This window comes from Nematostella vectensis, chromosome 2 (assembly GCF_932526225.1).
Source record: "Nematostella vectensis chromosome 2, jaNemVect1.1, whole genome shotgun sequence".
Taxonomy (NCBI): domain Eukaryota; kingdom Metazoa; phylum Cnidaria; class Anthozoa; order Actiniaria; family Edwardsiidae; genus Nematostella; species Nematostella vectensis.
Genome location: NC_064035.1, coordinates 18,747,204 through 19,290,029, shown reverse-complemented (window position 1 = coordinate 19,290,029; position 542,826 = coordinate 18,747,204). Strand labels below are relative to the sequence as shown.

Here is a 542,826-nt window from a genome sequence, read left to right as displayed (position 1 = left end):
TTTAACGCGAAAAATAATATCAGCCCTAAGGGAAAGCGACACGAGGGCGGGTACCAAGGGACGTCAGGGAGAGGACGGTTAGATGGGGGGGGGGGGGGGTAGGTAGGGTTGGGCCACAGAGTCGCCCTTGCTCGCACACACGAGCAAGTTGAAGCATTAAAAGTCCTTTTCCTCGAGAACCTGAAAATAAAACCGATCAACAAGGGCCGGGAGGAGGTAGAGAGGGGGGATATTCGAGATCGAGGATTAGACGGGTAAAGGAAAGATGGGCAGTTTGAGAGATGATTGGGTGAGGGAATGCAGAGAGGGATCTCATCACAGGACCCGATGATTTTAGGGCTGGTCTATTCTCTTCCTAAGGCATCACCTTTCTCTTTTTGGTGTCTGTTTGTCACTTAGCATTCACAAATATTATCTTTTCGTGTGTCATAACTATGCTCTTTAAACAAAAAAATCAGGCAAAACTGTATAATGAAGACCCTATCATCATAAGGTAACCTGCGTACAATTCATTCAACGCAAGAAGGCTCCCAAAAGAATCGATAGTCCCGAATACAACCAGTAAAAAGGGAGCAATGATTAAAATAGCCGTAAACATATATTAGATTCAAGGATACTTGGAATTACTAGTGATAAAATCGTAACTTGTACCTGAATGACACGCTCGTAAAAACATATCCTCCATCAAACCGCATAATTTCCGGCAACTTCTAATATACACACAACGATACCCAAAACAAAAGCAAAGATCCCCGGTCCCCCCTCCTCTACATCCTGTCCTTAGCTGACATGCTACTATCCAAAGAAAGAAACCCCGCGGTCACATATTGTGGTAGCGGCCAGGACCGAACACGCATGCGTGCAATTTCCACATTTTAAGCCTAAGGGCTTTCGGGAGCTCGCTCATTCACTTTGAAGTTTAAAACTAATCAAAAATTCTCGGCGCTTAACAAAGACAGCCATGCAGCAATCACTGCATGGAACGCACGTTCCTGCTCGCGTTTGCCATTTTGCCCATGTGCTACCCCACAAGGAAACGCATGACGGATGACGCACATGCCTGACCCGTGACGTCATCACAACAATATCAGAGAGGACTCATTTCTAATGATTTTCTTAATGGAGCGCTCTGATTTACAAAAATTGTATCTGTGTGGAGTGTGTAAATTTTGGACACTGAATGTCATTGTCAATGTAAGCGTTATATACACTAGTTTATAGCATCTTTTGTAAGGGCAAAAATACCTAGTTTCAAAAACGGGATACGATATCATAAAGCAAGACGTTTCTTCGAGAATATAAAAAAAATGACTCCTTCCCCCCTTGTTAGATCTTGTATGGTACTAGCCCCCCCTTCGCAAGCGTTTTTGGCGAGCGACGCCTGCCTAAAAATGCCTTCAAACATCGTATGGAGTCGCAGACCGCCGCGTAAGGATAACACCAATCAGGTATAGGACAAATGTGAGCTGAGCAAGTGTTAGTCTTGGCCAGCTGGCCAGGGGCTTGAGTATACGGGGCCGAGAAGGATGCAGCTAAGTAAAGTAGAGGGAGGTCTCTTGTTGATTTGGGGAGCGCTAGAGAAGGATGGGTAGCGGCAGCGGTTGGGAGGAGGGAGGTTATGGAGGAGGTGAACGAGACAAAGCAGCGGCGGAAGGAGGGGTATAGGACGATTTAAAAGGGAAGGAGAGCCGACAGAAGCAGGAGGTAGGGGGATGGGAGAAGAGAGACCTCGTTAGCCTTAATCTCAATTGGCGTATCTCGGTTTGTAAGGCTGATTGACGTTGTCAGAGATGCAACAGCGTCAAACAGATGATAAAAGACAAAATGTCGAGACAACGTGCCTAAAAGCTGAAAATACACATCCTTCAAAAACGTCACATCAGCAAAGCTGACATGACAGCTAAATTACTGAGAGGACTTGTGGCTTAACACACTAGTAGGTGATCTATAAGAAGATAGATAGTGTATAAGAAACGCATGGCTGAGTTTCATAAATTAAAATACGGGGGAGATAGAAGGGAGGAAAAGTCTCAGCTCCGGTGGTCAGCTTGTAGATCTCCCTCAGACAAGAAAACACACGGACAAGGAGTCCCCAAACATGACCACACAGGTCTACAATAATATCATAATATCACGCTCCCATGACAGCTGCTGTAGGTCTTGTCAAACCTGAAGCACCTTATTGCACTGTCCGTCACACAGTCGTACTGGATAAAAGCTCACCCTTCACGTGATTGACACTCGTGAGGAGACATGTCTAGCGGAGAGACACAAGCACAGCGCTCGCGACAGTAATCCGGATAATCGCTCTCGTATCGCTACGCCCCCCTTTTAGTGTCGATAGCCTGGAGGCCAAAGGTGCAACTGATCGAGATTGCTATCTCTCGCGCGAGAGTCTTTTTGTTTTAGTTGTAGCAGTGTTACTGCCGCAAAATCCTCCAGGGTTAAAAGGAATTCTTCTAGCCCTTATAGCTACTCAATATTGCCAAGTATGTCGACTTTAAACAGTGCTTTTTTCTGCCAAAAAATCATACTTATAACCTTTATAATTTTGGCTCCCATATTAGGGTAGCAATCACTTGTTTGCATGTTTATTTTGGTATATTAAAAAAAAAATAGCACAGGGCCTAAAAATAACTGAGGACATATAGTGCTTTCCATGGATTTTAACCTTTCTTGCGTGAAGTTGCAGGGCTGCGGCATCGACACTTTTATTTTTCAACATCAAGAGAGGATGCGATAGTGATGTTGCAATGCAGATACGAAATACAAATTACTCACGTTATCGGTGACCATCAGTAGGGACTGAAAGGTGTATCTCTCAAGATTTAATTCTTAAGATGTCTGATAAAAAAGCTATAACGCACCTTTTGGGTGTCAAATTTTGGTCACGTGCTCAGTCATGTCCTTGTCACGCCAAATTGTTATACGTCACGCACTTACTCCACGCTTTGCGTCAATGTCCTTACAAAAACACAACCTATTATATTCTCGAAATCAAAGTGTCGACAAAGTTTTGTTTAAGGTTATAAAAAACCCACGCAGTGCTCAGCCAATTCTTAAATTTCTCGAAACAAAAAATATCACTAGATACATTAGAATATGGCATTTAATTTTATTTATTTTTTTCGAAATACTGCCAGCCCCTTGAGCTAATTGTTTTCCAATTCTTTCAAGTGAGAAAACTACCTAGCGGAGATATCGCTGAAGTGTATATTGTCTCATATTGGTTCATGAGGTGATTTATATGATCAACTCGCGTGACCTCGCAACAAGACCCTCCCTTCCCCTCCAAAAAAAGCGGCGTTACGCAACCACGCTATACGCCCAAACACTGGCATCTCCCCTAGGTTGTATTGTCACCAAATAACTATAATAACCAATTTTATCTAGCCACACGTTTATGAGATAAGGTATTAATAAGTATGGGTCGTGATGTACTACTAATAATTTTAATATTGTCTCGGTTTTGGCTCCCACCCCCACCCCACCCCTCCACGTCTCATGGCCCTCGTCTTCATCCCTACTCGTCTATTCGTGGCCCGCGTGGGGGGATGCCACGAGCATAGCCTGCAGTGTTCATAATTAACGATCCGGTTTTGAAGATAATTCATATAAAAGAGGACTAATTAACGAGAGAATAAAATGCTGACAGTCAATGGCGCGACAGTGTCCGGTGAGCCTGACATGGTGGTGTTGTCACTGCTGATTCACACTGACCAGCCTTACTAAAGATCAACTTTTATCAATAATTAATAGTATAAAATTATGACATATAACATTATAATTCAAAGTCATATAGATCAGACCAAAAATAAATTCAAGCTTATGTCTGATCAGGTCTTTTTGCATCAACTTCGATTTCGTTATTGGGATGGTGAGACTGAGGCGACGACTACAAACAGGCAAATGTCGTTCTGCAGTTTCTTTCATATCACTCAATACCACCATTGAATGGTATCGTATTAAAAACGCTTAGAAGTCCACCATGTCAAAACCTAGGTGAAACCTTCACGGGTCTAGAAACTGCAAAAGCTAAGAGTGGTTCAGTTAGAAACATAAGATTTTTGAAAACTATGCAGCACTGCTAAGGTTTCCCGATTTCGCAATCGTTTCTAACAAGGGGGCGGATCCTGTAGTTTACCCAGCAAAAGGTTAACCACGTTTCCGGCTCACGGCGAAGCATGCCAAGTCTCGAGTTTCCACAGAAAGAGAGAAACGGAAGTCGTGCTACAAAGTAACTGAGGCGCTCCTGTGATACTCTACGTAGGATTATATCAGCGAGGCTAAAGCACTTGAAAGAGCTGGGGGCCACGGATTACATCTTCTCTCGCGTCTACGATTAGGTAAGTAGCGACGTCTTACTCCACAGACATCCCAGGTTCCCTAATCCGGCGCGCAATGCACTGAACGTAAACATTTGGGCGTAAAAGACTGCGCGAAGATTTGTTTAAGTGTCACAATGTTTTCCTAATACCCTAGTGTTATTGGATTTCTCTAATGAGCGAAGGATTAACCTTTTTAAGATGTTATCTGGCGGCTGTAAAATGTTTCTATGCGATGAGGTAGAAGGGAAGGCACAGAGGCCTCGTGGCCCGCTCTTCAACAAACCACGTTTCGGGCTAGTCAAAATATCAAAATGTCCGAACGAAGCTAGCATTTTACACTTTGTACTACAAGGTTTACCCTATATTAAGGCTGTGTTACCAAGGTCGGTTTGTAAAGTTTATCCGGTCTTTTTAAATAAACACGCCATTCCTCGGTTGTTTATTCTGGACGATCTGGACATCTAAAATGCTGTTTACTTATTTGGTATAAATTTAAACTTCATAAGTGCTCTAATTCGGGGCAAAAGACTTGACATTCAGTCCTGGTGGCTAATCTCTTTTCTAAGGACGTTTTAACGATTTCAATAAATAATGATCGCCATATTTGACAACAGAATCGATATTTAATTATCTAATAACATAATTTAGTAATTATTTCTGAAGGACCAAAGCAAACGTGTGTAATTTTCTTTAAAATTGAGTGCAATATTGTAGGATTTGTTGTTGTTTTTAAATAGTTTACAATTCTGCTGATGACATTTCATCATAGCTCCAGCATCAGAAGATCCGGTTGCCTATTTCGGTTTTTCTAAATCATCACCTAACGGTGTATGACTGCTTAAAAACATATCAAAACCTCTTCTAAAGTCAATCCCTTCCTCATCAACGAACCCCAAGCAGTGGCATTGTAAAAAGCAAACAAAGAAATACTGTTAAAGTGAATGTTTTGCTAGAAATATGGCATTCGTAAATTCGAACGTGAAACTGTTCCCGTGCACGTTTCAGCATCATCCGACACGGGACACACTTAGCCCGGGGCATATCGAGCAGGCAAGGTCTTTGTCTTGCTCTTGATACGAACACTTTCTTTTATTTTGGCAACTGAATTTAGTAACTAAAACGAAAAGACATTCTAGACATTCTCAAGACATTATAGACGTTACTTCTATAATCCTAAAATGTTTAGACATTTAGACGTTATTGTGTAAGTGAATCGTTCGAATTTTCAATGCCACCTTTGTAAGTTTTCATGTTTCTAAATACATTTTTTGAATTTGTTTAAAAGAACATGAGCGACTTTTCAGATAAAAAAAACCCGCGTTAGCGCAGTAATTGGACAAATCGAAGGAACAAGACACGTCTAAGAAATCAAGCAAACTCAAAATTCAGCAAATCTCATAGCTTGCTACCAAACTCATGGGGTCTTCTTGATGAATATAAATAGGGGACGGCACAGGAACACTTTCCCATCATGCACCGGGTTTGGAATGTCAACAACACTTAGCAATGCATCATGGAAGACATTAAAACTTTATTCAGGCGCTAAGTGCTGATTTCCAATTTTCCTCTCTCCATCCTTTCCCTTTTATGCGCTAGCTTCGCATCGCAAGTTCCAGCATCAATAGAGGTGACCTAGACTTGAGATAAAAAAAATTACCATTCACATGCCAAACTGATCTGCTCAAAGAAAAAATGCGCACACGAAAAGTATGCAGACCTCTCCAAGGATTATTCATAAGGGGGGGATCCAAAAAGTGGACCTTTTTGAATGTTAAAATCCTTGTTGTGCCAGGATAACTATACAGGCTACGAGCCTGTGTCGTGTGATTACCAAAAGGTTCATTTTAGGACCATCAAATGTGTGTAGAGAGTCAGTGTTAATGCAAAAAGAATGTTATAAATAGAATTTGTAACATTCAAATAGTCAAAATAGCCATCCGCGAATGTAGTCTGGATGCTTTATTAACGACATCAGATCAATGCTTCAACGATCGGATGCTTAAACTACCCCCAGATACAATTGTACTTTTCCATAAAACACTGCTATGCAACCAACGTTACCGACTCTCTGCGGGACAATACGATTGCTGAAAATGAAGAAAAAATTCATTTTCCCCACCCCCACAACACACACAGAAGACAAGATAAGTATTTTTCAATCGTTTTGAACCCGAAACGCAATTCAAACGTCTTAAGTCCTCGAAATCGCATTTCTCATCCGCCTTTTAAATTAGTCTTATTTTCCTTTCATTCAACAAGAAGCGTGTGTGTACGGTAGCGATCATAGTAGCCAAGCCGATCAGGGAGCTAATACAATTGGCGACTCTGCCTTCATCCTTGCTCCACCAATACGGTATTGATGAGTCTTGTTAGCCAGGAAATTACCCCTTTTTCAAGCGACCCAACTCGATCCATCCTAAAAGTTCCATTCAAGGAATCCAAACTATTTCATCTTTCAGTTGTTAGACGTTCTTCGGCTTTATTTCTCTGATATTTCCTTTGAGTTACCGGTACTTATAAAAATGGGGAGCAAAATAAAATACGTGGTTGCCCAAAAAAGGAATAAAAGTTTTAAAATGAGGCATACATAGTCGAATATATATATAAAAGGTTTAATACAAGTCTTTACCTTTGTTGATACATGTTCTTGCATGAAAATCATCTTAAATCAGATTTCTTCACTAGCCTAGCTGGCTTGCTAATGAAATTCCCGTGAGCTCATTATCACCTGTAATAATAGCGCAAAGGTTCTCTGAGGAGCCTATTCCATTATAGCGCAAATGTTCTCTAAGAAACCCAGTTGTAAGATTCCCTATAATAATATAGTTTATTAAATAGCCAACAGGTTCTCTAAGGGGTCTTGTTGTATAATAGCCAACAGGTTCTCTGAGCAATCAAATTGTATGATAGCGTAACGGTTCTCTGGTGAGCCCAGTTTTAAAATAGCGGAAAGGTCTTCAAGAGGGTAGTTAAGTTGGCCCAACGCCCGGGCGGGCCATATCGTGAGCGGAGAGTTTATTTAGAGGTGGCGATACCGACCAGAGTGTATACAGTCGCTCTATAAGTCTTGTTAATTACTATTAACGACCCCTTTCAAAGCCCGGGTCGGAAGCCTTTAAACTGCTTTCCCAGACCAACATAATTTGTTCATTTATAAAAAGCCTACAGGATTAGGCGAGAAAAATTCCCTTCTTACCTACAATGCTAAATTAGAAAAGTCCTACATTACATTTTAAATGGAATCCTTTTACGCTAAGAAATCCACAGATTCGACTACTTTTTTTAAACTTTCATAGGATGTAACCCTAAGAGGGACGTTTTTAGATGGTGTTTGAATAATTTTAAGTTGACAAGGGATGAGGACCATACTAAGATTGGCCATCTTTATTTAATGAACAAAACTGTCGAGGTATTGTTTCGAAGCGCTTAGTCTCAGAAGTTACAGAAATAATCGAGAGAAACTTGATTCATTTGCGATAATCTCAATAACAGCTACTTTGTGCATTTGCCGACCGAAAACTCTTTCGCCATCTGGACTAGCCCGCCCGTCTCTTGTTACAAACAAAACACTCGCTCGTTGCTTTTTCCAATTTAATATCTCCCCCGAGCATCTAATAAGTTGTTGAAGAAAAACAAGGAAACAGGACGAGTGCAGGTGTAGGTTAAGTTTTAGAAGATTGTCTGTAGTCAAATAGAAATAAAGTACAAGGCGAGGCCATGTGACCAGTAGCCAGGCCATCAGCAAGGCTTTAAGAGGACGTCGGGTCCGTGAAAACTGCTTAATGACCACTATTTCCTCTTTGACGCAGATTCCGTAGTAAAGAAACTTTGATAGCAGTACACATCCGCAAGTATTATCTTGATCTTCACAAGGTAAGATATCAACCATACTTTTAAAAAGTAAGGACAAAAGATCTAACCTCTAAACTAAAAGAATAGTTTTACAATAGTACAACAGTATGCGCACCGTAGGCCTGATCATGTGTAAGGTGCTAATGGCAGCCGTGTGATGTGTAGGGAAAGTTGGGCTATCGAGGTAACTGCTTGAAAGGGGAAAAGTAAGAGGCAAACAGGGCCCATTAGAGCAAGAGATTTACAGGTTCCCCTGCAGTAAGAAACTGTTGTCACAGTGAAAAAATGATTGCATTTTGACGGAAAACCAAGTATATTTATGTGCGAGACTAAAGTAAGAAATATGAAATACACAATAATCTATAAAGAAAAGATTACTTTTAAGGATGCAGTAATCAATAATGATTGTATTTCATCCGATAAAGAATCTACACATGCGAGACAACAAGAATTGCCGATTGTAGTGTCAGTATTTGAATCAATCCACAAAATAAAACTTGAGTGGTCTTAGGACTTAGCCCCCTTCCTCTGACAAGGTAACTATACTCCTAATTGTTGAGCCGGATATGCACGGCAAAGAAACCTCTGCGAGTCTAATGCACCCTCTTGTTTCCCGGCAAAGCTAACTACTCACAGTAAACGAGCCGAAACAGTTACGAGGTACAAACGCTATGAATCAGGCGCTATTGCGTAGCTCTGTATAGCTTTGATGTGTGCGCGAGGCAACGTTTTCTTCGAGACAGCAACGGTCTGGGGTAGAGAATAGACTCGGTGCGTGTGATTGATTGAAAGAAGAAAATCCCTTAGTGTGGTTTACGATTGAGTAATACATTGACAAAAATGCGAAAGTTAGGAAGGAACCTATTCAACGGATGATCTTTTAATTCTTCTACATACTCCAACTAGTCGTTCGCTATTCCGGGGTTTTTAGGCTTTTAACTTCTCGCGTATAAACTCGTCACTGTTAAGTGATGGTCTTCAAACGTCTGTTACAATAAAAAAGAACCCTGGTTACAAATACAAATGCAAGGTGGTGAAATATCACTTACATGAGACACCTTGAAACATTGTATCTTTTCCTTGCTAAATGCGCCATTATTATGCTAATACACACTCAATGCAAGACTTTAGATAACAAAAAGCTCCTTTTGTCCCATTAATGACAGCACTTGCCAATAAACTGTTCTTTATTTTGCAACGTTACAAAAAGTGTCGACATTTTATTTGCCCTTATAGGTGTTTTTGGTAGGTTTCGGTTCTAAAGTCAATGCTTTTTCCTTAATATTTTCCCTCTATTTTTTTGCCATAACTACCGCTATTACCTTCCGCAATACCCTTTAGAACAGTTATAGAAATCAAAAACCATTGAGGATGTACAGACTTTTCGAAACCTTATCATATTCTACACCTGTAGAAAATATCTTGTAAAGCATTATCACGCCATTGCTTCACATATAGCAAAAGGAAAAGCTTTTGTAAAAGAAAAGAAAAAGATATAGCAAAAAAGCAAAAGTCGAAAGAGTCTTTTGGAAAAGAAAAAAGGAAAATGATTGACATGACTAATCAAAGATATAGTAATTATCAAAATTTACTTTAGTACAAACGTGTGGCTAACACTTTGCTATTATGCTCTAAACCGAGGCAAGAACTAGGAGCTATAAGCAAAGTACACACACATTCCTTGTTGTATTTAGCCACCGTGTGGAAACCGTCAAAACACTTTAGTGAAGCGTTTTTGAGAAGTGTGCCTGCGCATTGTGTCCGACAAAATTAACTGTTTTTCATTTAAAGACACCAATGTGTTTCATCTAATGTAACTAAGCTACTTATCAATTCGCACCAGTGAAACAACGAAAGACTCTGGAATTAGCGGGAATTGTTGATTATTACGAATGAGCGAATTTGGCAATAACTAGAGGAATCTCACGAACACAGGTGTGCGAATACGTGCATCCTTTCATTTCACACTTAATCGCCAATACTAAACAAATAACACGGGCAAACAGCAATATTTAATTATTTACTCAAATTCTAAAAATTCTCATTCAAAATAGGGTCTTGAAGCGTGAAGATATCAGTAAATTTTGGCCCTTTTTTAAACGACTAGATAAGTAACTATCGTGGACGAGTTGAGGTCCTAACTGTTACCAGCTCCCCGTTAAATTCCGTAATTCCACAAAAAAATAATTTCATGTTATTCTCATCTCAATACTGATGCGTTTAAGAGAAAATACCATACTTATCCTTGATTTTTCACCGTTTTTTTATTATCCAAATGCACGAGTAACGCAGTTAATGTTTTGGTGTGCGATCGGATGTAACACTATTCGTGAAAAATAAGCGAAACTTCCAGGGTCTAACACTACCAGGATAAGAACAGCAGATATAACAAATGGCCGGATACACGAGCTAATGAAAAAACAAGAGTCATATTTCGGACCCCGTAGCCTGATATCTGGCGTAAAATAAAACATGTCGATCGCTTATTAGCTTATCTTGTCGTTAAAGTAAAGAAAAGAAAAAAATATTAAAATAAAAAGTTATTTTCAACTACAGTTAAATGCTAAAACTAAAAAAGACAAATTTATACGCTAAAATGTTTTCAGATCCCTTCTTTTTTAGCTCAAAACAGCATTTATAATATTTTCGGCTTTTTAGTTCTGTTCGTCAATGGAAAATTTAGTCGAAACTACTAGACAAAATTGCCCATCTTATAATCTAATCCATCCCCTGTGTTGGTCGGGAAGTGGTGCTTTGGAAGGTTAATTGAGCTTGCGGTGGTTTCACGTTAACGCACCCTAACAGACTTTATTTACTCGCGTGCACATAAACACACTAAGCCGGAAACCTCCCCCCGAGTAGTCTAGTTGGTCTACGTACCCGGGACGACATTCGTTCATTCACCTTTCGCAAGGATATCTGCAAACATAACATTCGACCAAAACATCATCGGGCAAATTCTTCCGAGAAAAAGGTATGCTAGTTGCTTTGTTTTTTTTGTTTTTTTTCAAATTCCGATAATCAAGTATGCAATTGGACCCGACTAATTAGAACAATCCTTTTTTTTATTTGCCATTTTGAAGAGTTTTGAATTTTCTTCTGCGATAGACGTAAATAACAAAACATGGTCAAGCAAAGACGTTTTTTAGTTGTTCCTTATAACTATAAGATAACATTTTTTTTTCTTCGCCCCTTAAAAAAGACGATAGCGAGCGATTTGCCATTTGTAAACAGAAAGACATCACACGCACATCAAGCCCGCACGGATATTCGTGAAAATATAACCAAATTATTCTTTATAGTTGTCAATACCTGCGATCATACCAGCGAGGTATTTAACTCTCCATACGAAGCTTCTTGCATAGCAAAAGACTTGAAAAGTCCATCTTTAGTTGCTTAGTCATGTATGTGTTCGCTCTGGAAATGTGAGCTTACAAAGTAGTGAAACTGTACTTCTATGTGTGCTTCTATAGGTGTTCAAAAGCTTTATTGCTAACTATGTTTGATATAGGTGATTGAATGCAGATAGGTTTGAAAAAGAAACAAGTTTTTTATATGAGCACCTTATCTTTTCAATATTATTAGTATTTTGAGGTCTTCAAAACTCCGCCTTATCTTCTAGTTTCGAATGTGGCAAAAATGCCCACTCTGCAACCAATGATTCTATATAGAAGAAAATAAAATACTTTTTGTAAAAGTATATCTTAAAAAACTACAAATAAATGCCAACGAAATTGAAGAAAAACGTTGTTCTTTTAAAACAAATGTTTTGAGTCAAGGTAAGTAATAATGAAAGAGTAAAAATGTCGGACAACCCCTCCAAATTTTCAATAACAAATACTCACCAAAAATTGTTTCAAACGTTTTTGTCTATACACAAATAGGCTTCTTAACTTAGCTAAAAAGATGAGCGATTTGTTGAGCTAGTTATGTATTCCACCTCATCGCTTGTAAAACTTAATTCTTAAACTGTAATTCCTAGCTTAAAACCATGTAAACCACCAGTTGTAGTAATCAACTAGTACACAGAAGTACACGAGAGATTTGCTCTATCTGATCAAAACCACAAGCTCAAGACCCCAATCCTATTCAATGAGCCTCTGATACTGCCCTCAGCGGAAAATCTCAACAATCTCATTATTTTATATAAGATTTTTTGACTTAACTAACCAAATCCGTGTTTCGTTGTGCTTGTTGGGTAAGTGTTCAGAATGGAATTATCTTCTGGTTTTATTCGTGGTCATTGGGGAGGCAAGAACTTGTTTTATTGAAGTCTTTTCACGCCCGAAACACGCGTTCTTAATTCGTAGTTTCCGCTTCATTCACAGCAACCGAAAAGACTGCCTTTAAAAAGAGATCGAGACATTACGTTCTTGATAGCCAAAAACATATAGTATTTCATTTTCCGGTATTTTTGCAATATTTTAGAAAAGATAACACAAGTTAGATTTCTTTTCTGTGTTGTATAATTACTCGTTTTCGGTTACCCGTGGATGAAAGTAGACTTGTCATGAATTCTCTCTACCGAGCCATTTTGGCTTCCCAATTATGGGGGATTTCGAATAATTATCTTAATAATGAAATCCTTCTCGGAGAAAAATGCCTGAAACCCAAACGAATCACCTGCTTCTTTGCTGGAACTTTCTTATTTCTCTTTATCTATACCTTAAATGTTGAGTCATAATTGCTTAAACAGCAACTGAACAAAACTCGTAAGTTTGGATCCTGTGTGAGTATATAGTGAAAATCTTGTTATACAAAGTCGTTCACACGATTCTCAACTTGTTCTTAAATGAATTTTCTTATTAGTAAAATTAGGTTATTTTGTATTTTAAACCATTCAGTGTTTTGAATATCTCTCATCTCAGCGAATACCAAAAATCAAAAGTGGTAATATCTATGTTTAGATAAAATGTCCATAAAAACTACTGAATTGAAAAGGGTCACGACAAACAATAACCTCCGTTAAAATACTGTCAATTCCAACTATTTAAATAACACTATATAGACCCAAGAAATCAATGCAATGTATTGTTTGCTCAGGCCTTCATTTGTTTGGTCCGATGGCTTTTTCCACCCTTTAGTTAATTACTTTTGTCGGCCAATTATCTCGCGAAAAAGCTCTTTTAATAGTTTTGAATCATCGGAAAGCTATCGTCATTTCTTAAGATACATACGAGTGAAAGGCGCCTGCAGTTAGCAAAAGAGCGCTCTAATCACAGACACAGTTCGACTTTATTGAAAGGCAGTGTTGACAATGTGTTGACTCTCTCTGTCCTTTCTGTTAACAGACTTGACAGCAGATCAAATAAAAGAAGTGCGACCTCACATCGTATATTTAGTTTGGATAATTTGAATGTTTAGTTAAGTGTTGGGATAATGAAGTGAAGACTTTTTTATTTTATTGTTTAAAACGTGAGTAGAGCGAAGTTAGGGCTAACTTAGGCTATCTCCGGGTCTGCTGTTGACGATTCTACATTCGTAATATAAATGCTTGGCCGCGTAAATCGACCGCCTCGGAGGTTGGTAGTTGAGCTGTATCACTCTTTGTTTTCCTCTAATTTCCTAATTATCACCTGCGAGAAATTGCATCGGAAGCAAAGTGAACCGTGGGGTATTTGAAGTTATTGTCCTTTCAAAGAGGAAAAAAAACGTAAAGCAACATTTCAAAATTACAAATAAATTTCTTTACAAATACGTGACAGTCGATGATTAAAAAGACATACTAAAGATTGTTTGCTTTATATAGCTTAAAAGTGGGAGGGCTATCTTTGTCCATTTTGACCGTGACTGTTTTTTTACCTAATCCGGAATAAGTTTCAAAAGAATCGCTGCGGCTTCCTTTCCTTTGACAATTGTGCTTCTCTGACCTCCCACATAGCTTTATTGCAATGGAGACTCATAATTCCTTGCTTTATGATACAAAAAAAATAAAGCAAATAAAAAGATAGAACAGACACCGGGCAAATCACGACTATTTTGAAAACATTATGGACTAAAGCTAACGGCATTGAGAACTTACAAGTAAATACAAGTAAACATATCGCTAAAACACAACAACACTAGGTCGGAGGTATATAATCTGACTACACCGTTACCTGCGCGTGCAAAAAGAGCTCTCTACACTGGAGCTTAGCCAGTGACTTTGACGGACGTGAAGTGCGACAAATCCCACTTGTTGCCTGACGTCGTTGTTTGACTAGCCCTCAGTGCAAGACAACTTATCAAAAGGATTTTTGCAAGATGCGGTCTCACTAATAAGGTATATTCATAAGCTATGGGGGGTCTGGGGGAACAGAGTGAGCGCACAATACACTGTGGGTTTAACTAACGCTACCCCTATCGTCTTGACGCAGGCTGTCAAGTAGGCAAGCAAGACAAAACATGGCAGGCTTTTTAAACAACTATCCTTCATACCCTATGGGAAGCCTCAATATGCCTCCGAGAAGCTCAGAGATGTTCGGTCCAATGGTAACCCCACCAGCGTTCGGTAGGTACAGTTTAGAGTACCGCCGTTTCACAATAACCCAAAGTCTTTTACGTGCGTTATCATTCCTTTTGCTTGTGGTAAAAGGAAAGGCTTTAGTCTAAGAAGGAAGACTTTTAGAGGGATAAAAAATAAGTCTACGCTCTCCCTGTCACTCACAGTACCACGAGAGTGTAATGTTGAGTTCTCAACTGAGGGGAAGGTGTCGTTCATCGCGCGAAGTCGGCCGTTCATCTTTCCTTGTGTTGTTGTATTCGACGGGACGTTAATCGCTCTTTTAGGTGGTGTAATGAGTTTTGAAAAAGCTTATGGAAACAACATGGGGAGCGTTGTCAAAGAGATATCAACTTTTCAATGAGATTTGCTTGACATGGGATGGAATGTCGTAAACATCATTTACTAATATCGCAAGCTTGTAAGCTTCAGATTTATAAATTCGTCGATATATCCTCTCTAAGCTTACCCACTTTGATTTGAACTGCTTAAAAAACAACAAAGCAAGAAACATGTTTTAAAAAGCCAAGTCATTGTCACTAGACAACCATTTGAACCATACATTATCTAACATTCCCATCTAACTACCTTTTAATAGACAAAGTAAACTATAAGTATTCAACGTTGTTTTCCCTAAAAGAACGGCAACACTATTTTCGATTTCCTGCCGGACAATTCCAAAGATGCCTGACCCAGCTAACACAGAGAGGGATCTGAGAGTATAAATAGTGGCAGTGATTTTTTTTAAAACAAAGAGAAAAATGCACTCGACTGAAACAAACGAAAAAGAAAGCTAGCTAATGACCCTGGAAAAGAGAAGTGATTGACCATAGTAAAACAAGAACTCTCCTCTTGTACCCAAACCACTATCGCCACAGACAGCAGCTTTTTTTAATTTTTATGCTTTTTTAATTGGCAACCAATTCTTACAACATCCTTAACGCATAGTCTATTAGTATCAAACTTGTTCGTTTTTTTGTTAAAAGTTTTCGTGATATTATTCTTAGCTTGAATGATGCTACCTGTGACTGGTCCCTTTGGTAACATCGGGGAGGCTACAAATTGTTACACCCGTAATCCCAAATTGGGCAAAATTGCAGGGAAGAGAACAGGGGCAATACCCCCCAAGGAACAATCGCAATTGAGACTAATATGAATTCTGGTTTGTTACTTTATCTACAAACAGTTTCAATTCGTTCATTTTTTCCTCAGTGTTCTGGTTAAATATTGAGTTAAGCACACTATTTCAATATTATATTTCTTTTTTAAGGCTATCCACGAAAGCAGCGAAGAGAACGAACGACTTTCACGAAAAATCAGCTCGAGATTCTAGAAGAGCTGTTCGCCAAGACTCGTTACCCCGACATCTTCATGAGAGAAGAAGTCGCCATTAAAATCAACCTTCCAGAGTCAAGGGTGCAGGTATGTGGATATGTGGAGCTTTTGTTTATTATTGCCACTTGGGCAAGATTTGAACAGTTAACTCAACTTTGGAGCATTTGATTATATGCCTGCATTGTAACACATACATCAACTACAATAATAAAAGAGAGAACTACAGCTGTCACGAAAACAAGTATTTATTGTGGAGTCATGCAGAGAAGGCGGGATTCGTGGGGAGCGTGTGGTAGCCACTTAATGTGCGAGATACTTTTTGCACCCAATTCAGGAGCACTGTTCTTGGACGGTCTAGATGGCTATCTTATTGCCCATTCCCAGCAAAGCGAAGAATAATATCTAAAAATCTTAAACAAAAAGTGAAGAATAAGATCTAAACGTCTCGAACAAAAAGTAAAAGACAAGATCTAAAAATCTCAAACATAAGTAAAAACGAACTCTCTTTCTCCTGCTGAGTTTCCAATTCAATCATTTATAAGCAAAACAAAAATTTATTGAAACAATTATCTTCTTTTAATCGAATTCTCTTGTTCTTATCTTTCCGATATTGCGAGCATAAGAAAAATAATATATAACGGGCTCCCAATAAGCTTCCGAACAAACATATACCGATTCTTTAAAATAACAAAGCACACGTGAATAAACGTATAGGGAGGCGGGTAGCAAGCAATTTGTACAATGGACTATGCAATCTCCTACTGGGACAAGACTAATTTCCAACCATTTGAGCAGGTGCTGAAGTTATTAGAAAAAATATGAACATAACAATAGCAATAAGGCAGCTAGAAGGTGTTCAAGTGGCTTGTTTGTGTGGATAAAAACTCCCTTTGGGAAGAGTCTTTTTAACTTTTCGAAGAGCTGACATATTATAGAAAAAATACTTTCACAAACAATAACAAACCATTCCAACTTAGTATTATAGGAAAGAGGTGGACATAGACCAAAAATAAAATATTAATCGGTGTAGCCCTCGAAGCTTAAAGAATTTCTGCAGGGGAGAAGGGTCAGTGCAGTCTTTTATCAAGTTCGAACAAGAATGAAAGTATGCGTGCGTATTAAACGCTGACTTTTTTGACAAAAGTATTTAAACTAGTGTTAACATAAGACATAAAGCTATACTTTTAAACAAGGGTTAACGATGGGACCTCAGTTAATGGAGCTCTTGCCAGACCAGAGAATATGTCCCTTAAATGGGTGATTTGTTTAGTAAAATTTCAAGAAAAAAGAATAGCAGAGTTTTCTGAGCCAAATTTGCACTTTCCTGAATAAAGTGTCTTTTGAATGGAGGTATATGACAAAGAAAGCATTTTGGGAATTTCTTATAAGCTTTGCCTTTATAGAGATTTGAGTGTAGGGGTGCTATAAGTAGGACGAGAAGGTATCGCCACTACTCTCTGGCGCACCTAAGAAGCACAAACTTTCTTGAGATGGCTCAGTGGACAGTACTTTGTATAAAAATCAAACCATACAATTCCAGGGATTTCAAACTCTGGCAGAAAGCTCGTGATCTACCCGATGCGATGGCATTCGTTTTTATCAGCTATTTTCCCAACCAAATCACCCCTTAGATCAAAATATATTAGCTCATTTTCTATATTCTTCTCGAAAAAACAACAAACTCTAAAACTGTGTCTTTTTGGAAATACAAAATTAGTTTTACCATTTTTTGGTCATCCGTCTAATGTCTCGGGACATTATTGTTCAAGCAAAAGTTTAAACAAGTATATATATATTTCTTTACAAAAAATGGTCACCTTCATAGGGTATTGCGTGTGTTTTATGTTGCTAGATTGTGTTGTAGGACAACAGTTATCTTTTTCCTGGCCCCTTCATCTAGACTAGACTAGATCATTTGAGTAGTATATTTATTGATTTGCCTTTGGATGTGATTATTAACTGCTGCAATACCGAGGAGTCTTGAACTTCCGTTAGGTTGACCCATTGGTTGAGAACCTTATAAATGCGATGAGCCATCTGTCAGGAGATACTTCCGGTCTATGATGCCTTCGTCTTTCTTTTACATCAGATCACTCCTTTAAATGTCGGTTAAATAGACAAAACAAGAGAAAAACAACCATAGTTTACACTCACAACCAACTCACTAGGGACCTTAGTGTGATAATTGCATATTGGCGTTTAATGATAATAGCTGTGCTGCTGCCTATGTATTGCGTGTCGCTACATATTTGAGATAGCAGCGATAAAAATGCCTGATTCCACACAACTTGATGAAAGTAGGCAGTCCTTCTCACTTCACAAAATCTCCTAATAATGACACGCTGAGAGATTGATTGACAGGTGTCAAGACCTTGAGTGATAAGCTGATCGAAATCCAACGAAGCCTTGCCAAACTAATCGAACTTAAAAGTTGCATATGGACGAATGGGACTATGTTCTTAAAACCAGTACTATAGTGATTTAAAAATAAACTTAGACAAGGAAAATAGTCGCCTTCATTACTTTTTTAAAAGAACCCTTTTATATAAATTTTTAGCCTTGATTTTCCTCAATATCCCATTACTTATTCCATTCTACTTACCAGTAGAATCTCCCAAAGAACATTATAAGCAGAAAAAGAATATAAAAAGGCTAAAACTATCCAGAATCAGAGGCAGAATTTATTGATTATCTTAGACGATTATTTGAATTTACAATCTTGGTAGACATGACTGACATGTGCCAATCATACTTATTCCTTGCATAGCTATGCGGCTATATTGGGTAGGCTCACGATAAAGATACATGACGTTGATATTTGATTGGTCACGTGATTTTCGTTACAGGTCTGGTTCAAAAACAGGCGCGCTAAAGCTAGACAACAAGCAAAGGGAGAAAGCAAACCCAAGTCGAAACCAAAGAGCCCCTCAACCTCAAAGGAGGGCTCATCACTGCCGCCCGTCCTCCCTCCCTCGCCCTGTCGGTACGCAAGCTGCAGCGGGAACATCTGGAGCCCTGCTCACGAGCCCGTCCGCCCCTCAACTTATTCACCACACTCCATGATGAGCACGTCCATGACGTCTTCAAATGCAGGAGCATTCATGCCCCCTCCCCAGCCCCCTCCATACTACTGCTCCAGCCCCAGCGGGCCGTATATGAGCATGGATCACGTGCATTCCATGGCGCCGAGATAGTAGGAGCGCAGGGTAGTCATTGGGCGCCATCTACCATAGGAACATTGTTTATACCGTGAATTTAAATGAAAAACAAATATTCTATCAGATTAATTAATAAGAGATCATTTTGAAGGTTTTAAATATATTATTATATCGAGATGCCAATCAATGGAATTATATCAGAATAGAACGCGATTAAAAAAATTATTATTAGCATTTTTAGAATAGCATACAACTTACAGAACGCTATGCTGTATATATCGCTTATGAAACTAGAAGTATATCTCTATGCGATGCAAGGTTCTGTACATAGCTAGTGCAAACGAATGCATGCTCTTCTTCTAGCGAGTTGTTATTAGATTATTAGATCACTTGAAACTTAAAGGTGCGTCTATGTAACTTTAACGATGATTTGTGGTAATCATATAGACATCATTTTGTTTGTGCTCCGAATAAATGGCTTATCTGACCGCTAAAGACTGATCTGGATTCTTGTACCTTGAACGTATACACTGGCTTGTTGAAAAAAAAAAATACTTTGTTTTATATCAGTTTGCGGTGAGCAAAGCAAACCAAGATTACAAAGCAATAGAGTTATTACCTCTTGTAAATGGAAAAATACTCTATGATTCGATCCGTATCACGTAAATTGTACCTAGCCCCCAAAATAATTTTATTAAATGAATAAAAACAGCGAAGAAGTTTTTTTGCACAAACAACTAGTCCAACACAGAAAGAGCCAGTATGACTTTGCCACGGTTTACTTGAAACACAAAAGGCAGAGTTGTAATATATTTTCATCAAACAAACTTGCGCGACTTTACCGCTCATCGCACGAGTGTCAAAGAATGAACCCTTTTCTCTTCACGACTGAATATACAGCAAGTATAGGCTGCAGAAACACACGCAAGTTGCTATGCGTATAGGTGTGGCAAAAGAAAAGAACGAGAGCGACACTGATTGAAATTTTATTCCACACATCTAAATATACATTAACAATACACATCTAAAAAGTACTTCAGCGCCGAAGCTCGAAACTAAATCACTCTAGCGATTGCGAGTGTGTTGATTTATTCCCCTTTCCAATCATAAGTCGCTAAGAAAAAAAACCTCTGACACGAGCCCCACGTCAAATGATGGTCAAGACTTGTAAAACTTAAACAGATTATATCCAAAGAGCAATCAATGGAGCCTAACACGCCCACAGTGCTTGATGCTAGAAGCAACACCCGATTATAAAAATCGCACAAAACAGCAATAACAACTTTTTTACTTTTGAAAATTAGTTTAATGGTGAGTTTAACAGGCGAGGTATCAGCACCCATCAATATAAACGCGATACACCTTAACCTCGTATCTCGCTATCACAGCCACCCTCGGGGTCCGGAGTAGTGAAAATGCTACTTTCAAATATTTCATTTTCGCCGGGAATTTAGTCGAGGTGCAAAGCTGATCTCTGGAAATTATGAAATCCAAGCAAAACAAATAAGAATGGAATATCATTTCGTGTGTAAGGCCTGAGCGTTTAAGGAAGTGATACATATAATGAGGAGCATGTCGCTTGTCAAGACGGGGTCCTCTTCCTTGTGGACAAGGTTTCAGCTTTTCGCTGGTGCCGTATCTACGTGTAACAAAATGACTGACTTTCTTGAATTACCGAAGAAAACGAGCATGACACACGAATGTAATAAATGCCAGCGAATATTATACGAATGTTCGATTTTCTAATTCAACGGGTAAAATATGCACACACAACTACGTACGTCTCGCGTCTAACGCAATATCAAAATCGCGCTTATTTAGCTACGGGTTTGTTCTAGAAGCCACTGTATGTATTAGATTAGCCCTCAAAGATAATACTCGTATCCAACATGTGGTATTTGAGATTAATAATCCTTAACGAGAATGGTGGTATCCAACCAACTGCCAGCTAGCTTGATTGACGTGTACTTGGGTTATCGCGTTGGGCCTCTTGCCCCAATAATCCACCAGTCAAACGGCACTCATCAGATTGTAAACAACGCATCAGTCGCTTTCTCGAAAGCTCTGCACGGTTTAGGGAACCTACTGTGAGAAATCACCATCCTGCGTGCTGCTGGGCCAGTCTAGTCTAGGGGGTTTCTGGTAGTTCTGATGGGACACGCGGCGCCAGCCTTCTACGCTCTTATCAGGAAAAAGGCCAGATTTAGTCCAAGTGGAGGGCGGGAAAATACAAGATTGTTATCCTACGGAAGCGATACAAAAATAGCCTGACAACCTAAGAATAAGCACCCTGAATGGAAACATAAAAGCAACAGACGGCAAGAAAAACACATTTCTTTCCGGCAATCTTATGGAAGCTTCGATAACATACGAATAAACCATAAAGAGTGGTATTTCATACTTATCAATGGTTCGCCCAAAACAGACAATTTGCGCATATACCCCCTGACAACTACCTTATATTTGCTATACATTTTGTCAAGAAACCCTTAGCTCTCAAGCCTGATAAACCACATATCATTGCCACAAGAGACATGCATATCCTGACGGGCTAGAAGCGAGATAATCCTGACAGCTAGATAGCCAACCTGACAGACAACCAGGTAATTGTTAACACCGGATGTACTAGGGCTGCTTTTGCTACGTGTGTCAATGTTGAACAGACCGCTCTCCCAGGGGCCCGGCCACCCGGTGGTGGTGGGCTTCCTTGCTACTAAGTGCAATTCCCGCTATAGAACAATTTAGCCTGGGCGGTGGGGCTGTTTGGGGAGCCTGACTTGTATCGTGCAAGAGACTTTAATCTGTGATGAGCGATTAGGTCGTCACCCTGTCGACGCGATGTCGTCAATGTCAGTCAAACGTCGCCCGTGCCACGATAAGCTGTAATCCCAAATCCAAACGGTGCTTTAATACAGGAAACACTTATCACTGCCATCGGTAATTAGACTGACTTGTCAGTTACAGCTCCAGTCGCTTTGACATAAAGGTAAAGTGAAAATGTTCGCAATTGAAGGAGGGCATTTCTGTGGATAGTCCAAAAAATAAATAAAAATAAACTCAAGCTATCGGATTTATATAAATTGCCGTTTTTATATTTATATATATCTTTTTCCTTTCTATGCAAACGCGCCCATGGGTGGTATCCTTAGCTCCATCGTTCTCCATCATTTGGGGGCCTGCTTTTGAGGCCAAAACCCGCGTTTAGGTTTAGGCCCAAGAAAGACCACAGCGGCATCTAAATAATCACACCACAAATGAAGTAGGACTTTATCTCGTTCTTCAAGCAAGTCAAAAAGTAATTTCAAGTTGAGTCGTACCAATGGGACATGTAAACTCTTAAAATCTTACAGAGTTAGCGTAACCTGGGGAAAGAATCTGTACTGAAATGTCTCAGAAGGTTGTCGTTCGATATGATTCACTTTTCTCGTTGATTTCACCTCTCAAAGAAAAGGAAACGGTATTATTTTTCACTCGAAACGATTTCAAGTATATCTAATTTCTTAATAGGAAAATTGTGAAGCTACGGAATTCTAAACTACCAGTAATTAAGAGATGTAAATTTTCAAGTATTCAGCATTACACGAAACCCGCTGTCGGGCTTTGACGGGGAGATCACTGAACAAATAGTGTCTGTTTCTTTTTTAAGAAACACGAATTCAAAGATGGGTAAGTAAAGCAAATGGCGAACGAAGTCGAGTTCTAAAAAAGTGAGTTTCCTAAAAGTCTCATTGGCTGAAATATGGCTTATGAGGCATTTCGTTTCAAATAGCAAGCTTCCATTCAAGGAAGAAACGTAGGTTAAAGCCAAGATGTTCTTATCATGTTCTTTTTTCTTTGGCAAAAAAAAATATATATTTGTACAAAGTCAAAGCGAAAAAAGAATACAAATATATATAGATATATATATATTCGAAAATTGTACATTTTGAAAGAAATCTGTTCTTTAATTGTAAAACAGAAGTGACAAGAAAACGTACGACAGAAGAAAAAAAAACATGAGAAATTAGCTTAAATACTCGAAGATAGCATGACTAAATTTATTAGCCACGATTCCACATGGCAAGAAATCACCGAATATTATGCTTTGCCGCTGTCTTTATTAAATTAGATGGAATTCGCTGTGGCCCCGGTTCATTCTTAGGTGATTACGAGAGAGGGCAGTCGGCAAGAGTTGTTTCATGTGCCCGACATACCGCATTTAATATGACCCAGTAACAAAAACGTTGTTTGCTTAAAATTGAATGAATAAAACTCCTTAAAACGAGCCGGGCTTGAGTTGATAAATTGTTTGCAAAGCATATTAAATTGCAACCACTGCAAATTCAAGGTTTCGGACTTTATTAAACTTTTCATTAACTTACAAAGTGAATTTTCGAATTGACTTTAACGAGATGAAGCATTTCCCACATAAAAACAAAAATCCAGACTTGCCGATGTTGGTTTAGCACTCCAAAATTCACTTTGTCATCGAACGTTGTTAAAATAGTTTCAAATATAGCGTTCCCTTAAAAGACAGTGGGAAAAATACAAGCAATGTAACACGCATTTGTCAGAAATCAAAACTCCAATTCCAAGTGAAAACGTTATGACAGGAAATAAGAAAGCATTCGCAATCTTTTCACTACCATTCATTCAACTTTTGTCCCTTTTCTGTAAAGCCGACAGCGAAACACGCCCTTTGGGCCATATAACATTGAGAAGGGCTACCGGAAATTAAGCCGCGGAACAGAGGGTTTTAAGTTAGTTTTTTTTAAAGAAATGCTAATATCCATGACTGGGAATAAAACATGCAGAAAGCTGCTACAACATAAAACAGAAATCACCCAAAGATACTCATGACCAAAATAAAATTGGCGGTTTTATATTTTAAATCAAAAGTGAGGGGCTATAATTAGTCTACAATTAATTGAAAAGAAAACCTCCTATTCTCCTCCCAATTGAGTGTGGATTCCAAGTTCTAATTCAGCCTCCCCGTGAAGCAATAAACACCGGGAAAATGCTACACAATAGGGGTCATGTGTGGCTATTGTTCAAAGCGATCACTCGAGGACGTCCATCGAGTGGCCAGAACACTTGAGCCAAACCAGCCCCCTACTTACCACAGAGCTCAAAACAGACCCCTGCCTTTTCCCCCAGAGCCGCTACCGACAGAAAAACTCCAAGGAAAACCGTCAGAGAAAAGCACCAGAGTGTCCTGACAGCAGAACGCGCGAAATCCAAGGTAAGGCTATCACTCCTCGATGTGTTTGTCCTCTGTTTTACTAGAAGGACACATGTCAATCAAACGTGCGTGTCGTCCTTAAAGTTACGATTTTTCCGGGCTTGTTCATATAATAGCTGACTAGCTGAGAGCAACGGTGACTTAACACGAGACTGTAATGGCTGGCCCAGTGGACAATTACTTCAGTTTTGCTTCAACGTCAACACAACCCCAGGTAAACCAAGCACACGCTAATGTTGTCCTACCACGGAAAAGGTGTCGAAAAAAAAATATATAAGAATGCATTAAATTCTCTTTTAGCAACGATCTTAGAGCGATTTGGTGTAACCGGATTAGTAAATCATCTGCATTCTGATCCCGGCTGGTTTTGGTCTTAGCTGTAAAGGCCATCACTGGGACAAACGCTCGCTGGAACCTAGGGCACGTTTACTATGTCAGCTTAGACGATCTGTATACGTTGGTTGCCTAACTGTTTTGACGAATTCAAGAGCAAACAACGACTGATGATCTCTGTAACGCACCAAACAATACCTCTTTCTCGAACACATTTTTGTCCACAGTGCTATATTTTTTAGTCTTTGAAACACAGCGTTTCAAGTTCAAAGAAGTCGAATTTTGGCCATTGGCGTTAAAGCCCAATATATCGTTGTATGCGTGGCTAATTCTGTAAATTCTAATAAGTGTGAACTATGGAGTGCTTCGCAAACGTTAGCTCTATCGGCCTGTTTACATTTCATTTCGACTTTGTGAATCCAGTGCAAAGATTCACACTTGTTTAAGCAATATTTATTCACAGACTCACATTCGGTAGAATGTTTCTGAACTATCGTTTGCTATATCTCGAACAGTCAAGAGAGCTTCAGGGCATTTTGCTGCTCATTCGCCTTGGCTCCTGTGAACACAACAACTCCACGCATTCCAAAAATCTTTTATGAAATCATCCGAAGCTTTTCCTCTCCAACAATTACATTTTCTAGAGTCTACGTTCAGTCGTAATATCAAACCAAAATTGCCCTAACAAATTACGGTTTTGGAAATTTCATTGTAAAAAGAACTTATAATGTAACACTTTCGAGTTTCTCAACTCGCAAAATTCCATTTACGTGCATCACACTTCCCTTCGATCCTTTTTTCAGGAGAAAATAGACAACAAAAATGTATTTAACGAACTGAAGTTTCTTCCGTAAGCAAACAGCATGAACCGACCCTTTTCTTTCGCAAAAACGGAGTTTTGCCTAAACGAATATCTTTAAAAAACAAATCACGGAGGACGCTTGAGCAAACTATTCAAGGTATTAGTCGGTTTGAAAAAATTACAAGATTTGTACGAACTAATGAGATCTTGGCTAATCCACAGTAAGTCAATAAAGTGTATTCGTATCCTTAAATCTGAGAAATTACAAGCTCAACTTTCTCTAAGTTTGGTTTAAAGATGCGGGTTTTTGATAAGCCGCTGTATGTGGTTGGGGATCTAGCTTAGAAGCTACCATCTCGGCACCAACAGCGCTTTACTTCTTTTTAACACTAGTATAACTGTACACATATAAAACACGTTGGAGGTGACCGACGAATGTCGATTCTACCAGGAGAAGTGAGGAATTGGAAAAGGAATTGCTGGTTAAGGCGCAGTCGTGAGCATTCTTGAGTAAGACTACAAGAACTTGGTTTGAAGCGCAAAATATCATTAGTTAGGATATAGACGTTCTGAATGCATCGATTCGCTTGGGAAACGCCTTCAGCTACAAACAGAGACTAGATATTGGACGGAAAGCAGGCCATGCATTTCAGCGAACGACGTTATGGAGAAGATATTTGATGGTAAAATTAAAAAAAATAGGAGGATATAAAATAAGGCTTTACCCAAACATTGTTTTTCTTCTTTCTTTGGTAGCGACATGGTTATGTGTTTTATTTATCACATGATACAATGCGCTGTGAAAGTCAACTTATAGTCTGAATCCTACACTCTTACTACATTAGGACATTCATTGCAACATAGAAAGACTGACAAATTAAATCCATTAGAGTTGAGTTGCCACACGCAAACAGAATCTCCTAAACATACTAGATCATTGAAAGTTTCCAAAGCAGCTGTCTGACATGGCCTGTGGATGCTAAAAACGCTAAAAGAAATGTCACCACCGTTTGCACTCAAAAGCCAACAGCTTCGACGAACAAAGAGGTTTCACTGCCTAACAAAGAGGAGCTATCGCGGAAAATGTCTAAAAAAATTGTTCGCTTACAAAGAGGCCGAAAGCAAGTATCTTGTCTGGGCCTTAACATATCTCGATCGTTTGATTTGCATCATTTGGCGCAATTTAGTATTAAATCAATGGAGTCGGGGCTCGTTGTTTTTTGCTACTAAGAAATTCAATGTGACGAAACTAGGACGACTGTAAAATGAATGTAAACCTGTTTTGAAACGTAGATGAAAAACAAAACAAAGTGAGAGCCATACAGATCGTGTGTATTAGGGAACTACAATTTATCGAGGGCAGTTTTTATTAGAGATACTGAGAAGGTTGAAACCCCACCGCTTTAGAAACAAGCATGCCTGCTAAGTCGATTGACAGTCCTGAGTTTCACCACAAGTATAAGCTGACAATGTAGGGTTTTCAGCTTGCGTTTTTATTTTGACACGAAAAAGTGGTGTATTTAGTAAAAACCCACAAAGACGATACCAGGCTCTTTACAGCTGCCCCTTGTCCCCGCCTATCCCCAGAGACGCGCAAGAGACAAAGATTGCAGTATAATTGACCACCAGCGTGATCAAGCGGGCGAAACACACGAAACAAAACAATATTAAAACGCCGAGAGATTTCAAACAAATTATTGAAATGGCTTCTTACCTATCCGTCATTTACGAAATATTCCAAGCAAACTAATCCAAAATAATCACATTATTTCAGTTTTATTTCCCATTGTAAAATCAATAATAGATATATGAGATAGATATCCTTGTTATAAAAACAATAATTCTTGTTTTTATTCCTGTCATAATACTCTATTTGCATGTAAGTGGGAGCGTTACCAAAGTCCATTATTGAGGCCTGATGCCTATAATCGTAAGACAAATAACCCTTTCAAACATTCTAACGTTTAATTGCTAGACCGGTTGCAAAATCACTCAAATATCTATATTTATATAGGACAATAAATAGACATTGCCAATTGTCAGATTTATTTTGCAAAGTGGATTAATAGTGCTTTTCTTTTCATATATTTCTGTGATTTACAATCAGAAACATTGGTTCGAGAAAAAGTTTCCAACATTCCTCTTAAAAACTTCTACAATGTATCTCTTGATAGCTAATTACGTACAGATTGCTTTTAGGCGAATTGATAACAAATAGTATTCCTAATTATAAAGTCAACAGATATGGAATGTTAACAGTTTGGGCGTTCCTAAGCTAGTCGTTAAAGTGTCCAATAATGTGCATGGGAATAACGTTTATTTTTGGGGAAATACGACAGCGAGGTACCAATATCACAGAACCGAGTAATCTGTGAACAAATGCTGTGCGAAGACTATCAACAATAGGTAAAGAGCCAACAACAGCTCTTCTCTTGTGTTAGTTTCTATAAAGCTTTGTCAGTGACAGATGATACGTGTAGTATAGTCTTTGGAAAACTCTTTGGATCATTTTAGTTACAAAATAGCATAGGGTCTTGTTCCCCCTTTCCTTGAAGTAACTGATAACAAAGGGGTGTTAGTATGATTAAGCTCGAGAATACAGCATTTTCCTTCTTGGGCCAAGGGATCCTTGCTGAACGGCAGCTCAGACCCCAAGGCTCTCCAAGCATGTACATGAGATGAAATAGAGTCCTAGACAGTTAACATCTCCAAATGACAAAACTCCTAGTGCTGTCCCGGGTATCTGCTTCTTCATAAGGTGATATTATACCGCTTGCCCCAGCTTGAGGTCTCTCAACTGCGACTTCTTCGCCTCGTGCGGTTGGCAATACTTCCTTCTTAGTTATGTTGAGTAATTCCTTTTCTGTCTCATACTCACATCTATCTTTGGCGAAAGCATGCGAGCCTTCGGTGTCTTTTCACACACTATTTGTTATTTTCGGATAAGTTTTGACAAAAGGAAAATACATCCGATTGAATAAGATACAGCGTAAGTTTAGAATCACAAAGAACGTCTAATGAGTTGCAGTGCCCAAAGCCGGATAGACCAATTGCGTCCATAGGAAGTTCTCCAGGCTTGTTATCGAATGACGAAGATGGGCAAGTGACTGACAGAGAGGCGGAGATAAAGTTGCTAATCTACTTGTGGGAGTTTGCTATTTATTGTCGTTCTTGGTACACAGTCTAGCGACCCCATCAATTAAAAGAATACTAAGCGCGAGAAAAACCGTTATGGATACCCTAATGTCTATTATACGCCAGAAGCCCAAAGTGAAGTGTCGAGTCTTTATTAATATAAAAGTGAACGGCTATGGGATCAGCGACTTCTTGTTTCAGTGAAGATCCATTCTAGCTTTGTATGTTGTCATAGACGTCTCTATAGGGAGAGTCAACCTACAGTAATATGCGCTTACTCTTAGTGGCAAGGGCGCACGCTCCTTGTGGCGCTGGCCAGACGAATAGATCTACTTTTGTATTTAGGGTCCGCTTGCTGCGCGGTACTCTTTGTTAAACGCTATTAACCTTCGACTATAATACTGTTTTTTTTTTTTGCACTTCCTTTAAAATTTGCCATGCTCAATTCGTAATTCAGAAGAAGCACCCCGAGCTTAAGGCTGGATAATGCAGGGCAAGTGGCGTGAGATACATAGCCACGCCTATTAAGGTACAGCTTCGTCAGGGAGGTGAAGAAAGAAGGGGCCATACAGGGGAGGGGGGCTTAGGGCATGTTTCGTGGTCCCGCCCCTCAATACACGCCCAGGGGGACTAACTGACTCCGCACGATCGTATGCAGTATGGCACGAGTCAGGGCTCATGAAGAGGGAGGAGCAAACTCTGCCAGTTGGCATGACACATATGTCAACCTTCTATAGAAAGAGCCGAGAGAATTCCGGCTAGTACTTTGTGTGTAATCCTGACAGGCAAGTCTAATATAAGCAAAGCTTTCCGGTCACGCTCAACGTGTGATTCATGACGGGTGAAACCTTCCGCTGACTCACACAAAGCAAACGCGGACAATAAAACACTGCGAAGCCGAGAGTTACCGTAAAAGGGCGTTGTCTTGTGGGCCTCTGACCAGAAATACAGCTGTGTATAGGCTGGGTGTTACGGTTTTGTTGACATCAACGCGTGTTTAGGCGGCAAGTCAGGGCCGGACTGATAACGGTCCCCTGCTAGTCGCGTGGCTAATGTTGGCGTATAGTCGTCTTTTGTATTACACTGTCAACATGATATCCTCTGGAAACAGCAGTGAGGTCAGGCGCCGTGAATCGCCAAGTGACGCCGGACGTGTGTTGGCTAAATACCTCGGTAATCCTGAATTATAGCGACCCAAGGCGCACAATATCAACTCTCCTATTTATACAGATGACAATAAAGGCTGAGACAAATATTTGGCCAATATAGTAAAAGAACCTGGATCTTTTCGAGTCTGATGGCGAAATGGGTTCTCATATTTTGGGGCACTTACTGACAAATTAGGCAAAGTAGGTTATTATAAGGTTTTCAATTTCTTTTTACAGGGACTAAATCACACAGGCCAACTTACATTGCAATACTTTTGTTTGTTTATTTATCGAAGAGCAAAATGCTTAGCATATGTATATGTTAAAGCCTCACGTTTTTGTTCCATTTTTTATAATTGGAGAGGGCTAAGTAGGTCCTTATTTTGAGGTACTAAAATCCAAAATAAACTAGGGGGTGGGTAAGTACTTAAGGCATTACTGAACAGCACATTTACTTTTAAAAAATAAATAAAATTCATCAAAATAAACTCCACCCAAAAGCAATAAATTAGCTAACCCTTTCTGTCATTAATCCGTTGTTGCTCTCTTCATCAAAAAGTATCTCCTTACTCCTCCCTCCTTACGGAGCTGCAATACATATTTCGGCCAGATTTGTATTCTACTACTTGGTCTATGCGTAGCTAGACCGTGATCTGCCAGATCTAGTAGCTAGTAAGAGCCGCATGGTCACTGCTAGAAATGTTTAGAAATCGAGGAGAAAAAATACATACTAGTGACAGGGAATTTATTTATTTTTACTAAGTTACTAATAAGCAATATAACATTAAAGAAAAACATTGCTACAAAAAGTACGTATTTTGGTCTCAAAGCCACCACCCGCCCCGCTTTATGAAGCCTCCTGTTCCGCAAGCTACAAGTCATGCATGTTTTCAGTGTTTTTATTGTCTAGATCGTGTGTATATCTGAGTTAATATGTAGTGTACAGACGTCGAGTTCCTAGACCAAATACGATAAGAGCTGTTTTGTTTCTGTAGGCGTATAGGATGTTCATTTTATGAGCACTCTAATTGCGCATCTGCTTGATAATATTCGCTTTGTCTTTGTTGTTATCTAAATATGATACAGTATTGGGCATACACATCCGAGACACTAATGTTTTTAAAAACATAACGACATCACACTCGGGTGGGGATAGATCTTCTATCGATGTCGGCACGCGAAATAGGGTCTCGCACACACAAAAAGCTATGCATGCGCGCGCAAAGCGATTACTGGATGGGGTGATTGCGTTGCAATAGACAACCCCGTAATCCGCTGTTAAAAGAATTCATATAAAGCAGTGAAGATAGCGTGATGAGGGCAATCAAGATTATCTAAGATCAGACAGTTTAAACGACAATACTGCTAATATTAGGTTTATACATTTGAAAAAATGACCGGCGTAACGTTTGACTAACGATTTTATTCGGTAGGGAATTTTACAACAAACTTGGAAATGCAAAGCAATCGACAATTTTAGTAACTATTATGGGAAGACAAAAATACATTTTGCACCAAATAGGATTGCCAAATGCAAATATCTTAGTACCAGGTCACGGATAGTGTACAAGGTCAATCTAAAGCTTTTAGCAAATGGAACACTGAGAAAAAGTATTGAAGAGAAAACAGATGCAAAATCTCTTTAGGTCTTCTAAAGGTCCCTCTGCTTGCAATTCATTTAAACACATTCAAAGATTATGTTTCCCTTTCTTTTTCTCAAATAACGAAACCTCGATTAAGGTGACAAAAGAGATCGTCGCACATAACCTAAACAGGCTTGTCAGATGGGCGTAAAATGTATCCGATAAAAATGATTGGAGTCAATTTAGATGTACTTAGGGTGGTTTAAATCCATTAAACTAGGCCATAATACAATTAACACAATCACTGCACAGACACCTGCACGCACACTGTAACAAAACACGAAACGTATAGACGTCTGCCGCGGCTGTCAGCTATAGAGAACTGGCTGGATATTATCATAGAATGGAGATTTCAAGAAGAGACTAAGAGACCGGGCTCGGCTCGATGCTAGGTCTAAGAAATCGCCGTAAGACTTTATTAGGATTAGGGTGAGCAAACTAGTCCCCAATAGATAACGTTGCTTCTGGATATTATCATAAGTAGAAAGATTATCTTGTAACACCAGAATAAGACTCTTTAAAACAGGCCATCAAATAGCATTAGCTGGAGTAATCTGTGTAGAATTAATCGAAGGAAGTTATTTTGTTAGCACTTCATTGACGCCCACAAGCGATGGTTCCACATCTGACATGTACGCTCGTGGCGCTGGACACAAGAAGGCAACAAATTCAGGATAATTCCTCACCCTTTACTAACACTGGCACACAAAAAATAGCTATTTAGCCTACCAAAATACGGCCAAAACCACACAGGTCACTAATTGGAGCTAGAAGTCGTAGCTAGGCCTGCCTCCCCAAGCACAGTGCATTATACGAATCCCATATTGGGGTGGCCGTGAAGTGTCAAAGTTTCTTTCTTGGCCCTTCAAGATAGCTAAGAAGGATTTCTTAAAGCCTACAGTAAGCTCTTGAAACTTCCGTCTTCAGTTGAAAATCCCCTAGGCTTCCAAGTACACTAAAAACTGCATATGTCAGGCAACAATGCAGAAATATTCGGATCGATTTCTGCCTAACACAAGTCAAGCCACTTTCTACCGAATCAGAGTATTCCAGTAATATCATGTGAGGCTACTGGCGTTTCTCTAACGGTATAATAATCAGAAAATGGCAAATATTTTGCCGATTCTCAATGACGTCATACATCCTCTTCAGATACTGTCTGTTGGAGCTTAGGCGAGTAAAACTAAATGCACAGTTCTATCCTAGACTATGATAGAAGTCTTGTGAAGCAATTCACTGCGAGCCAAAAGAGGCGGGGTACACACAAGCGTAAGAGAGAATAGAAAATTCTTGTTCCCCCAATGACTCCCTGATAAGAGAGCCGTAACGTGTTGGTACTGGATTGGCTGTGATATCGCAAGCGCGCAATATCGGACAACACTTCTTAACCGCATTTCACGATACGTAATGGTCGAACGACAATAGTTGCAATTGCTTGTGGCATTTTGTAGTGTGGGAACGGAATAGCTACTGGGTCATAAAGGCACTAAGAGAAACTGCTGGGATAGAGACAAGCAGATAGGGCCAACGAGTGTCATAGTTACGACGATTCCTGTGAAAAGAATATAACCTACGGTGTGTTTCGACAAGACTCGACAGGAAAAGTCACCATGCATCACCAGACGCCGTATTGGCAAGAGGTAAGAGTGTATGTTCGCGTTACTGTCAAGGCATCTGAAGAGTTCTACTGGGTTAGTTCTACCTTGAGCTTAGTGTTGTATCAAGCAGAAAACAAACTATTTCGAGAGCTGTTCCAAGCCTATGTTGGTTAGCTATTGATAGATGAATGGCGACCTCTCCCCATTCATTGTTTTAAGTCTGTTGGTTAGCTATTGTTAGATGTATCGACCTCTCCTCGATCGTTCTTAGGCTTTTTGTTCACATTTTATTTAAAAGGTGATACTTTTATATCTAACTATTTACTACACATCGTTGTTTAGGGAAGGCAATAGCATTATTTTGAATAAGGGTAAAAAACAAAACCTTCTCCCCGAAAAATAGCGGTAAACTGACCTCGCAAAGAATGCGAGTTTTCACAAAACTGTGTTCAAAATTAGGGGATTTTTTTTTTTAAAGAATCGACACTGCTGTCGTGTCTATTGTATACAATCATGTTTTCTCTTTAAAAAATACATCATTTTAAGCATGTAGAAAAAACGAACTAAAAAACGCCCACAAGCAATAAACTTATTGTTCAAATGAAATGGCAAATCATTTGATCATTTTTATCTACTTTTTTGTAACCATTCGAAATTTCCAGGTTTAAAATAAGTGATTAAATAATTAAAAGCACATAAATGTAGCTAAAAAGTATAAAGAAAGTATCACAAAAAAAATCACAAACATTCAAACTGGCTGTCACATATTGAGAAAGACTATGATTAATCTTCACTATTATTAGCTGGAACAAGTTCTAAGAAATTATTGAATGTTAAGGGCGTTATTTGTAAGGCGAATATATTCTCTGGGTGATAGATGGCTATAGTAATTATTGTATTATATAGCTTGTTTTGATTAAAATTGAATTGAAGATCCTCTTAATAACACTAGTTTTTGAATACCCTTCTAGTGAATGCTAGAGTTTTCAGCGCTAGGCCTTTGTATCTGAATCAGATATTCTAATATGTACCTGCCGAGGAGGATAAGGGGGGGGGGGGTACTGAGCTATGACAAAGATAGAAACTAACGACCGCTCCCTCCCCCAACTCTGGACTCCATATCCCCCCAAAATACAAGGCCCCCGGGACATAGCAGGGAATGTAACATTTGTGTGAAGAGAAATTGTGAGAAATTGTGCTGTTACAATCCCCACTCCTATTGCTCCGGCATATGGTACATTATTTCCTAGATGTACTACCGCAGCGACTTCTTCTAGTGCAACTCAAACCAAAATTGTTGAAACTATCCTCCAATGCTTCAAGATTCAATGATAAAGACATCCCACGACGTTTAAAACAAGAACGGCAAAATAATTGATACTGGGTCGGGGGACAGGGTTTTAATTGACTAGTGCATAACTTTATCCACAATTAGCTATCAGTTCCAATTATATGTGATGTAAGTATCTACAAGGGCGTGAGGATTTTGGCTTCCCTTTCTATAAAGGTATCACATTTCTTTGGAAACTACATCTAGTTCAAGCTATGTTTTTCATGATTCATGGGCTGCACAGATAGGGAAGGGGGTTGTGGGGAACTTAACTCCCCTATATGACAGACTTTTTTTTTTGTAATTTAACCCTTCTTCTTTGTAATAAAATTCACTTAGAGGTAACTAATGCAATTACATTCTGTTGATTGGAGGTAATGTCAAAAATGTTAAATTTTCAGCCAAACAATTTTCAAACAACTCTAACAACTTAAATTAAATTATAAGTAAACAAATAAGTAAATAGGGAGTGAAAATGTTATCAGAGACTGCAGAACTCAAGTGATCCTAGAAATTGAGTCTCTAAAGTTTCAGGCATTTAAGTGTTAAGATTTTTTACTGGAACTTGAAGGCTATAAAGAGAGCAATAAAAAATTAAACAGACGATCAATCGCATCGGAGTGGGTAAAAAATGGCGGCAATTTCAAATTTCTAAACATTTGAAAAACTTGTAAACACCTTGTGCTCTACTTCGGTTGCCACGATTCTTTATAATTGAAAAAACTATTACGAGCGAAAACCAATAATGAAAACAATAATTATACTGGTAATAAACAATGCACAGGCAGACGCTCTAAGTCATTGTTTCTAAAGAAAATTTAGCCAGATATAAAACAAGCAACTATATCAAACGACAAATGATCAATGCGAGCAAATCGAAGCCTTAGGGGAAGGCTTTCACAAAAATGAATCAATAATTACTTAACAAGCAAAATTCCATAGATCAATGAATGACTTGTTTGGTACCTCTGTTTGCGTCTTCTCGCGCTTTAGAACCGCCATCTTGAATTTAGACTAAATGGAGATGTCTGCTGAATATTATAGTACCGCAGGCTCATATTTATTCCCTTAGTTCGTTCTAGTGTTACGCCATGCGCCCACAGAAAAACCACGAGCCCTAAAATGGGATGCATAGAATAGCAGGTAAATCTTTCGTCGTCAAATTGAGGTGTTTTTGACAATATATAAGAAGGCAGGCTCCTAGAAAAAACATGTTAGGATTGTGCATGCGAATTTCCCCATTATTATTGTGACGCGACCTTTCACAAAACCCTCAAAATATCACAATGTTGTTTGATCTGGAAAAATTTGTAAAAGTGGATAAGAGAAGCGCTTGAAGTTGCCAAGACCACCCCAAAGTCGATCCTCATTGCCACAGGCCACAGGGAAACCGCACTTGAAATCCTGTCTTAATTCCGGTCAGTGCTGTGTAGGTCGATTGCGAAAACGGAAATCTCACTCTAAATTTGGAAACGTGTTGGTGAATACCGTGAAATTCCAATATTTTTGACGTACAGGAAAGGACTATCAAAACCGCTTGAAAATTTTCATCTCGTGTAGGCTGATAATGGTTTCTAAGATATGGTTTTGGACATATCAAAATGTGAAAGGATACACGAAACACAAAAGCCATGAAAAAAAGCTTGATTGAAAAGAATTATCCGGTCGTAAGTTAGAGAGAAATTACTTTTTCCTATTCATGTGACTGAACTTTCAGAAATACATGAAGATATTCAGAATTGAGTAACACTAATTTCCGTCATATCCTTTCTGCACATTAAAAATAGTGTGTTCCCAGGAAGTGGTTTCCACTGCCACGCTCAGCCTGCGAACCTACGTGACATAACTTAATATCAGTCGGAACTTAACCATCATGATTGGGGAAGAAGTATCATTAGATAAGGGCTGGCCTTGGGAGGCTTTAATGCCACAAAACTCAAGATCGGTACTGCCTTCTTTTGAATTTATCCATAAAGCTATTCTGACAATTACCATTATTATGCCTTTCTTTAGTTGCGTTGCGTTGTTAGGGAAAATACATATCACCATGTTTTAATTATCGGGGCTTTGATTTATTATTCATACCCGAATTTAAAGACCCCTCCCTAGCTATAAACAAAACCAATGCTTCCTTTCCAATGGGCATATGCGAGATGATACTTTTAAAACTAGGATTTCTAAACTGAGTGGTTTTGATCATTTTTTCGTCGAGTGCACATTCTTGTGTCATTGTGACAGGGTGCACTTAACAGACGAACTCTCGTATTGGCGCCAAAAGGCCTAAGCGACCAGAGCAATCGACTAGTGTGACGGTGTGACGCCATTTGTGAGTGACTCAATAGCCAGATTCTACCGATAGCCGCGATTGAGGTTTTTAGATTCTGAGCTAAATGGGTCTCCTAAGAAAAGAGGAGCTAATGGCAGCCCACTGCGACTTTTCTATGCTTCAGAGCAGTGATAACGAGAAAAATAACCAAATCAATTTAAAATCGGTAAGTAACTGAGCGATACGGAGTCAATCAATCAATTTCGTTTTCAAATGACTGATGTCGTTTTCAAGGTGTAAAAAGCGTTGAGGCTTGTGATATAGAGTCAACATTCCTAGACCTTTTTATATCGCTATGGTAAGACATCCACATGCATAGTGTAAGTTTTATTATATTTGTGGTGTGAATACAAACAAAAAGTTTCAACTAAAGATCTGTTCAAACATCCTCAAAACTGTTTTGTGAGCCAAAGAAACACACAACAACGCGCTCACAAAGTTTTAGATGTCACATATTTTTCTGATATTCTTCATCTTGTTTTTCAAGAAGGGGTTCTTCTATTTCATGTCGAATTCTAGTGAAAGTAATGCGGTCTCGTGCTCGACGTCTAGGCTAACATTGCATTACGAGCTGTCACTGTACACGGGTATCCATTGACGTCGTTTTTCATTTTGTCTGACAAGCACGATGAGTTCTCTAGCGCGCGTTTTAGTCTTGTAGGAGAAACGCGTTGACGTCTGCATCGGTCCTCCCCCACGCTTCGGAAATTCGTGGTGTATTGATGTCCTTTAGGAAGTAAGACTTGGGAAGAAAAAACACAACTTTCTCTCCTCTAAAGTTAAAGCGGCACGTTATCTTCGGGTATGTATGTGGTAGAAGCATCGGAAGGTTTATAAAAATATACACTTTTGGAAGGCAGTGTGTAAACAAAGCATCAGCTTTATTTGTTCCGAGGCGTGGCTGGCCATTGCCAATTCTAGCCGTTTCAATGAACTTTAAACTTTCGGGTTTTTTTTATGTGTGTGTTCTATTTCTCTCTAATTGGAAAGCCTAACTGGTTTCGATAAAAAAAACATGGGTCATAATACTGTGTGTAACATTATAAAGATAAATAATAGATTTAAGTCATATTATACTCCAATTTTGAATACCTAAACATGTTTTTAAGAAACATGACTAGGTGATCGAATGTTCGATATTTTGATAAGTAGCTGCCAGTCATTTTGGTTAGTGCCTGTATTGTGTCACAAGTAGAAATTCCGAGCGCACTGAAACATCCGGAAAATCAAACCGGAAACACTTAGACCAGTGTAGAGATCAGAACGCATATGATTAGGTTAGTAAGTCCCATACTTCAGGCCTATTTTATTGGTCAAGCGGGATTTATCTATCAAAAGCGCGCAAACATAACTGGATTTGACGTGACTTTTCGTCAATCTGCCCCGGCACAGTCTAACACTGCGACAAAACCGAGAGAAGAATAGCACGTGTTGCATTTAGCGAGTCTGTGAGATAAGATAAGCCTTAAAATGACCAAATAGAAGTATGATTGACACGTGTCACATTACTGTCACAAACCGTGGCAGGTTGAACACCTAAATGGGTTTTTATTGAGTGCGATGCTACAAGCCCCCACAATTAGGCTAAGTTGTTTGTTTAAAGTTTCATTTACTAGATGAGGTCTGTTTAGTATCAGTCTATCAGATCACAAACATGAGTAAACAGTAAAGAAACCACCTCCTCTTGTACATTTGTCTCGCTGTCTAAAAACTTGAGAGGTTTCCCCTCCCCTTCTCTTGACCTCCTATCGCTAGGGTTTCCCTAAATAACGTCTCTCGACCGCTTAATAGCCCTGAAAATCTTCAGCACAATAGCTGACCATTTTGGGGAGTGATTCTTACTGATCAAATCTGTCGCTGTCAGTAATTGAAAGCACTTTCTCTGTTATGAGCTGCCACGCATTTGGCGAGTAGCTGTCAAGGTCGACTTTGATTGTCAGTGTCAAGAAATTCGAAAGTAGCTGTTGGAACTTCTAGTCTGTGGTTGTGGCGTATTGGCATGTTAAACCATAGGTCATCGCTCTGTCAATCAACTCCGTCCTTTGTAGCTGTTTTGTTTGAAATAAGACATGCTGCTGTGATGGGAAGTTAGCCATTTCCTCTTACGTAGATACAGTTGGATATTAAACAGTGAAACTCTTGGCGAGGTGCTACCGCTGCTGCAGTGAGGAGTATATGAATCAAATTACCTACTGCACGCAATCTCTCGCTTTCTTCTTATCACACTGACGCTTATTCCTATTTTAAGAAGGTTTAGAGTCAGGTACGGGCATCGAGGTCTGCTTAAGCGCAAAACGAAGTACCGCTATGCACGGCCTTTGAAATGGCTGGCTATAGCTTAGATTAATGGCGTTATCTCGCACAATCACCAGGATGCCTCACTCAATTTATTATCAGAGCTTGGAATATGCCATACCACCAATGTGCTCCCTGTTGTTTTAATGCCTAATTATTATGTTGACAGCTTTTGCAAGGCAGTGACGAAGACAAACAAAATTCGGAAGCCCCTACTAGCGTGCACTAGTTCTACGCGTAGCGACATCCGTAATTCTAACAGTAACTTTTGTTCTCCAGTGTAGATTCGATACCGAGCAAGAACGAGCACTCCGGATGGCGGGAGTATTTGGCCGCCTGCCTCCGTACCCTATGAACGGACTCAACTACCCATCTCCGAACTTCGACTACTACAGCCCCGAAGCACATGGACAAATGTTTGGTAAGGATTACATCTTAATTTGTATGTTATTCAAGCCAGATCTCTTACTTTTTCTACCTGGGACGCTGAGGTTTGGGAAATTAATGAAAAATTAGCTCGCGGAATAACTAAATTTGGATGAGAACGAAGAACCGATGCGAGCATTTTGCCTCGCGTTTGGAGAGAGATCTCATAAGTTGTTTGACACAAATATCATCCTGGGCCGTATTGACGAAAATTTCTTAACCACATACAAAAGTTCAAGCTGCCTGACTTTGTGCTTAATGTCATAGTTTTATCAGTAAGCCATTATGAAGAAAATTTGTGCACTCAAATTGCAATTGAATTATGGAGTTTACAGCGCTACCAGTGAACCAGTCATCAACAAAGGCGCCGGGATATAACGAGCTGGAATCGCAACTTCTAAACACAGTTAGCACTAAACAGAACAAATTCACGAACAAATGGTCATTTTTTAGACTGTATAGAACATTCGGCAAGAGAACAAAGATTCAAAGCCAGAAACAACGAATAAGAGAAGATGGCTTGGAGATCAGGAAATCAAAGTTCTGTCCTGGATCGAAAAGCCTTCTGGTCGAGATAAGTCTCATCTTTGAGAACTGAAGTAAAAAAAAAATGAGGTTCTTCTTTAAGGTTTGACGCTAAGTCTCACAAATAAGAAAGCCTTGTCTTCTTGAGAAATCGTAAACGGTATATTTGCTTGTTTGGAACAACACCTAGTAATCATTAACAAGGCAACGTGAGCAAGGCTATTGCTACCACGCTATTTGGACGTCAAAGCAGTGGTCGCAAGACTTCTAAAAATACAGCTTTTTTTAACCTTTTACATTCTATACTTATTGTTTCCTTTCTGGTATTTGCCTAGGGGTTACACAAAGACTAAAGCTCTTTTATAAAATGAGTGATTGTCAAGGGCTATGTTTGTATTCCTTGGAGAGGCGCAAGAAGCGGTAAAAAGCGTTCTCCTTGTCGGCTTATAAACAGAACACGACCACTATCCATTCATTCACTATACTCACAAAGGATATGTTACACTTAAAGTTAACAGGATGGCGGAATACGTTACTTTTTATGCCCTATATATTGTCAAAAGGGGCTATATATTCGTCGAAAAGTTGAGCAAATCTTAAAATGTGCAAGGCACTGAATCAACATTCGTCGAATTTTTTCTCAAATTTCTCACTTCTTTTCAGTGATACAAATCTCTAAACAGTATCCAGTCTGGCATTTTATTTCTATTTGCTACAGTTAAGCTTGACAAACAAATCGAATAGTCATAGATGTCAGCTTTTAGCTAGGGGCTTTCCTCAAAATAGAAGAACAGTTTGAGAGATCACATAAGTACTGTTTAAGCGAACGGTTCTAGAATACGCATCTGCGATATTCAAACATTTTTCCAGATTTTTTACATGCCTTATTGGCAAATTCAGTTTGATGAAATTCAAACTATAATAGCAGTTTACTTTTACGCGATTACAATAATAAGGGCGGAGAAGACTAATCGCTTCTCCGCCTACCAATTCTTCATGCAAATTGAATAAGCAAATAAAGCTCGTAAAATGGCGATATATACATGTTTCTTAGGTGTAACGAATTACTCGTCGAAAGATATCTATTTTAGGCTTCTCTTCATATATATAATTTTTCTAATCCACAAAATCGCCCTTGGAGCTCCATCTTGTACTGAGCCTCTAGAATTTTTAAATCACAATAAGCACTGTTCCTCTATACAAAGTTATTTGAATGCTGCAATCTAAAGTCTAGAAAACACTACTTTAAGTAGCTAACAAAACCAAATTGAGCTAAACAAGGGCATTTATAATTTTTTTTGCGCCACAAAATATACAAATGTTTGGATATTACGTTGTATATCAAAGACAAGACTTCACTTTATGATACCCGAAAAGATTGTGCCTGAATTGTGTTAGTTCTCATAAAAAAAAATCCAGTTTAATCGGCAATACGAACGATGGCCCGAAGATGGCTTTCCCAGTATCCTTCCTAAAAAAGCTGTCCCTTTATTATTTTAATACGAAAAAAAGAGCTCAACACGAAACTTTGCTGGGGTCATTGTTCAAAATCTTCAAAATAAAAATCAAGATTTCTCCCAATTTATATAATTATATATGTCATCAAAATATAATGTTACTTCTCTTTCTAAGGTCCACCTCGAAAACAACGAAGAGAACGAACGACTTTCACAAAAAATCAGCTTGAGATTCTAGAAGAGCTGTTCGCCAAGACTCGTTACCCCGACATCTTCATGAGAGAAGAAGTCGCCATTAAAATCAACCTTCCCGAGTCAAGGGTGCAGGTAAGCTTTAAAAGCAAAGTGAGAGAAGGCGATTTCGTTTTAGAAAATTGTATAGCTTGATGTCCGTCTGATGGATTTTTAAAAAGGCTTAGGCAGGAACTGCAAATTGGAGCTGTTTTCCCAAATTATTTATTTCCGAAACATATTTTGAATCACGATTTCTATAGTATATGAGTATAGGGCAAGCAAACGAATTAACACACCCACTAAGAGAAGCAGGTATGAACCCTACAGGCACAATGGTTTTATTTGGGTTGACTAAACCAAAACTAATAAAGAGCAAGCAATTTTAGGATTCGATTGCAAGAACGTTTTGGTTATCGTCTATATTAGGGATTTAAACTAACGATGTACATAGAGGAACCTTGATATAACGATATGGCAAGAAGAGACTGCATTGTCATATCCAGAAATCGTTAATCCGAAAAGAATTCCCATATACGTAATAATACCCAAATGGTTGTATACATGAGAATATCCCTGTATTCGCCTGAGGGAGAGCCTTAGTCACAAAAACAGAATCAACCAAGCCAACTCATACCTTGCTTATTATAGATGACATGAACCAGCACGCAATGCATCATGGGTCATCAGGTTTGGCGCGCGCGCGCGCGTTTTGCCTTTCAATTTAGGGAATGTTAAATTGCTTTCACGGCTAGGAATTCAAAAAGCGGGGAAATGTGTTTATGATTAATGGAATGTTGAAATGCATAAAGATCGTGCTGCGTGATCATGGCCGAGAATGCAAGTTTTTTTTCGCATTTCTTATTTTGCTCTCGTCGCAGACATCTTTTTGCTGTTTTTACTTAGGTCTTAGCTTAAAAGAGTATTGATTATATGTTTGTACTTGGGTTGAAAAGTCTCTAGATGGTTTTAGTTACCTATACCAGAGCTAAGTTATTTGAATGCTGCAATCTAAAGTATAGAAAACACTACTTTAAGCAGCTAGCAAGACCAAATTGAGTTAAACAAAGGCATTTATAATTCTTTTTGCGCCACAAAATATTCAAATGTTTGGATATTACGTTGTATATAAAAAATGACAAGTCTTCTCTTTATGATAGCCAAAAAGTTTGTGCCTGAATTGCGTTAGTTCTCATATCGTTCGCACGTCTCACTTTCGTCTCACCGCAGACATCTTTTTGCTGTTTTAACTTAGGTCTTAGGTTAGAAGAGTGTTGATTATATGTTTGTACTTGGGTTGAAAAGTCTCTAGATAGTTTTAGTTACCTATCACCAGAGCTAAGGACGCCTTGGTCAGTGCATCACTACTCGGGACCCCACCCTGCGTTTTTCTCTAGACACGCCCCTGACACTTTGAAAGAATAATAATTGCTTGTCCTTAGGGTCAGACAGACAATTGATGGCTTGGGAGTCTTTTTAAATCATTTGAACTACCTTTGAAAAATGAAGGATTCACCATGACTTTTTATTGGAATTTACGGCGCAATTTTAACATTAACATCTTAATTGACTTTTCTTCATGCTTATTTGATTTTTCTTTATGCTAAATTGATTTTTCTTTTGCTTGTGCTAAAAGCAGGTGAAATCGTCAAAGACCATTACGCTATTGTTTAAGACCCTATTTCTGTTTCTGTAGGTATGGTTCAAGAACAGGAGGGCGAAACTGCGTCAGCTAAGCAAGGGACAATCCAAACAATCTCCAAAACCTGTCAAACGGAAATCACCTTCACCAGAGGCGGAACAGCACAAACCAGCAACACCGCCTCAATCGCACTACGTTAACAGTAACCCATGGCAACAGCCCCCAGTCGATATGCGAATGCCTATGGGGCGCTCGAACTATCAGCCGCCTAACATGATGAATAGTATGATGGGTAATATGATGAACGCGGGATGCGCGATAGGATCATCAGGTCCCAGGCTCCTTCCACCGCCACCACCGTCCGCGTACCACCACTCGTCCCAGGAATACCCATATATGGCGAATAACCCCGGGCAAGTGCCGGCTAGCACTATTGCGGGCAACCCGAATATACAGGGGAATTTTTATACTTCCTCTATGATGTAGATTTTAGATTATGACGACAATAACATGCAGAAATAATAATCAGCCAAGTCACTTCAAAACATGAACACTTAATTTAAAGATAAAAACTTACATAACAGACGAAGGTAAATGAGTAGTAACGTGAGTCGCACAGATAAAAGCTATTATTTTTTTAAGTTTAGGCATCGAGCACAAGTGAATCCAGAAGGGTGTTGTTCCACTAAGATGCCACCACTCCTAACTGAACTTCACATGGCATCACCACCTTCGCCATATTCATCTTGACGCCATGCATCTTGATTGACTGTGTACTTTATTTGATAATAAAATGCACATGCATGGGTCAAAACAGCATTACCACAGAAATTACCATTATTCCTATTTTTTTAAATAATTTTCGGTGATCTGCGACAGAAAAAGTTGTTCTGAGGCTCACGATATCTGAATATTTAAATTAATTTAATCCAGAAAGTACGACAGCAGTAGTTTATACCTATTTCCAAACCTAAACAGATAAATTAAAATCATCTATCAATTAACATGTATTTATAAGTTTTCTCAAGTCTAAATAACTATTGTCTTATGTTTTGAATGGAAAGGCATGTTCAGATAAAAACTATAGTTTCTTTTTTAGTTGTTTTATGATAAGAAATTCCAATGCTCGACAACCTCCGAAAGACATGGAGGCCAAATTTGTGATTCTCTGCGATGTAAAAAGAGTGTAAATACTACGAATCGGAATAAATATAGAATACAGCCATGAATATGACTATCTGTGTTTTCCTTCATCTAGAAAAAGCCTCATGGTTAAGGCCTCTCACTAGGCTCTTACGATTGGAATAACAATGGCGGCTCCCTTGGTAGCCATATTGAAACATAGTAAACGCCTTTCAGCGGCCACCATATCATGTCCCAAAATATTTGGTTCACAAAAATACTGTCCTTAGACCCCTACATTTAAGGCCCACTTAACCAGGTCCCAAAGACGGCCCTAACCCTTCTTTTAAAATGGAGGAGGCACAAATCTGGGAACGGTATTGTGGTAACTCGCAATACTAACAAGTGGAATCCTATTGATAAATAATAATAATAATAATAATAATAATAATAATAATAATAATAACAATAATAATAATAATAATAATACTAAGGGCAGGTGCAATGCTATGCCCTAACTAGTGAATTTTTTTATTTTTTATTTTGGGTGGGGGGGGGGGGGGGGGGGGTTTGGAGAGGGGAGATTTTTTAACGAAAAAAAAATGAAAAAATATTTTTAGAACACATGAGGATCTTTTTATGGTAGTAAGCTATAGTCCGAGGAAATACTGCTCATTTTTAAACTTTTCAAGCGTGATCGCCAGCGATAATCTCACAACTAACGAATCTAAGTTGGCATTTTTGTGTCAATGCTATGCAAATACTTCCGAACAGCGGCTACGCTAAACGATACTTCATGGTTTTTTAACATTAATAGAGGCTTTTTCGATTTTTTTTTTTTTGGGGGGGGGGGGATCAGCCACTCCCCCCGTCAACAAATGGATCTTAGACATTTTGTGAACTAATACCCACCCGTTATTTCGCGGCCTGCTATGGTGTTGAAGAAGGGCTCTCTCGGGTCACAAAAGCAAGGCTGTGGCCAGGGAGCGAGATTGCTCCTTATCCCCCTCCCCCCCAATACAAACACCTCCCCCCCCCAGGAAACAAAATAATAAAAACAAATAATAAATAATAAAAAGATACAACAACCAGACCCATGGGTAACAGGATTTATTTTTTTTATAGACAAAATTAGAGTCACATGGATGAGATCAAAAGGGAATAAAAGAGATTTATGTTTAACTGCACAGCAACCTGCTAGTGGCTCTACCAATCAATGTATTATGTTGGTCACGCATATGGCTCAGTCACGTAACCTAGTTCACGTCACGCATAGGCGCTCGGTCACGTGGTATAGCGCTGTACACGGGCTCTACGCGTATGAGTAACTTATCGCTCCGATCTAGCTTTTCTGGTCACGCACATGTCACGACGAGGGCATTTCGCTTTATTCGCGTTACACTGCACATGCAGTCGTCACGCAATACCCCATCTAGTCACGCAATACTCCATCTAGTCACGCAATACTCCATGTAGTCACGCACGTGCTCAGGTGTTCTCGGGTTTGTCCCGGTTCTTTCGCGCAAACGAGTCCATACGCTCTTCCTTCTCGCCTCGACACAGTGCGCAGCGGTACTTAGTCTTCTCTTTTGACAGCTCGGCGTATTTGGAGTCGTCGATACCTTCGCAATCTGAAAGAAAATGAGATGGAAATCTATCTATTGAGGGGTCGACCATTGACGGAGGAAAGCCAAATTTTTCTTGCTCGATTTTTTTGGAAAGTCAGCCACTCCCCCGTCAAATATAAAATATGGACCGTCCTTAATGGCAATAAAATTCAAGCAATTATTGTAATCAATCATTAACACTGAAGGTGGATTTCAAAAGAAACAGTATTTAGATTTGAGCGAATTTAGATTTTTGCGAAGTTCCAATGCATCATCTTATTATTTTTTTTGGAAAACCGTGGTTTTAGACAAATACAAGACAATTACAAAATATGTTAATATGTACGAAAGTTTACTGATCAAATTTAATGTCAACGAGTATTTGTTTGTAGGAATGACTTTAATTGACTTTGATTGATTTGACTTTTAATTAACAGATAAGATATTGTTAACCATCTGTCCACCCTCAACGAGCGGGGTGTAAGGGGGTGCGAAAACCGCAAAACTGCACAGGAAAACGCAGAAACCGCACAGAAAAACGCCAAAAACCGTCAAAATAAGTCAATAACCGTAAACCGCGCAGTCCAGAAACCGCAATACCGCGGAATAAAATTCGAAAAACCGAAAAACCACGCCAGTTTCAAGGCAAAACCGCATCACCGCAAACCCTTAACCCCCTACTCAACATCGACTGTTGGTTTGACTTTTTAGTAGCATTTCACACAAACTTGCGTGCAAACAGAAGCGGTAGGGATAACACCATACACACATGAAAGGCTGCGGGCGGGCCACAGGAATCCCCTCGAGATCACGGGAGCTTTATGACACAGTTTACCACATACATTTGGTCACGTGCTCTGCTCACGAATCAAGCTCAAGGCAAAAACGCTGTCTATGGACTGCTTACAAAAAGCCTATGTATGAAGTTTTTGCGAGAGAAAGAACCCTTAACTCCAGAAGAACTCATTTTCAAAAGAACTCGCTATGAACTTGTACTATAAAAGTGGTGTACAAATATCGTGTATTTCGTTTCTGCACGTTAACATTTCTTTGCGCATTTTCTAGCGGTAAAATAAACTTTTAATTTTGTTGATATGTCGTAAAACTCGTTAAACCTTTAGAGTAGAAAAAACTATCTAAGACAAAATCTATATTGTGATTATCTGTGCTTTCATGCTATTTGAAAATTTCCGTCATGTCCTTTCGAGCACAGGATATAACACTAGCTTTCGCAGGTGCGAGGGTTTCCGTGCTACAAATAGACCCTTTTTATGGTCTCATTACTGGATTGTTAGGATTCTTGCTTGATTATCGTGGATTTCCATGACTCTGTCAAACTCATCGAATATTGAATCTATACAAGTGCTTGGTGCTAAATAGGCGGATATACAGAAATAAGCAGACAGATGATTGTACCCTTGGCTTAAAATCAATGTGATTGTACCCTTGGCTTAAAATCAATGTAATTGTACCCTTGGCTTAAAATCAATGTGATTGTACCCTTGGCTTAAAATCAATGTGATTCTACCCTTGGCTTAAAATCAATGTGATTGTACCCTTGCCTTTTGTTCTTGTCAACCGGTTGCCTATCAGTCACGTGTTTTCTGGAGAAGGCTCTTTAAACCAAGGTATTTCACCACGTTCATTTAGTTAGCGAAGAGAAGAGGATTCTACGGGGAATGAACTCGTCGAACCCGCGAAATACATCCTTTAAGGGCGATAATCAGTGCCTGGCACCGTATATGGAGCTACTATGGAATAGCAGCGTTGTAAACTCGACGTTTGTGGCAATTGTCGCCACGTCTGGGCCAGCCGCTATTCTCACCGTTTCATTTAACGGAGCAATAATAGCGGCGGTTCTACGAACACCACAGCTTCGAGAGCTCAACCAAATGGCGGGGCTGGTTTCCTTGGCGGTTGCGGACTTAGCAGTGGGTGTTGTGGTACAGCCTCTGTTTATCGCCTTGAGAGTAAACAACCTTCGGGGTGTTCCGGCTTGTGGCATTCTAGATGCAGCGGATTTTACCAGTGTTGATTAAGGGGCTCCAACTGACATCTATCGTTGCCATAAACGTTGAGCGATTTCTTGCAATCCAGTGTCCGTACTGGTACAATCGTGTAATAAGCAATACAATCTTCCTTACTGTTTTGAGTATAGCAAGTATCGCCGTTTGCTTTTCGCTGTTACTTTTTAGGTTTCGGCTTGATCTAGCTAGTGGCATAACTACTTCGCTAGGTCTTACATTCGCGTTACGTGTTGCCACGTGGGGCTGTTCAATCGCAGTATATGCGATTGTCAGGAAGCAGAAGAAACGGCTCGCAATCGCTCCTGCTACAACAGACGACGCCGCTGTCAAGGAGTGCAAAGCCAAGTTACAAGATGCATTGGTGCTCTGCTCACTCACATTCATCAGTTTTGTTTCCGTTGTTTCCTTGTTTATTATACATAGCATAGGAACAGGCACGATCGACTCGCCAAGTGCGGAGTTTAGCGTTATTGCTTCGCCCCATGCTAGCACACTGGATAACATAATTTCCATGGTTAATCCAATTGTCTATGGTTGGAGCCTGAAGAAACTAAGGAACGCGACGAAGAGGCTAGTGACAAGCCCGCAAAACTGACGCGAATCCGAAAGCATTCAAAACCACAATCACCACAGTCTGGACTTGGTAAACCACCATCATCACAGTCTGGACTTAACCACCATCATCACAGTCTGGACTAACCACCATCATCACAGTCTGGACTTAACCACCATCATCATAGTCTGTACTTAACCACCATCATCACAGTCTGGACTTAACCACCATCATCACAGTCTGGACTAACCACCATCATCACAGTCTGTACTTAACCACCATCATCACAGTCTGGACTTAACCACCATCATCACAGTCTGGACTAACCACCATCACCACAGTCTGGACTTAACCACCATCATCATAGTCTGTACTTAACCACCATCATCATAGTCTGTACTTAACCACCATCATCACAGTCTGGACTTAACCACCATCATCACAGTCTGGACTAACCACCATCATCACAGTCTGTACTTAACCACCATCATCACAGTCTGGACTTAACCACCATCATCACAGTCTGGACTAACCACCATCACCACAGTCTGGACTTAACCACCATCATCATAGTCTGTACTTAACCACCATCATCACAGTCTGTACTTAACCACCATCATCACAGTCTGGACTTAACCACCATCATCACAGTCTGGACTTAACCACCATCACCACAGTCTGTACTTAACCACCATCATCACAGTCTGTACTTGACCACCATCATCACAGTCTGTACTTAACCACCATCATCACAGTCTGTACTTAACCACCATCATCACAGTCTGTACTTAACCACTATCACTGCAGTCTGGACTAAACCACCATCATCACAGTCTGTACTTAACCACCATCATCACAGTCTGTACTTAACCACCATCATCACAGTCTGTACTTAACCACCATCATCACAGTCTGTACTTGACCACCATCATCACAGTCTGTACTTAACCACCATCATCACAGTCTGTACTTAACCACCATCATCACAGTCTGTACTTAACCACTATCACTGCAGTCTGGACTAAACCACCATCATCACAGTCTGGACTTAACCACCATCATCACAGTCTGTACTTAACCACCATCATCACAGTCTGTACTTAACCACTATCACTGCAGTATGGACTTAACCACCATCATCACAGTCTGTACTTAACCACCATCATCACAGTCTGTACTTAACCACCATCATTACAGTCTGTACTTGACCACCATCATCACAGTCTGTACTTAACCACCATCATAACAGTCTGTACTTAACCACCATCATAACAGTCTGGACTGAACCACCATCATCACAGTCTGGCCTTAACCACCATCATCACAGTCTGTACTTGACCACCATCATCACAGTCTGTACTTAACCACTATCACTACAGTCTGGACTTAACCACCATCATCACAGTCTGGACTGAACCACCATCATCACAGTCTGTTCTTAACCACCATCATCACAGTCTGGCTTAACTACCATCATCACAGTCTGTACTTAACCACCATCATCACAGTCTGGAATTAACCACACTCATCACAGTCTGGACATAACCACCATCATCACAGTCTGGACATAACCACCATCATCACAGTCTGTACTTGACCACCATCATCACAGTCTGGAATTAACCACCATCATCACTGTCTGGAATTAACCACCATCATCACAGTCTGGAATTAACCACCATCATCACAGTCTGGAATTAACCACCATCATCATAGTCTGTACTTAACCACCATCATCACAGTCTGGACTTAACCACCATCATCACAGTCTGGACTAACCACCATCATCACAGTCTGTACTTAACCACCATCATCACAGTCTGGACTTAACCACCATCATCACAGTCTGGACTAACCACCATCACCACAGTCTGGACTTAACCACCATCATCATAGTCTGTACTTAACCACCATCATCATAGTCTGTACTTAACCACCATCATCACAGTCTGGACTTAACCACCATCATCACAGTCTGGACTAACCACCATCATCACAGTCTGTACTTAACCACCATCATCACAGTCTGGACTTAACCACCATCATCACAGTCTGGACTAACCACCATCACCACAGTCTGGACTTAACCACCATCATCATAGTCTGTACTTAACCACCATCATCACAGTCTGTACTTAACCACCATCATCACAGTCTGGACTAACCACCATCACCACAGTCTGGACTTAACCACCATCATCATAGTCTGTACTTAACCACCATCATCACAGTCTGGACTTAACCACCATCATCACAGTCTGGACTAACCACCATCATCACAGTCTGTACTTAACCACCATCATCACAGTCTGTACTTAACCACCATCATCACAGTCTGTACTTGACCACCATCATCACAGTCTGTACTTAACCACCATCATCACAGTCTGTACTTAACCACCATCATCACAGTCTGTACTTAACCACCATCATCACAGTCTGTACTTAACCACTATCACTGCAGTATGGACTTAACCACCATCATCACAGTCTGTACTTAACCACCATCATCACAGTCTGGACTTAACCACTATCACTGCAGTCTGTACTTAACCACCATCATCACAGTCTGTACTTAACCACCATCATCACAGTCTGGACTTAACCACTATCACTGCAGTCTGTACTTAACCACCATCATCACAGTCTGTACTTAACCACCATCATCACAGTCTGTACTTAACCACCATCATCACAGTCTGTACTTAACCACTATCACTGCAGTATGGACTTAACCACCATCATCACAGTCTGTACTTAACCACCATCATCACAGTCTGGACTTAACCACCATCATCACAGTCTGTACTTAACCACCATCATCACAGTCTGTACTTAACCACCATCATCACAGTCTGGACTTAACCACTATCACTGCAGTCTGTACTTAACCACCATCATCACAGTCTGTACTTAACCACCATCATCACAGTCTGTACTTAACCACTATCACTGCAGTATGGACTTAACCACCATCATCACAGTCTGTACTTAACCACCATCATCACAGTCTGTACTTAACCACCATCATTACAGTCTGTACTTGACCACCATCATCACAGTCTGTACTTAACCACCATCATAACAGTCTGGACTGAACCACCATCATCACAGTCTGGCCTTAACCACCATCATCACAGTCTGTACTTGACCACCATCATCACAGTCTGTACTTAACCACTATCACTACAGTCTGGACTTAACCACCATCATCACAGTCTGGACTGAACCACCATCATCACAGTCTGTTCCTAACCACCATCATCACAGTCTGGCTTAACTACCATCATCACAGTCTGTACTTAACCACCATCATCACAGTCTGGAATTAACCACACTCATCACAGTCTGGACATAACCACCATCATCACAGTCTGGACATAACCACCATCATCACAGTCTGTACTTGACCACCATCATCACAGTCTGGAATTAACCACCATCATCACTGTCTGGACATAACCACCATCATCACAGTCTGTACTTGACCACCATCATCACAGTCTGGAATTAACCACCATCATCACTGTCTGGAATTAACCACCATCATCACAGTCTGGAATTAACCACCATCATCACAGTCTGGAATTAACCACCATCATCACTGTCTGGAATTAACCACCATCATCACAGTCTGGAATTAACCACCATCATCACAGTCTGGAATTAACCACCATCATCACTGTCTGAACTTAACCACTATCACTGCAGTCTGGACTTAACCACCATCATCACAGTCTGTACTTAACCACCATCATCACAGTCTGGAATTAACCACCATCATCACAATCTAGACATAACCACCATCATCACAGTCTGTACTTAACCACCATTATCACAGTCTGGAATTAACCACCATCATCACAGTCTGGAATTAACCACCATCATCACAGTCTGGAATTAACCACCATCATCACAGTCTGGAATTAACATCCATCATCACAGTCTGGAATTAACCACCATCATCACAGTCTGGAATTAACCACCATCATCACAGTCTGGACATAACCACCATCATCACAGTCTGTACTTAACCACCATCATCACAGTCTGGAATTAACCACCATCATCACAGTCTGGACTTAACCACCATCATCACAGTCTGGACATAACCACCATCATCACAGTCTGTACTTAACCACCATCATCACAGTCTGGACTTAACCACCATCATCACAGTCTGGACTTAACCACTATCATCACAGTCTGGACTTAACCACTATCATCACAGTCTGGACTTAACCACCATCATCACAGTCTGGACATAACCACCATCATCACAGTCTGGACTTAACCACCATCATCACAGTCTGGACTTAACCACTATCACTGCTGTCTGGACTTAACCACCATCATCACAGTCTGGACATAACCACCATCATCACAGTCTGGACTTAACCACCATCATCACAGTCTGGACTTAACCACCATCATCACAGTCTGGACATAACCACCATCATCACAGTCTGGACATAACCACCATCATCACAGTCTGGACTTAACCACTATCACTGCAGTCTGGACTTAACCACCATCATCACAGTCTGTACTTAACCACCATCATCACAGTCTGGAATTAACCACAATCATCACAGTCTGGACATAACCACCATCATCACAGTCTGTACTTAACCACCATCATCACAGTCTGTACTTAACCACTATCACTACAGTCTGTACTTAACCACCATCATCACAGTCTGGGCTTAACCACTATCACTGCAGTCTGGACTTAAGCACTATCATCACAGTCTGGACATAACCACCATCATCACAGTCTAGACTTAACCACCATCATCACAGTCTAAACTTAACCACCATCACCACAGTCTGGACATAACCACCATCATCACAGTCTGTACTCAACCACCATCATCACAGTCTGGAATTAACCACACTCATCACAGTCTGGACATAACCACCATCATCACAGTCTGTACTTAACCACCATCATCACAGTCTGTACTTGACCACCATCATCACAGTCTGGAATTAACCACCATCATCACTGTCTGGAATTAACCACCATCATCACAGTCTGGAATTAACCACCATCATCACAGTCTGGAATTAACCACCATCATCACTGTCTGGAATTAACCACCATCATCACAGTCTGGAATTAACCACCATCATCACAGTCTGGAATTAACCACCATCATCACAGTCTGAACTTAACCACTATCACTGCAGTCTGGACTTAACCACCATCATCACAGTCTGTACTTAACCACCATCATCACAGTCTGGAATTAACCACCATCATCACAATCTAGACATAACCACCATCATCACAGTCTGTACTTAACCACCATCATCACAGTCTGGAATTAACCACCATCATCACAGTCTGGAATTAACCACCATCATCACAGTCTGGAATTAACCACCATCATCACAGTCTGGAATTAACATCCATCATCACAGTCTGGAATTAACCACCATCATCACAGTCTGGAATTAACCACCATCATCACAGTCTGGACATAACCACCATCATCACAGTCTGTACTTAACCACCATCATCACAGTCTGGAATTAACCACCATCATCACAGTCTGGACTTAACCACCATCATCACAGTCTGGACATAACCACCATCATCACAGTCTGGACTTAACCACTATCATCACAGTCTTGACTTAACCACCATCATCACAGTCTGGACATAACCACCATCATCACAGTCTGGACTTAACCACCATCATCACAGTCTGGACTTAACCACTATCACTGCAGTCTGGACTTAACCACCATCATCACAGTCTGGACATAACCACCATCATCACAGTCTGGACTTAACCACCATCATCACAGTCTGGACTTAACCACCATCATCACAGTCTGGACATAACCACCATCATCACAGTCTGGACATAACCACCATCATCACAGTCTGGACTTAACCACTATCACTGCAGTCTGGACTTAACCACCATCATCACAGTCTGTACTTAACCACCATCATCACAGTCTGGAATTAACCACAATCATCACAGTCTGGACATAACCACCATCATCACAGTCTGTACTTAACCACCATCATCACAGTCTGGACTTAACCACCATCATCACAGTCTGGACATAACCACCATCATCACAGTCTGTACTTAACCACCATCATCACAGTCTGGAATTAACCACCATCATCACAGTCTGGAATTAACCACCATCATCACAGTCTGGACTTAACCACCATCATCACAGTCTGGACTTAACCACCATCATCACAGTCTGGACATAACCACCATCATCACAGTCTGGACTTAACCACTATCACTGCAGTCTGGACTTAACCACCATCATCACAGTCTGGACATAACCACCATCATCACAGTCTGGACATAACCACCATCATCACAGTCTGGACTTAACCACTATCACTGCAGTCTGGACTTAACCACCATCATCACAGTCTGTACTTAACCACCATCATCACAGTCTGGAATTAACCACAATCATCACAGTCTGGACATAACCACCATCATCACAGTCTGTACTTAACCACCATCATCACAGTCTGGACTTAACCACCATCATCACAGTCTGGACATAACCACCATCATCACAGTCTGTACTTAACCACCATCATCACAGTCTGGAATTAACCACCATCATCACAGTCTGGAATTAACCACCATCATCACAGTCTGGATATAACCACCATCATCACAGTCTGGACTTAACCACCATCATCACAGTCTGGACTTAACCACCATCATCACAGTCTGGACTTAACCACCATCATCACAGTCTGGACTTAACCACCATCATCACAGTCTGGACATAACCACCATCATCACAGTCTGGACATAACCACCATCATCACAGTCTGGACTTAACCACTATCACTGCAGTCTGGACTTAACCACCATCATCACAGTCTGTACTTAACCACCATCATCACAGTCTGGAATTAACCACAATCATCACAGTCTGGACATAACCACCATCATCACAGTCTGTACTTAACCACCATCATCACAGTCTGGACTTAACCACCATCATCACAGTCTGGACATAACCACCATCATCACAGTCTGTACTTAACCACCATCATCACAGTCTGGAATTAACCACCATCATCACAGTCTGGAATTAACCACCATCATCACAGTCTGGACTTAACCACCATCATCACAGTCTGGACTTAACCACCATCATCACAGTCTGGACATAACCACCATCATCACAGTCTGGACTTAACCACTATCACTGCAGTCTGGACTTAACCACCATCATCACAGTCTGGACATAACCACCATCATCACAGTCTGGACATAACCACCATCATCACAGTCTGGACTTAACCACTATCACTGCAGTCTGGACTTAACCACCATCATCACAGTCTGTACTTAACCACCATCATCACAGTCTGGAATTAACCACAATCATCACAGTCTGGACATAACCACCATCATCACAGTCTGTACTTAACCACCATCATCACAGTCTGGACTTAACCACCATCATCACAGTCTGGACATAACCACCATCATCACAGTCTGTACTTAACCACCATCATCACAGTCTGGAATTAACCACCATCATCACAGTCTGGAATTAACCACCATCATCACAGTCTGGATATAACCACCATCATCACAGTCTGGACTTAACCACCATCATCACAGTCTGGACTTAACCACCATCATCACAGTCTGTACTTAACCACCATCATCACAGTCTGTACTTAACCACCATCATCACAGTCTGGACTTAACCACCATCATCACAGTCTGGACTCAACTACCATCATCACAGTCTGGACTTAACCACCATCATCACAGTCTGGACATAACCACCATCATCACAGTCTGTACTTAACCACCATCATCACAGTCTGGAATTAACCACCATCATCACAGTCTGGACTTAACCACCATCATCACAGTCTGGACATAACCACCATCATCACAGTCTGTACTTAACCACCATCATCACAGTCTGGAATTAACCACCATCATCACAGTCTGGAATTAACCACCATCATCACAGTCTGGACTTAACCACCATCATCACAGTCTGGACTTAACCACCATCATCACAGTCTGGACATAACCACCATCATCACAGTCTGGACTTAACCACTATCACTGCAGTCTGGACTTAACCACCATCATCACAGTCTGGACATAACCACCATCATCACAGTCTGGACATAACCACCATCATCACAGTCTGGACTTAACCACTATCACTGCAGTCTGGACTTAACCACCATCATCACAGTCTGTACTTAACCACCATCATCACAGTCTGGAATTAACCACAATCATCACAGTCTGGACATAACCACCATCATCACAGTCTGTACTTAACCACCATCATCACAGTCTGGACTTAACCACCATCATCACAGTCTGGACATAACCACCATCATCACAGTCTGTACTTAACCACCATCATCACAGTCTGGAATTAACCACCATCATCACAGTCTGGAATTAACCACCATCATCACAGTCTGGATATAACCACCATCATCACAGTCTGGACTTAACCACCATCATCACAGTCTGGACTTAACCACCATCATCACAGTCTGTACTTAACCACCATCATCACAGTCTGTACTTAACCACCATCATCACAGTCTGGACTTAACCACCATCATCACAGTCTGGACTCAACTACCATCATCACAGTCTGGACTTAACCACCATCATCACAGTCTGGACATAACCACCATCATCACAGTCTGTACTTAACCACCATCATCACAGTCTGGAATTAACCACCATCATCACAGTCTGGACTTAACCACCATCATCACAGTCTGGACATAACCACCATCATCACAGTCTGTACTTAACCACCATCATCACAGTCTGGAATTAACCACCATCATCACAGTCTGGACTTAACCACCATCATCACAGTCTGGACTTAACCACCATCATCACCGTCTGAACTTAACCACCATCATCACAGTCTGGAATTAACCACCATCATCACAGTCTGGACTTAACCACTATCATCACAGTCTGGACATAACCACCATCACCACAGTCTGGACTTAACCACCATCATCACAGTTTGTACTTAACCACCATCATCACAGTCTGGAATTAACCACCATCATCACAGTCTGGACTTAACCACCATCATCACAGTCTGTACTTAACCACCATCATCAAGGTCTGGACTTAACCACTATTATAACAGTCTGGACTTAAACACCATCATCACAGTTTGTACTTAACCACCATCATCACAGTCTGGACTTAACCACCATCACTGCAGTCTGGACTTAACCACCATCATCACAGTCTAGACTTAACCACCATCATCACAGTCTGGACTTAACCACCATCATCACAGTCTGTACTGTCCCTGTACTGTACAGGGAGAGAGCACAGTACAGGGATGGAGCACAGTACAGTACAGGGATGTAGCACAGTACAGTACAGGGATGTAGCACAGTACAGTACAGGGATGTAGCACAGTACAGTACAGGGAGAGAGCACAGTACAGGGAGAGAGCACAGTACAGGGATGGAGCACAGTACAGGGATGAAGCACAGTTCATCGCCCAATTTTTTTTCTCTGGATTCTTATATCCCATAGAGAAAGGACACGTTGTGGGAACACTAGATACGTTTATCAATCATTACTGTATCTTTAATTTTGGGTGAAAAGACTCGCTTAGTTTTATAGTTTTCATCACTCTAAAACACCATTAAGTTACATCGACTATATTCGTATATATGTTCAGCATTTGATCATATTTCGATATCGAAATAAATATAAATTGTAAGCACTATTTTTATTATAGTTGTTGTAGGTGTATACGTATGCCAATCCTATATTATTCAGTCGCAATTTGTGAATAATAAAAATAAACACTCCATTGACTGTTTTAGTTAATTATTTAACCTAAGACAGTGCCTTCCGCACGTTCCATGTCACCTGCACCTTTGAATTTGATAGATTATCAAATATTTTTGTTTTATTTTTAAAAAGTAACTCTCGCAATTAAAGCCGCATTGTCACCAGTTTACTTCCGGTCGATTACGTGACAATCTCCGATGATTTTTAACGAAAAACGCGAAAAATATTTCAAAATATTGAAAGCAGTGTGTCTGTTAGAAGTTTCTTCGAGGATGTGATTGATAATTTAGAGCGGATGGCCTGTTAAATATCTCGTATTCTAATAGATTCTTTTGTCTATTAACGGTTGAGGTTTCTGTCGGACCTCCGGAAGTAAACTGGTGACAATGCGGCTTTAATGATAGGCGATACGATAATTAAGGTAGGAATATTCCTAAGGAAGGAAAAATGCCCCGTCCCAGCCTTCGCTCTATCCACAGCCCACAGGATTACCAAAACAAAAACAAACTTGAGATACTGTATTAGCAAATATAGGATAAAGTGAACAAACCTGTATGAACCCAGCGGTCACATTCGTCACAGCACACCATCGGCATGTCCGACTCGTCGTTACGGTACACCTTGAGGCAGACTGGGCAGAAGTTACCGGACCGGAATAGTCTAGGGTAAGAGAGAGAAAGGATATGATGCTAACCAAATGAAAATATTCTACCTAGAAACCGCGGATTGGTGTTTTTAGGTTAATTAAAAGAGTGATTGAACGGTTGCAGCGCAAATAAAACACAACGCTCGAATAACAAGGGGCTATGGCAGAAATAGGAAAACTACTGAATTTTCTTGAAACGCAAATTGCTTTTGGGCAAAATTAGCGAATCTATTAAAAGAAAAAAGTGATATGCAAGCTTTAAGTATAAAACCAGTCAACAAATAAGACTCACTAACAGAAAGGTACATATCGAACATTACCATTTAGCATCAAGTTTGACGAGAAAATGATGCTTTACCCACAAGCGTTTTTTATTAATACCAAAAAAATGTGTTCTTATAAATGCGAAAGCAATGCAACCCCAATTGTCAATACTTTTTGAGGACTGTCTCACACAAACACGTACCAATATAAGAATCTAGTTCCTTAGTACCTTGAACATGGAGTGCATAGGGTCTGCAGAAACTGGGCCTCTTCTCCATGACGAGGTCGTGTGTACTGCAAAACATATCCTTCAATCAACATGCGACCTCTCACAACCTTACACAATGTGAGGGGCTGGCATTGAGCGACAGGTGAAATGGATTATGGGATCGTTTGAATGGATGGAAAGCCCCAATTATTGCTCTAGACAATCCCACAATCTCTTTCACAACGTACCCAAGCCCTGGGACTGCAGCACGGGCTTGGCAAACAAAACTTTTGGAATTAGTGTTATCAGTACAAAACATATGGAAAAGTAAGCTTTGGCTGATAAACCAACTTACAGTACCTCGCTTTTCCATCGGCAGTTGGGCTCTTCACCTGGCGTTCGTCTCAAACAGGATGCACAAACACCACAAAGTTCACATGTCCAGCGACCTGCAGATTACAGTGTTATGTCATCACAAGTACATACATGGGAGGGGTGTGTGGGGGGAGGGGAGGGGACTCGAACAGAACACACAAACACCATAAAGTTCACATGTCCAGCGACCTACAGATTGCAGTGTAAGGTCATCATGAGTACATGGGATGGGTGGGTGTGTGGAGGGAGGGGAGGGGACTCGAACAGAACACACAAACACCATAAAGTTCACATGTCCAGCAACCTAAAGATCACAGTAGTGTTACTATGTCATCACGAGTACATGGGAGGGGTGAGTGTGGGGAAGGGGGGGGGACTCGAACATGACGCACAAACACCACAAAGTTCACATGTCCAGCGACCTACAGATTCAATGTTACCTTAGGTCATTACAAGTACATTGGAGGGTTGGGGGGGGGGGATGACTTGGGAAGAAAATGATACCAAAAGAATAGAATAACTATTTGTCGTAGAAAACAAAATATAATCTTGAGTTTGCTCTCTTACCTACTGGTATCTGTTTGAGGCCTACACAGAAGCTATGGTAGCCCCTATCACACTCATCACAGAACAACATTTTGTCCTAAAAATTAGAAGTTAAATATTAGTTCAATGGCAGCACCATCTTTTATGATTATCCTACAATGTATCTGGTGGTTGCATCAGCACTAAAAATCATCAGCATCATCACTATCACCATCATCACCACCACTACCACCATCATCACCACCACTACCACCATCATCACCACCACTACCACCATCATCACCACCATTACCACCATAATCACCACCACTACCACCCTTATCAGCATCACTTCCACCATCATCACCACCACTACCACCATCATCACCACCACTACCACCATCATCACCACCACTACCACCATCATCACCACCACTACCTCCATCATCACCACCACTACCACCATCATCACCACCACTACCACCATCATCACCACCACTACCACCATCATCACCACCACTACCACCCTTATCAGCATCACTACCACCATCATCACCACCACTACCACCATCATCAACACCACTACCACCATCATCACCACCACTACCACCATCACCACCACTAGACCCATCATCACCACCACTACCACCATCATCACCACCACTACCACCATCACCACCACTAGACCCATCATCACCACCACTACCACCATCATCACCATCACTACCACCATCATCACCACCACTACCACCATCATCACCACCACTACCACCCTTATCAGCATCACTTCCACCATCATCACCACCACTACCACCATCATCACCACCACTACCACCATCATCACCACCACTACCACCATCATCACCACCACTACCACCATAATCACCACCACTACCACCCTTATCAGCATCACTTCCACCATCATCACCACCACTACCACCATCATCACCACCACTACCACCATCATCACCACCACTACCACAATCATCACCACCACTACCACCATAATCACCACCACTACCACAATCATCACCACCACTACCACAATCATCACCACCACTACCACCATCATCACCACCACTACCACCATCATCACCACCACTACCACCATCATCACCACCACTACCACCATCATCACCACCACTACCACCATCATCACCACCACTACCACCATCATCACCACCACTACCACCATCATCACCACCACTACCTCCATCATCACCACCACTACCACCATCATCACCACCACTACCACCATCATCACCACCACTACCGCCATCATCACCACCACTACCACCCTTATCAGCATCACTACCACCATCATCACCACCACTACCACCATCACCACCACTAGACCCATCATCACCACCACTAGACCCATCACCACCACTACCACCCTTGTCAGCATCACTTCCACCATTGTCATCACCACCACCACTATCATCACCACCACCAACACCACCACTACCACCATTACGATCATCACTACCACCATTATCATCACTACCACCATTATCACCACCAGTACCACCATTATCAGCATCAGCATCACCTCCACCTTTACCACCACCATTATCATCATCACCACCATCATCACCACCCCTACCACCAATATCACCACCACTACCACCATCATCACCACCCCTACCACCAATATCACCACCCCTACCACCACAATCATCACTATTACACACAGTCACTAATATGTTCTACTGCTGACTGCCTTGTCATTAAGAAGGAACTGAAAGCACTATCTTACAGTCACTAATATGTTCTACAGCTGACTGCCTTGTCATTATGAAGGAACTGAAAGCACTATCTTACAGTCACTAATGTGTTCTACTGCTGACTGCCTTGTCATTAGAAGGAACTGAAACACTATCTTACAGTCACTAATATGTTCTACAGCTGACTGCCTTGTCATTATGAAGGAACTGAAAGCACTATCTTACAGTCACTAATATGTTCTACAGCTGACTGCCTTGTCATTATGAAGGAACTGAAAGCACTATCTTACAGTCACTAATATGTTCTACAGCTGACTGCCTTGTCATTATGAAGGAACTGAAAGCACTATCTTAAAGTCACTAATATGTTCTACAGCTGACTGCCTTGTCATTATGAAGGAACTGAAAGCACTATCTTACAGTCACTAATATGTTCTACTGCTGACTGCCTTGTCATTATGAAGGAACTGAAAGCACTATCTTACAGTCACTAATATGTTCTACAGCTGACTGCCTTGTCATTAAGAAGGAACTGAAAGCACTATCGTTTTCAATCATACTGTAGCCATTCGAGCTAGTACAACAGGAGCTTACTCATCAGCACTTTCTCCATCGATAGCCCTACAAATGGCGCCCAAGCCATTCAGCAGTAACATGTCATTAGTAAGCCTCACCTCGTCAAATGGATCCCTGCACAAAGTGCATGTCTTGCACTCCATGCACTGCCACGGATAGGTCTCGATCACCTTGACCAAGTGTTGGTTCATGTCAAGACAGGAGGGGTGACCTTTAATGAGATAATTAAACAGTTAACAAGCAGGCAGTATGACAAGGAAGACAGGAAAGTGTGAGAGAATTAAACAGTTAACAAGCAGGCAGTATGACAAGGAAGACAGGAAAGTGTGAGAGAATTAAACAGTTAACAAGCAGGCAGTATGACAAGGAAGACAGGAAAGTGTGAGAGAATTAAACAGTTAACAAGCAGGCAGTATGACAAGGAAGACAGGAAAGGTGTGAGAGAATTAAACAGTTAACAAGCAGGCAGTATGACAAGGGAGACAGGAAAGGTGTAAGAGAATTAAACAGTTAACAAGCAGGCAGTATGACAAGGGAGACAGGAAAGGTGTAAGAGAATTAAACAGTTAACAAGCAGGCAGTATGACAAGGGAGACAGGAAAGGTGTGAGAGAATTAAACAGTTAACAAGCAGGCAGTATGACAAGGGAGACAGGAAAGGTCTGAGAGAATTAAACAGTTAACAAGCAGGCAGTATGACAAGGAAGACAGGAAAGGTGTGAGATAATTAAACAGTTAACAAGCAGGCAGTATGACAAGGAAGACAGGAAAGTGTGAGAGAATTAAACAGTTAACAAGCAGGCAGTATGACAAGAAAGACAGGAAAGTGTGAGAGAATTAAACAGTTAACAAGCAGGCAGTATGACAAGGAAGACAGGAAAGGTGTGAGATAATTAAACAGTTAACAAGCAGGCAGTATGACAAGGGAGACAGGAAAGGTGTGAGAGAATTAAACAGTTAACAAGCAGGCAGTATGACAAGGAAGACAGGAAAGTGTGAGAGAATTAAACAGTTAACAAGCAGGCAGTATGACAAGGGAGACAGGAAAGGTCTGAGAGAATTAAACAGTTAACAAGCAGGCAGTATGACAAGGAAGACAGGAAAGGTGTGAGAGAATTAAACAGTTAACAAGCAGGCAGTATGACAAGGAAGACAGGAAAGTGTGAGAGAATTAAACAGTTAACAAGCAGGCAATATGACAAGGGAGACAGGAAAGGTGTGAGAGAATTAAACAGTTAACAAGCAGGCAGTATGACAAGGAAGACAGGAAAGTGTGAGAGAATTAAACAGTTAACAAGCAGGCAGTATGACAAGGAAGACAGGAAAGTGTGAGAGAATTAAACAGTTAACAAGCAGGCAGTATGACAAGGGAGACACGAAAGGTGTGAGAGAATTAAACAGTTAACAAGCAGGCAGTATGACAAGGAAGAAAGGAAAGATGTGAGAGAATTAAACAGTTAACAAGCAGGCAGTATGACAAGGAAGACAGGACAGGTGTGAGAGAATTAAACAGTTAACAAGCAGGCAGTATGACAAGGAAGACAGGAAAGGTGTGAGAGAATTAAACAGTTAACAAGCAGGCAGTATGACAAGGAAGACAGGAAAGTGTGAGAGAATTAAACAGTTAACAAGCAGGCAGTATGACAAGGGAGACAGGAAAGTGTGAGAGAATTAAACAGTTAACAAGCAGGCAGTATGACAAGGGAGACAGGAAAGTGTGAGAGAATTAAACAGCTACAGAACAGGCTTGGATATCATTGAGTAAAATAAATATATTATTTTACTTTATATTATTGAGTAAAATAAATTATGACAAGGAAGGCAGTAAGGGCAAGAGAGAATTACATACAATATGGTTACCGAATAGGCTTGGGTTTTGAACTATATGTAAAATAAGTCATGATGAGAGAGGCAGGAAGGTTGAGAGAAAATTAAAAATTATTGCACAGGCTTGATTATTACTTAAATAGATAATGACAAGGAACATCCAAAGGTGACCTTTCAGTTTCTTATCAGGCTTGGGTAGTAAACTTTACATGAACAGATAATGGTGATTGTGTCGATAGTGATGGCAATAATAAGACTCTGGAACTGGCTTGGGTGACAAACTGCGACAAATACTTTGGTGGCCCAAAAAAGCAATGCAAATTTCAGTAGTGAATTTAATCACTATAGAATTTAATCTATCCTAAAAAAAAATGTTATTTCTAAATCATGAGATGGTAAAAAAAATGAATAATAATATTTTTCAAAATGAACAAAAACAACAATGCCACACATGTCAGCTCCAGAGTTTAAAAAGGGCTGGGTGAGATGACGTAATATGATGCTCATGGCATCAAAGGCAGTGGCGGTGTGGGTCAGTGAGATGGAGGTTTGTGGTAATGTTTATAATTGGGTCATCACACACAATTACTATCTGTTAAGGGCCTATGGTATAATCTCGTTGCTACAAAACACGGTTGCTACGAAAGGGAAAAGTGCTACATTTGATTAAATAGACTAAAATCGCCGTGTATCCTCCAACTTGATTCCATGACTCACTATGACCCACCCAAGCAAGCGCTCCAGGTTCAATCCCTGGTCGAGTCATTATTTTAATTTTATTTTCTTCAAAACTCCAACTCTAACTTATTATTTTTCTTTTTTTCCGAAGAGATTAATATAAACTTTCGACATTTTGTAGAAGAAAATGCAATTTTTATATGTTTTTAGAAAATAAAAATAGATGAAAAAATGTTAATTTTGAACATTTTACAAACAATTGTGAATTTTTTTTTACTCAAACCTCCTAACAACTTAGCGCATGAGATTTTTTATTTTTGAAGTAGTGAAAAAGTCATTACCAAACATGTTGTTTTCTCAGAACATAAAAATTTGCCATTTCTCGCAATATCAAAATTTTTGCAAAACGGATGCGTGAAGTTTTATAAAATAGTGATGTTAAAATATTTTTGCCAAAAATATGATGCTAGATTTGAACAGTAGCTTCTCCGACACGTTTTTCTGTTCTGGGTCACGTGACCATGGGAGGGGTCGGATGAAGTCATCATTTGTGTCATTCATGTCTAAAACATTTATGTTGAAAGTTCCAAGAGATTTGACAAAAAAACAGAAGCTTTTATAAAAACAAATTTCCCTAGCAATGGACTCAAAAGAAAGTACCATGGGCCCTTAGCATCAATTACAGGTGGAACAATTAAAAGCAAAGTGTGATATTGGTGGCAATGATGTTGAATTTAGTAATGAAGATTATTGGTGGTGTTGAACACAATCATGTCGACAATGATGCTGATAACAATAATGACAAAATTATGGTGATGACAACGTTAATGACAACAGTGATGATGATAATGCTGATTTTTTTTATGAAGATGATGCTGAAAATTATGAGATTGTTTGTTAATGGCTTAAAAGGACGACTCACCACTATTTTCACAGTGAGAGCAGTGAATCATCTCTTCCGGCAAGCCCTTCTTGTTTGATTCGCTTCCCATCAAACATATTCCACAGAGTGCATCAGGGCGAAATGGGGGCTGGAGTATAGATCCAAATGCACAAGGCAGTTGGGTTAGGTACATTTGTCAGGAAATAGAAGGGAATTCAAATTGCATACTTCTGCATGTGTCATACTGTACGTTACATGTTTTTATTTTCCATCAAAATGAGTAAAATGTTTTTTTTTTTCGGGAAACTAGGCCAGGCAGAACCAAGAACAAGCTTGCAGGCTTACAGTATTTCCTGGCCCACTTGGATGCTTTACCACATCCATAAAGACCTGATTACAATTGTATACCAAAGCAACAAATTTAAACTGCACCTTAAATGCTGGAGTCTTTTTCTTGGCTGGAGGCTCTAGGCGTCCATCTTGCTCCATATCACTACCAGATTTACTATCTTCACTGTCATCACTGTCATTACTATCATCGCTATCATCTCCAGATGAAGATGAAGAAGAGGAAGATGTGGACAGCTAAATAAAAATAAAAAGATGACTTTATATATGTGCACCATATCTGAGGCCTGATCCACATGTTATGCAGGGTTCAAAATAGCAGCTGGCTGCTGGCGATAGCCGGCTGTTTTTTTGGTCTTTGCTGACTCTTTTTTCCTGTATTCCTCTCTCATATTTTGAGTATGCAGGCTTTTTTCCCACCTTAAACTGCAAAGCCAGCAAAATCTAGCAGGTTTAAAAATATATATATTTTGAACCCTGGATATGTATGTTATACTGTACCTCAGATGAGTCTGTCTCGGCCCTTTGAGGGAAGTTCATGGTCATTCTCTCAAGAACTCTGTCCAGAGCTGTGCCAAGTGGAAGCTGTCGCAGTTCTGAAGGCAGGTATCTAGCATAAAGAAGAACACCACCACTCTGGATTTATATTCACAGTTCAATTACAGCGAGCATCAAGTTGAAATTTTGAAACAAACATTATGTATGGACTACATAGTTCTCTTAGCAACATTGTACTTTAGGTGCTGTATACTGTTCTTTTAATAAAAAACAATGACATTTTGTCATGTAGGCATGCAACCAATGCAATTAGGCCCCACCCGCTAATATACACACATTCTGTTATATCTTATTCTATATATATATATATATATATATATATATATATATATATATATATATATATATATATATATATATATATATATATATATGTATATATTATTCTATATATATATTCTATTATCAAATATACAGTAGTAAGCATAACATTTTAACCATTTAAAAAATATATTACAGTTAACCTGAGACCTTAAAGAGCCCCCATCCCCCTAGCAAATCCTGGCTATTTAACTATAGTCTTAAGTCTTATAGGCTTCTACAGGGCTCATATACATACTGTACTACTACCTGTACCTTTTATAATGCTCCTGATATTGCCCTGGCAGAAGGGAGACAGGGTACATACTGGGCTGGGTCAGGTGCTGTGGTAACTTGGCACTCCTATTACAAGGCACATGGATTATCTGTAAACAAGTAAAAACAGGGCAGTGAAAATGTGAATGATGAAAGCTCAAGAGCATGTGTCCAGAGGGGGAGTCTGAGGGGTCTGGACCTCTGCTCATGTGACATAGGACCCCTTTCTTAGTAGTTAACAAGACTGTTTATATGTGTGCATTTGTATAGAAAAGAGCAAAGAGTTTAAAATGCTGATTTGAACTTAATTGATCCGTGGTGAGTGAATCACTACTTTGGCCCCCAGCCTGCGTTAATTTCTAGATACGCCTCTGAAGTTGTGATGATGTTGATGGGAACACTGATTGGGGCAAGCGATGTACACCATATGTTATACAGTAATGGTGATGGTATTTCAGGGATGATTATAGTGCTGCAATTATGGCAATAAGAGTAGTGATGATGCTGCTGCTAGTGGTGTTTAGGGTGATGGTAATGGTGATGCTGGTGGTGATGATGATAATGATGATGTTTCCTGAATATACTGTATTGAAAATCAATTTATTGTCATTGGTTCAAAATTAAGAAAAACAGAAAATAAATGGATTGATTAACTCATCAACTAATTTTTAACATGTTGTACCTGTGTTTGCATGTCAAAATAAGACTGCCTCTCTTCTTTACGCTGAAGTGCCAGTTGTGAGTTGAAGTCTACAGCATTTTTCAGAGCTCTTCGCATTGAATTAGGTATCTTGCGACTCTCTTGAGCTTCCTAGAAGAGTGAAACACAGTATTGAACATAGTTGTTAAGAAGTCCACTTGTCAGCCCCATCTTTGTTATTGTTTTCATTTAATAATTGAAGGCACATAATTTGCTAAAATCTTGAAATAACCATCTAAAAACAAAGTTAAATACTTTATTTATCAAATTCAATAAAAAATATCACATTGGCTTCCCAAATCAGCTGATAAAAATGGATGCTTTTTAGCACTTTGTACTTTGCTAGGACGACAAAATGGTGGCTGACGGAGGCTGTTTAAGGGATAATATCCAGCAAAATTAATATAACAGTATGGATAGCAAACTGATTGTAGCCAAAAGGATATTTTACAGTACTTTTGCCCAAAGGTCATGTATATATTTTTTCAGGTTTTCCTGGCCCCCTGAAACTCCATACTCTTGAATTTTTCACCATTTAATAATGATTTTATAGCAAATCTAGAGTAATATTCCTATTTGAATGATGTTTTATGTCTAAATTATCACTAAAATTTAAATTATAAAGTTAGAATATGAATATATGAATGTAAGGAAGAAACACTCATATTAAAAAAAAGACTTACACAGTACATAAAGAGAACACATATTATGTAAAAGAAACTATGTAAATATTACTTGACAAAATATGTTATTATTAAATATTACTTGATAAAATATGTTATATTATGTATATTATGTAAAATATAACTTGACAGAAAAAGTTTTTTTGACATCCAATAAACAGTGTTGCATTATCCATGAGCCATAACCACAAAATTCTCTAAAGTATAATAAAAAGCATCAATTTTTTTTTAAATTCAAGGTCAGTGCAGAATTACAACGTCGTACCTTCTCTTCCTCTGACTTCTTAAGAAGCTTGTATTTCTCTCTCTTGTGAGAGATCTGGATAAAATCCTACATTGCAAAGACAAAGAAATATTATTGAATAAGGTCCAATTTCTTACAATTTACCAGTTGTGTTTCACAAGTAAAATTTTCATGTGTTAACAACAACTCTGGCAATTATCTTGACACTGAAAATACAGTACCTTGCAATTATCTGGACACTGAAAATACCTGGCAATTATCTGGACACTGAAAATTTCTGGCAATTATCTGGACAGTGAAATTTCTGGTAATTATCTTGACACTAAAAATACCTGGTATTTATCTGGATAGTGGTCTAGAACAAGTTGTGTAGCATCTTCTGAGCAAATGGACCAAATTTCTAAAAGATTAATCACAAATCATCAGATGGATGCTGCACCGCTGAACAGATGCTTTGACTGTGAGTCTTGATTTCATGCCAACTGCTGCATTTATGCCAGATTATGAAAGTTAAACATCCATACCAGGGTTAAATTATAAAATGTATTCCATCATAATATTGAGAACAGTCAAGCTAGAAATGGAGATGGCTCAAAACAGGGTGAACACTGAAAATTCACTAGACCTACCTTGATCTTTCTGTGCTGAGTCAAGAAACCCATTTTCAAGCAAAAATGATTTTTCATCTTCTTGAAGTACATGGAATTCAATTTCTGTCAAAGAAGATAAAATATATTACAGTATATAGTATGACACAAATAGGGACTGGAAACTGGAAGGAAATCTGAAATGAAAAAGAATCTCATCTCATATTACTTGGATGTTTCTCTTGAAGTGATTCTATCCCAAGAAAATGTGCTATTTGTGAAGTCAAGTAGTAGTACTGCCCATCACCATCTGCCGGCCATTTGTACTCATGCAGCTTATCAAGTATATTCCTCAGGCTCTTCAGGTAAGCAACGATAGGTTTTTCCTTGGGAACAGGCGGTGGAAGAGGGGGTATATCCTTGGGTGGCTCCACTTCCTCCAGAGAGGCCTGAGGGGTAGGAGCTTGGTCTTTTGCAGTTACCTCTTCTGGTTCTTTTTTCTCTGAAGAAGCTTTCTTTGGCTTCTTTTCTTGTTTCTCCTTTGGTTTCTCTTTTTTCTCCCTTGGTTTTCTTTCCTACAAACCAAAATAATAGTTTATCTAACAAGAGTTAAAAGTTTAAAGTTGGTTTGATAAACTTACATGAGGTTTAACTTGGGTTTAAGTTGCTCTGTCAATTGGCAGAGCCCGCAATATTCAGCGATATTCCGAATAAAACTGTGCCCAAGATTACCCTGGATTCAGAGTGGTTCGTGATGCCCTGTTTTATCGTAATCAAAGTTGAAAGGCAAATATTACAAATTGGAAAATCTAAAGTTACATGTCCTTTCCATCGCTATTAACTTGTAAAAAATACTAAACCAATGTTAACTTGGTATTAAATTTATAAGCAAACCAACCCAGGTTTTGAGCGAAACAACTTTACCCACAAGCGAACTAGCTTTAAAGCGAACTGGGTTTCTAGTGAAACATCTGGTAATCCTTTTGATGGGGGATTACCTGAGTCACAGACCAATTTTTTGGCATTTCATAGATCTTAAAAAAAAAAATGAAAAGATATCAATGAAAACTTATCAACTAACTGTTGTCTTATGAAGTTAAAATATCTATTTCAACCACATTTTAACATCAAACTAAAGGCGGCTCATACAAACTCTGCAAGACCTTCTACACTCACCGTAAGCGACCTATTACCTTTTTAGCGCTTTTCACAGGCTCTGGAAACACCTTTCCGAGGAACTGCGCCTGCCATTTCTTGCTTGGCCTTCCCCTGGGTCGTTTGATTGGCATAACGGGCTGTTCGGCCACTGGATCGTCTTTTGGTTCATTGTCTGAGGGTTTTGTTTTGCTATCTTTTGGTGGGCTTTCATTGTCAAGTTTGGCTACCTCGGATTTTGGCTTTGGTCCTGGTTTCTTCTGGAAATCAATGTTTTATGAAGACCTTACTCAGACAAAGTTGATTTTATTCTAATGTTGTATCGGCAAAACGTAGCGGAATAAGGCAAAAGATACTGAGGGTCACATTTTCGTCCCATTACAATTTTGTAAGAAACTACTAAGCAAATGCTAACAAAACTTGTAATAAGTAATTGTAATAAGTTTCACATTAACTATCGCATTATGGCTAGTGTCATACTTACTTTTCGAGGCATCTTTCGCTTTTTATGATTTGAAAATGACAATGAATAAAATCTTACACGGCCGCCATGTTGAATACATGGCCTGGTTACACAAATATTAGGGCCCAAGCCTCTCCGTTTTACCACAGAGAGCCCTTGAAATTATCACATTGAATCTCGTATAAAAATCATATCGTTAATTCTAAATGACATTTTAGAAAATGCACAATTTCCGAGCTCAGCGAGTCTATAAAAAAAATAGTTGTAATTTTTGGAACCAGAGATCTCTAAAATCGTTGACCACAATCCCATCATGCAACGCTTACCGCCATCTTACACGTGCGACCCACGAAGAAAAAACAGACGAAAGCCGCATTTATTATGGTGAGTATTCGAAAAAAGTTGAAAATATGAACATCCAAATTAATGGTTACTTAAGTGGGTCAGGGGCTATAATAAATGGACCGTGTTTTATTATTTATTTTTAAAGGTCACGCCCTTCTGAAAGCAGCTCTCCACACATTCTCACACCTTTTCAGTTTTATTTGTGAGCTGGGGAGTCTACAGCTTTGCAAATAATATCCGCTTGCATTTTTTCTGTTGCGTTTATTGAGTAATTTATGCTTTTTACTATGACTAAATTACGTCAAACTAGACAAGCCATCATAGCTGTCAACTCACCCGCATTAAGTATGTAGGTGGGTGACAAGATTTTGGACCTCATCACAAGCCTAATTTTTGTGAGACTGTTCATAAAAATTACCTGTATTCACCCGCATTGGCTCTTCCCAAGTTGGGTTGACAGCTATGAGCCATAGTTAATTAGTTAACCTATTAACTATGGACAAGCTAAGTGCTGACAGCATAGTTACTAGAGGGAGACTTCTCTACCAACTATGTTGACAGCGAAGTCTTTTTAAACATGAGCTTTGGCTAAAAGAAGGCTAGAAGCTGGCTAGAAGGGAATCCTCCTCCAATCACTGGGCTCAAATTTTTAATTACAACCACAGGCTTACCATCCTAACATTGTTACATTGTTATAATCAGAATTTTCATCAGAATGGATAAGATTTTGATTTTTTATGATTTATTGACATCAAAGAGACTTTATGAGATTTCATTTGACCTTTATTTTGTAATAGATCATTTACGGGAAATAATTTTGATGATAACAACAGTATGATGGTAAGGTTGTGACCAGAACACTTCCATGCTAGCAGTCCCAAATTATGTCTCCTGTAGAAATGTTATCTCTGAGCCACATTTGGTTGGAATAAAACGATTTTTACACAGGTAATAAGATGCTCTGTTAAGAGATTGATAAATTAGTGATTTGCTGTTCATTCACGCCTCATGCCATTCAAGCCTCAAATTATTGGGGGCGGGGGGCACAATACAGAAACATTAAGAAAACAATGGGGGGCACAGCCCTGAAACCTTCCTGGCTAAAAAAAAACAATGCTTTATTTTAGGTCCAAAGGTTATTAATCTAAATACATATTTTCATGAGAAACTGGATAATATTTTAGCCAAAAGGTGGAAAATTTTTAGAGAAAATGTACAAAATTGCTTGAAGCTCAACTAAATGGGCATATGTTCATTTTAGTCAAAACAGATCAAGGCAGAATCAAAAGGTCTTCTTATCAACTAAGCATGGTAAAGGATATACAAAAGCATGAATTATTGCATGATAAATATACTACATATCTTTCTCATGTTTTTAACTTTTTTTTGTTATAAAAATTAGTAACTATTAGATTTCAGCTCATCTCTTTTAAGTAGATAATTGTATGGCTGCACAAACACAATTGCCAAAGAAAAGATAAAGATTGTCCATATGGCTGGATTGTTTCTGAATCATTGCTTTGCAGGCTAGAAATAGGCATAGAAAAACAGCTAGAGATGACTGTCTTTCTAACATATATACAATTCTATAATACAAGCTTGGATTCACAACTGACTTCATTATAATCTAATGAAAGATCACTGTGATATCACAATTATAATTAAGAAGTTACCAATGTCTATTTTCAACCCAAAATTTAAATCATCTTAAAAAGTTTGTAATCAAGTTTATGAAACTTGTATATAATTAATAATGCGTATTTGTTCTCACATCCAATTGTGTATTTAGCTTCAATAGCATGTTTACTGACATTTGGCAAGCTCTCTGTGCTATAAAAAATGACAGCATCTGGTAAAATACTTAAAAGTGTATAACAGTCACTAGTGCAAACTAACAGAGCACTCAACATAAAAGCACATGCTAAGCCAGTACCAAACAATTTCAAAATACAGTATTTCAGAATTGTGCATCTTTTGATAGTCAAACCAGACAGACATATTTTCAAAACAGGATGTAGAATACATTTGTCTACACCCTAGTTTTGTAGATACAATAGTTCTCTCTAATAGGCCATGCATATCCAAGCAGCGATGTTTAGGTTATACATACGCCACCATCTACAGGTGATAGATGTGAGTCACATTCACATGATATGAAAGAGGGAAATTTGCTTTCTTGGATCTTAGAACAATACAATTAAAAAAAAAAAATCTCGATTAACTGAACCAATAGGCAGGGTAATATGTTTGTGTAATAAAAGCGTCTTGAATATAAAACATTAAATCTAGCAGACAAGCAAATACACTAGACAAATGCCATTAGTGGCTTAATACATAATGCTCTCTTAGATAACAAGATTCCATATTTAAGCTACACTATATTTCATTTGTATACTGATTTCATTTAACCATAAGATCCATGTAAAAATAACGTTGATTTACACCCACAAAGCAGTGCAGATTATCGAAGAAAATGCACAGTGCAAATTAAAACAAGGCATTCTTTGGAAATCTCCAATGTGACAAATTTGATTTCCATTGTGGTAATAGTATTGGGTGTTTCAAAGTTGAAGCCTCTCTCTTTTAAATCCTAAGACTCCAGTGCCATCATTCAAGGCGGAAGATCAGGAAATGTTACACCTTTGTAGTAAGGAGATGGCTAGAGGGCATGGCTTCCCATGGGCACACGACCACACAATAGACTAACGCATCAAGTAGGGAGAAACTTTTATCCGCATTGAGAAAACCCTTGCGGTTTAACAGATCCTTGTATCAATTGGTATTAGGAGGAATTAGGCGTCGCTGATGTCGAGCGAATGAAACTGAATAGCAATTTGGCGCGATCGTTCTTAACTACGAATGCAGATCCCTAAGGAGAATGAGAATAAAATACATATATCTATACTCGAAATACTTCGCTTTAGCAAAAATATAAACTGAAAGGAAATATATAATATATATACTTTGCTTAGCAGATTTTAAGTTATCTAGGTGTCACTTTATCAAATAAAATATCAGAACTGGGGTGAAAATTCAGTGATTGCATTGTCCTCGACACTGACGCATTGTTGGGGACCAACGCTCTGCGTGTGTCCCGCCCTAAAAGTCGAAATTTTGTCCATCCGACACGATTTGCTTACGTATAAACGTCCTCTCACTTTCTAGGAGTGTTTATTGACGTTTTAGCCTGCATGGATTTTCTCTAATGTGTGAAATTGCCCTCTGTACGTGTCCTTTTGTCATACGTGAACGGTCAATGGAAGATTTTAACACTTCGGTACAGTAGAGAATGATCAATGGTCTCTTTCTATAATCTTTCTCTCACGCGAACGGCAATCATACATCATACGCTGGTGTTCGGGCGGCCTTTCTCTCTTAGTATAAATCTCCGGTAGAATCTTCTCCAGGAGTTCAGGGTTTTGCTCGACCAAATCCAAAATCCAGAGGTTATTCCAACGATGAGGAACATAAGATATTTAACCATAAACACCATAAAATCTGGCTTCTGAAGCGGAACGGGGTAAGGAGGACATGATACCTCCCCTTTTAGTTTTGTCTCTACCTCTGTACACTTTTTCTGCCGCTTCCAGCCCTCTATCCAAGAGTTGTCCCAAAGTTCTCTATTGGACTGCTCGTAGTAGAGACACCCGATGACTACGAGTGCAGGCACTGTGTATAGGATCGAGAAAACACCGATGCGTATCATGAGCTTTTCGATCTTCTCGCGCTTCGAGTAATCATCTTTTAATACAGAGCGTACGCGGAACAACGAGATAAACCCAGCCAAGAGAAATGTCGCTCCAATGATAAAATACACGAAAAGCGGAGCGAGCACGTAGCCTCTAAGTGCACTAACATCTGACAGCCCGACATAGCAGACGCCGCTAAGTTCGTCTCCGTCAACTTTGGTCATCAAAAGAATCGCAATGGTCTTGACTGCGGGGATTGCCCACGCCGCTAGATGGAAGAACTGTGAGTTTGCTTCAATAGCTTCTTGTCCCCACTTCAGTCCTGCTGCTAAGAACCAAGTCACCGTCAAAATAACCCACCAGATGGAAGACGCCATGCTGAAGAAATACAGCATCATGAAAATAACCGTGCAGCCTTCGTGCTTGGTACCTTGCACGAGCGTCTTTGGAAAACCCTTCTTGATAGGCTCATTGCAAGCGATCTTGTCCCCTGCCACATAGCCAGTAATAAACGCGATAGAAACCATAAAATAGCACCCCGAAAGAAAGATTATAGGCCTTTCTGGGTAACGAAATCGGCGCATATCAATTAGGAAAGTCAAAATGGTGAACAATGTCGAGACGGCACATAATATTGCCCAAATGCCAGTCCACATACGTGCGATTTCGCGCTCTCGTTTTGTGAAGAAGACATTTCTGCATGTCGCTGCGCACCGTTTCTCGCCGTGAAAAGTATATTGATCGTTAGGGATCTTTTGACTTTCGGGACAGCGGTACCGCATTGTCGACATATCAACATCGGGATATGTGTTGTTGTTTATTCCCCCGTCCTGATCGCTTGTAGGGGTGGTAGTGTTTTCTCCGACACAGATCTCGTCGCCAAGTTTAGGGAATCGCTCGCAAGATAGAGAGTCTGGCCAGGTAAAGCCAAATCGTTTCATCAAACCCTCACAACCGGATCGCACGGTCAAGCACAGAGACCGGCAAGGCGGCAAGGGAGTCTCCAGTACTGTGCAGACGGGAGCGTACACGGAACACAAGAAGAACGCGAGATCCTTGGAGCAGTCTACTTTGACAAGGGGGAAGAATTGATGAACCTCGAGGGCGGCCTCTTCTTGCGTGCGATGTTTGAGTGTGTTCGGAAAGATCGTCATGTTGTACTGAAGGCCCGTGCACAAAGGAATGGTGACGGGTTCGCATCTCTTTAACGGCAAACACGGTCGTAAATATAGCAGAATCGTGGCAATTACAAACCACACATTAGATTTCACCTTGAAATGCATAATCCCGGCGATTAAACTACGAACGACGAAGCCACTTTACAATTGCAGTGAGAAATTTATCGACAATCAACTTACGCTGCCATGTTGAAGGGGACAACACTTCACTGAATCTTCTGCCAAACGTAATTAGCATGCTTGGAGGGGAGATAGCTGATTGGTGGATTGGCAAGCGTAATTGACATCGCGATGTGTGAGACATAATCTGATTGGTTAGAATACAATCAGTTATTCTAATGACGAATAAAACAACGTCTCCATGTGAAGAGTGACCGGAAATACAAACCTTTTGGTCCTACATACCACGGTGTGCGTTTTCTTAGGCTCAGAAATCTATAAACAACTTGCCTTATTGGCTTAAACTCACCCCTAACCGACAAGAGTTTATCTTGTTAGCCGAAAGTGTGTATACAGAGGTATTTGTAGGGCAAGCGAGTAGCATATTGTAAGATCGTTAGTGAAACGATAGCTGCGTTCTGTTGTGATTTATTGCCGCAAAACCTCGGTGTGAGACTAATTTGATGGAGATGATAATCAAACAGGACACAACACTGCCGCCTTTGCGCCTCCCTTTGTCACTGGATTGATTTAGAATACGCTGTTCCGGTTGAGAGGCGATAAGAATGCATGTTTCTTGGAGTATAAACAACTCGGTTAAAACCTTCTGCATTTTAGCACGATTAAGCTTGCACAACACTCTCTCGAACTCAAAAAGTTCCGAATCTTGTCGTAGACACGCTCCATGTATTGCTATCAATCATTTGTCAGAGAGTGCCGCTGCCTTAGCCATTATACCCGTAGTAAAATAATGAAGTAAGATGGCTCGCCTGCCCGCTGTGTATATTGTTATTTGGCGAGGGATTTCATTATTTGCACCGTAAACAAAGAACTGTGCTAGCTGGGGTCTTTATGAGATTTGTACAGACCAATAAAGCGCGCAAACTCTTTTACTGAATTAAAACAAAAACAGCACATGAAAGCGCCTATTTTAGCGTCTTTGTCGGAAACCAACATGGAATTTCGTGAGGAAGTGAAGCAGAAAAAAAATTCTAAAGTTCCTGAAAATGATATGTAGCGGTATTAAAGTTGACTAATTTAGGTTCGTGTTTCTTATTCTAGCAAGTAATCGCTAAAAGCATTATTAACAGCGGAAGCACCATTGGATTTTGCAAATGCTATTAACCTTCATGGTGATTTGGGTTGTTCTTATACGTTGCCGGCCTCTATTTCTCTCCAAAATGCGTCACCCATATCATGAATTGTATTCATTGACAAAAGACACTTCACGTTTGTTCATGAAATTTCAAATTCCATTTTTTTTTCTAGAAAAACCTCCCTTCATTCCGGCTTCATGTTTGATGCTGTTTGTTTCAGAACATTTTTTTATTAATTTATTTTTACCGAGAACTTTTAACATTCTCAAAACAGATTACTTTTGCTATAATTTTTGCTTTTGACTTATCCATCAAAAGAGTAAAAAAAAACCCAGAATATAAAAGAAAGGCAAGCTGGTCTAAGAAAGTGTGTTAGTGGGGGGGGGGGGGGGGGGGGGGGCTGGATCTTAGAATGTGCGTGTCAGGGGAGAGGGGGAGTTCATCTAAGAAAGTGTATGCACCTAAGTAAGGCACGTTATACAACTATTAATAAAGTTTGACGATAAGAGAATGGAAAATGTAACAAAGTCTGGCCAATAATAATGTTTTTCTCGTATTCATTCATTACAAGAGTCTCGCTTCAAACTAAATTTAGCCTCACTGTCATTAACAGATACAAGACTTGTTTTCCCTAATGTAGCCTCACTGAATGTCATTAACAGATACAAGACTTGTTTTCCCTAACCAGTGGTGTTTGGCATTCATCATTTTCCATTTTCTTATAGTCAACCTTAATTGAAATAGGTGTATAGCTGGTGTAGAGGAATGGTGCAAATTTGGGAAAAGTGGAACAAGCCATACATTTTCGCGCTTTTCTTGCTTTAAACACAATCACAAAGAAGATTGACTAGGCCAAAATATAACGCGTTATGTTAGAAGGAAAATTAATAGCCTGATAAAATTGGGAAGCCTTGAAAAGAAAATAACGCACAAAGTTTATGCTAAAGTATGTGTCATCAAATGGCAAAATCCAATTAATGAAACTGTTTGTGCTTGAGGATATCCACTAAAGATATTCATAGAAAAGAACAGGTATGAAGTGTTTGCATGCCGCTGTACCGCGTGCAAGCCTTCCCTTCACGCTGTTACACGAGAAATTCTAACTTGTCAAAATACTCAATTACAGCGGCAGGTCAAGGGAGGAGGGGGCTGGCACATCTGCTTTGGCTGGAATGTTTTTGAAAATGGGAGCTAAAGTACACAAACATACCTCCTGCCTAACATTTTCTATCTTCAGGGCTGTAGCAGAGGGTGGTGCACTGGGAGCACACACCCACCACATTTTTTAAACTTATAGGGAAATGACCAGTAGGGGCTTGTCGCTGCTCCCAATACTGCCTCATAGTTTTTGTATCGTGAACCCCCCACATATTTTAAAGCCTTTTACAGCTCTGATTTTGGAGCCTTTTTAAGGTGGTGCCCTTTCAAGAAAACCTACAAGATATTAAGAAAAACTACAAAGATACACCCCTTTACTATATTAAAATGTGTTGAAACCTTAGATACACCCAATGAACACAGAATTGCCATAGTTATCTACAGGGGTGAAGGAATTAAAGCTATCAGAAATTGATAATTCGTTTATTTTAAGTAATAGTAGTATTTAAGTAATACTAAAATATCTAAAACTCATGGTATTTATTTTTCAGGGTAAACTACAAGTAACTACACATTTTCCCACATTGGTCTACAAGAGAGACCTCCTAAGATGCTGCATTCAGAATAAAGACATCGTTCAGTAAATTATCACCCTTTAACTGCCCCAAAATGTTTTAGCTACTCTACCTTGAGTATCAGAGGGTATTCACTCCCAAGTATTCACTCCTAAATATTAAAAAATAAGTAAGCATGCCAATACACGCCCTCTCTATGTTATTTGTTCATCATGCTTTTAGGTTATTGATGGTGCAAGGTCCTCTGAAAACCAGGGTATGCTACTGTGCATGTATCAGAATCCGGGGGGGGGACTCTGATAAATACAGATGAAGGTGATCGCTGGCAAAATCAATTTTAACTCTAAGGGAGGGCACTTTGGGCGTGGTCAACAGAAATTCTAACCCATAAGAGATAGCAAATAAGGTGTTGTCGAATTTTTAACCCTAAAAGATGGCAGAATTGATATAAAAATGTTGCACATCCCCTTAGGAGTAGCAATTGGTTGAATTTTATACCGTAAGAGGTAACAGAATTGGAAAAAATCCACCCCCTTAGCTAGAGCAGTTTGTAGAATTTATACCCTAAAAGATAGCAAAATCTTTAAAATACTTCAACACCTCCTAAGGGATGGCAGTTGGTCGAAATTTTATACCCTATTAGATATGACAATCACCCTCATCTACCCCCCCCCCCCCCCCCCCCCTGGGCAGAAACCATGGATCCAGAACTATTGTATTGGTTTCATACCAATTACAGCATTATGGTGGCAAATGGCAAACTCAGTTTTACAACAGCACCGTCCAAGCTCTTAAACCATCCTAAGCCTCCAAAAATAAAGAAGAGTAAATGTAGGGAGACATCAAAATACATAATTATATAGCATTTCCACCTTCTTTCCTCCCCTCTACTTTGCCTCCCCCCCACCCACACACACACACACACACACACACAAATGAATGTCCCTTATATATAACTAATAGCAATAAATCATAAACAAATATATATTTTTCTATAAGCATTTAAAGGGGAGCAATTCTCAAAATCAATGTTCTTTCTGTTGCACTTGAAAGGGTGATCAACAGGGACAGATAGGGCTGTAGTTAACACATGGTAACAGCTATTTTCCACCCCATTCCCTACCTCTAACATAATTCAAAATTTATATTGGACCATGTACATTCACCAATTACCTCCCCTTCCCCCCATCCCTGGGGCAAGCCCCATCCTACCCCTGTGCTATGATTCCAGGGTAATGCTCATGAAAGGGGGTATTTAATGTTCTGGGCTCAGGCGTTCGAGGAGCTGGAGCACATCATCTATTGTAACTTCGTGTTTCCAACACTGGACCATCAGGTCCCAAGATGCATCCGACACACCTTGTGGTCGCTCCGGCCACCTTCCCTCAAGTGTTGCTTGCTCCATAGACTCAGAATCGTGGCAGAATTCGAAGGCTCTTGGTCTCTTGTTTCCAGTCCCTTCACAGATTACCCACCACAGTGATCCAAATGCGTAGATGTCAAAACTAGAGGAAGAAGAGCCTGGAGAAGGACGTTTGTACATTTCCGGGGAGATGTGAAATGGCAATCCAAGTTTGGTAATTTCGAAAGGCTTCTCTGGTTTGCACATATTGATCTTGGCACAACCATTGAAGGAAATCTGAAAAAAAGGTAAGTAGACTGAGCAATGGGGGTTATACTGAAATGGAAGTAGAAAGAATAAAAAAGAAAGGGGGAAAAGAATGGGAAATAAAAAATGAAAATTTTATTTAAGAAAGAAAGAAAAGAAGCAAGCAAGCAAGAAAGAAAAAAATGAATGATTAATTAATTAAAGGAAAAAGGGAAGAAAATTAATGGATGAAGTTAGGAAGGAAGGGAAGAATAATAGAAGTACACAAAAAAAAAAGAAACTAACCATTACATTCTGAGGTTTCAAATCCCGATAGACATATTCAGCTTTATGGATCTTTTGGAGACCCCTTGCAACATCCTTGGCAACTGTCAGTCGCTGTTCCCACGACAGGCCTTCTTGAAGGGCAGTGAGCAAGTCGCACCTCACTCGTTCCATGACTATATACATCTCTTCACAAGGAGGCAACAAACACCATCCGAAAAGCCGAAGATGATTTACTGGACATTTGCCCCCAAGTCTGCTCATTATGTCTCTAAATGGATATAGAAAAGGGGCTAAATGAAGTGTTTGGCAGGAAGAAACGCAATTGAAAGAACGACGTGGTGTAACTGTGTAAATAGCATAGTAAGGCAAGAATCTTACTGTAAAGGGTATTATTAGTAAAAGGTCTACCGGCGCAAGGTTCTGTAAAAGATCCGTCAGAGGGCCTAACCATCACAACTAAACAATAACCACGCCAAATCCCCATCAGGAGCAACTGCAGAATACCCGTCCACAAAGAGTTAACAATGAGTCTTCACACCTCGATTTCTATAGAACGAGGCAGTAAATACAAGGAAAATGCAAATAAGTGGACGGGTATTCTGCAGTTTAGCCCCCCATCATACTTACAAAGTATGGACACCATCTAGGATGTATTGCTTCCAGACTTTGTCATCAAGAGCATCTCTTTTTACGACCTTCACAACGCTCTTGTCTAAGCCACCCCAGGCTGGACTAGAACACTCGTACACAACGGAGTTCGCCGTTCGGGACAAGACTGCTCCCAGCTGTACAGGACCCTTGTTCATGATGTTCTGCAAGGAATATCCTCTAGCTACCAATTCCGCAACATGTGGGACGTGCACCAGGCGAAGGTTGTCAAAGTCATCTGGGATACTCGCCAAAGTATCGTTTAATCTCTTGATGGTTTCAATTCTACCTACGAACTTTTCTAGCATGTGATTCAAAATCTCCTCGCATGTCTTGATGGCAGAGTCAGAAATTTTCTTGCTGTCCAGCTTGGATAGAAGGGTCTGAGCGACCTTCCTTCTCCAGAAGTTATCACGTGGTCTAGGACGTCTACTAACCTCATTCAGTTGGAAGTCACAGAAAGGAAGAGCGATCTCTTCTCTCAGTGTTTTGCTAACCGCGATGTGGATCACCTCAAGAAGACCGTCTAAGACATGATGAATCCCCTCAAAACTATTTTCAACCGTCAATGCTTCAGTGTCTAACATATACGAACGAGCAAGGAGGCGAGCTATGAATGGATGTTGTATGTTTTGAGCCAGTGTGACAATGCTGCTAATTGCTTGTGACAGTCTATTTTGGATGGCGTAATCTAAGGACATTCTAATAGTACTGAATGTCTTCTCCAAGATTGTACTCTTCATGTTATGTATAAAATCCAAGTATAAAAGCTCCTCGGTACCACAGTGTTGTGTAAGCTCAGCAATTGGCCCGGTTATAGTTTGAAATTCGAGCCGGACAGTTTTGCCATCTGGTACCTGGTAGGTCTCAGCATCATCTAAAAGTTCAACGGTCATCTGCCGCATGCTCTTGCCTATATCATCCGAAATCGCATTGTGGTCCAGTGTTATATCAATCAGAACATACAACAATGATTTCCCTGCCTCGACAGCGTTCTCGAAGACTTTAGATACTACCGTTCTCGATAAAGCAATATCTTTATGTGCTTGTGTAGTAAGGGCAAGCACGATTTCCAGGGCTGATAATACTGAAGAAATGGCTTGCCGGCATTTGCTTTCTAGTGATTTCCGCAGTCTATCGTAAATGCAAAGCTTAAGATTTTCAAAGCTATTGGTTGCGTCATTTTCTTCACAGTTTTTCCGAGCTTTTTGCACTCGCGTTGAAGAAATGCCGTGAAAATCGGAACACGATGATATATCTGCATCTTGTTTCAATACCCCTAGCTTTTTAAGCTGTTTGAATACCTTTTCCATTTTCGACCTAGACACAGTCAGCGGATTTTCTTCCTCCGTATCACTATCATGATCATATTCCAGGGTTTCGTCATCAACGTCCACTTTGCTGCAGACAAATAAAAGTGAAGTTTCTGGCAATTTATCGTGTAGCTCGCGGATCGTCTCCTTGTCCTGCAAAAATAAAGACATTAAAAAGTATAAAACGAAATCACGCTATTAAAGGTGATCCTAGTGCCCGATAGCTTACTACACCCTACTCACGTTGATTCTTCTACTCATAAATTTAGTAAAACCCTACCCTTCACATGATTTTAGTATCCTGCATATCACTCATTACACCCTACACAAGGTGATAGGATCACCTTGGGTAGGGGGTAGTGAGATGATAGAATCACCTTAGGTAGGGTGAAGTGAGATGAGAGGCTTACCTTGTGTAGGGTGATCCTATCATCTTACTACACCCTACCCAAGGTGATCCTATCATCTTACTTCACCCTACCCAAGGTGATCCTATCATCTTACTTCACCCTACCCAAGGTGATCCTATCATCTTACTACACCCTACCAAAGGTGATCCTATAATCTTACTTCATCCTACCCAAGGTGATCCTATCATCTTACTACACCCTATCCATGGATCACCCATGGTGATCCTATCATCTCACTACACCCAACCTAAGGTGATCCTATCATCTTCTACACCCTACCCAAGGTGATCCTATCATCTTACTACACACTACCCATGGTGATCCTATCATCTTACTACACCCTACCCAAGGTGATCCATCATCTTACTACACCCTACCCAAGGTTATCCTATTATCTTACTACACCCTACCTAAGATGATCCTATCATCTTACTTCAAACTACCCATGGTGATCCTATCATCTTACTTCACCCTACCCAGGGTGATCCTATCATCTTACTACACACTACCCAGGGTGATCCTATCATCTTTTCTACACCCTACCCAAGGTGATCCTATCATCTTACTACACCCTACCCAAGGTGATCCTATCATCTTACTACACCCTACCCAAGGTGATCCTATCATCTTACTACACCCTACCCAAGGTGATCCTATCATCTTACTACACCCTACCTAAGGTGATCCTATCATCTTACTACACCCTACCCAAGGTTATCCTATTATCTTACTACACCCTACCCAAGGTGATCCTATCATCTTACTACACCCTACCCAAGGTGATCCTATTATCTTACACCCTACCCAAGGTGATCCTATTATCTTACTATACCCTACCCAAGGTGATCCTATCATCTCACTACACCCTACCCAAGGTGATCAATCATCTTACTACACCCTATCCATGGTGATCCTATTATCATACTACACCCTACCCAAGGTGATCCTATCATCTTACTACACCCTACCCAAGGTGATCCTATCATCTTACTACACACTACCCAGGGTGATCCTATCATCTTACTACTCCCTACCCAAGGTGATCCTATTATCTTACTACACCCTACCCAAGGTGATCCTATCATCTTACTACACCCTCCCCATGGTGATCCTATCATCTTACTACACCCTACCCAAGGTTAGCCTATTTGATAATTGTCCATAACAAGGTGTTTTAATTTAGCGGGTGTCCTTAAAGTTGTGTCTCCCTAAGTCCAGTAGCTGAACTTACCTACCCGGCTCGGGCAACCTGTCCAATTACTGGACTAGGTTTTATTAGGACGTATGCGAGGGGAAGCGAAGTGATCGGGAAAATGATCAATTTATGATGTTCAGAAAAAGTGTCTCAGAAAAAAACGAATATTATTTACCTAAGCAATCATAAGTTGGCTAAGAACAAGTTACCTTGCGATTAAGACCTTCATTTCCGTCCACAACATAGACGATCAGAGGGACGATGCCTTTCTCTAGAAATCCATCGACAAGTCGATCCAAGGCATCGCTTTCGCAACGACCAGGTGAATCAATCAGTTCTATGCCACTCTGAAGAAACTCATGCTCCACTCCAACCTCTACAATCGCGCTCAAGTTATCAGCACTTTCTTTTGCAGCATCCGAAAGCACAGCGTATTTTTTAGGGACTTTACGTTTGAATTTTTCCCTTTGAATGACGTTACCTGCTTCATCCACGAGCTGCACAAAGTTGGACTCGCTGTAGCTGATTCGTACGATTCTTGATGTACAGGGATTCTCGTGCACTGGTAGATACTTGCCCTTTAAAAGCACGTTTAGAAATGTGCTCTTTCCACAATTCTGGTTGCCAATAACTATAACACTCGGTATAAAGAGGCCATCCTTTGAAAGCGAGGGTATAGGAAACTCGGATTCCGCTGCAACTGAGAATCGTCTGAGTTCTCCCTGTATCTGTCGAAAGCACTCCTCGGTGTCTTTATACAGGCTTTCGATCTGCTCAATGCGGGTTCTGTACTCATGTAGGCCAGTCTCGAGAGATGCATTCGAGCTCGCCATCTTAGCACTTCCGCCCTGGATGAACTAACCATTCATGCGTCACGCCACAAACTATTCATTGCATTACTACAAACAAATGGTAGAATGCTGTGCTTCTTTGCTTATCACACAACAGCTTGATTAGAGAAAACCTAAATTATAATAAGCCGACTGATAAAAACGAAAGTTTGCAGGGACGTCACCGAGTTATCTAGTTAAATATTTCTTGGAATTAGTAGGTAAATACTGGACCTAGGAACAAGGACTAGACCGGAGCCGCTGACCTTCACACGCTGTCTTTTTTTTTCTTCAGAAAAAAAAAACAGCAGCAAAATTTTTAAACCCTGCCTTGGAGACCTGTAATAAATGCAAGATTTCTCGTGGAAGCACTTTATTTACAGAATACGAGATTGCGCTTTTAATCACTTATTCACAAAGTAGCTAAATAGAGAGCGAGAGCGGCGTTTAAATAACGTGATACCATAACAGGACGTCTTAAACCGGCATATGATGATGACACGGACAACAAATAGCCTAATAGTGCAATGTTTATTAGATATTTTTACACACTGTTATATTCAAAGAATAATTATATATTTACATATTTAATTATAATGAGCTATTCCCAAATCAGGATCGCCGGTAGGGAAACGCGCATATTATTACCATTTTCAGACTTTCCAATGTGGAAAAATGGCTTAAAGTTTATATTAACACTAGAGAAGCCTCTCCTAGACAAGGCGTGAAAAATATGCATTTCTTAGGCCAGTAGCATGGAGAAGACTTCCCAAATGTCTGTCTTCCCTAAGGCCACAAGGCATTTCTCTTCTGTTTTTACCTCCTCTCCCCCACCCCTGAAAAAACACCCACACATGCAAGTCGTTTTCAAACCACACACACAGAATATTGGGCTCTTTTCAACGCGAGCCGTGAATATTTCAACGAAGAGTTTTCGTGTCGTTTTCAATGTCTCATTTCTCTGAACCCGACTTTGTTGGTAAAGTCATTAGCGCAGTAGAAGCCCTGATGCGCAAACGAACACGAAGAGCCACGTAGGAGCTAAGTTAGAAGCAGCATCTCCTTGAAAAGAGAGCTTTGTATCTGTTTCCTCGTCACGACCGAAGGCAAAAGGGAATCCCTTATGGTGGTGTGACTGAGAGTTACATCCACTCCATTGACAGCAGGTGAAGCACTTTTTTTCGTTTACTAAAACAAGAAAACGGCATCTAAGCGATATTCTCACCAACTTTTAAGGTATGCTGAAATCTGTATGTGGCTGTGTGTAAATGTGGCCGCGCGATACGATGGCCATCAAGACAGAATTCTGAAAAAGTTGGCCAACTAGCCAATTAGACTCACTGTTTAGATCGGCACGCTTTTAGCTAGGAGGATCCAATCGTTTTTTGATGTGTGATGAATGAATTATTTTAAGTGTTAAAACACTCCTTCCAGCTGATTGAATACACTGTTTGCCACATGTTTCTTAAAAAGTAGGGGAAGGGCTTAGGATGTTAGATGTATAGTTCATGAGGTAGGTCTCGCCACCAAGTTAGTACTTACATTTGCAAGGAATGGCTCTCGCCACCAAGTTAGTACTTACATTTGCAAGGAATGGCTCTCGCCACTAAGTTAGTACTTACATTTGCAAGGAATGGCTCTCGCCACCAAGTCAGTACTTACATTTGCAAGGAATGGCTCTCGCTACCAAGTCAGTACTTACATTTGCAAGGAATGGCTCTCGCTACCAAGTTAGTACTTACATTTGCAAGGAATGGCTCTCGCTACCAAGTTAGTACTTACATTTGCAAGGAATGGCTCTCGCTACCAAGTTAGTACTTACATTTGCAAGGAATGGCTCTCGCTACCAAGTTAGTACTTACATTTGCAAGGAATGGCTCTCGCTACCAAGTTAGTACTTACAGTTGCAAGGAATGGCTCTCGCCACCAAGTTAGTACTTACATTTGCAAGGAATGGCTCTTGCCCTTTGACACATCTTGTGCGTGGCGCATCCCATCTCGTAGTGCACAATATTGTCTCTTTTGACGCTCTTTGTGTAGCAGATATTTGCAAGGTCGCTCTTACAAGTTTGTAGAGTCTTCTTTTGAATGCACTCGTGGTACGTCGAATTCAACTTGCACTGGTGACACGATGGAAACATTTCCGACTTGGGGTGTTTTACACTCCCTTGCTGGTAGTTGGCCGTGTCTGGAACGTCGTCATCAGAGGGGGGACGGTAGCTGAACGTGGCATTGGCTGTTAAATATATGTTAAGGGTAAGGTTTTTACTCAAACAAGACATTGGCCAGGGGCGGGTCAAATGGATGTTCGGATAAGCGTTGTAGTCAAACGTGGGATTGGCTGAAAAAAAAAGCCAGTGGATTGGTGTAACGAATGTTTGTCGTAGAAATGGATATTGGTCATAGTGATATAAGGGAACCTCAGCAACAACGAAATTTCAACTGTTGTGCTGTGCTTGCAGTGCCTGTAGAATGATGCTAGACATGGCTGTTCTTTGACTCCTAGAAGATCATTGTCATGGAGTAGACCAGGCAGATGACGCTGCCTCGTCAACCTCCCATTCCGTTTGCAGTAGGTGAATTTGTCTTAATAAGGTACCGCAATATTCCTAACTAGGCTATTTCCCTTTTAGATAAAGTAATCATCTTCAAAATAGATATATAGTCAGGAGATATAATTTGCTATAATAGTAATTTGAGAAAGGAACCAACCTTCAGCGGGTTCCGTTTTGTTGATACTTTCTTTAATGCCTACTGTAACATTGCTTTTCTTTTCTGTTTCGCCATTCCCAAAGAGCGCGCTGGTGGCTCCGTGAGGAAACAGAAAGAACGAGATGGTATAGGGGTGTGGTTCCTCTTGTTGTGTGCCGTCGCTTGTACTCTGTCGTGAATGTGGTCTAGATTGAGGTCGTTGCAGTCGTATGGAAGCGTTCGTTGCTTGGATGAGAAAAAATAGAATCGTCGTCAAGCAGATTGCGCTAAGCTGCGTCATTTGAGGAAAAGTGGACCTAAATTCAAATGTCATCAGTTCTCAACTACAAATTTATTTAAACACTCCTGTGTTTTGCCTTCCTTTACGGTGCGATAATTCTTAGCTGTCATTTCTCATCATTAAATGTGGTCATGTTCCTTGTATTGCGAATTTGTGTCTTCTGCGATCAGAAGAATTGTCTTGAGCGAGACTTGAAATGGATTTAAAAGAGGAAAAGAATACTGATTAAGGCTGGTAGGTCCTGGTAGGGGCTTTTTGTCATCTCAAACTGAGATGTTTAGTTCCAGAGAAGCCATGATCTCATACCATCTCGTTCCGTCTCTTTCCACACGAATAATCACCCAATTCAAGTGAAATGAAGCTAAAGTGAATTTTCGACGTAGAAACTCTGAATTACGGGCCTGATGAAGTGGTGATGATAACACATCTTATTATTTTGAACTAAAAGTACAGCTCCGCTCTGTCTAATTTACCGGGTTTGACTACCTGCTCAAAGTTTTAGGTGTAGCCGCCCTGATATTCAAGATCAGAAGGCCAATTCAATTTCGAGGGAATATTAACTAGCAGATATTAATGCTAAATTTATCCAAGCCAAAGACTCACCTGTCGCCAAGCCCAATAGTAAAATTGCCAAGGCGAATTTCCACATTTCACGGCTCCGACTATCAGAGTGTGCTCCTTAGTTGGAGAGCTGTGTTGTGACACTCGAAAAGTTACGCCACCTGTAGGCCGGTACTTGTAAACGGTGATGATTTGTTATTTATAGAAAACAAATAAACCGATCAGTGAAATAGCAGAAACAACATATTTTACTGTTTAAATCAAGTTCGTGCCGCTCTAATGAAACCCACTGGGTTCTGCTTCGAATTCCGCACTACAATTATTATGAGAAAATCGCTCTGTTTATGACGATGGCGACGTTTTTCGAAGCCATGTTTATAGTCGTAATCAAATTGATACGCTAGTGTGATTTCTCAAGCTAATTTTCAACAGCTAATTTGCTAAGTTGTGGCTGTTCTACCCTTCAAGATTCTGTTTATTTTCGCCGACTGAATGATGATATAGCATTGGAGTCTATCATGAAATGGGAGAATTGTTGTAATCACACATCTTTCTAAACTAAGACAGGTAAAGCGGGATGGACAGTAAAGAAGCCACGTTGGAACGAAACCGGCTTTTTAGAATGTTTCTTTTTGAAAAAAAATAATGGCTTGGTAGTAATGAGTTGATGATTTCTCTAGATTGCTTCTTTTCACTGCAACAAATCAGTGAACATCCAAAAATTCCTTAAGCCCCCCTGTAATTTGCTGGGTACAGAAAATAATATTTTTGTTTTTTATAGTAACGCCTTTGGTTATTGTACTGATGTTTTTTTTTCAAGCTCTAACGTTTTGCTTGGCAAGCATAAAATAAACTATTTAATCAAATTAACATACCTTTTCTGGTTTGAGTTCTGTTCTTGTTTTTGTAGTACTCGTGGGGATGTGTGGGACGGTGATCTAACAGCCTGTCTTGTACAGTCATAACATAAAATGAGAAAACCCCAGAGGCAAGCTTGTACCCTTTTAACGAAACATCAATAAATCTCCAAGATTCAACATTTCAATTTAAAATCGTCAAGATTCGCGATTTTAATTTTAAAAAAGCAAATAAATTGCGCCGTTTGAAATTGGGCATTAAGGCAAAAAGACAAATCCAGGACCAGCTAATGAGTTGCATGGCCAGAGAAGAATAACATCAAGACGGGGTAACCTTTGGGGAAAATTTAGTATTAGCTTAAATCGGCTATTGCTACTAACATCTGATCGAGAATTCTGCGAACTCCTATGCCACGGATTTACAATTACTAGACGCCTCTTCCGTTAATGAAATATAAAATTCTAAAAGTTTAATTAAATTGAAAACGGAATTAAAACCATCTAAGTCTTAGCCATGGCAAATTGATAGGGTTTTTTGTCAATTGGACTTGAGCTGGAAATCGTAGTAACTTTGTATCAAGGGATCATTTCTTTCAAAATGCGTAAAGTTTATTGTTGCCTTTATTTTACCCATTTTTTAGACGTAAGTCAGGTGAAAGGCCAATACAAGCTATGTTAAGCAAGTCTTTTAATAGCCTTTCCATCCCTATACAAACCCCTTTCCGGTGAATGGGTTTGTGCCGGATGTAGCATTACGATGGTCCATACCCTGGATGAGGGCTAAGCAGTGTTCAGTCGATAATCGACTTTCGTCAAATTTTGAACTAAATTCTCCAAGCCTGCCTTCACCTAGTCTCCAATGCAGTTATTCTCACCTCAGTTACGCTATATACGTAGGAGACAGCCTTCTACAAAGATAAATTATACTCCACCTATTCCCCCCAGCAGCACCAACTAGCTATTTGCCTTCTTGTGCTATCATGTCTGCATAACTTGATCTGTCACTTAACACGTGCCCTTGCTATCCAAGGCCCACAGCCAACAGTATTTCTCAGCGCTTATCTCTCTATCTATCTGGGTCTGTGTGTACGCGACAGAGTCTGATAGTTTCAGTGCTGCCACTTGCTAGGCGTTGTCGATCTTTTTTTCTTCCAGCGCACGACGAAAACTCGTGTCGGATATTCAGGACTCTGTGTATCATGGCTTTCCCGCTATGACCGATGCTTGAGTTGTTCCTGCATCAAGACTGCAATAGAAAATAAAGTGGTACCCAGTTAACTTAAGAGAAACGAGCTCGAGAGGGGAGTTAGAGGTATCCTAGCAGAAATGAATAAAGAGTTATTTTCTAGGGAACCTGAAGACAATTTTAAGTAAGAGGGAAGTTCGAGTTATCGGGGTTCCACTGTGCAGTGTAGACAGGTTTTCGCTTAGGCTTCATTGAGAGACTTGGACTGAAATATTTGAAAAAAGGACTTTCAAGTGTCCGTTAGTGAAGGTCGATACAAATCCATAGAACGAGGGGGAGTGGGGAGGGGGAGGCATTGGAGACTTTAAACGGAAATTCGAAATAAAAAATCTAGAAAGGGGGAACAGGTCTCACCTTTAACCCCCTCAGCCCCCCTCCCCTTCAAGGGGAAAGACGTCACTCAAGAAGTGGGACCGGTAAAAGCACAATGAAATTGGAAGTTATAAGACATTTTCTTACTTCTCCTGAAGTAGCTCTCCCTCTCCTTTTGATCAAAGTACCACAGAGTTATTGCAAACCTAAAACATTGAAAACGAAACGATAAAACTATATCTTGGATAATATGTAGGCCCTAATAGGGGGTGGGTCGAGATCATTAGCATCATCAGCGCATTGTCAAGAATAGAAAGGTGTTGCTTTAATGTTTGGTTGACTAACAATGGGTTGGCCGTGTTCGGTGTTCTGTGGTCGGATTAGAAAGGTTTTGATAACCTTGTTTTAAATGTCGGGTTGGCCGTGTTCGGTGTTCTGTGGTCGGATTAGAAAGGTGTTGCTAGCCTTGTTTTGAATGTCGGGTTGACCGTGTTTGGTGTTCTGTGGTCGGATTAGAAGGATGTTGCTAATCTTGTTTTAAATGTCGGGTTGACCGTGTCCAGTGTTCTGTGGTCGTATTAGAAAGGTGTTGCTAGCCTTGTTTTGAATGTCGGGTTGACCGTGTGGGTGTTCTGTGGTCGGATAAAAAAGGTGTTGCTTACCTTGTTTTAAATGTCGGTTGACCGTGTGGGTGTTCTGTGGTCGTATTAGAAAGGTGTTGCTAGCCTTGTTTTAAATGTCGGGTTGGCCGTGTTCGGTGTTCTGTGGTCGTATTAGAAAAGTGTTGCTAGCCTTGTTTTAAATGTCGGGTTGACGGTGTGGGTGTTCTGTGGTCGGATAAGAAAGGTGTTGCTAGCCTTGTTTTGAATGTGGGTTGACCGTGTTCGGTGTCTGTGGTCGGATAAGAAAGGTGTTGCTAGCCTTGTTTTGAATGTGGGTTGACCGTGTTCGGTGTCTGTGGTCGGATTAGAAAGGTGTTGCTAGCCTTGTTTTAAATGTCGGGTTGGCCGTTTGCGCTGTTCTGTGGTCGGATTAAAAAGGTGTTGCTAACCTTGTTTTAAATGTCGGGTTGACTGTGTTCGGTGTTCTGTGGTCGGATTAGAAAGGTGTTGCTAACCTTGTTTTGAATGTCGGGTTGACCGTGTGGGTGTTCTGTGGTCGTATTAGAAAGGTGTTGCTAGCCTTGTTTTAAATGTCGGGTTGACCGTTTCCGGTGTTCTGTGGTCGTATTAGAAAGGTGTTGCTTACCTTGTTTTAAATGTCGGGTTGACCGTGTCCGGTATTCTGTGGTCGTATTAGAAAGGTGTTGCTTACCTTGTTTTAAATGTCGGTTGACCGTGTGGGTGTTCTGTGGTCGTATTAGAAAGGTGTTGCTAGCCTTGTTTTAAATGTCGGGTTGACCGTGTCCGGTGTTCTGTGGTCGTATTAGAAAGGTGTTGCTAGCCTTGTTTTAAATGTCGGGTTGACCGTGTCCAGTGTTCTGTGGTCGTATTAGAAAGGTGTTGCTAGCCTTGTTTTAAATGTCGGGTTGACCGTGTCAAGTGTTCTGTGGTCGTATTAGAAAGGTGTTGCTTACCTTGTTTTGAATGTCGGGTTGACCGTGTGCGGTGTCCTATGGTCGGACCAGAATAGGAGCATTCTATCCATGACTGGCTCCACGTGCACGGCCGAGCGGCTGCGACTGTTTGGGAACAACGTGAGAATCCCGCCGTCTCTCTATAACATCGCGTAAACAGTACTTATGACGATCAAACTTGGTCTAGGATGTATGCAGGAAAAACGGAACACCTCGCTATACAAGCCCCCTTTGCGTCGCAAGGAATGAGGAACAGAGAATGTAAAGGGATGGTGGTGCTTATTTCTTACCCGCGCGTTCCACTCTGGGTTGACGTAATACAGTGTTGTGATGCAGCGCCCGTCTCTGATCGGATTATCCACGTGTGGCTTGTACCCAGTCCCCCCACCCGGGTAACACGCGACCATGGCCTTGATTAAAACAAAGCAAATGAACACTTGGTGGATGGTGAGCTATGTCTATGAACTGATGATGTAGGCGAAGTACATTGAGTGCCAAGTTTAGTGACTTAACGCTTCGTCTAAAGTGACTGATAGCCAAACCTATTGACGGGACGCTAAATCTAGTTACTAAAGGTGAAAGGTCTTATGACTGAACGCCAAGCCTAGCAACTGAAAGCTATAGGTCTAGTGACTGAACGCTATAGGTCTAGTGACTGAACGCTATAAGTCTAGTGACTGAACGCTATAGGTCTAGTGACTGAACGCTATAGGTCTAGTGACTGAACGCTTTAGGTCTAGTGACTGAACGCTATAAGTCTAGTGACTGAACGCTATAGGTCTAGTGACTGAACGCTATAGGTCTAGTGACTGAAAGCGCAAGGTCTTATGACTAAAAGCCAAGTCTATTGACGAAACGCTAAGTCTAGTTACTAAAGGTGAAAGGTCATATGAATGAACGCTAAGCCCAGTGACTGAACGCTATAGGTCTAGTGACTGAACGCGATAAGTCTAGTGACTGAACACTATAAGTCTAGTGATTGAGCGCTATAAGTCGAGTGAATAAACGCTATAAGTCGAGTGAATAAACCCTATAGGTATATTGGCTGATGAACGCCGAGTCGTATGACAGACCGTTAACCCTAGTGACTGTACGCTATAGCTCTAGTGACTTAACGCTATAGGCCTACTGACTGAACGCTATAAGCCTAGTGACCGAACGCTATAAGCCTAGTGACTGAACGCTATAAGCCTAGTGACTGAACGCTATAGGTCTAGTGACTGAACGCTATAAGCCTAGTGACTGAACGCTATAAGCCTAGTGACTGAACGCTATAAGCCTAGTGACTGAACGCTTTAGGTCTAGTGACTGAACGCTATAAGCCTAGTGACTGAACGCTATAAGCCTAGTGACTGAACGCTATAAGCCTAGTGACTGAACGCTTTAGGTCTAGTGACTGAACGCTATAAGCCTAGTGACTGAACGCTATAAGCCTAGTGACTGAACGCTATAAGCCTAGTGACTGAACGCTTTAGGTCTAGTGACTGAACGCTATAAGCCTAGTGACTGAACGCTATAAGCCTAGTGACTGAACGCTATAGGTCTAGTGACTGAACGCTATAAGCCTAGTGACTGAACGCTATAGGTCTAGTGACTGAACGCTATAGGTCTAGTGACTGAACGCTATAAGCCTAGTGACTGAACGCTATAGGTCTAGTGACTGAACGCTATAAGCCTAGTGACTGAACGCTATAGGTCTAGTGACTGAACGCTATAAGCCTAGTGACTGAACGCTATAGGTCTAGTGACTGAACGCTATAGGTCTAGTGACTGAACGCTATAAGCCTAGTGACCGAACGCTATAAGCCTAGTGACTGAACGCTATAAGCCTAGTGACTGAACGCTATAGGTCTAGTGACTGAACGCTTTAGGTCTAGTGACTGAACGCTATAAGCCTAGTGACTGAACGCTTTAGGTCTAGTGACTGAACGCTATAGGTCTAGTGACTGAACGCTATAAGTCTAGTGACTGAACGCTATAGGTCTAGTGAATAAACGCTATAGGTATATTGACTGATGAACGCCGAGTCGTATGACAGACCGTTAACCCTAGTTACTGAACGCTTTAGGTCTAGTGACTGAACGCTATAGCTCTAGTGACTGAACGCTATAAGCCTAGTGACTGAACACTATAAGTCTAGTGACTGAACGCTTTAGGTCTAGTGACTAGAAGCTTTAAGCCTAGTGACCGAACGCTATAAGCCTAGTGACTGAACGCTATAGCTCTAGTGACTGAACGCTATAGCTCTAGTGACTGAACGCTATAGGTCTAGTGACTGAACGCTATAAGCCTAGTGACTGAACGCTATAAGCCTAGTGACTGAACGCTATAGGTCTAGTGACTGAACGCTATAACTCTAGTGACTAGAAGCTTTAAGCCTAGTGACCGAACGCTATAAGCCTAGTGACTGAACGCTATAAGCCTAGTGACTGAACGCTATAGGTCTAGTGACTGAACGCTATAACTCTAGTGACTAGAAGCTTTAAGCCTAGTGACCGAACGCTATAAGCCTAGTGACTGAACGCTATAAGCCTAGTGACTGAACGCTATAGGTCTAGTGACTAGAAGCTTTAAGCCTAGTGACCGAACGCTATAAGCCTAGTGACTGAACGCTATAAGCCTAGTGACTGAACGCTATAAGCCTAGTGACTGAACGCTATAAGTCTAGTGACTGAACGCTTTAGGTCTAGTGACTGAACGCTATAGGTCTAGTGACTGAACGCTATAAGCCTAGTGACTGAACGCTATAGGTCTAGTGACTGAACGCTATAGGTCTAGTGACTGAACGCTATAAGCCTAGTGACTGAACGCTATAGGTCTAGTGACTGAACGCTATAGGTATATGAATGATGTTCTATTGATTGAACCGAATGTCGAAGAAATCATCCAAAAAATACGATTACACGCTAAAAAAGCGAAGAGAGTGCATGCTTACGTGCGTCCTGCTCTTGGATATCTCCAGTCCGTGAAAATACTTGTTACAATGGGACATGAACTTGTCCATGTGAAGCATGTGCCTTTGTACCGCCTTGGCCTCGACGCCTCTCAGCCATGCAACCTTATCTTCTCGCACTGCGCGGCCATTCGGCCCGACCTCTGTCACCTCACAAGTTGACAATTTTCCGTCAGAAAGTTCACCGCGAAAATACAACCCTTTCACTTCTTCATAGATACACTGCGCCAGAGTAGAGCCGTTGAAGTTGTCCAGGATGCAATAGTTATTCCGCTGGAGGCTATCCGCTGTGAATGCTGCTATTTCGTTTACGGTCAGCTTTGCATTGGCAAGGTTAAGGACGGCAGAGTTGTCGACTCCCTGTAAGCTACATGGGCTTGGCACCTCTGCCGGGGATAGAGGCGATGCGTCGTACATCGGTGTAACATGCATTTCTGTCTCTTCCTGTGCATTGCTCGAAGTACTACTTCGACTGCCCCTCTTTGAGTGTGTATCCGACGATACGGACTTCGTGGTTAAGTCGACAGGTTTGTCAAGACCGCCCTGTAAATCGGCCAGACACTCTATGTGAGGAATTGTGCTAAAATCTCCTTGGAAGATCGATCCAGGATGCGTGCCAAGCAAGCTTGCCATAGAGCTTTCAGGAGAATCAGTGTAGGGTACTTCTTGGGGTTGCTTATTGCATCTGTGCCGGTGATAGCGTTGATCGGCTCTCTTGTGTTCTTTGGAGCAGTATTGCGCATGACAGTGGCTACAGGTGTACTTTCTGCAGATGATCCAGGGGATGGGCGTGTTGCAGAAGGTGCAGCGAATAGAGGAATTCTCCTGCTCGAGCAGCCCAAGCCACATGCTGGAACGAGCAGGAAATGGCTTAATGTTTTTGATTTTCTGCATCAAGTGTTTTATTGTTTTTTAATATGATATCATCAAGGATTGATAATTTAAATGTTAAGAAGGTGCGAATACTATGTACGGAGCCTCATGTATCTGCACACTCAGAGGAAACCAATAAAACGGGAAGCGAATAAATATAGGATAGCAAGTAAATCTCTTTTTACATTTGTTTTTCTAACAAGGCCCGTAGTAGGGGGAGGGGGGCAATGCTCTATTTTCAAAAATGCCTGTTTAATGTGTTTCTTAGCTCTTTCAGAACCATTTTTGCTTCTGTTCACAAGCGTAGAAATATAGGTTGACGATGATAAGACCTTAAAAGTGGGCTAAAGCTATTTTTGTTCGCCCGAAGAAGGGAAAGTGACCCCGGTGTGACAAGGCTGTTTGTCGTCAGTTACCAACTTGACGGTGCACATTTGCACTAAAATATAGCAAAGAAGCGATATATAAGCATTTCTTTTTCTAAAGTATACATTATTTAAAAACGTCAATTTCCCGATTCCGTATACTATTGAAAAAAAAATGCGGAGAGAAAGCCCTTTCTTTTCTTTTTTTTTTTGTTTTAGAATCTTTGCATCTAGACTACCTTTGGTATCTAGACCGCCATTGATATCTATAACAGACTAGATATCTAAACCACCCTCGTTATCTAGACCACCCTTGATATCTACCACCCTCGATAACCTAACCACCCTCGGTATTTAGGCTCCCTTGATATCTACAGCACCCTCGGTATTAAGGCACCCTTGATATTTAGATCACCCTCGGCATCTAGACCACCACCCTATCCACTGTTACCAAACGGCGCCAAGTTTCTACACGTCAGTAGGCCAGTTAGTACATCGACAGGAAAACTGTAAAGCTGTATTGTATTGAAAATGATATTCTATTGTAAATGCACGACAAGCCGGTTGTCAGCGCAAAACTAAAAAAATTATACACTAACCGAAATAAATTAAACGTCACTTTTCCTTATTGCTGTATAGTTATAACAATTTAAATCACTTATATATGATTTTCGCACGAAGACCGCCGTTATAAAAAAAATATTAAATCGCAAGACAAAATTAACGCGGCCTTCGAATTACCAAGGAACCAGTTTAGAAAAGACAAAATATAAACTAAATCGACTTGCTTTTAATCTGAGCAAACAATTTATGCTTAACAACATAAATAATAGTATCGGCTCAACTTGGTACCTTAAATACGTGCAGTACCTTTAACAGATGAACCTTCCTGGATCAAGCTCAGAGGGAAATGTTGTTCGTTAGGATCAGTTAGCTCTCCTGTTAACCGCACTGTCGGCTAAATATTTGAGAAGTTGTTAAAAAGGAAAAATATCGTCTTCAGAAGGTCAAAGCAGCGCTTCGTGCTGACAGTCATGGTAAATGGGCGACAGACCGGAAGTGTCACGAAACCTCCTGTGCTGCTTGCCCTCATTTGGCCAGAATGATTGACTGATTTTATCGACTTAATTACACTTATGCGCGAGGGATTATATTTTCTAGCCAGCTACTTTTAATTAACGCATGCTATAGAAACAGCACCCGGACAGCAGAAAGTAAAAAGTAGAATTCGTTAAAGTTTAGCTCTGAGTGGAGTTTAGGCAATCTAGATTGGATTTTGATTAACAAGTAGAATTTGCGTATTTGGCAGGAAATACTAGTATCCGTTTTCGCCAAGGTGAATGTTAAGTTTTGTATTTTTTTTTTTGTTACTGCGATATCGCTAGAAAAATATGTAGTTGAATTCTAGAGATTTTGATTTCGTATCCGACCTATGTCCATACGACTAAAAGGTCCCAGTTATCATGTCATTATTTTTATTTCTTTCAGTTGCACGAGAAATACAGAACAAGAATAAATATAGCACTTAGGACATAACTCCTTCAACAGGAAAATGAAGTTTCTATTTCCATATCCGGTTTTATGAGGTTAATAAGAGATAAATACCGTGGCAGGGTGTAGCTATCAAGTGAAGGGGAGCAATCTGGTCTGGGAGGGGGGGGGGGATGGGGGGTGGTGAACAAGGACTAGGTGATCAAGTCTGGGGGGAGGGGGGGTGGTGAACAAGGACTATGTTACCAAAGTCAGGGAGGGGGGGGGGGAGAGGTGAACAAGGACTAAGTGATCAGGTCTAGGAAGGGGGTTGGGGTGGTGAACAAAGACTAGGTGATCAGGTCTGGGGGAGGGGGGTAGTGAACAAGGACTAGGTGATCAGGTCTGGGGGGAGCGGGGTGGTGAACAAGGACTAGGTGATCAGGTCTTGGAGGGGGGTGGGGGTGGTGAACAAAGACTAGGTGATCAGGTCTGGGGGGGGGGGGGGTGGTGAACAAGGACTAGGTGATCAGGTCTGGGGGGGGGGGGGGTGGTGAACAAGGACTAGGTGATCAGGTCTGGGGGAGGGGGGTGGTGAACAAGGACTAGGTGATCAGGTCTGGGAGGAGGGGGGTGGTGAACAAAGACTAGGTGATCAGGTCTGGGGGGGGAGGGGTCGTTAACAAGGACTAGGTGATCAGGTCTGGGGGAGGGGGGGTAGTGAACAAGGACTAGGTGATCAGGTCTGGGGGGGGGGTAGTTAACAAGGACTAGGTGATCAGGTCTGGGGGAGGGGGGTAGTGAACAAGGACTAGGTGATCAGGTCTGGGAGGGGGGGGGGGGGGTGGTGAACAAGGACTAGGTGATCAGTTCTGGGAGGAGGGGGGTGGTGAACAAGGACTAGGTGATCAGGTCTGGGGGGGGGGTGGTGAACAAGGACTAGGTGATCAGGTCTGGGAGGAGGGGGGTGGTGAACAAGGACTAGGTGATCAGGTCTGGGGGGAGGGGGGCTGGTGAACAAGGACTAGGTGATCAGGTCTGGGGGGAGGGGGGCAGTGAACAAGGACTAGGTGATCAGGTCTGGGAGGGGGGGTGGGGGTGGTGAACAAGGACTAGGTGATCAGGTCTGGGGGGAGGGGGGGCAGTGAACAAGGACTAAGTGATCAGGTCTGGGGGAGGGGGGTGGTGAACAAGGACTAGGTAATCAGGTCTGGGGGGAGGGGGGTAGTGAACAAGGACTAGGTGATCAGGTCTGGGAGGGTACGAAAGTGAGGACTGGAGCGATAATGTCTTCGAGGGAATTGGGTGACGAGGAGGTCATTGTGATCAGGTCTTGGATGATGGAAGACAAGGGGGTTAGGACTGGAAGGGGGAGTGAGGGGCACTGGGGGATCAGGTCTTTGGGGAGTGGGGCAAGTGGGGTAGGACTGAGGATCTGGGTAGAGAGAGAGATCGCGGCGGACTTAAAAGTAGCGCATCTGAAAATCTGTCTAAAGGAAAAGGGAAGTATTTTTTTCTTCTTGGTGGTGTTTTTATAAATAAGCATTTTTTTAAATTGTCTCTCTCAATCTCTCACAATATTATGCTTTTAAAAAATAATGAAAAGATAATGGCTTGTGCTCACGCGGAAATAATAAGAAAGACCCTACTGTTTTTCATATCCTGTTATTCAGGTTTAGCATAACAAAAAATGGTCTAATTGTCCCAGTTGCATTCAGTTTCTGTTAGCGCTTATAGCGGTAGAATCTTCATTAAAATAAGTCAAAACTAATTTTTAGATATGTAACCACTAAATTGCCATAAAAAATATGAGAAAGACAGTAATGTCTCGATCTTTATCGATCGATTATTTAGATTTTTGAGGTTTTCGCGTATAACACTGGCGACTAAACAAATACATAGCCAATTTACCGATACCATTTGAGTTTACTTAAGTAAAACATATATATACGCGATTTCGATAAACTATCATCCTAGTTTGCTCTCCGTCTTTTTTTTTGTCCCTGGAACAGGCCAAGCTTTCAGACAGGCGGCCTAAAATGATATCGCTGGATCATCAAGTTGTGGCCAAATAGCCCCTCGTATCAGCATTGCTAAGGACTTTTCATTTAAAAATCATATCTTTCCGAATATATGCCGCTAGTGAAGGTACATTGATAATGTCGTAGTTGATGTGTAGACGGTATCGCGGTTCAGGTTCAGGGTCCTTAGACAATTGCCACTTGACTTTCAATTTGCTGTCAACATACCAAATAATATAGAACCACATAACCGTTTTTGCCCACGACAGCTATGGACCTTGAGTCAGAATAAGTCCTACCTACAACTGGACGAGATCGCGTCCGCTAACAAGGCAGACTCCTCGCCAAGGACAGACCAGTCAATCGAGTTCATCTTGTGTTTGCTGCAAATCAAGTTTGTTATTGTGTGACGTCACTAAAGTGGTGTTAGGTAATGTGGGTGAGCTGTAGGTGTTATCCCAGTAGAGAGGGTCTGCTCTCAAAGCTATGTAGTGTGTATGAGCAGCATACAGACTATGCCTCGTATTCGAACATTGTTTTATCTGAGGATACGATCAATATAACTAAAAGCGATCACGTTTATGACCTCTATGTTACGCAAGACATTTTGATTATCCTTGCAGATGGCGTTGCTTGATCAGTTGATTTATTCAAAATTCTTCCAACACTGCCTCCAACACTGGGTTTATATAAAGCATCTCTGAGGCAAATTTCGCTTTTAACAAAGAAGTGTCAAAGTGAGAACATTTCCGACAGCATTGCCCTTATAACCTGTACTCCCAAGCTGCTCTGCTACTATACATCTTGTGATAATCAATAGAGTAAAAAGGCGCAGACTTAAAAGGTTGCTGCTCTCAGCCCAGTTGTCCTTAGTGAACAGCAGGAGACTAGAGTTTTAAAAGGAACCGAAAAAAGCAGCCCAAATGTAAACTTGGTGTTTTCACGTCATGGTTTGGTGGAAAACTGCTGCAATGTACCAGACAGAACACACTTCCACAGGGCCGTAGCAGGGGGTGGGGCCCTGGGGTCACGTGCTCCCCCAATATTTTCAAAAATTATAAAAAAAATGACCAGTATGGGCGTGGCCGTGCCCCCTAAATATTTTCTTAATGTTTTTGTATCGTGCCCTCCTCCCCTCCCAAATATTTTCAAAAAATATAAGAAAATGACCAGTAGGGGCGTGGCCGTGCCTCTAAATATTTTCTTAATGTTTTTGTATCGTGCCCTCCTTCCCCTCTCCAATATTTCGAGGCCACGGCACTGCAAACAGCGCCAAGGGTTGTTGCCTTGCAAACTATTCAGAATGCTACTTGCGATGCTGGGTGTTTTATCAGAAATAACATAAGTTCTATCTAATGTATGTTCTATCAAAGTCTTAGTGCCTCAGTGGTGTGGTTCTGTGTGTTCGCCATGTTGGAGATTTTACAAAGGATTCGCAGATGTTGCCCTTTGGTCAGCCTATACCTGAAACTCAAAACTAGAACAATAAAATCGTGTAAAGCATTTTTTATTAAAGCTTTACTTTTAACCTCTCGATACATTAAATAATATAATGCATTACTTTTGTTAGCCTTTGTCATCATGTGTACGAGTCACTAAATGAGATTGGTGTTATGCCAGTAGGACAAACCCCTTTGCCAGTAGGGCGTCGTCCACCGCCTGCTAGGGGTAGGTCGCAGTGCGTCTCTCATATCGCAGTCAGTCGACGTTCAGCCGACGCCAAAGTCTAAAGGGCTTCCCTTCATCCCCTTTGGGTCAGTTGTTTTTCTTTCCCTGGTCCTTCGTTAATTCCCGTCACGCCTGTTTTTTTCTATTCCTCCGTTCGCTACCCGCCATACCCCGTTTTACAGCCACCCTCCCTTTCTACTGTTCTATGCCCCTCGTCGAATTTATTCGCTCTTTTTTCTCCTCTTTCTCATTCCCTCATCTCCATCTTCATCAGAGCTCTCGTCAAAGGATTCATCAGAACTCTCGTCAAAGGTTGGTGAGCGACATCGTTTAACTGTAAGAAAAATACATTTCAGTTTTTAAAACTTTAATGTATCTCTTTATCTCTATATTACAACTTTTTCAATATATATAGAAGTGTCATAATAACAAAACCACACGATCTTGAGACGTGAAACATATTGAACACGAGTATTCGTCTTCCAGTGTTTTGTCTATATGTCGATAGATCAATTTATTATCCTATTTAAGACTAGTTAAATGGACCAGGGCTAAGGCTAAAGAGTAGTAGTGTTATTTCAGCAAATCTAAAAAACATGTGGAATAATCAAAATAACTATCCACGTTTATTAAATGACTTTTGATCTTTCAAAAATTATCACTTTCATGTTACGGTGCAGGCTGCATTATATCCATTGTAAAAATATCTTTTACGGAAAGTTTGTTCGTTTCTATTGACTACACTTGGGCGAAGTAATCAGGAAGATTTTACGTTGTATCGTTCCACACTTTTTATATTTGTTCAACTTTCTTATAACAAACGTACGAGTGTCACTTCGACTGATGAAATAAAAGCAATATCTTAACTATTATTATCTAGCATCCCGCATATAAGTGAAATCTATGATGAGAAACTCTTGTCTCTGTCAATCCTGAATATTTCACATATCTATAAAGCATCTTGATCGCTTATCATAAAAATGAATGATTCAATTACAGTTATAATTCCATTCCATTCTGTGCCTTAGCAAGGGGTGGGGCACTGGGGTCATTTGCCTCCCGTTTAACAAATGTGCCCATGGCCCCCCTCCTCACAAATTAAAACTAAATGACCAGTTGGGGCGTGGCGTGGCACACTATCATCTGTTAATGTTCCTGTATTGCGCCACCTCCCCCCTCCCGTTATTTCGAGGCCTGCTATAGCTCTCGCTCTTGAATTACATTTATTTTAGAATAGCTTACCTGCCCGTGTGATCGTGTCAGCGAGAAACTGATTGAATTCCATCAACACTAGGTCAATGTACTCGTCCTCCTCAGCATCAAACATATCAAGAGTTTCATTAAACTCCTCCTCATCAGCATCATTCAACAGGATGTCAAGACTGTCGGTCAATCTGTCATCGTCATCAACCTCATCGCTACTATCACTCATACAAAAGCTGACGAAGCTCCTTTCATCATCATCATCATCATCATCATGAGATTCTGCCTTCATCAAGATCACATCATCGTCATCATCACCATCGGCATATTCTGGCTTTATCAGGATCACGTGGTTGCAGTTGCCAGGGAAGACGTGCACTGGGTCCACGATAGGTATTACTCTTGGCTCGGGATCAGCGCAGTCGTCTACAGGAGGGATGATCAGCGGCTCCCCGACAGGCACCGGCCTGCACCTGATTGGTACGGGGGCAATGACGTCACCAGGAGTAAAATCAACAAATACCGGTAATGGAGCCTTTGACGAGAATGGAGATGGCGAGGAGTATGTTGGGCTGAGCTGATCAGAGGTGAAGGTCTCGGGGGAACTGTCCCAGGGAGACACGAACAAACGGTTAAAAGGAGTCGGATTTCTTCTTTGACACTGAAGAGAGCTGCTTAACGGGGAATCGCTGTTTGTTGAATCGGGTGAGTGGTTCCATGAGGGCTCATTCCTCCATGGGGACTGATCCCTCCATGGATAAGGGGAGGTGTTCCGTGGCGACATATGAGAACTGTTCCATGGGGACTCATCCCTCCATGGGTAAGGGGAGGTGTTCCGTGGTGACATAGGGGAACTGTTCCATGGGGACTCACTCCTCCATGGGTAAGGGGAGGTGTTCCGTGGCGACATAGGGGAACTGTTCCATGGGGACTCACTCCTCCATGGGTAAGGGGAGGTGTTCCGTGGTGACATATGAGAACTGTTCCATGGGGACTCATCCCTCCATGGGTAAGGGGAGGTGTTCCGTGGTGACATAGGGGAACTGTTCCATGGGGACTCACTCCTCCATGGGTAAGGGGAGGTGTTCCGTGGTGACATAGGGGAACGGTTCCACGGGGACTCACTCCTCCATGGGTAAGGGGAGGTGTTCCGTGGTGACATAGGGGAACGGTTCCGCGGGGACTCACTCCTCCATGGGTAAGGGGAGGTGTTCCGTGGTGACATATGAGAACTGTTCCATGGGGACTCATCCCTCCATGGGTAAGGGGAGGTGTTTCGTGGTGAGATAGGGAAACGGTTCCACGGGGACACACTCCTCCATAAGTAAGGGGAAGTCCCCTGTGTCGAATCAGGGGAGTTTCTTTCCCATGAGCTGGGAGTACCGTTCCATGGGAACCCGTGAGGGGATGTGTTCATTGTCGTCTGGGGAGACACACTAACACTTCTACTACTTTCTGGGGAGGTGAGGGCAGGGGATGGTGTTTGCTCTCGCAAAAGGGTCTGGTTGCTCTTTTCCTGAGAAGGAAAAATAAAGAAATCATCCTCTACAGCACAATCAATTTTGGATGGACAAAATATCTGACCCGAAACAGTTTATTTAAAACTTCCCTAGTAGCACTTGCCATCACACAAGAGCAACAATAAAGTAAGAATATTAAAGTTTCTGTTTATCTTTGTTTTCCTGTAATTAAGTACAACATCTACACCTTCTCTAGCGCTGTGCTTTTATGATCGGTAACCGATCATGATTGCGAAATCGCTAAATGACCGGCAAACTGATTTGGAATCGCCAAGGCTGCGCTTGTTAAGGATAAACCCTATTTTTAATTTACGAATTTTATCTAGCATGACTTTTCATAAAGCGACGCTCAACCGTGGTCAAAAGGCCAGTTAGCGTGCGAGAGTCACAGGTTCGGTTGGGTTGGCTGTGACATTTCGTGTATCCTCCTGTTAACCAGAGAGAGCGAATTCTAGCCGTACAATCTAAAAAAGGCGGGGTTCTTTCTGCTCAACCTCGTATAGCCACAGACTGTTAATTTGCGACTGTACTGATATAAAAATCAAGGGAACTATTTACAATGATCTTAACGCTCACTTCTCAGCTTTTTATATTTATGGAGGTCGGACAGTGTTTCTTAAAAAAACTTTTTGTATTTGTTTCTTCCTTCAGAAAAGTGTACAACAATATACACGCATAAATTGAAAGTTTTTTTCGAGAGGATTCCCTCGACTGTTTAGTTTAGTTCGGAAGATCATGAGAACTAATTATAATGAGATGAGGTAGTGAGTGACAGTTTGACTTTCCCGCTTTTCCGCTTTTCTCTCATGAATCTCGAAAGTACGCGACAAATCCTCACCCCAGACCCCCACAAAAACCCATATCTCACCTGTGACATGATTACAGCTTTGCTATTTGATTTATTTGGCTACTTTTGGTTGAATTTTTGGTTGAGTCTTTTGCTTTGCGTGTTCACACTTCGTGAAAATATGGCAAATGACGAGTGCTGTGTTTTGAGATTGTTGCTTTATTTCTATGGTTACCGGCTGTCGCGATATATAGCGCGCGCCCATGAATAGTTTCGCGCGCGCTCTAGTTCAGGCCCCTCGCAATCTCGACGATTTCGGACATTTTTAGAAAAAATATTTTGAATTTCCTTCGAGTTTCAAATTATCAGGCATCAATTGTCTAAAAATATTCAGTACGATATAGTATGGATTTAATCTACGTAACGTTGTTTGCCCCTAGTAAGGAGGGTATTTTTCTTCGCAGTGGCTATATGCCCGATAGTCGCGAAAGGTCCTCAATGGACAAAATGCCCGACAGTGTTCAATTTATTCAAATAACCCAATAATTTTTTTTCAATCGACCTTGAGCGCTTGTTCTCAGTAATGTTGTTCTATGTGTATACAATGTTGGATATTTTACTTATTCCTGACAACAAAAAATAAGACAAAAATACTCGTCTAAAGCATTTTTTATTAAAGCTTTAATTTTGCCTCTCGATACATTGCATAATATTTTGCATTAATTTGGCTAGCCTTTGTCATCATATGTACGAGTGACTTAAATGAGATTGGTGTTATGCCAGTAGGACAAACCCCTTTGCTAGTAGGGCGTCGTCCACCGCCAGTCACGGGTAGGTCGCAGTGCGTCTCTTGCAACCCCGGATGTCGTGCCAGTTGGTGAAAGCCTGCGGCTAAATGGGCTTGATCCATTGCTTTGATTTCTCACTTGCTCTATCATCTTACTAGCTCGTTGTGCGAACTCAGACAGGCCGTACTTGATCATGGCGTCTCTTATCTCTTCCATACAGATCAGTGTATGTTCTTTTATCTCCTGAATAAGAAAATTCGCCATTATACCCACTTGTTTATTGAACTTCTTTGATTTCTTAATCGTTTCCTGCTCTAAATGCTTCTTGAACTCTTCCGCTCCCCATTCGTAAACTTTCTTCTTGTCAATTCCTTTATCAATTTTCTCCTTCATAGCCTTTACAATCGGCTCGATCACATTCTCGGTGGTGGGTTCGGAAGTCATCGTGGTTTGCTCGGGCTGTGCCGTCGAAGCTGCGCCGGCGTTCACATCCTGCTCGAGATCCTTCAGTGCATGAACAAAATCGTCTGTGAAAGAAAAGATACATTTTGAAAGGGTGGTAAGATAATTGGTATACCCTACATTTGAATAAAAGTAAAGCAGCCCTCACATCGCAGGTATGTTTGCCGATCTAAAACGCATTTTCAAACTTACCGTCAGAGATGAATAGTTTGGCTGTACAGAGACACAGCGCAACAGCAAGAACCAGAAGAACTTTCGTCATCGCCATCTTTCAAGTCCGGAGTGGAACTCGTAGGCTTATGAAAGTGTCTGAGAGATGAACATATTTATAGAGCGTTAAGTGATGAGTACAGCGCCAAGGTTATGCAATGTTTGTACTCATGGTGCAACGGGAATTGAAAAGTTGGGGCTCATAGTGACAAAGAGGGAGGGGGTAATTTTTTTGTTACATATGGTTTTCTGGCAGGCCAAAGGGGGGTTTATACCCCCTAAACCCCATATCAAACATATTTCCCACGGATAGTGTCCTTCGTACGTATTGCCTTATATGGGCATAGATGCCCATATTTAGAAGAGCTGAAGTTTTCCCGCTCCCCGATCTCCAGAAAACATGTTGAAAAATATTGATTCCTGTCAATTTGAGACTCGCGGCAACAATTTTTAAGCAAAACTTGCTCGCTTGGTCAAATCATTTTCTTACTAATCCTATAAAGTCCTTAGACCCAGGCCTCCAAGAGATTGCCCGAGCGGGTTTTAAGGTCACCCGAATATTGACTCTCGCGAACAAATCCACTCACGAGGGTGTTAGATAAATTGCGCTATGCAAGGGAATTTTTTGTTTCAAATATTGAAAATAGGCAAAATGACGATCGAATCGCTAAAAAGCGGGAGATTTGGTGCTCAACGCGGGAGAGCGGGAGAAGGGGTCCAAAATCTCACGCCTATTGCGGGAGAGTTGACAGGTATGTGTCGTAAACGCAATCAATCCGGTTTTGAGCTTTGGTTTTTCTAGTTCGCTCGGTCAATTCTTTATTAGGACTTACATATCATATTTTTTAGTCCGACTTATTTAGGCCCTAGTCACAACAAGGAGGCGTGACCAAGCAATAGTTAAGCATGAATATTGTATAATAACTGTATTTCCACATAAACTGTAAGAATTCGTGTTTACTATTTTAAAACAGGCCGCCGTATATAAAATCAGACACAGTCCCTTAATTGTTGAACATCACTGTTTTCTCACCGTTCGCCCCAGGCTTTTTTAGGCCATCTAGAAAAACGACAGCAAAATTCAGCAAAATAGCCTGCGCAGCGGCTCAAGGGAAGAAAAAGCGAGCGCACGGCTGAACGGCCGAGAATTCTTCCTCTCTCCCAGTCCCCCTCCCCTTGAGCCGCTACGCAGGCTAACAGCAAAACCATCTTTCCCGCACTTGACTGTCAATAAACCAATATTAATCATTGCTCATCATTATTGGGTATTGTTTTCGCTCTTTATCTACCCCACACCCACTCGGCCCACGCCATTAAATTTTTTTTGTTCCCGAGTCGAAGGCTTGATGTTTGATCAGCGGCTTACATCCTCAATAGCCTCCATACATGAAGGACCTACCTTAATTTGCATATTGGCCCTGACTGTAAACCGCTGGCCATTCAATTAGAAGGTGCAATCGATAAAGGTTCACAGTGCTTGACACGTCTGTTATTGGGTCAGAAAGTCAGAAGCAAAGACGACCTCACGTGTGGATTTCCTCTTTAGCAAAATGGATATCCTATGGTCAGTTGCCGCGATAATCGTCGTGTTCCTTTTAGGGGAAATCGGACGGATGATTGTCAAAACAAACATGTTACCTCGGCACTATAAGTACGCCAGCGAATTAATCTCATCTTTCCAGTTCTCGGCGTGCATATTCGAACTCGTTGTTATTGGAAGGTTCTACAGCCCTTATGTTGGAATCGCATGCAGTTTTATTCTTTTATTTCTCAAGAATTCTGAGTATATCTTTGACGGCTCAGCGGCAAACCCTTGTGGATTACTCGAGGGAGTTGTATGCAAGCTAAAGAAACCGTGGTTCTTAAATTTCGTTCTAACCGTTCTTTTTCAATTTTCTGGCGCCCTTCTGTCCTTTCCTGTGATGCGATTCATGTGGCAAAAGACTAACAGCGAAATGCATTTCAAGCAGCTCAATAGCGAGCTAGGTACGACTCTTCAAGTCCCTATAATTATTGGTTTCGCAATCGAAGTGTTCACTACATTTGTTGTGACGATGGTGGATTTCGTAACTCGAGGAGAAATGCGCCGATTTAACCCGATATTACGATCTACAACTTGTATAGCTGTGTGTTATGCTCTGACAGGGACCACTGGGGTCTGGATGAATCCAGTTTTTGCTACAGTTCATACATTTTTGTTTACTACGGGTAAAGAACTATTGCTTGAGCATTTATTTGTTTTCTGGGTTGGCCCGATTCTTGGGACACTAGTTGCCATAGGTATTGACTTCAAAACCCACAAACACGAAGTCCAGAAGCCAAAACCAATCGCTCGAACAATCAAGAAACATCTCCAAAAAAATTCAACAAATGGACGATCATTGAAACAAAGGAATTCACGAAAGTTGAAACAAACCAGCACTGGTGTTCGCTAAACGCATGAGAGGTTTCAAGTAACAGGTGTATTAAAGGGTCATCCGCATAGACCTTTCCGTAATTTATTTCATGTGGCATTAGTTGTATTTAGTGTAAATATGACCGGCTTTCATCCAGTTTTGGAGTTTGCCGCTCAAATAATAGTGCATAGAACATATTTCATGATTTCTCCAGCACTAGACCTTTCTTGCCTCTGGCTAACTGTTTTAAATACACTACAAATCCAAGGGTTACAGCCAAATTCATTGTTGCACAACCTCGGCGAATCCAAAATCTTTGTCTCGTTTGAGAAAAGCGCGTAGTCAGACACAAGCTTTGATGGGGGGTTTGTCTGGTTTTGATTGATGGTTTAATTGAGTTTGCACTATTCCCAAATGAAGAAAGGAATTTTGGATTCTGGCAGGTCGCGCAACAGCGGATTTGGCTATAAGAAAAAGGGACCAAACTAGATTTGGGCATTGGCGGTTTTGGACTGTGCTTCCAGTCAGTTTTGCTGACAGTCCATACATAATTGTTTACTACGGGTAAAGAGCTATTGCTTGAGCATTTATTGGGTTGGCCCAATTCTTTGAACACTAGTTGCGATAGGTATTGACTTCAAAAACCAAAAACATGAAGTCCAGAAGCCAAAACCTTCTTCATATTTACATTGAATACAAAGAATGTTGGCCCTCGCTTTATGTTGTGTTACGTGATTTACGAAAAATCTATTGCAGTTTTAGTTTATAATTTTGAACAACTAGACACAATATAATCCACATAAAATCCACTTTCTATTATTTTTTAATGGGCTAATATATGTTGAATACTTTTATTTCTGAGCATAAATTTGATATTTAAAGATAAAAGGAGGGGTGGATCCAGGATTCCAAAATGAGGGGTGGATAATGGCCGGATAGACGACTTATAACTAAACCAGTGGGTTCTTGGTAGGTCACATAGATCTAAAAATACTTTACGCTGAATTGGGTTTGTCGTGTCAGCGAAGTCAAGCAGGTGAAGGCATTTATTTTCTTCAAACAAAGTGACTTTTAAATGAGTAATTTTTTACTCAAAAAAAGGGTTGGATATCCGCCCAATCCACCCCCCCTGTATCCACCCCTGAAAAGATAGCAACAATTTTTCATTCATTTGTTAAGAGGTGTTTCATTGATGAGTATTTCGGTTTGATTATTATAATATGTAATGTTCTGATTAGTACTGCTTCTAGTTTAACTATATGATCAATTTATTGAATGATGTATTCTTGATTTTGAAATATGCTTTTGCTAAGATCCAAACCATTTACTGACCAACTAATAATTTTGAAAAATTACCACAAAAATACCACTCTAGATTTACTGTAAGAATGATTTTAGAAGTGTATCTGTACTATGCTTGTTAGCCCAGGTTAGAGGCTGCAGCTAGAACTTAACTCCCACACTTCACCAGTCTTGACTATGAGATGTTCGCGACTTGTTGTTGCCACTTTGCGGCTCGTGTTGTAGGAGTGAAGTTCGAGCCTCTGGTACCCAGTGAATACGCTTGTAAAGGTACAGTAAAATGTAGGTCATAGGTTAGTGTATATAAAGTATAATTCAGGTGAATTTTAAGAAATCGATTTATATAACATTTATGCATCATTATGCCATTATTCAGATTATTGAAATTCTTTCGTTCTTGTACACAACTCTTATTGCATTTGCCATAATAAAGTGTAAGCAAATATTCGGTAGACATTTTTATCTTAAGTTTCTTTGTCTATATCTAGTGAACTGAGCATGCTCGATTAGTAGCCGTTGAACCTGCAGTACCTACTTCCGTAAGTGGGGCGGTTGCTTTGCCTATCTGTGTAAGCATCCTCATGTGGACTTCACCCTGAATCTCGTTAGCACCGCCTGCGATTTCTTCTGGCAGCATTTGAACCCCTTCTTACATTTGGTATTCTTTATTTCAATGTCGCCGTCCCCACACGGTGCTGTATCTGGCATGCATTGGGACTCTTTCCCATGGCACAACACGTGACAACAAACCAAACCCTTTGACCTGCAGACGCCCGAAGGGTTCTGGACTAGCTCATGGTTTTCAGCGCAGTGGTCTTTCTGACATGATGATAACGCACCCTTTAAGTCGCACTCGCATTTCACACAACCTGTTGGTGAACAAAAACGCACTTCCGTATTCGGAATTTTCATAACTATATGCAAAGTTGAATTACACTTTACACCTATTCAGCGCTAAGTAAACACAATCACGCGTGATACTTCATCGCTAGGCAATCAATACGGTTTTGGGGCGAGTTCAGTCGACTCTAGCTCAGATTTGGTTCAGTGGACAAATAGTGAAGATGGACAGAAAACAGACAGCGCACCCCCCTTGCTTCCTTTGGCGTGGGTCGCACCATGCACTGGCCCCTACGCCAAGCTACTCCAGCTTACTTAAGTTTGCTGAACAATCTTTTTACCATTCCCTAATTAAGACTGAGCATGATTATGGTGTTGTTCAATATAATTCTTATATAATTCGATTGAATTGTCTTACGATGTCTGAGAGATATCGCATGATCACAAGTAATCAATGTGTGGGGTGGTTTATCCCCAAATTTTAGTCATAATTTTAAACCTTCGTAACAATGTAACCAATAAAAAACAGTCCATAAATGCGTATTTTGATCAAGTAACATAAGACACCTATGTAGGGGTCCTCAAATCCGCGTAAATTTTCGATCTTTTATATTTTCGCGCGATCCTATGTACACCATGACGTATTGGTATAGATGGGTACAACACTTTCTTGTGACTTTGTTTTTTTTGGTTTCTGTTGATAAGTTGATTGCAATCTTTAACACGTGAATCCACGCGAGATTGAGAAGTGTTCACGAGACTTTTATTCAATATTTACAGGTTGTTTATCGCGTGCTGCTAACAAAGGAAAGTTGCAGTCCAACTTACCGTGTGAGTGATGCACGTGATGGAAAAATATCATTATACAAATGAAGGTGCTGGACCAGGCGGACGAGCGAGTCATGGCTATCGCAGACACCATAGTGGTTACGCCACTATCCGATTTGTGTTTACAGTGTATTATTTTGTCCCTATAATACCACAATAGTACCTGTTGATCAGTAGTTAATTTTGGCGACTCATTATTGAGACTGGTACCGGCTGTAGAAAGCCTTCACCCGTCATAAGTAAAATGACGCTGCATTTTTCACAGTATTCAAAGTCACACGTTGCAGTGTTCACCCTATTCGGTGTGAACCAGTAAAGTTACACAAAAACAAAAAAATGAGAGAAATATTTAACAAAATAGCCATTCAAGCTCCGGGTAAAAAAAAAAGTAAAAGACAAAGCAGCGGCGCCAACCCTAACTCAATTTCACTTCAAGTGCAAACGTATATGTCACTGATTTTATTTGAACGTATATTTTTTACATTTTACCTCTCTTGTTAATTCAGTCTTCGATGGTCAAAACAAATTCTTCTTACTCGTGAGGTTTTTCTAAAAAAACTTCTCCAGCGCTGTTGCTATTCGATGCTTTTTCCTTTTATTTATTCTTTTAAGAACGTTTTTGTTACATACAAAGAGCGCTGAATTGCTCTGCAATACTGGCTTGGCTGACCCCAAGACCAAGATGTTGACCTTCTCGATAACATCATCGATCACCAGGGGCGGTTCCACGGAGACAGTTTAACCCCCTCTCCACCACTCCTCTTCTTGGACGGAAATTTTAGAAGAAATGTATGCTATAAGCTAAAATTCACAAATTGACTTCCCGCTATATGTTTTATGTATTGGTGTCCCCAGTCCCCCCCCCCCCCCCCCATCCTTCCCTCTAGAAATTCTGTATCCGCCCCTCCATCATGGAGTGCAAACAGCGCCAGCACTCATTGCTGGGCAGCAGCAATACTTACTTTTTTTGGCGGCAATATGGCGTTGGCGCTGTTTGCATTGGGTTTTACCTAGGATGAATAAAGGGCATTGACGATGTGCACTGTGGTTAGGTAAAGTACGACAGCAAGCATGCCGATGTACCCTCGCGCTCTCCCCGCCGAAAAACAAGAGGGGAAGATAACGTGTTTGGGAGGAGCGAGATGCGAAAAGGATGAATGAAGAATCGAAGTTCGTTAAATGAAATCCCTAAACACGCCTCGGGATGTCACCTCGGTGAGCTTGTCAGAAAGGATGAGTTTGAATTAGATATAGACGCCTATTTATCACGTCGCCTGGTAGAAAATCTCACGAGCTTGTGGCATAAGGGATCCTCCAAAGCGCGGGATTTCACCTCGGCGACCCTCAAGACTTGTAGCCACTAGAAGAAGTAATAAAAGACTCTCATATTGTATCTAATAATAATTTTAATCAACATGGTTGAAGCAGGATGATACAACAGCCTGCCATACAAAACTCAAGAAAAGATTCAAGATCACCAAAGTACTAGGCGCGTACCTAGAGAGTGTACAGCGTGTGCCCCGCTATTGGGCGCCAAAAGAAGGGTCATTTCGTATCAAAGGATCGCCAAGTACTACCCTTTTTCCATATAATACAGGTCTCATAGGTCTGACTACAAATATCTGGCCATACGCCTGAGTATTGTAATGGTAACGACACATCTATACACACCCCTACACACCCCTAGACACACCCCTAGACACCCCTACACACCCCTAGACACACCCCTAACGATTGCGAGGAGCACTCTTTGGGTCAGAAACTTCAGTCATGCTCATGTCTCTACATCTATATCTCTACATATATATCTCATGTCTCTATATATCTTGTCTCTACATATTGTCTATAAAGTACATTGTATGAGGAAAGACGCTAATAAAGTCATCACTTGATCATTGTAAAAAAGCCCTTACCAGTAAACTTATACACCTCCATACTCCACGGCCCGCCTTTTCCGTCCCGTCTACACTCATGGGACGCCCCGTACTTGTGGTACTTCTGCATGATGTTCTTCCCACCCAAGCACTGCCCGCCATTCTCCACTGCAAACGCGGGAAAGCCTTGCACGCGCGCGACCTGGGCACACTTCCGGACGGAAAAGCGGCGATTCTTGTAGTCAGCTCCGTCCAGAATGGGAAATATTGATTCCATACTGGCGAGAGCACGATCGGGCTCGTCTCGCCAGCAACCGATACTGAAATATCCTGAACGTAGGACGAAGCGTAAAATAAGTAACCCATAATGCTATTCCACTGATATAACTATCAACTAACCGCGTGAGTGACGAGAAGTCTTTCTTGGATTTTTTTCTGTAAAAAGGAAACACGTATGAAGCATAAAAACGATGCAATAATTTCACGCCCAATCTATAGTTGATAACCGCGCCTCACGAATCTGAACAGAGCTGATGGTCTCTAGAGCGATAGAGCAGGTGCTTTTCATATGTCAGGGCTGGGCGGCACAATGACCAGGTGTGGCCGCGGGATACCTGTGTTCAGACCGTGTGGGCCCGGGTACGAAAGGTAGGCTTGGGGTGTGGTAAGAGATGCGCTATCTTGGAAACAATAAAGTGATGTTGGTAGATTCGTGTGTTTTAAGGTACTGGCCACGGACCTACCGGCCACAGTGTGTTCGACACGACTTTGATAAAAATTATATAGCTATAGGCCTTGTGAAGGCCACCTGATGGTTTTCCAGATTCCAAGAATAATTTCGCGGAAGACTATCCTATTTGCCCAAAAGATCTAAGAAATCACATAAAGGTGCTGTAACTACCAGAAGGCGTCAAGGTGTAGGCCAGCTTTTGCATAGGTTCTGCGAACACAAGAAACGAAAAAGGTTCAAACGCATTCGTATTCTAGGACCGAAGAATGTAAAATAAATTTCCTTACTTTTTAGGAGCTCGGACAGACCCCCCAGACCGTCGCTACTACTTCCATCGCTGAACATGGACTCCCCTACAACATACAAGTTCCTCACAATCACATCAAGTACAAATTCCTCATATCAACTACAAGTATCAATCTATCAAGTACCACGTTCCTCGTCATTACCATTTTATTATTTAATGAGGAACTTAGAGAAGTGTCTTATATGCTATTTATTGGTATCAAGACTCTGTGGTAATGTTGGTTCGTGATTTTTATTAACACAATACATTAGTCCTCCAGCCTGGTATTTAAGGTGCGTTTGGCCCGATTCGAGATTCGACTTTGGGACTGCGGAGAACGCTCCAGCGGTTACAGGGATGAGCCAAATGCCATTTTACTCAGGCCCGTACACAGGAGGGGGGGGGGGGGGGGGGTGCAGGGGGTGCGAACGCACCCCCAAACAACGGCCAAAGGTCCACTTTCGGTCCTGAATAGACGTGCTATTTGTAGACAAAACTATGAAGCATAAGCTAGATCACTCTGGTATGTAGCCAAATCCGACAAAATAAACGTCCGGGGGAGATCCTGTTAAGGCATAAATTACCCCTCCCCCCCGGAAAAATAAGGTCCACTTTTTCGGATTCCGCACCCCCCAAGAAAAATCCTGGGTACGGGCTTGTTACTTGTAGTCGTATATCACTTGATCCGCGGTTTTTTCTCTACAATCGCTTAGACGGAAAAACAGTCCTACGGCCTTAGGGTTAGGCTCATCATTTGGCTTCATGACGAATATATGCCCTGTCTAACATTCCTGTCGCTATCCATCCGAGGGGTACTTTGAGGCTATTGTTCAGGCTTTTTAGATGACCTAATATTGCCTGCTGTCATGTGTTAAGGGGTTAGTGGGGGGTTTCATTCGGCCGATAGGTCATGTCTCGTCGGAGCTCTTGCATGTGGGATTCCAAGGATGTCGTTGTGTTCACGTTGGTATGCTGCGGGGTCTGCACATGCGTACGAGAGGCAAAGATACTCGCCAAATCCTTGACTGAAAAAGTCATGTTAGGATTAAGGTTAAACATGCACCAAGCGTTATCAGCGAATTCTAATGCAAGGCTTGTAAGGTACAAGATATTCTTACCGCCTGAAGACTTTGAGCTTTTGTGCTTGAGGATTTTTGAGTGTGTCTGTCCATCTTCCATCATTGGCTCTGAGGTAACAACGTAAGCATTCTTATAGCAGCAAATAAGGAGATCTCAAATATGAATTATTATGAATCCCATTAGGGCTGGTTAACTATTAGTTCAAGCCATGACTTGGCGGGGCCAAGGTGCGGGGGGAGATTATCCTACGTATCAAACAACGAACATTCGCCATTATTCCTTCTGTGCATCTTTTACTATTAAACCAAACCCATAAATACACTAGAGGGTCTCTTACCAGGGACGTGTATATGCAAACCAGGGTTCAAAACGTTGGCTTGTTTGTGCTCTATGGATAAAAGCATACAGTGTAAGATTCTAGGGATAGAATTATGTTAAAATGTATAGAACAAACCAATGTACAGCATAGCACGAAGATAAGCCCAGCCGTACGACACATAATAAGACACCACAGAGCACAGTAGCGTAAATTATCCAATAAACGCCTCCTATCTTATGAACGCCCGCCCCCCTATTTCTTACAAGTTTGTATTGAGCGCCCCTCTCTAACAAACGCCCCCGTCTATTAAACGCCCCTTCCTTTTCCCCTCCCCCCAGCTTAAAAACAAACGACATAGGAATTTCCGGCCATTTTCATGAAATTCTATTGTCTTGCTGAATCAACACTGTTAAGCGAGCAGCGTCTTGTCAAGAAATGCTTGCTACTGACGAGAATTCTACTGCACTTGATTTTATTATATTGCTATAGTTTAAAATAAACGCCCCTCTCTTATAAACGCCTCTCATCTATTTAAGCCCCCCCTACTCGGACCATTGAAATTTAATAAACGCTTCCGGCGTTTATTTGATCTTTTACGGTATATAGAAAAGTGTACGACACAGAGCATTCGACACAAAACAAGGAATTACGCAGAACCTACGATGCAGAACAATGTACGACAAGGAACGACAATGTACAACAAGGAACGACATACAGAACACACTATATTGAACAAGGAACGATACACGAGCACGCTAAGAACAAGTTCGACATAGGACACGCGATACAGAACAAGAAAGAGGCATACAGAACACGTGACACAGAACAAGGGACGACACAGAGCACGTGACACAGAAAAAAGAACGACAAAGACAAGACATGGTACTGGGATATAGAGAAGCTACGAACAGAACACACGATTCCACAAGATACAGAAAAAGGTACGATATCAGAACATACGATACTAGCCAAGGTGCGACACAGAACAAAAGGCGGTACGACGTAAGGCCTGACAAGACACAGCACAATAGCTCAACAGCGTCTTAGACTTGGATGTATGACCATTTTTGCCATCTGGATATGTGCGTCAGAGAAAGCGTGTCTTTCAGCAATTATGTCTATCGAGGCAGCATACCTTTGAAACGTAATTCCCCTTGTTGGTGCCTCACGACTACATGCAGTGCCACAAAAGAGATCAGTTTAGTGCAACATTTACTTTATAATACCGCGGTTTAGTTTTTTTCTTGCTTTGCAATGCTTTTTAACAGTCTGCTTTTTTCATAAGCCTAGTACATGCTCTACAAAGTTTTCCAAGGATTCTCACATGTTGTATCCTGAACTAAAATACCTTTGTCGTTGGAACTAAGGTTTATTTTATTCACCTCCCCCCTCCATTCTAACAAGTGCCACACCTTTTGGATCTTTCCGCGTGAGGAAGTTGACCTCCTGCTCCGCTTGCTTTTCTAATTGCGTCAGTGACGAGGTGTCGTCTTTGTGTTTAACGCTGCTTTTACTTGAGCCAGTTTTCTCGTCAGATTCAATCAGCTCTAGAAGATCACTTCCCTGGTCTTCAAGACCGTTTTTTGCCTTCTTAGCAGCAACAGCTTTACCACTACCCTCGGAAGAGTCGGTGAATTTGTGAACGAAGATGAGCTTCCTGACACCTGAAAACGAGGATATCACAAATATTATTCTCGACTCCATTTGCACGTTCTGTCATGGGTCAGTTTAGAATTAACTCAATTGTTTTTTTTTCCGTGTCCCTTTACTCGTTGCCCTCGTGCTTGCGAAAGGTTTAATAGTCAAACACCACTAATGTGGTGCGGGCTTTGCAATATCCTAAGTTTGAAGCGAAGCTTGAAAAGAAGCACAAGAACCTTACTGTCGAATCCGTTGTATCGCGGTTTGTTTTGTCTTTTGGGATTTTCTGTTCCGCCAGTCAAATTGTTCTAAGCCAATCAGATTCTTGCCATCACTAGTGCAGTTGCCTGGCTTTCTGTCGCGACACTGTCTGGTTTTCGTCCAGAGAATAGGCAGGGAAGTGCACAAAGCGAGATTCTGATTGGCTCAGAATAGATTTACTGACGGTACAGAAAACCAAAACAAATCGGTGTTTTCAAAATGCGGGTCGCGATACAACGGATTCGATAGTAATTTGTCTCTGCCTCTCAGACGCACGGCTCGCAAAGTACGTGTGGAGGAAAGTACGGGATCAATGAAGCTACAAACCTTTGCGTTTAGAAGCAGCCTTGACAACCTCGTGTTGTAAGTCCCTGATAGCTTGCTCGGTGGCTACTTTCAGATCATTCAGAGTTTGCATCTCCGACTTTTCAGACAAATCAGATTGCTGATCTTCATAATCTACAACATACACGGGAAGATCATCTTGTAAAACAAACTCCAGAGCAAGTCTTGTCTTTTTTTCTTATCTTTAAGCGCAAAAACAAACTTATATTCCATATATAGAATTAGATTATAATAAAATAAAGCATCCCAGCCATATACACCTATTTCAAAATATGTTGTCAGTGCAAATGGCAAATGCCAATCGTTAAATGGCAGTTCTGCTATCAAAAAAGAACCATGGAACTCGTCAAATTTCTACTGAATGTAGAAAAAAAAGTGTGGATAATTTTTTCCGATAATATCATGTTTAATTTTTCAAATAATTATACACAGTAGCAGTGATTGTTCTTAGAACTTCCATTGACTAATTGCCATTCTCCATTTGCAACGACGTTTAATAAAATAGGTGTATCTTGTCGGGTCAAAGAGAGTTGTGATAATAGGGTTGGAGAGGGTGTCATGATGGTGTGGGGGTTGGAATGCTGGTGGGTACGAATGATGCTGGACCGTTTACCAACATTGTTGCGTCTGGAATTTTGGACGGTGTTGTACTCCCCTTGCACGAAAATCTTAATGGAGGAACATACCTTCAGAATCATAGTCGTCTTTCAACTTATGCAACTTTGCCCTTAATCTTCTAAGTTTTTCCTTCAACTGTTTAAGTTTCAGTTGGTGCTCTTCTTTTGCTTTGAGTTGAACTCTGAATGCTTTCTCCGAGGCCCTGAACTTCGAAGGCCTTACTTTAGATGGGCGCGGCTTGTCGCTGGCGTGGACGTGAATTGTATGACCAATACCACCACCGTCCAACATGGAGTTCAAAAATCCTGGCTGTTCCTCCTCGGGTGACTGCGCGTCCTCGAATCTCTGCTGCAAATCGGAACAAATTATGACTTTAAGATCGGATGGGCATTCATTGAATTGGCTGCTAACGACACTAAATCTGCTTAGCAGGTCCTAGGAGAAAATGGCAAACATACAAGGCCGTTTTATGGTAATGATACCTTTTTAGCTTAGCACAAGGTGCTTATGTTGGGAAGTATTAAAATAAATTTAAAACCCCAAAACATTTGTCAATGTTACTTTATAAAGAAAAGAAATAACAAACAGGCCTCGGTAACTCAATGGCAAGGACGTATGGTAAACGATCTATAGCTCACATCGTCAAACTCGCCACCACCACCGGCACCGCCACCACCACCCATTCCCCCTGCGCCTTCTTCCATTCCTCCTCCCATTTCGTGGGAGCCGCCACCTTGTCCGGCTAGCAGTTGCCCAATGAGTCTCTGTATGGAGCTGTCAGACAGTCCTGTGTTAGCAAGCTGCCCAAGCTCGTTGATTCCATTCTCACCATAATCTAGGGAGGGAGTAGAAATTGTTTATAAAGTGATTCGTGAGAAAGAAACGAAGCAACAGCATTATGCGCGAGATTGCGGGAAAAAAGAAGAATGGAAATGCAGCTCAGAGGATCGTACTTGCGTGGTCGTTTCCTTGTAGGTTTATCTTACTAGACGATAGATGCCCTAAAGCGCTGTTGAATGATTGTGTATCTCCAGCAAGTCCTATAAAGATAAGAATATAATCTCACGAAAAACACAGTGATTTATCAAGTCCTGATGATTATGGTATTAACAAACATCGCAATGGAAAAGCAGTACACCATCAGATCAAGATCAGTGTATAAGCTCACAAACTTCAAGTGATGTAATATAAGGGCGGGTTTTTTTTACTCGTGATTCCGGAATGAGAATGAATAGAATATCTGCTACATTCTGCTACATATCTGTAGCAGCATCTGTAGCGTCATTCTGCTACATATCTGTAGCAGAATGACGCGAATGCCATTCTGAACATTCTCTACCAACAATTCCCATTCCAGAATGATAGAAGAAAAACGCGCCCTAGGCCTTACTGGCCAGATGGAGCTACAAACGCCGTAACAATTTATTACAGGAAATGAGCGACAGAACGTGTCCCAGAAAGACCTACATAATATATAAAGCTGTGGCTCTGTAGATGCTAACTTACTCGAACTGTGCTGTAATTCCTCTAAGTTCAGCTTTCCTGATGTTAGCCGACTTAGCTGATTATTAAACGCCTGTGCTTCGGCTTCCAGAGCTGACTGCTGACCGTAAGACTGTGACCCGGTGGACTGGGACTGACTCTCCAGTGATTGGCTCCCAGTAGAAGGTGAGCCTTGGTTGCTAAGGTACTGCGCCAGAGAGGAAGGCGAGTTTACTTGCTGGCTCAAGGCATTTAGATCCTGGTTGCTTGAGAGAAGTTTCTGTAACTGGTTCTGTGAGTCTGAATCAAAAGCTGTGTTCTCACTGCTTAGGAAGTTGGCGACGTTTGAGATTCCATTCGGTGAGTCAAGCCCTGCGCTTAGTGCTGACGCAGATATTTTCCCTGGTCCCAGTCCCCCTCCATTCAGATCACTCCCCGTGCCTTGGCTGTAACCAGCTGCCAGAGAGCCTAGTCCGTTTGTGTCGCTACCGCCAGTATAGGAGCTTAGACCGTTGGACAGACTAGAACTTAATCCTTGTGATAAACTCGGGCTCATGCCATTTGATAAACTCGAGCTAAAACCGTTCGTCATACTCGAACTTAACCCGTTAGATAAACTCGAGCTCATGCCATTTGATAGGCTCGAGCCAAGACCGTTTGACAGACTGGATTGATACGAAGGGTCTGACGCATAGCTAGCGGTATTGGCGCCCGCTGAGTAACCTGGACTGTACCCCGCCAGGCCTCCTGCGCCCGCACTATAGCTGTTCAGCAGGCTCTGCCTTGATTGCGTAGCGCTTTCGACAGGCATCATAGCTGCCTGGTTGCTGTAGCCATAGTTCGGACTAGATACCAATCTCTGACTCGGTACCAGTCCTTGACCAAGTGCGTCACTCTGCGCATATCCGTAACTAGCTCCAGGCGTGGCCCCATAGGTGAGTCCGTTTCCCCCCATTCCTAGCGCACCCATGCCATAGCCGTATCCGCCAAGTCCCGGTATAATGTACTGTTTCTTTTTCCTGATATGCCGCTTGTGCGATTTGCTGTGGTAAAGATGGCTTTTCTTGTGGACATCGGGTCTAGCTTTTGGTGCATTTTCCAGTTGATGTTTCACAGAACGAGCTTGAAAGTAAAGCAGACAGAAATTAAACAGGCCGCAAAAGCAACTTCAACGACGACTTCTTTTAAATACCACCCCTAAACAACGCACTCATAAAGTTTAAGGTTGGTTCTCACTAGAACGCACGCGTAAGCGCAAACGGAAGCGGAACACAAGTGAGAATCGGTCAAACATAAGCTCAAGCGCAAGAAAATCAAGCAGTTGCGTTCTATTGCGCTCCCGCTTGCGCTTGCGTTCTAGTGAGAATCAGGAAATTACGTGTGTTGCCCTTGCGCTTACGTCCAAATGGAAACCGAGTGAATAAGGCCGCAGTATTCACAGCTTATACGATAACTCACCTCCTGAATGAGACACAAGCAGGGCAAGTACAGCCCCAGCCAGGATTATCACCGAGCAGCGCATCTAGACGTCCTCCCACTTGTAAACACTCGCTAGATCTAAAAGCGAACAGGTGACAGCAGTCAAGTCGAAATTTCCACAATCGTGACTTGGTATTTCCATAGACATATTTTCTGTTAATACTCTTTTTCTTCCGGTCTTTTGACGTGTGTGTATTGGTAAATACTCGTTAGCTGGTACCCGTTGTAAGCATCACCTGTGCGTGTCGACTGCACAAGGGCTGCAGGAACACCAAGAACGCGATGTGCGGCGTAACCAGGCGCCCGTTTCTCGAAACACCCGATCTCGGGTGTTTCCAGAAACGAGACCCAGTCCCGTAGCATATTTTAGGCCATGATTTAGTGGAATAACTACGTCCTTATGGCTTGTCAAGTCTATTCTGAAGTAATGATTGTTTTTACACATTTAAAAGATAACGTAACTACTCGAGCCGACACTATCAATTGATCACCCCACGTCTTAGTTGGCTATAACAAAAATCCTTTTCATCGAACAACACTGAGTCATCTTGCACTACGTATGCGTTGGTTGACGCTCTCAGACTAGACTTGCAACGATATAGTAGTAATGTAAAATTTAAAGAGGGCGAAGAGCCGCAGGGGCACCTTACAGGGACATTGAGAAAACTAGGGGACACATCTACGCCCCTACTGGTCATTTCCTTATAATCTTAGAAATACACACTTAAAGGTCCGGGCCCCTCTGGTTCCTTTTAGGCGTTACGGCACTGGGGCGGATAAAATTGTTAGTTTGACTCATCTAAACTAGAAGCAGGGGCGTAGCCAGGGGGATGGCCTAGGGGGCCCGGCCCCCCCTTTTAGCAGCCAAAAATAAAGTAAATGTATGAGACATTATCTAAAATACAGCGAAGAATGCGTTAAAAGTCCCTTTTAGGCCCCCTCTTGTTAAAATCCTGGCTACGCCGCTGAAAAAGGAGATTTACACGTTTAATAAGAATATAGAGGCAGGATGTAACACATCAGGACCAAGCCGACCTGACCCTATGCCTTCATCATGTGATCGTTATCACCATGGTAATTTCAAATCACTATAGGATGATTCCGTATAATCTGTAATGATGTCATCTTATAATGCTCTATCATATGTGTACAACATCCTGTCTTCTCCCACCTTTGAGGGTCGCTCTCGAGAAGTTGTGTTTCAAAAGGGGTTGGCTTGTTAAAGCTCTTTACAAAAAACGTGGAATTGTGTTTTTAATGTGTATTCGTATTTTTCTAAGCTGTCTATCACCAGAATAAGATTAACCTATTGACTTGTGTGTGAAAAAGTCTATTTATCATTTTTTTCTATAAATAAACACATCTACTCTTTGAAAGGGTGTTGCAAACGTCAATAAATTTAACCATTTCCCGAATTGCAGTTTTTCGCCAAAACACAAACTGGTGGCAACATCAAGGAATCATAATCACATAAAAACGCCAACGGAACTACAATAACAACAACAACGACGACAGCTACATCAACAAAACCTACTCACCATTTTAATCATTGGTAGAAGCACTAATCTAGGTTCGAGAGTTTCATATTTACTCCATTTTTTCCGTCATTCTTTGGCGAACCACCCCGGTTATGCATACGTAATGAATCAACTGGTCCCAGTGTTTTCCGTGTCACCTCTTTCCATATAAGGAGGGGCCAATTGACGATAAGAGGGCAAATAACCTGAACTCTTACGTCATTTACACCGTCTGAGGATGTAACGGACTGGTAGAAGAGCATGTCTACGCTTAGCTATATCTGAATCAGTGTGCTACTGATGACTAGAAGTTAACGTATCAAAACAAACCTACTTGTCACTTTTGTTTGCTTATATTGTTATTTGTTTTTGAATAATTGGGAGATTTTTTTTTGTAATCCACAATGTAAACTATAACAAAACAAAGGGACTAGTATCTAGCTAAACGTTGAAGCTAAAAGGCAGCAAGCTAATTAAGTGATGATAACGAGATTATGGTTTGTTTCTATCTAGTTCTATACTCGGCCAAGAATAATGCTTTTTTATGGTTTTCTTTTTTTTTTTCTTCTTCTACCTCTAAACCTCTAACACTTTTGTAGGTATAAGAGAGCTGTAGCTGTATTTGTCATCTATTTATAATTTCTGACAATATTGGGGTGGGAGGAGGGGGGGGGGGGGTGCTGCGTGCTGACCCAGTATAGTCGAAGCTTTCTTCATTTATCACCTCAGAAATTCGAAGATGTCCGAGATGTAATGTTACATTTTGTGGGACTCCTGTGTTGAAATATTGCGAAGTGTGGGACTCCTGTGTTTAAATATTGCAAAGTGTTGGGCTCCTGTGCAATGCTGATAACATGGCGGCTGTCGTCATAGCAAACGCAAAATAAGTTTCTCTCGTACTCAACCAATTATGGGTGCCGCTATCTCGGGGACTAGTTCAAATGTAGAAGAGCTTAGTGGGTGCTTGTTAACACTTCTTAACAAGAGACCGACCTGTGATGAAGTCCCGTCAAAGCTGGAAGATGTTCGACTCTTGTTACAACAAGGGGCCCCAGTGGACGCGAAGATTCATCCAAGACAACGACTTTATGAACCTGACTACGCAACCACAACTGCTCTGCAAGTGTGCTGCTCAGTTGGAGATGTCTCTGCGGCTAAGGAACTGCTTAGAATAGGTGCAGACATTCGGCTTTTGACCAAAGAAGGCACAGTTTTGCATTCTGCAGTCAAATCAAAGTGGCTGGGTAAAAGATTTACAGACATGTTGGAATTATTACTTGAGTACTGGCCTGAAATCATAAATATTAAAAATTTCCAAGCAGATACACCGCTTCATGTTGCTGTAATGGAGGGATACACTGAGTACATAGAAAGCTTGCTTTCTCATGGTGCTGATCTCACACTACTCTCAAGTTCAGTTAATGTCCCACCATGTCAACACTCGCCCTTATTTCCTATTGACAGAGCACTAGGGTATGCTATTCAAATCGGAAATCTTGCCACTATTTTGACCTTACTTCAGAATGGGGACAATTTCATGGGTCTTTGTTGTCAACAGCGCTTTGCTTTCATGAAACCTGACTTTGTCAAACTTATGGTTGAGGCCAATTGGGAAGAGAAAAAATACAGATGGATGTACGAAGAAGATAATTGGTCACCTGAGCTGATTGACTGGATAAGGAACCCCAGACCATTGTCTTTTCTCTGTAGACAGACAATAAGACGAGCTGTTGGTAGTAAAAATCTTAAAAATATTGCTTGTTTGCCACTACCTCAATCATGTAAGGATGTTCTTATGTACAGAATAGAAGGCTTTATTTCTGGTTGCCAGTCATCGAAAGAAAAAAAAAGATTCAATATATACAATAAGACAGTATGAAAAATAGATTCTCTATGCTTTATACTAGCCAAAGTCCCTGGAAATGTCCCAGGGAAGAATGTTTCAGATAAGCTCCTTGCACATCAAATATGGCAGAGAATTCTTGTAAATACCTATCAAGCAATAACAATCAAAATATCATATGTAACATTTCAAAATTTTGATGTCGCCCCAGCTTTTGTAAATAGTGCAAGGATGATCAGGGAAAAAGCCCAAATGTTGGAGCTAAACATCATGGTATTAGTGTTTTGATTAGGGAAAAATCAGTCCAGTTACTGATGGCCATTGTATGTAATCTCAGCTTCTCTAGTATCTCCTCCCAGGGTGCATGTGCAAGTTTTTTCTGTCATGTTGTCCCTGGAAGAAATCTTTTCAAGTAGCTGCTTCTTTTCAGGTGTATAAATTGTAGAATAAGAAGGTGTCAATATGATAAAGCCATATAACCTGATACCATGAAAAGCATACCAGGGAGAAGGTGGTTTCAATTGTAGACCTACTCAATATGAAATTTGATAAGATAAAAAGATAAAATACACCATGTCTTTTGCCAAAGTGGGAAAGGTTTTCAAAAGGTCACTAAGGGATTCACAGAAAGATGTTTTTAAGAAGGGGTGGGGGGGGGGGGGGGGGGTGGTGGGCAATATTGTTATACGCAATATCTACATCACCCATCCATAAATAATATGTAATGGTACCCCTCACACTATTGCATTCTGAGCAGCTTTTTTTTATCTTCTCAGCAGATTTGGCAACTATAGACTAAAAGATTCATTTGATGTGACTGACAGTATATGGTAAGAAAAAATGATTGTTTACTTTGTCTTAGTTCCTTTATAAGTTCCTATAATTAACTTGTTTAAATTTATTGTAGTTTCACACTAAGTAGGCATTCCAGAAAAGTGAAATCCTGTCTGTTTTATACTACCACGAATTATTTTTTTTTCTGGTTTCTTTCTGAGGTTGCATTTTTCATGTCCCATGTTTTTATATGAACGAATAGTGTTAATGAAGGGCTTGAAGGAAAATCTGCTCCGTCTGTCTGACCAGAAGTCTTGAATGTATTTTCCCTCCCTCATGGGCGTATCCAGGATTTCACGAAAATAGTTTTCACTGTGCTGTCCTCCTATTACTCTTAATGCTGACTATAAACTTAAACTTATCTCTCTTTGCTACTTCTTTGCTCTCTTTACACGCTGGCTAAAATTAGAGGGGCTCTAGAACCCTTCCTTCTTCCTGGAACACCCCTCTGGAATATATTCCCGGAACATCTCCTTGGAACGCCTCTATCACGAGGGAGTAAACAGGTAAAGGCTGGTTTCTATATAACCGCACTCGATCGCTTCTAGTTTGAACGTTCGATCGCAACCGATCACATAGTGGTTTCCATATGATCGCACCCAATCGCAATGTGGATTTCCATAATCGTAAAATCGCCTGCGATTAGTGCGATTATATGTCAAGTATGTGATAAAATAGACTACAGGCCATGAATTTACTACAGGTTAAAGTTTTGTTGTCATTATTTCCTCTCAGGATTCGGCGATGGAAACATTACCATGATGTCTCATCATTAAAAAGAACAGATTGAATGCAAAATAGTAGTTTTGGAACCGTTTTGATCTCCTAGTGCGATTCTTGTAAAACACCGACGGATAAATCCACACAAAGTATTTGCAGTGAAAAGAAATCTTTACTTTTTGTCGAAATAATTAGTAATAGCGAGGAAATATTTTCCGTTTTGCAACCGCGATACTGCCGTCAAGATAAAGACATCAAACTTACAATTTTGTAAACAATAAATTTTGTAGTCTTAGAAAATATTGACTCTCCCCAATAAGCGTAATGAGCGTATATATGTAACGCATTGTATATCCATTTATACCTACACACAAAGAACGTGAACCAAATCTCAAAATACAGATCTTTATGGCATATCTGGCGACCCGAGCCCCGTTAAGTTCGTGTAAGGATTTATTTCAATATTATAATCGTTTTGTATTATCATCCTGTGTGCACCTGCCTTTCGCATAGCTAATGAGCGTTCTCGAACGCTTATATTGCGCGGGAAGCGGCGTATTTTGGCGAGTGTTTGCGTAGGAGTGAGACACCTACCCAGGCTCTTAGCTCAAACCCACTAACCCAAGGCTTTTCGAGGATTGCCGGTTCCCTCTGACTACTGCCTTCATTTTCTGGGATTTTCCCCTGTCTCACTATCAAGTACCACCGATCTTTGCCCAACCAAACCAATATCGTACTCTTGTTATTGGTTATTCATGAGCCAAATCGGGAACCATAAATATTTTTGACGTCGGAGGATATAATAGTGTGTTCCCTTTGAGTTCGCCATTTTGGTTTCGAGAATGAACGGAAAGAAATTGTCAGCGCCACAATGGGTTTGAGCAATACGAGGAGACTTCATGCAAAAATGTGGTAAGATAAAAAACGTCCTTCTCAGTTTGTATTTGTCTCTTAACCGATAAAGCAGTTGCTTAAAAGGCATTTGAGAAACGATTGTCGCAAAGAAATATACAATTCAATCGTGAAATCGAGAGTTTTGAGTACACGTTCCTCCCCTTAGGTTGAGGAATTTAGTGTTTTGATTGTCAAACTAATAATTGAATGGAAAGCGTTGCTTGGAAATGCCTTCTCTCGCCTTATCAAATATTTGAGCCTAGTGTATTTTTCCGTTTTTTTTATCCCGGTATTCATTTTGTGTCAAAACTGTGTTTTTTACTTGGAGTTTTCACTTCGAAAGATCGCTTGGACTACGCTAAATTCTTATTTTGTTTTCTGTCTAAATTCGACAGAATAGCAGGTGCGTCGAGAAATGTTCATCGACAAACTTGATTTATGACCTCATCTTCATAATGCCTAAACAAGTTATTAAATTTGTCTTATTTATTTCTCTCTGGTTACACAAAATACGGGTATCATCTTTCAGAAAAAAATCAGACAAAGTATTTTATATATGTTAATTATATAGCCAAACATTTTAATAATGCATCTGCTCTCTTAAAAAAATGACTAGAAAAATAAACTAATATTCAATCGAAAATAAGGAAAAATGGGGTTAAAGTTATGCTTAAAAAGGTTAGAAACTAAATTTAAAGAATGCTCCAGAAATAAGAACGGAATTAGACATTCTTATAAAAAAAAATCATCGCCCATGAGATTGAATAGAGCATTAGCGATTTACTTGATCATAGGCTTGAGTATGCAGTTTGTCGAGTGACGAGGTACGGACACTCGTGGCAAGAGAATCCGACATGTTTATTTGGGGGGGAGTCTTCAGGGTAAAAGTGATAGGGACGCTCGACGCGACATTCGAAAAATGCCCCTAAAATGCCTGCACACCAACAATTGCCAACCTAAAAGTACCCCAGAAGCAACATTTCTCCCTAAAAAATACCAAAACGTATTCGATTGTATAGCCTCTAATATAAAATAAATGTCAAAGTGTTGTATTAAGATGTCGGAAGTACTTTAAATAATCAAGAAAACGTTTGCTCGAAGTGCCCATTTTTGCGAACCCCCTTTAAATGCCATTTCAAATATAAAAGCCTATTTTCTCTCAGATACCACCTAAAAATACCTGAGGCCCGATTTTGATCCCAAAAAATAGGACGAGCATTCCTGTCAGGACGACATGAGAAGAATCCCCCCGGGGCGGCATGTGACGCAGTATTTGGTAACGCTATACGAATGCATTCGAGCCAGTGATTTGATAATACTAGTGCGCACATGTACACAGGAATGACGGCACTTCGCGATCCAAGGATGCGCAAAATACTCACATTTAAACGAACTGGCCTAAGACAAAACACAACAATGATCCGTCGCAACTCTTTGGGAAATCTCCAATATTTGCCGCTGTTAGCTGTTGGAATTGCGAGGTCTAAAAACTGTACATAGACAGTACTTACAAATGAATCGAGAGGAAATAGCCGTAAGTAAACCCACTGATGAAAAGTTTACCGCAAGGACGAAGCCATTACGTTTGGGGGTAATGCGTAATGCTTATGTTTTATGAGGGATAGCGGGTGTCTCACATCAATCATGGTAAAATCTTTTTTCGCATAGAAAACCATCCCTTCCCCCAAAAATAAATGATATGAAGTAATAACAATAACAATAATAATCACAATAATTATAGTAATAATATATAAAAAACGAATTATTCATCTTTCCGCGACTCAAATTTATCACAGTAGTAATTATGTTTAAATCTTACTGATTTTGAAAACTCCACGAGAGCAAAACAAAAAAAATCGATATCTGATTAGAAATCATAAGCCTAGCACGATTCTGACGTGACACGCTTAGCACCTCTGCGTCCCAAAGCCCGGCCTGGATTAAGATGCTACCCGCGAATGTTTACTGCGAGGTATAATGTAACCGCGCATTGGGTAGGTTAGGCTCTCACGTAAGGTGCTTGGAAATGGAGATGATTTTGGTGAGTACTTCAATATAGTGTTCCTCTTAGTATCAGGGATTCTTAGCATGTTTTTCAAAGGCCTGGGAAAATATATATGTTCTATTCCAGAGCTTGTTATGATTAACACTACGTCTGAGCGCAATCAATCAATCAATCAATCACAATTGTTTATTCGGTACCTGGTACATAATTTACATTTAGGTGTAGTCCGAATTCATGTAAAGAGTAAAGTAGACCGCTTGCAGCTCCTCCTTTAGCGAAAGTCAGTAAAGTGCGCGTGCAACCTGTATTACTTTTATGCGAGACAAGTCGCAAGAGAAAAAACTACGTGTGACAGGGCCTTAAATATAAGAGAAAAATACGTTCGTGTGTTGCGCGCGTGACAAACGTAGATGGCCTGTAGCGACCAAGAAACGCGCACGCAACATGGACATATTGCTCTTTTATTTTTACTGACGTTCACGAAAGGAGAGGCTGCAAGCCCTTATGCAGTCAACATCATTATTATCCACACTAATATTTGAAACGGGCTGGGGGTGGGGCGGGGTTGCGAGCACCCTGCGCACCCCCCTAGTTACCCGCCTGTGTTTTGTATCTAAACAAATCGTTAACAATATATTAGTTATCATTTATCCACCTATTATTGCTTCTTAAGAGCGTATTTCTCCCTGATGTGATCTATTCTCTTTCAGGGCCACTTTGATTTCAATCTGTTGCTGCTGACCCTTACCAGTGGTTGTATTGTCGTCGTCATGGCAATGCTCTCCATGCTCTGCTGGCGGAAATTCCGCAATCTCTCTCTCCGAGAACAGTTCTTAGACTACAGGGAAGTGCCTACCTCTGGTGAAAAGGAAGATAGAATAGAAGGCGAGTCGGAACTCCCACAAAAAATCACTCCGGGTAGTGACATGGAAGATATACTTGAGAAACCTGTCCCCATACTCCGCCAGGTTCAGAGAGGCCCTATGAAGCACTATGCCAAGCATCCCCCGCCCCCATGGACACCGAAACCTGAGCTTAGCGTCGTTTCCGTACAGCCCTTGGAAAACGATAAGGAAAACGAAGACGAGGATCCAGTTTCAAGCTCATCTGATGAGGACGAAGGAGTAAGTGAAAAAAGCAAGAACAAGGTTCCGTTGTTAGGTCGTCCGCTAAGGATACTTTGTTGTTCTGATGGGTGTTTCGTTTTTCGTAGGCCACTTCCCCGGTAGAGTTAGCCGCCCCGTACGACATCCGGGAAATACCACCACCGGAGCAACACACCTCGCCCAAGGATGCTGAGTTCTTAGGACGGCTTTATTTCTCCCTGCGATATAATGGACAAAGGTAGGGGGGTAGGATAGCATAGGTAGGGGGTAGGGTAGCACGGGTAGGCGGTATGGTAGCACAGGGGGGGGGGGGGTAGGGTAGCACGGGTAGGGGGTAGGATAGCACAGGTAGAGGGTAGGATAGCACGGGTAGGGTGTAGGATAGCGCAGGTAGCGGGTAGGGTAGCACGTGTAGGGGGTAGGGTAGCTCAGGGTGGGGGTAGGGTAGCACGGGTAGGGGGTAGGATAGCACGGGTAGGGGGAAGGGTAGCACGGGTAGGGGGTAGGATAGCACGGGTAGGGTGTAGGATAGCACAGGTAGGGGGTAGGATAGACAGGTAGGGGGTAGGGTAGCACAGGTAGGATGCAGGATAGCACCGGTAGGGGGTAGGCTAGGACAGGCTTGGCGTAGGGTAGCACAGGTAGGGGGTAAGATAGCACAGGTAGGGGGTAGGGTAGCACAGTCTAGGGATAGGATAGACAGTTAGGGGGTAGGGATGCACAGGTAGGGGAGAAAGGTAGCACAAAGTGAGGGAGAGTAACACGTGTAGGGGCGGAAAGTATGGGTAGGGTAGTTTTTCCTATCTACCCTAATTCACATCCTTCTTCACGGACGATCCACGCCAACCTCTGGTAGCCATATATCACTCATGGGAACTACCTTCGATCTACCTTATCATTGTTAGAGTGTCCACATCCTATGATGATGACGGTTTGCTCTATCCTTCAGGTCACTTTTGGAGGTACGTGTTATCAAAGGTGAAGAGTTCCCTCCATATCTTGGCCAAGCTCCAGACGTGTTCATGGAAGTTCGACTCTCTCCAGCCATGAAGAACAGTCAGCTAAAGACAGAGATTCATGAACGAGCCTCACACCCAACCTTTAATGAGGTAAAATTCTCAATTTGCAGAATTTCCGACATGGGCGCACCCCTCCCCCCCCCCCCCCTTCACCAACTAACTTGAGTGGATGACGTTTTTTTGCATGTGTATTCCAGTATACGAAACTAAAGGGTGTAAGTAGATTCATTCTACAACCGACTGGGGGGTCTTGACCCCCCCCCCCATTCACTTCTTTGGAACGCCCCGCCGCCCCAAAGAATATGTCACTCTAAAAGACTTCCTCCAGACAAAATGTTGTCGCTATGGTCTATGTCATGGTGGTGATGATGATTATCGCTGATGATAATAATGATGTTGTTTTGTGCAGGTATTTGAGTTCGGCTTGCCCTACGACGAAATAAAAACTCAGACGCTTCACTTAAGCCTACAGTACATGGATAAATACTCTCATGCGTTCAGCGTAGGCGAAGTCGTTCACCCCCTAGATCACCTCGAGCACGAACAAGAAACTCTTCTCCGAGAAGAAATGATCGTCTGTCGGGAGATACTTAAGTTAACCCAGGTACGGAACGTGGGGACGGGATCCGTAGGCTTTTGAAGGGCCGTAGCAAGGGATGGGGCACTGGGGGCACGCCCCCCCCCAAATATTTTCCAAAATTATAAGAAAATGACCAGTAGGGGCGTGGCCGTGCCCCCAAATATTTTCTTAATGTTTCTGGGTTGTGTCCCCCCAATATTTCGAGGCCTGTCCATACGGTCCACCGCTGGTGCAGTAAGCTTCCATTTTTTGGGATGAAAATCGAAGCTAGGAGGATTGAGTAAGGCCACTGAATACGATTGTGAGCAAAAAAAAAGTAAATTCCTAGTCTTTGGAATACTTAGATTAGTAACAAACAAATGACACAATTTTTCGTTACCATGCAGCAAGATTCTGACAAGTCACGTGACCTGGGGTTTGGTCAGATTCTTTTCTCGCTGATGTACATGCCGCTGACCAGGCGGTTGACGATTGTGGTGTTCAAGGCACGTGACCTCAAGCCACTGACGGAGGGATATCCAGGTACAAGCAAAATTCGGGGGTGGAGGGTGGGAACAGAGTTTATCTTGCTTTATTTTTCCCGTTTTGTTTTACCAAACAAACGGAGCAGCTTTAGAAACATTCATGTCACAAAATAATTACCCCAATTTTTTTGTGTGTTTACTGGTGGTGGAAATTACAGTCTCATTAGCTCCCTTGCCGCCGAATTCGTCAATATTTCATCTCCTATGCTCGCACGTACGACCGACTTATTTTCGCTATTATCTATTGCTCCGCAGCGGTTTATGCCGAGGTCGTTTTAGTAAACAGCTCAAGACGAATACGGAAGCGAAAAGCAACAACAGTGAAAAACAGCACATTAAACCCCGTGTACAACGAGGCTATGGCGTTCGATGCTGCTAATATGAAGTTAGAGGACGTCAAACTCCAGATATTCGTCAAACAAAAGCTCGAGGGAGTTCCTGATAAAATAATGGGCCGTGTGGTACTGGGCACGAGTGCAGAAGATTTAGAAAGAGAACATTGGAACGAGGCTATGACTGCAAAGAAACCGATCGCGCGTTGGCATAGTTTGAGGGAGTTTCACAACTCGCTTTTACCGACGCGTCCAAACAGGACGTCAAAACCTATCGCCTCAAGTACAGACAAAAAGGCTGTGCCAAGATATTTTGCGACATCCTCTGAGAGCGAGGGCTAGAGAAATAAAGATATATGTATTTTTTTTTTTTTAAAGCGCAAGTTAAATTATGTCATATTATAACTCATTATTTCTACCCACTAAATAAATTAACGTTAACAATTTTTCAAATAAGCACAACAATATTTAAATGAAAGAGGGAGCTTAAGAAGCGTTTTTACTTCCAGGCTGTTATTTTGCATGCTTCTTTTCAATTTGATGACTGGGATAGGTTGAGTTGTTGTCCCCACATGAAAAATAGAATGGGAAATTATTACCTTTCCCGTTCACTATTAGCGCATTAGAAGCGCATTGTATTATATCTATCTCCTTTAAGCGCATTGACTCAAATAAAATACCTTTTAGGTCTCTCAGGTGTATGTTATCTCCGAACGTCTATATTTTTTTTCACAGGGGCGATTTATTAGTTTATAGTAGTTAGAAGATAAAATAATGGGCTTTCCTCATTGAAATCACAATTGAAATAAACACACATATTTATGCAGTGAAAGTGACTTTTAAACTGGTCAAAATGATAGATGGATTATGGGAAATTTTTGTGTCGCCTTGTTCTGTACTTTGCGATGTTGTGCTTTGTGTGCTGGAGATAAGCCTTACTGTATTTATAGCATACTCCAGGACCCTGCATTTGTGAGGTAGATTTTCGTGACCGATGGAGATTGTTGTCATAATCTAGACAATGGAAAAGATTAAAAGAGCGCTTACCGCTTGCAGAAAAATTGTAAAAAATTGTTGTGGCTGCTGCTAATATCGTGGTTGTCATGCGGCCGCCAAAAAGTGGGCCATTTCTTATTGAAGGGCCATAAAAATTATCCAGTTCTATCATGTAATGCATAACGAGCCCCAGCTCCTTGACAACGACTTTTATGTGCTCTGGATCCCGCAGAGATAGCGCGTATCACGCGTCAACATAAGCTTCATATATGACTTTGTAAAGCAAAACAAAGAAATCCGGGAGAAAGCGGAAATTTATCGTAAATTATTTTTGGCGCTGTGAATTGCAGAGAGTGGAACGCAAAATACATAGGGTACAATCCGGGTTTCTCTCCGTCAGTTATTAGAAAATATCATCGGATCTGTTTAAGAATCAGTTTTTTGGGGGCGCTTCAAGTGCAAATCGAAAAGAAAAATCCACTCACAATGCCACATATTCGCGCGGCTTGCTCTGATGTCTTCACCATGCTAGCGGAGCTTTCTCCCAGTTTGTCTTAAAAATTCTACTTTAATAATTAGTGTTTTTGTAATTCACTGACCGACACGAGGGAACGGTGCACATCTGTGTCTTAACCTATTTTATTACGATCCCTGTAGGTCTTTTTTTATGCATTATACATGCCGTTTCGCGATATAGCTTAGAAACGTCTGAAAATCTAAAAAAAAATAACTGCCTCTTCATCATCAGTGTCTAAAAGCAACCGATGAAGTAGCCTCGAAAAGTCTGTATTTTTACAACATTATTAGCGCTGTAAACAAACATTTTAACAAAATATAACAGAGAAAGTAAGCCATGTATCTGCCGTATACGAATCATTTATATGCGAGTTTAGAGTTGTACTTAACAAATTTCCCAAAAGTTTTCCGTGGTATTTACTCTTATACACCACGATATTCGTCACCTCAAAATGTTGTGGAGTCACGCGAACCGTTGTTTGCGGTGCTTCAAAACCCTGCAGACTTCGTTACTTTTAGTGTCAGAATGGAAAATGCATTTACTATTTAAAATTCGCGCTGTCCGGGTAAAACCGTTGCTTCAATAATAGTATTAAAAATTCCCAGGCATTTGGAAATTCCGCGGGCTGGTTGGATCTTTCAGTGAAAAAAAAGCCACTTTTTTTAAGTTGTTCTAATTCTAAATCCTAGTGAATGTATCTGTGTGTCTGGTGGATGTTTGGAAGAGGGGTGATCGTTTTTAGAATCACAAATCACACAATAAATTTGGCGGGGTTTCTTTTACTATCATGACCACAATATTGTTACAAATTTGATGAACTTATTATGGGAAGCGGCCGTCTAACCGGCCAGAAAAGATCTCTCTTTAAACTGGAATCCTACTTAAAGTCGCTTAGGTGGGCGTGTTTTAACTTACTATTTCACGCATGATAAATTCTGCAAAATATACAAAATCTGTTCAGCACGAAGGGTTCGGATTTCTCTAAAGTCCCACGAGAATCCTGTGCGCCCAGCGCATATATCTCTAACACAACAAACCACTGCAATACCACAACTTCCCGAACCTTCGCCATACTTGACTGTTCCCGAAGGGATATCAAAAACAGTCAAGCCCCAATGCACTCCTCCGATACACATGGGCAAGAACACCTTTCTGACTTCATGCATACAGGTGTTCGTGCATATATTGGAAATTATCTTGTTGAAGCCAGACCAGACGATGCACGGCAAGGCAAGTTCTTTCTGCGTTCTACATTCCGTTAACACATTGACCCCTCAACCGGCCTGTACCGGCTTTGGGAAGTACCCACAACCCAAAAAATTCATAAATGCAAGCTATGTATTTGTATCACAACAAAATGAAGATACTCAGGCATCAGTCTAAGGGATAAATGGTCTTGAAGATATGCATTCAACCAAGGTGTTGGCAACTACTCTTAAGCCAAATAATAGCACAGGTCTTTTGACAAATTTCAAATCGAACAAGGAAAGAAAAGCAGAATCACCCCTCTCAATAAAACGCTCAAAATACCTCACAAGGCAGAGAGATCAGCAAACACAGCTCAAGACACAAATAGATACCTTTATTCTGATCCTCCAGGTTCATTCCCATGGCCTCAAAACACAATATCCACTCCTTGAAGGCTTGTAAAACCACGAAGATGCCTTTACGGATTGCAAAGCATTCTTGGAGATCCAGGGAAAAATTCACAAGGGGAGGGCCAGTCAACACTCCTCTCCCCAAAGTCAGATGGTCTTTTCACCCCGAAGCCAAACAAATCAAATCCAGGTCATACAGACCCAGAATAGCAGTGTAAACAAGTTTGGAATCAATTTGGTTTCAGAAAAGACAGCATTTAGGAGAGCTGTGGTGATTCATTAGAAAATTATTTTCTCATCCAGGCAAAGCCAAACAAGAAAAAATCATCATGAATCCACCTTTGCTTGCAAATACCCATAAGCAAAGCACTCAATTATGCCCCAAAAGACTTCATGATGTCCTGAGACACTCTCCTAATATGCTCATAGCTGTATTTTTGATGAAAAATACAAGCAACCATCAACTTGTGCTGGCTTCAGCACAACGACGAGGGATTAAAAGTGAGGACCGCAAAGCACTGTTGGAAAGCTTGGATACCGCTGACTAGGTGCAGCTGTGTTTGACTTTGACGGGCTGTATAAAACTCAGAATAGGGGGGAGGTATCTGTTTTCAGTCTGTTTTTTGTGAATTCAGCTAAAAAATAGCTAGGAGTCAATGGGTTAAAACGAGTTTGGAAATGACTTCTGTACTTCTTTCCCTTATGGAAATCCCTTTTTATGCGAATGGAACTTTATGATAATTCGTTTCTTGGAATCACACAATGTATTTTGCGGAGTTTCTCTTACTATCCTGACCTTTACCTGTTTACAATCAAGTCTCTTTTGCTATCATGACAATATTATAACAAATTTGATCAACTTATTCAAATATGGGGGGCGGCCGACGAACCGGCCAGAAGACCTCCCAAAGGCATGTAGATGTCACAGACATTCCGATTTAAACTAAAATCCTAAGTGAGCGTGTTATCATTATCATTTCACGCACGATACATAAGTAAAAATATACAAAGGCTGTTCAGCGGAAAGGGTTCGGATGACCCACGAGAATCCTGTTCGCCCAGGGCACAGGATCAAATTTGCTTTTAAGTTTGAATTGCAAAAGAATATCATTTTTTTTCTGTACCCAAAGGCATTCAGTCATGTTACAATGACAGATCCTTTGCCCAGATAAACCGGCTAAGGTACAGAAAATAAAAACTAGATCGAATTTGCTTTTTTATGTTTAAATCGTAAAAGAATGCTATTTTCTTCTGTACCCCAAGGCGTTCAGTCATGTTACAATGACAGATCCTTTGCCCGGATAAACCGGCTAAGGTACAGAAATAAAAACTTAGATCAAATTTGCTTTTCAGTTTAAATTGCAAAAGAATATTATTTTCTTCTCTACCCTCGCTACCATGCGCAACACTTCACTACGGCGGGCGAAGGATGAGAATTCGCGCCATTGCTGATGCTTGTAAAATCCTCGCTTGTGCCGTCTGTGCTAGTTCCTGACTGCGGCTACTGGATTGATTGCGTTGGCTTGATCGATTCCGATTGATCTAACGTCGGCTATGTCAGAATTTTTTTTCTCCGGGCTTGGATTCGTCTTGTCGCCTTCGTATTGTCCAATATCATTGCAAGGCCGCTTAAATCAATCTTTTCTATATTGCTATTGAGCTATTGTTCTACATCAATAAAGCCGGAATAATGCCTAAGGCCGGGGCAATAACAACCGTCGGTATTGCCGGTCCTCTTCGGTGCTCTTCTCCGCGTTTTACGTCTATGGCATAGCCGTTGACAATTCTATATTCCGCCTGGAATTGCTTTTGAGTAAGCTTCCATTTAAATTCCTTCCCTGGAATGCCACATGTCTCTCGAGTTAGTAAGGTACCACTTATGATTTCGATCAACTCGTGATCAACTCGCTGTATTGTTATGTTCACATCCCTCTCCGCGAGTCAGCTTGTTATGTATGCGAGCACGGGATTTACTACGCGGCTCGTGATACGATTTTGGCGCCCTGTCGGTTTTTCCCTGAGCCCGGCCCCCCTAAATTAAACATTTCTAATAAATTAAGACTAAATAGTTCAGATTACACAGAAAGAGTATCCAGATGTACTGAGTGATTGTTGGCACCAGTACGAAGTGTAGGTGACATTTTTGTTATTGGATTTGACACTTCTACTATTGGATTATGACGTCGAGCATGGCAACCTCAGCGAACCAAAATTTGACTTCCGGAATTGCTGGGGCTCGTTATGTACCCACCTGTATGACTACCCCCTTCCCCCTAAGCAAGTCATAGGTACGCGCCTGTTCTTGTTGTTGTTATTGTTGCTGCTGTCATATTGTTGTTTGTTGTTGTTACTACTGTGTTTGTCTTTGTTTTGTTGCTGATGTTTTTGTTACTACTGTTGTTGTTTTTGTTTTCCTGGTGATATTGTTTCTGCTTGATATTGTTGCTTTCCTAATTACTACTTTTGTTGTTTTTGACGGCAGGTTGTACCACAGACTCATACGATCAGGTCGGTCGGTGGCCTCACAGAAACTGAAACGACTATCAAACTCTAAAATATAGCACATAATTATTCTCTTATCAAGTTTTTTTGATGAACCATTGCATGACACATGGATACCTGTGGTATAACCGGTGGTCTCACGTGGTTATGAATCTACTCTGTGATTGGCCAGTGCTTGCCGCATTAGATTATCTGTATCGGTGTCTTCTGTAATCGAAAACACGATGCACGGAGACGCGAAGAAATCTTGAGTTATTCAAATATTTCACAGCTTTGCAAGCTATTCGATGTCTTAAAACACCTAAAAGGGTAGAATGGCCGATTATTACGACATTCTAGAAGTCCCTCGCAGTGCTAGCGAGCAAGACATAAAGAAATCGTAAGTGTGCATACAAAGTGGAAAATTCTCTTGAACAAATCAAATTTTAAGATGTGAATGCTTTTCAACCAGCCCTGAAATTCTATCCTCCGGAATTAGCTACGACGTATATCGAAGCTAAAAGTTATTCGCAGTCTTACAGATTCTACACATTTGAAACGTTTATTTTGAAAAAAGTATATTTAAGCTTGTTATATAATGGCGCAGTAGGGGCTCACTAAATTGCTGGTCAAAGCTGCGTTTCACATAACAACAAAGTCATCTCGAATACGTCTGTAATTGTGCAGCGAAAGATTACCTAACCGGAATCGTTAGTCAATATGTAGTCTAAATGTTTAGCTTGCTGTTATGGAAAAATTCCATTTTTATATGGGAATACAATAGCAATAAAAATAAATCAGCAATATAGCAAGATAGTCGCGCTGAATTGCTTTTACATCTTCTATTACAAAAGATGAAAAATCAATATTGAATAAGATACCTGTTATGTTGAGTTAAGCTATGTATCCGTCGACAGCATTTTGCTGTTATATTGTTTATTTTTTTATAAGTGTTTTACTCGTATTTTTCAAGTGAATTTCATCATAATATTATGATATATCGTTTCTCCTCTTTTCCTATTCGAATTTCACAGTGGAAGTACTGTAGCAATATTTTATGTTTATTTAGCCAGGATAGTCAAAATATCTGCAATGCTTTTACGCATTACATGTAATACTTTCACGGTTTAACTAGACTGCTTTAGTTTGAGCTTATATATGAAATCCCTTTTATGAAAGGAATAATAGAATAAAAGGTATTTTTGCTAGAGGTTGGAATTAGTAGTCTTCAAAATCGCCCTCTCTATATATTTCAAATGAATTAAATACCTTTGCTTCACCCAAGTTGTGTTAATTATAATCAGTAATTGGGTAATGAATGTTTTTAATTAATTTCTGTTTTCAGTCTCTTTTAGAAGTCTTGTGTGCAAACTTTGTGGCATTAGTGTGGCTATATTATTTGCACATAGCATCAATTACAATGCTGAAAACAAACTGTGACCAATGATGACTTATATATTTGAAACTTGTTATTTTTTATTTTTAACTAATGTGCAGATGACATGATAGATTTTATCTCGGGCCGAGGTTTTTTGGGCTGAAAGTCCAGCTTTGGTACACCTACAAATGGTTGTAAAATTATGCTAGCAATGAAATGAGCAGTTGAAGTTTTCCAGCCAGTTCTGACTTACTATGGGATAGGATTTTCAGCTTTGTCAAGATAATGATAAAGAATTTATTCCATGAGGGTAAAACAAATAAAGTGAGTGACACTGATAAAAGTGGGTCAACCTGAGTCAAGCATTTTGAAATCACCATTGAATCACGTAAAATCTAAGAAAACATATAAACAGACAGAGGCAGATCCAGGATTTCAAAATAGGGGGTGGATAATGGTCGGATAGACGGCTTATACAGCAACTGATCCAGTGGTTCTTGGTAGGTCCAGAGATCTAACAATACTTCATTGTGAATTGTATTTGTCGCGTCGTCAAGCAGATGAAGACACATGGACAGTAACTCCTGTCCCTCAGACCTAACACAATAATGGGGGTGGGGCAGGGTTATGAAAAAGTATGGAAAAGTATGTCATGTTGGGTGGGGCAGGGACTTGAAGGCCCTTCCAGCCCCCCAGTTCATATGTATGCCCCATGTTTGTCTCTCTTTCTATAGATATCGAAAACTTGCACTTAAGTGGCATCCAGACAAGAACCCTCAAAACAAGGAAGAAGCTGAAAGAAAGTTCAAAGAAATCTCTGAAGCTTATGAGGTTTTGTCTGATTGTAAGTATATTCCAAAATTCGAGGCCAAGGGGGGCGCTTATTAGGGAGGGGGTACTTATTCAAAGGAGGGCACTTATTAGAAAAACTACAGGAAAATAGATAAATAAATAAATAAATAAATAAATAAATAAATAAATAAATAAAATTTTGCTTATGTGAGGCATAATGTTGTGGTAGGCATTTCTGTTAGCCAACTCTGTATAATTTTTTGTTTAAAGCTAAGAGACGAGATGTGTATGACAGATATGGCAAAGATGGACTAACAGGTACTTTTCAGATATTATAACAGTTTATCCTAGGTTTGTCAATATTCTCAATAACATCCTGGAAAATAAATAACAAGGCCCTGACAACAATCAAATGGTTGGAAAATTGTGTGTATTCTGTCCCATTATCCCATGTCGTGTGATGGTAACAGCCTACATGACAACCATTAGCATCTGAAAAATCCAAAGAGATGAGAAAACCAGACTGATATAACTTTGATGTATGGAATCTCTGTCCCCTTTTCTCCAGTAGCAACTGTGCCTTTGATAACAGGTAGTGCATGGTGAAAGGTGAATCTGTTTTGTTTACAGGCAATGGAGGACACACAGACTTTGGCTTCAACTTCCATTTCCGCACTCCAGATGAGATTTTTAGGTGACTATCAGATCTGTAATTATTCTAAAAATTAATAAGTTAGTAATAGACCTTTACACAGTTAAAAATGTAATACTTTGGGGGGCCTATGGCTTTACACCAAAGAAAGACTTAAACAGGTATATGCTTTGGCGTATCAATAGTATTTAAAGAAAATTCGCTGTCTTGTGTGTTCTGTTGTTGACTTGCTTTTGGCTGGATGCATATTTGAGCCTCTCTTTGGTGTTAAGTGACAGGCCTACCAAGTATTGTAGTATTTACAACAAAAATGTCTATTTATATAATTCTTTTGTATTGCACTTTGTGTTAATAAAGCATAAAATAGTATGGTTTTAAGCATCATATGATAGATCTGGCCTCTGTGTCACGTTTTTTTGTTTTGTTTTTTAGTTGATTATCTTTTAGTACCTGTCATTTGTATGGATTGTTTTGGTTTGTAAATTATGAGGTCTCATGATAACATTGAATCTATTTCAGGGACTTTTTTGGAACAAATGACCCATTTGCGGACTTTTTCTCTGGTAAGAACGTCTTTAATCTAACTATTATACTTTTGTTGGTAGAGTTTAATAAGCATGATTGTCTTTTCCAGACCCTTTTGGTGGCATGGCAGGTCTTGGCTCTCACAGAAATGGTTCGGACCATCCCATGAGGGGCTTTCACCATCCTATGAGAGGGATGCACCATCCATTTAGTTTTTCTGATGGGTTTGGATCAGATCCCTTTTCCGCTGGGAGGTAAGTTTTAAATGTACAGCTTGTACCCAAAGTTTGGATCCCTGCTACAGGGGTTTTATTAGGCCCTGGCGGCCGGCGGCTATTTCCCACAGTGCGGCGGCTACTTTTTTTTTAAATTCGAGTTGTTTTATTTGAACTAAAAAGATAAAATAACTTCCACCCCCTACTTATCAATCTCCACCGCCCACTCTGAAAGTTAATTAAAACCCTGTGCTACCTATAAAAAGTTATATTATTTTAGCAGGATTTTGCTCTATGGATAAATTGTCATTAGTGGTCTTCTTTGTGAAGTAGTTTAAAATATATGTTACTTCTATTTGCCTTAGAGGACTAGTTAGCTGTTTTTCAGGTTTATCAGATTTGTATATATATTTTGCTATAAAATTCTTCATTTGCAATTTTTGTGCCAACTATTTCAAATGTTCTCCTCAATTATAATAGTGTCTCGATATTAACATTAATGTGCCCCCCCCTGACATTTCTTAAGCGAGCCATTCATTGCTTGGCTGTGAAAGCAGAAATTTGAATAGTCTCTAAAGCAGCCACTCTGATCTCTGATAACCAGCTTTGTGCCACAAAGGTCAGAGCAACTGCATGGGGCTTCAAGGTTGTTACAGCTCGTGTAACAAATTGTGTATTTTTTGTTTATCAAGTTATCTGAAAGTGCCGGATAGTTGGTTGCTCATTACCCTTAACACTTCTTCCTGTTTTACAGCTTTTCTTCTTTCTCAAGTTTTGGTGGTGGTGGGCTAGGAGGTATGCCCTTCACTTGTTCATGATCACAGTATTTTGTTGTTAGCATTGGTAGATACATTCTGTATTATTTGCCGCTAATTGGGCGGTGCAGTCAGCGTAGTGTTGTTCTGTTCCTCTCCCCACTTGGTTCTTGGGTTTAACTGCTGGTTTTAGCAAGAGCTGCATTTAGTTGTTTTTCACTTGAGTTTTAGAGTTTTTCTCTGCGAGTGGTATGGCAGATGCCAGAGTCACCTATGTATGCATACCTGCCAACTTTCCTTCGAAGTCCTTCTGTATTAAGGGTATCCCTACCCCCAAAAATTCTCAAGCCTTGGGATTTTCTGGGATTAGTATATTGTGCAGTATTATATGCCTTCAACTCAACATACCTCACACACTTGACTCAGCATTTCATTGTGGGTGATCAACTCCCAAATCTAAAATTCTAGTCTACATAGTATTACTCCCAAATCTAAAATTCTAGTCTACATAGTAGTCTTATTGCTAATTCTTGAGTTAAGAATTTTGCTCTAAAAGTTCATATCACAGTCAAGTAATTTCTGATTACCTCTGCCTTCTCTTCCAGGAAATGTCAAGTCTGTATCTACATCCACAAAAATAATAAATGGTAGAAAGATCACCCAGAAAAAGTGAGTATGGCCATTCTTTTACTTGATTTATCTGGATCATGAAGTTTGCCTAGGTCCGAAACTTTACGGTGTCATTGGCTTATTCTCTCCCAAGCAAGTGAGTAAGCAATCCTACTTCTGGAAACAAAGAGACTTGTATCACCTTTCACTTATAGCAATATGGCAAAAACAAGCATAGATAAGCTTTTGAATTTGAATTTGGAAATTCAATTTGGTTTAAACAAGGACCCAAACTATAAAAGGGCCTGGACCAGGGCCACGATAGTCTCAGTTGTCAGTAAACTGCTATGTTGTGCGGAGCTCGAGTTCAGTGAAGCATGTCTTGTTTGCCCTCGATGAGCGAAAACCCAAACTCAACTTTTGGAGCGCTTCTCTTATTGTTTGCAGGAATGTTCAGTAAAAATTAGTTCAAATTACTGATAACAGAACTAAAAAGTCTCACTACTGACGCAATGTATCGGCGTGTTGTCATCTTGAAGTTTGAATTTTATTCAGCCGATAGGGGGCGGAGCTAAGCCCTTTTATATGTGGGAAATTTATTTTTCTACAGAGCTTTGAAAGTTGGTGCTCATCTTCTTGGCCGAGCAAAAGGAGAATGAATTGATGGTGATCGTTTTCTGGTTTGGCAGGAAAATGCCAAAAGAAATGCAATTTACTCAAACTTGTTAAAAGTCTGAGACAGCAATAACAATGAAGAGTTTTGTATTGAAATACTACCCACAATGAAACAAAAAAAAACATGTAAAGCAGAAATTGTATGCGAAAAATCAAAATATTGTCATAATATCATAATATATGGTTTTAAAAACAGCACACGCTCATAGGAATGTTGTCATTCTTGACTGTGCATGCAGTATTTTGATTGAAGTCTTATTTCACAAATTACACGACCTGTGCCTTTCACTTTAAATGGTCAACACAAACTTACTTCAAACCCTAAGGAGATTTCACTTGGGAAAATTCTTTACCTAAGGAATAGGACAAGCAGTTTAAAAACTTTTTTTGTTTTGCATTTTTTTTTTTTTGGGGGGGGGGGGTATCTCCCCATCTGTTCCTCTTGACGTGCCCAGAAAGCCTAATTGACTGCTTTTTTTTCCCTTAAGGATTATTGAGAATGGAAAAGAAACCGTGGAAGAGTATGAAAATGATGTACTAAAGCAGAGAATTGTGGATGGAACACCACAATTAACGAATGGTTGATGGGAAAAGAGGACAATAATCCCATATTAATAATAATGATAACGCCATCCATGAGCTGTAGAAATACTAATACACATAGCTACATTCTTATCAAAGTACACGTATCAATTACATACACAATATTTACGAGTTCCCTTGCATATAAGTATGTAGATTTTGATGTAGTCACATGCTTGTAGTTAGTTCAGACCTGAGCTTTCTTTGTGCACGGCATTAGTGAACCTTGAGGAGTCGTAATGGCAAAGGAACTAAAGACTGAACTAAAGCCTGAACTAAAGAATGAACTAAATATTGAACTAAAGATTAAACTAAAGACTGAACTAAAGACTGAACTAGACTGAACTAAAGACTGGACTGAAGACTCTTTTTCTTGCGACCCAGAATGGGAGGGCCCAGGTCTGACCAGCTGGTAATTTGAGTGAATTATTTATTTTTTCTGCAGTTTCTATATTCTGAGCAGTCTCATTGTGAAAACTAAACACATAATTCTGCTGGATTTGCTTTTATATGAAACATTATTTAGTTTATTGACTGTCAAATGGTGATCTTGGTCAAACCAGCCATCCAGTCTTGCGTTGAATTTAGTTTTCTTTGAAAATGGAAATGTTTATTATAGTTTTATTTTTGTAGATGCACGTTTTATAGCTCAATTATAGCTTAATTTTGTGCATGTGGGAAACCACAAAATTAATAACGATTAGAATAATACTAATCATCACTCATAATTTCTTTGTAATATCTTGTGTTTTCTACCAAAAAAATAAACATACTTTTTTAGACATTGTAACTCTTTGTATGAACTTTGGTAGTTTCTTGGTGTTACGGAGCACCAGCACCAAAAACACAATGGAACAAAAGCCAAAATAAAGATCTTAGAACGAGACAATGGAATAGAGTACAAACGCCTTGAGCACCAAAAACAAAGCTCTCCGTAACACCAAGGAATACCCTGAACTTTGGATTGGCGTACGGGGTGCTCCCTTGGATCTTAAGGGTCATTATTTAACGGGGGGGGGGGGGGGGGGGGGGCTTTGTTTGGGGGAAGGGTTGCGAGTTTTTTTTAGCGTCGATTTTGGGAGGGCCTCAAATTTTGATACAGATTAAAGTGAGGGCCTTATTTTATGGCGCAGTTATTCTGATCAATTTTCGAGCTTCTTAAAAGTGTGGAATTTAAAAGTTTCCCAGACCCCCTACAAAATGGATAACTTAACGTGATGCGCCTTCTGCTTGGACTTTCGTTTGGCTGGCGTTGAACATCATCATCCCCGTTACTGTGGCTTTTCCTTTTTATTATCTTTTGCGGTTTTGTTTTTATTCATTTCCATCACTGAATTAACGAATTTTAATTCATGTCAAAGTCCCCCCCCTCCACACACACACTAACTTTTCAGATTGGTGGTATGAAAAGATATGTAAATAAGATTTCAGTTGGAAAGAAGTTAATGATGCTGTTTTCTATTTAGATTTTAACAGTAACTAGCATTTCATATATATGAAAATGGAAAATTTTCATGCTATGCATTTACACCCCTGACAAATGGGCTCAAAATTAACACTCCTCCTGGCTTGGCGTGTTTAAGGCCATCTCCGCTGCCCCTTTATGGGCATTCCTAAGTCAGTGCATCCACCCCATCTCACATAATAATTTGGTGCGCGGGGGAGAGGGCGATGTCTGTGTCCCATTTGAATTCGAAACAGCAAAATTCAGACCATATTCCGTTTAACAAAATGTAAAGCATATTTTTTTTTGACAAAGTACCCCATCCCCTTTCTTTTTTATAATAATAATAATAATAATAATAATAATAATAATAATAATAATAATAATAATAATAATAATAATAATAATAATAATAATAATAATAATAATAATAATAAAGACTTTATTTAAAAATGAGGGTGACACATAATAGCATAGCTAATAAACTTGTGGCCCTCCCTTAAATATATAATATATACAAATCCGACTATGTTATAAAAATTCTAAAAATACTATATTAAAAATTAACAATAAATAAAAAAAATTATATGATAAAATGGTGCAAAAGACGCTGCTCCAAAAAACCCTATCTCTTAGAGATTTCTTGAAGGGCCCAAGTTGTTCGATTCTCCTTGTTGTAATAGGGAGACTGTTCCAAAGGCGGGTGGCAGAAACGGAAAAAGTGCGCCCGCCTTCTGTCTCCCTACTGTATTTCGGGCAGCGTATATTAAAATTTGCATAGCGGGTGGATCTACTATGTACAAAACTATTAAGATTCAGATGCTCGCTTAAAAATAAAGGTACGTTGCCGTGTATCCGTTTATGTACAAGAGCGCACTTACTAATTCTAAAATGTTCATATATAGGAATCCAGCCAAGTCTATTAAAAAGTTCCACAGAGGGTGCGCGCGGTTCCGCAAAAAGAATTACTCTAGCTGCGCGCTTTTGTAACTTAAAAATTCTATATAAAGATTCGTTGTTGCACACGCTCCATACTGCGCTGCCATAATTAAAAATTGGTTGTATTAACGCATCATAAAATTGCTTGCCTTGAGCTAACGGCAAAAAGGATCTTATTTTTCTTAAAATTGCGATACGAGAGGCCACTTTTTTACAAATCTTTTCAACATGTCCATCAAACGAAAGTTCGCTATCTAAATTGTGTCCAAGTAGCGTTGCACTCGGGACATTATCTAGTGTAATTGCGCCATTTCCCGCCTTGACAGACAGATTAACGCTTGTCTTTGAAGCCAGACGCTTTCCTGTGATCGTCAAGACCTTCGTCTTCTTCTCATTGAGCAGGAGCTTGTTGGCGTTCGCTCAAGACTCAATCTCCCCCAGTGACGTGTTGAGAGAGTCATTGAGAAGGTGTATATTGGTGACGTCAGCTGCAGCAGAGACTGTGGTGTCGTCGGCGTAAAGGTCTACTTCAGAAGAAACGTGCAAGGGCAAGTCGTTTATGAACAACAGGAAGAACAGCGGCCCTAACATAGATCCTTGAGGAACTCCATGATTGATCTGCATTTCCGACGAAACTTCACCGTCCACTTGAACGACCTGTCGCCTGTTCGACAAATACGAACGGCACCTTAATAGCTCTTTGTTAACAACCCCATACGCCTTTAGCTTTTGTAGTAGCAATTCATGATCCACCATGTCAAATGCCTTAGTGTAGTCCACGAGCACCATGCCCGACACCTTATCATTGTCGAGGTTGAAGAGTAGCTCATCCACTATCTTTATCAGAGCTATTTTAGTGTTGTGATGTTTCCGGAAACCAGACTGCCTCGAGTAGAGAAGGCTGTTGTCATTGAGATAGGTGTACAGAGAATCATGCACATGCCGCTCAATAACCTTGGACAAGACTAAAAGAATCGAGATGGGACGGTAGTTACTTGGATCAGTTCGATCGCCTTTCTTGAACAACTGGGGTAACTTTAGCCAACTTCCATACGAATCTGTTCGAATTTTGTTAGCGAGAGCCCATCAACATTCCATGAAACAAAGCGCAATCCCTTGTGTCCAAGTCCAAGGTCGAAATACCCATCATATAAATTATCATCGTTAGAGGAGTCAAGTTGATCCGAGGAGTCGTCAAAGTGATCCGGGAGGTAGTCAGTTGACGAAGAATCCGAGGACTCGTCTTCGCTAGGCCCACTATTGGTAACATCGTCGTAGGTACAGCATTGAGGTAGCGGTCCCGGGTTGACGGATATGTCACCAGATAGAAAGACGAGAAGTAATGCTGACACGCCATTTTCTGAAACGAAGATCCCAGCCTCGCTTTCAAATATGGCGGCAATCCAGAGTCACATTTCCCCCTTCGAAGGTCGTAATCACGGTCAGGAAACACTCTGCTATCCAAGTTTAGCGAGAAAAACAGACTTTCATCACTTAGTAGCCGATTTTGGTGTTTAGTTATAGGTTTTAAGCTGTAAGAAAGTAAAACCAGCAAGATAAAGCGGGAGCTCAGAAATTGCAACACGCCCGCCATAGCTATGGTCACACTGTACAGCACGGCACCATAAAGAGCGCTCGTTATTACAATTGCGGGTTTACTTAGTCTCCTCCGCAGGCATCTCCAAAGACCAGAAAAATAAAAAAAGGATTGGGTTTCCTGTGGCAAAAAAAAACGGAATTGACAAACCGGAAGCGCTACTTCTCTTTAGTCTCCCTCCTCCGTAATTTCGCCACAGGTAACCCATTCTTTCAGTCCTTTTCATTATGAGTTGCCTGCGAAGGAGGCTAGGGATTACTACATTTGCGGGTAACTTCTATTACAATTGTGGGTTAATTACATTTGTGGGCTCTACACTCATACGGTTATTGTATTTGTTGGTGCTCCTGTGCAATGCGAGTATAATTTCAATGAAGTATTTTTAAAGTTATTTTTGTTCTGGGGGTTTAAGGAAGGGTCACCATTTTTGTGCTTTAGATTGGGGGAGGATCGAAGTTTTTGAGAAAAAAAAAATCAACTTAGCAGCCCTCCCCCCACCCCGATCTCCCGATAAATATATGCGATAAAAAAATAGGGCCCTCCCCTTAGACACACGAAAAAAGGACCCTCCCCCAGCCAAAGGGTAAACAAATTGGGCCTCCCATACAAAAAAACTTAAATGTGCAATAAACGCTCGTGTGAACATGAAATTCATGGCAAAATACGTTTTGTTGTCAAATGAATATAGATATCTAGGGGTGATATGTTTACCGAAAACGAGTAATGTGTCAGAAGTGCTGGTGTTTGAGTGTGAATGGTAAGAATTTTGGTTTTTATGCAATTAAAAGTTGCGTCTTTGTTTTGGGCTAAAAATTAATTGCTAGGGGTAAGAATTTCTGTTGACCATACCCAAAGTGCCTTCCCTTAGGTTTGAAATCGATTTTTGCCGACGATTACACCAGTCTGTTTTTATCGGAGTACCCCCGCGATCGCTAGTTTTGTTGCTAAAAATAGAATGTAATACGGGCAGCAAAATCGGACAGCTTTTGTGGAGCGATGTTGCGCTCTATATAACCGCCGGACTAGCTTACAACAACTAAAAACGCGTCAAAACCAAAACATGTGCGTCTTTGTACACAGATGCTTATATCCAATATGTAAACCACCATCAGGAACTTCCCATTACCTTCAGCTGGGTCTCTACTAAATATCAAACAAGACAGAATGGGCTAAACCTTGAACTCCCCCGCGGGTTACCGCGGGTTAAAACTGAATTCATTAGGAAATTGCTATGGTTCACGGGACCAAAAGGTTTTAACTCGCTACCCGTAGAAGCGAAATTAGAAAAAATCATTACGGGTCTTTAGAGAAGAATCAAGGGAATTATGTAATTATTATCATTAGTGTGAATTTTGATGACGTTGTTTAACAGTCTATTGTTAATTTTCAATTGTAACTCTGCTTTCAATTTTTCAGTTCTAATTATAGCCTGAGGGGCTTATCCTGTTAAAACAATCTTATTGTCTAGTGCAATTGCTGCGCCGCGACACTACATACAAACCCTACTTTACTCTTGACCCTAGTTAGCATACGCCAGGTCGTCTACGTTCGTTTACGCTACAGTGACGAGGTCTATTCTCGGTTTATTCTGCTATTGTTCCAGCCAGCATGATGGAAACACTGTCTATTGCTACCTCGGCAACAGTACTACCCGCCCTACTAGCATGTGTCATTGCTTTTTACGTATTTTTCCATTGTTTAACTACGGAAAAGAAAGGCCAAAATTCTTCCAAAATCCCGATGCAAAGCGTTCGTGGAAAATTACAACGAAAGCTCGACAAAGTCGAAAAAGCAATGGTAGGAATGGGAAAGTTTGGGCCCGGTTCTGGGATAGATGTGAATGTGCTGCTTGTGGAGTCCAGTTGTTCATTGGAACAGGAGATGGTAGTGAAAGCACTCGGTTTATTGGCGCGAAAGTATCCCCTACTTCGCATGAGGTTGGTGGAAGGCGATGATGATTTATCTCACTTCATCGAGCTCGATGATTTTGTCACGCCTTCATTTCGTAGGGGGCAGTCCAGTTCAACTGATTGGGAACGATGTTTCGCTGAGGACAGTAAGATACCGTTTGATTACTCGAGAGGACCGCTCTGGAGGGTAACCCAGTTACAGGAAGTTCAAAGCGAGTCAGGCAATTTCAAGAATGCGCTTCTGTTTACCTTTCATCACTGTATTTGTGATGGTGGTTCTATTATGGCACTTTACTCACAGTTCTTGGATTACTTGAACCTCCTATATAAGCATGAAACTATTCAAGTCCAGAGCATGGAGCTAAGGCCGCCTATGACCTCGCTGTTACAACACAAGACCAAGACCTCCTCGTTTGAGAAAATATTCTTCTCTATTTTACCAATGATGATTAAGATAAAGTCCTTTGTGACAAAGCCAGCAAACAACAGCTTTCTCGAAGTCTTCCCACTTGCCAAACCTGAAGTATCTATCGCTGAGAAAAAGACTTGTGTCCTTCCTAAAGAAGTTAACATTGACGAAATGGCACGCATTGCCAAATTAGCTAAAGAATACAAAAGCACAGTCCATGGTGTCGTCACAGCAGCAACGCACATCGCTTTGGCCCAGATCCTAAACAGCGGAGCGAGAGAAAAATCAGCCAAGGTTAACATTAAAAGCTCCTTCAACGTCTCAATGAGAAAGGAATGTCTGCCCGAGGTAAAACCAGATGAATTTGGCTGCTTTATCTCTATCATACAACAGCAGACAAACGTCCAAACCAAACAAGAGTACACTAAAGAAGAGTTCTGGAAACGTGCAGCAGAATTCACGAGTAAAGTCCATGGCATGATGAAACAGCAAAAACACTTTGAGTTTGTGAAGTTTTTAAATAATGTTAATTTTAAATCATTTCAAAATTCTCTAGGGGAGGGAGGTAGGTTTGATAACATCTTTAATATCTCTAACAGAGGTCGATATGTATTTGGTACTGAGGACACAGGACCATTCAAGTTTAATGGTACATATTTTGCAATGGCAGAGCAACACTGTGGCCCAGTATTTACCAATAATCTTGTTTCTGTCAATGGTAAGTTGTTCTTGGGCCTAGTTTACTATCCCCACATTTTAACAGAGGAACATGCCTCTCAGTTTATTAATTTGACCCTCTGTATTTTGAGGAAAGCAATTGCTTAGATGATTGCAAGGCTAAGAACCAAACCAAAGAAGCGGAAAAATGTGTAGCTACAAGTAAATTTCTTTCACCTCTTTTACAGGAAAACAACAAGACAAATATGTTCGTCCAGTAGGGGTGAGAAAGAGCCCCTTTATTTATAATTACTAAAATTGAAGCAGTCTCAGAATAGGTTTTATACATATAGGTTTTGACCAAGAGTTTTTTTGGTATGTTAAAATCGGGGCCGTAGCCGAGGGTGGGGCACTGGGGGCATTCCCCCCCCCCCCCCCCCCCCCCAGTATTTTTAAAATTATAAGTAAATGACCATTGTTTTCTTAATGTTTTGTATCGTGCCCCCCCCCCCCCCCCCCCCCAATAATACGAGGCCTGCTACGGCTATGAATCAATTGATTAAAGAATAAACATTGAACACCTTTTACGTTTTATTGCCTTTGATGCTTTCGTTTTTAGCCGACACGCTTCTAAAGTATAAAATTTGTATACAATTTTTGTATTCAAAAAAGGAAAAAAAACTTCTATATCATAGAAGTTATGTCATCTACCATCATCTTTATTTATAGAACATTACGAAGGGGTTTATATTTTTTTTCTTCTTACAATTTTTAGGGACGTGTCATTATTTAGCGGGGGGGGGGGGGGGGGGGGGGGAGGGCTCCGATCGTTTAAAAAAAAAATACGGCCCTCTCATTAGACACACGAAAAAAACAACATGACCCTCCCTTAGCCTAGGGTAATAAAATGGAACCCCCCATACAAAAATGCGTCTGTAATAAACGCTCGTGTGAACATGAAATTCATGGAAAAATACGTTTTGTTGTCAAATATATTGAGAATATCTAAAGGGTGATATGTTTACCGAAAACGAGTGTCAGTGTGCTGTGTCAGAAGTGCTGGTGTTTTGATTGTGAATGGTAAGAATTTTGGCTGTTTTGAGCGAGGTTATGTTTTTATGCTGTATCCTTTAGCAATTAAAAATTGTTGTTTTTGGAACCTGTTAATTAGTTTAGTCGTACTAATTTATCACCGATTAGACGCTATGGCATTGAGTTATCGTATTGTTATTCGTAGCTTTTTAAGGGAAAGCTCATTAATTATCCCTAAGGGGGGATTTTGATAAAAGTAACGGCTAAAATTAATCCCCCCAATAAATCAGGTGGAACAAAAATTTTACAAGCACCCCCTTATGTTCCCCCATATTTTCGGTGCCTCCCTCCACCTCAAGAAAACCGAAGAAAGAAGGAGCAATGGAAGGCAACTACAACGTCAAAGGAACGCGGGCTAGAGATTAGCTGCAAGCTTCTCTTGAAGCAACTCCTTGGGGCCTATCTCGGGACTGCTCGGGATTGTTTCGTGTCCCGGGATCAGTTTTAGGTCTTCCTCGCTTTCCTTTTCCGTACAGTGCCCATGTCATGGCTACATTAAAAAGACATTCTTGATCTTTTCTTAGCGCATTCAGGGGCGTACACAGGATTTTAACAAGTTGCAGTCAAAGCATTCAATTGCTGAATGCAGAGGGCATGGACCCTCATCCTGCAACCCCGTGAAGATTTCATAGCTCCCGCTTTTGGGTTTGAAATTGGCGTCAATGCGTCAGACTTTTGAGAATATTACACGATCCTCTGTCATCCTCGATCTGAAGTAGGACTTCAGTCGTCGCGTGGCACTGAACGACATAACAATATGTTTGGAAATCATCTGTAGACTACCATGATTAAGAAAATTATAGTTTTTATCCCCATCATATTTATAAAACAACGTACATAAAAACATAAAAATGAATGAGTAAACATTTTATTTTTCCCCTCGTTATGCAAATAAGCTAGATCTCCAAATTGTTTTGCAGTCCAGTGCGTACGCCCCTGACATTTAGGACTCCTCATTCCTGATGTGATCTTTCCAGCAAATGTTGAGTATTTACGAATCGATTCCTTGGAAATATCGAAAAAAATCGATTGTCAATTTCTAATTTACTCTTCCATGTCCGCTTGTCATAAAGACATCAAGTTGGGCAATACTTCATATACGCAAAATGGAGTGGTGTGCAACTAGATTCCTTAGATTCTGTACCAAACCCCCAAAAACTGCGATTTCCTTTGCACGTGCGTCACGCCTCGCCAATTATTAATACCTAATTTTAATTCAGGATTTGGAAACTAAAAGCAATGGTGATTATGTTCGCGTTCGCAGGGGGTGCGTTCGCACCTCCCCCTTTAACGGCGGAAGGTCCACTACCGATTCTCAATAGACGTGCTATTTGTAGACAAAACTATAAGGCATAAGCGGATTAGATGAAAAAAGGCATTTTTAGATCACTCTGGTAAGTGATGAATCTATAAGTCAAACTTTTTTGTAGCCAAATCCGATAACAAACGTCCCGTGAAGATACTGCAATGGCAAAAAAAAAAAAACGTTCTCTTGGGTTGGTTAGATTTTTATCAGAAAACTCCCCCTTCCCCACCCCGCCCCCGGAAAAATTTGGACCATTTTTTCGGATTTCGCACCCCCCAAGAAAACTACTTGGTACGGGCCTCTTGTTTTCACACTTTTTCTTTCTTTTCTTGAACACATGCAAGCGCGTGCCCGGGGGGGGGGGGGGGGGGGGGGTGCGGTGCAGACATGGGTATATGGAAAAAGAAGATTTGAAGATTCCTTAATAAGGCCCCTTTTTTAGGCCGCAAAGAGAGGGGGGCTGCGCGCACCCCCCACCCCCCCCCTGTGTGCGCGCTTGTTATGGGCCTTTAGACGAAAAGTCACCTAACCCTCGGCCATTTAAGTGACTCATCAGGGCAAATTGGACCATATTGGAATAAATCCTACTCCATGCCCCTTCATATTTGACGATGAGTTTTAGATTATAATGCTGAATATTTATGCATGTTAATTGTACAAGACCTATCTACTTAAGGTGATCGTGGTGCAAACTATTTAAGAGCATTATTGAAAATAAAAATAAATAACATTCTTGACGACTTAAACCAAGGCAAGTGCAGTTTGGGAATATATCCCTCCGGGCTAATGGAAACGCGGTTTACAGAGTCAAATCATTTTTTTTTTACAATTTTCACCCTGGATACTTCTCGTTTATAAATTTCTGTGTGTTAACACGCCCCCTACCCAACAAAGGATAAGACAGAGTGTACAATTGACTCGGAATGAATAAATTTTTATCCATCACAGTAAAACAATGGCAAATCGTACACACAAGGGTAGCAAAGATAATTAGTTACAAAGTTATATCACTATAACAATGACTAAATTAAAATAGGCATAATATTTTTTAATGAGTGGCCATCCCTATTTCTTGTGAGTTAGCTCCCACTGACACTCGCAAACAAGAACATACTAACGGTGTACTGTATGGTCACAACTACAAATAGGGTAACAGTCCTTCAATCTTGGACAAAAGAGAAGACGCTGATCCCCCCCCCCCCCCCCCCCCCTGCTAGAAGAGGCCTCTTTTCTTTGTATTTCGTTGTAAGAGACCTCTGCTAGCAGGGAGGACGCATGGGCGTCTCCCCACTTAAAAACGCGATTGAGAATCTGCATCAGTGTTAAATAGTCTTAATAGAAGTTCTCTTTACAGCTTCTTAGATTCTAGTTCTTAATCGAAGGTTTCTAATGTATATTGTTATGGGTAAAATGTAAAATGATAAAAGCAATGATTAAATATAGAGCAGCAGAGGTGTTGATATCCGAGTATGGGATGAGTGCACAAACTTTCTAAAATCGGCAAAGTTTGTCCCGGTTTTAAAGCTTATTACAGTCTTTTGTACAAGGTTGTGACTAGGTTATACGTTAAATTCTATTTACTAAATTCAAGCTATTTACATTAAATATACGACATGTCCTTTTTAAAGCAAGTGCACTAAAAATCTACAGTTAATGCGACACTTCACACTCTAGATCAATACCATCCAAGTATTGCCGTCTATAATTGGTGGGAAGCTACCCTCTGACCAACAGCTAGGGAGGCCCTGCCTTGCCCTTTATGTACACATCGCAAGGCTGGTCATTCAACTATCGTCCTCCATCTGAACATCGGCGACCCTGGGAAGACACAAGAAAGAGATTGTTGATTAGGGAAACTCTGTGGAGGGATACAGGTCGTGGGTGGATTGCCTAGCACTGAGGACAACAACACTATGCAGGATGGACGAATTCAAAGAAGATCCTGAGACAATGAAAGAGAGATTGGAGAGACATAGCAATGCCACTGTTCTTCACAATTAAGGAAGGCCAATCATGCCGCCATTTTATGCTCCCGCTTAATGGCGAGTCAACACAAAGCATTCATTTCCATCGGCTAATTCGAGCAAGTGACCAATATATTTTCAATCAAATATCGTCAATAATATATCAGACTTCATACGTAGATTGTTATTTTGAAGTTTCCGTGCGAATAAACAGCTGTATTGTCGATGATAAACAATATTAAAAGAGTGGGTGATCGACATTCTATTAAAGCATGTGCATAGCGTAAGGTGGGGCGTAGTTGGGTGATGGTGGGTAGCCTTACTTGGAATCTTGGACCACACCCATGGATAGGGAGGCGAGTGCCGATACAGTCTCCGCTTCCTCTTTCTCTCTTTGCTGTGCCTCGACCACTGAGTGGCTGATATGATTTATTGACCGCTTCACGGAGCTCCAGTACCGACCTACGGATTCAGAGGCGAACAAGTTATGAGAAAGCGTGCGATATAAAAGAAATAATTTGTAACTTCACTCACTCTGTATCGCTATTGTCTTCTCCAGCACGGCTATAGCGTTCGGATTTGGGGCTCGTTTTAAACTTTCTTTTGGTATCTCTGGCAGCTGAGAAAAAAAAAAAAAGAAAAATTAGGGCGTAAGAAGTTAAAGAACGGCAACGAGGAAGACAATTGGAAACAAAATCATTTGAAAACAAATGTACTGCAAACCTTCATAACCCACGGTCGACATAAAATGGTTAAGACAGCTCAACTTACTGTGTCACTCAAAAGAGCCCGCAAGCAGGCTTCAGCGGCGTCGCATAGCGACGGTAGACTGTACCCTCCCTCCAGAGCCAGGACAACTCGACCGTCAGCGAGGTCCATCAGTTGATTTGTCAAGTGAGCGAAACCTGGTGGAACAAGAACACGGTCACGCGAGGAGTGATTCGCAAACCTTGTTAGGAATATCGCACTTGGTCCATGACAGATCACACCGTGACTCATCATTCACGCAAACCAAATAAAGAAACGCATTACGCATAAAGGAACGCATTTAGTAACGCACCACGCATTAACGAATCACACTAGAGATAAAGCATCACGCATTAAGTACTTAACGCATCACGAATTAAGTAATGCACCACGCATTAAGTAACGGATCACGAATAAAGTAACGCACCACGCATTAACGCATCACACTTGAGGTAACGCACCACGCATAAAGTAACGCATCGCACTATAGGTAACGCACCACGCATTAGTAACGCACCACGCATTAAGTAACGTACCACGCATTAAGTAACGCACCACGCATAAAGTAACGCATCATACATTAAGTAACGCACCACACAATAAGTTACGCATCGCACTTGAATTAACGCACCACGAATTAAGTAACGCATCGCACTTGAAGTAACGCACCACGAATTAAGTAACGCATCGCACTTAAAGTAACGCAATACACCCGAATAAACGCATTACGCAATAATAAACGCATCACGCATCGAAACACTTGCAGTAATGCATCAAGGACAACGTTAGGCATCACGATTTCAGTAAAGCATCACGCACAAGAAACGCATCGAAACACTTGTAGTGATGCATCACGAATGACGTAACGCATCACAACACTTGCAGTAACGTATCAGCCATTAAGTAACGCATGAAGTAACACGCACTTACACGGGGCGGAGACCTTGTAACCTCCAAGCTGTGGGGAATGTCCGGCAGCTGCATCAAAGCCACATGAGACCAGTATGATATCTGGCTGGAATTCCTTGGCAATTGGTATCACAACGGAGCGAAATGCAGCGAGGTACTCAGCATCACCATAAGGCGGATCTGATTAACAAATAATGCCCCCTCTATTAACATGTTCAGGGAAGTCTTCTAGTTATGCATGTTATAAAGCAACTTAGTTATTTGAAAAAAGAAAGAGAGTAACGTCTACGTACCGAGGCCACCAGACCAAGCGATGTTCACGTTGTACCCCACACCAATACCTGCTCCACACTGCAAAGGAATAAAGGAATGGGATATTTAACATAATGTGATTTGTTTTAGTTCTCTGCATATTCACACCACCATCCAACACTAGCTGTTAACGGGTAAAAATATGTGAAAGAGTCATCACCTCTTCCGCCTTGCCAGTACCAGGGAAGAATGTACCATCGTCATGGCGATGAAGAGAGATGTACAACACATGAGGATCGTCATAGAACATTTGCTGTGTACCGTTGCCATGGTGAATATCCTGATGGAAAAGACGTCAAACAGTCAGGTATCATTACTAAGAAACATTTTTTTTCAACGAAGGCAAACATGGGTGATTATTCAATGATGATAAGGCGATGATGGAATGATGATGATGGTGGTGATGATGGTTGTGATGATGATGGTTGTGATGATGATGGTGGTGATGATGATGGTGGTGATGATAATTGTGGGGGTGATAATGGTTATAATGGTGATGGTGTCAATGAAGATTGCTGGTGATAGAAATGAAGATGGGGATGGTGATGATGACAGGTGATGATGATAGAAATGATGATGACTGTTTGGGGCGATCACAGAGTAGTATTATGGTAGTAGAATGGAGTTGGTGGTGTCAATAATTTGGATGGTGATGATGATGATAATAATGATGATGACTGTTTGGGGCGATCACAGAGTAGTATTATGGTAGTAGAATGGAGTTGGTGGTGTCAATAATTTGGATGGTGATGATGATGATAATAATGATGATGATAATGATGACGACTCACCCAATCAATAATCAGGACTCTGTCGATGGACATCTTAAGTCTCAGTAATCTGGCTGCAATAGCGACGTTATTGAAATAGCAGAACCCCCTGAGATAGAAAAAGACATGACCTTCTAAACATTTTCATTCATTGCATTTGTTACAGTGCGACGCACGCTAGCGTGGCCACATTGAAAGTTTTGTGAAGTAAAACAATCTAAGCCACAGAGAAAGCGAGAAACTTGCTAATTGCATGCAGATTGACTGAACTTCACTAGTCAATCAGCAAGATAAGGCAAATGCCTGATTGCACAACAGGGCAGATGAATTTCGCATCACGTACAGTACCACAGACTAAAAGAAAAGACTCACATTGCTTGGTGGGCTTCGGCATGGTGGCCTGGTGGACGTACAATTGCCATACCATTCTATATAAAGAAATTCAATTCCATATTATATCCATGGAACAACCACTAATAAGCCAACAGCTCCAGAAACCCTACTGATGGCGTCCATTAGTGTAATCCCTAGCATGCGAAAATGCTCAACTAAATTGTTTGTAGGGGAATCAATAAAAGGCTGTCTTCAATAATAGGGGTATGCTTAAAAGATGTCTCGTAACAGAGATTTGACTGTTTGGCTAACACGATTTTGATGCAACAGGCAACCGTTTTTGGACAATATCATGTACCATTTAATTGTTCAATTGAGAATATACGATACCTTGATTTCCTGTGCAGCAACTTTTTGTGTAAGCTCCACAACACACCCAACAGCCTTCGGAAATAATGAACAGTTAGGAAAAAAAAATTTCTTGAAATACTTGAGCATAATTCATACCATCCTGGCCGCATTTGCACTGTGAACCTCATTCCAAATGGTGTCACCATCCACCTGTTTAAGACGTGATAATCACAGGTTAAACACAAAATGGAGGAAACAGAAGATCCATTTGAATATACTCACCCCCATTCCTCCACAGGGTAAAGAACTGAAGCACTTTAAGGTTGTTATTGTCCCTGAAAGAGAAAGAAACTGGTTACAACATGGTACAGTGCAAGAAACTGGTTACAACAAGTGCAATAAACTGGTTACAACATGGTACAGTGCAAGAAACTGGTTACAACATGGTACAGTGCAAGAAACTGGTTACAACATGGTACAGTGCAAGAAACTGGTTACAACATGGTACAGTGCAAGAAACTGGTTACAACATGGTACAGTGCAAGAAACTGGTTATAACAAGTGCAATAAACTGGTTACAACATGGTACAGTGCAAGAAATGGATTCCATATAAGTAAATTGTGTCATTCCGGCTTACCGTCCTCTGCTTTGGTTCTGCACTGTGTGCTTCCTCCAAATAGCATAGTGTGTTGCTCACTGTGGTACGAAAGGAGGGTCAGCTAAAGGCTGAATAAGCAAAACCACAAATTACTGCCTTACCTGTGCACGCTTAAGATCTCTGCTAACGTAGCCTTACGAGGTCGAACTCTCTGTCAAAACAAAACAAAAAAACATCAGTTTATTCAGAATATTCACTCTTTTATAGGATGTGCCCAGCACATTGGCATATTAGGCCACACGTTTCCATGCTTTAAAAACACATATATACTTTTAAGTGTAAATAAAGACATTTATGGTTATTGCAATGCCATGTTCTCCCTAACTGATAGCTGTCTCTCCTTTTCTCCTCTGACAAAATGTCCCAAAATTCGGCACTCACGCGACAATGGCATGAGTAACGAAGGCACAAGCGAGCACTGAATGTACGAGCTGAAGGCGCGAGAATTCGCCAAAGAACTGTACTTTCAGGGGTTTCTCTGGACTATCTCAGAGCGCTCACCTGATCTACAGGGAAACCTGACCCCACAAGCGTCTACTGCATATATTGTTATTTAAGACTACAAACACGAAAGGACAGACTGGCTCACAGACAATGTTCTCCCTTGCTAGTGGTCAATCATATCATATACAGTACAACACACATGTTAACCACGCCAGTTGTAGACGAGAAAATATACAAGTAAATATACGAGTATGCCAACAGCTGAATACACCTCCCACTTTCCCCTTAGTCTGAAAATAGTGTAACATACATCGCACATGTTGACCACGCCGGTCTCTTGTAGACGAGCCCATATACTCTGCAGTCTTCCTGGGTGTTCGGGATGAGAAGTGGCATCACCACACGAGCACTGGTGCTTTAACATCAAGTTGTCATACACCAGGCCTGTGCGACTTACACCAGGAGATGCTGGATCAGATGCTACAAAATAAAGGGATTCATTATTATACAGTCCACGTACGGCAAGTTTACGATGATCACTGCAGGGAAATAATTTCATCAATAAGCGTTAACGTTGGAGCCTTGCAGTTTTGATCCTAAGACCAGTATGCTGTCAAGGTGAAATTAGATATTATCAAAGATTGCTTGCTTAAATTTTCTTCAAGATTCTTATTCTTCAAAAGAAATGTCCCGCATCCTTTTTGTCCTGCATCTTGCAATCTAATGTATGCCCCATTCAGGCAATGGTTATATCAGTCACGAACGACAAAAAGGCTTTCCTCCAAACCTACCAACTGCTGGGAGTGACGAGGCTCTAGTTAGTGGACGATGGCCAATAGATGCTCCAGATGAGGTTGACCCAGCAGCTGATGCGCCATGAACATCAGCCTGCCTTAGCTGAAGGAGCTGCTGGTGCTGCAACAGCTGTTTCTGAGTAATGTTCCTTGGCTGCAAGTCTTGTTGTTTTAGTTGCTGGATGAGAAGCAGCTCCTGAAGCTGCTGTTCTTTCAAGAAGCGAGGAGATGGCAGATCTTCTGTTGTTCCGACCTGAACAAGCTGCTGTTCTGTCTGGAGCAGGTGATAACGTTCTTGTTCTTTTTGCTGTACTTGTTCCATGTGTTCCTTTAGAAGTAGTGCCGAGGTTTCCTTTTGTTGGAGGGCCTTCTGAAGACCTGCCTTACCACTCTGCTGCATGATCTGCTCGAGCTGTAACTGTTGTAAATACCTTGACTGTCGCTGTTGCTGTAGAAACTGTAAATGTTGCTGCTGGTGCAACAATTCCTGGTTTTGCTTCAAAACTTGCTGTTGTTGGATTTGTGGATTATCAGAAAGCGTATAGCCTGGGGCTGAAACTGTCTGTCTCAGGGGGCGATGGCCTCTAAGGTTGTTACCACCTTGCCCTGACTGTGTGCCGTTTGGTGACAAGGTCGATTTCTGGACTGGCAATGGTGCATTTTGAGGGGGAGATCCATTACTAGACAAAACAGGAAATGCAGATCTTCCAGCAAGTGAATTCGCTTTCAAGAGTTGACTTCCAGATGATCCAAGTAGCTGTGCTTGAGACTGGGCGAGAGTTATGTTTTTCAATTGAGCTTGTCTTAAAGCCACAGCACTCAGAGTTGCATCCTCCTCCTCTTCCATACCATCATACAGTGCGTCATTTATATACTGTGGATAAAAGTCTGTACGGCTAATATCTTTACTTAAGCCTCGATGTATATATACAGGATGGTGATTGTGGAGTTGGTTACTAAGCAATAGTTGATTGACATGGGTGCGGTCAATATTAGCAGCAAGCCGTGGAATCTGCTGTAGGTTCGGTAGGCTATGTCCCAGTAGTGACCCAGGAGCACCCAGTGGAGAAGAGCTCTGGAATAAAATAGAAGAATTAGAAAAGCAGCTATTGATTTATAGATATGATTCTACTTTATTTCATCAAATCAGCCACATGTAAATTTAATAATAAAGATTCCTTAGTTAAAACAAATCAAGTACATTAATATATTTTAGTAGAGACGCTACTAAGTCTGCGACAGGGGTCTACACCTCATAAGCATTGTGCTTTTAGTAGACTCCTCATCATCCCTATTTTTTGGCATTATTATCATTATACTATACTATTACTTGATGAAATAAACTTGATTGATTGATTGAAAGTGTTTACTCTATGCAACCTTGAGGCTTGAATAATCATGAAGCCTTTACTGGAATCTGAAAATACTATTATCGAACCAGTTCTATCTGCTCAATGTGAGAAATACAATTTATTGCAATATTGCATTCAACTAAAAGATCAAAGATCACTTGATCAACCTGGATATTTGTTTGGGTTAGTATTCCGCATGATTGACTGTTTTCAAGCCTTCACAGTTTTCTGAAATCTGAAATCAGTGTTCAGCCATCAGCCAGCATCATGTTACAGGTTACCTCTCTATGTGGTGAAGCAGAAATAGACTGGGTCGGTGAGTTTGGGCTAGAGCACTCAGCTGATTCATTTGTACAAGTTTCCACTGAAAGGCAAACAAAGAATAACTTACTCAATGAAACAGTGAATATATTATGCATTTTCTCATCGAAACATATTGCTTTGCTATGATTTTTAATATACAAGGGGTATCAATGGGTAAATCTGAGACTTGCCGAGGCGCCGAGCCCGCATTTTAGAATCCGAGCCCAAGACGTTTGTCAAATTTCAGAATCCGAGCCTGAGACGTTTGTCAAGATTTCAGAATCCGATAAATGCAAAGGCAAGACTAGATGATAAAATTGTTCATGTAGAGAATCGTTTTTCAGTTTATGGAAAGATATAAGGGGAGTCTGATTACCATACAATTATCCTACAATAGCTAAACTTTAAAGCTCAAGACTCAAACCCATAGCCAAAGTAACAATATAAAACATTTCGCCCATTTAACAAAAATTCTGGACCCTGAGATTGCATTTAAAATCCGAGACTCCTAGACAGTGGCAGAAAAGAAATGAGACTCCAAGACCCCTAAAATTTTGAAGAATAAAACAAGACTCAGAGACTTGTGTAAAAAATGGTGAGATTAAGAGATTTTCGATATTTCTTGGTACCCATCGCTACCCCTACATACTATAATATGCTCCAAATAATGTTATTTTTGAAATGCAATATTTAGTCTATTTTCTTTAAAAGTAATAGAAAATTTAAGGCATTGAAAGAGAATGACGAATAAAAAGTACCCTAAATTCCTAAAATACTAAAAACTAATTTACTGCTGTGATGTATGTTCGGGATTCTAGGCTTTATCTATTTCAAAAAGGTTCACTATGAGAATCTGTGTATTGTAACCTGCAGTGCTTCAATAAATATAAGTGTTAAGTGTCAAGTACACATCCATGTTTCAATATTGTAGAAATGTTGTTTATGTTCTTATGAACATTCACATGGCTTTCACATACAAGGATTCAGCCGTTTATATGCTACCCATGAACAGTTGCAGGTTACAACACATGGGTTCTCGAGTGCAACCTTATTTGAAATAGGTGTATACCAAGACTGAAATATTAAGTAAAATGGATGGATGCTTACATGTCATACTACGGTGTAATTTGTTGCCATTTCTTTCCCGTCTACGGTGAAGAAGAGGGCTACCGATGGTTCTGTGCTCAGCCACCTTGGCCTTTATTCGAGATTTGACTTTTAAGTTTGGCTCAGATGCTATAAACGGTAAAGTAAACAACCAACTTTCAATCATCCATACAAGGTTTATATGTGTAAAGTATGTAAACATGAATATAGCTTCAAGTACAGTGTACATAAAATGTATTCCACAGTCTTTCTTGCTAGTCGAGATCAGCCAAGGACGATTGTCTGCAAGCTTTACGACTGGAAACAGCGTGAGGCAGTTCTTAGAGGAGCAAGGAAAACCAAGCCAAAGGGTTTATACATAGCTGAAGATTTGGCCCTAGCGACACTGAAGAAGCGGGAGGGCCAAATCAACAAGATGAAAGAAGCTAGAAGTGCTGGTAAGCTGGCCTACTTCGTGCTAGATTGTTTAGTCATTAGAGATAAAAGGAAGCCTGATATGTAGATGAATAAAAACCTATGCAATTTATTTCTTTTTAGTCATCTTGACGATGACGACTTTCGGCTTGAGCTCTATGAGCTTCAACATGATCGCATAAGATTTGATCTAGATCATCTACAGAGTCTGAAATTCAATCCATTACTCACTGAAAATCAGAATCTAAGTCTGTGTGTTGATAATGATCCTGATTCTAATTTCTATAAATCCTATAAGTGTGAATATTATGTGGAAGATAATTTTAATGATTTGACTGCTCAAAAGTGTTACACAGAAAAGCACTTGTCTGTGCTACATGTAAACACTCGAAGTCTTTCCAAGAATTTCGATAAATTTTACTAATTTACTTTCAACTCTGGAGCTCAATTTTTCAATGATGGGAATTAGTGAAACTTGGTTGGAAGAGTCTGATCATGCTTGCAATATTGATGGTTATAATTACATTCATAACTTCCGTAAGGGAAAAACAGGAGGAGGCGTTGGTTTGTATTTGCGTCAAGACTTTGTTTACAAATGCCGACCTGACTTGTGTTTTTCCAACAAGAGCGCAGAATCTCTATTTGTGGAGATTATTCGTAATGGCCAAAAAAATATCCTAGTTGGTGTGATCTATAGACCACCTGAAAATAATGTTTGTGATTTTTGCAATGAATTAGATCAATTGCTTATGGAAATCTCTAAGAATAACAAATCCTGCGTACTTATGGCAGACTGGAATTTAGATTTAATAAAGCATCATTGTCATAGGCTAACTGCGGAATTTCTTGATATTATGTATTCAAAAATGTTTTTCCCATTGATAACGCGACTGACTAGAATAACATCGCATACCGCCACTTTGTTAGACAATATATTCATAGACAACTTGGACAGTTGTTGCGATAGTGGGTTGTTGTTCTCTGATATTTCAGATCATCTACCTGTTTTTTCCATTCTTTCAGAGGACCTTAATTGTGTTTCTAAAAAGATTTGGATTGCCTATCGTGAGAAAAATTCCTCTAATATGGAAAAATTTAGATTGGAACTTCAACAGTGTGATTGGAATCTTGTGTCAGAGAGTAACAATCCTTGCGTTGCTTATGAATTGTTTTTAAAACAATTTTCCTCTTTATACAATACGTGTTTCCCACTCAAAAGAAGAAAGGCGAAGAAAATGTGTTTTAGGAAACCTTGGTTGACAAAAGGCCTTTTAAAAACAATTGAGAAGAAAAGCAAGCTTTATAAACGATATCTTTCTTGTCCTAATCCAACCAGGGAGCGCTGTTATAAGATATTTAGGAATAAACTCAATCATTTGCTAAGGATTGCTAAGCGCAATTATTATGAGAGTAAACTTCTTCAATATAAGGATAATGTTAAGCGTACTTGACAAATATTAAATGAAGTGATTAACCGTAAAACCGCTGCATCTCGCCTACCTTCTAATTTCATGGTAAATAGTGAAGAAATTTGCGATCCTAAAAAAATGCTGATAATTTTTGCGATTATTTTACCAATATTGGTCCTTCCTTAGCTGCTAAGCTACCTCAGTCTTTATTGTCGCATACTAATTTCTTGAGAAATAGTCCTACCAACTCTGTATTTTTTGAAAACACTAATCACCAGGAGATTGCTGATATTTGCAATAGTTTACGCTCGGGCACTGCTGGGGGACATGATGGCGTTAATATGGATGTTGTAAAAAACACCTTTGACTTAATTTCGATGCCTCTGTCTCATGTTATTAATCTTTCTCTTGAACATGGCATGGTTCCCAATGATTTAAAAATAGCCCGTGTAGTTCCTCTTTTTAAATCTGGTGATCAGATGTTCTTCGTTAATTACAGACCTGTCTCTATTTTACCAGTTTTCTCAAAGTTTTTTGAAAAAGTAGTATACAAACGTTTGTACAATTTTTTGTTGAAAAACAATATTCTTTTTGATAATCAATATGGCTTCCGCAAACATCATTCAACTGCGCTGGCTCTTTTACAACTTTATGATAAATTGTCAGCTGCTATTGATAACAGGGAATATACCATAGGTGTATTTATTGATCTTTCTAAGGCTTTCAACACAGTTAATCATTATATTTTATTAGAAAAACTTCAGCATTACGGAATTCGTGGAATTCCTTTAAAGTGGTATGAAAGTTACCTCTCAGAGAGGCAACAGTTTGTTGATTATAGTGGCCATCTCTCATCCTGTAAGAACATCAATTGTGGTGTGCCACAAGGGTCCGTACTGGGCCCATTGCTTTTCCTTATTTATATTAATGATCTCTGTAACGTATCGAACGCCTTAGATTTGATTTTGTTTGCTGATGATACCAATTTATTTTTTTCTCATAAAGTCCTAAATACTCTGGTTGCTATTGTTAATGAAGAATTAGGAAAACTCACGGATTGGTTCCTAGCTAATAAGTTATCTATAAACATAAAAAAATCTTATTTCATGATATTTAGGCCAAAACAAAAAAAGGCAAAAATTGGCTGTCATGATATTTCACGCGTTAATGAAACTGTTTTCCTTGGTGTGGTCATTGACGAACACCTCACATGGATTCCACATATTTCAAATATGTGGAAAAGCCTCTAAAGCCATTGGCATCATATTCAAAGCAAGCTTCTGCCTTCCCAAACGTTCCCTTCTTAAGCTGTATTACTCGCTTGTCTATCCATATTTTGATTATTGTGTTAGTTCAACGTACCATACAAATCTCGATCGCATCCGTAAGATTAAGAAAAGAGTGGTGCGAGTTATTTCTGGAAAGTCATTTCTTGATCACACTGACCCTTTATTCAAAGATCTTAAAATTATTAAATTTGACTGTATTTATTCATTGCATATTGGTAAGTTAATGTTTCAATTCAAATTCGGTCTTTTGCCGATATCTTTTAACAGTATGTTTTATCTAAACAGTAAAATTCATAATTATAATACCAGAAGCGCATCACTCTTTCATATTCCTGAGTGTAGAACAAATGTTAAGAAAATTTGGCGTATGTTTTCAAGGACCTAAATTGTTCAACTCCCTGGACAAATCTATTTAAACTGCTTCCTTGTTTTCTTCTTTTGTTTCTCGGCTTAAATTGTTTTTAGTTGCTGCTTAATTATTATTTTTTTCTCGTTTTTGTTTCAACTCCCTTTTTTTTCTATTGTATTTGTGCCCCTAGCTGTGAGTGTGTATTTTTTTTATATATAATTACATATTTCAATATTGAGTAGATGCCATGAACTTTTAGAAATATTAAGCTATTAAGAGCAGACGGGGATGACCATCTCGTATAAGCCTCTGGCTTTTTATGGTCTTCCCCACCACCTAGTATTATTTTAGAAAATTATGTATAATGCAGCTTATTTGAACAATGTGGCGAAATAAATAAACTGAAACTAGTGAATAATACATAGACCATGAAATGCTGGTGAAGCAGCATGCTTATGGGGCTCATACACTAATGTTTACCTGTTTTTCTTAGAGGAAAGTGGCTGGTATCTAAATGAGAACTAAGGGGACCAAGATGATCAGATTCCCGGTCAGCATTCCTGTTAAGAACAAGTGAGAACACATTAGATAGGCTCATTGTATTGGGATCATAATCTTATTAGCTCGACTATACCAGTGCTTGTAGGCTTGATCCGTAATCGAGGCAACAGCCATCTCACGTTGCTGCTTGTTCAGTACAAAGGTCTGGAGCTTTTTCTTGACAGCACTGGATGTCACTGAAAACGCAAAAAGTCACAAACAGTTTGAGAATTTCACCATCTCCCAGCAACTCTGTCTTGACCAGCATCTATACCATATATTAAGGAACATCTATGCAAACTAAACCTACTACCACTCTTTTACTAGCATGAGATAAAGAACATTTTCTTTTATTACAATTTCCAATCCAAGTCAACTAGATTAACCCGCCACAGCTCTGCACTTTGGCCTCTCAGTCCCTAAATGTCACACAAAACGTTTTTCAATCAGAAGCTATTTTAATCGTATCCCTAAACTTTGGAATAATCTATCTATGTCTACTGGCTCTTTTTGTTTTTTAACCAGTTTACAGGATCTGTTATACATAATGTATGTAGCAGTTCTCTTACAATAAAAATAACTCACTCTCTTGATTGTTCAGCTTTGGAGGAGATGCTTGGGGAGGAGGAACTGTTTGCACAAGAGGTTTTGGTGGCTGTTCTTGCTTGACAGGTGGCTCTTTACTGCTCTCCCCATCTTGATCCATTAAATCTTCAGTATTATCTTTTGGTTCATCTTCTGGTTCAATCTATCGAAAGCAACAATCTTGAGTTTCTGTTAAAGGTCTAAAAATAACAATTACTTACAATGGCTTAAACGATATAAACCAGATGCTTCATTGCTACTGCTGTTATGTGGATTAAGAGATAGTAGCCCTGGACAGGCAACAGCACATTGCCGACAGTCAGTCATTTTTATAAAAGGGTGTATAACGGTGGTATAAAGGTTGTATATGATAACACAAACCTTTATTTTTGGCTTTGAGATGTGGACTGGGTGATCTTGCTCCATGGGAGCTTTGTCTCGTCCCTTCTGTTTATTGGCATATTGTCGAAGGTGAGGGTTGTAGTTGAGCTCCTGCTGTTGTTGCAAGTACTGTTGTTGCTGGTAATGCTGGTACAGCAAGTGCTGCTGAATACTCTGCTGATGTAGGATATGCTGTTGTTGCTGCTTCAACTGCAGAAGACTTGCGAGTTGTTGTTGCTGTGCTGGTGTAAGGATAAGTTGCGGCACATTGTTACCTTCTTGCGGAGGGGGGTAGTTCAAGTGGCCATCCATCCCTGAAGAAAGACAGACGCATGAGAGTTAAGAAAGGGACTTTACTAGGTAGGCTACAGTGTAACCTGGATTTTACCATACTGGATTTTATGATGGCATTCCTTTCTCCAAGCAGAAATATATTGAAATGTATAAGAAATTACCTTGATCTAACGATATTGGATACAATGATATTCTCAATTTTACAATACAAACATTTTCTCCCAAGTTTAATTTTGACCTCGATACGACGATATTACTGAATCTGTCTATCAACTAAGAGGGAAAAACTCAAGACAACACGCATGTACAATTCAGTTAATCGATTTTTTTTACATGACAGATCTTTAAATACAGATCACAGTCTTACAGAGAGTAACTGTACAGTCTTTCACAGAGTACAGTTGCAATATTAATAAACCCGACCTTGCTTCATGATATATTGTAGAAACAAGGACCTCTTTGCAACAATGCCTTGATTTTACAAGACGTTTTTTATCCAGGTTCCGCTGTATCGGACTCATCGATTAATGGTTTACAGAAAACTGGGTATTTTAAGGCTACCTAGCAAATTGATTCATAATTTTTTAACCTCCTTTTAATTTATGGTACATTTTCTCCTACATGTGTTAGCCATTGCATAAGGACATTGCAGGCCCTAGGGATTGCCTGGTGGTTAATTAGGTGCACCAATCTTTACCAAATTTTCCACACATACATTCTTTCATTATTTGGTTTTATTTTCTTGTATATAATTAAATGTCTGAAATATGTTCAACCATGAGATCTGTTACTACAACCATCAAACTAATTCTCAACCATGTTAAATTGGCTTCAAAAAAGTTGATTTTGTTTGATAAAAAAATCAATCATAATGATCGGAGAGAAGTGATCAGTAAATTTGGTTCAATAGCTCAAAGCTCAATTATGCATTTATCACCAAGCTTTTCTTTCCATTGGCTTAATCAAGCAGGTGGCTGGGACATTTTCAATCAAATATTGCCAATCAAGTATGGGACTTGGTTGGATGGTTATTTTAAAGTTTGTTTTTAAATAGAAAGTTGTATTTTCACATGTTATAAGTAACAAAGGAGTGGCCAATCAACATTCTTAAGTCTTGACAACAACTTTTGCTGATTTATTTTTGTTCTTAACGTGTCAGCTTATCAGAGAATAATAAAAAAAAGCATATCTAGCCCAGAATAGATAATAACTGAGTATCTTCAATTTGGATACAGTAAGACAAAAAGTACCAGAGGTATACAACTCACTGCAAAAATTATTATCCCCAAACAGAGGAAATGGACTTTGGCAGTTACTTAACTCTTTAAAAGCATGCAAGAGGTTGCAAAGGGGTGTGAGGTGTTGTAGTCCAGACCTGGGACTCTCTTTGCACTCGACATTCTGGCTAGGGTGAAAGAGGGTCCAGTATTTATTGCATGCGCGAAAATATGCCACATATATGTGGTGTGGCATGGTTGCTTAGTTCAAGATGGCTGAGAAAGGGATGAAATAATACACTAATTTTGGTTGTGGGCAAATACTTGATTGTCAATCTTTTCTAAGAACAGCACAGAGTCTGAAGAAGATATAAATAAATGAGCTTTTTAGTTTTCATAATTTTCACACATGCACTTAAGTACAATAGCCTCATTTCAAACAAGTGTGCGCTTGTTTTTGGAATCTGATTTTCAATCACATTTTTAAAGAAAACAAATCCCATGCAATTCACCAATATTTCTTCACATGTATAAAACATTCTTTTCAACTTAGGGACTATCGATTTTCGGAGATCTGCACTCAACAAGGTATACAGGAATTGACTCACTTTAGGCGCATCCGTGATTGCGGGCGCTCGTATTTCAATTTTTGCCGCAAAGATCACTGATTGGTGCATTTCGCGCATGCGCTTGCAATGAATACTGAACCCTCTTTCACGCGAGCCAAAATGTCTAGCGCAAAGAGAGTCCCAGGTCCGGACTATGGGTGATTAGTTGGAATTGTCTGGAAAAACAAAAGCATCAATTGAAAAAGGACCATACTTCTGAAAGAACCTATGTGCAAACCAAAAACCCAGTTGCTTAAACAAATATGTGACTGTTCTACACAGGCAATTATGCAAATTTCAACATAAACAAATTATTGAATATCAAAATAATATATTCTCCAGGTAACAGAATTTGCATAAGATTAGTGCAATTCTTAGGAGCATACAGACTCAGCCAAATGCAGTGTTCCAGTTATACCGAGATACTTAAAAAAAACGTTGCATTCGTGATCTCGGCCTTTCATCATAAATCAAAGTTAAAAACAGCCTTCTAGAATGATCGACGAATGGAATATTATAAAGTTACTCTATTTTTCTTTGACCATAACGTGAATTTTTTTCTGTATTTGAAAACTAACTGCATGATTTGACGTCAGACGTATAAACTTTTTGGTCATTGGACTCTAAAAGAAAATGATTTCTAGTGTTATAGTTGGCCGCCCACGAATATTATGCTGACGATAATCCTGAAAACATGCAAAATTTGCCTTCATGTTATTGGGTACATTTTATTAAAAGACAAAATATACATCGACTCGTTTGTCTTGTGAGGCAAGCTTTTAGTCGTATATGTTTACAAGCCCCAAAATGACAGAATTCAAGTAAAATGGCTTGAAATTTATAACAACAAACGACGCACAGGAACTCCAAGGGCAAACTGACCCCAATGTTATATTAATATTACCTAGGTGCACACACAAAATCGAATATAATTATTATATGATGGAAAAAAACTGCAGTAAAATAACTCAAAACTGCGAAAGCTCTGGATGAAACGGCGCTTGCAGAAAGAATTTATTATGTAAACTTGAGTTACTTTAGATTTTAACGACAGAGTGCGGTGAACTTTAAAAAAAAAAAAAGAAATCCAGGGGTTGCATACGTTAAGAACAACTGTGTTCTTTTACGGTGTCGAATAGGAAGAGTGATCGATCATTTTGATTGTAAGCACGATCAGCCGTTATTACAAGCAATAAAGTGCGTGTGTTCCATTGGACCTGCGAAGTATACACTACACAAGGTAACATGGTAGCTATCTTTGAACACACTGTTAACCAAACCAACACTGCCATCTTCACATGATTTCAGGATAAACGACACGAATTCAAATAAACCGGTTTTACGATAACGATTTGCTTTTCCGAATAAGTCAGGAGCTGCTCGCTTACACGAATCTAGTTGACAAGTCGAAGGAACTGCTCTAAAAATAGAAGTGTAAAAACCACTAGGTACGAGCAGTGGAGAGTACAGTCGCTCCTGACAACAGGTAAAGGCAGCTCACCATGCCGGTACTATCTCTGTTCTTTATGCTAGAGAGAGTACCTGGATCGTCAGAGTCCATTCTTTGGTTGTCTTTGCATCCCTTGTCCAGTTCACTGGAAATCCCTCGTTGGTTGTCGACTAGCTTCGAGTCTCAAAACTCGATGAATTGTCTTTCGCTTATTGCATCTCAAGCCACATCTTTCGCCCTACCATTAATAGAAACGTTCCTTAGATGAGTCTACCCGTATAAGAAATCGAGCAAAACAGCAAATAAGCGATCAGTTTTGAATGAACAGTAAAAAGGAGTTGGCAATTCACGGCCATTGCAGACTGACATCAGACTGAATTCGGGGGTATTGTTGACATGGAGAAAATGTCAATTAAACAGACCGAAATACTTAGGATAGCTTTAAATAATTACCAAAAAAACAAGAGATCAGAACAGCAATAGCATTCTTTACCTGATTTACACTCAAAGCACAGTAAAATAACTCCGCAACGAAGAGGTCTAATCAAATGAAAATGGCTCACAAACCAGCGTCTCTCCAATACAGAACAGATCGGAAGAGAAGGAGAGACCATGTGACCTCGGTCATCCAATCAAAACCAGCTGTTTGGCAAAGCCTACGCTTAGACTATGGAGTGAGAATCGCCAGCTAAATTTAGATTGCTTCTTTTGGAAAGGACCTTTTTGTGGTTTTCAAGAACAACATCGAGATTAAAATATTCCATATGCATTAGAAGCTCATCACTTATTCATACACGTCAAATACTGCTTTCAGCGAGCTAAAATATAGAAAAAGGCATAATAAGAGAGAAAGCGTGTTGTATATGTACAATACCATTTTAGGCAAGTGTTTTATTGCGTCATATTGACGTACATTCTATGATGACGTAAAATATTTGTTGGTTATATCCTGCTTAAACTAACTGAATCATAGAAATACAAAATAATATCAATGGAATAAGCTTGGGATTAATCTTAAGTTAACACCTTTCTACATTACACTATTTTACAACTTTATTTTTAGAGTCTGCGAGAGTCTGTTCATGCGTTCTATAATGAGTTCCTTTTGCTTTTTGAGGTAGTTTTCCAGGTGATAGGCTTGGTCAAGCAGTTCGTCTATTCGCGATGGGAAGAATGCTTCAAACGCTTCACTTTGGCTAGAGGAGAAAATATTACTCAGTTTTTAAGGTAGACCCGTATCAGACGTTACCTGGTTACGAGAAGGCCAATGATAGGGGTAGCGATGGGTAAATCAGATACTTGCCGAGACCGGCATGTTTCAGAATCCGAGCCCTTACCAACCGAGCCCAAGTTTTTTTTTTCGAGCTTGTTTTCGGATAACTTGATCGAGGTATGTCATAAACATTAGTTGAAAAAAGAATAAGTTACAATACATTTTTGCAACACTACGAAAAAGAAGGGGAAACCCATAGCATGGTAACAACATAAAACAGATCGCGTTGAACAAAAATCCGGGACACTGAGGTCGCGCTTAAAAATCTAAGACTCCCAGACCGTACTAAAAAAAAGAGAGGCTCCGAGACCCCTAAAAATTTTTGGGAAAAAACAAGACTTCGAGACTTGCGAAATTTTGTTGCGAGATTTTCGAAATACCCATCGCTACCACCCCTAATAGTAGTCCAGTCAATCTACGTCAAAAAAGGGGCCAACATCGAACTAATTGCAACACAAGGTTTTTAAACGGTTTCTTGCACAGAGAGTATCCCTCTATAACATACTAAAAGTCTAAAAAAATCGGAGCACGCAAACACCCCGAAAAACGGGAACGAATTTCCACGTACAAGGCTTGTATGAAAAACCACAGGGCTCCCAAACCATGAAAATAACGAAAAAATACATACTTAAAAAAAAGAAATTTATACCACTATAGATTACTAGGGATATATATTTCTACACAATTAGGATAAAAATTAACGTTTTTTTGAAGTAGTTCAGTTATTTTGGGTAAAATACACAGATTTTTTAGCTCTCCTAGTCACCATCACTAGACCTTCTGTTTTCATAACTATACGTGATGAAAACAGGTTCTCATATAAATAGTTGGCTCTCAATAATAATGTCATTGTTTCAGTTTATGTTTCAGTTCAGTTTATGGACACATTATACTTATAATATAATGATTCTCATGTTATCGTTTTTCTATGAAAATAGATTCTTTAATGTTGGAAGTTTTTATAATGTCTTTAAAATTGATACTCGATTAAGAGGAAATTATTACACGATGACCCTTTGTATTGGCCGTGGGGCGAACACGCAAGATTGTTCATGCGGCAGGAGCACTAAATAGGCTGTAGTCCAGAAGGTCTCTCAAGATCTGTTAAGGGGTCACCCTGTCTTTGACCAACATTTAGGTTCAGACTTCAGACCGCCTTTCTATTGCCTTTCTGACTTGATAGAATACTGAAACTTGGAACTGTGGATAATGGATGCTGCTGAAGTTGGGGATAGATTTTGTTGCTCTCTTAGCTCTGTACTGTTAACAGCTGCCGTGCGCGGATGTAAGGTGGGAGGTAGACACGCTTCTTGAACGATGCCCTCTTTCCTACCCGTATTCGTGGAAGAATACTCAACCAAGAAGCGCATGGATAAAAAGCAAAAAAAAAAAAAAAATGAAAATTTGAATAAATAGCATTAACTTTTCTCTAGCAGCTCATTTATGGCCGTCATTCCCCAACATCTTCGTATTTTGGATTTTGGCTTAGGAAGATGTCATGGGATTTCAAGCGAATTATCGTCACCAACAGGAAGCGGTTGTGCTATAATCGTGTGGACGATTTTACCGCAGCTTTCCACAAAAACAATCATATATCCGATTCGTCATCAGCTCCCGTGTCCATTGTGCCACAACCGCTTTCCCTCGGGTACTTGCTCAACATTTAAATAAAATTCTGCCACACTTATCATGGAGTCTAAAGATACTGGAGGAAAACTTCAGAGCTCAAAGAGCTCAAGGTCTTCTGGGGATGAGCTAGAATTGAGCGCTGGAACGACAGCAGTAACATGTACGACGTCATTGTCAATGTGCACTGCCGATTGCGAGGTTGTGCTATCTGCTTACAAGATCTCTTCTCCGGTCACTTTAGCTGTATCAGCATTAACTGCGCTGTCGGCTTAGACACCCATACAGGTGTTTTTCAGTGTATGGTCTTGAAAAAAAGGGCGATATTTTCGCAAGGACTTTCAGAACTGTCTGAAAGGGTTTGAATGTCTACAAGCATCGCGATGGTGACAAAATTTATATTCTTTTTTACCAATGTTATGACGGGATAAGCCCCTTCAGACTGTGTCTGATGATATCCAGGCCCGTAGCCAGGGGGGGAAGGGGTTCAGGTGGTGCGAACGCAACCCCCCCCCCCCACAACGGCCGAAAGTCAACTTTTTGTTCTGGTATCTGTTCTGGTATCACTCTGGTGTGTAGCCAAATCCGACAATAAACAAGGCATTAAAAAATCATTTTTTGTTCTTTCGGAGGTGGTTAGATTTTTATCAGAGAACTCCCCCCCCCCCCCCCCCCCCCCGTAAAAATTAGGTCCACATTTCCGGATTGCGCACCCCAAAAAAAATCCTGGGTATGGGCCTGATATCACTGGGGCCCTGCATTTAAAACCACACTTAATAATTATAACTAGAGATCAACGCCATTAAAATCAAACAAACTGAAATCAGTGATAATAATTACATGATGTGCTTGATTCTCCTTCTAAAGACCCTTAAAGATGGAAACCTGTGGGTGTTGCCCAAAATAGATGAGCTATATAAGATAACATTCTATTATAATTCATTAGTATTATCCATTATATATTTCTTATCATTTACAGTGGTATAAATTTGATTTTTTTAAAGTATGGGTATTTTTCGTGATTTTCAGGATTTGGGATTCCTGTGGTTTTTCATACAAGCCTTGTATGGGGAAATTCGATGCGGTTTTTCGGGGTGTTTGCGTGCTCCGATTTTTTTTAGACTTTTAGTGTATTATAAAGGGAGACTTTATTCATACCTTGTGTTGCAATTAGTCCGATCTTAAACCTATCGATTCATTTATATATACAGATAGAAAAAGCGGGTAAGAAAAAAAAGGTGAGGGAGTGGGTTCGTTACCGACCGGTCAGATATCAAATGGGTACTTCGGTCATTAAGGGCTGAGCATTGCTGCATTATGTATACCAATAGTCCTCTTTATTGATAAAAATATCATAGAAATCGCTGGCTTTTAGAGAGATAGGAAGGCGAAAAAAAAATCACTGTGTTTCTGTGCTATAAGTAATTTTTAACAATAGACACCAGACACAGAAAACTCACGAGAACGCCTCTGCCCAATCTTGGAAGATCTGATGAGTCCGTTGCGCTTCATCTGAAAGCCCAAGAATATAACCTTTTTATCAAATATCGAACAAAATGCAGGGACAGATAGTAGTAGGTAATGGGTTGATGCCTTGCCAGTTATAGTACCTAAAGGAAAATATGGAAGGGTGTGGTTTGGAGGGGGAGGGGTACCTTAGTTTGGAATACCGTTATAATGAATAAAAATAGTTTAGAAAATGTATAATATCGTGATAAATATTGATATGTAAATCGTACGTTCATGAAAAAAACACACGCACGCACGCACACACACACACAGACTCCGTCAGAAAAGTGCGAGGCAAGCTCCAACCATTACCCCCTTCCATGGTCTGATATCCATAAGCGTGTAGCCTTTGCACTCTAAACGCATATGGCGACTTGCTCTAGGAATGCACGTGATTAAAAAAAACTAAATCCTATAAACAGGTCGCTAAGGGGTCTAAGGATCGAACATTTTTTTCAGAAATCAAATTCTTGAAGGGCATTCTCAAAGACTTTGTTGAAATTCAAGGAAGGTATCATGGATCACTGATGAGCAACTGCTATTGAAAATGCCGGAGATTTAGTGATGAGGCGTAGTTGTGCTCTTTATCAGCTTTACTTGCCAGTTTATCTGCGTGGAACTAAGCAGCAATGTTACAAGAAAGACAGCTTCAGATTGTTCTCAAGTCTTCTCATTCTTTTGGCATTATTTTCAACAGTATTCTCCTTGGCTTTCTCTGGTCTTCATGATATTGGTTGTAAAGCCTTCTCACTTGACTTGCCGTATCTCACATTTTTTCTGTAATTTGCACAGCCATTTTTGTTGTGTTGTGAGTTCACAAAAAAATCGCCTCGTGTAACGAGGCCCGTGTCCAGAGGGGGGTCCTAGGGTCTGGACCCCACCCTGACCATGTGATGAGGTGCGCTCGACTCCGATGGACCCCTTTCGCTATATACAAACTGCGCTGGATCTGGCCATGGATTTTACACACATTTTCTTGTACATCCTTACAATTTTTCTTGGACTTATAATATTACTTTTCAACGCCAAAATGCCCTTGCTATGGATATTGCACGTCTTCATGCAAGTCTGCATTTTGTCCCAGTGTCCTTCTGTTTTCACCCAAGGGTGAAAGGGTGGGTAATTAGGGTTTAACCCTGAGCAAATGCAATAAAAGCCCCCACCCTCTCAGGATAAAAACTGTAGTCAAATTCCCCTACCCCTCTGGGTAATAACTGTGCATTTGAGATGACATGCCATCTGAAATGAGCCTTTTATATCTCTTAAATCGTTTTTGTATACTTTGAGCCATACAACTCAAGTATAAAATAAGTTAATGCCTTTCTTACAATTCATATAGTCTGTAAAACATATCTTCCCCTGATGGCTTCTGCATTTTCCAAGATGGTGGAAGTCTGTTTCCAATTTTTATTTGGGTGGGGTAGGGACAAGTCTAAGAATAAAAAACAGTTAACACCACCACCCCCTTGGGACAAATTCTGGTTTAAAAGTGCCCTAAACCTCATGCTACCCCAGACTTCCACCAGACACAAGGGGTGGGGGTTTCAAATGAATAGTGCATAAACTGTAGCAATCCAAGCATTACTTTTATCCATTTCATCTAATATTTTTCAAGGATCTTCAATGACTGTAGTCTGGTTAGCAGCCTCTCTATGAGAGTCATGAATGCCTTCCCCACAATCTTGTGACACTAAGACCAGCTGCTAAAGACTACAAGTACTGTTTTTAAGAATTCAAATACTTTCAAGGTTTTCAAGGGCTTGTATGAACACTAGGGTCACTGAACTGAATAAATAGTTCCCCTACCTTGTGAGATTAACGTGAGTGTACTTGTCCCTGGACCATCTATAAAAGAAAATGGAAAATACAAGCCACAAAAACAAGCATTTTAAATACTAAAAAAACACAGTAAGCTCAAAAGTGTACGGGGATTTTAAAAGACCTATATTGTTATCACTATTTTTTGCATTCCAAGGGAGAGGCGTATATGGGAGCTAAATACCACGGACTTACTTTTCAGCATATGTTTTATATTGATACTCCCCATTGTGTTAATAACCCCACCCCCCTCCAGAAATTCCCCCAACCTGTTTTATATGGGTGCCCCAACACCACCATTGATCCAGTTCCCCCCTCATTTGATGAATTCCTGCCATACATTATATAATGGTGCCCCCTACATCAAGTTGGTACCCGTCCCCTTCATGAAAACCTGGATTCCCCTTTCCTTTTACTAACATTATTGTCAAAGTGTATCACATTTTAAATGTTTAGTAGTAAGTAATTTATCCATCCTCTTTCACATACTTCAAAATAAATGAGTGATTGTAGGGATGTTGGGGGGGGGGGGGGGTGAGGCAGGTTTTAGTGAAGCAGTATTTCTCCTGAATGTACTTGTAGTTGGTTCATACTAGTATCCAGTTCCTTCTAGAAGGACATAATAAAAAAAAATAGGTGTGTGTGTGTGTGTGATATTTGGGGGATCATCCTAAACACTGTTTGCCCCTCTATCTGCTTAATACATCAAGGGAAAGTACCCTCAGGCCAAATAAGAATCATAAGTAAGTAATCAGAACTTATTGAAAATAAACTCAACTATATCAAGATACTCCTGCATTAGTCTAAGGGATAAGTATAAGGACTTGTAGACATGTGATAGTAACTACACTTCAGTGGTTTAAATTGTTATTTAAAATAGGGGGAGGTATCTGCTTTTGCTTAAGTCTTTTTTTTTTTTTGGAAATTCAGTTCAAAAGCAGTCAGGGATCAATGGGTTAAACACATTTAAAGTAAGTACTTAAAGTAACATATCTTTATGTTACAAAAAAATACCTTTAGAATGATCTGCATAAACAATGTCCAGTTCCTAAAAAAATAAAATGATTAAGTACTTAAGTAAATAAGTAAGTAGTTAGCAAAGATATTTAAAGTTAAAGTTTGTTTTCACACACAGAACAAAGTATCGTTTAAGTTATATCCTTGCCTGTTTGGATGGTGAAGGTTTTGCCTTTTTGTTATCATATTCATTTATATTCTGCTGTTCACTGCATCTCTTCCTCACTTGGGATTCATTTTGGCAAATTCGCTTAGCATCTGACAAGTTCTCCATAGTTTGTGTAGAAAATCGTAGAAAATAGGTTCCTTTTTTGGACGGTTGGACGATTATCAATGATTTTGACCCGCGCGTTGTGTGCAACTTTTCCCGCCGAAAACACAGGTAACCCATGTAAAGGAAGAACAGAAAACAGCATTATTTGCTCGGCCACGCGTTTTTTTTTCTTTTCGAATTATATTTGAATATTTTTAACCCTCAAACCGGGAAAGTTTTACCAAAATACCCGGAGTAAAAGAAGGGAAATTAGTCGTCTGTATGCTTTTTTGTTCGGGGAGGACCTTACCAGCGGACCAATTTTTCCTTCATTGTTGTTCATACTTTTGGGATGCTGGTGTTCCACTCTGAACGGCTGGGCTCCTCTTTTTTTTATTATTTTTTAAAACAATTTCCGGTCCAGACATTTTGACGCTCCCCAAGAGAACGTGGGGCCTTGTCCTACCCCAATCCAAACAAAGAAATCATCGACTCAATTTGTCAGACGACTCAAAAGGAAGTAAGTGGGGGACCTGGTACAACCTCGTTCCTGGTCCAACCCTCTCCATTTCCTGTTATTTGGGTCGGCGAAATATCAAGCGGGGATAGAAGTGTCACGCAGAAATAAGTCACACATATAGTGAAGACATATTTAGCATCTAGAAATTATATACTGATCGGCTGTCAGCATTTTGTTTAGCTAACCTATCGCGTTTGACAGGGAATATGAAACGCTCGCATGGAAATTGCTTAGCCAAGCAGTTCATATTTTTAGCAGATTGACCTTTTGCTCGGGAAACTTATAGGCGTACCGCGTCCCTTTTCAAGTGGTACTGGAGAACGAAGTTTTAAGCATTTGTTTTAGTCCTGTATCCATTAGCTACATAAGGAAAGTTAAGTCTGAGTTCACACAAGGTTTACCCTAAGTAAGCTTCAGACCTAGCCGTCGGTGAAATTTGGTTTTAGTACATTTTATGAGTTTGAGTGCAAAAATGATTAGAATGCTGTCAATCATAATAGTCACGTGTGTAGCTTTTCATGCGCACTAGCAGTGTAACAAGTGTGTGACATCCGTAGTCAGTAGCAACATTGTAAACATTACGTGAGTCACGGTAGCCCAAGGGTAACCGACTGGCACACCGACGCAGGAAGGTCGTCCCTCGTACACCCATTGGTTAAACCCTTATCCAAACAGTGCTTAAAGCCATTTGGGGTGTCTGTCAGTTATCCTAAAGGACATGCCGTCTTAGTAAAATATAAAAAGGGGTGCGTACCGAAGCCCCAACACGCCAGCACTCACTTAAGAACTTGAAGAGACACCTGCAAGACTCTCTCCCACTAACACTTTAGACACTAAGCAACTTGAAAAGAGTCACATGTGAAAATACTTGTAGACACCAGATCTTGTAAAGACTTTGTAACAGCGGAAAAGTAAAAACCGGTACCTCCCCCAGCCAAGCGGGTCATAGTCGTTCTGTTACATGTGGTTAGAGAACCCAAAAATGATAGCGGTTACAAGATGTAATAGACACCAAAAGTATAGCTGTTACAGAAGGAACAAAATAAAAAATCAGAATCAGATAAGATCCGTTTTCACGGATTTATTATTGATTGATTAATAGTATGATGTGATTGATGTATATATATATGATATGTATACATCTATTTCAATAAACGTTGTCAGTGCAAATGGCGAATGGCAATTGACAAATGGCAGTTCTAAGACCAATCACTGCTTATGGGTATAATTATTTGTAAGAATAAAGATGATAAGTCTATGCGCATGCGATGAAAATGGGGTGCGTCTCTGTACATAATGTGTACAAATACACCTATTTCAATAAACGTTGTCAGTGCAAACGGCAAATGGCCATTGTCAAATGGCAGTTCTTCTATCAAAAATACCATGAAACTTTTCAAATTTCTACTGACTGAAGAAACATGTGGATAATTTCTGCGATTATAATATAGTAGCCCAGCCCTTCCATACCTTCCATACCCTAGTACAGATACACGCATTAACCTAATCACAGTTTCTGTTTGGTTTTATTATAGAATTAAAAAAAAGAGATTTTGGGAAACAAATATCATTTATTATAAAGATTATTTTATTTGTGTTCTTGAATGTCAAATATGTGTCGCTAAATAATGACAGTGGATTGTTCAAGCAAGCATCACGGCATTTGCGACTCGCAAATGTAAGAATATGAACGCTAACTATTCCACTTTGTGTCTTAAACGAGCATATGACCATATTTAGATCGCGCACATTTCAGCATAGTTCAGTTTTACTTTCTTTGTTTTTGAGCACGAAAGCCTTATGCACTTGGCCGATTGAGCACGGAAAAGAAAAGGCTTAAAGCCGCATTGTCACCAGTTTTCTTCCGGAGGTCCGACGGAAAACCTCAACCGTTAAAAGACAATAGAATCTATTAGAATCCGAGATATTTAACAAGCCATCCGCTCTAAATTATCGATCACATCCTCAAACAAACTTCCAATAGACACACTGCTTTCAATATTTTGAAATATTTTTCGCGTTTTCCGTTAAAAATCATCGGATATTGTTAGGTAATCGACCGGAAGTAAACTGGTGACAATGCGGCTTTAAGGCGGCAATGTATTATACCTAGGTCACAGCGTGCTGTGCATGATGACGAAATTATCATACTACTAAAGAAGCAAGAGAGAGAAGCAAACGTGAAAAATACCCTGATATTTTTCAGTCTACATCTCAGCGAGCTGAACGTGGCGTAACCGACTAAGATAGGCCTGTGATCCTGGTTATTGCCTCCCCATTAATGCGCGGGTACCTCAGGTTCCTTTGTATTATACAGTTCTATAGATAGCGGTGCTGAGGCCAAAATTCTCAGCTTAGCCGTGAAAAGCTTTAGCTGCCATACGGCGTTTCAGCACATGCCTGGAAGTATGGTCTATTTTTTTTCGTCTCATCTGATCTGAGAAGGATCGATCCTCGGGCTCTACCTCGGGCTCTACCTTTTTATTCGTATTAGCAGCTGGTATTAGTTATCAGTACTTGTTATAGCGTTATCATTTTCTTCCTTTCATGTCTGTTCTCGGTTATATTCCAAGTGCCAGAGAAGATTTTACTGACGGGTCTGTGCAGGATTAGACATTCTTTAAACACGAGGTTCCGCTTTGAAAGGAAAAGCTCCTCCCACCCCCGAACAATTAGCCGTAAATAAGTGAACATGTCAGGACAATTCTAAACCAAAATAAATATCATTCCTAGAGTTGTCCATCTAAAAATGTGCCGATCTATCGTAAAAAAATTCCATACCATACTGTGTGCTCTTTATAATTTATAATTTATGCAGGTGCGCTAGATTATGGATAGCGCAAAATTTAAAATTTTGCCCCTAAAACGTGAGTGGAAAGCAAATAACTAATTTAACAATCTCTTAACACAACTGTCTTGTTACCTGTGCAAAAATAGTTTTATTTCAGCCGACTGAATCTCAGAGATAAGCAATTTTACAGGAGGCTTATAATTTGTGACTGCTAGCGTTGCAGTGTTCTGATTATTATTGCAAATTCGAGCCCGGGGTGGGAGGAGCTTTCCCTTCTATAGTGGAACCTCGTGTTTAACAAGAGAGGACAACTTTGACGGCCGAGTAAAGCCGGAGAAATGCGAGGCACAAAATCCCTCAACTTGTCGCGCATTATCGATGCGCTGCGCGTTGTGCATCGATGATGCTCGTTTTTCACCCCGCGCCACAACTTGTCACGCAACAAAAAAAGTTGTAGCAGGTTTTGAGATTCCTGCACGCTGATTGGTTAAGATTTCTCAAGATGGCGGCCGCTGTTGCGAAACAAATATACGCTGCCTCTGTTGTTTTGCTGGCTTTACTTCTAGACGAAAGCCCTGGAAAAAAAAACTGAGGAAGCAGGAATCTACAAGATTATGGATAGCTAGAAGGGAAGACGGAGGAGCATGCCACATGCTTCTCAAAGAAATCGAGGAAGGTCATGAAAGCAAAATTTGTATTTGTAACCCTGGAAATTCAACAATCCAGTTCATCCAAAATTTTATGTGCAATTCTCCGCCTCCTTTCTCGGTATTTAACCCTTACTTAATATCAGTTTTATACTATACATCAATTTCATTTCTCTATATCATTATTACAACTTAAAGCAGCTTTTCTAATGAAAATCTCAAGGCTAGAGATTTTTTTTGGGGGGTGGGGTATATTGATTTTGGAGAGGGGTGGGTTTAACCTTGTAGGTGCCGTATAGAAAGCTCTGGCGAACAAATCCACTTATAGATCTCACGAGGGTGCTAGATAAGTTGCGCTACACAAGGGAATTGTTGTTTCAAATATTTGAATAGAAAATAGGCAAAATGACGATTTTCTATGGAATAATTTTTCGGAAGCGATAACAATCGCTTAAAAGCGGGAGATTTGCTGCTCAACGCGGGAGAGCGGGAGAAGGGGTCCAAAATCTTGAGACTCCCGCCTAATGCGGGAGAGTTGACAGGTATGTGTTAGTGTTGAATAAAGCAGTCTTGTTTTCGCTCCTGCAGCGAGCTCTGTCCCTACGAGCTTGCGACTTCAAATGACGCGCTGTGTGTAACCGCCGCCACCTGGTAAATGAGTAACTGGAAGAGAAGAGAAAAAACGCGCCGCTGGGGGTCGAGGTGGTCGCTTTATTCTGATTGGCTGAATCTTTGTCCTGTAAAAAGCGTCTCCTATATGGGAGACATTCAGGACTGATAACGGCCGTTCCTTGTTAGAATCCATGGAATCCATGCCTCATTTCGCCGGGCTTATTTCACCAATGGAAATATAGGCTAGCCTAGACGCCATATTAAATTTCTCAGAATAACCTGGGAACGAGGTTGGTACTTATCTATTTAGACGGGGTCGTCTCTCGAGGCTTTCGTGATTACGATTTCAGTGATCAGAAGATCAACCTCGCCCCAGGGTCTTCTGGGTAATTGTTGCAGACGATGTTTAGCATTTACCAATTGCCCGGATGTAGATTGTTGAAAACAGCTTTTGCTTAGCGTTTTGTGTTGTTAGACGTCATTATGACGTCTTAAACAATATATTTATATAGAATGTCTTTTTTCCATCTTTTTATCCATTTTTATATTCTACTTTGATGTCTCCCTTGTGGTCTCCTTTAAAAAATGAATCAGGATGTGGAGGAGAATTGCTGAGCTTCTCTCTTATTCTGCTGGTTTATTTAAAACAAAGGCACTCTGCGTGGGAACCCCTGAATGAGAATGAAAAGAATCGACTTTGTTTTGCTTATTAAAAGTTTGTAGTTCCGCCGAGTTAACATAATTAATGTCTGAGGTAGTTAAAATAATTATCAAGCGTCTAAGATCGTATATTACAATTTCATTGAGTCTACAAAGAACAACCCGAAACAACCTTCTCTTTCTCTTGTCAACGTAACAAAATGTCAAACTGCTCAGACGAGGTACTGTCGGCGACCGCGACCTTCATAGTGGCAGCTTATAACACAGTTTTTTGCGTTTTTTCCGTTGGTGGAAATACTATAGTACTCTTGGCCATTTTCAAGTATTCGTCACTACGTACAACGTCTAACATGTTTATTGCTTCACTTGCTCTGGCTGACTGGATTGTCGGGGCGTTAGCTAACCCATTTTATGTATCTCTAAGTCTCATGAAATCAATCAGAGACATCAGGGAAATTAAAAATACAGAGACATTTGTGTGGCTGCTTACAGTGGCCGCGACTCAATACAACCTGTGTGCTGTGTCGATTGATAGGTGAGTGGAAATGCGACTAAATAAAGCAGTTACTTTTACGGAGACCCGATAATTTGTCCGTCGTTTGACCTAATGTATACTATACAGCAATGATCGCGCTAACGGCTGCCACTCCAACCCCCATTAGAAAAAGGTATAGATATGATAGTACAGATATTTAAATTTTCGTTTTAATTTGAGCTTGTCTTGTCTATGCTTATTGTAGAAGTCTTTAACCAAGAGGTTTTAATGCCGCTTAAATACTTATCGTCAGATATTCGGTTTTATCCGAAAATTGCTTTTATCCTAGCAAAAACAACAGCAAATAGTCAAATTTCCAAGTCATAAATCATTTTCTTATCTTCAATCAACCACTAGCATTCGATATATAAACAACGTAACACCTGTTGTAACACCTGAAAAACATAAACTCCTTTTTCTATGTACGAGTTATTTTGATTTCTAAGCATCCGTGTCTTCCGCTCAGAGGTTTAGTTTTTCTTTTAAAACGGAAATTTAACTTGGTGGCATTAACGCAAATCTGGGGGCGGATATTCGGTTCTAACGGCTCCACCCAAGTTTACATTAAGTGCGGTAACTCTTAAGGCGGTAGCTCTTTAGAATCCTTAATGAAAAAAGTAGTATGTATTTTTATACTAAGCAAAGATAAACAAGGACTGGGGCTATGTGATCATACCAGAGTGGCCGATAGCTTAAGAGAGATAAAGGCATTGGCTTTTTATATGGCAGCATACTGGAGTTTAAAAACCCTTTCGTCCTTCCCATGCATATGAAGAAAACGTTGTCGTTTTGAGGGACTGGTACCGAGAACTGCCTTTTCAGATACTTTCTCCATTGACTAAAGATGGTCACAGTCACTGTTTTTCTCTTCTGATTACAAGTCATAATGTTTACGAAGCACCTGCGGTACGATAACCTTAAAAAGAACAAAATTCATACAGTTTTTCCAAATAAGGAATATATTAGTTTCCCTATATGGAAGTGGACGCGTTTGGCAAAAACGACAATTTTTGGCTGAATTTTCTTGGAATTCCAAAATGTTTTTGCTTTTCATTAAATTACTGAGTAATTCAGTTTGGATATGGAGGGACTCCGGTTGGATCGATCATCAGTAAACTTTTTGTGGTCTTTCTGTGCTTTAGCAACACAGCAATCCTTAGATAATATATATACTTCCGGTGTTCAACTTCCGGTTAAAGCCTAGTACTATAATAGGGATTTGTTATCGACCTGTGTCCGCTACGGTCATTCTTTGGTATAAAGTACATATAAGCTAGTTTCTTCAGAAAAGTCTTCCATGTGGGTTGAGCGTGCACATGCGCCTTGTCACTGACGTCAATCGGTCTTCTACGGTTCAGTCCAATTCAATCTGTTAGTTTGGTTAGTTTGCAAACAAAACAAGTAAAATGGTAGCAAAGTTTTTTATTCTCTTTGTTTTAGTACTTGCCGATTCGCGTCTCTGGGTTTTCGCGTTGTTTGTTTGAGTTTGTGCTGATAGAGCGACTAGCCAAAACTGCGACTGTCCGAGAAACACACAGGGAAAAGCCTGTGTTAGCAGGGTCTCTGTTTGCAGGGTAAAAAAGCCTCTGTTAGAAAAAATAGAAGAGGATAGATTTCAACAGATTAATTTTTCACAATTCTTCCCAATCAGCTAAACTAAATTCCAAACAAAACTCGTACAAACATATGGCCTCGCTTATTCAGCGAATAAAGATTTTGCGCCTTTCTAGAATTTTAACATGCATGAAACCAAGAGAGCATAATATAAGAGAGGGACACTTTGATATTACACGCGCACCATGTCGATTCCGAATCTGGCTATTTTTAGTAACAACCACCCCACCACTGCGCGTGAGCATTTTTACTCACCCTACCCCCGCGTTTTGGCATTTACATCTTGTTGTTTGCCGGTGTTTTGTGACTTGAAACCGAAAAGAAAAACCATCCTATTTGCACAGGTACCATCAAAAATTTCATTCTAGCATCAAGGATACAGGCAGTTGCGGTATATTAAGGGGATGTAGTACTTCGAGGATTACAAGATTTCGAAAACGTTTAAAAAAAAAGACTTCAAAATCAAGAGTGGAAAACCTCGTGCAAACACCGCTTCCGCTCTGACTTGCTGCTTCTTCGTGGTTTTTGAACATTTATTATCTTCCAAACGAAATCTGTAAGTTAGACATTAGATATGACATTGAGTTGAATATTCCGGTGAATTGAGAAGAAATCCAAGAAAATACATTTCATAAAACTATCCTTGTAGCGACGGTATGCATTTTTGTGATGATCAAAGTGCTCGAGCTCATAGATTGGTTGGTCATTCAATTGCAAGGGTTAAAACAATATTCTTTTAGATTTGTGTGGGGCAGTTCGCACATTTTCCATAGGCCAGATTTATGCAAGAACCCATTTTCTTTGCAGCCACTGTCTTGGCTGATTACTAACCCTTTCATGGTTTCTCTGTTTGTTTAATAAGAGAGGTAGAACAAAAACAAATTGCTTGTAGTCTTATTTCATTAAACAAAAGAAATTATTTAATTGAAGGCATTGTATGTCTAGAAAAGGGAAGGTGAAGTCTGATAACCATAACAAACAATCTGATTAGCTGTGGAGGGGATGTGCAGTCATAAATATTATGGAGAGTAAGTATATTTTAAAAAGACTGCTTTTTGGTAGTTGAGTGGGAGGGACACAACCCGTGTGCCCACCCTGGGCTGCATGCCTGTACATAAATTTGGGTCTAAGTGGTGGCCATGATAATAGCTACTGAAAAGATTACTGCTCATGTATTCACTGGATTTCTCCTCCGTGGCTGTGTTTGCCTTGATTTGAAATAATGTAGCAATCCATTTTGTTTTATTTCTTGGGAAATGATTTGCAATCATAGTAGTTCTGGACTGGACATTGCTGTGGAAAAATAGACTCAAAATATAAAATACTGCAAACCCAGTATCGAATAAAAAAAAGCAATTTTATGTCTGATATTAGAAGGGCCGAGAAGCGGGGCCGAGAAAGCCTTACAGTACAAACGTCAGGCATGGGATTTTGGGCTGTTTGAATACCTTTCGCTTTGCCCTAGTTTGATTATCCGAGTTCTTTTATCATCAAATGACAAACTTCGAAAGCCATGATAAGAAAACCCCGTAAAACATCGGATCATAAGTCGTCATACTTACCAAATAATCCTTTGATATCGCCATCGTATTCGCGGTATAAATCGAAGAAGGAGCTTTTAATCGTAAACACAGGGCAAGTGCGAAATACATGCCCGCTTTGTATCGCGGACTGCCAAAGGTAGCCCAAATCTTGGTACAGACGCCGTCCAAATCGAAGCTGGAAAGGCAACGCATAGACTACTAATTGCGCATATTGGGAGGGGACGGGAGATTTCGTTCCCAAGATGGCGGCGGCTTGTTCCACAGGAAACCCAAATCGACACGATGACCGAAATTATACTATATAATTAATTATACTGTCATGACATCGACAAGAAAAAAAGGTAAAAGGACAATTTTATGTACTCTCAGCATCTTGGATGTGTTCATGCTTTGTTCAATATGAAATTCCTCCTGTATATCTTCTATGCACACGAGAAAATAACTAGAAAAATAAATTTGCATTCACGAGTTCGCTCACGGAGACTTCGATTATAATTATCGCCCGCAAGTTGTAATCGGGGCAACTTACATTATACATATTACAGCCAGAAATTGTTATTCTTGATAGTCGAAAACAGTTTTTTCGTACTTATGCACTGCTTTTACATCTAAGCCATTGAAGCAGCTTGCTTGTTGACGCTTGCTGACGTATAAAGTTAACTATCCCTCATAAAGATAACTATCCATTAGCATTTACTCGCGAATCGCCGCCGTATGAGCCTTATATGTTCATATGACATGTCTTAATTGCTAGGTTTATTGCTGTGTCAAAGCCAATGCACTATCGTCAAGTGGTTACGGTTCCCCGTTGCTTGGTGGTGATCGCCTTAACTTGGTTTTTCGCCGCCTTGCTGGGGTCTTCTGCATTCCTAGTACCATACGACCAAATCAGCGGCGTGTGGATCGCAGGTAGCGTGATTACAGGGTTTATACCCGCCGTGGTGATCTCATTCTGCTACAGTCAGATCGTCATAGCTGCCAAGACGCAAACAAACAAGATCAACGAGGCACAGCCGAGGAATTCACAGGTGAACTACTACTATGCTACTACTATGACGCCGTTTCGATAAAAACGAATAGCCACTACCAGTTGGGATTACCAAAGACTCAGTCATTAGATAAATAATTTCCACGGAAATTCATAAAAGGAATGGAGAATACAGCATTAGAACAATATCCTTCCTATTCCGCTTGTCTAAAGGGAATGAATTTTTACTCTCTTTTCTCGACAAGAACTGCTACGTAATAACATAAAAAGCACTATAAAGTTATTTACATATATTTATATTTTAATTTAATACACCAAAAACTGGAAATCGACTCTGCCAAATTTTCGTCTTTAATAAGACTTCTTCAGGGCAGACTGAAGAAGGTGAATCGTTACAAGCTTATTTTATATTATATAATTTTTTTTTAAATGATTATTATTTTCAAGCAGCAAACGATCGAGGAGACACGCAACCGCCTAAAGAACCGCAAAGCAGCGTGGACTTTTGGCATCGTGATCGTGCTGTTTGTAGTCCTCTACCTGCCGAGCCTCGTCACCAACTTCATAACCCTCGGAGCAAGCACACAGTGTGACTTCTTCGATATCAACCGCGTGTGGTTCTGGACATCCATGATTTGCTACTCAAGCTCGGCCATCAACCCTTGGGTATACGCCATACGCATGCGCGAGTTCAGGACCTCTGTCAAACGGTTGCTCACGTGTTGAACACGAGGTTTCGTATAGCCTCGTTCTCAGGTGCATCGGCCGGTTCTTGTAAGGCCGATTAACTTAACCCTCGATCAGCGCCTGATCCTGGGTTAAAATTCGCTAATCATAGGTTAGCTAACCTGCGGATAACTCACCGTAAGCCCCAAAACACCTCTACATCGCATGTAATTACCTCCATTTCATTGCCAAAAAAGTGTCATTTGTAGGATTCGAGTTGGTGCGCGACACTAGCGAGACAAATTCATTTCAAGTATACATTTCATGTAACTTTCTGGCTCCCCAGCACAATTTTCGAATCAGCATCGCAACGAAGGTCGCATAATAAAGCAAAATGTTAGGACATTTGATAAAGTAGTAGGACTTTATTTCTACTACAAAGTTTGGGAGGCCTGTGCTACGCCAACTAAACGGTAGGATAGCGAGTTAACCCACCACTGGAGCAGGGCTAGATTTTAAAAATACGACATTCATTTTTTCTGACATACGCGCGTTGTTTTTCTTTTTTCTTTTCATCGCGTAAGCAATAAATTTCCCCGCGACAAAAAAAGCGCTAGACTTAGGCTCCTGGCTTAGCTGGAGGATGCCCCAAAAAATCTTAAAAAGTTGACCAAAAAACCACAAGTTGCTCAAATTTGTAAAGTTGCTCCCAAATTTAAAAAAAGGTTGCTATCACAGTTAGCGCCATAATGAGTCAAAAAGTTAATCAATTTTAGCATTTTTATTGGTGTGTAAGTCAAAAGAAGTCCAAACAGTAGTTTCTTCTGACCTCATGTTCGAAGAAAACAATAGCAAATAAGTGTCTGACTGAGGAAGTTCATGATGTCCAAGCAGTAGCAAGGAAAATTTCCCTTTCACTTTGAAATAAAAAAAAACTAAAACAAATAAGAGGCTGACTGAGGCTGCAAGCAGTAGTATAAAGATCAGGCCCGTACCCAGGGGGGGGGGGGAGGGGGTACAGAGGGTCCACTTTTGGTTCACAATAGACGTGCTATTTGTAGACAAAACTATAAAGCATAAGCTACTCTGGTATGTCATTAATCCGTAAGTCAGACTTTATTTGTAGCCGAATCCGACAATAAACGTCCCGTGGAGATACTGCAAAGGCAAAAAAAATCCCTTTTTGTTCAGATTTTTAGCAGAAAACTCGCTCCCACCCACCTCCCCTAAAAAATTAGGTCCACTTTTTCGGATTTCGCAGCCCCCCCAAATCCTGGGTACGGGCCTGAAGATTGCCTTCCTCTGGTAATCGTTGTATCTGATCATATCAAAAGCTTCAATATAGTCTTCTAAGGTATTGTCCTGCTGTGATTGGAATATTTACACAGGGTATCCAATATATTGAAGGTATACCACAGGACACGCAACGAGACATCCCTATAAAGGGATAACGGATACACCACAGAACAGCAAAGTGGAAATCGTCCTTATAGTATAAATTTTCCTTCTGTGCTTGATTTGAATGGCAAAATATATCAAAAACTGTAATTTTGGTAGGTTATTCGGAAAATTACAAATGAGATGCTCATAATTGAAAAAGTTACCCAAAAAGTTGCCGCGCCTCTAGCGGCAATACACTAGTACCAGCTCCCCTCAATATAAACGTTGACGCGGTCGCTCAGTGTCTGTCAGCCTAAAAGCCGAGTCTACCACCGTGTTTATATTTACGGGCCATAAAAAGTGGTCGGGAGGTTTTAAGTTCTGTCTCTACACGAAAGCTGCAAGCCATCTGTCCGTCTAAGCATGACCATGAAACTTGTATTAACCTGCACAATAGCATTCTGAGTTAACCAGCAACCAGTTTCAGATAAACCTCTCCAGCTGTTAACACTACACACACATCAACACGCGAGCAGTATGGCGGAAGGCGGCTTGAACTACGAGGGGAATATTAGCGGCTCAGATTTTGAGAGCGACGAAGAGGACAACAGAGTACCTAGGCAAATAAGGGAACAGCTTCTTGCACTTGCCATAGATGGCAACCAGTGTGGAGAAATGAAAAACGAAGTTTCGCGAGAGCAACAAAATGAACAGGTCGGCACCCAAGAAATGGCTACAGACTCTAGGAACTTATCGAATAGGAGCTCCGATATCAGGCAATCAAGATCTCGAAGTTTCTCATTTGGACGCTTAGTTCGACGCATTAGTAGTAGGAGATCGGGAAATATTATGAATGAGGCGGCAGCTAGGACGCAATCGAGACGGAATATGCATACAAGTGACAACAATCGAGTGGATGGGAACGAAGAGCCGTACTATAGCACAGCTGACGAGGTACAGCGACCACGAAGTGTTATCCTTCGGTCACGTTCGCGAACTCATGGCGACCTAACTGAGCGCTCATCCAGACGTAGGTCTAGTAGCGTTTTGGATAGAGTTAGAAGGCTTTTTGACTCGGGAGATACAGAAAATGGCGAAAGCTCGACAGGAAGTAGCTTGCCTAACGAAGGTGAAATGTCTGAAGAGAGAAATATGGTGCTAAATCTTGACGCGCCTATGCGTATACCATTCCCTATCGGAGTAAACGAACTAGTCGCTATCAGACAAGAGAGAGCTAGATTACGAGCCGAACAGACAAGAATAGAGTATTACTTTATACGGGATCTTTTGGAAATCACAAATTGCCCATGGTATTGGGGGAAAATCAACCGTTTCGAAGCTGAAAGGGTAAGTGTGAAAGGTTATTATTTTGAAAATGAAAGGATAAAGAAACGGTTCGAGTTTCGTTTATTGGGCCCTAGTTATTTTCAGAAAAAGCCTTTTAGAAATTTTAGGTTTTTGGTTTCTTCCTGGCTGTGCTACATCAACCAATATAACAACAGAACAAAACAATACATATAGACTAAAAATAAATTATCTTCAATAGAAACTTGTGTACATTTTCTTATTGTCTTGATATTCTAGTCAAGTATGAATCCAATTTTCGATGTGCTCTACTTGAAACCCCTCAACTCACTGACCGTATAATTTCATGAAATTTATATGTTGTAAATAGATACAGGAACAATTTATTATTTCTCACGTCTGTTTTGGGTCCATTCGATTCGCTTGTAGATTTTATAAACATGGAAAAAAATATTTTTTCTCGTACACACAGTACAAGAAGAGGAGCGTCACTGAATTAAATCAAAGGAGTTTGATTGTCATCAAAAATCAGCCAGAGATGCCCTTAAAAATTAATAAGGCTTGGTTTTAAATCTTACATTCTGTGCCAATTAACAGAATATTGAACATCATTTGCCATTATCAAGCAACACTATTTTTAGATGTTTGTGCTTTTCGACAACATTCAAGTAATTAAATCTATTAACTATAATTTTAAGGTATTTTCAACCATTAAATATGTTGTGATTTCCATGTTTTAAGGATCTAAATCATTCTTTTTAAGGTCCTGGATGGTCTTCCAGATGGAACATTTCTTCTCAGAGACAGTGCTCAGTATCAGTACCTCTTCTCTGTGAGTTTCCGGAGGTATTTCCGCACATACCATGCCCGAATTGAACAGTGGAAGCACCGATACAGCTTCGATAAGCCCAGTGACTACTCATTTTGCTCAAAGACTCTTCATGAGTTGTTGCAACACTACTCACAAGCAGAGCAGTGCATGTACTATGAGCCTCTTCTCCTGAATGCACTGCCGCGTAAGAATACATTACCATTACAGCACTTGTGTCGTGCCACCATTTGCAAAAATGTATCTTTTCAAGATGTGGATGAATTGCCAATCCCTAAATCACTTCAAACATTTTTAAGAGAATACCACTACAAGGTCGCAGTTAAGATAATGGAGGACAAAGGCACTCAAACTTTAGCTCCTAAGAGAAAGTTTCTTCTTCGCAGCTAATATTGTCTTTCTTATAGAGTTCTTATGAATATTACAACAACAGAAACAAATATGCACCTCCATAAATGATGGCCAAGCATATGTTCCCCACAAATCACCAATGCTAAGTGATATTCAGTGCAAATTCAATATAGTAATACAATGAGGGACTGAAAAACTGTATCTTTATATTTAGGAAATCATTAAACAAAGATGATTTCCTATATATCTTATGGATGGTGGTGGTACAATGGAGTATCACTTTTTTAAGGTTCCACTGTATACATGCTGTATATGTGAGCACATATTCATGGATTATACCTATTGTACATGAAGCATAAAATTATGCACATCACTTTGTTATCAAAGTGTTATATAAACATATAGTTTATATGAACAATATGGCAATAAAAAGGTAAATGAGAAGTATTTTGTCAATAGAGTAGTTTTCAAAATCCCGTGTAACAAAATATAGTTGTTAAAATGTAAAAGTCAAGCCAGAACAAAGACATTACAATGTATTAGTACTAAATAAACTAAAATGTATTTCACGGGTTTTTGAAAACCACTCTAAAATACTGCTGTGTTTTTGTTGTATAATTCTTTATTTGAAAAAAAAATAACCAAGTCCTGTTGATCAGGGTTTGTGCTGAGACAGATTCAAGTAACTCATGTAGAAAAAATCATCATAAAAATGAAAAAGACACTAAAGTTAAAGTTATAAAGTTTCTTTTAGTGCTTTAGACAGTCTTTCACTACAACCACTGACACAGAATTAGGTCTGCAGATGATGCCAAGCCCTTGTCAAGCCAATTTATTCTTGAAATCATTATAGTCCAACTATTTACTTCCCTATTTACTGCTATCCACAATATACACATCTCGAGGCCTTTCTTGGTTAGGGCCCTGTACATAGCATAACTTGTATGGGTGTGTCCCTACACATAGTATATGAAGTGTATACACCTATTTCAAATAAGGTTGCACTCGAAGAATCCATGTATCGTAACCCATGTGCTTCATGGGTATCAAATAAATAAGCGCAAATAAATAGAAATACAGTCTTCAAATTCCCATGGCTTTCAATTACCAGGATTCAGCCATTTATGTAGCCATGGGTAGTGTACCCATGAAGCACTGCGAACTATGATACATCGTTTTCCGAGTGCAACACTATTTGAAACAGGTGTATATACCTTATGTACAAAGAAGATGTTCTATACACAACCCAGAGGGTCCTGTGTATGTTATATGCAGTATTTACACCATATATTCAAGTTTCAAGGCCTCTCTTGGCTAGGGCCTTGTACATATATTTACAGTATGTACCCCATACCTTAGTCTTAGGACCTTTCTTGGTCAGATCCTTTTACATGCTATATACTTGTAGTAGGCCTCGAAATATTGGGGGGATGGGAATACAGGAACATTAAGAAAATATTGGGGAGCACAGCCGAACCCCTTTTAATTTGTGAAAACATCTGGGGATATGTCCCCTCGGAGCTACGCCCCAGCCCTGAACCATACACTAGTCTCCAGACCTCTCTTGGTCAGGGCCTTGTACCTGCCAGCCCTGAACCATACACTAGTCTCCAGACCTCTCTTGGTCAGGGCCTTGTACCTGCCAGCCCTGAACCATACACTAGTCTCCAGACCTCTCTTGGTCAGGGCCTTTTACCTGCCAGACCTGAACCATACACTAGTCTCCAGACCTCTCTTGGTCAGGGCCTTGTACCTGCCAGCCCTGAACCATACACTAGTCTCCAGACCTCTCTTGGTCAGGGCCTTGTACCTGCCAGCCCTGAACCATACACTAGTCTCCAGACCTCTCTTGGTCAGGGCCTTGTACCTGCCAGCCCTGAACCATACACTAGTCTCCAGACCTCTCTTGGTCAGGGCCTTGTACCTGCCAGCCCTGAACCATACACTAGTCTCCAGACCTCTCTTGGTCAGGGCCTTGTACCTGCCAGCCCTGAACCATACACTAGTCTCCAGACATCTCTTGGTCAGGGCCTTGTACTTGCCAGCCCTGAACCATACACTAGTCTCCAGACCTCTCTTGGTCAGGGCCTTTTACCTGCCAGCCCTGAACCATACACTAGTCTCCAGACCTCTCTTGGTCAGGGCCTTGTACTTGCCAGCCCTGAACCATACACTAGTCTCCAGACCTCTCTTGGTCAGGGCCTTGTACTTGCCATTAGTTCACCATATACTAGTTGGGCGCAGCTTCTTGTACACAAAAGATACAAACAAATTAATGCTCCCCTTATCATTGTAAATAGGTCGCACACAGCCCAGAATTCGTGCAATCTAAAGGACGCGAAGTGAAAACATCCCAAAACATATCCACAGGGCCGTGGCAGGGGACTGGGCACTGGGAGCACCTCCCCCCCCCCTCCAATATTTTCAAAAATTATAAAGAAATGACCAGTAGGGGCGTGACTGTGCCCCCCATTGTTTTCTTACTGGTCTTTATTGTGCCCACCAATAATCCGAGGCCTGCTACGGCTGTGATCCATAACAGTCTACGGACTGAGTGTGAATTAATGAGTTCACACCCGGGTCATGCATTTAATGAGGTTTGGGCCACGAAGCGTAGCGAGCAACGGGTTTACACAAGATGAACCGGTAGAAAATTTCAATCTTGACTGCAGCGTTCCTCAAGGCAGCTGTCTTGGTCCAATTCTGTTTATTATATATGCAAGTGGAACAGCGGCGTAGCCAGGATTTTTAACAGGAGGGGGCCCAAAAGGCCCGGTGAAGGCATTTTCTCCTGTATTTCAAAAAATCGTCTCAAGATTAATGATGCAAAGTCAACATCAACTCCATTTTTGTGGGTGTCTCAGATATCAAGCCAATATCAAATGTAAGGAGCTTAGGCGCATACTTTGACAAGAACAAGTCTATGAGCGTGCATGTGAGCAAGGTTTGCAGCAAGGCATTCCGGGATCTGTACTCCATCCGGCATATTAGGAAATACCTCACTGAAGATGCTTGTAAAGTTCTGATACATGCTTTTGTGACGTCGCATTTGGATTGATGCAACTCGCTACTTTACCAGATTCCCACTTACCAAGTTAACCATCTGCAACGAATACTAAATGTTGCTGCACGCGTCTTGTGTTTAGTGCCCAAATTCTCGCACATAACTCCTGTCCTTGTTAACCTACATTGGCTCCCTGTTGTCTTCAGATACGTTAGAAAATCCTTCTTTTTGTTCATCGCCATATCTCCACGGTTATGCTCCGGCCTACCTAAATTCCTTTTTAAAGCCTGGCCGATCTGAGGCGTACAATCTAAGGTCAAACAAAGACCAGGTACTTGCAGTACCACGCACAAGATGCAAAACCTTTGGCGACAGGGCCTTTGCCCATGCTCGTCCTTCTGCGTGGAACTCGCTACCCGAGCTAATGACATAAAAGGCCGTGAGCCAGTTAAACAGGCACTAAAAACCCATCTTTTCAGATTGGCTTATTTTCACATAAAGGACTTGTTAATTTAGCTGACCGTGTTACAATTTGTTATGTTGATTTAGTTTAGATGTTTTTTTTGTAAGAATGTGTCTTCTGTTGAGCGCTTTAGAATATATTAACATAGTTTTAGCGCTTTATAAATAAATTATTACTATCATAGAAGTGTCACCAAACAAAGCACCTCACGGTGTTCCCGAGGCCAAGGCAGCACTACTCAGACAGTATGCTGAGTGCTTTGAAAGGAATTGGATGTTTCAGTGTTGAATTCCACATAACACTCGATGCAGGAGGGCCACCTGTTGTTCACCCACCACGACGCGTCCCCGAAGCACTGCCCTCAACACCTACACTCCTACTGGAACTATCGCGACGAGCTTACCGTAGCCGATGGTCTCATCATGAAAAGTACGCAAATAGATATACCTAAAACCTTGGAGTCAGATGTTTTACTGCAGCTCCCACTATGCACACCAGGGTACCGAGAAGTGCAAGCTTAGAGCCAAGGGATCGGTTTTCTGGTCCACCCTCAATGCTGACATTGAAAACATGGTAAAAGGATGTTCGCCCTGTCAACATAACCAATGAACACCAAAGAGCCACTGGTGCCTCATTATGCCACACCGAGGCCCTGTCACACTCTAGGATCAGACTTGTTCTTGAAATGGTTCACTATCTACTTCTTGCTGACTACTACAGCAAGTTCCCCATTGTTCGTAAGCTTACTAACATTCAATCATCAACTGTTATCGCACACCTCAAGGGCATCCCCTACTAAAAGGAAGCCAACGGTTTCATAGAGAGAAATGTACGAACGACCAAGAGTCTCCTTCAAAAGTGCAAAGAGTCAGGCGCAGACCCCAACCTGGCCATGCTATGCTTAAGAACAACACCCCTGGATCACAATCTCCCATCACCCTCTGAGTTGTTGAACTCCAGGGCATATCAGTCAAACCTCCCAGCAATATGTCCAAGCATAAAAGCCAGACAAGATCTACAAAAGTCTTACCACGACAGATCCTCTAAGGCTTTACCACCTGTCCATCCACATGATGCAGTGAGAGTTTTCAATCCTCTCAACTCAAAGTGGGAAGCAGGGATCATCCAACCCCGTTACAGACACCCCGTTCATACTTGGTGGACATGTGCAAGGGTGGAACGCTCACAAGAAACCGCCGGCATATTCGCCCTACCTGTGAAGAGGTAGGTCTTACTAATGATGGCCAGGTTCCAATGCCTCAGATACCGCAAGATGTCAATCCACCTGCAGCTGAGGACATCAAACCTGATGAGAAACAACAACAACCTCATACGCCTGTTGTCACCACCCAGCAAGAAGATCTGCCAGGATCGTGAGGCCACCTGTCAAGCCGAACTTGTAGTATTCTTGCTATACATGCATGGACAAGTTTGAACTGTAACTTAAGATGTTATAACCCCTCTTATAGTAAATAGTGAACACTTAGCGTTATTCATATTACACCTTTTCCTTTAAGAGAGGGGGATGTAATAGTTTACTTCGGGCCGCTCCACATCCGGTGGACAGCGGTCATTATTGTTACACATGCGACCCTCGCGCTGGTCGAGAGTTGCTCGTGCGTTGCCGCCATTAGCTTGTAGACTTGTATTTGCGACTCGTTATAGTTTATTAAAAGCCTTCAAACCCGAAGCCACTACAAGTTATATTCTGGTATAAGAATCATGTGAAAAAGCGGAGCTTTTCTCTAGAAATTCACGCGACTAGCTATCAGAACAGTTCATTCGAAAATGGCGCCTAAAACGGAACCATGGACACGTCAAGTGGCAGTGGCCAATGGGCTGCTCCTCTTAGTTATAGTCATTGATTTCTAGATATAAGGTTTATGTCATAAGTGTTATGCCTCAATGGTAAGTATATGCGATTGCTTCCACGGTTTGTAGATTGTGAGTTGTAAGGGCATTTTGTAGACAGAACCCGAATTTGGTGTAGAATTGTGTGTCGTAATTCTTGTTGACATGGCACAAAACCTTACCTTTTTGTTTCTACGAGATTACCTCGCCTAATCATCACCGTGGGTTACGACACATGGATTCTTCTGAAGTGCAACCTTATTTGAAATAGGTCTATATAGCTTCCCGCCTCGATAAGCTATGCTTTTTGCGTGACTGCTCGTATGTATATATGTAACTTTAAACAAATAAAATTAAATTAAAAAAATAAAAAGTTGTGTTGTTGTTGTACTTATCGCTCGCTTTTACATTTTCGTGTTTTAATCTAGGGATTTTAGAATGCTAAAGTCAAAGAAAGGCACGTCTATCGACTGATGTTTTAGTAGCTGCAACAACGAATTGCCGCAATTACATACGTCTTTGTTATGGGGACTAGTCATACCGGGGAGGTAACGCGGTCATGCGGGGGATTAGCACCTGTTTAACACCTGTAATCCACCGGGGGGCCGGGGATTTAACAGAAGCCCTTGACATGCCGGGAAAGGGGGCGGCGAATTAACGCTTTACCGTAAGTTGCGACTGATGGCTCTTCTTTTAAAATAAAATAAGGGGCTCTCCCGGCTTTTTCCCGGCTTGGCAAAATCAGCGGGGAAAGAAGACCCTGTTGAGCTTGACTCTAGTCTGACTCTGTGAAAAGACATGAGAGGTGTAGAATAAGTGGGAGTAGCAATACGTCGGTGAAATACCACTACTAATTAATTTACCACTACTAATAATTTAAGTAACCATAGTTATAATGCCTTTCCATCGATTCTAGCTGATTTTACTCGTTAAATAGGCATTTTTAAAATATTTTATTTTTTTATGAAGTACCCCCTGACCGTTTTTAGTATCTAATTAGTATCTGAGGGATTAGTATCTGAGGGATTAGTATCTGGGATCACCGCGGTTGCAAAGACCACTGTTCTTTGCGGACCCTGGTATTTGGCGAGAGTACGGTTCCCTGTTGCCTCTCACATGTGGCTGCGTTTGCCAGGACGGCGTTTTGTCTTTTTTTTTTCTTCTACCGTGTCATCATCGCGAAAAAACGGCTATCCTTTTCCTGAAGGAGCGAAAAAAAGTCTCACTAGGGCCGTAGCAGGGGGTGGGCACTGGGGGCACGTGCTCCCCCAATATTTTCAAAAATTATAAGGAAATGACCAGTAGGGGCGTGGCGGTGCCCCAAAATATTTTCTTAATGGTTCTGTATAGTGCCCCCTTCCCCCCCCCCCAAATATTTCGAGGTCTGCTACTGCACTATTCACTCAAAACCAGTTGCAATATATCAGCTTTGTTTGAAAAAATTTATGGGAATAAAATTTGCATACTAAAATATGAAAGGTTCTGATTACTTGACCAAAAAAAATACCTCCCGAGAACCGGTTTAGCAGTCCTATCGTAAGTGAAGTTTAAGTTTGTTCGCGATCTCATCTATTCACTAAAGGAGAGAAACGGAGAGAAGGTTTTTGGTGACTAAGCATGCATGGGATGTTACAAGCTGGTGGTTTTCCCTATTCAGCCGTTAATGGAGTGGCAACATAATTTGTTGCTTTTCAATATGTGCTGCCAAGCGTCTAGGTACTAAGGGACGAGGTCAAAACAATCGGCCAAGCTAGGGACCCGGTTTAGGGGGGTGGGGTATGGAGTGCTTCCTATTAAATATTAAATTAAATTAATTATATTAAATATTTCTGAAGAGTTGACTCAAATTTTCCGCCTTTGTTTTTAGGTGGAAGCAAAATTGCATTAAAAATGCATTGCGGGGATATCCACAGGAACCCTGAAGCGGAGACGGAAAAAAATAACGACTGGCAGATTACAGATCCAAGATGGCGGACGAAATCGGCGAGCAAATGTTACAAATTTTCACAGACGGAGAAAGACCTATCCATACTGCATTTCTTGCTTATAAAATTCCATGTGCACATGATAACTGTAGAAATAGCCCATATACTTTCCTGGAGTTTGGAATTCGGCGTACGATCATGTGCGCGAATAGTGACTTCCTCGCTCTAGAGCTTCTTCTAGGGAACATAAAGACAATTTGTGCTCGAATTGTATCTCTAAAAGTAGATATTTGTAATAAATACAATCCAGCCAAAGCAATATGACTTCAAATTAGTGCCAGAACATTCAGAACATGAAAATTCATTTCATGAAATGATGTATCGATCGAGCTTATCAGTGTCGTCCGCCGTCCTGGATTTTACGAAACTAAAATATCGTCTAATTGAACAGCGAACGACCGAGAAGAAAACTAAATGGTTTAAAATGAGTATGTGTAGGTAGGCCCTTTGAGTTGTGCACAAAAAACTGAAACAAAAATGAAATACTTCCCCATTGCAAGATATTTCCTGAGTTATGTCAAGACTGAGCCGACAGAGAGGTGCTAGAATTGCGAAACGTAGATGCACGCCTGCACTTATAGGAAACACGATGGGCCATGCTGGAATTCGCATATTATTACGGGAAACTCAATCGAGAACAGTATTTATACCATAGGCACGTGCGTTTTGAGTTCTATTGGACATGAATGTGATTTCTGTTCTATTTTAATAGAACAGAAATCACATTCATGTCATTAAAATGAACAATGAAAGCTATTGTTCTACCTTGACCCCGGGGTTAAGGGGGAGGGGTCCTTTGCACGATAGGGACTGCTCGTCGTATTTTTTAGGGGTCAAAATCAGGGCTCAAGTATTTGTTAGGGGTTTATGAGAGAAAATACGCTATTTTTCAAATTTCCCGAAGGGCATACCAGGCTATCACTTTTACCCTGAAGAAACCCCGTGACCTTGATTATATGTAAAGTCGCGTGAACTTACACTCCCCGTGCTTTCAACACAATTCTGACTAATGAGGCTTTTGCTCTCTACCCCTGGGACCATGTATAGTGTAACAACGAGAGTAGACTGTAGTTGCTGTTACAAACAGCTGTTGAGTTAAAGGAGACAAACTTGCGATTCTCTTTAACACAAAAGAGATGGGAATCTTCAAGAAATTGCATGATAAGCGAAAGAAACTCCCGCATTGGTCCACCCCAGTCGACAGCTCCTTCGCTTGTTCCAAAGTCATCAGTAAATTTGACTGATATTTTGTGTGTTGGGCTAAAGGTTTTGCGACTCAATGCCCGCTTGGCCCCCTCCCACAAAAATTTCCTTGCTATATTCAACTTTGTTAAATGGTTCAGGTCTATCGCTTTAGCCAACTCGTCCAGTATATCAGAAACATATTTGTCCATTCTCTGGGGAGAGATGTACGTCACTGGCGGAGGGGTGCCTGGGTCTTCTTCTTCATCCTCGTTATCGGGGCTACCTCCAATGCCACTTGGCCCAGGTGTGCATATTGATGCATAATAGTTGTCTAACTCTTGGGTTCCAGACCTGGGGATCAAGAAAAAAAAAGCTCTATAAAGCGAACCAAAGCTCTGGCGAAAGCCAATTAGCCCAATTATTGGTTTATTATCATAAGCCTGAATTGCTCACGGCGCTAGGAAGTTTATAGATATATAGATTTTATGTCTGGTGTTATTGTTCTTTGTTGCTTTAAATTAGCGGTTAGGATGCCTATCATTACCAGGATTTTTTAAAAACATTTAGGAACAGCAGAATGCTTACAGCTATTTCAGATAACACGCGACCTGTAAGTGAAAAGTCGATCAAAGTGCTCTAACACAATGAGACGCTTGCCTAGTGCAGTGAATTGGCTTTCTGTCGCAACATGTCTAGAAAGGTTAGCTTAACGAGTACACTAAGCAAGGATGCGCTTGCAATGATAAACAAGGCAAAAAAACCAACTATAAACTCCAAGAACTGACATCTAATACCACTGCAACGAGGCTGCAATTGGTGCGACGACCAAGAATCGTAGACTTGCCCCATGTCGAACTCTCATAGGATATTGGAGGGGGGGGGGGGAGGCAGAGAACTAAGAAGCTATTCAGATAAAGAAATTGTATTTGTATTGACCTAAGCACCTAAACAACCTTTTGAAAAATAAGTATAAAGGCAAGACAGTAGATATTGTTTCTATTCTTCCTTTGTAGAATTCTAATTGCAATTTTTAAACCTAGAGGAGAGGACCACAAGTGTATCATAGTCTTATAGTGTAGAGTACTGTAGAGAAAACATTAGGCCTTAACCCACTAACAGTCCCGCCCTGTGTCCTCTTTACATACCCCCTGCAGAATCTTAAAGATACCTTTTCAGTCATTACATGAGAGGTGAGATGCAATAATACTTACGCAATCATATGGACTTGTTTAAGCATTCGATCAGAGGCGTCGGTCAAAGTGTCATCGAATGCAGCCATTGAACTTCCATACCCCAAAAACGAGATTTCTGAGTCCGACTCTGACATAGCCATGTTATTCTCTGTTTCCCTCATGCTAAGGGTGGACTGGTTGATTATCTTATCATTGGGTGTCAGAATAGTTCCACAATGGTTGTACATTGTATGTGAACGTGTCATATTGTACGTCAAGAGAGCCTACCCAATCGTAAACAGCATTCATTTTTGCCTCCATTGGAAAACGTCGAGTGCAGAGCCCCTGAGAGAGGTGTCTCACTTTGATGGTGAAGAAATCTTCATCGGGCTCTGCAAGAAGTCTGGCCGATCGCGCACCATGCACTTTTTTTTTCATCCGAGCTTCACTTTTTCTTCCTCTTTTTTCTGTTCTTTAATGCGGTCTTCATTTAAGCTAGCATGGTATTGTTCCAGCTGCTCCATTCGTAACCTCTCTCTTTGTCCAGAAGTGCCGATCAATCCAGACACAAAACCATTATCTGCTTCTTCTTCCTTTCTATGTAGTGGCTCGCTTTTCACTGAAGATTCAACTGACAACGAACCACTATCTGCGCCCCCATCTCTCTTGAAGAATGGAGATGCAAATGGCACAACACCATTATCTGCATCAACCTCCATCGTCACTAAAGATTGATCTGTCTCTTCATTGCCTGGTTGCAATGAATATAGCATGCTTCGAAGAGAGCCTCCCGGACCTTCACTTTCGCTCTCTTCCTCACTACTTGTTTCATCAATTGTCTTTGTAAGTAAGTAGATCCGCACATCCTTTGTTTTATGGGCTTCTATGTAGTTAGACAAATTAAAGGGAACTTCTTTTCCGTTGACTATTAAAGTAACGTGAATGATCTCATTCTTGAAATTTCCAAGGCTCATACTCATACTTGATTCTTTTCCATAAAACGATTGTCCATCATCAAAAAACAAGGATTTGCAAAGTTTCATTATCTCAAACTTGTTGGCTGGAAGAGGTACATCCACCTTTCGACTCCCTCCTCCTTCCGAAAGGGGCACCAAGACATACGATTGAACATCACTGCTATAATGTTTCAAGCCAATCATAATCTTCTATGACTTCTTTATATTTGCTTGCTTTTGTGTAGTAACACTTGTTTTTTGTTTTCCAAACGTAAAAGCATGGAGGAGTCTCCTTTTCTTATCTTTGCTCCCTTCTTTTTCTGGTTTATTGGATGATTCGCAAAACGCTTTCAGATTTAAACGGTCGCCAGCCTTTACTAATCCCATAGAACGTAGCATCTCGTCATCTGCATTACAAACTGCAAGCACATCCATCTAAAAAAGTAAATGAAAACCAAATAAATCTTCTCATCAAGATGAAAATGGCCAATAGGTCTTTGCAGATGAACAGTCATTTAAATTGTTACAGGCCTGAATAGACCGAAGATTCCTATAGGTAAATACAGACTAGAGAGCAAGTCAAGACTTGTTTGCAAAAGATGGCATATTTAAAAGTGTGCTAGTGTGGCCAAATTTTCTCTCACCCTAAATTCCACCAAATTTGCAACACGGGTACTAGACATCATCATCTTCAGTACTACACTATGGAATGGCACAATATCAACTCCCTTGATTTGTCCTGTCCAATTATTGTTGCAAAGCCTACTTCTTTTTTGTATAAGTTATAATGCCCCCAGATCCTTAACAAATTTTTGGCCTACCTTTTCATTCTTGAACTTTTCCACAACATTACTAGCAACTCCCCTGTTCTTCAGAAACTCACAAACCTGACAATTATCCAAAAATACAAAATTAACAATGGATACCAAGAGATGGTAAACCAACTAGGCAATTTGGATGCACCCATGTAACTAGCAGGGTGTAATGCTTGGTTGATAAGAAAAAATAGGAACTATAAGCGATAAAAAATAGGAGCTTTTTACCTAAAAAATAGAATGAGAATATAGAGAAAAATTGGATTTTCCTTGTAAATTCTTGGAAGAAAATACAGCACATTATGGGTATTCAGGGATAGGTGCGGGAGCAGGGAAAGACCCCCTCCCTGGATTTGATTTAAAAGGCTCTATTTCATTTCTGATTCCCTTTTTTTTGTAAGGCTTTTTCTCCCTGGTCACAGTTGGCTAGAAAGTAGAAAAATATGTGGCTCCTCTAATCAGAACTTGTCACGTTTCCTGTTCAACTTTACGACTTGCAGCGATCGTTTTTATGGTCAACCTGAATCGTTCCCTGCTAGCAGAGGCCTCTTTTCTCTGTATTTCGCTGGGCTGGAGTTCGCGAGGAAAAGATACCTCTGCCATGGGTCGAAACTGTTTCTGTTGCGCATGCGTGAGCGTTAATAAGCGACCGACGTGCCAAAACCCGTGCTTTGCATGGGTTTAGTCGGAAATCATGAATCAAACTCCGGTTAGTTTTCCTCTTCGAAAAAAGAAAACAACTGTTCAATTTCAATCACCTAAAACGTCACTAAAAAGATTGAACAACAAACGCAGCAAAGACGAGTTTTGTCTTGTTTGTGGGATTCATATCAATATTTGGGTGACCTTAAAACTCGCTCGGACAATCTCTTGGAGGCATGGGTCTAAGGGCTTTTCAAGGCTTGTGTGATAAAGATTTGACCAAGCGATAAAGTTTTTTTTTTACACATTTTTGCCTCGAGTCTCAAATTGACAGGAATCAGCATTTTTCACCATGTTTTCTGGAGATCAGGGAGCGGGAAAACTTTAGCTCTTCTAAATATGGGCATCAATGCCCATATAAGGCAATGCATACGAAGGACACTATCCGTGGGGAATATGTTTGATATGATTTCAAGACATCTGTGCAGGCGAGTTTCTTCAATTAAATGTTAATATCGCACAGTTGGATTCGAAGAAAATGTTACAAAACTTTTTGGCAAAATTAGATCAGCTATTCCCAGAAGAATATGCAAAACCTGTAAACGGAAGATTGACTCGTTAGTCAAAAGAGAGAAAATTTTGAATGAAGATAAGGCATTGAATGGCTTTTTTTATAATTCGTCGCGTGATATTTCTACGGAGGACGCCGTTTCGAATGCGGGCTCATTATCTCGCAGCGGATATACGTTTCACGCATGCGCTAGTCATTGTGGGCTCAAATAGTGGCCAGTAATTAATGAACGGAGCATGCGCTCTGGATCTCGTCCACGATCGTGGACGGCGGTTTGATCAAACGAACTTGCGACTCCAGCCCAGCGAAATACAAAGAGGCCTCTGCTAGCAGGGAACCTGAATCGCTGTTACATTTGAATGCTTTGAGCCATATCTGGTAGCCAAGATGTTAATTGACAACAAGCACTATCTGTTAAATTGTGGTTTTGTAAGCAAGGTCAAATTCCTTCTACACGCGTACGTAGTCAAGTAAAGCGTGAATATTTCTCCTCTAAATATATTAATGCGTTTGGAAAGAAAGTCCAAGATACAAATACATTTATTAGATGAGAGGTAGATTTCCTCTCTTTTGCTAGATTCATTTGTGAAAGCGATTGCTCGCATTGCGTAATTTGACCTTTTGTAGCAGATAGAGTCTCATGTTCACAGCTTTGTTAGCAGCAAAGCACGTTAAAGCAACCAAAATTACCCGACGAAAATGCTGTTGGACTTGTTCTGAATAAACAGTTATGCCTAAATACTGTTTCAAATTGAATTAAAAGGTATCATGTAAGTACCCCCCGGATTTGAATAAGGAACTGAGCGAATAAGGAAACAGACGAATAAGGAACTGAGCGAATAAGGAACCAACTTCGCGCTGGTGCATTCGCGTCTGCATATTTCACTGTCTTTACGCAAAGCAAACAGAGAATGAATTACATCAACGTGTAAAAGAGAGACAAAGTGGCTTCTGCTAGAAGGGCGTTATTTCTTGGTTTTCCTCACCTTTTCCAAAGAATCCATGCTGCTATCGACAATTTTAACCCTCCTCTTCTCGCTCACTACGCGTACTCCTCTTCTCGCTCACAGGTCCTTCTCACGTGCAGCGGTAGAACCCAGGTAGGTACTTCATTTATTGTAAATTATTGTATCACTGGATGTACATTGGAAAGTAAGGCCATACTAAAAAAAGATAAAACTCACGAAAAAATAAAACTCACAAAAAAAATTAAAACTCACGAAAAAAAATAAACTCACGAAAAAAAATGAAACTCACGAAAAAAATAAAACGAAAAATAATTAAAACTCACGAAAAAAATAAAACTCACGAAAAATAATTAAAACTCACGAAAAAAAAATTACGAAAAAAAATAAAACTCACGAAAAAAATTAAAACTCACGAAAAAAAAAAAAGACACGCAAAATTGAAAACTAGTCCTCACGACGCGAAAAGTATACCGCACGAAATAAAATTGCAGTAGGTTTTTCAAATGTCCCTTCCCGGGCTCCGTAGATACAGGACTGAAACAAATGCTCAAAACTCTGTTCTCCAGTACCACTTGAAAAGGGACGCGGTACGCCTATAAGTTTCCCGAGCAAAAGGTCAATCTGCTAAAAATATGAACTGCTTGGCTAAGCAATTTCTATGCGAGCGTTTTAGATTTTCCTGTCAAACGCGATAGGTTAGCTAAACAAAATGCTTTTAGTTGTTCCGTGGACTTCAATAAGCTGACAGCCGATCAGTATATAATTTCTAGATGCTAAATATCACTTCACTACATGTGTGACTTATTCCTGCGTGACAATATCGTTGGATGTTGAACTGGTTTGACCGGTTTGGCAAAGGGTGAATGATTATATAAGGCGAAACACTTGGAGTTCAGCTTATCATAGTCTGATGAGGGTTATAGGACTAACATATCGGACGCTGATACAACTCTAGCAATCATGGCTAACAAGGTAGGGACTGTTACTCTCCTACGCATGCACTTTTTAGAGGGTATATTTTGGAGAATCTTCTTTCGTTAAGTAGAATTTCTTATTCGAGCTCGGATAAACCCTAACAATTCTAAGAGAACTTATACTGAGTTCCTTTTAAATTTGAATCTTTGCAAACTTAGATTTTCTCTCGAGTACTCAATACTGGTTTTAAGGCAAATTCGCCGCAACTCTCGACTATTTGTCCCTTCCCCTTATTAAACCTCCCATATTTTTAAAAAAGTCCATAACCTTTCAGGGTTGATAGACTTTGTCAATTCTTTATATTTTCATCTTCCAAATGGTATGTGGTTCGTATGGATCCTATAAAACACGCATTCGCGCGAATAACTCAAATCTGTAATATTGAGGTATTTCGGTTAACCTTTGGAAAAAAGGCCGTGAACTGAAAGGCCCGGGTCCAGTAATTTGTGACGTAGATCGAGATGTCAACCAAATTACATGAGAAAACATATGCGCGCGCTAAACCGGTTCCCGTCTTCATGTCTTCTTAGTTATTGCTGAAGAACGCTGTGTGGTTACAACTTTTACCGTCATCTCGATATCTTAACCTGGTAGTCAAACGATTATTTAACTTCAGGGAACAAATCTGCAAAAATTTTTCGCATACAATTCTAGACTATAAATTATTCTTTGCTTCATTGTGGGTAGCATTGCAATAGAAAACAATTCGCCAATATTTTGTGGTATTGCCGTCTCTGAATATTAACGGATTTAAGGAAAATACGTTGTTTCAGATTTTCCCGCCAAAACTTTGAATTATTCACTCGATTCAATCTCCTTTCGCGCGGCCAGGAAAATTTTCAAAGATCTGTTAAGCCAAGCAGTTCCTATTTCTAGAAGATTGACCTTATGCCCCCTTTTTCACCCTAGCGTGCCGTTAGTTCTCAAGTGGTACTTGAGAACAGAGTTGAGCTTTGTTTTGGTCTTGTACCGTTAACTACGCTAGGCACTGGCAGTGTAACAGGTTCGTTAAAGTGTGACATCGGTAGCTGTAGCAACATTGTAAACATCACGTAAGTCACGGTAGTTCATCGGTAGCCGTAGCAACATTGTAAACATCACGTAAGTCACGGTAGTTCATCGGTAGCCGTAGCAACATTGTTAGCATCACGTAAGTCACGGTAGATCATCGGTAGCTGTAGCAACATTGTAAACATCACGTAAGTCACGGTAGTTCATCGGTAGCTGTAGCAACATTGTAAACATCACGTAAGTCACGGTAGTTCATCGGTAGCCGTAGCAACATTGTAAACATCACGTAAGTCACGGTAGTTCATCGGTAGCCGTAGCAACATTGTAAACATCACGTAAGTCACGGTAGTTCATCGGTAGCCGTAGCAACATTGTTAGCATCACGTAAGTCACGGTAGATCATCGGTAGCTGTAGCAACATTGTAAACATCACGTAAGTCACGGTAGTTCATCGGTAGCTGTAGCAACATTGTAAACATCACGTAAGTCACGGTAGTTCATCGGTAGCCGTAGCAACATTGTAAACATCACGTAAGTCACGGTAGTTCATCGGTAGCCGTAGCAACATTGTAAACATCACGTAAGTCACGGTAGTTCATCGGTAGCTGTAGCAACATTGTAAACATCACGTAAGTCACGGTAGTTCATCGGTAGCCGTAGCAACATTGTTAACATCACGTAAGTCACGGTAGTTCATCGGTAGCTGTAGCAACATTGTAAACATCACGTAAGTCACGGTAGTTCATCGGTAGCCGTAGCAACATTGTAAACATCACGTAAGTCACGGTAGTTCATCGGTAGCTGTAGCAACATTGTAAACATCACGTAAGTCACGGTAGTTCATCGGTAGCCGTAGCAACATTGTGAACATTACGTAAGTCAGGTAGTTCCCGGACTCCCATTGGCTAAGCCCTTATCAAACCGTGCCTAAAAGCTTTCTTGGCTGTAAGTGTCGGATAACCTAAGTGATGCCGCCCTTAGGAGCATATAAAAACAGAGACACGGTTAGACAGAGACTCGTGTGAGCAGAGCTTAAAAACAACGCACATGCACACACACACTTGAGCAAAGAGGAACAATACACATAGAATGAAAAACAGACAAAGACACACATCTTATACGCATCTTGTAAATCCTTCAGATTTTAACAGGGAAGAAATAAAAACCAGTACCTACCCCAGCCAAGTGGTCAGAGTGGTCATAATTGGTCTAACCTGAAAAGATAGCTGTTACAGTATTCCACCTTTCTCCTTGTTACTAATCAACTGTTAAAATGTCGCAAATCCATCTTTATTATAGCAGATGGCTAAATGGAAGATGTTTTCCCCTAGGATGACGTTTCAATTGAGCACATCATAAAGAACTGCAAAGCCTTCAAGTCAGGAGGATGCCCTTACAACGACCCAAGGCTCAAAGCCCTCGCTGCCAAGTGTCCCGCATTCAAAGACTCCAAGGGTAACTTCTCCTGCCCCTTCGAGGCCCGAGCAGACAACACTTACGAGCTCCGGGTGCTTATGAGTGAGATGAAGGACAAGTGCACAGGAAAAGAGGAGTACACCGAGTTCTTTAAGGTACCATTTTAGCACGGTTAAAATGTCAATGAATTGATATGAAGAAAATAATGATTTCATACGTATTGCTGAGAAGTTATAAAATTGGAGTGCATTTAGGCGTGAGCACAGTCAAGTTCTGTGCGAATCAGACTGACTAAGGACGTGTGCATAATGATTTTGTGGCTCATTCACTCACAAGATTTGGTGTTTTGTCGGAAGGATACTGTTCAGTTATTAGTCGCTGCTACAACACGTTGAGAAATGCATTTTGGATTGAATAAAAATATGATACGGGGATTTGGGGAGGGGTTTGGTATGGAGAACTAGTTTTACGGTAATTTGCTGCCGGATGGTTTTCTTTTGAACTGGGGAAAGAGTGTTTTTAAATAAAAATACAATTCGTTCAGAATATGAACCTTTAATAATCCTAATTTATTTTTTGCCTCGCAGTTGCTGGATACCATCAACAAGGAAACAGCCGCGAAGCTTGGCCACTGCCCATACCATCAACATGGCTGCCGCGTCAACAACATTCCTATCTTTGATAACTCCATCACTCAATAAGTACAAGAAATTTAGAGGCGACACGCGACAAAAAAACCCTTGGATAAGATGTATAATTGAAAACTAATGAATAAAGAAGTCGCCCGTCTTTGTAGTCTCCTTACAGGAAAATCGAAACACTACAGGAACCTCAAAAGATGAGAGGGACTACAACTCGTGCCCAGCCTGGGGTCCAGAGACTGACTTTATTACCCACCCCCAGTTAGTAAAAAAAGTCAAAAGCTTCTGGTTTCTAGGGTATACATACCAAAACGAAGTGTGTTCTGTGCTGAGTCTCGTAGATCCTGTGCACAGAAATGTTTACCTTGTATACTGTATTCCATATAAACAGCACTCAAGGTATGGGGGCCGACGCGTACCAGTTTATTGGAGACCCTATACACACGCGTTTTGGGGAAAATAACATATATCTGAATGTACTTCATCTCATGGAACATGTTCTTGTATCAATATGCGCGCACCATCCTTTGGTAGCCAAAAATGTGGATGCTTTTTAATATGATACCTAATGACTGCGCCCCTCCCGATCCCCCTCCCCCCTCTGTTCAGGGCCATGCCATATACATGGTACAGGTACATGCCATTAACATCAGTATGTATCATTGCTATTTTGGGGTATTTTGGACTTGTTATAAAATTGAACTGCCATGGAATTGATCAAAACTGACTACAGATATAGAAAGAATGGTTACTAAAGATCAGTTTGGAAAAAGGTGGTTGATGAGATTGACAGCTAATTCCTCCCTTGGGCTTATTAATTTGTGAAATATCTGGTAACACGTGCCATAAACTGTATTTATGCGTACTATATACATGGTAAATGTACATGCCATATACACCAGCATGTATCAAAGCCTTAAGGCCTCCCTTGTGCTAATAATTTGTGAAATATCTGGGAACACGTGCCATAAACCTTATTTATTCGTACTTAGTACATCATATACAAGCCTCAAGGAGTCAAGGCCTCTTTTGTTCAGGGCAATGTACTACTTATCCAGATCTCAAGGCCTCTCCTTTTTCAGGGCCTTGTACTTGCCATATACTCTATGTACACGTATTAAACTACACTACATACAATTCTCAAGGCCTCTAAGTTTTAGTTCTAGTCATAACAGTGATTCATAATTTATCTTCGAGTTGAATAAAGACATGGCTAATGGCCCAAGCTGATGGTATGTCGAAATCGACCGACATATCGATATGCCACTCCCGGAAAAAGGTCTTTTGAACGCGTAAAAGTTTGCTTGAATTTTTGATTATGGATTGCTCGGAATTTTATATCAAAACTTTCCCGATTACGCACTAGTGTATTTTGCTGGTGCTTGCTAAACACCATTCGGTGTATGCCGGTATACTGTACCGAACAAAGCAAAGACTGTACTGATTGTAGGATCTATTTCCAACCGTTCCTAGGCCCCACTACCACGCAAGGGCTCAGAGAAGCGGGCTGGAAATCGAGCCTTCGCTGATTGTCAAATAATTCGATCTTCATACACCTATTGGGATACCTGTGGTACACATATTTCAATCAAATAAGTTTGTAACATGATAATCATCGTAAATGCCCGCAGTGGTTTCCAATGGCTCTATCCTCGGTTTTGGAAGTAATGTGAATGTTTTTGAGGCGACATAAACAAGAAAACTGCAGTTTTTTTTAACCTGGGTTTGTTTTGAATTACCTTTATTTGCCACAATTTGGAAACGGCGGCGCATGGATTACAATACTGCAATATTTTTTTTAATTAGGTGTACCAGGGTATATACAAGGGTTTATTCGTGCCATTTATCCACCGTGACGTTATGAGCGAGACACTGCTAGCCCAATTCCTCGAACTAGGATTACGGATAGAAACCTGATGTTTGTCTCTCAACTTCTCGGTGATCCCTACTTTGCAATGTTTTTTTAAACAGTTTTAAGTGTTGAAAAGATATTTAAGAATTGCTGACTGGCTGAATGCCCTCAAGACAATTTTCGAACATCATATGTCTTCTTAGATGTAAACACGATATGCCCGGGGGGGGGGGGGGGGGGGGAACTCTCCAGAAAAGTAGACAGGGGTACTCGATCTATTTTTAGGGTATAAAATTATTACCAACTGCTATCTCTTAGGGTGTGTTTTAGAATTTTTCCGATTCTGCTGTCTTTTAGGGGTTTTCACGCCCGGGGAGGAGGATTTTAGTCCGATTCTGCTGTCTTTTAGGGGTTTTCACGCCCGGGGAGGAGGGTTTTAGTCCGATTCTGCTGTCTTTTAGGGGTTTTCACGCCCGGGGAGGAGGATTTTTCCGATTCTGCTATCTTTTGGGTGTTTTACGCTAAGTGGTGGCCCATCCATATCATTCTATCCAATAACAATCGGGCTTGCAGATTTATTTTTAATATTTAATTTCAATAGAAAAAAGATGTGCTTGATGGCAGTATCTCAAGTATCGCAATAAAATTCAGGAAAACTAAAACTCTCGTTGTTTTTTTTTTAATCTCTTAGGGTTAAAAAAATCCTTCAAACACACCCAATTTTATCTCTTAGGGGTAAGAATTGTTGTTGACCACGCCCTTAGTGCAATCCCTTAGGGTTAAAATTGATTTTGCTGTCGAGCACACCCGTCTGTTTTTCTCGAAGTCCCCCCCCCCTGGGACGATATGTCTGCGTAGATATCGAACACGATATGTCTTCCTAGATATAAACGCGATATGTCTTCGTAGATATAAGTAGATATAAACACCATATGTCTTCTTAGATATAAACACATCATGTCTTCGTAGATATCAAACACAATCCCGAGTTTCTCAACCAATCAAATCGCTTGTTCTTGCGAGGTTCCCGAGTTTTATATACTAAGTCTTTTTAGATATCGATCACGATATTTCTTCTTAGATATGAGGGTCCCCAATTGGATTTAGGTTTTGTTCATGGAAATCAGTGTAAACGGAAGCCTCTCGTAGTAATGGACGTCATTCAAGGCGACAAAATCTCCAGTGTACTCCCCTCGGGTGGCATTGCTCAACTCACAGGTCCCCCCTGTGGGCTGATGATTGAAGGAGGCGCAAGTTGAGGTGCGCGCGCAGAGAACGATGCAGATGCGACGGTCGAATCCGGCGTGAGAAGACATCACGTGACCCGTGAGGTTGCCCTGGTGATACATGAACACCATGCTCTCATCCATTGGGGCTGATGGAAGAAATAAATATATTTTAATTTAAGGCTAAAATGTTCGAAGGAAAAACATTAGTAGTCTATTTGAAAGCAACCCGAGCCTCTCCTCTGGAATTCTCACTTGTTTTTACCCCATCCCCCGGAAATAGGTATTAACCACTCCTCAGCCCCACTCCTCCGTTTCTTTTCATTCAACAGACCTGGAGTAGCTCATTGACACAGCTCGTGTTTCCAATAACGGGGTTCACTTGGCTTTACTGCACTCACCTCTAAGATCATTAATATCTTCGTTGGTCTTCACCTCGTCAAACAAATATAGGTCCATAATGGAGCCAGTGAATTGTTGATTATAAAGAGGATCTTCAGTGTCCCCGATGACCGCCTCAGCTGCAGCCTCGTTGTACTCTTCGCTGCGGTCAAATGATCCCTCCGTATCCATCAGACCGTCGATGTACAGCTTGGCAAAGCCCATCTGCTGATCCCACGTGACCGCCACGTGGTGCCAGGAACCGATTATCAGGGACGTAGTTGTGGTAAAGAAAACATGATGACCAGATGTGATAGCTGCACGTTGAATTCTGAGCTTAGTTTCGTAAACATGAAAGCTGAACTGTTTTTTAGATCCCCAATCGGAAATAATAGATTTTCGTGTTACTGCATCTTTGCTTAGTTTGACCCAGGCGGCGATGGTGAAGCTCAGGCCTCGGAGGTCGATCTTGTGGGGAATCTGTGCGTAGCAGTCGGCGTCCTTGTCGAAGTGCGTCGCACGAGTGTCGGGAAAGACGCCTTGTATGAGAGTGGGACTGTTGACAAATCTGTACATTTAAACAACACGTGACCATCATACAATCATCTGCATAATAGAAATCATGCACAGAGCTCTCATGGAAGCAGATGTTACTCAAACAGTTCGTCAAACTCGCTTACGTCTTTTTGATGTTGACTTAGAGATGTTCCCCCCCCCCCCCCCCCCCTTGGAGCACAACTTCGAAAAAACCTTGGTTGTTATAAACTGCTACATTGTGTGATTTAAAAAAGATATACATAGCCCCTTCACTTAACGGAAGGAATTTCTGATAAAAAATTCGAGTTGATTGACTCCAAACCCCACCCAGCGGATCTCCAATCCCTCCATGTGTGTGGACATGTGGGGGTGGGGGTGGGGGGGGGGATGGTGGCGGGGGGGATATGGATCTTTTTTCTCGTCTGGATGGAAATACGCATTTCACATTCTAGTTCTAACCTCAGTCCCGCGTCAGAGCCATCCAGTCGCCAATGACCCATCTGAGCCGCTGAAATAAAGTTATGGGTAAGATTTAAGCTGGGCTTGATACCAAAGCCTGGTTTCCATAGGGTTGCGTCTGTCGCTTCGGTCGTATCTGTCGTGTGAAAAATTTCCATACGACAGATACGACCATATGGAAACTTCAGACGCAACAACCTGATACGACCTACGACAGACGCGACAGATACGACTTGACGCCTGAGATAGATTTTATTCTAACCCATACGACAGATACAGAAAACGGACGTGATGTAACCGCATTTTTTAGGAAGCATCAATTGTAAGAGACAAATACAACATAAACATGTCCCAGAATGCACTTTGTTTCCAACATGGCGGCGGAGGAGCAAAAACGTGCGTGCTATTTGTCGTTGTCGTCATGGAGGCACTTTAGCGAAATGAATGCCTTTACAACAGGTTTTCCAAAGATTACAGAAATTTTCTCTATCCTCGAATCTTAGCTCTAGCGCCAGTGTATTAAACAGCCCTCTCCTTCGGTATATTGCTTGAACCACAGGCAGCCCAAGGCTCGTCTGTGGTAATCAGTTTTGTATAATGTTAGTATGCCTATGCCTTCCTTGTAGCGCACACTTAGGGTCTAATATTGCCAGCTTCCTGTCAGGGCTGACCCCAGGGCAGTCACGATGGGACATTTCGAGTTTGCCATCTTATTAATTATATCTCTAATACTGGTGCACATAACGACATGATGCACGCGCACTCTTATGTTCGTATGTTAAGCCCGACATATCGACATAGACATAATGACATAAAAAAACCTTTTTTTTCTCTCATGTCGTTATGTCCATGTCGTAATATTAGGCTTATGTTTTTATGTTGAACCATTCACACTTGAAAATATGAACATAAGAGTGTGTGCGGCGCGCTTTGTCGTTCTGTCTCAAGTGTTCACCAGGAAAAGGCGACCGAGTGTCCTATTTCTTACTCTCTTCTGCTTCCTAGTTTTTACTCATCATTTTGCCTTCCTTAGTTTAATTCATTAGTTGGTCGGGACCGCTTCTATACCTGTCTCAATAGCTATAGTAGCTTTCCCTACTTTGTGGGATGGCTATTTATTTGGTGGCAGGAGAGAGGCCAGTCCTTTTGTCCATAACACCCCCTACCAATTACATGGTGAAACCTGACATGGTGGAGAGTTTAACCAAACCTGGTGGATTTTTTTCCTCCCTGCCTAGTTTCCAGACTCTCCCTGGCAGTGTTTTCCCGTCCCTTTAAAAATTTCGCTCTGACCTGGTGGGACATATACCCCCGAACGAAAATAGACATTTAAACAAATTCTATCTAGTCGGAAATTCCACTTGGTGAAAAAATTTTCTAACCTGGTGAGCTCTTTTACGGAAAGCCTGCCGGATAATGATTACTCGCCAGGTCTGTTACAGAGAGATGTTCCACTGCTAAAAGGCTTTATGTTTCTGAAGGTAGGTTTGCACGATGCATACCCAGAGGGGGTATAAAATAGTAGGTGTCAAATAAATAAAAGCTCTGGGGCAGATGATGCTGTTTTTCCATGCACTTTGAGCTGTTTAGTAATCAAAATTTTCGAATGAAGCAGACTCCCAAATATGGTATATTATGTACCAAATATGGTATATTATGTACCAAATATGGTATATTATGTACCAAATATGGTATATTATGTACCAAATATGGTATATTATGTCCTAAAGAGGAATTTACAAAAAATTACAAAACTTTGGAGTTAACAAAAACTACGATTATTCCCGGCTGTATCATGTATGAACTCGAGTTATATATATTTATATTTTTTGCAAATCATGTTAACCAGGATTCGCAAACACATAAAACTAGATAATTTGATTTGTTATTGTTGTGGTGCTGCAGACGAGATGTATTTCTTGTTATATTGCAATGGCGGTATGTCCTTTTGAATCATCATTCAAATATACATTGTAGTAAATAATAAACACAAATAAATAGTAACCTGCTGTTAGCTACTTTGTTGTGGTTCTTCACAAGATAAGCCAGTTTAATTTTGTTGAGGCCGAATGCCTCTGCTCAGCTGAGAAGCTGACACACAGGGTACCCGTACGTATTGGGCTCTTCGGCCTGCACTTCCCTATACGGGATTTAGAGAATTCTGAGAGATCGGTTCTCTCAGCATGATAACGAGGTATAGAATTAAGGCGCAGCCTAGTTACAGGTGTTCTTATCGGTTTTCCTGTGGATGGCAAGAGTTAGACTATCTCCCCGTTCGGGGGGAGGGGGGGGGGGGGTGTGCTCGTCCCAGCCCCCACGCTACCTCACGGTTTATCTCCGAGCATAGGAAGCCCGGCAAGAACGCCTGGGACTAGGCTGATCATGGCGTAGAAAGTGACTACTCACCTCGTGCAGTCGCCGCGCTTATCAGAAGAAACGCAATCTAAAATAAAAGTCAAACAAAAACCACCTCATTAGCAAGGCAAGCCAACAGTGGTGAGAATCGCAAGACTAGTTCTAGTACCGCGCGGTTAAACCAGCCTTGTTTTGAAATGGCGGCGTTTTACCGGCGAACTGTCACATTTTGACGAATGCTAAGAAAACTAGACCAAGATCAAGACTATAATTTTCTTTATGACTCCCTCATTATCAAACAAACCTGTCACCTTTTGTACAGTATGGTTTTAATGCTGTACAGTAAGTCAAAACAGCGACTGAGTGAAGTCAGCCTTTCGTACATTTACTCGAACGATTCAACTACGGTCTACGATTGTGTTTCAATCTCGTTCTCAGAGCCCACGTACCTTTGTGCCAGCGGCAAGGTCACCTTTTGTACAAGATACCTTGCCGCTGGCACAAGGGTACGTGGGCTCTGGGAACGAGATCATTGTTTTATTACAATTCGACTGACCGTCACTGGACGAGAGAAGTATGGTACCCAGGGTACGCAGGACGTAGCAGGCCTCGAATGTTTGTGGGAGGGAGGGGGTCACGATACAGACATTTTGAAATATTGTAAGGGGGGGTTACGGAACTGACTAGAACATTGTTTACGTGCAAGGCTCACACGCTTGGAACATGTTAGAAACTATACGTGCCTTTAGAACATGCTAGAATTGGTTGCTAGAATATTCTAGAGCAATGACTGAGCAGTTTACGATGAATGATGTAATGTTTCTATTATTACACTTATACTACGCGGAAAAAATTATAAAGTCAGCCTGCTAGTCCCAAGCGTCTTTACCGGGTTTCCTGTGCTCGGAGATGAACCGTGAGGTAGCCTGGGGGCCGGGAATAGGGAAGATGGTCTCCTGTGACGTCACAACTCTTACCATCCACACGAAACCCAACCACAGGAAACCCAATAAGAACACCTGGGACTAGGCTGAACACAGGAAATCCGGTAAGAACACCAGGGACTAGGCTGAACACAGGAAACCCGATAAGAACGCCTGGGAATAGGGTGAACACAGGAAACCCGATAAGAACGTTTGGGACTAGGCTGAACACAGAAAACCCGGTAAGAACACCTAGGACTAGGCTGAACACAGGTAACCCAATAAGAACACCTGGGACTAGGCTGAACACAGGAAACCCGGAAAAAACACCCGGGACTAGGCTGAACACAGGAAACCCGGTAAGAACGCCTGGGACTAGGCTGAACACAGGAAACCCGTTAAGAACACCTGGGACTAGGCTGTTATAAAGTCTGTTGTGTACTAGATTGCGTTGGTGTATAGTCAGTCAACGACAAAAAGAAACGATAGTATTTTAACAATACGTTAGCTTTGTGTATTTGCATTAGCTTTTAATTTCCCTTGTCCCTATTAAACATTAATCATACATGTTTTAAATAATGCCCACAGCATTTTCAAAAAGATCTGTTTAAATTGTTAACTATCATTAGCAGCTTTCATTAAATAACACTGTGAGGCTGATGATTTGAACATAACAACCTTAATTAGTTATTTTCTTCCTACCAAGATGACTTATGAGTAACTCTAGGTGAAATGTTGCACCTTGCCAGTGCCAAATATTTTCAAACAAAGTGCAAATAAACTGGTACTTTATATAGATCACTTCTGTCTTCTTATAGGCCACATGCTCGAGGATCCAGCGTATTTTGCGGGCGCTCCCAAAGGTCACTAGTACGCTGGATCCTCAAGCGGTACCAATCTATCTTTCGCACCACCGTCAAATTTTGGAATCATAATTACGACCGCGGCAGATTCAATGCGTTTAATTTTGTTTTAAAACAATATATGATATATGCATGCTGGAGGTTATATCAGGTTATATATAGGGATTAATATCGACAGTTGTAGTTATATATATCGGTTTTCGATTCCTGGTTTAAAAAAAACTTGCTCACAGATTTCCTCAGTTCTTTTTAGGATAACTCTTTTTAAAGAAATAATAATGCCCAGAAGACACCTGTACATGTGCATAATCAGGCGTATCAACACGAGAGGTTCATAAAGAAAAATGCAGCATTTATAAATGTGAACATATACATATTTAAAAAAATAATGAATTGGTGACACGCTTACCTAGCATCAGTTGTAGGGACGCGAACAATTGTTGATTTAGGGCGCGTTTATTTCCTATCGGAATGGGAATGGGTTGGTAGAGAATGTTCAATATGGCATTCGAGTCATTCTGCTACAGGTAGCAAAATTGGTGGAATGGCCTTCATTGCATTCCGGCATGGGAACGCGCGATAAACGAACGCGCGCTTTTTCTATTCTAATCATTCTTATTCCGGAATCACGAGTAAAAAACGCGCCCTAAGGGTGGGGTAAAATATGTCGACAATAGGATCTGCTTAAAGCCGTAGAAACGTATTGCTGATATGTTTTTTTTTTTCTAGGAGAGACATAAGCTATCTAGTGATATGCGGCTAGAACATTAACTAAGAGAGAGTGCAGTGACACAGCCTTTGTTACCGACCGAATCAATCACAAGTTTGAACATGGCGTTCTTTAAAAAAACGTTCTGTAACATAGTTTTATTCATTCAACATCTTTACTGCAGTTACGCGATAGAGAGAAATGAGCTACAAACTCTTACGATAGAACGAATAATAGGTGTTAACAAAACGCTGGTACAGCTTGCCATTTCGAACGTGATTTTTGTGCAAAAGTGTTTACTATAACCAGTATAACGGGTCAATATAATGTCAAAATTCTTGTCTTGTTAATTGCTCTCACATTTTACTCTTCCAGAAAAAAAAAATCGCTATCATCATATCATCATCATTTCATTCTAACAAACCTGATGAAGAGTTGTTCCCTGAAGAAGACTCATTTTTCTTGTCGTCGAATTTTAGACATCAGCTTTTACACCTGCTTTCGATAACTTCGAGGCTAATTACATATTATTGCCCATGCTGCACCGCGTGCTGTCAGTGCCTGAATCAAGCAGCTGTCAAGATGTCAACGAGCCTTCTAGCTATACTTGGCATCGCAGAGCCTTCTAGCTATACTTGGCATCGCAGAGCCTTCTAGCTACTTTGCATCGCTGTCTCAGAGGTCTTTGCGGCGCCTCCCTGAAGGCGGCTTTAGATGCGTAGGATACAAATCATATTAAAGCCGCATTGTCACCAGTTTACTTCCGGAGGTCCGACGGAAACCACAACCGTTTAAGAGACAAAAGAATCTATGAGAATCCGAGATATTTAACAGGCCATCCGCTTTAAATTATCAATCACATCCTCAAAGAAACTTCCAATAGACACACTGCTTTCAATATTTTGAAATGTTTTCGCGTTTTCCGGTATCTGCAAAAATGATTATTATCTAGTGTACTAAACACAAATAAAATTGTTATGATTGAAAATTGTTTGAAATTAGAGAGTTAATATTGGACCTCGTGACCTTTAGAGGCGAAAAGAGTAAGGAAATTTTGATAATGAAATCTCTGTGGGTGAAATCCGAACGCGCCACTGAATCTAAGCTTCCTATGTTACAATCGCTGCTCTTGGCTTCGGGATAACAAAGTCGTCTACGATTTGTTTTTTTGCGATATTCTCCTACCTTGTTTTGTTATTGTTGTTATTAGTCGTTTTTTTTTTTTTTTTCACCACAGGATGCCCAATTCTTGGTGTAAACGCAAAGAAGGCTGGGGCTAGCAAGGAACGCCTGGGAGTTTATCACCGAAAATCTCGAAGGGAATCGATTGTCGTGCAGTGTGGCATGTATGTCTGGATAAGTTAGACTTTCCACGCCAAAAACAAGAATGGTGATGTATTTATCTGGAATGCGTATGGTCGCGATTGGATGGTAAGCTTAGGGACTGTAGGTTTTTCTCCCCTTATTACGCTCTTATTATTGTGGTATTATATTTATTTCAGGGTCGTGCTAATGACAACAGCAATATCGTCCTTTGTGATGGCGAAAAAACGCATTGACAGGAAAAGGCTGGCGAGACTAAAAGCTAAAGCAAGAGAATCACAAGAACTCTCACAACAATAAATGCAGATAACGATATCCAGATGACAACACGACTTTGTTTGCTTGACTAGACATCGATGAAGCATCTAACGCTGCTCTCAGGCGTCTTCTGGTTTTGCTAGAAGTCTGGACCAAATATAGAGCATTCAATTTTGCCGAGCCATGATGACAAAGCATTTTTGAACCTCGTCTATTGAATTAGCCTGGTAATGTTATCTTTCTGGGCTGTGTAGATTATAAACCCTTGCCGTTGTATCTCCTGAACCAGTCACTAAAACATTGCCATCCCTAGGAACAAATGGAATAGGATTAATAACCCCTGTTAATTCAGTACTTATACTGTATACGCTGTATGCAGTAGCATCAGAGTAAAAAAAATATACAGAAGTTGCTTCATCGCGTTTAAATAAGTTAACCAACTAATCCAATTTGTAACATAGCAGAGGAGATGGATTAATTTAAACAAATGGAGTAAATGTTCTGTACTTTTATATTGAGAGTATTTTGTTGGTAAATAGCTCCCCAGGGAAACATATTCGGATTCATGGTTGAGAGACTGTGACTGCGTACCTGGTACGATCGGATAGTTGGCTCATGATTATATTTCATTTCGTAATAGCAATAGTTTGATTGACAAAGGTAAACAGAAATGTGTTTTTGTTTTGAAATGGCAAGCTCAGAATGCATTGCATCCTTTGATCTTTGGCCCGCAGAGGACAAACTTTTGACTACTGTCTAATCGTGTCTGCACTCCGCTGTACAAACACCTAAAAGTACTAGTGTGGATTGGCCCTTACCAACTTGAATCTCAAAAGGTTTACCTGCTCAAAGTAAAGTCCAGAATCTCTCCTTTGTGCCCACACCACTCTTTTTCGCATGTGCCTGACCTACTGTCCCACATGCGAACAACACCATCTAGACAGCAAGAGTAGAGCAGAGGGCCAGAAGGGTCCCACCTCACCTTCACTATTGAATTCTAAAGAACAGGAACAAATAATTAAACATGTCATCAACAGGAACCTTTTAACTGAAGGTTGCTTACTGGATGCTTGCACTGTTGTCTGAGTCTTTGCGTGCTGAGATCCCAAAGCCCTAGTACACCGCTTAGTGAAGCTGTGGCAAGTACAGGATTACTAAAGAGAATGTAAAAGAAAAAAATATAGATGACTTTCCACCTTGCAGCCAGCATATAATCAAAAATCAATGTATATATCCCTTCAAATAATCCACTTACACTTTTGAAAAACAGACAGATTCTATAGATGGTGGAGAGTCAGTATCATCCTTTGGATTGGGAAATCCAGCATTAAGAGATGTCAAAACCTAAAGAAAGTAGAAAAAGAAGAGGAGTAAAACATTTGATTTAAAGACAACTTTTAGTGTTTTGCCACCTTGTAAGCTCCAGATGCTACTATAGTAACTATAAAGTATGTTTCACTCCTCTCTATGCACACAATAGCCTACCTTTAGGCTGTGATAGTTTCTTCTGGCCTAAAAAACATGGAGTTCGCATATCACGGCTGCCATCTTGGATTATGCAATTATGTTTTTGGGCCTGAAAAAACTATCAAAGCCTACAGGTAGGCTATAATGACAATAAAATTTCATGTTTTCAAGTCCCACTATTCAAGTCACTAAGGATTTAATAGATGAAGAAAATGTTTTATTTTTTTAATGCTGGGTAAAATAAGACAAGCAAAAAAAAATGTTTTTGCCAAAATATACTGAAGAAGAAAATATGTTGGACCACCAGGCATTACCTTGCCAGTGTTGCTGTTGATAAGTTTGACGGTTGAGTCTTCAGAACCAGATGCAATAAGAACATCATCTTTGTTACAGTCAACACAAGTCAAAGGACCCTGGTGACTTGTACCATCTAAAGGGTTGGAGCAAAGGTCATTCATCACATACTCATAAATAACACGATTTTTACAACAAAAAGAAATCTGAAGAATTTAGTGAGTGGAGCAAAGTAAACATGGGCTTGACGGGAGGATGATTTTGCTTATTCACAAATATTTATTTTTGCCAAAGCCAGTCACACAAAAGGGTCCACCTCCATACATTGTGAAAAACATTGTGTTGATGGAGATCAAATTATGGGGAACTTTTTTCTCTTTTAGTTTTGATGGAAGGGTGTTTGTGCTACACCACATTGATGTTACCTACCTGACAGGTGAAATATATTACTTCCTTTTTTCAGATCCCAAACTTTTAATGTGCCATCTTCGTATCCAGCAATTGCTCTGGCTCCTATAAGATAGTCAAGGCTCAAAATAACTGTTTACAAAGTCTAAAGCCATGTAATTCTTTAGTGAAGAGTAACCTGTATCTATCATAATAACTATAGAATCAAAAAGCCCAAACTGTCGCGATAAATGCTGTGCAGCCACATGTAATGACTGTGTAGGGATTATAAGTTTTCATCTACTGTATGTGATTTTTCATTACCATAGCAATGCAAGAGTTGAGTACAGAGGAGCAATTTACTAAACATTGAAAGTTCTACAGCTGTTGGTCTTTAAAAACTTTATTCAATAAATCTATGTGTTCTTGTTGGCCACACAAAGCATGCTGCAACCCTAAATCTTCATTGTAAATATGATGCATCCTCAGCTATTTTTGTTGCAGCAATATCACAGGTTTCCACATGACAGATGCAACAAAAATTGCATTTAAAAATCGCAAAGTCTTTAGGCTTGACAGGTGCCCACATTGTACGAAAAAAAAGGACCATACCATCTTTCATAAACATTCCACAAGTGGAGCGACAGCCATGACTCTGAAATGTCTTGGTATCACCACTTGGAATCTTCCACATCCATGTGTCCCCATCAGCTGTGCCGGCTAGCAAGACATTAACGGCATGGTGCCAGTCTAGCCACTGGATAAAAATATAAGACAGTGTCATCAAAAGTTGCTGCTTATTTTTTGTACATATAGTTTTGTTTTCTATATGTACTTAAGAATAGAATAGTTTTGTTTTCTATATGTACTGAAGAATGGAATAGTTTTGTTTTCTGATGTACTGAAGAATAGAATAGAGAACAACCAGATAAGTCATGTTTGAAAACTAATCCAATTCTGTACACAGTTCTACTCACCTCAAGATCTGCACATTCAAAAGACCACACCTCCTGCCCTGTGCTAGCATTCCAAACTTTGATCATTCCACTCATATCTCCAGAAGCCACAAGCTTAGAGTCGTGACTAAATCCTGTATGTGTGACAGAATCCTTATGCCCTGCAGGACAATAAAGGTAATCAGGCACATGGTAGATCCAAACATTCAGGGCAGCAGCATATGGTTGCACACTTGACCCTTCCTCTCCCCAATTATTTGAAAAGCTAAATGATTTTAGTCTGGCAAGTAGTGCTTTTCAACTGGATGATGGGGTGCACTCATCTATTCATGTTTGTGCTACGGCATTGAAATTAAACGTCATTTCTTATTTTATGTTTTACCTGTACATTCAAACATCACTTCTCCATTAGCAAGTTTCCAGACAAAAGCCTTGTCATCTTCCCCACCAGATACAGCTAACAAGCTATTAACTGGATCAACACCAACTGAAAACACTGAGCCTAAAATGAAAACAAAATGTGTTCATAGGCATAGCCAAACAGGGGACATGCACACATGCATTATACATAAATAATCAGGGGAAAGGCAAAAAAGGAGGGGAGACATATAGCCCACAAGCGGCCCATTATTCTTATCACTGTGTGCAACATTTTTGTTAGATGCTGTTTTGAAACCAAATAATATTCTTTTAGTCACACTTAAAAGTCTTAGTAAAATGAAAACCATTTAGGTTCCAGTTCAGGAGGAGTCAGATCTCTCTCAACAATAGGCTTTTTTGGCAGTAGCCAAACCTGTATGTTTTTCAAATGTGACATTGGCATCATCTACAGTATCATCTTCATCAGCATCATCATCCTCGATGCCATCACCACCACCTGCAGCACCTTCGACAGACAAGTCTTCCATGACATCTGCTAAATCATCTGAAAGGCAAAGCCACAGCAAGCATTACTGATTAATACTAACAGAAGGTTAGAAAAGGGCTGGAGCAGCGGAAGAAGAAGCATACAGTAAAACCCTCCCCTTCACTTAATAATTTCCAAATCATACACTTCCAGCTCACCAAGCAGTGTTTTCAATCGGTTTGTTTGGGTCAAGACAATGGGATGCCCCATTATTATCAACAGTCCCACAGCACTAGAAATGGGCCACATAATACCTCAGCCTCAAATGCTGTCAAAAAGTTGTGTCATAACTTAAACTAACAGCTTTAAGAAGCTCTTTATCAATCTTTTCTATATGGCTTGGGCTCAGGTAATTAATAAAAGTGTAAAAAACTTGCCCTACTGTTTGACTATAAACTGTAGGAAGCAACCTGTATTAAAAAAATACATTTGATTCTATTTCTCTTCTCTTGGCTACCCCTCTCTCTTATTACTATGGCTGTTTTTGGTAGTTATCTGTAACACCATTGGTTCCGTCACACCAACTCTCTCTGCACCAGTCCCCCCTTTCTCCCTGACATCACCAAGAGCTGCAAATCTCATTAGCACATAATCAGTAGCAAAGTTTACATGGAGCAAAGCTCTAAATTTACTCTCTTGTGTATTCTTTTGATTGTTCATAAGTGCAATTGTACAAGGTACAATGAATTTGCATAGTAATGGAAATGACATCACAGACAAGCGAGTGTGACAAATGATCCAGCCGTCAGTGGGACTATAACACCTACAGTAGTAGTGACAGCTGGAAATAGAGCCTACTTGACATAGATGCAGTATCATCTTCAGTGACAATGATTATACATACTAATGCCCACTCGTGCAAACACATGGAGCAATCTACATATCTACAGACAGCCTGCTTATGAAGCGCATGTGAGTGTGCCCAAAATCAGGGGGTGCCGAGGTTGTGGACGCACCTTTGCAGCCGATAAGTGGGTGATTTCTTATCAAGGAATCTTCAAATACTATGCTTTTTCCATTAGATATTTATGACTGCGCACCCCCCCTCCTCAGCCAATCCTGGATTCGCCTGAAAATAATTGGGCCATAGAAATGCAACACGCAAATTTCTGCACTGAGTGTGAGATATGAGCCCGTTTATCACTTTGAATAGTTATGATTATGTATAAATATTCGGCTAAACTGCAGAATACCCGTCCATATTTGCATTTTCCTTGTATTTACTGCCTCGTTCTATAGAAATCGAGGTGTGAAGTCTCATTGTTAACTCTTTGTGGACGGGTATTCTGCAGTTGCTCCAAATATTCTCTATCTATTTGGACTGTTTTGGGGTTATCCATGTAAAAGCGCATGTGCATACAAGAAACAGTTCACATCAGCTTTTCAAGGAGGCAGTTTTTTTCCATCATTTTATATGGAAAATTATTCTACAAAATGATAGAGCACATAATTCACAGAGAAATTATGCTGTCCTAATTTAGATATCAAAACAACGAAGGGAGATTAGTACTGTAAGAAAACACGTGAATAGTAGTAAGTTTATTAAGACACACTGACAAACGCACCGTCGAGGACGAAATCGCCATCATCATCTTCAACAATATCCAGTAAATCATCGTCTCCGATTCCTTCATCGTCTGAAAGATCTCCTTGGTTTCCTTGTTGCTCCATGGCTAGTATTTTTTATAGTATTCGAGCAAAAGATATCTCATACAACATTCGATCGTCTTTGATGATTTTCTCTTGGAGTTTTTTTGATTGTATCTGCGAGCCCGCGGGCAATCGGCGGTAATTCTGTGTATCCCAAGTCTCCCTCTGAGAAATGTGAACAAAAAATATGGCGGAGAAAAAGTCCACTTCAAAACCTAACCTTTTTGACGATGGGAAACTCGAGAAAGCAGAGACGCCTTTGGATTTTTTATGTCGGTAGACTATTTTGTTTGCTTCTACACTTTGTATTTCTTACCTTTAATACTTGTTATCTGGCTTTCTGGCTCTAGCCCGGACCGGCGTAACAACCCAAATGAAAGAAGTCGTCAAACTCCTGATGGAAAACAGACCCGAGGATCCACTAATATTCCTGGCTGAGTAGTGAGTCTCAAGTTAAATAATATGTGTTTATTGAAGAGTAAATCATAGCGTTACTTCTTTCTGGGCTCAGCTAGTTTGTAAGTTCAACAACACAACAACCAACAACGAGAAACAACATCCAACTCTAACAGCAGGATGGTAAAGGGTTTTTTCGTGCAAACGAGATTTGGCCATTTTTTACTGTCGAGAAACGTGAAATCGTCCATCTTGACGTCTGTGAAACTTGGTTTAGAAGTTTCAAGTCTCCGTGAATCGAGATTTAGCTCAGGTTTTTGAGTGTGTTGAACGGAGAAACATGTGACCTTTCCAAAATAGATAAATATTACAAGTACTTTTTGGATTTTGGACACGGTGCTACTGTATTGGCGATTTTTGGACATGATATTACAGTATTTGCGAGTTTTGAATGTGATATTACAGTATTTGTGAGTTTAGGACACGATATTACGGTTTTTGAAAACGTGAAATGTGAAAAGGCCATTTTCAGGTCCGTAAAAGGTGAAAAAGCCATTTTTCTGTTTTGTGAAATGTGATCCATAGCACCCTGTAACAGCACTCCAACTAATGTGGAGCAAACCAAACATAGTAATGCTTAGCAATACGGTTCGTTTAATGTATCTGAATATTTGTTCATAAATACATGGGGTGTTTTTGGAGAAATTAAGGACTACATTTGAATGCATTCCTCATTTCCACTCCATCTCTTTAAAAAAATATCTCTATGTCTCGACTAATCAGAGTGAATCAATCATTGGGTGTGTTGGGAGTGGTTTGGAAGTCAGTCTCCTTCGAAGCTGCCCTGGACTCATCATGCTAGCTTGGATTATTGGGGTCTAGGTACTGCCTAGCGTGACAAGTCAAGAACAGCTACAAGCCAAGGGAAACTGGTAGTACATTAGGAAGTTGGCTGGCAACTAAGTTTCACTAGTAAAAGTCTTAGTGAAATGGTCATAGTTTATTTACTGAGAGTACCAAATCTTTTGTTTTGTACATCTAGTTTTGACAACTTGGCTGATACGGCAACTGCATTAATGCAAGCTCACCAGAAATTGCTTCTTGTCCATCATTCCCAACCTGCATTTTACAGTAATCTCATGGAAGCGTATGACACCCTCAGTCACCAAAAAGGTAAGGGTCCCTTTATACTACAGCACTGCATTTCCCGGCGTATAATGCACACCTTTTTACTCCCAAAATGACCTCGCAAAAAGGGATGCGCATTATATGCAGAACACATTGTTCTTAGCATGATAAAAAGCGGAAATCAATAAGAAAATGCTGTGATCCTATTGTAGGTGAGAAACAGTCACAAAATCGCTTAAAAAAACATAGTAAAAGGTAAAACATAGTAATCACATAGGGGTATATAACGCTCTCAGTCCCCAAAAAAGTGAGAGTCCCTTTCATACAGTAATATCATAGGGGAATGTATATGACACAGTCAGTTGCTAGTCCAGACCTGGGACTCTCTTTGCGCTCGACATTCTGGCTCGCGTGAAAGAGGGTCCAGTATTTATTGCATGCGCATACGCGAACATATACCAATCAGCGATCTTCACGGCAAAATTTGAAATACGAGCTCGCGCAATAACGGACATGCCTAAGGAGGGTCGATTCCCACTAGACCTTGTCGAGTGCAGAGCTCCGAAAATCAATCATCGCTAAGTTGAACAGAATGTTTTGTACATGTTTAGGAATATCAGCGAACTTCTTGGGACTTGTTTTCTATAAAAACGCGATAAAATGTAATTGCAAATCAAAAAGCCCGCGCTTTATTTGAAATGACGCTATTGCCTAAAGCGCGCGCGTGAAAATAAACAGAAAAGCTCTTTGATTGATATATTTTCCAGACTCTAATTATCATCTTACCTGTTCTCAGAAAAGATTGACAATCAAGTATTTACCCACTACCAAAATCAGCGTATTATTTCTGAAATAAACCCTCGCTCGTCTCTTTCGCAGCCATCTTCAACTAAGCAACCAGGCCACACCGCATATATGCGGTGTATTTTCGCGCATGCGCATGCAATAAATACTGGACCCTCTTTCACGCGAGCCGGAATGTCGAGCGCAAAGAGAGTCCCAGGTCTGGACTAAGTCAGTTGCCAAAAAGGCAAGGGACCTATTATCCTATATTAACCTATCTCTTATCAACACATACTGTATGACACTCCCAGTCAAGGGAAAAGTAGGTCCCCTTACCATATACGTAGGATTTATATGATATCGCCAGTAAATCATAGGGAAGAGTTTATTTAGTAATGTTAGGAAGGCTTGACAATTGCTTTATTGTTTGTTAACCTACTTTATAAATGATACCCTGGTTATGGAAATATTTCTCTTTGCATTCTGAACAGGGAGCAATGGTCTTAGAGGTCTCACTGGGAAAAGTTACAATGATCTACTTACTCTTCTTTGCAGGTACAGTTATGCATGCAAATATTCACACACACAAAAAGGATGTAAAAAATATAATTTTTAAATGGCCTATGTATCCACCTCCTCCGAAACACATTAACCCCACCCTGCACCCCAGCCCTTGAAGAAACTCAAAATAAAGATGGTCATGGCAAAATAATTTTAAATTATTGTCTAGCATTGAAGTATCCTCACCAGAGCCTCCAGACTTCTCTCGTCCAATGCTCGTTAGGACATTTTGGCTGAGCGTCATTGGGTGAGAGATGTTTGGAGTCTCTGGTATCCAGGGTAGCATTGAAGTCATTGAAAGAGTATTGAGGTAATTGTAAAGAGTGAAGAACATGCCAATGTTACACACACTAATTACAGATAGAAGAAAATTTGTTTGCATCTGGCTTTTATTGGAAAACACTGTAAAATTATACTCCCACACTTGCTAAATAGGGGTTGATCTTACTGTTGTACGTTAGGCATAGCACATCATATGTAAATTGTATATTTTTATTTCCCAGGGACCTGACTAATACAGAAGCAGAGCCTCTTCTCAAGCAAATAACCTGCTTTGATCATGAGGTCATTAGATTCCTTGTATTTAGATGTGGGGTTCTCTCTGTCCTAGTGTACCAAGGTTAGTCTCTTTGTTTAATCATTGTCAACAAATAACTGCTCATTGTGATATTACAGTTCTGCTTTTATATAAATTGCTAGTAAAATGTGAACTCGGGTTGGTTGAGAAAAGTCGGTGATTAGAGTGTACAGTACATGTATATTTGAAATCATTGTGTCTGGGCTCTGAACTAAATTCATGTTTTGTAGTTAAAAACAATTACTCTATTTTTTTTCTTGTACAGCTGTCATCTAATATTGAGATGTTTATTAATTATTCAACAGATTTCCTTAAGCAAGCTGATTCATTATATGATGAACTGGATTTATATGAAAGAGGTACAGACTTGTATGCTGTTTGTAGGCTATTTATTGAAAATAATATTATCCATATCACCTGTTATTTCAGGTAAAGCTGATAAACAGTTGTGTGAGGTGTGTTTGGATCAGTTGTCAAAGGCTGTGGCAACAACATCTCTTTCAGATCCAATAAGGTACCTTAGAGTACAGTCTTATCACTTTTGCATGCATTTATTTTGCTTTTTACTCAAATTTCATTAATGTAATCGAATTATTCTCTAATATTTCTAAGTGTCCTCCATGCTGGAACATACATCAGTGCAAAGTCTTTCCAAAAGTCAGCTCTTGGGGTGAGTTGCTTATTTGTTTGTTTGTTTGTTTGTTTCTTTGTGTTTCTCAATGAACCTCTCTGAACTTAAACTATAGTGTAGAACATCTACTATCTTAGTGTCATAGCAGGGATTGGGGCACTGGAAAAGAAATGACCAGTAGCGGCATGGCTCTGCCCCCCAATATTTCCTTTATGTTTCTGTATGTTGCCCTCCAATATTTCAAGCCTGATCATGGCAATGTATTTTTAGTATATTAATGCGATTCCATGCATTAAGTTGTTGTCTTGCCTAATGTATAGGTGCTATCAAAGGGAGGTCAAAACCGTAAAACAATAAGCAAAGAAGAATTTGTCGCTGCAGCTGCAAAAATGTTTTTATCACAGGTACAGTATGCTATCCATCTGAAAGATGTTTGAAATAATTAAAATTAATAATCAAAATTATGCATCACTGCTAATTTTAGAACATAGATGGCTGTTCCCCCCAAAAAAAAGCCTTCCTTAATTTGTTTTGTTCCTTCTGTCTCTGCATCACATACTAGGTAGGGTGGGAAGAGTCAGGTGCCACTGCTAATAAAGTATTTCCATTCCTCTAACTCTAATTTCTGGATGTTTTCCCCTTCATACAATTTTGATTGTACTGCAGTCTGTGTCCAGAGATCCAGGAAAAATTCTAGCATGTCTACGAAAAAAAGTGCTGGAAACTCTCCAGATCCATGTACTCTTATAGAGATCAAGAGAATAAGACAGATCCAGATCTATTTACTTCTTAAATAGATCTAGATCCGTGCCTGTGTGCAATGTCATTCCTGCAGTATAGTGAAAATGATGACATGCTTGCCCTATTTGGTGCTGGTTCCAATGATGGAAAGCTTTTCAATGTAGCCTTGTTATGCTATTAATAACCTTTTTTTTTTACTTTTAGGTCCCAGACTTCAGATAGCGCTCATGGTCCCAGCAAATGTTTCACAAGGAAGCCACCGCAAATGGCTCACAACAGCTGAAATGAAAATAGGGGATGTCTGGACAAATCTTGTGTGGTGCCATAAACCCAAATAGCATCTTGTCCATGAAAAAGCAGAGCAGATGGTAGAGGAGAATGCTGGACACCTTGGTGTCTTCAATGTCCAAATCTTTGTTTTTATTTAAAGCAGAATGTTCCTGTATTGTAACCCCCCCCCCCCCCCCCCCCATCTTACATGGCCTGCTATGGCTCTGTAAATACATTACACTTGTTTTCAGACACACATTCACCATGTTTTTTTTTGTTTCTGGGTCATGACTGGTTTTTGGTTATGGAAGCCATTTCACAGGTAACCATTGAGTGCCAAAAAAGCACCAGGTGTCACAAAGACATATGCACTAAATCTTCAACAACTCAACGCTAAGTAAAAAATTGAACTTAATTCAATTGCTGGCATTTGTTTATTGGCATTTTCTCAATGACAGTAGCTATTCACTTTGATGTTGTTTTGGTTGTGAACAATCTAAAGCTGTGACATGCAGAATTGTAAAAATCCAGAAGTCATGATCGATGTCCACCAAAACACAGTTGTGACTCGTAAACAAAAGGCAGAGGGTGCAGGTGTGACTGAAAATGAGTTTAAAATATATTTAGGGGTTAGAGGAAGGGTTGTGGGGGGTTCTTCCCCCCTCCCTTCCAAAACTTTGTGCTGTAACTGAAAATTCTGTATCCAATTATAATACAAAGAGTTGCCAAAAGCTTATTGCAGTCAGCTAATGTTCAGATAAGAGGAAAGCTCTCACGAACAAATCCACCTATAGATCTCACAAGGGTGTTAGATAAATTGCGCTACACAAGGGAATTCTTGTTTTAAATATTTTAATAGAAAAAAAGGCAAAATGACGATTTTCTATAGAATAATTTTTCCGAAGCTATAAAAATCACCAAAAAGTGGGAGATTTGGGTGCACAACGTGGGAGAGTGGGAGAAGGGGTCCAAAATCATAAGACTCCCGCCTAATGCGGGAGAGTTGACAGGTATGCATTGCAGGGATTTTTTAATTTCGATATAGAGGAATGGCCTATACAAAAAAGAGTTTTCTGAATGGTATATTATGTTTGAAAGTATTTATATTTATTTATACTCTATTATGTGACTTACTGTACATAATTTGTAATAAAAAGTCCAAGCTCAAATTAAACTTCTTATAACTACTCTGCATTTTGGTAAATAGAACAAATAGTTGTTTTCACTCTATGAAGTTTAGGGGGCTTCTACTGCAGACTTTTAGCGGCTTTAGTGGCAACATAACAGTAACAAAAAGCAACTTATTTAGCTCTTTAAAACTAAATCAAGAAGGGTTTTTTTTCAGAAGTTTTTAAATATTTTCCTTTGTTCTCTGGCGTGACAGGCCAGACCAAAAAGGTCATGTGATCTCTTAGCACCAGTCCCCTTATCAGCAAACAACAAACAATAATTCTCTACAAAACATGTTTGAAACATTATGAAATAGTGAGGCGATTATTTAAGGAAGGTGCTTAGGCCAACCATAGTTTATACGCCGTTCTTTCCATGTGCCGTTTCTATGTAAATGCATGCAGATAAAGATGAAACAATCGACCTCGTTCATTTGCATGTGTTTGCATTAGGAACAGTATATGAACTAGGCCTTATTCGAGCAATTGCCATGGGCCCTCATGGCTTATTGCTTGGTTTACCTGTGGATAAGATATTCTTAACTTGGTCTACCTGTGCGAATGTGAGTCCCAGGGTCTTTCGCCGAGCAAAGCCTGGCACATCCATCATATTCGCATCACGGAAACTCGCAAGATTTTCGCAAAACCGGGTACGTAATAACGTACTCAGTATGCTAATTCATTAACTACTTTGGTCTGCCAAACACTTGCCAGTAATTATATTATTTTCCTATTTGTTTTGCTATGGCATGCGTATGCTCATGTTAGCTCATGTTAGGTTTTAATATCATCACTAGCTGTCAGTATACTTTATTTACTTTGTATAGAAGAGACAGTACATTTAATAAACTAAATTCTCTTTTTCTAGAAGAGGAGTTAGGATTTATCGACTTGTAAGTTTAGTAGAGTGATTTTCAAAATCCAGTGCAACAAAACTAATTGTTAAAGTGTAATAGTCAAGCCAGAACAAAAGAGAACAAAGACATTACATACTACTTATTAAGCGAGAGTGAGGTCATGATAAGAGTGAGGTCATGATAAGAAGGTCTGGCGGGATGGCTGGTCCATTCGAAGCTCCGCTTGAAATTTTGTTTTTAGCCCTTCTTTTAAGTTCTAAATTGGACTTTGACAGTCCCGAAAACTTTTTAATACACCCAGGACTGATTTATCAACAATATGTAGGCCAAGAAGCATTTTTAACCTCGTTTTCTGGAAGAATAAGAGTAAATGGTCGGCCTGGTTCCGCCATCTTGGATTCTCCTCCAACACGTGCAAGACTACTATGTGGTCTCCTTCTCCTCTGTGGAGACATTAGCCTTAATCCAGGACCAGCTTGGAAATATCCATGTGGCCTATGCAAGAAGCCTGTGAAGTCAAACCAACGTGGTCTTCAATGTGACTCGTGTAACATTTGGAACCATGCGAAATGTATGGACATTAGCATACCATCGTACGAGTCCTTGGCAAATTCGTCCTGCCTATGGCTTTGCCCCAAGTGTGACGCTTCCAATTTCTCTGAGACTCTGTTAAGCGCTTCAACATTGGAGCTCTCAAACTCCTTCAATTTTCTTCCAAGTCAAACTTCGTCCCCAGTTGCTAAAACTACACCAAGAAATTCCTCTACGAGTTCTGTGTTGGAACATGCTCGCAAGAGCTCACGACCACGCCATAAACAAGGCCTGAAGGTATTTAACATCAACTTCCAGAGCCTAAAGAATAAGAACTGTGAATTTCAAGCTTTCCTAGCAACTGAGAGTCCAGATATAGTAATTGGAACTGAGACCTGGTTGAATCCCAGTGTTAAAACCTGTGAATTCTTCCCTTCTAATTACTCAGTATTTCGGAAGGATAGACCGGATGGATATGGGGGAGTTCTATTAGCAGTCAAGGATCTCAGCTGTCATGAGCTTTACGAACTTAACTCAGACTGCGAAACAGTTTGGATTAAAGTCTCTATTAACAGAAGGAAACATGTATATATTGGAGCTTTTTACAACCCTGACAGTTCTTGCGAGGCACTTGATGAGTTAGACCGCTCCCTTTCAAAGCTACAGAGGATGTCTGGAAATTCAGTTATATATCTCGGAGGTGATTTCAACCTTGGAGGAGACATATGCTGGGAAACAAACACCATTGCAAGAGGAAGCCGTCACGTCACAGCTTGCGAGAAGCTACTGGAGATGTGCAGCATTTATAGTTTGGAGCAAGTGGTAGATAAGCCTACCCGTGGTGATAAGATCCTTGACCTGCTCTTTACAACAAATAGCACCCTTGTTGACTCAGTACATGTCAAACCTGCAATGGGAGACCATGGATGTGTGGAGATACAAACCTTAGTTACACCAAAGCTGGCACGCCCGATCAGGAGGAAGATCTTTCTGTATTCAAAAGGGAACTTTGTTGACATGAAAAGGGACCTACTAGAGTTTAGCTCTGTTTATTTCACAAACTTCACTGTTCGATCATTGCAGGAAAACTGGGACATGTTAAAAGGAAAACTTTCTTCTCTTATGGAGGAATATATCCCTGCTAAAATGTCCTCAAGTAGGTACAATCTCCCTTGGTTTACTCACAATCTAAAAAAACTCAAAAGAAAAGTCCAAAGATTGTATAACACCCAGAAACGTACAGGTTTGGAAAGTGACAAAAGGAAATTTAGACAAACTCGGAAAGCCTATAGATATAAGCTAAATAAATCATATGGAGATTATATAAATAATTTGCTAGGGTCCTCTCAAAGAGAACAACCTAAGAAATTTTGGAGATTTGTGAAATCAAAAAGGCAAGATAACATGGGTATTAACCTACTTCATAACCAGCATAATATTGCTGTTTCAAATAGCCTAGACAAAGCAAATGTCCTCAATGGTTATTTTTTCTCTATTTTTACTAAAGAGGACTCTAGTACAGCACCAAGCTTAAATCCAAATTCATCAAGCCCAGAAATGGGTAAAATCATAGTCACCTCAAATGGTGTTCAGAAGCTTTTGAATTCAATTGATTCAAATAAGGCTGGGGGGCCTGATAAATTGCCAACTCGTATTTTAAAGGAATTATCCCAAGAGTTGGCACCCCTATATACACAACTTTTCCAACAGTCCTTAGATCAGGGAAAATTACCCATGGACTGGAAAATTGCCAATGTAGTACCAATTTTTAAAAAAGGCAAAAGATCATCACCAAATAACTATCGACCCGTTTCCCTTACATCTGTTACTTGCAAAATTTTGGAGCATGTAATATGCCACCATGTTTGGCAACATTTGGAGCAGCATGGCATACTTAGCGATTTTCAACATGGTTTCCGTAAAAGGAGGAACTGTGAAACACAATTAATTATAACATGCCATGACTTAGTAAGCGCCATAAATCAAGGGAAACGGGTTGATGCTTTTATCTTAGATTTTTCAAAGGCCTTTGACCGAGTGCCGCATAGACGACTTCTTTACAAATTAAGCTATTATGGCATCAGGGGTAGCTTGCTGACCTGGATGGAAGATTTCCTCACCCAGAGATCACAGTGTGTAACACTAGAGGGTGCAACATCCAGTCAATGCTCTGTTACCTCTGGTGTACCACAAGGAACAGTTTTAGGACCACTTTTGTTCCTGCTTTTTGTAAATGATCTCCCTCTAAATATCTCGTCAACTATTAGGCTTTTTGCAGATGACTGCCTTTTATATCGCACTATTGATGGCTCAAATGACAGCCTAGCTTTACAAAACGATCTTGATGCTCTAAATAGATGGGAGAGGGATTGGCAAATGGCCTTTAATGTGGAGAAATGCCACACTATGTGCTTCTCCACAAGCAGAGCGAAAATTCCAGACCATCCCTATATACTTAACAACAGGATTCTAGAGAGGGTTTACCATCACTCCTATCTAGGAGTACTACTCTCAGGGGATTTAAAATGGGATAAACACATCGCACAAATTACATCTAGTGCAAATCAGACCCTTGGGGTCATTAGAAGAAATTTTAGAACAGCCTCGGTAGACTGCAAGTCTAAACTCTATTGCAGTCTAGTTAGACCGAAGCTTGAATACGCAAACTCTGCCTGGTACCCGCATCTCCAAAAGGATAAACACTGCCTTGATATGGTGCAGAGGACTGCAGCCAGAGTTTGCTATAATAATTATTTGAGGGAGCCAGGGGTCGTAACAAACATGCTAAGAGAGCTGGAGTGGCCATCCCTTGAGGGCAGACGGACTCTCTCTCGAATGTCCATGTTCCATCAGGTTGTTTATGGAACTGTGGACATTGAGAGAGAGCCCTTCTTGGTTCCGATGGACCGGCCTTCAAGGAATGGCAACTCCAAGCGCTTCCATATAACACATTCCAAGTGCAACCAGCATGCAAATAGCTTTTTCCCGTGGTCTATAAAATTTTGGAACAATTTACCAGGTTCAATTACCGACATAAAAGAAAAGGGCAAATTCAAAGAGAAGCTTCAGCAGCATTTAATTGATAATGGCCAGTGGTTCTAGTATTCAAGTTATAAATTAATTAAGCTAAATTATTTAATTGAATTACTTTATTGAAAATTATTTTATAAATTTATTTTACAAATTATGAATATATTGTACTGTATAAGTTATGTAAATTATTCCAGATCTGTATATTTTTACCTTGTATTTATTTATACTGATGTGATACCGACATGGTTTTATCAGTTAATAAAGTAGATGTAGATGTAGACATTACCGGGAAATCTCAGACCAAGGTCTTGACGTAAGGACTAAGCGATAGCAAGGTCCATGCAAAAGACCCAGGTCCGAGATTTCCAGGTAATGACCGAACGGAAGAGGTTAATAAGTTATTTATTATATGACATTTACCTAAGACAAAAAGCGAATAAAAACTAAAAACGGAAATGGGAAAATCTTTCACTTGCACACAAACGCTTGCACATGCAACTTTTGATGAAAGTGATATGAGTGCTCATTCAAATGACAAATCCACACGACAAACACGAAACTGTTCTCAATATTTTTAAAATTTCTTTTAAGATTTGGCAATCTCAACTGTTTCGAAAAGACATCTTAAAAAGCAAAATATCAAGAACTTTTGCGAAGAGTTTCCTGGTGAGAAAGTGATTGTGTGGTGTTTTTGCACCGTGCGCATAAACACGTGTAAATACAGAACTTAACTTGTTTTTCAAAGTTGAACCTTTGGAACCTTTGAATGCTACACTGAGATCCGGTGAGTGTGCCATTCATCCCTGTTTAACTTCCTTACATCTTTAAAATAACTTAGTTTATGATTATGTGGTCAAGCTCTACTTCTGACATTTCTTTCAACTCTATGTTTTCAGTCTCACGGACTTGCAACATGAGTCGTGTTGTTGTTTTTCTCGTGTATTTTGTCTTCTTTGTCCTTTTCTGGGTAGTAAAACTTTCTTTGGTCATAGTAAAGCATATCAATATTTTGTATAATTTTTTGTCAGACTTTGATTTGAGAGTTTGAAAATTGCTAGAATAATTTTGATTTGGTCACCCGAGCACTCAGCGTCACTCTCAACTTACAAAAGAAAGATTGTTTTCATAATGCCTGGTCATTATTGTAGGATCTTGCCTGCACCCAGGGGGGTGCAGGTGATGCGAACGCACCCCCCACAACAGCCAAAGGTCCACTTTCGGTTCTCTATTTGTAGACAAAACTATAAAGCATCAGCTAGATCACTCTCGTGTGTAGCCAAATTCGACAATAAATGTCAGTAGAGATACTGCAAAGGCATAAAAATATCCCTTTTTGTTTTTTCTGGAGTGGTCAGATTTTTATCAGAGAACTTAACCCCTCAACCACTCAACCACTTTTTCCGATTTCGCACCCCCCAAGAAAAATCCTGGGTACGGGCCTGGATTGTTGCCATATAACAAAGTGTATTAGTACTAAAGAAACTAAATAGTATTTCAGGGGTTTTTGAAAATCATTCTATTACTTTACCCAAAGAAATATCAATAAGTTATATACTTACTTATTAGCGTGACATAACCCAGCTTGTAGCTTGTAACATGCTTGTAAGATTTGACCAAAGGAACACACTTGTCTAGTTTAAGAAATTAAATATTGTGTTTGTATGACACTCTCTATTTAAAAGAAATACACTAGTCATTTGAAACCTCAATGGTTCCGGGGAGGTGAAGGGTCAACATGGAGGTTGAGAGCAATTTTGAACAAGATTCTGTCCTGAGGGTGTGGGGGAATTTACAGTTTTGGACTGTAAGACTTTCCCCCACCCTGGGGGCTTGGGGATAAATGAATAACATCACAAATGCTCTTTGCAAAAGTCATGTCAGTTTCTGGTTTGGAGCTCTTTTTCTTCTGCAGCAAAAAACTACGTGTATCTGCGTGAGGCAGGCTGCATGGCGAAATTGCAAAAACAAATATAAATGATAACTAACCCCAGATGAAGATAATTTATTTTTCCATTTTTTTGGTTACTGTTATCCTCATAGTTATTAGTACAAACTGGCTGAAGTGTACTGGCTTCGAAAGATAAAGGCTATTTTCAGATGACTTGTTGTCGGGTAGTATATATATATATATATATATATATATATATGTATATACATTGTTTGCATCCCGAGGGAGGGGGTGGGGGCTTTTTTCTGTTTTGTACAGCGACAACGTCTAATCCCCCACCCTTCGCCGGGACCATGGGGGTTTGGGTGTCAATTGACTAATGCAAAAGTACAAATGGACATGCTCACAATAATTTTCCCAAAATACTTTGTATGTCAATGATGCACTAGGGATGTTTTCACAAACATGCTGGGCATATAATAACTAGGGAGTAAATCTCATGAACTTGCATTGTCAGTGTATTTTCTTTTTATACTTGTGTCCACCCTACAGGGTAAACTGGTATTCCTACTACTCATGTGTAAGCAAAAATAACAGTTTGCAAAAGACTGTATGTGTGCCATTTATCAGACTACATTCTTGTGAAATAAGAAACTGTATTGGTTTGTGTAATAAAACGACAATTTCTAATGATCTGATTATTTTTTTTCTGTATTATAGGACATTGAGGCTTGCCTTCCTTTATTTCAAGATGAGAACGTGGCTACGCAGGCTTTCAGTGCTCCAACTGTGTGTTCTAGTAGTTTTAGCCCTTGTTATTTTGCTCAAGGGAACACGATTGGTATGGTATGGATTTAATTATGCTCAGCTCATTCTCCGAGCTGTAAACTCTGATGAGAAAAGACGTGCAGATAATTTGGAGTTGCTTGCACAAATTCAATGGGACTACTCCACATTACAGACCAGATACATGAAACAGATTTGTGAAGATAAGGGTTCTGAACGGACGGACTTTACATGGCTGTCAGCATTGGTCAATGATGAGTATGTCATACCCGCTGTTGTACTTGGGCACAGTATAAAAACTCTCTCCTGTGTGAAAAAGATGCTGGTTTTAGTCTCTGATGAGGTTAGTAAGGCATCTATACATGCACTGGAGAGAACTGGATGGAGTGTAAAACTGGTAACAGCAATGGACTGCCGATGGCTTGAACGTAAGCAAGGCCATATGCCTGCTAGTAAAGGTATACTGGGGACTCACACAAGGTTCCATGCATGGAACTATACCCAATATAGCAAAATCATCTATGCAGACCCAGACTATATGCTATTGAGTAACATGGATGAACTGTTCCACCTCTCAGAAGACTTCGCAGCTGCAGAGTGTGCAAGGGCAGGCATGGTTGATCCTTGCTTTAATGCTGGATTGTTAGTGTTTAGACCAAGCTACAAGGATTATAAGGCTATCATGGAAAACTGGTGGACAATCTCATTGTCAGATACATGCCCTAATGACCAGGTACTGTTGTGGCACCTTTATGCTGATACTGGCCGATGGAAGCCACTCCCGTTTGCCTACAATGTCCGTAGGTTGATCCATCATCCTATGAAAGCTTTTCATTTCGCTTGCTGTCCTCCACCCAAACCTTGGAAAGAGCATTGTCGACCAAGCTCAAAGGAAGCTAAGAAATTCAACGGGCCTCTTCTCAGTGTGCATGATGCCACAATAATGTTTTGGAAAATGTTCTATGAAGCAGTTAGAAAGTACAACTTAGAAGAATGGTGGGAAAACACTTTATTTTTCAAGTCGGATAAAGAAGTGAATGTGAAATCATATGTAGAATGTGTCCAGGAATGGTCGCTCCGATAGAATTGATGAATTCTATATAAAAATGTTCATTTTGTGAGAGTTACCAATTACCAACTTTAATGTTGAGTGGTTTAGTAAACCATCTTTGCCATAGCACCTTGAAAGACCTCAAAACCCATCCTTTCACATAACCATGTTCCCAGAAATTCCATTCTTTAATCCCTTACTGGATTTCTACCCTTCTGGGTTTCTTCCAGCCCTATAGAACTCCCTCTTTTATTAGATTCTATATTATCAGCGCTTTTGTGCAGACTGATTGAGGTCCATCGTTTCCCTGATTCTCTGCCTAGCTAATTCCCTTCCGATGTACTATCTAGAAACTTCAGCTAAAAAAGGTTATGATGATAAAAATATTTCGTAGTTATGTCTACATGGTGACGTGATGCGAGAGCAAGGGAAATAGACTCAATCAAATACTTGCCGACGTTTTGTATCAAAGAGAGGGATATAAGTGTATTATATGTTACTGAACAGTGAATATAATAAATACATACCATTTTTCTATAATTTGATGGTAAAATAAGAGTAGACCCTGTTCTAATAAGAAAAGAAAATGTTATATTTCGGCTGAATGTGGTGTTCTGAACTGTGCACTTGTCAGGGTTTGTACAATGTGACGTAAATGATGACAATTGCGATTATGCTAACTGAACGATGCGAGATATTTTCCCTAATTCTCGGAGCAAGAACGAAATGTTCCTTTTTTTTATTGAATTCTCAACTTTATTCTTCACTAAAAAGGTATAAGCAAACTCTCATGGAGGGGGTTAGAAAAAGCAAAGAGGCAGCAGACAGTCGGGCTTTACACGAGATGGGAGTGCGACCAAAATCAGGCTCTTTGCCTACCATAGGGATTACCGCCTCGGCGAACATTTCGACAGCGGGACAGCCGCCGCTTCATTGAAAGCGAAAACAACTGAGGACGAAGGAAGCTTCAGTGTCCAAGAGCCAGTCGATGTCAGATGGTACCGGTTTGGGCCTTGACAAGATTAGTCTAGACTTCTACAACAAGTCAGGCAGACTACAAGGCGATGTTAACCGTGGCACGATAGACTTGTTGTTCTTTAGCTCTTTTAAGGGTAGGGAGTCGGTTCGACCTACAAATAACTCCAGTATCAACCTGCGCAGTACTAGTCATGAAAGGTCGCGCTCAGCCGAACCGCCCCGTGCCCCTCAAGACTGTACCCTAACCTGCCTGATGCTCGCTCGGCTCACTCTCACAGTGCGGACAACATTCATCAAGTGGTAGAAGACACAGAGAAAGCAAATCGGACGTACGGCGAACTAGATTATTTCCCCCGTATTATTTCCACTAGACATCAATCAGTTCAGCGGACACGTTCCAGCCCAACGTTTGCTTACTCCCCAAAGGTCAAATCACCGAAACTGCAGCAGAGCGCTCAACAACTTGTGAAAAACCAAACAAGCCATGCGTCCTTGCATAATCTCACGACAACCGCACGAGGCGACAAGCACAGAGCGGTGGCTCACCAGTCGTCCTGCCCCGTGGTGCTCGTCTCTGGTCCAGCCGAGCAGAACACATGCCACCCAGTCCATTAGAGACGGCCACCATCATCCAAGCCGATCCAAGAGCGCAACGCCGTATGCGGGTAGAGACCGTCAACTAGGGAACTACCGCGAGCATCATGCTCCTTATGACAGCTCTGCAAAAAAACCTCGTCGTCGTCAAAGCAAGAATATACAACGAAGGATCTCGAACACAAAGGCACCACCGGATTCATGTCCTTCTCTGGACTTTATCGGGCTCGTACCGACAATTGCCATACCAGGATTAAAGTCAGGGGAGTTGACTCTTTGCAGTCAGCCACCGGATGATTGCTGCCATGTGGAGTATAGGAAATGGGGCCCTAGCCCTGAGAGAACCCTGGGAAATAACAGAGATGATGATATCCCTGGGGCTTGGACTGACTGCAGCGGGGCGCAAATCATATTCCATTATGATGGCGACCCGCCCAAGTCAGCAAGCACCCAAGATGGCGAGTACCGCGATGGCCACCAGCCATGGAGGAGATTCTTTTGTGATTCTGCTTTTTCCCTGTCACCTAAAAACACGTCTGATGAAAGCATTGCCGTACAGCAAGATGAGAGATCGCCACAAAGGTTGTCTCTTTCGAAGTATCATCCGCCCGTGATGCGGGTCGCCTCGGACCCACTCCCTGCGATGCGGCGCTGGCCAGCCATCAGGGTGCATGTCACAGAGCACAAGGACAGGCCAAATGACGTCACGTTTGGATGCTTCCAGCACTTCAGCACCATTTCATTAATGCCGTCTCCTTTGCCCGACGTGATGCAAAACTACCAGCAACTCGGCGAGTCCGAGGGGTCTCTTACACCAGAGGACCTGATGTAAACTGCGCTCCTGTACCCTGGAGCCTGCTGTGTAAAAGCGGACGTATTATCGCCGACCTCAAAATTCCTTTGCTATGGAAATATGTTCAACATGTTCCTAGCATGTTCTTAGAATTTGGCGAATTCTCGGGTTGAACGGTCTTCTTAAAGAAAGGTTCTCCTAAAACAAAAAGTGTTGCGAACAGGCAAGGATGGCGTTAGGTTAGCCTGTTCACACACCCCCGAATATATTTTTTTCTGCTACTGGAGGCTTTAGTACAGTATGGTCTTTAGTCGGCCTGTAGACAAACCTCCAAATTAACAAGTGTTGAATTAGATGCTCACATGTATGTGATACTAACCGGGTTCTAGCTGAGTGGTAATAGCGTGGCGTGTGCGGTTTTCGATTGAAAATTCAATCTATGACCAGAAAATAAACGCTTTTCTCTTAGTTTACCAAAATAGTCTAGAGTTAATCCTAGGTGTGCCCTGTCTATCACATTTTCGGCAGATTTTTGAAGTAGACAACATGCACTATACATGTCAAGCATTCCTGTGGGGAGATGGTGGTGGTAAGGGGGGGGGGGGGGGGGGGAGGGTGATTGAATGGCTATCCACACTCTCGTTTTGAAGAGTTTCTGGTAAAATACTTGTAATATCTACCACTTTTTTTGCCGCCCCTCCCCCTTTTTAGAGTCTGGATCCACCTATGTACAGGTTTTTGTTTGTAGTTTTGAAGATGACACCTTGATCATCATCTTCCTGGGACGTACAATACGATTTCGGAATGTTACTTTTTTGCTGAAGTATTTGCTTGTACATATTCCGCGCTTGCCTTTTGAGATTCTATTAAGATTCATATATCTATTATATTTATGGTATAGTTTTATTCATGATAAGGGATTTGAGTATTTTGCGCAACTCGGGGATTTCACCGAGACTTGTTGACACTCGTGGCTTTCCTCTATGACGATTACCATAAATGGTCATAACGTGTGCAAACATTATATACTTAAAACAAAACCAGAATTAAACAAAATACTCAGAGCTCAGAGAAAGATATCTTCACCAGTGAAGATATCTTCTTATTCAAATGCAGTGTTATTCAGATGTCTATATCAAAATTTTCATTTTAAAAATACTTATTTAAACTAACTTGTTAGCTGGGTGCTTAAAATTTTGCGATTAAAGAGAAAATTCACATGCCCTTAGCAGAACACCCCCCTCCCCTCCCCGGTTTGCTTTACTTTAGCCTCGCATTATGCCAGGTTCTTTAATCACAACACCCCCCCCCCCCCCCCCCCCCCCCGCCCGCCCGCTCCCCAGGAGTCAATTCTATATCTCATCGTCTGGACTTTGACAAGCTGTCGAGCGCAGTAGTTTAAAGTAGGTGTGTTATTCGTAATCGTTATCTAAATTTTCTATTTGCATATTTCTGAAAAGCACTTCTCACGCTGTTCCTGTATGGGCTACAAAGTTACATTTCCCCAAGTCTCCGACACGTGGTACTCACGCCCACTTTCCACCCTTGCAAGCAATCCATTCCATTCCGCACCTATCTCGTCCGGACTTTGAAAAGCTGTAAAAACCTCGATCCCGTTCTCGCCTAAAACCACCCAGCTTTCACGGTCGTGCTTGCAGGAGAGGTACCTAAGTATTAGCACCGAAAAGCACAAAGCCACGGCTTGTGCTACCGCTGACACACTCCTAGAGACGATCACACGGCGACGCTCAAGATCCACCAGCACGCATGCGCCGGCTGCCAAATCAATCAAATATACCCAGTCTCTGTACTTGCGAACATAGCAATAACCTTTCCCCATTAAGAACAACTTCAGAGCTAAGATTTGCGCTTGGTTACCATGTAAGCAGACTTTGCGACCCATTAGTATGCCCCAGTCCTCTTCGCCGCGTATAAGCATCGCGTGGTCGCCCTCGCAAGGCTCTAAGAAGGCGCAGTCGGTTACCTTGGAGACATCTCCCTTCCTCGGTAGGACGCCATTGTTAAGGAGGCTACTGGTCGCACACACAGCACCGCTGGAATCTAGAATTTCGACTATTATTTGGTCTGTGTCGGGAACAGAGCGTATTATCCGACAGTTAAAAGCTAATTCTCCCCGCTGATCACAAACCGGGTACATTGTCACCTCTGCTGGATTAGTCAATATTGTGTTGGTATTTTCCGCGACACACGCCCGAGACAGCGCTTTAGATAAGCTGTAGAAAACTTTAAGGCCGAAATCTGGGCTTATTGTGAAAAACATATCTCCGAATTCCTTGGGGGAGACTTTACAAGATACATTTAGCGCTAGATCTTTATCTGGTAAGAAGGCGGAAAGAATTATGTTATCTTCATCTGTACTCTGTGTCATCGATTCACCATACCTTCCAAGATGTTTTAGAGTATCAAACTTGAACAATCCTACTAACGCCTTTCTGGTTGTAAATACAGAGTTCGCAGTTTCGTACAAAGATAAGCTGAAGGATGTCGTGTGGGATGTATCGATTTGGAAGGAAGTCAAGACGAAAGTACCGTCACCAATCGTTTGCTCATACGTTTCGTATTTCTCCTGCTCATTCACCAACCGTTGCTGGTACAAGGGATTAACAAAACCGAGTGATCCGTCATTGCGCATGCTCATCCCCTCAGACCGCAGGTCATGTAATGGCACGTATTCCAAACCACTCTTACGCCGTGCAGCCTTTGCGTCTCGAGGGAGTCTTCCAACGGCGAGGATTCTCTCCTCAAGCACGACCCTATTTTCCACTTCTAGGGTGACCATATACGTGATTTCTGGATTGAGGTGGGAAACTCGTATCTCGGTTATTTCTATGTGATGAACCACAGATGCAAAGGCCTGCGGGTGAATGACAGGGGATGGATGCGTCTTCAAAGGTTGCCTCTCGCGGCAAATGATGCCAGGGCGGGCGTACTCGATGCCTTCACATTCGAATGCCCTCCGAGAATCCTCGCACGCCTCGGACAAGGCCAAATCAATGTCCTGAACCGCCCCAAGTATAACCCCAGATTGTGAAGCATAGAATATCGGGTTCAGCTGGTGGGAATGCAAGATAAGTTTGATGTCTAGCGGTGGACGTAAGACAACATTCGGACGCTTCGACTGGAGGTCCAGATACCGGACATACCTTTGAGTTGCAACGTTCAAGAAATTGTCGTCGCAGAAATGAGGCAGCGAGACTTGGTAGCAAAATTCGCTGTACTTGATCGATGCTGAGTTGAAATCATACCTAATCCTAGTAATAAACGAATCTTTAGCTATGGGAACAGAAAGATTCACCTCAAACGGCTCTCTTGGGTACGCATCGACCCATAGCCGCCTGCTTAGTCGCAGCGCTTGCTCTAAATCTTCTCCTGATTTTGACCTATGGTTTGGCGGGTTTTTGATAAGTCTGCTGCACTCGCGTCGGTAGTTCGTTGGCGAAAGCATATGTAAAATCCACACCCATGCAACGTCTAGCGGAGCGGCCCACTCGTCACATGACATCGTGCCGTGCCTGCGACAAAGCGGCAGCCACAACTTCTCGTATCTGCGAACTGCGTTTTCTAAGTAACATCCATCGATAAGCAGGGGGTATCTCGTCGCCTTGGCGACAAATTTTAAGTGCGCCTTGGTTAGCGGAACATATGTTTTCCTGTCAACCTTTTCCCATCTCTCGAGACAACGAGCCGATTCCTTAGACATTTTATCGGCTTTAAGTCTTAATTTTCTTGAAGGCGGGACTATCTGCAAAGGAAGTTTAGTGAGGTGAGTTATTCGCCAGGTAGTATATTCAAAGTATAGGGAAAATCAAAACGAATCAATCTGCCCTGAAGAAGTCTTATTGAAGACGAGTCGACTACCAGTTTTGGTGAACCAAAGTTTAGGGAGAGTGTAGCAAGCTAAAAATTCCCAGTTGCCGTCTCGCTTATACCGACTTTTAATACGAGTAAAAGATCTCTGGTAAAGAAAAAATTAACCATGTGAGCGGCACTCACGTGCGGTAACAGAGAAAAACCAAAAATGCCGTCTCCAGTTTAAAAATCGAAAATACCCTAATGATTCGAATAGCACCCTCCTTCAAATAAGCGCCCCCCCCCTCCTTCGACCTCGAATTTAGCGCCCTCCTCTCATCCCTTCTAAAAAAAATCAACAAATGCATCACTTGAATGTTGTGAAATTTAGCTCGCATTGACATGATCACATTACAACACGGGCCTTTAAGCGCCTGGGGCGCTTATACGAATAATTACGGTAATGCGATTCAAAGCGGGTAGGGTGCATTATTACACTATTATTGCACTTTACCTATCCGTGGCTTACGCAAACCTAGAAACCTCCGGTCGGTCTTCGCGAACGCCAGTCCAGCGAAATACACTCTTTTTTTTATAAGAACGTTTAATTTTTAGTTGAGGCTGGGCCGTTCTTATTTTTGGGACATTTTAAGGCTGAATATGTTCTTAAAGATGTTCTTAAATTTTAGTGTACGTAGAAAATATAATACCTAATAAATTATTAGGAAGAGAATTACACTAATGATCAAAATAGCAATATTAAGGTTGTTATTATGAGCACAATTTGATTTTGCATTTTAAAACGCATCAGGACTAAAAAATACATTTTTTATGCTATCTGAGCCTCGGCATGTTCTTAGCATGTTCTTAAAATTTGGTGAAATCTCAGGCTAGACGTTTTTAAAAAAAAGTTCTTATAAAAAAAGAGTGTACAAGGAAAAGAAGCCTCTGCTAGCAGGGAATCATTAGTCTCACCCGAGTTGTCCGGGTTTTTAACCTCGAATCTTATCCGAAAAAGAGCATGCTGTATTTTGTAACGCATATTTCGTGTCTCGTGTCATACATATGACCTGTGACGCGTAAGCTGATTCCCGTCGGGAAAATCTTATGATAATACGTAAAATTACATACATTTCATACAAAATAAACTTATTTCGCGGTCCACAGAAATTCATGAATGTCTGAAAAGTATAATCCGGTTTAGCTATATTCGCTTATATATGATAAGCTAACCTGTATGTTTGCGCATTTATTTTAAAAGAAAAGGGGCAATCAGAAATGATTGTAGTCCCAGGCTTATATTACCATAAATAGCGGCTTGTATTACTAATGTCCCAGGCTTATATTACTATTGTAGTCCCTTACCGGCTTATAGTAATATAGTCTCTTTCCGGTTTCAAAACAATTATGAAGTCCCTGTTGTCCTCAAAACATCCCTCAAGTTAACGATTTTATTTATGTGACCGCGGTTTTGACACGTGAGGTGACTTAACATCCGTAATGTGACGTAACATCCGTCACGCAATTCTCCTGGCTCCTTATATGGAAGATCAGTGTGTAGGAAGCCAAAGATGAAGGGATTTTTTGTTCAAGGAAGCGGAAAGAGAGCTTAACACAACAGCCAAAATGTGATGATATATTGAGCATAACGCGCAATGTGGGAAAACTTAACATCAACCGCAACGTGAGGAAATATTGAACAACACGCAAAACGTGAGGGAATATTGAACAACACGCAAAACGTGAGGGAATATTGAACAACACGCAAAACGTGAGGGAATATTGAATACCACGCGCAACGCGAGTGAATATTGAACACCACGCAAAACGTGAGGGAATATTGAACAACACGCAAAACGTGAGGGAATATTGAACAACACGCAAAACGTGAGGGAATATTGAATACCACGCGCAACGCGAGTGAATATTGAACACCACGCGCAAATTGATGGGAATATTGAACACCACGCGCAACGTGAGCGAATATAACTGAACATCACGCACAACGTGAGGGCATATTGAGTACCATGCGCAACGTGAGGGAATACTGAACACCACGCACAACTTGAGGTATTAACCATCACCCGCAACGCGAGGGAACATTGGATACCACGCGCAACGTGAGAGGGAATATTCCACATCACGGGCAACGTGGAGAACTGGACGAAAAACTTGAATAACTCAAAACCGCCTCAAAACCGTTTTTTGTACCCTTTGTATTTTGAGTCATTTATAACTCACACTCCCCTCTAACTGTTATTGACTTTTTGTACCTTAGCTGGTATTTTAATTCATTTCTACTTGAGTAGCTTGTCACGCCTGTCAAAACAAGGGAGTTCATGCTAATCAGGCAAATCTCCATGGTGCCATTCGCCAGTTGGCCATTCATGGATCCATGTTGCACACATGGTGAAGAAGACTGATCCATTAGTTCTGTAATTTAAAAATATACTTGATACATGCTATAAACATCTGTTCAGCAATCGAACGCGTATGTGTTGCTGCTCCCATGTTTTTTTTCTTTTCATTGGATGCTCTGGCGAAAGCATTGGTCGACCGCCGAGTCTCCTGCGAGCACCCGGGCTCCTTGAAGCCATGATTTTTTACGGAAAACGCGCAAATAATTTCAAAATGGTAATAGCAATGTGTCAATTGGAAGTTTCTTAAATAGCGTCGATTCTAATAGATTCTTTCGTCTCCCCTTTACAATGGCGGCGTTTGAGGTTTCTGTCCCGGACCAGCAGATTGTTACGTAATCGACCGGAAGTAAACTGCTGACAATGCGGATTTAACTCAAGCTGTATTCCGTATGTATCAAGAGTTCGTGTCGAGACCGCCCTCGAATAAGCGCCTCCTTAGAATAATCATCACCCCCGAAAAAGTACCTCGCCTAGACGTGTTGCATAAAAGACTTCGATGATGACCTAACGATAACGGATTCTCTTTTGATATGCTCCAATCCTGAGTTTTACTGGGATAATTATGCATACTTCCTAACTTGGTCAGAGGTCACGGAAAGGAAGAACTATGGCGAAGGTCCGATACCACTAAGGGTGGGGATAAAGGACTCAAGGGCGGGTATAGCATTATCCCATAATGTTCTGCATATCTTCAGAGAATTACAATTACACTTCAAGATAAGTACCTCTCGTCTAATTTTTAAATTTTCACTCCTTTCACATTATTAAAAGCCAGTTATTTAACAAGAGATAAAGCGGACTTTGAAATATAATAAAGATGAAAAAGTAATATAGGGCCTTTAGCAATAACGGTTATAAGTAGGACTGTAAACTTATAAGTAGGACTGTAAACTGACCGTGCCCTCCCCAGTATTAGCGTAAGCTACTTTATACTATTGTATAGGGGAGTAATTTATTAAAGTTTATTAAAGTATTGATAAGCAAGAAATATTATGAGATCCATTGGTTTTATTTTGGTCGTAGTACAACCATTTGCCAATCTCTATTCGCCGTTTGCTGACAACATTTTTGAAATAGGTTGATGCATTTTCTTTTCTCTGTCAAGAACTGTCGCACAGAGCACGGGCTTGTGATATAAATGCTGTTTAGTGATTATAGGAAGAAGTACCCAACAATTCCACTACATTTACTAAAGTTAATCAATGCCAAATGCCTAAAAAACTCATCGCAAAATGTTATAACGATTATGGCAAAAGCTTATGAATAAAATTTTCTTCACCCCACCCCTAGTTGGGTAAGTAGTTCCGGATGTTCGCTCGCAAAGACTCACGGTAGTGACCTATAAAGCAGAAGACAGGTCCTGATACATCAATCGAGCGGGGTTTATCTTCTCTTTAAACCATGTTTTCCTCGCCTTAAAGCCCTCATTGCTGCAACTTCAAGTAGCCGACATGATGGCCTCTACTAGTAAAATGAAAAAGAAGAAGAAGTTTCGCGCCGTGAGCCAAAAAGTGAAAGTGTTTCGATCGAACGATCCGCTTTTGAGTGTGTTTATGTGGGGGGTTAGTCATACGGTATGTAAGGCACATCGCCTTTTTTTCTACAAGGTTTTAACTTTCTCATCTGATATTTGGCCGATTACTCTTTTTTATAGATAAACGAGCTAGCCCATGTGAATGTACCGGTAATGCTAATGCCAGATGACTTTAAGGCCTACTCGAAAGTGCGTGTGGACAACCATTTATTCAACAAGTAAGCAACCATGTCCATCTAATACCAGTACATAGAGAATACATCTGTGTTCGATGTTGTGATGTTGTTATTTAGCTCGTGTGGACTTAACTGGGCTGTTTGCAGAACTTTATTACCCTGCTTCTGTTTCTTTTAGTGCTTCCATTCATTACTTTATAGTTCTGCAAGCCGAATTTGAACCAAGGAATAAGCTTAAATGAGAAACTTCTACCTAGCTACCTCGGAAATAGGGTATACTTAATTACTTATTTGTTTCCTATCGCAAATTTTATTCCTTTATTGTTTCTTGAGAATCTCCTTCATAAGGATTTTATAGGTTGAAAAATATTTGGCTTTTATTTAAGACATTGCTTTTCTCTATTTAAGTGAGGACATCCAAACATTGTAGACTGTAAAATGACATTATGGATAATAATTGAGCGAGGATGAATAATATTTCTTGCTTGTAATTAGTGTTTATTACATGAACGCTATAAACAACTTACAATTTTCCCCATCTTGAGAGAAATTTGGAAGTATTTTTAGGCCCTGACAAACTAGCCTTGGTCTATTGAATTATTCAGAACAATTTCATTGCAAATTCAAGCCCACAAAATTACACCGCGGCTCACCGCCTTCAAATGAGTACATATTCTAATTTTGTATAGCTGAATGTTATACCAAGGTTTTGTAGGAAGAAATCAAATCTCTTTCAATCTTCTATTAATTTATCAAAAAGTGTCACCCACTAGAACAATCCTGAGTTTTACTGGATATCGATCAACTCAGGTCACTTGGTGACTGGAGCAGATGTTTCAACATTTTTCTGTTAGGAATACCTTTAAACCAAAGGAATAGTCACAATCTCCCCTCAAGACTTAAACCAAAAACTGTAACAACTGTAGCCAAGTAACGGTTCACTTGTTAAATTCTCTTGGGATATTTCTGTTATTGTTTTCATAGGGTTTTAGGTTTTTGGAGTTGATAAAACACCCTATCAATTACTTTTTACCCTATAGGCTAGTATTTATGGCAAGGCAGTTTAATGTAAACAATGTATGAATTCTTAATAAGACGTAGACAGACTGCTTCCAGCCATGTTTGTTGAAACATAATTGAAAAGAATTTAGTTTGGCTCTTGTTTTCCTTTAATTGAGACAATGTAACCCTTTTTTATCTGATTTTAACGAAAATGTGTTTGCACATTTGACAATTATTGCACATTACCTGACTGAATGTATGCCAAAAATTGAGCCCTCTGGCCATTGGTATGATACAACTTATTCAAAAAATATGTGAAAAGTGCCCAGTTCTGTCATTTTGCATATTGTTTTTATTCAGTATCACTCAAAACCTTTTGGTTTGACAAATGGTATGTCGTGCCTTTATGGAGCAAGCCAGGTCATTGTGGTTTGATTTCATTTTCTAAGCTGACATTCTATAGCTAGGTATAATTATTTTGGCATACAGCAACTAAAAATATTGTCAAAACACATTGTGATGTCATATAATATCCCTGAAGTATTTGTGTAATTGTAGTTGTACTTAAACATCCCTTTTTATGCTTGTTTTTAAATTTGATTTTAAATCCATTGCCAATATATATACTCAGCATCCAAGTAAACTTATGTTTTTTTATATGGTATAGAAATTCAGTTGTTTTATCCTTAACACTCTGTTATGCATGACAATACAGGAAGCGGATAAATCTAGAGCAGCTTTAGCAAATGGTATTTCACTTAGATAATATTGTCTAACTAATGTTATCATAATTACTATGTCATAAAAACCTGTAAATTATAATTTGGTATTGCTTGCATATACAGTATTTAGCAGCTGAATAACATCTAGGATATGAAATTTTGGTAACTGGAATGCTGAGTACTAAGGTGCAAATACAAAAAGGCTGATTTGAGAGCATAGAGGCACATATATCAGGCAGCCACTATACAACCCATGTCTGACCATATACTGTAACACATCTTAGGATCAAATTGGTGGTTTTGTGGAGGAGAGAAACTATCTGAACGGCTGGGAATTGAACATGGAACCCAGTGATGAGAGGCCAAACCTCCTCTACATGATTTTAAGTTTGATTAGAAAACCTTTTTTCATTTGTATGAATTAAAAAAAAACGTTTAGGACTTTGAGCATAAATTATTGGGAAAATACTCAGATATGAAGCAGATTGATCTCCTCCGGAAATGATAAATGAAAGTGAAAGAGGAATTGTAGGGATTAATAAACATTTCAGCAAATTTGGAAATCAAGCAGAGTTGTTTGTATTTCACTTATAGACAAGAAAAGGTTGTGTCTTTGAAAAAAAAAATCCTGGATCCTTGAATGTGTTTGAGTAGCATAATCTTTTAGCTCAAACTATTGTACAAGTCTAGGGGTAGTATTTTGGCATATGAATTCTTTAAATTATTTTGTACTTTTTTTCCAAACATTCAAAGGCAACAATTATGTTCCTTTATTCTTAAATTGAGTACTCTCAAAAGTCCCTTTTCATCCCTTTTTTTGATAAACTGTAATGCACATTAATTATACTTATCCATACCAGATAAATTACTTATTTGGTTCCACTTTTTAACATGTGGCATTATTATTTCCTTACTATTTTGTTTTTCTTTACTTGATTATTGTAACAATCTGTATAAACAGGGAAAATCTTCCAAGTCATTTCAAGTTCAAGGAATACTGTCCAATGGTCTTTAGAAACCTCAGGGAACGTTTTGGTATTGAGGACAAGGATCTAGCCGTAAGTTTGTATCCCCTTGGGATTTTGTACATGATGACTAAGCAATTTGACCTGTTTGAATTTTATTGATATTGATTGATAGGAAGCTTTTCAAGTTCCACCGATTTCTAGTGACTCCCCAGGGCGAAGTGGAGCCAAGTTCTTTCTCTCTCAAAACAAAAGGTTTTATGTCAAAGTAATTGAAAGTGAGGAGGTGGAGAGACTACACAATATCCTTCAGCCCTACCACCATGTAAGTAAATAATACTTTATTCTCCAAACCCCGTGTAATTTAGCGCGTAATGATTGATTTTCCGCGTAATTTAGCGCGTAATTTAGCAAAGATTCCCGCGTAATCTTGAGTTTTTTTCGCCAAATTCCAGAAGCCCTGAGTCTTAAATACAGTATATGGTCTGTATATAGTATATGGTTTCAAGCAATTTGGGACGGCATTTTGAGAGTTACTGTGCGTTGTTCTGTTTCTCCTGTACATAAGAGAGAGAAAGGTTGCACACTTTTGGCCCTCGTCCGCTGTAAAAACCAAAGTAATTTACTTCTAGCTGGCTGGGAATTCAATATTTTGGCAAAATTTCCTCGCAACATTTTAGTCTGATCTTCCGCTCCAATATCTTGCTCACTCAATACAGCTCACTCAATACGGCCTTTAACAGTCACAAAAAAACTACACCTCCTGTACCCTCCCTGCTGAGCACAAAGCCATTGTTCCCACTGACCAGTTTTTACTAGCGGGGAGGGTACAGTAGGAAGTTTGTCGCGACCGTTGAAGGCCATATCAAGTGGGCTGGTCGGACTCCACTGTCAGGCCAGAATATTATTGAGATTTTATTTCGTAGTAAAGTGAATGGCTTATTTCAATCCCATATGTTTACTGTAAACCATGAGACACACAACATACAGTAAAAATGTAAACCACTATAAGTAAATATTGGAAAATTCTTAATTTTAGCATATAGTTGAGCAACATGCCAATACACTACTACCACAGTACCTAGCCATGTACAGAGTAACAGTAGATGGTAAAGAGTCCTATATGCTGGTGATGACAAGTGTGTTCAGCACTCGACTAAAAATTCACAAGAAGTATGACCTTAAAGGCTCAACTGTGGACAGACAAGCAAGCCTAAAGGAGAAGGTTTGTACTTTGTACCAGCATAACATGTCTGAATGCTTAATGGTAATAATTTTATTTTACATTTTCCAAATATTTATACACAGTAACCAGCAATTTCTTTGATATTTTGATGCATTTTTTATAGATTCTTATTTTCTTTCCATTCTTTTCAGACTAGAGACAACCCAACATTTAAAGATAATGATTTTACTAAGGATAATGTTAAGCTAGTCATTGGTGATGAAGCCAAAGCAGTATTAGTGGAGAGGATAAAGGCTGACGTTGAGGTACATACATGCAGTACAAAGTCTCAAGAATTACGTTTTGTTACACTCTTTGTTCCTTTTAATATTCTCATATCCACAACAATTGGTAACAAGTTATCATTTATAATCATACATTTTTCACAGTTTCTCATCAGTCTGAATATAATGGACTACAGCCTTTTAGTAGGCATCCATGACTGTGACCTAGCGGACTCGGGTGATGATGAAGATGATGAGGGGGTGGGGGATGAAGAAGCCCGAACAGATAGCAATGAGGAGAGTGAGTCCGACTCCCCCCAGGAGCTGAATATGTCCACAACCCCTCCTGAAACACCCCCGACAACTCCTCCAGCCAATGACAGAGAGCATACCACCAGCTTTTGCAGTAATGAATTTGACGAGAGGAATGATGGTGAAGAGGTTGTTTTCTCCTTGGTCAGTGCTGAAGGTAATGGAAACTTCATATTGTTTACACAGTTCATTAGTTATGGTTTTTGATAATGGGCAGAACTCTCTAAAGGCTCTCAGAATCTTTAATTATTACAGCACACAATTGAATATACAGGTGGTACCTCTATTGAGTAGCAACCATGAGAACTGAGAAGTATCCACTTAAAGGATGTGCCACTGTTTTATCATAAGATATCTGTAAACAAATATATTATACTGAAATCACCTGTATCGGCAATGGTGAATGAAACTGGCATTGAGGGCCATGCAAGGTGAAAGCCAAGGTCAAATCAAAAACTATATGTACCACAGTATCCAGAGAAAAAAAAAATAGAAACAGAACAAAACAACTCTGCTCAAAGACAACACCAAGCTTGAATGGGGCCTGAAATTCAGGTTGCATTTTTGACTGCCCTTAGCCCTCACTACAACATCCTTGCCAGTGTAAATGATGAATTAAGCTAACCTTGATGAATAACCATGATGTAAATGATGACTTGACCTAATCCCTTTTTGTGAAAGGTGGCAAGAGAGAGATATACTTCATGGGGATCATAGATGTCTTGACTTACTACGGCGCAGGGAAGAAGGCAGCACATGCAGCAAAAACAGTCAAGCATGGGGTATGTATTGTGGGACTCCTGCAACTAGCTGCATTGTATCTGTAATCTGTGTTGTTGATATTGCCTTATCACCCAAGTGTTGCCATCTTTCTGACCTGCCACTAATAACTTCAATCCTAATTTTTGTTTCTATTCATTTTTTCCTTGTTTCTTAAATTGTTGCCAATGTACAAAACGAAATAAAAATAATCTACAGACCTTGGCTCTGTGTCACTACCAGGTAAAACATCCACTTGATAACTTTGTGAAGAGAATAGTTTTTGTTTGCCATATTCAGCCCTTTCCAAATAATTCTGATAACCATTAATAAGAGATTGTGTACACCCTGTGATATACTTGTACACAATCTAGATTTCAGGCTTACAGTGGAGAGTTGTCCCATGGAGAACAGTCATGCTATCACAAAACATTGATGAGGATATGCTCAACAACAACCATAGGGTAACCGTCTGCCCTCTGAAAATAAAACCTTGCATATGTCACCAAGTACATAAATAAAAACATCAAAAGTGTTTCTTTAAACTCATGAAATTCTAAAGAGGAACACATTAAACCTCTTATAACGTAATGGGATAATTAAAAAAAATTAAAGTAAAAACTCAAAACTTAATATGTTAAAATGTTGCTTATTTTTATTTTGTATCTTATGCTGGTCATAGAGCAGTCTTACTCAAAGAAGAAAGTTCAAGCTTTTGTATTCCTAGAAAAAGAAGAAAGATAATTTGTTAGCAGAACAGTTTTACACAAAAAAACTAAACAGTTTTCTAGGTATTTAAACCAGTTGAGAAAATTGATTTGCTTTATAACTCTATGCTAAATTTTGTAGCATAGCATTGTAAAGTTATGTCATTGATACCATTGAAGAAAATGATATGAATGTAACAAAAGTCAAGTCACTAAGGATACCCAGACAAGTGGATTGATTTCTTATACAGTGTTTAGACTGCACAGGATGGTTTAGTAGTTATTTGAATGCTTGCATTATTTCTTCTTTCTTTCAGACTACTCTCAGATAGGGTTATGTGTAAAATCTTAATTTTGTATAAAAAAGATAAATCAGACACTTCTTGGTGGCATATTCAAGACATTTCAGCCTATTTAAAGTGCATTTGGTATATTGACTCACCATCATCATGATTACTCTCCAGTCGTGGCATTCGTTCCTTCTCTACTCAATCTCCCATTTCAATTTAAACCTTTGCAGTTCACGTTGAAACCAATGTTATTAAAGATAAAAAGCCTTAAAAGCATGCTTTAAAATTAAAAACTGCTCCTTGGTAACTTTCGGTTACATTTCTAAGTAAACTTTTTGTGATTTTATTTTAAACCACTATGTGAAAAAGTTTTTCTAATATTCGCTTATTATACTATTACAAAGAACCCTGAAAAGTAATAGAATGATTGATCAACAGAGCTATAATGTTAAATGTGTTGGTGTATCCTCTAGTAACCTTGCTGATTTCATCACTGAGTATTGTAATATTTTTTTCTCAATAACTCCTTAAAGGGTCTCTGCAAGTCGCCATTTTGTTATCCTAGCACAAGTGCGAAAAAGCATCCATTTCCATCGGCTGATTTGGGGAAGCTTTTTAAATATTTTCGATTAAATTCGGTGAAATAAGTATAAAACTTTGGTTTACATTGGCAATTTTGAATTCTCATTGCATAGTTTGTCTTCAAATGTTGAATAAAAACAATAACAAAGGTGTGGCTGATTAGCACTGTTTAATTGCTTCTAATCACATCCACATCAATTGTACCCATTCGTCCTCATCTCATTGTTGCAATGCACCAGGGGTTTTTGTTCGATTTTAATTTTACCTTCCGCAAACCAGTCATTGGGTGCGGTGATATTACACGATCGAACACCATCAAAGTCTGGAACAATCAAAGGGCACAAGAAAAAAGGGCGAAGAAAATTTTAAGTCGCTTAGAGTTCTTAGAATACTCAAAAGTCGCTTAGAGTTCTTAGAATACTCAAAAGTCCTTAAGATTTTTTAGAACACTCAAAAGTCGCTAAGAGTTCTTAGAATATTCAAAAGTCGCTAAGAGTTCTTGGATATTCAAAAGTTGCTAAGAGTTCTTAGAATACTCAAAATTCGCTAAGAGTTCTAGGAATATTCAAAAGTCGCTCAGAGTTCTTTGAATATACAAAAGTCGCTTAGAGTTCTTAGAATACTAAAAAAACGCTTATAAGAGTTCTTTGAATATTCAAAAGTCGCTTAGAGTTCTTAGAATATTCAAAAAACGCTAATAAGACTTCTTAGAATACTCAAAATCCAAGTAAGAGTGATATGGTGCAAAACCTTATCATTTTGTTAAGCTATTCAACATTGTATGCGCTACAGTGTTGGTAAAATGATAAAGCAACATCCAACACAATGCAACAATGCTGTACAAACATAAGTTAGCGCTCTGCAACACTGTCTTGCTTTTTGAAATACTGGCGCTGTTTGCTTGTTGCCTAACATTTTCGGCAAGCACTGTTCTTTGTCAACGCCCGTAGAATGCCGTACAAATGTGCATATGTGTATCACAGTCATGTTTTCTGTTCTGTTTGTACAGGCTGGCGCAGAGATATCTACTGTTAAACCTGAGAATTATGGACGGAGATTTCTGGAGTTCATTGATAAGATTATAGAGTAAACAGTTTAACCTTCAAGTCTAAATTATTATACTATCCAAATGATTTTATCATTTATTTGTATTGTACAGATTTGATCAAGTGACAGTTCGCTTATTCAATTTACACCTTTGTTCAATATTAGGTTTCAATGCAGTTGATAGGCAGCAGAAAACAAGTTTAAACTTGTTATTGTTATGCACTTGTTATCGTTAACAATACTTGAGCCTGCGAACCGTATATCTGACCTTGTCCCAGGCGTTCCTACCCGACATTGTAATTGGGTTTCCTGTGGCTGTGAGAGCCGTGACGTCACAAGAAAGCCTTTCCCTGTTCTCTGGGCTTGCTCCCTCCAGACCTCCTCGTCTCACAACGAACCACAGGTATACCGAACAGAACGCCCGTACTTGGCTGTTAGGTATCGCGACTCATAGCGCGCAATTCTTTTTGTATATTGTATGTTGATACTGTAATCTTGCGCATCAAAAGAAGTAAAAAATATATTCGAAATAATTTGCGATAGCTAGATTTAGAGGAGTTTAGCCGATATGAGATTTTTCTTTGAAACATGATGAACTACATAACGATTATCCACCGGATAAATACTTATCCAGACTTTGCGCAACCTGTCGCGGGAGGTTACTAGGAAAATTCAAGTCAATATAGAAGACAAGAGTAACTGAATGACTCCCGAGGCGTAAGGCATGGCATATCGAACCTTCCTTGCTACATACAAATGTGTGGTAATACCCATGTTACTGAACCGTAGCAGCTCTTCGCAGGCCCGCAACACGATAAGTGTGCTCTACAATAATTTAGTTACAGTGCTCTAGTCTGAAAAATAGATGGGCTGAAACTTGTGTACATCTTTAAAGCAGCAATACCTTGTGGTTAATTGGTGAACAAGGGAATATTCAAGTATCCAAGAAGTACAAGTTAGGAGACTTTTTGTGGGAAATCCTTTCTCAAGGGCATGTCAAGTCACTTGACACGCAACCTTAGTTTTCCCAAGATGGTGTTTAGGGCTTGGAGCTTTTCGTTGGTTTTTAAAATGCCAAATGTTTCAACTCTTGAAACCTCATTTTTCGTCATGACACATGTTACGCAATAAATGTTTCTATTATTCATATTGAAGGTTACCGTGTCTAGAGTTTTGGAGAATCACTGACAGGTTGCAGTTATATAGATTTTGGTCTTTTATACTTAGCATCAAAAGAGATAGATAAAATTACTTATAACAACTGCGTGGACCATTTTGCAGCAAATAAATATAGAAAAAACACACCGCGAAAAGATAATGAAGCCTTTTATATTTATATTTTTTAATCCACAACAGCTTATATTTAAAACATCTCTAATTGTTTATGTCAATCGAAGTCTCATGATGCGCTTTCATCCTGTCCCGTACCCACGGGTTCAGAAGACCCACCCCACTGGACTGGAAAGTCCGTTCTATTGAAGAACAATTGAGTAGGGAGCTTGGGCGAGCTACCTAAATGGTCCGCTAGGGTAAACGGTTACCCCCCCCCCCCCTCCGTCGCTCAAAATCCCGGCTTCGAGCCTGTTTCATTTATTATATTATTGTCATTGGTTCAAAATCTTTGCAAATCAAAGTGTGATATTTAAAACAGCTATGCACAAAATACTGGCGAATGAATTGCGCGATTTGCGATTTTTCTAAAAAAAAAAATTACGCTCTATCCTCACACATGGCATTATTTTCTCAAGCGGCGCGTTAGGCCTCTGTTTGGGTCTCCTCATCGAAATCCTCGAAGTACAGAACTGGAGATTTCAGGGCCAGGCTTTTCACCTCTCCGCAGTTTTCCATCTGATCACCATCAAGCTTCATATGCGTTGGGCTGTCGTAAATATGATTTTCCTGTTTATGGTCGTAGACGGGGTTCTCCTGTTGGTTACCGTAAACCTGTTTATGAGGGTTGTTGCCCTGCTTAACAGGTTTCTCATAAAGAGGGTTGTCGGAAATGCAACTCGGCGGGACACCTAAATCCTCATTGCTGCAATGACCTGGCGTGATATCATCCGTCGTTATAGCGGGTAGTTTTCTGTCCACAGACTCGTACCCTGGATTCTCAAATGCAACTAGAGCATCTAATGGATCCATCTCGAGCTGGGAGGTAATCATGACGCGAGCGGCATCGGGGTAGTTGCTGCTTCGTCGTCGACAGAAGTACACCAGGCAGACGAGGACCACGACCAGTGCGATAAATCCACCCACTCCTGGAGCGATGTATTGGAACAGGATGTTCTTTCTTTCTGTCCTTGACGCTGCTTTGTTTGGAGACTCTGAAAGAGGACACGAGTTAGTTGTGGGGCTCTTCCTTCCCCTTCCCCTTCCCCTCAAATATAGCACTTCTTATTTATATGTAACATTGTTTGTTTCACTAGTGTGTCCATATTGGTACCATCAATTCAGGGGTGAATTAATCCAATCAAGTCTTGGGTGAAGACAAGTAAGAAGTCATAATTTATTTTAAGAATTCATAAAGCGTCGATTGGATAACGTTCAATTATGTTTACAAATATGAGATGGGCCATAATGCTCGGGAAATATAAACACAAACAAACAATGTTACAATGCTTATGAAGCAAAATACTTTATTAAAGATCTGACCTACCTGCCGTAGTAAACAACACAGCAGCACTTCTCGGGCCATGGCCAATGCGCGTGAAGGCAGCCACCCGGACTTTGTACTCGAAGCCGGGGGAAATGCCCCCAAGCACTACCCGCACGCTGTTAATACGAACTGATAACTCACGCGACCCATCGAATTGACCAGAATACGTCACGACGTATCCTTTCAAGACGCCGTTGAGGTGGTTTTTTGACACGGAAGTCCACTGAACAATCACAGCCGTTGAATTGACAGGCTCTATGCCAACAATAGTAGGGGCCGCACTTGGGACTAGGGGAAAAAGAGCGTGCCTCGAGTATACGACAAAGCCTTAGTTTAACTAGACCTATTCACAATCGATAAACGAACGATCAGGAAAGGTATCTCTAAACGTTGATTACAGGTGGACGTACGTACCATCTTCATCCGTCATGACGGAGATCACTCTACTCTTGGGCCCAAACCCTTTGGCGGTGAACGCGCACACTTGAATCTCGTACATTGAATACGCCTGTAAACCAGTCAGCAGTGCTTCAAGTTTGGCAGGCGCAGTTTTCACAGTCCGCATGGTCCCGTTTCCTCTCTTCGTAAAAGAGACAGAGTAACCCAACAGCGTGCCATGCACAAGGCTTGGCGGCACCTGGTCCCAGCTCACGCGGATGCTCGTGGAACTTCCGTTGACACCACGCACGTTTGGCGGGGGAGCACTGGGGACTGGAAAAACACGGAGCAGTTCACAAGTGCTACACAAATGATCTATTAAATGGAATACCGTATACGGGCTCTACAAAAGAGGACTACACTTATTACGTACCATCCTGTTCAGTATTGGCATAAAGCCGAATACTTCCTGGCCCTTCACCAACACTGGTAAATCCCGACACCGTAATCCAGTATGAAGAGTGCTTCATCAATCCAGCGAGGGTGAGATGTAGCGTGCTTGGTCCTGTTCTGGTCACGTTTATTTGAAGACTATGATTCACTAATCCATAAGACACTTTGTAGCCTAACAATACGCCATGTACACTCTTGATAGGAATCGCATCCCATCTGAGGTCAATACTCGATGAAGTCTTGTTCAAGATGCGCGCATTGAGCGGGGCAGTACTTGGAACTAGGGGTGAAACACAACACTTCATCAGATCGAAATCAAGGGTAAAGTTCACAAGCTAATATGGGTACATACCGTCTTCTGCTGTGTATCGAACCATGGGATGACTTTTTGGTCCGTCTCCGATTCTCGTGAATGCAGCTACCTGCACTTCATAAGGCGTGTACTTCAGAAGTCCCCGCAGCACGCATTGCAATGCGTCAGGCCGTACGGTCATGCTGGCTCCAGAGGAGTAGTTGGATGGTTTGTACCAGATATGAAAGCCACGAAGAACACCAGGCACTAGTGACGAAGGCAGCGCATGCCACGACACCAAGAGACTGCTGGAACTTTGATTCACAACCGTGACCGCGGGTGCGGCTAAGGGAACTAAAGCCAACAAAGGTTCTAAGTTCTACTCTCCCCAACTATTAAGTGTATTCAAGTAAAGCAAACGTATTGTCAAGATAAATAACAATGGATGAATAATTGAGAGCTACGTACCGTCTTCATCGGTTATGACCGAGATCACTCTACTCTTGGGACCACACCCTTTGGCGGTGAACGCGCACACTTGAATCTCGTACAGTGAATACGCCTGTAAACCGGTCAGCAGTGCTTCAAGTTTGGCAGGCGCAGTTTTTACAGTCCGCATGGTCCCGTTTCCTCTCTTCGTAAAAGAGACAGAGTAACCCAACAGCGTGCCATGCACAAGGCTTGGCGGCATTTGGCCCCAGCTCACACGGATGCTCGTGGAACTTCCGTTGACACCACGCACGTTTGGCGGGGGAGCACTGGGGACTGGAAAACAAACACGGAGCAGTTCACAAGTGCTACACAAATGATCTATTAAATGGAATACCGTATACGGGCTCTACAAAAGAGGACTACACTTATTACGTACCATCCTGTTCAGTATTGGCATAAAGCCGAATACTTCCTGGCCCTTCACCAACACTGGTAAATCCCGACACCGTAATCCAGTATGAAGAGTGCTTCATCAATCCAGCGAGGGTGACACGTTGTGTGCTTGGTCCTGTTCTGGTCACGTTTATTTGAAGACTATGATTCACTAATCCATAAGACACTTTGTAGCCTAACAATACGCCATGTACACTCTTGATAGGAATCGCATCCCATCTGAGGTCAATACTCGATGAAGTCTTGTTCAAGATGCGCACATTGGGCGGGGCAATAGTTGGAACTAGGGGTGAAACACAACACTTCATCAGATCGAAATCAAGGGGAAAGTTCACAAGCTAACATGGGTACATACCGTCTTCTGCTGTGTATCGAACAATGGGATGACTTTTTGGCCCATCCCCGATTCTCGTGAATGCAGCTACCTGCACTTCATAAGGCGTGTACTTCAGAAGTCCCCGCAGCACGCATTGCAATGCGTCAGGCCGTACGGTCATGCTGGCTCCAGAGGAGTAGTTGGATGGTTTGTACCAGATATGAAAGCCACGAAGAACACCAGGCACTAGTGACGAAGGCAGCGCATGCCACGACACCAAGAGAATGCTGGAACTTTGATTCACAACCGTGACCGCGGGTGCGGCTAAGGGAACTAAAGTCAACAAAGGTTCTAAGTTCTACTCTCCACAACTATTAAGTGTATTCAAGTAAAGCAAACGTATTGTCAAGATAAATAACAATGGATGAATAATTGAGAGCTACGTACCGTCTTCATCGGTTATGACCGAGATCACTCTACTCTTGGGACCACACCCTTTGGCGGTGAACGCGCACACTTGAATCTCGTACAGTGAATACGCCTGTAAACCGGTCAGCAGTGCTTCACGTTTGGCAGGCGTAGTTTGCACAGTTCGCAAGGTCCCGTTTCCTCTCTTCGCAAAAGAGACAGAGTAACCCAACAGCGTACCATGCACAAGGCCTGGCGGCATTTGGCCCCAGCTCACACGGATGCTCGTGGAACTTCCGTTGACACCACGCACGTTTGGCGGGGGAGCACTGGGGACTGGAAAACAAACACGGAGCAGTTCACAAGTGCTACACAAATGATCTATTAAATGGAATACCGTATACGGGCTCTACAAAAGAGGACTACACTTATTACGTACCATCCTGTTCAGTATTGGCATAAAGCCGAATACTTCCTGGCCCTTCACCAACACTGGTAAATCCCGACACCGTAATCCAGTATGAAGAGTGCTTCATCAATCCAGCGAGGGTGACACGTTGTGTGCTTGGTCCTGTTCTGGTCACGTTTATTTGAAGACTATGATTCACTAATCCATAAGACACTTTGTAGCCTAACAATACGCCATGTACACTCTTGATAGGAATCGCATCCCATCTGAGGTCAATACTCGATGAAGTCTTGTTCAAGATGCGCACATTGGGCGGGGCAGTAGTTGGAACTAGGGGTGAAACACAACACTTCATTAGACCGAAATCAAGGGGAAAGTTCACAGGCTTACATGGGTACATACCGTCTTCTGCTGTGTATCGAACCATGGGATGACTTTTTGGTCCATCTCCGATTCTCGTGAATGCAGCTACCTGCACTTCATAAGGCGTGTACTTTAGAAGTCCCCGCAGCACGCATTGCAATGCGTCAGGCCGTACGGTCATGCTGGCTCCAGAGGAGTAGTTGGATGGTTTGTACCAGATATGAAAGCCACGAAGAACACCAGGCACTAGTGACGAAGGCAGCGCATGCCACGACACCAAGAGACTGCTGGAACTTTGATTCACAACCGTGACCGCGGGTGCGGCTAAGGGAACTAAAGTCAACAAAGGTTCTAAGTTCTACACTCCCCTACTATTATGTGATTCAAGTAAAGCAAACGTATTGTCAAGATAAATAACAATGGATGAATAATTGAGAGCTACGTACCGTCTTCATCGGTTATGACGGAGATCACTCTACTCTTGGGCCCAAACCCTTTGGCGGTGAACGCGCACACTTGAATCTCGTACATTGAATACGCCTGTAAACCAGTCAGCAGTGCTTCAAGTTTGGCAGGCGCAGTTTGCACAGTTCGCAAGGTCCCGTTTCCTCTCTTCGCAAAAGAGACAGAGTAACCCAACAGCGTACCATGCACAAGGCTCGGCGGCACCTGGTCCCAGCTCACACGGATGCTCGTGGAACTTCCGTTGACACCACGCACGTTTGGCGGGGGAGCACTGGGGACTGGAAAACAAACACGGAGCAGTTCACAAGTGCTACACAAATGATCTATTAAATGGAATACCGTATACGGGCTCTACAAAAGAGGACTACACTTATTACGTACCATCCTGTTCAGTATTGGCATAAAGCCGAATACTTCCTGGACCTTCACCAACACTGGTAAATCCCGACACCGTAATCCAGTATGAAGAGTGTTTCAACAATCCAGCGAGGGTGAGACGTAGCGTTCTTGGTCCTGTTCTGGTCACGTTTATTTGAAGACTATGATTCACTAATCCATAAGACACTTTGTAGCCTAACAATACGCCATGTACACTCTTGATAGGAATCGCATCCCATCTGAGGTCAATACTCGATGAAGTCTTGTTCAAGATGCGCACATTGGGCGGGGCAGTAGTTGGAACTAGGGGTGAAACACAACACTTCATTAGACCGAAATCAAGGGGAAAGTTCACAAGCTAACATGGGTACATACCGTCTTCTGCTGTGTATCGAACCATGGGATGACTTTTTGGTCCATCTCCGATTCTCGTGAATGCAGCTACCTGCACTTCATAAGGCGTGTACTTCAGAAGTCCCCGCAGCACGCATTGCAATGCGTCAGGCCGTACGGTCATGCTGGCTCCAGAGGAGTAGTTGGATGGTTTGTACCAGATATGAAAGCCACGAAGAACACCAGGCACTAGTGACGAAGGCAGCGCATGCCACGACACCAAGAGACTGCTGGAACTTTGATTCACAACCGTGACCGCGGGTGCGGCTAAGGGAACTAAAGTCAACAAAGGTTCTTAGTTCTACACTCCCCTACTATTATGTGATTCAAGTAAAGCAAACGTATTGTCAAGATAAATAACAATGGATGAATAATTGAGAGCTACGTACCGTCTTCATCGGTTATGACCGAGATCACTCTACTCTTGGGACCACACCCTTTGGCGGTGAACGCGCACACTTGAATCTCGTACAGTGAATACGCCTGTAAACCGGTCAGCAGCGCTTCAAGTTTGGCAGGCGCAGTTTTTACACTCCGCATGGTCCCGTTTCCTCTCTTCGTAAAAGAGACAGAGTAACCCAACAGCGTGCCATGCACAAGGCCTGGCGGCACCTGGTCCCAGCTCACACGGATGCTCGTGGAACTTCCGTTGACACCACGCACGTTTGGCGGGGGAGCACTGGGGACTGGAAAACAAACACGGAGCAGTTCACAAGTGCTACACAAATGATCTATTAAATGGAATACCGTATACGGGCTCTACAAAAGAGGACTACACTTATTACGTACCATCCTGTTCAGTATTGGCATAAAGCCGAATACTTCCTGGCCCTTCACCAACACTGGTAAATCCCGACACCGTAATCCAGTATGAAGAGTGCTTCATCAATCCAGCGAGGGTGACACGTTGTGTGCTTGGTCCTGTTCTGGTCACGTTTATTTGAAGACTATGATTCACTAATCCATAAGACACGTTGTAGCCTAACAATACGCCATGTACACTCTTGATAGGAATCGCATCCCATCTGAGGTCAATACTCGATGAAGTCTTGTTCAAGACGCGCACATTGAGCGGGGCAGTACTTGGAACTAGGGGTGAAACACAACACTTCATCAGATCGAAATCAAGGGGAAAGTTCACAAGCTAACATGGTTACATACCGTCTTCTGCTGTGTATCGAACAATGGGATGACTTTTTGGTCCATCTCCGATTCTCGTGAATGCAGCTACCTGCACTTCATAAGGCGTGTACTTCAGAAGTCCCCGCAGCACGCATTGCAATGCGTCAGGCCGTACGGTCATGCTGGCTCCAGAGGAGTAGTTGGATGGTTTGTACCAGATATGAAAGCCACGAAGAACACCAGGCACTAGTGACGAAGGCAGCGCATGCCACGACACCAAGAGACTGCTGGAACTTTGATTCACAACCGTGACCGCGGGCGCGACCAAGGGAACTTTACGAAAATGTTATAAAGAATATCAAATGTCTACAATTTCTCCAACCATAATTCATAGATCCGACACGCGCACGCAATATCGAATCAGAAAGCAGCAAATAGAAGCCAGCGAACTGCAACCCAAATGTCCCACAAAAGTCCCAAAAAATTGTATAACATGTCGGATGAGGACAGTGAGTCCTGCTTGGATTTATCTAAAACATAGACATTTATAGGGGTTTAGCTGTGACTTTGGAAATAAAACACGGTCGCCTAACACGATGAAAACTTGTCTTGTTATCCAAGCTTGGTGAAAATCTTGTAGAAAAGCATAGAAATGGATATAACTATAATAAGATTGGTTGAATGGAAACGACACGACTCTAGCTCAAAATACGAAAACTTGGAAAAGATAAAGCGGCGCTCTTTTCGGTAGGTACTAGAGACCTTTAGATCCGACAACCAGGTTCACGACAAGGACGAGTTTTGACCGCGCGCGCACTGGCACTACAGACTAGTCTATGTGTTTATGTGTTTTCAAAACTATTTTTGTCAACTAGCAGTGATTTACGTGCGGGGAAAAGAAGAGAAAGTCGAATTCGCTGTTTACGCCAGTTTGATCGGCAAACGTCAAGATTTACAGCAAAATTACAAACGACATTCTCATTCTTATATGTAATTGAAGTATTCAAGTATAAATACCAAACACAAAGAAAACAGGGCTAGCACTTTGTACGCTGACCGGAAAATGCTTATTTGCATGTTCAGATTCGCAGAAAAATATCTCAAACCAATCTGTTTTGCCGTCGATTGCCGACTTTCTGTGGGACATTTGTGGGACCACATGACTGTTATTGCATCATCTCTTTCCTAATTGGCTATTCGTGCGCGCCTTATTGACATGTCAGATCTATGAATTATTAAAACTTTATAGCCGAGGCCATAAAGCTTATAAAAATCGAGCAAAGCTGAATTTACAAAAACGAAAACTTACTTCCTTCGTTTGTCCTCACAAAAAGTGGCTCACTCTTCGGGCCCTGGCCTGCTTGATTGACCCCCGCTACTTGGATTTCATATGCTGTGTTTCCGTCCAAACCGCTTAACATCATAAGGCGTGCGCCCGGGATGGTACCATTAGTGAGCGTGGATGAAGAGTTTACTTTGGAGTAAAATACTCGGTAGGTAAGAAGTTCTCCGCTAGAGCCAAGAGGTTCATCCCATATCACTGTAATGCTTGTCATGGTGACGTGAGAGACGCGCACGTTTTGTGGAGGTGATCTAGGAACTAACAAATATTACAATATCACGTATGAGAAACGTGGTATTACTCCAGGCTCTATACATCATAAGTTTATTACCCAAATATGAGCATATGACCCCCGCGTCTTCACTATGGCCGCAGTTGTGTTTCCCCCATCCTAGAAACCGACACGACGCTAAATCTTTTTCGGTGCCAGTGCAACGAACATCGTCCATCCATATTTGTCCAGACCCCTGACCAAACCGTGCTTGACCGACGGCAGACTTGACTCCGTACCCAAGCATTGTGCACACAACGCGAGCGTTATTGATGTCCCAATAGTCGTCACACACTGTGCCCCAGACGCCTTGGTGAAATATCTCAACTCGACCTTCTGTAGGCCTTGAACCGCCAACCAAACGTACTGAAAGACGGAGAACTGAGTTGATGATAATTGCCCTTAGTTTTTACAATCTATACTTGTAGACCAGGGTAAAAAGGGACGAACCTTTAGGGGAACACTGGACACCTGCGTCACTATTGTGGCTACAATTGGCAAATCCCCATCCACTCAGCCTGCACGCTGCTAGTGATGACTCAGTACCGTTGCACTTTACACTATCCATCCAGACTGTCCCATTGCCAGACCCGTAACTATCACAGCACTTGACAGCCGAAAGAGCACTTGGAAAACCCAGCTGTCGGCAAACTACTGTGGCCTCCGACAAGTCCCAGCCTCTGTCACATACAGTACCCCATGTGTTGGCGACTTGTACCTCCACCCGTCCTTCCGCTGGACTGCGACCGCCCACAATCCGAACTGAAAGTCGAGTTAAAATAGGTTATGCTTTTTGCCAAAGTAAATTCAGCACTTAAGCAAGATAATGACGAGACATATAAAGTCCTCCTACCTCGCGACGAAACAGGAATGCAAGACACACCAACGTCCGTCGCGTGATCGCAGGAGGGTGTGCCCCATCCGCTATGTGAGCATGACTGAAGAGAGGATTCTGCACCGGTACATGTGACATTTGATAGCCATATAGTGCCGTTTCCTGGGCCATAGCGGGCTCTGGATGAGGAGGCTACTGCGCCAGGGTATCCCAGAGATTTGCAAATAACATTGGCTTCGTTCATTCCCCACTGTTGTCCATCATCACATACTGTACCCCAGCCACGTCCCTTGAAGTTCAGCTCTACCCGGCCAGCAAATGGTACCGGGCCATCGACCAGACGGGCGAGAACTGAGACAAAATACAACAATGAAAGCTCAGTAAAATAAAGAGGCTTACACCCTGAAAACTATTCAATTCCAACTTAATGCCTGAGCCGTATCCATACTTGCTGTTTTAGTCTTCACAGCAACTGCAGCACTCTTCGGTCCCTGGCCTACTTGGTTGACCGCTGCGACTTGAACTGTGTAAGCTGTATTCGGCTCCAAATGGATCAGTCTAATTTGAAGCTCGTTTGGACCTGTTCTGTTACTTTGAATTACTGAGGAGTTTACTTTGGAGTAAAACACTTGGTAGCCAAGAAGATGCCCATTGGATCCTGGTGGTGGATCCCATTGAACCGTAAAGCTTATTGTGGTGATGTTGGACACGCGCACGTTTCGCGGAGGTGACCTAGGAACTAAACAATATTACAATGTCATGTAAGAGACTTCTGCACAAAAAACATATAGCAACAAAGCTTATTACCCAAATAAACACATATGACCCCCGCATCTTCGCTGTGGCCGCAGTTATGTTTCCCCCATCCTCGAAACCGACATGACGCTAAATCCTTTTCGGTGCCAGTGCAATGAACATCGTCCATCCATATTTGTCCAGACCCCTGGCCAAACCGTGCTTGACCGACGGCAGACACGACTCCGTACCCAAGCATTGTGCACACAACGCGAGCGTTATTGATGTCCCAATAGTCGTCACACACTGTGCCCCAGACGCCTTGGTGAAATATTTCAACTCGGCCTTCTGTAGGCCTTGAACCGCCAACCAAACGTACTGAAAGACGGAGAACTGAGTTCACTAATTGCCCTTAGTTTCTAAAATCTATAACTCTAAACCAGGGTAAAAAGGGACGAACCTTTTGGGGAACACTGGACACCTGCGTCACTATTATGGCTACAATTGGCAAATCCCCATCCACTCTGCCGGCACGCTGCTAGTGATGACTCAGTACCGTTGCACTTTACACTATCCATCCAGACTGTTCCATTGCCAGACCCGTAACTATCACAGCACTTGACAACCGAAAGAGCACTTGGAAAACCCAGCTGTCGGCAAACTACTGTGGCCTCCGACAAGTCCCACCCTCTGTCACATACAGCACCCCATGTGTTGGCGACTTGTACCTCCACCCGTCCTTCCGCTGGACTGCGACCGCCCACAATCCGAACTGAAAGTCGAGTTAAAATAGGTTATGCTTTTTGCCAAAGTAAATTCAGCACTTAAGCAAGATAATGACGAGACATATAAAGTCCTCCTACCTCGCGACGAAACAGGAATGCAAGACACACCAACGTCCGTCGCGTGATCGCAGGAGGGTGTGCCCCATCCGCTATGTGAGCATGACTGAAGAGAGGATTCTGCACCGGTACATGTGACATTTGATAGCCATATAGTGCCGTTTCCTGGGCCATAACGGGCTCTGGACGAGGAGGCTACTGCGCCGGGGTATCCCAGAGATTTGCAAATAACATTGGCTTCGTTCATTCCCCACTGTTGTCCATCATCACACACTGTACCCCAGCCACGTTCCTTGAAGTTCAGCTCTACCCGGCCAGCAAATGGTACCAGGCCATCGACCAGACGGGCGAGAACTGAGACAAAATACAATAATGAAAGCTCAGTAAAATAAAGAGGTTTACACCCTGAGAACTAAATTCAATTCCAACTTAATGCCTGAGCCGTATCCATACTTGCTGTTTTAGTCTTCACAGCAACTGCAGCACTCTTCGGTCCCTGGCCTACTTGGTTGACCGCTGCGACTTGAACTGTGTAAGCTGTATTCGGCTCCAAATGGATCAGTCTAATTTGAAGCTTGTTTGGACCTGTTCTGTTACTTTGAATTACTGAGGAGTTTACTTTGGAGTAAAACACTTGGTAGCCAAGAAGATGCCCATTGGATCCTGGTGGTGGATCCCATTGAACCGTAAAGCTTATTGTGGTGATGTTGGACACGCGCACGTTTCGCGGAGGTGACCTAGGAACTAAACAATATTACAATGTCATGTAAGACACTTCTGCACAAAAAACATATAGCAACAAAGCTCATTACCCAAATAAACACATATGACCCCCGCATCTTCGCTGTGGCCGCAGTTATGTTTTCCCCATCCTAGAAACCGACACGACGCTAAATCGTTTTCGGTGCCAGTGCAGCGAACATCGTCCATCCATATTTGTCCAGACCCCTGACCAAACCGTGCTTGACCGACGGCAGACATGACTCCGTACCCAAGCATTGTGCACACAACGCGAGCGTCATTGATGTCCCAATCGTCGTCACACACTGTGCCCCAGACGCCTTGGTGAAATATCTCAACTCGGCCTTCTGTAGGCCTTGAACCGCCAACCAAACGTACTGAAAGACGAAGAACTGAGTTAACCATAATTGCTCTTAGTTTTTGCAATCTATACTTACAGACCAGGGTAAAAATAGACAAACCTTTTGGGGAACACTGGACACCTGCATCACTATTGTGGCTACAATTGGCAAATCTCCATCCACTCTGCCGGCACGCTGCTAGTGATGACTCAGTACCGTTGCACTTTATACTATCCATCCAGACTGTTCCATTGCCAGACCCGTAACTACCACAGCACTTGACAACCGAAAGAGCACTTGGAAAACCCAGCTGTCGGCAAACTACTGTGGCCTCCGACAAGTCCCAGCCTCTGTCACATACAGTACCCCATGTGTTGGCAACTTGTACCTCCACCCGTCCTTCCGCTGGACTGCGACCGCCCACAAGCCGAACTGAAAGTCGAGTTAAAATAGGTTATGCTTTTTGCCAAAGTAAATTCAGCACTTAAGCAAGATAATGACGAGACATATAAAGTCCTCCTACCTCGCGACGAAACAGGAATGCAAGACACACCAACGTCCGTCGCGTGATCGCAGGAGGGTGTGCCCCATCCGCTATGTGAGCATGACTGAAGAGAGGATTCTGCACCGGTACATGTGACATTTGATAGCCATATAGTGCCGTTTCCTGGGCCATAGCGGGCTCTGGATGAGGAGGCTACTGCGCCAGGGTATCCCAGAGATTTGCAAATAACATTGGCTTCGTTCATTCCCCACTGTTGTCCATCATCACATACTGTACCCCAGCCACGTCCCTTGAAGTTCAGCTCTACCCGGCCAGCAAATGGTACCGGGCCATCGACCAGACGGGCGAGAACTGAGACAAAATACAACAATAAAAGCTCAGTAAAATAAAGAGGCTTACACCCTGAGAACTATTCAATTCCAACTTAATGCCTGAGCCGTATCCATACTTGCTGTTTTAGTCTTCACAGCAACTGCAGCACTCTTCGGTCCCTGGCCTACTTGGTTGACCGCTGCGACTTGAACTGTGTAAGCTGTATTCGGCTCCAAATGGATCAGTCTAATTTGAAGCTCGTTTGGACCTGTTCTGTTACTTTGAATTACTGAGGAGTTTACTTTGGAGTAAAACACTTGGTAGCCAAGAAGATGCCCATTGGATCCTGGTGGTGGATCCCATTGAACCGTAAAGCTTATTGTGGTGATGTTGGACACGCGCACGTTTCGCGGAGGTGACCTAGGAACTAAACAATATTACAATGTCATGTAAGAGACTTCTGCACAAAAAACATATAGCAACAAAGCTCATTACCCAAATAAACACATATGACCCCCGCATCTTCGCTGTGGCCGCAGTTATGTTTTCCCCATCCTAGAAACCGACACGACGCTAAATCGTTTTCGGTGCCAGTGCAGCGAACATCGTCCATCCATATTTGTCCAGACCCCTGACCAAACCGTGCTTGACCGACGGCAGACATGACTCCGTACCCAAGCATTGTGCACACAACGCGAGCGTCATTGATGTCCCAATCGTCGTCACACACTGTGCCCCAGACGCCTTGGTGAAATATCTCAACTCGGCCTTCTGTAGGCCTTGAACCGCCAACCAAACGTACTGAAAGACGAAGAACTGAGTTAACCATAATTGCTCTTAGTTTTTGCAATCTATACTTACAGACCAGGGTAAAAATAGACAAACCTTTTGGGGAACACTGGACACCTGCATCACTATTGTGGCTACAATTGGCAAATCCCCATCCACTCTGCCGGCACGCTGCTAGTGATGACTCAGTACCGTTGCACTTTATACTATCCATCCAGACTGTTCCATTGCCAGACCCGTAACTACCACAGCACTTGACAACCGAAAGAGCACTTGGAAAACCCAGCTGTCGGCAAACTACTGTGGCCTCCGACAAGTCCCAGCCTCTGTCACATACAGTACCCCATGTGTTGGCAACTTGTACCTCCACCCGTCCTTCCGCTGGACTGCGACCGCCCACAAGCCGAACTGAAAGTCGAGTTAAAATAGGTTATGCTTTTTGCCAAAGTAAATTCAGCACTTAAGCAAGATAATGACGAGACATATAAAGTCCTCCTACCTCGCGACGAAACAGGAATGCAAGACACACCAACGTCCGTCGCGTGATCGCAGGAGGGTGTGCCCCATCCGCTATGTGAGCATGACTGAAGAGAGGATTCTGCACCGGTACATGTGACATTTGATAGCCATATAGTGCCGTTTCCTGGGCCATAGCGGGCTCTGGATGAGGAGGCTACTGCGCCAGGGTATCCCAGAGATTTGCAAATAACATTGGCTTCGTTCATTCCCCACTGTTGTCCATCATCACATACTGTACCCCAGCCACGTCCCTTGAAGTTCAGCTCTACCCGGCCAGCAAATGGTACCGGGCCATCGACCAGACGGGCGAGAACTGAGACAAAATACAACAATAAAAGCTCAGTAAAATAAAGAGGCTTACACCCTGAGAACTATTCAATTCCAACTTAATGCCTGAGCCGTATCCATACTTGCTGTTTTAGTCTTCACAGCAACTGCAGCACTCTTCGGTCCCTGGCCTACTTGGTTGACCGCTGCGACTTGAACTGTGTAAGCTGTATTCGGCTCCAAATGGATCAGTCTAATTTGAAGCTCGTTTGGACCTGTTCTGTTACTTTGAATTACTGAGGAGTTTACTTTGGAGTAAAACACTTGGTAGCCAAGAAGATGTCCATTGGATCCTGGTGGTGGATCCCATTGAACCGTAAAGCTTATTGTGGTGATGTTGGACACGCGCACGTTTCGCGGAGGTGACCTAGGAACTAAACAATATTACAATGTCATGTAAGAGACTTCTGCACAAAAAAGACATAGCAACAAAGCGTTTTACCCATGTAAAAGAATTCTGCACAAAAAACATATAGCAACAAAGCTTATTACCCAAATAAACACATATGACCCCCGCATCTTCGCTGTGGCCGCAGTTATGTTTCCCCCATCCTCGAAACCGACATGACGCTAAATCCTTTTCGGTGCCAGTGCAACGAACATCGTCCATCCATATTTGTCCAGACCCCTGACCAAACCGTGCTTGACCGACGGCAGACTTGACTCCGTACCCAAGCATTGTGCACACAACGCGAGCGTCATTGATGTCCCAATCGTCGTCACACACTGTGCCCCAGACGCCTTGGTGAAATATCTCAACTCGGCCTTCTGTAGGCCTTGAACCGCCAACCAAACGTACTGAAAGACGGAGAACTGAGTTAACTAATTGCCCTTAGTTTCTAAAATCTATAACTCTAAACAAGGGTAAAAAGGGACGAACCTTTTGGGGAACACTGGACACCTGCGTCACTATTGTGGCTACAATTGGCAAATCCCCATCCACTCTGCCGGCACGCTGCTAGTGATGACTCAGTACCGTTGCACTTTACACTATCCATCCAGACTGTTCCATTGCCAGACCCGTAACTATCACAGCACTTGACAACCGAAAGAGCACTTGGAAAACCCAGCTGTCGGCAAACTACTGTGGCCTCCGACAAGTCCCAGCCTCTGTCACATACAGTACCCCATGTGTTGGCAACTTGTACCTCCACCCGTCCTTCCGCTGGACTGCGACCGCCCACAAGCCGAACTGAAAGTCGAGTTAAAATAGGTTTTGCTTTTTGCCAAAGTAAATTCAGCACTTAAGCAAGATAATGACGAGACATATAAAGTCCTCCTACCTCGCGACGAAACAGGAATGCAAGACACACCAACGTCCGTCGCGTGATCGCAGGAGGGTGTGCCCCATCCGCTATGTGAGCATGACTGAAGAGAGGATTCTGCACCGGTACATGTGACATTTGATAGCCATATAGTGTCGTTTCCTGGGCCATAGCGGGCTCTGGATGAGGAGGCTACTGCGCCAGGGTATCCCAGAGATTTGCAAATAACATTGGCTTCGTTCATTCCCCACTGTTGTCCATCATCACATACTGTACCCCAGCCACGTCCCTTGAAGTTCAGCTCTACCCGGCCAGCAAATGGTACCGGGCCATCGACCAGACGGGCGAGAACTGAGACAAAATACAACAATGAAAGCTCAGTAAAATAAAGAGGCTTACACCCTGAGAACTATTCAATTCCAACTTAATGCCTGAGCCGTATCCATACTTGCTGTTTTAGTCTTCACAGCAACTGCAGCACTCTTCGGTCCCTGGCCTACTTGGTTGACCGCTGCGACTTGAACTGTGTAAGCTGTATTCGGCTCCAAATGGATCAGTCTAATTTGAAGCTTGTTTGGACCTGTTCTGTTACTTTGAATTACTGAGGAGTTTACTTTGGAGTAAAACACTTGGTAGCCAAGAAGATGCCCATTGGATCCTGGTGGTGGATCCCATTGAACCGTAAAGCTTATTGTGGTGATGTTGGACACGCGCACGTTTCGCGGAGGTGACCTAGGAACTAAACAATATTACAATGTCATATAAGAGACTTGTACACAAAAAAGACATAGCAACAAAGCTTTTTACCCATGTAAAAGAATTCTGCACAAAAAACATATAGCAACAAAGCTTATTACCCAAATAAACACATATGACCCCCGCATCTTCGCTGTGGCCGCAGTTATGTTTCCCCCATCCTCGAAACCGACATGACGCTAAATCCTTTTCGGTGCCAGTGCAACGAACATCGTCCATCCATATTTGTCCAGACCCCTGGCCAAACCGTGCTTGACCGACGGCAGACACGACTCCGTACCCAAGCATTGTGCACACAACGCGAGCGTTATTGATGTCCCAATAGTCGTCACACACTGAGCCCCAGACGCCTTGGTGAAATATCTCAACTCGGCCTTCTGTAGGCCTTGAACCGCCAACCAAACGTACTGAAAGACGGAGAACTGAGTTCACTAATTGCCCTTAGTTTCTAAAATCTATAACTCTAAACCAGGGTAAAAAGGGACGAACCTTTTGGGGAACACTGGACACCTGCGTCACTATTGTGGCTACAATTGGCAAATCCCCATCCACTCTGCCTGCACGCTGCTAGTGATGGCTCAGTACCGTTGCACTTTACACTATCCATCCAGACTGTCCCATTGCCAGACCCGTAACTACCACAGCACTTGACAGCCGAAAGAGCACTTGGAAAACCCAGCTGTCGGCAAACTACTGTGGCCTCCGTCAAGTCCCAGCTACTGTCACATACAGTACCCCATGTGTTGGCGACTTGTACCTCCACCCGTCCTTCCGCTGGACTGCGACCGCCCACAAGCCGAACTGAAAGTCGAGTTAAAATAGGTTATGCTTTTTGCCAAAGTAAATTCAGCACTTAAGCAAGATAATGACGAGACATATAAAGTCCTCCTACCTCGCGACGAAACAGGAATGCAAGACACACCAACGTCCGTCGCGTGATCGCAGGAGGGTGTGCCCCATCCGCTATGTGAGCATGACTGAAGAGAGGATTCTGCACCGGTACATGTGACATTTGATAGCCATATAGTGCCGTTTCCTGGGCCATAGCGGGCTCTGGACGAGGAGGCTACTGCGCCGGGGTATCCCAGAGATTTGCAAATAACATTGGCTTCGTTCATTCCCCACTGTTGTCCATCATCACATACTGTACCCCAGCCACGTCCCTTGAAGTTCAGCTCTACCCGGCCAGCAAATGGTACCGGGCCATCGACCAGACGGGCGAGAACTGAGACAAAATACAACAATGAAAGCTCAGTAAAATAAAGAGGCTTACACCCTGAGAACTAAATTCAATTCCAACTTAATGCCTGAGCCGTATCCATACTTGCTGTTTTAGTCTTCACAGCAACTGCAGCACTCTTCGGTCCCTGGCCTACTTGGTTGACCGCTGCGACTTGAACTGTGTAAGCTGTATTCGGCTCCAAATGGATCAGTCTAATTTGAAGCTCGTTTGGACCTGTTCTGTTACTTTGAATTACTGAGGAGTTTACTTTGGAGTAAAACACTTGGTAGCCAAGAAGATGCCCATTGGATCCTGGTGGTGGATCCCATTGAACCGTAAAGCTTATTGTGGTGATGTTGGACACGCGCACGTTTCGCGGAGGTGACCTAGGAACTAAACAATATTACAATGTCATGTAAGAGACTTCTGCACAAAAAAGACATAGCAACAAAGCTTTTTACCGATGTAAAAGAATTCTGCACAAAAAAACATATAGCAAAAAAGTTTATTACCCAAATAAACACATATGACCCCCGCATCTTCGCTGTGGCCGCAGTTATGTTTCCCCCATCCTCGAAACCGACACGACGCTAAATCTTTTTCGGTGCCAGTGCAACGAACATCGTCCATCCATATTTGTCCAGACCCCTGACCAAACCGTGCTTGACCGACGGCAGACACGACTCCGTACCCAAGCATTGTGCACACAACGCGAGCGTTATTGATGTCCCAATAGTCGTCACACACTGTGCCCCAGACGCCTTGGTGAAATATCTCAACTCGACCTTCTGTAGGCCTTGAACCGCCAACCAAACGTACTGAAAGACGGAGAACTTAGTTGATGATAATTGCCCTTAGTTTTTACAATCTATACTTGTAGACCAGGGTAAAAAGGGACGAACCTTTTGGGGAACACTGGACACCTGCGTCACTATTGTGGCTACAATTGGCAAATCCCCATCCACTCTGCCTGCATGCTGCAAGTGATGACTCAGTACCATTGCACTTTACACTATCCATCCAGACTGTTCCATTGCCAGACCCGTAACTATCACAGCACTTGACAGCCGAAAGAGCACTTGGAAAACCCAGCTGTCGGCAAACTACTGTGGCCTCCGACAAGTCCCAGCCTCTGTCACATACAGTACCCCATGTGTTGGCGACTTGTACCTCCACCCGTCCCTCCGCTGGACTGCGACCGCCCACAATCCGAACTGAAAGTCGAGTTAAAATAGGTTATGCTTTTTGCCAAAGTAAATTCAGCACTTAAGCAAGATAATGACGAGACATATAAAGTCCTCCTACCTCGCGACGAAACAGGAATGCAAGACACACCAACGTCCGTCGCGTGATCGCAGGAGGGTGTGCCCCATCCGCTATGTGAGCATGACTGAAGAGAGGATTCTGCACCGGTACATGTGACATTTGATAGCCATATAGTGCCGTTTCCTGGGCCATAGCGGGCTCTGGACGAGGAGGCTACTGCGCCAGGGTATCCCAGAGATTTGCAAATAACATTGGCTTCGTTCATTCCCCACTGTTGTCCATCATCACATACTGTACCCCAGCCACGTCCCTTGAAGTTCAGCTCTACCCGGCCAGCAAATGGTACCGGGCCATCGACCATGCGGGCGAGAACTAAAACAAAAGCTCAGTAAAATAAAGAGGCTAACACCCTACTGGCGGGCTAACATCCTGTTCTGATACTTTGAATTACTGAAGAGTTTACTTAGGAGTAAAACACTTGGTACCCAAGAAGATGCCCATTAGAACCTGGCGGTGGATCCCATTGAGCCGTAAAGCTTATTGTGGTGGTGTTGGACACGCGCACGTTTCACGGAGGTGAGCTAGGAACTAACTATTTTTACAATGTCATGTAAGAGACTTCTGCACAAAAAAGACATAGCAACAAAGCTTATTACCCAAATTAACACATATGACCCCCGCATCTTCGCTGTGGCCGCAGTTATGTTTCCCCCATCCTAGAAACCGACACGACGCTAAATCTTTTTCGGTGCCAGTACAGCGAACATCGTCCATCCATATTTGTCCAGACCCCTGACCAAACCGCGCTTGACCGACCGCAGACTTGACTCCGTACCCAAGCATTGTGCAAACAACTCGGGCGTCATTGATGTCCCAATCATCGTCACACACTGTGCCCCAGACGCCTTGGTGAAGTACCTCAACTCTTCCTTCCCAGATGTTTGTGCCATTAACTAAACGAACTAAAAAATAGAAAGGTCACACCAAGACCGTAAAGTAGGCATCAAATACCCGAAATTATTATTGTCCTCAAATCCGATTTCATATGTTTGCGTTCGCCAATTGTACATAGAGGGAAAAGGCGTGTAAAGCAGTCGTATACGGTCAAGGCGTGGATAGCAGTCGCATACGGTCAAGGCGTGGATAGCAATCGGATACGGTCAAGGCGTGGATAGCAATCCACTACGGTAAAGGCGTGGATAGCAATCGGATACGGTCAAGGCGTGGATAGCAGTCGCATACGGTCAAGGCGTGGATAGCAGTCGCATACGGTCAAGGCGTGGATAGCAGTCGCATACGGTCAAGGCGTGGATAGCAATCGCATACGGTCAAGGTGTGAATAACAATCGCATACGGTCAAGGCGTGCAAAGCAGTCGCATACGGTCAAGGCGTGGATAGCAGTCGCATACGGTCAAGACGTGCAAAGCAGTCGCATACGGTCAAGGCGTGGATAGCAATCGCATACAGTCAAGGCGTGGATAGCAATCGCATACGGTCAAGGCGTGGATAGCAATCGCATACGGTCAAGGCGTGGATAGCAATCGCATACGGTCAAGGCGTGGATAGCAATCGCATACGGTCAAGGTGTGAATAGCAGTCGCATACGGTCAAGGCGTGGATAGCAGTCGCATACGGTCAAGACGTGCAAAGCAGTCGCATACGGTCAAGGCGTGGATAGCAGTCGTATACGGTCAAGGTGTGGATAGCAATCGCATACGGTCAAGGTGTGGATAGCAATCGCATACGGTCAAGGTGTGGATAGCAATCGGATACAGTCAAGGCGTGGATAGCAATCCACTACGGTAAAGGCGTGGATAGCAATCGCATACGGTCAAGGTGTGAATAACAATCGGATACAGTCAAGGCGCGTATAGCAATCGGATACGGTCAAGGCGTGGATAGCAATCGCATACGGTCAAGGCGTTTGTTTTCAAGGTTTTACAAGGTCTTTTTGCCTCCCTTAGACATTTTTACAGGTTATAGTTGTTAATACATATATCCATTCGTAGAATTTGATACCACACAACATACCCCAAAAAAACCGTCAACGAATACGGCAGTTTCACAACAAACAAGGCAAGGAATACAGCAGTTTCACAACAAACCCGGCAACGAATACAGCAGTTTCACAACAAACCCGGCAATACAGCAGTTTCACAACAAACCCATCAACGAATACAGCAGTTTCACAACAAACACGGCAAGGAATACAGCAGTTTCTCAACAAACACGGCAACGAATACGGCAGTTTCACAACAAACCCGGCAACGAATACGGCAGTTTCACAACAAACCCGGCAACGAATACGGCAGTTTCACAACAAACCCGGCAACGTACGGCAGTTTCACAACAAACCCGGCAACGAATACGGCAGTTTCACAACGAACCCGGCAACGAATACGGCAGTTTCACAACAAACCCGGCAACGAATACGGCAGTTTCACAACAAACACGGCAACGAATACAGCAGTTTTAGTTTACGAATTTACGGATAGTTTACAGATTCAAGGACTACAGTTAGTGAGCCCAAAATACGTATATCCTTTAATCGTTGAGGTAATCGGAAGTGTCAAAATAAAGTTCAGAGTTGTTGTTGTTATCGTTCGAGTGTGTAATCAAAGTTTGTGTCGTGATTATCTCTCCTTGTCCGCGAATCGCGGGTACAAATATAGTCTGTAAACTTTAATTCGTGTAATAGATAGCGTCACGGGTAGGATGCTCTGGCGGTTCACCACATCTAAATCAACGCTAAAGGTATTTTATTTGAATCTCAAAACCATTTGAAATGCTTGGTCATCGAAAGTGCTCACGAAGGGTTGAAAAGGAAACAATTCATCTCGGATAAAGCGGTATAGAAGTTTTACAAGAGGCTTGATTAGGGACCCGTGCCCGTGTGGAGTCTCTGAGGACGTGACCGGACAAGTCACTCTTCCGTTATCGAAACACTATTCCATAATCTATCCCCCTGAACACCTTATAGAGAAATTGTCTGCCGTCATTAGGACTAAGGAAAGAGGGAAAATGTTAGCTCCTAGATCGTAAGAGACGTTTGTTGCTAGCGGTTAGCATTGTTGGTCGATCAATGGGGTAATGAGTTGAACGCGCTCCGTGACATCGCCGCGAATTCCCCCCTTTAAAGTTTTTAAAACTTCCTATTTCATTTTTCAATAAAACTAAATGAAATCAAATAGAGAATATCAGCAACACGTATTTAGAAAAAGAAACGACCAAAAGAAAGAAAACGAAAAAACCATTGAGGAGACTCGTCATACCTTGAACGCGGGTCGCCCGCGAAGAGACCACATTATGGTTAAACAATATCCCTAAGAGCATGAGTAGATGTAACGGTTTACTGTGGATGGCAGCCTCCATAGCTTAATACCATTACTCAAAAAAGCAAACGTCTTTCTCAGGTAAACTGCGAATAAATGGCACTAAAAGTACCTGACGCGTTATGATATAAATGAGTCAAAGAGTAGGTCAGTAGTTGCACCAGGGCCTTGCGGGACACGCCGAGGCAGGTTCACATGTCAGACGCACTTGTTTTGATCGCATTTTATTTTTCTTTCGGCAGTCCAAAGAAATTTGATGACTCGTGCTCATATTATTTTGTTTGGCGGCTAAGCCTGCTTCTTGTGCTTCGGTAGGGTGGATCTAAGATAGTAACTAAGACATGCGTGTTTGTAGGGGGTGGGGGATATTTGGGCTGATATTATAAAGGTTTATGAAATATATAAGGACAATCATTACTGTTGTGTTTCTTTGATACCCTCAGTGAATTTTGGATTGTCATGCAAGGGTTCACTCACATTCAGCCACATTCAGCAATTTCACGATCATTGTTTAATCATGGAGAAAAAAGAGAAAACTTGGGTAATGTTGTCCTAACATTTAACGCTTAAACGGTGCCTGAAATCTGTCTTTCTGTTCATTTACAAAGTCACCCGAAGATTCGAATTTCTCTACTGCGCATGCTAGAAGATCTAACGTCGTACTTTGCGGTCACGTGGCGCACTCTAGCTCCACGCACGTCTACTCACTTGGGCGTGTGATCTAAACTTCTCTACTTCTGACACGTCTACTAACTTGCCCCCCCCCCCCCCCCCCCCCCCCCGCGCGCGACTACAGTGGCGATGTCCTTTACGGCCCTGAAAAGCTCTTGCTAATATTATTGTGACCATTCATTATTTTAAACACCATTTAAAGATCAGAACTTTGCATTGCAAGTAGAATATTATTTTTGGAAAATATTTGTATCTGGTGTAGCTAGGGAAAGCATGACGGCGAAAGATAAACGTGCACAGGAAGTTTATGATATTGACGCGCTAATAGCAAATCACCTTCACTCACGCTACAACGCTCACGACTTCCTTTTGTGTTTAATAGGGTCAACCATACTGTTATCGATATCCATTGAATAACATAACAAAAATATCAAGGAGATTCGCCAGGACATATACGTTTCTAAGCACGAAACCTTTGCTGTTGTAAAGAGTTCAAGTGCCAACTGAGTGGCTACTGCATCCAGTGTTGCTCTGTCGAATTTTGTTCACGTAAGATCTTTGCGATGAAAAAAAAAGAATACGCTTATCACTGCTAAAAAAACTTTTAAAACCGATGCTAGCATGTGAGATTCATATCCACTTTATTGCCATATGCGGCAGATTAGCTTCCCTGCTAGCAGAGGCCTCTTTTCTCTGTATTTCGCAGAAAAGAGGCCTCTGCTAGCAGGGAACAGATTAGCGGATTTGGAAAAAAGAAAATCAAGCGCTCGACATTGAGAAAGAAAAGTATTAAAGGGCTTCCCTTTGGTGGAGAAATAGTTTTCCGACGAGTCACAAAAAACATCTCTTGGCCAGGACATTCGCGCCCAGGCCTCTGACAATAGACCAGCATTTTTATACAAAAAAACGCTTCAAGTATTTCGTTTCTCTTGGTATTTTTTTATTTTCCTGCAAAAATAAACCTTTCAAACTTTCCTAACTATGGCTGTACTCGTATATGATGTCACAGTATATGATGTTGTATTTTTTTTATAAAAAAAAGAACACGTTTGAATTTAGGGGTATAAGTGTTAGACCTCGAGGCCGAATGGTCTAAAATGGTCTTCAAAATCGTAGTCCAAGATGTCTAATTGTTTAAGAATTCACCAACTAGGTGGTCAAACATATACCATGCGTACAGGGTTGACTGGGATACCTGAGATCTGCAATTTGTTTGGGCCCTGTGTTGTGACATGTATGACAAACATTCTACTGCCCACCACCTTAAGATATAATAACTAGAAGTTCTCATGGAGAAGTAAAGTGCTCGAGCTCATAGACTGGTTGGTCATTCAATTGCAATTGTTAAATCTATATTATTTTAGACTTGTGTGGGGCAGTTAGCACATTTTGTATTGCAAGACCCCCTTTTCTTTGCAGCCACTGTCTTGGCTGATCACTAACTCTTTGTTTCATGGTTTCTTTGTCTGTTTTATAAGAGAAAAGGAACAAATTTGCTTGTAGTCTAATTTTATTAGACAAAAGAAATTATTTAATTGAAGGCATTATTGTATGCCTAGAAAGGGAAGGGTGAAGTATGAGAACCATAACAGACAACCAGTTGTGGAGGGGATGTGCAATCTTAGATATTACTGAAAATAAGTATATTTAAAATAAGACTGATTTTTGTGGTTGAGTGGGAGGAACACAACCCGTGTGCCCACCCCGAGCTGCATGCCTGTACATACGCAGTAAGCTATTTGGGTCTAAGTGGTGGCCATGATAATAGCTACTGAAAGGATTACTGCTCATGTGATAACATATAGTGAACTATACAGAATTTATGATCTCCTGCTTCTCCCTAACAATAAGCTTCTGCATGTAAGTACACTGCTGTATTCACTGGAGCCCACTGATTTCTAAAGAATCTCTCTCTGTGGATGTGTTTGCCTTGGTTTAAAATAATGTAGCAATCAATTTTGTTTTATTTCTTGGGCAATGATTTGCAATCATTGTAGTTCTGGACTGGACATTGCTGTGGAAAAATAGACTCAAAATATAAAATACTACAAACCCAGTATCGAATAAAAAAAGTCTATTTTATAGATTTTATATCGGATATGAGAAGCGGCGCGATACCACTTTTTCTTAGGTATGGGACCTAAGAAAAAGTGGTATATAAAACAATAATTATATGGCTAAGAGAGTACGCGCGCTGTGATTGGCTAATTGGTAGTCGTGACTAGCTACTTACTTACCGAGAGTGAGGTCATGCCGGGAAATATCAAACTGAGGCTTTGGCGTATCGACCGAGGCTTTGGGAGCGCAAAGCTTCAATTTGATATTTCCCGGCATGACCTCACTCTCGGTTAGTAAGTAGTTTATGGTAACAAATACTGGTAACCCATCGACTCGAGTTTTCGTCCGTCCGTCCGTCCCTTAAAAGCATCGTATGACAACCAAACTTAGCAAGTTTCATGTATGTGTCAAGGGAAGTGCAAAACTATGGTCACGTGATTGGTGACGTCATCGATGCCTCACTAGTAGCAATAATATGCTAACGTCATCAAAATAAAAAAATATTTATATTTTTGAATTGTGGCAATTCAAATTTCTGCAATAAAACGTGTTTCCATGGCAACAACAATTTCAGCTATTGTAAGTTACCACGATCTACCACTTACCAAGCTTTATTGCCATACCATGTAGATGGTAGATATGCGAGTGCGAGATATTCAAGAAAATCATTTTGTTCCGCGTATAAGCCCATTGTCATGCCTTAAATAGCCTGGGCTTCTTTTTCCACTGCCGTTGCAATTCTCTCACGAATAGGAGAGGTGACGACCGTGTTTGCGGTCTCTTCGTGTTTTGCTGCCGTAGCAGCACCCTCCACGAATGGAAGGGGTGTCGATCTCCATCCAGCACAGAGATCTCCTCGTCTTCAATTTCAACACTCCGACGAGTAAAAAGTGAAACATCCTTAAGATTGACCTCCATTTTCTGTCGTGTTCTTGGTACTTTGCAAGACGAAAGAAAGAACGAAGCGAAATTCCTACGTCGCTACGAGCCCTCACGCTATCGGGAATCACCAATAAGCTATCAGATATATGACAGCGTCGATCATATTGACGGTGCACGTGGTCTCACGTGGTTGAGGTAACCAATGAATAAGAAGTATCGCCTATGGCGCAAGGGTTCTTGGGAATTGAATTGTGCAAAGCGCGAGACGACAGAAAAAAAAAAACAGTTGCATTTTATGACTGGGCTTCCACAGTTATCCCAGTAAAAAAAATGTTAACTTGAATATAAATATTTAAGCAGGCGAGATTCTACTTCATGTAGTTGTTGCTTACAGTCGACAACGTGCAGCCATTCAGTACCATCATTTGTCCAACCCAGCGCGTAGCAGGGATTTTTAACAGGAGGGGGCCAAAAAGGGACTTTCAAGGCATTTTCTCCTGTATTTTAGATAATGTCTCATACATTTACTGTATTTTTGGTTGATGAGAAGGGGAGGGGGGGCCTAGGCCACCCCCTGGCCACGCCCCTGGACCCGAAGCATAAAATACTTGTATACAACGATTTAGCCTTGCAGTCATTTCTTTCTTTTATTGGATAAGTAAACTCTGTTTGACTTTCATTCAGCAAAATGTAAACTTATTGTAAACAAACACGATAAAAATGTTACTTACATCTCTCACATCCCTCGGGGATTTCCCGCTGAAAGTTGAACAACTTAAAAATATTACATGAATTTATCGGCTATTTTGGTTGTTTTCTCACCCCATTCCAAATCTGGTTGCTTTTTTTTTTTTCTGGGATAGCACTATCTAAGTCCGTTAAAAAGTCGTCGCTAACTTCGGCAAATCGCGATGCAGCCGCTTTTTTCCCGAGCATTTCGCTACACACCGTCTATCACTAATAGCCCATTAGTAGCTCAGCCAATCGGAATGCAGGATTTGTGATAGACCTCTAGTTGGTGAACTCTAAAAGATAATAGAACGTTTTCACGATGTTGCGCGCGCATCCAAAATTCCAGACTGGCGGGCCACAGATGATCTAAAAATGGGTACGAAGTGGACTTTACAGATAAAGCTATAGAAAATGCTGTCAGAGTGCTTCTTTTGCGGAGTTATGGAATCGAATTCCTTTTCGTCCGCATTTTGGATCAGCTGTGGCCCGCCAATCTGTGGCATTTTGGATGCGCAGGCAACATCGTGAAAACAATCAAAGTCCTTGCCAATAGTTATAGAGTGGATTGTTAAGAAACAGTTAATTATTTTAAGGGGGAGACGGATGGATAAAAAGAAGGGGCTTAAAAAATAGTCAGGAGGGGTGGGGGGTGGGGGAGAGGCTTTAGTGTCCCAAACTTAAATAAAGAAAGAGCCTAGTCTATTAATATGGCTGAATGGGGCTCCAACCAGAAACTTTGATATTCCGTAGGGCAACATGAAAAAAAAAATAGTGTTTTGTCAGCACTTACTAAAAGCGTAGTTTGTAGTAAAATTTGTATCGGTGAATAGTAAAAAGCTTAAATTAGAGTCCAATACCGTGGCTACCAAGATGCTTTCCAATTTCCCAACAGGCTTGCATAAGATAAACATATATAAATAATCTTTAAATACCGTATTTGCGAAAAGAAAATGTCATTTGCTTTTGTACAGTCTATCTCTATAAAATTCTTTGTACAATAAAATTTGATTGCATGCTCAAGTTCCATTGGTTCGATGAGATTTAATTGATAAATCTTCAAGTGGACAAAAATTATAAGAAGAATAATTTGCAAGTTCCCCACTCCAGTATGCGCCACAATTTTAAAACTGTTCTTGCCTTCAAAACTCAGTAACACGCCACATGCGCCATCAGTGAGATCCGCCTTTGTTCATCAGACTTCAGTATTTGGGCAGGGCCGTACGACTCTGATAGATCGTTCAAGTGACCTTATTAGTTCACAAATACTTTCCACGTCTGAAGACAACTTGGACTCAAGCCTATCGAGTCGGGATGAGAGCTTTTGTACGGTTGAATCCAATATTGCCATTCCACGCATACAATCTCGACAAAATCCACAACTGGTATTTAATTCCGACAATTTCTCTCCACTTGCGTTGTGCGATTTACAAGTTTCACATGACGACTCATTGCCGACGTCTTCCGCATCTGATGCAGCATCGTCCGTATGGCGACAATCTACGCCCTTGGGAGTTCGCTGGACCACGGGCGTAGAAGACGCCGACTCCGTGTATTTCTGCAGTGTTTCCGAATTGCACGAAGAATTCAGCTCCTGGGTGAAACAGCAATAATTTGTAATAAAAGACTTGGTCTTGTAAAGTTTGGCTACATCTCTTCAAGTGGATATGTAAAAAACGCCCTAGACGTCCCCACAGGTAACCCACGACTATAAGTGGTATGGCGGGTACAGGATTTTCAAATAATTTGGAGGATTATGACGACACCAGATTCTTTTTAGTCTTTTTAGAGTAAATAAGTTAATGTTTGATATCTTAATTGCTTTCTCTACATTACTAAACAAGAAAAAAAATCATAAAAACGCAGTTCTGTGCCTAAAAGTATCGTTACAAAATAGGTTTGCTCCCGATTGGATCTTTAAATTTCGTCTTACCTTGGTACTGCCTGCTCCTTCGCGTTCCCTTAACAGATATGTAATCTCTAAATCTTGGTTGAACGTCTGCTGAAAATTCGGGTACATGCGCATGGTATTTACAAGGTCGTCACGCGATATAGCCCGAAGATCGCAGTACGTGAGGGCCCGGATGCTGACGTGTGAGTTCCCAGGAGGGCGGTTTGGCGAAAGGCCGAAGTTTTCGCCGAAGCTATCCCCCTTTCCTTGAAGGTAAATGGAAAACTGTAAACACTTTTTCCCCAAAACGTAGAAAACACAAGTGAGAATCAGTCAAACGCAAGCGCAACACAAGTGAAAATCGGTCAAACAAAAGCGCAACGCAAGTAAGAATATGTCAAACTCAAGCGCAACACAAGTGAGAATCGGTCAAACAAAAGCGCAACACAAGTGAGAATCGGTCAAACAAAAGCGCAACGCAAGTAAGAATATGTCAAACAAAAGGGCAACACAAGTGAGAATATGTCAAACACAAGCGCAACACAAGTGAGAATATGTCAAACACAAGCGCAACACAAGTGAGAATATGTCAAACACAAGCGCAACACAAGTGAGAATATGTCAAACAAAAGCGCAACACAAGTGAGAATCGGTCAAACACAAGCGCAACACAAGTGAGAATCGGTCAAACACAAGCGCAACACAAGTGAGAATCGGTCAAACACAAGCGCAACACAAGTGAGAATCGGTCAAACACAAGCGCAACACAAGTGAGAATCGGTCAAACACAAGCGCAACACAAGTGAGAATCGGTCAAACGCAAGCGCAACACAAGTGAGAATCGGTCAAACACAAGCGCAACACAAGTGAGAATCGGTCAAACACAAGCGCAACACAAGTGAGAATATGTCAAACAAAAGCGTAACACAAGTGAGAATCGGTCAAACAAAAGCGCAACACAAGTGAGAATCGGTCAAACACAAGCGCAACACAAGTGAGAATATGTCAAACACAAGCGCAACACAAGTGAGAATCGGTCAAACAAAAGCGCAACACAAGTGAGAATATGTCAAACACAAGCGCAACACAAGTGAGAATCGGTCAAACAAAAGTGCAAGATAATCAAACAGTTGCATTTGCGTCCAAGCGAGAACCAACATCATTATTTCGTCTTCCTGCTCACCTAGTATTGCCATGATGGTGTCATCTTTGAGCACCTCAACAGTCCCTCTCACGAGAAAGTAGAGGTGACTGATCTCGTCACCTTGGTAGATGATAAAGTCCCCAGGGGGGAGGTGTGTAGTTCGCAGTTTGAGCGCCAGGGAGCGGAGGCAGCCTTGACTCGCAGAGGTGAATGCTCGATATGTGGTCAGTACATTGGCATTCAAGTGCAGACAGATATCTGCTTGAAGACACTCCGGAAACCCCCCTAATACCTGACAACAACAACAAAAAGGTGAAACAAGCGAATTAGATTACATGTCAACCGATTGATATAAGACCATATATGGACAGTTCCACCACTAGTTACCAGTCCTACCTGGTCCATGTCGATGCCGTTGGTATAAGACCATATATGGACAGTTCCACCACTAGTTACCAGTCTTACCTGGTCCATGTCGATGCCGTTGGTATAAGACCATATATGGACAGTTCCACCACTAGTTACCAGTCCTACCTGGTCCATGTCGATGCCGTCGGTATAAGACCATATATGGACTGTTCCACCACTAGTTACCAGTCTTACCTGGTCCATGTCGATGCCGTTGGTATAAGACCATATATGGACAGTTTCACCACTAGTTACCAGTCCTACCTGGTCCATGTCGATGCCGTTGGTATAAGACCATATATGGACAGTTCCACCACTAGTTACCAGTCCTACCTGTGGTCCATGTCGATGCCGTTGGTATAAGACCATATATGGACAGTTTCACCACTAGTTACCAGTCCTACCTGGTCCATGTCGATGCCGTTGGTATAAGACCATATATGGACAGTTTCACCACTAGTTACCAGTCCTACCTGGTCCATGTCGATGCCGTTGGTATAAGACCATATATGGACAGTTTCACCACTAGTTACCAGTCCTACCTGGTCCTTGTCGATGCCGTTGGTATAAGACCATATATGGACAGTTTCACCACTAGTTACCAGTCCTACCTGGTCCATGTCGATGCCGTTGGTATAAGACAATATATGGACAGTTTCACCACTAGTTACCAGTCCTACCTGGTCCATGTCGATGCCGTTGGTATAAGACCATATATGGTGTGAGTAGTCTTCGATGCGCTGTCTCAGAGGGTTAGGGATCTGGTGGAAGCGGATAAATTCACGCACTCTCTGCATCTGCGCATGGTATCGAGCTGTGTTCGAGTAGAGTCGGGCGATGATAGCCGCAACGTTCCCGAAAATCGCGGCATAGAACAGAGCTGAAAGGTATAACCAAAAGATGATTATCTAGAAAAGCCCAAATAAGAAATATATTCAAGATGCCTACTTATAAATGCTTCGATAAATCGGTAAAAAATATCAAAAATAAAAATCAGTATCAAAACATATATAGCTATTGCTATAAAAGCAATGTAAGCAATATCTAAATAAATATTGCTTAAATTGCTTTTATCGCAAAAAAATATTAAAAATTCAATCAAAAATAACAATTCAACTTAAAATCGTTTTGAAAATGGCCGGTTTCAAAAATTTTCTTTTTTTCCTGGGAGGATATCAAAAATAGCCAAGAGAACGAATACAAAAAAAAAAAAATACAAAAAAAGACAAAAATAACGTGCTGCAAATAGTTTGGGTTTGAGAAGAGAGACAAAGATACCTCCATCAAATAATTTATCGTCGGCAAGGTACAAGAGCAATGCATTCTTCCATCAACAACACCGTCCTACCCCAAGCTCAAATGTGCATCCAATACATGCAAACTTACACTCTCCTATCAACAACACTGTCGTAACCCAAGCTCAAATGTGCATCCAATTCATGCATACTTACACTCTGACATCAACAACACAGTCCTACCCCAAGCTCAAATGTGCATCCAATACGTGCATACTTACACTCTCCCATCAACAACACCGTCCTACCCCAAGCTCAAATGTGCATCCAATTCATACATACTTAAACTCTGACATCAACAACACAGTCCTACCCCAAGCTCAAAGGTCCATCCGATTCATGCATACTTACACTCTCCCATCAACAACACAGTCCTACCCCAAGCTCAAATGTGCATCCTATCCGTACATACTTACACTCTCCCCTCAACAACACAGTCCTACCCCAAGCTCAAATGTGCATCCAATTCATGCATACTTACACTCTCCTATCAACAACACCGTCCGACCCCAAGCTCAAAGGTCCATCCAATCCATGCATACTTACTGTCCATCCAATCTATGCATACTTACTGTCCATCCAATCTATGCATACTTACTGTCCATCCAATCCATGCATACTTACTGTCCATCCAATCTATGCATACTTACTGTCCATCCAATCCATGCATACTTACTGTCCATCCAATCTATGCATACTTACTGTCCATCCAATCCATGCATACTTACTGTCCATCCAATCCATGCATACTTACTGTCCATCCAATCTATGCATACTTACTGTCCATCCAATCCATGCATACTTACTGTCCATCCAATCCATGCATACTTACTGTCCATCCAATCCATGCATACTTACTGTCCATCCAATCCATGCATACTTACTGTCCATCCAATCCATGCATACTTACTGTCCATCCAATCCATGCATACTTACTGTCCATCCAATCCATGCATACTTACTGTCCATCCAATCTATGCATACTTACTGTCCATCCAATCCATGCATACTTACTGTCCATCCAATCCATGCATACTTACTGTCCATCCAATCCATGCATACTTACACTCTCCTATCAACAACACAGTCCTACTCCAAGCTAAAAGGTCCATCCAATCCATGCATACTTACACTCTCCTATCAACAACACAGTCCTACCCCAAGCTCAAAGGTCCATCCAATCCATGCATACTTACTGTCCATCCAATCTATGCATACTTACTGTCCATCCAATCCATGCATACTTACTGTCCATCCAATCCATGCATACTTACTGTCCATCCAATCCATGCATTCTTACTGTCCATCCAATCCATGCATACTTACTGTCCATCCAATCCATGCATACTTACTGTCCATCCAATCCATGCATACTTACTGTCCATCCAATCCATGCATACTTACTGTCCATCCAATCTATGCATACTTACTGTCCATCCAATCCATGCATACTTACTGTCCATCCAATCCATGCATACTTACTGTCCATCCAATCCATGCATACTTACTGTCCATCCAATCCATGCATACTTACTGTCCATCCAATCCATGCATACTTACTGTCCATCCAATCCATGCATACTTACTGTCCATCCAATCCATGCATACTTACTGTCCATCCAATCCATGCATACTTACTGTCCATCCAATCCATGCATACTTACACCCGATAAGCATGACGCAAATGGAGAAGATCTTTTCTGCGTTGGTGTTGGGAGAGACGTTCCCAAAGCCTACGCTTGTCAGGCTGCTTAACGTGAAGTACAGTGCTGTGATGTACTTGGACTCTATATCGGGACCGCTATCAACCTCCTTCTCATCAAAGGGCCGGTGAATTTGCTCTGAAAAAGCAATGGCACGGTGTTCAGTAAAGGACAACTTTTGGACATAGCTAAGTTGTTTGAACTAAGTAACTAGTGCATCAAAGTGCATTAAAAGTGAAAAACTTCAGCTCCGTGCAGATTTCGCCGACACTCGCCAAACTGCGCCAGCATTGATGGGCCAGTGTATCGCCACCGTCTCGCCAGCAATATGAATTATTTCTACCATTTGTGCCGATCATCTATCCATCGCGTTGGTTTATGCTTCAAACATGCACGTTTTGGAGAGAATTTTTCCCTTCGCTCATTTTTCTCGTTCGCTGATTGGATGGACGCAAATTCTAGTATTTTGTGTGAACTAGGAGGACGAGTTACCTTTGTACGCGCAAGCCTATTTAATATTATTCAATATTACTTATTGACTTTGACAGCTAACATTTAAAAAATTAAATTTAAAATGGAGAAAAAAAGGTAGAACTGCAAGCTACCTGCTAAGACGTCTAGCCACCCATGGGTGCTATTGGTTCGCTGTCGCTCCAGATTGCCTATTGCGTACCAGATACAGGCTAACCAATGAGCCAAGAGCGCAAATGAACACATGAGGAGACAAAGCACTGCCATGCCATACTCCGAGTAATGATCTAGCTTACGCGCAACCCGCACAAGGCGAAGTAGGCGGGCTGTCTTCAGTAAACCAATCAGCGTCGTGGTCTGTGAATAAAGCATTCTTATTTACAGTATAGAAGTGCAGGCTCGTAGAAATACCATGAAATACCACGATTAAAGAGAAAACGATAACGGGTGGTTCGAGATATTCCCATTGTCTACCGTTTTTTTAGAACCCAAGCTGAATACAAATCAGAGCCGGAGAGTTATACAAGAAAATCAAGTAGTTGCGTTTTATTGCGTTTGCATTTCAAAGGACAATTAGGCTTTGTTTCTCACCTCATCAGTATTGCCAGCCATGATTAGAAGCTCAAATGGGATAGCGGCCATCAGGTCGATCACAAACCAAGTCTTAAAATAATGAACCGCGATCCTGCAAGGGTGCGACACCACCTCATCGTTACTGTCCACAAATGTGGTCCGGAAATTAATAAAGATGTCCACAATAAACATTACGTCCACAAGATAATCTAGAATAACTAGAGGATCACTATACACCTCGCGCGCTCCGCTACCATAATCCCGCCGAGTTTCGGGGTCTTTATTCAGTTCGTCCCGCATTTTGTCACGTGTGAGGATAAAGGACGCCATATAAGGAGTGACGATGGCCGTGTAAATGACGAGGAAGAGAATGAGCCAGTCCCAAAATGCTTTGAATACTGAGTAATGTAAAATAGTCCAGGGATGGATGTTAGGAGCTTGCAGCTTATATTCAGGTAGTACATCCGCTCCTAAAGACATAACCTAGAACGGAACAGTAAATAGAGTGAGCTCAGGATGCCATAGCTCGGGAAGTAGAAGTGTAAGTTTGTTTTCAGCGTACACGGTTAAAAAAGCGTTTGTTGACCGTTACACGTGTCGTTTTTTTAAAATCAGATTCTTCAGTTTTTATGCGCCGACTAGCGCCGACTTTTTCCTTTGTTCGTTTCGTCTGTTTCGTTTGGCCAGACCACGGTATTCGATTTTTCGTGCAACGAATGCTGAGTAAAAATTAATATTGCAAACAACGCGTGTTACACTACCTAAAGGAAAGGGTATATTCAGGGGCGGATCCAGGATTACAAAATGGGGGGTGGATAATGCAGCAGGCGAAGGAAAATGAACAGAACCTCCCGTCCCTCAGACATTTATTTTCTACAAAAAAAGTGACTTTTTAATTTTTTTTTACTCAAAAAGGGGGGTGGATATCCACCCAATCCACCCCACCTTTATCCGCCCCTGTATATTGTTAAGCGAAGTCGGAATGTTTACTAATGTAAGGATTTTAATTTTGGGGTAAATTTCGGAATAAACACTGCACACAAAAAAAAATCCGAGAAAAAACTGGATAGAAGTGCCCCTCCCTCTCCATTTTTTGATGACCATTCATATATAAACAGAACTCAACACTATATAATACATTTGCAGCTTTTATTCTTATATGGTGCCCCCCCCCCCCTTTTCCGGATTTTTCTCGGATTTTTAGATTTGTTTTCATCTTTACAAGATCCCACAACGAGATACATAATTATAAATCACCCCAAGAATTACCTGGGCAACTTTCTCTCTCTTTCCTTGTTGTATTACAGGCTGAAGGTTCGGTGAAAGCTTCATCATAGAGTTGTACATGTCCATGTTTTGGTCAGAGGAGTGCTGACTCCTTGTCTTCCAGAGTGTTGTATCAGAAGCGGCAGACGCAATTTTTGGTTTTATTGGCAGGAAAAGGTTGTCTGCATCAGGACGGAAGGCTGCGGCTAACGAATGTGGAGGCAGTCGGGTGGAGTCATTCATGAATAACTCTGCTCGCTGCATTCCAGGACTGTCGCAGTGGAGGTTGTTCAGTGAACTGGATACTCGCCGGTCTGGCAATAAGGACCGTGTGTCTGGTTCTTCTGAACACTCCGGCGGCGTAGGGGGGTGGATGCTCATCAAGGGGATGAACTCTGGGGATTGGACAGTACTGTTGGCGCTGGATGTTGGAAGAGAGTTGGGCCGCTCAACTTTCTTGTAGTGCCCTGACCCACTTTCCAGTGACTCTCGCTCATCTTTTTCAACATTTCGCCGTTTGAATGACACAACATGGCGAGATGGTTTGGTGAAATTGAAACACGTAGCTAAAAAAGAAAACAGATGTCATGGAGTCATAAATGTTCATTTCTATAAGGTGGATAAGCATTAAGATAACTAGACTTCTCCTTGGGCGATATTAATGATAACGCTAACTAATTATTCTTTATGTTCAGCTGCTCCAAGAGCAATCTATTGATCAAAACAAAAATAGAATATATTCTGGAAAGATAACAGCGCTACCAGTAAAACTATGAGCATAGAAAATATATATAGATGCCTTGTCCCGACCAATCACTCGCGAGATATTCAAACAGTCAACTAGAAACACGTCTTTATAAAGTCTTGGTGTCTGAATTCTCGCGTCTCACTCGTCAGAAGACAATAAACATTCCACACATTCTAAGTGTTTAAGGTTTTACTGGTTGCGCTGTAAGTTGGTTCTCTTTCCTGCCTATAAACTTTCATTCAACTTCAAAGACACCAACTATCAATAAATTTTGGAGCTCATCACCCTCATTAAATACAACAGGAGTGTGGGTACAACAAGCCTGTACCCCTGATTTTTCTTTGGGGGGGGGGGGAAGGGGGAGTGGGAAATCCGAAAAAGTGGACCTAATTTTTCCAAAAGAACAAAAGAAGATTTTTTTTATGCCTTTGCAGTATCTCCACAGGACGTTTATTGATGAATTTGGCTACATACCAGAGTGATCTAGCTTATGCATTATAGTTTTGTCTACAAATAGCATGTCTATTGAGAACTGAAAGTGGACTTTCAGTCGTTGTGGGGGGGGGGGGGTGCTTTTCCATCTCCTGCACCCCCCCTGGGTACTGGCCTGTACAGATACTATGTTAATGATGTTCTCACTTACTGTGGTTAATGACGTCGTCTCTGTTGGGTGACCATGTGACATCCTCATGATTGACAATGTACATGCTCACTCTGCCAGCCTCATCCTTCACCGGGGCCACAAGGACAGAGCACAAGAATGGGCTTCCTAAAAAGCAAAACCAAGTGATATAGGAGCTTTAAAAACCACCACGGAACACAAGAATTTGTTTCCAAAAATGTCAGTGATATGGGAGCTATAACAACACAAGAATGGAATGCCTAAAAAAGCAAAACCTCATTGATATGGGAGCTATAACACCAAGCACAGAACACAGAAATGGACTACCTAAAAACACAACGAAAGTGATATAAGAGTATCCTGTTCTTTAGTATCAACAAAAAAATTACCTAACAGGAAAGCAAAGAAATTGAAATACAAGGATGCAAAATGGTCCAAGATTGTTTAAAGCATTATCAATTTATTTATATTTCTCTGAAGAGCTTACTGTAATATGTCACATTTATGTATGTATTGATGTCATGCAAATTGACAACAGCACACTTGTCTCATTTTCTGTAATTATCTGGATTTCATTTTTTATTTCAATTTAAAACAGTTGAGAGGTAAGCATTCTATAATTTTACAAAAAATTGAAAGGCAAGCATTCTATTTCTGGTAGTAGTTAGAAATTAAAAAAATATATATTTAACACATCCATAACACAATATGACACAGCGCATCTTAAAAAAATGTTGGAGCTTTCCACAGCCAAACCAAAATACTGTACATCAACAATAAACAGGTACCAACTATAAGACAGCTTTCAAAGCTTGAGATTAGAAAAAGTTTCATTTTTTGCAACAATTTTTTGCATTTTTTGAAACGCAAACTCAAAATAATGTACTCTAAGAGCATTTCTTGCAAGCATTATCACAAATTTTTATTTATTGGATATGTTCTCTGTTTACTTTAATCTAGAAGAAATAAATAGATTTGGTACTTTTTATATAAAATATTCCTTATATGTTATTTTTTTTCTTCACTTCTTAATGAAGGCCATTTGCAATTTCCCACTTTTTAGTAAAATTCTTGGATCCAGCCTTCCAATTTGTCATGATATAAAGTACTCTCTAAACTAAAAAGGACAATGAAAAAAAGAAATATGTGACGTAAATAATTTACCTTATTAGACAAGATAAAAATATTTTTAATTGGGACGTGAGAAATATTGAAAATTTTAAAAGGACATTGTCTTTCTTCGCCAGAGAGAAAAACTGAGAAGCAACAATGGGAAAAGAATAGACTGTTTTTCTTTTATAACAATAGCACTCAGTGAGGTGTCAGAAGGGAAAACGAGAAAGGCATTAACACAACTAAGAACACATTATGCAAAGTAATTCATTAAAACAGAATACAGCCATAACAATCAATCAGAGTGTATATCTCTATTGAAACGCAAATTTATTTATTCAAATAGCTTAAACAACCTGATATATATCAAAAAGACCGCAAGCTGAGCTTGTCACATTACATTCATCAACCATTCCACATGAATAGAAAAATGGAGCAATACAATGATTTCATTATTTAGCTTTCTGTCAGAAACGAGGTAGTTCCGCGGAGCTTAAGAAATAATCCTGGTTGTTATTTATATTATTTATGCCTCTTGCTGATATATCGTTGTGCTAAGTGACATCAATCAGTTGTAGGCCCGCGCTCACTATGAACACAGACAGAAATCTGAACTTGTTTGCGCTCATTCTTAGCGGGGAATCCCTGCTAGAGGGAAAAATAATAAAAAACGCTTAATCTTAGAAGCATGTTTCTAACAAATAAAAGCGGAAATCAAAATTAAGATGCGATTCGCTAAAGGAGGGTAGGGGAACGTAGGCTATATTTCTGTTTTAATATCTCCAGATGAGTCCAGATACTTACGTGATACTGGAAAAAGAATTACTTTTTTTTAGAAAAAAATAAAATGACGGGCCATAAATTTCACACCCGAGTGCTTATAACTGAAGTAAACAAACAAAAAGATTTGCTCTTTAAGTATTTAGGTATATATAAAGATTATGTTTATACGGCCTTCGACGACTGTCATACAGTATTACGGCATGTAATCGTGGTATGGTGGAACACTAATTATACATCCTCCGTAGTTTCGTTTACATGAAATAAATCACGGGTACAATGAAAATGTGTGAATAAGGACAAAAGGCGCAAAAAAAAATCCTGCGGATATTACAATATATATAGTTCTGCTCGTCAAGTTCAGATTTCCATCAAATTGAGTGCGATCTAGTTATCGCTAGCTGGCCTTTGCCGCCAGGTGACCAAAACAGCGTTTCGCGATTACAAAATCGTGAGAAAATAAACTCCAATTATTAATTACAAACGCGGTTTTTCCATTGACAGTTTCTTTTACAAATGTATTAGCAATGTAGTTTAAAAGATGAATTATCCAATAAGAAACAATGAGGTACTCTGTAGAATGACTTTATACACATGTTGGAAGCTCTTCCTTTTACGATGAAAACCGCGCGCCTAATCAACGTTTACAAATTTGAATTATCACAGTTTTACAGGCAGTAAAATAATCATTAACCTCTTATGTTATATTTACAATAAATACCAGCAACTTACCGTCTTTCCTGTAGTAAAGGATCTCTATATGCCTTTCTACCGTGCCTTTGAGAGCATTCTTTACGTCTTGTTTGGCCACTTCGTTTGTTCCTTGACCACACAGAAAGTCACAACTACAATTCCTTTGTACTAACTCTGCTCTGCTATATCCGGTAAGCTCACAAAATCCTTCATTGCAGTAAATAATAGGCAATCCATCCGCTTGGGCATTACCCAACACAAAGTTTCGGTCAGCTAGAGCATAGGAATAACGAAGGACACAAATCAATTAGACACGAAGCCAAAGACAATACAATAAGGAATCGACGCTCTTTTACTTACGCGATCCATCGAACTTCTTGATAATAGTCTGAATGAAAGTGTTTTGAGGCGCTACAAGACCCCTTTTAACTGGCATGATGCTCAAATAGGCTTAGTCTATCACAGACAACGATGTTCGACGCATCTCAACAGAGTGCGAGCTCTTCGCACATGCAACTGTAGAACACAGCGCCGGTACATAGAAATGGCTGGGGAGGGGTAGGAGCCAACTGCTTGAACATAAACAACAGGAATCCATTTGTTCAGCAAGAAGTGAAGACAACACATCATCAAGTTCTATTATCAGATATTTGTCGAAGAAGATATTATTTGACAAATAGATCTTAAATAAGTCACGACGGTAACCCAAACTAAGGATTAGGAACATGACTTTGTATGCACAGATTATTTGCATGCTACACAAGATGAAATAGATATGAGATAGACAGAGGTTACCCATACGTCCACACAGCCTAAGAAACCTGAATTTTAACCTGTTGTAGCCTGCTGGCCATCAAAGAAAGACGATTGAAACTAGAAAAACTTGGCGGAAAATGCTACAACAATTATTATCAGAATAACTTATTTTGCACTATTTGAAAACAAGGACAGTCGAAGATAAAAGCTCGAGTGCCATAGATTAATCAGTAAAAAAATAAATAAAAAATGGAGACCCCATAAGTTCTCGTACACCTAAGCAAACGAGGATAATATATTTATTTTGATAAGTTCAAAAACAACGTTTGTTCATCACAAGTGTTGTGTCGAGCTTGACGTACGTACGAGATGTACGGCCACTAGAAATCAACCAATGAAAGCGCGCGAAGCATCGTACCCCAAATAGGACTTTGATTTCCTCTGTCATTGAATGTGCATTAGCTATTGATCATATGTGTATTTCTCTTTCTAATATTATATCTTTATATACTCTAAAAATTAAGAAAACCGTTAAGAACATTCAGCCTTAAAATGCTCCAAAAATAAGAACGGCCCAGCCCCAACTGAAAATTAAAAAAAGAGTTTAAAGCCTCTCTCGCCTTTGTCATTAATATGCAAATACCTGGGTACAACGAAGTTATTTGTTTTAAACATTAAAATAATTGATTCATTTGTCATGAAACCATTACAGCCCTATTCATTGATTTGATAATGACGTAATTTTCCTTTAAGAGGTGTTTGATTTTGTTATATTTTTGTAGGAATATACTGCTTCCGAGGACTTCCATGACAACCAAAGCTAACAACTTGTGACGTCACTACCAAACATGGCCGCCAAGCGGGTTCACCTGAGACATTTATTGTTCTGTCGAAAAGTGGTTCTTCTTCCCTCTGAAAGGAAACAAATGTCGACTGGACATTTGCGATGATTTTCTGGTTAGTAATCTCTTCGTCTTCACCCAGGGTTGTGAATTTATTAATCTGTGTAAAAGAGTTTTCGAATGCGATAGTGCGATGGAGAGCTTGAAATGTATCAAACCTCTCTCGAAATATCGTTTACACGCTAGCTAGATCAATACACTTACAAAAATATTACATGTATGGCGTTATATTCGAGTTTATGGGAGCTTTTACTTGACCTTTCTTCTAAACAGCTGTTATTTAGAATGTCTTCCCGTTATCGAATTACTCAAGTATTAGGCTCACTCGCCAAAATAATAGATGCCCTACTGTAAGGGGTACAATGTAGTGCCCCCCCCCCCCTGTAACAAACCAAGAACACATTATCTTTAAAACCTAGCCGGTACAACGCAACTTCGAACTCGTCATTCAAATTTAATTAATCCACTCAGATGATGTAAGCTTATATTAGGCTTGCCAAAATATACTGAATATCATCAGTCTCATATCTGAATCGCAAATGTCTAGACTGGTAGAGGTCAAATACCTTCTCGTATTGATTCTAGTACTCGTGTCTCTAGATGTGACCCCAATACACTCTGGGTGTACAAAGCCCTTTTAAAAACTCTTAAAAGAGCGTGTGTACACCCAGGCTCATTTTTCATTGGTAAAGAGGGCAAACATGCAGGTTGAAGATACTCTCCTTGGGGAATTTTGAAAGGCAAATTTATTCAAATTTACATCAAAATTTATAAAATTCCATGCATTGCCTGTTACCCAAGGCATGATTTTTTCCCCTCATGTTATTTTTTAGGGCCCCCTCCACCTTCTGCCATGGTCACTTCCTTTTTTGATAGTGATACTAGGATGAACTTTACCATGCCATTCTATGACTGTGAACAACACCTTCTCTCTTCATCCACACTGCCACTACTACCTCTTTGTGAGCCAATGTGCAGTACAAGCAGTGATACAAATATACAGTGAATGACCCATCACATGCCCCCAGCCCCGCTTTTCATGATCCTCACATTGATTTCAAGCTCTCATGTTAAAGGTTTAGCATGTTATGGTTAGAATTATATTATCTCTACTACCTGCATGTATTGTTGTTGTTGTTTTTTTTCTGGCAAAAAAACCCAGAATCAATGGAAAATACACTCTTGTCAACTATGGCTCGTTCTGTTCCTCCATGCCCAAAATGCTGACCAAGATTGCAAACTTCAGTTTTTTTTTTACAGAATAAGAAACCCCACTGCAAAGTAGGCTCCCACAGAAGAAGAACCCATCTTTATTCTGTTTCTTATTTTAACAGTTGCTAGTGCCTAGGAATGCTACGTCATAAAGTGAACAAAGTGCAGGCTACCAACAAAGCCATGTTGCATAATGACACTGCCTTAGGGTCTGCTAGAGTGGGAAGACGCAGAGGTTCGTTGGGGTCCTGGAAAGGATCTGTTGCTGACTTTGATGTTTTTGAGGTAAGTCTTAAACCCTTTCAAATTTTTAAACTCATTCAACAATTATTATATACACACCAACCCCTTTAATATCAGCGTAAAATATCACCTTAATCTGATATTTACAACATAGGATGCCATAAAGAAAAATAATAATTGTCAAAGTTTGCTGCACACACAGAAACCTGTGTTTTTTTAATTACACAAAATTAAATATATGATTCCACTTCGAGCTGCTTCACAGGGTTTAAGGTATTTTTTTTTAAATACACTTAATTTACGTAAAAACCAGTTCACTCTATTTTTAAGATCTTGAGATTTTGGTATAATAAAATCAAGCAACTATTGGAATTTAAATCTGCTTTCTTTATCAAAACTGTAACAAACTATAACAAAAACAGACAGAATTGTCCAACTCAACCTGTTACAGTACTTTATAAGATAGAGCACAGGCTTACCAACCTCTCAGTCAGTCTCCAGTCAATCCCAGTAACTAGCTCGAATATTTTCACTATTGATCACCTCCTGTAATTGTCCTATAATTGTCTTATATCCTGGAATAAAGGTCACAATAAACTCTTATTGCTTTGTGATGTGGATCACCGAACAGAGTGGGTTTTCCACGATGATAGCACCGAGTACCGCCTGCAAGCAGGCTATGCACACTGGAACTTTTATTTGTTTAGTTTTTGCTTGTCATAATTTACCGTTAATCCTGATTAAGGCAGCATTGCCAAAACGTCGGAAAAAAATAGGACCCAGTGATTCAAGAAGTTGTTGTATTAGAAGGGTGGCTTTGCGCCAAAAAATGGCTGTTTTGGGCACGTTTTAGTAGAAGCACCAAACTTGGCACATATGTCCCTTAAGTCAAGTAAATAACTTTCTCAGGGGGGTGCCAAAAATCTGAGACTCAGGGGGGAGGGAGGGGGAATTTTGTCATTTTCAAGAAAACAGTGATTTCTCTATAAGTAATGACATAAGCGAAACCCAGAGATAGCACAAATATCCGCGTGCTTTCTTGGTAAATGCCATTGTCGCTTAAAAATATCGTAAAAATGTCGCTTAAATATAAAACGCTGGATATGAATTGTATTTTTGCCAAAGTTCATTGATAGGTAATTCGATCTAAAACATTGACTTTTTATTTACTCGTCACCAACGTTTCCTAGTCATTTCCGAGTATAATGTTATTTTGATGCATTATCATACAGAAATCGAAAACCTCAGTCAACCCTCTTATCACTTTATCATATGATGGCTCATGTGATGGAACTTTTTATACGCGCACAGAGACCTTTAGAGACACTTTCTTGAATCACTCGATTCTATAAAGAAACTCACTCGGTCTATAAAGTAACGTGTCACGGTCGCAGTCTGAAACAAGTTCACGATCACATCATAGGTTTGTATTTTTGCACTTCGATTAATATTTCATCCACTTACACATCGTCTCACTTTGATCATTGAAGAAAGTGGTTCTTGATGGTTAAGTTGCCACGAAATTGGTGGTTAAATTGTCACAGACACTGTCTGTTACAAGTTCACGATCAAATCATAGCTTTACATTTTTCTTTTCTTTTCGGTTAATATTTCATCCAATGTTTTCTTTGAACGTGTTAAAAGTGTTTTCCTGATGGTTAAATTGCCATGGGATTAATGGTTATATTTTTTGTTTAATGGTCGCTGTCTAAAACAAATTTCAAATTTCTTTTGATATCGATTTAAATTCCTTTTGTTGAGTGCTGAAAACGCGTAGTGATGGTAAAATTCTCTGGCTGATGGAGCCGTATTTTGTTACAGGTGGCGCGCATACTCCTGCAAAGGTGCGCTTTGCATGACGGGCCATGTCTAGTTCCGAGGATGACAGAAAGCTTCTCAGGGCTCGCTCAGTACCAGTTACACAATCCGAAAAACCGCGTTTTAAGGTGGCGAGTTTTAAAAATACCTAGAACCCGCTATTTTTAGAGCTCTCACATGACCATCACAGGCCGGCTTCACCCAGTCCTGTACCTTTGTGTACGATCCGAACGATTACCATCTGTGCACAGTGAAACCGTACCTGATATACTCCAGCCAGTCACAAATTATAATCTCTACTGTTTCGTGTTTATCTCAACAAATATATATTTTTCTCATTCCTTTTCCTTATTTACCTCTTGATTTCACTGTTTTTTTTTTACTACAAGCAAGGATGATTATCTTGATAAACTCAAGATAATGTAGCATCTCCACACGCCACAAGATGACAGAGTCGTAAACAATGATATTTTTTGATTTCGTATTTTTATGTCCTGATGTCTTTTTTATTTTACACGTTGATGCGTGCGAGAGTTGGTGAAACCTTTCTGGCCACTCCCATTTTGATAAATGCATGAAAATGTTTAAATATATATTCGCATCATTCCCCTCTTTTCAAAGGATCCCTCGTATTAGCTACCCCCAGCTTAGATTATCGTGATACCGCATCTCTAAAAAGCGTAACCCTTTATTGTGTCTACATTCTTCTAGAAGTTTGTATTGAAAATTCCCATAGCGATGACTGTAGCATTCACTGAATTTAATGTATAATTCATTTACCCTTGTCATAAATGCTTTGTCGTGAGCTTCGCTTGGTAACAATTTAGGGAAATTAGATCCTCGATCATTTTTCCTCGTTTCTCTCTAAATCGCTAAATTCTTGGTGATGCAAATTTTTTAACGAGTCATGGTAGGGTGGTTAATTATTGCAGGAATCCGTGGATGCATAACTTAAATCCATAGCTCGTAGAATTTTAATGCTTGTAAAAGCATGCCGATAAGTCGGTAGCGCGGGCCAGGCTTTTAGATATGGGGAAAGATAGTTTTACCCCGCTGTATGATGGCGGGGATAGCAGCCATGTTCATTTGAACAAGTTCGGAAGCAACCAGCTATCGGTGAGTTGTATTTTAAAGGGATAATTCTATTTCTATGCTCGTTGTTAAATAAACAAACAAGCCCATACACATGATGTGCAAATAGAATATTTGAACAATCTTTTACTTATTTAATTCATCATAGAAATGTCCATGTACACTCTTTCACAAATTTTGCTTGAACAAAACAAATTCAAACAGATAAACAAACCATTGGTATTTTGTGTTCTTTTACAGCTCGCTCCTACATGACAATCTTCGTTCTGTAGTTCTATTATGTGGCATAATGTTTTTGTAGAAAAGAACTGAAAGATTTGTCACAAGTGTCATATTATCCTCTTTGGGTCACTATTTTAATGCACGTCAAAACACTTAATGTTATTAACTTTATGTTGGAAATTAATAATTAATAAAGACTTGGTTTGCGTGATTATTATCTTCTAAATAAGATTTCAAGCAAAAGATGAGTGATACACCCTCTCTTCGGGTCAGCCAGCGACGTCATCAGTCTATTAATGAATTTAATCATCCTTGACTGAAGGAGTTGTTATGTAGTGAAATATTTGATTCTTTGCTGAACATGTGTATCGTGAGCACGATGGCTGTCGTACAAGCTGCACACATAGAGAGGCTTGTAGACGGGTATTAGCAATAATCCTTTAAAATATTATCGTTCCACTGTGAACTTTCCTGGGCATTCCGTGACCTTAAATCGTAAACTCTCATTGGTTATTAGTATTGGTTAGAATAAATCAACCAATGAATGACCACAGTTATGGTCTCAACCTGGATAACAATAAGTAAGTATAGTGTTAAAACCTTTTTTTCACATTGCTTACAAACAAAAACATATGAACTGCGCATTCTCATGTTTGAATATATCTGGATGCGGTATAGACGTTTCAAATCATCAAGAGGGGGGGGGAATAAATTTGCCAACATGAGAAAAAGCTGGTACGTGAACAAGGCCTAATTATGATAATTAAAATAATAATTCAAATGTTTTTATTTACTCTACTGGACATCCCATGGAGATTTCTGTTGGCAATCAAGGCTCTGTTTTTGTTATTGTTGTTGTTTTTGTTGTTGTTGTGATTAAGGCGGTATTTTAAAGTTTTATTATGTGTTGTTTCAGCAAAGCAAGAAATCGTGGATCGCTCGCAATTTCTCCAGACGAGAATGCATTAGATTTGTCCCCAAGAGCCATGAGTAAGTTAACCATTCTATCTAATCTCAAGTAGACGGATGTGAATGCGTGACTCTCACTTCTCTGTGCTAGTGTGACTATGTAATGGCGTGACCTTGCTTCTCTGAACTAGTGTGACTCGATGTAAATGCGTGTATCTGTGCTAGTGTGACTCGATGTAAATGCGTGTATCCGTGCTAGGTTGACACAATGTGAATGCGTGACTCTTACTTTGTGCTAGCGTGGCTCTATGTAATTGCGTGACGTTGCTTTTCTGTGCTAGTGTGAGTCGATGTAAATGTGGAAGACCAAGAGAGAGGCATTCTCAGCAGGCCCTAGAGTCTGGGCAGGGATCAGAGGAGTGGAATGTGGCCAGTTGTACTACGAAACATCCGACCAATGCTTATGGCGAGATTGACTTTGAAGGATATGGAGGACAGAAACGTGCGCCGGTAGGTAAACAGTTTAGGGACAGGCTGACATTCTGAAAGACAATTCGACAGACAGGACATCGTCTATTTCGTTCTCCACGTAATAACAGCCTTTTATTTCCAGTACCTACGCATGTCTCATGACACAGATGCCAACCTGGTCATTACGCTGATGCTAAAAAGATGGAACCTGGAAATCCCCAACCTGGTGATCTCTGTCACTGGTGGCGCCAAGAGCTTTGTGTTGAAACCACGGCTGAGAGAGATGTTCAGGAGGGGTTTGATAAAGGCAGCCAAGACGACCGGGGCGTGGATCATCACTGGTATGTCAATACCCAGCAGGTTTTACTTCGAATAGCCTCCTCTGCAAAACATAAGTGTTATAGGGACGTGAACTAGCTCAAACTGCGTGCGGGAGGTCACAAGACGAACGGCAGGTTGCTGGTTAACAGTAGCGTTTATTGTAAGGACAAACTCTCCTTAGCGAGCAGGGAGGTACTATGGAAAGAATCCGTCAGTACTACAGGAAGAATCCGTCGATGTTAGAATAACAATCGATTGACTAGAAATAGTTATCATATAAAATACTACGGAATAATGGGGCCGAGGATTACGTATTACGTATTCAGAATGAAAGGTGATAAAAAGTCAATATTAAATTCCGATGAGCGAACTAGGATTTCTAGAACATTTATTTATGAGATGTTGTAGAGTGGAAGCACAACACAAGCTTTAGGTGGGTGTTTTTGTATATTGGGAATTTCGAGACATTCGTTTTCGCCTCCTTGATTACTTTTCACTGCTCTCCTCCTTGCTCAGGTGGTACTAACACGGGCGTGATGAAGCACGTGGGTGAAGCAGTCAAGGAGCAACAGCTGATGTTTGGTAGCGACACACAAGTTAACGTGATAGGCATCGCAACCTGGGGCATAGTGGACAAGCAGAGCGACCTCATCTCAGAAAAGGTAAAAGACAAGTTAGGACACATACCATTGCTATAGTAACAAGCCCATCATCTCAGAAAAGGTAAAAGACAAGTTAGGACACATACCATTTCTATAGTAACAAGCCCATCATCTCAGAAAAGGTAAAAGACAAGTTAGGACACATACGATTTCTATAGTAACAAATCCATCATCTCAGAAAAGGTAAAAGACAAGTTAGGACACATACCATTTCTATAGTAACAAATCCATCCTCTCAGAAAAGGTAAAAGACAAGTTAGGACACATACCATTTCTATAGTAACAAGCTCATCGTCTCAGAAAAGGTAAAACAAGGAAGGGGACTATACTATTTCTATAGTAAAAATCCCATCACCTCCGAAAGGGAAACACATAACAGTGGAATTAGACACCTGCTTGGTAAAGACGGCTTATGTTATTGAAGGCAGTTATCAAAGTCTCATACCTTCAGGTATCAAAAGATTCATTCAAAACCACAGGTACTCGCTTGAAAAAGGCTTAGGAAATGCTTTTACGTATTGTGCGAAGGCGTAAAATTGCGTTGGCATTGACACCATTTTGTGAAACAAGAGTTTTGTGTTTTTCATAGAATGGTAAATACCCCGCCTTGTACAGTATGGAGCCCACCCCCGGACACCAGGGCGCCATGCTGGACCCCAACCACTCGCACTTCTTCTTGGTGGATGACGGCACCGAGGGAAAGTATGGCGTCGAGATCGGCATGCGGTCGCGAATAGAGGAGGCTATCATGAAGGTCAAGACGGATTCCCGCTCCGAGGCTGGTAGGTGAAGCTAGCGTAGGACGGGTAGAAAGGGCGGTAGAAAGGAGTGAAGGGCAGTCAAGACAGGCTTTCGCTCCGAGGCTGGTAGGTGAAGCTAGCGTAGGAGGCAGAAAAGCAGAGAAAAAGGGTTACGGGCAAAACAGATGGAAGATCAGGAGGAGCAAGGAAATAGAAGAGAAAGACAAGAAGGGAAAAGTGGAAGAACGTGTCGGGGAATAGAAGAGCACTTTAAAAAGACCAAAGATATCATTAAAAGGGCTAAGAAAAACTATTGGTAATATACGAGGAAATGTATTTTAGGTCAAGTGAAGAGTAGATGTAGTAGGGAGACTTTTTGCTTCTTCTATCTGTTTCATGTGTCTAACTGCGATCGTGCATCTCGCAGGTTCCATCGGGGTTCCCGTGGTACTGCTAGTACTAGAAGGTGGTCCAAACACGGTGGCCACTATGTACGAGCTCATTAAGAAGAAGGTCCCAGCAGTGGTCATAGACGGCAGTGGGCGGGCGGCAAGTGTGGTGGGCTTCGCGTATAATCACACAATCAAGAGAAAGTAAGTAACGATACCTATTACTTCTTGTTCAATATTGTAGCTTTTGTTCAATACATTGCTCGTGATCGATTGTTCTATATCATTAGCACAGTTTGGATAATCAGAAGTGAACGTGATCGGTTATTCTATTCCTTTAGTGTAGACGGACAGACTGTAAACGTGATCGGTTATTCTATTGCTTTAGTGTGGACGGACAAACTATAAATGTGATCGATCCTCAATACGAGGATGAGGTGCGGGCCAAGGTGGTCGAGGTGTTTGGCGCCAAAGGTGCAGACAAAACGTACAGCATGATTAAGGATGTACTGGAGGACGAAAAAATGGTAAGTAACCTCCCTCACCCTGTAACCCATTTATACCCTTCCAACACTATGAAGCCAGCCTATCCAAACTGCTAGAATTGCCAGTTGGCTGATGGCGCCTTTGTGTGTGACAGATCTCCGTGTACAGCCTAGATGGTGAGATATCTCAAGACATCGACCTGGCTATTCTTAAAGCTCTTCTTAAAGGTTTGTCTCATAGATAACTAAGACACTACGAAACTAATTGAGCCACTCTACCGATACTTCTCTGGGGTTTTCTTTTTCGCGTCACTATAACTACTGTCGAGATTCTCGATCTTCTATATATTGCGAAAGCATGGTACAACAAATAAAAAAGTTTACAGTACAGTAATGGTGATGATCAGTAATGACCGAAAAAGATCATTAGAAGTCGGTACAAATGTAATGCGCATGCGTAAGCCCAACCCACATGGAAGACTTGATAAACCACATGGAAGACTTGACAACCCACATGAAAGATTTGACAGCCCACATGGAACACTTGACAACCCACATGGAAGACTTGACAAACCACATGGAACACTTGACAACCCACATGGAAGACTTGACAACCCAAAAGGAAGACTTGACAACCCAAATGGAAGACTTGAAAACCCACATGGAAGATTTGACAACCCACATGGAAGACTTGACAACCCACATGGAACACTTGACAACCCACATGGAAGACTTGAAAACCCACATGGAAGATTTGACAACCCACATGGAAGACTTGACAAACCACATGGAAGACTTGACAACCCACATGGAAGACTTGAAAACCCACATGGAAGATTTGACAACCCACATGGAAGACTTGACAACCCACATGGAACACTTGACAACCCACATGGGAGACTTGAAAACCCACATGGAAGATTTGACAACCCACATGGAAGATTTGACAACCCACATGGAAGACTTGACAAACCACATGGAAGACTTGACAAACCATATAGTAGACTTGACAACCCACATGGAAGATTTGACAACCCACATGAAAGACTTGATAACCCACATTGAGGACTTGACAACCCACATGTTGTATTTTTTAACCCCAGTAACTCCAAAAATGCTTTGTATGCATTCCCGAGTTAAAGACTGTCCTGTCTAAAACTAACGTTTCTAAAATATTCATGTATTGAAGGTCCGCCTTTAGGCAATTCCTAAATCTACATATTGATTTTATCTTAACATTGATCTTAGTCATCATCATCATTTTCATGAGCATCGTCATTGTTATGCATATATTTTCTTTATATTGATATTATTTCACCTCATTCGTTGTATTGCTTCTTAGCCAACCGCTCGAGTCCGGTGGCGCAGCTGAATCTGGCGTTAGCCTGGAACAGGATTGATCTGGCCAAGAGCGATATCTTTACTGAAGAGCAGCAGTGGACGGTAAGTCCCATAGAAGTGGAAACACTGTGTCCTCATTGTTCAGATGTAAGCGTAATTTGATGGCTTATCAATTTTGTTGTATTGTTGATGTTTTTTGTTGACAATATGCTCATCAATGCTTTTGTTGTCGCTTGTTTTTAGCTACTTACCTACTGTTGTTTATATTGTTTTTTTGCGTTTATTTCGTTTGATGTTACCGTTGTTGCTGCTATAATTACGTATTTTACACAGTTATTCCTATTTTGCACAGAGATTTTTCATAGTTTCCTGCCAGAGTCTCAAAGGTTCTACATATTGTTTTCTGCCTGTTTTTACAAGGATTTCAAATCCTTGAAAGTTTCATAGTTTCCTGCCTAGCTTTACAAAGATTTTACATAGTTTCCCGCTTGGTTTTACATAGATTTTACATAGTTTCCTTCCTGTATTGACAAAGACTTTTCAGATATATAATAGAGAGTAGCTGTAAATTGTATTCACAGTTTATTGCGACCACTGTAAATGGAATCAGCGTTACGTGAAGATGGCGGTTACGAAAAGCATTACCTTATTTGTCTCTATCATCTCCTGTGATTGGACATGCGAGTTCTCCATTCTCTCGTTGCGATGACGGACAATAGGGGACTAAGAGGACAATAGGGGCTAAGAGATCACGTGACCTTTCTTGGTGGCAAATCCAAGACAAAATGATCAAACAAAAAATCATAAATGAATGCGGCCGTCACACAAGAGAACGAAAAAAAAATCTTTAAATGAAGCTAAACCCTTTCTGACAGAAAAGAATTCTGACTTTTTTTCGTAAGCGCTGATTAAGTTGCATTTTGTTGCTGTTATTTTGCCGCTTAAAGCCTGAGCGCGCGTTAGTTTGCCACCCAAACAGTCACGTGATCTCTAAGCACAAGTCCCCTATTCGCTAGATCTTGTAGTTGTAGACGCCACTTTCTCTGTTTTTGTTCCCTTATTCACAAGATAACGGGTATTTATTCTTAACTCAGACCGAGACCCTCTCGGCTGCGATGCTGACGGCCCTTCTGGACGACAAAGCTGAGTTTGCGGAGCTCTTTCTCCAGAACGGACTGAGCATGCGCGAGTTTCTCTCGCTTGATATCTTGTGCAAGCTGTACGCTGAGGTAAGAACCGACCGCATCTCTAAGCATAGGATTACTCGCTTCGGCAGCACACATGCTGGAATTGGAACGATGCAGAGATTATCCCTATGGTGGGGCATAAAGTTGTTATTCCCTGGCGAAAAAGGGGGAAAAAGGGGGAAAGGGTGGGGAGAGAAGGGGATTCCTTGGGAGCACCAATATTTGAATTGAGGCTGCGTCTTATGGCAAAGCTTTTTTGTGTTTTTTTTTATCAATATATGTGGAGATAAAACAACCATTTTTAGTCGCCTGGTAGTCGAACCCAGCCCAAGGAATCCGGCCGCTGATTCTGTTATAGGCTTAAAGGACTAACGATTCCACCTGGATGCATAGCCTTCGGGCATTGGTCCTTGGCTGGTGTTGGTCAGGCGTATGCAGACAGCCTCCAATAACCTACATAGGGATGGGGAACGTGCGGAGGTGTCAGTAGCACTAAGAATCACACGTGCATTCGTGAAGCGTTACATTTTTTTAGGGTTTGGTTACCAAAAATCTCATAATGTAACACTCTTTATTACTGTATTGTTCTCTCTAAGATATTCTTATCATCGACCCTATATTTATTGCGGGGTCATTTCCCCTTATAACAACTGCTCATGCCGTAAATGTGGAGAGAGAGAGAGCTACCTCAGTCTTCTATTCTCCTGATTTTTCTTCTCCCAGGTTCCCGGTAACACCACCATCAAACCACTGCTACAGAAAGAAATGGTAAGCGATTGATTTCACTTGTTTTTACTTTCGACCAAACACACTAGGATGATATTTCGGGACGCACAACACACTCATTACAATAGAATGTGAATATTTTCTCTTGCTTGCCGCGTCCTGATATTTCTTACAGAATACAATTGATAACGTTATTGAAATTGATAAACTTGATGACGAACCCCCCAAATCCTTCACTTTTTCTTTCCTTTAGGGTAAGCGCCAAGTGAAGACGATCGACATGGACGTTGTTGGAGAGGTGATCGAGGAACTAATGGGAGACATGTTTGAAAGTTATTATCGTAAGGACGGGCACTACTTCGGAGAGTTGGCAAGTTATGCTGAAGGTCTTGTCCTCAAGAATCGCAAAAGCTCCAAGGATTTGTTAGGTATGGGCCACATTATCACTATAAGTGCTAAGACTTGTGCCATCCAAACAGTTGGATCTACATTTTTGAAGCTCCTACACTATTGTGTGCAAGTATTTTTTTATGTAGCTACTTGTTCAGTTGCGGATCTATTTTATACATAATTATCTTTTATACATCTTTCTTTTGTTTTAAACGAGTCACCGTCCATCGTCTTCCCTAATCACCCATCCCTATTTAAAGCTTTACCCTAGGAATTTCCACCCACTCTCGCTTGCCCTCCTTCATCCTGACACCCAGTCCCCATCTCTGCCCCCACCATGTAAATCTCTCTTCACTCTGCCCTTCTGATAAACCGGCTGTTTCCGTGGTAGCCAACATCAACCGCATTGACCCCCTTCCCAAGTCTCCATCTCTGCCCCCACCATGTAAATCTCTCTTCACTCTCCACCTCTGATAAACCGCCTTTTTCCGTGGTAGCCAACATCAACCGCATCGACCCCCTTCCCACGCCGTACCTGGACGTGTTCCTGTGGGCGGTACTGTGCAACAGAAGGGAGCTTGCTCGTGTGCTATGGGAAGCTGGGAGGGAGCCCATGGCCGCGGCGCTCATGGCCTCCAGACTACTGAAGAGAATGGCTAGCAGAGCACAGGAAGATAACACCATCACGGATATCAGCAGCGATCTTTATGATCACGCAAGGTGAGTAACGCTATCACGTCACGCACTGCCAACACGGTTATAAGCAGCGGTGATCCCGTCCACACTAACACGGATTCGTTTGGATCCGTATACTTTTTAAAAGTTTAGGCCTCTCGTCCAAACTAACACGGAGGTCAAATCCTGCAAATTCGGATACTTTTGAAACGCTGTTGAAAGTGAATCAAAACGAATCCGTATACTTTGTCACGTAGTGTGGACGGTCGAATCCGTATCAAAATGAAAACAATTGCGTCATATATCGCAGGAGCGTCTCCTGCTATGAGCCTGCCTTTCAGCGTTTTTGGACGTTTGAATCCGACTGTGAACGGCTAGATCCAGGCGAAAACGCTGCGAAAACGATAGTGTGGATGTGGGTAGGTGAGTGAGTGAGTGAGTGAGTGAGTGAGTGAGTGAGTGAGTGAGTGAGTGAGTGAGTGAGTGAGTGAGTGAGTGAGTGAGTGAGTGAGTGAGTGAGTGAGTGAGTGAGTGAGTGAGTGAGTGAGTGAGTGAGTGAACACACAAATAAATACATGAATAATAAAAGTTATGTAAAATTGACAGACATTTACAAATCATATACCTATCTACCATAATATTCTCGTATTCATGTATTTCTCGCTGATTTCCAGGCTATTTGAGGAGCGCGCTGTTGGCGTTCTGGACGAATGCTTTAATGAGAACGAGACGCTATCCCAAACCCTGCTAGTGCGCGAGCTAGACCACTACTCGAGGATGACGGCGCTTGAGCTGGCCGTCTCTGCCGAGAGCCAGGACTTCATCGCACACACGTCTTGCCAAGTCCTGCTCACCCGCCTTTGGATGGGAACCATGGCAATGAACACCAGGTGGTGGAAGGTACGTCCATCGATCGAGAATTCGGACATCCCCCCTCCTGAAACCCTTAGCAGAAATAGTGATTCTCCTTAGTGTACCCACATAGCATCGCCTTTGGATGGGAACCATGGCCATGAACACCAGGTGGTGGAGAGTACGTCCATCTATTGAGAATTCGGACATTCCCCCTCCTGAAATCTTTAGCAGAAATATTGTTTCTCCTTAGTGTACCCACATAGCATCGCCTTTGGATGGGAACCATTGCCATGAACACCAGGTAGTGGGAGGTTTTTTATCTATTCTTCTTAGTATATTTTGTAGTATTAATAGGAAGATCAAATTTGATCACATTTAAGGAAAAAGAGCTCGTAGGACTTGGCAAAAAGTGACCAGCAAATACGACTGATGGACCATACGTGTTAGATATTAGACGATTCATGGTTTGACCCGCGGTCATCTATGTTTATAGTCATTTTTTATGTTTCTAGAGGTTCGTAAACAAGAGTGGCGTATAGCGTTAATCGCGGGAAAGCACAGGCTATCTTATTACCTTCAGTTGATCTTTTAAAGTAAGCACTGGAAAAAAGAAAACTAAAAAAATATTTTGATTTTCAGGTGTTAGTGTGCTTGTACCTGCCCGTCCTCATTTTCCCCATCATCTACTTCGTACCCGACGAGCAGCACGAGCGTCAAGCCGCCGAGCGCGAGCACCAGAAGTCACTCAATCAGAAATCCTCCAAGGTAAAGTCACAAAAGGAGAAGAACGATGCTCCCGTTGTTCCGGTCTATAGGAGTAAAGAAGAGAAGGCAGTCTCTAACGACGAGGAGGCGCGAGTCGGCACAGAGAATGAAGAGGAAGACTTTCAACTCGAAGACTATATACCTGGTGCGTGTGCTTTGTTTAAGACTGTAGAATCCTCGTGCAAATAACGTCTAAATAACGCATTTTGAAGAAGAAATTCAAGCCTGTTTATTACACCATGCTGCGATAACGTTCGCCGCTAGCAATGCTAGGCGATTTACAATGCCTGGTGACACACTATGCTCGGGCTTATGTCTTTATGTCGAATCATTCACACTTGAAGATAAGGGTGCGCGCGCCTATGTCGTTATGTCACAAGTGTACACCAGGCATTATGAATAACGTAAACGTAAGGGACAAGCTCAGGGTGCACGTGTGACTGAAAACGGGTATAAACCGCCACTCGATTACCGTCCCCAGGTGTTACGCTACTATTTATACTTGTTATACTAGTGACCTTATTATGCGTTTCTTTCCGTTTTTTTTAACAGAAATTCGAGAGGATGACTCGATGGAGGTCATAATGCGCAACAAAAAATTGGGTTTTTGTGACCGCATAATGCACTTCTATTCCGCGCCATTTAGCAAGTTTGTCGGCAATGTGGTACGTAATCCATTTTCGAGCTGGTTCCCGCACTGCATTATCCTCCAACAGCTTATGCTCAATACTGTAAATATTAACAGTTTAATCAAACATAGCACCCTATACTTAATTTTAATTAAGTTCATTCCCTTTTATTGGCCCAATTCCTCAGTTTGAAGAGTATCAGTGCAGCATTTGTTAACGCTTTCATATAGCCTCTTTGTTACATATAGCCTTCCTTTCTTTGTTATCAAAAATAACTTTTCCTTGTATATTTAGTACCATTGTATTGCTTGCTCAAACTCCTTCTCACTAGTACCTCTCTTACTGTTAGTTCTACTTGTCTTTTACTCAGGTGGGATACTTGGCTTTTATTTTCCTCTACGCGTATGTCGTCCTGTTCAATTTTCCCCGCTTCGATCCAGCGAAAACCCTTGGTGGAATTCACCCTACGGAGATCGTACTGTACTTTTGGGTCTTCACCATCTTGATCGAAGAAATCAGACAGGTACGCAGAAAGAGGCTTTGCATACTCTCACTGTCCGGAACCGCCCTAAATCGCACCTCCGAACTTTCGTCAAACTGGCCTGCCTTTGAGCCTATATGGATAATTATGAGAAGTAAATGTTAAATGTTGTTGCACTTCGATTTCTGTCCTATTCGAAGTGAATGAATAAAGGGGTAATCAATTAGAGGTTGCACATTCTCTCAGCTCCTTCGACAAGGGCCCTTGTCCGCCACATCTTTGTTATTATTTTCATTTAATAATGGAAGGCGCATCATGTGCCAAAATATCGAAATAAACATCTAAAAACATAGCTGTATACATTATTTACCAAATTCAATCGAAAATATCGCATTGGCTTTTTCAAATCAGCCGATGGAAATGGATGCTTTTTCACACTTGGTATTTTGCTAGGACGACAACATGGCGGCTGGAAGAGGTTGTATAACTGCACAATAGATAAACTTGTTCCGCTCTCGATCTGTGCACGGGAATTAGGATACGTTGTCAGCGATTTCTTTATAAAATAAACAAAATATATCCCCAATTTGTGTTGAATATTTAACTAAGCAATAAAATATTTCTAATCTTAATCCGAAATGTCTCCTGCCTTCTGAGTTAGCGAAATCCTTTTTGGTTGCCTCTTGTTATATTTTTATTTCTCTTGTCTAAAAACCCTAGCGATCGTTGTTTTCAAGTCTTTGAACGGTACTGTGTACCGGTATAGCCTCTTTAGTGTTCGTGACAAGCCCGAGCCCTCTTCGAACGTAACTTCGTATTTAGGTTCTATATAAAATAAGAAGGGAGTGAAACAACGCTTGATTCCATTGTTCGAAAACCTGCCTAGTTACGGCCAATGTTGTGATGTTGGTATGAGACATGATTGATTGACAGCTCACTTTCTCTTTGAACTTATCTCGCCGCCAAAATCGCTGAAGAGGATCCTAATTCCCGTGATCTGTGCAGTTAATTATGGGAACTTAATATAACTACGGTAAAATGCTTTCTTGTTTACTCTTTCGGCAGCTGGCCGCTAAGCCGCCCAAGTACATCAAAGACAAAGTCAGCGTCTATTTCAGCGACACATGGAATTTCGTGGACATCTTCTCGCTTACCGTATTCATCATCGCCATTATCCTGCGATTCTTCACAAACTCGAGAATCTTCACAGCCTCACGGATAATCCTTTCTCTAGACATCATCTTCTTCATCGTCAGATCTCTGCAGATATTCTCGGTCAATCGCCTGCTCGGACCAAAGCTTGTAATGATCCAGAAAATGGTAGGAAAGTGATTGTTATAAACTCTCGCCTATTTCGTTTAGTATTCAGTGCATTTAAATCCGTTTTTAATTGTGCATTATTTCCTAGTGCCCCTTATTATCACCCTATTGCCTGTTATTGTGTAATGCCGTAGCTAGGCCATATTATTGCCCAGTTAACATGACGATTTGTTCTGTGATCTCATTTTATTGCCTAGATCAGCAAGTTCTAACCTCATCACTGTAGCCCCATCCTATCGCTCGTGGTGTGTGTTCTAACATTATCCTACTGCATGCCTGTGTTTAGATGCAGGATCTTGCCCAGTTCATCATCATCCTGGCGGTGTTCACGATCGCGTACGGCATCGCTCTGCACGCGGTCATGTTCCCGAGTCCTGGGATCTACGCCAGGAATAACACGTGGGTGACGATCACTAGCGTGGTGCAGTACCCTTACTGGCAAATGTACGGCGAGCTCTTCCTGGACGAGATCCAAGGTATGGACAGCCAATGAGGATCAATGAATACAATGTCATAAGTGAATCTTGTGCGCTGATTCGACCGGTATAAACAGTCAATAAGATACCATTATTACACAATTGCATCTCGCGCGCTGATTAGTCAAAGATGCATGGATAAGCAATGGGAAACCGTTATTATACACAAGTGAATCTTGCGCGCTGATTGGTCAAAGATACATGGATAACCAATGGGAAACCATTATTATACACAAGGGAATCTTGCTTTTGATTGGTCAAAGATACATGGATAACCAATGGGAAACCATTATTATACACAAGTGAATCTGGCGCGCGGATTGGTCAAAAGTACATTAATAGCCAATAGGAATCCATTATTACACAGTTTAATCTCTCACGCTGATTATTCAGTATTTTACTTTATACACGTGTATATAAGGTGTAATATGTAGTGCTCTTTACATTGCCCAAGTACAACATCTCTACCGAATTTTGGGAAAACTGGGTGTAATAAGAGTGTTTTTTCGGATTATTTCTGGCAACCTTATTCACTAAACTTGCTTGCTTGTGTGCGTGAGCCTTTTTTATGTTTTTTTTTTTTACTAACAAGGGGAGAAACCTAAAGAGTTTGGGGAAGTGGACCCCGACGGGAGATGGCTGTCCCCGCTACTTCTCGCTATCTACATGGTGTTCACTAACATTCTCCTGCTTAACCTACTGATTGCGATCTTCAAGTGAGTTATTTCAGTCTAATCATAATTTTTTTTTCATAGACAGGTCTGCAATGGAATAATTTATTTCTTCCCTTTGCATGTTCGAGAGCAATGTTTGAGTGTCTCTCCTACTCTAGCTATACGTTTCGTTTATGTTTTACTATAAGTTTGAACTGTGTTTCCCGTCCTTCTCTAGCCAGATGTTTCAGCTGTGTTTTCAGGGTCTGGATGGGTTTAACCGACTAGCGACAAACGGCTTAAAAAGTAACTGACTACCGACAAAACATAAAAAACAAGTGACTAGCGACAAAAAAATATTTCCCGACTACCGACATTTTATTATTTCCGTTATTTTTACTCTTTACTTCCAGCGTCAATCTACTTAAATTCGGCCATTTCAGAATCTGCACTATGTATTTCCTGTTGCATCAACTTTTCAGTCAATTATTAATCCATAATTTTAATTAAAAACTAAATTAAATTAAATTAAAATTGATTATCAATAAGTTGTTAATTACTAATCAATCCTTAATCATGTTTAAGCTTCTTTGCATAAAATCTAGTACAAAAGCGACGTATAAAAGCGAAGTACCAGGTTAGATTTACCGACTACCGACAAAGACCGATAATTCATACCGACTACCGACAAATTATGGAAATTTTAACTGACTACCGACATGCAGACTCCCCCATCCAGACCCTGTATTTTCCGTCCTTCTCCAGCCAAACGCTTGGACTGTGTTTTCCGTCCTTCTCCAGCCAAACGCTTGGACTGTGTTTTCCGTCCTTTTCTAGCCAAACGCTTGGACTGTGTTTTCCGTCCTTCTCCAGCCAAACGCTTGGACTGTGTTTTCCGTCCTTTTCTAGCCAAACGCTTGGACTGTGATTTCCGTCCTTCTCTAGCCAAACGCTTGGACTGTGTTTTCTTACTTCTCTAGCTCTATTTTCCGCCTTCTTTAGCCAAACGCTTGGACTGTGTTTTCCGTCCTTCTCCAGCCAAACGCTTGGACTGTGTTTTCCGTCCTTCTCCAGCCAAACGCTTGGACTGTGTTTTCCGTCCTTTTCTAGCCAAACGCTTGGACTGTGTTTTCCGTCCTTCTCCAGCCAAACGCTTGGACTGTGTTTTCCGTCCTTTTCTAGCCAAACGCTTGGACTGTGATTTCCGTCCTTCTCTAGCCAAACGCTTGGACTGTGTTTTCTTACTTCTCTAGCTCTATTTTCCGCCTTCTTTAGCCAAACGTTTGAACTATGTTTTCCGTCTTCTCTAGCTATACTCTTGAACTGTGTTTTCCCTCCTTCCATAGCTATACGTTTCAACTGTGTTTTCCCTCCTTCTCTAGCTATACATTTGAGAGGGTCCAGGAAGACTCGGATAAAGTGTGGAAATTCCAGCGTTATGACTTAGTGCAGGAGTACCACAGCCGCCCCGTGTTTGCCCCGCCCCTAGTCCTCCTCGGCCACATCCTCATCTTTATTCGCTGGGTCTGGAGGATGTGTCGGTGTGGACATCCGCCCCGCGGGAGCACTATGAGTAAGTTTTTACTAGTAGTGTAATTGTTATTACATATTATCTACTTAATTTCTGCTTTTAATTATCATCATCATCCCAATGGCTTTCAAAAGGATTTGGGATAAATGATTAAAAGGTACAGTAGAAACCGTGTTGGAGTTGGCCAGACTGTTAAATCTGGAGGCTAGTTTCTAGTATCAAAACAAGGACGCGAAACAAAATACATTTTCTAGAAAAAGAAATATCCACGACAGCAATGAAAATTGTGTTAGGGGATAAATTAGGCATACCAGGGTAAAGAAAGGGGGTGAGGGAGAGAATTACAAAGATGATAAAATACAAGTTCCTGCTGCGGATCTCCCTATATTTATCGAGTGTCCGTCTAAGAGAGCGATTCTTGTAAGCGGACCTTTATCCTATATTTATCGAGTGTCCGTCTAAGAGAGCGATTCGTGTAAACGGGCCTTTATCCTATATTTATCAAGTGTCCGTCTAAGAGATGGATTCTTGTAAACGGGCCTTTATCCTATATTTATCAAGTATCCGTCTAAGAGAGCGATTCGTGTAAACGGGCCTTTATCCTATATTTATCGAGTGTCCGTCTAAGAGAGCGATTCGTGTAAACGGGCCTTTATCCTATATTTATCAAGTGTCCGTCTAAGAGATGGATTCTTGTTTGCGGACAGCCCTTGTAACGGACACTTTTCCAAGTTAGTCGGCTCTAAACACTTAATATTTGTTTCACAGAGATCGGTTTGAGTCCCGCTGAGATGGAACAGATGGACAACTGGGAGTTCCAGGCGGCGGAGATGTACATTCACCAGCAACAGCAGAAGAACAGCGGAACTCTGGAGGAGAGAGTACGCGCATTGGGTGATAGGTGTGTGAGAACTAGTCTGACCTGATGTCACGCAACTAAACTTGTCACACAACTAAACATGTCACGGAGATTTAAAGCAATGCCACTGCGAGTTACATGGGCGTAATCACCATCGTCATCATCACCATCATCATCATCACTATTATTTTTGTTATTGTTGTTATGATTATAGGCTTGAAGGTTACGCAACCACTAAACATTATTTATCGCTTCTTTGCCACAAGACTTCATAGGACGATTTATTTCTATAAACGAACAATTTTTATTTGTTGATTTTTTTAACAGAGTCGACTGCATCAATAGTCAACTCAACCGTGTTCTGGATAGTATGTCTGGGACTCGTGCCCATGCCCTCACGGACGGGAACGGACTGGAGGGTGGGCACGACTCGGAGGGGAGACTGGCACGAATGGAAGTCGAGCTGAGTAGCAACAGTGAAAGCCTGCAGAAGATCCTGGCACTCTTACAGCAACAACCAGAGGTCAAGGGTAAGAAGGGGCTAAAGTCACGAGGCTTGACACAAGGTCATGGTCACGTGTTGCATTATGGACCAATAAGAACAGAACGTTTTATTCACGCCTTTTTTTAGCACAATGCCAATCATGTCATTTATAATCCATCACTGAAAAAGTATTGAGAAAACGTCAACAAAAATCTTGATAATAGACTCGTTTAGTTTTCCTTTTGTGGATAGCAGTGGTTATAGCAGAGCCGTAGCAGGGGTCCTTCCCCCCTACCCCCCGCAATATTTTAAAAAAAAGTGATAATGAAATGACCAATAAGGACTCCCCCAAGCGGCAGTCCCTACACAGCAAAGAGATAATAGCATATAATTAATGCGATACTATCGATGATTCCTTCTTTTGTTTTTCCCCCTAGGCCAAGCGGCAGTCCCCACACAGCTAACGCTGTTGCACTACAAAGCCCGGTCTTCGCCGTACCCTGGTTCCACTGCCAAGCGGTTCGCTGTGCAAGACAACATGGTTGACTGGCAAGTGCCATTTCCTGACTACAAACCTGTGAACTACACAGCCCCAGTGGTGCTTGCTAACCCGGTCTGGGCCGACAAGGACCTTATGGCTATGTAAGTCGAGACTCATTCTCTCGTATTTTTTTCGGGTAGCTTTGGTAGCGTGGCTTTGTGCAGCCCGAGCCTCTAACCATTGGGTTTTGGGTTGGATTTCCGCACGTCTTTCTCCGTTTTTTCCAGGTTATTTAATCCGGTTTTACTCCCTCCACATAAAGAAAATAATTTCGGACTATGTTCCCTGGTAGTCCGTGGTCGGGTATGAAATATGGCTGGTGGCGGCTACCTAAGGCGCTTTTTATGCCTTCGACGGGACCACGTTGTATTTGCATCTCCGTAACCCAGCATCCAAGCTGCAAAGAGGCTGATAACCTACATAAAGTTTATTCGCTTATTTTCATGGCCTTTTTTATACCCAGGTCCCCGCGGCCTGAGCTCCCTTACAACCAGATGGACCGCACGTGTAACGTGAATCGCGTCAGCTACAACGGCACCTACGTGGTCAAGGACGGGCTGCCTTTGTATGTACAGACTAGTCATTGTCATCATCATCTTTATCACCGTCGTCGTCATCAGCAGCAGCAAAGTCCAAATATTCTCTTGCCTACTTTTTCCCCCAAATATAACTCTGCTGTCGATGAGAGTGATTATAGTTGTGGTGGTTGTGATTTAATTTGTAGTGGGGTGTTGTTGTGATTGTGTTTATGTTTGCACTGATGTTGTTGCTTGTCCAAATGCCGATGACGACAGTGGTGTTGGTTACGATGATGCTAATGGAAGTGAAGATGACAATGTAAAAGTGTTGTATGGTCGTTGGTTTACAAATGACGATTATTGCAAATTTTGAATAATGAATATTTCAATGATGATACTAGTTTTGGCTTTCTCTACGCTCTTGTAGTGAAAAACCCGCTAGGATCCTTGTCGATGTAAATGTCGAGGAAAGCCATGATTTTTGTGTTGCTCTGAGGCAAATACGATGATGAATGAAGTGGCTTGATATTTGTGCTGATTGTAGTGTATAATATTAATATTAATTCCTGGGAAATATTAATATTTTCCAGGAACCCAATGGGTAGGACTGGTATGCAGGGGCGTGGCCTACTTGGCAGATTCGGTCCTAATCACGCCGCTGACCCTGTAGTAACGAGGTGAGACTATATCTAGTTCATGACCAAAAGGCCTGATAGCAGAGCTCTCGCGCAGCTCTGCGTGTGTAGAGCACCATGGAAATAAAAAAACTATGAGCGATCCATTTTTGGATCGTTCATAGTTATAGCAAACTTAGGCGTAATGATTAACCCAGTCCCAGGCATTCGGGCTCCCTGTGGTTGGTAAGAGTTGTGACGTCACAGGTGAGCTCGTCTCAGACTCCAATCTGTCTCAAGGTTCATCTCGTAAGGAAACCCGGTAAAAAGGCCTGGGACTAGGCTGCACACTGATAATTTTATCAACTCAGGTGGAAGCGTACGAGCGCTGGCGTTATGCTACAGGGCGGCAAGAAGGTCCTCGAGTTCGTCGCTATTCAGAGAAAGGACAACAATCAATGGGCTATCCCTGGGGTAAGTTTATAAACAATGGGCTATCCCTAGGGTAAGTTTATAAACAACAACCAATAGGCTATTCCTAGGGTAAGTTTATAAACAACAACCAATAGGCTATCCCTGGGGTAAGTTTATAAACAACAAACAATAGGCTATCCCTGGGGTAAATTTTACAACTAATGGGCTATCCCTGGGGTAAGTTATAATCTAGAAACAATGGGTTATCCCTGGGGTAAGTTTATAAACAACAACCAATAGGTTATCCCTGGGGTAAGTTTATAAACAACAAACAAGAGGCTATCCCTGGGGTAAGTTTTACAACTAATGGGCTATCCCTGGGGTAAGTTATAATCGAGAAACAATGGGCTATCGAGTTCCTAAACAACAACCAATGAGATGTCAGTGACTCGCATTGAGCCAACAAACGTCCACATACATGTCCCTTCTATGTGTCTATGTGTGTATCAGCAATGTAGTTACGTTCGCATTGCGTGCGGTCTTGTGTTGACTGCAACTTTGCAATGCATATGACCGTGATGTTGTATGTTTTTTTCCTTTTTCCTAGGGTATGGTTGAGCCCGGACAGCTTGTTACACAAGCTCTTAAGGCGGAGTTTGGCGAGGAAGCGATGGCAAAATTGAATGTCTCTCAAGAAGAGAAAGAGCGGATCGCCAAGCAGATAGAGCGCTTGTTCCAACAAGGGCAAGAGGTAGTCCACGCTACCTCTCCTATTCCTTCGACCCACGCCCCTTCCGACCTCAATCTCCCTCTTTTTCCATCCCTTTCCACTCCCACCCCTATCTCCAACTTCTCTCTTCATCCTACGCCACTTTTCAGATCCTCAGTGTCATTCGTCACCTCTTCCTCGCACCCCCACCTGTTTTCTTCCCTCCCTTATTACTCTTTACCCTCCCTTGTGTCTCCCGTCCCTCCCTTTGTGTTTTCCTCCCAAGCTCCTACCCCTCCTATTTTCCTTGATTCCTCAAAATCAAAGACGACCTATATACCTGCAGATCTACAAAGGCTACGTCGACGATCCTAGGAATACCGACAACGCATGGATGGAGACGGTAGCGGTCAACTTTCACGACGACAAGGGAGACCTGTTCGGTGACATTACTTTACAGGTAAAGCTAAACAACTATGGAATTCACACATGCTTATTCTTGCGCATTTTCTACTCCTGCGGAAGGGTGGGGTGGGGGGACTTGTACGGTGAAGTGTGATGCATTATTTCGGCAATATCTAAAAAACAATCATAATTATGAGAGATAACAACTATCCAGGTTTATTTAATGATCTTTGATCCTTCAGATAAATATAATTTTGTGGTTTGAACGCCTCACATCGAGCGGATGGGAATGGATTGAAAAAAGTACTTTTAGGTTTCGGAACAGGCTGTACCTTTACTCAAACCTTGGAATTGCACAAATAAACCTTCTAGATCCTTTGCATAAATTTTTTTTACGGAGAATTGGTTAATTTCTATTTATTACTCCTTGGCAAAGTAATCAGAAAGATTTTACGTTGTTTTGTTACACACTTTTTTATATTTTTACAAGTTCTTACAACAAGGGTGCGAGTTCCCCTTTGAACAAGATCCGAATATATTCCACGAGCCCGTATTCTGCGAATGCAGATGAAATAATCGACTTGGATTGAACTTAGCGTTAAGCAATATTTTGAGAATTCTTTTACTGATTTAGCCATCTTTTTCTAGGCCGGAGATGATGCTGCTGCAGTACGATGGCAGCGGGTCAGCGGTAACATCCCCCTTTACGCAAGTCACGTGTCCATATTAGAGAAAGTAGCCAAGATGAGGGACGCCGCATTTTAGAAGTAGATAGAATTATTATGAAAAAGTGGGACGCACTAGGCTCTTTTGTCAAAAGAGCTAGCCTATAAAATCTACGGCCCTCGTCATTCCTTTTATAAAGAATGAACGAAAACAAGCACGAAACAAGCACGAAATTTGTGTTCAAGTTTATAACAGATCACTTACGTTATTCCCAAAAAAAGAAATAATTATTTTGATATTTGTGTTGAGTCGAGCTCAAACGGCGCGGCCAAAGAACCTCAAATAATAAATCTAGAGCTTGAAAATAATAAAGTTCAAAATTCAAAATATGACAATCTTTAAAAGAATTAATAGTGTAACTTAAAATGTAACATTGTAATGTAAAATGGTAGAGTGGCATACTTTGTTGTGAAGGGAAGGCCGGACCTTGCCAAGTCAAACCGTCATGCATGTCGAGAAGATAACAAGATATGACACAAGCACTAAGCTCATCGAATGCAATGCAACCTCTCCGGTTGATGTATATTACTTGGGGAGGATCTTTGTAAAGAAAAATATATTTTGACAAATAAAAACACTCGTCCTATCATCAGGAAATACATAAAGAATCTCATGGACCATCTTGTAATGGCCAGGATGGTTACCCCTGTCGGAAAAAATCAATCTAATTTGTGATAAAATGATGGTGTAATGAAATAAGAGGAACTAAAGAATAGATAAGTGAAAAAAAAGTAGAAAAAGTTAAAAAAAAAACGGACTCTTGACCGAGCATCGAACTAGGACAACATGAAAGAAATATAGACCACACATCCAGACATTCGCTGAACGCACCGTATGGCAGCTAAAGCTTTACGGCTAGGCTGGAGATTTCGGCCCCAGCACCGCTATCTAGCGAACTGTGCAACACACAGGTACCGTGGCACCGGCGCATTAATAGGGGGTCAATAACCAGGTTTCTAGCCCTCTGTCTTTTACGGTTACGCCACACACAGCTCGCTGAGATATAAGTAAATCTATGATGCTAAACTAGTCGTGCATCACACCAAAATCTGCACACGGTATCTCTAGGTTAATATTAGTCGAGGGCTCCCAAATACCCGGATCGTATATATCGAAAATTATGAAGTAGCAGCGGTAGTCAAGGTTAAAACGGCATGCATGACAAAAACATGCTGTTCTCAGTGGGATATGGTCAGGCGCGTACCCAGGGGGGTGCGCAGGGTGTGCGCTCACCCCCCATTGTTGGCCATTGCTTTTTCCTATGATACCTATGACTGCGCAACCCTATTGCAGACAAGATGAAGTAAAACATTGTCTTAGTAAAAACCAATACCCACAAACAACATTTGCTTTCACACGGTGCTTTACCTTCGCTGCCAAAATTATATTTTAATTTTTATTTATTTAATTCCTGAAGATGTACTTTTTTTCGAGCTCGAGCTGGTGTTTTCGGTGGAACACTATTTTTTTCTCGCCTCTTCTATGACACTAGAAATACGTTGATAAAGCTTTAGCCATCATTGCTAAAACTTGGAAGACATCCTGCAAGAGGCAGTTTCCGCTATTATTCTATCCGCCTCCTGTAGGGACAAGCTGCCTGGTGCCTGGGGAGCAGGCTAAGTGAAGCAGAGAAAAGTGAAAACAACTCACCAGGCTAGCTATAAGGCAAACAAGGTGGTCATCTCAGAACCGAATTAAATTTAAAATTAAGCTTATTTTGGTCCTTTGTTATTGTTTTCATTCAATATATTAAAAGACACAGTTTTTAGTTTCCATTTGGTAAGATCTATAAAAATGTCACAACGTCCCCACCCAAAACAGCCGATGGAAATAGGTGCTTTTTAACTCTTTGTATTTTGCCAGGATTACAAAATGGCAGCAGAGACTTTTTAATAAAGAAGAGAACATAGGTATTAAATAAAATATGAATATCTTCTAAGGGATATTAAAAAGTTTAAAGTATCTGGAAAACACGGACAACAACAATCATGATCATCAATATTTCCGCGTACCAGAAATGGTTGCTGTAGTAATTATGAAGTGAAACTACCTTAAACATTACAGAGTTATGTGCCTCACAGCACAGGAGCAAAAAATTATGGGAAAATTAAAATTGTAAGGATGTGTTAGCTCACATTTTGTTTATAATTTGCCTAGAGGTTCCTCACTTAAAATAAAACAAAATTAGCTTTAGTGTGTTTTGGTAGATGATCCATTTTTTAGATATGATTGGGCAAAGTTTCATAGATCATGAAAAAAGTGCAATTTCGCCCAAATTGGGCAATTTCAGACAAATCAAGAGTCTCACAATTTGCAATAAATACTAAAGCTTATTTTGGTTTAAATTACACAACATCTATCAAAACATCTATGCAAAAAATCAAGCGAATATATAGAGAATACTACATGGAAAGTGCGCGCGTACAGTTTTTTTTTATTTAGGCGCTGTGCAGTATCAAAAAAACGAACCCTTAAGCGCAGCGAACGAGTGAGTTTTTATGATACAAAACAACGATATAAAAACCGTACAAAGCACTTTCCATGCTGTATTTTGTTTATTATATATACTGAGAAATTTATAATAAGCTTATTACATAACATTTTATTAGACTTGGCTGCTCCGAGGTTTGTGATGTTCGACGGTTCAGTTGAAGACAGACGGAAACTTACATTGAAATGAATCTGTCTCTCACGAGACTGTGATGCACTTCACGCACGAGACTGTGATGTTAGCGTTTTATCGAGTTTTAATAGCCTTACATCTCGCTCTGTTTTTCCCTTTGTATTCTTGTTTTCAAGACATTCTACATAATCCTTTACAGTGTCATTGAGAGTAGCAAAATCTATTGTCTTCCATTTTGAACGCTTTGTATTCAATTTTTACAGTAAAATTTCATTCTCTCGCTGAATGGAGCTGAATAACAAAAGTGACATGCAAAGCTACCCGTCTCCCCGCGTTAGGATTGAAGCCATTCAAGTACAGTGAAAAAATATCGTTTCTCCAATTAGAACCGCGAACGACTTATCTTCATGGTGAAAAAATCTTTCGCGCCTCTGATTTGCTGTGACCAGTGAACGAACGATTTACTGTATATGTTTTCAATGGGTATTTCTCAGTACGTATATAATAAAAGCTAGGACGACTTTACAATTTGAACTTTGCCAGTTTTTGCTCGTGTCGCTTCACAGCGATCAACCGATTCCCAACCGAGTTCCAATACCAAATTGACTACAGTACAGGATAAGTCCGCTTGAAAATAATAAATAAACGCAGTTGTAGTCACTTAAAGTAAGAAGACCAAACAGCGTGTGTAAAAAACTCTTGGCAGCGCATAAAAGGTACCGCTTGTTTTATCCGACCCAGGGGCACCAGTAACGCTGTTGTGAATAGCAGAAGTGACTCGTAACTTAAAATATAAAACGGGATTATGATCCCCTACTGCTTTAACTGCTGTTTATGTGAAAAGTAGAGGTATAAGCGGTACGCAACTTTAATAGGATCAATATGAACCTCTATTGCTTCAACCCCCGGTACAAGCTTTGCGCTTTTATTGGCTCAGTTCAGGACACGCAGCGTGGTGACTCACTAAGGATATTTACCCTGCTGTGTTCTTCTTCTGTTATACTTTGTAGTAAATAAAATGTGCATTAACCGAATATGACTTCGGTTAATTGATCTAATTGATCATTTAGAGGTATAAAACGATGCAGGGCTATACAGAAGGCACATTTGGCGTCGACTTGCAACAAATCTAAACAGCAGTTATGACAAAGAGATGGTGAGATGGCGAAAAGAAAAAAGTGTGTAAAATCATAAATTTTCCTAACCTGGAATTCTTTCTCCACTAGGCAATCACTAGGATCACTTTGATATCAAATGCGATCACCTTTTCCATACTGGCAAGTCATACAAGCTTCGGCACCGAGTCTCTCGCTCCTTCACCAACGCCCTCCAAGGAGCCGCTAGGTGGAACATGGGCCAATACAAGATCTTCCCTTACTACCACTCCGTCCTTCCCGACAACCAGCCTAATGCTCGCTACTGTTACCCCTGCTTCGCTGATCATCAGTCAAGCTAGCAAGAATGCTACTCCCTCACCTAAACCCAGTATCAAGGTGACTACTGCTACCGCTGTTCCAAGCATCAGCAGCCAGGCTAGCCCAGTTGACGTTTGCCCGTCTCAATGCGCATGTACACGATGTGAAGACGTCTTTGACTCGCAAGCGATAAGATGTCTTGGACAAAACCTGGAGGTGGTTGCCTTCTACCAAGTATCAAGGGCAGCTTGCTATATGTAAGTACTATGAGCAATCTCCCAGCTACCCCTTAAAGATATATCTCTTAAAGAGGTCTCAAGTAATCTTCTAAGTACTAAACCAGACTAGGGGGAGCTCTTAATGTGCTTCATCTGACAAAGTGGCTTTTACTTACTTAGTTAGGAGACTAGTATTTTGTCTTTCTTAAACCTACAATGATAATTGTAGTAATTTGATTGTCTCTTTTGCCCCTTGTTTCTGTTATACAATACAATCATCGTCCTCTATGAAAATTCTTCTCCTCCAGAAATGCATCGTTTGCTAACATCACCAGTCTGAACTCATCAACTCTGAGAACCTTCCAATGGTTACACCACTTGTAAGTACTTTTGATGATTACAAAATGTGAACATAACTCATCTCACTCTTCTTCTTTTTTCGTTCGAGACACGTCCCCTTTAACAACATCTCGCGCGTTGTCAATGGAACATTCCAAGGCATGCCAACATTGCGAACACTGTAAGTTCTGTGCTTTTAGTTCGTCCGCTTGTTTTAGATGCTTGACCAACAGTTCGTGTTTCCTAGCTACCTCGACCACAATAAAATCTCTACGATAGAAGTGGGGGCGTTCAATGGACTAAAGAATCTATTGATCCTGTAAGTACAAAAGACAGAAAGCATTTGTCGAAAAGCCACCAATAAAACAAAACATGCACCGCATGAAAATCCTAATTAAACAGGTTCAACAAAATGATTATCGCGCTTTCTTCCAGGAACCTCGACTACAATCAAATAGTGGACCTTCACCAAGGAAGCTTCAAAGGCCTTGATTCACTGCAACAGCTGTAAGGCAATAATGAAAGGAGCATTCGCAAACACCAATGAAATATTCACCGGGTCTATAGCTTATGGCGTACTTTCATGCATCCACGATTAAAATTAGCAATTGATTGACTTGTAGTCAATAGGCATGAGCAATACGATATACGTTATATACGATATTATGATCGCTTGTTACTATTAGATGTGGATTTTTGCGTGCCCGTGTGTTACTATTAGATGTGGATTGTTGCGTGACCGTGTGTTACTATTGGATGTGGATTGTTGCGTGACCGTGTGTTACTATTAGATGTGGATTGTTGCTTGACCGTGTGTTACTATTAGATGTGGATTGTTGCGTGACCGTGTGTTCTTATTAGATGTGAATTGTTGCGTGCCCGTGTGTTACTATTAGATGTGGATTGTTGCGTGACCGTGTGTCACTATTGGATGTGGATTGTTGCGTGACCGTGTGTCACTATTGGATGTGGATTGTTGCGTGACCGTGTGTTACTATTAGATGTGGATTGTTGCGTGACCGTGTGTTACTATTAGATGTGGATTGTTGCGTGACCGTGTGTCACTATTGGATGTGGATTGTTGCGTGACCGTGTGTTCTTATTAGATGTGAATTGTTGCGTGGCCGTGTGTTACTATTAGATGTTGATTGTTGCGTAACCATGAGTTACTATTAGATGTGGATTGATGCGTGACCGTACGTTACTATTAGATGTGAATTGTTGCGTGACCGTGTTTAACTATTAGATGTGAATTGTTGCGTGACCGTATGTTACTATAAGATGTGTATTGTTGCGTGACCGTATGTTACTATTAGATGTGAATTGTTGCGTGACCATGTGTTACTAAAAGAAATGGATTGTTACGTGACTGTGTTACTATTAAATGAAGTTTGTTGCGTGACCATGTGTTACATAGAAGTCAATGCTGTCGTTGATTGGGCACATGGCGTTTTGTGACGTCATGATAGGGGTGTATGGCGCTTTCGTGGCGAACGGCCATGGTATGGTACTGGTCACTTTGGATCGGCACCTGGCCATAGTATTTGTGATGAAGCTTTGGGTCCGATTAAAGGCGCGTTTAGCCTCTGGGTCTGTACTGTGGATTGTTGCGTGACCGTGTGTCACTATTAGATGTGGATTGTTGCGTGACCGTGTGTTACTATTGAATGTGAATTGTTGCGTGACCGTGTGTCACTATTAAATGTAGTTTGTTGTGTGACTGTGTGTTACTAATAGATGTGGATTGTTGCGTGACCGTGTGTCACTATTAGATGTGGATTGTTGCGTGACCGTGTGTCACTATTAAATGTAGTTTGTTGTATGACCTTGTGTTACTAATAGATGTGGATTGTTGCGTGACCGTGTGTTACTATAAGATGTGGCCTGCTACGTAACTGTGTTATTAAAAGAAATGGATTGTTGCGTGATTGTGTTACTTTTAAATGTAGTTTGTTGCGTGACCGTGTGTGACAATAAGATTTGGACTTTTGGACTGTTGCGTCACCATGTGTTAGTATTCTAATAGGAACAATACACATTTTGCTGTCATCATTTGAATTGGCTGTGTATAAATTGATGCGTTATTTGAATATGTGATTCGTCGTTCTCTTTTACCAGGGGTCTTCGTTATAACAGACTAAAAAAGTGGGACAGTTTTCTAGTGTACGACGCCCCAAAACTGATATACTTATTCATAATCGGCAACAGCGATTTCAAACTCAAGAAGGTTCTCCTTCGTAACACCACAATCCAGGAGATTGACCAGGCGTGGCTTGATGGAAAATGCAAACAATGCAACCTGATCCGCCAAAACGTGTCTATATCCTACTTGTATCCAAAAGAGGAATGCCAATACATTCCAGACGAGGTGATGCCAATAGTACGCGAGATCCATTCCCGACTAGTTGTATTTGAAGGACGATGCAAGGGCGGCGTGAAGTGCGAAATCGTCGCTACCTCTTTATCTAAGATCACCAGCGGAATCAAAGACTCATGTTGGGAGGTCCTCTACAATACGAGATACCTCGAATACGTCCTGGCAACCATCACCATAGTAGTCAATGCTCTCGTTGTCATAGCAACAATCAGTATACGGTTTCTGAGGAAGAAGGTGACGTTTGCGCTAATTGGGCACATGGCGTTTTGTGACGTCATGATAGGGGTGTATGGCGTTGTCGTGGCGTACGGCCATGGTATGGTACTGGATAAAAACAGCGTCTTCAGGGATTTTCGATTTCGTATTTGTCCTTTTATCAGAACTGTCTTCACACTTGGTCAGTTTATGGAGGTGGCTACATCATTACTGGTCACTTTGGATAGGTACCTGGCCATAGTATTTGTGATGAAGCTGGGGGTCCGATTGAAGCCGCGTTTAGCCGCTGGGTGTGTACTTCTCTTCTGGGTTGTGGCCGCTGCGATGTCCGCGCTTCAGCAAGTCTTTGATAAGTCTGTCATATCTGATAACCTGATGTGTGTGCTGGTTCGCGATTTTCAGCACTCTGTAACGTTCTTCTTCAGCCAGGGTATCATGATTATGCAGGTCTTTCTCTACGTCGTTGTCATCGCCATGTACGTCCACATCTACGTCTACGTGCGGCGCTCACAGAGGAACGCAGGCGTGCAACGAGAGAGCAAGCTTGCGCGACGCGTTGGGATCATTGTTTTGACAAATCTCTTGTTCTTTGTTATACCGAATGCCACAGTCTTCATCGTGACAACTGGGAATCTGTATTTCGAAACAAATGCTGTAGCCAACAGCATGATTCGACGGTGGCTTCCTCCGGTTTGCATCTTACTTAACGCGAGCCTAAATCCCTTCCTGTTCGCTTACCGCAACGATACATTCAAAGACGCAGTGAGGTCGCGCCTGGGGATGGTGGCCCCGCGGGCTGCACAAGCCAAGCCACCTGCGCCGGTACACAAAATCAAGGTAAACAACAAAGTTAACATGGCACTCGAGGATGATGGTGAAGTCAAAGCCCCAAAAGACAGTAAACCGTCCGCCGCAAACCAGAGTCTGCCAACCAGTGAAACCAAAACGACTTCTACACTAAACGCGACATCTGATAAAAGCAAAGTCGGAAAGGAAAGCGTTGAAATACTAGAAAAACTCAGCAATTCAATCGCTACCGATTCTCCTGGATTGACACAAGATATTTTGTCGTGTGCCAAAGCGTTTAATCGCTTGAACAACGAAGTGGACGAACGTCTTTAGAAAACTGGAAAATGTATACCGGATACAAGCAGTAGTCTGTAAACGATATGGTCATATCACTAGGGGTCATATCATCGTCATTTGTAGGGGTGATATCATGGCCATTTGTAGGGGTCATATCATGGCCATTTGTAGGGGTCATATCATGGCCATTTGTAGGGGTCATACCATGGCCATTTGTAGGGGTCATACCATGGCCATTTGTAGCGGTCATATCATAACCATTTGTAGGGGTCATATCATGGCAATTTGTAGGGGTCATATCATGGCCATTTGTAGGGGTCATATCATGACCATTTGTAGGGGTCATACCATGGCCATTTGTAGCGGTCATATCATAACCATTTGTAGGGGTCATATCATGGCAATTTGTAGGGGTCATATCATGGCCATTTGTAGGGGTCATATCATGACCATTTGTAGGGGTCATATCATGGCCATTTGTAGGGGTCATATCATGACCATTTGTAGGGTCATATCATGGCCATTTGTTGGGGTCATATCATGGCCATTTGTAGGGGTCATATCATGGCCATTTGTGATATCATGGCCATTTGTAGGGGTCATATCATGGCCATTTGTAGAGGTCATATCATAACCATTTGTAGGGGTGATATCATGACCATTTGTAGGGGTCATATCATGGCCATTTGTAGAGGTCATATCATGTCAATTTGTAGGGGTCATACCATGGCCATTTGTAGGGGTCATATCATAACCATTTGTAGGGTCATATCATGGCCATTTGTAGCGGTCATATCGTGGCCATTTGTAGGGGTCATATCGTGGCCATTTGTAGGGGTCATATCATGGCAATTTGTAGGGGTCATATCATGGTCATATGTAGGGGTCATATCGTGGCCATTTGTAGGGGTCATACCATGGCCATTTGTAGGAGTCATATCGTGGCCATTTGTAGGGGTCATATCGTGGCCATTTGTAGGGGTCATATCATTGTCATTTGTAGGGGTCATATCATGGCCATTTGTAGGATGATATCATGGCCATTTGTAGGGGTCATACCATAACCATTTGTAGGGGTCATATCATTGTCATTTGTAGGAATCATATCATGGCCATTTGTAGGGTGATATCATGGCCATTTGTAGGGGTCATATCATGGCCATTTGTAGGGGTCATATCATGGCCATTTGTAGGGGTCATATCATGGTCATATGTAGGGGTCATATCATGGCCATTTGTAGGGTGATATCATGGCCATTTGTAGGGGTCATACCATAACCATTTGTAGGGGTCATATCATTGTCATTTGTAGGAATCATATCATGGCCATTTGTAGGGGTCATATCATGGCCATTTGTAGGGGTCATATCATGGCCATTTGTAGGGGTCATATCATGGCCATTTGTAGGGGTCATATCATGACCATTTGTAGGGGTCATATCATGGCCATTTGTAGGGGTCATATCATGGCCATTTGTAGGGGTCATATCATGGCCATTTGTAGGGGTCATATCATTGTCATTTGTAGAGGTCATATCATGGTCATTTGTAGGGGTCATATCATGGCCATTTGTAGGGGTCATATCATGGTCATTTGTAGGGGTCATATCATGGCCATTTGAAGGGGTCATATCATGACCATTTGTAGGGGTCATATCATGGCCATTTGTAGGGGTCATATCATGGCCATTTGTAGGGGTCATATCGTGGCCATTTGTAGGGGTGATATCATGGCCATTTGTAGGGGTCATATCATGACCATTTGTAGGGGTCATATCATGGCCATTTGTAGGGTCATATCATGGCCATTTGTAGGGGTCATATCATGGCCATTTGTAGGGGTCATATCATGACCATTTGTAGGGGTCATATCATGGTCATTTGTAGGGGTCATATCATGACCATTTGTAGGGGTCATATCATGGCCATTTGTAGGGTCATATCATGGCCATTTGTAGGGGTCATATCATGACCATTTGTAGGGGTCATATCATGGCCATTTGTAGGGGTGATATCATGGCCATTTGTAGGGGTCATATCATGGCCATTTGTAGGGGTCATATCATGACCATTTGTAGGGGTCATATCATCGTCATTTGTAGGGGTCATATCATGACCATTTGTAGGGGTGATATCATGGCCATTTGTAGCGGTCATATCATGACCATTTGTAGGGGTCATATCATGGCCATTTGTAGGGGTCATATCATGGCAATTTGTAGGGGTCATATCATGGCCATTTGTAGGGGTGATATCATGGCCATTTGTAGGGGTCATATCATGACCATTTGTAGGGGTCATATCATGGCCATTTGTAGAGGTCATATCATAACCATTTGTAGGGGTGATATCATGGCCATTTGTAGGGGTCATATCATGTCAATTTGTAGGGTGATATCATGGCCATTTGTAGGAGTCATATCATTGCCATTTGTAGGGGTCATATCATGGCCATTTGTAGGGGTCATATCATAACCATTTGTAGAGGTCATATCATGTCAATTTGTAGGGGTCATATCGTGGCTATTTGTAGCGGTCATATCATAACCATTTGTAGGGGTCATATCATGACCATTTGTAGGGGTCATATCATTGCCATTTGTAGGGGTCATATCATTGCCATTTGTAGGGGTCATATCATGGCCATTTGTAGGGGTCATATCATGACCATTTGTAGGGTCATATCATGGCCATTTGTAGGGGTCATATCATGTCAATTTGTAGGGTGATATCATGGCCATTTGTAGGGGTCATATCATGACCATTTGTAGAGGTCATACCATGGCCATTTGTAGGGGTCATACCATGGCCATTTGTAGGGGTCATATCATGACCATTTGTAGGGGTCATACCATGGCCATTTGTAGGGGTCATATCATAACCATTTGTAGGGTCATATCATGGCCATTTGTAGGGTCATATCGTGGCCATTTGTAGGGGTCATATCATGGCCATTTGTAGGGGTCATATCATGGCCATTTGTAGAGGTCATATCATGGACATTTTTAGGGGTCATATCATGTCAATTTGTAGGGGTCATATCGTGGCCATTTGTAGCGGTCATATCATAACCATTTGTAGGGGTCAGATCATGACCATTTGTAGGGGTCATATCATAACCATTTGTAGGGGTCAGATCATGGCCATTTGTAGAGGTCATATCATGGACATTTTTAGGGGTCATATCATGTCAATTTGTAGGGGTCATATCATGGCCATTTGTAGGGGTCATATCGTGGCCATTTGTAGGGGTCATATCATGGCCATTTGTAGGGGTCAGATCATGGCCATTTGTAGAGGTCATATCATGGACATTTTTAGGGGTCATATCATGGCCATATGTAGGGTCATATCATGGCCATTTGTAGGGGTCATATCGTGGCCATTTGTAGAGGTCATATCATGGACATTTTTAGGGGTCATATCATGTCAATTTGTAGGGGTCATACCATGGCCATTTGTAGGGGTCATATCATAACCATTTGTAGGGGTCAGATCATGACCATTTGTAGAGGTCATATCATGGACATTTTTAGGGGTCATATCATGTGAATTTGTAGGGGTCATATCATGGCCATTTGTAGGGGTCATATCATGGCCATTTGTAGGGGTCATATCATGGCCATTTGTAGGGGTCATATCGTGGCCATTTGTAGGGGTGATATCATGACCATTTGTAGGGGTCAAATCATAGCCATTTGTAGGGGTCATATCATGGCCATTTGTAGAGGTCATATCATGGCCATTTGTAGAGGTCATATCATGGCCAATTGTAGGCATATCATAGCCATCAGATGGGGGTCATATTATGATCAAACCACCGTATATACTATATTTATTAGCTGTACAATAGGTCAATATTTAAAACAGACACACAATAGTCACTGAGCTCTTATTCTTTTAATTTTTTTTATTATTTTTTTTCCCATTTATTCCATGCTTTCCTTTTTTGTACCACCCGTTTTTAAAAGCTTGTCTTGTTTGTCGTTTTCTTTTTACCCGTGCATTTTTATACGATCGCTGAAGAGTGGCCTTCTCTCTTGCTAACAAGTACCTTATTATTTTTCTTTTCCTCTTTATTCCATGCTTTCCTTTTTGTACCGCCCGTTTTTAAATGCTTGTCTTGTTTTTCGCTTTCTTTTTACCCCTGTTTTTTATACGATCGCTGAAGAGTGGCTTTCTCCCTTGCTAACAAACACCTGACGGTAGACGACGGCAAGGAAGACTGCAAGTATGACAAGTGCTGAGGCTCTCACTATTCCGACTAGCATGTGGTCACCTGCATTTCAATAAATGTCCGCAAACGTTAGTACATAAACTTTAAAAAAAAAAACATACATTTACTTCCAGCCCCCCCCCCCCCCTCTCTCTTTCTCTCCTCAAGCGCTACTAAGTTTATCCCACGTTGCTGTCGCAGCGTTGGACGGCTTACTCTAACAAGTAATGCTTGTGAATCACCTCGAGTCATACAACATGGTGTACAAACAGCAAAATATTAATGGACATGTAATTTGGCTTTGTTTCACGGGGCTTTAGGTAGGATAGTCACGGGTTTAGTGGGGGTGAGATCTTTGCCTTTTTTGACCCTCATGGGCTATGACTATGTATGTTTTCTTTGGTATTTCGAGGTACACATTGAGAAAACAATGTAACTAGTATATGGTTCTACAGTTGTCCACGCCTACCTGAGAATGATTGACGTCCATGTGGATCATCCTGTGGAGGCACTTGAAAGCCCAGAATGCTCCAGTATGAAATCGGCTGGTATCCTCTATTCACTTGTTTCGCTTTCTCGATGTATAAAGGAATGTCAATGACCTTAACCTCGCGCAAAATAGATTTCACTTCCAGGCTAAAGCCTAAAACTGCATCCCAGTTCTCAACCTCAGAGGACTCACTTGCCATTTGAATCATGTCCAGGACTGTCATTTCTTTTAGCTGCGTAATGGACGTTTTCTTCTTCAAGTGATCTTTTAACTTGTAAAGACCTTTTTTCAATAAAGACACAGTACCATCAGTCGGTGAGATGTTCATCAGGACATAAACCTCATCTTGGGTTATGTTGTGTCTTGCAGCTTGTAACGCTACAGACGCGCTTATCAGGTGAGGAAGAATCTCTTGAATTTCGTATACATTCATCGTCAATAGCTCCTTCATAGATACGTTTAATTTACAATAGATGTCACTTAGAGTTATCTCAAAATAAGAAACAGTAGCATTTATAAATATCTCCACCAACCTGGCCGAACGTAATGTCATGGCATCAAGCCGTCCTCCATTTATGGTCAAGGCGTTCTCTAAGGATAAGTTGAAGAAGTTCTCCAAAAACAGCCTTGTTTTCAATGCATGATTGTTCTTTTCCATAACCAAATTACGGCTTTTGATTTGTGCTATGAGGTCACTTACAGACCCACTCAGCAGATTTGTCATATTAGCGATCTGAGAGAACTCGTCTACTGTGACACTGTCTAAAATATCCCAGTCAGCAAGTTCCAAACTCTCTGTCAAACGGGCCTGTCGCCATTTTTGTCCCGTGGCTGCAAGAAGAAGTAGCAGTGCCGTCTTCGCTCCAGGACTAGAAACGCCCAAAGCACTGATAGCGACACCTTTCTCTCGGACAAGAATTAAACACGGAGCAGGTACAACCGTGGACCCAAAGACACTACGAGATATGTCGGGAAGGGTCATGCTTATGAGCTGGGAGTTGGTGATCCCACAAGCCACCGAGATCTGCAGTAGAGTGGCTTTTTCCATGGTTTGGAACACTTCGGGTCTCATCGGACCGAAAAAGTTCTCAAATCGCGCTGCCAAAAGTCCAGATGTTTTTCGAGCGAGATCGGAGAGACTGATATTGTTAATGCCGTGGTTGAACTTCGCCAGAACTTCACCAGCTGTTATCTTGGAGACCACATTGTCGCCATTAGTAAAAGTGATATACTTAAAGCAGATAAATGGACACAGGACTACGAACCAGTTCATGACAGCGAGGGTTTTGATGCACCAAAAATTCTTTATGCGAGTTTCAAGAAACGTTAATATTTTAATACATGAGATGATATTTTTATGAATTGGAATTTTAGTAAAACAAAGACGTCATGCGGGCAGCTAAGCGTCACTCCTGTTTCAAAAAACAACTCTTTGGAAACTTTCCGTTACTAGACAGCTTAGAGTCAAAATCAGATAATTGTTTGATGAGAAGCTTTCTTGATTCCAATTGTGGTTCATAAATAGTTTAAAAAACTTCACCAAATCCGCTTTCATGATGCTCTAATAATTGTCAAATATTCCTGTTTTCTTATTAAAATAATGTCTAAAATGAAATTAAATCTAAAACTATATAATTTGGTTTTCTGTCATGATAAATTCGTTTCCCGCCCTTCATTCGAAACATTTGTCCAGAGTTAAAGCATGAAAAAGGTCTAAAGTTATTTTTATGTATAGACTGGCTGGCGAGTATTGTTTTTTATTCTGATGAAAAGAACTAAACAGACAGGCATAAAAGAAAGCATGATTCTCAAATGTGTAGTAACTGCTGTAACTGTAGCAACGACCAACGTGCGTTAAGGCAATCGCTCCAGTCTCCCAGGTTAAAGCTGAAAATAAGAGGCGAGGTAGTTTCATTCAACACAACAAATCAAATGACTTTAATTTTTTTTCTTTTTTTTTTATTAGTATATGAAAAAGAGATATTATTTTAACAATATTACAGTGATTTGATAATACTTTAAAAACTTGGGTAACTGTTACAACAAATCCCCGGGCGTTTAAGCTTAAGAATTTGAATTGCTTTGTTACGGATTTAGCGTCTCTCATCAAAACGCTAAACAATGTGTTGTTTGTAATTCGTGAAGTCCCTACCTCACCCGTAGTGACTTTGTGCGGATTTTTTGTGAAAGTTTCAACTACCTAACCCTTCAGTTCTGTTTGAAAACATTGGCTACAAATTGCTTTCTTTCACTTTATTGGTAGTTTCATATTTCTATGCTATAACTAGAAAGCTAGATCTTTTGCAAAAAAGGGCCCGGTCGCACTAGCAAGATGTTCAGGAGATGTCAGGGACATTTAGGTGGACAAGTTTGTCCCGTGACATCTATGCACTATCAGACATTCTTAAATTAAGGTCTCACTGGTTGCAACATCCGTGGATCACGAGCCCTAAAAATAAAATCGTATGTCATTCATCTGCGTTTTCTTCCCGCGCGGGAGATTCGAAGAGCAAATACTCACTGCATGCTGAACGTCTGCATATTAAGTCATAAGTTAAGCCGAGTATGTGTTACTGGTCTAATGGCTTATCTAGGCTAATTGTTGACAGACAAGCCTTAAAGAACTCTTGTCGGCCATCCCTTTGCTATTGTTTTTAACCAACATTTGAAAACAAATTGTGAAAAAAAATTCTCATGAAAATAATTAGAGTCTCTTTCTAAGTATAACGCCCGGGCGTAGGCGGGCGCACCAAAATATAATTTATGCCTTATCCCACAAGCGTCGATAATCTAAGAGTTGATGCACATTCTGAGCTCTGTTAACTGGGCAAGAACTACAGCGATAATTTGTTTGAATCTGGCTAGGAGTTTGACCTCCTAGCCGCTCTATTCAGTTTATAACTGATTATACAACTCAGATAATAAACTAGTGTTGTCTCTAATGACAAATAAATTCGCAAAAGCTAATAGAAATGGCCCAGTAAAGGTGAGGGCAACATAGACGCCATAACGCACGGCCTGGAGCAAGGGGAGGTGGCGGGATTTCTGGTGAACGTCCTCACTCGTTGAAAAATCAGAGTGAGTGAATCTACTCACGCGCCAGACATGTGTCGTTATGTAATAATTTACAGTCGCGAGTACAAGGCTCTTGTTACTTAAACATAAAACAATACGTTGTGAGTTTTCATGAATTTCTTTTTGCATGCAAAAATCCATTAGTTTAAGCGGTAATATGAACATCATTTGCCCACTTGCCGCCGGTGCCACGAGTGTGCCCACTAGAAGGCACGTGTTTGTTGTACGTCTCGTGTGCTTTTTCTCAAGTCCAGCACTCCAATCCATTCTGGACGCCAAACACTGTATAACCACGGCTCAACGTAAACATGTAACACTCGGACAAAGTGGTGGGATATGTTGGGTTTAGTTAGCTCCATTGCACAAGCGCTTGTGTCTTTGCAACACCCGAGGTGGGTGAAGGGCATTTCTAGAAAGATAATATAAGGACAAACTATAAGGCACTAATGAACAAGGTGATATTACTGCATAGGACGTGTCTATCCGCACCTGTTTCACACTCAGCGCCAGTGTATCCGCGAGTGAATACACATCTATAGCCTGGATTCTTCTTTTGCTTAATGCAGCTCATATTCGCTTGAAGGCAAGGATTCGGGAAGCAATTTTCCTGCTTTCTTTCTTTTTTTCAGTAAAAAATTCGCGAATGCATGAAATCGATAATAGATGCATGAAAAAGGGGATATTGCCTTGAGTACATATCAACAGACTGACCTCTGTGCCATGGGGTGTCATACTAGAGAGAAAATGCTTTTTTTTAAACCCATTTTCGAAAAATATATGACTGCACAGACAATTGCAGACCCCCATGTGCCTGTCTTGGAGAATTCTCGAGAAGGTGCAAAAATATTTGCTTTGATCTGCTCTTGAATTCTCCCAACCACAAGGTTAAAAACCTGAGAATGAGACTGAGTTTTATTTGGTAGGTAGCGCCCGCAGAACACGTGTTTGCTATCGCGTAATTTCAAGTTGACAAAAAATTAAAAATGGATAAAAGTGACAGCAAAGCGGTATTGAATTCCGGTTATCGCCAAGTGTTATCGAAATCAACTTTTCAGATAATCACAAAATCCAAGCAAAGTCCCAAGGCGTTCTTATCGGATTTCCTGTGTCTGGTTTCCTGTGGATAACAAGAATTGTGACGTCACACCCAGCCCTCACGCTTCCTCACGGTTCATCTTCGGGCACAGGAAACCCGGTAAGAAGGCCTGGTAATAGGCTGATAAAATCCAAACTTTCTTAATTTCGAAATTTTAATGGAAACATCACACATGATGATTGACATTTTTACGTTTTCAATTCACCAAAACTATTGCTACAGATTTTGAAATGTCCTTGAATTTTGACGCCCGGTGATATAAATTTCTCGATATTCTTTTCTAATTTATCTTAACTGCTTTAATTAATGGATTTTATAAATTGGGCAAAGGGGGAATGTGTGTATAGCTTTGTTCGCGTCATATGAGTGTGATGGGCTATTTCGGTTGCTGACAGTGAACAGGAACAAGAAGCCAAATCTTCACAACACAACTTCATACGACCTGACTATGACCTGACGACTTCATACGTCTCTGGAACTTTCTATCTTTTTTGCTTTAGAATAAAATAAAACATGCGTGCAGTACTAACACTTTTTACAGGCAAAGAGTTAAATGAAAATAAGGATATAAGAAATAGTGTCGACCTCCTTGGAAATTGTTTTTTATCTTTTGAGGGTCAACAAAGAAAAACACCGGGGGTTTTCAACTCATTGATCCCTATTCAATTGGCTGGCGTCGTGCTGAGGGCGGAATCTTTGCTAGATTGATTCTATTCAATTTATTTTGCAAGTACTCCTGCAACTTACTTAACAAAAGTTTTTATCGATATATTTTATGCGGGAAACCGATCTCAAAGAACTGCAGCTACAGCGGCGTTAGAACAGGTATGTATTGAGATCATTACATCACAGTTATACGAAAAAAAAAACCTTACCACTTATTTTAAGTCGATACTTGTCTATCAAGGAAATCTAAATGGAAAACAATTTCGCTTTCTTTGAGCTTTCACAGTGTTCTTCTAGAGATGATTTGATTTTTGTGACATAAAATTAAATCACGATTGTATCAGATCACAAGGGATCGATTTTTATAGTCATGGTATCGTATTAATTATATCAGATGGAATTTAAAACTACTATTTTCATTCCCTTGGTCGCCATAAACAACGACTAAAATAAACATAGAATAAGCAAGAAAGAAGTTCCTAAATTTATACGTGAAATACGGGATATTCATAAAAAACAGTAGTTTAGAGACAGATGATAAAAGTTTCTAAATATAACTAAGTTATGCAAGTGAATTTCTCGCCGCCGTCACGCCAGATAGGAACAAATAAGATAAGTCCTTTCTGACATATAAATTTTTGGCTGATTGGTAAGCGCTGAATAACTTGTTTTGTTGTTGTTGTTGTTTTTGTTTTTGTTTAACCGCGAGCTTGCCACCAAAAAGTCATGTGATTTCTTAATGTAAGTCTCCTTTTGGATAGTGCAAGTGCGCTCAAAGGATACATACACACGCGTCTATTTGGTCTTTTCAAAAAGGCTAAAGAAGAACATTTTCCTTCTAGTACGTGTCTAGTCAACTATGATTTCTTGACGAAAGGGTAAGTAGAAGTCAAGATAGAGGGATGGTAGTGGAGAAGTGATGACGATAGAATTTGATAAAGGAAAGGTATGTAAAGTTGTTTTTGCATTTCAGCCGTCAAATCGCAGGAGTAGCTGCCGCAAACAATCCACCATGTTAAAGGTTTTGTTGTGCTTACAACTTGTGGTCATTGGCTGGACAGAAGGGGTGAAACTTTCGATTCCAATCCTGCACATGAAGCTTGTTGACTTTCCAACAAACAACAACTGGGAAACAGCTAATCCACAATCCATTGATCTTGCCCAAAAGTTCTGTGCAATTCATCTTGTGCAGCTTGATTCAAACTGGAATGTTTCTCAAGTTTATGGAACTGCGGTTAATAGGATTAGTTCATTTGTGTACAACGACTACATCAATGTTCAGAGTCCGAGACCTGCCTCAAATTTATCCACAATTAACTTCCACTGGAGTTACAGCGTTCCCGAGGAAGACATTCAAGGCACAGAGCTCAACGACGGACCAAAGCTACAGTTCTATGAGTTTGGTAGGATACAAGAATTGATGCTAAGAAACATTAGTAAGCAGATGGAGATAGACCTGAATGCAGTAGCACGTCGCCTTGGCGTCACTGTAAGAGATCTTAGCTATTCCTACGATCCGGCACGCTGGGAGCAGGTGAACCATGTCATGGTGAGCGAGGGTATAAAGGTACACGCTGTGAAACTGGACTTGAGTGGTGTTGACCCTCTTGCACAGCTCGTGCGACTCACATCTTTACAGCTCCAAAATGCCACCTTATCCGTTTTTCTTGAACTCGTTCCCCCTTTGTTCCCCAAAAAATATATTCTGGACTCAAACACAACCACGGAAATGCTGAACAGTTTAAGAATCTCCTCTGATTCGAGCATTGTTACCATTGGACGTCTTGTAAATTATACCACAGGGCTCACAAGTAAAGACTTCGGCATAATTTACAACCTGACACAAAATCAGTACATTGCAATGGAAAAAGCCACTCTACTGCAGATATCGGAGGCTTGTGGGATGTCCAACACCCAGCTAATGAGTATGACCCTTCCCGACATATCTCGTAGTGTCTTTGGGTCCACGGTTGTACCTGCTCCGTGTTTAATTCTTGTCCGAGAGAAAGGTGTCGCTATCAGTGCTTTGGGCGTTTCTAGTCCTGGAGCGAAGACGGCACTGCAACTTCTTCTTGCAGCCACGGGACAAAAATGGCGACAGGCCCGTTTGACAGAGAGTTTGGAACTTGCTGACTGGGATATTTTAGACAGTGTCACAGTAGACGAGTTCTCTAAGATCGCTAATATGACAAATCTGCTGAGTGGGTCTGTAAGTGACCTCATAGCAAAAATGAAGACGAACGGACTAAGCACACAGATACCGGCACATAAAACCATCACAAAACAATTTTTAGAAAATGTGTTTAATATTTCCTCAGTTGAGGTGTCTTCGATAACAGGCGTTTCGTCTGCTGATCTCCAGTCAAGCGCTTCACCAAAGCTAGTAGAAACCTTTTTGAACGCAACAACTGCATTTTTTAACATCACAATCGATGATATCCGTAAATCACTAAACGTCACATTCGAGGAACTAATGCACACACCGACGGTAGAACTTCAAGATGTCACCCCGTATGTCATCACCCACGCGGTGCGAGAGCAAGCAACGTTGCTTAACGTGTCAGAGGTTGTTGCGAACAACCTAATGCATGTGTTCCCTGATAATGGTACCATCGCACAACTTAAGGCAGGGGTTGACATCGTAAAGAGCATCATAGCCATGAGAAGCGCATACGAACAGCGTTTTATACAAACATATCTTGATCAAAGCTCAGTGTCGGATTCTGGCTTTGATAACATGACAATTCTTGGAGCTGCTCTTAGTACAAGCGGTTTTCTTAAAGACCAAGTAAGATTTCTATACGGGCTCAACCCTGAGCAGATGTTCATTCTAGAAGCCCTGAAGATCAGAGACCTTCAGGTATATTGTGGCCTTGGTGACTCTCTACTAAAGTCCATGACTCCTTTTGATTTGACGGCAGCATTAGTAGGGCTTGCTGCCTACGCTCCATCTTGCAAGGCCACAGGGTTTTATATCGCAGCAAAGACACAGACATTAAGCAAGGCGCGGAGTGTATGTACATCTCTAAATAACATGGACATGTCCTTAATGCGACTCACAGAGAACTGCACAGGTCTTACTTGGCGCTACAGTGCAGATATAATGCGTCTTCGCTTGCAGGACTGGACAGCCACTGACAAAATGACCTTAACAACACTTCCTAGTCATACTGATCTGACACTCCTTTTGGTACCAGAGAAGACTTTCCAGTACTTGCTGGAGAAGGCCGTTTCTGCTCGTCCTGACTCTTCTGTGATGACCGCGTATCGGGAACCTGTTGTACAACAACTTTTAGATGTGTTTAGCACAAGTACTGCAGAAATGTCACAAGTTCTCGGGGTATCTGAAGAAAGCATAGGCTCACTGTCGCTGACTGGTGTTGTAGAACAAGTGATTAACCTTGTAAGGTCAAAGTACAAGGTCGACCTGATTCCTACAGCGCAGTCTTTGATCGTTTCTGTTGATAACCTGAAGTTTCTTGCTCCGACTGAATGGAGAGAGGTCATCCCAGGCTTGAAGCAAGAGATTCTGCTAAGTGGAAGCAATATGCTGAATGTCACAGAAAGTGATTTCGGTAACCTTTTGTTATTTGCAAACATCACAGAGTTGTCCCTGGAGCAGATAAAGACAAAGTGGGACACTGACTTTAAAAGAATCTTGAATGGGAAAAACCTTGCGGAAAATAAGACGATCTCTGAAATAGCAAGAGAAATGGGAATTTCTAATGAAACTCTGAACTCGAAAACTATCATTCAATTCTTTAACGAATATTTATCACTCACTAAAAAAGAAATGGCAACACTGTACAAAGCAAACATATTAGCAGTAGATTTGCTAGCCGTCTTCAAATTCCAGGAAATTCCAGTAATGTGTAGCTTATCGGAATCTGTTGTGAACAGCAAGCAGCCACTCACTCTTTTGTTATTTCTTACTGGAAATGGGGACATCACATCGTGCCGCAATCTCGCTCTAATATCGGCAATGAGAGACGGTCCAATCGACAGTATGATGTCGAAATTCAGCCTTACCTTGAATCAAACTGCCTCCTTATTGGATTTCCTGGAGAGGTCCACTCGGCTACCGTGGAGCAATATTTCCTTGGGACTAAACGTGTCTGTGACTGACTGGCCTCTCTTTGGTGCACTTTCAATTAAAACATTGTCAAACATAACGTCGATGTCTGTGTCGTCCATTACTTCATCATATTCCTTTATGGATCTAGGTGATATAGCCCGGCGGCAAATAACTTCACAGCAGAAGAGCTCATACCATGGAGATCTAGTTCGTCTTGCTTCGTCTTTATTCGCGTTGAATGCCACTGAAGTTTGCGGGGCGTGTGATATTCCAAGACTGCCTACATTATCGATCTTGAAGGCTTTTCTACAGAGACTTGGACAAGTTATTTTTTTCGATCCAAACACTCTTCCAAAAGATTTGGGATACGCCCTAGAGGACTTCTGGGAAACCGTTCCATCCGAGTGGCCTAAGACAATCCCTTATATCATTCCAAAATCGTTTGCAAATTCATCTAGCATGATTAATGTAACTGAGAATGATCTCGCCAAAATATTGGGCTTCCCAGACAAAAGTCACTTCCTGAACATGACTTTGAGGGATTATACGAACTTTATCACAACTCGCTTGGCGACTCTTGTGAAGTGTAGCGTCGATGCAAAATCCGTGCCCTTGTCAAGGGTTGCAGCCACGAATGGTATCCCTGACAACTCTCTTGCAGCAATGAATGTTATAGATCTTATCAATGCAACATGCTACGGTACGTCCGCTGCAAATGTTTCCTTCATTTTTCGCTGGTCGCCATCAGATGTTTTAGTGCTGAGTAACTACTCGCTGGGGAATGCTGCCCACTGCAAGGGGATCGCCGTGAGCCAGGTGGCTCAGTTGACTCTTATGGATCTAGCGGACGTAATGCTTAGGGAGGTCCATGGATGCCCTCCCCCCACTCCACCCCCCTGCCGGACGGGTACTGTCCGGCTCTCACCGTCAACAAATTGCACAGGTTCGTAGAAAGCTACCGTTTGTATTGAAAATATTATACTGTATTAGATCCTTTCCGCGCCCAGGTTTAGATAGCGCTCACACTAGAATAAGCATCCACTCTATGGACCATAAATTTCGTAGTTTCTACTTGCGTGAAAATGTTGTTTCGTTTTTTGTTTTGAATATTCAAATCTCCTAGCATTTGGGTCTACCAAGATGCACACGCACAGCACATGGTGGTAGCGCGCGTGTGCGCGGTCGTGGTTAGCGGTCGTGGTCCCTCAGCCGTCTTTTAAGTTTAAGGCGCGCGGACGGTTATCATTAGGACGGCTTTACGGCCTCTATTGTGCCAAACAGAACAAAATAACACTGAGGGGCTTAGGAATTTATAGACTTAGTATAACAGCAGCAGTTCGAGACTCCTAGTTGTATCCTTGCTTATAAAGGTGAATTTTGTGTTTTCTAATTCTTGTCTGCAGATGTCAATGAATGCTCCTCTCCAGATATTTGCCAGTCTGGACAGAAGTGCTTGAACTTCTTTGGCGGATATCAGTGCGTATGTGAATCCCCCGGCTTCACCGTCATCAATAAACTTTGTGAAAGTAAGAACTAGCTTCGATAGAGACTATATAGCACACACTTCAATAGAGACATTTTCCAGTACACACTTTTTCCTGTGTAGAATAAAACTTTACCCCTCCCCTTTGGAGTTAATCCGAGCAGATACTGATGCTTGCCCACCCCTTACACTAATCCTTATACATAACTCTCACGAGTTATGTATTTTTTATGTAGTTTTTAAAATAAGTTTCTCATAGTTTTGATAAAAGAGTTTTCATCCCAATTTTGTTTCCAGCGGTGCTTAAATACGTCATCACATTCACGATGCCTGCTGAGGTGTTTGTCTCTCAGTATATCGACACATCGACCCCTGAATACTACACGATGAAGGAGGCGATACAGAGAGAGGTAGGTATATCGACACATCGCCCCCCGAATGCTACATGATGAAGGAGGCAATAGAGACAGAGGTAGGTATATTGACACATCAACCCCCGAATACTACCTGATGGAGGCAACAGAGAGAGAGAGCTGGTATACCGACACATTGACGCCGAATACTACATGATGAAGGAGGCAATAGAGAGAGAGGTAGGTATAATGGCGCGTCGACCCCATAGTATCATAAGCCAAAGGAGGCGATAGAGAGATAGAGGTATACCCACGCGTCGAATATTATATGACGAAGAAGGAGAAAGAGAAAATGTTAGGTATACAGAGAGAATTGTATCGACACATCGACCCAATATTTATTTTTTCCAATTGTTCTTTCTCACATAATATGTACACACTAAAATACATTCTTCTTCAAAAGATTACAGAAATATTCGAGAAGGATGTGACCCTGAAGGCATATTTCCGAGGCTGTACATTGCTTACCTTGAGGTAAGAGAGACCGGGCAATAGCTTGTCGGCGCGACCGGGCAATAGCTTGTCGGCAAGACCGGGCAATAGCTTGTCGGCAAGACCGGGCAATAGCTTGTCGGCGCGTTCAAGAGGACGCAGCCCCGCGCACGTTTGATTGCGCACGCATTCTCTCCGGCGTCGCGTCGCGTTCACGACGGCATTTTATATGTTCTCCTCATGTCCTCTTGACGCGACGCCGACAAAAATTAGCGCGCGCTGACAAAAGCACACTTCGGCGTATTTTTTTTTATTTTGTTAGTATTTAGTCTAAAAAACTGTGCTCCTACAGCCCTGGTATTGTTTTATCAACAGGGCTGGCAGTGTGATGGCAGATGTTCAATTATGGATGAGTCCCCAGTTTACTGGAAGTCTTTCCGACATGACAAGAAGCTTCATAGATGGCCTCAATAGCACTAATGACGGCGGCACATATCTCGGGAGTTCACTAAGGGTAACAACCCCAACTGTCTCAGGTAGGTGCCCATACTAAAACTCTCTTTATTTTTATTAGCTGGAAGAACCTATACAATATGGGTTTGAGCTAGTGAGGAACAATAATAACTTTACCAAACAGCAAGCCGACCAACCTCTATGAAAAACGACATTATATAAAGCGGTCATAAGCCCTATTTAACGACAAGCTATCAAGCGGCCAACCGCTACTTGTCTCTATTTACCCGAAGTGGGCCGCGTAATGGAAAGGTACCACTATAAAATAATAATCGCTGGAAACAGAAAGCCATATGCTGCCTGAAATAGGGAAAGGTTTTTTTTTTTACTTTCCCAGGAACATGCGTGAGCAAGCATTTATTTGTGCGCCCGGGTTAAAACGGTGAGCCTGTGCTCCTTACTTCACTTTATTCCTTTAGAATTCCCAATTGCTCTCAGGAGTTTCTTTATCTTATTATCAATATTGATAGCGGGGAGCCAGGGTGATCCTAGGAAAATGGACATGATCGAAAAACAGAGAACAGGGGTGCATAAAGGGGAGTGAGGGTGAGTAAGGCATATGGACTTGACCGAAAAACTGAGAACGTTATGTAATAAAAACTTTGACAAACAAACTTTGTAATAAACTAGAATTTCCGTCTTATAAAAGAGTATGAAACGAATTACTTAGATTTTGCGTGTACTTTATTTATAGGGCACCATATTTCGTGATTCTGAGAGGAAATCAGAATAGAATTACAGATCTGGTAACGTGATCTTCGTTGTAAACAATTATAGCAACTAAGGGTGACGAAGTTGTCTGTAAAACTATTTATTGGCAATACAATGAAAATCCTTGGGTGCGTCAGATTTTATAATAATGTGCGCCGTTACAGCTTGTGAGTCTCTACTCTTCAAATCGCATGATTTATGAGTTTTGGAAATTATATTAAGGTTTGTTTCCCCTACACCCGATACATTTGACAAGAAAAATATGAATTCTAGAATCTGAAGTGGATCAAGAATATTAAAATGGGGGGTGGATAATGGCCCGATAGACGGCTTTTAACTGATCCAGTGATTCTTCACATGGTGGGTCACATGGATCTAACAATATTTCATGCTAAATTGGATATGTCAAGCAGGCGAAGGCACATAGACAGTGCCTGCCGTCCCTCAGACATTTTTTTCCTCAAACAAAGTGACTTTTCAATGTTTCTACTTAAAAAGAGGGATTTATATCCACCCAATTCCCCCCCCCTTTATCCGCTCCTGCTACGAAATACGAAGAGAGTAGCTTAAGAGAGGTTTTATCACAGTTTTCCTAAAACCCAAGAGCCCAAAACATCTTAGATTGCGTGCATTTCAATCAGTGTAGCTTGCCTTTGTTGTTCTGTTGTTCTGGGCACAAAAAATGTCATATGTACGTGCGTGACTGTACAATGAAGTACAAAGGCTAAAGGCAGCAATGTAGACCTAGGTCGTAGTGTGCTGCACATGATGACGACATCACTACTTTACCATAGCAACACACCTATTCTCAAGATAAGTGTGAAAAAAAAAAAATACCCCGATATTTTTCAGTGTACATCTTAGCGATCTGTGCGTGGCGTAACCGACTAAGACAGGGCTTGGATCCTGGTTATTGCCTCCACATTAATGCGCGGGTACCCCAAGTCTCTTTGTGTTGTACAGTTCGCTAAATAGCGGTGCTAGGGCCGAAATCTCCAGCTTAACAGTAAAGCTTTATGCTGTCATATGGTGTTTCAGCGCATATCTGGAAGTATGGTCTATTTTTCCCAGTTTACCTGATCTGGACGAGGTTCGATTCTCGGCCATGTCCTCGAATTGTTTTTGTTTTCAATGTTACCAATTGCAATTTCAAATTCCTTGCTCGCTCTTGCCCCCCTTTGCTCACCCCCGTTCTCAGTTTTTAGGACAATTCCATATTCCTTGCTAACCCTTGCACCCCTTTGCTCATCTTAATTCGGATATTTGTATTTGTATTTTTTCAATATAGATACAACGTTTACTGTGATATCCAAGATTGAATAGAGTGAAATACCCAGCACACAGGCTCACCGTTTTACCCGGGTGCACACAAAAAAAGACAAAAAAATGCTTGTCAACTTTGCTCCTGGGAGCAAAGTTAATAAAACGCAACCCCGTTCCTATTCTAGACAAAATAAAGCTAGCTCGTTTATACGGGTTAAGTTCCCAAATCATTTTTTGGTGACACAGTGAATACCGCGGAATCAATAGTGCCAGCTTGTTGATGTTGTACAGATTACAATGAATGCGAAAACAACGACCAGAATTGCCACAGAGATGCTGAATGTGTTAACGAATTGGGGAAGTTCTCTTGTAAATGCAACGATGGATTTGATGGTGACGGCGTTTCTTGCAAGCGTAAGTAATATAAAAGCTGTCCATTATGTTAACTGTGTACAGCGTCACTGATCTCGATACGTTGAGCATCACACGATGTATCCCCTTGACATCTAAATAATTTGGTGTTGATGATGTTGTAGCGGGATTTGTGAAGACGTTCTGGTGGGTGGTGATACTGCTCGGACTGGTTCTTCTTGTTGTCATCATCATCATAGCCATTCTCATCATCAGGAAGCCCAAATACGATGCCAGGTAAATCCATTAAGCAAAGCCATTCATGAGCCATTCATACATTTTAACTATACTAGAGACAAAAATCAATCAATACAAAACTTGAACAAGGGGGGATGGGGTGTTGACCTGAGTTTGACATAAAGTACCGCCAAACAGTAACAAAAAAAATAATAATCTTTTTTACGGAGGTTTTTTACAATCGGCTGCAAATTCATCGCTTGAAACCATTTTGTTTGAAAACACGTGCGTTCATGAAAAAAAAGGAAAAAAAGAAATAAAAGATAAATCCCTCTGAAAAGAAAGGGGGCGCTGCCCCCAAATTTAATTTCTGGTCATCATCCCATAAGCCCTGGTCATCATCCATTAAGCCCTGGTCATTATCCCATAAGCCCTGGTCATCATCCCATAAGCCCTGATCATCTTACCATAAGCCCTGGTCATTATCCCATAAGCCCTGGTCATCATCCCATAAGCCCTGGTCATCATCCCATAAGCCCTGGTCATCATCCCATAAGCCCTGGTCATCATCCCATAAGCCCTGGTCATTATCCCATAAGCCCTGGTCATCATCCCATAAGCCCTGGTCATCTCACTATAAGCCCTGGTCATTATCCCATAAGCCCTGGTCATCATCCCATAAGCCCTGGTCATCTTACCATAAGCCCTGGTCATCTTCCCATAAGCCCTGGTCATCATCCCATAAGCCCTGGTCATCTTCCCATAAGCCCTGGTCATCCTCCCATAAGCCCTGGTCATCTTCCCATAAGCCCTGGTCATTATCCCATAAGCCCTGGTCATCATCCCATAAGCCCTGGTCATCATCACATAAGCCCTGGTCATTATCCCATAAGCCCTGGTCATCATCCCATAAGCCCTGGTCATCATCCCATAAGCCCTGGTCATTATCCCATAAGCCCTGGTCATCATCCCATAAGCCCTGGTCATCATCCCATAAGCCCTGGTCATCATCCCATAAGCCCTGGTCATCATCCCATAAGCCCTGGTCATCATCCCATAAGCCCTGGTCATTATCCCATAAGCCCTGGTCATCATCCCATAAGTCCTGGTTAACCACATCTTTGTTATCATTTCCACTCAATATTCCAAGATAAATAAGGTGACAAAATCTTAAAATAACCATCTAAAAGGAAATGTTTACTAAATTTGAGCAAATTCAGCGATTGATATGATTTTCCTTAACCTTCAAAGGTACGGTCGTGATAGATATGATTTTCCTTAACCTTCAAAGGTACGGTCTGGAGGATGACGAGACAAAGCTATCTCGGCGTTCAAGTAACGCCACCAGTAACTTGTCTTACCGGGACGGTGACGTGTACTACCGAGACACTCGTAGCCAGGTGCGCTCCATGGTCATCAGCCCGAATGAGAGCTCCAAGGGCAACCTCGGCAGGAATAACCCGGTGTACGAGGGCGAGGAGAGTGGTGATACCATTGCCATGGGAAGCGTGAGCCCGGCGGATAATGGCAGCGCGAAGTACGGTGACACGATTGACGATAAAGATCAAATGTAAGATGTAAGAGATCAATGTAAGAGACATGTGTCCTAGTTTAGCCACCTAGAAACTCATGGAAAGCGCGCACCAAATCTTGGACAAAGTTGAGAACATTTTTTACAAAATTAGTCGCGCACTACATTATTTTGGTAGTGGCTAAAATGTTATTTCGCGCTCGACATAACTCCTAGTTTAGCAAGGCCATAAAACATTTCTCTGGATGTCAAAATTTCGTAATTTCTTTAATCTAGAATATTTGTAAGAAGCATAAAAAAAACTGTACAGATCATTCTGTATTAAGCAGCTTTGGGTTTACCCGTGCGGTGTCTCAAGTGAGGTGTAGGGTTGTTGTTATGAATTTAGTGAGCAAATTTTTGCAGTTTTGGGAAATGGGTCTGATACTCGAATAACATGCAGACGTTTTCTTTTACAGACTCTAAGAAAAACGTCTATTGCAGCCAATATTCTACATCGTGGGGAGGAGCTAAAACTAAAACTAGATATCACATGCACCTTAAAAGACTGGTCAATTGCAGCCATCTTAATACAACCCAGGGAAGCCTGGGAACTAGAGTCGCATGCTGTAGACTTTATATTATTGACTATCCACTAATCCTGACCGAAGAGAGCAGAGTACTCGAACATCCACAACAAACAGGAAATGCTTGCTCTTACACAGACGTCTGTAGTTAGAAAATCTAAGCTCTGCGCCAGGTATCATGGGAAGGGTAGATACGGAAAAGCATTTCGGGAAGGGTTCAATCCCATCATGCCTTGCTTACACGTTTGAGGTCCAAAGGCCAGGTGGCGTAGCTTATTTTGGTAAAGAGAGCTTAAAAAAAGTAAAGATGTATTGTCACGTTAGGCATTTCCGTATAAGTGGTTAGTTTTACAATATATGAGAACAAATTGGTGGTCGGGTTTTTTTAGTTTCATTATTTTGTGGTCGTCATGGAAATAATAAGTAGTTTCGTGATTAAGCGGTCATAAAAGGAAGCTGAGTAATCAATAGTAGAAAAGATGGGAAGCATTGACGTGATTTATTGTAGTTATCAAAAAGATAGGTTATCGTAAGTCTTCAGAAAAAAATTCATTGATAAATGATGTGGTACCGGGAAAATACCACCGTTTTGACATCTCAATTATTTCTTAATTCTCGTCCCTCGCCCCTGCTAGACCAAAAACACCTTCACGCGATAAGTCTTAGAAATAGCCGGACTTGGGCGTTCCAAGTAATATTTCGGATTGAAGAAAGCATTTTTAAAGAGATTCATTGCGTGTGAACTCCCGATGCAAAAAATAATCATTGGCCCTATAATCAAAAGGAAACTTGTCATATTTAACACGCCCATAAACTGACAAAGGTAACTAAAGTTTACAAAACTATAAAATTGCGGCGCGGACGTGGTTTGCCGTTATGGTCCGATCCAAACTATCATGTGCTTCTCTCACGCTGTGTTATCGTCTTGTTATCATCTCGACAACATCTCTCGACAACATCCTTGTCAAGAGGAATAAACCGGTACCTCCCACGAAGCGGTTGCTAGTCCTTCATCAACCCCCTCGACAGTATTACGATAAATTACATATGTCATTTAGGCACAAAAGTGGTACGACAGAGAAAACATTCTGGTGCCGGCTGGGTATGGAAGGGTATTGTTTTCCATGGCTCAAAATGCACGAAAATTGTAGAATTTTATTTGATAATCACAAATACTTTAATATAAGGCATGTAAATCAAACATATAAACATTATAAAATTAACGATAATAACAAATTTGTCTTTTATTAAATTCCCTTAATTTAATTATTTACATGACATTACATTCTCTCTACCATAAAAATATTTACCAACGTGGCTTTGTACCGACCACTGTCGCAGTGTACAAAACTACATCCTCGGAAACCCCGGAGTTTTCTGTCTTCCAAGAGTAAGACGACTATGCGTGAACGATTTCGAAGGTCTTTCGCAATGGCTAAGAAGGCAACAGTAGCGGATCTAGGGGAAGGGTTTAGGCGGTTTACCCCCCCCCCCCTTTGGGCTGCTAGAAAGCCCTATGAAACAAAATAATTCCCCCCTCCCCCCTTTGTTACTGAGCCAAACCCCCCTTTAGCGAAAAGCTGGACCCGCCCCTGGGCAAGACTTATTTTTTCAAATATTTAATTTACTGTCGATTTCAAATCAAAAGTAAATTTTTTTTAAAACATTCGCAGTTGAAAGGAAAGGTCATGAATAACTGTTGCCCTTTCCTACAGCAGTCTTCTAATATAATAGTATTTCGCTTATATTTTTTGCATTAACGAAGAACAGATGCATCAGATGCATTAATCTCTGCCATGGGACATAATGGCTGTGTTTCAAGAAAGCTAACTAAGGAATGAATGCCCTTTTTATCCAACCAAATGTCGAGATAGCCGTGTTTATCCCTGGATTAGCGCTAACCTGCTTTGCAGGAACCGTATGAATCAACACAAGGTTGAAAAGGTATGTTAAACGCCTCTGTGAAACATAGTGGTTGCGCTGACGTTTCGAGCGTTAGCCCTTCGTCGGAGCAAAAGAAGAATATTTAATTCACTGTCGATTTCAAATCAAAAGTAAAATTTTCAAAACATTCGCTGTTGAAAAGAAAGGTCATGATTAACAAAAACACGTTTCCTTAATTCTCAAGTTGCCCTTTCTTACAGCAGTCTTCTAATATAATAGTATTTCGCTTATATCAAATGTTCAAATGTTCTTTTGCTCCGACGAAGGGCTAACGCTCGAAACGTCAGCGCAACCACTTTGTTTCACATAGGCGTTTAACATACCTTTTCAACCTTGTGTTGATTCATACCTTGTCTACACCACGCCTACGCAAACATCTAGTTTTCCTACAGCTTGCCTGTAGTCTTTCTGGTTATACCATTTCTGGAACCGGTCCCAGGAAGATAGCCGTATTTCACACTGGGTTAGCGCTAACCTGCTTTCTAGGAACCGGGCCCTATATCAGCAATACGAGCTCAAGCCGTTTAAGTGTTTAAAGCCACATTGTCACCAGTTTACTTCCGGAGGTCCGACGGAAACCTCGACCGTTAAAAGACAAAAGAATCTATTAGAATCCGAGATATTTAACAGGCCATCCGCTCTAAATTATCAATTACATCCTCAAAGAAACTTCCAATAGACACACTGCTTTCAATATTTTGAAATATTTTTCGCGTTTTCCGTTAAAAATCATCGGATATTGTTAGGTAATCGACCCGAAGTAAACTGGTGACAATGCGGCTATACCGCCGTTTGCATCTGGCACCCAAGATAAAGCATCGACGCTCAAGCTGCGAATACTCTTCCGTCGAGTCAAATGTGTTGACACGCGACAGTGTAATTTTCAAACTCGGCAAACGGATATGGATCAGCCGGACGAAAGGATTGCTAACAAGAAGACCATACGCTATTTCCCTAATAACTAAGCTGTCTTGAGAATAACAAATTCTATTTTGAGTAAAAGAATGAAAAATGCTATAGTAAACAATCGCAAAGTTTTGGCGCATTTTTATCGCGCACGTTTGTATGGTGTCAATGTATGATTCACGGAATAGTGTTTGTAGTTTGAGACTTTCTGGAAAAGCCACGTATAGTAATGTACACAAACGGTGGTAAAAATGCGACGTAAACGCAACCGAACGGTAGAAGCAAACATCCTAGATGCCATGCGCTACTTCATATCATTCTTCCCGTGTGTTTGTGTTGTTATATATGCTTGGCAGTCCAGTGCTTCCTCTTTGGCCGCCAAAATCACACCTTTAAGAAGCTCCTGTAGGCCGGGATCTTTGGAGAGCGACGGTAACCCCTGGTCTAATGTCGCTTGCTATGTATTGCACCGATCTTTAAAAAAACGAACGCAGCGTTGGACTCGTTGCCTGGATATGGAGATGGACCTGTGTACACACGTGGTCACTTGACCTGGAAAAACAAGACAATGAGAGAGTTGATACTTTTCGAGGCGTTACAGACTGGTGCCTGGACACTCCTACGCCTAGCCTTTACCATGGAGCCATCTTACACATTAAGCTACTAGAATTTACAATACTAGCCATACATTACTTATGACGAATTCTTAAACAATATGGATATGATACTTAAACCGTTCAACCGAATATGAAAACCTTTGTTCGGTTTGAAAAATCAGCACAAGGTTGAAGTGGCATGTTCTCACTCCTGTGAAAACATAGTATTCTATTTTTCATAAGAAAGTCTAATTTTCTGTTGAGACTGAGCCGTACTTATTTTAAAGTAAAGTAGTATTTTAAAGCTAAAAACGTTCTTATCGATGTACTTACTATAAGTATCAAAAAGAGAATTACACAAATAACAAATAGTATGTGCTTAGTGACGTTCCGATCGTTTAACCCTTATTCGGAGCAAAAAAGAAACATACTGCTTAAATTTTTGTGTTGAATTATTTCCCTGATTCTACGACGCCACGCCGACCACCTAGATTTTCTGCAACTTTTCTGTGGTCTTTCCAGTCTTCTCACCTTGTCTAACGTAACCACCTGATTATTGTTATCGGTAGTATTAATTCGCTATCTAGTAAACGAAAAGTATAATTGCTGCATTTTAGTTTAGTTTTGTCATATCAAAATAGGAAAACATAGGGATCCAGGCTGCATCTTGAAAAGAGAAACTTTGTATGCACAGTCTATTTATCTTATACCTGCGTGCAAACAGGACCTTGAACTGGGCTATTTCTTATACGGCGAAAACACTCCCCCGACCTGTGACGAGTAAAAAAATGTCGATCACCCGACGAGCAAATATTTTTTACTTCGATAAAAAAAAAGATGAAGAAAGAAGAAGAAGAAGAAGAAGGTCTAAAGAATGATATCCAGCGCTGGCTGGAATAAAGAAACGTTCTAATTATGTTATTTAATGTTGGAAAAAAGGTCTTGCCTTTAGTTTCTATAGTTATTGCGGTATAGGATGAAACTCTATTACGGTTCATCACTGTTTACTGTTTACCTTGATTTATAAGACTATTGATGTTATTTTACCTTGATTTAAAAGACTATGACTGTTATTTTACCTTGATTTATGAGACTGATGTTATTTTACCTTGATTTAAAAGACTATGACTGTTATTTTACCTTGATTTATAAGGCTATGACTGTTTTTTTACCTTGATTTATAAGACTATGACTGTTATTTTACCTTGAATTATAAGACTATGACTGTTATTTTACCTTGATTTATAAGTCGATGTCTGTTATTTTACCTTGATTTATAAAACTATGACTGTTATTTTGTATGACTCTTTTAGACTTTAAAGCCTCGATCGAAAGGGATGAGTGGTGATGAGAGTTCTTCTCTACTGTAGAGTTGCGATCAAACAATTTTTTAGAGTTGATGAGGGGGTCACGTTTATATCCAAGAATCGGGGCAAATGATTTCTAATTAGGAATCTATACTACTAACTAACTGCTCACCTGCTCACCGAACTCTTATTTACTCATTCACACGGTCACACAGTGACACTCCATAAGTTTCATGTCGAATGTGAACATGTTCACAGTGATGGAGGATAGACGAGAGTCTTGAAAGTGCCCGGTCAAACGGTCCTGAGAGTTGGAACTCTCATCGACTCTCATCATCGTTTGATAAAAGATTTAAGGTACTTCTGTGATTTTAGACTATGACTGTTATTTTGGAGGACTCTTTCGATTGGAACTTCTTTATGCTATTGCTTTTAGTTATCAAAAAGGACGAGATAGCCTTTTCTATCATTAGTTGAAGCATTACCATTTGTGAACATAGATGTCAAATCGTTCGTTTAGGCAAGACAACTCTTGGTATTTTACCGGGAAAAAGAGATCAAGCAGCCCGCAGCAAGCCGCTGGTTTCGTTTACCAATACTAATGGCTTAACCTTTACTATAACTTTACTATTATATACACTTTAATTTGTTTTGTTTAATTTATCAAAGTTTTTTTTTTTTTTTTTAGGCGCGCATTACCTCGATTACCTTAATAAAACGTGCCCAACACAATTTTCACAACGTAAAATCAGCTCGGGATGGGCACCGCGTCGGCAAAAAGACGATGCAGTTCTTGTATCGAACTTTTATTAATCCTTGGCGATTCATTTTTTTTTCAATAAAGAGAACGTTTGAAAGCTGCAAATATCCAACCAAAGTTGTGAAGCTTAAACTACTCTAAACAGAGCAGATAAAAACATAAACTTTGTCAATTTTGTGCGACACGGTCCACATATACAGTACACATAATTTCAGAATCGGATCGCCTCATGACGGTCCAGTAGCATTACCGGTCCCGGAATCTAAGTTTCACTTTTTAATGGCTTCCGGATTCCAAATTGCCTGTCACGGGGCGAGTCAGAAACGTTATCAAGCATAGCTATCATCTATTGTGCTATGGTTTACCTGGCTTGCGGCATATTCGTCCTCCTTTTGCATGATCTGTTTTACTTGTTTTGGAGTAAACTTGACAACAGCGGACAATACTTTGGCTAGTTGCTAGACAAAGACAAATACGTTCAGGAAAAGCAATCAAGTCAGGCAAGAAGTTAGTAGGTCAGGCAAGAAGTTAGTAGGTTAAAAATACACCCTTTATTTTACTAGTAGCCCAACTATGTAGTTTTTGCTATTTGTATATAACTTTTCAACAGCTATGCTGGTGCGAAAGACACCACAGAGCTAGGTCCCAAATCAAGTGCCCCCATGTGTGTGATGTTAGTAAGCACTGTGAGTAAGGATGGTTACTGAGGGTGGTCACTGCCAGAGGGTTTATTGCCCCCTCGAATTAGGTAAGTCTAGTGCAGCTCAAAGAGACAATTAAGCGTCCTTATCCGAGAAAATTGGCAACACTCGGAAAAAAACTTCGACCCAATTCAGGCACAAAATCGAATCAAGGCATGAACTCGAAAAAATCCCCAGCCAGAGCCAGGATTCAAACATGAGCCACGGTCGACGAGGTCACCCGTGCTTCCACGGGTCTTGAAAATATATGAACGAATAGCTGTGATTGATTTTGTTTAGGGGGAGCTGACCCGTGTACGAGGAGTAGCGCGCCCCCGTTTAAATCTAATAAAAGCAGCTGTCACATTCAAGTAGAAGTACAGCAAGCTTGCCATCACATACCTTACGTTGCCGTCCCATCATGTACTCGAACAGTATATTCCTCAAGTACTGAAAAACACATTTAAACTCTAATTCACCTTTTTTTTCAAGAATAAAATAGTTCACTTGGGAGCACGATTGGATGTACGACAGGGGCGTGAACGTGCATGAGGGCAACAGGTTCCTAGAATAGCCATTCACAGAACTCCTCTTTCAATCCTTCCATAACTGAATATTAAAGAAAGCAAATAACGCTTTCTTTAATATGAATCTCTGATGGAGTGAAAACATTCCCAAACTTGATACCATCAATACAAAGCACGTTCTAATTTGGAAAAATTTAGTTAACTGTCCAGCTTTTTCTTAGTTACATGAGATCCTCTCTAGGACATGCATGTTTGAGAACACGTGAAAATCTTACCTCGAACTGCATAGGCTCCTCAACTGGGGACTTGGGAGGATCGTGGAATGGAGACAAAGGGTTGGTTTGCAAATTCAGCTGGGCTGGTCGATCGTGTATGCCTTTCACAGGAGAACCGCCAAGCTGCTCTATCTGAATTTAATAAATTGACACAAGTTCTCTTAACGTCGAGTCAAATGTCATTGCTGGTTTAACCTGTCACACGCCGGACAATTATCAAGCCGACAAAAAAAAAAATAAACAAATCGACCCACCTGTTTTTTGAGGGAAGATTCTCTTTCCTTTAACATGCTCACCTCAGCATGTAACCGCGTAATTTGATCCTACACAAGACAGCGTACATGTCAGAACTACTCACAAAGTCAACATACAAAGCATTGTATTTGATTCCGATACAAGAAAATGTTCATGCATATTTTGTTTGAATGACTTACCCTCCCCTCCCCTGAGGAATGACAAGACAATACTTTCACCTCCCCTAAGGAATGACCTAAGGTTTTCCCCTACCCTGAGGAATGACCTATTGCTTTCCCCTCCCCTAAGGAATGACTTACTCGTAGAACAGATTGTCCGGCATCGTTATCCGCTTCCTATTTGAAAAAGAGAAAAAGATCAAAACCGACGCAAATTAAACAAATGTAATTTCCATGACATGCTACATTTGACTCTACCTGTGACTGCCCTAACTACAGAGGGTTTCTGGGTAGTAATTTATGTCCGATACTATTTCTGGAATCGCAGCATGTCTTAAGGTTCAATTTAGTCTTTCGCGCTAATATTCTACTAAAGTGAACATAAATGATTCTATTCCACCTGTGTCCGCTGACACAACACACACAGTTCACTATCAAATCAATGTTCAAGTCCACCTTTCTGCTCAAATAAGAGCTAGCTGTAGTGCATGTTTCTTTTGGAAGGTAGGATTTATTGTCACAACGCACAGGCTTACAACTACGATTCTAGTCCACCTCATTGCTTTGGCAAGAGCTTGATGTTGCGCATGGTTTAAGTGTCACAAAGAGTCCGTTTCCGCAAAGACAACGCGCAGTGTTTCCTGTCAAACAGGGTGCTGTAGCGCGTTAGGGTTAGATGATAAGCGAGTTGTTGTGTTCAGTCGTGCTGCTTGCTTGCGCAGGAAAAGTGTTATTCTCACTGGAATTATTCGTCTCCTTTCAACGCGAGATCACTTCCCAACCAGGTAAATTCGTCCATGTTAGATCACATTAAACCCAGCATGGATCATTCCATATATAGTAGAATTAAAAATTAAATTACAGCGCTGTTAACAGACACATCGCCCAGCTTGACCAAAAGCAGAAAGAAAAAAAAAAAAGAAAGATTTAACGGCTTAACAGCAAAAACAAAACAGAAAATGCGCTCATTCTATGGCAAATAAGAGCACGAAGATTTGACAATAGATTTTCGTTACAGGGTTTACGTGTACCCTGCACCTGAAAGCCGCTCCTTCACCTATCTTCTTGGTTCATCGCACTTACATTAAGAGACGAAGAAGAGCTAGCACGGTTGAGCTGGCCTGGATCAGACTCTACCATAACAGCGCTCTGGGCCTGTAGAAGAGCCTCCTTGTGATTCAGAAGTTTCTTCATTTCGTTCTGATTTTTCTTCATCTGCGTCTTCAACTTTTTTTCGATTGCAGCGACCTCAGATTTCTGGTCGAGCCGATGGGCCTCCTGGAGCTCATCGAGTTTGAGTTTGTGCTCCTTGTTTAAATTCTCCATGTCCTCCTCGTTCTTTTTCAGCATCTCTTCCATCTTACTGTGGTAGTCGGCCTCGGCTGCGAGTAACGCGTCCTCGTGCTGTTTCTTGAGCTCCTCGACCATTTGCTCGCTCTCTTGCACCTTCTGGTCTGTAATCCTCTTGTAATCAAGCATCTCGTCTTCCCTCATCTTCAGCTCTTTCCGGTACTCGCGTATCTCCTCCTCGTATTTGTCCACAAGCTTGTTCTCTTCTCTCTGACTTGCCTCTATTGCGTTACTGACGGTATCCTGGAGCTCTCGTTCCTTTTCTCCGTACTTGATGTGGAATTCCTTCAAGAGCTGTTTCACTTGTGAGCTGTGATCGAAGTCCTTCTCGTCAAGCTTCGCCTTATATAATCGCTCTACGCTTTCTAACTTCGCTTCGTGTTCCTTGTTTAGCTTTTCTATCGCAGTATTATGTTCTTCTATTAACGTCGCTTTTTGATCGTGCAGAGCGTCCATCTTCACAATCACCAGCTGCTCAATTCTCTGCTCCAGAGTCTTCACTTGAGTGCTAAGTTCTTCAACCTGTTGTAGCAGCTCCTTTTCCCTCTCCCCTGCCCCTTTCTCGTGTGACTCTTTCTGATCTTTTAACTTTTCATTAAACTCTGCAGCAGCCCGTGCAAGCTCCTTTGAGTGTTCAGACTTGAGTTCTTCCATGTTCTTTTCTACCTCACCCAAGTTCGCCTTCAAACGAGTTATCTCATTTACTTTACTTTCTAGTTGAGTCGTTAGTTGATTCTTAACCGATGAAATTTTAGCCTCCGCCTTCTTTTTCATCTCCGCAACTCGAGACCTTGACTGCTTCTGCATATCCTCGGACATTTTCTCCAGCGCAGTCTCTTTTTCACTTTCCAACTCTTTAATTTTGTTATCGAGTTCCTGCTTCGCAGCGCTTAACTCATTTTCATAAGTTTGATTAGTTGTTTCGAATTGTGACTTTAATTCATGAATTTGTATCTTGAATGCTTCTTCTGCTTTGGCAGAAGTTTGTATAATTTCCTGCTTTTCTGCAGAAAGTTCAGCAATCTTTTTGTCGATAGCTTGATTATTACTTTCACCAGCTTCAAGTTTAAGTTTAAGTTCTTCTTCTCGTTTCTCAGAACCTCGCAAGTCTTCCCTTAATTTCTCGGAAGTTTCCATGAGTTCCTTTTCAAGAGACTGCACTTTCTCGCGTAATTCAGCAACATCTTTTTCTCGCTTTTCTTGATAGGCCTTATATTTCTTTGTTTGCTCTTCTTGACGTGCACTGCCTTGTTTAATTTTCTCTTTAGCTTTTCGAAGTTTTGTTTGCAAATCCGAGGTGGTTGCCTCTGCCTCATTAACGCGTGCGTTCACGGCTTCCTCGATGTCGGTTATCTTCTGCTGGTTGTGAGCCTTCAACTCCGCAAGTTCCGAGTGGTGATCGCTCTTTAACTGGGAAATCTCTCTCTGGTGCTGCTCTATAATATTCGATATCTGTGATGAGTACCTCTCCTCGATTTCTGAGTATTTTTCTTTCCAATTGTTTTCAAGTACTAGCATTTCCTGCTTATGTTTCTTTTCACGTTCATTTAATTGACTGATATTTGCTGTCATAGTTTCTGACGTTTGCTTCGCCTGCACTTCCCTTTTCTCAAGCTGGCGGTTTTGTGATTCCTTCTCCATATCTAGCAAACGTTGCTTCAATTGCTCTTCCAGTTTACTTTTCTCAGCAAGTTTCTCCTCGAACTCTTTCTTTATGCCTCTTACCTTTTCTTTCATCTGCGAAACTTTTTGGTCGAGCAAGGATTTATTTTCCCCTGCCCCTTTTGCAAATTTCTCGATTTCCTTGCTATGCTTATCTTTCAGATTCGCCAATTCCTGTTCAAGGCTATTAACTTGACTCGACAATGAATTTTTTTCTTCAGCAAACGTACGCATTTTCTCTTCTATTTCCAAAGCGTGCTTAGAGGTTAAATCTTTCATAGTCTGCTTAAGTGATGCTGCCTCCTTTTCTGCTTGGGTCTTTATTTCTTCGATAGTATCCCTGTGTGACTTTTCAAGTTCCTCTAGATGTGTTTTCAAATCCTCTTCCCGCTTTGTGAACTCATTCTGAAGGCTTATTCGCTGTTGTTCTAGTTCGTCGCTGTGCTTTTGCTGCGCTTCGTTCAGCTCCTTGAGGTGCTGTTTACGCTCATTCTCGGTGCTCCCCAGTGAACCTCTGAGGTCCTCCAGCTGTTTGTCGTGATCTCTCACCAGCGCATCCAGCTCAAGCTGATGGTGACTTCGCAACTTTTCGCTCTCTCTATTCTGCTTCTCATAAATATCCTTCATCTGGGCAAGTTCGCTGGCGTGGTTTTCTGCCATTTCTTGCATCTTATTCTCGTGGCTGTTGCGAATCTCTTCCATTTCACGTTGATGGGTCTCTAGAATCTCCTTGAAATTGTTCTCGGACTCAAGTCGTGCCTGCTGAATGCGACTGTCCACTCCCTCCATCTCGCTTTCGTGCTGTTGAATCAGCTCCTCAAGGCGCTTCTCGGCCTGAGTTCTTAAGTCGTCCAGCTCGTGTCTATGATTTTCTACCATTTCCATTATTCTACAGTCCAGCTCTTTCTTAACGCTCGTTAATTCCTTTTTTAGCTGATTATTTTCATTGAGAATGTCTCTTACCTTGAGTTCCAACGTCTGTCTCTCATCTGATAGATCCCGGAGGTTGTTATGTAGGTCCTCTTCTTTCTCTTTTGATTGCTTTTCTTTCTGTTTAATTTCGTTTCTCAAATTATCAAGGTCCTGAACCAAGGCTTCTTCTTTTTCCCTAGACTCAATGATTATTTTCTCCATCATTTCCTCACTTTCCTTTCGTATACTAGCGATTTTTTTCTCCCATTCAAGGTTTTGTTCGGCTATCTCAGCTCGATGTCGCTCCTCAAGGTTGGAAATTTGCTCTTGATGCATTCGCTCAAGATTCTCGGTAACATCTTGGACACCCAGTTCTTTTTGCTGCATAAGCTCGTCCATTTTGTCTTTCACGCTTTGATCTTTTTCAAGTAGCTTTAGTTGGAAAGTGCGTTCGGTCTCAGCCACCAGTTCTTTCCCTACCTTTTCCTTCTCCGCTATCTCCTCTTTAAGTGCCTTCTCTTTCTCTTTGAACTTCTCTAGTGTTTGTTTAAGTTGTTCCTTAATTTTAGTGATCTTTTCATCCCTTAGCGTAATACTATTACTTAACTCGTCGACGGTTTTCTTCAACTCGCCAGTAGCAGCAAGCTGACATTCAAGTTCTTTATTTTTCTCCTGGAATTCCTTTAGTGCGTTATCTTTTCTTTCAATCTCTTTCTCTTTTTCGTTAATATCACTTTCAAGATGTGCACGAAGTTTTTCAAGTTCAGATTTACTTCTCTCCTGAAGACGCAGCAGCTTTTCCTCGTGTACGTTAGCGGCATCGTCCAGTTGTTTCTTATAATAAGACTCATGCTGACTCATTCTGTCCTCAAGTAACAACTTTTCTTCTCTGGATGCCTTCCCCGTCTCCTCCAGAGCAGATTTCAACTGCTCGCTGACCTGATTTCGTTCTTTCTCTACTTTGGTGATTTCGCTCTGCAGTTGACTGATAGCTTCGTTCTTCTCTTTGATGTGTTCTTCCACTTTTTTCTCGTACTCCACCTTAATGCTCTGAGCTTCAGCTAAGTGTTTTTCCTCAGCCATTAGTTTCTCTTCCTTGTACTTTTGAACCTCAGAGGTGAGTTCTTCCTTCAAGGCAGTCACATCTTTGTCTTTATTTTGTTTCAATGCATCAATTTCTTTCTCCATAGCTTTATTCTTAGTTTCGGCTGCCTGAAGTGCTTCATTCAGCTCATTGTTCTTTTTCTTATATTCCTCACATTGTGCCATTGCAGCCTTTTCCCCTAGTTCCCGCTCTGATTGCATGACAAGAAGTTCCTCTGCCTTTTGAGAGCTGAGTTGTTCTTCGACAGATTGGACTTTAATTTCCGCTTCTTTTTTTGTTACCTCGAGCTTTTTATCTGTTTCTTCTCGTAGTTCAAGGAGTTTTTTCTCAAGTTCTTTAGCGTAATACTCTTTTTCAGTAAACTTCCCTTTAAAATCCACAACCTCTCGTTCCTTATCTTTGAGACGGTTATCGTAATCGCTACTAAGTGTTCTGATGTCGCTTTCCTTGCTTTCCTCAAGGGCTTTGAGCTGCTTGTCCTTTTGACTGACTTCTTGTGTCAGATCTTCAATTGTCTTATTTAATGTCGCCAGTTTTGATTCAAACAGCAACACAGCTTCAGATTTCTCAGTTATAGATCTATCTTCCAAAGCTTTGAGCTTTTGCTCAAGATCATTGGCCAGAGTCTCTTTTTCTGACAGCTTGGCCCGCAGCTCTTTAACAATCTTTTTCATTTCATTCGTTTTACTCTCCATGCGCTTAGAAACTCGTGCGAGCTCCGATTGTTTATCAGAAAGAAGATCTTTCTCTCTAGCTTCAAGTTCCATACTATGCTTCTCATTTTCGAGTTTCCGCTGTTTTTCTGACTCAACAGCCTTGTGCTCAGCTTTCTTGATAGCTTCCGTAAGTTCTGTGATTTTATTTTGGTGAGCTTTCTTCAATTTTGCTAAGTTCTTTTGATGGTCCTCTTGCTTCTCTTTTAGTCTGTTATTGTGCTGTTGGATAAGCTCCTTCATTTTTTCCTAGAAATATATTGAAATACAACTGTAATTCAAGCTTTGCTAAGGTTTACTTAATGTCTCAACAATGCAATCAGAATATACCCTTAATACGAGATATAAACATTGTAATGAGTGTTATCCTACCTGCTCCTGCTCATTTTTGTGTTGTAATTCAGTTAGGCGGCTCTCAGCATCTAGATTTACACAAAAAATCGCATTAAAACCGGTAAAAACGAAATAGTTTAACAAATAGTATTTCAGCATCTCATATGTATCAAAAGAAGTCAAAATCATATCCAAAAAGTTCAGTCTAAATTATCCCTAATTCAAAATGTAAATGCGATATGACCCTGCACCGTTCGCAATATTCGGCGAAAACTGAATAGTCCGTTTTATAACACAAAGTTCTGTCATTTCATTTAAGCACAATACCGAGTGTACTGAAGCTGCTGAAATATTTTGAATTCGGGTAAAAAAAGCAAACGATTTTAACTTCAGGTAATAACGTTCTTTCACATAATTTTAGTCTTAGGTTAGTATTTACCGTGTTTTTCTGCCATAATTCGCTGTAAGTCACCCTGCAACATGGATGCGAGGCCTTCCTTCTCCTCCTCTGTCTTGCACATCAAAGATTTCTGGTACTGCAGCTGCATGTTTAGTTCCTCCACTTGGTTCTTTAGCTGCTGAAGCTCTTTCTCTTTCTCCTTCAGGGCGGCTTCCTTTTGCAGCTCTTTCTCGTCGACTGCAATCTCGATCTCCTTTACCTGATACCACAAAGTCAATTATCAATGAGTATTAGTAATATCACAAGCCAATTCTATAAGTAATAATATCACAAGCCAATTCTATAAGTAATAATATCACAAGCCAATTCTATAAGTAATAATATCACAAGCCAATTCTATAAGTAATAATATCACAAGCCAATTCAAAGAGCTATGATATATATAAGCCGAGTCAATGAGTAATAATATCACAAGCCAATTCTATAAGAAATAATATCACAAGCCAATTCAAATATTCAAATTTCAGACTCAAATAAATTAGCAATAATTCTATGGATAATAATATTGAATTCTATGGATAACAAAATTGAATTCTAATTTTAAGTTAACCCAATGAGTAGAGGGGTACAGTACAAAAACAGTGTGCTTCTGTTTATAACAGAACATCTAAAAATGTCACTTCTTCGGCGTATTTTAATACTGATTACCACCACATACCTTTTCATCCAGTAAAGCCTTCATGTGCTCCTCTTTACTGGCCAACAAAGCCTCCATCTCCTTCTCCTTCTTAGCGAGTGCCTTCTCTAGTTCACTGTCCTTGGCTGCCGATATCTCTTTCTGCATAAGGGCCACAACCTCAGCTTTGTCTTTCCTCATCTCATCAACAAGCATCCGCCTGTCCTTCTCCTCAGCACTAGACGCTGCATCGAACTCTGCCTTCATTGCCTCTATTTCCCGCTCTTTTTTCAACTCAGCAATCTCCCTCTTCTTTTCAGACTCTTCAAGAGCTTTCTCCATGTTGTGGAAAAACTCATCTTTCTCTTTTTTCATCTCCTCTATAGTGACATCTCGGCTCTTGAGGGCTTGCTTCAACTTAGTGTTCTCTGCGACTGTATCGTCTTTCTCCTGGAGTGCCACTTGCATGTTGGACATCATGTCCTGAATAGCAGTTTGTTTCTCTTGTTCAAGCCGAAGAATAAGGTTCTTTGCATCTTTGAGTTGCTGTGCAGTTGATGAATCTAAAGCAGTAGAATGCTCCTGAAAAACCAAATGCTGCACTTATTTAGCCTGCCAATGCTTGGGTCTGAAAAGGATGACTTTTTTTTATATGACCATAGTCATATAAACTTTCTGGCTGATTTGTATATGCTGAATAAGTTGCTTTTTGCTGTTGTTATTTTGCCACCATATGCACGACATTGCCACCCCAAAAGTTATGTGATTTCTTAGAGCATGTTGCTCACTCTTAGGGGCCGATTACATGATGGGTTTCAGCCCGGGCAGCTGCTTACCGATTATATGCCTTAAATCTAGCCCGGGCTGAGATCTATTCAGCCCGGGCTGGACTCGAATTGTATTTTTTCCCAGCCTGGGCTGAGATATTTACGCGATTACATGGCGATTTTAACCCACTAGCCCGGGCTGAAAATCCTAGCCCGGTTTGCTAGCCCGGGCTGGAAATCTCCCCCCGGGCTAAAAACTGATTCATGTAATCGTAAGAGCAATTTTACAAGTATTTGTGGGGGATAGCGGGCTGGACTTTCAAGCCTCCCTGAACGGACTGGAAACTCAGCCCAGGCTGAAATTTTTCATGCAACTGGCCCCTTATTCTAATGTGCTAGATGGGGACAAGTATGGCAGATGCATGCAGAACATTATGTCCATTGATGACGAATGAAGAATATACAGTACCTTGGCACTATCAAGTTCTTTTTGTAGGCCATCAATCTAAAATAAAACAGCAAAGTTGACTTAGCAAAAAAAAAAAAAAGTTTGATACTCTGCATATAACTTCATATTTTTATTGAAAAATCCCTGCTTTATGCACACAATTCCTGACAAAATTTGATAAAAAAATCCTTAATCACATCCTCCTTTTTTTTAACTAGGATTTCATGATCCAATGTGTAAGTACACAATGATTGTTGTAAGCTATAGTTATGTGCTAGAAGTTAAAAGTTCATTGAGAAATAATTTAACATATTGTACAGTACCATATCAACCAGCCTTTGCCTCTCAATTTTTTCTTCATCACTTTGGGAACCTAAGAGATAACCATTTATATCATTTCAGGCATTTCAGAGCCTGTGGAATATAAACTACAGTAGTATATGGACCACATCATACAAAAAGGGCATTAATAAAGCTCCTTTCAAAACAATTGTAAACCATTTTTTCAGTGATTCAATAAGGCAATATTTGAACACTGCAAACATTCAAATACTGTAGGCAAGAATTTGGCTTTGGTTATTGATGTTGACTGGACTCTTTTTGATAAAAAGTTTTAAGTACCAACTAGTCCACTTCCTCAGTTGTGCTTTGAGTACTCAGGAGACTGAGACCTTCTTTCATCTTAATTTCTTGACTCAGGGCGCTTTTTTTTACTTGTGATTCCGGAATGAGAATGCTTAGGATAGAAAAAGCAAGAATTCGATTATGCCGCATTTCTATTACGGAATGAAATGAATGCCATTCCACCCATTCTGCTACCTGTAGCAGGTGGAATGGGTCGAATGCCATTCTGAACATTCTATACCAACCATTCCCATTACAGAATGATAGGGGAAAAAACATGTCCTTAGTCTTACATCCATTTGAATAGCAACAGGAGCATTCCAACAGTAATTTTCATTTTTCATGTATGGATAATCTCTTACCCAGTCCAGAGTCAGGGCTCAGGTGCTCACTGGATCCAGTAGATGGAAAACTCTGTTGCTTCAGTAAAGAGTTCTACAGGAAGGAAGTGTTAGTCAATGAATGAGAGTGAGAGAACCGACAAGCACAATACAACAAGAGATCTTAACCTGTGTCTGCAAAGCTTTGATGATATCTTCTTTCTCCTCTAGAGAAAGCCGAAGAGTTTCCTCCATATGCATTTTGGCTTGCTTTTCAAGCTCAATTGTCTGTCATAAGCAAAAAAATCATAGTTAGTCATAGATGATCGAGAAATGGACATGAACTAACCAATCATGTGAGCTTTTGTGTGATAAACATGCACAAGTAATGACAACACACTAGAAAAATACTATCTGATGATGAGAAAAATCAGCCATGTTATTTTGCCACCAAAATCTGTGAGCAAGCAAGAAAAGTTATCCATCCCTAAACCTGGTTATTACTTATTGAAGTTGACTATAGGATCTGAATTGTTTCTCATGTATACTGAATTTGCAGCAGTAGGAGCCATTCTTAAATGGTAATTTTATTAATCACAATATTACAATATAAAGAATATTGGCATACCTCTTTCATTTCTGATATTCTCCGCAAGGCTTTGTCTTGAGTTTGGGTGAGATTAGTCTGTAGTTTCTCATTTTCCTTCTGAAGATTTTTGTAAGCATCTACTACCTAATAAAAACACAAAAATAATAATACATGAATTATCATTTTCTGCCGCTAAGTTTTATTTTACAACATTTTGGCAATGCTGCCTTCATCATGAGTAACTTGTTGAATAACTCATGCTGTAAGCAGAACAACTCATCAGGAATAAATTACCTCTGAAAAACGTGTTTTGTACCGCATAAGTACCCGGTCCTGCTTTCTGTACATATTAATGAGATCTTCTTTTGTCGCCATTTCCAGGCGGGGCGTCCCTGGCATCCCATGGTCGCCCTCAGATTCAGCATCAGATCTATCCAAGTAACCAGGGCTTGAGGGTTGGGCGTGCTTGCTACCTGCCCCTCCTCTCGGCGTGTCAAACTCTGTAGACTCTTGCCTACTGGGTGTCCTAAACGGTGTGCTTGCATTCTGTGGAGGTGTTACATCTCCAGGCCTACCTTGTTCTCCGTTGTCTTGAGGTCTCCCAGTCTAGTACAAGACAGTTACTAAATTTGAAGGCTGATGAAATTGATGTTCACATTTAAAGATTCACAATGTTGATGTTTTAAAAATACAGTACTGTACACCTTACAAAATAACAGGCTAGGAAAACAAAAGCAACTTTATATTGAAGCCAAAGAACATATTTAATCACAGAGCAACAATACAAAAAATTCTCAAATTATTTAACATTAATTCTTATGAATAAAATTTCAATGATCCAAAATAGCCTGATTACTTAATATAAAAACAAGGATGTACATAACAAGTAATACGTGTCAGAGTCTGATTGCTAATACAATATATCCGACAAAATGCCAAACATATATTACCAACTTAATCTTCTATGAAATTAGAAGTAAAATAGAGTCAATCAAATTCTTCAATTTTAAACTACAATACCTCAATCCATTTCCCTAGTGGACTCGTTTCATTGTCAAGAACGTAGATTTGAGTTTTTGGCTTGGGCAGATAGTAATAATTCAGCATTTAATAACTAGAGTTGTTTTAAAAATGAAGTGTGGCCTTATCAGAAATAGAAATGACTATGAAAACTTCCCAAATAATGGGCCCGAGAAGGCAGAAACTCTAGTAAATGCTCCATTATAAACCAGACAAAAGCCATACACTCATCATTATTATGCAAAGAAGATGGTCTCTGAAAGAGGCAAAATTTGCATATGATTATACTTTGATTTGTTATGCATGAGTAAATAGCAATCAAAATACAGCAAAGACATGCTATTTAGCAAAAGTAAATGCAGGAAAGGAAATACAAAGTTTGAAGAAAGATTGATTTTTTATTCTATAAATAGATGTAGAGCAGGAAATGCCTTATGATTTTGATGGGGCATGAGATGAAAAAAATAACAGATAACACTATAAATATGAGCTAGTTTAGTGATCCACCATAGAAAATAAATGATGAAGTGATAGAATAAACACATGCTTATGTTCACATTATGTTTGAAGTTACAATTTATAATTATAAATATATATTAGAGATTAAAATAATACTATTACAATATAACATTTGCTAAGTTAAAAAGTTAAAAGTTTAACAGGGGTTTTGGGGGTTTAGAAAGTCCGATGCATTTGTATATTTACAGATTAATGTATTAGTGGGTGGAATCTTGTCAGAGCATTCTTTTAACACAACAACACTACCTCAGAAAAGTAAATGTGACAAGCACAAACTTCTGAGCTAAACTTAGCTGACCAGGAAGACTGAAATTACTGCAGCTCCCTCATATTTGCTAGCTCTTATTTCCAGATCCCTTTTTTTTTTCAATTAGATTCAAGTTGTAAATCAAATATGTTTAATATTTCTTTATTTATCTAGTAAGTAAGTAGCCTAATATGTAAGGTCATAAGCTTATAAGATTTTGACCATCAATCAAGACAAGATATTCCAGAGTTCTATATATATTCGATTACCATCAAGAACACAAAATGGTTCAATTTACCTCTAGCAATTGGGTGACTCTCGCCAGGACTTGCTGAGGAGTGGATTTGTTCGGTTTCGATGTCGAACCATTGGAATTCACGTTTCCTTGAGAAATGATTTCTGAAGACGATGATGGCGTGTGGCTTCCATCCGAAGACGCTCCTCGTTTAAGGGGAGTTCCATCCAAAGAGCGGGGATTTCTTTTCGCACCTGAAGTCGACTACAAAAATAATCTCGCATTAGACTCTTTGGTGTACTTGGTACACGAAATAACTGGTAGAACTCATCGCAATGCGTGATCATAAACAAAGATTTACGATCGTTGAAGGTAAACATTATCTTTAATCGTAGTCAAAAGGGATCTGTAACGCCGCAACTTTTCAACTGAGTACCCACAAGGCATAAAAGATTAGTTACAGTTATCACAGAAGAGGACACAACAAGAAACAATCTGTTTTCTCAAGCAACAAAATGTAAAAGAATGGATAGTACACCGGTTACTCAAGCGTACGAAGTGAACGCATACCTGCGATGATTCATTGAGGAGGTTCGGGGATGCTTCGGGGCTCTGCTCACCCTCTAATTCTTCGACAATTTTTTGCTTTAGCTTCTTGAACATTTTTCCGGCGAGAAACGCTTCCTACAACTGACCCTAAAATAAAACCCCCGCCATCTTGGATTTCCCTCTTGGTGTCTACTGCGCAGTCTCAGTGTGGGGGCAGGCTGCGCATGCGCAGTATGTTCTTGACACGTCAGCGCAGAAGAGGGATTTGTTTTTATCCAAGATAAACAGAAAAAAAGGTTTCTAAGGAATACAACAGTTACTCATCATAAGCGCAACAAAATATATTCTTTTCATACTAAGATAGATCCACCAAAAGAGTAATTCCCTTTTGAAGCAATTACCTCATCCTTGTAGCATAGTAATCTTGCTAGCAGTACGTAGGAGAACCGATGTCATATAAAGGGGATCCCCACATATAGCGGGAGGTAAATCTATTAATTTTAGCCTCATACTTTTTTTTCAACGGGGGGGGGGGGCTGGAAACCGCCCTTCTCCTCCCGCTGATCGCCACGGGCCAAGTGACCCTCCCACTGATCGCCACGGGCCAAGTGACCCTCCCACTGATCGCAACGGGCCAAGTGACCCTCCCACTGATCGCCACGGGCCAAGTGACCCTTCCGCTGATCGCCACGGGCTAAGTGACCCTCCCACTGATCGCCACGGGCCAAGTGACCCTTCCGCTGATTGCCACGGGCCAAGTGACCCTCCCACTGATCGCCACGGGCCAAGTGACCCTCCCACTGATCGCCACGGGCCAAGTGACCCTCCCACTGATCGCCACGGGCCAAGTGACCCTCCCGCTGATCGCCACGGGCCAAGTGACCCTCCCACTGATCGCCACGGGCCAAGTGACCCTCCCACTGATCTCCACGGGCCAAGTGACCCTCCCGCTGATCGCCACGGGCCAAGTGACCCTCCCGCTGATCGCCACGGGCCAAGTGACCCTCCCGCTGATCGCCACGGGCCAAGTGACCCTCCCGCTGATCGCCACGGGCCAAGTGAGACCGTCAGAGAGTAGCCTGCTGCGTATATAGCTACGCAGTAGCCAGGCCAAAGGGCTAGGTAATAAGAAGAGAGGCGCGACTATGCGCGCGATAGGGAGAGGGAAGGATGAGAGAGCTCTCTTTGCCTACATTCGCTCTACATTTTCGCTCCATCCTCTTCAGGCGTGCGGGCTCCATCCCTCATCTTTTTCAGCCCTTTGCGCTCGTGAAACGCAGGCTAGGCCGAGAGGAGAGTGAATGAATAACGTGACTATCTGGTCTTCCTGTGTTACTCGTTACCAGTCTCTTTCTCAAGCCTAGAGTACTCACGAGTACTCCACTACACTCGAGTACGAGTGATAGTATCATCTCTACTTATATAAATTCACCATTCGCATTCGATTAACAATTCTCCTATGCAAAAGGTAAATACAGTGCCATTGAAGTAGATACGTCGCTATGTATTTATCAATGGTAATCCATTTTTATTTAAGAGAATGACAAGTAGGTAAATTACGTAAGTAAGCCAACGAACCATACATGCTCTTCGTTAAACCTGATTAAGGCTCCTTAATTTAATTGAGTTAAGTAAAAATGAATTCTGATAAGCAATGCCATGACTTGGCATTCCATGACAAGATAAGGACAACTCACCACACAACACTAACTAAACTGGATACCAAGCCATTGTTTACCAGTTGCGTTATGTTTATTCCAAGACAAGCAGACTGGTTCACCATAAAACAGACATAACATTCTTCTTTGGCTTTATTTCAGCATCCAGATGAGTAATCTCGTAAAAATATTCGTATATGGCACATTGAAACAGGGGTTTCCCAATCATCACTTATTGAGCAACCCTCTTAGTGGAACAACAAAGCTTCTATGCAGCGCCAGAACTGAGAATTGCTATCCATTGGTCGTTGCCTCAGACGCGGCCATTCCATTCATGATGGATATACCAGGAAAGGGTCAGGTAAACACACATTTTTATTCTGTTCATCTCAGACACTTTTTTTTGTCTATGATGGGTGCATTCATTTCTATGTTTATTTTGGCTTGATACATTTGCCACTCTAAATTTCACAGGATTTCTTAGGGTATGTCGCCTATACGTTTTTTTAGGCCTTGGAACACCTCTTTTAATAAGCATTAAGGCTTATATTGTTTTCAATTTCAGCGTGTCAAAGGTGAAGTGTATGAGGTATGTCCACAAGCTCTTGTCCATTTGGACAAGTTGGAGGATCATCCTAGGTGGTACAGACGACAGCCCTGCCAGGTAGTCACAGAGGACTCAGAGCCTGAGCTGATGTCCTGTGAAGCATATTTCTTGATGAATCCTAAAGACAGTTTATTACAAAAGACCTTTCTAGAGGAGTATTCATTAGATTGTACTAAAGAATATGTCAGAGTGGAGGGCAGAACATACATAGATTTGAGATCACAGACTCAGTCTTTACAGATGTAAAGCAGGGAATGTTCCATAATATTAGAAATGATTAATAAAATCTTGAAGGAATGCTATTATTACCTTTTTTGTTAGCAAATGTACTATTACATTTGTGATTAATGCTGCATAATGAGGAAAATTATTCATGGTTTGCCACACAGAAAAGGAAAAAAGCAAAGAAAAAATATTCTAAAAAGTTACTTTCTTTTATTAAGCCTCAGTTCTCTAAATTTTGTAGGTAAAAATATAAAATATCAATGTGCATAAATTGATATTTGTCCATATAAATGCACACATTTGGCACCTGTTTAACTATATGTAATTAGTTTACCAAATAATAATGGCTTATGCCCATTGATTATATAGAAATGTACAATATAAGTGTTAACTTACTAATATCATAATAATACCACTCTTTGTACCTTGTAAAAATAGTCAATATAAAACAACACTCTGCAAGTCAAGTAAATTGTTTAGCCAAATAAGTTATTAAAAAGTGTTTGATTTACTGTACACTGGAAGTTATAAATAATAACATTACTTTAAAACCAACACTAGTATAATATTTTTAAAAACATTATCAAGACTAAAAATGCAAAACTAAGTTTTGTATGGAGAGTTTGGTCTAGAAGCTGTTTTAGTACTTGAAACATAACTATAAATAGCTTTCTCTAACATCTCAGCACGTTTAACTTCCTCTTCCTGATTACGCTTGATCTCTGATTCCCGTGTTCTTAGCTGTTCACTAACAAAAGATAGTTCACTTTCCTTTTGAGCCAGTATGTCCCTATGCCTCTTTGCTTCACTGTTTATTTGGTTCTCCAAACTCAAAATTCTGTCTCGAAGTTCACTCTGGGTTTTTCTTTCTGAGTCAAGCTCTAGACGAGACCGATTCACCTCATTTCTATACTCTGACTCTTTCTGGTCTAGCTGCTGTTTCATTGTCTCCAGCTGTCTTTTGTTGATTTCATTCTCTCTTGTTATAGCACTGAGTTGGGATTGCAGTTCTGAAATCTTCGATTGCTGTTTTGTACTCTGTAACTGAAGCTCTTCAAAAGAGGTTTGAAGGAGGTGGATCCGTTCGTCGTATTGGCGTGATCTTACTAATTCCTCCTGTTTGAGCTTAGTTTTAGCATTCATTAAATCTTCATCTGCTTTAAGTTTGGAAGACACTAGCTCTGATCTTAGTCTGCTAACCTCTACCTCTAAACTGTTTCTTTCCTCCTCCAGTTTTAAAATTCTATCCTGCATACTCTGACTATTTTCTGATGTCCTTTGATGGAAGCTTTGAAAGTCCTTCTGCAATCTATCTTTAGTGTTCTGAAGTTCTCTATGAAATTTTTCATCACTTTCTTTAGATTTGAGCTCATAATTTTGCTCCATTTTCTTAATCTCCTTCTCTAGATCATTCACAGATTTCTCCAAGGCCTTATTTTTTCTCTCCATTGCACTAACTGACGACTCAAGCTCCATGTTTCTTTCTAAAACCTTGTTCAGCTCTTTGTGATTCTTCAGTTCAGCATTTGTACGGTCTTCTCTTTCAGTGTGTAATTCTTTCTTCAGGGTTGACAACAAGTTCTCAAGGTCATGGCACTTCTGTTGTGACACAGAGAGTTCAGCTTCAGTTGCAGAAAGATTAGCTGAGAGTGAGTCAAAAGCATCTTTTCTTTCCTCTAAAGCACTTTTCAGGTGATCAATTTTATTTTGAGTGGCTTTATTGGTTTGTGCGTGTTGGAATCTCTCTCTATCAATTTCATCTCTTAATGTTAGGACCTGAAAGAAAATATTTGAAATCATTCAACAACATTATTTCTAATAAATCTGGTATGCAGGCAATCAAAAATATTTAATGATAACTTTCAAATTGTTGTTGAAAGTGAACTATTCTTTATGGGAACTACAGTAAACCTTTTTTTACATCAGCCCATCAACAACTCCCCATCCTGTCCCCTGAAGCTACCTCTTTTGTTTTGAGAGTCTCCAGTTTCTCAAGTTCCCGTGCCATCATCTCTGTTCTTGCTTGATGTTCTTCATTGACTGACTTTCTATCATTATTTTGCTTTGTTGCCAAAAAAATTGCCTTCAATATATCTTGTGGGATGTTATTTCCTGCAAATAACCAACACATAGGATAAAGTTTGGAGTTTTTTTCTCTAAAGATTAGGGAGTTAATTATCAACTATATGAAACAATTTACTACGGCAAAGTATATATTGATATTATACCTGTTAATTGTAGCGTGGTTATTGTCGTGTTGGCTTTGAATGCAGATAGAAGCTCCCTGCCTCCAAGTATCCCGATATTATTCCAGCGCAAGTCCAGTCCCCTAAGTGTACTATTTCTACGCAACGCCATTGCTAGATGACTAGCACTTTCATGACTAATCTGATTATTTCTCAAGTCCAAAACAATCAAGACTTGATTCATAGCAAGTCCCTCAGCTACAGCGGCTATTCCACTTTCCCACAGTCCAATAGAGTTCCATTCAAGTTGTAAACTTTGCACAGTTGTGTTGCGTTTCAAAAACTGACCCAAAACCTCGGCGCCACCACAACGGATATTATTACCCTTCAGATTCAAGCTCTTGATTGATCTGTTTTGCATTAGGCCAAGAAGAATGAGCTTACATGATTCCTCACTTAAGAGGCAGTCTGCAAAGCTCAGTTCTTCAAAGTAAAGATCGTCGGATAAAGTGGTAGCGAGCGCATGGCAGTCTTCAGGGGTGAGATTGTACGAAGATAGATCTAAACATCGACTTGTTTCAGGTATAGCTCGCGCGGAGTGGGAGATTACTGACTCTAGTGGAAGAATTATGTGTTCATTGCAGACCCTCAAGTACCTTTTCTTGAAAGTTTCCATAGTGTCGAGGTGCGAAAGGCAAACAAAAAGGTGACAACAACAAAAACAAAACGGAAAAGAGCAAGAGACGCCAAGTGGGAGAACACCGCTGGACAGTAAAATGTCCGCACGAGAATGGAAACCACAGAAAGTCCAACCTTCAGTTTCAAAGTCACAAAAACTGGTTGAGTCATCTCCATACTCTTGTTAACGAAAACGACTGTATGGGTATTTTGATTGATCTGCACACTATTTTGATAAAGCTGCATAATAATTTTCCTAAAATAATCTATAGTTTCCAAGAGAGCATAAGATAAGAGAGGGACACTTTGGTATCACCCGCGCGCCATGTCGATTCCGAATCTGGCTATTTTTAGTAACCACCATCCTATCCCCGCGCTTTGACATTTACATCTTTTTGTTTGCCGCCGTTTTGTGACTTGAAACCGAAAAAAAAACCTATGCCATCGAAAATTTCATTCTAGCATCAAGGATACAGGCAGTTGCGGTATGAGTTAAGGGGATGTAGTACTTCGAGGATAAAACTATCCTTGTAGCGAGGGATTGCATTTTTGTGATCATTAAAGCCAGCAAGCTGAAGTATATGAGCTTTTGTAAAAGTGAGAAAATAAAGAGGGAGATATTACTGTACTTCTCTGATGATGTTAGTAGACATTTCCATAACTTTTAAGTATATTATACAAGCTGGAGTCGGGATTTGAATCAAACGCGGTGTAACAGCCATTTTATCGCTCGTCGGTGTTTTCTTTCTTCTTGACTTGACTTCGCCGCTCAGACTAACAAAACAGTCAAACTATTCAGGGATTTAGCTTTCTGTCAGTATATTTGCCAATACGTGTCAATACTCTTCATGCCATTCTATTTCTATTAATATATTTTTTCTTATTCTTTCTATTCATATTTTAAATTAGTGTATTATTTTTTCGGGTTTGGTGTTTATTCATTTATCGTATTTTATTATTATTAATAATTCACTTGTAATTTAGATCAGTGGCAGATTTTAATAAATTAGTTGAACCCCAGCCGCGTTTACTCTTTTCACAGTATGTTAGGAATTTGTTAATTTTGACCTGTCAAAATGGGTAATTATTAACGTAGATCAATTAGTACACCAATCAGAATGGCATGTTGGTAATGCCAGGTTATACGATATTTAATCTCAAGCATGTGATGTGATTGCTCAGTTCACCATCCTATTCAACTGAGAGCACGCTTAGCTTTTTACCACACCCCCCCCCCCCCCCCCCCCAAGTTTAAGTTAGACTTGTTTTCTTCTTCCGAGTTATTTTACATGATCTCTTTTCATTCCTATCGAGTTGGCAAAACAACAACACGCAACCCGCGGGGCAGTAGGACAAAATAAAAGGAGCAAATCCTCACGCGCAGTGGTGGGGTGGTGGTCACTAAAAATAGCCAGATTCGGAATCGACATGGCGCGCGGGTAAAACAAAAGTGTCCCTCTCTTATCTTATGGTTTCTTGAAGTTTCTTACATCTTAGATCCAAACGATTGTAAACGAAGACAGGTAGTACCAGGCAGCAGTACAGTTAGGGGTTTCTCTTTCGGTGCGCGCGCAGGAACAGTCGGAGCTAAGTTTTGCTTTTACAGAAACAAGAAATCAATATCTTTCAGTTGTTTTGAAATCGACCCAGCATGCACCTGGAGCCTATAAATGAAAGGTTGTCAAAGAAGGGCCCTTAAGACGCCGCTTGGGGTGGGAAAATTCAAAACCGAAATGAGTTAATCAACTCATAGGTATGAAAAAGGTTCCCAAAACTTAAGTGGTTTGGAAGGGGCGGCGGGAGATGGCAGTTGCTGCCCTCGAGTTCATTGCAGGTGCTCGACAATCCTGACAATTCCCGGGAAATCACGTGAATTTACGAATCATCGACAATCTTAGTTTGTACATCCATTTTCAGACGGACCGAGAATCAACGGGAATTCACGAGATTCTGTAATCTCTACAATATCGTAAGTTTATCTCACCCGAGTAAATTACCAGGAATGCACAGGAATTTACGAGAATTTACGAAATTTTGGGTGGCCCATTTCGGAGGGGAGTACTGCCGAGCAAAGGGGTCTGACTGGCATTCGATCTGGTATCTCTACCATGAAAGCCAGCTGCAAGGAGAGACTTTGAGGGCCCAGAAGACAGATACCAGGTCAACTGAGCTGTGCAAGATGTTCAGAAGTGCGACAAAGAAAGACGCTGAACCCAATAACTTTTTAAACTTAAGTTTACATAGTAAATCTAGACATTTTGAAATGTAGCTTATTCAAAATCGACCTTGATGTGACGAGGATGTTTTTCACGGGACAATAACTATAATATTAACATTACTTCTATTAAAAAACAAAAACAAAACAAAAAAGAAAAAAAAGAAAACAAGACACAATAAGGAAATATGAAACGGGAACTACTTGCTTGGCAAATGACATGGGACTTCGAGAATGCTTTTACACGGGAAAATGTCATCAAATGGATTTCTTAAATAACAATATTAGTAATAATTCTAATAAAATTACTTCTATTTCTTCTATGAAAATACTCCTTTGCAACAGCTAATAATGCTATATCATCTAGGAACAGCGTAGTCTACATGTATAATAAATTTCTGTTCACACCCTGAAGCATGCTCGAGGATCCAGCGTTTTTTTACTTGGCCACGAAAATGTGACCTTTGGGAACGCTCGCATAGTACGCTGGATCTTCGAATGCAGTGAAACTGTAGTTGAGGTGTTTCACGTAGTTCGGTCGATCAACTTAGCGCAACAGACGAGATATATACGTAACCGTAACTGATATGTGATCGGATGACGCTGGACTATGAAGACTTTCAGTAACATTCTTATCTAAAGACTAGCATGTTCTTTTTCTACAGTTTCCGCATCTGTATCTATAGTTGCACCTATAATATACCCAGAAGAGTAGCGGAGCTTGCGTTTTCGCTCAGATATCGAGCCTCTGTCCATTTTACCAAAGCGTTCTTCTAGTCGCTGCTTTGAGCGATTCGTCCTTTTTCGGGATGGGTCAATCGGAAACCTCTCGTCTTCGTGGGGCCCTTGGCTAGAGCTATTGGTCCTTCTTCGGGACGGATCCAGCGGGGATCTCTCGTCTTCGTGGGGCTCTTGGCTCTGCGATTTTATAAAGCAAACTTGGTATTTTTTCGCAGCTGAATACAGCTCATTTTCAAATTACGCTGCACTGCTTAATACAAAAAAGGTTCAAATCATGGCCCTGTGCAGGGACTAAGGCTAGGAACTGGCATTGGCACAGGGACTCGATTTTCAGTCAGAAGAAAAAAAATGGACAATTATAATGGTGGTCAGCCATTAAAACATGAACCATGACAAAAATTCTTCAATCAGGGGATATTTCAAATAGGCAGGTCCTATTTATGGTCCCTCAGGCAGCCGCAATGACTACTTATGCATGACAACGAAACACACCATAGATCAAAATTGTTGTTCTTTTGTGAGGGAGGAAAACTGGAAAAATAGAAGCTTCGCAGTTAAGACGAGAAGCAGCAAAATCAACGTCGTAACTGGGAATCGAACGAGGACCCCAGTGTTAAAAGCCAAAGGCACTACATAGGCACGCTTTTCTAACTGAACCGTCCGGGTACCCAAGCAAAGTGCATTACCTCATCTTCCTTTGGCGACACAGGTTTGAATTCCCGTCGTTGCGGGCGTTCAGCGGTCATCTCATGGTGTTGGTGTAGTAGTGGTGCGCGTTCGGGAATCTGTTGCAACTTTGCATTTCCCGAGAACATATCGATACTACGAGGCATGCTGACCGAACGCGCACTGCTTGTGCTCCGATGATCCCCGTAGACTGATCGATCAGGCTCTTCGGCTCCGTCAGGTCTCCAATCGCGAGCCTCGGAGTTTGTCTTGCGTACCGGGAAGGTTTGCAGCTGGATTACCTCGCTGTTTGGGTAGCTTGGAGTGTACGGCAGGGGCTGATTTTCTATTTTTCTGCAATGATTTTTGGCCACCAATAGTCAATATCAACAGGGGTACAGGGAAACCTTGATGTTGACCGGGGTGTCCACCACAATAGATGGGGGAAGAGGGGGAGGAGATGACATACGTTACTCTGGGAAAATTATATACCTTTTAAGTAATATACCCATTTTGAACAGGGGCTCAACAAAATGTGTGAGGGATTTGGGTGGGCGAAAGACACTTGTTGCCCTGGTTACATTTTTACAGTGGTGACCGGAGTTTCCAGCACAAGTGATGAGGGTAGGGGAGGGTTGCCCTGGCTTCATTACCTACCTTCTGAGTGAGTTATCTATGGTGACCGGGGTGTCCATTACGGGGGAAGGGTAATCGTCAGGCTCATCCATGGCTTGTTGTGACGCTATGCGCGACAGCCTTTTCGAGGACCCCTTAAGGTCTGTGTTGGACTCTGACTTGGCTGATGGGCGTGTAACAGTGTAATTCTTGCCATCTGGAGCATTGGCACCACCGTAGTACTATTAGATAAGATAGATAATCGATAACATAAAAATAAATATTGGACAAAACATAAGGATATTGGAGAGAGAGCATCCAGATCCCAAATATCTAGATAAAAAAAAGAATTTCGTTTTAACCAGCTTATTTTTATGCATGGAAACCTAGAAACACAATTCAAACTGTGAAGTATACGCTTTGGTGAGAGAATTTCTAAAAGCATTCCTGCAATGCGATTTTAATCATTTTATGCTCTTGCGTTATTAGGTTTTCGCTTGTATGTGTTTTTAGCTTATTCTTGTTGGTTATGAGCCAACAGTTTAACCGTGCTAGATGGCTATTGTATCATGCCAAGTCGCACATATCTCCTTTTACGAAAAAAAAAACGATTACCAGTAAAATAGACGTTTTGTTTTTGGCGTTACTGTCGAATCCGTTCTATCGCGAGGCCGCATTTTCAAAACATCGATTTGTTTTTGTCTTTTGGGATTTTCTGTTCCGCCAGTCAAATTATTAAGCCAATCAGATTCTTGCCATTTCTCGCCTAGTGCAGTTGCCTGGCTTTCTCTCGCGGCACTGTCTGTTTTTCGTCCCGAGGACAGCCAGGGAAGTGCAAAAAAGCGTGACTCTGATTGGCTCAAAATGGTTTTACTGACGGAACAGAAAACAAAACCAAATCGTGTTTTGAAAACGCGGGTCGCAATACAACGGATTTGACAGTAAAACCAAGGAGAACAACTCTAGAGGCCGAAGGACAATTAATATCCACAGCTAAGCTAGCCCACGTACTTACTTAATTCTTAGGCCTCTTCATCCCTGATGTAAAGGCCAATTAGCCAACGCAGCTATAGCCAATGGACAGACAAGCGTTCCACAAGTAAAGTGGCAGGGAAAGCCACAATAAGTCTTTGCTATCCCTCCCATTTAACCGAGTCTCTTGGCCCTTTACATACCTGAACTGTGTCTGTGGTACTGTAATAATTCCTTTTCTGCTTGTGTTCTTTCTTTTGAATCTTTTTGATGGAATACAGATAAGAGAAGTTCTTGATCTGAAATTTAAAGAAAGCACATAGCTGGAGGATTATGAACTGATGTTATCGATTAACCCATTGACTCCTGGCTATTTTTGAGCTGAATTTACAAAAAACAGACTGAAAACAGATACCTCCCCCCCTATTCTGAGTTTTATACAGCCCGTCAAAGTCAAACACAGCTGCACCTAGTCAGCTGTATCCTAGCTTCCCAACAGTGCTTTGCGGTCCCCACTTTTAATCCTTCGTCGTTGTGCTGAAGCGAGCACAAGTTGATGGTTGCTTGTATTTTTCATCGAAAATACAGCGATGAGCATATTAGGAGAGTGTATCAGGACATCATGAAGTCTATTGGGGCATAATCGAGTGCTTTGCTTATGGATATTTGCAAGCAAAGGTGGATTCATGACGATTTTTTCTTGTTTGGCTTTGCCTGGATGAAAAATTAATTTCTAATGAATCACCACAGCTCTCCTAAATGCTGTCTTTTCTGAAACCAAATTGATTCCAAAATTGTTTACACTGCTATTCTGGGTCTGTATGACCTGGAATTGATTTGTTTGGCTTCGGGGTGAAAAGACTTCTAAAAAACCATCTGACTTTGGGGAGAGGAGTGTTGACTGGCCCTCCCCTCGTGAATTTTCCCCTGTATCTCCCAGAATGCTTTGCAATACGTAAAGACATCTTCGTGGACATTGTGTTTTGAGGCCATGGAAATGTACCTGGAGGATCAGAATAAAGGTATCTATTTGTGTCTTGAGCTGTGTTTGCTGATCTCTCTCCCTTGTGTGGTATTTTGAGCGTTTTATTGAGAGGGGTGATTCTGCTTTTCTCTCCTTGTTCGATTTGAGATTTGTCAAAGAACCTGTGCTATTATTTGGCTTAAGAGTAGATGCCAACACCTTGGTTGGATGCATATCTGCAAGACCATTTATCCCTTAGACTGATGCCTGAGTATCTTCATCTTGTTGTGTTTATTTTGCATTTATGAATTTTTTGGGTTGTGGGTACTTCCCAAAGCCGGTACAGGCCGGTTGAGGGGTCAATGTGTTAAAAAATTCTGGTAATTCATTCGTAATTGTTATTGAATTCATCTTTTGAAATTTCTTATATCTTCCTGTTTCAATCCCAGCAGTACTTAAAGTATTATATGCTTTGTAGAATTTCTTACCTCTCGATCAAGAAGACCAAACAAAAGAACAAGAATTCCCTAAGAAAGAAAAACAGTATCATTTATGTGATTAATCTGCATATAAGTTATTATTATCATTATATTTTTTATAGCTACCGTAAAAGCTTTATTAAGCCCAAAATGACGTTCATGTATTTCTTTCCAATAGGGGCGCCTTTTTTCCTATCATTCTGGAATGGGAGGAATGGTTGGTAGAGAATGTTCAGAATACATTCGAGCCATTCTGCTACAGGTAAAAGAATGGGTGGAATGGCCTTCATTCCATTCCGGAATGGGAACGCGGGAAAAACAAACGCGCGCTTTTTCTAGTCTAATCATTCTCATTCCGGATCTCATCCTCCTCCAATTCCTCTAGAGCCAATGTTTTCAATCACCCCCCCCCCCCCCCCCTCTCTCTTCAAATTTCGCATTTGTACCTAACATACTAGTGTGGTTTGATCCAGAATGTAATGTTTAAGTTTCATTAGCTCATATCACATACGGCGACTTTATCGTTAAGGTATATCATTAACAACATGACGCAATGAGCACAATGTTGAGGTTTCACTGACTCACAACATAGCACGTGACTTTAATTTTAAAATTTCATTCGCTGAAAATATGGCACGAGAATTTAACGTTTAGGGCTCATTATTTCGAGTTCATTGTCAGTCCCCTCACCTGTAGAGCACATGAGCCCGCAAACACGTATTCCCATATGACGTTGTCTTGGAAATGCTTGACGTAGATTGCCGCTGCTACCCATGTGCCCGGGATCATCACAATTAGTAGAACCATGAATACCAATAAGACACTGGGGACAACAATATATACGGTGAATATCAACAAAATACTACAGAGGAAAGTAAACACAAAGTAGGAACTGTGAAGGATGACATACCTGACTCTATTTTTGTCTGACGAGTCAACGATTCGTTCCTTGGCCACGGCAATCATAATAACTAACACGAGCAAGACCTGTACAGCAGGAAACGAAGCACGTCGTTAAACTATTGTTGGAGACGCCTAAATAATAGGGTGTAGGGCATACCATGTATACCACAAAAAGCTAAAACTCTAAAAGAAGAAGTGTAAAGGCTCTAGTAGACAGCGCGATTTGGTCGTATGCGACTCGCCGCAATACCTCTACAACTCGACTCGTAAATCGGCCTACGACTCGGCTACGAAATTCGTAGGATGTTATTCAGGGCTAAGACATGTGATAGGCAGGTCGCATACGACTAAATCGTGTTATCTAAATCAGCCTTCAGGATCGAAAAAGAAAAAAGGAAGCATGCTTGTGTGAAGGTTAGTGAAAACGGGTTTACTTACCAGAAGATTCGTGTTAGAAAGGGTTTACTTACCAGAAGATTCGTGTTAGAAAGGGTTTACTTACCAGAAGATTCGTGTTAGAAAGGGTTAACTTACCAGAAGATTCGTGTTAGAAAGGGTTTACTTACCAGAAGATTCGTGTTAGAAAGGGTTTACTTAACAGAAAATTCGTGTTAGAAAGGGTAAACTTACCAGAAGATTCGTGTTAGAAAGGGTTTACTTACCAGAAGATTCGTGTTAGAAAGGGTTAACTTACCAGAAGATTCGTGTTAGAAAGGGTTTACTTACCAGAAGATTCGTGTTAGAAAGGGTTTACTTAACAGAAAATTCGTGTTAGAAAGGGTAAACTTACCAGAAGATTCGTGTTAGAAAGGGTTTACTTACCAGAAGATTCGTGTTAGAAAGGGTTTACTTACCAAAAGATTCGTGTTAGAAAGGGTTTACTTACCAGAAGATTCGTGTTAGAAAGGGTTTACTTACCAGAAGATTCGTGTTAGAAAGGGTTCACTTACCAGAAGATTCGTGTTAGAAAGGGTTTACTTACCAGAAGATTCGTGTTAGAAAGGGTTTACTTACCAGAAGATTCGTGTTAGAAAGGGTTTACTTACCAGAAGATTCGTGTTAGAAAGGGTTTACTTACCAGAAGATTCGTGTTAGAAAGGGTTTACTTACCAGAAGATTCGTGTTAGAAAGGGTTTACTTACCAGAAGATTCGTGTTAGAAAGGGTTTACTTACCAGAAGATTCGTGTTAGAAAGGGTTTACTTACCAGAAGATTCGTGTTAGAAAGGGTTTACTTACCAGAAGATTCGTGTTAAAAAGGGTTTACTTACCAGAAGATTCGTGTTAGAAAGGGTTTACTTACCAGAAGATTCGTGTTAGAAAGGGTTTACTTAACAGAAGATTCGTGTTAGAAAGGGTTTACTTACCAGAAGATTCGTGTTAGAAAGGGTTTACTTACCAGAAGATTCGTGTTAAAAAGGGTTTACTTACCAGAAGATTCGTGTTAGAAAGGGTTTACTTACCAGAAGATTCGTGTTAGAAAGGGTTTACTTAACAGAAGATTCGTGTTAGAAAGGGTAAACTTACCAGAAGATTCGTGTTAGAAAGGGTTTACTTACCAGAAGATTTGTGTTAGAAAGGGTTTACTTACCAGAAGATTCGTGTTAAAAAGGGTTTACTTACCAGAAGATTCGTGTTAGAAAGGGTTTACTTACCAGAAGATTCGTGTTAGAAAGGGTTTACTTACCAGAAGATTCGTGTTAGAAAGGGTTTACTTACCAGAAGATTCGTGTTAGAAAGGGTTTACTTACCAAAAGATTTGTGTTAGAAAGGGTTTACTTACCAGAAGATTCGTGTTAGAAAGGGTTTACTTACCAGAAGATTCGTGTTAGAAAGGGTTCACTTACCAGAAGATTCGTGTTAGAAAGGGTTTACTTACCAGAAGATTCGTGTTAGAAAGGGTTTACTTACCAGAAGATTCGTGTTAGAAAGGGTTTACTTACCAGAAGATTCGTGTTAGAAAGGGTTTACTTACCAGAAGATTCGTGTTAGAAAGGGTTTACTTACCAGAAGATTCGTGTTAGAAAGGGTTTACTTACCAGAAGATTCGTGTTAGAAAGGGTTTACTTACCAGAAGATTCGTGTTAGAAAGGGTTTACTTACCAGAAGATTCGTGTTAAAAAGGGTTTACTTACCAGAAGATTCGTGTTAGAAAGGGTTTACTTACCAGAAGATTCGTGTTAGAAAGGGTTTACTTAACAGAAGATTCGTGTTAGAAAGGGTTTACTTACCAGAAGATTCGTGTTAGAAAGGGTTTACTTACCAGAAGATTCGTGTTAAAAAGGGTTTACTTACCAGAAGATTCGTGTTAGAAAGGGTTTACTTACCAGAAGATTCGTGTTAGAAAGGGTTTACTTAACAGAAGATTCGTGTTAGAAAGGGTAAACTTACCAGAAGATTCGTGTTAGAAAGGGTTTACTTACCAGAAGATTTGTGTTAGAAAGGGTTTACTTACCAGAAGATTCGTGTTAAAAAGGGTTTACTTACCAGAAGATTCGTGTTAGAAAGGGTTTACTTACCAGAAGATTCGTGTTAGAAAGGGTTTACTTACCAGAAGATTCGTGTTAGAAAGGGTTTACTTACCAGAAGATTCGTGTTAGAAAGGGTTTACTTACCAGAAGATTTGTGTTAGAAAGGGTTTACTTACCAGAAGATTCGTGTTAGAAAGGGTTTACTTACCAGAAGATTCGTGTTAGAAAGGGTTTACTTACCAGAAGATTTGTGTTAGAAAGGGTTTACTTACCAGAAGATTCGTGTTAGAAAGGGTTTACTTACCAGAAGATTCGTGTTAAAAAGGGTTTACTTACCAGAAGATTCGTGTTAGAAAGGGTTTACTTACCAGAAGATTCGTGTTAGAAAGGGTTAACTTACCAGAAGATTCGTGTTAAAAAGGGTTTACTTACCAGAAGATTCGTGTTAGAAAGGGTTTACTTACCAGAAGATTCGTGTTAAAAAGGGTTTACTTACCAGACAGAAAGCTGCTGCCGGTCCAGCATGCGCCCACATGAGCACGTCGGAGTAGTCCAACCAACACCTGTACAGAAATTACACCAAACAAAATAACTATAATTCTACTTTTTCGAGCACTAGCGTATGCAACTAAAACTTACCACTCGGCGTTACCGTATCCTTTTAACTGAAAGACTCCAAGAGAAATACCAACAACCAGAAACGGAACCCCTGTGGTAAAAGAACACTTATTCAGATACTGAGTATTGCAAATTGTTGCAAAACAAGGTCATAAAAGTGTATACAATATTTCACAAACTCCTGTGATCGCATTCAATGTGTCAAAAGCTCATAATTATTAGGAACCAAACACAAGACAATGGATTCTCGGTGTGTGGCCTTTAAATCCGGGGACGGGGGCTACTCTCAAGAAAAGTAGACATGGTGATTGTCCTATCTTTTAGGGTATAACATTTCGACCAACTGCTATCCCTTAGGGGATGTTCAAGGATTTTTCCGATTCTGCTATCTCTTAGGGTATAACATTCGACCAACTGCTATTCCTTAGGGCATGTTTAACGGTTTTTTTTTCCGATTCTGCTATCCCTTATGGGTTGAAAATTTCTTTGACCACACCCAAAGTGCTATCCTTTAGGGCTAAAATTGATTTTGCCGACGATCACCCCCGTCTGTCCCCCCCCAGGGGGCTCTATGTAAACCTTGCAGTGTATTCTATTCATTCGATGCTCTTACCCCATCCAATAAGGTAGAACCACTTGCGTCTAGCAGGGTTCCGATTCTTGCCGGACCCTAAAACCATGTACAACTGAAAGCCCTCGACGACCATCCAGCAAATAACGGCAATGAAGAAGTACTGCAACAGAGCCGCCACTACAGTACACGCGATCTACAACAACGAATTGCAATAAAGAATTATTATCACGAGTATTAGCATATCCCAGAGACATGCAGAAGGTAATATTTGATTATTATTACACAGTCTACATTACCTTAATTTTAGTGAGCTTAAGAGCACCGAGAAACAACGCTATTCCCGCTGCTATGGCGAAGGAGAGATTGATGTGAATAATAGAGCGTTCTGCCTTTCGTTTGCTGGAAAAGTGGGAAATAGGCGGCCATCAATCATTCAATAAGCAACCAATGAATTAATAAATCTCATAACCACCCATGGGTTTCACAGTGCTGGTTCCGAGAAACGATTTTGTACAGGGAAATGCATTGGCCGCGTAGTGTTTTAGGTAGAGGACGAAACAATGCATCACGATGAAAGGGGGCTGAACAACAAAGAATGTGTGGAAAAGTCTGCCATCTAGGGGAAGTTAAAGCCTACCAGCCAACCTCCCTTATATGCGCGGCTGCCTATGAAACGCCGATAAATTGACGGGTCGAGTAGCTTACCAGTGGATGTACAAATGGCGTAGTATCAGAATAAGAACCGCAAACAGAAGGATCCCACAGCCGATATAAACAACCAACGAGAACACGAACTCCTATAGAGGACAGTAATTAGACATTAGTCTTCGTGCTACAGATTGTATCAATGGTTTCTTGGGACAAAAGGTAATACTATTTTCTGCACATTTCCTGCAGTGGTTATACTTTTTTTTGCGCAGCTCCTTAGTGGTCTCTTGACAAAAAATACTACTTTGTTCTCTTCTTTTGCGTGATTACCTTATCGTAGACAGCAATAGCTGAGAAACTCGTCATGTGATCACATTCACACACGGTGGCGTTGGAGGAGCTGGACAAGAGGCGACATCCCTCTGACGACCAACTGCCGCCGAGAGACTTATCTCTGTAGACGTGTACAATCAGTGAAATGGCTAGGCTTGGATCTTAATAGACATCCACGACATGCCCATATAGGGGACATAGAAAAATGGAGATATAACTGCTTATTCAGAGAGGATAGGACGCAAGTGGAGAAGGAAGAAACCGTTCCGTCTCCTCCTTCCAGCCTTCTTCTCCGCTTGCGTCTCGATCACACGCGAAGTCGGCATCTAACGCCTACTCCGTTTTCGCTTACTTGCCTGGTGCAAATAGCCATAAGAAGTCTATATCAGCTTATTTTCTTAACTAAATCTGGCGAAAGAAAGAGGGCATGGACGAACGAGTACATGAACGAAGGAGTACATGAATGAACGAGTGTATGGACGAACGAGTTCATGGACGAACGATTACATGAATAAACGAATACATGGACGAACGATTAAATGAATAAACGAGTATATGGATGAACGAGTTCATGAACGAACGAATACATGAATGGACGAGTACATGAACGAAGAATGCTTGGACGAACGGGTAAAGGAACGGATATAACGTACTTAGTGAAATCCCAAAAGACGCATCGGACGGCGAACTTCTTTTCGGATCTCTGAAAACGAAGCCAAATCAGATACAAGCAGGGAGCGGCAAATCACAATTCATGTGTCAAAACCAGTACCTTTTGACCTACACTAAGCCTTATTCTGATAGGTGTAGCCAGTTTCCCTTGGTGGAGATTAGGCATGGGTCGAAGTGTGCTGGATACAACTTTGCCATCAACGTCAAACCTAAGAAACCAAACATAGACAGGGGCGTATAGTGAAGCATACGAACTTCCAATGCCGCTCACATAAGTCTAGAGAAAAAAGGATGTGAAGTATGGAATTAATTACCTTTTCGCCCTATCTGCTCTTTTAGGAAGAAATTCTCCCAAGTTTGAATAGATCACATTAATAAGGTGAACGGCTTGCATCCCTACAAAGAAAATGAATGGCTTTAATGATTACAAATGCACTGGTGATGTATTTTAAATACATGCTTTAAATTAATCTTTGTAATTAGTCAAGTCACCTGATTTATAATCTTGGAAGACTTCTCCCGGGATTTCGATCATTTCTGCTCCAATCTCTTCTCTCTGATGATCATTGGGAGGGAAAGTGTGGCCATCATACAGAGTCTTGGCTCGACGTGACTCAACCTTGACCACTACAAAACAAACAGTTGTAGCATAAGCTCAGGATCAGTCTTGGACAGCAAAAATTGTTCTCTTACCAATTTCATCAGTGACAATTTCCACGGTGTTGTTTTCCTCGCCAGCAGGAACATCAGTAGCGACTACACTCGCGTACCTATCAAGGAGTTGCATCACCTCTGTTACTCCAGAGCTTCTCTACAATAGATCATTTAAGATCATTAGCAACCAACATCACGACATATATCCTCCAAAACGGACGGGGGAGAACGCTTGAAAAGTAGTCCTCCTGGAGAATACTATAGTCGTTTTCTGTAGAGGTAGATAGTGCTTGAGAGTAGCTAGGCTCTTCGCAGCAGGAGGTCTTTCCATTGCTTACTTGCAACAAATAGAAGTCCTCTTGCAGCTTAAGGAAAAAATTGCCACAACATGAAAGTCTTTTTATAGCGAGTGAAACTGTCACCTAGTCGTCTAGCAAAATGTTGTTCTGCAGAATAAGGCTAATTCTCTATAGAAAGAAACTGTACTCTAGCAATATCATTAGAAAGCCACTTTACAAAGAAATGTATTCCTTCATAGAGATCTTTTCTTTTTTGATGACTGAAGCTCTCCCATTATAGACAGATGTTTTTGAAAGAATAAACTTGTTTCCTTACTAAAAGATGCACCACTTGGAACAGAACCTACCCTTTTCAATGCAGAAAGCTGTTCCGTTTTAGAGAGGCTATCTATTGACTCATAGAAAACTCGAACTCGTAGTCTATAGAGATAAAAAACGCTTCCTTCCTTGAAGTACTGTCCCCTAACATAGAGAGGGATTCTGGCGTCTGATTAAAACGTGTGATCTTACCTGCTGCACTTCTTCCCACTTGTCTTTGTTTTCTTTTTTCAGAAGATTACTGAAGACATCTACAGCGGTCTGGCACATTATTGGAAAATATTCGGTTATTAAAGGCGAGATGGACAGAAACACAGGGTCTTGGTCATTGTTTTTCAACCGCAAATCTTACCGGAAAGACTTTATTTCTTAGAACTTGTTTTTCAATGTAAATTGTCAAGAGCGACAGTGTCTTGTGTTTTATCGACGACCAAATGCGCATATGTTTGAATACAATGCCACACTGTACCTCAAATTCAGCTCTGATCTGCGCTCTAGGCTTTTCCTGCCCCTCCACGAGGGCTTTCAATGCGTAAATGGACAACACGAGGTCACCAGCAGTCATCTGCGAAGCCTCGGAGGAGGTTGTGTTGCGCATGCTCTCAAGAACGCCTATCGCTGTCTCATTTTTTGCTTCAAAACCTTTAACCTAATAACACAGTATTTCAATCAATATATGAGTTAATTGACCCACGGGCGCTAGGATGGTCCCACTATCTAAACTTTCTGTTTATGAAGATTTGAAATTTTGAATTTCAATCAGAATCGTTTTGTGTGCATCAAGTGAACTATTGAGCTAACTGAGCCAGTTTCTCCAAAGGTCGAAGGATAAATTAGGATCATTTTAAAGGTGAGAAAAGTGTAAATTGGCTCGGTTTTAGCGGATATCAATAGCTCGTTGTTTCTTTATTCCCAGAAAGTTTATAAAATGTACCTTTGTAAGTAGGCTGTCCATATTTGGCGAAAAGATCCACTCTTGTCCTTGTGAATCCTTGATCAATCTTTTTTTCTCAACTGAAATAAATCAGAAACGCACACTTCTTATTAAGGCATCTGCAATATTCAGCTCTCTGTAGCTTCTTTGATCCACAAACTTCGCAATCAGGGAAGACATAGCAAATTTCGGTATGCGGGATCCATGTGGTGATCACGTCAAGGGGGACTGGGTTGGAGGAGTACTACAAGCATATATATTCCGCCTAAATTTCTTCTTCATCCCAAATAACTCACAATCTTTGAATATTAATCTCTGAATAAAACATACCGCGACAATTGCTGTAACCATCTCCTTCATAACCTTCTTTGCAGCGACACGCGTATGAGCCCACGGTGTTTTGGCACGCAGCATCCTTGTGACATGCGCTCTCTTGCTTTCCTTCACGGAGAACCCCATCAGAACATTCGTCAACATCTGCGAACAAGAAATTCTAGGTATCAAAATGAGAATGTTTTACTTCTTTAAATTTTTATAGCATTGGTTGAACCAGCTAAAATATATCAAAACAGAATAAAAAGCTAATCTTCCTCTGATTTCTGTTAGCGTTGTTGCTGTTGATATACCAATTTAAAGGCACTAAAATCTAGCTTTAATGTTAGGGTTAATGGAGTTCGTGTTTAGATCCAGCCTCAGCCTTCTTACAAAAGGCAAGTCTCACCTTTGCATTGTGCCTCAGTTTTGCCCCAGGACAAACTCCCAGAGCACTTGATCGTGGGCGGTTCAGCGGCGAATCCCCTCTCACACTCTAAGCTAACTGATGAGCCCAAATTGTACTCGTCTTTTCTCGGAGACCAATTTTTACCATGGAAAGGAAGTTTAGGCTGTTTGCAAATAGCTAGCAAAAAATACAAACACATTATTACCAAAGCTAATATATAAGGGAATATTAGAACCATAGCTGATTAATACACCTAATTAAAAAAAAGTTGTCAGTGCAAATAGCAAATGGCAGTTCTACCACGGAGGATGTTTATGGGTACTAAATGTTTTTAAGAATAAGGAGTCATAAATAAGCTCCAGCGATGCCTAAGCCATGCATCAATGAACGTTAATGGAATGAGATTTTGACAATGTTTCGGACTTTATTGAGTCCTTCTTCAGGGCGGTTACATAAAATCAGTTACATCACGCTTGATTTTTGTCCTTCATTTTATTAATTGACATTTACTCCAGGGACTATTGCATCTACTACGGATACAGAAACGTCGCTGTTTAGTCTTCTTTTTATTTATAATCACATGAACGTTAATGGATTAGCGTACGATTTATGCATATTTTGTTTCTGCATTTTGACAAAATATATCGAGATCCATGGTTCTTTTCGGTCTTAGAAGTGTCATTCACCATTTTTCGTTCGCCATCTGTACTGACAACGTACTTATACTTTATTGAATAAGGTGTATACAAAAATGGACCGACAATGTAAGGCCTCCAGGTGCGTTTTGCTTCTTTTGAAAACGAAAAAAATATTAAACATTAAAGCAAAAAGTATCAGAAATAGACTGCGTGGATAGACAAGGAGTGGTGAGTCCTTAATTACTTATGTACAGTCGCAACGATAGGTCCCCGTAGTGAGGCGTGGCTGTCGCAGACATTTATTACTTACGTGAACAGCTCTTCCCGTCGCCACGGTAACCATCAGCACACTCGCACCGATAGGCCCCGGGAGTGTTGATACATAAGGCGTGTTTGTGGCAGTCGTGGTACGTTTTCACGTCGTGGTCGTTAACACTGGACGGCGACACGCGGCACTCGTCAAGATCTTTGCACTTCGGCATGGATTCATTGAACTCGCCATCGTCTCCGCAAGTCAGGTTAGTAGTAGGTCCCTCGCTTGTCGAATAGCCAGGGTAACATTGGACTTGAACGACGCTGCCAACTCGAAAAAACTGCAGTTTGGGTTCGTGGGAACCGAAAGGTATGTTGTCGATTCTGCAAGCGGCTGTTAAAGGAAAAGCTCCCGTTTGAAAGATTTTATCGTTTGATAGGTAAAAGACCGTAGAAAGGTTCTTACCACGAAGTACCTATTAGGGATAATAGGAGTTACTTACTGAAGACTTTAATGATGACCTGAGCTGTGGCAGTTCCAACAGAGTTGTCGGCCTGGCAGACATACGTTCCCTGGTCTTCTTTGGTGATCTCCCGAATGTAAAGACTCCCGCTTGGCCGGACCTTAAAATGCTTGGGGAAAGTCTTGCTGCCCTTTCTGTACCACGTGATCGTTGGTCTGGGATCCCCGACTCCCTTACATTGGAGTGTAGGCGAACCTCCTTGGGGAACCTCTAGGTCTTTAGGGAGTACGTCGAAACTCGGTGGTACTGGATAAAAAAAGCGGAGTTTAAACAAAATAAATGACAACTGCCAACAAGACTGTATGATGTTCATTTCCTTACCAAAGATCTTCAGGAATGCTTCGCTGCTCTTGGTACCCACGGGGTTGTTGGCGGTGCATACATAAGCCGCCTCGTCAGACTTCTTTAAATTCTTTATCATTAGGGTCATATTGGCGAGCACAAGAAAGCGCTTCGGATCCAAGGTATCCACAGGCGTCAACACGGAACTTCCCACAGGGCGCATGTGCCAAGTGATTACAGTGCGGAGATTGGCACTAGCGACTGCGCAGTGCAGTTGAGTTGTGCGGTTCAGGGTGGCATTGGAGTTTCGGGGTGTCATGGTGAATTGTGGCGGCGCTAAAAGAATAATTGGAAAACGATTGCTCATTATTTTATAGCTGGAGGTGAACAATTTTTTTAAATAGAGGATACCTATCATTAACAATAAAGGCGGTTTCCTCTGTAATTTAAATTCCAAGAATCAAATCCTAATAAGACGTGCACGAGCAGGGAAACAACGCTTACATACAGATAATCGATCTTATTATAAGGCTGACACTAATCAGAGAAATCATGATGGAATCTTCGCTGACGAAGTAGTTCTACTCAAAGTTTAGAGCAGGCGTTCCTAATCCCTGTTTCCAGTCGTCTGACGTATGGAGCAATGTAGGTTTCTAGAAAGCAGGTTTATAACGCTACCCAGGGATGGATACCCCCTTTCTTATCCAACCAAATGTCAAGATAGCCGTATTTACCCCTAAGCTTGCGCTAACCTGTTTTCTAGGAACCGGCCCTAAGACCTCTACTTACCTCCAACCTTAATTTCGAAGCTGCCGATATCGAAAGCAGCTGAGTTAGCCGCAGTACAGTAGTACTGCCCTGTGTACGACATCCGTGCTCGTCTAACGTACAGCGAACCGTTTGAGAATTCCAGGAACTCAAGCCGAGATAACTGTCCCTGCTCGTTCGGCCATGGCCGTGACTTCGTCCAGAAGACCTTGGCCCGAGGGTCCGCAATCACCTTGCAGTCGATCCAAGCTGGCTTGTCCACAGCGAGATAGTGGATCTTTTCGATGCTGATTGATGGACGAAGAGGGGACAAACCTGAAAGGGATGTTTGAGACATGATGGATGTCATTGTCGACGCTGAGTGCTTATAAAACAGTGGATGAAAACTTTAGAAGGAACGTCGCGAGCGCCTAGCAAATGCTAGTGAAGCAACACGCGAATCAATGTGCGCATTAGCAACATATCGCGGGGCCCAGCAATTCTACGTGTTATATCTGACTATACCGACGTCGTTAAAGGTTGGTTATTATCAACGCAAGCGTAAGAAAATCAAGCAGGTTTCATGCGCTGATCTTGGGCTCGCGTCCCAGTAAGAAAAGCCTGGCGCGTTAATTGAACGAGATTACCTTCTTGAGATAGCTCGAACAAGGTCTGGTCTTTGCAAGAGGCAAGAACCATTTTCTTATTTCCTATCTCATCCATCTTGACGCATAGTCCTGTCTTAACATGTCTAATAGCTATGGCTCCCGAAGCCTGTGGTAACTTGCTAAAACTGTGGCATGGTCCGTCTCGCAAGGCGAGAAAATTGCTGTCGTCCGCGTAGATGCAGGCTCCGCTGCACGTGTGGTGAATGGCGCCGTCGTCTGCGAAGGAGAACATGGCGCCTCCGCCTGTGCAGTGCGGAGAGAGCACGACGAGGGTGGCGTCCGCCAAGGAGCAAGGGTCAGACGAGGTCAGGGGGGTCCAGCACCGCTTATCCGCTTGATTTCGAACTGCCATCGAATAAATATCTGCACAAAATAACACAAGTTAACCACATCGGCAAGATTTCACTCGAGTGTCTGGGTTTCTTGTTTGTCTTGTTGATCACAGTCAATAATATTTTCGATTTATAATACCGTCTTATCGTCACGTGTTCGCCTTGTCTCGACTCTTGCACGCGTGACTTTAATGTTGACGTGTGTCCCTACTGTCTCGATTCTTTGAACTCGCGACTTTCATGTCGTGTTCGTATTATCTTGATATGGTACTTACCGTTTTCACACCCGTACACTTCCAGTCGCAAGCAGATCGCGTTGTTCCATTCAACGGGTTCGATCCGGATGTACCTCCCCCGAAAACGCTGACTCAGCCAGTTCGTAGCCACGTTGAAGTTATCTCGGTTTCCGGTAAACGTCTGCAAAAACAATGATAATGTATTTTGAACGCACTCGGTAAGAGATACATTAATTTCGAAAACAATATATTTGTAGTATGTCTATTACCTAGTTGCATTCCATATATCCTGTTCCTATCTTTATCAATCGAAATAACATTAGCTCAGCTACGTTTACATTGTACGCCGTATTTTTTATTTGAAGCAGGAAAGTGCACTTCAATGTTTGGAGCTAGGACTAGAACTATACCGTTCACGTGTTAGTTTTTGGCTAAAATTAAATAGACCCCTCAGCTATTTTTAAGTTTACCGTATTCCTCATGTTCCTTAAACACACGCACCTTCATAATACCAAATTCCTCATGTCCCTTGAAAACGCGGCCATCATCACTGTACTGTACCATGTACTTAGTTATCCAGCTTGGCTGATCCCCAGCTCCCTGAGTGGCTATCCCGGAAACGGTCATTTTGCGACCGAGGTCTACCTGGAGGTACTGGTACTCGTTAATGATGCCGGAACACCACGCTCCGCCCATGCCTGGAGCCTTGATGTTGTTTAGACGGCCGTAGTGCGCTAAGTACTCTGGGCGGTGCGATGACCCCCTTATGTCCGAGTCTGGGATTGTGCGGTCGTCCATTCCGAAGGGCCGAAAACACGCTAAGGTAAAAGATAGTAATGAAAACTGGGCAGATTCACCATGTTTTGCATTCAAGCGCATGCACTATACATTTAATTCCTTACGTTTAACTCCTTACACGCGCTTACGTTTAATTTCTTGCACGCGCTTACGTTTAATTCCTTACACGCGCTTACGTTTAACTCCTTACACACCCTTTCGTTTAACTCCTTACACACCCTCACGTTTAACTCCTTACACACCCTTACGTTTAACTCCTTACACGCGCTTACGTTTAACTCCTTACACACCCTTACGTTTAACTCCTTACACACCCTTACGTTTATCTCCTTACACACCCTTACGTTTAACTCTTTACACTTGCTTACGTTTAACTCCTTACACACCCTTACGTTTAACTCCTTACACACCCTTACGTTTAACTCCTTACACACCCTTATGTTTAACTCCTTACACACCCTTACGTTTAACTCCTTACACACCCTTACGTTTAACTCCTTACACACCCTTACGTTTAACTCCTTACACACCCTTACGTTTAACTCTTTACACTTGCTTACGTTTAACTCCTTACACACCCTTACGTTTAACTCCTTACACACCCTTGCGTTTAACTCCTTACACACCCTTACGTTTAACTCCTTACACACCCTTATGTTTAACTCCTTACACACCCTTACGTTTAACTCCTTACACACCCTTACGTTTAACTCCTTACACACCCTTACGTTTAACTCCTTACACACCCTTACGTTTAACTCCTTACACACCCTTACGTTTAACTCCTTACACACCCTTACGTTTAACTCCTTACACACCCTTACGTTTAACTCCTTACACACCCTTACGTTTAACTCTTTACACTTGCTTACGTTTAACTCCTTCCTTGGTACATGTATCCATTTCTAGGTCAATAGTTCCCTGGGGACGGCACTCCCCACAGTACCCCCCGCATTCGGCGTAGACACTTCGCCGCTCCGCATCGATATCGAGAGTGTTTTTGATTTCACTTGGACTTCCAATATGTTGCCAGTGGACGGTATCCTGCAATACACGGAACACGAACGATTAAAACCTACCAAGTGTGTCAATAAATCCGAAGCAAATATTTTCACTCTTTTTATTGCATTTATCGCTCAGCGGCTCGAAATGGTAATAGTAAAATAATAATATTGGGTCAGTAATCAAAGAATACCGACGTTGGGTCAGAAATAGTAGAATACCAACATTGGGTCATAAATAGAAGAATACCGACATTGGACCAGTAATGGTAGAAGACCAAGATTGGGCCAGAAATGGTAGAAGACCAGCATTGGTCCAGTAATGGTAGAATACCAACATTGGTCCAGTAATGGTAGAAGACCAACACTGGACAAGTAATGGTAAAAAAAACAACACTGGTTCAGTAATGGTAAAAGACCAACATTGGTCCAGTAATGGTAGAGGACCATTATGGGCCAGCAATGGAAAAACACACCCCAAAAAAACTTATTGCCATGACCTTGGTTCAATACTGGAGGGAAATATGGTGTAACGGCAGATATTGGACAATAAACATTGATGCCATCTGTAAGGTGCGCTTGTGAAAGCATCTAGCTCACACGATCGCTTACTATTAAATCATTATTGTTTATTATTTCATTTACCTTTATTCTAAATCCCGTGCCTGTGAGATCGATCTGGAAGCGTCCTTTCCGACAGTTCTCAGCGGTGGAAGAATAACAGTCCCCTGCTACACCGTAATTCACACTATTGCCTATCTTCGTGGCAAACTGGAAATCATCTGCTTTGATGGAGACCGCGTTGGCCCCAAGTATGACGCGAACTTTGGTAAAGTTTGTCAACCCTGATTGATTGTACAAGTTACCTCCTGTAACAAAAAGGCCGCAACATATTTGATATAAGAGGTAATCAGATTTATTAAAACAAATATGCATTTACGTTTAAAAACATATATAGCACGCTGATCAGGGGCGGATCCATAACTGATTCAGTTGTTAAAGGTAGGTCAAGTAGATCTAAAAATACTTCAAGCTGAATTGAATTTGTCGCGTCAGCTAAGTCAAGCAGGCGATGGCACATGGACAGTACCTTCTCCGTATAGTTTCTTCAAACAAAGTGACTTTTTATTTATTTTTGCTCAAAAAGGGGGTGGATATCCACCCAATCCACCCCCCCTCCCTGTATCCGCCCCTGCTGAGAAGCGTAGAAAAGAAGCACGGGAAAGAAAGCAATTCTTGTGGCTGCTTGTGGTGGATTTGAGTAGGACGTTGTACCATCGTATGCTCTCTCTTAGAGAGCCTAAGTAACTGCACCTTTCCACCATTAAGTAGCTTGATACCTTCTTACTTGATTATCATTGATTTGAAGCATTAGTAAGTCAGACAATTAAAACGTTGAACATTTGCTTCAGTGACCGAATCCAAACGCTTTTTCCTTCCCAAATATCGCGAGATAAATACAAAAAACAAGTGAAAAACTGTTAACAAGGACACCATTAGGTCTACAAAAGCGGCTACACATGGTATCCCACCGCCTATATGGGCGTGGCTGTGTCCCCCAGTTGTCTTAAGGTCTCCCCAGGTTCCCCCTGGTATTTCGAGCCTATTCAATACAATAGATATTTGAAGCTTTCTTTCATGTCCACATTATGTGGATGTCCTTATCAATAGGTTCACATTGTAGTATAAAAATTCAACCAAAAAAATCCAGCCGTACCAGGTATCAATGAACACTCGGTCTTGTTCCACTCGGGTTGCATGTAATCGTGAATGTACGCGTAGTTTCGCTGCGAACCACTAAGTAGTGATATGAACTCCTGTGGAGAGTCGGTGTTCATTCCGTGGCAGTAGATCCGCGTATACCCCTCACACTTTGCCTTTAGGTACACTCCGTATTCGCCATCTCGTGTGGTTTTGCCTGAGGCTTTCAGCCCACCACATCCCCCTAACACAAAGGGAGTAAACAACATTAAATGGCTCAAAATGGAAGATTTAAGAAATAAAAAGAATACCAATTTCGATTACCCGGGAATGATGTTATTACATTTTTAATAAAATTACCGTAAATGCTTGATTGAGCACATTTCCCCTATGATAAATGTGTGAATGACCAAATGCGGGGATTTGGGATGCCATGTTATTTTCTTGATTGATAATTGACAACCCTGTAAGTGTACTCCTTCCATATCAACATACGAAGAAAGACGTCTTCCTTTGAAGGCATGAAGGTTCAATTGGCATCACTAAGTCAAGGCGATAACACACGTTTTCCAGGTTATTGGAAAAGGAATCAACCGATTTAAAACCTTTGTTTATCAAAAAAAATGTTCCTACACATCCCTACCTCAATAGTTACGCCTCTTTACTTTGTATTTAGTAATAACAGTAAGGATATACTTTAGGAAATAAACATGGTAAAGAAATTACAGATGAAATAAGACAGCCCCAATGCATATGATTTCCAAATTTTGAAGTAACCACATAGAAGGCCTTTCTTGCATTTTTCCATGTAAAAATATTTCACACTTTTTTTCTTACCACAGAATTCATGAAGTTTAAGGGACTGTAGTTTCCTGTTTGACAGGGAAGGGGGACTAAAACATGTTCCACTGAAGACGTTGATATGCTGAGAAATGTTGTACACCCCGTAGAGTCGGCAGTCGCATATAAGAGGATTACTGCTAAGAATACTGCGGACACCAAAAAAAAAAAACAGTTAGGAGACAGATGTTTAGTTACCCTCCTTCAATAAACAATACTGCTGGCCTTTTGGTATCAGCAAAACAATATTTTTTTTACTACTTACACTTCCTGCAATTCTGAATTATAGTTAAAGACATCATTTTGCAAGGTTTCCAAATTGTTTTGACCTAGGTTTCTGAAAACAACAATCAAATATTGGTTATAATGAATATAGTTGCATTGGATGGCATGGTGCCATGGTAGCATACGGTGGCATAGGGTCATGGTAGCATAGGGTGGCATAGGGTCATGGTAGCATAGGGTGGCATATGGTCATGGTAGCATAGGGTGGCATATGGTCATGGTAGCATAGGATGGCATACGGTGGCATAGGGTCATGGTAGCATAGGGTGGCATATGGTCATGGTAGCATAGGATGGCATACGGTGGCATAGGGTCATGGTAGCATAGGGTGGCATATGGTCATGGTAGCATAGGATGGCATACGGTGGCATAGGGTCATGGTAGCATAGGGTGGCATATGGTCATGGTAGCATAGGATGGCATAGGGTGGCATAGGGTCATGGTAGCATACGGTGGCATAGGGTCATGGTAGCATAGGGTGGCATATGGTCATGGTAGCATAGGATGGCATACGGTGGCATAGGGTCATGGTAGCATAGGGTGGCATATGGTCATGGTAGCATAGGATGGCATACGGTGGCATAGGGTCATGGTAGCATAGGGTGGCATATGGTCATGGTAGCATAGGATGGCATAGGGTGGCATAGGGTCATGGTAGCATACGGTGGCATAGGGTCATGGTAGCATTGGATGGCATGGTGTCATGGTAGCATTGGATGGCATGGTGCCATGGTAGCATACGGTGGCATAGGGTCATGGTAGCATAGGGTGGCATAGGGTCATGGTAGCATAGGGTGGCATAGGGGCATGGTAGCATAGGGTCATGGTAGCATAGGGTGACATAGGGTCATGGTAGCATAGGGTGGCATAGGGTCATGGTAGCATAGGGTGGCATAGGGTCATGGTAGCTTAGGGTGGCATAGGGGCATGGTAGCATAGGGTCATGGTAGCATAGGGTGGCATAGGGGCATGGTAGCATAGGGTCATGGTAGCATAGGGTGGCATAGGGGCATGGTAGCATAGGGTGGCATAGGGGCATGGTAGCATAGGGTCATGGTAGCATAGGGTGACATAGGGTCATGGTAGCATAGGGTGGCATAGGGTCATGGTAGCATAGGATGGCATAGACGCATGGTAGCATAGGGTGACATAGGGGCATGGTAGCATAGGATGGCATAGGGTGGCATAGGGTCATGGTAGCATAGGATGGCATAGGGTCATGGTAGCATAGGGTGGCATAGGGTCATGATAGCATAGGGTGGCATAGGGTCATGGTAGCATAGGAAAGCATAGGGTCATGGTAGCATAGGGTGACATAGGGGCATGGTAGCATAGGGTGACATAGGGTCATGGTAGCATAGGGTGGCATAGGGTCATGGTAGCATAGGAAAGCATAGGGTCATGGTAGCATAGGGTGGCATAGGGGCATGGTAGCATAGGGTGACATAGGGTCATGGTAGCATAGGGTGGCATAGGGTCATGGTAGCATAGGAAAGCATAGGGTGACATAGGGGCATGGTAGTATAGGGTGGCATAGGGTCATGGTAGCATAGGGTGGCATAGGGTGGCATAGGGTGACATAGGGTCATGGTAGCATAGGGTGACATAGGGGCATGGTAGCATAGGGTGGCATAGGGTCATGGTAGCATAGGGTGACATAGGGCCATGGTAGCATAGGGTGGCATAGGGTCATGGTAGCATAGGGTGGCATAGGGTCATGGTAGCATAGGGTGGCATAGGGTCATGGTAGCATAGGGTGGCATAGGGTCATGGTAGCATAGGGTGGCATAGGGTCATGGTAGCATAGGGTGGCATAGGGTCATGGTAGCATAGGGTGGCATAGGGTCATGGTAGCATAGGGTGGCATAGGGTCATGGTAGCATAGGGTGGCATAGGGGCATGGTAGCATAGGGTGGCATAGGGGCATGGTAGCATAGGGTGGCATAGGGTCATGGTAAAGTAGCATAGGACGGCATAGGGTCATGGTAGCATAGAGTGGCATAGGGTCATAGTAGCATAGGATGTCATAGGGGCATGGTAGCATATAATAGCATAGGACCTGGTATGAAAAAAAGAGTGAAATTTCTCAAGTATATTAAGGTCTAGGTAGTTTGCTCTTAACATCGAATATACCTTTTTGCCTTAAACTTTGTTAACATCGCCTTAGATTCATTCTTGTTGGCAAGATGATTTAAGTTGACGCCTTAACATTTCCGTAATGTTTGCTTGCTGGTGATGACGTCACATCAGAGATCACCTGACAAAATAGTTTTTTTGCCTTTCGGCCAGTGGGGAAAACAGCTTGGACAAAGGTGTTTACTAAATAAGTGTTGACTTTATGTGTGTCATATGATAGCATTTTAGCATCCAGAATTTTCTCTGCCGTTAACAAAATATTAAATATTTTGTTAAGTCACGTGACCTGCTGTGAATTAAAATGTTGATTTGTGACCGAAGGGCTAAACTTTTCTTGCTGTTTATGACATCAGTGTGCAAACGTGTTTCAAAGGAACATAAAAACATGCAATGTTTTCTTTTTCATAGCGTATCCATCAGCGAATAATTTTTTGAAATCTTGATTTGCAAGTCACGTGATTGGCTGGATGACATCATCACTCAAAATAAAATATTACCAAACACCTAACATTGTCGAGTTTGATGTTTTGACCAAAAATGGTGCATTTAAGGCAATGTTAACTCACTTTAAGGCAACTTTCAAAATTTCAACTGTTATAGCTTATGTTCCAGCCTTAATACACTTGAGATCACAAGAAATTCACAGGCTGTTCCTCTTCAGTGGTGTATATGGTTGTGGTCACAAAGTCTAAGAGAATTTAAAAACATGAATTTTTAATTTCTCACATTTTCTTGAGCCTTGGCAATCTTCTTAGTATATTTGTATCCAGACTTGTTATCCTATTATTACTGAGATTTCTAAAACAAGAGACAAGTTTAATAGAATATTTTCAAAGCAGTCAATAGAATAGGACAGGAGCAGAAGTGTGGATGGGACTGCCTTGTCATCTTTTGTAATGAGTCAATGGCGCCCCCAGGTGAGTAGTCCAGGGAGCCGGCACCCCCCTTCTAGTTGCCAAAAATACAATAAATGTAAGAGACATTATCTAAAATACAGGAGTAAAAAAGCCTTGAAAGGGGCCCCCTCTTGTTAAAAATTCTAGCTATGCCGCTGGCCCCAACTCCTATCACCCTATTACTGATTGTAAAAACAGAAACTCTGAGAAAATTGGAAAACAGGACTCATTATTTTTAGGAGAGGTTTTTAGAGGAATATTTTTGTTCATATTTTAATATCAACATATTTGTAAATAGGATGATAAAAAAGTTGGGAGTGGAAACTGCTGTACTATTAAAGCTAAAATACATCCTTTTTTTTTAGGTTCCAACACTTTTCCTTGACTGATCATTTATTCATACAAACCTCAAGAGAAAAATATTTCTCTTTGTTCGATATGGACTGCTGTGGATAAACTATTAACCGAAATGCAGTTTCTTATGAATTTTTAATCGTTCTTGTTGTTTATTCGAAGCGATCACTTTTATCTTATCACTTGACCCTTATATATATTTCATTATATTCGAGCGAACTAGATTCCGATTAGTAATTAATAGAGGGATTGTACTCTAGGCATCACAAAGTTTATCAAGTCAGATCATCCACTCGAAAACCAGAAACGGAAACAAAACAACAATCTATCTAAATATTTATGAAAATAGACGTCCATTTTAAAATCCCTAAAACGTGCGGACGAAAACCGCTAGTAAACACAATGTATTTTTACAGTGCTTTTGTGCTTTCCATCCCACGGGATTGAAGAATAAACGTGCACCTCACAACATGTGATGTTCGATTAGAAAACGATGAATCCTTGTGGCTTTAGAGTGGTTGATCTTAAAATGCTTTATAAAGAAATCGGGCTTAGTAAAGAACTACAATCTTTTTTAGTGAGATATTGCATGAAATGAATTGCATGACAAAAATTTGGTCTAGACGCTTAGATTGATTCAAGAAAGGTCTCAGCGAATACGAGGTCTAGCAAGTGTACGGAGGTTACAATTTACAAAAACATTAGAAACGCGTCTCGTGTTTAATAAAAAAAAATAAAAAATAAGTGGAATATACACCAAGTTTATGAAAATTTATGCTGCACAACATCACCAATCTAAGTCCCCCGAGATATGCTTAAATCTTAAACTGGCACGCTATAGGGTGCGAAAACAAAATGTCAAACATTCGGCACAAACAGATAAATAACTGGTTATGTAAAGGCCGCGATGATTGTTTAGATAGCAAGAGTAACGAGAGGTTAGGTAAATTTTCAGAATACTCACAACTCGGTAGTATCACTTGGAAGTGTTGCAGGCAGAGAAGTTAAGGTGAGACTTGAGCAGTCTACTATTTTCTCGTAGTCGACAGCTCCTACTTGTCCTCGAGATATACACGAACAACTACCGGCGCAACTATTTGCCGAGAAACACGGCAACGCGCTCAATAGCACAAGCAATAAAACTTGTTCCGACGCCATGATGGAATACTTTTCTCATGCAAATATACACACACTTGCTTTATGCCGATCGCCTTGAGATTTGTATGCGTCACGCACGGCGCTAAGTAGGCCAGGTTATTTAATTCTATTGGAATTCGCCACTTTTCTGGCGGGACGCAAAAGCCAAAGGACAGACTGTTATTATTCGTCTGACGCGCGTCCTTATTCCTATTAACTGTCAGTCATCAGACCAACGAGTAATTCGTTCCGGACGGTTTTTAATAACTCGTGATTGACATAACTTAGCCCCCAGTGTCAAACAAAATCCTTCATCGCAAAATTATTCAAAAAATTTGTTTTTCGCTGTAGCGATTGCGTGCTATGTTGTTGACTAACCCGTGAATTTATGTTTACTGATAAATAGTAGCACAGAAAACGATTTCGTATACAGTCTCAAGATATTATCATTGGTGCGTGACACCATGGCGTGACCGCCTTTTTATGAGCGCCTCCTCGATCCTCGACAGCTCATCCTCGACTTTAGAAAGAGAGATAGACGATTACATAAAATAATGGCCGAACTATTTTACATTAAGATTACCTTTCGCACTTAAAATATGTGCGGCACTGTAAGAAAAATGAAACAGCAAAGAATTACGTAAATTGACTGTAAACATATCGTGGACTGCTATTGTAGGGTTTCTCCAAACTGGGTAGTGCTTAATACAGGCTGGGAAGGAATAGCTTTTACACTTGTAACATCAGTTTAACTTTTTCTAGATCAATTTTGTGATGGGTTTCCTGTGTACTATGCTGCCGGCTGTCGAGAATGGGTTCTAGTCCCCCCGTGTTTCTTGAAGACGGCCAACCATTCACGTTTTTAAAAGAGAATCATTTGGAAAATTCCCTACTCTTCAGATTGAATCCACCATCAAATAGTGTCAGTCTGGACAAAGAAACTCTTCATCGAACATGTCGAACTCGGAGCGGTTGTCGTTCGCTATAATCGAGCATCTTACACAACAACTTGACAGTGGGACCGTGAGCGGTGACTCGGCAGAGAGTTTAGAAGGTGAGTTTACCTCTAGGGTTCAGATCTTTCTAAAGAAATACATATGTTAAGATCCTTTGTATGTTACCACTACGAAGCCATTTGAAGCTGTAATGATGGAAAGAACATTACATTTTATCTCGTGGTGTCGAATCTTTCACGCAAATCCAAACCAATCGAAACTTTTCACGTCACTGTGGCCTTAAGGTAATTCCCTTGAAATAGTTCTACAACCCAGAATTTTTTAAAACTTGGCATAATCAATATTGAAGTTAAGGGCTCTCAAAAAATGTAATGAAAAAATGGGGGTACCGACCTCGTTTTCACAACAGAGAGTCGTAGATTTGACGCGTTTTTACTGATCGCGCAAGGAAAAATCCCAACTCTTAGTTTTTAAAAAGAGTGCCTATAGTCTTTAGAAAATTAAGTTCTGTTTGTCGAGCTGCCAAAATCCGATCTCCTAAAAAATAACCCGTAGTAGCTAATGTTCACATTTTGAGAGATCGCACTAAAAGACATTGTCTTCGCCACTATTCATACGGTAAAAAGCGCCATTTTGAAGTATTTTTACGGCCTTTAAGAGAAATAACAAAACTTCTACAACCCAACTTTTTTTCTTCTTTCAGTATATCATTTTTCCGTATATATTTAACTATTTGAGCAAATAAAAAATGGGGGTAACCGACATCTTTTATCTGTCAAAGCGATTTTAAGTAAAAAAACGCGCGCCTTTTGCTGTTTTCTTGTACAACTGGCGCACAATTCGAATACCGGACAATTCGAACAAACAGCGCGCGCCACTACGCGCAGAAGGGGTGAGCAGTGAAATTCAATGGAATTACCTATTATTATCTTGCTGTTTAGCTGTTAATCAAGGGATTGTGGGGGTGGGGGGGGGGTGAGGTTACGGGTATGGGGAGTATCTATCTTTATTATATAACAACAACCACTTCTGGTGGAATGGCGCACGCTGATTGGCTGTTGAGTGGTCCGGATCCTGCTGTAATATTTCTCTTGAATGAAGATACATTATGCAGGTAAACCCCTCGAGTGATTTGCCTTTATTCCCCTATAAAGAGACGATTTGCTACCGTTTTTATCGCAAATAAAATTTTAGCAGACTTGAAATTGTCGCACGGGTTGCAATCATTATGGGGGGGAAATTGTCATAACACAGGGAGTTTGAAGACGATTTTCCGTAAAGACAACTAATCGAAATGAAATAACAAAAAAGAAATGATGTTTTCACGTGAAGGTTGGTGAAATCATTTAGTCATTTTACAAATTGACTCGTTATTTCAAGCTTTAGAGTTGAGCACTTGTTGCTTGTAAATCCAGAACAGGTTCCTTCTTTCACTTAAGCAGCATAAGTTTTCCTTCTCATCAAAAAATTTAAAAAGAACCATATAATAAATAACTTATTACCTCGCTTGCTTGGTCCGTGCTGAGAAATCTCAGCCCTTTGTCTTTTTGAACAGACCTCGGCCTGCGGCATTGGTCTGTACAAAAGAGGTTCTCAGTACGGACCTTGCACTCGATTAATAAGTAGTATATAAACTCCTCCCATCTCCAGGCTCAAGAACAATCAGTTGTCATTTAGCCATCAATGAGTCAACATGTCAGGACAATTGCTCTGAGCGCTAAATTCAAATTTCATATTCAGAACCAAATTAAACATAATCCCTAGACTTGTACACCTAAAATGTTTCTATTTATAGTAAAATAATTTTTTTTTATTCCAAATGACTGAGGCTAAGGGATAAGCAATTTTTACAGGAGACTTGTAATTTGTGACTACTAGCGTGGTGGCATTCTGATTATAATTGAAAACTCGAGCCTGGGGGTGGGAGGAGCTTTCCTTTTTATAGTGGAACCTCATGTCTAACTGTGTCAGGCTCTGTTTTCATGGGGAATCCCCATGGACTGGGTCTTCTTTGACTTGGGGGCATTCAATCATTGGTCCATGTTTTTTTGCCAAATTGTATGTGCTTTGTTCTTTTTCAGTTGCTATCCAATGCTTAGAACAAGTGTTCAACATAAACAGAGGTGATGAAGCACAGTTGAAAAGACTAAAAACAGAAAGGTCTTTGCAAGAAATATTTGATACTGCTGAAAATTTACAGGTAGAGATAGTAAAGTTAATGACTTAAATGATTATATTCTCAGCCTGCATGATGTCTATATCTTCAACTAAACTAGTTCTGTGGACCTTAAAGTAAACAGGATTATCTTCTTACCCTTTTATCAGGCTTTTAGATAAATGATAATGTATAAATAGATACATGTATTGACTTTATTCCTTAACTATTTTCTGTGTTGTCATGCTTACTTTAACCATTCAACGACACAGCAATATAACATGCACAGTCTTACTGTGACAAAGTTACAAAAACAATCATTTGTGTTGGCTGTGGCCTATGTTCGCTGCCTCTGACTGTAGGATGGGTTAAGTAGATGGACCCTATTGTGAATAATGGGCTAGATAGGCTTGTCAAGCACACAAACCTCAAAGGGAAAGAGATTACCAGCGTTATCTAAAACAGTGGGGTATGACCTACAAGGCAAAATGATAGACATTGCCTTTTCCTTCACACTTTCACTGGCATCAGAGAAGCATTGTGGTAGGCCAGAATATACCGCTGCAGTGTATTAGATTATGGTTTAGTAAGGCTGTAGTAGACAGTAGCCATGTCAGATAGATATTCAGATATCACCAGCTTCCCCAATGTGAATAAAAACCTTGAATGTTCACTGAACTTTTCTGAAAGCTATTTGAAAGGTATTGTAATTTGGTTTGCAGACAAATGGTGGTGCAACATCCATGCACCCCACAGCTCAGGATCGACAGAAAGCAGAGGAGCTCAAAAATGAAGGTTTGTAAAGGGATTTAATTAACAGTTATTTGACACTCATGTTGAGCAGTCTCATTTTACAGATGTTATCAACATTATTACTTTTCATCAGGGAATCAGTTGATGAAAGAAGAGAAATTCCAGGAAGCAATAAATAGCTACAGCAGAGCCATTGAGTTAGATAACACAAATTCTGTCTACCCATGTAACAGGTAAGGCAACAGTACTCATTTTTACAATTCTATTTTACACCTTAGACCAGCGTTGACCCAACATTTGTTTAAGAATGACAGTTTGGGCGCATTTGAACTGTTAAGGGGGTATTCTTTCAATGTAATCACTATTTAGAAGTATATCTTAATTGTTTAAAATTGTTTTTCAGAGCTGCAGCTTACAGTAAATTAGGAGAACACCAAAAAGCAATTGAGGATTGCCAGAGAGCTATAAAACTTGACCCAAGATATGGAAAAGCTTTTGGCAGAATGGGGTAATGGATTCAGATTCACTATAAGCATTTTGTCAAGAAAAATAAGAAAAAGAAGACTCAAACACAAACAAGCCCTTTTTTTCATTCTTCACAATTTTTCATAAACATATATTATTTCGCCATTCCTTTAAAGTAAATAGCCTTGGGTTGCCTGTTGTGTAAGCCATTGTCATTAAAACCAGTGCAATTATGGTCGCAAACTGTTATCAAGAACCAACATGTTTTGCAACTGTTGGCCCATAAATGATTGGTGGACTGTATTCTCTGTTTACAATTTTCTTTTTTTTTTCAAGCTTTCACTTCCCATGTTTTATTTATTTTATTTATTTTTTTATTATTATTATTTTTTTTTTTTTGGGGGGGGGGGGCAGCCCAAAAAGTTGAATACTAAACCTGTTGGCTTTCTTATGAACTTCCCAGAAAAGAAATTACAACACCATGCAATATAATCAACACTGTTCATGCAACTGGTTGTTCCATTTTTGTTTTTGCCTACAGGTTATCTTATCAAAGCATAAACAATCTTGAAAAAGCTAAAGAAAGCTACATCAAGGTATTGCTTTTATTAAACACCTTCAAGCAGTTTCTCTTGCAAGAAGAAAATGGTTATATATTTGGGGAGAGGGATATTCTTACATTTGAACAGACCTTCCATTTGATAAGTTGGTTCTTCTGAACCCACCCTAGCTATAGGATCCAAAACTTTCCCATTTCTTATGAATTATTGTTGTTGCTCTATCAGATTATTGTTGTTTCTCAATGAGATTATTGTTGTTTCGATATGGAATTATTGTTGTTTCTCAATTAAAGGCGATAGAGATGGAGCCAGATAATGTATTTTATAAGAATAATCTTAGCCTGGTGGAGTCAAAGCTTCAGGAAGGCCAGGCGCAAAGGGGCTCAGCTGGTAGTAGGCCTCAAGCAGCCATGCCAAACCCTGCAGGTAATAGAAATATATACATGGGAATACTTATTGTTAAAAATCAAGAGATTAATTCAAGTTTTTTTTTTTTTCAGGAATGCCAAATCTTGGTGGGCTTGACTTTGCATCCTTGCTGTCAAATCCTGCTGTTATGAATATGGTATGTGATAGATTGTGTTACATAGCAAGACATTAAATATCAAAGACATCAATGTCTTGCATGTACCAAAGATTCCCACATTTTTTTTATGTTTATGTTTTTTAAAGCTCATGACTTTATGTTTATGTTTTTTAAAGCTCATGGCAAAAAGTGTTTTATTAAATCATTTATCGATTTTTTTTGGCTGCTCTCCCTGAACAAAACATTGCACTTTATTTATGAGAAGATTTCGTTAATGCTATTTTTTTTCTGTTCTCATTTTAGGCACAAACATTTATGCAAAATCCTCAAATTCAACAAATGTGAGTAAAACACAGAAGATAAATGATGGTGGTATAATTTATTTGTTTGTCATATGAAATAAACTCATTTGCGAGATCACCAAATTTTGGCTGTGACTGCTAGTTTGTACCATACAATACAAGGACATTTGGCTTTGGTACCAAGTTTGACCTACCCTCTAACTATGGTTTGATAGAACAGCAATAGTAGACAGCATTATATATTTGCAGTATTCTGCATTTGTTACTGTTGAATCTGTTGTATCAAGATGCAACATTTTCAAAACATTGATTTGTTTTTGTCTTTTGGGATTTTCAGTTTCGCCAGTCAAATTGTTCTAAGCCAATCAGATTCTTGCCATCTCTCACCTAGTGCAGTTACCTGGCTTTCTGTCGCGACACTGTCTGGTTTTCGTCCAGAGGATAGCCAGGGAAGTGCACAAAGCGAGACTCTGATTGGCTCAGAATGGTTTTACTGACGGAACAGAAAACCAGAACAAATCGGTGTTTTGAAAACGCGGGTCCCGATACAACGGATCCGACAGTAATACGCCCCCTATGTTTTACGTTCAGTTCCGTTCCCTTCTATGTTATAACTCTGTTTTTTTTTCCAGGGTTGGCAACATGATGGGCGGTGCCGGAGGGGGAGGCGGTGCCAGTGGTGGTGGCATGACAAATTTGTTTCAAGCGTAAGTAACATAAAACTACTTATATAATTTTCTTTATTGTGGAACCACAGGTCCCCCAAGCTAATATGTTGTATTTTACGTGTCTCATTCGCTGTAAATATATATTGTGTTACAATAAAAAAAAATTGGGACGAAAATTATAATAAAATACCTTCAAACTTTTCTAACCAGTTTGTGAAGTTGTTATTAATCCCTGTGAAGTTTCCATCGATTTGGGGCAATATTGAGTGATGGGGGAACTTAATCGCTCAATATTGCCCCAAATGGATTGAAACTTCACAGGGATGTAAATAACAACTCCACAAACATGTAAGAAAAGTTTGAAGGAATTTTATTATATTTTTCGTCCCAATTTATTTTTATCGTAATGCACCATGTATTTACAGTAACTATGACTGAAACAAGTAAAATACAACATTAGCTTGGGGAACCTGTGGTGGAACTTGTTTTTTTTTTTTTTTTTTTATTAAATCATGTTCCAGTCTTGCTTGTATGTGGGCCTGTATAGGGTTTCAGAATTTATCAATTGTTGTTTGTTGTTTATTAATCAGGGCTCAGTCCTTCGGAGACCAAATGCAACAGACTAACCCAGAACTGTTTGAGCAGCTGAGGACCCAAGCACAGGCATCCATGGGCACATCTACAAATACACCGGAACCCACTAATGAGGAGAAGGAAAGTGAAGAAAAGTGTAAGTGTGAGCTATTTGTCCTACTTGATATTGTTTAAACCTCTAACTCAATATTTTTTTTTATTCCAGGAGAGCTTTTATTATTGTACATGAAGGAAGACAACGGCGACATACCAATAGTTGACTTCCATTAAGAAGCTCTTGAGCCAAATAAAACAACAAGTCAACCAAGGTCGAAAAACCATGTGGAGTGAAAATATTGATGAAAATAAGAATAAATAGAACACTTGCATTATAGTCTTGGTTTTATTTAGTAGTATTCCATTGCTTCCATTCCAAAACTCTTATTCCGTACTCAGTCAAAATAAGAATAAGGGATGTGCGTGATGGGAGACTAGGATTTAGGGTGTTTGTTTTTATATTTTGTACTACAAAGGGGAGATAATTTCTTATTTATACGCGGTCTCATTCTCAGACACCAAACGGCCTTGCCGCTCTCTGGTCGCTCCCCAAAAGTCCCTCCTAAAAAAACGCGCGCTGAATAGCGTGGAGAGCTATCGGTAGGGTAGGTCCGTAGCTGGGGGTCTGTGCCTCCCCCCGATATTTTAAAAAATTATAAGGAAATGACCGGTAAGTGCGTGACGGGCCCCCCTATTTTCTTAATGTTTTTGTACGTGGCCTGCTACGGCTCGGTAAGGGTTTGAGGTGATGTTTGTTCAAATTTATTGTAAAACACCACAGAAATGCTTCTTGAGTGATTATTGACACAATTTACTGAATGTTCGCTATTACTTTCCCTTTTTCGAGGGTCTAAATCTTTTTTTTAGCTACATGGCATAGCTACGGGTAAACTGGAGAACAGATTTCAAAAGATGAACGCAGTTAGCCCCGAAAAAAATACATAGTTTAGTGAGCAAACTTGAGTTTGCCGTAAATTCAGTGACCTCAACTAGAAATTATGTTTTATGTTGAAGTACGAATATCTAGAATATGTATACATCGTTGGTACGGCGGACTCTATTGTACGTGCTTACGCCCCTATATCTCGGGCACCCTGTGGGTTACCTTTGCTGTTGTAAAATTGCATGTTATGTTTATTCATTTATTTGTATCAAGCAATAAAAAAATCATTTAAAAAAAATGGCTAGCAAAGTAAGATAGAAAAGAAAAAAAATTAGCGTTCCCATACCGGGAGTCGAACCCGGGCCGTCTGGGTGAAAACCAGAAATCCTAACCGCTAGACCATATGGGAGATCGCATGGAAGGTTAGTGGTAAATACTGTATATTAAGGTTGTATGTCTTTGTTATGCTTGACTGCATGACAAAGGTTGCCCACCGTAGGAGTCAGGCACTCTTTTAACAAAAACATTTTTTAAATTGACTTCTCTAACCTAGATGAGCAATCTTTAACAAAAAGTGAAAGCCAAAACCATTTATTCTCCTAAGTTCATTAAAAAATGGATTACTACCAACAACACTAAAAACAAACACAACACAACAATTTATTCGCGTAGAATAGACGCATTTTCTTCTAGTGTGGGACTGGATGATACAAGGATTTTTTGTATGGGGAGATATCAGTCGCGCTGTTGGGGGTGTAGGGCTCGGATAATGAAGTGGATTATGTTTGTTACCCTGCTAACAGAGCTTTTCCTGTTCGATTCTGTTAACTTATCCGTGTCGCGTCTCTGTTCTTTCGCGTTCGCGTTTGTTTGTGTCCGGATGAAGGATTTTTAACAAGAGGGGGCCCAAAAGGCACTTTTTTCTGTATTTTTTTTTCATACATTTACTGTATTTTAGGCGGTTGGGGGTGGGCGGCCCTGGCTATCCTTAAGGGTTAAAATTGATTTTGCCAGCAGCCCCTCCCCCACCCCTCCCCGTCTATTTTTATCGTCAAACTAGAAATATGTATATGAAGTTTGAAAATAAAAAAAAGCAGGTATTCACGTGAAAATACTGTATTTGCGAGTTAAAAAAAAGATTTATGCAATCCTAGGCAGTGCTTTAGCAGATAATGTATTTTTGAGGGTGGGAGCCCTGGAAAGTTGCACCTACTTCCAAATTAAGGTTCTGAGGGTTGTGCTTATTGGGGAAGCACTTTTTAAAGGAGGTCTATTTCAAATCATTATGGTATTTGTTATTTTCTCATCGGTTTTTCTGAAGAACTCTGGTAGATAGCAGGAGTAAACCTTCTTGATTAGGAGCATTATAGAGGGTCCAAGGGTTTAATCCCTGAAAACTGTAAGCTTAAAGGAGAAAAAGAGTAGCCAGTTTGCAGGTTACTAAGTGCTTTAAAAAAAGAAATTCTATATTGCCCACAGCTCCCAGGGAAAGGGAATCCCCGAGGCGGGGCACTGAGGGAACATGCCTTCCTCTGATTTTGCCATATTTCAAGGCCCGCTACAGCTCTGAATTGTCTATGGGTATTATATGGACTTCTTCACAGCCCCATCCCCTGTTGGCAGGGAGTATTGTGTGACTCCAACCCCTAGGGGCAGCGAAGTAGTCTAGGTCCTGTAGTAAATAAATCTATAGAGCCATGCTGCTGGATAGGGTAGGGTTTTTGACCTTCTATGAGTATATAGCTATTTTATCCTAAACAGGGTAAATGTTTCAAGTCACCTTTCCTTGAACAGGGTTCTGATTGTCATTTTTGCTTTTATATAAATTGTCAAGTATAATTTTGTCATTGCCTTCATATCACAAGAATTCCAATGCTTGGGGAATATTCTGGTTTTCCATAATTCATTTTTACCTTGTACTAAACAGGGTATAAAAAATAAAAGGTAGGTATTTTATTTAAAATATTTTTTTCCAAGACAGAGTCAGGGTTACAGACCCTTGCAAGCATCACTCCACCCAAACAGGGGCTGAGGAACCCCCCTCCCTACAGCCCACACCCAACACAAACGAAAAACACACACACAGGCAAATGCCTGCAAGCATGCTAAGAAAAGGGAGGTCCTGTCATCTTGACACTTTGTCCAATTAGTTATTAGTTATTTGATTTCTACAGTTTTATCATAGGAAGGCAGCATCATTTTCATTGCTTGCTTTTCTAACCATTGGATCCTGTACAACAGCAAGACATTGATCTGCAAATTCAGCAAACACAGGTTCTCTCATGGCATTTCCCAGGATAACTCCAGGATTTGGATGACAGTCAATTTCTGTGATCATTTTCCTGAGGTGAGGATTGCATAGTAAGTCTCTGATGGCTTTGGAATTGGCTATCAAAAAAAAGAGAAAAACGTTAAAGGGAAAATAGTATGGGGTAGGGGGCACCATATTTCAAAAATTGTCATAAATTCCAAGTGTTTACATTCCATTCCTCAAATTCAAGAGAATTATGGAATTGCATTTCAATTCACAAGGGTGGATGCAAGCCAAGATCCCTTGAAGGGAGGACTCTTTAAGAAGGCATAAATTTAAGAGAAACAATTACTACTGATATGCTACAGTCTGCTTTTGCTTTGTCTTTTCCATATGTTGTCTGTTTCCTTCTATGAGTTTCTTCACATTACATGCTTTTTTTACCTGTGCTATGTTTTCTTTATGGTCACAATTACAACTTGGAACTATGGTTAATGCAGGAATCGATCCAGTTACTGATTGGTCAAGAGAACAATAACCAACACTTACCTAGTTTGGCTAAGTCATGCTCATTAAGTCTATCTTCATCTTCTGTAACCTGGACATCATCGTAAACTTCTCCTTCTTCAAGATCTAAAAAAGTTGTTTTTAACATATTAGAGAAAAAAAAGCCTTTTGTGCAATCATTATTTGCTAGCATTTTTTCTGGGCTACTAAACTGGAAGTCTAAATGTGAAATTCACCTTGACAGAAATCCATTTGTTGTTTCATCATGTGAGTAATTATTGAGAAAAATAATCTCTCAGAATTTTTTTTTTTTTGCTAGAAATGCTGTTTTGGGTATGGCATGCCTTAGTTATATGCACCTATTTTAAATACCCTGCTAGCAGAGCTATTCTTTCTCTTTGTTTTTAGCACTTTTACTTGCTGATTCACGTTTCTAGATTTCCCATTGTAAGACAATGCGATTTACCAAAACCGCAAAAACAACTATAACTGAGAAACACTAGGATAAAGCCTCTGTTAGCAGGGGAATTTCAGACAACGTTGTCAAAAACAATATGCAGTTCTATTCTGCATATTGTATGTGTTGGAGGCAAAGGTATTTACCCTCTTCTTTAACTTGAGCCATCTTATTTCTTTCTTCTTCGCATTTCTTCAATCTACTTGATTCTGCCACACATATCTTTTCTATGGAAATGGAAATATGAAATGTAACGAGCGTTTTAAGGTAAATTAACTGTTTTACATGCCTTTAACCCATAAGCCTCCCTCGCAGCCGTTTTTAGGCAGGCGTCGCTCACTCCCCCTCCTTTTAGGGAGGCTTAACCCATTAACTCTCTACATTTTAGAAGATGTGACAAATAAAAAAGAAAACAATCCAAAAACTTGGTCAAGATTAAAAGTGGTGTATGTACGAACCTTTGTGTTTTTTGAAGCAAGATAGTGAACAACTGCAAAAAAAAAGGACACATTATTATAAACAACTAATTCTCTTGCAAATATCTCACAAAATGTCCTTTGAAACCTTGAAACTTCGTTGCCAAATAATATTAATATATTATCCAGCGTGAAAGAAGTGACAATTGTCGATTTGGCAAGGCTACCTTAACTAACTAATTTTCATCGAGTGCGGTGGTAGCATCTGTTACACGTGCTCATTTTGCACACGTTGGAACACTTGTTAAAACTTACTATCTGTAGTTGCATGAAGGGCATCTGTACTTGGAGACTGATTCTCTGCATACCATGCATTGTCGGTCGGTTGCTTTGTTACTCATCGCCCTATAGTATGATCATTTTTTTATATTCTTTAGATATCTATAGCTATTTATGAGTGCAGGATAAATTCCAAGGTTGGAAATTTCAACAACAATATCGCGGGCTCAGCTCTAAGTCGATACTCTCTCGGAACGTCACGTGACTATTTGACCAAAGGCGCCAGAAAAAATGTCTTGGTGATCCAAGATGTCGCTGTTCAAAGCCCGAGATTGGTGGGCTGCTTACTGCGGCAACGGCGAAGAATTCGATACAGGATGCCTATGTGTGGGGAATATTGATAATAGCTCAACTATCTCTGGTAAGATAATATTTTATTTAGGAATCGCTGCTAAACCGAACGAGAGACTTAGTAATTCCGGTGTTCGCGTTGTTTTCATCATCACAACCACATCTCTCTATCTCACTGTTTTCAGTTTGTTTTGGTTTACTGCTGCTACGGATTGACCCTAAGTTTGACGATTTAGATCGCTATGGCATGGTATACTTAAAACATGTTTAGCTGCCCTATAAATGATCGGACAAATTAGATACATGGCGAAAACGGCATTTGTTTGCTTCCCTCGGTTTGTCGTGTGTTGTTAAGGCCACTTATTGCAGTATCAGTACTGTAACTGCGCCCAACGCATGTGAACAACCGTTATAATTATCGCTAAAACAGCTGAAAAATGACGTATGAAAAATTAGGATAGTGTAAAAAAGATCCAATCTTACTCTGTATTTCTCTCCCATTTTTTTTTTACTTTATCTTTCTAAATTTCACCTGTTAAGCAAAGAAAATGAGTAAGTAGTTACTTATTGATTTTCCCAACTTTCATGCTTATATTTTTTCTATTATTTGTTTGCCGCGTTAATACCAAATGCTGTAATTAAAGCTGTTTTTATTAATAATAAATCATCAGGGATGGATCTAGACCTAAAGTTGACTGATTCCAAATAGTCAAGGACCAATCAAAGGCTGGGGGAGGGGGGGTGATAGCATACCCCACGGGAAATTTGTGAAATTACATTTTTGAAACATGCAATCTGCAGAATATTTGGGAATGTATTTAGCATTTTTGGGATGTATATAGTCAGATAATAAATCCAAGTTTAAGTTTCATCGGTGCTGTATTAAACTTATGGTCATTTAAAACTGAATGACTTCATTCATCCCATAGATAATAAATCCACTATTCTTACCTAAATTCAGCCAAATTTGTGTTCTTGAAAGTGTGGCGAGGCAAGTACCAGTTATTCTTTTCGAATTCCCCTTGTCAATATCCAAATGGTGTGCTAGCAATATAAAAAAAACAACCTCCCTCACATTGTAATGTAGCTCGTGCCGAAGACAGTAACTCGTATCAATAATTGACTCCATGACCTCTCGATTCTAAGCAGTTTTATGGTGCATTATCTCATCTAGTTGCTGATCTATTGGCATTGCTCCTCTTTGCATGTTTTTCCTAAATTCATCCATTAGAGGAACCTAAAATGCGTGTACTGGTCAATTTTGCTCGTGCGGTATCTTACGCTAATGTCGAAAGTACAAGAGGTGATTTAACTAGCCTATTTACCTTACTAAAATAACAGCCGAAAATCTTCCCAAATAAAACACAAGGCAAACAAAAATGCCATTAATATACTTAGAATACCTTGCCCAGGGGTGATGCTAAAAACTTTATGTATTTCACTTACTAAGGCGACCACTTTTCATTGTCATAGAGAATTAGAAAGAGCTATTGTCCAGTCGCCACACTTTCAACATTAATTCCAACTTCTTGGGATCTGAATTCAAACAAATTCTACACCATAACCAAAAGGAGAACAGTCCTTCTTTTGGCAGACAGGCTCTCCATGAGAAACGTCTGCATTTTGTGAAACCATTCTTCGATTTTCAAGATTTCGGTTCGAGAGATGTGTACAAGAGATCACACACCACAGCGAACAGAGGCCTTCTTTCTCACGTGTAGTATCGGGATTTTATTGTCAACTGATTTCAAAGTGATTCACACGTTATAGCAACCAATCAAAACAGAGCTTGAGTGATTTCGCGTGGACCGTAACCATTGGTGAAGAGCTTGAGTGGTTCCAGAACACGCGCGTAATTTTTGATGGATGTTTTTTTTATCGAACGTTCTAAAATTCAAATCTACATAAAAAAAATTTCTGGGATTTTGAGTGATTCACTGGAATCAGTTGAATCAGTCTGGATCCACCCCTGACCCTTTTCATTTTGTTTCAGACAAAGTTATTGTTGGAAGTTATCATGGTATCCTCAGAATATATTTGCCAAAGGCTACAAATTTTAAACCAGAAGACCTTATGTTAGAAATTCAACTCCAACAACCTATATTGCAAGTTGAAATTGGACATTTTGTTTCGTAAGTACATTATTTGTTTTTTCTAGTTTACCTTTTCTCGAAAGGCCAGTAAATAAAAGTCTTCTTTTTTATTCACAGGGGATCCGAAAGTCTTCATCTAGCTCTTTTGCATCCCAGGAAATTAGCCATCTACTCTGTACAAGGTAAATTTATATGTAGCTTTTCTTATTAAGGGAATTTTCTCACGTGTATTTTTTTATTATTTTAGCGGTGTCTGGTGCTGTAGATCATGGCAACCACTACACCCTTAACCTTGTGTACGAGCATCTGTTGGAAAGGAGTGCTTTTAACATGACAATTGGGCCATTTGGTGGTGTGAAAGGTATGAGAAAGGTGTTTGAAGGCCATATCCTTTCATTTGAATGCATACCATTCAACCTATTCAGAAAAAAAAAAATAAATGAGGTCTTCCTTACCAACAGGTAAAGACTTCATTTGTGTGCAGTCAATGGATGGAATGCTATCATTTTTTGAGCAAGAGAGTTTTGCATTTGGACGATTTCTGCCTGGTTTTCTACTGCCTGGTCCTGTGGGATATATTGGCAAGACAGACTCATTTCTTGTCTGTACTACAGCTAGACAAGTAGAATCATACAAGTGAGTGAATTTAGCAAGTCAAAAACTGAACAAGAGTCCTGCTTTCTGGCATTGCCCCTCCTGAAAGATATACAGTGGGAGCCACAATTTTTCGAAAATTAAGATATACCATTATACCTGTTAACCACAGGACTCTAAAAACCTGTAGATTTTGCTTCACTTTGGCTTTTCTTTTTCTGGCCAAAGTGGGTAGTTCTCAGGAGCAGATCTAGGTGTGGGCCAAGCGGGCCCCGGCCCCCTATTTTCAGATATTTGGCTTAGAAATGACAAATAATATAAGGAAATACACCCTTGCTTCAGCCACTTCATTTTGGAGCTCCTGGATCCGTCCCTGGTTCTAGCAACAAGAGATTTCTGATCTTGTTTTCCTGTTTGTTTGAAGGAAGGGGGGTGATAAGTTAGTTTTATTTTTTGTTATTTTTGTTTTATTTTTATTTTTTTTTATTTTTGTTTTACATTTTATATACCATTTTTATAGATATCAAACCCTTGCTGTAGCCACTGATGCAAATAATAAAGAAGATATTGGAAACAAGAAGATCTCTGGCAAGAAACTTACTGTGAGTACTCTATGATCCAACATGGCAACTGCTAATACTTGATGCTAAGCAATGGAAACATGGCTGGTGTCTAAGTTCATTCTATAAAGCTTCAAAAATATTTACCACATTTGTTGGTATCAAGGTTGACTGGACTACAAATATCGGAGAATGTGCATTGGATATAAAAGTCTTCTCGACTTCTAGTTCACCCACATCAATTCTTGTGTTAGGTGAGTAGCTAGATTTGGAGTCTTTTTATATTAAATTCAACCTTCTTTATGATTTGCCCCAATTTGTGGCCCCAATCCCTAGTGAAATCCAGGATTCACCCCTGTTTATCATTCTTACTTAGAAAGAAAGGAATGAAGCCCATCTTTATTAGGACTGTGTTATAGATGCAATGTGCTGTTATACATTTTACATGAATGAAGTATTAGTTTATGTAAATGCCCCATTGTCCGTGCAACCAAGTTCAGACACTGACCACCGAACTAACAATAGACCTGCAGAGGTTCTTAGTGTCAAACAATAACATCTTGGTTAGCTATAGGTTGCTAGATGGGTAATACCAATTGTATTTTACCATCAATCACATCAGTTCCTAAATAAACAGTTTGTCATCAGCAATGCCTTATTTTTTTCTTTTGCAGGAGAGAGAAGTCTGTTTTGCATGAAAGAAGATGGAACTATTAGATTTATGAAGAAATTTGAGTACAATCCCAGTGCTTTTATCCCGTATGACTCTGTTAAGGAGGGTGTCATCAACACACTGATAGCCACCCACACTAAAAGTTTATTGGTTTATCAGGATGTTACGCTTACTTGGGCAGCACAACTGCCTCATGTCCCTGTGGCAATAAAAGTAGCTACATTCCAGTAAGTAATGCCCTTTTATAAGGTGTAGCAATGGTAGCAGAGATTCTGAGACCTTTTTTAATTTTTTCAAGACTTTCTAAATTTAGAAATACCCATCACTACCCCTTTTATAGAACTCTAGATAAACATACATTTTATCTCGATTTCCAGCTAATTTCTGTGAGCCTGTAATCCAGTCTCCTGTAAAGAGCTGGATAACTGGTCTGTGTTATTATCCACCCTATTCTGTCAAAGTTTCGACCAATCAGGAAAGAGCCAGCTATGCCTTAAAGCAAAATTATAACAAGCAAGGCTCAAGAAAAGAGATTGAAGACAGAGTTTTGATTGGTTGCCAAAAAGAAAAGGAAAACAATTAATAACTAGCCCCAAGGGGTTAGTAAGAACCTTTACATTAGTTGTTATCACTTACCCTGCATATTTATCCTGATAGTTAGAAAGTGTATATTATTGGATACACTAGCCACTTAAGTTGGCACCACTTAAGTTGTGCATCGGATAACACATTGGTATCTTGTAGGGACCTCAAGGGGGTGATCGTGACACTAGACGAGACAGGCTATCTTCACTGTGCATACCTTGGCACAGATCCATCCATGATGGTCACACCGGCACCTGAGGCTAGAGATATCAATTATGAGGTACAAAAAAATACCTGTGTAGATATCTCTAGATACTGTAACTAGTACATCTGAATGCTTACACTAGGTTGGGTGCTCTGTCCAAAATTATGGGGTGGAGGAGAAATGCAGAAAAAGCCCCTTGACTACTGTTTTCCTGTATCAAACATAATGAGGATGCTTGCAAATTATGGGTTTTCTCCTTGAATGAAGCACTGCCCACTGCAAGGGAGCATTAATTTTCATAGAAGAATGGATCTTATATTTATATTATATCTTTATATTTTTAAATATTAAAATTAATAATTAAAATTGTTATTAAAAAATACTACTTCAAGAGTTTTGAGCTATATGGTATTTGTAATTTTCAGGAAGCTGATACTGAAATGAAAGAGCTCCAAAAAGTTATAAGGGAATCTTCTATAAGCTCAGGTATGATAGAACTTCCAAGTGCATTTCCTGAGCATTTGTTTTGGTGTACAGTACTGTGAAGTGGTTGGATATACTGTTGGTCTATAAAGTAATACTGTGGTTACTTGTTGGGTGTACTGTATGTTTAAGTTGTGGTTGGTTGGTTGTATTGTAAATTGGTTGTGTGTATTGTAAAGTAATTGGGTGTATTTTAAAGTAGTTAGGTGTATTGTAAAGTGGTCAGGGTGTATTACAAAGTTGTTGGGTGTATTGTGAAGTGGTTGGTTGTATTGTAAAGTGATTGGGTGTATTGTTAAGTGGTTAGGTGTATTGTGCTGTGGTTGGATGTATTGTGAAGTGGTCAGGGTGTATTGTAAAGTGGTTGGGTGTATTGTGAAGTGGTCAGGGTGATTGTAAAGTGGTCAGGGTGTATTGTGAGGTGGTCAGGTGTTTTGTGAAGTTGTTAGGTGTATTGTAAAGTGGTTGGGTGTATTGTAAAGTGGTTATGGGTGTAAAGTGGTCGGGTGTATTGTAGTAAAGTGACTGAGTGTATTGTAAAAAGTGATTGAGTGTATTGTAAAGTGGTTGGGTGTATTGTGAAGTATCTGACTCACTGCTTGTCAGTTCCATCTTTTTATTTAAGTCTGTTTTGTTGTTTGCAGAAATTCTTCCACGTACCCAACAGAAAGAGGACCTGATTATTAAAGTTTGTGTTCCTGACTCATTAGACAGAATATCTGTAAGTTTTATTGCACTGTACATGCAGGGTCATTAAAAGAGCTTCTTAGAAATAAAGGCCTTTAGTTTTCATACCCCTAAGCTGCTTACAGGTGACTCAAGACCCTATAAAAGGGGATAGACGAATACTAGAAAATAGAAAGAGCTTGATGATACAAAAAGAAGAAATTAGTCACAGTAAAAGTCAGTTAGCCACCCAATACACACAGCCCCCAGATCTTCTTGAGAGTGGGCTGATATGTATATTTTCACTCCCCTTTTGACCGAATGATATCCCATAGAAAAATAAATTCCTTTTTCTTTTTCACAATGCTGAGTGCAGAGGAATAGTATTTGTCTTTTATTACAATTAAAGGGGCAGTATTAGAACTTGACTGAAATTCATTGTGTCTGTCCGGAGGGCTGCAAAGCTCTTACCATGTCACTTCCCCTATAAAATCATCAACCTTTCTACACCAAAAGTGAGTTCTTTACTATAAGGCCATTCAATTCAGGGGATTATTAAATTGTCTTTATTGTTGTCATTATTGATGATTGTCAATTGGATGATAGTGATAGTAATTTGGTATTCCAGCATATGAACAACTCATTGACAAGATTTCCTTTTTTTATAAAAACCCATGTAGTAATAAGTCTTGTTTATCAACAGCAAAGCATGGTGGATGATGTCGACGAGGAGACTTTTCCATCCATAACAGTAACTGTATGTCAATGGTTTACAGGATTTTTGCCGTTAGCACCTTTCCCTTTACCCTGTTTCTCTATCAATGAACACAAATTTACAACAGCAGCTGTAGTATAACCACTTCATTTAAAGGCATGAGCTACAATGAACTGCTTCAGATCTGAATACTTTGTAATATTTTTTAAAAGAATGAAGATGGTTTTTTTTCTCTATAAAAGAAATACCTCCATTTAATACAGTGCTTGCAAATAAATGCATATAAGGAATCACACTTAAGAAAGCTGTCTGCATGAGTATGAACTTTATTAATACTTCTTGCCAATCTAGGTATCGCTGGTTTGCCAAGCCCCCCGTCCCCTGGAGAATGTGTTCCTCAGTGTGATTTGTAGCTCCCCCATCACCTGTAACAGATCCTCCATCGTCTTTCCAGTTGTTGGTGAGTCAGACCATCATCATCCTTTGGCCTAATATAGGATGGCCTGCAGAACCCGTCTCCACACCCTGCGGTCTGCCACTGCATTTTGTAGATCACTTCTTTCATAGTGTTACACACTAAATTAAGGGAGGGCCAGTTATACACACATACATGCCCTGAAGAAATCTTATTAAAGACAAAAATTTGGCAGAGTTTAGTTTTTGGCATCTATAAATACTTATATCTACATCAGAAAATAACTGAGCCTCTTAGTTGCGGCCATTGGCTTGTCACGCCTCATGATATACACTTGTGCGCTGTGGCGGCAGATTGGACCGGAAACCTGTGTCACTTACCCTTTGCACAACATTCTGGCAGGCTATGAGGTGGCGATCAGCCAAAGTTGGCAAACCTCAGCACTCAAGTGTGTACTCATAAGTACAGCCTGGGTAAATAATTCTTAATTCCAACTTCTGGGTGCTTTCCATGGGTCAGACAGGCAACTTGTGAAGGCTGCCCAATCAGGGAAGGTGAACACCACAACAGACCTTATTGGACCCAAACAAGGTCCGATTTTGATACGTCAGATTTCTTGAGTGTTTACAACGTTGCACAGAAGAAATGATACACGAGTTCTAGTTTCCTTTGCCTTAATCAGGATGTGGACTTAGGCAAGTTGTCATTTTAGTATCCGGGGAGGAAGGATGTTTTGATGAGTGGATATTTTGATAAGTTAAGTTAGCTGCACATCGTATTGACATGGTTTGTTGACAGGAGACCGAAGTGAGCCCGTGTCGGCAGAGGTGGCTTTCTACACACGAGGTGGCTCAATACCCACCACTCTCAATGCTCAACTGACAGCTACATATACGTCAACTGGAGGTGAATGCAGACCACTGTAAATTCTCAATTTAGGGCCTCCCAATAAGCATGCCGCTTCAAATTACAGTCCCCTTTTTACTAAAACGCTCCCAAGACACTAAAACAAGCATTTACGATTAACTTCAAGAGTCATTACAATATACGCGGGTACGTTTATCTCAATCAGGTTTTTCGTTTTTTATCATATTTTGCTGCCTTTATGATGACAGCACCTAAGTCCAAAGCCCCAAAAAAGTGCAGGTTGATGTACTCACACTACTGCTCAGTCAATCATAAACGTTTGCTATAGATAGTGGTGCAATTACAAGAATGTAGGACAAGCTCACGGACGCAACTCTTCTAGACTTGTCCTAACCCCTGATATGTATGCAATTTTATGTCCTCTAGATGCACCACGTGTTGCACAGTGTGAGGTGGACTTCCCCTTAGGACTGGTCTGCAAAGGAGCTCAGCCAATGAAAAACGCGCAGCATAAGGTACCTGACCAATGAAAAACGCTCTTTACAAGATATCAGTCAGCCAATGAAAAACGTGTAGCATTAGGTGCCTGGACCAATGAGAAATGCTCATTACAGGGTCAGACAGCCAATGGAAAATGCGCAGCATAAGGTACCTGACCAATGAATAACGCTCTTTACAAGGTATCAGTCAGCCAATGAAAAACGTGTAGCATTAGGTAACAGAGATAGCCAGTGAGCAGCTTGGTTAGGGTAAGAGGTATCGTAAGTTAACCCTTACTCTTTTAACTGTTTCCAGGTCACAGTCGACACCAACAAATCGCCAGCAAATCTTGCTGAAGTATTCCCAGGTCAGTCCAATATCTCGGTAATTCAATCCGGAGTGTATGTTTATGCAGATGTAATTATATGTATTTATATATTTATTTCAAATAAGATGCAGCTAGTATTGTTAAGCTTGCACGGGTTGTCATCTGTGTGTTTTACTCTGCCTTTGTTCACTAGAAATGGTAGATGATGCCGTCATACCATTAGCTGCCATTGGTATCCAGTACTATGGCGGTCCTACTGTTACCATCCTGGCGTCGAAAACATCGCGTAAGTGTCGTAAGAGCCCCACTCACTCATTGTTTTTCTCAATATTTGAAGACAAATTATGTGAAGAGATCTCGAGATAACAATCTAAATATAAGGTTTTATACTTTATTTGCAAAATTAATATTAAAATATAACAATGGCTTTTCCAAATCAGCCGAAACGAATCCATATCATAACTTGTTGGTCGTTCAAGGAAAAGCTGAAGTTTTGTACTGGGCTCTCATATTTTTTTTTTAGTCATTGACTTAGTTTCTAAGAGATCCATGGAATATAACTCATTCATTTGAACAAATTCGTTCCTGAATATGAGAAAGGCAGACTACTGTACGTTCTTGCGGATATCGCGAGTTCACTGTGGAAATACACGTAAAGAAAAACCAGTATACACCTATAAAAATAGGTGTATAAATTTGCATGAGAATCCATGTGCATGAGAATTCATGTCCGAATTGTTTTATGGGCAGTGTGTTAAGGTTGGTTCTCACTTGGACGTAAGCGCAAGCGCAACGCACGTAATTTTCCGATTCTCACTAGAACGCAATTGCCTGATTTTCTTGCGCTTGTGTTTGACCGATTCTCACTTGTGTTGCGTTTGCGCTTGCGCTTGCGTCCTAGTGAGAACCAGCCTTAAATGGCTGACCCCTGATTTTGGAAAGCCACGTGACCGTTTCCAGGCACATAAACAACACTGCAGTTTACGACTCATGCCTCCCCCGAGTCCAACCTTGTTTGGGAAAGGGGTACGTGTATATTCACTCAAAACAATTGTTGTTTGTTAATTGTTGTCATCTTGCGTGTTTGCAGAGAGATATCGAATCCAGTGTGACGTGTTTGAGGGAATGTGGCTGGTACTATATGAGCTGATAAGACGACTGGAGGCGCATTATAAAAAAGTCCGTGTGAGTTGCTACCCTTGGCATCACTTGCACAGCACTGCTGCATGCCTGAACTTCCGCATGCACTCCTAGTACATCAATGGTGTTAAGCCTTGTGCTGATAGCTCCAGTATTAATATGGAAGAGTTGGTTAAGTGCTGGGCCCAACAATAGTGGCGTGTTTGTAGAACATTAGGGACGCGAAAACATAGAACGCCGCGAACGTTGGATTTGCGCTCGCGCCTTCCAACTACGCTTTCAACTACGTGGCTAGCCCACTTTTCACGTTGTTTAGCACAGAAGTACTGCTTTCTATTCTAACAACACTGTACACAATTGTGTGTTATATTCATATAAACCACTGCAAACGTAGATCTTCACATTTTTAGCGTTTGTGTAAAATTCTCCGGTGGATCTCATTAGTTTACTTTATCACACATAACTGTATTGTTGAATTCTCATTGGTTAATTTCATGCACGTGACCGTAGTGCTAAGGTCTTATTGGTTCCCTGCATGTGACCTCGTGGTGTTGTTACTTAGGACAACGTGTCTTTCCGAGCATCGTTCATGGGCCCACTGCCTCTACAGGAGTACTATGAGCTGATCGACACACATTTCGAGGTAAGTCTCCTAGTGTCTCTCGGCTCTTAGTGCTGTGCGCTTTCATCACTTTCTCATCATTTTCAAGGTCTACGTATCATTCCACAACGTCAATCTTTTTCCATTCCTTTATTTGACACTGTCCTTCAACCTGTGATCTTCAGCAAAGTGAAATGACAATCGCAATACAGAAATGCTCTTTTAACCAATTGCCAACCGTGTCACCTTGTGACTCGATTCTATCTTCGTTTAGCGTTTTTGTTGTAATTATCTTGTGAATGTGCTGTGACACTTGTGACTCAATTCTTTCGTTGTTTGGTGTGTTTATAGCCATGTGCCTCTTGTCTATCGTTGTTTGTAGCCATGTGCCTCTTGTCTATCGTTGCTTGGTGTGTTTTATAACAATGTAGCAATAACTCGATTTTATCGTTATGTGCAATGTACCACTGTACAGACTCGATTCTATCTCGGTTAGGTGTGTTTGCAGCCAATGTACCACATGTGAGTCGATTCTATCGTTCGTTGCGTCTGTAGTAACGTGGCGCTTGTGACCAGATTCTATCGCTGTTTGTTACAATGTGTGTTTGTTACAATGTACCACCTGGACTCGATCCTATCGTTGTTTGGTGTGTTTGTAGCAACGCCAGAATCAAGCTAAGTACCGGGATTTGCTGGCGGAGAGGGCACAGCAGTTCCGCTCCATCCAGAGGCGCCTACTGACGAGATTCAAGGACAAGACGCCCGTGTCCTTACAAAACCTGGATACACTCCTGGACGGTACCTACAGGCAGGTACGGACGATGTAGTAAAAGGCGCACATCTGATAGACACACAAAGCCTGTCACTGTGAGGTTGGGGGGGGGGGGGTACACACCTAGTGTCACGGGATAATACACGCGCACAACTGATAGATACACAAAGCCTGTGACTGGGGGGGGGGGGTACACACCTAGTGTCACTGGATAATACACGCGCACATCTGATAGATACACAAAGCCTGTGACTGGGGGGGGGGGGTACACACCTAGTGTCACTGGATAATATACGCGCACATCTGATAGACACACAAAGCCTGTGACTGTGAGGTTGGGGGGGGGGGGGGTACACACCTAGTGTCACGGGATAATATACGCGCACATCTGATAGATACACAAAGCCTGTCACTGGGGGGTGGGGGTACACACCTAGTGTCACGGGATAATATACGCGCACATCTGATAGACACACAAAGCCTGTGACTGGGGGGGGGTACACACCTAGTGTCACTGGATAATATACGCGCACATCTGATAGACACACAAAGCCTGTGACTGGGGGGGGGTACACACCTAGTGTCACTGGATAATATACGCGCACATCTGATAGACACACAAAGCCTGTGACTGGGAGGGGGGGTGGTATTCACACACCTAGTGTCACGGGATAATATACGCGCACATCTGATAGACACACAAAGCCTGTGACTGGGGGGGGTACACACCTAGTGTCACGGGATAATATACGCGCACATCTGATAGACACACAAAGCCTGTGACTGGGGGGGGGGGGTACACACCTAGTGTCACGGGATAATACACGCACACATCTGATAGACACACAAAGCCTGTGACTGGGGGGGGGGGGGTACACACCTAGTGTCACTGGATAATATACGCGCACATCTGATAGATACACAAAGCCTGTGACTGGGAGGGGGGGTGGTATTCACACACCTAGTGTCACGGGATAATATACGCGCACAACTGATAGACACACAAAGCCTGTCACTGGGGGGGGGGTACACACCTAGTGTCACGGGATAATACACGCGCACAACTGATAGACACACAAAGCCTGTGACTGGGGGGGGGTACACACCTAGTGTCACTGGATAATATACACGCACATCTGATAGATACACAAAGCCTGTGACTGGGGGGGGGGTACACACCTAGTGTCACGGGATAATATACGCGCACATCTGATAGACACACAAAGCCTGTGACTGGGGGGGGGGGTACACACCTAGTGTCACTGGATAATATACGCACACATCTGATAGACACACAAAGCCTGTGACTGGGGGGGGGTACACACCTAGTGTCACGGGATAATATACGCGCACATCTGATAGACACACAAAGCCTGTGACTGGGGGGGGGTACACACCTAGTGTCACGGGATAATACACGCGCACATCTGATAGATACACAAAGCCTGTGACTGGGGGGGGGGGGTACACACCTAGTGTCACTGGATAATATACGCACACATCTGATAGACACACAAAGCCTGTGACTGGGGGGGGGGTACACACCTAGTGTCACGGGATAATACACGCGCACATCTGATAGACACACAAAGCCTGTGACTGGGGGGGGGGTACACACCTAGTGTCACGGGATAATACACGCGCACATCTGATAGATACACAAAGCCTGTCACTGGGGGGGGGGGGGTACACACCTAGTGTCACGGGATAATACACGCGCACAACTGATAGACACACAAAGCCTGTGACTGGGGGGGGGTACACACCTAGTGTCACGGGATAATACACGCGCACATCTGATAGACACACAAAGCCTGTGACTGGGGGGGGGGTACACACCTAGTGTCACGGGATAATACACGCGCACATCTGATAGATACACAAAGCCTGTCACTGGGGGGGGGGGGTACACACCTAGTGTCACGGGATAATACACGCGCACAACTGATAGACACACAAAGCCTGTGACTGGGGGGGGTACACACCTAGTGTCACGGGATAATATACGCGCACATCTGATAGACACACAAAGCCTGTGACTGGGGGGGGGGTACACACCTAGTGTCACTGGATAATATACGCACACATCTGATAGACACACAAAGCCTGTGACTGGGGGGGGGGGTACACACCTAGTGTCACTGGATAATATACGCGCACATCTGATAGACACACAAAGCCTGTGACTGGGGGGGGGGGTACACACCTAGTGTCACTGGATAATATACGCGCACATCTGATAGACACACAAAGCCTGTGACTGGGGGGGGGGTACACACCTAGTGTCACGGGATAATACACGCGCACATCTGATAGATACACAAAGCCTGTGACTGGGGGGGGGGGTACACACCTAGTGTCACTGGATAATATACGCACACATCTGATAGACACACAAAGCCTGTGACTGGGGGGGGGTACACACCTAGTGTCACGGGATAATACACGCGCACAACTGATAGACACACAAAGCCTGTGACTGGGGGGGGTACACACCTAGTGTCACGGGATAATATACGCGCACATCTGATAGACACACAAAGCCTGTGACTGGGGGGGGGGTACACACCTAGTGTCACTGGATAATATACGCACACATCTGATAGACACACAAAGCCTGTGACTGGGGGGGGGGTACACACCTAGTGTCACGGGATAATACACGCACACATCTGATAGACACACAAAGCCTGTGACTGGGGGGGGGGGGGTACACACCTAGTGTCACTGGATAATATACGCACACATCTGATAGACACACAAAGCCTGTGACTGGGGGGGGTACACACCTAGTGTCACGGGATAATATACGCGCACATCTGATAGACACACAAAGCCTGTGACTGGGGGGGGGGTACACACCTAGTGTCACTGGATAATATACGCACACATCTGATAGACACACAAAGCCTGTGACTGGGGGGGGGGGGGTACACACCTAGTGTCACGGGATAATATACGCGCACATCTGATAGACACACAAAGCCTGTGACTGGGGGGGGGGGGGTACACACCTAGTGTCACGGGATAATACACGCGCACATCTGATAGATACACAAAGCCTGTCACTGGGGGGGGGGGGGGTACACACCTAGTGTCACGGGATAATATACGCGCACATCTGATAGACACACAAAGCCTGTCACTGGGGGGGTGGGGGATACACCTAGTGTCACGGGATAATATACGCGCACATCTGATAGACACACAAAGCCTGTGACTGGGGGGGGTACACACCTAGTGTCACGGGATAATATACGCGCACATCTGATAGACACACAAAGCCTGTCACTGGGGGGGTGGGGGATACACACCTAGTGTCACGGGATAATATACGCGCACATCTGGCTAAAAAAGGCTGTTGCATGCTATTTTAAAATTATAACTGGCTTCAGCCTAGAGTGGTTCTAATGTGTAAAACTTTCAGCTTCTCGCTCTGAGTGAAGCCGAAGAGGAATGTGAGCGCGCGATAGAGGCATCGTCCAACGCACTGTCGTGTGCAACCCGTCTTATCAACTACCTCATAAAGTAGGTATCCCTATTCCTGTGTTTAATTAATTGCTGTGCCGTAGGGCTGCTTAGATGTCCTTATATGCTTGCAAGGAACGTTTTTTTCTAGGTTTTTCATAGTTTTCATAGGTTTTTATAGTTTTCATATGGCTGAATGTTTCTTGTTCAGTGGCTGACCGTGTGTTTTTCAGGCTGTGGACTAATATGTCAGACAAGGAGTTTGAAGCGCTGCAGATGGTTCTGTCTCCAAGGGTTTCACAGTCAGAGGACCAGGTCAGTTTTACCGAGTCTATCCCCATATTTGGCTCCTACGTGCTACGTGCCGTAATCGTGCCATGCTTGTGTTGTGGTCGTTTCTTGGTCGTGCCATGTTCGTGTTGTAGTCGTGCCACGTGCCACGATCATGCCATATTTGTGTGTTAGACATGCCGCGATCGTACCGTGATCGTGTTATGGTCGTCTCTTGGTCGTGTTGTGGTCGTGCCACGTGCCACGATCATGCCATATTTGTGTGTTAGACATGCCGCGATCGTACCGTGATCGTGTTATGGTCGTCTCTTGGTCGTGTTGTGGTCGTGCCACGTGCCACGATCATTTCATATTTGTGTCTTAGACATGCCGCGATCGTGCCGTGATCGTGAGATGATCGTGTGATCGGTGCGTAACCGTCGTGATTATGTCCGTAACTTGTTAGGCGCTGTGGAGACACACCCACCTTTATAACATTTACTTCAGTTTATGTGAACGTGGAAATTTCCACGTCACATTTTCGCGTTGAAGTTGTGTTGTACGAAAAGAGAAATATCGCGAATATTGAAAACAGTACTAAACCAAAAACTTCCCACGTTTTCTTAGCTTTATTCAACTCCCCTAATGATCCTTGACTTGTGGTGTCTTAGGGTTGGGAAGAGATGGCAGACGCTGCGATTACTCATCTCCTCAGGACTTGTTTATCAAAAAGCGCCAAGGATCAGGCAGGTACGTGTCCTAAGCTCTGGCTTTTTTATGTGAATTAATTTGATTTAACTGCTTGCGTCTGTATTTCTCGCAGTTGGGATTAGTTCGCTCACGATGCCTCCGGACACGAGTAAACTTAAGAAGCACATTGCACTCCTTTGCGATCGGCTAAACAAGGGCGGAAAACTGGACCTCGCCATGACAAGCGGTAGCTCGCAGGGCAATGAGATGCCTGTCGCGCAAGCGCCAAAATCAGTCAAAGCCCTTGAGCCACTCGATGAGACGTCAGAAGAGCACTACGAGGAAACAGGTACATGCACTTTGTCACCTTGCCTAGGCTGTGTCGTCCGTATAGAAATGAGAGCATTTGCAATAAAACTACTTTGCTGATAGAAGCCATGTAACGTATGCGCATTTTTCATCGCACCACACCTCTCTTCTACCTGAAACTCGCCATTGAACTTCGTGCTTTTTCTTGAGGGATGACCTTGAAGTGACCCTCCTAAGATCTTGAGTCATTTGATCGTTTAAGTAGTGAATTATTTCAAATGCTCTTCTTCTGATCTCTTGTAGACGGAGAACAAAATGGCTTATCAAGTTTACCGCCCTTGATGGAGCCGTCCGGTAGACTACCGCAGATCAATACAGGCAAGAATTCCACTCTCTCTGACCTCAATAGGCGCGTGCACGTCACTCAAGGCAGCGAAGAGGAGGCACTAGTAGAGAGAGGCATGGTGGCGGCGCGCATGTCCAATGGGTCAGACAGCGACGCTGACCGGTGATCTTCGTATAGTAGACGATGGTAGAAGAGGTATGGAGGAGGCGCGCATGTCCAATGGGTCAGACAGCGACGCTGACCGGTGATGTTCGTATAGTAGACGATGGTAGAAGAGGTATGGAGGAGGCGCGCATGTCCAATGGGTCAGACAGCGACGCTGACCGGTGATCTTCGTATAGTAGACGATGGTAGAAGAGGTATGGAGGAGGCGCGCATGTCCAATGGGTCAGACAGCGACGCTGACCGGTGATATTCGCATGGAAGGCCCGTAAAGAATATGGATACAACCCACATGCCAAATATACCAGTGACGCTGATCGGCGATCGTTACGGGAGCGATGCTAGTTGTAACACTACATGGCGAGACGGTTCTGCCAAGTGATTTCGTGATTAAATGTTACGGGACGGGTTAGTACGTCATGTTAGACCCCTTGGTTTGGCACTTAAACTAACCCTGACCTTAACCCTTAACCATCGTCTTACCTGACGAATAACCTGAACACATCGTGCTGCGATAGGAAGCCTAGACTCAGAAAGCCTTGACGCAGTAGTGCTATCTGGGGGAACGTTTACAATTGTCATATTCGTATACTGTATACATTTATACTTTACATTTATTTGCCGAAAGCGAAGTGAATAGCGTTGGATAGTCCCGACGCTTCGACGTCTCGTCTCTATTCTCTCAGCCTGAGGAGAATTATTGTTTTAGTATATACTTGGCGGGGACTGAGCAAGACACATTTTGCTGTAATTATTTTATCGAATTTCCAACGTCGCGCGAAACTAGGTATCGCTTCTGACAGTTGTTGATGTTCGTATCTTTTTGAAGATTTTGCTCTCTCTGAACATCAAGGGCTCGAAATCCATTCTGTTTTAACCCCCATACAATACAGAACCAATAAAGACAATATACGAATTTATTGTGTAGACTAGTTTAGTCCCGTTTGATACGTCGTTTTCACGAATTTGGTTGTAGAGATGATTTCTTTCACTATGAATCCTTCAAAGACAATAAAGCCCATTTACAATTTTTAGTTGACAATTTTTATTTGCTAGTGTCGATTGAGCAAAGTCGGCAATTTTAAAGTTAGCAGGTTTGCTTTTTCTCGGCAATTAAAAATTGTCACATGAAAAATTGCTAGTGTTGATGCCAACAAATATAGTTGTCAACTAAAAATTGTTAGTGTAGATTGGGATTAAGGTACATTCACTAAAATACTTCTCTTTGTTTGTGATACATTATGCAGGCCTTAACAGTGATTAACTTGTCGTTTTCCTACGTTTAAACTAACGATGTGCTGCTTTAGTTTATCGCAAAAGAAATTTTAGCAAACTTTGAATTTGTCGAGCACGTTGCAAAATCATTTCGGCGGGAAATTGTCAAAACACGGGGATTTGAAACCGAGTTTCCGCAAGGAAAATAAATCTAAATCAATTTTAGCAAAAATGCCGTTTTAATGTGAAGCTCGATAATTTCGGGTGCTAAAAGCAAGTTTTTATGGTAACTTCACAGATCGACTCATTCCGATTTTTTGCGGTGAATACTGTCCATTAATCCGAGATAGCGAACCAATCAGAGCGCGCGTTCTAATTAAGTTCCACCCAAGTATATACTAAATATTATTAGTCTACCAGAATTAACAAGACCCTGGTGATACATAACATTATCCTTCACCGTTCTTGGGTCTTGGGTAGCCAAGACCTCTTGAAAGCGTGAATGTTGAGGGGATTTTCAAACGGAGGTTTTGTTACCTTGACGGTGCTATGGGAAGCAGTAGCCTTTTTAGCCCAAAGGTACACGTTGCATGCTAACTTCAACAAACATAAGGCACAGTCCAGATTAAGTAATACTTTGTGTAAGAACTAGGCAAGTGCACGCTGACATGTCAAAAATGCCTTTGTTTATTCTAGAAATTTGATTGGCCAAGACAAAACATTCTAGCATAAGATACAAATAACACGATTCATAATATGATCCATAATATTTTTTTAAATATTTTGGTTATAGGGTTAATTACTATGTCTGATCCAGCTTTTCAGGTAAATTTTATGTGGGGAACCTTATAAGACAACAAACAGCAATTGTTCTGGCTTCTTTTGATTGGTTCACCACAGAAAATCACCTGTAAGGTATATAGCAAAGGACATATTTCACACAATTTCTTCAAAATCTTACTATCTTCTATATGTCCTGCATGCATGTTTGGTATAAAAAAGATCCTATGTGGGAAAGCTATAATGAAGCTGTTTGCCGCAGGACAATGGGACTTAACCTAGTTCTTGCACGGATGATTAAACGCTAAATAGTAGATGGTGCCGTACGTATGCCGCAACAAATGATGTAAATTTATCGATATTTATTTCACCGAATTTGATTATGTCCCCGGGCATGAATTACACATTTTATGGCGTGGGATTAATATTAATTACAAATATTAAGAACATTTGTGCATATTGCAATAAAGTACATTTATAAATAGGGATCCCTGGTGAAACTTTATGTTACAACAATGTGTGAAGGGCTACTTTGACGCACACGGAATGATCGAGGCGTATAAGAGTGACCGGATTTTCTTTTCTCACTCCCGCGCTTGAAGACGTCTTTGCAGGCTCGTTCGTGAACATCTAGTCTCGGCCCTGCACCGCAAGGCGCATGTTCACTAAACATTTCTTTGGTCGTGTTTACCACCATTTCCGTTCACATGGTTATTTATCATATGGTTAGATAGCGGGTTCTTAATGTGCTTGCTGTCTTGTTCTCAAGCGTCTTTCTTGCAGCTCGGTGATCTATTAGAGAAGAAATTATCCCATTACTTTTTCAGTGTTAAATTGAAACGGAGGTTTTACTGAGTTGCAAAGAAAAAAAAGCAACACCAAAAATTATGAATTGTAAAACTTCAGAATGTGAAAATTGTGAATCCCTCAACGACATATACTAGCAGCTCTCCCGTTCCAGGTTCCTCTCTAGAGAAAAGTGTGTGAAGAGTGGGATCCAGACGTGGTAATGCACTGACCACGGACCAATTCAAAGCGGCATCCTTAGCTCTGGTAATAGGTCACTAGATCCATCTAGAACCTTTTTCTATCGAAATGCACACATGAAATTGACCGTCTCGACCACCATCGAACGGGTCAACCGGAGGCGGACGCATCTCTTACCGGAGGCGAACGCATCTCTTACTGGAGACGAACTCATCTCTTACCGGAGACGAACTCATCTCTTACCGGAGACGAACTCATCTCTTACCGGAGACGAACTCATCTCTTACCGGAGACGAACTCATCTCTTACCGGAGACGAACTCATCTCTTACCGGAGACGAACTCATCTCTTACCGGAGACGAACTCATCTCTTACCGGAGACGAACTCATCTCTTACCGGAGACGAACTCATCTCTTACCGGAGACGAACTCATCTCTTACCGGAGACAAACTCATCTCTTACCGGAGACGAACTCATCTCTTACCGAAGACGAACTCATCTCTTACCGGAGGCGGACACATCCACGTCAAGATGCATCTGTTACTGTTCTCATCCCACACTTGACCGGCAGGGCACTGACATCCAGCCACACAGCGCTTGGTGGTACATTCTCTAAGAGGGGGGTCCCCTTTATTGGCGCAAGTACGTTTACACGCGGGTACGCAATCATCAAACATAGAGCCGCCTTTACACGTCACACCTAAAGGGAACACAAAAAATAGTAACATAGAGTCGCCCTTACACGTCACACCTAAAGGGAACACAAGAAATAGTAACATAGAGCCGCCCTTACACGTCACCCCTAAAGGGAACACAAGAAATAGTAACATAGAGCCGCCCTTACATGTCACCCCTAAAGGGAACACAAGAAATAGTAACATAGAGCCGCCCTTACATGTCACCCCTAAAGGAAACACAAGAAATGGTAACATAGAGCCGCCCTTACACGTCGACCCTTAAAAGAACACAATAAATATTATCACCCGTGGTTTGAGGTACCGAACCATAGCTGTCGCCTATGGTCGCAACAAGAATCTGCTAAAAAGTGTACACGTTATTTTTGAGTCATTTTAGGTTAAGAAGTATAATGGTAAGACTTAAAAGACTACACAGAAGCAGTAGAAAATATAATCGCTTTTGGTTTAGCCAAGGCAAGAACAGCGTACATACAGCAAAACATTGCCCACAATGCTGGCCCTGCTAGCGCTGTTTTTTTAAATCCATACGTACCGCATGCTTTCTTCCTGCCCCAGTTGACATTGACACCCATCCGTCTGCAGGCGCGCGCGTACGTCACCAAAGACTCGCACTCACATCGCTTGACCAGGCACTTGCACACCTCGGATATACACGCCTTGTAGTACTTATGGGGCTTTACCACAGGGTGACAGTTGGAAAACTGGCTCTTGATTGGCCAACACCGCTTGCGGGCCCGCCAATGGTGGAGAGCACTCCGTCGACACTTGCTGATAGGCTCGGCGATGGGCGGAGAAGGGGCCCTTTGCAAACATGGGCGCCGACGGTGTCCGCCTAGCGACCAACTCTTGCCAAACTCTCGGTCACTCCTCGCGTATCGCCCATTTTTCATCATAAAGTCGTCCGAGGGAACTCCATTAAAGTTGCCGCATAGCCCGCAAGTGTTGCCGCGATACCGATGAGACACGTGCACCTCGATGTAGCTCTCGCCATCCCAGATGATCTTGACACCGGTTTCGCTTAGAAGAGTGATCATGAAATTTTTTCTGTCGATTTGCAATGAAGGGAGCCGTTGATAGGGTAGCTGCACCTCTTTACGGTCTACCTTTACCACAAGGCCTCTCTGGAACAACCAAATAAAATGCGTTCCTCAATATACACTACACGAGCTGTACCAAGGGACCGCCTACACTAAGCCATGTACTAAAGGTTGATTTAAGGTTGGTTCTCGCTTGGACGTAAGTGCAAGCGAAACACACGTAGTTTTCCGATCCTCACTAGAACATAAGCGGAAGCGCAAGTGAACACAACTATGTGATTTTCTTGTGCTTGCGCTTGTTTGACCGATTCACACTTGTGTTGCGCTTCCGTTTGCGCCTACGATTGCGCTTGCGTCCTAGTGAGAACCAAGCTTTAGAGAGCACGATTTAGTCGTATTCGACCTGCCTACGTCTTAGCCATACTGAACCACACAAGCTGTACCTAAGCACAACCTGCACAGTGAGCCATGCACTAACACACTGCACCACACAAGCTGTACCAAGGGACCACCTGCACAGTTAGCCATGCACTAACACACCGCCACACAAGCTGTACCTAGGGACCGCCTGCAAAGTAAGCCATGCACTAACACACTACATCACACAAGCTGTACCTAGGGACCACCTGCACAGTTAGCCATGCACTAACACCCCGCCACACAAGCTGTATCAAGGGACCGCCTGCAAAGTAAGCCATGCACTAACACACTACATCACACAAGCTGTACCAAAGGACCGCCTGCAAAATGAGCCATGCACTAACACACTACATCACACAAGCTGTACCAAGGGACCACCTGCACAGTGAGCCATGCACTAACACACTGCACCACACAAGCTGTACCTAGGGACCACCTGCACAGTGAGCCATGCACTAACACACTGCACCACACAAGCTGTACCCAGGGACCACCTGCACAGTGAGCCATGCACTAACACACTGCTGCACCACACAAGCTGTACCTAGGGACCACCTTTACAGTGAGACATGTACTGACACACCGCCACACAAGCTGTACCAAGGGACCACCTGCACAGTGAGCAATGCACTAACACACTACATCACACAAGCTGTACCTAGGGACCACCTGCACAGTGAGCCATGCACTAACACATTACATCACACAAGCTGTATCAAGGGACCGCCTGCAAAGTAAGCCATGCACTAACACACTACATCACACAAGCTGTACCAAGGGACCACCTGCACAGTGAGCCATGTACTAACACACTGCACCACACAAGCTGTATCAAGGGACCACCTACACAGTGAGCCATGCACCGACACACTGCACCACACAAGCTGTACCTAGGGACCACCTGTAAAGTGAGCCATGCACTAACACACTACATCACACAAGCTGTACCTAGGGACCACCTGCACAGTGAGCCATATAATAACACACTACATCACACAAGCTGTACCTAGGGACCGCCTGCAAAGTGAGCCATGCACTAACACACTGCACACCACAAGCTGTACCTAGGGACCACCTGTAAAGTGAGCCATGCACTAACACACTACATCACACAAGCTGTACCTAGGGACCACCTGCACAGTGAGCCATATAATAACACACTACATCACACAAGCTGTACCTAGGGACCGCCTGCAAAGTGAGCCATGCACTAACACACTACATCACACAAGCTGTACCAAGGGACCACATGCACAGTGAGCCATGCACTAACACACTACATCACACAAGCTGTACCTAGGGACCACTTGCACAGTTAGCCATGCACTAACACACTGCACCACACAAGCTGTACCTAGGGACCACCTGCACAGTGAGCCATATAATAACACACTACATCACACAAGCTGTACCTAGGGACCACATGCACAGTGAGCCATGCACTAACACACTGCACCACACAAGCTGTACCTAGGGACCACCTGAACAGTGAGCCATGTACCAACACACTGCACCACACAAGCTGTACCTAGGGACCACCTGCACAGTGAGCCATGTACCAACACACTGCACCACACAAGCTGTACCTAGGGACCACCTGCACAGTGAGCCATGCACTAACACACTGCACCACACAAGCTGTACCAAGGGACCACCTGCACAGTTAGCCATGCACTAACACACCGCCACACAAGCTGTACCTAGGGACCGCCTGCAAAGTAAGCCATGCACTAACACACTACATCACACAAGCTGTACCTAGGGACCACCTGCACAGTTAGCCATGCACTAACACCCCGCCACACAAGCTGTACCTAGGGACCGCCTGAAAAGTGAGCCATGCACTAACACACTACATCACACAAGCTGTACCAAGGGACCACCTGCACAGTTAGCCATGCACTAACACACCGCCACACAAGCTGTACCTAGGGACCACCTGCAAAGTAAGCCATGCACTAACACACTACATCACACAAGCTGTACCTAGGGACCACCTGCACAGTTAGCCATGCACTAACACCCCGCCACACAAGCTGTACCTAGGGACCACCTGCACAGTGAGCCATGCACTAACACATTACATCACACAAGCTGTACCAAGGGACCACCTGCACAGTGAGCCATGCACTAACACACTGCACCACACAAGCTGTACCTAGGGACCACCTGCACAGTGAGCCATGCACTAACACACTACATCACACAAGCTGTATCAAGGGACCGCCTGCAAAGTAAGCCATGCACTAACACACTACATCACACAAGCTGTACCAAAGGACCGCCTGCAAAATGAGCCATGCACTAACACACTACATCACACAAGCTGTACCAAGGGACCACCTGCACAGTGAGCCATGCACTAACACACTGCACCACACAAGCTGTACCTAGGGACCACCTGCACAGTGAGCCATGCACTAACACATTACATCACACAAGCTGTACCTAGGGACCACCTGCACAGTGAGCCATACACCAACACACTGCGCCACACAAGCTGTACCAAGGGACCGCCTGCAAAGTGAGCCATGCACTAACACACTGCACCACACAAGCTGTACCCAGGGACCACCTGCACAGTGAGCCATGCACTAACACACTGCTGCACCACACAAGCTGTACCTAGGGACCACCTTTACAGTGAGACATGTACTGACACACCGCCACACAAGCTGTACCAAGGGACCACCTGCTTAGTGAGCAATGCACCAACACACTACATCACACAAGCTGTACCTAGGGACCACCTGCACAGTGAGCCATGCACTAACACATTACATCACACAAGCTGTATCAAGGGACCACCTGCACAGTGAGCCATGCACTAACACACTACATCACACAAGCTGTATCAAGGGACCACCTGCACAGTGAGCCATGTACTAACACACTGCACCACACAAGCTGTACCAAGGGACCACCTGCACAGTGAGCCATGCACTGACACACTACATCACACAAGCTGTATCAAGGGACCACCTGCACAGTGAGCCATGTACTAACACACTGCACCACACAAGCTGTACCTAGGGACCACCTGTAAAGTGAGCCATGCACTAACACACTACATCACACAAGCTGTACCTAGGGACCACCTGCACAGTGAGCCATATAATAACACACTACATCACACAAGCTGTACCAAAGGACCGCCTGCAAAGTGAGCCATGCACTAACACACTACATCACACAAGCTGTACCAAGGGACCACATGCACAGTGAGCCATGCACTAACACACTGCACCACACAAGCTGTACCTAGGGACCACCTGCACAGTGAGCCATATAATAACACACTACATCACACAAGCTGTACCTAGGGACCACATGCACAGTGAGCCATGCACTAACACACTGCACCACACAAGCTGTACCTAGGGACCACCTGAACAGTGAGCCATGTACCAACACACTGCACCACACAAGCTGTACCTAGGGACCACCTGCACAGTGAGCCATGTACCAACACACTGCACCACACAAGCTGTACCTAGGGACCACCTGCAAAGTGAGCCATGCACTAACACACTACATCACACAAGCTGTACCTAGGGACCACCTGCACAGTGAGCCATGCACTAACACACTACATCACACAAGCTGTACCTAGGGACCGCCTGTACAGGGATGCTGGTTATACATCACACCAACTCAAGAAATCCTGGCAAACCTGTAAGTGAATAACTGTAGAGCCTATGTGGACGACGAGGGACTTAGCTTCTCCGACAGCCTGATTGTGATGCCTTTCACTGCGAAGTCGCACACTGAAGTTGCCTTGACGACAATCCGCAACCAAGCGATAGCGACAGTTGCCATGGAAATTGAACATTCTTCCATCAAAGGTTTGATAATGGGGATCACCGTACGATGTACAGATGCCCATGTCTACAAAAAGTATGAATCAATGTCCCGGGTAGAAACTAACAGCCTGTTAGTTCAACCCCGGCCAACAGACCTCTCTTGCTTCCCCTTTCCATCACCTATCCCTCTCAACCTTTTCCCACCCTTTTCACACTAAGGAAGTTTGTGTATTTATTTCTCTCTCTCTCTCTCTCTCTCTCTCTCTCTCTCTCTCTCTCTCTCTCTCTCTCTCTCTCTCTCTCTCTCTCTCTCTCTCTCTCTCTCTCTCTCTCTCTCTCTCTCTCTCTCTCTCTCTCTCTCTCTCTCTCTCTCTCTCTCTCTCTCTCTCTCTCTCTCTCTCTCTCTCTCTCTCTCTCTGTCCATCAACCTCACCCTTTCCCTCCCCATCTCCCTCTCAACGATCCACCGCTCTCCCTATTCAACCCTCACCGTTTTCACACTAAGAAAGTTCCTTCCGCTCTTCTGCGTGTCACGTGAGCAGAATTTAAAAAAAAAAACGCTGCTTCACAAGATCACACGCGTCCCTTGTACAGTTCGCCTCACCTTCTACACACTCGATGCAACAACCCCCAGGGACAAAACCAGGCTTCTTTCCCTAAAAATGAAACAAATAAATGTAAAAGTTTGATGAAAATTTTGCATTAAGATAAAAGGAGTATCCCTAAAACTGAACACAGATTTGATTGAACAGAACAAATAAACCACACCTTTGGGCAATTTAAGTGACTGTTGCACTTCTGAAGCTGGCAACTCACAGAACCGTTCGCGCACCTGCAGGACTTGCAGCCAGGATCATACCATGACGCGCCATTCTATCGATATCATAAGCACATGTATGTCATTACAGGCCCGTACCCAGGATTTTTCTTGAGGGGGGGGGTGCGAAATCCGAAAAAGTGGACCTAATTTTTCCGTTGGGGAGGAGGGAGGGAGGGATATCTCTGATAAAAATCTAACCACCTCGGAAAGAACAAAAAGGGATTTTTTATGCCTTTGCAGTATCTCTACAGGACGTTTATTGTAGGATTTGGCTGCATACCAGAGTGATCTAGCTTATGATTTTGAGTTTTGTCTACAAATAGCACGTCTATTGAGAACCAAAAGTAGACTTTCGGCCGTTGTGTGTGGGGGGGGTGCGTTCGCACCCCATGCACCCCCCTGGGTACGGGCCTGCATTAGATGCCTCAAGCGCGTACACAGGGGGGTGCAGGGTGCGCGAGCAGCCCCCCCCCCCCTCTCCTCTGCCGACAAAATGAGGGTCATTTCTTATTGAAGGATCGTCACATACTATCCTTCTTCTTTATAATACCTATGACGCCTGCGGGTACGTGCATGTGTCTTAAAGATACAGTTCACGAGATACTCACACCTTCCAGGACAACACGGGTTGTGCAAGACTGTATATCCTAATAGAGTTCTAGAAGGAACTTAATCCTTGTAGTTACTGTGTCCTTATGTACCTTGGTATTTATAGCTGGCAACGTTCTTTGACGTCACTCTTTTGGGACTTATACCTGTAGCCAACCAACAGACACAAAAATGGAGGAAAGAAACATAATAGAGCGATATGCAGGTGGCTTACTCACCAAATATTTTTGGTCCTGGTGAATACAAACTGACTCTGAAAAGGAAAAGAGCGATTTAATTTAATCAAAGTGTGCTCACGTCTTGAGTTTATAGCTATAAGACAACCCTGCTTTTCCCGACCTTTTTTCTCGGTGATGGGCTTCTCTTTCTTCTTGGTCTCTAATGATTAAAAAAACAAACAATTCAATGCACAAAGAATCATCTCTTTGCTTCTTAAAAAAAGGTTATTTAACTAGAAAATTCGAAAGGTCTGGTCAAATTCACAAATGCTTAAAATATTAAAAATAATAATCATAGAAATTGATTTAATCTTGTAATTATTGGCTCTTGACTGTACGAAGGAAAAAGGAAATAAGGTACCACGGGATATACACTCCGCAGCACCGCGGGAAATATAGGAAGATAACATCGCATCCCTCCCCCCCCCCCCCCCCCCCCCAATTGTTAAAGGACGGCTGCGCGGTAGACTACGTAAATACTGAAAAAAAATTAATAATTCCCAGTCACTCTGATACGTACTGACACAAGAAGGGCAACATCGCCCACGCATGCGCACCAGACTTCCCGAACATTCAATCGTAGGGCAGTGAAGCCGAGTGCAGACCACTTGGTTATCCTAGGTACATACCGAAAATCTACCGTTAGCGTTACGAACATACCGGTATCACGAACACATCCCGAAAATCTACCGTTAGCGTTACGAACATACCGGTATCACGAACACATCCCGAAAATATACCGTTGGGGTAACGAGTATGTAGCGGACAACCACGAACACAACATGGTTAACACGAAAAGCACCACCCTAATATTTTTGCAAAACAGCTACTTAAAGGCCCCCTTTCCCAGATCATAAAATACTCACTCCACCAGTCATTATATAACCTCTATTAAGCGGGCACGGCCATCATTTTACAGTCAAGTATAACTTACAATGTGCTTTTTACCTGAGCTAAGTCAATGAATTGAATAGATGCAAAGAAAAGTCCATATTTAAAATGAGTTGTAAAACAGCATTCAAAGACAATGACGCAATTTAGGCATTTTATGGCGGATCTTGCTGTGAGACATCTAGTTGTTTCTGTTTCTTAACTTTTCCTGTTAACCTCAAATAAGCGGCCACTCCACCCTGTCCTACGCCTTGACCGCTCAATACAGGTACCTCTGTGGTGATGATCGCAATGTTTTCCAACATCATTTGAGTTTAATTCAAGCTTTTTCACCATATAAGTACCCCCCAGCCCCCATGTTTAACTGTCATCGTAATTCATACCATGTACATTCTACCTTTCAAAGCCCGTTTGATATAACCGACATGACACTCCGGAAATGGAATTCGTAAACGTTTGTCCAAGTTCAACCCAAAAAGAGCATCAAATTCACAGGGCATCACGTACAAGGAGATAAAAATAAATAGGATTATTTCAGTGTTTATTGTAACCCTCAAGAATCCCAAGTCTGAAAGTTGAAAAAGACATTGGAAAAGAATCGCAAAAAATGCGATCAGGAAATATGGTTGAAAAGACGTGACGAGATATGACGGATATGTCCGGACCTTAATGCCTAAGAAAAACATTTGAATTAAAACAGAACAAGAAAAGAAAGCCGTATTCTTTTTACAGAAGAGTATTATTCTGTTGCATTCCTCACTTTGATAATGATAATGATAACGAACAAAAGAAGTGCATTTAAAGAAAAGCCACTCGCCTTCACCTTGATTTGACATGGCAACTGATATGCGCAAGCCACTTAACGCTGTCAAATCACCCCCCTTGCACGGAGTCAAGGAGCTATCAGAAGTCTAAACAAAGTTGCTAACCGGATCTGTTTATAGAAGAACTACTAGCGTAAATGGTGCGCAATTGCCTGGCGGGTTAAAGCACGCTTTCTCTCGTACCTTACATCGGCAGACGATACACGGGTTACCGGACAAGATCGGTAACCTCACAATAGCATTCTCTGTAGAGCATCGCGCTAAACTCCCTAAGCAAATAAATCAACATCCATTAGTGGCATATGATTGTGGGTAAATCCATTAAGAGCATCAATTGGCATATTTGCTAAACGTACCGCGCAACGCCTCGCATTTCACCCTGGATACAAGGACGGCGATTACTCCTATAAAGATGTAGTAGCCAGGGCTTGGGGCAGTTCTAAAGGTTGGTAGAATACCGTGCATTCTAAGTAACGCTCTTGGTGGTATTCAGGAGGTATTGGCGGATTAGCAGTGTGTTTGTACTTGAGTCGAGCGTATCCAGACACTTGTAGCCGTGACAAGAGCGTGTTTTCGCGTCACACGATGGGTGGAGAAACTATACGCTGACTGGCGACACACGATTTGGTTCCGGAGACTCCGTGACATTTTGACGCTGCCTCATACGACCCTTTCCCAAATCAACTTCTGCGCCAACCGCTGCAGACTTGCGTTCAACTTGTTTCGATGCACACTCTCTTTTGATACTCCTAGTAAATACACTTAAACAAGAGACGATTTCCAAATTCGAGCTGCTAGCGCCAACTTCACAGGCTTTTATGCCCATTTATCATGACGTGCCATTGTTCTTGCATTGTGATATATACCACAATCACTTTAAAAAATCCTTTTTCGGCCAAGTTCAGGAAGCCATTTGCAAGCATATTTTTGCTCCAAGAGAACTGGCAAGAATTCACTTATATGTAAACAGTATACTAGAGAGCAAGATTTAAGCTCATAGAAATATTGCACGGATAATAATCTTTGCGTTATTCAAGCGAATTGATAAGACTTTTGAATAAAGAATATCTTGGGAGTAAGCCGTCTTTACGGCGCCTACATGACTAGCGAGAATAAAGAAAATTACGTTCGCTTTTTGAATTGAGCAAAAGTATGTAATCTTCTCTATTTAAATGAAGATTACGCACTGATTTCAATGAACATATCCTTGCCAGGTAGTAGATCAGCCAGACTTCGACAACCATAGACAAATGTGCGCCCGGAGCCAGTTGAACTACCAAGGAGTCTCTTTTAATCGTAAAAAGGCCATTTAGCACTGGCCGAATTTTAAGTGATATGCAAACGAGCGTCTTATCTTGTCCATTGATTCTTTTGCACTAAAGTTTGCCGGTTTCAATGGTCCTAGGACGCACAGTCGCCGGAATGTCTTAAGCGTTCTGTTTTTTTCTTTGATTTTATCGCGCGATCAATTCCAAATGAAGAGGCTGCTTTGTGCAGGGCGCTAATTGATACGAGTTGTCCACGATACTTTATCAGAAAGAGGAAATTGGAACACAATTCACCAGGGCCTCGAGAATAATCATTAATCTGCTTTTAATGAAAATCTGTAAATATGCCCCCTTTGAGTGTTTATTTGTTTCTTTTGTGGCCGACCCAGAAAGGTCTTTTGGCGCGTTGAGAGTTGTTTACAGTAATTGAACAAGGTGCCATAATAGTCAGCCCACTAATGAATAATGATTTAGTTTGCTTTTCAGCGTGAATAGAGGCATTATTCGACAATATTGACTTACAGGAGATTATCAAAAGGCACTTTCTTTTCAATTGCTTTCGATCATTATCCATACAACCTTAAAATTGGTTTAGGCTTAGACCATGGTTCAAAATATAAAATACTACGCCACCAATTAAAACGACTTTCAACCAAACGGTTAATGAAACACGGACAACGCGGTGTATTTTTCACGGTTTAGAGAAAATATTTACAAAGTTTATGTACAGTCCAACTACACGGATGTTTCTGTTGTTTTAAATTATTATCATACCAAGACCATGTGTTGATAAGACGTTCACGCCCGCGCTTTTACGGCTGTTTCTAAACCCCTCTCAACGTGTGCCATCGGTATTCTTTTTCCTTGTTTTAATTTCGTGCGTTTTTCGTGAGCCACGGTTTCTTAACAATCCGTCATTACAAAAGCTACCCTATGACGAATCCCAAACAAGTCTTTGTGGTTCGCCTGATATTTTATAAGAATCGTAGAGAGGGTGGCCCATGGGAAAATATGTAGATGGGATGCGCAGCTGATGAGTCTACCTCTTTAAGAAGTCGGGCGTGAGTGTTTATTCTCAAACTAATGACCTTTTAAGGTGTTAATTGTTAATTGCTCTCAATTGGAGGAACGTTTGTATAAACATCGCAACAGAGAGTGCTAGGAAACATGGCGGCTTGAATTGGCAGCACAGCTATGTACAAATAACAACTTCACGAATCATAACAAGTTAGTTTTCAGGAGCAAATCCGGGCTTAGATGACGCAGGTTTGTTACGTCTGGAATGCTGTACATGTTACACCACCAGAGAAAGACGACGACTCTGGAAGCAATGTGCAAGTACACAAAAACAACGACTTCTTTTGGTGCCCGCTATAGCATCGTCTCAGCTGGGAAAGTTGCACTGCGAATATGAACTTGCATGGGGATGATGACACTGTTGTTGTTTTTTTTCATCCAATGCAGTTCTTCCCCCACGCCCATTCCGGAGAGGATTGGGGTGGCGTGTGAAAGGCGTGGTCGAGTACCATCAGGCGCTTTGTGAGGGCGTGGCAAGGCGTGTCATGAATTGAATGGCCCTGCTGCCAGTAGGAGATTCCTGAAGGTGAAGTGCAAGCAGTGAATGGGCGTCTTCTTGGTGGAGTACGAGCCGAGCAAGCACGACGAAGACTTGTCCAACCTGGATGAACAAAACAATTTAACAAAGTACTTGCTAAGAACATAGCCAGCATGACTATACAGCTCAGATAGCTCGGGTGGATTAATTCTTTTCTTTTTTGTCTTGAAGAGAAGGGTTTAATAGAAGGCTTATTTCATTTCCCCGTTATTAAGTCCAGGTATTTGGGTCTCACATGCTATAATCTAGTATGCTTGACTCTAAGGATGAGACCAGAATCACTTGAACTCTTGGATATTCTAGGGAATTTTAGCCTTTAAGGAGAGACTTATATGAGAGGGCTTTAAAGAGATGGGGACTTAATTGAGCTTTCACAGTAAAACCGTGGCACAGACTACAACGTCTCCTGTACACCACCCATTCATGTAAGACTTCACACACCAGGGATGTCAGCGTGAATAATACTTAGTTGTAACAGCAGGGCTGAAGCTGGGGTTGGGCACTGGGGATGCTTTCTTAACACCACATATCCCCCCGATATGATAAAAAATATAAGAAAATGACCATTAGGGGCGTGGCTGTGTCACCCAATATTTTCTGAATGCTTTGTATCTTGCCCTCCACCCCCTACCCCCACCCCCCAACCACCACCACCACCAAATATTACGAAGCCTACTACAGCGCTGGCGCCCGTTTCTCGAAACTCCCGAGAATTCTCGGGCCCGAAAACTTTATTTTGCATTTCTGCTAAAAATTTCGCATGTTTTCCTTTTGCAGAACCGCTTTTATGTTTTAGAACCGTTTGAACTTGCTCTTGGTTCATATTCCAAATGATTACGCTCAATAGGGCTATTTTCGAAGTTTCGCTGAAGCCAAAAAGTTACCCGGAAAGTCTTGGGGGGCTGCGAGGTCCCGAGAACTTTCTTAATATTTAAGCCATGTGAATTTCGGGCCCGAGAAGTTCGAGAAAAGTCAAAATCTATAAATCTATAAAGAGAATCATCCTTCACATGAATCTTTGTGGTAAAATACGATGTTTGACGATATTTCAACACATTTCGATATCATAAATTTCATAAGATTAGCCAGCTTTTCAAATTTAAGAAATAAATCGTTTTCGGGCCCGAGAATTCTCGGGTGTTTCGAGAAACGAGCACCTGAACAGGGATAGAATCACTTATTCGAATGATGAGCAACCATACCCTGCATGTCGACCGTCATCATCATCCTCGTCTTGGTTACAGAAGACGCTAGTATTCCACAGCTTGATGCAGTTATCCAGACCCGCTGACGCAAGAATGGTACCGTCCCGCGAGAAACACAGCGAGTAAACAGTGTCTGTGTGTCCCTTTAGCTCTGCCACAAGCGTCCCCTCGGCCAGGTCCCATACGAGCAGGCGTGTATCCACGCCTGTAGTTAGAAAAAATGTCAGCACAGTATTAAAGCAATCCCACTAAGCAAGGTTCCATTTATTTAGAAGCGCTTATCCACGCTTGTAGTTAAACAAAATTATATATACGCACTGAACAGGAAGAGAATCACTACTTTAAATGATGGGCAACTTTACCCTATATAAATATAAATATATATTAATTATATAAACGTTACATAGTCAATACTAGCAATGAATAGAATTGAAATTCATGTATTTGTATAGCGCAAATTTTCATCGCGGTATATGATCAAATGTACTTAAACGTGACTGACTTTACATCAGACATTACCTGACGAAATGAGATGCCTTCCGTTACGAGAAAACGCAAGAGACTGAACAGCAGCCTGGAATATAGAACACAACAATTTGTTATGTTTAGTATAGGTGATGAGACAGCAGCCTGGAATATAACACAACATGACGATTGGCCAGTCTGGTAATGGATTAAAGAATACTGTAATAGGCTATCAGTTTATGGTTAGACCAATGTAGCAAACTTATGCCCCGCGCAAGTACCTTACGTCCGGGAGTGAGCATATGCAGCAAGCAAGTACGTACCTTATGACCAGACAACAAGCAAGTACGCACCTTATGACCAGGCAGCAAGCAAGTACGTACCTTATGACCAGGCAGCAAGCAAGTACGCACCTTATGACCAGACAACAAGCAAGTACGTACCTTATGACCAGACAACAAGCAAGTACGCACCTTATGACCAGACAACAAGCAAGTACGTACCTTATGACCAGACAACAAGCAAGTACGGACCTTATGACCAGACAACAAGCAAGTACGCACCTTATGTCCGGTAAAGAGACGCACAGAGCTCCCAGTCTGGATATCCCACAGGCGCACTGTGCGATCACTTGAACCCGTAGCGATGTAATTGCAGTTGGGATGAAACGCAACTTTCTACAACAGAAATCGATAGAAAAGACGGTTAACCAATGGCCTTGAGATACCACACCCTAACAGTTTATATTTGGTTCTAGAAATAACCACAGCGTTGTTTTGGGTTCTAGTAATAGCCCAGCGTTGTTTTGTCTCATCAGACTTGATCGCGACTGATGTGAAGTCTCAATCCTCACAGGTGTGACGAATAAATGACACAATCATAGAGGTGGCTAGATAACACCAAGAAAACATCTTCTCAACCAAGAAAACATGATAAACATCGATCACATTTACAGCACAACCAGTAAAACTGGGAACACCTAAGATACGTGTTCATTGTTTATTGTCTTCTGAAGAATCAGACGCGAGAACTCAGACACTGCGACTTGTTAAGACTGCGACGGTTTTACTGGTCGCACTGTAAAAGCAGACGTGCCCGGCAAATATCGGATATCAAGGGAATATCGGAAATCGGAAAAAGCAGACTTACTTTAACATCAGAGACATGTTCGGCAAATATCAGAAGATCAAGGAAGAGAAGACTTACTTGAACATCAGAGACATGCCCGCAAAATATAGAAAGATCGAGGGAAAGCATAGACTTACGTTAACATCAGAGACATGCCCGGCAAATATCGGAAGATCAAGAAAGAGAAGACTTACTTCAACATCAGAGATATGCCCGGCGAATATCGAAAGATCAAGGGAAAGAGGAAAAGCAGACTTACGTTAACATCAGAGACGTGCCTGGCAAATATCGGATATCAAGGAAGAGAAGATTTACTTAAACATCAGAGATATGCCCGGCGAATATCGAAAGATCAAGGGAAAGAGGAAAAGCAGACTTACGTTAACATCAGAGACGTGCCTGGCAAATATCGGATATCAAGGAAGAGAAGATTTACTTAAACATCAGAGATATGCCCGGCGAATATCGAAAGATCAAGGGAAAGAGGAAAAGCAGACTTACGTTAACATCAGAGACGTGCCTGGCAAATATCGGATATCAAGAAAGAGAAGATTTACTTAAACATCAGAGATATGCCCGGCGAATATCGAAAGATCAAGGGAAAGAGGAAAAGCAGACTTACGTTAACATCAGAGACGTGCCTGGCAAATATCGGATATCAAGGGAAAGTAGACTTACTTCAACATCAGAGACGTGTCCAGCAAATATCGGATATCAAGGGAAAGTAGACTTACATTAACATCAGAGACGTGCCTGGCAAATATCGGATATCAAGGGAAAGTAGACTTACATTAACATCAGAGACGTGCCTGGCAAATATCGGATATCAAGGGAAAGTAGACTTACATTAACATCAGAGACGTGCCTGGCAAATATCGGATATCAAGGGAAAGTAGACTTACATTAACATCAGAGACGTGCCTGGCAAATATCGGATATCAAGGGAAAGTAGACTTACATTAACATCAGAGACGTGTCCAGCAAATATCCGCAGGGGCTGCTGGTGGTCTGTGGACCAAAGTCGGGCTGTCCGGTCATGGGATGTGCTGGCAAAATAGTGTCCACGTGGGCTGTTTGGGCAGAAAAGACTGACATCAGAGGTTATGCACATATTCGGGGAGGGTGAGAGGGGGGGGGGGGGGGGCAACATATAAAACATGGTTATGGCTGCCATGCATTTCATAGGATGCAAAAAATTATGTTGCAGAAGGACATGTCAGGGACAGGGCCAAACTATCTGGACACACTAACCAGAACTGGACGTCCCACACAGGATAGTTGTGTCCTCTGTACGCCACCAGGGTGGTGAAGGTAAACAGACTCCACAGGCGAATGGTTTTGTCCTCAGAGCATGACAACAAGAACTTGTTATCGTGGTCAATACTAACAGCAAACACTGGGCCAGAGTGACCAACCAGCCGCCGTGACTCGCTAGCAGTCCTGTCAAAGCAAAACGCATCCCCCATAGTTAAGACTTTTAAGTGTTTAAAAACAATACACACAAATAACCATCCAAACCATTCACTCGTAACTATACCAGCAAACCATAGGGCAGGAAAGTTTTAAAAATGCACGGTCACTACAAACTGACAGGTGGACTCTTTCCAGTCCCGAGGAGGTAGACTTATGAACAACCTCTGAGAACCTTTCTAGTTTTTAACTGCTATATTTTTTAAGTAAATACATCATATCATTTATTTATTCAAAAGTAAATACATCACATCATTTGTTTATTCAAAGAAATGACTCCCCTCTTGGCTAGGCTAGGTAATACTGTACCAGAACAATACAGGAAAAAAAAAAACCTAAAATGCAGGGCAACAAACATTCCAGATACTTAAACTAAATGTTTGATTGAGTAGGATTTAGTTTATCCTGACCTGTCATCCATTATCCGCTCCATCACATCCTCTATGGACAGGAAATACTAGTTAGCTCCCTAAATCACCCCATGAACTGGGCTTGCGTGAAAACAACTCACACTGAATTTCTGTGTTATTGTGGTTGGTGATTGGTGTTGTCAGTATGTGTTTTTGGTAAATGCAGTTTGTACAACTAATTGGCAAAGAAATTGTAGTGTCGTTAATCCGAGCCATACCTGCTTCCTTGTCTATTTTGTTCAGCTCCGAGGGTGGCTTAAGCATGCGCAGTTTGCGTGGTGTAAGCGTCCAGATGCGGATTGTACTGTCTTCAAACCCTGCACTCAGAAGTGCTGCATCCTCAGATATAGTGGCACAATTTACTCTGGGATACAAAAACATTGTTCAAGTGTGATATTTGTGAGGAAATTTCTCACGTTATTTTTAAAAGACAAAAGATGAATCAAAAGTTACAAAAAAGCTTTAATGGCGAAATGTGCTTACAGTTGCATGTGTTTGAAGAAAGGTTTTATGTTGCATGCCATGATTTAACTCTTCATCAGACTTTTATAGAAAAAATAAAACATGACCTTTTTTCAGAGTAGATCATTAGATTTTAGGCTTTTTCAAGACTTGTTGTGAAAGCAGGAGTTCAGACAGAAATAAGAGGAGAGGGGATAACAGAGGGCAGACGGCAGAGGTCTGAACAAGCCCCCACAGAACTAGACACTGTCACAACTGTAGCAACTACAGCAGTGCCTGCCATTCAAGAATCGGATTACACAGCCACAGCAGGTGCGGCACCTTAACAACAAACTGTCTGGGTGCATACTCCATTTTCTTGCGAGACAGACAAAGCCATCATCAGCATGTCAGTTTTTACCCTTCGTTGGCATTGAGCAGGCTGTAGAAGCATATAGATGGTAGAACTTCTGCACTAAGTTTGAGCTTCTTTGCTGATTCTCTGAGAATTTGTGCCTTGTGAATTTTGTCACTGTCTTTCCTACAAGATATAAACCAAATCAAGGTATGATGAAGTGAAAGTTCACTGAATCGCCTAATTCTTTAACAAATAATGATGTAGTATCAGACAGGACAACACTACACATTACTGGAAGTGTCCTTTACCAAAAACACTTACATTTCTGGGAATGGGATTCTGTTGAGAGGAGGAGCATTGGGATTGAATTCAAACTTTTTCCTTCCTGAAAAAAAAACACACACACAAAAATAAAAACTCATCTGACCTCTGCTGTCCCCAACAGTGCTTGAATAAAATCTGCCATGTTCCTTAAACCACACAGCTTTCCCACATGCAAGGAAATCCTCTTTAGTATCCCCCCCTTGCTTTTGTTTTGAAAATTGAATTTTATTTGGTAATGCTAAGATAAAGAACAATTTTGAATAATTAGCTTACCAGGGCCATTTTCTTTCTTTGGCTTCTTTTTCTGCATCAACATCAGAAATATATATATTAACATACATAAATAGCTATAAAAATATATATAATAACATACATAAATAGCTATAAAAAAAACTACTCATGCCAAGCATGCAAACATGCTCCAAAAAATGCAATGAGCTTTTATCTTGATTGGTATTCCTTCCTGTGTGCTCATGAATTTAAATAGGATCCAAGATGGCTGACAAAGGTTATCTGCCAAAGAGATTATTGTTTTTTACCCTTAGGATTTTAGAAAGAAACCTTGCTATTATACCCATTTAAATATTTTGCATGTTTTGTACAGATTGAGTAGAATTACTATATTCCATCCAAGTTTGCCTCTTATCACAAACCTTTGGTTTATCCTTGTCGTCTTCCTCCTCATTGTCATCTTCAATGGTGATCCCCAGGTCTGGTTCGGGTTGTAAACCATACAATACCTTGGTCTTGTTAGCTGGTGCACAAAACATACTTACAACTTCAAACAGAATATTTAAGCAAAATGGTATAACTAGAAAGAGTCAAGCTCTAGAAAAAAATATAGATGGAATGCATAGGCCATATTGAGAACCATTAATAAAGCAGCACAAGGTGGGGTACACTGTCGCTTCAACAAAGGGCTAATTCTCAGAACATCGGCCAGACTACACGTAACTCGTCTAGTGGCCTATTTACCAGAGCTCAGGATCGACTTGGGAGAAAATGCATTGCCATTAAAAAAAAATTCTCAGTCAGTACAGCTAGACCCCTGGACTGCTGGAGTGGATTCCAGTGCATTAACAAACCTTCAAATGTGGCTTCCCCTGTGATCCCCCCTGAGGTTGCATCTACTGCTTGCTTGTTCCTGGGTCTTCCCTCAAATACTAATAAAATGCAATGGCAAACACCTTAGAAGTTTTTTTTGCCATTCCCATGATATCATGATTTTAAAATGACATAAACATTGGGTATCATGGGATGAAATCAGACTGGTAACAGCAATAGAATGACCACAACTCCTCTCCAACACTGGCACCAAGCCATTCTAAGTCATGGAGATCTGGCATGAGACAAAGCTGCCTGCTGTCTACCCCAGAAAATGGGACACCCATACCAGGTAGACAAATAAACAATGGATGTATAGTAGTAGTGTAGTGTTTTTTTTTTAAGTTGGTGATAATCATTACACACAGTAGGGGTAATATTTTACCCCATTTAGTGAGTAAAACTGTGAAATTAAAGTTGGTTGAAAAAATATCACTAATCTTTGTTTACTGAAAAATGCTTAAGGATGGAGGTTTTTCATGGCTTGACACGAGCTATCATAAGCACCATTACAGTACAAAGCTTAAAGAAAGTTAGAAAATAATCATGTAAGGAACACACAACTGATTGACACAACTGTTGTGAACATAACATACTCCATTGAAGCAAACATAGCAAGTGTCTCAAATCCTTACTACAGGTTTACTTAAAAAACTTTCAAGTTGGCCACAGCATGAGTTGCACCATGGTGGGTAGGACTGTACAAAGGAGAAAAATAAAATTACCGTCAAAATGCAGGTGTTGTTGAATTATTGAGAGTAGCGTCTCCATCTGCAGCTCCTATACAATAAGAGAATCATTAATATGTGATATGATTTTATAATATTATCTTTGCTCATGTATTAACAAATAGCCACAGCTTTTATTCTCCAAGGATATCCCCCATCAAAAAAAATTGTCAACTTAAACACTAAGTATAGAAAGGCTGGCAAACAAAACATTAAACCAATCAAAACAGGTGCTAATACTGGCTAGATATACTAGTCAGACTTTTTTGAATCTATATATACATGAGCCTTTACAGAACACAATGAACAAATGCAATTTCAATTGTTCCGTCAAGTGCCAGAATGACTAAGGGTTTTTCCAGTACAAATTACACAAAATACATCTCGGCTTAAAGAGAACAAATGATTTGAAGCTTAAGCCCAATGCTTAATTTACTTTTCAATAAACACTTATGTTCAGTATTTTCAAAGTGAGCTGAAGGGGAGTGATGGGATGTTCACCTTGTATTTCTTTGGGTGCAGCTGACCCCACCCCTCTAGCAATAACTAACAAAAAAGCAATTGAGTGCAGCATGTAAGAAATCACATACCATACCTGTAAATGTTTCTTTAAAATTTGGTAAGTGTCTCTTGACATTCTTATCACAAATTTGTTACTCCTGTTAAACATACAATTAACAAATTAGCAAAACAAGTCAGCTGTTCCCCATGGAAGGAGGTTCTCTACCAAAGTCTACCATTAAATTAAAGAGAAACAAAAACTTGATCTTTCAAGCCCCCTTATACCCAAGGCATAGGGATAATCCAAGGAGGTGGACCCTCCTTGGAAACATTATGTTCACCATATGGCACTTGCAGGAGGAAGACCCTTAATACAGAGAGTATTGATCCTGACCAAGATCACTGCTCACCACATGGCGCTCACACCGTCCCCAGACTTGCTCTAGCAAAGCTGGCTAACACCGTCCCATCTTTTTTTTTTGCATGTGAAGCAACCAAAAAAGTGCCAGCTTGTCCTACTTACCCACTTTTAGGGACATACCAGTAGCAGACATACAGGCATCTTGACAACATTCTCATAGCATTTCTTAAATGCAGCAAAGCCTTACGGAAGTGCCTTAGATGACTTAGTGCTATGATGCAAAAATGTTTGGTGTACTGTGATGTGAAGATGTTTGTTGAGGAAACATGCCTACTTTTTCATAATGGCAGGAAAATGGACAGGTACCTTAGGGTAGCAATAAAATCATTGTTTCCCATGTGCTCTCGTCTAGTCATGGCAGACAACTTCTTGATGTCCTCTTCATGATAATCCTCTTGACTTTGCCTGAACTTGTTAAAGAACGACTGAGCTGTAATTGAACAGTACACATGCCATAATTGCACTTGGTAAATTCTTGCTTTTGAAGATGCCATTGCTAATAACCCAAGGTCCCTTTCGAGGAAGGTAATTACCCAATTACCTGACATAACCTTAAATGATGTTAGGAAAGCAAGCAATTGCTAAAAAAAACACCCATACCTTACTTGGTTTTCAAAATGTTTCATAATATGTTATTTGTTTTTTAACTTGCAGTAAGTTCGTAAAAATCTCTAAACTAATTAAAAAAAGGATCCTAATCCGAATCCATCCCAGGCACATGCACCTCCCCCCCCCATCTCCTGACTTAAAAAATAGTTAAAATATGGGTATTACAAAAAATGTAAATTTTGCATTTTTAACAATTTAAAAATTCTTAAAAATTAGTACAATGCAAATAGAAATGAAAAACATAATTTGATGGAAGATGGTAATGTACCTTGGTTCTCATGGCCTTTATAAACCAATTCCAAGTACATATGAATGAAGAGGGGGTACAGTATCATTGCAAGCTCCGGCTGTTGATAGAAGATAATAGGATACAATAAGATACAATTAAACTAAAGAAAATGCAACTCAAGGCATTAACACAACAAACCTTGTATAAATCAAGAGACTTCTCAACAAATGCTTGTAGGCTGTATTAAAGCAAAAGCAAAAAGATGGCACTATGAGTAACTTTTTTTGCTTTTTTGCTACTTTGCTTCTATGTATCTTATATATTCCACTACAATTGCTCAATTGCAAGGGGTGGGGCACTGGGATCACTTCCCCCTCCCCCCTAGTATTTGCCTCTGCAGGTTTAGAGGTACTTATCATTGGATGCCTATTTTAGTATGCTTTTGAACTATATTTATGCAGTTTGGCATTTTGATTATATCATAATTGGAGTGGGACCTTGGTAAATTAGTCACAAATTCCTCAAATTGAATAAAATTACAATTATTGAAACCAAATTACTACAACATTCAGACCTTGTCCCAAGCTATGCCAACTCTCACTGTGTTCCATGTATATTAACTGATATGGGTAGCATAATGAATTTATTTTGGAAATTGAGGAAACGTGTAATAGCTACTTTGTTGGACCCACTTGACCCTAAGATGACTCACCATCAGTTTAGTGATCTTTTTATTCAAACACAATTGAAATTTGTTTTTTTAATTTGTGTTTATTACATTAGGCGTTAGTGTGTTATTACATTACGCATTAAGCCTGTTATTACAATAATACCTTTTTTTGCAGGCTATGTGCTCAATGTTGGTACCCAATTGTGTCACATGCACGCCGCCGGACCGTGCAATGGCTCGTATCAGTGTGTAATTTGCACGGTTCAGCAAGCCTAAGCCTAAGCCTATTACTTTACGTTGTGTCAACACACGCAGAGTCTTTTTTGGACAGGGTCAGAACTGTGTTTGCCATGCACGCTGGTAAGTAGATATGGCGAATTTGCAGAGCATGTCACTCGAGACGTCACTGCACGCACATTGTTTATTCAAGAACAACATGCTAATTTCTTGCCATAACACATTGCTATGGAGGAAGATAGTGCTAATCATTTCCCTATGTGCGTAGTGAATTGTTTTTTTAAACCAGAAACGAAACGGTGTATGATAAAAGAAAAAAAAATTAAGCAATTTGCTAATGTACACTTCTATTTTTTTAGATGGCTTTACAACATCTTTAGCAGACCTTTCGCCAAATCACAATGTTGATGTTTTTCCGCCCCATATAAAAAACGTCCTCTACGACTGCGTCGATCTTAATGAGAAGGAATGAGATCCGTATGTGCAATACCACTCAAATAAATGTAAAACCCAAGCGCATTCCTTAATCTCTCAAAGCTATTCGTGTTCGTGTTCTAGCTGTTTCGCGTCGTATGTTTGTGTGACCATTTCTTCAAAAACAAATTAACTAATGAGGATACGCAACAAGAACTCGAAGTACTAGAGATAGAAATCTCTAAGCTAGCAACGTATATCCATGTAGATGATCCTTTTTTACGAGCTTTACTCTGCCGCCATTTTAGTCGTCGATTTGTGACTTCGTCAGGAAGGTTAGCTTGTTTCTCCTCTCTCTTGAGCTTGGCCTTTCCCCGAATTGTTCTATTGATTTTCTCAAGATTCTTGCTGTAATAGTCCTTCTGATATTTGGCCCTTGTCTGACGAATTATTTACGCTCCGGTGACTGAACTATCCGTGTCCATAGCTAGAGCAATGCTGTGTTCTTGCGTGTGGGATCACATTAATAAACTTACCAAAACTCGGCGAGTACACACGCCATCTAGTGACACGCTAGCGTGCTAACGACTCGGCGTGTTATACATTCGATTTACAGGGTGCAATTTATTGAAACTGCAACTAATGTACACAACATCTATCACTATAAAATTACGATATTGTCTAACAAAGGCCGTCATAATGCATGTTTTCTCTTCGTCGACAATTCACATGATGTTTTTATGTGAAAAGTGGTTACTGCAAAATTATCCATTTGAAGCTATTTTGCAAGAAAAAAACTAAGCTGAGGGTAATCTCAAATGTAAGTACATTAAGAAAGTGCAATTTTTACATCAATAGCGTGTCTCTAAGCATTTTTACAACGATTTTTGTCTAGCCGATTAGACAAGATGTAACGCTAATTAACACTTTTAGCCTTGAATCCTCAACTTTTTCGATCGCTGTTTCCGTTTTTATTGCTAAAATATAAACTATAATTAAGGTTTAGGTTAATGTTCATATAAATAATTGAGTTTGAGTGGCTAATTTTGAATTGATGTCTAGCTTTTCTGAGATTTTAGTTGGCAATGCGCTGCGGCGCGTTTGAGTGTCAACATTGTACACACAGCCTGCATTAAGCATTGATTTGTTATTACAAATCAATGTTTTATAACATTTGTGATAGTTTTACATTAATCAGCAATTATGTATTAAATTAAGCAGTGATTCAATTCATCAAGTTTTAAACTTACATTATCATAAGGAATGGGCCAGTTGGGGAATTGCTGTGCTCCCATTTATTTCCTCAATGTTTCTGTTTCATGCCCCCAAATATTTTGAGGCCCCCTACAGCTGTGAATGTGAATAGCTTTTCAAATCGTAAATGAATGTTTAGTGTACCTTGTATAGTAGTCTTCATATCTCGTCGGATCTGCCTCACTATCAATAATAAAGAGCACCACTGATCATTATACTGTCATGGAATAAATTAATGCTTATAAGTTAAACTCAAAAAGACAACTCTTAGCATTATTTGAGTCATCTTTAGCTTTGTTACAAAAGACTTTCAAAACAAACCTGTTGTACGCTGAAAGTACGGACGACAGATCTGTGTCAATGTCCGGAGTAGTCTCGAAGTTTAGCTCAACATTTCCGAGGCAGTTGGCTTCTTGTCTGAAAATCTTCTCTGTTTCCTAAAAATAACCATTCCAATCCGCAAGTTTACACAATCTAGCATCTTTAAATTGTGCCATCTTTGATAAGCCAAAGCAATATTGATGACTTCAAAATCTAAAGAGTCTTACTTTTGTATATAAGTGTGTATGTTTGTAGTTTAGCTGGTGTGTTTTTCATTGTTTAAATCTCCGTCTGTCTCGCTTCGAAATACCTTACTTTACCAACTTCTATTACATCAAATGACCTGTATCGCACTTACTAATAGTTTTTTCTCTTTCAAAAATTGCAAAACAGCCAGCAATGTCTGTTTGTCTTTCTTGCCAGGGTCGGTTTGTTGTCCTGGCGCGCTGGAAGCGCTCGTGTTGGCGGCCATTTTGAATTTCAAGCCAACCGAGTAAGGCTGGTAACTAGCCCCAAGTTTTATCAGAAAAACAAAAACAAAAAAGAGATCAACGAATAAACAAAAGCGCAAAGAATGACAAACTAGGCGCTTTAATGCCTTTATAATTAGACTTTTCGAGAGGAAAAAAACATTAAAAATATTATAAAATTGTTAGGACTTCTGGGACCACAGTTTTGCTGATCAGCGGGTTCTAGAGAAACCTAATTAGCATTCCATGGGCTTCAAGGACAGGGGCGAGTAGTTGAGCGTCAAAAAGGGTCAAGAAATCTCATATATTATTTATCTCAATCATTTTATTACACTGAAAGCTAGTTTCTGTGTATTGTCTTGGTACCGGTGTATCTAAAGGCTTTGGAGTGAGTTTCTGTTTAGCGAGATAAGGATGAAAAATAGAGCTTGTGTGGGTTGACACTGTCCGTCGCTTGTGTTGTTGTGATCCTGTGGTCTTCGGTGGCTTAACATCTTACCACCCGTAAACTAAACGTCCTTTTACGATGTCATCGACGCCATATTCTCCCTTAATCGACAAAGACACAGATGAAGATGCAAACCAACGAGGTATTATGCTTTTTACGAAACTCGTATTTATTACATGTTGGCTGTTGTTGGTTTCCGTTCGAAAGTGTCGATCGATCTGACTTTTACTATTTGACACCTGCAGAAATATAATGCAGTTACCTTATTTCGTCCCTTTTATTTGTTATAAAAAGACTTTGTTTTTACCATTTATTCTTTAGCACCAAAATCTAGGATTTTCAAATACAGTTTATAGCTGATTTTGTATCTTTCACTGGTTCCCGTTCACCACTCCTTTGGCTTTGCATTCGTACAAATTCTAAGATTCCTTGTTCGATCTTTCTTTCTCTGTGGACTTGAATTTTGAAACAATTTCAATATTTTCCAACCGTATGATATTGATGCCATTTAATCTAGACAAAATATTCGAATTTAGTAAACAAGTTGATTTTATTTACTTAAACCAATAACATTCCATCAAGCTTTTGTATCAATTATTGCTTCTAGATATATCATTATTATTAGAGCAATCTTACTTCACCATCTATTTTCAACTATCAGGTGAAATATGTTTCGAGAATGCCTTACTTTGGATAAGAATCGCTTGCCAACTAAAGTAATGTGGGTTTGACCTAAACCACTTTGAGCGATATCCCTGTCTGAACCAACTCGTTCATCTTTGCATATATATCTATTTCCGATCTCCTCTCCTCTAAATGACACTGATAACAAAACCTCGAACAAATACTCTTATAGAAAGATGGTTAAAATAGAAATCTTACTTTTAAACATGAATATTTGACTATCACGAATATTTGAGGTAACGTTGTTAGGGTATTGCGTACGTGTTGAAACAGCTGAGCCGTATAGTACTGTTTGAAATTTGAAATGCTAATTTTTCAACCTCAAAGAGCATTCCTTGTTTATTGTATTTAAACTGTAAAACCTAAGGCAACCCATTATTATTGTTATCCTTTTTTTTCTTCTATTTGTATTTATTTTTTAATTTTACAGTTATTTTCCCAACAAAGAGGTGTTACATTTTACCATTTTAGTATACTTCACTTGAAATCAATTCTTTAGTGTCCTTTCATTTCACGTTCATCAAAAGCTCAATGTGCATGTGTTTATGAGGTTGTTGGTAAGTAAGTTATCAGCTTAATGTCATCAATTAATAAAGTAAATCAATCTTAAAATTACTTTAAATTTTCAACTTTCTTCCCTTTGATTCCCCAGTGTTTCCGCAAAAAGGAAAAGAGTGGGTAGCTGATTTCTATGCAAAACCTGATTACTTGGAATGATTTTAAGATTTTTTCTCTTCCAGTGTATCTCCTTGTTAGGGAAAGTTCATTTATTATCCCGAGGGGGAGGGGGGGAGGATTTTGATAAAAGTAAGGGATAAAATTAGCCCCCCCCCCCTCTCAAGAGGAACAAAATTTTCCATGCCCCCCTTATTCTTCCCCATATTTTTGGTGCCCCCCCTGCCCCTCGAGAAAACTGAAGAAAGAAGGAGCAACGAAATGAAGGAAAACAATAATGTCAAGACAGCAAAACAGACATTACCAAGGATATTGATGACAAAGAATGAGTGCTTATACCAACAGACCGTTTTGTTAATAATTTTAAATATTGAACATAAGCACTTTAAGGTTGCATTGCAGGTTTGCATTGCATAGATAAAATGTGGCTTAATACGAATCCTGAACTCCTGGATTGTGCATGCCAAATATCTGCCCCCAAACCAAAACTTGTTGAACAAAAAAGCCTGATTTGACACTTGTTCAAATCATATAGAAGAGACAACACCCAAAGAATTAGTGACCCCCTTTCTAAAATCCATAAAATTTTGATGCCCCCCCCCCCTTTAGACATTGGCAATTTATTGAGGCCCCCCACAGTATCATGCCCCCCCTCGGGATAATAAATGAACTTTCCTTTAACCATATGAAGGAGGGAGGTTTACAAGAGGGTGCTCAAAAGAAGATGGGGGTGGGAGAGGGAATGCTGACATTGAGATATAAGACTGCTGTATGTAAGGACAAACCCAATTCTTCTCCTTAGGAAACAAAATAAGAAAATGATAAAATAATTATTTAATGTATAGTAAGACATTGCCTGTTTAATTGCTTCTTAGACAACAGTGAAAGAAAGAAATCAACTCTTGAGGTAAGTTTATTATTCAGATGTAAGTTATAACCTCACATTTGTTTTTGTAATTTGTAATAATGATGTGAAATGCTTGTTTTTGGACAAAAAATGTCAGTCACTTCTGTATAAGGAAACTAATCACTTCCGTAGAAGGAAGCTAATATTCCTTATTTGTAATACCTGCAACTCCATTATTTGGGTTGTTGTATGGCGGGTGCTTCGTTAACTATGCCTTGTAATCGATAAAGACCATCCAAACTTCAGGGAATTCTGCTTTTTCCTGCTGTATTTTATCAAAATGACATTCACATCTTACAGAGTGTACTCTCCAAGACTGGCTACCCCATCAGTGTGTGGTATATCCTTGGAAATGAGTTCTGTGAGCGCTTCTCTTACTATGGGATGCATGGTAAGAATTTCTTAATTTCAATTATTATTTAATTTAAATGTGTATTGACTTGGTAGTCACATGTAGTATGCCCACACTCTACAGAATAAGATAAACATCTCTACATCTTAATCTGACATCTTCACTCATCCCCTACACTTCACCCTACTGACACCTTTACCCAACCCCTACACCTCACCCTACTGACACCTTTACCCAACCCCTACACCTCACCCTACTGACACCTTTACCCAACCCCTACACCTACACCCTACTGACACCTTTACCCAACCCCTACACCTCACCCTACTGACACCTTTACCCAACAGCTACACCTACACCCTACTGACACCTTTACCCAACCCCTACACCTCACCCTACTGACACCTTTACCCAACCCCTACACCTCACCCTACTGACACCTTTACCCAACCCCTACACCTCACCCTACTGACACCTTTACCCAACCCCTACACCTACACCCTACTGACACCTTTACCCAACCCCTACACCTCTACTCTACTGACACCTTTACCCAACCCCTACACCTACACCCTACTGACACCTTTACCCAACCCCTACACCTACACCCTACTGACACCTTTACCCAACCCCTACACCTACACCCTACTGACACCTTTACCCAACCCATACACCTCACCCTACTGACACCTTTACCCAACCCCTACACCTCACCCTACTAACACCTTTACCCAACCCATACACCTCACCCTACTGACACCTTTACCCAACCCCTACACCTCACCCTACTGACACCTTTACCCAACCCCTACACCTCACCCTACTGACACCTTTACCCAACCCCTACACCTCACCCTACTGACACCTTTACCCAAGCAGACAAGTACCATGTCAATGTCACACTTAGCCTAAACCTTCAATCAAGTATGACATAGCCTGCTGATCATTTTTTTTTTTGTATTTTTTTAAATACACAGCCATTCTGGTCATCTATCTCACACACATGCTTAAGATGGATGACGACTCTGCTACCGCTGTCTACCATGCATTCAACATGTTGTGTTACTTCAGTCCTTTATTAGGTGCTATATTAGCCGACAGCTGGCTAGGGAAATACAGGTATGGTAATGCACATTTATCATCACCCTTAAAATACTTTCGCCATCTAGTTATGATTATCTTCATTACTCTTGTGTCATATGCTCTTATCATCATCAATCATCATAAAGTAATCATAATCACTTTGTAATGTGTTCAAAATTTCTATCATTTCTCCCAAATGGTGGCAAAGAAGGGGGCCACAGTTCTTCTTTGACAAAACAGACAAGATTCACCATAATCTACCCTATAAATGCACTCATTTATTATGTCCACCAAAAAATATTTAGTTAATGTCTGTGTATGTCAATGGTCTTTGTTATTCATTTGAATGATAGCAGACCTTTTCCCACTCAGGACTATCCTGTATGTCTCCATGATCTACGCATTTGGTAACATTGTGGTGGCGATCACATCCATACCAGCTATTTTGGCTAAAGTCAAACTGTAAGTACAATGAAGAAATGTTTCAATGTCTCATGTTGACATAAATGTGTCTGATTACAGGGCAATCATTACGCTAGATTACATACCCAGATGATGTTTTGTTTTTTCATAGTACTGGTGTCATGATTGGTTTGTTACTGATTGCTATTGGCACTGGAGGCATCAAGCCATGTGTGTCAGCATTTGGTGGTGACCAGTTTTCTGCAGCACAGGTAAGTGTCATTATTTATGAAGATGTTTGGTTGATCCATGTGTGTGATATTATTGAGTTGCTTACAGTAAGAAGTTGTATCATTAGAGGAATACCACTAAAAAGGATAGATTTAAACAGATGTTTCAAGGCAGTTAGCCTTTTTAGTGCTATCAAATCTATTATCATACTACTTTGTCTATTAACAAGCACTACCAGCAACTTTCAACACCTCATTGCTAACAGTATGAGCCAATCATAATTTAATTGTATCCTATATGCTTTTTTGTCTTTGTAGGAAAATCTTCTTCAGAGCTTCTTCTCTATTTTCTACTTTGCAATCAACCTTGGTAGCCTTCTGTCAATGATTGTTACCCCTATCCTAAGAGGTACGCAAGGGCAGGGGTTACTTTGATACAGGGATCCAAGGGATTTCAGGGCTTTAAACTTTTGCATATGACTTTTTGGGGTTGGGGAGAAGGGGATCAACAAATTATCCAACAATAGGATGACAAATAGTGTAAAAGGGATAAATTATTTACAATGATGTTCAGCTGTATCATTATCAAAAATTGTTGGAAAAAGTACTCTAGAATAGAGGTTAGGGTAATTATGGTGTTGAGAATTTCTAGGGTTGCTAATATCCTGTAATGTTGATATTTTTACAGGAGATGTTAATTGTTTTGGCAACAATTGCTATCCCCTGGCTTTTGGTGTTCCTGCAATTTTGATGATAACATCAGTTGGTAAGTTACAAAATATGAAAACAACACTTTCAGAAGTGCTGAATAAGTTACCAAACTCATTTTACAAAACTCTACTCATAGCTTGTATTGCATTCATTCCTTTTCTCCCTTTTCTTCCCTTTCTCCCCTTTTCTCCCTTTCCCTTCTCATTCTTCTCATTTATTCCTTTGGCGTTAACATTTGAGACTATTTACTTGTGAAATACAACTAACGAAAAATTGCAAATTTGTTTCTTCTAGGATTATTCTGGTGTGGTCGCAAAAAGTACAAGAAAATTCCCCCAGAGGGAAATGTTGTACTCCAAGTGACTTGTGCCGTTGGGGTGTGTAGTGTGTATTAACAAAATGCAAAATAAATATTAGCTCAACACCAGGATATATCAGGCTTTTGTCTAAGAAGACGACCATAACAAAGAAAATATAAGGATATTGTATTTGCTATTGCATAATTGGGTTTTTCCTCTATTTATTTATACTATTTGAAGACTTCCTTTACGCAAGTATAATTACACAAGAAACTATTGAACAGACAAAAGAAGTGTCAAGAGTGGCAAGCAAGTAAGGCCAACCCTCTACAGTGACAGGATGACAACACTTTTTCAGATTAGCTACTAATTCCATAGAACATAATCATAGCCACCATAAAAAGTAAGTTAATTGTTGTTTTCTAGTGTGCCATAAAGAACCGTTTTCGAAACAAGGACCCAAGTGTAAAGAAAGACCACTGGATGGACTGGGCTGAGAATGACTACGGGGTAGGATGACGCACAGTAACATCCTCTAGACTGCAGTCGACAATGTGGTGTGGTTCTGTTGCAGATCACACCATTTCTTCGTTCCATCTTCATTCTTATTTCCTTGCCTAAAACCTTGCCATTTCAATTTTTCCAGGCCAAAATGATCAGTGACATTAAAGCGTTGTTCAAAGTGCTCTTCATGTTCTTACCAATGCCTGTGTTCTGGACACTTTTCGACCAACAGGTAGGGTATATGAGGGAGTGACAGAGGGATAGAGCAGAGCCCTTTTATTGGTGTCTAACACAGGATCTCCAAGGATCATTAGCAAACCACTGTTTTCCAAGAGGCGTACAACATTCTTCCTCAACCCAGTGTTGATTTATATCCCAGCCATTAACCTTGATTTTTTTCCCCAGAAAATAACAATAATTTTTATTTCTATGTGTGATTATAGGGATCTCGTTGGACCCTGCAAGCTGAGGAAATGGATGGCGACTTGGTAAGATTGTGCGGAAACTATAGCTTACAATCAGACATGATTAGCTTGTTCGAGATTCATGTGAAAATGAAATATTGGTTTTAATTTCAATCTTTTGTTTTAGGGAGCTTTTGGGACATTGAAGCCAGACCAAGTGCAGGTGCAACTTGTCTTGTTATCTAGTAAATTCACAGATTGCAAAATGGTTACAGCAGCTATCTTTTCATGTTTTGTATCACTTGGCATAACGTTTTACAGTAGATGTATTGGTCTCGCTATTATTAATTGGTTTTTGATGTCATATTTTTTAGGCCATGAATCCTGTTTTTATCCTGATCCTCATCCCTTTGTTTGAGTATGCCATTTATCCACTTCTGAGCAAGTGCAATCTTCTGGTCAAGTAAGTTCACAACTATCACAAGGTTGATCATGGATATCTTTATACTTAGTGAGTTTTAATTCACTTAAAATACCGCAGTGAATCTCAGAGGAAATGCTCATACCTCTACTGTGTGACTTTTGAAACCCATCCTTTTATAAAGAGTGTATACCCTCAATGTATGGCAAAGAGACTAATCCCTCAATGTATGACACAACATATAATCCCCTGCGAGTGAAACATGCATAGCCAATCAACTAGCAGAGCTGTAGCTGGCCTAAAGAAATTTTTTTTTGGGGGGGGGGGGTGGGGGGCACGTGCATCCAGGGCCCCACCCCCTGCTATTCCCCTGACTATGAGCTGACACCATGAGCTGATACATACGAAGTGTACGAATGTGCTGCAATGCTTAGTATATCCAAAGAATGATTTTAGTAGATCAAAAAGCTGTGGTGGCTATACTGATTTCGTTGTCTAATGACCGTTGCCTATTGCAGGCCACTTCAGAGGATGTGTGCAGGCATGCTTTTAGCTGCAATCTCCTTCGTGTTTGCCGCATTCTTGCACATCGCTATTCAGGTAGGGTCAACAGCTGTAGCATTATGGACATAAACTGAAAGGGGCTGGAGGTTTTTATCTATAACTCCCATATGCAAGGGAGAGAGGATTGCTAACACATTAAGGTGACTCCCTGCTAATCGAGATATATTTTGTTGAGCAGAAAAGTCGGCTGCATGTGGTGGAGCCACCGAATGGTTTTGCCAACCTACGAGTGATCAATGCCGCTCCCTGCCCACTTAAAGTCAGTGGTTTTGGGTTTGACACCTCGTTAGCCGTTGACAAGGTATGCCGGGGTATAATCCATTTGAATAGATAAATATGTTAACGGCTCATCACCAAACCAACTACACTCCTTTATGTTGAAGGCCTCCGTGTATGCACATGTGCCCATAACGCTAACAAACCTGAAGGTTGAAAGCCAGAACTGCTCCGTGGCTGTACCAGAGAAGAACTTCCTACTCAAAATCAGTGAACACGAGGTCAACACCTTCGTCATCGGAACAAAAAATAAGGAGCTAGTCGGGCTAAAGGTACGGCAGTAGAATACCAATAAATACGCATGCTCTGTGGTTTCTTGCAATCGTTATTTACTGGACACAGTAAAGACCAGGGTTAGGGCGTTGGCATGATGCAGTATTTTGCTATTCTCTTTTATTCGCTCTATGTTATACAGAAGCCGATTAAGATAGATAATAGTATTTAACATTTACACTTGTCTACACAGCTCAAAGATCTCAGTGCCCCCCTCAAAGCCGGTGTCATCAAAGCCAGGTAAACTTATGTATCTTATGTTTCTGAATATGTTTTCTTTGTTTTTTTTTATGTAGCTTTATTAATCTACATTTTGTAATTTTTACACATGTTGTATTCTCTTTTGTATCCCTCTCAAAGTGTAACACTCATCGTTGCTATACTTACGCGCTATTTGTGATTTAGATTTGTTTACCTTGGAGGCAACATCACTGATAAAGTAGATATTAAACTGAACAAGACATTGACTTTCTCTGGCGTGACTGACCTAATGTCAGACACCAACTACACTCGTATTCTCTCGGACCAGTAAGTTGAATTATTTGATTTTTTTTTCTTGTTCATATTTGCCTTATAATCTTTGTTGTTATTGTGCTCGTATACCCAGCGCACCATACACGCCATCTTTCAGCAATAACATGGCTCTAAATTGTTTTATTTTGTCAGCTACAACATCAGAGTAAAAAAGTTCAATACATCACAGGAACTATTTAAGGTAAACAAGGAAATAAATTGTGTTCAGTTTATTTTTTTTGAAATCATGAAGTCATCTGCTTGATAATACTATTGTGATGTAGCTCATGCTTTCTATATCTGTCATTTGTCTGACTTAGAAACAAGTCTACTTTGGAAATGGTGGAGTGTTTACGGTAGTGATACGTGAAGACCCTGACAAACCTGGCGAGGTAAACTGTGAAGGGGGTAGAAACCACTTCCTGTAACCACCACTGGTATAACCACTCCCTCAAAAGCAGAGGTCAAAGACCCCATAACCACTCCTTCAAAGTAAGGGTCAAGAGACCCCATAACTACTCCTTCAAAGTAAGGGTCAAAGACCCCATAACCACTCCTTCAAAGTAAGGGTCAAGAGACCCCATAACTACTCCTTCAAAGTAAGGGTCAAAGACCCCATAACCACTCCTTCAAAGTAAGGGTCAAGAGACCCCATAACCACCCCTTCAAAGTAAGGGTCAAGAGACCCCATAACCACTCCTTCAAAGTAAGGGTCAAGAGACCCCATAACCACTCCTTCAAAGTAAGGGTCAAGAGACCCCATAACTACTCCCTCAAACAGGGGCGGATTGGCTCAGTGACAACTGGGGGGAGGGAGTATTTTCTTTGGGGTTACATATGCCTTTCTGGCAGCCCCACAAAAGGGGGTTTAACCCCCTAAACGCTCCCCCTAGATCCGCTACTGTCAAAAGTAAGGGTCAAAGGCCCCCAGGCGCAAATGAGCCCAATGAAACACCCCTAACAGAAACCCCATAACCACATCCTCAGGAATAAATGGGTAGCACACCCTCAGATATAAAGGTGTAGAACCCACACCCACCCCACCCCCCATAGCCACACCCTCAGATGGCCCTATGTCAATAGCCCTTGTTAACACGGTCTAGGGTTGTAGCTGTCAAAGTGTGTAGAGTAGGGCCCCTTCAAGTTGTGTGTTCCTTTCAGCTTGAGATGATTCGCTACACAGACGTCCGGCCAATGTCCATCTCCATGTTATGGCAATTACCACAGTACATCGTGTTGACGAGTGGCGAAGTGCTGTTCTCTATTACCGGCTTGGAGTTTGCCTACTCCCAGGTAGAGTTTTACTACTTTTCCCCAAATTAATAATACATCGAAGATTTCATTTTGACCCGAAAACCCTCCCGTGTTTGAGCACTATGAGTAGTTTAAATTTTGTATATGAGAAGATTTGGATAAGATCGAAAGAACAATTTAATTAAGGCCGCTTCTGTACAATGACATATCATATCGAGGTTTAACGTTTTTACCTGAGCTAAACATGATCTCATTTTAAAGCGAGATCTAATGTCTTGTTGCCATCCCCAGTCCCCCGTCAGTATGAAGTCGTGCATCATGGCCGCCTGGCTGCTCACCGTATCTATTGGCAACGCCATCGTGGTAGTGTTTGCAGAGGCTCGTATCACAAACAATATGGTAAGTAGTCCCACGCCCTATCATCATCATCATCATCACCATCATCTCCATCATCATCATCATCATCACCATCATCATCACCATCATCATCATCCCTCGTCCTTGTCTATCATCATCATCATCATCATCATCATCATCATCATCATCATCATCATCATCATCATCTTAATCATCATCATCTCCATCATCATCGTTCCTCGTCCTTGTCTATTATCATCAGTTAGTAGAACGGTTTCAATATTTCCATTTGCAAAATTGGTGATACCCTTGTGTTTGTATATAATGATAATAATTCATTACAAAGTTGTGGAAGATTTAGTATGAGCGCTGTACATTTGATTGTTTTTAGGCGACAGAGTTCTTTTTCTTCGCGGGTCTACTGGCTGTGGTAATGCTGATATTTATGTTCATGTCGTACTATTACAAGTACGCCTCTTACTCCGCTAACGGCGACGTGAAAACTGAAGACCACATCCCTCTCCAAGACGCTGGCGATATGGGAGCCGAGTCAGACAAGTGATCGCCATTCACGCACCCACCAAATATATATTAAATAGAACTCACATAAACGGGACATGAGATCCGAGACAGTGCTCGCCATTCACGTACCCACCAAATATATATAAAATAGAACTCGCATAAACGGGACATGGGATTCGGAACAGACAAGTGATCGGCACACACACTTAGGAAAATATAAAGTACAACTCGTATAAACGGTTGATACCTGTATTACTACAGGTTATTGTCCGTTATACACGAACTCCCTTGCGTGCTAGGCTATTTTACATGAATTATAAGAAGAAGAAACTTCAGTCCCGTATGTACGAGTATCTATTAAATGCGAGTGTACCCTGTTTATCAAGTGCAAAGGGTAGAGTGACGGCTGAATAGGCAAAGACGTAAGCATGTTGAAAACAGACAAACACAAAGTTGGAGTATTTAGTTTTATGCACATGTGCGCTGACGTTTCGAGTACTAGCCCTTAGTCGGAGTAAAAGAACGAAGGGCTCCCAGCAAGGTCTGTTGCTCGAAATATTAACCATCCACAATCACAGATTTGGTATCATCAAATTATTATTTCTTTCAAATACATAATATTTCTTTATTTTTTTAACTTTTAGGATCTAGCTCACTTAAAATTGATAATCGATTCTGCCTGATATTTCAAATACCAGTTTTTGGTGAACCATATTTATTACTCTGGTAAACGAAGACGACCAGTTTTTTTTTTTTTTTGGTTTATTGCCTTTGAGGATCTCGATACAGTAGAACTCTGATGCCGTTTTCGTTGTTGTCTAACTTGAAAAGTCCAAATCCTGATATTGTCTAAATTCAATGGCAGGGAAATAAGAGCTAATAGTATAAGTGGATACACTGGCTAAAAAATGCCTGACTAATATGTAAATGTGGTTATTTTCGCGCTTCTGTTCGCGCTTATTTTGTCCAATGTTTAGAATATTTCGGTGGCGTATTGGTACAAAAGGTTAGACCCTGAGAGGTTGTTCGTCAGACCCTGAGAGGGTGGTCGTCATATTCTAAGAGGGTGGTCGTCAGACCCTGAGAGGGTGGCCGTCAGACCCTGAGAGGGTGGCCGTCAGACCCTGAGAGGGTGGCCGTCAGATCCTGAGAGGGTGGTTGTCAGACCCTGAGAGGGTGGTGGTCAGACCCTGAGAGGGTGGTCGTCAGACCCTGAGAGGGTGGTGGTCAGACCCTGAGAGGGTGGTGGTCAGACCCTGAGAGGGTGGTCGTCAGACCCTGAGGGGGTGGTCGTCAGACCCTGAGGGGGTGGTTGTCAGACCCTGAGGGGGTGTGTATTGTGCAACAACTTTTAGATGCGCGCGAAAATTTCCATGTTAACAACAGAATTATGTTCCTGTACACAAAGTTTACACATCAAATTATGTGGAAATATGATTAGCAATATAGTCTTCTTTGCTGGACTAAAAGTGTTGTATTTAAAAGTGAGCTGTGCTAATGGCGATATTTATTCTACGTTCTTGTTAAATAGACCACCTATTCCTTGCAAGCTCTAGGAATATAAACATTGTAGTATCTGTAGTATCTACGGGGAATGTAAAGTAAATTGTAAAATTCGAAAAACTATTAATGGGACGGGGGAAATGAATTAAACTCCTGAAATGTCTTACCGTATCCGTATTAGTCGGGTATGTTTGTCCGCCCTTCTCCTCCCCCCAAAGGAGTTACCACTAGGCAATTCGTGCGAGTCTGATGCTGTGATAATATGACCAGCCCCCCAAAGGGTACATTAACCAACAATGTAAATACTACGTCCCATAATCACTCTGAATAATACGCCAGGAGTGTGGCAAATATACCTTCTTTGACGTAAAATACGATTTTGCATGAGATTCCTGGCTTCTTTGGTAAACACCACCACTCCAGTTATACGTAGCCCTTTAAAACGTCTCATCTCATCATTATAAAACAACGATTTCCCTCCCGCAGCGTGCTCGATTGCTTTACTCGCAAAAATAAATCGAATTCAGGCTCGCCTAGAAGTCCTATGAGAAGTCTATTTAGAGCAAGTCTAAAGTGCGAATGACGTGTTAATGAGCTATGTGCCTCGTAACGGATAAGGTATTGCGAACGCTCTATAGATAACTAGCTAGTCATAAGTAATTGACCGATTACCCAGTAGTAATTGTCAAGTGGCTCACAATAACTGGTCTTTTTCTTTTCACGGTTTTGCCTTTCCCACCGGAAATCTAGGAATGTAACGGACCTACTATTGGCTTGTGTGATCAGGGCAAGTGGTTTTATGGCAGCACTATAAATAACATAACTAAGGACAATAATGGATTAGACATTAATCCCTGGTGGCAAATTGTGAAACTGAGCGTTTGGCTGCACACGGCAGCTCGGACGCACACACATAATAACAATACTCTCGACAAGTTCGTGATTTCAGGTGTTTCCACGAAGTTTTATCCTCTGTTAAAATAACAACTCTTTCAAATACAGTAAGGCCTGTTCCTGATAAAGATAAAGGATAAAGTTTTGATACACATAAAAGCGTTTAACGTGCGTTTTTATGACAATAAAGCTTTAACAAAGATTTTTGATTAAAAAGACTTGCTCCACGCCGCTTATTCAGTCTCTCAAAGTCTTGAATGGATGTTGTATCGCAACCCGCGTTTTCAAAACACGATTTGTTTTGGTTTTCTGTTCCGTCAGTAAAACCATTCTGAGCAAATCAGAGTCTCGCTTTTTGCACTTCCCTGGCTTTCCTCTCGACTAAAACCAGACAGTGTCGCGACAGAAAGCCAGGCAACTGCACTAGGCGAGAGATGGAAAGAATCTGATTGGCTTAGAATAATTTGACTGGCGAAACAGAAAATCTCAAAAGACAAAAACAAATCGATGTTTTGAAAATGCGGCGTCGCGATACAACTGATTCGACGGTAAACGTGCGCTCGTGCCTGCGAGCCTTGAGAAGTTTCAGCACCGCTGGGATTGTCAGGCCACTTGTCGACCTCTGGACCCTGCCTCTCCTTGCTGCACGAAAGAACCGCTTTTGATAATTTGAAACTCATCACTCACACACAGAGAAAACAGCACAAAAGTAGAGACACAATCTGTTTAGACAGAACTTCATAAACTACGGAAATAAGCACACTTAAATTCAGCTGCGCCAGCACACACTCGAGGCGGCTTTACGTGTAATAGATCGCTGTTCGGGTCGCGGGTCCTTGTATCAAGTAATGTAATATAGGGATCATAGTAGGTCAGACGAACTTGCTAAAAGGAATGCACTCATTATAGCTTTTTGTATGAGTGGCCCCCAAGTGCAGACGTGGACATCGCACGCGCTACTTTGCGCGGCGGATTCTTAGCAAAGGTGCTAGCAGAAAGAATCAGCAAGTCGGGGTTTCATTGGCACGAAGAACACTCGCCTGCAAGACAAGCGCCGGATATAATGCTTAATCAAGGGCGGCAAGCTTCCTTTTGCTCACAGTATCATGCGTCGCTGTAGTCGCTACTCGCTCAGGACAAGTGCAAGGAAGTGGACGATATCAATCGAGTTTGCTCTTGTTAGCGGCCGACAGACCGCGAGGCGTGCATTCTGTATGAGCGTCTTGGGGTTACTTTCGTACCATACTAAAAAAAAAATAAGAAAAAGGGTGACGGAAAAAGCGCGAAAAAAGGCAATTCACATACTAATATAATTAAGATCCTCCTTGTTCAATACATAAAAGCAGTACGCCTTGTTTGTTTTTAGCTTTTCTGTATATACTTACTTAAACACACTCGATTAATTAAGGTTATACGGAAATGAAGTGATCTGATCTATAAGCGCACCAAAGATCGGTATATCTGGACTGTATACTCGCACCAAATGATCGGTATAGCAGGCTTGTATGAGCGCACCAAATGATCAGTATATTTATATCAGGCTTGTATGAGCCCACCAAATGATCGATATATCAGGCTTGTATGAGCGCATCAAATGATCGATATATAGGGCTTGTATGAGCGCACCAAATGATCGGTTTATAACCGCACCAAATGACCGGTTTATAAAGGTTATAACCGCACCAAATGATCGGTTTATAAGGGTTATAACCGCACCAAATGATCGGTTTATAAGGGTTATAACCGCACCAAATGATCGGTTTATAAGGGTTATAACCGCACCAAATGATCGGTTTATAAGTGTTATAACCGCACCAAATGATCGGTTTATAAGGGTTATAACCGCACCAAATGATCGGTTTATAAGGGTTATAACCGCACCAAATGACCGGTTTATGAAGGTTATAACCGCACCAAATGACCGGTTTATAAGGGTTATAACCGCACCAAATAATTGGTTTATAAAGGTTATAACCGAACCAAATCACCGGTTTATAAAGGTTATAACCGCACCAAATAATCGGTTAACCAGAGTTAAAAGCGCGCCAAATGATCATTTTTTTGGGTTATAAGAGCACTAAGTGACCGGCTTATCGCGGTTAAAAGTTCACAACGTGATCGATATATTAGGGTTATGTGTACGGGCGAAGTGATCGACTTATTAGGGTTAAAAGTGTACGAAGTGATCGACTTATTAGGGTTATAAGTGTACAAAGTGACCGGTTTATCGGGGTTATTAGACTCCAAATGATCAATTTATTCTGGGTTTTAGGTTATGTGAGAAAGCCTGACAGTAGAGTAGGGTCAATCATAGTCGATCTAACGTGTGTCTCTAGAATCCAACAAATGCGCTGTCGACAACACTATCCAGACGATGGGTACTAAGTGCGCTCTGCTATCAGTTCGTTGAACAAATGTACAGTAAATAGGGCGATAACGGCTTAATCTGGACTCAGCATTATCCGAATATGCGCGTATCTCTGAGCCATTATATATTTAGTGCGGTTGCATTTCACACAGTGCTGATAAGGGGACGTGAGTTAACTCGCGCCCGTGCTTATCACGATGCGCTCAAAGGAAACACCCTGGTAAACCCGTATGCACTTAACCTTGAAGAAAGGACAAAGCTACATCCCGCGATGGTCCCTAACTTCCCACGGCTCGTGCGGGAATTTATGCGTTGCTTCAACCTGCAAAAAGCTAGACCTCACGCTAATGTCTAGTCCATTAGCTCGTGCGAGAAATTTGAGAAATTTAGTGTTGCTTAATTGTTGTTAACACCGATGACTGAACCTTATGAAATCAGGCCTAGTTACTACACTTATCATGTGTACGATGTAGAGGTGTATATGTTGGATATGAGGAGTTAAAGGTTCCTAAGGATATCATAGATGGTAGGAAACGTTGCTATGCTTCCAGAGGGAAAGGGTGAAGGATTGATAGCTTACAAGCTCTGGTCCCTTCGACTCATAGACTGCTCGTCGCGTAAATAAAGTGATGGTGCTGTCGGGTGTAGCAGGGTATAAGTCTCTCTTTTTCCTGTGACTACGCTGTGAGTTAGCCTACTCTTTGAGATCCCACGTTGCGCTGATGATTTCGCACAGCACGATTAGCGCACTAGCGCAAAAACGAAAAATCAGAACCAGAAACAAATAAATTAAGTCTTATATGTGGAGCGGACTCATTTGGGAACTTAAGTGGTGGCGTAAATGTGCGTTTAATAGCAAGCTGTTGTGATCATGATGGCCGGCGCGCTTTAATGGCGGGGTTCATATCGCTAGTAATGGCTCGTAATCACAATTTAATTACTGGCCCCCCCCTCCCGGGTGTGCAGCGCGTTTAGACTACTCCGGCCCTACTATGTACTAAGTCCCCGGCCCAGACTGTAGAGCCAGTGGTTTGAACTCAAGTAAAAGCGCCGTTTATGAACCGAGATCCACATATAGTCTGAATGCCCCCAGCGGGGATACCTTTCGCCTGAATACTTCGCGACAGGTGTAGCATTGCCCACATCAATCTGAACCATAACATTCTTATTAAAAACCACATTTAAGGTGGTCCCTGTGACTTCATTAGTCACTTCAAAATTGCCCTTCGCGTTCTTCCCTCAGTCCTTGCCGCCGTTATTGATTTAATTATGATTTGTTTATAGTTGTGAATTAAAGTCGAACACGCGCGTCATTAAAGGTTCGAGCAAGACAGCATGCGGTGTTTTATTATCGCCAATATACCTACTGGGAGGGGGCTTTCGGTGGTTTATGAGGAAGCAATTTTTGCCGCGTTGAATTAAGATTGATCAATGTGCACTTAGAATCCAACTAATCGATCGATCTTCATCCACCGTTGTGTTGTGTTTAGACCTATTGTCGCCCTTACAGAGTGCTAGTCCGGTTTCTGTGAATGAAATCTATAATCAAATACACAAAATTTCACTAAAAAATCTAAAAAAAATCGTTCCATGATAATTTGCGTGTACATTATTCAATCCATTATTAATTTTTTACACGACTCGATTGGCACAAATTAGAGCTTGGGGTTACTTTTTCCAGGCCAGGAGCCTTCGTCACCTGTGAAAGGTTATTCTTTCTGTATCTATCGAGACGCTAAAGCAGCCACCATCTTCCCAGGAGATCTAGCCAACCAGACCTTTTCCCCCAAAACAACTCATTACTTTTAATTGATTCTTGATTAAGATATTAAACACATTTAAATATTTGCTTTAAAAAGTGAATGCTCAGGGAAAAGTTTTTTTTATGCCCACAAACTAAAAAAAAAAATACTGATTCAGTAAATGAACACAACCGCAAAATTCAACTAAGTGATCAATTCTTACCAATTCTACTCCTCCTCACCCTCTCCCCGAATTTGAGCGGGCTACTATGCTTCCATTATATTTTATTTCTACCTATAAAAAATATGATTTACTGTAAATGGAGAAGTAAAAGGAAACTCGTATCTTAGAAGAACGTTGATGTTGGCCTATGAGTTGTTTATTTATCTGGTTAATGGTCCTATCTTCGTAGATAAGATAAAAAAGTACTCATTCTTCGTATAATGGTGATATTATGGTGCAATAATAGCCACAACATAACTATATTTTCTAAGCGATTGTTATATTTGGAACAAAGGACGTGAAGTATGGAATACAAGTATTGGAAAAACACTCTAAAGTTGTCAAATAATTTTAGGAAAAAGATCATTTGTAAAACATTTGCGATGATGTTGACATGAGAGGTTACGTATTGTCTAGTGCGAATATGCCCGACTAGTCTTACGGATAAACAGAGATAAAAAATAAATAAAAATCCTCAGTAAAGATTAAAACAAATAAAAGGTTTTAATTCATGAAAACTTTAAAAAGGAAAAGCTATTGAAATCAAGCAAAAATTTCTAGGTTTCCGTACCAAGGCTGTGAGGGGAATGCGTGCGATTCCTATCGCTTTGCTCCGGTATCTCGTTGAATGGCTCGAGTTGAGAGATGCTAACGAAGAATTTGGCAAGTTAATACCCTTTGACGGCAATGAGATAAAAGTAATAATAAAAGGCACTGAGAGCCGAGATCAGAGCGAAGTTTTTATCGCAGCTCAGCAGGAGAACTGGCTTTGACACCCGTAGATGTCAAAGATATCGCCTTCTTAACTTTTCTGTGTGTTGTTAGCAACCATTCTCGAATCGCTAGCCCACTTCAAAAATGTAGCAAAAATCCCGGGTTCTGTCAGCTGGGCTAAACTCCTGTCAAGCCTATTTACGACCGTGGAAGCGGTGTGTGGCAGACAGATCGTTATTGGTAATAATGGAATTATTCTCAGATCACTTGTACTTGACAAGGAGCGAGTGTCGAATTTGACATTTATGAGGTGGAAGTTTGCACATAGTGATCGTCTTTACTGATATACAACTCTTATGATTGGATAACATAAAAAAACGCTATTATAAACACAAATACTATAACTAACACCCTGGCATGTGGGGCATGCTGCCAAACCCACGTTTAACGGTACTTAAAGGACAAGATTCTTTATGGTTTAATTTGGGACATCATTTAACTTGTTGAAATGTCCGCTGATCTTGTAAGTTAGATGGATCGGTTTCCATGAGAAAGTGGAAACAAAATACCTTAAGGAGAAACAGTGTTTTTTTGTGTGTGCTATGTCATACACAAAAAAATAGTGATTAAAAAAAAGATAAATTAAACATTTGCGATTGAAGCGTTGTGCGGCGTGGCCTATTTCTAACGCACATGAAACAGCGTGTTGCGAAGCACTTTGAGATACCACGGCACTTAAAAGCTAAATATGACAACAATTATACCGTTTAACATTGTATCCAGGCCATCCTAAAACGCGCTTCTTCTGTTAATTTGGCTTGTGCACACAGACAAATGTCTCACTAGCAAACCTAGCAAAAGAAAATCCCCCAAAAAAACTTTAAAATCCCTTAAGGAGACAAAAATGTAAATAAAACATTAAAATTATGTTAAAATATCAATGTGTTTTTTTTTCAAAGGACAATTTTGTACATTGGACTAAGATTAGCAATGCTCGGCAAAATACAAAGGGGGAAAAGATCAAGAAGTCTTTAATTCAGAGTTTTTTTTTATATTATTATTACGTTTCAATTTAAGTACAATTTAAGGATATTCATGACGTCCATAAACAGAGCACTTATGATGTGTTTTAGCCTTCGTCCACAGATATTTAAGACAATAACGGATCGCAAGAGCTGTTTTATCGAAAGAGCTTTGAGGACTGAACACATTTAGGCGAACATTAGAGCGATGTTCCCAGAGTTCCGGATTACTATTGTGTCTTTTGTTTCAGTATCTCTCTGAAAACCACGGCGCCGTCTTTTTCCGATAGCAAAACTCGCTCAAGTCACTCGCTTTGTGGCCTTAACAACAAAAACGCGACAGTGCGATGTTTTGTGTTTATTCCTTGGTATTAACAGATGAAAAGATTTTAATCGTTTTGTCTGAAAACAGTATTTTAATATGCATGAAATTAAGGAAAATCACAATACACAAACACTAATAACTCGCAATTGGTCTTAAACGCCATTTTCATTATAATGATGGTTAAGACATTGACAATTAGTCTCATGTCGCTTTTTTTGTTATTCTTATAGGTATTTCAAAAAATTGAAATATAAATTACACCAAATGACATAACAAGCGAAAGATCGAGTACACCATCCTCGAGTTTTAGTTGCAGTCTTACGTAGATATTTCATGAGAAAAACAGGTTTTTTATCGATATAATGGTTTCAAAAACATATGCGTAACAAAGCTTTGAGTTGAATGGCAAGAATATCAAGCGTGGATCGTGACGACATTGTTATCTCAATGCTTTACAGAGAACGCAATAATTCGTATAATGAGTACGTCTTAGTCCATTTTGTATTAAAAGTCCCTCGGGGAAAATAAATCAGAGATTTATCACCATTATGCGCTGTTTTTGGTCCTTCTTAGGTTTCACCATTAGGCTGGGAGCCAGATTAATATACGCGAAAAACTTAGTGCTATTGTATAAAAGCTATCCGGTAAACTGTCATTGATCGTAATATTGATAATAAATTGGGCACCACTGGCTTTCTTGGCTTTACTGTACTAAAAGATTTCATCATTTCTTATTAGAATAGTCAAACTGCTTAATTAAAACCAATAGAAAAGTGCAACCAAGAGAGCAAGCAAAATGGCAAAAATGATTGATAATATCCTCAGAGTTCCATGTTGTTCTAAACGTTCTAATTACTAACCCTATCGACCGCAATTGGGTATAGACTCCCCCGAGGAAACGAGGGTAAAATTAGGTTAGCCCCATACACAGGGCAAGCGTAATCGATAAAAAGAAAAAAAAAGATACCCACACGATTTATCTGCCTGTCCAACTAGTTCATATTCTATTATTGAAAAAGTATACTTTTTTATCGAATAAACAAAAAGGATTGACTTGCAAATGCGAAAAGTTAGGCTTGTCTGAATAACTTCAAAGGGGTTAAAGTATGTAGGTAGAAATGAGGTCACTCGCATGGCCCGACAAAGGGGAAATGGCCCCAAAAACACTATCATGGAGCTACTGAAGCATTGATGCAAAGTAGGGAACATTTCTAGGGAATTCAAGCCAGGCTGTTCCCCGGGAGCGCAGTATTTGTTATCGTTTGCAGGAGTATACACGATAACACCTTGCCAAGGGTCCTAGCGAGACTTATCTGGCCCAAGATCGCCCTAAGTTACACCTTCGAGATTTTGGTTGCGGTTTATCAATAGATAAAGCGCGATAAATCTCTCTGTGCGTAGGACTGTATGAAATACATGCGCATGATCCCCAGTAAATAGGGCATCGATAAGGGTCTTGGGCATTGGTTCAGCCGTTATCAACACGCTTGCTTTGAGCCTCTCGCATTCTTTACACTAATTATAAGACTTTTAAGTCGAATGAACTGCTGACCTGAGATCCCTCTCGATGATAACCAAACATTTCTTAATCTTAAAAATAAACAGACCCCATTCTTTGCCGTTTACTCGGCGCTCTTTTTTCCCGGTAAACAAAATAATAGACTTGCTTGCAGTTTTGTGATAAGCGCAACGTATCGGTAAAAGAGTGCGTCTTGCTGTTCGACAGAGTTGAGGGCCACCCTCCGTGTGATCGCTTCTAGATGACGGCTTACTGCACTTCGCGGCCCAGACAGTAACAGAGCCTCTTGAAATCCTGGCACTATCATCCTGCTAACGACACAGGATAGCTCCAGCACTCAACTCTAGATATTTATGTATTTTGACATAAAACCTATTTACTTTATTGTTTTTATCCAAGGTGCTATGGTTTGTCCTTTCGCCACAAGAGTACTGGGGGTCGTTAATCTTTCGTCTTTTGTTAAAGCTGCTTTTAAATCCTACAATCCGAAAACAGAAAACCTCCAAAGAGGTGACTTAGAGAAATCCCGAGGTGCTAATATATAACACTACAAAACAGTACTCTTACGAGGCGCTAAGCACGAACAACAGCAGCTGTAGCCCGGCTTCACAATAGCTACAATAGAGCTGCACCGACGTATTCAAGACGAACAATAACACGCTAAAAAGCGCAAAAACGCCAGAAACCAATACTACATTTGATCGCGTGTAAATTATACTTTACCACCATAACTCAAAGCTCAGAGGTGTGCTGATTATTTTTCTTTTATTTGTTCTTTCTCTTAGCCCCCAAAAATGTACAACCGAAGAGCTTAAAACAGCCCAAAATACAAGCTACGTTTTATTAACAGGGAATTTTATCTTCCTGACTTAAAAGGCATTCTAACACCTAAGATCTTCTAACAATTTACAAGAATATGTTATTTTTTCTGTACAGCCGATAAAAGTGCGTGTCTAGCGCAATCTAATTCTACATATGTGTCCCCGTCTGTTCTCCCCCGATCCGTGGTCGCCACAGGTGACTTGATTTCCGAAGGCACTAAAAGCTACATATATTTCTTGATATTCTTCCTTTTTCGAAATCTTCTACTCATGTACACAACTTTTCCTCGTATTATTCTAATGGAGTTTTTATTTTATTTTATTTTAAGTCATTCTCCTTCTATCGCCCTGTTATCGTCTCTTAGTTCTAACAAGGCGGAGCAAGTCAGGGCCGCTGCTCGGAGAGTTTAGTGATGTTTGGTGATGACACCGGGGTATTTTTTAGCTCGCGGAGGTCGCTACATTCATCGTCCAATGAAAGTTCGTCAGGACTCAAAGGCGGTTTACAGTGACTCAAATCCGTCCCTTGTTGTTGACTCATTCTGTTAGACAACACAGAGATATATAGCATTAGTACAAGTCTAAAGCACAGATACCAAAAACATCAGCAATAAATATTTTGTTCACTTCCCTAGAGCGGTTACAATCCTTAAAAGTCAACAAAAATTAATATACAAATTCCTTAAATCAAGGTTTTCGGTAATAATTGCTCATCCAAACATGTTGAACAGCGACACAGTAGCGCAACGACCCCATTAGCAGTAAGGACTTTTTAGGAGCTCTCAATGTTCGCATAACACAGGAAATAGGACCAGAGTTTCCTGACTATAGTGTCACAGAATAAGTGGCACATTACTACAGTTAAGACACCTTAAGGCTACAAAACCCTAGAGTAATCCCTCGTCGCTAATCATTAGATTTGAGGCAAAAAGGCGCATTGCAGTGAGCAAGGTTTTGTCCATTATCAATCATAGATACGCTAGTCTTAAATCTGCACTTAAAAGGCTTGGGTTTAGAAAAGCGGGCGTGCGACGTGTAAGGGCTCGAGAATTCTCTAATGGCAGGAAGTGGCGACTCAATAGTGTGTGTTTTGATAACAGCGCTCGCGCGCCAAGTAGATCTTAGCCGGGTAAGGGTGTTTTAAGTTCCCGCATGGCGATTGCCATATCAGTACTGCAGAGTATCAATCACTGGTGCTACTAGTGTTGAGTATGGATAGGCAAATGCGAGTCTCCAACTGGATTAATACACCAAGTCTTAGATTAGGAAATCAAACCATTTAGCACTTCACTTATTTCAGCGCGTACGACACTGACGCATAAATAAACTCACAAGGCTCCTGTTTGGTGGTGACTATCTTACACTTAGTATAAGCAAAAGAAAGCCCGATGATTAGAGTTGTTCCAATACTAAGTCTAGTATGTTCTATTATTGTTCTTTTGTGTGGTTGTGAAGGGTATATACGTCCTATTTACGCCTCTAAGCCTTCCCTGTAATCCTAAAATGACTTTCACCATCAAATTAGACATTATCCCAGAAACCGCAATGTCTTCTTTAGACAAAAAGGAGAAAACAAACAAATTTAAAGAGCCTAACCGGAGCTTCTTTTGTTAAACGTATATGCGAAGAAATTTCCATTTGCGAGATTCTTAGCTTGTTTTCGTACCGCGAAAGCCAAGCTCTCAGCTTGTGAAGGCAATTACAGTATTGCTAATCGAGAGCTAGAGATCTCAAAACCAGGAAAAGAGGCTCAATATATGAGTGACCCACTAAAACATTTTGAGAGTGAGATGGGTTTTGAGTCTCAGGAACCATTAAGGTCTTTTTACACAAGGCTCTTGTACATACTACTATAAATATCAAAGTGCAATGCCAAAACAATCGGGTGGAATGCGTAAGTGCATCAACGTTGGTGTATTATTTACAAAATATGTACGATTCCGGGATTCTCAATCACCTATTTGTGTACGATTTCAAGGGAAGATCGCTTCCGCTAGAAAGCTAAACTATTTCTTGCTTTCTCATCGAACACAAATTAGACTTAATGGAATCTTGGCACGGATTTTCCCGATTCCTATGAATTTATGACCAGATAATTCGGGAAATAAAACCGTTTTTCCTTAAAAAAGGGCGGGCCACGAGAAGCATTGACGATCATTTGAGGCTCAAAACAGGCCATAATAAAAAATTAAAAATGTGTGAACAAGGTTTATGACCAAAAAATCATTGTCCAATTTCTTTTAATTACGATCACATATTTGTAGCGGGTTAAAGTTGCTTGGGAATGAATAGAGGTCTTTTTGATAGCTCGTTATGGCATAGCTCAAATCTGGCGATGTCTTCACCTAGTTATAACGGGTTGAATAGATAGTAATTAGTGTGTTTCTTACTTTTACACTTGCTAACGTGCACAGGAATGCGCAAATCTAAGCAGTCCCTAGTACAATGCTATTAGCAGGCTGCGACCGCATAAGCGCACAAAGAATAAGTCGCACAAAAGCGTTAATAGCAGTCGAGGTACATTTTAGTGCCTTTGATTTATTTTCACAGGCCAAGCCAACAAATTGCACTGATGAATATTTGAAAGATTCACACGTCGGTATTAATGATGCATCATTAAATAAGGGCTCGTTATCCGAAAGCGAGTTGAGTGGTCTCAGCTAGGTGTAGGGTCCGCCCTTTTGTCACCTCGACTCTTTGTTGGTGCCCTGGCGAGATTATAATTTCCTTGCGTTTCCCTCCCCTTCGCCAACCGCTCAATTGATCTTTACCTTGTTCAAGTAATGAACTCCATCGGGCTAGTCCTTAACATAGAATAAAAACCTCCGAGTAATTTTCTCCTTTAACTGCGAGTCAACCACTTCAAACTACAAAGTATTTGTCGACGCGTTTTACCCACAATCATTGGATTGCACCCAAATAAACAATACAACCACATAACTGCCCTAATCACCGTTAAGTATCTGACAAAATTGGCAATTTTATGCCAAACATCACAGCGTAAGAAAAAATAAGAGACTAAGAAATTGTCGTTGAATCGATGTGTGGTCAAATCTCGACATTAAATTTAAGTGTAGTTCTTTGTTGCTGCGAGGCAATACTGTTTATCAGCAGCTTCAACATTGTATTCATTAAGCCTTATGGCTCATAAAGTTATATTAGTTTTAGCTTTATTTACCGCAAATTGAGATTTCGATCATTATTTGCTTCCAGATGCAATTTTGTAGTTGAACATTTGGTGATATTTTGTTGGCGCACATGGCCTAAGAATATCAATCGTGGTGTAACTTTCACGATCAGACTGAACCCTTAGCGCATCTATACACCGTAAACCACCTAAACCAATTGAAAGGGAATGGAGAAGGCTATGCGATATGCGTGCCATTCCGCCACTCGCCCAATGCTAGGAAATAGCCCGTGGTTTTAGTGTCGTGCTGAGATTTAAGTGCAATTCTGCGTGACTTCGACGTCCGTACGATCGGCCTACGACCCCGCGCACTGCGCGCTGGCATACAAACAAACACCGTACACAAACACACGAAACTGGAAATACTGCGGATAATCTCACCTGTTTTTAGCAGCAGCGGCTCGATCTCTTTGCCGCCTATTCTTGAACCAGTTGCCGACCTGTGTTGGAGTCAGTCCTGTTGCTTGCGCTAGTTCGCGCTTCTTAGTCGGATTCGGATACGGGTCTTGTAGATACCATTCACGCAGTAAGCTCCGAGTCCTTTCCTTAAAGCAATGAGTCTTTTGCTCTCCGTCCCAGATTGTTCTGGGCAAAGGAAACTTTTTTCTAACACGATATTTGTCCACCGGACCTAACGGTCTACCTCTCAGACGTTCTGCCTCTTGATAGTGCGCTTCAAGCCACATCGCTTGCAGTTTAGCGTGCGACTCCCTCGTAAACCGATGCGTCTCTAGTATGTGATACAAGTCTCGAAAATTTCCCATGTGGAATGCGACTATAGCGCGAGCCCGGAGTACACTTTCGTGTTTCCCCAGAGCCTCCAATGTTCCCGGAGCCACAGGCAAGGACCAAAGAAATCTGGCCAAGCGTTCAACATCTCCGCTTTCCTCTAACGTCTCGCAGACCTGGGCGATTTGGTGTGCGCTAAAGCTGAGCGCTGGTAACGGTGCGAACATGGTCGCGGTCGCAGTACTGCCGCACTGCAAGACTTGTCAGATGTGATCGTCCGCCGGCTGATGCACTCTATTAAAGCTAAACATAGGGGTGTGGTAAGATCTCTGTGAAGTGTCAGTATTTATCAAGAGAGTTAGAAACATGGGGCATATTATCACTGCGATCGGTCATTACGTTTGTTAAGCTTATCTCATCTGATTGGCTCTTCCAGTACTAATTGCCTCGTTACCATGGCCACACGTCACATTGACAAGGGGCAAGTGTCATTCAGCTCACAATTGCTCCGGGCAGATGGATGTAAAAATCGGATCACATGACAAAACCCTAAACATTTTCCACAAAAGCGTGTGAAATGGGAAACACAAGTTGTATAGAAAAGTCAAGTTCTAGAAGGAGCCCTCTCGCTACGCTTTCAAGGGTGACAAAATCTCGATTATTATTATGGTTCTTCGCAGGGAATAGTCACCTTTGGACTAGCTCGATGACAGATGCTAAGAGGTGCAGCAAAGGGCGATCATCTCAATGTAAAAATCTATCTGCATTCTGTCCACAAATATAGATTAAATATCGATAAAACGTCTTGGCAAATCGCATGCTACTTCCATGGGTAACAGATTACAAGAAAACGTACGCAAACCTGTTGGCTCGACCAATTACCCAGTTTACTGTATAGATAGGTAACAAACACTGCCCTGTCTTTCAACTGGATATCATACTTTCATGAAACACATTTCTACTGCCATTAAAATATCACCGGTCTGCGCTGTGAGAGTCGACTGCATGGTATCCTGTCCGAAGCTGGTGCTATCACTCAACGTACACGCGGTTTACTCTATGAACGTGTTGACCTGTTTCTTGAAAGAAAACATTCTCAGTGCGCGTTTTTATCATCATGTTCCCACCATGAAATGCATATACCCCTTATCTAAAGTGGATATCAACACAGGATCTGAAAGGCGAGTTAAGATGTCAGGAGGCCTTTGATTCGAGTAACGATAATTGTAGCGCGCTCACCCGGTATTTACTGGCCGATACGAAAAAAAGCGTAAGCCTTCTTAATCCAAGTTTTTGCTATCGGTAAAAATCTAAGCCTTTTGAGGTTGGCTAGATCCTATGTGTGGGAAATGAGAAAGCTTCACGAATATTAATTTTAAAAAATACGTAAAATTACCTGCCAGAAATATATTCCTTTAAATGTTTTCTTTATTTTAAATCTGTCGAGAGGAGAGTTTGGTTTGGAGGGCGGTTTTGGCATGTAATCAAGTTTCGTTTAACTGCACTTTATGACGATTTTTGTGTAATTACTCGAGAGTTTCTGCGCAGATTTAACGTTGTGATAGAAGTCCGCGTCCACCGTGATACTAACAAAACAATTCATTAGGGAGAAATCCTTATGAGCTATGGCAAGAGATAGCATCTTTTCCTCTTGAATCCCGCATTTGAGTGAGACTCCATAACGACTCGCGTCGACTATGCTACCTATCCCGAGGGCGAGAGTGCTCACGTCCATTTTACCGGGCGTAATGCACTAATATATAAAGCATTGTCAGGCGATCTCTAATTCAACACACTGTATTGGCCCAAAGCGAAGGCTTTTAGCGACAAGCAGAGATTGCCACCACTCACAGCACTATAATGGTCGAAATGTCACCGAGTTTTATGATAAACAATCTTTTAGAAAAACAAAACAAGAAGTTCATCCGGACTTAAGTAAGTGCGGATCTTTCGGGTTCCTGGATGTAATTTCGTGGCTTTTGGCTTTTTAGTTCTTCATCAGCCATAGATATAGTCGAACAGAAGGGGTGTAGGTATCTCGAAAGAATAAACACAAATTAATTGCCGCTAATGATTTGACCGAATTGTCATCAGTTGGTGAACAGTAATTAATTGTGACAAGGGGCACCCCGGTGCGTGGTTTATTTGCATATGTGATACTTCAGAGAATCATTGTAAAGACTCCATACACTAAGGGATCATTATACATATACTGTTATCGACCCACTGCTTGTATTCATAGCCTTTTTAGTATCGCAATAAAACACGCATGGCGAAAACGAAGACATGTTCGTTTCTTTAACCTGCCAGACTTTCAATAACACAACTAATTGATAACCAGTAGGTTCTATGCTTTTCAATCACTTTTTAGTCGCATTCCGGTTGGGAGGAAATATTCTGTTATTGTATATTATTGACTGCAAGTCCTGGGGTTCTTTTTATCGTTTTCTTTGATTGACAGAGTTGGCATTTTTCTCGAGTGTTGTCTACTTGAAGATGACACCCTACGCTCACGATGGCACACACACATCGCCAGAACCTCGCTCAGAACAAAACATGGCATGGACAACCCTCTTATGCGAGTGACACCTTTAGGCTATAAATCACTCAAACAATGTTCTCCACTCCAATACACTCACTGTAGTCTACTTCCCGACACTATCATAAAACAAACTAGAAGAAGGTTGACATTGAGACCTCTAGTGAACCGCACAGAGGCAATAAAATACAGAACTAGAAATATCGGTGTGTGGACCAAATTAAAAATCAGCAGCAAAATGTAGAAAAGATTTACATTGAATTGGATAAGGCAAGTGTATAATACGAGGAAGTAATAAGATTGCTAGGCACGATTTAATAATAAAGCCAATACTGATAGAGTTCATATTGGTTTGGAGGAGTATAATAGTTCCTATCGTGTTTTGAAATTCTTTCGAAAAAAGTGTGAAGACCTTTTACCGGGCGAGAAAACATTTTTCTTGTGTATACATAGAGAATATAATAGTACAATTAAACATTAATAACTAAGGATTGCCTAACTGTGAATGGTTCTTATGAAAAGTCAAATTTCTTGAGTTCTATTTGACAAGGTTCGTTCCAGAACTCCTGCTTCACCAACCGAGTAAATTCCCTTTAACAGAGAAGCATAGCGGATGAGTAGAAGTTCTAACTTTTGCTTCCTAACAATCACTACTATCATGCCACAACAGAAAGCCTAGCTAGAGAAGAAGCGAAACTAAAAGGCAAAAAGTTGCGACTTTTGAAAAGGATACGCGAATTGCTATGGAAATAAAAAGGTTTCGCCGTGTCTTTCGCGTTGGTAGTCGATTGCAGTTTTCGTATAATTGGAATACCGTGCTTAAAGTAAACCAACAAGTGTTTGTTAAAAAATTATATTTCAGAACAGCAAGAGAAGAGCTTCAAGTAACAATCCAAGTAAGTATCTCATTGATAAGTATCGCATTGACGACATCGATCGTTCTGGCACAACAAAAACACGGCTCGATAGAGGGGCGGAGAAGCGAACCTTAATAAAAGGGAAAGACATGCGAGTGTGGTGCAGTACTAAAAACATAGTCACGGAAAGAGACGGTTACGAGCGAACGGAAGGCCATCACGGCTGGACGAGAAATCTAGACGGCCGCACTTTCATACTGCGTGACATGCTGCCGAAGCGGCGACTTTGTTTACATAAGTAAACACTCAATGTTTTCCTATGTACCGTTATGTTTGGTTTAGTTCTAACACACGAAGCTCGTTGTAAAATAATCGAGAAGAATCAAAGCGAACTCTGCTAGTAAAGATGTGGGATTTGGAAAAGTTTGTGGATCAAGTACACACTTTGAGAACGTTCAGTAGTTCACTTGGATGCTGCCAGGCTAACAGATCTCCCCGGGGTATACTGAGCTAAGTGCTACAAATCAAGACTAGTAAAGCGGACCTACCGGATGGTGTTTGATCTCGGGATAAGCTGCACGGGATTGCTCCAAACCTAAACAGTGTCACAGACGTGAGAACTGACTACATTAAGTAAAGGCTTTTAGTCTCCAACAATAGTAGCGAGTCGGGGCGTGCTCTACTCCCGAGAAATAAAAGATCTCAACTCGGGGGGCTTGCTTTCGAACAATAACTAAACAAACAGACTAAGGAATTAGACTAAATATAAAACACAATATCAAGTCAGCCTATTACGCTTAACTAGTACTTGTAATGCACTAATTGCATTGACTGTCATATGGTAATGACAGAGCACAAAGGAGACTCTACACTCGGGCGAAGAAGGCTTTGACGAACCAATTGGACCCACTGTATCATCAATTCTTTTTGTGGCCAACAATACGGAGGGGTGTAGGCGAACAATCAGAATCATAAAGGGTGAGTCACTTTTAGACAGAGCTAGTCCTACCATATATCCACACTCCCTGAGGGAATACGACTTTATCCCAATAACAACAATAATAGGCCAAGGGAGCAATGAAGTCTCAGAGCGGCAATTATATCACCCTCGTGCGAATTGGGTTAGTTGAATGGATTGGGTTAGCTGAATGAAAAGAAAGGAACGCCCCCCCGCATTATCAACGAGATATGCAGCTCTGTTCGCGCCGAGAGTAAATTAGCCTGCTGGAAGTTGCAGGGGCTTAGCGTGGAAGAGGCGGGTGCTGGTTCGCGAGCCGTAGCAGTCGGCTAGGAGTCGTAAACAGAATCCAGCCAAACTTCTTAATTGAAAGCTAGCATAAATAAGTGATGACAGTAAATGAATTGCGTTCTAGAAGGTTTCCGGTTTTCACGCCAGATTGGTCGTGGACAATGAGCGAGGTGCTCTATTCGACTCCTCCTCTTTGGCTTTGCTTGATATGGCTTTGCTCAGAATAAGCTCACATTATGTGCGCTCAACCATCTACACATTAAATACGCATCTCAAGAAGACAACAGCGTGGCAAGATAAATAGCATTATCGATTACTCTCGTGTTCACTGGTACATGAAGAGATAGAAGCCTAATAATTATGGTAACATAAACGGACACTCGCTAGACACGGGTTAAACCATCTATACACCCGATTTTATCGCTCCACTCGACACAAAATATTTAACAGTTTTAAGTCTTAAGTGTTGAGAGTAAAATCAAGAGGCTAGGAACTCTATTTTGCGGTCGCACGCACATCGTTAGAAATACCCAAGGTTTCGCAAAAGCATGCGCGATTCCTCCTTGCGAGTTCACAATCCGTTAGCGGAAACGTTACAAATTAAATCTGACAGCTTCTCGGTGACTTGCAGTGATATCCCAGGTGGCACCATTCCACCACAGCTAGCGTGTTCCTTGAAGACTCATTAACGTGATTAGCGTTGGAGCCCGCAACACAATTAGTGTATAACACGGAGTAGCGCAGCATTTGGCCATCCCTTCTCGTATCTAGACCGGGAGCCGATCGGAACAAGCTTGAGTTTTTATTCAAAATCTGCCTAAGGGCAGTGGATATTATCCAGCTCAATGTTTTTTGTAAATAACTCAGCGCGAGATGTATCGATGTATGCTAAGTAAACAGAATATTGGAAAACACTCAACCTTTACGGCCCCTCGCTGCGCGACAGGTACGCATGCTCCTTACATCTGCTAACCACAGCGCAGCTAAGATGGGTACTCACAAGATAGGCTTACAACGTCTAGTTCAGTATCTAGTGGCTGTCCTCGGCGAGCTCTGCTATACAATATAGTAATACTCTAGCAGGATAATTATATTAAGGTCAGGAGCTTGTCACAGTCGGGGTGGTATTGAAACCTCTTCATCGATCAAACAAGAAGAAAGGGCTTAATATAATCTATAGAGCAGCCCTTGGGCGATTTGGTGAGGTTTAAAAAGCGATAGAATAGCTATCATGTCGCCTTCACTGTTGTCTTGTCTTTTTTTCAAAGGTATTCAATTAACCTGCACTTTAGCTCCTTAATATAGCACGTGTGAAGCGATATCTACACATCACAAAAAAACGTTTGGGAGACACGGGTATTACAAGCGCTCCCGTAGAATCACCTTCTCACACAAAGAAAACTCACCCGAAAAAAAGTCATTCTTATGACTCCTACCTCGACCCAGGGCGCCAATCTAATGGAAAAATAGCATCAGAGTTCAATTAAAGTTAAAGGCAATTTAGTTTTGTAGCAGGTAAAGTAATGTTCGTGATAAGCCGCTGTTTTGTAACACCTGAATTTACTGCTAGACATTAGCTATTGATTATTTGAAGAGGTCCTTAAAGCCTGAGTCAATTAGAGCAGGATTCATCTGCGTTCCGTTACATCTTGATACGTTTACCCTTAACCTTTTCAACCGCTTCGTTACATTGGTCTTTAGGGTGGACAGCCGTCTTAGTACACGTGAAACGGGAGAAAGTCTGGATTCGCTGAAAGGGAAACTCTATCACACCTGCAACCTTCCTCCAGAAAGAGCCCCGTAGTGCGGCGTTCTTTGGGTAATCACAAAAATTAACCTCAAATTCTGTTAGCGAGCCACTCCTCGAACTCATCTTAAACATCTTTAATATTCTCTTAGGAACTCTAGTTTGTATCTTCAGTCAGTAATTAGTGAAGCGGTTATTATTTGGAGCTCAGGTTCGACGGGAATTGCAAAAGTTTAAGGGGGAACCGCAATTTCTCGTTTGATCTTGAAGCCGTATTGTTTAGATAATATATACAGCAAACATCTCCCAATTTTCATAGTTAATCCAATTATTTAGGGGTATTAAATATATGAATTTAAAGACTAGTCAAAATAACCATACATGCCAATTTCACTACGCAGCCCAGCAATTACTTAGTGCAAGACTTTGTCGGGTTTTTCTTTGACTCTATTTGGATAACTCGTGTGTATACACATGCAAAGAGGGTAGATATGTTTACTATTTTTATTTTAGTTTGTGCCAAAACCTGGGATATATTTATTATCAAATCAGCCGTTATATTTTCCATTTTTGTGTTTTGTTTTTCTTTGCTGATGACACAAAATATGGGTATCTTTTTCGGAACTTTTGAAAATGTTATCAAAATTGATCTGTACAGAAGATGAGCATACGATCACACCATCGTACCATCCTCGCAAATTACGCTAAACACTCGAGTTCAGCAAAGGTAGAAAGCACTTTAGTCCTGTCCATCAAAATCTCCGGCGACGCATGTGTATCATCGCAATTCTTAAGAAAGATGAATGTCTCAAAATGTGCGATAAAAATGATTCGAGAGTAGACCTAGTGACCAACATGTAACAGATCCAAGATAGGCAAAAAGGTGAACCGAGACCTGAATACACTGAATAATTCATAACTAGATAGAGCTTTTTCGGGAACCGAACCAACGGAATGGTAGATATTGAGGTTACAGAAAGCATTTAAAGTAGAATGACTGATCTGATTTGTTGATTGATAAGACATAGAAATACTTGCAGTACAATGCCAATCACGAAACTGTCTGCTTGAGTATAGTATTTCTTAAACTCGTGCCGTTCTATAGCTAATTGATAACGTTAAAATCACACAAAAGAACCCTGTCGGTACACGTGCGGGAACCGAAAGCCACGGGGAAATTAGAGAACATTACTTGGAAAGCCACCAAAAGGAATTTTAGTGGCAAAAATTATTTGACATTTTTTCTTAATTTTGTTTCGCATCATGGCAGAAAAAGCATGTTACTTTTACCGCATTTATAACGGGATTGAAAATTAGACACCCGATGACAATTCTCAATCAAAGAAGAAGACTTTAGCGTCATTGAAAATTGACACTAATTTCTAAGATTGTCATATTTCAAAACTTATAAAATGAGAAAAGAAAAAAAAAACGATTCACGAGGCCACACACAAAAAAACATGTATCAATATGCTATTATAGAACCCCAATATTACAAATCAAATAACTCGTGGGTTTAAGGCTTTCCCAGTGTTTGCCCGGTCGGGTATGATTTATGTGACACGCTATATCAGATATTTCTTGGTTTGTTCGGGAGTTGTGGTAACAAAAACGTAACGCTAACTTTGAGATAACAAGTAAATTTTCTACGTTAACTCGATTGGAATAGGTGATCATGTGCACGCTAGGTTGATTGTGAGGTTTTTGTTAGTCACCTTCTTACAATGCCAGGCTTGCCTAATCTAATTTGGGAGGCAAAACTCTTTTCTTTATCAATTCCATCCGTGTTATTACATTTGGACATTACACCTAGAAACTGATATCCGTAGTCAACTATCTGTATCTGACAGTTTAATCTTTTAGCCTGGTAACTGCAATTTGCCATCTGCGCCCTTTGAAATCTATCATTTTTTTTTAAAGGGAATGATTCAAAAGTTGAATAAAGGAGTAACAGATAGAGAAGAGACTAAACGTAAGAGAGCTAGGACAAAAAAAACAATCAATAATAGCTACAAAAGTCAATGGAAGTCTCTTATGTTACAGTTTGCCGTATAAAAGCGTGCTTGCGAAATAGTTAACAAGATGGCTACAACTAGCCCACAAAAATAAATTAGCCATGCTCAGAGATCCAGAGTACTTTGCGGTAAACCGTGGACTTTCGAGCCTGCTCAAACAGTTACATATCAATTCCAAAAGCGCACATTTCTCACATTGCGAGTTAGCTGGAGAGGAGAATGAGAGGGTTCATGACAGCGCTTTCGGGTAACTAACGCTAACGGGTTCACGGACTCATAGATTATCGATACTTACGTGTCGTTGGAGGAAGGTAGAATATCCGGCGTGCGCGTCAAATGGATTGCGTATAGGTTATAAATTTAAAAAAAACAAACATAGCGAATAAGCATAAGCTGAACGCCTCCCGCGAGGGTCTTGATACAAGGAGAGGTGGAGACCGCACTGAGAGACTCTAGTGTGTTATTGATTATTCTTCGACACTGAAGCCATGTGAACCGATCGAGACATGCCCTCAACGTGATTTATACCCATCCATCTCACTCAGTTTCGCCTCATTTGGTGCCGAGGATAATGGAGCTATCGTTAACAACTCCAGAGGGCTTTATATTGCCCACACAGAGAAGTTAGAATGGAAGTCAATGACATAGTTTTCTAGTATGCTAGACCAAGTGATAGCCAGCCATTTAGCTATAATAATAACGAACGTAAAATAGATAATTCATATATAAAAATAAAGAAATAAGACGTGGGAGTGCTTTGTTGATAAGCATACCGATATCTGTGAAAACATGGCGTAGAGAAATTTAACTGGTACGCTTCATATTTCAAATCACGGCTGGCTCCTGCAACGAGTATTTCACACAATACAAAAGAATAAACTTCAGTGAGCCATTAATAAAGTATGGCTTTCTTTAAGTGACACATACTTAAATAGTAGAGCGTAAAGGACATATCACTAGTTTCTAATCGGTGGCTTGTCATTAGCCCGAGATAATCACTGGGATATTCATTAATAATCTCTGATAGCAGCCTTGAGGGGGGCAATGGAGTGATAGCCATTTATTATGATCTGCGGGGGTATTTAGCTCAAGTGCCCATTATTTCACATCATAAAATATCACCTTTCAACTATGACAGAAGATGTTTTAGGGTACCGTTTAACACAAGCGACGAGACTCGCAGTTTTGTTTACCGAACGAAAATCAATTGCTGATACATAGCAGCCCCACAGGTATCCCAGTCAACCTTGTTATCAGGTTCTAGTTTTACTTCATTTTGGTGGTCCAGAGAAACTTAGAAAATTTTGCAATACCCAGAAGCCTCTGCGGCACCTTTGTTGCATATCAAGTCAATCTGTGGTGGTATGGTAAAGTTCAAACAAAGCCAAAAAGTTTTTTTTTACGAAAATGCGAGGCCTCTAAATGAGCCAATAATCATACCAAGTTTCACAAAAAGGTAAAAAAATTTCAATGGTCGGAACTAATCGAAAATTGGAATATCAAATTTCGAAACAAGCATATTAAGTAAACAATTTTCTTTTCTGCGAAGTTCTTTTGTTGTTACTGTTAGAACCGAACGCAATGGAACGTAAAAGGTGTATATTTTCTATTTTTTTTAGTCTCGGTTTGCTATTGGTTTATAATAGGTTAAATTTTATTTTTTAGAAAAGCAATAAAGAAATTCTATTTCAGGAAATCACTTGGTTTTAGCACATCAAAAAAACGTTATTTTCTTACGTTTAAGGGTGTGGTAAACAGCCAAGAAACCGACCATTTGGTATCTGACGGGGAGGGTGAGGGACCGACCATTTGATATCTGACAGGGAGGGTAAGGGACCGACCTTTGGATATCTGACGAGAAGGGTGAGGGACCGAACATTTGATATCTGACAGGGAGGGTAAGGGACCGACCATTTGATATCTGACGGGAAGGGTTAGGGACCGACCATTTGATATCTGACGGGGAGGGTAAGGGACCGACCATTTGATATCTGACGGGGAGGTTAAGGGACCGACCATTTGATATCTGACGGGGAGGGTAAGGGACCGACCATTTGATATCTGACGGGGAGGGTAAGGGGCGGACCATTTGATATCTGACGGGAAGGGTTAGGGACCGACCATTTGATATCTGACGGGGAGGGTAAGGGACCGACCATTTTATATCTGACGGGGAGGGTAAGGGACCGACCATTTGATATCTGACAAAGAGAGTAAGGGACCGACCATTTGATATCTGACGGGGAGGGTGAGGGACCGACCATTTGATATCTGACGGGGAGGGTAAGGGACCGACCATTTGATATCTGACGGGAAGGGTTAGGGACCGACCATTTGATATCTGACGGGGAGGGTAAGGGACCGACCATTTGATATCTGACGGGGAGGGTAAGGGGCGGACCATTTTATATCTGACAGGGAGGGTAAGGGACCAACCTATTTATATCTGAAGGGGAGGGTAAGGGGCCGACCATTTGGTATCTGACGGGGAGGGTAAGAGGCGGACCATTTGATATCTGACAGGGAGGGTAAGGGACCGAACATTTGGTATCTGACGGGAAGGGTAAGAGACCGAACATTTGGTATCTGACGGGGAGGGTATGGGGCCGAACATCTGACACCCTAACAGCCACAACGAAGCATCTCCGTTATTGCTCTGAATAAGCGCCTCCCTCAAATACTCCCCCCCCCCCCCCCCCCTCTCCCCGGATAAGCGCCACGCCTGAACGTGAACAATTAAATAAGCTCCGCGGCTGTTAATCGAGTTATTAGGGTAAGCTGATGTGCTGGTAGCAAACTGGTGGGTTATGGGATTCGCTTTCTCCTTTTCAACCGCCAGCTCGGGTCGAGACCCCTATTCCATTGCTGAACTTGGGAAAAAAGCCCGCTTGCTGTGGTATGTTAAGCCTTTGACACACTAGACGAATTCGGCGAATTTTTTGCATCTCTAGAAAACTTTTGGTTATGCGTTTCACTAGTGTGCACGTGCGCATGCATATTGGAAAAACATTGAAAAGTTGACCAGCTTAAAAACCCTAAATTTCGCGATTTTGGTAAGACATTTTTTAGTTATTTTGCTTCAAGAGAAGGCAAAAAGAAGCCAGCTGCCCCCAAACCAGCCGAGAAACAGAGCAAAGACGAGCACAAAGAGGAGGAGAAAGGCAAGAAAGGAGGTCGTGGTGGCGGCAAAAAAGCAGGATCTCGTCAAGGACGAATCCCGTGGTATGTATGTATTCTACCAAACAAACCAGAAAGCGAACAAATCAGAAAGCGAGAGGTTACGCACAAGTTCTGTACAAGAAATGACGTTTGTTTTTCCCGCTATAATAATTCGGCAGTAAGAAAGGTTTCTACAGCGCATGCGTAGTTTACACAGTCTTACGTTTATGACGTCATATGAACGTGGTTTGGCCTCATTCTCATGCTAAGTTCGCCATAATACGATGGAAGCATGGGGCGAGGTTTACCATCCGCTCGCGCGTCTAAGACGTCACAATCCACGCATCATGACGACGAAGCCAAGAGTTCGGCGCCACTGCATAAACCTCCACCATTCATGGCTACGATAAGTGGCACCCTCGCTTATCTTGCAATTACCGTGTTGTTTTTATCCCATAACTCTCTGGCCCAGGCCGGTTCTGAGTGCCATAAACAAGAAGAATGCGAAGGTTGCACTCAAAGTTACGGTTGTTACTGGTGTGTCACAAACAGCAAATGTATGCAGTGGCCAGGAGTAGGGAACCCGGATGTCGACTCGTGTGAAGAGTACCACAGGTCGGAAATTCATTGTGAAGACATAACCAAAAATGCAAAAAGTGGTCTGGTTATTGTTGGATTGGTGCTTTTACTACTTTGTGTCGTAGGTACGTGTGAAACCTGCATGTTGCACGCTTTTTCAACCATCACTATCGTGATATAAGTTCCGTGCAGCTTCAAACCCTGGATTTTCGATGTTTTTTTTTCTTCTTTTTTTTAGCTTAACACAATTATCTGATGTGTGATTCCTAAAAGCGTTCGTTTTCTTTTCATTCATGCTATAAGGCGGCTATGGATCTCTTGGAAATCGCACTTGTGCAGTTAACGAGATCTGCCAGTTATTGTATATGATTGACGAGATCGACATGACGGAAAAACATGACTTGACGTTTCCAATAAGCTCATTTCACATCAAATAAGGCGTAAAATTCCCCTAATTACTAAGTGAGTAATATCAAACAAAATATCAAATGCGGCTTTTTTTTAAATTGATGCGACTTTTTGTTTTGTGAAATTTGAGCTTTTGGTCCCTGAGCCAATACATAACGCAAAGATGATCAAGGAAAATTATCTTAAAAAGCCAAAATCTGGTTATGTGCATTTCTCCCTCATGTTATATATGTTTTGAAAAGTGAAACTCAGTCCGGAATACAAGGAAATTATGGCCATTGTAAGAAATTGTATCTTTTTTCTTCATCTCTTCGAAGTGCGCATATTCACTGTTTTTTCCGTCATGTCGACGAGATCTCAAATCTAAACACAACATGAAGTTGACCCAAATCTTAACACAACGACGGGAAGGGTGACTTGCGATAATAAGAGGGTGTGGGCTTAATGGGTATGGATGATGGATGCAAAGGCTATACGGCTATTGTATATCTTAGGCACTTCGGAGGACACTATCAAACTTTTGTCCCAAACTATTTGATCTGTTCTAGGTTTGACGACTACGGTCTGTGTTGCGAATGAGTGGCATTTCAAGATCTACAGTTGGCTACCGACTGAAGACAAACTCACTCCATCCGAGAAGCGAAGGGAACGGAAGAAAAAACATAAAGAGGAACAACGCGAAAAGATGGAAAAATTCAAAGAAAAATACGGTTTGAAGGGACCCACAAGTATTCCTTGATATCATCGATTTTCACGCCCGCAATCGAAGTCTTTAGACTCTTAATGTGTTATGTGTTGTTTGAGATGGTGACAAGGAGTCTCTGATATCAATACAAACTTCTTTTTACTAGTGTGCCTCGTCGCGTCATAATTAAAATACAATCCTCTCCCTTCTTTTAGGGTATTAGCTTCTCTTCCTGTAGTTTAAGTAATGGTTCGTGTAAGAACTACGGTACCCTGCGGCAACGCATGCGCAGAAGTAGCTATAAAACTTCAGTAAAATTCTGCCCTCTGATTGGCTAAAATACATCTTCGGGTGTTTTCCGTATCTTATCCATTGATTGACAAACATTTAAATTAAGAATAAAACAAAGGTTGCATTGTTACGACTTATCCCCGAGTTTTGTCCGAATCGTATGTTCGGAAGTTACATTTCCGACCTAGCGCTCACGTCGCCATTTTGAATTCTACATGCTTCCTCCTCGATATATTAAGACAAGTCTCTCGCTATTCATTATCTCTTCGAAAATAGTTTGAAAATCTATTGTATATACTTTAAAGAAACGCTTCTGAGTTCTGTTTGCTTGCAAACTTTGTCCGAGAAGTTAGAAAAGCTTGGTATGGTGTTCAAAAGGCAGGCATGTTGCTGCCCAAACCACGAGGCTTGGTGTGGCAGTAAGCCTTCAGATGTGGAACAGAGGTCCTTGAGGGCTGGTCTAGAAGCATTTGTACATACTGCCGACAGCGAGTCGATTTGGAGCTTGGAAACAAACGCATGAAAACTTCACACGAGGTGAGAAAAATGATCTTTCTCAAAGTCAATGTTCTGTCGCTTGCCGTATAGATTCTGCTGATTCTGTACTGTCTTGACCAGTCTTGATCCTCCTTTTCAATTTGTTATTTATTTCGAAAATCAAAATTGCAGAGCTGTAGAGATGAAACTGCCTCAAGTTCCAGCGTGTTTTTCCAACCGGAAACCTCTGAGACCAGCGCTGCTGCTGAAGCCGCGTTAGAACCATTCCAGGTAAAAAATTCATAGGTCAATAAGTACTTGAGAGACAAATAATTGGTTCAGAAGGGAACGAAATATTTTACTCGTTCTATTTTACTAAAGAGTTTTATTACGGGAAGTTGTCATTTGAGTTTACGATGTGAATATGTAAATATGAGTTATTTGAGCCTGATTTATAAGCTGGGTGAAATGTAAATACCAACAAGCCCGAATGTATTCCTTGAATGTAGCGAAACATCCTAGGGTTTGACACCCTGAAATTTAGGTACAGCAAACTCCCGTCTAAGTGAAAGAATTGTAAGCAACAATGTCTTTCTTCATTTTCATTAGCTGACAGCCCTTGTAACACTGTTTTTAGTTCCTGACGTGTCTGCTTCTGAGGGAGTTGACTGTAGTTGCCTTGTATTTTTTATAAGTTCTGATATTCAAGAAATGAAGTTGAGAAGGAATCTTAAGTTTGTGTGTACTTTTTTTACAGGACATTGAGGAAACCTCTGCACTAGGGCAAATTTTGCCGTCATCAGTTGATGCTGTACGACTCATGAAAGCACCAACTAAACAAAGGGACATAGAACTAAAGGACATAGAACGATGCATTGAAGTAGAAGATACATAGTAGGCCATGAGGACTCACTATGTATCGAAGACGGAGACCCCGATTATAAGCTGGACACTCTCGACTTCATCAATGAGCTTATGGAATAAACCTTGCTTGCGGCTTGTTTTAAGAAAATATTGTGTGTTCTGTCTGTGTCGATGAAATAATAATTAGAGGGCTGCTACTACTGTGAATTCCAGTAAACTTTATTGCTGTGGCTTGTATGCGATAATAGTTGTATTGAGGATCGAATAAAGCAAAATTGGTAACTTTATTTAAAGGCGTGAATCGTTTTAGTTGTCAATCTTAATATGAAAATCGTTGTCAAAAATCTTTGAAAGAAAAAGTGACTTTCTTTGGAAAGCTAAATTCTACCGCACTAACAGGCTTTTGGAAATGTGAGACCGTATTTTCACACGTTTAGCCAGCGGAATGTTTGCTTTGGCAAGAGACAAAGCGCAAAAGTGTAATAAGTGAAGTATAAAAAGTTATTAGCAGATATCCGAAAGGGATTTCTCCATGCTCCGAACATACGATTTTAACAAAAATGCAAAGGTTGAAAGCTTTCTTACTTCGAACCTAAGCCCCCTAATAAATATGAGTGCAAGAGCACTTATTTCAGAGAAATGTGACTCCAAAGTTCAAATTTGGCGGGCAGAGCGTCTTGAACCAATAAGCATAGCAATATTAATTAGATTAGTTAAAAAGATAACGAACCCCTATTGCCGCAGGACCTATCGATTCACCGTAGTTCTTACACGGAGCATTACTTAATCTGTAGTATATGTACAAAAGAGAAATCGAGATAATAGTCATCCCAGCAATCAATCTATTCGACCTTGAACTAAAGTTAGGAACCTTAACAAAAATGTCCTTCGTTGATACTCAAATCCGTGTCCATATGTACCGTTGTTGATACACGAATCCTAATATCCGCTTAGATCATGCTTAGACGGAGTAAGTTTCAAACCGCTCATATAACACACGTTCGCAACTTGGGCAATAAATCTGTGTTTTAGGTAACATGCCTATCCATCGTCGAACTAGATTTAAAACCAGTTTGAATACAGGTCGTACAGCGGTGTTGACTTGCCGTTTGTCAAGCTTCGTCAAACCGGATGTGAATCTGTTTGGATTGCTGACGTGTCTGCACTTCATCTGTTTTACGCGCGATCTGCAACCAAAAAAACAATGTTTAATCGCGTAGATTAGCAACTTCTATGTCAACTTGTGTACCGTTTAGAGGAAGACGACGCCAATCTTTCTAGCTAGAACCCCATGCAAACCGCTCCGGCATCGCTAGCAAAAACAGCATTGTACAACATGTGTTCAACGGAGCGAGTCGGTATCGACAATGCTGGTCGATGTTGGCGGTGATTGCACGAGGCCATATAATACGCAAAAAGCGCTAGCAAAGATGTGCGAGCAGCATTTCCTAGCACAGTACACCACCATGAGGCATCGTGTAAAATTGTGTACGAATAGATCTACAAGCGAGGAGGACTTGAAAATCAGAAAAAAGCGTAGCCTGAAAACGAGGTCTGTTTCAAGAAATCCCAACTAACTTAATTTTTTTTTTCTACAAATGAGGCATTTAGCCTCAGTGAAACATACATCACCTTCTCGGTTCCTCGCTTTTTTTCACGCTTTGCCTGAAATCGGGCCACACGGTCTGCGTTGATTTTCTTCCAGTACTGTTTCTCTTCCTCGCCTGAAAAAATCGTATTTTTTTTTTATTGCTTATGTGTTCTGTAGTCATAACACGGGTAACAGTCAGTCTGGAGTGAAAAAAAAAAAAGGAGACAGCCACGGAGTAACTTCACCTGTGAGTGAGGTCACTTTCACAGAGGGGGAAGCTTCGGACGAGAGTTGCTCCAAGATGCTGGTGCACTTTTCCGGAGTGTGAAAACGCACATAACCCTGAAAACAGTTATCAACAACAAAGAGACTATAAACAACAACCACAAACAAAAGGATGACAACAGCAACATTAACATCGTAACAACAACCATTACTTTATACAGAAGCATAAGTAACAGAAACAACAACAGCAACGACAACTATAAGAGAAACAACAACAGCAACGACAACTATAAGAGAAACAACAACAACAACGACAACTATAAGAGAAACAACAACAGCAACGAAAACAATAAGAAAAACAACAACAGCAACCATAACATAGCTACATAACTGACTACTACAAATAGCAACAACAGTAACAGAAAAGACAACTACAATACAGCGACAACAACAACCAGAAGAGAAACATCAACAATAACATCAACAAAAGCGACAACAACAACCTCAACGACAACAACAACAACAATAACATAGCTACATAACAACAACCCTTATCAACAACAACAACAACATATACAGCGTAAACATCAGTTACGGAAAGACAGCTACTATAACAACATCACAGCAGCAATAACAACAATAAGAGGAACAACAACAACAGCTATACAATAGCAACCACTACTATAGACAGCAACAAAAACAGCCATTAAAACAGAAAACAACACAACAAAAACAAGGATGACAAAGACAACAACAATAACGCAGCAACAACGGAAAATAACAATTGACAAATGCTTACCACTCCGGTAGCTTCATCCATCTCAACAAACGCCACTGGACCATATGAAGAAAACGTTTTCTGGGAAAATAGGAAGCGTCGTTTACAGCCACACGCACACAGAATTGTAAATATTTTACTATCATGCTTTTCACTCACCCTAACGTCTTTAGTTGAGAGTTCATTGTCAAGGCGGTTGAATCGGAGGACCACTCCTTGAATAAGTGGAAGGTCTGGTGGTATTTTGTTTGGAGCGGTTTGGGTCGGTGAAGGCACGCTAGGTTTGGCTGGTTTAGCTTTGGGCGCTGAGTTTGTTTCAGTTTGCTGTTGAGCTTCAGATGTCTGTTTTAGTTGTTTCTTCAGGTCCTGCATAGCTTGTCGCTGCAAAGACTTGTATTCCTCTTTCAGACGTTGCCATTCTAATCTACCGAGGAAAGAGCAACGAATACAGCGCAAAAAAAAAAAAAAAAACATGAATCATCAGAATTTCACATAGCCATGTCATTCAACCTACTTTGAGATGACTCGCAAGTGAGGCAAACGCGACGCAACTTTTTTCTCCTTGTTTTTCTTTTTCCGTTTCCTCGTCTTGTGTTTCTTCTGGCTTTCGCACGTATCTTCCTCCTTCTTGTCGTTTGTATCAGACTCGGAGCTTTTCTTCTTTTTTATTGAGCATTCACCCTCACTATCGCGTGTTTCGCTTTCCGCATTTAAGCCCGTTTCTTCTTCACTGCCCTCCCACCGCACGCTTTTCTTACGTTTCCTAGTTTTACTTCCTTCTGCAGTTTTCTCAGCCTCTGGAGTGCCTCCCACACTCTTGTCTGCGGTACCACTCTCATTACGTGCTGATCTCTTACATGGCGGAGGTTTAAACGGAGAGGCGTTCTCGTTGGAATCTACTGAAGTCTCGCTGGTGGTCCGCCGCCTCTTCCTCTCCGATTGACTCAAGCTCAGCTTGGATGACTCTAGGTCAGATTCACTGTGTGACCTCCTGCGTTTCTTAATCTTTGTTTTATCGTCAATAGAGGGTTCTCTTTTTTCTTCTTTTTTTGTCTTGGATTCTCTGTTAAACATCTAAAACAAAATATGAACGCAGCCTATATTTATTACTAACTTCTGAGTCCTAACTCAATTAGTTCTCATGGGCATGTAAATGCAGAGACAATGACACACTCTATATACAACTGAAAGCATAGTCTGGGCTAAGAGACAGCGCATCAATGTTCGTTTTTATCAAAATTTGTTGCGTTTTAAACAAAATTTTGGTTGTTTACCAACAGAAACTGTGTAGATTACAGTTCATGTCCAGTACGTACTTGCGATTTTTTCATGAAACATAGAACCCCCCTCCTTCTCCCTATAAAGCACCCCCTCCTTCTCCCTATAAAGCACCCCATCCTTCTCCCTATAAAGCACCCCATCCTTCTCCCTATAAAGCACCCCATCCTTCTCCCTATAAAGCACCCTATCCTTCTCCCTATAAAGCACCCCATCCTTCTCCCTATAAAGCACCCCATCCTCCCTATAAAGCACCCCCTCCTTCTCCCTATAAAGCACCCCATCCTTCTCCCTATAAAGCACCCCATCCTTCTCCCTATAAAGCACCCCCTCCTTCTCCCTATAAAGCACCCCATCCTTCTCCCTATAAAGCACCCCATCCTCCCTATAAAGCACCCCATCCTTCTCCCTATAAAGCACCCCCTCCTTCTCCCTATAAAGCACCCCATCCTTCTCCCTATAAAGCACCCCATCCTTCTCCCTATAAAGCACCCCCTCCTTCTCCCTATAAAGCACCCCATCCTTCTCCCTATAAAGCACCCCCTCCTTCTCCCTATAAAGCACCCCCTCCTTCTCCCTATAAAGCACCCCCTCCTTCTCCCTATAAAGCACCCCATCCTCCCTATAAAGCACCCCATCCTCCCTATAAAGCACCCCATCCTTCTCCCTATAAAGCACCCCATCCTTCTCCCTATAAAGCACCCCCTCCTTCTCTCTATAAAGCACCCCATCCTTCTCCCTATAAAGCACCCCATCCTTCTCCCTATAAAGCACCCCCTCCTTCTCTCTATAAAGCACCCCCTCCTTCTCCCTATAAAGCACCCCCTCCTTCTCCCTATAAAGCACCCCCTCCTTCTCCCTATAAAGCACCCCATCCTTCTCCATATAAAGCACCCCATCCTTCTCTCTATAAAGCACCCCCTCCTTCTCCCTATAAAGCACCCCATCCTTCTCCCTATAAAGCACCCCATCCTTCTCCCTATAAAGCACCCCCTCCTTCTCCCTATAAAGCACCCCCTCCTTCTCCCTATAAAGCACCCCATCCTTCTCCCTATAAAGCACCCCATCCTTCTCCCTATAAAGCACCCCATCCTTCTCCCTATAAAGCACCCCATCCTTCTCCCTATAAAGCACCCCCTCCTTCTCCCTATAAAGCACCCCATCCTTCTCCCTATAAAGCACCCCATCCTTCTCCCTATAAAGCACCCCATCCTTCTCCCTATAAAGCACCCCATCCTTCTCCCTATAAAGCACCCCATCCTTCTCCCTATAAAGCACCCCATCCTTCTCCCTATAAAGCACCCCATCCTTCTCCCTATAAAGCACCCCATCCTTCTCCCTATAAAGCACCCCATCCTTCTCCCTATAAAGCACCTCCTCCTTCTCTCTATAAAGCACCCCATCCTTCTCCCTATAAAGCACCCCCTCCTTCTCCCTATAAAGCACCCCCTCCTTCTCCCTATAAAGCACCCCATCCTTCTCCCTATAAAGCACCCCATCCTTCTCCCTATAAAGCACCCCATCCTTCTCCCTATAAAGCACCCCATCCTTCTCCCTATAAAGCACCCCATCCTTCTCCCTATAAAGCACCCCCTCCTTCTCTCTATAAAGCACCCCACCCTTCTCCCTATAAAGCACCCCATCCTTCTCCCTATAAAGCACCCCCTCCTTCTCTCTATAAAGCACCCCCTCCTTCTCCCTATAAAGCACCCCATCCTTCTCCCTATAAAGCACCCCCTCCTTCTCCCTATAAAGCACCCCCTCCTTCTCCCTATAAAGCACCCCCTCCTTCTCCCTATAAAGCACCCCATCCTTCTCCCTATAAAGCACCCCATCCTTCTCCCTATAAAGCACCCCATCCTTCTCCCTATAAAGCACCCCATCCTTCTCCCTATAAAGCACCCCCTCCTTCTCTCTATAAAGCACCCCATCCTTCTCCCTATAAAGCACCCCATCCTTCTCCCTATAAAGCACCCCATCCTTCTCCCTATGAAGCACCCCCTCCTTCTCTCTATAAAGCACCCCCTCCTTCTCCCTATAAAGCACCCCATCCTTCTCCCTATAAAGCACCCCCTCCTTCTCCCTATAAAGCACCCCCTCCTTCTCCCTATAAAGCACCCCATCCTTCTCCCTATAAAGCACCCCATCCTTCTCCCTATAAAGCACCCCCTCCTTCTCCCTATAAAGCACCCCCTCCTTCTCCCTATAAAGCACCCCATCCTTCTCCCTATAAAGCACCCCATCCTTCTCCCTATAAAGCACCCCATCCTTCTCCCTATAAAGCACCCCCTCCTTCTCCCTATAAAGCACCCCCTCCTTCTCTCTATAAAGCACCCCCTCCTTCTCCCTATAAAGCACCCCATCCTTCTCCCTATAAAGCACCCCCTCCTTCTCCCTATAAAGCACCCAATCCTTCTCCCTATAAAGCACCCCATCCTTCTCCCTATAAAGCACCCCATCCTCCCTATAAAGCACCCCCTCCTTCTCCCTATAAAGCACCCCCTCCTTCTCCCTATAAAGCACCCCATCCTTCTCCCTATAAAGCACCCCCTCCTTCTCCCTATAAAGCACCCCATCCTTCTCCCTATAAAGCACCCCATCCTTCTCCCTATAAAGCACCCCATCCTTCTCCCTATAAAGCACCCCATCCTTCTCCCTATAAAGCACCCCATCCTTCTCCCTATAAAGCACCCCATCCTCCCTATAAAACACCCCATCCTTCTCCCTATAAAGCACCCCCTCCTTCTCCCTATAAAGCACCCCCTCCTTCTCCCTATAAAGCACCCCCTCCTTCTCCCTATAAAGCACCCCCTCCTTCTCCCTATAAAGCACCCCATCCTCCCTATAAAGCACCCCATCCTCCCTATAAAGCACCCCCTCCTTCTCTCTATAAAGCACCCCATCCTTCTCCCTATAAAGCACCCCATCCTTCTCCCTATAAAGCACCCCATCCTTCTCCCTATAAAGCACCCCCTCCTTCTCCCTATAAAGCACCCCATCCTTCTCCCTATAAAGCACCCCATCCTTCTCCCTATAAAGCACCCCCTCCTTCTCCCTATAAAGCACCCCATCCTCCCTATAAAGCACCCCCTCCTTCTCCCTATAAAGCACCCCCTCCTTCTCCCTATAAAGCACCCCATCCTTCTCCCTATAAAGCACCCCATCCTTCTCCCTATAAAGCACCCCCTCCTTCTCCCTATAAAGCACCCCATCCTTCGCCATATACATATTAGTCAGCTTATATATAAAGCATCTGCTCCTTCACCCTTATAAACCACCCTCACCTATGCCATATTCATATTAGTCAGTTAGCTTATATAAAAAGAATTTGCGCCTTCACCCTTTAAAGCCCTATACAAGGACCCACTATTAAGCCCTATGTTGGATTATTTATAAAACAAGGAAAGAATTTTTTTTCCCCAAAATAATTGCTTGTCACACGCTGTTATTTGGGGGATAAACTGTTTAGCATGGCATAGCAAAAGATGCCAAGTCTAAGGGGAGCTGCAAATAATCTTAATGTTAAAAATGTATGTTGTATGCCTCTATGAAATGGGGTAGTTCTGCTGACGTTTCTAGCATTAACTCTTTTTCATGACAAAAAAGAAAGTCTAAGGGGATTTTGCGTATTCTATTGACAATGGTCTATAACAGACACACTTAGATAATAGTATAAATTTTATTCTAAAAACCTCACCTGTACGACATGTTCTGCTTGTTGCTTTGATTCAAATTCAATGAAAGCAAACCCTTTGATTTCTCCATTATGCTTGAAACGAGGCAAGCTGAGATGCAAAAATATAAGCTTATCAGCATCATAAGACCATCAGCTGGCTATCCTAGAGTATAGATTTCAAAATTGTTGGATATCCAGTACAAATTTGCTAGGTAAACATAGTTAACAAGGTACACCCCCTTGATTGCCAAAAATTAACCCTTTCTGTACCTACCTCACATAGAGGACTTTGCCGAACTCACTAAACACCTTTTTAAGCCAGTCATGATCTGCATGAAAAGGAAGTTTTTCCTAAACCAATCAAATGTGATTCATGTGAGATAAATTGAAAATAACTTACAATATTCACTTTGTGTGTCTTGGTTTTAGCATCTCTATATATAATCTTGCAGCATTCACTTAAACACTTCAGAACTACAGCACAGGGAATGATATTTCTTTCTTTAAATTTTAAGGAGGGCAACATGTGATTAAACAGCTTGATTATGTTGAACTTATACTTATACTGAAAGTGCTTTTTTGTTTGGTGCTAAGGCATCATGTTTGTGTCTATGCCATAGTTGAACCAGCCTTTGTAACAATGTTGCTCCAGGTGAGGCTATTTTTTAGTAAAAACAATGTATATCATGCAAAGACGCAAACTGTGAATTACACTTACAACATATACAGTCTCAGCATCAACATTTCTGGGTTGTGGCAGGGGGGCCATCCTTCTTACCATGGTACCATCTTCATTCAACTTTTGGTGAGAAAAGACAAACAAACATTGGCACTTGTAGTAACAAGGACCGATAGTCTCTGCATTGCTGTTTCCTCTCATAGCAATTGAACGGTCTTTAATGAAAGCGGTAAGTCTATATCACTCTCATTTTCACAAGCATGCGCTTCTAAAGTAAATAGAGTCTATAACAATCAATGTAATGAGAGCTGCTCATCAACTCTCATCTTCGTTGGTTGAGGATTAAAGTTTTTTTCTAGGCTGCCTGATATCTACAGAGAGTAGGAAAGCAAGGAGGTGAAAACGGTGTGAAAAAAGTCTAAAAGATTCAAGGACTATATCAACTCATTTGAAAAACTTATGAACACCTACCATATTCTTGTTTCGTTTTATAAAAAGGAGTTTTGATGAGAAAAGTGCAACAATGGAGAAAAAAGGCCAAAGAACTTTGTTGCTATTTATGGAAGATACAGTTAAGATAGATACTGAATAAACACATGCATGCATATGGAATGGGACATAAAAAGGACAGTGTTTATTCAAGCCCTTACTGTTTTAACATTAACATGATCTGAGATATACTGAACAAAGACTGACACTCAATAAGTTGGTTGAGATGTATAGGCTATATACCTCCAGTTGCTGTGATAACTTCATAGCTTTCTTGACAAGTTTTATATCATCTGTCATTTGTTTTATCTTATTGAAGCTGGCGATAGTGCTGATGGCAACATCTACAATCAACAAGACAAAGCTAAATTGGAAAGCTAAATTTTATGTATTAAAGCTAATTATCCCCAATATTTGTTATGCAGATTATGTTAAAAATAGAATGTTTTGCAACAGAATTTTGAGGCTTTTGTGGACAATTGTTTCACAGATTACAGAGCTGAAGAACCAATGACTTCTAGTGTTAAAAAAAATACTGTTTAGATACCTCTGGCATTAGTTTATATTAGATTAGAGTAAGTATGGAATTCAATTCTCACAATCTTCTGACTTGAAGGAAAATTGTTAAAACTTACATCCATCTGGGTGATTTTCTATTTGCTGCTTCAAAAACCTGTCTTTCAGCAATGCGGAATCACTAAAATAGAAGTCAATCTAAGACAGAAAACAAGCTTTTAAAATAAATAATTTGTAAAATATTGTTAAAAAAAACTCAAGGTCTTACTTGCTCCTTAAGCTGGTTAACCAACAGCTTGGTCCTTTTCTTGTGTTTTTGATGCCCTTTATCTGAGTGATCATCATTGTCTTTTTCATCCTTCATGCTACCTAAAATGAGTCGAGCATTAGAGATGGGTATGAAATGAAAATATGGAGGTAGAAAAAGGCTACCAGAAATCTACTCAAAAAGAAGACCCTGAAAGAATAAACTTTTTTTTTCTCAAACATCCCCTTATCACACTAACAAAATCAATATTCTGTTATTTTTCTTTTTTGCATAATTCATCCTTCTGATGCAAAGCACAATAAAATTAATTTTAATAAAATTATCCAATCTATCTAAACTGAACACTCCAATCGCAATCAAATAACAATCAAATAACCCAATGGACCCAGTAGCTCAGTCGCAAGCTAGATGGACAAGGTCAACAATTGGATAATATGTTTGGATAATAGCGCTCATTATTTGGGACTTCATTAAAAGGAGTTACCCACTCAATCAATATTAACCTTTATGGGGGCAATGTAAAAGGGAAAAACTTGGGATACCAAAACTCTTTTTAATGTTACTGCTGAGCTAACTTTCACATGTAGGGGTAGCGATTGGATACCTCCAAATTTAGAAATTTAGAAAGCAAAATTTTTTACAAAATCTTGAAATCTCAGCGTTTTTACGCAAGTCTCAATATCTTGCTATTTTTCAAATTTAGAGGTCTCTGAGCCTCGTTTTTTTACCACTGTCTTGGAGACTCAAATTTTGAAATGCTGTCTGTTTTATGTTGTCACCATGCTACAGGTTTTCCCGAGAATATATATGTATATACTGATGTTTATGACATACCTCAAGCAAGTTATTCGAAAACTAAAAAAGGATCTTGAGCTAGGATTCCGAAATTGCGCCTTGGCAAGTCCTGGATTTACCCATCGCCACCCATACATATCACATGTTATAAACACACTATGACCACTGGAGACATATTATCTGTTGTCTTGGTATCACTGCCTTCAGGAATCATGATGTCATCATCTGCAAACCATGATCTGGAGGTGAAGGCAGCAAAACCTCCAATAGTTTGCTGAAACATTCTCACTTTATTTTTACTAGACAAATGCTCAAATACAAATGCAATATTATGCAATACGGGTTCAGTTTACTTTTGGTTCACACACGATCATTCCGCGGTTCATAACACTATAAAAACACGGGTGCTAACCCCTATCTAGAAGTAGAAACATAGATCTGTGGAAATGGGAGGCACGGTAACTCTCCAAAAAGATTAGAACCTAAAAGAAATACCTTAATGATACACAGTTCTTCTTCGTGCAACGTTCGCGTTTATCTACCCGGTATTTTCGATTAATGTGAGTCCTTTTTAATCCAAGCGCGGTATGGCCGTAGCGCAAAGTCAACGTTCGGAAAAGTAACCACGCAAAAGTCCAGCGTCCAGGCCTCCAAACATCAACATCTCAGCTCCAACATCTAGGCAGAAGTAGAATATATAAATAAATAATGCAATACTTAGTGAGAAAAGGGAAACAAAACGGTTTGGTTCCTGCTACCTTTTAGAACATCACTAAAATATGGGGTGTGCAAAGATCCTATTTTTCACTGTTTTGAGAAACATGCATTCATAACTTCCGGATCCGACTGTACCTTTCCGTGATGATCGAATGACTGGTCACGTGATTTGCAGCATTTCTACAGAGAAAACAGAGAGGTCTCTAACGTTGCTCCACAGCGTCTCGATTTCTGCTCTATTTGCAGCAGAATTTGACTGCTTGCCGATGAGATGGCGTCAGGGAGATACGACCATTATGATTACTTGTATAAGATAGTCCTCATTGGTGATTCCGGAGTGGGTAAATCATCGCTTCTATCGCGCTTTACGCGAAATGAATTTGATATCGAATCGAAGTCCACTATAGGTGTGGAGTTCGCTACAAGAAGCATTCAAGTCGAGGGGAAAATCATCAAAGCTCAGGTAATGATGCAATGTTCCATTCGCAAATTTCAATAATTATAATGTTTCATCCTTAATGGGGACATTTGTATTCACCTTTATTGAGAGTAATCATGCTCATTTGGTACGAGATGCCATCTGTGTTGTTTAGAATTTGAGTGGCTTCCTACAACTCACCCGATTTTCTAGGCAAGGGATGCAAGATATTATGCTATTGTTGATTTGTGATCCAACAATGAGTTTGCCTCACTTTGCCTCACTTTGTATTGGTTAATATTTAATTTAAAGCTCTCCTCCTTCCTGAAATATAGCTATTCAGTTGTAATTGGTTTTAATTTTTTTTGCTAAGTGTTCTAATATTTTTCACTGCTATAATATTTAGGCTTTGATGTTTATTTATTAGCGGCCTTCAAATCCGATAACTAGTTCCAATTCTACCTCCAGTTTGCCATATGCACCCTTGGTGCACATCAGATTGCTCAACTGAGTTGACACACAAATACTCCTTAATAAGACTTCCTTGCAATACCTCATCCATCCTAGTGAATTGGTTAACATTATGAGTTAGGTAAGTTGTCGGTTTTGTGAGCCCAAGCTCACAGTTTTGAGTTTGTAGAAGATTAACAATTAAAATGCACCATCTCATTTACATGTCAAAGGTTTAATTTTAATTACTCTGGTGATGTTTTATCAACATTGTTGGCCCCATCCCGGTTCTATTTTATTGATGACTATGTAGAATAAGGAAAAGGTGACAAAACTTCACAGAATTAATTTAAGATTATCACCTTTAACATCTTGGTAAGCTTCTCTCATTTTTATTGTGAATTTCTTACAAATTTCTAAAACCCTGAATTTTGAGCTTGGGCTCCCTGTGGTTTTTCCATCAAGGCCCCATTTAGTGCGAGAGAAGCCGTCCACTTGATGCTTATTTATTACCTTTGGTAATCCATAGGTATGGGATACTGCAGGCCAAGAGAGATACAGAGCAATAACAAGTGCATACTACCGCGGTGCAGTGGGTGCTGTTTTGGTGTATGATCTGACAAAACAAAAAACCTTCCAGGATGTAGAAAGGTGGTTACTAGAAGTGCGCGAACATGCCGATCCCACTATTGTTGTTATGCTTGTGGGAAATAAATGTGATTTGAAACATTTGCGTGCTGTAGCCAGTGATGATGCCAAAAAGTATGGAGATGAGCATGGATTGGCTTTCATTGAGGCATCAGCCCTGGATGCTACAAATGTTGAGGAAGCTTTCCAACAGACTATTACAAAACTTCACCATGTCCAGTTAGCCAAGATGAAGAAAGAACTTGATGGGAAGGATACCAGAGAGGGTCAAACCGCAGCATCTAAACAGCAGAATTCCGTGGACTTAAATAAGCCTAGTCAAGGAAAGAATTGCTGTACAATTTTATAAAACCTTTTTATTTGCTTTTTTTTTTTTTGGAAAACAATGTGAAGTTGCAAGTAAAATATACATTCTTTTAATTTTTCATATGAATTTTATTGAGTTTCACTCATTAGTGTTGTAATGTCATAGAAATGTCCATATTTTTTTACAATGGCAGAGATCGTAGTAAATGGCATTCTAACAATTGGCTCTGAGGGTTATTTGCTCTTTATTTAGATAATTTATAATATAAGATAATTTGTATATTCAAACTGCATTCCACAATCATGTTTAGTATAGTCTGCAAATAAATTAGCATTTCTTTCATATTATAAAAGTTTATTATTATTATATAGTTTTATATTCATTTGAAAAAAAAGAGTGGCACCCAATATCCTTCATTAGAGTTGACCTTTCAATCGACTGGCATGGGTTTTTTATTACAGTAAATTTTATTTTATTACTGGCATTGGGTGGTTCTTCCGAACCCCCCTTGGCCACGGGCAGGGGCTCATAAGTAGGGGCAATCAACTTCCCTATTCCCTATGTTCTGGTACTATATAGGTGTCATGGCGTTTCCTAGGATCAGGCTATTTTTAGATGCGCAGATGAGCCAATCAGATTCAACCTTTGTGTTGACGTTTTGGCTGAGCTCAACTGCACGCGCAGTCTCAGACAAAAAGCTATGTTCTCTCTTGGTACTTTGTTGCTCTCTTCTTTAATATGAATCCAACCCTACCTTTGAATTCTAGCTTGCAATTCTCTTTGTAAACAAACAAAACCAACGGATAATAGATAAAAATATATTCTTTCTAACTGCAATTTGCGTGTGCAACGTCACTCGCGCGCGCGACCAACGTCAAAGTAGCTGATTGGCCCGTTCGTGCGCACACGTCTAAAAATAGCCTGATCCTAGGAAAGGCTGTGACATTTATATAATACAGATGATTGCCCCTACTTATGAGCCCCTGCCACGGGCCTTTATGTAGTAGCAAGTAGGCAAAAAGACCCACCTGTTTGCCCTCTGCACTCACTATGTTCTGCGCAAGGTTGGAGGTTTTAGTCCATACCTACCAACAGATTTGGTGGCTTTGTCACTAACACATTTGCGCCTGCCTTGAACTTATTATATTGTGTTATTTCAGCTAGGCATTATTGTATTGTAATTATTGTATTTAGTATTTTTTATGCATGTGCTGACCAAACATGAGTTCAGTTTTACTGGTATAGGTCTAAATAAACCAACTATTATATATTATATTATTATTATCATTGGTTCTAAATATTATCTCATCATTCGCCATGATGCTTCAGTATTTCTATGTGGGGTTCCTGTGTTCTTCTCATCTGATGCAAATCCAGATTGTTGATTGGTTTACGCTTTCGCTGTGACGTAATTTTCGATCACCTGACCAAGAAGGCTTGCAGTGCTGGGTAATGGCGACGTGAAACCAGCTTGGCGATATGATTAAGACTTTTTTTCGCCCCTTTGCAACCGAAATAACTTTGCTTTCGATTCAAAATAGGGAGCATACCCTTTTCGAAAGGCCAATTGGCAGTTTTGATGAGTAATAGGAAATATCCCAGACTATCGGACGGGTTAGTTTTAACTTGTATTTAGAGCTCTGTCACAAACATAGGCCGCCATGTTTTTTCGGCCAAAGCTCTGATGCAGCGCCGGCAAATCAGGGCAAACACTTTGATTGTTCTCATGGATATATATAATGTTTAGCCATTGAATAACTTTTGTATCTGTTAATCTTTTTAAGGTACCATGAAAGGAGTCCGCTTCACCCGTATCAGGTTTGTATTTCTGCTTGCTAGACCAGTTGAACGTGGCCAGAAAACTCATTCAAGAGAATCGAAGAAGTTTTTTTTTAGATTCTCCAACTCCACAGAAACTTTGCGAACAGTTTAGCTTTCCATATTTTTATATTATTTTTTTCGATATGTATACTTTGGCCTTTGAGTCAAGTTATTTAGCTTATAACTCAAAGTTACAGTCATAAGTTCATTACTAAAAGAGATCTACTAAGAAATGCATTTGCATTTATTCCCTGACAAGATAGTATAGCTTGGGTAATTTTTAAACAAAAATCAGTTGTGACAAATTATAGCCAAGGTTTTCAGGCAACAAGTTACCCAACTTGTCACTGATAATCCAATTCTTTACAGGCCAGTAGCAAGTACACAGGGAAGACTAACTCAAATTGTGCTGTGGATGGTGTCAGGGATAGATCACCAACAAACTCTAGTGGCCGCAATAGTCGAGATAACTCCCCCTATTCCTCTACAAATCGAAATTCGTCCCCAAGGTCTCATAGATCAAAATACAGCACCTATCGCACAAAAGACACAAATAAACGAGGTATGGTACAGGATGCGTCTAGTATCCAACTATATAAAAAACTCATCACATCAAATAACCCCTAAAATGATTACAATTATAGCCATTGTGAAAACCAACTGTTTTTGGAGTGAAACAGCTTAATGTGGATTAAAAGGATCTTTTCACAACAAAAGCAGAATTGGTCAGGAAGTCATTTAGTCTTATATGACAATTTTATGACATTGCAATCTGAACCGTCAGTTTTGCATAAACATGTTTTTGACAACTAATACCAAAATGTGCTTTGACAGATCTGAAAGAAAAATTTCACGGAATACCAGCTTCCTGCTTGTGTTTAAAGAAAAAATGGTTATTTGATTACTTTTTAAAAATTAATAGAAAAATGTTTCAAATATGAGTATGTATGCTTTAAGAACACAGAGTAAGTTTTGTTATCCCAGTAATTAGTGACATGGTTATGCCATCTGGATTGTTGCAAAACTGATGCTGGCATAAGAAAACATCAGTCAGATTTGTTACCTTTAACTGTGAGGTTTGCTTTTTCAGGATCTAGTGAGTCTCCCATTGAATCCTCCCGGGAGCGGCCAGTTAGCAAGTTTAATCACATCAGCACCAGTGAGGTAATGTTGTTTTTGTTGTTGGAGTTAGTAGATCAGTGGCCAGTTTCTGAAAAGTCAGATAACTTTATCTGCCAATAGGAATCTGAAGGTTAAATTAGCTTTGCGGTGGGTAGTTGTCTAACTGATGAAACTCAAATCATGTAAACTAAATTATCAGTTGGATAGCTATCGGTAGATAAACATCAATAAAACTAGTTTGACAAGTAAATGTTACACAGAAATCTGGTAAATCAGCAAGTATAAGCCCAGTTTGACCTAATTTTTGGTTTTATTCTACCATAGAAGCTTTTTAAAATCTATATAATGTCTGCAATCATCTGCAATCAGTCCCAAACATGCTTACAACTGGTTACCCTTGACTTGCAGCAATTCCAGTCTCCCATTAAAATCAACTTGAAATCAAGCTTTAATTTCACATATTGCATAGTTAAGTTCTTTGAATAGACTTGTTTCTTCAAGCAAATGTAGGAGAAACGCCAAAGCAAACCACGTGCCATTTCAAATCACCACAGGTTTCCCAACTCATTATTTGCAATCAATATATGAAAATCTTTAAAGTTAATATTTATTTACCAAGCTTGGAAACCTTGCGCTCTTCGATACCCATGGCAACAGCTCATCCCCCATCTTGGATTATCGATCAATCAATCAAGTTTATTTCACCAAATAATAGTATAATGATAATAATGCAAAAAATAGTGATGATGAGGAGTCTACTAAAAGCACAATGCTTATGAGGTGTAGACCCCTGTCGCAGACTAAATAGGGTCTCTACTAAAATATATATGAATGTTCTTGATTTGACTAAGGAATCCTTATTATTAAATTTACATGTGGCTGATTTGTTAAAATAAAGTAGAATCATATCTATAAATCAATTTATCGATTACATGACTTATCAGCAGTTATTGACTAATCGGGTCCACACAACCTGCTGACTATATCTTTGATTTTATCTATAGGTTTGCCTTGTTAAAGAATTACTGAATGCTATGTTTTCTTAAACACATTTTATTTTGTTTTCACAGTTCAGTATCTTTACTACTTTTACCTTTCAAAGTAAAACAAAACCAAATAATTATTTCTCTTTAGTAACAGCATTTTTAACCAAATTCATCAAAGCATTTTTAACACAATTGATCAAAGCTCTAAAGCAATCTATCTTATATGTTAAAGGTCTTGGTAAAGGTAAATTTGACACCACTGCTTGTTTTTGTGTTTTTTGCAACAATAGTTCTTAAACTTTATTTTTGCAAAAAAAAGTTTTCCATAAATCACATTATAAGACGGCTAAAATGGGCCTTTGCTGACTTTTCTAGCGTATTATTTTGAGGTGAGAACTCAAGCTTGTCTGGCGTAACCTAGCGACAGGTTTTAAATTTTTGGGATCTGAAAGATAATTATACCATGTCATAAAGTGTGTGAGGAATTTTCAATTTTCGACTGAAGATAGCTTTTATAGCACTTTTCAGGTCCAAATTTCGCCAGAAACGAGAGTTCCAACTTTGATTCGTGATATTTTGTTGACAGTGTCAAATAACAAAAAGTCCTCATACACTTTGGTAGATCATCTATCTGTCATTGAGATGCAATTACTTGCAAGTGCATGCGCAATAACGTGCATTACGCTCTAGAGTTAACTCCATACTTTTGAGTTTGAGGCCTCAAAACTTAAACACGAAATTAGCTATTGCAATCTTTTATTTGATATATAGTTTGCACATGTAGTGAGAATTGTGGCGCGACAATATTTTCTTTCCGCGGACATATCGTTTACCTTACAGAACCCCCACTCCTGATACAGGTTTGATACAGGTTTTTTAATCATTAATCACACATCAAGCTATGCAAGGGAGTGGTCACAACGAAGCAAAACGTCCAGAATGATCTTAATTCTGAACACTGAAGATATTTATTTAGTGTAAAAAAAACAGTGCCAAAACTCAACCAAAACAGGCCAGTTCAGGGAAATATGCCAGACTTTCTGACAACTTTCATGCTGTTTATGCTTAAGTTCTCTCTCACTTCAAATCAAAGATTTGGAAAATGCTATATATCATTTATATCATATCATTTATTATTCTAGGAATTCCCATGGTCCCAACATGTCAGCTCGTCAGGCAAAATATATTACTACAATTTTAAAACAGAGAAGTCTCAATGGGAAAAGCCCAAAGAATGGCTTGAGAGGTACGTCCTTGAAAATATATTATGTATTTAGGGCATTTTGGGTGGCCTCCCCCAATATATTCAGAGTTGTACCTTATTTCTATGGCGTAAAGATGGCCAACTTTGCAGCCATTTACACACATTACTGAGATGCACAAAGAATCCATTTCAATCACTTAATAAAAGCTAGTAATGGATATACTCTTAGTCACATGATGTGTATTAAGTATTGGACCACAAACGAGTAGGTCATATCCATCTTATGGCTTACCATTGTTGCTAGCATATTTAGAGAGAAGTAACAGTGAGACAAGTTTTTTTTTTTGAAACTTAGGATTAATGGATATACTTTATCTATGGTTTAACCTTGTTGTTATGTATGTAGAGAGAAGCGAGAGAAAGACAAGGTTAGACAAAAGCAGCTTGCAATGGCAGAGTCGAAAGACAAAGATCACATCAGTGCCAGAGACTCCAATAAATCCTCCAAGTGTGAGTTTGCTATTGTTAGATTAAGTATTTGCTTGTTTATATTTGGCTTGTTGCTTTGAATTCATATTTTGGCTATGAATTCACCTGTGGGCTACTTTGATTTTGATTGGGACAGCCGCTGTTTGATATCAGCGTGCCCATTCAGGCTTGGATGATTATTAGAAGATTGAGGGCTTTAGTGGGAACCTTGTGTCTTTTTATAGCCTTAGCCGTTATTGTTAGGAGGTAGAGGGCAGTAGCACTTTGACAACCAGAAGAAAAAAAACAAAACAAATACACATTCTAGAAAGACCTGGGCCCGGTTCCCCGAAAGCAGGTTAGCGCTTATCCACAGATAAATATGGTTATCAAAACATTTGATTGGATAACAACCTTATTTATCTCAGCTTTCTAGGAACCCGGCCCTGGTATCTGAAATCTAACTTAGGAAGTACAGGTAGTAGAGATAACAGCACAAAGGTTCTCATCTGAGCATTAAGGTGTTAACGGGATAACATGCAACAAAAACTTTTTGCGATACATTGTATCGTATCCATTCTAACATGTTGCCAAACAAAAGTTACATAGAATAACTTTCCAGATATTCGTCATAAATCCATAATTCTATTTGTCTTTGTAGTTGCAAACAGTCCATGTATTGTCTATAGCACTGTAGTTCTGTTTATCTTCATCTATATTTATAGCCATTCAAGACACAATAACTTTGTTAAACCTAGTATTTCCACATATTTTGGTATATTTCCATTTACTGGTGTAACCCTTATAGATACTTCAGCAAAGATCCCTAGTAGCAGAGAGCAATACAGCAATGAAAAATACTCAGAAGATCACCCACGACACACCAACCATTCTAACAGCCTTGACAGACACCCTGTGGTCAAGACTACCTCTGCCTATACCTCGGCCATGTCAACTGGCTCACACAGGTTTGTACTACACTGTTTTCATATAGATAAAAGAAAAAGGAAAGAAATGAAATGAAAAGGAATAGTTAGTTTTAGAGGCTTGTGACAGCAAAATAATCGTCAGGATGAAATAATAACATGGTGTCCCATTTTCTCTAAGTTTTAGATGACACCACACTTGGCACAACACCCAGCACAAAGCATTGTACAACACCCAACACAAAACTTGACATAACATCCAGTGCAAAGCATGTCACAACACATGGCACAAAACATAAAACAACACCTGATACACACAATACGTACACCCACAACAACACAAATCACAGTGCAAAGCTGCTCACAATAAAATGCGGCAAAACCTTAAGTGCTTAAGCATTCCCTTATGCTAGAATGTTAATCCCCAAATACAAGAACATATTATTAATAAAATGTTTTATTTTATTTCCAGTAACAGATCTACTCCAGTTGCTACAAATCCTTCAGGTGAGTTGTCCTGCGCATAGTTCTTTCTAGTGGTCACTTCAATTTGTAGACAGTGCTTTCCAGATCTATGTGTATCTTAACCATTCTATACTTGTCTTTGCTTGCAGTTTCTCCTGCAGGAAGCCTTCAAGATGTGTCCCCCCCTTCTACCCCATCCTCACGGCCGAGTGTGTACGATGCCAATGTGCACACAGCCTCTCCACAGCTGATCTCACTATCCCCACACCCCACACAGTTCACTCCCACCCAGTCCCCACAGCTGTTGCAACAGCATCTTCAGCGCCACATGCCCGCCCAAGTTTCCTACCCTGTGACGCAGGGAACTGTATCTTCCACTCAGCTACATAACATGCAATCAAGCTATACTCAATATGGACTTGTAAATAATGGTAACCAGGAGCATGAAAATTGTACTGCACAGCCTTCAATTAGTCAGCAATCACAGAAAAATCACTATGAAGTGTTGGCTGCCCAGCCAGCTTTGCATCCTCTACAGCAAGCCACACTTCTTCACCAGAGACAATTAACTGAGGTGCGTTGAATGCTGCATTCACACCAGAGCCAAAATATGGTCTCTCGGAACATGTTTCATGCTAACATGTTCTAAATAATCATGGATGCTCATTAGACATTAAAACATCTAGTAGATTTGAAAACTAGGCACCTTACAGTATATTTCCTTCCAACGTTGCACAAGGGAAGAAATATTGCATGCCAGCGGTTTGTTTCCAGAATTAAGCTAGCGAATCCTCTTTTTCCAATTATTAAAGGGCGTTGCATTACACCATTCAGGGTATAACCTCAGACAAAATCTACATCGTCTCAGAGGCCTACTAATACGAGTCATTTCAACGAGTTCGCTACTGTTAAATATGCTGATTACATTTGATTAATTGTACTTTATTTTAGTGCTTACTTGTACCTGTGACTCACCTGTAATCCAGTCTATACTGCGAAAGGTTGAATTAAACTTAAACTAAACTTAAACTATATTATTGAAATCCTGGGCTAAAAGGCCAAATTCGTGAGTTCATGATTAAGTCTTTCTAGTGCAACTATTCTATTGGATTGCAAGGTCTGTGTAGGAAGAGATAAAAGGTTATTGATTGGATAAAAGACTAGGCATGCCATTTTTTTTTTGCAGGCAAAACATTCTACAATGCCGCACCACTATGCATCCCAGTCTGTGAGCACTCAGATGTCCACCAGTGCAATAGCCTGGGAAGATAACAGGGCCAGTAACTCAGGCTCACCTGGCCTCTTGCCTCACACATCAGCTACCAGTAAGGAGCAGCTGCCCGGGCTATCAGGCACACACATGCCTCAGATAAGTGTCCAGGCATCATCGTCACCTTATGGTTCGCTATCAAGCCAGCCTTCGCCTACGGTCAACCTCCAAGCGCTGAACAAATTTGTGGATAAGTCCCTCACCAATCATGTGGTTGGGTGGGTTACCGAAGGGGCCGAGAAACAGGTGAGATAAGAGTGTTGCCATTTTGGGGACTGCTCACAAAAGCTCTTTAATTTGGAACTCCTCACTAACATGTTTTCTGCCTTTGATACCATAAGGAAAATCTGTGTTGGGGCTTGTGTAGGTGGCATTGTTTAACCCAATTCAAGTTTTATTATATAGGAGGGGAGAGGGGAGGTATTTGTTTAGGCAATCCAGGGTTCTGATTTTTTTGACAACTTTTGAATCATGAATTGCTTACATCTCTCAAAGCTTTCATAAAGCTGGTAAAATATTTCTTTTTTTTTGTCTATCTTTAAATCAAATATCTCTTGATCTTTTCATCTTTAGATCCAAAGGCTCAGCGAAGAAGGGAGCTCAAATGCAAACGATGCAAACAAAACTATAATTGAACAATTTCAGTTACATTCACAATTAAATCTCCTGGAGCTACGGCTAGATCTGGGGACGAAACGGTAAGATTTTTTTTTTACTGTAATGGCAGGTGGTATTTTGTGGCTAATTACAGTGCTATGTGCGCTTTCATGGCCACCTCGAAGGTTTTATGATTTAAATGGAAACAGGGATTGGCATAAACTTGATTACCCAATCAAAAGAGTACACACTAGGGCACGAAGGAATCCTTCTAACTCATGTCATTAAAAATTGTGATTGTCGCGTGCTGATTGGCTAACTTTCCCTTGATGGCCACGTTAGTGCGCAACACACTATTAGTTAAATCTTTTAATAGTACTTATAGTCCAGTCAACCTAAAAGTAATTGCAACACAAATGATTTCAGTCTAAAATGACAGAGTAGCATGTTATTTAATAACTTCCCAAAACTTCTCCAAGTTCTCTTGGGGGAATATCTCGAAATTCAACAATTAACAAGTTCTTTTGTCAATCTTGCAGTCTTGTATTCTCTTGTTATTCATGGCGTACTAACCCTCCGCACTCATGAGATCACTCTGCCAATGCGCTCATGAATAACCAAAGCATCCAAGCATCGGACAAAAGAAATTGTTTATTGTCAAATTTCGAGATGTTCCCAAAGAGAACTTTGACAAACGTTTGGGGTGTTGTTTAGAATGTCTTTTCCTATCCTTTAACAATAAAATTGTGTGGCAATTACTTTTTGGTTTGGCTATAAATTTTCGTAGATATTGACTGGACTATTAAAAACACTCTTCCATCAATGAAACCTCGTACATATTGTCATATTAGCTACAAACATTTTTCATTTTGTCTAGAATAGACAATGTTCTATTCACCTAAAAATCTCGAGAAAATCGCTGCTGTCTCTTTGCTATCTCTCTAAAAGATGTGTAAAAACAGGAATAAAGTTTTACGTGCCCAACTGATGAACTTCTGTTTGTTGTGTTAGAAATTAGCCAGCTATAGTCAACGCGTCTCCCCTATTACGAAGCCGTGCCTGGCGTAGTATGGACCTGGCTGCAGAACCTATTTTGTAGTTTTGGTAAATTAACAGGAATCGTCTTTAATGACAATTGCCTGATGTGCATGATTTGCTTAGTTTGTGTCTGGTTGATTTTCTTTAAAACGAACTTGATACAATAAGGCTGGGAGAGATCCCGGTACAGACAATATATAGTCGTCTGTCTATGATGTAGTTACCCCCCCTACTAACGCCCTGTTATTGCCTTTTTTCACAGGTTAGCATCTCTCAAGGAAGTGACCAAGACCCTGGAGTTCCTTCTAGCAGAGTCTGATAAAAAGTCGCTAACGTGATGATTACTCGTTTGCTTGTCGACAATTGCAGAGGGAGAGCTCGATTCCTTCACCTTGTCGATTGTTAAATGAAGTTTAAGGCAGACACTGAGACTGAGTCACTGAGTAGGAGCCATAAATCCTTACCATTAGATATTCCCTTTCTGTTCAGCGTTGGTCACCCGTATTGCCACTGCGCCATGCTCCTCTGTTCAGCATGAAATGCACATGAATTGCACGGCGCACCCTGGGGGGGGAGCCCACGGTTGATATTGTCTCTTTGAGATGACTATTCCCTCCCGAAGGGACATTCTTGTTGAGATTGTGTTGTATAATAGAATCTGTCAAATGCATTCGCGTGTTTTATTTTATTTTATTTCCCAGAAAGTAGTGAGTTTTTTAAAGTTGTAGCAACATGCGACGCAAGTCCCCTTATGACAGTCTCAATCGCCCTGCGTGTGTCCACATCTCATAGTAACCGTTTTTGTTTAAGCTCTGTGTGTATATCTCGTACTATCCCTTTTTGCTAAACCGCTGTATCCATATCTCGTACTGTCCTTCTTGCTAAAGCGCTGTATCCATATCTAGTACTTTCCCTTCTTGCTAAAGCGCTGTACCCATATCTCGTACTGTCCTTGTTAAAGCGCTGTACCCATATCTCGTATTGTCCCTTTTTGCTAAAGCGCTGTACCCATATATCGGAGTGTCCCGCAAAAATCGCTGTAAAAAATTTTTTTGGATGTATTTCCAGCCCTACTCTCTGTAATTCTATGCAGAAAATAGGTCATTTTGAATTTGTTTTTTGTTATTAACAATTACCCCCCCCCCCCCCCCTTGCTATTAGGTTCTGTTACCTATTTTTCAAATTACGAGAACGGATAATGCAAGGACTAGAACGAAGAGATACTACCGCAACTCTTCGGAGCATGCAGTCTTAGAAACTATCGAAAACTTTAAAACAGCACTAGATCAAAACATGCTAACCTGTGGTATTTTCCTTGATTTCTCGAAGGCATTTGATACCCTTAACCATAAAATTTTACTTGATAAAATGTACAAATATGGAATAAGGGGTACCCCACAAAAATGGTTTTCAAGCTACCTAAATGAAAGAAAACAGTTTGTCAAACTAGGAAACACTGAATAAGACCTTCAACGAATTACCTGCGGAGTCCCACAAGGGTCAACACTTGGACCTTTGCTTTTTCTTCTACACATCAACGACCTCCCACACTCTTCAAAAAAACTGAAATTCAGAGTATTTGCAGATGATACAAAGATTTTTTATTCATCTAAAGATCCTAAATACTTGGAGCCAACTATTAACACTGAACTATTAAATGTAATCAAATACTGCAATGCAAACAAATTAACCATTAACTTTAAAAAAACTAACTACATGATTATTTAATCACCTAGGAAGAAAGTTAGTATCATCACCTAGCAAGAGAGTAGTATCATCACGGCCTGTGATATATAAAAAAATACTATTAAATATCTTGGCATGTTTATAGACAATAACCTTAAATGGGAACACCAAATCCAGCATATAAACAACAAAATATCCAAAAATATTGGCATCATCTACAAATTGCGACATCTTGTTTCCATAAGTCTTCTAAAGCAGCTTTTCTACAACCTAATCTACCCCTACATTTCATATGGAATCATGAGCTGGGGAACCGCATGCCAAACTCGTCTCTCGACCATCAAAAGAAAACAAAATAAATGCCTAAAAACAATGTTATTTGCCACAAATATGAGAGTGCCTTTCAACTTTACAAACTACTCGACATGCACAATATTGATAATATATTCAAAACCAAAGTATCCTCTCTGGTGCATAAATTAAAAGACCTATTGAACAATACCCCACAAGCCCTGTCAAATTTAGTTTTACCTTCATCGCAAATACATGGTCATAACACAAGATTTGCATCCGAGGGCAACTTATGCAGATCAGCTTCTATAACTAATGTTGGGCTGTCGAGATTTGCTGCCATATCTTCAAAAATATGGGAAGAAATACCATTGACTATAAAAAAATCCCTGCTGGTCATTCCTTAGAAAAATAAAGCATTTTTACCTTGGCAGCCAGGGGTAGCTTGTGATAAGTTGATCCGAAAAAAACACCAGAAAAAAAAGAAGAAAGGAAAGGGAAAGAAAAGAAAGAGAAGAGAGAGGGAAGGGAAAAATAAAAAAAAATAAGAAAAGGAAGAAAAACATATATGTGTATTAATTATTGTTTGTTTATTTATTTTTCATCACTATTATTATTATAGTTTTTTTTTGTCCAGGTCAGGTTAGCTAGTTATATAGAAAAATATACAAAAAAATGTAATGATATAAAAATACTGTAAAATGAATTTTCCCGAATTCTCATGGAAATAACAACTTTGGTAGGGGCCAACTTGAAAGCTCCTCGCTCTTTTGGTCACTCGCACACTACTTTCATTACAAAATTTCATTGTACTAATCTTTTTTAATCTGCCAAGTCCACTTTGTAAAATTATTAACTCAACTTCAAATAGTGCAAAAATAAAAATGATTGATTGCAAACGTCCTGTCAGTTTCTGGTTTGAGACTCTTTCACTTTTGTAGCAAGCAATTCCATGTATCAGCGTGTGGCAAGCGGCTTGGCAAATGTGAAAAAACGAATATGAATGATTACTAACGCCAAATGAATATAATTCATTTTTTCATTTTTTTGTTAACTGTTATCTTCATAGTTATAACTATAAATTCGCTGAATTGTACTGGCTTTGAAAGATATAGGCTTATTTTTCAGATGACTTGTTGTCGGGTAGTATATATATAGTTTGCATCCCGAGGAGTAGGGGGATTTGACTGCAGTTTTGTCCCTAGGCGTGGGGGCATTTCTCTGTTTTGTACAGCGTCAAACTCTAATCCACCACCCTTTCCCCGGACCATGGGGGTGGGGGTTTCAATTGACTAGTGCATAAATATATATCGAGGATCCTCTTGACAAAACTCCTCTACCCATGTGAAGTAGCAATAGTTTTCCCAAACGGCTGATACAAGCGTCTGCGACCAGCTCTCGAAAATCTCCTGCGCTCGACATAGGGAATTTTCTAATTACTCGTGCCCAGGCCTTTGGCCGGCACGAGTCTTAAAATGCTGTTTATGTTTTTTCGTCGTTTTCGGCGTCGAGCTAGCAGGCAAACGTAGACAGGCGTTCCTCGCGCAGTCGAGAGGGAATTGGTCACAATGAATTGGGCTACCTGTGTTTAGTCCAGCTTTATCGCGCTCCCATAAATCGACTACGCAGGAGAAATTCGTCCACGAGTTGTTGCGTCATTGGAGTTGGACCATTCTCTGGTTGTTTCTGGCGTTTTTACTGCCCATGTTTATCGCCGAAGGTTACATAAAGCTCAAGAATACCCCTTCCATTCGTAAGGGAGCTCTCCTAGGAGCTTAAAACGAACAGACAAGCATTAATCTGGTCGCTACCCCTTCCATTCGTGAGGGAGCTGTCCTAGCAGCGGCTGTTCGAGTAGCAACCAATAACGAAGAGACCAACAAAGTTAAAATGGTCGCCACCCCTTCCATTCGTGAGGGAGCTGTCCCAGCAGCGGCTGTTCGAGTAGCAGCAAATAACGAAGAGAGCAAAAGTGTGCTCGATCTGCCAATGCTTCACAGTAATGGAAAAATTACTTTTTTATTTGCTATTATTATTGCATTGATTATTATGTTCAATCTATGCAACAAACCGAAACTTGATTGTGGTGTTAATTACTCACAAAACATTTGTAAGAATAAAGTGCATATTGTTATAAACAGTCAAGTTGATTGTTACAAGAACTATAGTTTATATTTTATTCTCTTTTATGTCAATTTGTCTATCAAGCTATTAAGTTTTCTGTTTTTCATCCTTATTTTTAAACTGTTTCATAGATATTACCATGTTTTTTATTCAGATCTAAGCTTTGATGCAGATGAGTGTTTCTCAGAAGTATTTCAAATGTCTGTAAAAGTAAGTGAGAAAAATACATTATTGATACCAATAAAGAGCTGTAGATCTCGACGTGCCAAGTCTGTCAGCATGTACTACAATAAACATCGAAACACATATTTCCGTGGTGTTAAACGAGACCGTGAACCAAGCAGACTACCTGTGAAACAGCTTACCCATGCTTTCTTTAAGAAAAGAGCTATAAGAAGGGTTGTAACGAAACACATAAAAAAATGTACCGAAGTCATCAAGGATACATAATATTTGTGCATATAATCTTGGTAAAAAAACTACATATTGATGAAGATGATAAGTGCCTTCGTAGATGGAAGTACACACACAGAATTAAAATAAAGAACAGGGTGGAAAGTAGAAAAAAATGTTGGAATTAAGTTGCCCAAAACCTTTCATAATAGATCAACTAAATCTGTGTATTAATTATTGCAATTACTGCCTGTGTGTGGATATAGAAAAAAACCCTGGCCCTATCAATCCTATTAATCCCAGTAAAACAATCAATGCACCTTACAGTCAAGACACTGTGTCTGTATTTGGTCCGAACGCTGGTCAACAATGTGTTGCAATGACTTTATGTGCTCTTATTTACAAAGACACAAAGCCAATAACTTGTTCAACAGACCTGGTTCAAATAATGAATACTGGAAATGAATTGTACTCTTTATTGTCAAGGTTATGGAACCAGTCATTTTTATTGTTAACAGAATTGCCTACCATACTTACGGTACAGGACATTAATTATGAGCTTAATTACAGTGAAAGTTATACAGGGTCTCTAAATGGTAATTCCGATATTCAAGGATTTATGTTCTCAATTTCCCTTGATAATGCAATCCAATCTTTAATAGATCAGAGATACAATTCTTTCCTGTTGACAATAGAATCTGAGACAGTCGGTATTTATTACACTGTCGATAATGTATTTAAAATCTTTGATTCCCATGCTAAAAATTTGCACGGCTTAATTGATATCGAAGGTACATGTGTGTTGCTTGAAGTAGAAACAATAAATGATTTGAAGCAATACTTTCAAGTTCTTCATAAAAACAGCACTGTTCAATTTGAACTCAGAGGTGTACATATTGACAAGTAGGGGGAGATTAATTCAGATAATAACAATGATCAAGTATGCAGAACTTCTGCTAATTATAAAGAATGTACTACAACAACTCAGAGCAATGCTCCTACTATAGATATTATCAATAAAAGATGGTGCTTAGTAATTGCAGTTTATTGCATTCCTTGACTCTGGGTTCATGTTCAAGACTGACCTGGGATACCAGGCCACACCCCTTAGTAAAATTATGTGTCCAACCAAAATAACGCTCTATGCCAATATAAAACTAGCCTGCCCATGCAGAATGGGCACGAGTTAACCTTGGCACAAGGTCTAGATCGAAGTTTGTTTGGGGAATGTGTGACGTTTCGGGAGTTACTGCTTCTCATCAAAGCATCCCATTGTTTTTCGACCAATCACAAACCCCGTCCGCTAGTGGACGGGATTCAAAGTGTGTCCTGAGAATCACGGGTATTAGTGCAGGCGGTTTTTCCCTTTTTCTCTCTCCTTTTCCCCCTGCCCTGCGTACGTTCTTGCGCTCGCCCCCAGGAACCACGCGGCTTAAAATTCAAGATGGCGCTCTATCACCAAACGTAGAGGGACACCGAGTACGGCCTGCAAGCAGGCTACGTATCTCGTAGTGTGGCCTTAGAGCTGTGTACTAGCCTTGCAAAATGCATATGCGTTATTTCCCGGGAAATTACGGTTGCGACAGGTGAAATAGCCTTTCAACAGTCGAAGGACTAGCACTTCAAGTACTTAGGTATTCGTTTTGATTCACAATAAATCTTCCTTGACTCTCATGTCACAACTATCCATCTAGAATTGTTTTCTTTGCGGGAGGGACGGATGAGCGGAAAGAAATGTCGACCGACCTCCCTACAGTATCAAACTCTGGCCTATGTTCTTTTAATGCGCAATGTACTGCCATCCAGGTGTAAACGTTAAAGACGTACCTAACTTAACTATAAAAACAATTCCATAAAAGGTTTTTTTTTTATTTGCACGGGGCCGCCGACGAGGCCACCATTGTTACCGTAGCATCTGAGTAAAGTTTGAGTTTGTGAGATATACCAGCCTTGGGCGAGTGTATACGTGCACATGGCATAGAGCATAGTGTAAAAACTTTAAATCATAAATCTATTCTTTTGATGACAACAGGCGTCTTTTTTGGCCTTTCTCACGCACGACTTGAAAATAATATAGCTCCTGGTCTCTTACTCCGATGAATGATGAGTAACTTTAGGCGTTATTTTGATAATTGCGATGACACTCTTTATTAGATTTATGAAAGTCTGTAGAATAGAGAGCAGACAGTAGTATCAAGAACTTGAGTCACAGTGTGTAATGTAAATTACAACAGACCGGGCCGTTGTCAGGGAAACAGTCAAAATTGGCGCTCTGCACGGCTGGCAGCAAATACCCGCCCAAACTCAGACTGCAAACTCCGCACAGTAATCTACCTATACTCAGACCACAACCTTTATGGTTTATATACAAATGAAGATTAGTTAAAGTTGTAAAAATATGAATTCAAATGCAACAAATGGAAGCATTTCGGAGTGGTACATGGAGCCCTTTGGTGCGAGAGTGTTTCGCTTTTTTCTGGTAGCTCTTGTGCTCTCGGCATCGCTTGTAGGAAATGCTGTGGTAGTACATACAGCCATCACTGCAAGACAGCAAACCAAGGTGTTTTTATACTTTCTCGTGGCAAACCTTTCCATCGCAGAGCTAATCAACACATGCACTATCCCATTTCTAGTAGTGTACGACGAACTTGGAACTTGGTATTTTGGGGAATTCCTGTGCCATATAGTCAGCCCACTTCAAGTGACCGCTCTGCTCGTGACTACCAGCACTATAGCAGCTATTGCAATGTATCGTTGCTGGTTTTTGGCGTTTCCCATGATCGCTCAGCGTCTTCCGAGCTCACGACGCTTAGCCTTGCTTGTGATCACTTTCATATGGTTTGCATCGATTGTGCTTGTACTGCCCAATTTCATCTACAACACAGAGGTCCAAGGACCCCATGGGCATGTTTGGTGTCTCACGTTGTTTACGGGCGACACGATCGACACTTTCCCTTCCACTGGGCTACAAGTACTCTCGTTTTTACGCATTGCTATAAACTTCGTCGTGGCGGTTGTGCTTGTGACTGCATCATATCTGATCGTGTTGTACAAGGTTCGCGCACTTGGTAAGCGCTCTCGCGTGTATGAGCACAATTCAAAGGGAGCGTCGCAAACAGAGAGAAATGTCGAAGGCTTTGAGCTCGGTAATATGTGTCATGTGAATCCGGCTTTTTGCGCCGATCACGACGAACAGCGTAGCTATGAGAACACGCAATCATCCGAACAGCAGACCATTCTAAATGTCACTACGTTTGAGGCTGATATTTTTAATCTTTTCTATGCAATTGTGCTTATTTTTATTATCGGTTATTATCCTTATCAAATATTCTATATTTTGGAATACACGGGAAAAATTTCGATTCACTGGCGTTACTTAAAAATCACAAGAAAATATCTATTACTTTTAGCTTTCTTTCCGAGCGCTCTGCACCCTATTTGCTATGGTACTATGAGCAATTTTTACTACAAAGCATTTACCAAGTTCATTTTATGTAGAAATTGAGCGATAGCGATGCTTTCGTTCCAGGGTCTATATTGCCTAAATGGTGCGCCTTTTTCAAGTTTGCTGTTTATGCTGCGCAAGAAGCGAAACCGCGACGGCGTAGTTTTAAAGATTATTTACCCGCAATAAAAAGAAAATAAAAAGAACTTACGTATTTCGTTATAACACCAGCTTTATACAGCTTGATTCGTTTAGTTTCTGCAGCAACATTTTCAAAGTTTCTTCTAGTAGTTTTTTTTTTGTAACATAACTATCTAATTTCGTCAGATGTTTGGCATCGTTTCACGTGCGCTAACGATCATACTCCAGATTCCGCAGAATAGTCAATAATGAGGTGACGTTATTCGCACTTAAGTTCACCTAAAAAAGATTGACGAACTACACGTCTTTATTTGTATTTTGTGTTTTGTTTTAATGCGTTTTACACTCGTTGACAGTTGTAACCCAAAACATTTTGAGCTGTCATATTTTTATGAAAAGAAACTTCTAGTATAGTTTTCGCTTGCGTCACAGTGCTTATGGGTTTGTGCGTTTTTTTGATGACACTATGACAAGCATTTTCCTGCGATTTACTCAAACTTTGCCCCTTTGGTAGAAACAAGAAAAAAAAACGTAAACATTATTCGGTAGTTTGCCACAAATATTATTCGGTAGTTGTTTGAATTTAGGTTCGGTAAGACAGAGTTGGCGAGAGTTCATCCGGGCATATAATGAACTTAAATAAGAGACGAGATCACAATGCAGTTCTATTAAAATTCCACAAAGTATCATCCTCATAAAAGCGTTATACGAATTTCACTGAATTGGATGCAGGAAACATTTCGCAATTAAGATTATTCGCTGAGTTCAGTATTCAGGCCCGTGATGCGAAATCCGAAGCCCTTTTACTGGAAAAGACGTATAGTCGAGGCTCTCTGAGCGACCGCTCTCGTAAGCGACCAGCTCCGATAACGACCACGATCACGAATCACCGAATGAATTGTCAAACAAACTCTGTAATTCTAAGCTCTCGTAAGCGACCAACTTATCGGTGCGACCAGCTCCGTTAACGACCACAATTTCAAACCACCAACTGAGATTTT

General features: G+C 41.0%; 49 protein-coding genes, 8 long non-coding RNA genes and 1 other non-coding gene across 94 annotated transcripts; 28 read left to right on the top strand and 30 right to left on the bottom strand.

Annotated features, from left to right (window-relative positions):
* Positions 1-5,839: 5,839 nt before the first annotated feature.
* On the bottom strand, positions 5,840-14,397 carry LOC116614539. Of its 2 annotated transcripts, none has more exons than XR_004294609.2 (3): positions 14,279-14,397; positions 6,958-7,056; positions 5,840-5,965 (listed from the first exon to the last, which is right to left on the bottom strand). It is a non-coding gene; the product is annotated as an uncharacterized LOC116614539 (long non-coding RNA). The 2 variants fall into 2 exon arrangements; XR_004294608.2 differs by having other exon boundaries at positions 5,840-5,960.
* Positions 14,398-14,542: 145 nt separating this feature from the next.
* On the top strand, positions 14,543-19,649 carry LOC5525258 (homeobox protein otx5). 3 transcript variants are annotated; one of them, XM_032375635.2, is made up of 3 exons: positions 14,543-14,670; positions 15,932-16,083; positions 18,843-19,649. In XM_032375635.2, the coding sequence occupies exons 1-3, from the start codon at positions 14,565-14,567 to the stop codon at positions 19,188-19,190; spliced, it is 606 nt and encodes a 201-aa protein (XP_032231526.1). In that variant the 5' UTR covers positions 14,543-14,564; the 3' UTR covers positions 19,191-19,649. The 3 variants fall into 3 exon arrangements, with proteins under 3 accessions (XP_032231526.1, XP_001647520.3, XP_032231527.1); XM_001647470.3 differs by lacking the exon at positions 14,543-14,670 and adding an exon at positions 14,926-15,082; XM_032375636.2 differs by lacking the exon at positions 14,543-14,670 and adding an exon at positions 15,150-15,823.
* A 475-nt stretch (positions 19,650-20,124) lies between these two features.
* On the bottom strand, positions 20,125-24,364 carry LOC116614540. The gene is made up of 2 exons (XR_004294610.2): positions 24,254-24,364; positions 20,125-22,177 (listed from the first exon to the last, which is right to left on the bottom strand). It is a non-coding gene; the product is annotated as an uncharacterized LOC116614540 (long non-coding RNA).
* Positions 22,803-44,495, top strand: LOC5525247 (homeobox protein OTX). 7 transcript variants are annotated; one of them, XM_032375631.2, is made up of 5 exons: positions 22,803-22,820; positions 24,291-24,375; positions 39,265-39,406; positions 41,569-41,720; positions 43,321-44,495. In XM_032375631.2, the coding sequence occupies exons 3-5, from the start codon at positions 39,301-39,303 to the stop codon at positions 43,750-43,752; spliced, it is 690 nt and encodes a 229-aa protein (XP_032231522.1). In that variant the 5' UTR covers positions 22,803-22,820; positions 24,291-24,375; positions 39,265-39,300; the 3' UTR covers positions 43,753-44,495. The 7 variants fall into 7 exon arrangements, with proteins under 7 accessions (XP_032231522.1, XP_032231519.1, XP_032231520.1 ...); XM_032375628.1 differs by lacking the exons at positions 22,803-22,820; positions 24,291-24,375 and adding an exon at positions 24,494-24,589; XM_032375629.2 differs by lacking the exons at positions 22,803-22,820; positions 24,291-24,375 and adding an exon at positions 32,472-33,076.
* A 988-nt stretch (positions 44,496-45,483) lies between these two features.
* On the bottom strand, positions 45,484-71,568 carry LOC5525259 (PHD finger protein 10). 2 transcript variants are annotated; one of them, XM_048721517.1, is made up of 17 exons: positions 71,455-71,568; positions 71,009-71,230; positions 70,045-70,390; positions 69,858-69,941; positions 69,561-69,628; positions 69,250-69,315; positions 68,284-68,412; positions 67,602-67,711; positions 66,969-67,077; positions 66,552-66,704; positions 66,159-66,267; positions 62,831-62,943; positions 60,472-60,547; positions 59,890-59,978; positions 59,551-59,615; positions 58,962-59,071; positions 45,484-46,019 (listed from the first exon to the last, which is right to left on the bottom strand). In XM_048721517.1, the coding sequence occupies exons 1-17, from the start codon at positions 71,464-71,466 to the stop codon at positions 45,877-45,879; spliced, it is 2,004 nt and encodes a 667-aa protein (XP_048577474.1). In that variant the 5' UTR covers positions 71,467-71,568; the 3' UTR covers positions 45,484-45,876. The 2 variants fall into 2 exon arrangements, with proteins under 2 accessions (XP_048577474.1, XP_048577479.1); XM_048721522.1 differs by lacking the exons at positions 45,484-46,019; positions 58,962-59,071; positions 59,551-59,615; positions 59,890-59,978 and adding an exon at positions 60,223-60,326.
* A 29-nt stretch (positions 71,569-71,597) lies between these two features.
* On the top strand, positions 71,598-79,644 carry LOC116614538. The gene is made up of 2 exons (XR_004294607.2): positions 71,598-71,817; positions 79,551-79,644. It is a non-coding gene; the product is annotated as an uncharacterized LOC116614538 (long non-coding RNA).
* LOC5525248 (frizzled-1) lies at positions 73,050-77,591 on the bottom strand. The gene has a single exon (XM_001647490.3). It carries the CDS (start codon positions 76,748-76,750, stop codon positions 75,122-75,124), a length of 1,629 nt encoding a protein of 542 aa, XP_001647540.1. The 5' UTR covers positions 76,751-77,591; the 3' UTR covers positions 73,050-75,121.
* On the bottom strand, positions 79,466-86,061 carry LOC5525249 (dual serine/threonine and tyrosine protein kinase). The gene is made up of 4 exons (XM_048721511.1): positions 85,226-86,061; positions 82,078-83,564; positions 81,469-81,718; positions 79,466-81,213 (listed from the first exon to the last, which is right to left on the bottom strand). The coding sequence occupies exons 1-4, from the start codon at positions 85,847-85,849 to the stop codon at positions 80,830-80,832; spliced, it is 2,745 nt and encodes a 914-aa protein (XP_048577468.1). The 5' UTR covers positions 85,850-86,061; the 3' UTR covers positions 79,466-80,829.
* A 297-nt stretch (positions 86,062-86,358) lies between these two features.
* Positions 86,359-90,362, bottom strand: LOC116614550. Of its 3 annotated transcripts, XM_048721567.1 has the most exons (5): positions 90,275-90,362; positions 89,442-89,573; positions 88,559-88,783; positions 87,789-88,082; positions 86,359-87,034 (listed from the first exon to the last, which is right to left on the bottom strand). In XM_048721567.1, exons 2-5 carry the CDS (start codon positions 89,485-89,487, stop codon positions 86,835-86,837), a joined length of 765 nt encoding a protein of 254 aa, XP_048577524.1. In that variant the 5' UTR covers positions 89,488-89,573; positions 90,275-90,362; the 3' UTR covers positions 86,359-86,834. The 3 variants fall into 3 exon arrangements, with proteins under 3 accessions (XP_048577524.1, XP_048577527.1, XP_048577519.1); XM_048721570.1 differs by lacking the exon at positions 88,559-88,783 and having other exon boundaries at positions 90,275-90,357; XM_048721562.1 differs by lacking the exon at positions 90,275-90,362 and having other exon boundaries at positions 88,559-88,854; positions 89,442-89,551.
* A 485-nt stretch (positions 90,363-90,847) lies between these two features.
* LOC5525260 (prolyl hydroxylase EGLN3) lies at positions 90,848-101,685 on the bottom strand. Of its 3 annotated transcripts, none has more exons than XM_048721547.1 (6): positions 101,372-101,685; positions 96,326-97,193; positions 93,681-93,800; positions 93,391-93,530; positions 91,857-92,020; positions 90,848-91,502 (listed from the first exon to the last, which is right to left on the bottom strand). In XM_048721547.1, exons 1-5 carry the CDS (start codon positions 101,443-101,445, stop codon positions 91,903-91,905), a joined length of 1,320 nt encoding a protein of 439 aa, XP_048577504.1. In that variant the 5' UTR covers positions 101,446-101,685; the 3' UTR covers positions 90,848-91,502; positions 91,857-91,902. The 3 variants fall into 3 exon arrangements, with proteins under 3 accessions (XP_048577504.1, XP_001647542.2, XP_032231568.1); XM_001647492.3 differs by having other exon boundaries at positions 91,962-92,020; positions 101,372-101,680; XM_032375677.2 differs by lacking the exon at positions 101,372-101,685 and adding an exon at positions 98,452-98,644.
* Positions 101,686-109,153: 7,468 nt separating this feature from the next.
* Positions 109,154-111,853, top strand: LOC5525261. Its single transcript, XM_032375666.2, has one exon. The coding sequence runs from the start codon at positions 109,261-109,263 to the stop codon at positions 110,143-110,145; it is 885 nt and encodes a 294-aa protein (XP_032231557.1). The 5' UTR covers positions 109,154-109,260; the 3' UTR covers positions 110,146-111,853.
* LOC5525262 (ice nucleation protein) lies at positions 110,912-124,888 on the bottom strand. Of its 7 annotated transcripts, XM_048723938.1 has the most exons (18): positions 124,730-124,888; positions 123,171-123,269; positions 121,737-122,834; positions 121,184-121,270; positions 120,869-121,065; positions 120,299-120,578; positions 119,595-119,726; positions 118,778-119,029; positions 118,501-118,536; positions 117,384-117,434; positions 117,085-117,153; positions 115,968-116,033; positions 115,852-115,890; positions 115,350-115,385; positions 114,990-115,280; positions 113,077-114,436; positions 111,944-112,277; positions 110,912-111,669 (listed from the first exon to the last, which is right to left on the bottom strand). In XM_048723938.1, the coding sequence occupies exons 2-16, from the start codon at positions 123,232-123,234 to the stop codon at positions 114,342-114,344; spliced, it is 2,793 nt and encodes a 930-aa protein (XP_048579895.1). In that variant the 5' UTR covers positions 123,235-123,269; positions 124,730-124,888; the 3' UTR covers positions 110,912-111,669; positions 111,944-112,277; positions 113,077-114,341. The 7 variants fall into 7 exon arrangements, with proteins under 7 accessions (XP_048579895.1, XP_032231552.1, XP_032231553.1 ...); XM_032375661.2 differs by having other exon boundaries at positions 110,912-112,277; XM_032375662.2 differs by having other exon boundaries at positions 110,912-112,277; positions 120,299-120,575.
* A 3,732-nt stretch (positions 124,889-128,620) lies between these two features.
* On the top strand, positions 128,621-135,397 carry LOC5525252 (synaptotagmin-6). Of its 2 annotated transcripts, none has more exons than XM_048724150.1 (7): positions 128,621-129,017; positions 131,715-132,128; positions 132,218-132,348; positions 133,060-133,219; positions 133,539-133,733; positions 134,096-134,231; positions 134,489-135,397. In XM_048724150.1, the coding sequence occupies exons 2-7, from the start codon at positions 131,775-131,777 to the stop codon at positions 134,905-134,907; spliced, it is 1,395 nt and encodes a 464-aa protein (XP_048580107.1). In that variant the 5' UTR covers positions 128,621-129,017; positions 131,715-131,774; the 3' UTR covers positions 134,908-135,397. The 2 variants fall into 2 exon arrangements, with proteins under 2 accessions (XP_048580107.1, XP_048580106.1); XM_048724149.1 differs by lacking the exon at positions 128,621-129,017 and adding an exon at positions 129,041-130,533.
* Positions 135,398-140,359: 4,962 nt separating this feature from the next.
* Positions 140,360-147,122, top strand: LOC5525253 (dnaJ homolog subfamily B member 6). Its single transcript, XM_048724007.1, has 9 exons — positions 140,360-140,557; positions 142,270-142,379; positions 142,598-142,645; positions 142,958-143,021; positions 143,499-143,542; positions 143,614-143,758; positions 144,474-144,514; positions 145,080-145,143; positions 146,247-147,122. Exons 1-9 carry the CDS (start codon positions 140,493-140,495, stop codon positions 146,341-146,343), a joined length of 678 nt encoding a protein of 225 aa, XP_048579964.1. The 5' UTR covers positions 140,360-140,492; the 3' UTR covers positions 146,344-147,122.
* Positions 147,123-151,734: 4,612 nt separating this feature from the next.
* On the top strand, positions 151,735-153,489 carry LOC5499010. The gene has a single exon (XM_001620607.3). The coding sequence runs from the start codon at positions 151,929-151,931 to the stop codon at positions 153,462-153,464; it is 1,536 nt and encodes a 511-aa protein (XP_001620657.2). The 5' UTR covers positions 151,735-151,928; the 3' UTR covers positions 153,465-153,489.
* A 3,113-nt stretch (positions 153,490-156,602) lies between these two features.
* On the bottom strand, positions 156,603-174,989 carry LOC5525263 (histone deacetylase 4). Of its 2 annotated transcripts, XM_048723762.1 has the most exons (24): positions 174,769-174,989; positions 174,368-174,513; positions 170,707-171,020; positions 170,326-170,488; positions 169,835-169,937; positions 169,681-169,760; positions 165,740-165,868; positions 164,611-164,693; positions 162,975-164,052; positions 162,494-162,663; positions 161,841-161,890; positions 161,719-161,777; positions 161,363-161,415; positions 161,237-161,290; positions 161,120-161,173; positions 160,769-160,824; positions 160,418-160,505; positions 159,787-159,906; positions 159,608-159,665; positions 159,336-159,494; positions 158,430-158,563; positions 158,193-158,277; positions 157,982-158,120; positions 156,603-157,512 (listed from the first exon to the last, which is right to left on the bottom strand). In XM_048723762.1, the coding sequence occupies exons 2-24, from the start codon at positions 174,384-174,386 to the stop codon at positions 157,479-157,481; spliced, it is 3,282 nt and encodes a 1,093-aa protein (XP_048579719.1). In that variant the 5' UTR covers positions 174,387-174,513; positions 174,769-174,989; the 3' UTR covers positions 156,603-157,478. The 2 variants fall into 2 exon arrangements, with proteins under 2 accessions (XP_048579719.1, XP_048579720.1); XM_048723763.1 differs by lacking the exon at positions 174,769-174,989 and having other exon boundaries at positions 174,327-174,512.
* A 143-nt stretch (positions 174,990-175,132) lies between these two features.
* Positions 175,133-183,002, bottom strand: LOC116614542. Of its 2 annotated transcripts, none has more exons than XM_032375640.2 (5): positions 182,082-183,002; positions 181,516-181,549; positions 180,490-180,528; positions 178,635-178,686; positions 175,133-175,471 (listed from the first exon to the last, which is right to left on the bottom strand). In XM_032375640.2, exons 1-5 carry the CDS (start codon positions 182,112-182,114, stop codon positions 175,321-175,323), a joined length of 309 nt encoding a protein of 102 aa, XP_032231531.2. In that variant the 5' UTR covers positions 182,115-183,002; the 3' UTR covers positions 175,133-175,320. The 2 variants fall into 2 exon arrangements, with proteins under 2 accessions (XP_032231531.2, XP_032231530.2); XM_032375639.2 differs by lacking the exon at positions 182,082-183,002 and adding an exon at positions 181,667-182,009.
* Positions 183,003-189,988: 6,986 nt separating this feature from the next.
* On the bottom strand, positions 189,989-190,793 carry LOC125561034. Its single transcript, XR_007307033.1, has 2 exons — positions 190,713-190,793; positions 189,989-190,443 (listed from the first exon to the last, which is right to left on the bottom strand). It is a non-coding gene; the product is annotated as an uncharacterized LOC125561034 (long non-coding RNA).
* A 167-nt stretch (positions 190,794-190,960) lies between these two features.
* On the top strand, positions 190,961-192,424 carry LOC5525255 (adenosine receptor A2a). The gene is made up of 3 exons (XM_032375696.2): positions 190,961-191,035; positions 191,449-191,722; positions 192,133-192,424. Exons 2-3 carry the CDS (start codon positions 191,471-191,473, stop codon positions 192,406-192,408), a joined length of 528 nt encoding a protein of 175 aa, XP_032231587.2. The 5' UTR covers positions 190,961-191,035; positions 191,449-191,470; the 3' UTR covers positions 192,409-192,424.
* Positions 192,425-194,021: 1,597 nt separating this feature from the next.
* LOC5525264 (suppressor of cytokine signaling 5) lies at positions 194,022-196,952 on the top strand. The gene is made up of 2 exons (XM_001647478.3): positions 194,022-195,075; positions 195,797-196,952. Exons 1-2 carry the CDS (start codon positions 194,266-194,268, stop codon positions 196,250-196,252), a joined length of 1,266 nt encoding a protein of 421 aa, XP_001647528.3. The 5' UTR covers positions 194,022-194,265; the 3' UTR covers positions 196,253-196,952.
* Positions 196,953-206,130: 9,178 nt separating this feature from the next.
* Positions 206,131-210,042, bottom strand: LOC5498610. 2 transcript variants are annotated; one of them, XM_048722112.1, is made up of 3 exons: positions 209,844-210,042; positions 207,651-207,716; positions 206,131-207,264 (listed from the first exon to the last, which is right to left on the bottom strand). In XM_048722112.1, exon 3 carries the CDS (start codon positions 207,031-207,033, stop codon positions 206,308-206,310), a length of 726 nt encoding a protein of 241 aa, XP_048578069.1. In that variant the 5' UTR covers positions 207,034-207,264; positions 207,651-207,716; positions 209,844-210,042; the 3' UTR covers positions 206,131-206,307. The 2 variants fall into 2 exon arrangements, with proteins under 2 accessions (XP_048578069.1, XP_048578076.1); XM_048722119.1 differs by lacking the exon at positions 207,651-207,716.
* A 621-nt stretch (positions 210,043-210,663) lies between these two features.
* LOC116614557 lies at positions 210,664-214,016 on the top strand. Its single transcript, XM_032375689.2, has 3 exons — positions 210,664-210,797; positions 213,143-213,382; positions 213,815-214,016. Exons 1-3 carry the CDS (start codon positions 210,786-210,788, stop codon positions 213,926-213,928), a joined length of 366 nt encoding a protein of 121 aa, XP_032231580.2. The 5' UTR covers positions 210,664-210,785; the 3' UTR covers positions 213,929-214,016.
* LOC125559904 lies at positions 212,506-212,877 on the top strand. The gene is made up of 2 exons (XR_007306582.1): positions 212,506-212,597; positions 212,695-212,877. It is a non-coding gene; the product is annotated as an uncharacterized LOC125559904 (long non-coding RNA).
* Positions 214,017-216,622: 2,606 nt separating the features above from the next.
* LOC116614561 lies at positions 216,623-224,449 on the bottom strand. 3 transcript variants are annotated; one of them, XM_032375692.2, is made up of 5 exons: positions 223,598-224,449; positions 220,730-220,766; positions 218,324-218,372; positions 217,348-217,895; positions 216,623-217,095 (listed from the first exon to the last, which is right to left on the bottom strand). In XM_032375692.2, the coding sequence occupies exons 1-5, from the start codon at positions 223,628-223,630 to the stop codon at positions 216,824-216,826; spliced, it is 939 nt and encodes a 312-aa protein (XP_032231583.2). In that variant the 5' UTR covers positions 223,631-224,449; the 3' UTR covers positions 216,623-216,823. The 3 variants fall into 3 exon arrangements, with proteins under 3 accessions (XP_032231583.2, XP_048578046.1, XP_032231584.2); XM_048722089.1 differs by lacking the exon at positions 223,598-224,449 and adding an exon at positions 220,990-221,213; XM_032375693.2 differs by lacking the exon at positions 220,730-220,766 and having other exon boundaries at positions 223,598-223,664.
* Positions 224,450-224,451: 2 nt separating this feature from the next.
* Positions 224,452-225,266, top strand: LOC116614562. Its single transcript, XR_004294620.2, has 2 exons — positions 224,452-224,604; positions 224,676-225,266. It is a non-coding gene; the product is annotated as an uncharacterized LOC116614562 (long non-coding RNA).
* Positions 224,650-230,533, bottom strand: LOC5525257 (angio-associated migratory cell protein). Its single transcript, XM_001647497.3, has 11 exons — positions 230,331-230,533; positions 228,652-228,783; positions 228,241-228,360; positions 227,880-228,019; positions 227,515-227,659; positions 226,945-227,028; positions 226,536-226,651; positions 226,010-226,098; positions 225,818-225,908; positions 225,597-225,751; positions 224,650-225,063 (listed from the first exon to the last, which is right to left on the bottom strand). The coding sequence occupies exons 1-11, from the start codon at positions 230,434-230,436 to the stop codon at positions 224,988-224,990; spliced, it is 1,254 nt and encodes a 417-aa protein (XP_001647547.2). The 5' UTR covers positions 230,437-230,533; the 3' UTR covers positions 224,650-224,987.
* A 15-nt stretch (positions 230,534-230,548) lies between these two features.
* On the top strand, positions 230,549-235,582 carry LOC5525265 (tubulin polyglutamylase complex subunit 1). The gene is made up of 10 exons (XM_032375694.2): positions 230,549-230,687; positions 230,766-230,856; positions 231,854-231,984; positions 233,214-233,277; positions 233,787-233,902; positions 234,166-234,219; positions 234,290-234,374; positions 234,473-234,530; positions 234,812-234,895; positions 235,437-235,582. Exons 1-10 carry the CDS (start codon positions 230,603-230,605, stop codon positions 235,452-235,454), a joined length of 786 nt encoding a protein of 261 aa, XP_032231585.2. The 5' UTR covers positions 230,549-230,602; the 3' UTR covers positions 235,455-235,582.
* A 1,377-nt stretch (positions 235,583-236,959) lies between these two features.
* LOC5525266 (glycogenin-1) lies at positions 236,960-245,357 on the top strand. The gene is made up of 2 exons (XM_032375690.2): positions 236,960-237,321; positions 243,701-245,357. Exon 2 carries the CDS (start codon positions 243,732-243,734, stop codon positions 244,848-244,850), a length of 1,119 nt encoding a protein of 372 aa, XP_032231581.2. The 5' UTR covers positions 236,960-237,321; positions 243,701-243,731; the 3' UTR covers positions 244,851-245,357.
* Positions 245,358-248,576: 3,219 nt separating this feature from the next.
* Positions 248,577-252,440, bottom strand: LOC5525267. The gene is made up of 2 exons (XM_001647498.3): positions 252,358-252,440; positions 248,577-250,945 (listed from the first exon to the last, which is right to left on the bottom strand). Exon 2 carries the CDS (start codon positions 250,901-250,903, stop codon positions 248,669-248,671), a length of 2,235 nt encoding a protein of 744 aa, XP_001647548.2. The 5' UTR covers positions 250,904-250,945; positions 252,358-252,440; the 3' UTR covers positions 248,577-248,668.
* Positions 252,441-254,731: 2,291 nt separating this feature from the next.
* Positions 254,732-264,270, top strand: LOC5525268 (phosphatidylinositol 5-phosphate 4-kinase type-2 alpha). 2 transcript variants are annotated; one of them, XM_032375645.2, is made up of 10 exons: positions 254,732-254,986; positions 255,067-255,164; positions 257,808-257,904; positions 257,987-258,136; positions 258,851-259,036; positions 259,189-259,302; positions 259,426-259,729; positions 260,254-260,354; positions 260,706-260,795; positions 262,920-264,270. In XM_032375645.2, the coding sequence occupies exons 1-10, from the start codon at positions 254,864-254,866 to the stop codon at positions 262,998-263,000; spliced, it is 1,344 nt and encodes a 447-aa protein (XP_032231536.1). In that variant the 5' UTR covers positions 254,732-254,863; the 3' UTR covers positions 263,001-264,270. The 2 variants fall into 2 exon arrangements, with proteins under 2 accessions (XP_032231536.1, XP_001647531.1); XM_001647481.3 differs by lacking the exon at positions 260,706-260,795 and having other exon boundaries at positions 254,733-254,986.
* Positions 264,271-264,282: 12 nt separating this feature from the next.
* LOC125560930 (neogenin-like) lies at positions 264,283-267,427 on the bottom strand. The gene is made up of 6 exons (XM_048723374.1): positions 267,205-267,427; positions 266,797-267,090; positions 266,425-266,724; positions 266,028-266,324; positions 265,614-265,901; positions 264,283-265,281 (listed from the first exon to the last, which is right to left on the bottom strand). Exons 1-6 carry the CDS (start codon positions 267,425-267,427, stop codon positions 264,713-264,715), a joined length of 1,971 nt encoding a protein of 656 aa, XP_048579331.1. The 3' UTR covers positions 264,283-264,712.
* A 1,478-nt stretch (positions 267,428-268,905) lies between these two features.
* Positions 268,906-283,442, bottom strand: LOC5500862 (the record flags this gene model as incomplete). The annotated part of the gene is made up of 28 exons (XM_048723373.1): positions 283,180-283,442; positions 282,790-283,095; positions 282,380-282,670; positions 281,948-282,280; positions 281,545-281,856; positions 281,157-281,462; positions 280,748-281,038; positions 280,318-280,650; positions 279,915-280,226; positions 279,527-279,832; positions 279,118-279,408; positions 278,688-279,020; positions 278,285-278,596; positions 277,895-278,200; positions 277,536-277,826; positions 277,106-277,438; positions 276,703-277,014; positions 276,313-276,618; positions 275,954-276,244; positions 275,454-275,854; positions 275,119-275,410; positions 274,731-275,036; positions 272,785-273,075; positions 271,515-271,808; positions 269,964-270,263; positions 269,564-269,860; positions 269,157-269,450; positions 268,906-269,084 (listed from the first exon to the last, which is right to left on the bottom strand). Coding segments are annotated over exons 1-28 (8,337 nt in total), but the record flags the coding sequence as incomplete, so codon positions are not given.
* Positions 283,443-283,513: 71 nt separating this feature from the next.
* On the bottom strand, positions 283,514-287,015 carry LOC125560929 (deleted in malignant brain tumors 1 protein-like). The gene is made up of 4 exons (XM_048723372.1): positions 286,817-287,015; positions 284,200-284,505; positions 283,583-283,915; positions 283,514-283,518 (listed from the first exon to the last, which is right to left on the bottom strand). The coding sequence occupies exons 1-4, from the start codon at positions 286,914-286,916 to the stop codon at positions 283,514-283,516; spliced, it is 744 nt and encodes a 247-aa protein (XP_048579329.1). The 5' UTR covers positions 286,917-287,015.
* A 4,094-nt stretch (positions 287,016-291,109) lies between these two features.
* LOC5500863 (potassium voltage-gated channel subfamily H member 6) lies at positions 291,110-304,474 on the bottom strand. Its single transcript, XM_048723573.1, has 11 exons — positions 304,285-304,474; positions 303,964-304,197; positions 301,360-301,485; positions 299,972-300,534; positions 298,721-299,185; positions 298,264-298,486; positions 297,620-297,796; positions 295,341-295,540; positions 294,292-294,544; positions 293,151-293,374; positions 291,110-292,811 (listed from the first exon to the last, which is right to left on the bottom strand). Exons 1-11 carry the CDS (start codon positions 304,358-304,360, stop codon positions 292,413-292,415), a joined length of 2,940 nt encoding a protein of 979 aa, XP_048579530.1. The 5' UTR covers positions 304,361-304,474; the 3' UTR covers positions 291,110-292,412.
* Positions 304,475-305,478: 1,004 nt separating this feature from the next.
* LOC5500864 (transient receptor potential cation channel subfamily M member-like 2) lies at positions 305,479-331,034 on the top strand. 2 transcript variants are annotated; one of them, XM_032369242.2, is made up of 32 exons: positions 305,479-305,637; positions 306,917-307,079; positions 311,086-311,159; positions 311,420-311,588; positions 311,692-311,890; positions 312,387-312,532; positions 313,122-313,314; positions 313,700-313,865; positions 314,050-314,188; positions 314,302-314,374; positions 315,489-315,589; positions 316,582-316,716; positions 317,398-317,442; positions 317,654-317,828; positions 318,288-318,510; positions 319,140-319,365; positions 319,960-320,230; positions 320,638-320,750; positions 321,085-321,237; positions 322,261-322,515; positions 322,802-322,991; positions 323,584-323,707; positions 325,027-325,217; positions 325,944-326,076; positions 326,362-326,564; positions 326,956-327,160; positions 327,523-327,624; positions 328,168-328,254; positions 328,563-328,665; positions 329,213-329,356; positions 329,661-329,774; positions 330,368-331,034. In XM_032369242.2, exons 2-32 carry the CDS (start codon positions 306,933-306,935, stop codon positions 330,482-330,484), a joined length of 4,716 nt encoding a protein of 1,571 aa, XP_032225133.2. In that variant the 5' UTR covers positions 305,479-305,637; positions 306,917-306,932; the 3' UTR covers positions 330,485-331,034. The 2 variants fall into 2 exon arrangements, with proteins under 2 accessions (XP_032225133.2, XP_001622235.2); XM_001622185.3 differs by lacking the exons at positions 305,479-305,637; positions 306,917-307,079 and adding an exon at positions 309,788-309,971.
* A 3,154-nt stretch (positions 331,035-334,188) lies between these two features.
* LOC5500860 (leucine-rich repeat-containing G-protein coupled receptor 4) lies at positions 334,189-339,286 on the top strand. Its single transcript, XM_048724352.1, has 7 exons — positions 334,189-334,224; positions 334,295-334,740; positions 335,010-335,081; positions 335,150-335,221; positions 335,288-335,359; positions 335,476-335,547; positions 337,159-339,286. The coding sequence occupies exons 1-7, from the start codon at positions 334,222-334,224 to the stop codon at positions 338,753-338,755; spliced, it is 2,334 nt and encodes a 777-aa protein (XP_048580309.1). The 5' UTR covers positions 334,189-334,221; the 3' UTR covers positions 338,756-339,286.
* Positions 339,287-342,651: 3,365 nt separating this feature from the next.
* Positions 342,652-344,725, bottom strand: LOC116611890. The gene is made up of 2 exons (XM_032372521.2): positions 343,405-344,725; positions 342,652-342,998 (listed from the first exon to the last, which is right to left on the bottom strand). The coding sequence occupies exons 1-2, from the start codon at positions 344,696-344,698 to the stop codon at positions 342,874-342,876; spliced, it is 1,419 nt and encodes a 472-aa protein (XP_032228412.2). The 5' UTR covers positions 344,699-344,725; the 3' UTR covers positions 342,652-342,873.
* A 3,233-nt stretch (positions 344,726-347,958) lies between these two features.
* Positions 347,959-354,269, top strand: LOC125560928. Its single transcript, XM_048723370.1, has 4 exons — positions 347,959-348,421; positions 349,236-353,280; positions 353,741-353,863; positions 354,118-354,269. Exons 2-4 carry the CDS (start codon positions 349,275-349,277, stop codon positions 354,267-354,269), a joined length of 4,281 nt encoding a protein of 1,426 aa, XP_048579327.1. The 5' UTR covers positions 347,959-348,421; positions 349,236-349,274.
* Positions 354,270-354,383: 114 nt separating this feature from the next.
* Positions 354,384-361,073, top strand: LOC5504257 (protocadherin Fat 3). Of its 2 annotated transcripts, none has more exons than XM_048723925.1 (7): positions 354,384-354,413; positions 354,637-354,707; positions 355,041-355,201; positions 357,444-357,566; positions 357,689-357,800; positions 359,032-359,310; positions 359,730-361,073. In XM_048723925.1, exons 1-7 carry the CDS (start codon positions 354,387-354,389, stop codon positions 359,734-359,736), a joined length of 780 nt encoding a protein of 259 aa, XP_048579882.1. In that variant the 5' UTR covers positions 354,384-354,386; the 3' UTR covers positions 359,737-361,073. The 2 variants fall into 2 exon arrangements, with proteins under 2 accessions (XP_048579882.1, XP_048579883.1); XM_048723926.1 differs by having other exon boundaries at positions 359,032-359,317.
* Positions 361,074-362,501: 1,428 nt separating this feature from the next.
* Positions 362,502-380,072, bottom strand: LOC116611897 (golgin subfamily A member 4). 3 transcript variants are annotated; one of them, XM_032372535.2, is made up of 19 exons: positions 379,736-380,072; positions 379,229-379,429; positions 377,439-377,750; positions 377,184-377,288; positions 376,745-376,843; positions 376,598-376,670; positions 375,935-375,984; positions 375,633-375,668; positions 374,439-374,978; positions 373,760-373,979; positions 373,360-373,409; positions 368,329-373,236; positions 367,387-367,422; positions 367,087-367,155; positions 366,833-366,964; positions 366,433-366,480; positions 365,716-365,808; positions 363,994-364,054; positions 362,502-363,239 (listed from the first exon to the last, which is right to left on the bottom strand). In XM_032372535.2, exons 1-18 carry the CDS (start codon positions 379,826-379,828, stop codon positions 364,022-364,024), a joined length of 7,098 nt encoding a protein of 2,365 aa, XP_032228426.2. In that variant the 5' UTR covers positions 379,829-380,072; the 3' UTR covers positions 362,502-363,239; positions 363,994-364,021. The 3 variants fall into 3 exon arrangements, with proteins under 3 accessions (XP_032228426.2, XP_032228427.2, XP_032228428.2); XM_032372536.2 differs by lacking the exon at positions 363,994-364,054 and having other exon boundaries at positions 379,736-380,071; XM_032372537.2 differs by lacking the exons at positions 379,229-379,429; positions 379,736-380,072 and adding an exon at positions 378,165-378,359.
* Positions 380,073-380,813: 741 nt separating this feature from the next.
* On the top strand, positions 380,814-382,720 carry LOC5504256 (putative gamma-glutamylcyclotransferase CG2811). The gene is made up of 3 exons (XM_001625128.3): positions 380,814-381,182; positions 381,535-381,733; positions 381,938-382,720. The coding sequence occupies exons 2-3, from the start codon at positions 381,542-381,544 to the stop codon at positions 382,223-382,225; spliced, it is 480 nt and encodes a 159-aa protein (XP_001625178.1). The 5' UTR covers positions 380,814-381,182; positions 381,535-381,541; the 3' UTR covers positions 382,226-382,720.
* On the bottom strand, positions 382,398-385,840 carry LOC116611899 (leucine-rich repeat-containing protein 45). The gene is made up of 3 exons (XM_032372542.2): positions 384,433-385,840; positions 384,168-384,316; positions 382,398-383,980 (listed from the first exon to the last, which is right to left on the bottom strand). Exons 1-3 carry the CDS (start codon positions 385,064-385,066, stop codon positions 382,808-382,810), a joined length of 1,956 nt encoding a protein of 651 aa, XP_032228433.2. The 5' UTR covers positions 385,067-385,840; the 3' UTR covers positions 382,398-382,807.
* A 1,431-nt stretch (positions 385,841-387,271) lies between these two features.
* LOC5504243 lies at positions 387,272-413,921 on the bottom strand. Of its 2 annotated transcripts, XM_032372522.2 has the most exons (37): positions 413,519-413,921; positions 412,031-412,102; positions 409,149-409,220; positions 408,881-409,032; positions 408,060-408,287; positions 406,988-407,211; positions 406,214-406,385; positions 405,045-405,361; positions 404,583-404,724; positions 403,955-404,338; positions 403,350-403,643; positions 402,600-402,896; positions 402,258-402,524; positions 401,813-402,148; positions 400,865-401,041; positions 400,474-400,620; positions 400,144-400,223; positions 399,679-399,858; positions 399,402-399,470; positions 398,632-398,749; positions 398,431-398,565; positions 398,253-398,334; positions 398,039-398,147; positions 397,920-397,969; positions 397,264-397,387; positions 396,991-397,082; positions 396,582-396,684; positions 396,325-396,478; positions 395,733-395,802; positions 395,590-395,656; positions 392,631-392,707; positions 392,411-392,543; positions 391,730-391,768; positions 390,481-390,576; positions 389,348-389,547; positions 388,711-389,044; positions 387,272-388,201 (listed from the first exon to the last, which is right to left on the bottom strand). In XM_032372522.2, the coding sequence occupies exons 1-37, from the start codon at positions 413,710-413,712 to the stop codon at positions 387,920-387,922; spliced, it is 6,069 nt and encodes a 2,022-aa protein (XP_032228413.2). In that variant the 5' UTR covers positions 413,713-413,921; the 3' UTR covers positions 387,272-387,919. The 2 variants fall into 2 exon arrangements, with proteins under 2 accessions (XP_032228413.2, XP_048580125.1); XM_048724168.1 differs by lacking the exons at positions 412,031-412,102; positions 413,519-413,921 and adding an exon at positions 411,302-411,995.
* Positions 413,922-414,497: 576 nt separating this feature from the next.
* LOC116611891 (small glutamine-rich tetratricopeptide repeat-containing protein alpha) lies at positions 414,498-421,038 on the top strand. The gene is made up of 12 exons (XM_032372529.2): positions 414,498-414,745; positions 416,729-416,847; positions 417,525-417,597; positions 417,689-417,788; positions 417,959-418,063; positions 418,562-418,616; positions 418,874-419,006; positions 419,081-419,145; positions 419,410-419,447; positions 420,041-420,115; positions 420,667-420,806; positions 420,876-421,038. Coding segments are annotated over exons 1-12 (1,005 nt in total). The 5' UTR covers positions 414,498-414,645; the 3' UTR covers positions 420,878-421,038.
* Positions 421,039-421,926: 888 nt separating this feature from the next.
* Positions 421,927-421,998, bottom strand: Trnae-uuc. The gene has a single exon. It is a non-coding gene; the product is annotated as a tRNA-Glu (tRNA).
* Positions 421,999-423,370: 1,372 nt separating this feature from the next.
* On the bottom strand, positions 423,371-425,735 carry LOC5504253 (zinc finger HIT domain-containing protein 3). Its single transcript, XM_001625112.3, has 5 exons — positions 425,536-425,735; positions 425,263-425,294; positions 424,951-425,031; positions 424,390-424,473; positions 423,371-423,977 (listed from the first exon to the last, which is right to left on the bottom strand). The coding sequence occupies exons 1-5, from the start codon at positions 425,619-425,621 to the stop codon at positions 423,769-423,771; spliced, it is 492 nt and encodes a 163-aa protein (XP_001625162.1). The 5' UTR covers positions 425,622-425,735; the 3' UTR covers positions 423,371-423,768.
* A 21-nt stretch (positions 425,736-425,756) lies between these two features.
* On the top strand, positions 425,757-444,755 carry LOC5504252 (protein PTHB1). 2 transcript variants are annotated; one of them, XM_032372525.2, is made up of 25 exons: positions 425,757-425,920; positions 427,844-427,982; positions 428,061-428,125; positions 428,191-428,304; positions 428,405-428,579; positions 429,058-429,139; positions 429,264-429,351; positions 429,772-429,997; positions 430,515-430,635; positions 430,986-431,046; positions 431,688-431,764; positions 432,413-432,466; positions 432,776-432,884; positions 433,638-433,745; positions 434,133-434,221; positions 434,502-434,553; positions 434,708-434,800; positions 435,605-435,693; positions 436,217-436,297; positions 436,915-437,067; positions 440,455-440,555; positions 440,729-440,810; positions 441,437-441,515; positions 441,589-441,804; positions 442,068-444,755. In XM_032372525.2, the coding sequence occupies exons 1-25, from the start codon at positions 425,809-425,811 to the stop codon at positions 442,274-442,276; spliced, it is 2,775 nt and encodes a 924-aa protein (XP_032228416.1). In that variant the 5' UTR covers positions 425,757-425,808; the 3' UTR covers positions 442,277-444,755. The 2 variants fall into 2 exon arrangements, with proteins under 2 accessions (XP_032228416.1, XP_032228415.1); XM_032372524.2 differs by having other exon boundaries at positions 435,605-435,699.
* LOC5504251 (kielin/chordin-like protein) lies at positions 443,176-456,012 on the bottom strand. Its single transcript, XM_001625111.3, has 11 exons — positions 454,932-456,012; positions 454,759-454,844; positions 453,381-453,477; positions 452,982-453,020; positions 452,861-452,895; positions 451,982-452,086; positions 451,818-451,869; positions 451,084-451,298; positions 446,486-447,074; positions 445,762-445,955; positions 443,176-445,059 (listed from the first exon to the last, which is right to left on the bottom strand). Exons 1-11 carry the CDS (start codon positions 455,038-455,040, stop codon positions 445,009-445,011), a joined length of 1,572 nt encoding a protein of 523 aa, XP_001625161.2. The 5' UTR covers positions 455,041-456,012; the 3' UTR covers positions 443,176-445,008.
* A 685-nt stretch (positions 456,013-456,697) lies between these two features.
* On the bottom strand, positions 456,698-470,251 carry LOC5504250 (transcription initiation factor TFIID subunit 5). The gene is made up of 21 exons (XM_032372527.2): positions 470,106-470,251; positions 469,748-469,863; positions 469,571-469,609; positions 467,050-467,089; positions 466,891-466,969; positions 466,320-466,443; positions 465,687-465,750; positions 465,089-465,143; positions 464,345-464,422; positions 463,913-464,013; positions 463,533-463,563; positions 463,257-463,320; positions 462,999-463,118; positions 462,355-462,500; positions 462,137-462,167; positions 461,508-461,696; positions 461,215-461,326; positions 459,692-459,805; positions 459,183-459,237; positions 458,661-458,868; positions 456,698-457,521 (listed from the first exon to the last, which is right to left on the bottom strand). The coding sequence occupies exons 1-21, from the start codon at positions 470,217-470,219 to the stop codon at positions 457,404-457,406; spliced, it is 1,998 nt and encodes a 665-aa protein (XP_032228418.1). The 5' UTR covers positions 470,220-470,251; the 3' UTR covers positions 456,698-457,403.
* A 196-nt stretch (positions 470,252-470,447) lies between these two features.
* On the top strand, positions 470,448-482,762 carry LOC5504242 (peptide transporter family 1). Its single transcript, XM_032372526.2, has 24 exons — positions 470,448-470,807; positions 472,900-472,931; positions 473,232-473,322; positions 474,261-474,402; positions 474,739-474,828; positions 474,941-475,040; positions 475,317-475,407; positions 475,687-475,764; positions 476,004-476,086; positions 476,435-476,518; positions 476,655-476,744; positions 476,956-477,000; positions 477,104-477,139; positions 477,291-477,379; positions 477,856-477,937; positions 478,080-478,202; positions 478,285-478,449; positions 478,644-478,690; positions 478,856-478,978; positions 479,117-479,165; positions 479,284-479,355; positions 480,125-480,256; positions 480,509-480,616; positions 480,966-482,762. Exons 1-24 carry the CDS (start codon positions 470,744-470,746, stop codon positions 481,134-481,136), a joined length of 2,187 nt encoding a protein of 728 aa, XP_032228417.1. The 5' UTR covers positions 470,448-470,743; the 3' UTR covers positions 481,137-482,762.
* LOC125561068 lies at positions 481,735-483,484 on the bottom strand. The gene is made up of 2 exons (XR_007307080.1): positions 482,956-483,484; positions 481,735-482,851 (listed from the first exon to the last, which is right to left on the bottom strand). It is a non-coding gene; the product is annotated as an uncharacterized LOC125561068 (long non-coding RNA).
* An 8,670-nt stretch (positions 483,485-492,154) lies between these two features.
* LOC5504249 (homeobox protein SIX3) lies at positions 492,155-505,001 on the bottom strand. Of its 2 annotated transcripts, none has more exons than XM_032372532.2 (3): positions 504,846-505,001; positions 495,796-496,446; positions 492,155-492,769 (listed from the first exon to the last, which is right to left on the bottom strand). In XM_032372532.2, exons 2-3 carry the CDS (start codon positions 496,368-496,370, stop codon positions 492,613-492,615), a joined length of 732 nt encoding a protein of 243 aa, XP_032228423.1. In that variant the 5' UTR covers positions 496,371-496,446; positions 504,846-505,001; the 3' UTR covers positions 492,155-492,612. The 2 variants fall into 2 exon arrangements, with proteins under 2 accessions (XP_032228423.1, XP_001625159.2); XM_001625109.3 differs by lacking the exon at positions 504,846-505,001 and adding an exon at positions 500,088-500,367.
* On the top strand, positions 500,524-503,948 carry LOC116611895. The gene is made up of 2 exons (XR_004293711.2): positions 500,524-502,303; positions 502,490-503,948. It is a non-coding gene; the product is annotated as an uncharacterized LOC116611895 (long non-coding RNA).
* Positions 505,002-507,605: 2,604 nt separating the features above from the next.
* Positions 507,606-511,300, top strand: LOC116611894 (pituitary tumor-transforming gene 1 protein-interacting protein). The gene is made up of 2 exons (XM_032372534.2): positions 507,606-508,413; positions 509,245-511,300. The coding sequence occupies exons 1-2, from the start codon at positions 508,002-508,004 to the stop codon at positions 509,433-509,435; spliced, it is 603 nt and encodes a 200-aa protein (XP_032228425.2). The 5' UTR covers positions 507,606-508,001; the 3' UTR covers positions 509,436-511,300.
* LOC5504248 (la-related protein 7) lies at positions 509,522-521,951 on the bottom strand. Of its 3 annotated transcripts, none has more exons than XM_048724200.1 (13): positions 521,804-521,951; positions 520,514-520,614; positions 520,365-520,443; positions 519,973-520,073; positions 519,280-519,360; positions 518,836-518,912; positions 518,583-518,670; positions 514,122-514,681; positions 513,767-514,031; positions 513,629-513,688; positions 512,850-512,946; positions 512,641-512,737; positions 509,522-512,200 (listed from the first exon to the last, which is right to left on the bottom strand). In XM_048724200.1, exons 2-13 carry the CDS (start codon positions 520,607-520,609, stop codon positions 511,975-511,977), a joined length of 1,827 nt encoding a protein of 608 aa, XP_048580157.1. In that variant the 5' UTR covers positions 520,610-520,614; positions 521,804-521,951; the 3' UTR covers positions 509,522-511,974. The 3 variants fall into 3 exon arrangements, with proteins under 3 accessions (XP_048580157.1, XP_048580158.1, XP_032228421.2); XM_048724201.1 differs by having other exon boundaries at positions 520,365-520,426; XM_032372530.2 differs by having other exon boundaries at positions 511,990-512,200; positions 512,646-512,737.
* A 54-nt stretch (positions 521,952-522,005) lies between these two features.
* LOC5504234 (ras-related protein Rab2BV) lies at positions 522,006-524,068 on the top strand. Its single transcript, XM_001625124.3, has 2 exons — positions 522,006-522,488; positions 523,423-524,068. The coding sequence occupies exons 1-2, from the start codon at positions 522,297-522,299 to the stop codon at positions 523,888-523,890; spliced, it is 660 nt and encodes a 219-aa protein (XP_001625174.1). The 5' UTR covers positions 522,006-522,296; the 3' UTR covers positions 523,891-524,068.
* Positions 524,069-525,268: 1,200 nt separating this feature from the next.
* LOC5504233 (WW domain-containing adapter protein with coiled-coil) lies at positions 525,269-534,415 on the top strand. The gene is made up of 12 exons (XM_001625123.3): positions 525,269-525,462; positions 525,633-525,666; positions 526,039-526,231; positions 526,760-526,833; positions 528,920-529,023; positions 529,388-529,491; positions 530,258-530,417; positions 530,848-530,882; positions 530,990-531,414; positions 532,027-532,356; positions 532,684-532,808; positions 534,008-534,415. Exons 1-12 carry the CDS (start codon positions 525,428-525,430, stop codon positions 534,081-534,083), a joined length of 1,695 nt encoding a protein of 564 aa, XP_001625173.2. The 5' UTR covers positions 525,269-525,427; the 3' UTR covers positions 534,084-534,415.
* A 5,620-nt stretch (positions 534,416-540,035) lies between these two features.
* On the top strand, positions 540,036-541,876 carry LOC5497749 (neuropeptide Y receptor type 2). Its single transcript, XM_001619503.3, has one exon. It carries the CDS (start codon positions 540,638-540,640, stop codon positions 541,742-541,744), a length of 1,107 nt encoding a protein of 368 aa, XP_001619553.2. The 5' UTR covers positions 540,036-540,637; the 3' UTR covers positions 541,745-541,876.
* The last annotated feature ends 950 nt before the right edge of the window (positions 541,877-542,826 follow it).

Bases quoted from the DNA above. Each gene is read 5' to 3' on its own strand.
- LOC5525247 (XM_001647471.3), top strand. From the start codon at position 36,755: ATGGGTCTCCTAAGAAAAGAGGAGCTAATGGCAGCCCACTGCGACTTT. The intron at 39,407-41,568 runs GTAAGGATTACA...TCTCTTTCTAAG, and splicing joins AGCACATGGACAAATGTTTG to GTCCACCTCGAAAACAACGA. The intron at 41,721-43,320 runs GTAAGCTTTAAA...CTGTTTCTGTAG, and splicing joins TTCCCGAGTCAAGGGTGCAG to GTATGGTTCAAGAACAGGAG.
- LOC5504242 (XM_032372526.2), top strand. From the start codon at position 470,744: ATGTCATCGACGCCATATTCTCCCTTAATCGACAAAGACACAGATGAA. The intron at 477,380-477,855 runs GTAAGTTCACAA...TGCCTATTGCAG, and splicing joins AAGTGCAATCTTCTGGTCAA to GCCACTTCAGAGGATGTGTG. The intron at 480,617-480,965 runs GTAAGTAGTCCC...GATTGTTTTTAG, and splicing joins CTCGTATCACAAACAATATG to GCGACAGAGTTCTTTTTCTT.
- LOC116614550 (XM_048721562.1), bottom strand. From the start codon at position 88,838: ATGACGCAGCTTAGCGCAATCTGCTTGACGACGATTCTATTTTTTCTC. The intron at 88,083-88,558 runs GTTGGTTCCTTT...TATATTTAACAG, and splicing joins CAAAACGGAACCCGCTGAAG to CCAATGCCACGTTCAGCTAC. The intron at 87,035-87,788 runs GTAAGTACTAAC...TTCTTGTTTTAG, and splicing joins AAGAGCCATTCCTTGCAAAT to TAAACGAAAAAAAGTGCTTC.
- LOC5525267 (XM_001647498.3), bottom strand. From the start codon at position 250,903: ATGTCTAAGGAATCGGCTCGTTGTCTCGAGAGATGGGAAAAGGTTGAC.
- LOC5504253 (XM_001625112.3), bottom strand. From the start codon at position 425,621: ATGAGTAACAAAGCAACCGACCGACAATGCATGGTATGCAGAGAATCA. The intron at 425,295-425,535 runs GTAAGTTTTAAC...TTTTTTTTGCAG, and splicing joins CCTTCATGCAACTACAGATA to TTGTTCACTATCTTGCTTCA. The intron at 425,032-425,262 runs GTTCGTACATAC...CCATTTCCATAG, and splicing joins TTGCTTCAAAAAACACAAAG to AAAAGATATGTGTGGCAGAA.
- LOC5500860 (XM_048724352.1), top strand. The intron at 334,741-335,009 runs GTAAGTACTATG...CTTCTCCTCCAG, and splicing joins TCAAGGGCAGCTTGCTATAT to AAATGCATCGTTTGCTAACA. The intron at 335,548-337,158 runs GTAAGGCAATAA...CTCTTTTACCAG, and splicing joins CTTGATTCACTGCAACAGCT to GGGTCTTCGTTATAACAGAC.
- LOC5500863 (XM_048723573.1), bottom strand. From the start codon at position 304,360: ATGCCAGTTAAAAGGGGTCTTGTAGCGCCTCAAAACACTTTCATTCAG. The intron at 298,487-298,720 runs GTGAGAAACAAA...CTTTATTCACAG, and splicing joins TGGCTGGCAATACTGATGAG to ACCACGACGCTGATTGGTTT. The intron at 294,545-295,340 runs GTAGGACTGGTA...TGTTGTTGTCAG, and splicing joins ACGGCATCGACATGGACCAG to GTATTAGGGGGGTTTCCGGA.
- LOC5525259 (XM_048721517.1), bottom strand. The intron at 69,629-69,857 runs GTAGGTCTAGTG...TTAATCTTTTAG, and splicing joins CTCAGCACAGAAAGATCAAG to AAATTTGGTCCATTTGCTCA. The intron at 69,316-69,560 runs GTATTTTTAGTG...TTTGCAATGTAG, and splicing joins ACTATCCAGATAAATACCAG to GATTTTATCCAGATCTCTCA.
- LOC5504257 (XM_048723925.1), top strand. From the start codon at position 354,387: ATGATGAAGGAGGCAATAGAGAGAGAG. The intron at 354,414-354,636 runs GTAGGTATAATG...CTTCTTCAAAAG, and splicing joins AGGAGGCAATAGAGAGAGAG to ATTACAGAAATATTCGAGAA. The intron at 357,567-357,688 runs GTAAGTAATATA...ATGATGTTGTAG, and splicing joins TGACGGCGTTTCTTGCAAGC to CGGGATTTGTGAAGACGTTC.
- LOC5525257 (XM_001647497.3), bottom strand. From the start codon at position 230,436: ATGGAGCAACAAGGAAACCAAGGAGATCTTTCAGACGATGAAGGAATC. The intron at 227,029-227,514 runs GTATGGTCCTTT...ACTATCTTATAG, and splicing joins TGGAATGTTTATGAAAGATG to GAGCCAGAGCAATTGCTGGA. The intron at 225,752-225,817 runs GTAAGCAACCTT...CCTGTTCTTTAG, and splicing joins GACAACAGTGCAAGCATCCA to AATTCAATAGTGAAGGTGAG.
- LOC5498610 (XM_048722112.1), bottom strand. From the start codon at position 207,033: ATGATTGGCTTGAAACATTATAGCAGTGATGTTCAATCGTATGTCTTG.
- LOC5525265 (XM_032375694.2), top strand. From the start codon at position 230,603: ATGGCGGAGAAAAAGTCCACTTCAAAACCTAACCTTTTTGACGATGGG. The intron at 233,278-233,786 runs GTACAGTTATGC...TTTATTTCCCAG, and splicing joins CTACTTACTCTTCTTTGCAG to GGACCTGACTAATACAGAAG. The intron at 234,531-234,811 runs GTGAGTTGCTTA...CCTAATGTATAG, and splicing joins TCCAAAAGTCAGCTCTTGGG to GTGCTATCAAAGGGAGGTCA.
- LOC5499010 (XM_001620607.3), top strand. From the start codon at position 151,929: ATGATGGAAACACTGTCTATTGCTACCTCGGCAACAGTACTACCCGCC.
- LOC5525248 (XM_001647490.3), bottom strand. From the start codon at position 76,750: ATGCATTTCAAGGTGAAATCTAATGTGTGGTTTGTAATTGCCACGATT.
- LOC125560930 (XM_048723374.1), bottom strand. From the start codon at position 267,427: ATGCCGCCAAGCCTTGTGCATGGCACGCTGTTGGGTTACTCTGTCTCT. The intron at 266,325-266,424 runs GTACGTAATAAG...GTGTTTTTCCAG, and splicing joins TGCCAATACTGAACAGGATG to TCCCCAGTGCTCCCCCGCCA. The intron at 265,902-266,027 runs GTACGTACGTCC...TTTTTCCCCTAG, and splicing joins CGTCATGACGGATGAAGATG to TCCCAAGTGCGGCCCCTACT.
- LOC5525266 (XM_032375690.2), top strand. From the start codon at position 243,732: ATGAGAACGTGGCTACGCAGGCTTTCAGTGCTCCAACTGTGTGTTCTA.
- LOC5504233 (XM_001625123.3), top strand. From the start codon at position 525,428: ATGAGTAATAGGAAATATCCCAGACTATCGGACGG. The intron at 529,024-529,387 runs GTACGTCCTTGA...TTATGTATGTAG, and splicing joins CCCAAAGAATGGCTTGAGAG to AGAGAAGCGAGAGAAAGACA. The intron at 530,418-530,847 runs GTTTGTACTACA...TTTTATTTCCAG, and splicing joins ATGTCAACTGGCTCACACAG to TAACAGATCTACTCCAGTTG.
- LOC5525249 (XM_048721511.1), bottom strand. From the start codon at position 85,849: ATGGCGAGCTCGAATGCATCTCTCGAGACTGGCCTACATGAGTACAGA. The intron at 83,565-85,225 runs GTAACTTGTTCT...TTATTTTTGCAG, and splicing joins ATGAAGGTCTTAATCGCAAG to GACAAGGAGACGATCCGCGA. The intron at 81,214-81,468 runs GTTAGTTTCTTT...CCTTTTTTTCAG, and splicing joins TGAAACCTCAGAATGTAATG to ATTTCCTTCAATGGTTGTGC.
- LOC116614542 (XM_032375639.2), bottom strand. From the start codon at position 181,909: ATGGGTTACCTGTGTTTTCGGCGGGAAAAGTTGCACACAACGCGCGGG. The intron at 180,529-181,515 runs GTATTTTTTTGT...TTTCTTTTATAG, and splicing joins TTATGCAGATCATTCTAAAG to ATGGTCCAGGGACAAGTACA. The intron at 178,687-180,489 runs GTAGGGGAACTA...TTGGGCTTTCAG, and splicing joins ACTCACGTTAATCTCACAAG to ATGAAGCGCAACGGACTCAT.
- LOC116611891 (XM_032372529.2), top strand. From the start codon at position 414,646: ATGTCGAACTCGGAGCGGTTGTCGTTCGCTATAATCGAGCATCTTACA. The intron at 417,598-417,688 runs GTTTGTAAAGGG...ACTTTTCATCAG, and splicing joins AGAGGAGCTCAAAAATGAAG to GGAATCAGTTGATGAAAGAA. The intron at 417,789-417,958 runs GTAAGGCAACAG...ATTGTTTTTCAG, and splicing joins TCTGTCTACCCATGTAACAG to AGCTGCAGCTTACAGTAAAT.
- LOC5504251 (XM_001625111.3), bottom strand. From the start codon at position 455,040: ATGCACGGTATTCTACCAACCTTTAGAACTGCCCCAAGCCCTGGCTAC. The intron at 454,845-454,931 runs GTACGTTTAGCA...TTATTTGCTTAG, and splicing joins GAAATGCGAGGCGTTGCGCG to GGAGTTTAGCGCGATGCTCT. The intron at 452,896-452,981 runs GTCGGGAAAAGC...TTTCCTTTTCAG, and splicing joins GCCCATCACCGAGAAAAAAG to AGTCAGTTTGTATTCACCAG.
- LOC116611899 (XM_032372542.2), bottom strand. From the start codon at position 385,066: ATGGAAACTTTCAAGAAAAGGTACTTGAGGGTCTGCAATGAACACATA. The intron at 384,317-384,432 runs GTATAATATCAA...GGTTATTTGCAG, and splicing joins AACCACGCTACAATTAACAG to GAAATAACATCCCACAAGAT. The intron at 383,981-384,167 runs GTAGCTTCAGGG...ATTTTCTTTCAG, and splicing joins AGACTCTCAAAACAAAAGAG to GTCCTAACATTAAGAGATGA.
- LOC5525258 (XM_032375635.2), top strand. From the start codon at position 14,565: ATGGCAGGCTTTTTAAACAACTATCCTTCATACCCTATGGGAAGCCTC. The intron at 14,671-15,931 runs GTAGGTACAGTT...TTCTTTTTTAAG, and splicing joins GGTAACCCCACCAGCGTTCG to GCTATCCACGAAAGCAGCGA. The intron at 16,084-18,842 runs GTATGTGGATAT...TTTTCGTTACAG, and splicing joins TTCCAGAGTCAAGGGTGCAG to GTCTGGTTCAAAAACAGGCG.
- LOC5525260 (XM_048721547.1), bottom strand. From the start codon at position 101,445: ATGAACTCGATTGACTGGTCTGTCCTTGGCGAGGAGTCTGCCTTGTTA. The intron at 97,194-101,371 runs GTAGGACTTATT...TGCTCGTTCCAG, and splicing joins GCGATCTCGTCCAGTTGTAG to CATGTGGCTTGGGCTGCTCG. The intron at 92,021-93,390 runs GTAAGCAACACC...TCAATGTTTTAG, and splicing joins AACCCGACATTCAAAACAAG to GTTTGCAATAACTCTGTGGT.
- LOC5525252 (XM_048724149.1), top strand. From the start codon at position 130,513: ATGAATCGAGAGGAAATAGCC. The intron at 132,129-132,217 runs GTAAGTGAAAAA...CGTTTTTCGTAG, and splicing joins CATCTGATGAGGACGAAGGA to GCCACTTCCCCGGTAGAGTT. The intron at 133,734-134,095 runs GTACGGAACGTG...GTTACCATGCAG, and splicing joins AGATACTTAAGTTAACCCAG to CAAGATTCTGACAAGTCACG.
- LOC116611897 (XM_032372535.2), bottom strand. From the start codon at position 379,828: ATGTTCAAGAAGCTAAAGCAAAAAATTGTCGAAGAATTAGAGGGTGAG. The intron at 379,430-379,735 runs GTATGCGTTCAC...TTATTTTTGTAG, and splicing joins TCCTCAATGAATCATCGCAG to TCGACTTCAGGTGCGAAAAG. The intron at 373,237-373,359 runs GTAGGATAACAC...ATATATTTCTAG, and splicing joins ACAAAAATGAGCAGGAGCAG to GAAAAAATGAAGGAGCTTAT.
- LOC125560928 (XM_048723370.1), top strand. From the start codon at position 349,275: ATGTTAAAGGTTTTGTTGTGCTTACAACTTGTGGTCATTGGCTGGACA. The intron at 353,281-353,740 runs GTTCGTAGAAAG...TCTTGTCTGCAG, and splicing joins ACCGTCAACAAATTGCACAG to ATGTCAATGAATGCTCCTCT. The intron at 353,864-354,117 runs GTAAGAACTAGC...TTTTGTTTCCAG, and splicing joins CATCAATAAACTTTGTGAAA to CGGTGCTTAAATACGTCATC.
- LOC116614561 (XM_032375692.2), bottom strand. From the start codon at position 223,630: ATGAGTCTTCTTCAGGGAACAACTCTTCATCAG. The intron at 217,896-218,323 runs GTTAGAACTAGA...TTAAATGTACAG, and splicing joins GGCTCTGACGCGGGACTGAG to ATTTGTCAACAGTCCCACTC. The intron at 217,096-217,347 runs GTGAGTGCAGTA...TTCTTCCATCAG, and splicing joins AGATATTAATGATCTTAGAG to CCCCAATGGATGAGAGCATG.
- LOC116611894 (XM_032372534.2), top strand. From the start codon at position 508,002: ATGGGGCGAGGTTTACCATCCGCTCGCGCGTCTAAGACGTCACAATCC. The intron at 508,414-509,244 runs GTACGTGTGAAA...GATCTGTTCTAG, and splicing joins TTTACTACTTTGTGTCGTAG to GTTTGACGACTACGGTCTGT.
- LOC5525262 (XM_032375661.2), bottom strand. From the start codon at position 123,234: ATGCGCTGCTCGGTGATAATCCTGGCTGGGGCTGTACTTGCCCTGCTT. The intron at 118,537-118,777 runs GTGTGGCACTTG...CACTGCATGTAG, and splicing joins CACGCGGAAAGATCCAAAAG to TCGTGAGGCACCAACAAGGG. The intron at 115,891-115,967 runs GTAAGGAAATTT...TTGTGTTCGCAG, and splicing joins TCTGTCCGAGCTCCTAAAAA to AACCTATGCAAAAGCTGGCC.
- LOC5504250 (XM_032372527.2), bottom strand. From the start codon at position 470,219: ATGGCCGCCAACACGAGCGCTTCCAGCGCGCCAGGACAACAAACCGAC. The intron at 463,321-463,532 runs GTAAGCTAATTA...TTTTTTTTTCAG, and splicing joins AAAGAAAGAAAATGGCCCTG to GAAGGAAAAAGTTTGAATTC. The intron at 458,869-459,182 runs GTAATGTCTGAT...TTCTAACTACAG, and splicing joins AAGGCATCTCATTTCGTCAG to GCGTGGATACACGCCTGCTC.
- LOC5504234 (XM_001625124.3), top strand. From the start codon at position 522,297: ATGGCGTCAGGGAGATACGACCATTATGATTACTTGTATAAGATAGTC. The intron at 522,489-523,422 runs GTAATGATGCAA...GGTAATCCATAG, and splicing joins GGAAAATCATCAAAGCTCAG to GTATGGGATACTGCAGGCCA.
- LOC125560929 (XM_048723372.1), bottom strand. From the start codon at position 286,916: ATGGAGGCTGCCATCCACAGTAAACCGTTACATCTACTCATGCTCTTA. The intron at 284,506-286,816 runs GTATGACGAGTC...TCTATTTTTTAG, and splicing joins GCGGGCGACCCGCGTTCAAG to TTCGTTTAGTTAATGGCACA. The intron at 283,916-284,199 runs GTAATAAGCTTT...CTTTTGTTTTAG, and splicing joins GGTCATATGTGTTAATTTGG to TTCTCGCCCGCATGGTCGAT.
- LOC116611890 (XM_032372521.2), bottom strand. From the start codon at position 344,698: ATGAACTGGTTCGTAGTCCTGTGTCCATTTATCTGCTTTAAGTATATC. The intron at 342,999-343,404 runs GTAGGCGTGGAC...ATTGAAATGCAG, and splicing joins TGGACGTCAATCATTCTCAG to GTGACCACATGCTAGTCGGA.
- LOC5504256 (XM_001625128.3), top strand. From the start codon at position 381,542: ATGAGTAATCTCGTAAAAATATTCGTATATGGCACATTGAAACAGGGG. The intron at 381,734-381,937 runs GTAAACACACAT...TTTCAATTTCAG, and splicing joins ATATACCAGGAAAGGGTCAG to CGTGTCAAAGGTGAAGTGTA.
- LOC5525255 (XM_032375696.2), top strand. From the start codon at position 191,471: ATGCACTATCGTCAAGTGGTTACGGTTCCCCGTTGCTTGGTGGTGATC. The intron at 191,723-192,132 runs GTGAACTACTAC...ATTTTCAAGCAG, and splicing joins CACAGCCGAGGAATTCACAG to CAAACGATCGAGGAGACACG.
- LOC5504249 (XM_032372532.2), bottom strand. From the start codon at position 496,370: ATGTTCGCACCGTTACCAGCGCTCAGCTTTAGCGCACACCAAATCGCC. The intron at 492,770-495,795 runs GTGAGATTATCC...GTTGTCTAACAG, and splicing joins GCCGCTGCTGCTAAAAACAG to AATGAGTCAACAACAAGGGA.
- LOC5500864 (XM_032369242.2), top strand. From the start codon at position 306,933: ATGCTACGTCATAAAGTGAACAAAGTGCAGGCTACCAACAAAGCCATG. The intron at 316,717-317,397 runs GTAAGAACCGAC...TTCTTCTCCCAG, and splicing joins TGTGCAAGCTGTACGCTGAG to GTTCCCGGTAACACCACCAT. The intron at 318,511-319,139 runs GTGAGTAACGCT...GCTGATTTCCAG, and splicing joins GATCTTTATGATCACGCAAG to GCTATTTGAGGAGCGCGCTG.
- LOC5525261 (XM_032375666.2), top strand. From the start codon at position 109,261: ATGGATATCCTATGGTCAGTTGCCGCGATAATCGTCGTGTTCCTTTTA.
- LOC5504248 (XM_048724200.1), bottom strand. From the start codon at position 520,609: ATGAAGGATGAAAAAGACAATGATGATCACTCAGATAAAGGGCATCAA. The intron at 520,074-520,364 runs GTAAGTTTTAAC...TGTTGATTGTAG, and splicing joins AGAAAATCACCCAGATGGAT to ATGTTGCCATCAGCACTATC. The intron at 514,032-514,121 runs GTAGGTTGAATG...TTTCCTCGGTAG, and splicing joins CACTTGCGAGTCATCTCAAA to ATTAGAATGGCAACGTCTGA.
- LOC5525263 (XM_048723762.1), bottom strand. The intron at 161,778-161,840 runs GTAAGGCAGTAA...TTCGTACCACAG, and splicing joins GAGATCTTAAGCGTGCACAG to TGAGCAACACACTATGCTAT. The intron at 160,825-161,119 runs GTATCGTATATT...TTCTTTATATAG, and splicing joins TTGCTGCACAGGAAATCAAG to AATGGTATGGCAATTGTACG.
- LOC5525253 (XM_048724007.1), top strand. From the start codon at position 140,493: ATGGCCGATTATTACGACATTCTAGAAGTCCCTCGCAGTGCTAGCGAG. The intron at 140,558-142,269 runs GTAAGTGTGCAT...CTCTTTCTATAG, and splicing joins GAGCAAGACATAAAGAAATC to ATATCGAAAACTTGCACTTA. The intron at 143,543-143,613 runs GTAAGAACGTCT...TGTCTTTTCCAG, and splicing joins ATTTGCGGACTTTTTCTCTG to ACCCTTTTGGTGGCATGGCA.
- LOC5525264 (XM_001647478.3), top strand. From the start codon at position 194,266: ATGGCGGAAGGCGGCTTGAACTACGAGGGGAATATTAGCGGCTCAGAT. The intron at 195,076-195,796 runs GTAAGTGTGAAA...ATTCTTTTTAAG, and splicing joins ACCGTTTCGAAGCTGAAAGG to GTCCTGGATGGTCTTCCAGA.
- LOC5504252 (XM_032372524.2), top strand. From the start codon at position 425,809: ATGTCGCTGTTCAAAGCCCGAGATTGGTGGGCTGCTTACTGCGGCAAC. The intron at 429,998-430,514 runs GTAAGTAATGCC...GGTATCTTGTAG, and splicing joins ATAAAAGTAGCTACATTCCA to GGACCTCAAGGGGGTGATCG. The intron at 434,801-435,604 runs GTAAGTGTCGTA...GCGTGTTTGCAG, and splicing joins CCTGGCGTCGAAAACATCGC to AGAGATATCGAATCCAGTGT.
- LOC5525268 (XM_032375645.2), top strand. From the start codon at position 254,864: ATGATGGCCTCTACTAGTAAAATGAAAAAGAAGAAGAAGTTTCGCGCC. The intron at 257,905-257,986 runs GTAAGTTTGTAT...ATTGATTGATAG, and splicing joins TTGAGGACAAGGATCTAGCC to GAAGCTTTTCAAGTTCCACC. The intron at 259,303-259,425 runs GTACATACATGC...CATTTTTCACAG, and splicing joins GGATAAAGGCTGACGTTGAG to TTTCTCATCAGTCTGAATAT.
- LOC5504243 (XM_032372522.2), bottom strand. From the start codon at position 413,712: ATGGCGTCGGAACAAGTTTTATTGCTTGTGCTATTGAGCGCGTTGCCG. The intron at 403,644-403,954 runs GTAATCTCGTTC...CATCCCTTTCAG, and splicing joins GTTCGAGCTATCTCAAGAAG to GTTTGTCCCCTCTTCGTCCA. The intron at 390,577-391,729 runs GTAAGAAATTCT...TTTAAATTTCAG, and splicing joins TTGGTCTTCTTGATCGAGAG to ATCAAGAACTTCTCTTATCT.
- LOC116614557 (XM_032375689.2), top strand. The intron at 213,383-213,814 runs GTACCATTTTAG...TTTGCCTCGCAG, and splicing joins AGTACACCGAGTTCTTTAAG to TTGCTGGATACCATCAACAA.
- LOC5497749 (XM_001619503.3), top strand. From the start codon at position 540,638: ATGAATTCAAATGCAACAAATGGAAGCATTTCGGAGTGGTACATGGAG.